General features: G+C 45.0%; 5 protein-coding genes and 1 long non-coding RNA gene across 16 annotated transcripts; 5 read left to right on the top strand and 1 right to left on the bottom strand.

The window, feature by feature from the left end:
* Positions 1-17686: 17686 nt before the first annotated feature.
* On the top strand, positions 17687-27004 carry LOC135184899 (uncharacterized). Of its 4 annotated transcripts, XR_010306257.1 has the most exons (5): positions 17687-17820; positions 21337-21463; positions 22379-22470; positions 25738-25834; positions 26018-27004. It is a non-coding gene; the product is annotated as an uncharacterized LOC135184899 (long non-coding RNA). The 4 variants fall into 4 exon arrangements; XR_010306256.1 differs by having other exon boundaries at positions 25738-27004; XR_010306258.1 differs by lacking the exons at positions 25738-25834; positions 26018-27004 and adding an exon at positions 25126-25392.
* A 2834-nt stretch (positions 27005-29838) lies between these two features.
* Positions 29839-32024, top strand: FOXQ1 (forkhead box Q1). Its single transcript, XM_064161104.1, has one exon. It carries the CDS (start codon positions 30529-30531, stop codon positions 31741-31743), a length of 1215 nt encoding a protein of 404 aa, XP_064017174.1. The 5' UTR covers positions 29839-30528; the 3' UTR covers positions 31744-32024.
* A 34063-nt stretch (positions 32025-66087) lies between these two features.
* Positions 66088-72062, top strand: FOXF2 (forkhead box F2). The gene is made up of 2 exons (XM_064160730.1): positions 66088-67251; positions 71148-72062. The coding sequence occupies exons 1-2, from the start codon at positions 66243-66245 to the stop codon at positions 71312-71314; spliced, it is 1176 nt and encodes a 391-aa protein (XP_064016800.1). The 5' UTR covers positions 66088-66242; the 3' UTR covers positions 71315-72062.
* A 77355-nt stretch (positions 72063-149417) lies between these two features.
* Positions 149418-151746, top strand: FOXC1 (forkhead box C1). Its single transcript, XM_064161102.1, has one exon. The coding sequence runs from the start codon at positions 149428-149430 to the stop codon at positions 151111-151113; it is 1686 nt and encodes a 561-aa protein (XP_064017172.1). The 5' UTR covers positions 149418-149427; the 3' UTR covers positions 151114-151746.
* A 6306-nt stretch (positions 151747-158052) lies between these two features.
* LOC135184896 (uncharacterized) lies at positions 158053-163550 on the top strand. 3 transcript variants are annotated; one of them, XM_064161100.1, is made up of 4 exons: positions 158053-158307; positions 158687-158838; positions 159699-159816; positions 160238-163550. In XM_064161100.1, the coding sequence occupies exons 1-4, from the start codon at positions 158220-158222 to the stop codon at positions 160507-160509; spliced, it is 630 nt and encodes a 209-aa protein (XP_064017170.1). In that variant the 5' UTR covers positions 158053-158219; the 3' UTR covers positions 160510-163550. The 3 variants fall into 3 exon arrangements, 2 of the variants coding, with proteins under 2 accessions (XP_064017170.1, XP_064017171.1); XM_064161101.1 differs by having other exon boundaries at positions 158053-158838; XR_010306254.1 differs by lacking the exon at positions 159699-159816 and having other exon boundaries at positions 158053-158838.
* On the bottom strand, positions 161145-558637 carry GMDS (GDP-mannose 4,6-dehydratase). Of its 6 annotated transcripts, XM_064161094.1 has the most exons (11): positions 558271-558626; positions 514893-514937; positions 510155-510242; positions 506505-506614; positions 437645-437837; positions 436701-436805; positions 407900-408027; positions 254205-254323; positions 245647-245743; positions 162583-162651; positions 161145-162260 (listed from the first exon to the last, which is right to left on the bottom strand). In XM_064161094.1, exons 1-11 carry the CDS (start codon positions 558379-558381, stop codon positions 162198-162200), a joined length of 1128 nt encoding a protein of 375 aa, XP_064017164.1. In that variant the 5' UTR covers positions 558382-558626; the 3' UTR covers positions 161145-162197. The 6 variants fall into 6 exon arrangements, 5 of the variants coding, with proteins under 5 accessions (XP_064017164.1, XP_064017166.1, XP_064017167.1 ...); XM_064161096.1 differs by lacking the exons at positions 161145-162260; positions 162583-162651 and adding an exon at positions 243085-243132 and having other exon boundaries at positions 558271-558630; XM_064161097.1 differs by lacking the exons at positions 161145-162260; positions 162583-162651; positions 245647-245743; positions 254205-254323 and adding exons at positions 395488-395677; positions 401482-401546 and having other exon boundaries at positions 558271-558637.
* Between the last annotated feature and the right edge of the window lie 18079 nt (positions 558638-576716).

The raw sequence follows: 576716 nt of genomic DNA, 5'->3' as shown, positions 1-576716 counted from the left end.
CAGGAAAGATTTTTTTCCCTCATTTGCAGACCAAACATCCTGGATTCCAGGTTGTCCCTACTGCCCCTTGTCCTGCTGGGACCACTGAAAAGAGCCTGGCACCATCCTTCTGCCCCCTGTTATAGATCAGACTTGAGAAGATCCCCTCTCAGTCTGCTCTTCTCCAGTCTGAACAGCCCCAGGCCTCTCAGCCTTTCCTGGTCAGAGACATGCTCCAGTCCCTTAATCATCTTTGTAGGCCTAACTGGGCTCTTTCCAGTAGATCTATGGATGTCTCATGAAGTTAAACAAGAACTTCCACTTCATCCCCTATATAAGAAATAGGACTTCTAGGTAGTTTTGTGGCTAAGGGGAAACAGCTTCTTTGGTGACCTAAACTGGATTAGTATCTTTCTACATTTATACATTCCTTCTTGCTTTTAACACCTGCTTACACTGACACACTCATCAGAAAATACATGAACCTTCAAGTCTGAAGTCACTTTCTCTCCTTGTCTGTTGATGTGGTAGCAGAATAACAGATGGCTGAAATTAAAGAGCTGCTTGGAGATGTAGCAGAGCATGTTAGAGAGAGAAAACAGACAACATTTCAGTTGGGAAAAAAAAAACTTTCCTTTGAACAAAGCAATGAACAAACCCAGATTACTGAGGAACATTTTAGAATCATAGAATCAAGCAGGTTGGAAGAGACCTCCAAGATCATCCAGTTCAACCTAGCACCCAGCCCTATACAATCAACTAGACCATGGCACTAAGTGCCTCATCCAGGCTTTTCTTGAACATCTCCAGGGATGGTGACTCCACTTCCTCCTCTAAGAAACTAAATTCAGGTTAATACCTGCTAAAACCAAATCAAGCACTCTACTTGAGTGGGTAGAGAATTGTCATTTTCTCCATCCCTCCACCAGGATCAGGCTGTTGCATTTCTGTAGCACTCAAAAAATAACAGCCTAAAAATGAACCAAACCACAAACAAACAAAAAGACCCAGTAAAATTTCCTTCCAGTTGCTATACTGAATCAAGCACACTCCTGTCATAAATCACTTAAATGTCAAGCAGACTTAGAGTTGGGGTGAATTAAATCCTGAATGTTTCATTCCCTGTGTTCTTACCAAACAAATCATAGGCAGAGATGCGTTGGCGTGAAGCACGTCAAGAGGAAAGATTCTTCTAACCCTGTTGACTGATCTCATATTCATTCTGTTGTTAGTGATGACATATCTGAGGGGAAAAAACAAAGACATGCTACATGTGTTACTAGAGAAAGTGTGAGATCATCACTGCAGATGGACAGATTCTCCTGCCTCTTCTCTCTGGCGTCTTCCCATGAGGTGCCTCCTGCCATCTTTACATTTGGCAGTGCTCCCAACTCTTGAATGCTTTCTACCTACGATTACTCCAGTCAACTCTTACTCAGAAGAGTATCTCAGTTACACTTATCATGACAATATGATGTATCAATTTGGATTGATTTGGTTTTTTTAACAACACTAAAGCTTGTATGTATAGAATTCTCTGTCAAAAGTTGACAAAAGAAGCCATGTTTTCCTGATTCCCATTCACTCACATTACACTTAAGTTAGAATTCTAATAAAAATCTGCCTAATTTTAATTACATCTCCCTCCTTTATCCTCTTCTTTCAGCCTCAACCTATTTGCTTCAGCTCCCCTTCTCTTACAGTCACTTTAAAAGCTCATCTCTGCAGTGCTCCAGAAGATCACCATAGAATCATAGAATCAACCAGGTTGGAAGAGACCTCCAAGATCATCCAGCCCAACCTAGCACCCAGCCCTAGCCAATCAACTAGACCATGGCACTAAGTGCCTCAGCCAGGCTTTGCTTGAACACCTCCAGGGACAGTGACTCCACCACCTCCCTGGGCAGCCCACTCCAATGGCAAATCACTCTCTCTGTCAAGAACTTCCTAACATCCAGCCTATACTTCCCCTAGCACAACTTGAGACTGTGTCCTCTTGTTCTGTTGCTGGTTGTCTGGGAGAAGAGACCAACTCCCACCTGTCTACAGCCTCCCTTCAGGTAGTCACAGACAAGTTAAGATTCAAAGGCTCAGATGCTCAGGATTCTGTGACAATGTCTATTTTCCTCCTCAAGACGTTCCTGAAAGCAAACCTCAACAATCTACTTTAACCAAATATCTGGCATGAAAATTCCAAGCCCAAGTGGCTTCCACCTCGACAATGTTATCAGCAAATGCAACCAAAGTCATATAATAAAAAGAGTTAGTCAGGTTTAATTGTCTGTGCCATTACCTAGTCTGCCTGTAATAATATGGTAGCTCAATCTCCCAGGCTCTTCCAGGTGACACCTGATGCACAATTGTGTGGGAACTTTTAATGTGTTACTATATGTTTATGTCTATCTGTCATCATTTCATTACGAGATTAAAATTAGATCCTCATTTATACTCCCATTGGATATAACAGCCTGAGAATAGCCATTGTTATTGCTGCAAATTGCAGCTCATGCAATGAAAAGAAATCTAATTATCAACCTGAAACTGCTCTAGAAGGATCCCATGTTGTCACGCAGGTGAGCTCGGTCTCCAAACCTTTCCACTGTTTAGACAGCTACCTGTCATGTGGCAGCTGCAGGGGCACAAGTGGGGTTTGGTAACCAGCATCCCAGAAGAGACGTGGTTTAACAGCAGTTTGGGAGTATTGGATTAATGGTTGAACTCCATGGTCATAGAGGTCTTCTCCAGCCTAAGTGACTCTCCAATTCTATGAAACATTATGAATGTGAGGCAACAAAAAGTTGTTATCCCACCTACAGATGGAGCACAGAGAATCATAGAATCATAGAATCAACCAGGCTGGAAGAGACCTCCAAGATCAGCCAGTCCAACCTAGCACCCAGCCCTAGCCACTCAACTAAACCATGGCACTAAGTGCCTCAGCCAGGCTTTTCTTCAACACCTCCAGGGATGGTGACTCCACCACCTCCCTGGGCAGCCCATTCCAATGCCAATCACTCTCTCTGCCAACAACTTCCTCCTAACATCCAGCCTATACTTCCCCCAGCACAGCTTGAGACTGTGTCCCCTTGTTCTATTGCTGGTTGTCTGGGAGAAGAGACCAACTCCCACCTGGCTACAACCTCCCTTCAGGTAGTTGTAGACAGCAGTGATGTCCCCCCTGAGCCTCCTCTTCTCCAGGCTAAACACCCCCAGCTCCCTCAGCCTCTCCTCATAGGGTAGAGGCACTGGAAAATTCAATTACCTGATAAAGCTTACAGGTGAAGCCTGTGGCAGAGCACAGAACCAAACCCAAGGCTCTCAGGTCCTGCACTGGGTCCTTCAGCATTAGCCAGCCTTTTCTTCCTTTCTGTGTCCCAACTTTAACTTAAATATACCCTTTCTGTATTTGATTTTCAAAAGCCCTAGTTAAAGATAAAATACTCCATGTAGCCTCATGGAAGTTAGAAGAATTGAAAGAAAGTAGCATTTGATCTGCTCTGATGTTTACCTAAACCTGCACAATATGATAGACTGGTTAGTCTCAGCCCTGCACTCAAGTTCAGAGAGGTCAAAACAGGAATGAAATGGCAAATCCTTACATTTAGCACCATAACCACTTAATTACTGAGGACATTATGCAGCAGATTCCACTCAACCCATGACACTGGTGTTTAAGGACAAGCACACCTCCCTTCTGCCATAGGAGTGGGGCCATGCACACATTACCTTTCCTGGAATGCTTTTGCATCCTTTGGTATAGTTCTCTTTCATCCTGCTCAGATCTCAAGCCACCTGAAAAAAGCAGCAGTTCTGCTAGAGAAATTGAGCTCAAACTTAAGCTCCTTCCTCCTTTTGTCTGATGGGAACAGCACGGTGAGCTGTTTCAGTGATTTAATTGCAATTTAAAAAAAAACATGAAATGACTTTTAAAAGAAGTTATGATAACCTCTGAAGAAATGAAGAGTGTTTCAATATCTGCTATTTCCCAATTGTTTATTTAAGGGGCGAATCCTACAGTAGGGGTTTTTTGTCTGTCATTTCGTCAGCTTCCTGCAAATGCATTTTGGGCACGCAACTCTCGGCGCAGGTTTTTAGCAGAGTCGAGGTTAAACCACACACATCTCATCTCCACCCACATCTCTAAAATGACAAAATAAAAAAGAGAGGTAAAAGAAGGCAGAATTATGATTTAGGACACGATTTAGTGATCTCCTAGTGGCTGGAACCCATCCGCTGTGAGGATAAGCTGAGAGAATTGGGGTTGTTCAGCATGGAGAAGAGGGTCTCCAGGAAGATCTTCTTGTAACCTTTTACTACTTAAAGGAGCCTGCTAGAAATCTGGGGACAGGCTTTAAGCAGTGATGATTTTGAACTAAAAAGATGGACATTTAGACTAGATAGAAGGAAGAAATTTTTCTTTTACACTGGAGGTGGTGAAACACTCGCCCAGGTTGCCCAAAGAAGTGGTAGAAGCCCTGGATGTGTTCTGGGAGAGGTTGTTTGGACCTCTTAGCTCTAGTTTCAAATGTCCATGCTGACTGCAGAGGACTAAACTACCTTTAAAGGTCCCTTCTAATCCAAACCAGTCAATGATTCTATGATTTGGCAGTTTTATCTTCTCTGTTTTTTCCCCTCATTTACCCCATGAAATAGAATAACACAACAGCATCCCTGATAATCTTGTTCATTTTGACACTCCAAGGCAAGATCATCTGATCCTGTGTCATTCTACAAAGGTACTTACCCATCTTTTGTTAAAGCTTTCCACTCAGAGAAACTCCACCACTTCTCCAATCACTTTCCTTATCAAAATAAACTATTCCTGAATACCTACCTGACTGTCTTGCATAGTAAAATTAGCTTAGATGGATGATACTGGATAACATTATCTTTGAGTTTGTCTCCTCTTTGATACAGCTTTTCATGTATTTGAGGACCCTTGTTAAACTCTCTCTCTCTCTCTCTCTCTCTCTCCCCTTTTTGATTCATTCTTTGGGCCAAAACTCCCAATTCACTCAATCTCTCCCTACCATTTGGTTTTCCAGTCTGTCAATCATTACCTTGTTAGCTTTGGAGGGTTTCCAATGAGCTCACATCCTATTAGAATGGTACAGCCCAAAAAAAGATCGAGTGCTCCAGCTGATGCCTTATCAGCACTGAGTGAAGCGAGATTACACCATGCATCCTGTCAGCCTGATTTCTATGTGCATGTCCCATGCTGGCAAGGGATTTTTGATTTATTTTTCTTTAGCAGCATTCCCAATTCATGTTGACACTTGTCATCCACTACAACCTTTAGTGCTTCTTTCTGAAGTAACATTTCTCAGCTATTTATATGCTCATGTGAACTGATGACTTGGTTGTTCTTGGTTGGATGTTCTCTCCTAACAGACACTGCTAAAGTGACAAGGGCAAACCACCCCTGGTAAAAGCCTTGATACAGAGACACTGGGGCAATCTAACATTTTACTTGTGTGCTTTGGAAGGCTTTTTCACTTGTTTTGGTTTGGTATGGTTTGGTTTTTGACTGTGCTTTGGCTTAGTTATTCAGTTGTCTTGTGTTTGGTTGTTGTTGTTTCAGACAAAGCTGAAGGACAGGGAGATGGTGATCAAGAGAGCCAATGGCATCCTGGCCTGCATCAGGAACAGTGTGGCCAGCAGAACAAGGCAGGTTATTCTTCCCCTGTAATCAACACTGCTCAGGCCACACCTTGAGTACTGTGTCCAGTTCTGGGACCCTCAATTCCAGAGAGATGTTGAGGTGCTGAAACTTGTCCAGAGAAGGACAATGAAGCTGGTGAAAGGCCTGGAACACAAACCCTGTGAGGAGAGGCTGAGGGAGCTGGGGGTGTGCAGCCTGGAGAAGAGGAGGCTCAGGGGGGACCTCATTGCTGTCTACAACTACCTGAAGGGAGGTTGTAGCCAGGTGGGGGTTGGTCTCATCTCCCAGGCAACCAGCAGCAGAACAAAGGGACACAGCCTCAAGTTGTGCCAAGGGAAGTCTAGGCTGGATGTTAGGAGGAAGTTGTTGGCAGAGAGAGTGATTGGCATTGGAATGGGCTGCCCAGGGAGGTGGTGGAGGCACTGTCCCTGGAGGTGTTCAAGAAAAGCCTTGCTGAGGCACTTAGTGCCATGGTCTGGTTGAGTGGCTAGGGCTGGGTGCTAGGTTGAACTGGCTGATCTTGGAGGTCTCTTCCAACCTGGTTGATTCTACAATTCTATCACACATACAGCAGAGAGATCATCCCATTCAGTAAGTGGTCTGGGTGACCACAACATACGTGCATAGCTGCTACATGATCAGCAACACTTCTACAAGGCCACGGGGACTGTCAGCTCTTACTTGGAGGATATCTTCTCAGCTGTGTTTTGCTGATCATCTGTGCACACAAATTGCTCTTCCTCTGTACATCCAATTTGATCACAGAGTGCAAGAACATACGAACCAATACAATTACCACACATGGTTTTCATGTGACAGTCCAGTGGTGCCAAGCTTCTTAGATCTGAAGAGACTCCTTTTAAAGGCTGATCAACATGATCTGAAAGGATAGGCTTCTCCACAATATACTGACCAATACAGACATGGTAGGTCTGTACTACCATTAAAGGAGTCTTGTTTAACAAATCCATAGGTTGATGCCCAGGAGATCAAAGATAAAATTCAGTTTTCATGGCCACTCCTGAACTTGAATGCACAGGGCCACAGTACATAAGACAGAAGTTCAGGATGAGCCCTCACGTTTGCAAGCAGCAAGTCAGAACTGCTTTGCAGGCCCAACTGCAACTTATGACCCCTTGGTCATGCTGGGCTGACTGAGGTTACCAGGAGGTCACACCACTAATTTCTGTAGGTTTTAGGCTGAGCCTGTGCTTACTAATGCACCTCCAGGGCTGCAGTTCCGCCTGTGGCTTTGATTCCTTTGTAAGCTTTGTACCTCTGTTAACTGGACACTTTAAACACCTGGTTCTTAAGTGGAGTCTTCACAGCATTTTTTAGTCAGAGTTTAAGGTCTCCAGGAATTATCAAGCTCACTTCTACAAGGCCTTTGACATCAGTAAAAAGGAAATGAATGGCTTCAAGAGATTTTCAGGAGGGGTCTGAGATGCAGAAGATGGCAGCATAGGTTACAAGCATGAAGATTGGGGCAGGGTGGGGGGGAAAGAACCCTTTTCATAACACGACGACCTGCCTAGTCTTAGGTGGCTTTCCTGTGTGAAAAGGGAAACCAAAAGTTCTTTCTCTTCAAGAGAACTGTGCCATGAAACCAAAAGAATCCTCTCTGTTTATCAAGAAGGAAAAAAAAAAATAACCAATGACTTCAAATACTTCTTTAATCTCTACAATCCCCTACAGAAGGCTTTTCTTTTTACATATTTCAGTTGGTTTATTGCATAAATATTATGCTCCCAGTCATTATTCAGTGTGTAGGTGGGATCGTCAGTGGGCAGAGACAGTGATAAATGAGGCTCCAGGTGTTTCTGCTCCTCTTAGAAAACCCTTTAACAAGCAGTTGTGAAGATTGAGGTCATTCTGCAAACTAAGTTACAGTAAGTTCTTTCACAGCCACTGTTTTTTCCCCCCTCCTTTCAAGAGGTGCTGTCAAACTTGGTAATCCCGAAGTGGGTTGTATCTTTCTACTTATCTCTGTTTACAAAACCTAGATCATTATTTATGTACTCTTAGTTGTGAGGATGCACTGAAGAGGTAAGGGCTGGAGATTATTCAAGCAATGTTTCCACTGATTTCTTTTCTGGCTGCAAGAAAGCAAATCTGCTAATCCTGAATTCTCCAACAACCATAGAATCATAGAATCAAACAGGTTGGAAGAGACCTCCAAGATCATCCAGTCCAACCCATCACACAGCCCTAGCCAATCAGCTAGACTGTGGCACTAAGTGCCTCATCCAGGCTTTGCTTGAACACCTCCAGGGATGGCGACTCCACCACCTCCCTGGGCAGCCCATTCCAATGGCAAATCATTCTCTCTGTCGAGAACTTCCTCCTAACATCCAGCCTAGACCTCCCCTGGCACAACTTCTATTGCTGGTTGCCTGGCAGAAGAGACTAACCCTCACCTGGCTACAACCTCCCTTCAGGTAGTTGTAGACAGCAATGAGGTCCCCCCTGAGCCTCCTCTTCTCCAGGCTAAACAACCCCAGCTCCCCCAGCCTCTTCTCAGAGGGTTTGTGTTCCAGGCCTTTCACCATCTTTCACACTTGCCAACAGCAAGCAGATGATGATCTGTTTCACCAAGGTAATTATCATAAACACCAAGAAGCCATGATAGAGGCTGCACTGCTCAAGAGATAAGAGTCAAAAGCCTTCAGACTGTAGACCCTACCAACAACCAGGCTGAACAGGTTCATTCAAGCATCCAACCTACACAAAAGTGTCCTCACACATCAGCATCCAAACTTGGTAACTGGCTTGGTGATTGACAAGGCTCCACAGGGAAGGGAAGGCTAGGCCAAATGGCCATACAGGGAGGAGCAGTGGGCTCTGTCAGTCCCAGGGAAGGGAGGACCACAACCACTGGCCACACAGAAAGGAGAAATGGGCTCTCTATCTCAAAGCAGGAACTGCTGCTCACTTCTCCTTGCAGTGGCTCTGCAGGCATAACCTTGCTGGCAGCCTTCCTGCCCATCAAATGGATGCAAGCTATTATGTGAAACACACCAAAGAAAAAGGAGGAAAAGCAGCCTTCCAAAGTTTCTTCAAAGCATTGTGCCACTGTCCTTATCAACACCATCCTTTGGCATGGGGAAAGACTCCAGGAGCAGGTAATTCCAGGCAAACACCACCCAAAATACCATGCCGAATGCTGAACACTCCCATGCCAGCACTTGGAATGGGACAGCAAAGAGGAAAGGTGTTTCAGACAGGCTCATCTCTGAAGGCCTCAGCTCTCAGGATGGAGTAAAGACCATGCAGGGAGCAGGGCCGTGGAAAACCGTTTGGCATTTCATAACCAAGTCCCCCACCTTCACACTTAAGTAATAGTTTATCGTCTAGCATCATGTCTTGGCGCAGAATTCCACAGGCTGAGACTCTTTTGTAACTCCAGTGCTCTAAGATGCTGTTTTTTCAACACACACACACACCCCCCCACCCCTAGAGACACCTCTGTCCAAAGGTGGAACACAAACAAGCACTACTCTGAGTCATAAGAAACATAACACATGCGTAAGTGCATGCAATAATCTGGGTATAATTTGCCCCTTAGTCATTGTCTGGTCCTATTATGTAAATCTGAAACATGCATTTTTGAAAATAAAGGGCTTCAGTAAAATAATTACTGTTGTAATCCTGGAACCCCACCCAATAAACAGTTTAGCAATCAAATGGCTCCACGTATTTGAAAGCTATAAACAGATTAGTACAGAATTAAAGCGGCAAGGGCCAAAAATCTCAGCTGCCGCTGTAAATTAGTGGAGTTCGACTAAATCAAATTAGCAGTTTGATTGACTGCAATTATGCCACACTAATTTACAGCAGGCTGTCATCTTTTCTTTCTCTCCACGTGTGCATCTCAGAGCATGTGTATGGGTGCTGGATTTTCTGTGTTCCAAGGATAATGCTCTTTAGCACAATAATCTCATTTCTGTCTGCTTATTTAGATTTGTGAAACCCAAGTGTTGCTTCAGGTGCTGTGGGGAGAGTAATATTGAAGGACTACCAGCAAAGAAAGAACCCATGACTCCATCCTAATCATTTCAATAAACCCCTATTAATTTTCTTCCAAAGAAATTTGCTTGACTGCAGAAGACAGCCTGAGACTGCCCTTAGCAAGCTTCATTTCAAGCAAACCTTGGAATTACTATCCATCTACAGCTCCTGCACCATTTGGAATTACAGCCACTTTAGTTTTTTCTAAACCAATTTTGCCAGCTTCAGACTTTTCCTGGACAGGAGCAACAAGCACCTGACACTTTACACATCTCCCTACAGTTCTTTGGTCTTAGAGCAGAAAAAGAATATTTTCAGAAACAGACAGTTGTTGTGTAAAGGACTGAATGATCCTGGTGGTCCTTTTCAGCCATAGCAATTCATAGTGATTAGATGTTGTGCTGAGGGATTTGGTTTAGTCAAGGACTTGTCAGTGTGAAATTAATGATTGGACTCAATGAGCTTGAAGGTCTCTTCCAATCTAAGAAATGTGATTCTGTAGGGCATGGTAAGCATTCAAGGAATGGCAACTCTGCATTAACACATGACAAGAGGTGCTTCAGTCTCTGCAAGGTTATTTCCATCTTTTGTGGGTCACAGCTGAGACACAAGACTGCATATGACTACTCAAACTTGGACTAGGTACATTTCATGTAGGTGACACTACAATGCTGCCTGCTATTCATAAAGGATTTTCAGGACCCTTCATCATTACACAAGGCTAAGATTTCTTTTCTTTCTCCAGAGAATTTCAGGTTTGAAACAACAAAACCAACCAACCAAAACAAAAAAAAATATATATATATTGTTGAGTCTCAGTTTTACACAAGTCTCTGTCAAGGTTTTCCTATCTGAGTTTTAACTTCCACATAGCACTGGAGTGTAGGGCCAGGTTTTAAGTCATGTTGATGCCTGAATTGAGTGCAAAATAAAATCATAGAATCAACCAGGTTGGAAGAGACCTCCAAGATCATCCAGGCCAACCTAGCACACATTCCTATCCACTCAACCAGATCATGGCACTAAGTGCCTCATCCAGGCTTTTCTTGAACACCTCCAGGGATGGTGACTCTACCACCTCCCTGGGCAGCCCATTCCAATGCCAATCACTCTCTCTGGCAACAACTTCCTCCTAACATCCAGCCTAGACCTCCCCCAACACAACTTGAGACTGTGTCCCCTCGTTCTATTGCTGGTTGCCTGGGAGAAGAGACCAACCCCCACCTGGCTACAACCTCCCTTCAGGTAGTTGTAGACAGCAATGAGGTCTCCCCTGAGCCTCCTCTTCTCCAGGCTGCACACCCCCAGCTCCCTCAGCCTCTCCTCATAGGGTTTGTGTTCCAGGCCCCTCACCAGCTTCATCGCCCTCCTCTGGACACATTCCAGCACCTGAACATCTCTCTTGAATTGAGGGCCCCAGAACTGGACACAGCACTCAAGCTGTGGCCTGACCAGTGCTGAGTACAGGGACAGAATAACCTCCCTTGTCCTACTAGGCACACTGTTCCTGATGCAGGCCAGGATGCCATTGGCTCTCTTGGCCACCTGGGCACAGATAGATATTGGGGCTGTCAAAATCCCTGGGTACTTCTAAAAATCAGCAGATAACACTTATCCAGGAACTCCTTAAAGTCTCATCATTGAGTTATCAATATTTTCAAGTTCTTAAATAACTTTTCTAGCAAAAAGATTGCTCAAGGATTCCAGAGTCTTACATCTGGGGCTCACCCACTGGGTGACTGAGCAAATGTTGCCATTTCTGACTGCTCCTGTTTGATGCTAAAGCAACTCTGAGAGTGCTGCTGCCAGAGCAGATGTTCTTTTCATTGCTCCAATTGCACCAGAAGAGCCAGGTCATTTCAGGAAGCTGGCTTCTGCAGGGACAATCCAATTAGGGAGAAAGAGGACCCATTGAAGCTGCTAGAATGGTTTTCAGTGGATGCTGAGTCAGGTCCAGCAAGTTGGTGGAGTTGTTAGACCTTGAAGGGACAGGTGCCTTTGAAATACCTATATATAAAGGTACACAGACATGCAGCTGGCCCACCTGTGTCTCAATTTCCTTATCTCTGCAATAAGGATAACAACAGCTATTTACCCATCTCTGTAGAAGGCCTGATATTTAAAGCAATTGCTGTGATGACTAATTAGCTAATATTTGAACAGATATTTGAACAATTAAAGCACTACATAACTGCTAAGTACTCGTACTAAATTAAGCCAACTGTCACTAATGGCAGACAGTCTGATCCTTGCTGCCTGTTGACACAAGACCAATTACAAATAATGAGTTCCATAAAGCCTAGAATATGTCATACATGGAGAAATTAATGAACATTAAGGGGAATAAAATGGTGCATCAGCCTCATTCAATATTAAATTTATTTATTAGATTGCAGGATTTTAATCATCAGTGCCTACAACAATTTCCCTTTCTATATGCACTGAAGAGCTAAATAAACCACACACACCCTTGTTCATTGGAAATAAGGTCCAGGCTAGCCTTGTTTCATTAACTGTTCCCTGATAGCACTAGCTCCTGAGTCAGGAGCTAATGTTCATCAGTTCACAAAGCTCCCATTAGGTTTGCTGCTCTGCCTGCTCCAGCTGAAGATATTTCCAGAATCTCATTTTTAGTAACCTCCTCATTACAAACCTAACCCCTTAATGACCAGTCTATTTCCACCTGCCCTTTCTCAGATGGCACCACAAGTCGCAGTACTCTGTAGTCAATTAACACACCCATATCTTCTCTACCAAGTTCTTTCCAGCTTCATGCTGTATTGGTTTCTAGGGACCAACAGCTTCAACTGATGGCAGAAAGCCTCAGCTACTAAACTTTCCTTCTGTTCCCACCATTTCTTCTCATACTCTCAGCATGGGAAGAACTGGACATTATGTCTACACTGACAATGCCTCCTCACTTTGTGTCAGCAGAGAATTTCATCAGCCACTTCCAGTTTTCTACACCCCAGACACTAATGAAAATGTTAAGTAACATTAGTCTCAAGCTGGCCCACAAGGATTTCTGCTAACAACCTTCCACTAAACTGGCAGAACCTGTGCTATCTCCCTGCTCCCTGCCCACCTTCCCACCAGCTTCCTCAGTTTAAGGTGTAGTCTGTTTGCCATCCTAGTGCCTCATTCCTGCCAAAGCAGTTTAGCAGATGAAACCCCAAATTTAAAGACAACCTCTTTCACACAGGCATTCTTTGGCATGTTGTGGTGGGAACTCTAGCTTTCCAGATTCCAGCCTCACATAGAAAATGGAGAACACTCCATGCTCAGAAACAGAGGTAAATATAGGTCTCCAAACATTAAGCCAAACCATTACCTACAGTGATTTCCAATACTGTGCCCAGGGATTATTCCTTTTCCATTCCTTTTCCATTTCCTAAATAACTCCTGGGATTTTTTAGCTCTGCTTTGACAGAACTGATTTAATAGTTCCTTTAAAATATCTATCATAGAATCATAGAAGCAATCAGGTTGGAAGAGACTTCCAAGATCATCCAGCCCAACCTAGCACCCAGCCCTAGCCACTCAACCAGACCATGGCACTAAGTGCCTCAGCCAGGCTTTTCTTGAATGCTTCCAGGGACAGGGACTCCATCACGTCCCTGGGCAGCCCATTCCAATGCCAATCACTCTCTCTGCCAACAACTTCCTCCTAACATCCAGCCTAGACCTCCCCCAGTACAACTTGAGACTTTATCCCCTTCTTCCGTTGCTGGCTGCCTGGGAGAAGAGACTAACCCCCACCTGGCTACAACCTCCCTTCAGGTAGTTGTAGACAGCAATGAGGTCCCCCCTGAGCCTCCTCTTCTCCAGGCTGCACACCCCCAGCTCCCTCAGCCTCTCCTCACAGGGCTGTGTTCCAGGCCCTTCACCAGCTTTGTGGCCCTTCTCTGGACACATTCCAGCACCTCAACATCTCTCTGGAATTGAGGGTCCCAGAACTGGACACAGCACTCAAGCTGTGGCCTGACCAGTGTTGAGTACAGGGAAAGAATAACCTCCCTTGCCCTGCTAGCCACACTGTTTCAGATCCAGGCCAGGATGCCATTGGCTCTCTTGGCCACCTGGGCACACTGCTGCCTCATCTTCAGCTACTATGTACCAGCACCCCCAGGTCCCTTTTTGGTGGTGCCCAGCAACAGGACAAGGGACAAGGAGCACAAGTTCAAACCCAGAAAGTTCCCTGAACATGAGTAAATACTTTGCTGTAAGGCTGTCAGAGGCCACCCAGAGAGATTGTGGAGTCTCCTTCTCTGAAAAGATTCCAAACCTGCTTGGACATTATGATCCTGGCAACCTGCCACAGGTGACCCTGCTTTTAGCAGGGCAGTCAGATTAGGTGATCTCCAGAGGTCCTTTCCAACTCCCACCATGCTGGGATTCTGTGGTCTTGAGCTACCACCACAACAGCACAACTCAGTTCTTCCCATCCCAGACAGGAGGGGGCATCTACACATCCATACATCCATATGGGAAGCAGCCACTGCTATAGGGGAACACTACATCACAAGTGCCATTTTCAGTTAGCATAAAACACTCTTTAGAGGCTTACACAAGAAACATGACCTGATCTTGTATCTATTGCATGTAGCAACTCTTAGAGCCCTGTGCATGCAGACAGACCCTAAAGCTGTAAGCCAAATATCTCTGCAGAAAGAAAAGGAATGAGAAAAAAACTCTCTGTTTCCTGCAAAGGGCAGATTCCCTTCGAGCAGATACTGCTCTTTCAGCAGATCTTGTGGGTGGAGATTTCATATCAGCATGTCTGCCAGCTCTCCTGCCAGAGTTTCACCCAAGCCACAACACACAGAGTCAACAACAATTAGTATTAATTATTATTTATAAGAAGCAGTATTATCTGTGTGGCTATCATTCCTGCTTCATTTTGTGTCTTACACAGGGCTCATGTGCACAGCACCTCACTGCCCAAACAGACAAAGCAAGGTCCTGTGGAATCTGCAGACTAATGCAGAACGTTGCCAGCCTTAAACCACTTTGAGAAGACAGTTGTAAAATGTAGAACATCCCTTTCTGTGCTCCCATGAATTTGCCTCCTACTTGCTATTTACACTCAGGATGAGATTTATCTGCCTTCTTCCATCCCCCATAGCCAGGAAGGAATAAAAAACTCTTGCATGCAGATCTTAAAACTGGTTTCTTCCTAACCAGCAAAACAAAGAACCAGCACAAGAGCAGCATCCTCCAAACCACCTGCAACTACCATAATACATTTTTCCAGCCCCAAACTCTCTTAGTGAGCTTTTTGCACCTGAACAGAATGCATTAGCTGGATATGAAGAGGGAAAACACACTGGATGAATTTCTATTACTTGCTTTATTTCTCCATCCATTTCGGTGGCAGAGGTAGAGCCTTTCTCAGCTACTTCCTGATTCTGCTTCAGCTATCATCTTCAGACCCAGAATCCTACTCTATGAAACAGATTTTTTACATCAATCAACCCCAATGGGGTTGGTTTTATTTAGCACCCCCCCCCTCCCAAAAAAAAGAGAAAACCTGCAAATACAACAAAAATCAAACCAGTTAATTAGCCCAGATCACCACTACTACTAATAATGAAGTTGTTAGTGTTGTTGATAATAACTGCCCATAAATAATTATTTGCATACATTAAATTTAGCTGGAAGAACTTGGGAGTATTAACAAATCCCATAATGAGCATGGTGCAGATTCACTTTCTAATGAATCCTGCCTCACTTCTACTTTAAATAATAATTTTTCACCACTTTGTTTCTTGCTTGTTTTGTTGCTTGATGCAACACACAACAACACAGGTACCAAGAAGAGCTCAGCAAATCCAATTTAGAAAGTCACTTCTGCCTGGGCAAAGGTTAATGAAACCACTGAAGAACATTGCAGTGAATTCTCTTAGTCAATCCCAGCTTGCTGGAGAAACTATTAATAATCAGTTGGAACTGCTGAGTCAAAATTGTGAATGGGATGGAAATGCTGAGCACATTTGTGGTGCTCCCACTGCCTGTATGCTAGCTGGGGCTGTTGCAATCAGGAGTTATGCATGGCTCTGAAATACCACACACTTTGACCAATGTGCATTTCAACATCATGCCAGAGAGTCACAATAAATTGTGTCATGCAACAGACACCTCTCAGTGAGGAGCAGGAATGGAACAGAAGAGGGAAATACTGGATTGGCATTTACTGTAAAAAGCCAAGCAGCCAGGAAGAAAGGGATCTGGGGGTGCTGGTAGATAGTAGGCTGAAGATGAGCCAGCAATGTGCCCAGGTGGCCAAGAGAGCCAATGGCATCCTGGCCTGCATCAAGAACAGTGTGGCCAGTAGTATGAGGGAGATTATTCTTCCCCTGTACTCAACACTGGTCAAGCCACACCTGGAGTACTGCATCCAGTTTTGGGCCACTCAATTCCAGAGAGATGTTGAGGTGCTGGAACGTGTCCAGAGAAGGGCAACAAAGCTGGTGAGGGGCCTGGAACATAACCCTGTGAGGAGAGGCTGAGGGAGCTGGGGTTGTTTAGCCTGGAGAAGAGGAGGCTCAGGGGTGACCTCATTGCTGTCTACAACTACCTGAAGGGAGGTTGTAGCCAGGTGGGGGTTGGTCTCTTTTCCCAGGCAGCCAGCAACAGAACAAGGGGACACAGTCTCAAGCTGTGCTGGGGGAGGTCTAGGCTGGATGTTAGGAGGAAGTTGTTGGCAGATAGAGTGATTGGCATTGGAATGGGGTGCCCAGGGAGGTGGTGGAGTCACCATCCCTGGAAGCATTCAAGAAAAGCCTGGATGAGGCACTTAGTGCCATGGTCTGGTTGATTGGCTAGGGCTGTGTGCTAGGTTGGACTGGATGATCTTGGAAGTCTCTTCCAATCTGATTGATTCTATGATTCCATGGACTTCCCTGTTGGACTTCCCTTGTCCACTGAAGTAGTTACATTGTTGTAGAAAGCCACTAGGTTGATTGGACAGGACTTGCCCTTGGTGAAGCCATGCTGACAAATCATCTTCCTTTCTTCTGTGTCTTCCAGTATAGCTTCCAGGAGGATCTGTTTCATGATCCTTCCCAGGCAGAGAGGTGAGGCTGACAGATTGGTAAACAGATTGGCTGGTAGATTGGTAAACAGATCACTGTTTACAGCTCATGGGCAGCTAACACTCACAAATTACCTGCAGAAATAAAGCACTCTGGGTTTTTTCACTATAAAATACCATCCTCTTGATGAGCATTCTTCACATGGAAAGGCAAGAGGTGTGCTTCCAGCATAACAAAAGCATTCTGCACAGAAAAAAGTTGGATCTTTATTGTATCTATAAGCAGTAATTACCATGTCATTATATTTAGACCATCAGTTGAGCACTGGCATAAACAGACACACCTCCTTTGGCAACAGAGCTGCAATCCCATCTGCTGGCAGTTATCTTCATCCAAAAAAAAGATCCAGAGGCAGTTAAATAGGAAGAATGCATAAATGATTCTCCAAATCATAGAGTCATAGAGTCACAGAATCACAGAATCACAGAATTAACCAGGTTGGAAAAGACCTCTAGGATCATCGAGTCCAATCTACCACCTAACCCTTCTAATTAACTAACACATGGCACTAAGGGCCTCATCCACTCTCCTCTTAAACACCTCCAGGGATGGTGACTCCACCACCTCCCTGGGCAGCCCATTCCAATGCCAGTCACTCTTTCTGTGAAGAATATATGCTTTGCTCTTTTCCCACCCCACATTTTCCCCTTTTATCCCCCAAACCCACAGCACCTGGGTGCTGTTGCAGTCTCCTCCCACCCCAGGTGTGACCACTTTACCCTCCCTGCTCACTCCCCTTTATAATCAGCCCCAGAAGAGGCAGTAGCCCTAAGCTTGCCCAACTGGGCAGAGGATCCTTCTCCAGTTGCCACTGGTGAGTCTCCTACCTTGGTGTGGGCACACTGGGTGACTGGTGGAGGAGATCAAAGGCCGGGGGGCCTGGTGGCCCCCCGGCTATGTAGGGATAGGCTTGATGATTGCTCTAACATCACCCACAGGTGCTGGCTGAGCTCCTCTGTGTTTAACTGCTGCCTTCTGCTCACTTGTGAAACTGTAAAAAGGGCAGGACTGAATCTGTGAAGCATTTTGTGAAGCATTGAATGAGCATGGAGGGAATGTCTGAGAGTCCCTGACAAGGTAAGTGGAACAAAACTCCAATTTCTTTGGCACTCCTTTGTGTCAGAGTAGCTAAAGTTCTGTTCTGTTTTGTAATGAAGCTAGAACCAGCTTTATTCAGTACCAGGTGAGATCCTGACTCTGGGAAGCCAGGCCAGGGCAGCAGATGACTGTGATGCAGCAAAGGATTTTACTTTCACAGTATCATCAGGGTTGGAAGAGACCTCATAGATCATCAAGTCCAACCCTTTACCACAGAGCTCAAGGCTAGACCATGGCACCAAGTGCCACGTCCAATCCTGCCTTGAACAGCTCCAGGGACGGCGACTCCACCACCTCCCCAGGCAGCCCATTCCAGTGTCCAATGACTCTCTCAGGGAAGAACTTTCTCCTCACCTCCAGCCTAAATTTCCCCTGGTGTAGCTTGAGGCTGTGTCCTCTCATTCTGGTGCTGGCCACCTGAGAGAAGAGAGCAACCTCCTCCTGGCCACAACCTCCCCTCAGGTAGCTGTAGACAGCAATAAGGTCTCCCCTGAGCCTCCTCTTCTCCAGGCTAACCAATCCCAGCTCCCTCAGCCTCTCCTCACAGGGCTGTGCTCAAGGCCTCTCCCCAGCCTCGTTGCCCTTCTCTGGACATGCTCAAGCATCTCAATGTCCCTCCTAAACTGGGGGGCCCAGAACTGAACACAGTACTCAAGGTGTCTCCCAACTTGGTTGATTCTATGATTCTAACAGCAGTGCTTGAGGTGGAACACAGTTCAGAGCAGATCAACTCTGTGAGGTAAAGCCCTCTCACTTTATACTGGTTTAGGCTACTATGTTAAATTGCATTCTTCACTTCAGGATGAAGTTTAAGGATAAAAATGTAATTTCTTTTCACAACTATCTGAAAGGAATAAACTCCAACAAGCAGAGCATTTCAAACAAAACAACAAACAAACCACAACAAACTGACAAAACCCCCAAGCCAATTAAAAAACTAAGACATCTCCAGTTTAGATGCTTCCTAAGAGAAAATAGCAGGCTGGATTTTTACCTTAAATACTCATCTCTAGATAATTACTTGGGAAGCTTTATGCTTCTTTTCAGCTACTAGAGATGCCCAAATCACTCCATCTATTACAAGCATCTGCTTCGGCATGAGATGCTGACAGCTCTCTAGTGTGATGGGCAGGGATTTACAGTCCTCAGGCAGCAGCTCTGAGAACTCACAGGCAAAGGTTTTACCTGCTAAAGGTAAAAGCTTTCAAGCCAAACTCACTACTGTGTCTTCAGATCATATGTTGTTGGGTTTTTTTTTCCCCCTTTCTTGCCTTTGAACTTCTCAGCCTGCTCTTCTATTCACAAGAAAGTCACTCTCGGGACTATCACTTCCCAAACCTCTCATATCCTTTCTTATGACAGACTGAAATGGTGTTTGTGACCCAAAAAATTGCTTAGGATGTCGTCACGTCTTACCTCTGGAAGGACAGACTCACAATCCACTGTGAAAGATGGTTTCCCTGCAGTGTTCTCAGGCAAACTCCAGCATCATTGGATCAGAAACCAGCCAACATACCCAAAAGGACCCTGCTGAAGATAACCACAGGGCTGCCGGCTGCTGTGAAGTGCAGACAAGAGCAGTAACACTTCATTGAAGCTTCAAGATGTGATATGACAATAAATATTCATAGAATTATAGAATCAACCAGGTTGGAAGAGACCTCCAAGATCATCCAGTCCAATCTATCACTCAGCCCTGTCCAATTAACTAGACCATGGTACTAAGTGCCTCATCCAGTCTTTTCTTGAACACCTCCAGGGATGGTGACTCCACCACCTCCCTGGGCAGCCCATTCCAATGGCAAATCATTTAAGTTGCATCTTGCAAGCTGAAAATGAGCCAGGACATAGACTCAAGAGCCACGTGTGACTACCCACATTGTTTAACTAGCCACAAACTTCCCAACATGGCTTTCTCCTCTAACCTCATACTTTCTCACACAATACATGGGTATGGTTCAAGAGATAACATGGAAAAAGGGCAGGTCACTCCAGGCACCACAGATGAGGCCACTTCTTGGGAAGAAAGATAATTTAACCATGTGGACACACACCTGCAGGGTCAAAAGCTGGGTGCTGGCCTGTTTTATTTACTCATGCTAAGACAACCATAAAGACCAGATGGGACATTGTGGCCAACTTTATGTATGAGATCGAGATTGTATCTGCAGGACTCACCATACTAAGACTGTGATGTTTCAAATACTAATTAACACGTTCCCAAATTAGGATTATCCCTGTCTATAAAAGTATGCCAGCATAGGTGTTTGCAGGAGAGGGCTTAAAATGTCAGTCATCATATGGCCATAAGTTAAAGCACACTCATAAATGCTTTCACTTGGAAGATTGTATTAACCTTAATATAAAATACATGTTTTCTGGGTCTGATGACTCAGGGAGAACTTGCAAGTCTATACCTCAACCCATTAATCTTATATAAATAAACTTTCCCCTTGTGAAAGGGAGTTCCACAGCATTAATAAATAGGGATCTTTCTCAACCATAATCAGATTCTGTACCAAGCATTTAGAAACATTTAGATTAATTATTTGTTGGGAATCGTTCCCTTAGCTCTGTCTCCTCAATCAAGATGCAGGGCTCTATTTCTTTCAGCAACATGAGCTGGTATAATAGGAGGCAGAGTTTCCACATTTAACTCTCATATCCAACACCACTTAATTAAAGTCTCAACTGTGAAGAGTCAGGAGTCTAGCCAAAATGTTGAAGCTTTGAATTCACATCCACTGGAGAAAAAGCTCCACCAATTCAGGTTTGCCTCTGCACTTGACTGCACCTAACTTCATCAAGGGACCAGCTGTTAATGATGGAGCATTTAAAGGGCAAGAGGGAGTAAGAGGGTACAAGGTGCACCACTTCACATCCTGCCTTCAAAATAAACACTGTCCAAGTCATCACCATCTACTCAGCGAGAGCTGACAGGTATTTAATTAGTACAGTGGGATTACATTTTTCCCTCAACACTTTGGTAACCCTTAGAAGTTTTAATGTATGTTGGGTTTTGCTACCTTTCTTGGCATTGACTCCATCTCAAGAGAAGAAAGTCAAAATGGACTCTCTTCCAAACCCTCACAGCACAAATAAATCAAGTTATGAGCAAGGACTCTGGTAAGCAATGAGTAAGTATCTCCATAGTCTGATCTATCAACATCAAGTGCCAGAGCTTGCACTGCTCTGAGTACTGAAGTCTGCAAATGTGTGAAATATTATTCCACCTTCTCAAAAATTCCTCTGTCCATGCTGCTGGACGTTTTCATTAAGGGGGGGGAGAGGGAAATGATACAGAAATTGCAATATGACCTATCAAAGTGATGCAGAGCAGCTCCTCTCAGGAATTACACACTGATGTTCAACCCTCACTTTGGATTTTTTTTACACTTTTTATTCAACAATAACTATTATTATTATTATTATTATTATTATTATTATTATTATTATTATTATTATTATTATTATTATTTTAAACCCCTCAACCAGCCTCAGCCATGAAAGTCAGGAAAAGTGTACAGCAAGCGAGAAACTTCGGATGAAAGACAGCTGCTTCCAAGCGCACCATGGGAAATGAAAACCCAGAGAACTCCCTAGCCTGAGGAAAGCTGGAGAGGTGAGCAGTCCAAAAAATTCAGCCAGCAGAAGCAGCCAAATCAAAGATCTTTGGGCATCCTGGAAATGTTCTGCAGTCTGAAGGGAAATCGCTCTGCAATGTGCTCTTAGCTGGAGCCCTCTACACAAGCTGGCTGCTCATCTCCATCTCTTCACCTCAGCTTTGCTCCAGTCCCTTTTCCTTTTACATTCTTGCTTTGCTCACTCCTCTTCACACCATCCCCACAGGCTTCCTTTCTTCCTTTCCTTTCTTTTTCTGTTTTATAGTAAAAATAAAAGCATTCTAAAACATCATTTCCCTCATGAAAAAAAAATATCCAAACCCTTCAATATTTTGAAAAGGGAAAATGATCCAAGTAAAAAGAAACCCAAACAAGCAGCTGTGTGTCACAGCAGCAGCTACAAGCACCAGAGAAGTCAAGATGCTGATTGCACCAGACCCCTTATGTGCATACATGCATAAGTCTACACATTCTCACTCCATCCTCACAGCACTGCCTGACCCACAGGTAAGTAGCCACTGCATGAAAGCATAATCAGAGATGTTTATTATCAGTTGGTCTTACCTAATGCATTGAGAGTCCTGAGAGCTTAACAAGGCAGAAGGCTTTGGGTGTGACACATCAGAAGATCACCAACAGCCATTAAACTGGTTCATGTCTATGGACTGTGTTTTACTTACCAGTCTTGAGCCAGCACCCAGGACTTTTCTTGTCTTGCAAAGGTATGATGTCAGGCACATGACAGTTCTGGAGGTGCTGTGTAAGCCAGCATCGCCAGAGGCTCCGTGCAGGTGTGGTTAACAGTTATTTAATGATTCCTCACAATTGCATGTATCTGTCTGAACATAAATACAGCTTGATCTTAATCTTTCTTTTCACACCATGAATTTGCCCTGCTGTTTCCACACTTGCAGGTTCTCAAATGCCTGATCACAGTTATTACTGAGCTGAGATTCTTTGGATCATCTCAAACCACTCAGGAGCACTTGGCTGTCCTGTTGGCATGGTAAGGTGAAGAGTCTGAAGCTAGGGTACTTAACACAAACACTGCAGGTCTTCATTCAAATTCTGCAAGTTTGGCTGACCTGATGACTGACAGGATTCCCCTCCCTATGTTTGCACACTGATGACAAGTACTGTTCAGCTTCTGAAAGCAAAATTCTCAAAGACCCAAAGCACTGGCAATCTCTGAGAAAAGCTCATGAGACTCAGATAATGGCTTTAGTTAGAAGGGACATTCCAAGGTCATCTAGTCCAAACACCTTGTAGGGACCAGGGACATCTTCAACTAAAGCAGATTGCTCAGAACCCTACACAACTTGATCTGGAATGTTTCCAGGTCTGGGGCACCTACCACTTCTCTGGACAACCTCGGCTAAGAAGTTGATTCTACTTCACCCATCTGATCTAGCACTGAAGCAGACTGGATAAGGCACTTAGTGCCATGGTCTAGTTGACTGGATAGGGCTGGGGGATAGGTTGGACTGGATGATCTTCAAGGTCTCTTCCAACCTGGTTGATTCTATGATTCTAAGGTCTCACCACACTCAGCAAAACAACATTTCTTCCTTAGATCTAGTCCAAATCTCCCTCTTTTAATTTAAAAACATCATCCCTTATCCTGTCACAACAGGCCCTGCTAAAAATCTGTTCCCATCTTTCTTATTGGCTCCTTTAAGTACTGAAAGGCTGAAACAAGGTCTTCCCAGAACCTTCTCTAGACTGAACCACCCCAGCTCTCTCAGCATTTCTTCACAGGCAAAGTGAGAAACAAAAAGCAACCACTTCTGCACAGCCCTTCTGCTTCTTCCAGAAGCTGCAGCAGCTTTTATCCAGCACAAATGCCAGTTCTGTTCAATTAGCTAAAATAATTTTGAGTGATAGTTCGACTGTTTCTCTTCCAAAAGGTAATAGTTTTCCTAATTAGTCACTTGCTTTGATAAGGCACCGACTTTTACTCTAATCTAAATTAACAAGGCTTTATCTACCTGCATCGTTTAAACACACCCTACTTGCAAAGCTGGTATGACTAAAAACCAAGACAAGTGTTTGGTTTCATTTTACATTTGCTTCAAAGTGCTCCACTTGGAGGTTAATTATTAATCTGCTCAAGTATATGTAAAAGTTCAGGGAAACAATGGGGTTAGTAGGTAGAGTGGCAGAGGAATTAGGAAATGTCCTGCTCTCAGCTTGTATCATCTCAGCTTGGCCAAGACGCTTAAGACTTGTGAACGTTTCCTTACAGAGCAGGAATAGCAACACCTCCCATACAAAGCACTTTGGCATCTCCAGGGAAGAAACTTCATGCACATGAGGAAACAGCATGTTTGTTTACACCACCAAGAGACTGAAACTCAGGTAATCCCTTCAGAACTCACCTAGGAACTGCTGATCAGATATTCAAGCCAAGCAGCTCAACAGAACTAACCATTTTGTCAGATCTGCAGCAGCAGCAAAAACATCCCCTGCAGCTTTTACTCCATTTCTCTGAAAAGTGGTCAAAACACCCCCAATTTGTGAAATTTGGAGGTTGCAAATCCCCACCCCACATCACCTTGAGGTACTCTAATAAATACACACTCAGTTTAACTAGGCTGCTTGTCCTGGGCAGCAGTAAGTAGGCATCAGCTTGGACCAGGTGTTCAAAGACACCAATGTCTGCTGAGTCCAGGGAGGCACTGGAGGATTAGGTTGAAACCACTTCATATCATAGAATTATAGAATCATAGAATCAACCAAGTTGGAAGAGACCTCCAAGATCATCCAGTCCAACCTAGCACCCAGCCCTGTCCAATCAACTAGACCATGGCACTAAGTGCCTTATCCAGTCTGCTTCAGTGCAAGATCAGATGGGTGAAGTAGAATCACAGAATCAACCAGGTTGGAAGAGACCTCCAAGAGCATCCAGTCCAAGCTAGCACCCAGCCCTGGCCAGTCAACTAGACTATGGCACTAAGTGCCTTGTCCAGGCTTTTTTTGAACACCTCCAGGGATGGCAACTCCAACACCTCCTAGTTTTAAGACATGGAGGATGGAGAAAGGACTGTCTAATGTAAACAACATTATCAGGATGACAATAGCAGGGAAAAGGAATTGAAAACAGCAAAGGGAGGACAGAACATGCACAGGAGAGACACAATTTAGGGACATTACTGCCAAATACTGCCCAACACAGGCTGTCAGCAGCCTACTCCTGTGAAGAGCTCCTTCATAATGCTGAAGAGCTCCTTTATAATGCAGCTGACTTAGAAAAAGGGGGGAAAAAATCAAGTTATTTGTTACACCATTATTTCTTCCCAGATTTGGCTAATGATTGTCTAAATCATGGGAGTCCACCCAGAAACATCTTTCTGAAAACAAAGAAATAACAACAAAAATAAACTCACTGAAATACCCAACCTGGAAATAAGAATGTTGACTGCTCGAATGTTGAACTGGGATATTATTGGCAAGGTGATTCATCTGTTAATCCACAGCGCTATAAATAGTGCCTTAACCTAGTTGAATGAGAATGCATCCTCCCTATCTCGAGTGGCTTGTTTACCACGTGAAATAAATGTGATTTTGAGCTGGCTGAGGTGTATTCCAGAAAGGGCTAGCAAAGTTCAGTGACTCCCCACCTCCAGTTCTCAGTTAACCTTGCTGTACATCTCTCGTGCAGTCGCTTGTTCGGTTCCACCAGCGCATGTACTGGAAGGCAGCAAGAAGCTGTTGCAGCAGCTCAGACGACGTTTCCTCATATCATGGGCCAGTGATAGCAAGCCTCTGGCATCAATACCACGTTTGGCGCCAAAGGATATTTGGTCTGGCACCAACAGTAACAAGCTATGATGGTTTCTTTTTAAGTTGTTTGGCACTAGTAGCAAGAAACATTCACTATTTCTGGCAGAGAGCCACAGGGTTTCACCAAATGGCTTCTGCATCATAACTTCATAACAAACATCACACAACACAGCTTCTAAATGTGGTGGAGCACGTGTCTTAGCAAGCAATTCTATCCTTATGATTACACCCAGACTTATCAATACCTTCCAGTTCCAGCTTCTCTTTTACCATAAGAACCATCTTCTCAACGAGATGGTGGAGTCCCACAAGCCCATCACCACTTGGATTTTCTCCCTCCTGGTGCAATTACATGAAACCAGATACTCAGCTACAAGAAAAGCCTATGGGGACAGTTACTGAATTAAGTCATAGCAAAATATGTTGTAAATACCATGTTGACTTAACCTCACTCCTCACCCTGCTCTCTTTTATGTCTTACACTTCTCAGACTGCAAACCTGCTACATATTCCAGAGAGGTTCATCTTAGTGCCGCCGTGGAGTCCCCATCAATCCTCTGAGGCTTAAACAGCACTAGTAAAATGAGGTAATTAGCTATAAATTATCTGAGCCTCAAGACAGAGCAATCTCCATTGTGACAGTTCCCTGCTAAATGCAAGGATCTCCCAAAGAGGTCTCATGGTGGACATTTTAGTGGACACAAGACAAGGACTTTGAGGAGCTCCGTTCTACAGACAGGGCTGCAACCAACTTGTCAAATGATTTTCAGCAGGTCTCCTCTTCACCCATTTTGCCTATAAAACGGGAGAGCTCCGAAATCCCTGGGTGAACAAGATGAGGAACCAGGAATTCATTCTTCAGGTCTAAGCATTAGTAACAACAGCAGTCATCCTCTTTACAGATGTCCCTGCCCATTCTGTCACAATCCAGTATGTAGAAGAAAAGAAATTTGCTTAGACATGGACTTTTTTATGGGACATGAAATAGGCATGAAGTTCTTGGCATGAGAAAAGTTCACTCCGAGCAACAGCTCCTAAGAAAACCAAGACAGTGTGAAACAAAGTTGAAATGGAAATCCCCACTGTAAATTCAGCTCTTGGTACCTGTCAAAGATATGACAAAACCTCTGCCCATGGCGAATGGCTGTCCTTGTGAAAAAGTAAAAATCTCTGGAGCTTCCAAGGTGGAAATTCATGCAGAGATTCCATTTCAGTGATCAAACTCTTCCACCGGAGCTCTGAATGAATTTCCACTAACCTCCTTTCATCCAACTCCATCTCCAGCAGGATTTCCTTCAACTATAAAAACACACACATTGCAATTAACCAGCCTGCACAGACTCCCCACTTCATTTACGTGTGCTGGACATGGCTTCTGCTGTGAGCAGCCCATCCAAAGAGTACTCTTTGAACTATTCTACAGTTCCTCACATTGCATATTGCATTGTCCAATTTCATCACTCCTGGCAAGGCAGAGTGCTCCTGCAGCTCGTTACAGGAGTAGCAGACGATATGATGAAGCACTTTGTGCAGCTGGGTATCTCAGATGGACACATGAGCTTGCCTACCACTAACTATAGGACTTGCCTAGTCACCACACAGACCTTCCTTGACCAGTTGTGCTTACATGACCTTACAGGAAGCCCTCTCTAATCTGCCCCCGGAGGGGCAGAAATCAGGGAGGATGGTTTTAAAAATAAATAAATAAAACAAAATTGGGGGGAAATAAAATACCTAAAATTAAAGATTTAAAGCAAGGATGCAGCATGACAAATCGTGTTTGCTAATGTGTAAAACCAAATACAACGGAGGCAACACAACTAGATCAACAAAAATATGCCTGTAGCCACCAAGCTGTGCAGCATTTTGCTACATATAGTTAGAAATAGTTCATAGAATTCCTAGCTTGTGCACAGTGGAAAGGGCTGCACTACCCTGCCTCCAAACACCACCCGAGACACTCTTACTGAATCAAATGAGTCCAACGTGACAGAAAACACGAGGCAAAGTTGACAGTATGATTTTCAAGCAGCCACTCATGTTTCTCTTCTTTGTCTTTGGGTAATGTTTTGGGTAGGAAAAGAGGGGGTCACACATCAAAAACCCAGCGCTGGTCTGCTGCTCTGAAGAGGAAGAGACGTTCCAGTTCAGAACAAAGAACTGGAATTTTTTTCACATTGCTTCACGAGAGGTTTTTGGAGACTTTTCTTGGGGTGATGGGGGTGGAGTGTTTGGCTTTGCTGTAGCACAGCACATCAAAGCCCTTTTGATGTGAAGTTTACTTAACAGAATCAGTTTTTCCGATGATTGTGTTAATCTTTATAAACCTGAAGGCGATACTGTGCCTCTTAAACAACTATAGCAGGAAAAGACTTGAGGTTACATATACTCACAGTGGTGAGAGATGGCAGTAGTTGGGCTGCTTCCACCATTTCTGACAGCTCTGCTCGTGGTTCCATGGGCAGCAAGAGCACTTGACCCTGCTCTTACTTGAGCACTGTTTAAAGCATGTACAGTCATTCACACAACTACCTTTGGATGCTCTCTCAGGGAAGAGCCACCAGAGATTTCAAGGGGCAGTTTACTACAGGCACACACTCAGAGGCAGTGAAGGACTCTTCAGTGAAGCAAGGATCAACAACTACCTCGAGTCACATCAAGAGGTAGTGTTGATCTTCAAAAGGCTCACTACTCCAAACCCTTTAAAGCCTCTACATGGTTGTATTATTCTGAGCACAAACTTCTGTCGTCTCCCCCCTTACATCTTGTCAAACCAGCTTGGCCATCCACTCCTAGAAACGAAGCATGGCTGTGAAAAAGCTTCTGTTGTGTCTGATGTGTTTACCTACAGCATTTGAATGACTTTTTAAATTCTTTGACTGAAGATAAGAGACAATGTGTACATTTTCCATACAAATAGTGGAACAGTAATAAAATAAACATCAAAGGTAAGCCAGCAAGTCATTGCTACTTCGCTGATATTCACAACAAAAGCAGGAAGAGGGAAAAAACCTGCCCTCGTCACTGACATTACCTTAGAAAAGACACATTTGGGGAGAAACGGTGGCTTTTTCCCATACCCTCAAATACAAACATTGGCACCTACAGGTAGTGCAAAGACTTCACTGAAAGGTTTCAGTTTACATTACATGCAAACAACAACAAGGAACCAAGAGAGGTCTCCCTCCTCTTAGTTTTTGTCTTGCTGAATTGCCAGCTTTTTCAATCTGGGGTGGCTTTAGGGAGAGCAGGAAGACATCAAACCCAGCATTGCTATGAAAGTTAGCAAGAGTACAAGCAGGAGGACAGAAGAAGCTCTCCTTGTCCTATTCACTATTCAGGACTCACGCTGGCAAAGCTTTGAAACAGAGCACAGGTGCGTGTGGGAACGCGTATTCCATTCCAGAGATACAGAAGCAGAAAGCAGTGCTGTTTGTTTCTTCTCTCAGTCTTTTAAAACCTTTTCATACTCCAACGTTCCTGAAGAGCCAGACCACAACAACTCAGTCCTAAACGGGGTTACTCTGTCTTAAGTAGTCACCCAGAAATATGGTCCTATTTGACAGCTTTCAATAAAGATGGAGCAACCCATCCCTTCCTTCAGGACAATAAATACAAAGTGTGAGGAATAAAAGAGAAGCACCACACCAGGTTTTTGCTGATGCTGTAGTCCTGTTACTATTTTGCAGATGCCAACCCTAGACAGGCAAATGGTGTTTTGCAGTTGGCTTTGAGCAGGGGTGGATCCAACAGAGACTTTTCAGAGGAGCTCATGCCATGCAATTCTCCTTGTCAAGCTGTCCTGTCTAGGGTACAAAACCTCTGAAGGAAGCAACTTAAACCTAAAAAAAAAAAAAAAAAGAAAAACATTACCTTTTTTTTTTTCTAGGAAGAGAAACATCCAGGTAAAACTGCAGAATGCTTTTTGCCCCAGGTTTTGTGAAAAAATTTATGGATCCACAATGTGCAATGAAAGGTCAAAGTCACCATTTAAAACAACATCAATAATAACCAAAAAAAAAAGAGACATGATTTATTTGAGAGTGACATTTATAACAGAGAGGTTAGGAACCATTGGCAGAGAGCAGGTGACACTTCTATATGTACATGAACACTCAAGAGTTTAAGATACTTATGACTAAGATGAAGGATTGACTGATTCTGCTAGCAAAAGGCCACAGCACTGCCTATCTGCTCCCACATCCCACCTGAACCCGCTGTGGATACGATGGGAAGAAAAAAGCGTCCAGGACTGAAACAGTTCTGTCAGGCTACATAAATCATTAGGAAATCACAACTTGAAGCCGTGCGTTATTTTCCAGCAGGTTGTTGAGCTGTCACATTACAACTTGTTGCTGTACAGGACGCTGTTAAAATAAATCACTGCGCTTAACAGGTTCTGCTCTGCCACCTATAAGTCATCCCGCATCTTACACCTGGGAGGAGGGCCCAGCTCCTCGGCTTCGTTCGAAATGCCTGGGGAGGGGCCTGGCAGGAGAAAATACAAACAAGTTTCGTAAAATAACTTTCCAACAAGACCTCTCTGTCATCTCGGCTAATTACGGCTCCAATACGGATTATTAAGCGCATCCCCACCTTTGCTACCTTTGCTTCTCCACCCACCACCCTTTCAGATCTCGGTCCTGGCTCCGCCTCTCGCCGGCGTTATAATGGGCTGGTCTGAAAGTGGTGGAGAGACACAGAACCAGAGAAGGGAGAGATAATGACAATAACACTAATCACCCAAACAACCCGGCCGCTGCCAGGAGCCAGCCCGGCGTCCCGGCACTGACGGGACCCGAAGGGGGCTAACTCCGACGTACCTCGACAGCTTCTCCGCGCACCTGGGGAGCTCCGGACGGTAACACCAGCAGCGCCCCCGAGCAGGACGGGGCTCGGGGGTAGGGAAGCGCGGAAGACGCGGAGAGGAGCCGGCTCCAGCAACCTCCTGCCCTCTTGCAGTCGGCTCGACGCCCCTCTCCCCATGGAGCAGACAGAGTAAAGCGCAAGAAAGACAGAAAGGGAGACGGAACGAGAGCGATCGTTGCGGGAGTAAGGAAGGTAGAAGCCGGAGGAAGAGCCCCGTCTCCCGCCTCGCTGCCTGGAAGGGGCCAACCCCTGCCAGCCACCTCCGAGCTACGGACCCCTTCTCCTGCACTGCCTTGCCCCCTCGGAGCTGTCCAAGCCGACTGTTAGGGCAAGACGTCCCACGGCTGGCCTGACCGAGGGGCGGGGGTCGCAGGGTACAGGGCACTGGGGTGGACGACACCCCTCCGCCGCCATGAAGCTTGAGGTGTTCTCGCAGCACTATGAGGACAAGCTGAGCGTCGGCAGCGACCAGGAAGGCAGCGGGTCTCTCTCCCCGGCGCCGGCTGACAGCGAGCTGGGCTCGGACGGCGACTGCACTGCCAACAGCCCTGGCGGCGCGGCCGGGAGGCCGGGGCACCCACCGCCGCCGCCGCCCCCCACCTCGCAGCCGCCGCCGGTAGCAGCAGCCGAGAGCAGCAAGGGGAAGCCTTACACGCGTCGGCCTAAGCCGCCCTACTCCTATATCGCCCTGATCGCCATGGCCATCCGCGACTCCGCCGGCGGCCGCCTGACCCTAGCCGAGATCAACGACTACCTGATGAGCCGCTTCCCCTTCTTCCGCGGAGCCTACACCGGCTGGCGCAACTCAGTCCGCCACAACCTCTCCCTCAACGACTGCTTCGTCAAGGTGCTCCGCGACCCGGCGCGACCCTGGGGCAAGGACAACTACTGGATGCTAAACCCTAGCAGCGAGTACACCTTCGCCGACGGTGTCTTCCGCCGCCGCCGCAAGCGCCTCAGCCGTGCCTCCGCCGCCGCTCCCCCGCCGCCGCAGCCCGCCTGCCCCGCCGCCGTTCCACCGGCTCAGGAAGCGGCCAGAGTGGGCTCTGCTCCCGGCGATTGCTCCCCGCGGTGCTGCTGCGCATCCTCGCCCTGCAACTGCGCGCCAGGCCCCGCCAAGGAGGAGACGGCGGCGGGGAGCGGCGGGGGAGCAGCCGCGGGGAACGGCGGAGCCAAGTTCTCCAGCTCCTTCGCCATCGAGAGCATTCTCCGGCGGCCCCCTCGAGCCGCCCCGCAACCGCCCCCGCCGCCCGCCCGCCTGTTCTGGCCGGCACCTCCTGCCGCCCCGCACCTGCTGCCCGGTTCGTACCCGTTGCTCCCCTACACCCCCGCCGCGCAGCCCCCGCCTGCCGCCGCTCTCTACGGGGGAGGCCTCCTGCAGCTCTGCGGCTACGGGCTGGGCGAGCCATCGCCGGTGCTGCTGGGAGGCGAGAGGCGAGCGCTGGCCCCCGGTGAGGCGGTGGTGGAGCGGCCGCGAGCTCCGCTCTTCCCCGCAGCCCTCGCTAAAGTCGGACGGGGGCCACCGCCCGGTTCTCCTCTCTACGGGCCCCTCCGCTTGACCGGACCGCTGCAGCCGGCGTCGGGAGGGTCGTTCCAGCCATACGCCGTGGAGAACCCCCGGGCTTAACGGAGCATCATCCCAGCACCACCACCTCGTTCCTCCTCATCCTCCTCCCCCGCAAAGGGGCCTGCCCGGGGAGGGGAAAGGAGGAGACTTTCGGTCCCGCACTTTAACTCCAGAGGCGACCAAAGCCTCCAAGGAAAAGCCTCGGTGACTGTGCCTTAGTGAAAAGACAGCGGGTTTAACTTAAACCAAAAAAAATTAAAAAGGGGAAGGAAGGAAGGAAGGAAGGAAGGAAGGAAGGAAGGAAGGAAGGAAGGAAGGAAGGAAGGAAGGAAGGAAGGAAGGAAGGAAGGAAGGAAGGAAGGAAGGAAGGAAGGAAGGAAGGAAGGAAGGAAGGAAGGAAGGAAGGAAGGAAGGAAGGAAGGAAGGAAAAGAAAGAGAGAAAAAAAGAAAAGAAAAGAAAAGAAAAGAAAAGAAAAGAAAAGAAAAGAAAAGAAAAGAAAAGAAAAGAAAAGAAAAGAAAAGAAAAGAAAAGAAAAGAAAAGAAAAGAAAAGAAAAGAAAAGAAAAGAAAAGAAAAGAAAGAGAGAAAAGAAAAAGAGAAAAGAAAAAGAGAAAAGAAAGAGAGAAAAGAAAGAGAGAAAAGAGAGAAAAAAGGGGAGGGAAAATCCAAAATAACTGTCGCGTGGACATAGCCATGAGCCTCAAGTGCTTCTTACTGTTCTCTGAGACCTCCTTACCGCCCTCCTTCATCCCCCCCACCTCGTGCCGCCCAAGCCCTGGGCAGCGGAGCAGCAGGTGGCGGTGGGGAAGGACTCTGCCGGGGATGCACTGGGCACCGGGAAGGGTGGGCTGGGGGCAGAAGGCTGCTCCGGAGCCCTGGGGTCTGTACCGCAAAGCGATGCATCACTGTGCCAAAAAAACCCTCTTTTCTCCTGACCGGCAACAGGCGTTTGGTGGGGAGGGAAGACATTAAATTATTTATAAAAGGAGTGTTTTTAACACAGCGAGAGTGAAGCTTTTTTAATTAATTATTGTTCTTGGGGGGGGGACGGGGAGAGAGGGGAAAGGGCTCAAGGAAACGTCAGACGGTGCTTCTGTACTGGTTGCGATGTGCGTTTAAGTCCAAGAGCGCTGGGAAGAGAAGAATTGTCTGGGGTTTTTTGGGTTGTTTTGTTGTTTGTTTGTTTGTTTCTTTTAGTGTGTGTATATAATATCTGTGCGTGTGCGTTTTACTGACTCTCAGCACTATGGTTTCCCTCTTCCCCCTCCCCCCTCCTTTTTTTTTTCCCCTCTCTCCACTCCCTCGAATAAAACTGCCTACTGAATAAAGTCGGTAATGAGGAGAAGACAGTGATGTCTGTGCTGACGTGTCCTGGGGGGGGACCTGCCTCAGGCAGTCTCGTCAGATCTGCGCTGCCCGCTCTGGCCCACCTATCTGTCCATCAGGAAGGGCGACCGAGCACGGAGCTGCCTGGGTTTGAGCAAGTTAAGTGAGAGAGGGACGAGAGAAACGGCTTCGTCCCGGGCTGCACCAGGTTTGGAAGTACTCTTCAGGTCCTCGAATTAAACCGAGTTTCCCTGGCAGTGCTCAGGCCTGTAAAAAGGCAGGCAGGAGTGTGGGCAGGCAGATGTGCAAGCATGCAGCTTTGCAGGCAGACTCGAAAGTGAATTTGCAGGCAGGCAGATGTGCAGGCATGCAGGTTTACAGGCAGACGTGCAGGAAGATAGACGTGCAGGTGAATGTGCAGATAGACAGGTTTGCAGATAGATGTGCACACCAGCAGCTTTGCAGGTGGATGTGCAGGCAGACAGATGTGCACACCAGCAGCTTTGCAGGTGGATGTGCAGGCAGATAGATGTGTGCACCAGCAGCTTTGCAGGTGGATGTGCAGGCTGGCTGCCCGACTTGGGGCAGCTTGCAGAAGTCCTGAGCATCTGCCTGCCTTTTTTTTTGTTGTTGTTGTTGGCTGTTTTTTCTTCTTTTTCTTTTTTGTCTTCCTCCAAAGGACAGCAGATGACAATTCGTTGTCATCTCTTGGTCCAGAGAGAATTCTCTTCAGAAAGGTTACTGGCATAACCAAGCTCCATCTGCTTCTGGTGAGGACAAACCCACTGGCACCTCTGCAGGGTGAATGGTACTGAGGGTTTGCTGGCATAACGAGTTTACACAGGCTGCTTTTTCCCGTTGAGGCTGCTTCCACTGGAAGAAATGCTCAGGAACATCTCAGAAAGACAGTCAAAAAGGCACATGATGCGGTTTTAACTACCTGTAGCACTGAAGAACAATTTAGTGGCATCCCCAAACTCGTAGAGCTTTAAGCAAACTCAAAAAATCAGGGCTTGCTTGTTTATTTGTTTTTATTTAAGAAAAAAAAGGAGGAAAATAGGTGAGCTTCTTTCCTCTCCAAGTCTTCTGTAAGCACAGATCATCCCAGCAAACAGCAGCAAGCAAAACTTGGGACAGTGCTCAGATTTCTCTCTAATTACTCTTATTTTAGACACTGGACTCCCTCAGCTTCCCACTGAATAGCTTCTGCCTCTCTCCCAAAAAAATGATGCCAGGTAGCAAAGGTGTGTTGGGAAAAGAAAGCTTCAACCAGAACCATCTGTGGGCAAAAACACCAACCTGCTTTGCTGCAGCTGAAGCAGATTTCATGGTGTGTTTAGCTCAGACCATAACATTCATCAGAACACTATGAGAGATTAGTGACTAATGTATGAAGTAATCCAGCCCTTGAAGGAATTGGTTTTTATGTACACACACACACAATTTCAACATCATTCTGCCTTCAAGGCTCCAAGCAAATATTCATCTGCTCTTCTAGAGTCTATCCTTTCCTCCAGCTTGTATTTTAGCATCTCTTCCTTTACAGAAGCTGTTGGTGTGCAACTGCTGATGTTGTTTGGGTCTGTCGGTCTGTAATAGTCAGATTTCAGGGTGTGTTATAGCTGCAAGAATGGATGTGATCAAATACACCCAAATGTGAGCAGGGATCTGTGCACTCAATAGGATATCATTCTTTTTTTTTTTTTTTTACCCTTAGAAAAAAATTTTTTCATCAAAATAAATCAGCACTAAAAAACAAACAAAGGAAGAAAACAAAATCACACACACAAAAAAAAAAAACCAAAACAACAACAATGAAAAAACAACCACAGAGTCCAAGACTTGCCTTGTTAGTAAGTATTTACTTTCTACAAATCTATTTTGGGCTACATAGAATCAACCAGGTTGGAAGAGACTCCCAAGATCATCCAGGCCAACCTAGCACCCAGCCCCATCCAGTCAACTAGACCATGGCTCTAAGTGCCTCATCCAGGCTTTGCTTGAACACCTCCATCAATCTGGTATCAAGGATACCTGTGTATACTACTGCTGTTTGTTTGAGTCTTCCCAGCAGGTCAGAGTCAGAATTTAGGGGGACCTTGTATCATCCAGGAGAGGCAGAGGGAGGATGAGCTGACACCACCTGCTGCCAGGAGCCCTTCTTACTGAAGGCTCAGGTCTTCTCCACCTCCTCCTGTCTGAGCATCATCTTCTGAGGAGGGGGAAAGCAAGGAACCCCCCCTTGGCGACTTCTCGGTGGAAACTGCCTCATTTGTGCTACTTCTCAGACCATCCCTTGCCTTTCTGAGTGAGGGAGCTGGACCAGTTTGTTCACACACAAGTGAATTTACAGGTGGGAAAGCAATTTCTCAGAGGCAGCTGGACCTGGAGCCGTGGCCAGAGTCAGAGTGGAACTGGCAGAGATGGGTGTGCTGAGGGTGCAAAGTCATAAATCCGAGCTGTCATCTATGACAGACAGCTGGTGAAACACAGCACCTGTCCAAACACTTCCCTCCAGCAGCAGGTAACCAGAGAAGCCACACAACACATTTTTGTGTGAAACAGGCACTTTAACCATTTCACACACCTTTCCAAAACAGGAGTAATTGTGTGTCTGGGCATTTTGCTTTGTTTAAAGTCTCATAAATCAGGGTGACAGAAGACAAAGCCTTTCTCCTTCTGATACCTGTCACAGCAACAGCAAGCCAACACTTCCATGTCCTGCTCTTTCAGCCCTACTTGTGTCTGCATCACTCAGAAAACCTGTTTGGTGGATGGGTGCACTTTGAGATGCTCGGGGGGAGGAAAATATGTCAATGGCACAGTAAATCTGCCTGTAACAGGGAGCAAATAGCCCATTTGTCAGTAGATGAGAAGACCTGCAAACATCCTACACTGGGTGCTCCAACCCCTGCACACTTCCTTTATGCTTAGTGGAAGCCCAAGAGCAGCATGTGAATTGTGGTCCTGGGCTCTGCATTTAACTGCAGCTTTAAAAGGGATTTTCAGGGAGCAAATAGTCCATTTGTCAGTAGATGAGAAGACCTGCAAACATCCTACACTGGGTGCTCCAACCCCTGCACACTTCCTTTATGCTTAGTGGAAGCCCAAGAGCAGCATGTGAATTGTGGTCCTGGGCTCTGCATTTAACTGCAGCTTTAAAAGGGATTTTCCTCTCCAAATCAAATTATTTTGTTTTTGAGACTTTCTGTTCCATAACTGTTTCAATTATTGCAGGTTTCAAATGTTTTACCATGTTTTAAAGGGGAGGGGAATCATACCTGGCACTCAAAGTATTCTCATCAAACTTTTGGGGGGGTCTTTCACCCCAACCATCTGCCCCTCCATACTAGATAGCTATAGTGACCTGAATAATGTTAAACTAGTGACCTGAATAATGCTAGCTCTAACCACTTTCCTAACTCTCTTCAGATCTTGACCTACTGAGCAGAACAATTGCATAAACTTTATGGATTGAGACCAAGCTAACAGAAAGGAGAGGTTTAAGCAGCAGTTTGTGCTCTTCAGGGATTAATAGTTGCCAAATGCGAATGCACAGAAGACACAACTTGCAGGAATGCTCTGTAGATAACAGCTTGTGATAACAGTAGGATGATCCAGCAATGCTGTGCCTGTTCTGCTTTAGAGCAAGGAGTTTTACTCTTTTACCTCAGTGGAGACACGTCAGCAGGGCTGCATTTTGATTGTGTTCTTCTCTCAGATTCATTAACCCCATCCTTCACCAGATCTGATGAAGCCTGAAGCTTGCTTTCAGCTTGTCCTAGTTTTGGCCAGGACTGAGTTAATTCTCTTCTCCATGAATGGTACAGTGCTGTGGTTTGGGCTTAGTGTGAGAATAAGGTTGATAACATGCTGATGTTTTCAGTTGTTGCTAAGCAGTGTTTACACTCAGCAGGGACTTTTCAGCTTCTCATGTTCTGCCAGCAAGAAAGCTGGAGTGGCACATGGAACTGGGAGAGTACACAGCCAGGACAGCTGACCCTAGCTGACCAAAGATTCTAGGCCATATGTTGTCATGCCCAGTATGTAAGCTGTGGGGAAAAGGCTGGGCACTGATCAGTGCGTAGTGAGCCATCACACTGTGCATCACTTGTATATTATTTTTGCTCTGGTGGTTGTTGTTGTTGTTATTAATTATTATTTTCCCTTCTGTTCTATTGAAGTCTATTTATCTCAACCCACCAGTTTTGCTTTTTCTTCTCCTATCACAATGTGCATCCAGTGAGAAGGCTGGGAGGGTACACAGCCAGGACAGCTGACCCTAGCTGACCAAAGGGATATTGCAGACCACATGATGTCATGCCCAGTATATAAGCTGTGGGAAAAAGGCTGGGCACTGATCAGTGTATAGTGAGCAATCACCCTTGTATATTAGTATTGTTCTTCTTGTTGTTATTATTCATTTTTATTTCCCCTTCTATTAAAGTGTATTTATCTCAACCCACCAGTTTTGCTTTTTCTTCTCCTATTCTCTCCACACTCCAGTGGTTGAAGGGAGTGAGTGAGCATCTGCATTGGGTTAAAACACCTGGTTGAGGTTAAAACATCGCACAACTCTCACTTCCAATGATCCATGAGAAGGTATCAATGTCCCTTTGCCATCCCTAAGCCTTACTGAGGAAGAAGTCCACTGAATTCAGTTGTTTTATTCAAGAGTCACAATAGCTACAAGAGTCAATCCAATACAGATCCTTAGTGGAAGCTCCTGAGCACAGCCCTTGGTGTTAGCTTAATTGCATACTAAATGCTGAGAGGATTGGAAGAGGGTGAATGTAATTTTGACTTGGGACCTTGTCCATCTTTTCTGCCCCAAACCCTTTTGAAAGGGTGGTTCTTAGAGGTAGAATGTTTCAGGAACAGAAGAGCCTTAACACAGAAATTTCAGCCCAGAACTACATACACAGAGAGAACTCTGATTCATGGGTCCTTCATCTTTCATACCCTGATTTAAAAGAGAGAACTCTGATTCATGGGTCCTTCATCTTTCATACCCTGATTTAAAAGAGAGAACTCTGATTCATGGGTCCTTCATCTTTCATACCCTGATTTAAAGAGCTCAAGGTGAAGCTTCCTTCACCAGAGCAAGGAAAACCACCACAGCCCCGCACAAAAGGGTAGCAAGGTTTTGCACAACTCTTGGAGCTGGGGGAGGCATTTAATTTAATAACAGACTTTATTTTCTAGGCTCTTTGCCTTTTAAGTCTGAAGCAAACATGCAAACAAAGCTGAAATCCCCCTCCAGCCAAGTCTAGGGTGCTAAGCTATGATTTTGGCTGGGCTGCTGGATCCTGTTGCAATGCTGCTGAGTGCTGCAGTAGCCCTTTAATGATGAGGTGAATGTGATTCCACCTTTCATTCACATTCTGGAGAGGAAACCATTTACCTTTGGAATAACCCCTCCTGTCTTCACTGATATTCTCACGAGTCCAAAACTTTTGTCTATGAAGCTCAAGCATCTTGTACATTTCAAAAGAGATCTGTGAAGCTCAAGCATTGCACCATAAAGTCAGAAAGGTAGTTAGAGAGACCTTAATCCTTCCTAAACATTCAAACCTGTATTTCCTAGAGAAAAGAAGGCTGAGTGGAGATCTTCTCAATCTCTACAATTGCCTGGAGAGGTTTGGAGCTAGGTGGGGCTCAGCCTCTTCTCCTTAGTAACAAGTGATAGGGCTCCCCAGGGAGGTGGTTGGATCCCTGTCCTTGGAGGTATTTAAAAGACACAGAGATGTGATGATGAGGGACATGGTAGAGACAGATAATGATTGGGCTCTTAAAGGTCTTTTCCAACCAAAATGATTCTATGATTCTATAGGAGCACGTTGTTTAGGTTATATATATTCCAAAAGTTGGTGATTTACATCTTCTCCAGCCCTGCATAGGACCTAAACATTGCTGTTGCCTTCAGGAAGCTTTACCTCTACGTGTCTAGATGGATCAGGCCTTTATCCTCATTTCCAGGACCAGAGAGAGGGAGTATGAGCAAGGACTGAGAGGACACATCATCATCCCATTCATGCTCTTGCACCACACTATTGTTTTCTTTGTTGTGACATGTTTCCATATTTCAGAGCTCTTTCATGCAGGGTGGCAAGCTAACAGCCTTCTTTACTATGAGGAAAAGCAATCCTTCAAGGTCTTCCTTCTCCTTAATCACAAAGAACATAGATAGAGCAACACAACTCTCCTCTACAGTACAACATATTGAGCAGAGTTTGTAGGACCAAGGGCCATCATGTAGAAAAACAAATAGCTGGGCACCTAACTTTCCAAGCACTGTAGTTGCTTCCTGATCATCACTAATCATCAAGTGTGTGTTTATGAGTGGTATGTAAAGGTTCATTAGTGGTTTACTAAGTGTAATTTAGCTGGTCTTGCACCAAGAAGTTGATTTGAGCTAGGTTTGAGCTGCTGTTATTTTAGGTAATAATTTTATACTGGGCTAATACCCCAGTAACATCTGACAGCCTGCTAGCAACTATTCATGTAAATCATAGAGTCATAGAGTCAACCAAGTTGGAAGAGACCTCCAAGATCATCCAGGCCAACCTAGCACCCAGCCCTAGCCACTCAACTAGACCATGGCACTAAGTGCCTCATCCAGGCTTTTCTTGAACACCTCCAGGGACGGTGACTCCACCACCTCCCTGGGCAGCCCATTCCAATGCCAATCACTCTCTCTGCCAACAACTTCCTCCTAACATCCAGCCTATAGCTTCCCCAGCAGAACTTGAGACTCTGTCCTCTTGTTCTGTTGCTAATTGCCTGGGAGAAGAGATGAACCCCACCTGGCTACAGTCAAGTAGTTCAAGCCCAAAACATCAGGGCTAAGCTGGTCTGAAGCACGAGGCAGAGCAGAACACGTTGTCCAAAAGCAGTGAGGCAGAGGTAGCAAGGCAGAAGCTAAATAATTAAATAATGTTAATTTTGCTTTTCAGTCCACTGTAGTTGAAGCAATGTTAATGAATATTTTAACTACTGGTGTTCCATGGCTCCACAAGGTATGCCAGGCCAGTTCAATGGGCAAACTCAAGACAACTTCTCTGGAAGTCATTTTATTTTAGCAGAAATATTAGTTCCCTGATTTAGAGATCTGTGTGTGATTTCCTGACCTTGTATTTTCATCACTACCTGTTGGGAATGGCCAGATGAACTTCAGCATTCCTAAGAGAAGATGTAGATCTTACCTCAAGGTTTTGAGAAGACAGCTTTCTGTAAGACCTCAGAGACTACCTGTGGCCTTTAAAACAGGCACCAAACTATTTCATAGAATTGTAGAGTGGCTGGAGTTGGAGAAGACTTTAGAGATGATCCAGCTCCAACCCCCTGCCATGGGCTGCCCGGGGAGGTGGTGGAGTCGCTGTCCCTGGAGCTGTTCAAGGCAGGATTGGACGTGGCACTTGGTGCCATGGTCTAGCCTTGAGTTCTGGGGTAAAGGGTTGGACTTGATCTGTGAGGTCTCTTCCAATCCTGATGATACTGTGATACTGTGAAAATAAACACCTGGCACTGTTAGTGCTTCCTCTCAATTAAATGTGAGCAGTCCCCAGGGTCTTCTACAGCTGGCAAAACGAAACATACAGATCTTCCCAGGTTTGGATTTTGCTGTTCCCAAGGAACTAGGCACTGTTCCCCACTCCTTCACTCTCTAAAGGAGACTGTGTTTTACTCTTGGCTGGGAAAAGGTTCCCACCCCTTACTGTTCCCAATGATTGTGAGGGAGGATTTCCTCTGCACATTATCATTTCTGTCACCACAGACGACAAGTTTAATTCTGACCAGTTGACTCGACTAACTCAGCACATGCCTATCATCTCGTTATCATAATGTCTTCCTCTCCAGCACAAACAATCAGAGCAACCATTGTCAGCCTACCCAAATTACCTTTAATTAGCATTTGCAGTAAAACTGATGTGAGGCACTTTTCTGTTCCTTGTGCAGCTGAAATCTCACAGTACCACAGTATCACAGTATCATCAGGGTTGGAAGAGACCTCACAGATCATCAAGTCCAACCCTTTACCACAGAGCTCAAGGCTAGACCATGGCACCAAGTGCCACGTCCAGTCCTGCCTTGAACAGCTCCAGGGACGGCGACTCCACCACCTCCCCGGGCAGCCCATTCCAGTGTCCAATGACTCTCTCAGTGAAGAACTTTCTCCTCACCTCCAGCCTAAATTTCCCCTGGCACAGCTTGAGGCTGTGTCCTCTTGTTCTGGTGTTGGCCACCTGAGAGAAGAGAGCAACCTCCTCCTGGCCACAACCACCCCTCAGGTAGTTGTAGACAGCAATAAGGTCACCCCTGAGCCTCCTCTTCTCCAGGCTAACCAATCCCAGCTCCCTCAGCCTCTCCTCGTAGGGCTGTGCTCAAGGCCTCTCCCCAGCCTCGTCGCCCTTCTCTGGACACACTCAAGCATCTCAATGTCCTTCCTAAACTGGGGGGTCCAGAACTGAACACAGTACTCAAGGTGTGGTCTAACCAATGCAGAGTACAGGGGCAGAATAACCTCCCTTGTCCTACTGGCCACACTGTTCCTGATGCAGGCCAGGATGCCATTGGCTCTCTTGGCCACCTGGGCACACTGCTGGCTCATCTTCAGCCTGCTAAACACTAAAAAACATTCAGGATCGTTGTGATCACACATCATTATCTTGCCCCCTCTTTTAATTCAGGGTGCAAACCATTGTAATGCACTATTTACAATTAGAGGGCAAATCTCTGCTTTCCTTCCCATAGGATTGCTGCCTCATCTTTTAAGTAGTTGTGGGAAGGAAACAGTCTTGTGCAATTAAAAGGAATATTGTTCTCAGGGCTCTGACTCAATGGAACTATGGAGAAAAAGGCTCTCTAGAAAAGAATGGATGTGTTAAATATTTACACCATGGGGCACTGGCTGTGCAAATATTTACACCAAGGGGTTCTAGATGTGCATGTGCATAGGAGAACTAAAGTCATTCAGTGTTTTCAGCTAGTTCAATATCAGGATATACTAAAATCTGTTGTAAACTCAGCCATATTGGTCACATTTGGAGTACTTTAGTACCTTCTGGTTTATTAGGAACACAGGAGGTTGTCACTTTACCAAGATCCACCCTTATAATGGGGACATGGCAGTCAGAAAGGCAGGCTCCCGGTGGGATCGTGCACACCCTGTCAGAGTATCCTCATAGAAGTGGGGATTTGCATCTTCCAAGCAGTCATATGCACCCAGACTCAAGTTTAACCCAGACAATAATCTAATCTGTGGGACTCTTCCCTTTGGCATAGTTCTGCTCATCCTTACCCCAACAAGAAACCCAGATTTGCACACTGGTGCCTATAGGTGTCCCAAATGTGGTGAGCTCTGCCAAAGCCATACCTTCACCCTCATGATCATTCTGAGTTAATTGCTTGCAAAACAGGATTGAGCATTCTTTAAGTTCAATTTGGTTTTGTTTGTTGTTGTCACAAGCACCATTCATCATCTCCTCTGATGCAAGGCCGGTCAGGAGCATCCTACAGTCAGAAACTGTGCCCCTAGCCTGGATTAGCCATCACTATGCAATGTGCAGCACAAGAGCATCACATGGATTTACAACACTTGTTCTAGAGAATAAGTCTTATGAAGAGTGGCTGAGGGAATAGGGATTTAGTCTGGAGAAGTGGAGGCTGAGGGGAGACCTTGTTGCTCTCTCCAGCTACCTGAAAGGAGTTAGTCTCTTTTCTCTAGCATCAGGCAACAGAATGAGAGGGAATGACCTGAAATTGTGCCTGGGGAGAGTTAGATTGGGTATTAGTTATTGAAAGAGTGGTCAGGTATTGGAACAGGTTGTCCAGAAGGTAATGGAGTCACCACCCTCAGATCACAGTTTCTGCTGATACCAGTTACATCTGAGCCCACAAGCTGCCAAACAGTAAAGAACAGCACAAACCCATCATTATACCTCACCACCTCATAACAGCCATCAGACACCTGAACTGTATGAGTAACATAAAGCTCCCCCCCCACCCCCAAAGAAACAGCAGGAATGGATGCATTGACAATTTTACCCTTCAATGGGGAGACCAGGATGAAAACCACTGAAACTATATTCCATGTATTGACTGGGAAGTATGTTCCACTTAGCCTCAGCCTCACAATTTCATTTCACCACAGAAAAAGTTGATAATGTCAGGAAAAAAAAAGAGCCCACTTGTTTTCAAGGTACACACTTTATCACCATGACAGATTGCCCCAGCTGATTGCAACAGGTGTTCTCGTGGACACCAAATATCTCAGCCAGTCAGCTCTTGCTGGGAGTGTCTCAAAAGCCAGCAGAGCCAGGAGCTAAGTGTGAGCACCTATACATTAATCTTAATTGCTGTGTTATAAATACTCTGGGAAAGGAAGTAATGGGAAACCCTGGTCCAGTTGAGCAACCAGAATCATGAAGGGGTATTTCTATGTCCCCTGCATTATTAAAAAGCCAAATAAGTGTTCAAATTAGAAGGTTCAAACATTGACATGAAGCTTTGTTTTGAGCAAGAGGCTCACTTTGGCCTAAAGCAAAAAAAAAAGAGGCAAAAAAACATTTTCATCTGACAGTTTGTTACATGTTTTCATCTTTGTCTGTCCTATTTCTCTACATTTCTTTCTCTCCTATGCAAGAGAAAATGTTCAATGATGCTGAAGATGCTGGACATGCTGATAATTTACATAGCAGCAGATGTTTTCCTGGTTGTAAACCTCATAGACTCATAAAATAATCTGGGTTGGAAGGGACAGTAGAGATAATCTAGTTCAACCCCCCTGAAATGGGTGTAGATGCCTCTTGCTAGACCAAGTTGCTCAAGGCCCTATCCAACCTGGCTTTCAACACTTCCCAGCTTGAAGCCTCCATAGCTTCTCCAGGCAACCTATTTCAGTGCCTCTCCATCCTCATGGGAAAGAATTTCTTCCCAATGTCTAATCTAAACTGAGCTTCTTCTGGTTTGAAACCATTACTCCTCATCCTGTCACTCCACACCTTTGTAAAATGTCCCTGTCCAACTCCTGGACCTTCAGATCCTGGGAGGCTGTTCTAAGGTCCACCCAGAGTAGTTTCGTCTCCAAGAACAGTGAGTGACCCACAGGATTTCAAGGTACTGAGCTTACCATTGGCCAGGCTGCATCCAGTTACTCTGAGGTTTTCCATGTGGAGCAAATCACCAAGCTCACCTGCCTCAGACAGGCAGGGAAAATCTCTGCCTCATACAGTGCCACCCAGGAGCCCATGCAGTGTCATCCTTACTCTGAACAGAAGGAGTCCTTTGACTCCACTGGGAGTTGAAATGAGTGAGTAACACTCGTAAGGTCTGCCAGATCAGGCCTCCCAACAGCAAATCCCCTTGGTGGACACAACACAAAACTCCTTAAGCCTTCAAAATACACATTCTTCAGGGAGAGCCATGACAGGCAGGACTTAGGTACTCCTGGAGAGTAACTCATTCTCAAGCAGCATAGAGCAAAATTGCTCCCTCGTGTGAGGACCAGGACTTTGGAAAGAATCCTGACACCCACTTTGGAAAGAATCCTGAGATCAAAGAGTCACAGATTCATGTTCTTCTAACCAAAGCTGCTCCACAGGCTCTCTGCAGAGATGTCAGCTTTGCCCAAGCCCTACCAACTGCTGCTGCCTCGTGGGAAGATCAACTGTCACTCACAGCAACAGCAAAGAGCCTGAGAAAGGAGAAGGGAACAACTCCTGAAGGTCTTGCTGCAGCTCTGACAGCACACCAAAAGCAAGTCAAGAGGGTTTTAAGATTCCAACTTGAACACTCTTATCACCCTGTGCAGCTCTGTGTGCAGCACCCTGAGGGTTCCCTTCTGCCCATCAATGCTCAGATATGTTATCATCTTTTCTATCATGTAAACTCAGCTACTGTGCAAGTTCTGCTGATATGTGATAACCATATAGTGTTGATCATTTATATCAGGCTGAAAGCATACCTGAGCTCCCAGATGTTTACAGGTACAGACCAGCAGAGAGGTCTGACTGGTAGCTCCACTTGCATCAGGCTCTTCTTACTGCTTTAGTCCTACAGAATGAACACAGAGAAATATTGATGTTTTAATAGAAATTACATCTTTCTGTTAAAATAGAGCAATAGTGAAAGCAAACTCAAAAGTTGGATTTCTATTAGTGGGAAAAATTCCAGTTTCATAGATGCACAGAACCATTTTGCTTGGAAAATAACCTTTAAGATCACTAAATCCAACCATGATCTAACTCTGCCAAGTCTGGGGCTAAACCATGCAACTTAGCACCACATCTCAGCATCTTTTAAACACCCTCAGAGATGGGGATTGAACCACCTCACTGGGAAGCCTTTTTCAGTGTTTGAGAACCCTTCCAGTAAAGATTTTTCATCTCATATCCAATCTAAACCTCTTCTGTTGCACCCTGAGGCCATTTCCTCTCATCATGTGACTTGTTACCCCAGTATCACTTGTTACTCATTACCCCACCTTTGCTCCAGCCTCCTTTCAGAGACTCATCTCAATTTTCAGTTAGTTTACTTTCCAGAGACCTGATCACCACTGACAAACATGCCAGTGCTCTTCATTTGCTTTACTTTCTCTGGTACCTGCTTCATTTGTCACTTTCCCACGAAACAAGGAGAATAAACATTAAAAGAAATATATCAATACTGTCTGATAAAAGTAATATCAAAGCAACTTATATTCATTTTATCAATACAGTCATTATTCTTGCGAGCCTCTGCTTTTATTGCACCTTGTTTTGAGAGGTAGAGACAGTGGCAAATGTAAGGGGGCACAAGGCCTGGAATTACTGTGCTCTTCGTGCCCAGGCAGTGCTAACTCTGCTCTGTGTCTAGGAAGGATATCATAGAATCATAGAATCAGCCAGGTTGGAAGAGACCTCCAAGATCATCCAGTCCAACCTAGCACCCAGCCCTATCTATTCAACTACACCATGGCATTAAGTGGAACAGAGAAAGACTTAGAATCATAGAATCATAGAATCAACCAGGTTGGAAGAGACCTCCAAGATCATCCAGTCCAACCTAGCACCTCAGTAGAATGAGACAAAAGCAGCAGGAGCAAAAGCTACCTTATCAACTTCATTCATAGCAAGTGGTAGCTGAATTCTTTGGGCCCTTTTGATGGGCCAGGAGAGTTTCTGTAGTCAGAAGACCTCCTCCTTTAAGAGGTTTTGCCTAGAGCTTTAGTCTAAGTAAGCAAACCTACCACCTTTAAGTGATCTGCATTCTACAAGAAAGTATTCCTCATGGCAGATTTGTGTGCCCACCACAGCCCAACCTGCTGAGAGCAGCAGTTCAGAGGAGCACACGAAAGAAGGCTTTGGAAGAGCTTTCCACTTCGTATTTGTATTTGCAAATCAGCCAAAAACTATTAAAGCAAAGAAAAGAGCTTTCAGAAGAACAAAACATCCATCCATCACAGCTTCCCTCCTTTTCCCCAACAACTCCTTTTGTTTAATATTAGCTTCAGTAACAAAAAAAAAAAAGTCATTACAAATTACCCAAGCTACAAGATAGCTTAAATATTAACAAGCTTGTAAAGCCACCGGGGATAAGAGCCTGGAGCTGTACAATAATAAGGCAAGACTCAGCGAGATGCCATAATTATTTGTTACACAACCCAAGAAACTATCTGGAGCATTTCTAAGATTACACACACCTCTAGTGTATGATGCTTAAGCATGCCAGAAATTACATAAGGCTTTTTAGAACGTCATGATTTGTCATTAAAAAGGCAAAACAAAGGATCACTATGACCAGGAGTGGCAATCCAAAGAATTGGTTTACTTAGAATCATAGAATCATAGAATCAACCAGGTTGGAAGAGACCTCCAAGATCATCCAGTCCAATCTAGCACCCAGCCCTAGCCACTCAACCAGACCATGGCACTAAGTGCCTCAGCCAGGCTTTAACTGAGCATCTCCAGGGATGGCTACTCCACCACCTCCCTGGGCAGCCCATTCCAATGCCAATCACTCTCTCTGCCAACAACTTCCTCCTAACATCCAGCCTAGACTTTCCCCCAGCACAACTTGAGACTGTGTCCCCTTGTTCTGTTGCTGGCTGCCTGGCAGAAGAGACCAACCCCACCTGGCTACAACCTCCCTTCAGGTAGTAGTAGACAGCAATGAGGTCCCCCCTGAGCCTCCTCTTCTCCAGGCTGCACACCCTCAGCTCCCTCAGTCTCTCCTCATATGGTTTGTGTTGCAGGCCCCTCACCAGCTTTGTCACCCTTCCCTGGACACATTCCAGCACCTCAACATCTCTCTTGAATTGAGGGGCCCAGAACTGGACACAGCACTCAAGGTGTGGCCTGACCAGTGTTGAGTACAGGGGCAGAATAACCTTCCTCGTCCTGCTGGCCACACTGTTCCTGATGCAGGCCAGGATGCCATTGGCTTTCTTGGCCACCTGAGCACACTGCTGGCTCATCTTCAAGGACCTGATCCAAAGCCCATCAGAGTGATTTGAGTGCACTTTGGTATGCCTTGGATCAGACTTTCTGTATCTGTGCTAGTTTGAAGCTAGCTAGAATGTTTTGGTGAGAAGAACTAGATTACAGGCTGTGAAAAGGAAACAGTGGTGATGTCTATTTCACTCATAGGCTTGCTGAGATGTATAAGAACAAGAACAAAAACATAGATTAGGGAGTCACTGTCTGGGCTTTGGGCTGCACTTCTCTCTTTAACCTAACCTGCTGTCTGTGTGACTAATCCATCTGCTTCCTAACTCCCCTGGCCAACCCTCCAGTCTATCTTAAACATAAGGCAAGATCTAGGGTAAGGTAGAGGGCTGGGAGGAAGGTGGAAGGGTGGTTGAGAGTCCCTCCTGAGGACTTTAGTTTCTAGGAGGGCTGCTGTGTTTCTGTATTACCTTTTACCTTGTCTATTTCTGTATATAACTGTATTGTAAATCTCTGCTTGTATATTGTGCTGAGCTGTAAACAGAAAGCTTCATTCATTTTCCAGAGCTGCTGAGTCTAGTCTGGGTGATTTTCCAAAGTGGGCAGGAAACACCCAAACCATCACAGTATCTCAGTTTCCCTCTGGATTCCTGTGGTACTAGAGGAGTGGAGCTGGGGGGGGGAGGAAAGCAGACATTTGCTCCTGTCAGAGATGAGAACTCAAAGCTGGCACTGAATTTGGTGGTTGCAGCATCTGCTTTATGTCCTCTCAAGGGAAGAAAATAAATACCCACTGGCCACCAATTCAGATTTCCAAATATGGGTTCAGATGCTTTCCAGGTATTGTAGCCCTGGAAATAGTGACCTATGCAGCCAGCCATAGCAGGAGCTGCTGGCAGTATCTCCAGCAGCTCAGATTCAGGTGGATATGTCTAGTCTGAAGCATTCTTGCGTCAAGAAAACTTCAAAGCCTGACCAACTATGCTGTACTAACAAGAAGATGACATCTGCAGCATGGAAACAGTTCTCAGCTGTGAGCCAAGCCCTGGCAACAGGGAGTGCCTTTGGAGAGGTGCAGATGAGATGGTTTATGTGTTAGCTTGCAGGTGAGGACTCTACTTTTTCCCTTCCTTCAGGCATTTTAAGGGCTGTGGAAAAGACACAGCTCAGCAGGGAAATACTATGGCCAGGAAGAAAAAGAAAATTGCCCTACAGATAGTCATCCACTTCGACCCAGAAAACAGGAGGCTCCTGGAAAAGAAGGAAAACAAAGGCTTCAAATTGGATTTGGCAGGGAGCAGTCTTCAGGATCTGGTTCAAAATCCTTTTGGCTTCCAGTAGAGCAAAAACAGGCAACACAGCAAGGTGTGGGTCTGCATACCCTGAGTTGTTCCTGTACTAGATATGGGAACTGTGTCTGTCCAGGAACTTACGTCCCTAGAGACACTGGAGATGCCTCATCTTATGATGCTGTGACTTCCAAATCCAACCTAGCAAGTGTGATACTCTGAGCTAGGAAAAGTCACTCTACCAGCAAGGCTTAGAAGAAGAAAAAGCCCCACACCTGCTCACAGACAAAGAGGGCATTCTCTTCTCCTTGCTCAAATGATTAGTGTGGCAGATTGCCTTCTCTCACATACTCAGTCTTCCATGTTCTTCAGCAGCAGACTCTGGACATGCTACCCTTTTTCTACACAGGCTGTGAAGCTCACATGCAACATTTTCTCTTTTCCATTGCCCATCCTTACAAAAGCAAGAGCTGTTCTCCCAGAAGATTCTGGCCCTTATTCTGCAGTAGGCACTACACACGTGCTTTCAAACATGAGGGTGTTTAAGAGAAGACTGGATGAGGCACTTAGTGCCATGGTCTGGTTGACTGGCTAGGGCTGGGTGCTAGGTTGGACTGGATGATCCTGGAGGTCTCTTCCAACCTGCTCGATTCTATGATTCTATGATAAAAGGATAAGAACCTGCTATGACTTATTGGACAGAAAGCTAAACATCTTTTGGATCAGATGGAAATTGTAGAGACCTGATGGTGAAGGCACTTCCTAAGACAAGATGGGTTTCCACTCCAGTAGGAACACCACTAAGGCTTCTACACCTTATGTCTTACATCTATGTGGTAGGATCAAACACACAGCTGTTAGAATTGACAAAACACCCACATTCTCCTTTCTTCCCCCATTAGCCTGAATATCTCTGATGGAAATGTCTTAACTGGACTCTTGGTCTGAAGCCACTTTGCTGCATCTCCTTTGACTCCAAGTTCTCCAGCTGGTGATGGGCACACCCAGGAAGAACAAAACCCAAGCAGAGTGGTTGTAAAGGTGTTGCAGATAACCAGGACAACACTGCAGCCTGCAGGTGCCTCTGGAGATAACACCAGGTCGCACCTGTGTGCTCCTCTGTTCTTCACTCCCAGAGGAGCACAGGTTGGCAGTGTTGCACCAGAGGAGCTTTTGAAGGCACTTCAGTGCTTTAGGTGAACCTGCTCTGGCAGGTTGGACTAGATGATCTCAAAAGCTGTGCTCCAAACTTGTGATTCTGTGAGTTCCTTAACTTTCTGTGCCCTGGTGATAGACACAGAAGTTTTGGAAATCCATGTGATTTTTCAGCATCTACAAAAATTAACTCCTGGCTTTTTTACCCCAAATTTTCCCTTTGCATCTGTGGTCTTTCTTACATATGATGCTTGAGGCACTATAGGTAAGACTGAATTTGTAAAGTCTGATCACTGATGACATCCTTATGGTGCAAGTGGGCAAGAAAACACGGGGAGTGTTAAGTGTTCATGCCATGCAGTGTTTTCACAATGAAACAGGAGCCCAAGTGAAGACCGAGTTTGAATGTTGAGTTTTAGGAGAACCCAAGGCTGTAGAGATGTCACTTTCTGCAGTGAGGGCTGCCTTTGTTTTTTTCTCCTTATTTTTTTTAACAGTTATTACTACTATAAACATTTAAAATTATTTTTGGAGTAGGTTCTCTCTTGTTTCTAAGGCTCAGCCATTGACATCAGTGGAAAGTTTCCAGCTTACCATATGAACTGGGCTAAGCTTTCGTGGTGTATTTTTATTCAGACAAGACAAAAGGAGGGGAAAAAAATCAACTGTGAAAACAGTGGACTCAGTTCAGTGAAAGCACAGTGGGATAAATAGAATCATAGAATCACAGAATCAACCAGGTTGGAAGAGACCTCCAAGATCATCCAGTCCAACCTAGCACCCAGCCCTATCCACTCAACTAGACCATGACACTAAAGAATTCCTTAACTGAGCTCTTGAAAGTGCTTTCAGTGATTCAAGTGAACTCTAGAATCAGAATCATAGAATCAACCAGGTTAGAAGAGACCTCCAAGATCATCCAGTCCAACCTATCCATCCAGTGCAACCTGTCCAACCGAGATCATCCACTTCAGCCCTACCCAATCAACTAGACCATGGCACTAAGTGGCTCATCCAACCTTTCCTTGAACACCTCCAGGGATGGTGACTCCACCACCTCCCTGGGCAGCCCATTCCAATGCCAATCACTCTCTCCAGCAACAACTTCCTCCTGGTCTAGGAAGAAGAGCAGGATGTTACCCATGCTCCTGAATTTGATAATAAACCATTTTTGAACCCATGTGCAGCAGAAGAGGACAGAGGCATTGCTTGGCTGCAGAAAAAGGAATGCTTGGCCCTTAAACCATTCAAATGTGTAGTTCCAAGTAGAGACAGGCTCTGCACTGGAGGACTTACAGCCCAGGTAGGTAAGACAAGACAATAAAAGAAAATAAATCTTTTTTTATCCCCACTTTATGGGTAGGAAACGGGCCTCTGAAGAAATTAAGTGTCTTGCTCAAAGCCATACAGGAAATCAGTGTCAGAGGAAACAAGTGCAGGCCTGACTGTCACAGTGGTTCCTTCCTCTCAATTGCATTTTGACCATCAGGGCTGCTTTCAATTAAGTCTTTTATTGAGGACATCTCTTTGGAGCTATGCTTTTTCTTTTTTTTTCCTAATTGCTTGTCCCACATGTTGGACCTGTAGAATTATGAGTGTCTCCAGCTAGCTTTTTTTATGGCCCTTAATGAGCCCCCCCAGCAAGCTAGGTGGAGGGGGGGCAGGGAGGAGGGAGGCAGAAATAGCAGCATTGTCTGCGGCGGTCCGCGTGCGGTCCAGGTTCACTGAGCGGTGGGTAAACAAAGCTGCTGTGCCACGTTTGAGGACAGGCACAATTTTAGGAAATCCAAACACCCTGTTTAGCCTACTGACCTCGAGATAACCTGCTCCAACAACAATGAGGCATACAGTACGCTGGAGGAGGAGGAGGAGGAGGGGCAGCACAGGGAAGATGCTTTGCTGCGGTAGGAAATGGGCCAAGCAAAAGTCTCTCGTCATTTTTGATGTCCGCTTGATGAGTCTGTAAAAGGAGAAGAGTATCAGCTTGCTGGAGAAACTGTTTCCTGACACATCCACAGCAGGTTTTGCTGCTTTGTATGAGCCCAGGCACCAGCACTGGGACGTGTTCCTGACTCAATCCTCTTGCCCAAGAGCTTGCCAAGGTGAAATAGAATCCAAAGCGGTCTTGCACTCTGAGATCACAGTGAATCATAGAATCATGGAATCATAGAATCAACCAGGTTGGAAGAGACCTCCAGGATCATCCAGTCCAACCTAGCACCCAGCCCTAGCCAGTCAACTAGACCGTGGCACCAAGTGCCTCATCCAGGCTTTTCCTGAAAACCTCCAGGGACGGCAACCGTCACAAGTCTGCTGAGTGGACCATGACAGGAGCCCAGAACTGGACCAAGTACTCTAGATGTGCCCTCATCAGGGCAGAGTAGAGGGAGAGGAGAACCTTCCTTAACCTGCTAGCCACAGGCTTCTTCATGCACTCAGAAAAGCCTCAGGAAATCCTTAAAGCAGATCATTAGAAATGAGCCTGTATTGGAGTGCTTGGCAGTGTCTCCAACACCTTAGCTCCTCTTCTGTCCAGAAAGCCACTTCAAAGTGACTTGCCCAGTGGCAATGCACAGAACAGAAGGGGTGTCTCTTCATTTTCTGTATCTGGGATCATATTTAGCTACTGGGAATGCCACTAGCACTCTAAAGGAAGTCACTAGAACAATATTTTACTTACCTCAGCATGTTTGTGTTCTTAAAGCCTGGCCTTGCTGTGCACACGATGAGGGAACGCATCCCACAGGGATGCAGTGGAGAAGAACCATTAAAGCTGCATCATCTTTGTGGTGTGGTGTAAGAACCTAGAAGGGCACTGCTGGGTGGGCTGGCCACAGAAGTGGGAGAGGGAGAAGATGTGATGGTTTGGGTGTTCCCCACCCCCACACACTTTGGAAATCACCCAGACTAGACTCAGCTGGCTCTGGAAATTGAATGAAGCTTATATTTACAGCTGGCACAATATACAAGCAGATATTTACAGTATATACAGTTACATACAGAAATATACAAGGTAAAAGGTAACACAGAAACACAACAGCCCTCCCAGAAACCTGAGTCCCCAGGAGGGGCTCCCAACTGCCCCTCCACCTTCTCCCACCCCTCTCAACCTTACCCCAGTCCCAAGGAAGAATGGAGGCTCCACAAGGGGGTTAAGGAAGCAAAGTGGATTAATCAGAGAGACAGCAGAGAGGCTAGAGAGAAAAAAAATGCATCTCAGAGCTCCCAGGCAGAAGAAGCACCTTGTCTGTGTTTGGATTCTTGTTCTTATACCTCTCAGCAAGCCTATGAGTGAAGTAGACATCAGCCTTGTTTTCTCTTTCACAGCCTGTAATCTAATTGTTATCACCAAAATACTCTAGCTAGCTTCAAATTAGCACAGAAGAGAAGCACAGCCAGGCTACAAGGAGCAGTTTCACTGCAAAGCTGTCTCTGCCTCCATCTTTCAAAAAAGCATTTGATTTTCTCCTCCCAGTCCATGGTTACAATGCACTGGAGCTTCAGCACCGTGCTAAATAAAATCAGCATACATGTACTGTGCAGAAATAGCAACAGCCATGAGTAGGGCATTGTAAGAGCAAGAAATCTCGTTCTTTATCACCTTGTTGTGCTGGTCCTGCAAGCCTGGCCATAAAACCTGCCTTGTAACAATAGCTAATATCCAACCTGTCTGCAGCAGAACACATTTTCCATCTAATCTGACTGTATCGAATCCATACTCGCTGCAAAAAGAATTACTTGGAACAGGAAGAAAGGAGGAACGTTGAGCTCTAGGAAAACTCAAAGGAACATTTTATTGTCACATTTATAATAGAAAGTTGGGGGGTTTAGTTTCGCCTCAAGGTGTAACTTGCTATTAAAAGTTCTGGCAAACCTGCTGTGTATAAGAATCCTGGCCTATGATGTCAGGATTCATTATGCACACAGGGGCCATTTACAGCCTTGTAAACTTGTAGACAAGGAAATTGTTGCTGAAATATCGTTCTGAAGGTTTAAAGGTAATCATTCTATTGATGTGTGCACCTCAGGTATCGAACAGGTCTCCTGTACACTGCAACGATCCTGCGGTGTGAGCTGTAAACATCCACCCCGTGGTCTGAGCTGCATGCATCTACCTGTGGCTCTTGATCACACAATCATCATAGAATTCTTTTGGGTTGAAAAGACCTCTAAGATCAAGTCTAACCATCAACCTAACACCACCATGACCATTACACCATGCCCCAAAGTGCCATCTCCACTCATTTCTTGAACTCTTCCAGGGATTGTGACTCCACCACCTCCATGGACAGCCTATTCCAATGTGTGACAGTTTGGGTCACACTTTGGAAATCAACCAGAGTAGACTCAACTGGCTCTGGAAATATGAATGAAGCTTATATTTACAGTTAGCACAATATACAAGCATATATTTACAGCATATACAGTTAGATACAGAAATATACAAGGTAAAAGGTAATACAGAAACACAACTTCTCTGGAGAAACTGCTCCAGTGCCTCATCACCCTCACAGTGATCTAAAAAGTCTAAAATTATCTTCTCAGAAATACTGAAACATTAATGCACTTTTTTTTATCAGAACAAGTTGTCAACACAAGAAGCTTCATTTGGGTTCAATCAAAACTTGAGGCCAAAGCACTGCTGAGTTTGATGTGTCATAGAATCATAGAATCATAGAATCAACCAGGTTGGAAGAGACCTCCAAGCTCATCCAGTCCAACCTAGCACCCAGCCCTAGCCAGTCAACCAGACCATGGCACTAAGTGCTTCATCCAGTCAGGAGAGTCTAGAGCAATGCCTGGAGACAGCAGCTGTTATGGGTCACACCACTGGGATTGACACTGAGGCATTTAAAGTTGGGGATGGAAGTGAACTGTCGGCTGTCGAGCGTGCTCTGGTTCTCTCGATTGCTGGATGCTGCCTTATTTGTTGGCTCTCACCATTTTAATTGCTGCTGCAGTGTTTTTTCCATCAATCTCAATGGGCTTTGTGACCAGCTGTTGTTTGTCACCGGTCCCACAGTAGCTGGCAATAATATAATTACAGAAATATAGAAAAATGTGCTTGGCTCTGGGGATTAGCAGCCAATCCAAGCATTTCCCTGCTGAATCCCTTCTGCGAATATTCCCTCTTGCAGCAGCCCAAATGATTTTCTAGGTCTGGCTGAGCTAACTTCCCAAGCATTCCAGTTGTATTTATTTTTTCTAATGCACTTGTCAGCTACTTCAAACTCCACCCCAGCTCCTGACAGCCAGGCCAACCAAAAACCCTCTCCTTGTGGTTTCGTGGGGAACCAACTCACGGCCACAGAAATGGACTGCGCCCAATGGCGCCCACCCAAAAATAACTGTACCACTTCCACTGCTCTCAATGCTCCTGCATTGTTCCACCAGCACCAAGAGATTGCTGCTGATTAATACTGTTGGATAAATAACATGCAAAATAGGGGAAAGCTGGAAGTTTCTGGGTTTTTTTTTTCCTGCTTTTACTTGTGTTTGCATTAAGATTTCCATTGGCTTCATTAAGCTCTGTATACCAGCCCAGCACTAATGCTAGCTCATCAATTTAGCTGAATTACTCCTCTTTTACAGCAGTGGAAGTGAGTGGAAAATCAAGGCCAATGGGATAAAAAAGAATTATAGAATTACAGACTGGTTTGGGTTGATTTTTAAAGGTCGACTACTCCACTCCTCCCTGAAATCAGCAGGGACATCTTCAACTAGATCAGGTTGCTCAGAGCCCCAGACAATCTGATGCAGAATGAGTCCAGGGATGGGGTATCTACCACCTCCCCAAGCAACCAGGTTTTCACCACCCTCAGTGTGAAGCATTTCTTTCTTCTAGCTAGTCTAAATCTCCCTCTTTTAGTCTAAAACCATCACCCCTTGTTCTGTCACAACATGCCCTGCTAAAAAGCATGTCCCCATCTTTCTTACAATCTTATTGCCTCTCCCAGCAGGATTGCTCTGGAATTAGAGCTGAGATTTAGTTTTAGAATTGCCATCTTTGCTCACATAAGCTTTTATCACTTCCATTATTCTCAACAGCACTTTCGGTGAGGTCACCCTTTTCTCAATCTTTCCTCTCTCTTCCTTCTTTCTGCTGTCCTTAATACCTTTCCAGAACTATCCAGGGCAGCACAAAACTTGTCGGGTGCTCAGTCACCCACTCAGATGTCAACTGATTATAAATGCCAGCAAAAGCCTTTCAAAAATGAGAACTTCTTTATGCCATCATGACACACTTTGGAAATACCAAAAGGCAACAGGATGCTTGGGGAAAGTGACCAGCTACACAGAGCAGGGGGGTTTCTCTCACATCCTGCTAGCCTGCAAACCAAAGGCAGCACCCATTCACCTGTATGGAGGACACTTACCCGGCCACATCCTACTGCAGAGACCATGAACATCACCAGATTGTAAATGCAAAGGCAGTCACATTAGACCATCTCATGCAGAAGTACCATTTTCAAATGCATGGTCTGAGATTTCACCTCTATCAGTCACTCTGACATCACTCTGTGTCTCACAGGATACTTCAACTACAGCTCAACTGACACCAGAAGAAGGACAGAGTTGATGAACTCCACTGGAACAAGCTTCAGGTGAGGAAAAGAGCAGGGCAAGATAAGGAATTGTATATGGCACTGGTTCCTTTAGCACATAACTATCCAGTCTGGTGAGTTTGCATAGAAGTATTATGTATGCAGACATGGCACTTCAGGACGTGGTTTGGTGGGCATGGTGGTGCTGGGTTGAAAGTTTGACTTAGAGATGTTTCCTAATCTTAATGATCCTGTCATTCTGTATGTATGAATCTATACATAGGTAAAGGTCTATTTATGTGTCTATAGACACATATATGGATGCCAATATATGGTTTTGTTTGTTTGTTTGGAGTTTGGGATTGAAGTTTTGGGGGTTTTGTTTGTTTGGTTTTGGGTTGTATTGTTTTTTGTTTGTTGGAGGTTTTTTTTAATGGTAATTGATAACAAACTGTAGCTTCTAACTCCCAGCTGGGAATCTACCACATTGCAGGGCTCCAATCTCCTAGAAGAAATTAAATCAGAATAAAACCAGAAGCAGGTTGGAAACACCTGAAACACAATCCAGGTGTGCACTGACTTTTACCCCCAGATGTCCCACTAAGATGGGTGAGCCAGGGTGCTACAGGTGCTCAAACTTCTAAAGACAGTGGCACACTCCACCCCCAGCAACAGATTCATGTTTCTGTGTGATGCTCAAAGATGGGAACGTGCTCCCTTCTCTGAGCCAAACTTCCCCTTGGATCCACACTGCAAATTGCAGGAGTTGGAAAGAAGTTATTGTTCAGATAATAAATTAGTTACTGGCAGGGCTGCTTTGGCAGCAGCTTCATCTTCCAATCAGCTGCTTCACTTGCATTCTTTCTAGCCTGGACAACAGGGTAGGTCCTCTTGGAACCAGTGCTTCTTAGAGTGAGTTGGTAGTAAGATTCAGTTTGGAGGGCAGATGTGATGTTTTCTGTTAAACATATTCCCTCTCCTTTAAGGCCCACAGGCTTTGAGTTTGTTTCCTTTTTTTTTTCTGAGAGCAGGAGGAGTAGAAGAAGAAGAAAAAAAAACTAATTGAAATCACAGCAGGGCTGGGACGTTCTATCTTTTGTGTATTGCTGCAGAGCAACAGAGCTGTGATGCCTTCCCTAAGGGCAGCCCCTCACCCACTCTGCGACTGCTGTTGCATTTCTTTCCCTGCTCTCTCTTGGATGTTTTCAGAGCCTCTAAGCCTCTATGTCTGACACGATGAGGCAATCAGATGCATGGTCAGTCATAAAGGTTGACTCTTTGGCTAATGTCTTACAGGATGCAAGAAACTAAGCCTCTGCAAGGTGAAGTTCACACTGGTTCTCTTGCAGAGCTTCCTGTAAAGGAGAGACAGGTCTGTTCTCGTGTGCATGCAATGTCCCCCACTGGTACGACTTGTTGGACTGCAAGAGCATCTGCAGATCAGATCCCTGCAGCACAACCATCTCACTACCCAGTGGCTGGATGTACACCGAGGACAGGAATCCTACATGGAGATCACAGAGTGTCCTTCAACACAGCTTGGGAAGATGTAAAGAGCTGTAAGTTCCCAGAGTGTTAGACTCAGGTCCAAGAAGACAGCTGGGGATGGAGTTAGGTTCTGTCTATGAGGTCAATCCCCCCAGCCCAAGGTCTGATGGACAGAGCTTTTTCCCACACCTCTGTCCACCTCCTCATGTCACTCATCCTTTACAAGTTATTTCAGACAGCATGCCTGTGGGTGCTCATCTTGCTGCCTTTGCCTGGCTCCACAGCAGCTACTTTCTGATGCAGACCCTGCTTTCCTTCTGGAATGGGTTGCCCAGAGAAGTGGTTGAGGCTCTGTCCCTGGAGGTGTGTAAGGCCAGGCTGGATGGGGCTCTGGGCAGCCTGATCTAGGGTAGGGTGTCCCTGGCCATAGCAGGGGAGTTGGAACTGGATGATGCTTGTGGTCCCTTCCAACCCTGACTGATTCTATGATTCTGTGGTTAAGACCAGTTCTGGATCTGTGGGAGAAAGTTGAAACTGGGGAGGGAGATGGGGGACGCAGAGGGTCTCCGAGCCCCGCGGGTGGGGGGGTGCAGAGCCCCATTTCCAGCGTCCCAGCGCCACCCAGTGCCGGACAGGGAAAGACCGGAACGGTGCTGCGGGACCGGGGTCACCCCCGGGGACGGGTACCTCAACAGCCCCCTATGTGGGGATGTATCCGTCCCCTTTGTCCCCCCAGCCCGGGGACACTGCGTCTCCGAGAGCCATCCCTGTGCCCATGGCAGGGAGGGAAGCTTGTGGGGGGGTGTCATTTTGAGACTTCATTTTTTAACTCTTTTTTTCTCTCCGTCCGTGTCCCGTCCCCGTCCCGTCCGTTCCCCACCCCCCCGCTAATTCCACGATGGTGGAAGAATTGGAGCTAGCGTGACTCAAAGCCCTGATATATTTGAGAAAGGAAGGAATTGCAGAGAAGGAATGGGAAAAGAAGGAATAATGGGAAAGGAAGCAGTAATGGTATGTATAGTGCGGCAGTGAAAGTGGGAAAAAAACGTAAAAGGAAAAGTAAATCATGTGGGAGGGGTGGTGTTTGGCCTGGCCTCCATGTTTCTGAAAGGTCACTGGTATCATTTTGATGTCGATGATGTAGCTGTTGTGGTCTCAAGCATGCTCCCCTCCCTCCTCCCCTCCCTCCATCCCTTCTTGATATGGTGTGCGAGGATTGTATTTGAAAGGGAGGAAGCAGATACCGAAAGTGATGGCTGATGAGTTGTCCAAACCCTACAGGGACTCTTCGTGCGGGGGCTTGGAGGCAGCTCATCAATAAAAACCTTCCGGATGGAGGAGGGAAAGAGAGAAAAGGTGATGGGAAGGGAGAGAGAGGATCCCGGAGGCACCATCGCCCCCTCCAAACCGCCCTCCTCTTTGATCTCATGGAGGATTGTTGCAGACCCAGGGTTTTGGAGGTACCAGTGTGGGAAGGTGATCTCGAAGGGGATGCAGCGCGGAGATGCCGCCAGTAAAAGCACACGGACGCACAGATATTAAAAATAAAGGAAAATCTGATTTAGGGCTCCCTTCCCCCCTATCCCCGGGAGTGTGGCGGAGGTGGGAGGTGGCGGATCCGCCGTGCCCGGCCCTGCCAGGCTCGCTCCCGAGGTGCGAGAGCGGATTATTACTTTTTTCCAAACTATGTTCGTAAATCAGGCAATAATCCGGGTCTCGGTGGCCGGCCCTACCTTTGAGTGGGTCGTTATGTTTTATGGGCTCGACTTAGAAATTAATGAAAACCTCTCACGAAAGGAGAGAGGGAGGGGGAGAAAGAAAGGAGAGAGCGGGGGAACCTGCTCCTGATTAGAGCCTTCCCCGGCAGCCAGCCCCTCTCCGTGAGCACCGCCTGCCCGGGCTGGAGGCTGCGCACATCAGGGAATCACAGAATCCTTTCAGCTGGAAAACGCCTCTAAGATCACCGAACTTAAGAATTATCTACCTCTGACAAGTCCGGCGCTAAACCGTGTCCCTCAGCACCACATCTCCGCGCCTCATAAACACCTTCAGAGATGGAAGTGCAACTGGCTCCCTTGGCAGCTGTTCGGCAGTGTTCTAGAACCTTTTCAGTGACGTTTTTTGTGACATCTAACCTAAACCTCAGCTGATGCAAACTGAGGCCACTTCATCTCCTATCACTTGTTCCTTGGGAGAAGAGACCGCCTCCCACCTTGCTCTAACTTCCTTTCAGGGAGGTTTCCCCTCAGCCTTCCTTTCTCCAGGCTGCACAACCCCAGCTTCCTCAGCCGCTCCTCACTAAACCTGTTCGCCAGACCCAGCTTTGTTGTCCTTCACTGGACCTGCTCCAGCACCTTAATGTCTTTCTTGTAGTGAGGCCCCCAAAACTTAACCCAGTACTCCAGGTGCGAGCTCAGCAGTGATGAGCTCAGGCCCCATCTTCCTCCCACATTAAACCCACTCCTCCTCCGATGCTACAGACACCACTCCCGCTCTGGCTCCCCAGCAGCTGTCTATCCGGCAGGACACGCTGGCCGGTCCCACGGAGATTTAATGCGTGTTCCTGCGAGAAGGGGATGGAGTTTGGGAACGGGGGGACTCTGCGTGGAGGTCCCGGGAGACAGTGGGGAGCAGGGTGAAATGTGCAACCCTCCTCAGGAGCCGGGGGCAGGTCTGGCTCCCTCGCCGCGCTTAAAATACTCGATGTGGAAAGTCATTAAAGGCCAGAGCATGGAGGGGAATTATTGACAAGGTGTAAAGTGCGAAATCTCATTTGATCGGAATGTGAACCTGGGCGGGGAGAATCCAGCCAAATGAAGGTGCCATGTGTTCAGATCTCGGGCCAAGCCGTGCTCGCCCTTCTTCGTGGCTGTCAGTGGGGCACGATTCCTTAATCCCACTTTTCTTACAGCGTCGGGTTCCCCTCTCACTCCCGACGAAGGCTGCCACTAATATTTTTGCTGGTTCTTGAGTACTTTTACCATTGAGACCCTGCCGCGGTGTGCTAGGGAGGTGGGTGTGAACGGATCCCGTCCCTATTTCTGTCACAGCTGCCCATGCCAGCAGCCTGCCCTTTATCGAGCAGAACTCCACGACTGCCCCCTCATCGGACAGAATCACCCCCAGATCCCCAGTGCTTCCCGCACTTCCCATGGTACTCACCTCTGTTCTGATCTCGAAACATACCACTTCTTATTTTACCCTGCGCCTATCTCGCTTTATTTACACCTACAGAGGATACTGGAAGACAAAGGAGTGTTTTAGTTATTTTATTTATTTATTTATTTTACGTCAAAGCTGTTTCATATTTTTGGAAGGGTTGTGTTTCCTCTTCGAGAGGTGACCTATATCCTGACCGCTGTAGGGGGTTTATTTTGATGCTCCGGGAAGTTCAGCTGGAGCTGTGGAGAGTTGGGAGGGGATAAAATCTTGAGCATTGTCGTCTGGCTTAGAAAAAGCGAAGCCTACCCACAAAAAAAGTCGGTGGAAGTACTCGGGGGCGGGGGACACTGTACGAGCGTGTGTGACGGGTGACTTCTACAAACCCTGTGCTATTTTTGTCTGCGGACTGTGTCTTTGTGCAGGTCTCATCGTTGCTATGTCTGCGCAGCTCCTACGGACTGTCGCGATATCGGCAGGACAGCCATGTGTCCTCCCTCAGTGGGAGCTTCTGCTCCCACACGCACACACATCTGGGGACCTTCTTCCTGTGTCCCACCCCCACCAGCCTGGGACAGGTGGGACGGGCAGCACGGTGGGTCCCAGCAGAATACCCCCCAGAAGAGTCTCGTGGATGGATGGATGGAATTGGGCTGTGCGAGCTCGGATGCAGGGTGGACACTTGAAGCTGGTTGGCAGTGTCTTTGTGTCTTGGCTTCCATGTAGTAACGAAGACAAGGTGGGGTGCAGAGGATGAAGGGGGTCGAGGGGTTGGAGAGTCAGCACAGCCGCAAAATCTTAGGCTTTAGGTACCATCCCAGAGACTCTAAACGCTGAGAAACTGGTTTTAGACCCTTGAAAAGACCAAACGCCCTGAGAAAGCAGAACCTCTGTGAGGAGAGGCTCAACGAGCTCTCGCACTTTGCCCGTCGCGGGGTCCCGACTCCCTGCAGGATGCTGCCAAAAGCCAGGGTCCTGCTTGAGCAGCGTGGGAGGGGAAGGTGGTACTTCTCCCAACTGCTGGAGCCTATTCCCCATTGGAAAGCACTTTACCAAAGGCGAATAGGTTCTGCTCCTCGGCTGACTTCTCTCCCGAGCTTTGTTTCTCTTCCGGTCCTTTTCTCCATTCTCGGTCACCGCTCAAAACCAGACAGGACAGTTGTGTAGCAGGGAGAAAAAGCAAGGTGCTGCCCTGCTGATGCCCCATTACCACCTTCATGGAGGCATCCTAACCCAGGCTGATCTCCTCCCACTACATCTAGTCATTGCTGAAGAATTTCCCGAGGTATTTTGAAGGGAAGCCAATTGAACGCAAGTGGTGATAAGCCAGGTAACCCCTGCGAAACGCTGCGAGGGGTCCCCGTGCTCTGCTGAGAGAGTGTCTGGGGAGGTTTTGGGGGTAGGGTTGGGCTTATTACCGCAAGCAGAGGTAGGCCCCTGCATTTAGGCTGAATGTCCTTGTCTGCCCTTGAGATAGGAGGTGTTTCGACCCCTGGGATACCGTGATCATCTCCCCCTTGCCTCTGGAGAGATCAAGCTTTCAACAGAAGCTGGGAAGAAAGTTCCCGATGGCAGCCTTCAGGGAGGCGTCTATAAAAATAGTCAAGAAGAATAAAAAAGGGAGAGGCGCGAAAAAGAAAAGCGGAAAACCCTCTCCAAACAAACATCGGGATCGCACGGCTACTGCCAGAGGTCCTGAGAAGTCAAGAGGTCCCGGGAGCAGCACAAAGAACGGGGCAAGACGGCTGCGAATGAAGTCTCTTCCCATCCCATCTCATCTCATCCCGTCTGTTCTGCTCCCTCCGCCGCTGCGGGGCTGCCACCCACCCCCGGGCCACCGGGGCCGGTGCCAGTCTCTCTGCTGCTGCCACTGCTTCTGCTCGGCTTCTCCATCTCGTTCCCCTCATGCGGAAAAGGGCTCGATGTCAGCCGCTGCAGATTGGGATCTAAACCCAGGCAGCCTGTATCTGACAGCAGGAGGAAAATCCTCCAGGGCTTAAGGAAAGGCACTTTTACAATACTGGAGGGATTTGTTTAAGTTTCAGTCTCGGGTTTAATTGAAAAAACGCTTCTCATCTGCAGGACCTCAGAAGGGAGGAAAGAGCCTGGAGCGTGTAGGGTTTTTTTGTGGTGTTGTTGTTGTTTTGGCTTTTATTTGGACTTTTTTTTTGTTTGGTTGGTTGGTTTGTTGATTTTTTTAAAGGGGAAAGTGCAGAAAAAGACAAAAAGACAGGGAGGAAAGGGGGGGGGGGGAATAAAATGTACTTCGAGATAACCGTAAACATTTATCTTTCATATCTGTCTTCCATTTTCTTAACTGGTTTAGTCTGAGTTGTTGCGTTTAACAGACAGAGCAGAGGGGACTGCGTTCTGAACACGAAACTGAAACCGCAATAATGAAGAGATTTCCTAGAATAAGAACGATGATTGCAGAGCAACATCTGAGTAACCAAATCTGCCAAAAAGTTTAATTTCCGTGTGCTCTGGTAAAACAAACCAGTTGTGTTCCAGAGCTGAGATCGGCTCAGAAGTGGATACACAGACTAAAATAAACATCGCCACCAAACAGCAAATGTGCATCATCGGTTGAATCAGGGTCTCCCCAAACCTGCTCAGGACCATGTCTTGGGGACTTCTTGACGCTCTGTTTCAAACCAGCCCCTGATGCGAACAAAACCACGTCTGTGACAGGTAGAAGGCGTCTGACTCGGTGTGTTACCCCCGATTGTCGTAGCAGGACTGTGTCAAATTGCGGATGAAGCAGCGTAAGGCTGCCCTGCCCGGCTTTGACCGGCAGAGAAACGATATCTCCGTATATAGTGAGATCCGCGTGGGGAGTAAATGCCTCCTTCCCCTCGACCGATGATCAAAACGAATTGTCTGAGATGGGGTCAGGTTAGGACGGTTTTGAGGCAGTTTATCCCTCCTGTCTTCGCCTCTTTTTAGAGCGTTTAGCCGGCAGAAATCACTTGGACCTGTCACCCAAAGGTGACACTTACAGAGAGATCCCGCCTTGGAAGGCGAAAAGGGAGACTTGTCAGCGATCTAGGACAAGGAAAGTTGTTAATTGATGAAAACACGGTTATTTTAATCAAGCTCTTTGGATCAGGTCGTTACAGGGAGATCGGGAATACCACATCGGCCTCCCAGCAGGAAAAAATAAAATTAAGAAAGGAGGAATGAATGAAAAAAGATAGATAGATAGATAGATAGATAGATAGATAGATAGATAGATAGATAGATTTTTATTATTATTGTTTAAGTTTTGCTTGCGGTAGGAACAAGTTAAACCGATGCCTGGGGAAAGGTAAACATGGTCCATCGAAGGGCAACTTTTTTTTCTTTTTCTTTTTCTTTTTCTTTTTCTTTTTCTTTTTCTTTTTCTTTTTCTTTTTCTTTTTCTTTTTCTTTTTCTTTTTCTTTTTCTTTTTCTTTTTCTTTTTCTTTTTCTTTTTCTTTTTCTTTTTCTTTTTATTTTTCTTTTTCTTTTTCATTTTCATTTTCTTTTTATTTTTATTTTTTTTCTTTCTGTCTTTTTTTTTTTTTTAAATTTATTTATTATTAAAACTGTGTAGAAAACACCGGGGGCTCGGCAGTGTTTTCCTTAGCTGATCCTCAGATACAATCGAGCCCTTTTCGGACACATTCCCATGTATGTAGCAGTGGTGATCTGGAGGAAGCTGTCGACGCCTGTTCAGTTAATTTAGGTTTTCTTTGTCTAATTACTGTGGAGCTTAGGGAAAAGGAGCCGGGCTCAGGGCAGTAAACTGACACTTGGGCTCTGTGTGTGGTATCCAGGCAGAGTTTGATGGAAAAAGCCTGCTTCCACTCAACTGCAGGTCACTGTCTGGGACCACCCCCCACCCCCTCCCTGCCCCTACCCACCAGCGAGCTCCCAGCACGAAGCTGCGCTGGAGACAGACGGACACACAGACACACACACACAGAGCACTGCAAGCACACTGACACGGCGTCCATCCCCACTCTCGCCCCCATCCTATCCCCTGTCTCCCATCCTACATCCCTGCCTCTCGTCCTGCCACTGCCCTCCTCCACCATCATCTGAGAGCAGGTCTTTGCCTCTGTCGGTCGCTTTTCTCTCTTGGCCAGCACGAGTGACCACTCCCCACCAACGCTGCCCGCGGGGCAGAGAGACGGAGGGAGGGCGCATCCCTGGTCCTGGGGCTCGACCCCTGTTGCCCTATGAAAATTAATTGCATTTCATAGTGGGGTGAGGCCACGGAAAGAGGTAGCAAGAAGGCGTGAGGAGCAGCAGACGCTGTAGCCCAGGGCTTCTCGGGATGAGTGACCACCGCACCCCGCAGTACCCGTGCCCATGCCTCGGAGAGCAGCAGAGCAGCTAAGGGCTGTAAACGGCTGCCGTTTATTCCCGGGGCCGCGCCTGGGAGTAGCGGCAAACCAGCGCTTTAGGGGTGGGGAGGAGCTCCGGGAAAGCAGTAACCAGCGTCGCTGAGGGGCCAGCGGCGGGAGCGAGCTGGGGACGGTGCCGCAGCGGCTCCTGCCCAAATGATGGGTGGGCAGAGGCCGCCTGGAAAGAGGGTGGTCTCTCTCTTCCTCCCCCCCCCTCCCTCTATCTTTGTTGATTTCTCGGCCGGATTCAGGGGGGTCTGAGAGGAAAGAAGCAGGGGGGAAGAAAGAAAGCAAGATTGGAGGAACTGATAGGCGGTCGCACTGTGCCTTTTACGTGAGAAAAAAGTATATATGAAAGAATAACAGTGCGGAAGAGATTGGAAGTCGGGGGGAAGGCTCTTGCGCTTCCTCTTCTTGCCGGATTAGGCAGCGGGATGGTCCCCAGGTGGGCGGCAGAGGAGGAAGCGGACCGGCGCTGAGCGGGGAGGGCGGGAGTGGGGGCCGGGGCCAGTCCATCCCTCCCCAGTGCCTCGCTGTAGCGGAAAGCAGAGGAGCCATTGCGCAAGGGACCGAGGGGAGGGATGCGCAGGGCGCTGCCGTCCGCCCCACAGCGCTGAGGAGGTGCCCAGAGGACAGCAGCAGCTTCCATAGCCTCCCCCATCACCATCTCACCAACACCACCAGCTTTAACCCTGCAGAGTACCCCCCGCTTCAATACCCATCACGCCCGGCTCCCCCCCTCCCCTTCCCCTTCCCTCACAGCCTCACCCCACCCTGCCCCGTTCCCCTCCCTTCTCCAGATGACCACCGAGAGCGGGCAGCAGCGGCTGGAGCCCCCCGTCCCTCTCCGCTCCTGCAGCCCGGCTCCCGGAGCTCTCCAGATGAGCCGGCCGCCTTCCTCCGCCCTGGAGACCTCCACCTCCTCTTCCTCCACTTCCACCTCCTCCTCCTCTTCCTCGGCGGCGGCATCCTCCAAGAGCAAGAAGGCCAGCTCGGGGCTGCGGCGGCCGGAGAAGCCCCCTTACTCCTACATCGCCCTCATCGTCATGGCCATCCAGAGCTCGCCTTCCAAGCGCCTGACTCTCAGCGAGATCTATCAGTTCCTGCAGGCCCGCTTTCCCTTCTTCCGTGGCTCCTACCAAGGATGGAAGAACTCGGTGCGCCATAACCTCTCCCTCAACGAATGCTTCATCAAGCTGCCCAAGGGCTTGGGCCGCCCTGGCAAGGGTCACTATTGGACCATCGACCCGGCCAGCGAGTTCATGTTCGAGGAAGGCTCCTTCCGACGGCGGCCCCGTGGCTTCAGGAGGAAATGCCAGGCGCTGAAGCCCATGTACCGCATGATGAACGGGCTGGGCTTCGGAGCTTCCATCCTCCCGCAGGGCTTCGACTTCCAGCCCCCACCCGCCTCCCTCGCCTGCCACTCCAATGGCTACAACCTCGACATGATGCCCAACGCCATGGCCAGTGGCTACGAGGGACTCAGCGGCGGCCATCACGTCCCCCACATGTCGCCTAACCCCGGCTCGACCTACATGGCCAGCTGCCCGGTGACTGCCAATGGGGACTACGGCCCCGACAGCAGCAGCAGCCCCGTGCCCTCCTCGCCGGCTATGGCGAGCGCCATCGAGTGCCACTCGCCCTATACGAGCCCTTCAGCTCACTGGACAGCCTCGGGGGCCTCTCCCTACATAAAGCAGCAAAGTCTGCCCGCCGCCAACGCTGCATCCTCAGGCATCCACTCCAGCGTGCCCTCCTACTCTCTGGAGCAGGGATATCTGCACCAGAGCCCCCGCGATGACCTCTCAGGTAGGAGCCCTGGGGCGGAGGGAACAGTGGAGCCTCGGAGTTCTTCATCCCGCGGTAAAAACTTGGTTCGGGGAAGCCTCGACCTTCAAAGCGTAGGAAAAAGAGAGGCATTGTCTGCGAGAGGGAGGAAAACACGCGTGGGCTGGAGATGTTTGGTTTAGGGAAGGGGAGGGAATGTATGGCTGCGAGCATCCCTCCTTCTTGCTCAGTCCCAAAGAGAGCCTATGGGATAACCTGTCTCTTTCCCAGATTTATCCCGTCTTCATTTCGGCTCTCTCCCGGCTCCATCCCATCTATCACGTCCCCCTGACCCTGGTGCCGGCGACATGTGCGGAGGGAACTCCGTCGCCCCAGACTGTGGTTTCGCTCATAGCAGCCGCCCCAGTAAACCACGATTCGCGAGAAGTAATAATAATTAAAAAAACAAAATTAAAACGTTAAATATTATCCTTTAAGCACTGCGAGGGGAGGAAAAAAAAAACCCACCCCGAAACATACCAACACCCCACCCGCTTATCTCAAAAAATACGGCGAGAGATTAAAGCGGACCCAGTGTAGCTCTGCAAGAAGGGGGTAAAGTTTTCTGGTCTCTGCCTGACACCCCTTCACCCCGCAGCCTCCACACACCCCCCCACCAGCACCTCCCCCCTGCCCTCTACCCTGGCCAGTGGTTACAGACAATGTCTGCTCAGAAAAATCCCAGCACAAAAATGGGTAAAAGATGTTGGGTTCTTACGGGGAAATTTTCCAAATAGCCCTTTTAAACGTGGGTCCCGGAGGTTAAGCAAACAAAGACAGTCTGGGCTGGACCACACCGAAGAGGATTTTAGCCTGACTTAACCCCTGTGAGAGCGGGGCCTTGTTCAATTTTATGGGCATTTCAACAAGTTACAAATACAGGCGACCCTCAGCCCTGAGTGTCCCCCCTCCCGTCTCCTCTTTGGGAGCCTGTCAATCATTTTCCCGTCCTCCTGCGAGCCTCTCAGCCTGCCCTGGCCTTCCCCAAGCTGGGCGAGTGGAGAGCCCATCAGGGAGGGCTTTGCCATCACCCCAAAAGGGATGTGGGGTACCAGGAGAGAGCAAGTGGCTACAAGTTTTCCCCTCTTAAAGTAAACATCACTCCCAGCTCTTGGTAATGCCTGGGGAGCAGATCGCGGTCTGAGTGGCGTTCCGGTGTAGGAGTATTCCCTGTATCCGCACTGATTTGGAGCAAGAAGATGGCCGGCTGGCAAGGGCATCCCCCGCCAAAATATGTACCTTTACCATTAGGAAGTTCTTCGACTTTACTTCTATTGTTAGTGGGTTTGTTTGTTTGTTTGTTTGTTTGTTTTTGCTGTTAGTTTTGCTCCTTGCGACCCCGCAGGGCCCACTCGTGGGGCTAGACTGGGGCTAACCAGACAGCGGAGCTGGGCTGCGGCTGCCCTTTCTCCCTGCCAGACCCCGAGCTGGGAAAGAGCATTCCTGGAAGATAGATATTCACTTCAGAGCAGCCTGAGAACAGCTCTTCAAAACCAAAAAGCTAAAGAACAGAAAGAGAGGAAAGGTCCTTATTTCCCTGAAGCCTTCAGTAAGATTCCCGAGGCTGAGGCAGTTTAAATGCAAATGGTTTCTGTTCAGAAATACGAATAGTTCCTGTTCAGATACGAACGGACACACACACACAGCCCGATGGATGCTTTCTTCACACTGAGGATGAGCTCCCTTTCCAGCAGCTCAGGTTTAACGCCTTCCCTTTGCAAAAAGGCGTTTCTCTGCTGATTTTATGCAGTTTCAGGATCTGGGCCTCGGATTTTAGTGGAATCCATTCTCTCTTTAACTAATAATAAACCTAAAACCTTTAACTTTTTTTTTGCTTGGATCCGACCCTCATTCGTGTGCTATGTAAAATCTCCGCGGTGCACACGTTTTAGCAGAGTGAAAGAAGGGTGAAACAGATCCGAGATCTTCCATTCGAAATTATCCCAGCAATAATCTCTCTCCTCCTGTCCCACGAAAGCATCAGCAAGTAAATTGCTCTTTTCTCATAGTTAAACGCAAATCAAATTCATTCCCAATCGCTATTGTTCAGTCAATAATACTCCACTCGTGACAGCTACAGGGCAGATTTAAACCCTTCGATTTGCATCAGACTCGGCAATAAGAGAGGGGAGGAAAAAAATTGGAAACAGGAGGCTGAGTTCTGCTAAAAGGATTTTGAAGCTTGGGGACGTGTGTGTGGGGAGGGTAGGGGGTAGTGTGGATTTTTTTCGCACGCTGTTAAATCCTGTTAAATGATTGAATCAGGATTGTAATAAAATGCCCCGGTTTATGGTGAGCATACCAGCGGGGTTATTAGAGAGCCGAGGAAATCCAGCGAAATAATCACTTTTATAAAGAGGGAGCTCTGCGGGGTGAAGGAGGGGACAGTACCGGGGGAGAGGGCTATGCCGTCGCGGGAAACTGGGGAAGAATCCTTTCTTCTCTTAATTATTATTTGTTTGTTTGTTTGTTTTCTTCCACTCTCCTGATCTTGCTTTTGCTGTTTTTCTTTCTCACTGCCACACATCTCTCCTGCCCGCCCCCCCCCCCCTTTTTTTTTTTCTTCATTTTATTCTCCCCCTTTTAATTTTTTTTTTTAAACTGCACTCCCACGGTGTTTATTTCTTCTTTTATTCGTTTTATTTAGACGTTTTCCCTTTAAATTTTCCGTCAGTTTTGACACAATCCCGCTAGCCCTGTTTGACATCCCCACGCCAACCCAAATCCCTCTGCGGCTTTACCCAGCTGGCCCCGCTCGGGCAATTCTTCTCTCCCAGACCGATCCAGTCGCAATCCTGACAATTTAAACATCCCATCACTAATCTCTTACGGAGAAGTTTGGGGCGGGAGAATCTCTCGGGTTGTAGAAAATGAAGGGAATTAGGCGATGGGGAATGAAAACGAGGATTCGTACGGTCATTTTCATGTCGGTGCCACGGTGTCCTTTGCGTGTGTGTTGGTCATGATGGAGCATAGGATGTGCTCCGGCTGTGTCTTAGAATGCGAACGGACTCAAAAGCACACGGAAATGCATATGTACAATACCCACACACAAACCTTTAGTGTGTAGAACTCAACCACACTAATGTAAATTAAAAGCAAAACCCACTCAGGAGCGATACAGGGAGAGGGAAGAAGGAGGAAAAATAGGAATGGGATTCAAAGTGAGGTGGCGCTTCCATAAAAACACACGAGTGCCATCGTCCCCTCTCAGACACAAACCCCTTCCCCTTGCCCACACAGAGGGCTCTCCGAGCCCTACACGATAATAAATTAACAGGAAGATGGGCAGCAAGAGAGACAAGAGGTCAGCCCTGCCTGTATGCCCACACGGGAAGGATGCTCAGAGATGTCCACTCGCCCAAGATGCAGCCACGCGTGTGTCCGTGGGTAACAACCGCCCCCTGCCTGCCTCTCCTCAGGGGTGCGTAGCTCATAACCCTCGTACAAAAACGACACGGGAATTCGTGAGAGCATTGGTAGTTCCCCGGAGCCCACACGCGGGCGGTGCCCAAGTCCGCTTCGGGGGACTTCGGCATCCTGACTCGATGCTAGGGGACACGGGATGATATGACCCGGCACGGGCTTTGCGACGGGACTCGAAATTATAGGACCCAGGGTAGGTTTTGCAACGGAACCCAGGCAGATTTTACCCCGAGGAAGCACTCGTATCGTTGTCGGAAAAGCCAGACAGCAGCTCCCCAACCTTTCAGAGGGAACTCGAATCGGGTGGGAGGGAACAGAGCAGCATGTCAACCCTGATGTGGGCAGCCTCCCCTTCCCACGGGTGAGGGAGAAAGAGCTGCTCCTCTACCCCGACCCGGACCCCGAATAGAGCTATCCAGTTTCTGAGCAGCTCTTTTCTGCTTCTCTTGCAGTGGGATTGCCTCGCTACCAGCATCACCCATCCCCGGTGTGTGACAGGAAAGATTTTGTCCTCAATTTTAACGGCATTTCCTCGTTTCACCCGTCTGCTGGTGGATCTTACTACCACCACCACCACCACCAAAGTGTCTGTCAGGACATCAAACCCTGCGTGATGTGAAGGCAAGCATTCCAGCAGAGACACTCAGGTGGCATCGAGCAGATCCGAGCTATAGACGGACCCACGCAGGTTAAATAGGATGTGCACTCTGGTAGCGTTGGTAGTACACCAGTCACTTAGCAAAGACACCCAAGGAAGCCGAGTTTGCGATCCTTTTCCACCCCCTAAAGGACACCGAACAGCTGATAGAATGCTCCAAAGCTCCTCCTGAGAGTAAAACGCCTGGTGTGATGTGTTGGGTTAGGTGGAATTTCAGTGTCCTCACGCCAAGTCTGACCACCTTAATCGCAAATCACCTTCCTTTCATCTAAAGAACCGAGTTTTAGGAAAGAGGACGATTCGAGGTATTTTTATACGAGAAAATATCTTTAAACAGGAGAAATCTCCCAGCTCAGCACCTGCGAGGACCCTCTTTTTGCTGCTGCCTCGACGGGAAACTCACTGCCTTAATTTTTTTCCCCCAAGAACGCTGCGTGTGGACCTCAGCACCATCCGATCGATCTTATTAAACCACTTTAGCCCTGTCTTGTAGAGTCTCCGTGGAAAAATCATTTTTTTTCCCCCCCAGTGTTGCCACAATCCAGCGTTTGGGGGGCGAGAGGGGGTGGGTGGGTGGGTTTGTTTTTACCAAAGTCGTTTTTCTACCACAGTATTTTTAAATGAGTTATTTTAAATAAACTTCGTGTATACTCACACACTATTGCTTTACAAGGAGAATATATTTGCACTTATGTATACTTTTAACGGTTTGCCAAAATATTTTGATGTAAAAATTATTTTTTTTTCAATAAAATGTACATAAACAATGATGCACTGGACAGGGAGCTTCTTTTCCTTCGGCTCCTTCTGAGAAAACCCTTCCACATCGGCATCCCAGATAGTTAGAGGTGCAACCTCAGACCCTTGAGCCGCTGGAGTAGCTGCTCCTGCTGTTTCCCATTGCTGCTAGACAGGCTTGAAGTAACGAGGGCAGCAGAGTCCGGACGGACCTTATTGTTAAAGGACATGTCCAGGTGTCCCCGTGTCCTCCTATCCCTGTGACTCCAAGTCCCCGTATCCTTGTACCTCCATCTCTCCTGCCCACCAAGCTCCGTCGCGTCTCTTCTGTGCTCATACAGGGCATTGCCGGGTGAGGGGGCGAGAACTCTTGTGCAAAGAGGGGTCCGTGTGTCCTGTCGTCCTGTTCTCCCCTACGCACCCCATGAAGGGCATATCGTGCGTAACCGGCCAGAAGGATCCCCAATAGAACCGCGGCTTGACAGGGGCTGGGGGAAGGCAGCGAGAACGGCACTAACGGTAGACAGGGAGGGAGAGGAGGAGAAAGAAAAGAAGATAAAATCAGAAATAAAAGGAAAGGAAAATTTAAAAGAGCCCCCGAAGTCCGGCAGGCAACACACCCTCGTCCGCACGATGCCGCCGTGCCCTGAGGAAGATGCGCTGTCGCGGATCGGAGTTGGGCCCTGAGGTCAGCTCTCCGCCTCAATACATCCCGTCCCAGAAAGGGGACAGAAGTGTCCCTGCGCCCCGGGAGCCCCCACGCCTACCGTTCCCAGCCCCGCGTTTCAGAGCTGAAAACTACAGCGATTCAGCAGAACTCGGTGCGTGTGCCTATGTGTAAATGCTTACGTGCACACAGACACATCGAGCTGTGCAAAGGCAGATATGCTTCCACGCACATCAGATTAAATGCATGCACTCGTACATGCACACTGACACTCCAGCATTTAAGGATAAATGCGCCTAGGCACACACACACACAAAATCACGTCTGTAAGCACGGGCATCCACAGCAAATGATATCTAAGGAATTATGGATCGAGATAAAATTATCCATCTTTTCCAGCACGTATTTCTGCCCAAACATGCCCTTTTCTTCCCTGAGCTTCTCAGGGCCTGTGATAAATTATACAGTCAGCCCCGGAGTTTGCTCCGACCACAGTGCTGTGTTTACATTCCTTCCGAGGCAAGCCTGCATGGTCGTAATTTATATCCTAAACACTCCAACGTAACTTGTTTACACAGGAATGACAGGATCTCAAGAAGGAAAAACCTGCCCGTGGCCTCCGCCTTCTCCGAGCGGGGCTTCGGTGCCCTCCAGCGGTCCTAGAGCCGATGCACCACATTTTTATCCCCCCTACCTTCTGAATTCTCTTACATCCCAGAAAACGAGAGCAATGCTCGCACTGAAAGCACTCCTAAGAAAGGGGAAGGATTTGATTCAGCGTGTTTCAGCTTGGGAATTCTGTGTTCCCTGTAGTGATTTCAGGATAACGTTGTTCAACAAACTGAGTTCTCTCTCTCTCTTCCCCCCACCTCCCCCTCTTATTTATTTATTTCTTTGTTAAAATGTCTCATTAAAAGTCCCCAAACAAAAGAGGTTTCAGAAGCAGACCTCTTCAGACATCCCTGCTTTTCTGGGTACTGTCAAGTGCAATGAACTCAACTTCATCAAAATTTAAGGGTAAGCAGCAAATAACAGAGAAGAAAAGGGAGGGGAGGGGGAGGGGGGGAGAAGAAGTGGCCAGGTTTTAACATTAATTCGACCTGATTTTGTTTTGATGTTTGATTTTCCTACAGTACCTTCCACCCCAGGAATCCAGCTCTTGTTTAGTCTAAAGGACTCCAAGGGCCACAGAGCCAGTGAGAGTCCAGACTAAGAGCTCTGCCACCATGAAGACAAGGTGTTTTAGCTGTTAAATCCCCTTTAATATTTCAGGAAAAGAAATATTTGTTAGAGATGAAGCACACTGAGACTTTTAGTAATGGCAGTGGGGATGCAAAATTCATCTCCAAGACTCCTGGAGACATACAACATCAGGGGAAGCTGAAATTCTTCGTGTCAACACCAGGAATCTGAATGTGTGTTTTTAGTCTGAGCATCATGAAAGAGCCCAGAAGGGCATATCTGAATTGCAGCATGTGTTTGCTGGTTACCTTGTGAGGAGAGCTAGAGTTGCTATGCTGCAATGAGTAACTCTACCAAGTCTGGTGCTAAACCATGTCCCTCAGCACCACATCTCGGCGTGTTTTTAAATGCTTCTAGAGATGGGGATTCAACAAATTCCCTGGGTGAACCTGTTCCAGCATTTGAAATTCCTCCAGTGAAGAACTTTCTTCTAAATATCCAATCTACACCTCCTCTGGTGTAACTTGAGGCCAAATCCTCCTGTCCTATCACTTATTAATGGAAAGGAAAGACTATGCCCACCCACCAGCAGCCTCCATTCAAAGCATTGTAGAGAGAGATAAAGTTTTCCTTCAGCCTCCTTTACTTCAGTTCCCTCAGCCAATCCTCATAAGACCTGTTCTCCAGACCCTTCACCAGCTGCATTGCTCTTCTCTGGATCCACTCATGCATTGTACATCTCTAGCTGCTCTGTCCTCTCTATGTGGATCATGCCATGCTCAAATGAAGCCCTTCTCTTTTTTTCTATAGCCTTTAGTAGTGCTATAGTACAAGGAGTACCCAAGACCAGCCACAATGAGCCTGAAAACATGGTCACCACCTACTTTCATCTTTGGATTCAGCCCATACCACTTCTCTGTCCTCAGAGGTGAGCACAGTGGAGGATGAGAGCAGTTAGCTTCCAGGTACAATCTATCCCATGAAGAATGTGTATCAAAAATCCATGCTAGTTTTCCCTAACCACATCAGTTGGCCTAACTTGCCTTGTTGATGGCCTCAGCTTGCCATAAATACAAGCAAGCTGCAACAAAATCACAACTAGTTGATCGTTTAGCCTGATGGTGCAGCTCACATTTGGTGAGGCAAAGTGGCTGAGCCAAGGCTAATCCAAACATTTCCATTATTAGAGCACCCGAGGCAGAGTTTCCAGAGGAAGGGAATGAAATCAGGCTGGAGCTCCTCAAACTCTTTGTCTGTGATCTACTGCAATTGCATATATATTTATATATTTTTCTCCATTCTCTGGTTTCATCACAGTCTCACTGCCTCAGCAGAGGGATTTTTCATGTGAGGGTGTTTATGTTACATGGAAGAAAAACCCACTCAACCACTGCAAAGCTGGGATCATTGGGACAATCAATTTAACATTGGTGAAATTAGCCAAATGAGGAGATATGCTGCATGGGATGTTGGATTTCTAGCTGGTAGCTGACCAAAGCATTCTTTAAACCAGGCAGTTTATTAATCCCATTAAATCCTCTTCTCCATTATTCCATTAACACCCACATCAGGTTAATATCTGTCTGTGTTCTGGCTCAGCTGGCAGAGTACTTGTAGCCTACACACTATCTGCACTTCAATGTGAGAGTTTTAGCCTGCTTCAGAGAAAAGTAACAAAAAAAATGTTCATATCATATGCATGAGGTAATACTTAAATAATCTGCTCAATGACATGCCAGGTATGGCAATCTCCTGGTTTGGCTGGGATGGAATCCCAGGCCAGCCATGGTCTTCAGGTCTTTAGCAATTTGGAGTCAGCCAAGACAATGCCCTAAGCTGGACGCAGCTGCATCCCAGTTCAGAAACTTCACTCTCAGTACAAAGTGGGAAGAGTGCTGAGGTTGGAGGGTCTCATACTTGGGCTCCTTTTCTTGCCTGGACTCCTGACCCTGTTTCCCTTCCTTCTCCTGCCAACAAGGATGCTTCCTCTTCTATTATGACTGCTGTATGTTCACTGGGGTGAGTGTAAATTGATATACTGTATATTGGCATTGGTATTAGTTTGGCTGTTTCATTAAATCCATTTCATCTCCCGCACCTGGGTTGTGGCAGTCCCAAGCACAAAACCAGGCTGGGTGGAGAATGGATAGAGAGCAGTTCTGGGATGAAGAACTTGGGGGTGCTGGATGATGAGGTGCTCGATCTGAGCCAGCAATGTGCACTCACAGCGCAGCAGCCAGATGTCTCTTGCATTCCTACTATCGTAGGCAGCAGGTGGAGAGAGGGGATTCTGTTCTCCTGCTCCACTCTGCTGAGACCCTGCAGTGGGTCCAACTTTGGAGCCCTCAACACAGAAAAAGTCTGAGCAGGTCCAGAGGAGGACCACAAAGATGATCCAAGGGCCAGAGGACCTCTCCTATGAAGACAGGCTGAGAGAGTTGGGGTTGCTCAGCATGAAGAAGAAAAGACTCCAAGGATACTTTAGAGCAGGCTTCCACTATTTAATAGTGCCCTACAGGACATCTAGATAGGGACTTTTAACAAGCACATGAGGTAGTGACAAGATGAAGGGCAATGGCTGCAAACTGGAAGAAGCTTCATTTAGATTAGACTTTAGGAAGAAATTCTTCCCCATGAAGGCAAGGAGGCACTGGGACAGGTTGCCTAGGGAAGCTGTGGAGGCTCCAAGCCTGGAAGTGTTCTAAACTAGGTTGGATGGGGCCTTAATCCACCTGTTCTAGTAGGAGGTGTCCTGACCCATGGCAGGAGATTGGAGCTAGATGGTCTTTAAGGTCTCTTCCAACCCAACCCATTCTATGATTTTACAATTTCACCTCACAGGTCTCCTCTTCTTTGGCTGGTCCTCTTTTCTGCTGGGGAGGGGTCACTGCATGACAGAACATCTGTTGTGGTTTAGCTTTGAATATGGGCTAAGCATGGATACTCATTTAAGTCCTGAGAAAGCAAGGTGAAGTTTCTATTATGATTTAAATATACTCAAGCATGTGAGCACTCACATTAAAGCCAGCAGGGTTCTGCAGAAACTGAGGGTTAAAAGCCCTTCACTGAAGAAGGGTAGTGTGACTAGAAATAACTATGGCAGGTTCTTCCTATGTGCTGCAACTGTGTAAGGACTGGAGTAGAATATACCTGACTCTCCTACAGGATGGAAATTAATCCCAAACATACTCCAGCTCTGCACAGAGATGGATTTTACAGAACCTGCTGGCATTAATCTGCATGAAATACTGCCTCAGCTAATAAGAACACCCGGGCTTTATTTATATATTGAGCCACTTGATAGATACAAATGAAGAAAGAGGTAAATAGAAGCCAACATATTTTTGACTAAAAGCCCAGAGGTTCTCTCAGAGTTCAGTGATCTTTGTGTCTAGATTATAAAGAATTCAGAGCAGCTTCATGTGACTTGCCAACTACTGAATAGAGCTCCAAAGCATCTGTAATATTAAACAACTTCAAGCCTCCTTTTTTATGCTTGTTTTCATCCAGCAGTGATTTATAGAAGCCTGTTGGCTTCTCCATTGGTCATTTTTATAAAGAAATGTGCTGGGAGGAGGTTTGAACATTTGTTGGGACTCCACTACCAAGCTGCAGCTGGAATTAGAGGCATTTTAACAGTGGCTTTGGATTTATTTCTAAGATTAAGGGGAAATGTTAACTACAGTGTCAGTTATCGTAACCATCGCAAAGAATCAGGCAGTTTGATGTTTTGGGGGTGATTCAAAGAGACTGGGCTTCTTTTGAGGAACTGATAAAGAACACAGAGTCCTTGGACTGGATCCCCCACTGCTAACATTTTCCTTGCAGTGGGGTTGCAGCCCATTAATTCTCACTGTCCAAATATAGGGAGCATTAGTTTAAATTAGAAGTTTTATAACTGGTTTAGCTGAGCTACTGAAATCCTTTGTGTACACAATCTTATCTCATTTTCAGGGATCCTCTTTGGGTTGGTTTATACCTGCCCTGATTAACATACACCAAATGCATTTTACTTGATGAAAAATCGTTGGGTTTTAATTTCAAACTGGTTTAAAGTTACTCTCTGTGGCTGGGTCTTGTGCACAGCAGTTTTCTGATACGATGAAAGGTGTGATTTAGTTCAAGCTGCATAACTGATGTTTGTGGACACTCCATCACTGTAATCCCTCGTTTATACATGTACAACTGTAAGCTATGCCAGTACAACCAGCTTTAAAGTGGAATCATCTCCCCAAAGCTGACTGAAACTAAACAGGGTAATGTCTGGGACCAGACAATCCTCACGTTAAAAGGCTGAAGCTTTTCCCTCTGAGATGGCTGAGTGTTATAACCTAGATCTAAAGCATGATCAGATTGCAAGGGCCTGGACAATTCTGCTTGTGGAATCAGGGTTTTTAAATCAGGCCCTTGACTTTCTTGCACAGATGTGTGCATTTTTTTCCACCTGAAGCCTTCCCTGACAGAGATTTGTTGACCGCCGTTGGCTTGCAGATCATTTACTTATAGTTGGAGACAGCTGGTATCAGGACAGGGCTTCTCATCTTTGGTGGTAGAGAGAATATCAACATTTGGAAGGGGGAAGATGCAGTGAAGAGTCAGCAGCATGAGTCACTCCTCTGAAAAAAAAGAACAGAATGCTTTCAGTATTGAAACTGCCAAACCCAGCAGTGTCTCTGCCCTTGGCAGTGGTGGAGTCACTGTACCTGGAGGTGTTTAAGCAGCATGTGGACCTGGCACTTACAGACATGGTTTAGTGTTGATCCCTCGGTGCTGAGTCAAGGGTTGGACTGGATGATCTTTGAGGTCTCTTCCAACCTGATGCTTTCTGTGATTCTGCAATTCTGTCTCCAGCCTCTACCATGTCTCTATGGCACACGGCCTGCTAGTGCTGATAGGGTTAGATGGCTGCTTGGCTGATAATGCAGGGAGAGCAGAACTGCTCACTAGATAGGATGAGGAGCACCTGAAAAGCATGAAGGAAGAGTGCCTTGTCCCAGGTGACTTAGAACTGTGATAAGGACAGTTCAGGTGAATATTCTCAAGTTGTGGCAACCACTGATAAAGGAGGTGCAAGAAAAGGTTAATTTCTGCAGCCATCATGGGAAGCTCTGCTGTGTAGCTATCAAAGGCAGAATAGGGTCCCTTAAAAACAGGCACCAAGTTCTGTTCCTCATATCACTCACATATCATGCTTTCAGACACGAGTAGTTCCCCTCACTGCAGCACATCCCTTTTCTCTCCTGAGGCAGAAACAAAGCTGTGATGCAGTGATTCAGATACTCCTGTGCTGAGTTGGGAACTGAGGCACTGGAATACATTCATATATTGGTTTTGCTCAGTGCAAGACAGAAAGGAGAAGAGGTGAGGAAAAAAGCAATAGCTCAAGGGAAGTGACCTCCAGCAAACAAACAGAGGCTTGTCCCAGGACCGCAGAGGAGCAGGGGGTAGAAGGAATCTGGCTTGGCTCCCTTTTGGAAGTGTCCAAAGTAGTTTGAACAAGCACAACCGGGACACAGGACTCTGCCAAGTTACTCAGCAGGCTCAGAGGCTCTGTCAAGAGAGCAGCAGGAACTGTTTAGGGAAACCTATCTGAGATGCAGGCATGTGTGAAGCATCCCTGCCTCACTCGGGCTCCCAGCAGCATGGAGACATGTGCAGAGCTGGGAACTTTGCAGAAGCATTATGTCTTCCATGAAAAGCAACCAGTAGACTGCATTGCAGAAAACTGATTTATCCCTGGACCTCACAGTTGCAGGCTTCCCTGAGGATGGCCAATGCCCAGCTTTGGGTATAGCAGTGGTCACTACAGCAAAGCTTGGTCTTCCACACAAGCAAGGAAAGGAGCTCAACTCGGTGCCTGCCCTTAGCAAGACCACAATGAGGGCAAAGGTGGAGCAACCCTGGAGCAGCTGATGCTTGCTGTCAGCATACAATGTAACAATGGTGAATAGGTAAGAAGGGGATGGCAACAGCAAGAACCCAATGTGGTCCTCCGGGTGGTGTTTCCCTACTGTGCTTCAGCCTTAGACCTCTGATACTTTCAACCTTCTTTCCCTGTCCCCTCTTCTTTCCTGTCACCTTTCCATGACTTGATGACTCCCAGGAGGTTTCTCCCTCTCCCAAATGATTTTTTTCCCTCAAGCCTGGAACACAAGCCTCACTCCCCTACTACTTCAGACAATGGCCTTTGTTACCAGAACCACGAGAGCAATGAATGGTTGTGGGTGATTCATACATTGCTGTTTCTGTTCTAACGTTTTAACAGCAGGTAGGCAGATCTCTGCAAGCCCTTCACATATCCTCTATGTTTTCCCACTGATTTCCTCCTTATTGTTAGAGATGAATTCCTTGCAGCCGCAACCCTGCTGTAGGACCAGGGTTTGAAGATAATCCCTGAGCAAAAGGAAGGATATTCACATGTGCTTATTTCCCAAATTCAAAGGGACTTGGATTTCTCAAACTTCTTTTTTTTTCTTCTTTCTTTTTTTTTTTTTTTCACTGCAGCCTGCTGATCCTCTTCTCCTAAGTTTCCACTCCCTAAAGGAAATACCAAGAACTCTCTAACTCAGTTTCTAAGGGAAAGGGTCAAAAGAGAAGGTGGCTGGGATAGATGAAGGCACACTCAGCAGATCAGACCCACAGAAGGCACAAGGAAGAGCAAAAGGACAAACCTGGTATTTAGCCCAGTGGAGAATGAAAAGTTTTTCTATCATCCAGTTGTTTAATTAGCTGCTTCTTGGCCTCTTCCTTCAGTCTTGGAGGGAAATGGGAGCAAAGGGGCATATTCTTATGAGGCAGAAAAGTATTTGCAGTGAGCAGATGACATCTGTCTCCTCCAAGAGTGCCTTATCTTCCCTGCCAGCCCATCACCTTGGGGCTGGCTGTCTCCTCAGAGATGATGGCTCTCAGAGTGGCAGAGAAAGACATCAGTCACCTGAGCAGCTTCTACTTGCCCATAGTTGGTTATGGATCTAAGTACCTCCAGTGTTCTCAGGTAGGAACAACACTCCAAGGGTGAAAAAGAGAAACCAGATGTTCATATGAAGCAGACTGTCCCATCCAGGGCATCTCAGGACATATTTGACAGGAGCAGGCACCACAGCAATTCATGGCTCTCCTTCTACATGGAAAAATCTTTGATGGTTGGCTAGTAATGGCTAAAACCAAGGCAAATCCCTAGTCCAGACAGGCCTTAAACATGCCAGAAAGATCCATGTGCTAGCAAAGACACTGTTCAGCTTGTTCATTTCCTGTACAGTGTCTGAAACAGCCAGAGCTCTTCCTCACTGTTTAGCCCTTTGAATGTAGAGTAAAACAAAAACAGAAGAAGAAACACGAAGCTAACAGAAACCCTAAGCTCAGCACTTCAGGCAGGACTTAAGCACAGAGAGACCTGAGAGAGACCCCCCAGAGCTGGGAAAGCCTCTACTTGCAGCAGATGTTCTTCACAGCCTGCTCTATAGAGATGGTGTTGAATTCCCCTCCTACCTGCACAGCTGTCATGCAAAAGGTCAGTTCCTTCCACCAGAGAAAGGACCTAACATATCTCACTCACACCCTTACAGATGCTGGCAGTGGTTAGAATCACAGAATCATAGAATCAACCAGGTTGGAAGAGACCTCCAAGATCATCCAGTCCAACCTAGCAACCAGCCCTAGCCACTCATCTAGACCATGGCACTAAGTGCCTCATCCAGTCTTGTCTTGAAGACCTCCAGGGACGGTGCCTCCACCACCTCCCTGGGGAGCCTAGACAAAAACCATCTGCCCCATGTTCACCCTTGACAGGTGGACTCATGTCATCAAGGAAATGTAGGAGGCTTGTCATCAGTCCAGCCTCAAAGCCCATGGTTCAGGATCCTGTCCTTGCAAGAGGAACAGAAAATGTTTAGACTTAACAAAAGCACTAAGCAGTCTAGCATCTCCTGCTTGCTTATGGTGGGATCTGTCTCTGTGCCTTCCCTTGATGTTAGTCTCTGCACAAGGCAAAACAAAGCAGCATGGGCAGGAGTAAACATGCAGGGAATTAAATAAGAATGGTGATAAGATGACCCCAAATAGGGGACAAGGAAGCAGATGACCCTGATAATGCCTCCTCATTTGTCAAGCAAACCAATGTGTCACCAGCACTGTGTGGATCTGAAGCTGACAAATGCTTCCATCTGACACCATTTCTGACAGAGTGAGCCCTGTACTCAGCACTGGTCAGAGTGGATGAGAGGAGCCAGGAAGAAAGGGACCTGGGGGTTCTGGGAGATAGTAGCTGAACATGAGCCAGCAGTGTTCATCCTGGCCTGTATCAGGAACAGTGTGGCCAGCAGGACGAGGGAGGTTATTCTGCCCCTGTACTCAGCACTGCTCAGGCCACACCTTGAGTACTGTGTCCAGTTCTGGGCCCCTCAATTCAAGAGAGATGCTGAGGTGCTGGAACATGTCCAGAGAAAGGCAACAAAGCTGGTGAGGGGCCTGGAACACAAACCCTATGAGAGAAGCTGAGGGAGCTGGGGGTGTTTAGCCTAGAGAAGAGGAGGCTCAGGGCAGACCTCATTGCTGTCTACAACTACCTGAAGGGAAGTTGTAGCCAGGTGGGGGTTGGTCTCTTCTCCCAGGCAACCACCAACGGAACAAGGGGACACAGTCTCAAGTTGTGCTGGGGTAGGTATAGGCTGGATGTTAGGAGGAAGTTGTTGCCAGAGAGAGTGATTGGCATTGGAGTGGGCTGCCCAGGGGGGTGGTGGAGTCACCGTCCCTGGAGGCCATCGCCTCAGCCACCTCAGCCAGCCCGCAGGGGACTTTCACTTTGCAGCCCACGTGGAGTTTGCTATGGGACTTGTGTTGGATATTTTCCTGCCTATGTTTTGGACCGCGGACTTTAGGACTAGTGAGTATTCTCCACTCTTTGTTCAAGTTGCTAGGGCTTGATAGGGCTGGGTGCTAGGTTGGACTGGATGATCTTGGAGGTCTCTTCCAACCTGGTTGATTCTATGGTTCTATGATTCTAAAGGTTTTTAATCAGCCTCAGAAGCGGCGAATGAAGCTGCCGGACTCTATCAAAGGCATTTTCTGAATCCAGTCAAAATTCCACTGTGCAGAGACATTCTGTGGAATGGTTCTGCTGACCACAGCCAAGAACTTGGGTGGAGACTTGTAAATAAGTTTGGGGGGAATTATTTTGGGTATATTAATGAATAGTTCATAATGTTTAAATCTGCCTCATTGTATTTTACCCCAAACTCAGATTTCAACGGGTCCCATTTACAACAGGCCCCTCACCAGCTTTGTTGCCCTTCTCTGGACACCTTCCAGCACCTCAGCATCTCTCTTGAACTGAGGGGCCCAGAACTGGACATGGCGCTCAAGGTGTGGCCTGACCAGTGCTGAGTACAGGGGCAGAATAACCTCCCTTGTCCTACTGGCCACACTGTTCCTGATACAGACCAGGATGCCATTGGCTCTCTTGGCCACCTGGGCACACTGCTGGCTCATCTTCAGCTACTATCTACCAGTACCCCCAGCTCCCTTTCCTCCTGGCTGCTCTCCAGCCACTCAGTCCCCAGCCTATAGTGCTGCTTGGGGTTGTTGTGGCCAAAGTGCAGAACCCTGCACTTGGCCTTGTTAAATCTTATTCCAATTGGCCTCTGCCCACCCATCCAGCCTGTCCAGGTCCCTCTGCAGGGCTCTCCTACCCTCCAACAGCTCCACACCTGCTCCTAGCTTGGTGTCATCTGTAAACCTACTGATGCTGGACTCAATCCCCTGGTCCAGGTCATTAATAAAGATATTGAATAGGATCAGGCCCAGCACTGATCCTTGGGGAACCAATCCTTGGCACATACCACACCAAAGTGTGCTTAGCTCACACATGGGTAACACAAGCAGATGCCTTTAAAGCTAGGCTTTAGCTGTCCTAACCACTTCACTATTCCTGTTTCCCTTACACCTGTAGCCTGCCCTCAGAGATAAAGACTTTGAGGAAGAAAACAGATTCGCTCCTTCATAAAAGCTTTGCTTTTGTCTTATGAGTGAAATAGTCACATCCTGTGCACAGACACTAAAAAAAGAAATTGAAACCTCAGAGTTCCCTGAGGGCTGACCTCTGGGCCAGAGTGCCAGAGCATTACAAAGTGCCTGAAGTAAACAAATAACACTGCGGTGTCTCAAAACTCTTTTCTTGGAAAGCTTTGTGCTTCAGCTCTTTATGCAGTGAAGGTAACATCAGTGTCTTCCCAGTCCTTTAAGATGCTCTCTATTACCCTGCTGTAAAATATGTGAGGAAAAGATACTCCAAAATGATGCCAAATAAGGAAAATCTGCAGCACAATTTATCACAGCAGTAAATTCTCATGTAAATGTCAGCAGCCCTTTGTAGGTTCTGGGCTTCAAGTGATGGCAGCTCCTCAAGCAGGAAAGAGAGTTTGAGGCTGTAAGACTGCATATCTGTAGCCTTTGGGGACAGAAAGTGTTTCCCAGCATAGAGAGAGGCTCAAATGTGCCATATTCCCAGGAGGATTTAGTGCAGAGCAAGAACTGCTGACAGCCTGAGCAGTGGCCCAGTGGGGTGGCCAGATGGGATGCTGCGTGTTGCTTGTCCAGGTGAAGCTCAGCTTCCCCTTAGGATCCCCAAGGCACAGTTGCCATGGGAAAAACCATACCACTTCAGCAAGATAAACCATTGCTTGAGTCAGAAGATTTATGCCTGAAGGTTGTTTGTCACCTATCACTCACAGTGCCTCTGGGATCCAGACTATCTCAAGACACTCCTTTTGGAGAAGAGGCCTGGCTTGAACCCACTGCAGCTGATTGGAGTCAAGGAGGAGCAACAGATCAAAGGCAAGCTGGGCTTTGAAGTGACAAGCCAGTTTATGTCCTTGGTGTGACTCCTTGTGTGCTTTATATGTGATCATTTTCCACTAGTGCTCCCTCTAGCCCATGGGACCAGAGTTGGTGTGACTCCTTGTGTGTGCTTTATGTGATCATTTTCCACTAGTGCTCCCTCTAGCCCCTGGGAGCAGAGTTGCTGTGACTCCTTGTGTGTTTTTGATGTGATCATTTCCCACTGGTGCTCCCTCTAGCCCATGGGACCAGAGTTGGTGTGACTCCTTGTGTGCTTTATGTGATCATTTTCCACTGGTGCTCCCTCTAGCCCTTGGGACCAGAGTTGGTGTGACTCCTTGTGTGCTTTATGTGATCATTTTCCACTGGTGCTCCCTCTAGCCCCTGGGAGCAGAGTTGCTGTGACTCCTTGTGTGCTTTATATGTGATCATTTCCCACTGGTGCTCCCTCTAGCCCCTGGGAGCAGAGTTCTTGTACCCACACCACTTTCATGCCTTCCTCCTTAGCTCTGCTCCGTGCTTATTTCAGTCTGTCCCTTGGCCTGCCTGAAGCAGCTGTCACCTCTGTAGCACTGTAGTTCAGATGAGAGGTGATTCCTGATGTAAAGCAGCACCAAAGCTGGTCCTCAGAGCTTGTGCTGGTTCCGTTTGTAACAGAGCCAAGCAGCCTGCCTTGAGTGACTCACACACACATAGGTCAAGGAGGGCCATGATTACAGCATTAAGAGCTGTTCCTGGTTCTGCTAAAGGAAACACCTACAGGCATGTCACAGGTAAGGCTGTTGCTTAGGTTTAAAACAAAAGTAGTTTATTTGCAGGATGAGCACATTCTGGAGGTAATAGAACTGAACACCTACCCAGAAGTAGGAGAGCTGCTGAGCATGGCTGGAGTGAGGAATTGAGATGCTATTCTTGTCCTAGTTTCCTTATTTCTGGTCTGCTTTGCTTCAGCTGGACCAGCTGGCTGTGGCTGATCTGTTTTACAGGTGGCACAACATCTCTGGAGATGTTTATGGGATGCTTTATACCATCAGGGCACTAGCTCTTGGTGGGGAAGACTACCCACCTTGTAGAATGCAATCTGACCACATAGTATCATGCCATTGGCTTTGGAGCTGGATTCTTTGCTGATTACTCTTTTTTTTTCCCCCCAAAACTGAGTGTTTACAGGCAGTAAGTCCATAGTGCTTGGTCACTATGGCAGCTCCTTCCTCCCACACTGAAAATGACTGGGAATTTGCCAGGGGGTGTGCTTTGATGCTATTAGACACACAAGACATCCAGGAAACATGGGGCAGGTTGTATTTCTGTGTCTTGTGAAGATGGCCAAAGCTGAAGCAAAGGTTGAGGGAGCATTAGGGACAAGAGGAGACACCTGGAAGGTCGGTGGTGTAGGGAACACCCTTTGGGAGGTTGTTTTTGGGTTTGGATGGGGCTTGGATAGCATTTGGTGCTCACTGAAAAATGTCTCATGAATCAGCTTATTACTCATGTCAACAGCTTGCTCATGGCTTCAGCCTCAGGCTCTTCCAGGTCCCTAGGGTCATAGAAGCAGAAGATCCCAGGTCTTCTTGTTGTGTCCCAGATTTTCTCGTTAGGAAGCAGAGGGAGAGATGCAGCTTTAGGGAGGAATCAGTCAGTAAACCCCAGAGTGCTCAGGTGCTGACAGACAGGTTCAGCCAGCGTCTGTCTAGGTTCTTTTACTGTGCATTTCAAAGCTATACTCTTAGGCTGATACCTTGGAGAGGAAAGATCCTAATTTCTGACCATCACATTTTAAAACCCATCTCCTCAAAAAGGTAGTACAGCCTCAAAAAGGTAGGACAGCCTCAAAAAGGTAGGACAGTTGTGATATCAACCTTTGTCTCCTTTCTTGTCCACTTCCCCTGTTGGCTTCTGCCTCGGGTGCCTCTGCCTGTTTCAGCCTTCCTTTTGATTTCTAAAACCACGGATGTAAGCAGATAGGGAGGCCACAGGAGGAGAATCCTTCAGGATGTCTTGTTTGGTTTGGAAATATTTAAGTGTCTGCTGCATTTCCTTTGAGCATAAGGCTGTGGACATGCCCTGCTCCCTCTGCTACCCCCAAGAGAGTTCAGGGTGGGAGAGTGCACATGCATGTAAGCATCTGTGTGCATGTGTGCATGGAATGGGTTCTGACATCTCAGCACAGCTCTTTCTCTTGGGATAATGGGAAATACTCCTCTAGGTCACACTTCATATTTCTCTGGAGGGAAAGATTTTAAGCCCAGTGAGTGATTTTTTGTGTCATAGAATCATGGAATCATAGAATCATGGAATCATAGAATCGTGGAATCATAGAATCAACACGGTTCATTGTGTCCACAGTTGAGATGCAGCTACCCTGCCATTAGTAGTGGTACTAATGCAGGCTTAAAGCAGGATACTACACAGTGGACTCCAAAATGACAAATACATTTCATGGCATTGTTTTTAGTCAGTATATACCCTGGACTTGTCCTGTCACAAGTCAAAGAGTGGGATAAATCCATCTGCTGAGCATGGACATGAGAAGTGAGCACACACATGCAGCACACACACACACACACATGCAAAAGTAAATATTTATTGAATAGATGTCTCAGTGTCAGCCCTGCTCTGTGTGTTGACATGATCCAAGTCTAGAAGCAACAGCTTAAAACAAAACAACCTATGAATACTTGACCTGGAAAGAGTGAGAAATTCTTCTGCAATTCACAGATCTTCCAATGTTTAACCCTTAGTTGATCAATTCCTGCCTTCTGGGTGAATGTCTGAGGCAGAGCCTGAGTGGCAGAATGTGAGAGATTATCACAGTATCACAGTATTATTAGGATTGGAAGAGACCTCACAGATCATCAAGTCCAGCCCTTTACCACAGAGCTCAAGGCTAGACCATGGCACCAAGTGCCACGTCCAATCCTGCCTTGAACAGCTCCAAGGACGGCGACTCCACCACCTCCCCGGGCAGCCCATTCCAGTGTCCAATGACTCTCTCAGGGAAGAACTTTCTCCTCACCTCCAGCCTAAATCTCCCCTGGCATAGCTTGAGGCTGTGTCCTCTTGTTCTGGTGCTGGTCACCTGAGAGAAGAGAGCAACCTCCCCCTGGCTACAACCTCCCCATATAACTATGCATCTCCAGCTGAGATCCTACAGATGAAGTAGGACACGTTCTGAACAAGAGGAGAAACAACTCACACAGCACATGCTGCTCCCAGAAGGAGGAGGAGGGGGGGAAAGAAAGAAAGAAAACCTTTGAAACAGCAAAGATCTGTGCAGTGAAATTGCTCCTTCCCAAGTCTGTAATTTCTCAGCTAGGTCAAAACAGAAAGTGAGTGATTACTGTTAAAACTGGCATAGGCTCCCCACTTTGGCTGCCTTTAAGATACACAACATTTTCCAGGCAATCACATCAGATCATTTGTCTCGTGTATTTTAAGCCTTTTTCACATGTCCTGAAAGACACAAGCAATAAAATGACTTCAGGAATGGGGTGGCTGAGGAGGAGAGGTAGCACGGACCCAGCGGCAGGGCACCTGGGTGCTCTGCTGGCCGTGCTGCCCATCCATCACAGAGCTCTGGATGGGTTGCTTACACCAGTGCTCCCCAACTTGGCTGCCTGAAGGTCAAAAATCTCTTTGGCAAGAGTAATTTCCAATGTCAAGAGCACTGTTTATCTTCATACACTGAAAAGAAAAAAAGCCAATTGCAGCTAGATACCTAGGTACAGACTAACAGGTAGAAATGAGCACTGTGATTTGCAGGACTGAGCTCCCATGGGGTCAGGGTAGAGAGCTGAACCTGTTTGTGTATTTGAGCTGCCTAATGTGTGTGGTTTGAGAGGGTTGCTGTGAGCAGGGAGGATCCTTAAAGGAGTTTCCGAGCAGCAGCCGCACTTAGGTTCTGAGAGGACTCCAGGTTCCCAGTGCTCCAGATGTCACAGAATCACCAAATCACCAGATGTAAGGGCCTGCAAGGGACCTCTAGAGATTATGGAGCCCACTCCTCCTGCCAGAGCAGCATCATCTAGAGAAGGCCACACAGGAATGCATCCTGGTGGGGTTTGAAAGTCTTCAGAGAAGGAGACTGTGCAACCTCTCTGGGCAGTCTATTCCAGTACTCCACCATCCTTCCCATAGAGAAGTGTCTCCTCGTGTTGAGGTAGAGCCTCCTGTGTTCTGGCATCCAAGCTGACTCTCTGCTATTGGGGGCTCCCATTCTTCTCTGCCCAAGCTTCTTTTTTCTGGAAAGAAAGGGGGCTGAGAAGGAAGGGGGAGCTTTCATCTCGTGTTGGGGCTGGCTGGTCACACACATATGCAGGAACCTGGGTTGCACTACTGGGTTCTCCAGAGCAGACCCAAATTTGGCTTCTCCAAGGTAGATCCTGTCTCCCCACACTGCCTCCATACACAGCTTAGGGACACTGGGCTTCCATTTTTGGCACCTACCCAAGTCAGTGCACATGTTTATTGCCTTCAGGTACCTCACCTACACTCTAACAGGGACACCAAATAGATCAGTATTTTCCTTACCCCAAACTCTGTGGTCTAGCCTACAAATCTCTTTGAGCTGCTTTTGCATGACATATACAGACCCCAAACCCTTAAAATCTTATAGATAACTCCTGATTAGATCTGGGTGATTACACTTCTAGAAGCAACAATGTGAAAACATGAGACCATTTGGCTTTCTTACAAGTCATCTTTATGCACTTGCTAAACTCTGGACACACTCTCTGGTCTTATTAAGTCCAACATCTTTCCACTCTGTCATAAATCAATTAATTCCCTCGAGAGAATTTCTCTTTAAATTCAAGGTGGCAGACACTTAGTTCCTTGGCTCAAAGTTAGTTACTGTTATTGACAGAGAAGTGGGAAGAAAAGTTCAATTCTGCTTTGTGAAACAGAATTGCTAAAGTGTACTTCTAGCCAGAAAAAAATTAGTATAAATGTCTTGGTTTCCCTGCCACTGTTCTCCTTATCTACCCTGATCCACTCACCACCAGCAGTCACCTTCTCACCTATTGCTAGTATGGCAAATTCAGACTGGTGCTGAAAATCAGAACCCTGAAACTCTGCAAATCAGAACCCTGAAACTCTGCTTTTCAGTGCTGAAAACCAGAATTTCAATGCTGGGAAAATAGAGTTTCAGAGTTCAGAAAGTTATGAAGGTCAGAAAGGACCTCCTGACACAGGTGATCAAGTCAATGAGAGGAGATGCTCTGCTGGACTTTTTACTCATAAGCAAGGAGGAATGGGTCAGAGATACAAAAAAGTGGAACAGCTTTGGCTGTAGTGACCATGAAATAAGGGGACACAGCCTCAAGTTGTGCTGGAGAAAGTATAGGCTGGATGTTAGGAGGAAGTTCTCCATAGAGTGATTGCCATTGGAATGGGCTGCCCAGGGAGGTGGTGGAGTCACCGTCCCTGGAGGTGTTCAAGAAGAGACTGGCTGAGGCACTTAGTGCCATGGTCTAGTTGACTGGATAGGGCTGGGGGATAGGTTGGACTGTCTGATCTTGGAGGTCTCTTCTAACCTGGTTGATTGATTCTATGATTCTATGGAGCTCAGGATCCTGGAAAGAAGAGAGTAAGACAAAAAGCATCATCACTATCTTGGACTTCAGGAGAGCAGACTTTGGCTTATCAGGAATCATAGAATCAGAGAATGGTTTAGGTTGGAAGGGACCTTAAAGATCATCTAGTTCCAACTCCTCCTGTCATAAGCAGGGACACCTCCTACTAGATCAGGTTACTCAAAGCCCCATCCAACCTGACTTTGAAGAAGCCCACAGGAGACAGTCAGAGAGAGGAGGCATCCAGAAGAGTTGATCCATACCAAAAGGTCAGGAGCAGCAGCAGAAGTCCTGCATGGATGAGCAAGGAGCTTCTGTCTAAACACAACCTTAAAAAGCAAGTGTTAAAGAGGTGGATGAGGGAGCAGGTAGCCCTGGAAAGAACACCAAGGATGGATGGCTGAAATCCCTCCCTCCCTCCCAGTTCCCCCTGAAAACACTTCCTCTCCTTCAACGCCACCAAAAATTTCCTCTACTCAGTTATTGCAGACCAGGAGCCTCTTACAGTGAGTGAAATGCCAGCCAAACCCTCTACTCTGTTGATGTATTTAAGGATTAGAAAATAACCACAAAGAATATGCAACCCACAGGCCATTTGGCCTGCCTGGAGAGCTGTATATAGCTTCCCACTCATCGGAAAGGAGGGAGCCTCTACTACTTGGAAGTGTGAAGTTTCAACGTATTTTTGTGACACAAACCATCACCAAAATCATGACAAGGGCAGCACTTCACATTTTCACTTTTAGTGGTGCACTTTAAAACCAGCACTTCATATTTCTAGCACTCTGCCATGCTGGTTTGGCTTCTCTCTAATCCCTACCACAACACAAATTTTAGCTAATCATCATCACTTCCTTTTAACTAGGCCCACACTAACGTAAGTGAGGAAGGAATGAAGTACAGGACTTCTTTTCTAGCCCAATATCTCCATCTTATGGTCATAGAGTGTGTCAAGCTTTGCAGCGTGCATTTCACCATGACTTTTCAGTGAAGGCTTCTGCACAGCAGCTAAGGCATGGTTCATTCTCTGATCTAAAGCAGGTAGGGTGGTTGTTTGTCCCCCAACTTGAACATTTTTTAAACAGGGTGATGCTGCTGAATCTTTTTTCCCAAGGTAAGGGGTAGAATAAATTATTGGTGACAAACAATCCCAGCTCTTTGACACCTGTGCTGCACCTCCTAAGAAGAGAGAAGCTCTATGGCCAGTATCTATCCATTTATTTGCCAGAAAAACACCACCATTCTTTTTCACCACTGTGCTCTATTTTCCCACAGTATTCCCTAGGGAAAATGAAGTCATGCACTGTTAAAGCAGCATTTTCATTAGCGCTCGCAGTCAAGGTCCTAGGGGACCATGGCAAGTCAGAAACAGATCCACTGCTAAACTCTGTCTAGTGCATGATCTGTAAGTGTTACAGTCTGGTTGCTCCTAATCCACACAGCTTAGAAGGACCCAACTGAGCAGACACCAGTGCAGCCCTGCAGACTAGGAAACAGCTGCTGGCAGAGAGAGGTGATGGACAGCAGCACTGATTGCTCTCCCAGAAATGTGCTCCAGATGGTGACGGGGCATGCTGTGGGTCACTGAGAGCAACTCTGTTCGTGTGAGGCTAGAATATCAGCTCCTTCCTTCTCCAAATGACAGGGTATGAACATGCTGAGGCCTCAGGATTGGGTGGAGTGATGAAATCAGACCGGAATATGAGCTAGTCTGTGTCCTGAAAGATACACACTGCATTTGCATGTAGGTCTGTTAGTGATGCAACTGATGGTACATGTGGCACACAACGTCTCTGTTCTAGCATAGAATGGCAGCACAGAGGAGGAAAAAGCAGGCTCTGACATTGCTTCAAAACATCATAGAATGACTGAATGGTAGGGGTTGGAAGAGAGTTCTGGAGATCATCTAGTCCAACCCCACTGCTAACACAGGTACTTGCAGATCAGGTTGCACAGGAACACTTATTTATACTTTATTTGCCCCTTTGTGCCAGCCTTGGTGTTAGAGGATGTGCAAGCAAATTATTCTTTCAGGAATGCCAAAGAAAGCCAATTCCTGACTCAAAGGAGTCCTCTACCTCTCCTCTTCTTACACTGTCCACTTTGGACTGTTGCCTCCTCGTGTTCTCAATACCAGAAAGACATTGTCATGGCAGATTCATCCTCCACAGTAAAACCTATCAACTATTTATGCATAGGATATCCCAGTGATGTTATCTCAGGGACAAAACTGGTCCAACCTAGCACCCAGCCCTGGCCAGTCAACTAGACCATGGCACTAAATGCCTCATCCAGGCTTTTCTTCAACACCTGCAGGGACGGTGCCTCCACCACCTCCCTGGGCAGCCCATTCCAATGCCAATCACTCTCTCTGCCAACAACTTCCTCCTAACATCCAGCCTAGACTTCCCCCAGCACAACTTGAGGCTGTGTCCCCTTGTTCTGTTTCTGGTAGCCTGGGAGAAGAGACGAACCCCCACCTGGCTACAACCTCCCTTCAAGTAGCTGTAGACAGCAATGAGGTCACCCCTGAGCCTCTTCTTCTCTAGGCTGCACACCCCCATCTCCCTCAGCCTCTCCTCATAGGGTTTGTGTTCCAGGCTGCCTTTCCATTTCAGCTTTCTGATTCTCCAATCCTGCGTGTGAGCAGTTTCCTTTTGTCCCTGTTTGAAGAGGTAAAAGAGCAATTTGTCCCGCTTAGAGCCGCTACAAACATAAGTAGCTCAGGAGGCATACAAAGGATTTTTCAAGGCCATCATGAGATGAGGATCATGAAGTTCTTAAGGAGACCCTAACACCTCTGGCATCCCATTTCCACACGTCTGGCATGTGCTTTAGGTTAAGCGTTACTCATCGCGCCCCTTGAACGTTTAGGCACAAATAAATACCGTGTTCTCTGACACACGTGGTGATGCTGGATTGATAGCTGAGATATTCTAAAGATTGAGTGCTCCCCTTAGTGTTAGCAATTTAGAAGGCACATAGCTATTTCCTCTCTTCTAAATACGTGATGATGCAACAGCCAAAGTAAACACTCCCCCCCCCAAACGCAGTCGGGTTGAAGTGCCCATAACATCAATGAGACAGTAAGTGAAATATTGCTTGTAAGGGTTTGGCTGGGTTAGCGAGGTGGGAGGGGGGGGAAAAAAATAGATCCAATACACACTCATAATCCACTGCATGAGAAAAAGTGTCATGGCAATTTAATTTGAGGAGTGTTGCAAAAAGATGGCTTTAAATTAGGATTATTAAATACAAGCGAGATAATTGCGCTCGTAAAAAGCATGTAGTTCAGAAATTACTGAGTTATTAGAGCTAAGCACAGTTATAAAGCACTGAAACGTTGCCTTCTGCCCTTAGAGAAACACAGTTCTGAGTGAAAATTCTAAAGGCATGCCTTGGCCCAAAGCTTGGACCATCTGCAGATTCCTCCACGTGAGGGAAACATCTCCTTGCTGCAGGGCCTCTGTGGTGGGGAGAATACACACCATGGAATGCAGCTAGCCTGCCTGGAAGGGAAGTAGGGAGGCAGGAAGAAGATGATGGTATCTGGGGTGTTGGTCCATGTGGTGCAAAACCCCAGTGACCCAGACAGAGCCATTCTGCCCCGTGCAAGCCCAGGAAAAAGAGACACATGGAAGCCATCAAGCCATTCTTTCCTCCCTTGCTTCTCAATGCTTTAAGGGATGTCTATGACACGGGAGAAAATCAGTACCACAGCCTTTGGTGCTGCAGCAAAAGGGGTAATGGTGGCTATATCAAGTGTGAAAGCCATGGTTGTGCTGGTTTGGTACTGGCTCTATGCCATCAAACAAGGTGGGGTTGCTCCTTGCCAGCCCCAAAGAGCAATGCTGAAATGGTTGCATTTTGTAGAATAGGTGAGCTTTCAAAAAGTGGTTTGGAGAAGGAAATGGAGAGCACTGGCACACATTAATCAGAAGGCGGCATGGGAAGGGGCCCTGAGGCAGGAATGGGGGGAGCAGACAAAAGGAACAGTCACAGCAGATCACCAAGGGCAGGAAAGAACACGGCAGAAATAAAAGCACTATTTTGGGTAAGGCATGAAATGCAAAGGGCTTAAGGAGTTCAACCACCTCTGGAGGGAAGAGACGAAGACAGGGAATGAATAGCATGAGGTGGTGAGCTTGCCAGAGGGATTTTGAGCAAATCAGGGACTGAGAGCAACGTGGGCTTAGCCCAAAGTCTCAGACGTGATAACAGGAGCAAGAAATGACAAGAGAAAGGCTTCAGGTGTTGGTAGAGGAGATAGTAGGAGACTATTCCTGTTTGAACATCGTAGTGGAAAAGCCAACACAATTTAGAGCAGTCCAGGAGGAGGTGGAAAGAGAAAGCTTGCACTGAATAAATTCACTTAGCTGTTTAAAACTTTCCTATTCCCTTTAAAGGGAGGGGAAAAAATAAAGAGTTGGGAATGTCAGGCTAAAAAGAGAGGCAAGGAAAGCATTCAAAATTAGAAGAGCCCCAATTAAGTGCAGAAAAGAGGCATAGATACACATATACATGGAAAAAGAGAAAAGACAAAGACCTTTTCAGCAGCAGGAATAAAGTTGCTTGAGAAGGCTTATGGGATATGGAGGATTCTTACCTTACCTTTGCTAGAGATGCAGCCTATGCTCTTAGTTGTGGTAGGAGGAAGTTCTTGGCAGAGTGAGTGATTTACCATTGGAATGGGCTGCCCAGGGAGGTGGTGGAGACACCATCCCTGGAGGTGATCAAGCAAAGCCTGGATGAGGCACTTAGTGCCATGGTGTAGTTGAGTGGCTAGGGCTGGGTGCTAGGTTGGCCTGGATGATCTTGGAGGTCTCTTCCAACCTGGTTGATTCTATGATTCTCTGGCATGAAAAGGTTGAATGGCTGTACACACTCATGCATTCCCTTCCCGCTTCCTCACGGTGGTTAGAAGCTGAGCCATGGCAGAGGCTGTGCACTCTAGATGCCCAAAGAAGTTACATTGCTAAGCACTGAAAAGAACACACCTAACAATAACAAACAAACAAAAAAACCCCAAACAAAACAAAACCAAACCAAAAAGCCACAAACAAAGTCAACCAAAATGGATCCCAACACAATCACTCTATTGACTGGAAACTCTAGACCATGTTTCTACTTACATAAGCTGGTGAGGTTCCCCAGACATGGCTGGAGGTGCTTTGAGAAGCTGAGTTGTCGTTGCTGTGCTTGGTCTCTGCAAAGTGGTGCAAAGAAATGGAGGGTGGGGAACTACAAAAATGCTGATTTTTGTCTGGCTGTGACTATCTTCAGGTAGTGACAGGACTTGAGGGAATGGAGCGAAGCTGGAGATGGATAGGTTCAGACTGGACATGAGAAGGAAGCTCTTCACAATGAGAGTGGTGAGAGCCTGGAATGGGTTGCCCAGGGAGGTGCTCGAGGTCCTATCCCTGGAGGTGTTTAAAGCCAGGCTGGATGGGGCTCTGGCCAGCCTGATCTAGGGTAGAGTGTCCTTGCCTATCACAGGGGGGTTGGAACTAGATGATCCTTGTGGTCTCTTCCAACCCCGACTGATTCCATGTCAAGCCTGTGTTTTCAGCAGGAAACTTGCCAGCATCCTCCTACAATTTGGTTTAGTGGCCTTGTTTACTTTTGCATTTAAAATGTATCTCTGCCCCAAATGAGCATGACAAATACCTCCAGAGTAGTGCAGGGGATTTAATGCTGTAGTGGTTGTTTGTCTCTTCACACCAGTGGAAATGCAGACACTCTCTTTATTCAGCAGTCTGAATCTAAATCACTGGTGTACATCTGTTTAAATTTCATAGGCACCTGAAGGTTCTAAAGCAAAAGAAAAATGGAGAGGGTTGGGGGGGAGGGGGATGTCAATGTTTTGGTGTTTGTTTTAAATCAGGTTGAAAAGCAGAATGCTATTTCTGCTTTCCTTGCATAACTATTAAATTCCCAAGGCTTTTGTGAAAGTCTTTCTGAAATCCATCTGAATAGTTCAGTTTCTTTTCACTTTCTCTGCATGGCTTGTTAGGGCTCTGTTACACCATGGAGTCTTTTCCCAGTACATATCACATTAATCCTCCTCATCCAGTGAGCATTTGTACCATGTAATGCCCTCTCCTCAGGAAAAGAATCTGCATTTTAAAGTCAAAATCAAGCCCAGTAAACAGGAAAGCTCATTTTCCATGTCAGTGACTTAAAAGGAACTCAGTGACATTACAACCAGTTCCTGCAGCCCCAGCTGTGACTGGGAGTACCACTGGTTTTGGGAGCACTGAGAAGACAAGATCATCTCTCAAGCCCTTGCAGAAGCTACCTCCATGACCAAAAGCAGCATAGCATGGGTGCAGGCTCTAGGGAGCCCTAGGAAAGCAGGAAGAAGCCTCAATTCCCATTCCTTCTCAACTCTGCTGAGGACATACCAAGCATGCAGCAAGGACTTTTCCTCCCCAGGAGCAAGCAGTTGATTGAAGAGCTTCACTGTTGTACCCACAGCAAATGTTTCCCTTGCTAAGCTGAGACAAATGAATGATCTGAGATGTGGCTAGGGACACTAATCAGCCACCAAAAACATCCCTTGATTCAATGCTAGGCTCAGAAGCTAAAGCAATCCCAGGCTTTTTCAAACATGCCACCTTCCAGCTGAGTTCTCAAAGTGCTGTTTGCCCAGGTTTGGGCTGATCAGCTTTATGGGAACAAGAATATCCAAGTCCCTGACAGCCTAAATACCCTCCTGAAGAAATGAATACCCTACAGGGACAGGCTGAACAAAGTTTTCATGACCCCTTTCTAACAAATCCAGCCTGTGGCTCAGTTTTTGGCACGAGCTGAAGAAAGGAGGGATCCTTCTGAGACATGCTCAGTGGGAGGGCTTCAGCAAGGGAACATCAGAAGGACTCACCAGATGGACACTTGGAATACATCTAAAGCTTTCTCACATTCCTTTTCCTTCCTTCCCCACCCTCCTTCCCCCCAACTCCATGCACTCAGTTTACCTCTTCCCTGCTCATCTACAAAGTGCCTGTTCAAAGGACTGGGGGGGTGGTGGATGCCCTCACGTGCACACAAGCACCATAGCTGACATTCTGCACGTGCTGCCTGCAGCAGGAAAGGTCCTTGGGGTGTATGACCAAGCTGCAAGGCACATCTTCCTTCTCCAGCCCAGGTCCACACTCTCTCTTAAGGACCAGGCTCCTTTAAGTACCCCTGCAGCCAAACCCACTCCAATGCCTCTTCAAGCGCATCTCAGGTGGAACTGCAGCCAGCACGAATGTGCTCCTACTAATACACAAGGTAGGGACAAGACACAGAGTATGCTGCTTCTGCAGACCTCCCAATGCTACAGCAAAGGTGAGAGAAGAGAAGGAGAAAGGAGGAGTGGAAGAAAGACTCTGTCCTGATTGCAGTGGGATTTGGGGCTGATTTAATGAGGAAAATGATTCCTGGTTCTTAAATTGCTGTGGTTTCCTCTTTGACTGGATGCTGGTATCCTTTCAAGCTTTCCAAGGAACAAATACAATCACTCTCTGGGTTTGAGAGGGAATATTTCTAGTTCTTTTGCATGTAATTTACCTCATTCATCTTTGCTCTCTCTCAAGTAAAGTAATCATTTGGCTTTTCCTCATACTGAGGGCACTACTCTGCTAACAGGGCAAAAAGAGCCTAGTGTAGTATTTTGAGCAGATCAGTTTTGCTGGTAAGGAAAAAACCCTCTTGCTTTAAAAGACAGCAAAGCATCCTGTCTTGTCTTGTTATTCCACTGGGAACAAATAATTCTTTTATGTGCTCTTTGATGTTGAAATAAAAGGGGGTTTGAATACTATTTCACTGTGCTGGTTATAAAAATGCTGTAATTTCCTTGTTATTTGACTTATTGGAAGTAAGTCAGCAACAAAAGCACCAATATAATATACACAGAGACTTCCTTAATACCCTTTTTTATCCACAGTGCACTGTCTCATTGGAGAGCTCCAAATCTGTTGTCTGGAAATGAAAGCCCAGTGTTAGAGCCTGGGTGGTGTTTTTCTCACTCCAAGTGCAGATACAGGCATCAACCTGGGCAGTGGATGATAAATCACATCCTCACTTGGCCTTGTGTTGAACAGGAGAGGCTGAGTCTCGTGTGGCCTATGTGTTTCCAGTTGTGCATTGCATCAGTGGCCTTGCCAACCAGCCTCAGGTAGCACCCCAGCTCAGAGATACCCATGTCCCATCCAGCATAGGCTGGTGGACTTGTGTGAACATCTACAACCTCTGCATTAAACCTTACCTGGGTTAAACCTGCTGCCAGCATAACTTCAGCCCACCATGTGTGTCCTGAGTTCATGCCAAGAGAACTGCAGGCAATTCAAAGCACCTTCCATGCAAAATTCAAAGCACTTGAGTCTATGACTTGCTTGCACTTGTGGAGCTGCTTTGACTCCAACAATCACCTCTCCGCTTAGCCTACCAGAAGTAAGAAGGATCAGGCCTCTGCTTTTAATTCTCACTGTAGAGATGTGTTCAGACCTGACTTTATAAATTCCAGTGTGACACCAAGTGTGCTCTTCAGTTACTTGTGACATCATTCCCTGGACATGTTGGCATCTCCACTTCTGAGCATCAATGTGGGAAACCAGAAAGTGCATCAGATTATACAAAGACAGGCAATCAGATTGATAATTCTGAACCAGATCTTAGTGAAAGGCAACAAAAAGGCAGTGTTATGAACAGGAAGAGCTACCAAAGATACACCTTCTATTGGCCTCTGCTTACCATCACAGAGAGTTCCTGTGCTGTAATCAGAGAACCATAGAATGTTTTTTGTTGGAAAGGACCTTAAAGGTCATCTAGCTTCAGCCTCTTGCCATGGCAGGGACACCTCCTACTAGAAGAGATTGCTTAGTGTCCTATCCAACCTGCCTTTCAGCACTTCCCACCTTGAAGCCTCCTCAGCTTCTCTGGGCAATCTGTTTCAGTGCCTTCTCATCTTCACAGGGAAGAATTTCTTCCCAATGTCCAATCTAAATGGAGTCTCTTCCAATTTGAAGCCAATACCCCTAGTCCTGTCACTGCATACCTTTGTTAAAAGTTCCTGTCCAGCTCTCCTGTAGCTCCTTTCAAATAATGGAAAGCTGCTTAAAGGTTTCCCTGAGGCCCTCTCCAGGCTGCACAACCCAAACTTTCTCAGCCTGTCTTCATAGCAAAGGTGCTCCATCCCTCTGATCATCTTCATTTCCTCCTCTGGACCTGCTCATACAGTTCCTTATCCTCCTTGTGCTGGTAATTTCAGGAGGAAGTTGTTCCCAGAAAGAGTGATTTGCCATTGGAATGGGCTGCCCAAGGAGGTGGTGGAGTCACCATCCCTGGAGGTGTTCAAGAAAAGCCTGGATGAGGCACTTAGTGCCATGGTCTAGTTGAGTGGCTAGGGCTGGGTGCTAGGTTGGACTGGATGATCTTGGAGGTCTCTTCCAACCTGGTTGATTCTATGATTTTATGAACTGGACACAGGATTGCAGGGGGGGTTCTCACCAGACCACAGTAGAGAGAGAAGAGAGTGGTGTAATCTGCTGCTAATTGCAGCAGCTGGGTTAACTCCTCAGACATTCATCAAACCCCACAATATGCTGGCATTATTGACAATCCAAGCCAGTGCTGGACAAGATGCATGGTGAAATCCCTTACAAATGAAGGTTAAGGGTGTTTATTGATCATAGGCATAAATCAGTGACTGGAAAACATCAACTGCCTTAAAACATGGAAAAAAGTCTTCACATGCTGCTGCAAAAGCAAATGGTGAGACACTGAAACAATTCTTCTGCTTTATTTTGTGGTGAGGTTTGTTTCAGAAACATCATGGAATGAGCCAAAATCCCCAATAAGGTTATCTCACATTCAGCTGCACAGAGAGGGATGGTTGTGAGAATCACAGAGAGGTCACAGAGGAGGTAGAATGATAGATTAGAAATGCCTCTGAGTGCTTTTGCTTTGGTTTGTTCATGGAAATGAGCCCCTAGGAAGAAAATCTATAGCTAGTTCTATAGGATGGGTTATAGGTGGCTGCTCAGAAACACACAGTACAGGTTAGAAATGCCTCTGAGTGCTTTTGCTTTGGTTTGTTCATGGAAATGAGCCCCTAGTGAGAAAACCTATAGCTTGTTCTGTAGGATGGGTTATAGGTGGCTGCTCAGAAACACACAGTACAGGTTAGAAATGCCTCTGAGTGCTTTTGCTTTGGTTTGTTCATGGAAATGAGCCCCTAGTGAGAAAACCTATAGCTTGTTCTGTAGGATGGGTTATAGGTGGCTGCTCAGAAACACACAGTACAGGTTAGAAATGCCTCTGAGTGCTTTTGCTTTGGTTTGCTCATGGAAATGAGCCCCTAGGAAGAAAACCTATAGCTAGTTCTGTAGGATGGGTTATAGGTGGCTGCTCAGAAGCACACAGTATAGGTTAGAAATGCCTCTGAGTGCTTTTGCTTTGGTTTGTTCATGGAAATGAGCCCCTAGTGAGAAAACCTATAGCTAGTTCTGTAGGATGGGTTATAGGTGGCTGCTCAGAAGCACACAGTATAGGTTAGAAATGCCTCTGAGTGCTTTTGCTTTGGTTTGTTCATGGAAATGAGCCCCTAGGAAGAAAATCTATAGCTAGTTCTGTAGGATGGGTTATAGGTGGCTGCTCAGAAGCACACAGTATAGGTTAGAAATGCCTCTGAGTGCTTTTGCTTTGGTTTGCTCATGGAAATGAGCCCCTAGGAAGAAAACCTATAGCTAGTTCTGGAAGATGGGTTATAGGTGGCTGCTCAGAAACACACAGTACTAGTCAGGGTGGAGAGTTCTGCTTTAACCCACCTTTGTGATCAGCAAATACAAGATTGGTGTATCCAAGAAGCAAAGGCATTTGATTATTGGCTTTGCAAGTCCCTCTGGGTGAAAGACCAACAAATGAAATCTTAGCTATACAAGAAGTAACACTGCATTTCACAGGTCTTAAAAAAACACATCATCATCTTTAAATAGGAACCAAAGCCTTGGTTATCTTCTGAGTGCATGGCAGAAAAGCCTTCCCACAGCTGACTTGAGACACAAGAACCTAAAATACAAAAGAACTCCATTTTCAAACGGAGAGCAGTGCTGTGTTGTCAGGGACTAGATTTAGTAGCTGTCTTTAGCATCCAGCATCTCTCTGTGCATCTCTCAGCTTTCTGAGAGATTGAGCTGTGTATGAAGCATGGAAAGACTTTCAAGTTCCTTGTGGAACAGGAAAATTACAGATTTTGAAGTGCTCCCTGAACACTACTGCCTCTTCTAGGTGGCACAGCTCTTTCCTCCCTTGGGAGGGATCCGAGAGCAAAAACAGTTTTCCTAGTCTCTGGGCTTCGGGTCCACTTTGCCTCAGCTTTGCTCTCTGCTTGTTTCATCTCCCATCTGCAAGGGAAAGCATCATACTCTTATAGACTCCTACCATCACACTGCTCAAAAGGGACAATTTTTTGCTTCTTAATGTGTGGTGTCTGCTGAGTAGTATTGTGGGATAGAGCTGGGGCAGCTTCTCCTCACTATGATTCTTTCTCTTGGACTGATTTTCATTTTCACTACCTTTTCTATGTCATAAATGCCTAAACTCACTTTACACCTAACATCTATATGGAAATAAATGTTCCCTTGGAGGGCTTGAGGTATCTGCTGCTGTTTCTGCAGGCACTTGATTGGCTAGGGCTGGGTGCTAGGTTGGACTGGATAATCTTGGAGGTCTCTTCCAACCTGGTTGATTCTATGAGTTCTATGAGCTGGTACAGGATCTAAGCTGGAAAAAGCAGGATAGGATCTGAATGAGGCTTAGGCCTAGGAAAGCAGTGTATTTCCTCTGGGAAGAAAAGGAAAGCCCCCTGTCTCTCACTATAAATACACCAGACTGGTGTGCTTTGTTTTGAGCCCAGTTTCCTAAGGAAACAAGGTCCACTGCTGTCACGCTGTGTCTGTCTGTCTCTGTTCCCCACTCTGAAATCCCATTAGTCACCCTGACCAGATCTGACAGTGGGGGTCATGGTCTCCAGGACATTGAGCTTTGTTTGCCCCTCAGTGACCAAGGGAAGAAAAACCTTTGTTGTTCTTTATATCTCCTCTCAGAGAAAAGCTTTTTCTCTGTGAGACAGGGAAGCCAGAGGGGAGGGGACCTTGGGAGGCAGGTTAACAGGAAACCAGGTTGGGTTAGTTCCTCTGCTTCAGGACTACTCGTCTACTTTAACCTCCCCTGGGAGCACCCAGCATGGCAGAGACCACACAGGCACTGCTCCAAGATGCCTTTGTGAAGCTGGACACTGCACTTTCTCAGATCTTTGTGGGCCATTTTTAGAGGTCTGAGAGGGTACTGGCTTAGTCTTTCAAAGCTGCAGTTCTGATGCTTCTTTGTCAACCATCTCCCTGTCTCACGATGGCTATACCTTGGAGCAAGAAGGCTTTGGGGTGCCCTGAGTTGCTCCTTTCCCCAGGTCCCTGTCCACCAGAACTAACCCTGCTTCACTCTCATGGCCTGTAGGCTCCATAGAGGACATGGAATGAGCCCTGGCAGCAACTTTTATTCATCTGCTCAAGTGCATTCAGCACGAAATAAAGCAAAATAAAATCTTTAGGATCCAATAAGATTTTATGGCCACTCTGCATGGCCATGAAGAATGCACATTAGCACAAGGCAGAAGGTCTCCTCTTCAGAGACTCTTGTGTCACAACCCTCTATTAATACTCATAACAAGAGTATTCTGTTGGGATGTACACACATAAAAACATCTTTTTGGGGGGTTTTGGGTTTGGTTTGATTTGATTTGTTGATTGGGGTTGTTTGGGGTGTTTTTCCCATAATGATCTTGCTGAGACATTTTCAACAAGGACAAGTGCAGAGTCCTGCATCTGGGGAGGAATAGCAAACTCCACCAGTACAGGCTGGGAGGTGATCTGCTGGAGGGCAGCCCTGTGGAGAGGGACCTGGGGGTCCTGGTGGATAACAAGTTACCCATGGCACAGCAATGTGCCCTTGTGGCCAAGAAGGCCAATAGGATCCTGGGGTGTACTAAGAAGAATGTGTCCAGCATCAAAGGAGGTTCCCCCCCCGCCTCTAGTCTGCCCTGGTGAGACCTCATCTGGAATACTGTGTTCAGTTTTGGGCTCCCCAGTTTAAAAGGGACAAGGATCTGCTGGAGAGGGTGCAGTGGAGGGCTATGAGGATGATTAGGGGACAGGAGGGCATGGCTGATGAGGAGAGGCTGAGGGACCTGGGACTGTTTAGTCTGGAGAAAAGATTTAGAGGGGATTTGATCAATGTTTATAAGTACCTGAAGGCTGCCAGGAGAGGCGGGGGGGGATGACACAGGCTCTGCTCACTTGCTCCCTGTGATAGGACAAGGAGCGGTGGGTGTAAGTTGCAGCAAAAGAGGTTCTGCCTAAACACAAGGGGGAAATTCTTTACTGTAAGGGTCACAGAGCACTGGAACAGGCTCCCCAGAGAGGTCATGGAGTCTCCTGGGGACTTTGATTGTTTCTGGGAGGAGTATTGTAATTCTGTGTTACTTTTTATTTGTATATAAATATATATATATATATATATATATACACATATATATGCTTGTATATTGTGCTAAGATGTAAATAGAGCTTCAATCCTTAATTTCCAGCTGCCTGAGTCTAGTCTGGGTGATTTTCTTAAGTGTGAGGGGGTGAGTAACTCTCAAAATATCATACTTAGCAACAGCTCCCTATCTCAGCAGTCCCTGGCCATAGCTCATGGCACAAACCTGACAGATGTGTGCTGATGTCCTTGGCTTACACCTTGAGCAGAAGTTGCCAGCGCTGTGTTTCGTTAAGGAGCAATTTTACAGGCATAGGTATGAGGCCATCAGATTTATGGCATATCAGGATCTAGCTGACAGCATTCACACAGTAAAAAATGCATTGTGAGTACACTGATGTCATGAGAGATCTCCCTCAGAAGAGCCAACCCAGCCCAGTGAGGTAGACCATTCAGTACTGGGTATTAAAACTCCACTAGCCAGCATGGCAAGATGAATCAGACAGGCAGTTGAGTATGAGCCAGCAGTGTGCCCAGGCAGCCAAGAAGGCCAATGGCATCCTGTCTTGTATTAAAAATGCTGTGTTCAGCAGGAGTAGGGAGAAGATTGTCACAGAATCATAGAATGGTTTAGGTTGGAAGAAACCTCAAAGATTATCCAGTTTTAGCCCCACACCATAGGCAGGGACACCTCCCACTAGAACAGGTTGCTCAAGGCCTCATCCAACCTGGCCTTGAACACCTCCAGGGAGGGAGCATCCACAACCCCTGGGCAACTTCTTCCAGCGTCTCACCATCCTCACGGGAAAGAACTTCTACCTAACATCTAGTTTAAATCTCCCCTCTGCCAGTTTAAACTCATTACTCCTCATCCTGTCATTACAACACCTTCTAAGTAGTCCCTTCCCAGACCTCCTGTAGACCCTGTTCAGATACATGGAACTTCCTATGCCTCACTTGTTTAGCCTGGAGAAGAGGAGGCTCAGGGGTGACCTTATTCCTGTCTACAACTACCTGAGGGGTGGTTGTGGCCAGGAGGAGGTTGCTCTCTTCTCTCAGGTGGCCAGCACCAGAACAAGAGGACACAGCCTCAGGCTGCACCAGGAGAAATTTAGGCTGGAGGTGAGGAGAAAGTTCTTCACTGAGAGAGTCATTGGACACTGGAATGGGCTGCCCGGGGAGGTGGTGGAGTCGCTGTCCCTGGAGCTGTTCAAGGCAGGATTGGACGTGGCACTAGGTGCCATGATCTAGCCTTGAGCTCTATGGTAAAGGGTTGGACTTGATGATCTGTGAGGTCTCTTCCAACCTTGGTGATACTGTGATACTGTGATACTGTGTGACTCTCATGCACTGCCCCTTGTCCTGCCGTTGTGCATCACCGAGATAAAGTTTAATAGGAATAAAAGAAGTCCTTGCTCCTTGCTCAGCCCAGCTGAACTGCTGTATGGACACCCACTTGCACACCTTGGGCTGTGAAGCCGTGGAGAGGAAAAACATCAGTACCCCAGGCAGGAATGGAAAGCGATTGGTTATCGGTACTGCGGGATTTCTGCCTCTCCATCACCTCTGCTCCCCGCAAGCCTGCGGCCAGAGCAGGCGGCGGCTGGGTGCAGGCAGGGAGCAGGGCACTAGAGGGCGCCAGCAGGATGCGTCCCGCTAAGCGGGGATGAAACTGCTCTCGTTCCTCCTCCTGCTCGCTCCCAGCGAGGAGCTCACCTCACTCCCGCACGGCCACAAGGGTCTGCCTGCTAAAGGGACGCGCTGGCTGCTGAGCCACTGATGGAGACCTTCTGCCACCCCTCTGCAGCGCGGGGTGAGATAGTCCTGCCACAAAGCGCAGAGGACTTCAGGCGATGCGGGCAGCACAGCTTCCCTCCCGGGAGGAAAACTGCTGGAAACTGCTGCTCACTTAGCAAAATGGGATTGGTAACCCAGCGTAAGAAGGACATGGAACTGTTGGAGCGAGTCCACAGGAAGGCCATGGAGATGATCAGAGGGCTGGAGCAGCTCTGCTATGAGGACAGGCTACAGGCAGTTGCTGTCTACAACTGCCTGAAGGGAGGCTGTAGCCAGATGGGGTTGGTCTCTTGTCCCAGGCAACCAGCAACAGAACAAGGGGACACAGTCTCAAGTTGTGCCAGGGGAGGTCTAGGATGGATGTTAGGAGGAAGTTGTTCCCAGAGAGAGTGATTGGCATTGGAATGGGCTGCCCAGGGAGGTGGTGGAGGCACCATCCCTGGAGGTGTTGAAGCAAAGCCTGGATGAGGCACTTAGTGCCATGGTCCGGTTGAGTGGCTAGGGCTGGGTGCTAGGTTGGACTGGGTGAGCTTGGAGTTCTCTTCCAATCTCGTTGATTCTATGATACAAGTATTGGGGCTCTTCAGCCTGGAGAAGAGAAGGCTTCAAGGAGACCTTCTGGTGGCCTTCAATTATCTGAAGGGGGCTACAGGAAGGCTGGGGAAGGACTATTTACAAGGTCTTGTAATGACAGGACAAGGGGCAATGGGTTTAAATTGGAAGAGGGAAGATTCAAACTAGACATTAGGAAAGAGCTCTTTGCAGTGAGGGTGGTGAGACACTGGCACAGGTTGCCTAGGGAGGCTGTGGATGCTCCCTCCCTGGAGGTGTTCAAGGCCAGGTTGAATGAGGCCTTGAGCAACCTGTTCTAGTGGGAGGTGTCCCTGCCTATGGTGTGGGGTTGGAACTGGATGATCTTTGAGGTCCCTTCTAACCTAAATCATTCTATGATTCTGTGATTCAGAACTCGGTATCAGGAAGGGTAGCCAAGGAAACAAAAGCAGATGGAAGATGGAGCTTTGTTATTTAATCTCTACTCTGCTCCTAGAGAATGCTTCTATATGTACTGCCATCACCCTCAGGTCCCAGGGCTGCACTTCTGGATGTTCCCCCGTGCCTGCATACAGGCAACAGGATTGGCCACCTCAGAAGTTCCTGGTTTGCCATTTCTCAGCTCTCTGCAGGGACTTCCCCGGCTGCTGTCAGCTATACAGAGCATCTGCTCATTTCTGTGAGTTCACCCTCAGGGTCATCTAGGGCCCCACCAAGAAACTTTTGTTGGTCTTTGCCAGCCAAATCACCTTCATCAGGCTGCTACCAATCTTCTTCAGGCATAGAATCATCAAATCATGGAATGGTTTGGAAGGGACCTTTAAAGGTCATTTAGCCCAATCCTCCTGGAGAAAGCAGGGACATCTTCAACTAGATTAGGGTGCTCACAACTTCAGCTACCTTGACCTGGAGTGTCTCCAGGGATGGGGCAATATCTTCCCTGTGCTGCCAATTCTCATCTTTTAAATGTTTGTGCTCCTGGGATGTATCAACACAGGGAACACCAAGCTCCCACATCCTCGGGGCAGGGCTGTGCTGGCAGCCAGAGCCATTTCCCACCTCTCCATCACCTCCAGCCTCCATCTTCAGGGACTGGGAGCAGGTTTATGTGCTCACTGCTACACCCAGGCTGAGCAAAGGCTGCCAGTTGTGCTGCACTGTACTTAATTATGTAGTAGTTTTATGAGGTGGACTGCAGCTCACAGGGGACTGGTGTGAGACCAGTAGATTTATTGCACTTCAGCTTTGAGCTGACAGTATAACAGGCTCTAAGAGGTAAGTACTCAGTGCATTATTCACTGAGCTTTTGCCCTCTCCCTACATTTTCATATGAGGCTTTGCAGCCTGCCTGGGCTGATGGGAAGGATCTGCAATAGAGAATAAAAGCATGGAAAAAAGAGAAAGGTAGGCAAACAGATGGAGAAAGAGCAGGAGAAGGATGAGAAAAGAGGAGGAGAGATGCAGCTTCCTGCACAAACCCACAACCAGGTGTGTCAGATCCCAGGGTTCTGTTTTTTCATGGTATTTTAGGTGTCATGAAATCACAAAGCTTTGTCAGCAGAAATCATTCCCATGGGGATGCTGATGGCTCCATCCCTGTAGTACCCTGAGCTCTTCACTCATTTCATTGACAGCAGCACTCATATTTTAACCTAAAATAACAAGGGTAGCATCCTGGGGGGTTGGGGGGGGGGGGGGGGGGTTGTTACATCATCCCCACGACAAGCAACCGAATGAGTTCCTTCAACAGAAGATCTTCACCCACATCATCTGACAACATGGACTGGTCCTAGCCACATGTGCTCAGGCTTTGGGGGAAAGAAATACTGCCTGGGTTTGGAACGTGGTTGGCTGTGTGCACCAGGAGGATGGAAAAACCATCACACACTTCTCTCTCTCTCTCTCTCTCTCTCTCTCTCTCTCTCTCTCTCTCTCTCTCTCTCTCTTTTTTTTTTTTTAATCTGCACTTGTGCAGTGTTTAAAATATTGCTTTGAATCTACACAGGTTCTCAGTTATTGGACCTCTTGGATTTTTAAACCTCTCTGACTCTCAGCCAGGCTGCCTCTGCCTGCATTGAAAGGAGCCATTCTTCTTCTTCTTCTTCTTTTATTTCTTTCAGTGAAACTGGAGACTTTCCTTTCCCGTAAGTTTCAGCTGGCTGAGCCATTTCTAGATCTTGGCATTTTTCACTCTGCAGCCTGACCCCCCCCAGGACTCTGGGAGACCCATGAGAGAAGTTATGTGACACACTGGCTGCAGGGAAAAGCTGTGTGGGTGAAAGGGAAATGCTGCAGATGTCAAAACAGAGTAAAATAAAATAGAAAAGATAAGGGAAAGTGGGGGGGGGGGGCAGGATGGAAGAGGGAGAAAGGGGGAAAGGAGAAGGAGGGGTAGAAGGAGAGAGAAAAGGGGAAAGTGGGGAGAGGAAAGATAAAAAAAAAAAAGAATCCTTTCCATTAGGTATAAATAAAAATGAAGATAAGCTTCATTCTTAGCAGGATTCTTCTTTCATATGAATCTGCACAGATGATAGTCACACACAAAGTTTCAATGGCAATAAAAAAGGCAAAGAGAAGACAGCTGTAACAACCAGGAGAATGGTTTAAGCAAAGACCATTAAGGGGATCTTCTTTAACTATCAGTACAGATGAGAAGGGAAAAAAATCTCCTGAATGGCAGTGAAAAATCTGAAAACTTCCATTCAGACACAAGAAAGGCTTTGTGCACCTTGCTGCTGGACCCTCCTGTCACTGACACACATTAATGTCATCCAAGCACAGAGAGCTCAGCTTGTGTCAGCTCCTCATACCAGCCTGTGCACAGGCAACCTCACACCATCACAGGTGGAAGGTTTCACCTATCCATCAGTGCCCGTGAAAGGGAAGATAAGTGGACAGAGGACAACACCAAAGCACCATTCAGTAATGTCATTTCTTTATGGAATCCCAGAATGCCAGCATGGTAGGGGCTGGAAGCCACCTCTGGAGATCTAATCTAACCCCCCTGATAGGGGAGGGTCACCCACAGCAGACCATCCACAATTCCAATGTTCAGGAGGGTTTGGAATTTTTCCAGAGGAGACTCCACAGTCTGCTTCAGGATTCCAGCACCTTCACAGCAAATAAGTTTTTCTTTATCTTCAGATGGAACCTTCTGCATTCCAGCTTGTGCTTATTGTCCCCTTTGTTGCTGGACACCACCGAAAAGAGCCTGGTCCCATCTTCTTGCCCCTTGCTGTTAGCTATTGATCAGCATTGAGAAGATCCCCTCTCAGTCTGCTCTTCTCCAAGCTAAACAGCCCCAGGTCCCTCAGGCTTCCGTCCTCAAAGATGCTCAGCCCCCTTCATCACTTTTGTAAAGGTGTGATCATCTCTGGAAGATGAATGGGACTCTAAAGAGCATGTTTTTTCTCCTGTCAGTACCAAAGCACCTCTTTTTCTGAGAGCCACCCCACCTGGCTACAACCTCCCTTCAGGTAGTTGTAGACAGTAATAAGATCACCCCTGAGTCTCCTCTTCTCCAGGCTAAACACCCCCAGCTCCCATAGGGTTTGTGGTTTGTGTGAGTAACCAGCTTCACAGCTCTCTGGCTAGGCAGAGCAGGTTAGTTGTGCCCAGCCATGGTGAGAAAGAGCTGATGGACTACACACTTCTGTACACATTGATCTTCCCCAAAACTGCACAGAGTTCATCCACCTCCATGTCAATGCTTCTTTGATTGCACAGAAGGGCAAGTACGTGGAACAACCCCAAATTTCTGTGGAGCACAGGTCTCCACGACTGTAAGTATCACTTTTGCCATGCCTCTATGTCATAGGAGACATATGTCATAGGAGATATATGTCATAGGAGACATATGTCATAGGATCTCTGGGTGTTCCCCTTCAAACCCACACATTTCCCATCGCTGACCTGAAGGGCAACCTCTGCTGAAGGTGCTGGCTGCAAGGATAAGCCGATGACCAGAGATCCAGCCAGGAGGAGGCCACACATTCCACCCAGCAGAAAGCAGTGGCAATCTACACACCCTTGTCAAGACATTTCATAGGGAACTGCAAGTCACTTTGGCAAAACATGCCTCCTTTGTTACCTTCCTCTCTAAGTTAATGCAGCTTTTAGCATCTGAAGAACCCTACTGGTCTAAAAAGGAGGAAACTCACTCAAAGACTCCAGCAGCCAGCCTGCAGCTGGCAAGCAGAGTTCAGGGGCCCAAAGTACAGCCTCTCACTGGGCTTGTGCTCGGAGACAATGGAGCTTTGACAATTAAGGCCTGTGTACACAGGCAAATTTATCAGCCTAATTATACTGGCATAATTGGGCCGATAAATTTCCCTGTGTAGACAAGCCCTGTGACTCTCAACCTCATAACTAGGCAGGTCTGTCAGAGAGTGAGAGGGAGAGAGGGAAAAAGAAGGTTAAACAGCAACTCCTGGAATGTCCAAGCAATAAATTCTTTTTTCTTGCTCTCTTTTTTCTTTATTTAAGGGGTTTTTTCCCCCCACTCTCCAAGTGAAAGGTGCATTTCATTTCTAAACAGAGAGCTGGATGAGCTGTCAATACAAACGTTTTTAGACAAATGGGAAACAACAACCACCAACAGTCCCTTGACAGAAAGGGGTTTGAACCTGGGGTCAGACAGGCCCATGGGCATTGCCAGAGCCCTGGCAGGCAGGTCATTTGCAGGATTCCAGTTTAAAGCGTAGTTTGAATTGGGTTGCTCACTTTGGAGAGCACTTTTGAGACCCTCAGACATCCCTGTCCGTCCACAAACATCACGAGCAGCCCACGCTTTAGAGAGCAGTGGTCCAGACATGCCAGGAAAAGCTCTATTGTTAACTGGCTTCCTTTCCATCCCTCCCTCACCAATCTTTCCACACCAGAGTATCACGTAACTCCTTTCAAAGCTGCCAACTCCACAACAACGTAGATCAAGCCTCACCTGGAAACACTGCCATGTGCCTGACCAGGACAAGTCCTCTCTGGTCTATCCATGAATGGGAAAACTCTCTCATTCTATGCTTCACTGTCCTGGTAAAAGCACTGCTGCCATGACAATAAACTTCACAGCAGGGGGAAGAGTCATGGCAGGACACCCATGTTGAAGTTACTCCCAAGACCCTTCCCAGTGGAGAACACTGCCTGCACTCACAGTATCACAGTCACAGTATCACAGTATCGCCAAGGTTGGAAGAGACCTCACAGATCATCAAGTCCAACCCTTTACATCCTTGTTACTTCTGATGTTAAGTGGCAAGGGCTGCGTGACGATTGTGCCAGCACAGCTATCACCAAGGTTGATCCGAAAGTGCTGGCTTCAGATTGCCATCATCACCCTCAGAACAAACCCTCTACAAGATTGGAAGATCAAGCCTTCAACTTCATTCACTTCCCCATCCCAACCTTTTATCTTTGAGTTTGACATTCAAGGTCTGAGCAACCTGATGTAGTTGGAGATAGCCCTGCTGACTGTGGGGGTGCTGGACAAGATGACCTTCAAGGGTCTCTTCCAACCCAATTGATTCTGTGATTCTCTCTGTCTTCATTTTCCATCCTTATTTTCAGGAACACAGCTCTGTGCCTTGCTGATGGTAAAGTCTCTCCTGACAGCTCAGCTTTCTTCATGGTATCTCTCCTTCATTTTTTTTCACACTGGTATCAACAGAGGATCTAGGAGATGGAAGGAGAGCTGGGTCTCCATCACGCTGGGCGCTGCACGTACAGTGGAAGAGAGGTTTGTCTTCTCCATCTTACAACCTAAAAACAGGGCCAAAAAGAAACATTATTCCCATTTTGTATGTGGGAAGCCAGGCCCAAATATATTAAATGTCTAGCCCTAGGAAGTCTGCAGCCAAGGCAGCAACTGACCCCTCTGTTTCCTGAGAGCCAGAGCTTGGTGTCTAATTGCACACGATCAGTCCTTCCTCTCCACCTCCCTGCAGGCATGAGGAATTTGTGCTCCACATCCCCACATTTCTTTTGCACAGAGCTGTGCAGAGCCATGCATACCTAGATGGGACTCCTTAATAAATAATGGTGCATGGATTCAGCACTTCTCCCTGTCACCCCATGCCTCCCTTATGGCACAGGAATTAGGCTTTCCTTCCTGTATTCCCAGTGTAATTATCAAACACACTCTCCTTCTGGTGCAGTCTTCCCACACCACGGACGCTTTAAATCTCACACATAAATCTCTCTCGTTTCAGCAGGTCTCTCTCCTGCAGAACAACATTTAGTGGTGATCTTTTTTTAATCAAGTTTGGTCCCATGTTTCCCACCCCCATCTGCTGGAAGTGACTTTCCATTGAGAGAGAAAAACCAGTCTTTGATTTCAGGAATGATTATGAGAAGATTTCACATCCTCAAGAGCACAGCTATTTTGATTAGAATTGTTCCAATTCCTTTTCCAGCTGTCCCATCTCTTGATACAAAGCCCAGGATACAGAATCCTTCAGCATTCACCTGTGGGGAGGAGGCAAGTTGCTCACCTTCTCATCTCTTGGGTCCTGTCTCCATTCAACAGGAAGGAACCATCAGTAGATTGACTCTCAGCTGATCCCTACCTCAAGTCCTGGCAGAAAGTTTGCTGAAGGTGGACACATGAGGGCCTGTTGGTTTGAGATCACTTCCCTACACTCTGCTCCTGCACTGTCACCATACACAGTCTCTTAACAGGTATTTTAAGAGGAGATGGACAGCTAAAGGCTTCCATAGGAACCTCCATTCACTGTCACAGCTTCAGGCAGGCTGGCATGGATGTCACTTCCCAAATGATGCCCATTTGTGCACCATTTCTGCCTTTTCACGTTGTGGTCAGCTGAAGGAAAGCAGCAGATGATATTTATACAGTGCCATAGCAAGCTGGAGGTTTGTGGCTTCAAAGCCACATTCAAGCTGTAGAGCACAATTTTTCTACACCTTCACTTTCAAAGACTTTGCATCATTTTACCTCTCCAATAATACCCCTCTGAGGATGTGTGTATATGCAAAATGAGATGGCAACATGAAGGCCACTGTCCCAAGCCATCCTCCAATGCTCTCACAGCATCACAGTATTGTCAGGGTTGGAAGAGACTTCACAGATCATCAAGTCCAACCCTTTACCACAGAGCTCAAGGCTAGACCATGGCACCAAGTGCCACGTCCAATCCTGCCTTGAACAGCTCCAGGGACGGCGACTCCACCACCTCCCCGGGCAGCCCATTCCAGTGTCCAATGACTCTCTCAGTGAAGAACTGGGTGAAGGCTAACCTTATGAAGTTATGAAGTTCAATAAGGACAAGTGCAGGGTCCTCCATCTGGGGAGGAATAACAACAGGCACCAGTGCAGGTTGGGAGTTGCCCTGCTGGAATGCAGCTCCGTGGAGAAAGACCTTGGAGTCCTGCTGGACAGTAAGTTCTGCATGGGCCAGCAATGTGCCCTTGTGGCCAAGAGAGCCAATGGCATCCTGGGGGGCATCAGCAAAAATGTGTCCAGCAGGTCTAGGGAGGTTCTTCTACCCCTCTACTCTGCCCTGGTGAGACCACACCTGGAATACTGTGTCCAGTTTTGGGCTCCCCAGTTCAAGAGAGACAGGGATCTGCTGGAAAGAGTGCAGCAGAGAGCCACGAGGATGACTGGGGGACTTGAGCATCTCCCCTACAAAAAGAAACTGAGAGTCACCTGGGGCTGTTTAGTCTGAAGAAGACTGAGAGGAGATCTGACCAATGTATACAAATATCTGAGAGGTGGATGGGGCCAATCTCTTTTCACTGGTCAGCAGCAATAAGACAAGGAGCAATGGCTACAAATTGGAACAGAGAAGGTTTCATCTCAACATGAGGAGAAACTTCTTTACAGTGAGGGTGAGAGAGCACTGGAACAGGCTGCCCAGAGAGGTAGTGGAGTCTCCTTCTCTGGAGACTTTCAAAACCCACCTGGATGCATTCCTGTCAGAGCTACCCTAGGACATCCTGCTTTGGCGGGGGGGGTTGGACTTGATGATCTCTGGAGGTCCCTTCCAACCTCTAAAGTACCATGAATCTGTGACTTCCCTCCTTTTTTACACTATTTTCCAGATTAAACCCATTCTTCAAGGACCAAAACATCTCTTCTGATCCCTGGCTTACCCAGCTCCAGTCTGGAGGTAGAGCACCCACCCAGGAATAAGATGATTATATGCACCCTGCCTACACTTCAACCCCACACTGAATATGGTCCTATCTCAGACCTGGTGAGCCTATTTGGATGTGAGCTGGTACACCTGCAGACTCACACTCACACCAGCCTTCAGTAGGCACCTCAGCACCTGTGGCTGTTGTGCTGGGATGCAGAAATAATCTTCCTCATCTAACACAAATGCTTGGAGGTTTGGGTCAGAGCAACTTGCTGAGGTCATTTTGCCTGACATCTGTAACAGAGTGGACTCTAAGCTTATGCTGAGGAATTCATATCAGAAGTTCAATAGCTGCAGTTGAACACCACAATAAACTTGTAATCATGGAAAATCTACCACAATGCTTAGTAAGTTGTTCCAATGGTTAATTACCCTCCCTGTTAAAAATGTGCACCTGGCTTTGAGTCTGGAGGTGCTTAGCTTCAGCTCTCTGCCAACACCATCTTCTTGCCACACCTACATCTCCCTCACTCTTGAGTCCTTCCTATTGCATCACTGACCTCACTGAGATCTTCAGCCTGCAGTAAGCAACCTGTTTGAAAGCTAAATAAGCAGAAGCTTCCTCTACATCTTTTGCTGTTCTTGAAGGTTTGGGTTCTTTCCTTCTCACTTTTTGGTTGCCTTTGTAACTTCCATCTGAACCTTCTCAAAGTTGTTGCTGTTCTCCATCAAGTCAGCTGTCAAGCTTGCTGAACCATAAACTGTTCTCTCATCAACCATGGAGCTAAACTACCTCCTTAGGCTTTGCTTTAGACATTTCTACACACATGCACAAGATGCCCTAAAAGTTACAACAGCATTTCCAAATCTTTAAGCCCAGAGTCATATTAAGTGACATTAAGATGAGGCAACAAGCCCTTGAAGAAAGCAGGAGCAGTAAGTGAGCAGAACAATCTACCAGCTACTTCCATTCCTTCATGTGGGCAAGGGCCCTCACAATCACTCTCTGCTCATCCAATCTGATGGCTTCCAGCTCACTGTAGCTTTGCTCTTTTCCAGGGTTTCACCCTATTTGCCTCTATCCATCACTTGAGGACCCTGAGGAGATACAATATGTTCTATGCCATCTTTCCTTTTTAACCACAAAAAAACAAGTCTGTGTACCCATAGCTTCTTCACACCCAAACCCTGACCCAGCCAGGCAGTCAGCAGAAGTAACAGCTGCATTTGCAGCTGCAGTAGCCCTGCAAAGGCACATGAGAGAAAGGCCAGCACCTTCTTGGCAGCAGGTATCTCAAACGGTGGAAGCAGACAATCCTATCTCAGCTTATTTTGTGGCAGAGCCTCACTGACTTAAAACCAGCAATGTAACCCATCCTTCTGCTTTCAGTGTCACGATTGTGGCCCAGAGTTGAAGAGCTTTTCTGTTTCCTCACACACACACACACACACCACACCAGATTAAATCCGTCTGTGTTACAGCAGCATTCTCACCTAACTCAGCCGATCGCCACAGCCTACAATGGTGCAATCAAAGCCCCTGACACGGTTGCAGAAGAACTCCTGTGGTCTGCCTCATGGGACATCTTTGCTTAAGGAAGGAAGAGGAGACCAGCCCCACCACACCCCAAACCCACTCTTTCCCCATGCACAGTGCCACTGCTCTCAGAGTATTAATAAAGCAAGTGTTGAAAGAGTAGCTCAGCCTGAGGCATGCTGAAAAGTACCCTTGTCCCTTGACCCACCTCCTCATCCCAGAGATTAATTAGGCCTGGCCCCTCCCTGCTAAATTGCCTCTCAGGCACATTGCTCAGCCTTCCTCCTCCTGCCTCTGGCAGATTCACTCACTACCTTTTTATTTCAGTATTCATGTTTTCCAGTTGCAAGGCCATCCCTTCCACCCATTTTCATCGGGCTGCCCCGCAGACTCTACTCCTGCAGCAGGGCTCTGGGGAGGAAAGATGCATGGAGTGATGGAGGATGTGTATGGTTGGGATGGCAAGTGGAAGCCTCCAGTCTCCAACTTGTTCACTCTCCAAGACTTTACCCGTGATGCTGTCCTGGGTGAAGTGCACTAGCTGGGCGGAGTGCTGAGGAACATCATCACTTCTCACAGCCTGAAAATGCCCTGTCAGTGCTGCTTGCTGATTTGAGTGATGTAAGTTCAGAGGTACTCAGGCAGAAGCTCCTGCATCCAGCTGTCCCTCAGACTGTGCTGGCATCTAGGGACACAGCTCCATATTTGGCTCCAGAAACCACCTCTGGACTCTGAATCCTGCCTAGGGTAAGAGAACAGTGAGGAACAAACCCTCTCCACATTCTAGCAGCTAGCTGCCTTGGTGCTTGGTATGTTAGCTGCTGCCATTCCTTGTCTGCAAGGTTTTGTTCTTCCTGATCATCATGTGGGGAGCTCAAGTGCCTAGCTCAGAGCCAAGGAACACACATTCAACTCAGCAAACCCCTGGCTAAGCCTCAAATTCTGCTCCTTTCTCCATCCCTTTTCACTGATGCCACCTGGCTAGACTGGAAGCTCTTTGAGGCAATGCCTGCCTTCTGTTAGACATGTAGAGCAATAAGCTCAGTGGGACCTTAATTAAGCTCTCTAGATGCTGTTGTAACATAGAAAATAAACATTAATTGGTAGGCTCAGCAGATCCACATACCAGACAGGTTGCAGACACTCCCCCGCTGTATCTGCAGACGCTGACATGCGAATGTGCCCACGATGGTTAACACCAAGGTGTGTTTGGCTTCTCTACATGCTGTATGTTTGCCATGTAATATCCTTTCCTTTCATAACCAGATGTCACTTCATATCCTAAGACAGAACATTCTGTAACAGGGGAGCCTGTGTTTGGATGGAATCATGAAATTATCTCTGCAGTATAACACAGATGGAAAGATGCAAGGATGAGCCTCTTCTCCATTCCTCCAACCTTCTGCTGTAGCTACCTGTGGTTTACCACTCCAAACCATCGACAGGCTCATTCTTCATTCCCGTGATGAACAAGGTCACACTCTCAGCTATCTGATTTTTGTATGTGGGCTTGCACATTCCAGAGAAAATCCTTAATGGAAAACTTAATTGCAGTAACAAGCACCCTACAGGGATGCAAAATTCCTCCACAGGATGGTCAGGGGTTAATAGGGCTCTTCACTGCGGTTCCACCAAGCCATTCCTGCTCATATCAACTAAGCACTAGAGGGGAAGCCATAAAATCCCCAGCAGAAGGCCAGCTCCCTGTCCACTCAGTGTGCCATGCTAGTTTCTGAAGACAGAGCTCCAATTGTGTGGCTGAGCCAAACAGGACGCCTGGTTTTAACACCCTTCCACCTTCTGGTAACCATTAACTACAACCTGACTTCCCATTACAACATACCATTGCGAACTCCTATTAGCAGCTAATCGAATCAGCTGAAAAGGCTCATAACTCAAGCCCCTGTTTGTATTTCTGTGATGTTTCTTACAGCTTTTGCTGCGAAACAGGAAAATATGCAAATAGAGGCTCTGTTTTAAAGCTTGTGGCGGGATGGAAGTTTAAGTGGAACTCTAATGGAGTGACAAAGGAGAACCATAGAGTTGCTTTGGTTGGAAAAGACCTATGAGAGCACTGAGTCTAACCATTATCTAACTCTGCCAAGGCTGGTGCTAAACCATGTTCCCTCAGCACTACCTCTCCACATCTTTTAAACAGCTCTAGGGGTGGGAATTCAACCACCTCCCCAGGGAGCCTGTTCCAGTGCTTGAGAACCCTTTCAGCGAATAAGTTTCTTCTGATATCCAACCTAAACCTCCCTTAGTACAGGGGAATAAAGTGAATAAAGCCATATTGTATATTCAACCTTCCCCATGAGACATGATAGGAGAAACTAATAACAGGCTAACAAGGTTTCCTATCTCAAAACATTTTCCAGCTGTGAGCTACCAGTGAGCCAAAAGAAAAAACCCTCTCTGACTCAACACCAAACACACAAATTCACACCACCATTTTCTGCACTTTCCATTCAGAATTTCAAGGCTCTGTGGCCTTTTTCTTTCTCTTTTTTTCAAAGAAAGAAATAAAACTATTTCCTCTCAGAGGCATCACAGGTTGTTTTCCAACCCACTGTATCCTGGAGCCTTCAATTCCGTTGTTTAAACACCAGTGTGGTTTTAATACGTTATGAAAGGCAACAAAGTGCTGTTTGCAGAGTGTTATTGCTAGGCTGGCACATATTCACTGACAGGGCTTTGAATTTAACTAACAGACTGGTTTGGGGAAGAGTTCTCATTAAATCCCTGACAAAGCTGTTATGTGTTATTTGGGGTAGAAATTTGCCATTGGAATGGGCTGCCCAGGGAGGTGGTGGAGGCACTGTCCCTGGAGGTCTTCAAGAAGAGACTGGATGAGGCACTTAGTGCCATGGTCTAGTTGAGTGGCTAGGGCTGGGTGCTAGGTTGGACTGGATGATCTTGGAGGTCTCTTCCAACCTGGCTGATTCTATGATTCTATGATTCTAGTTCCAGGCTTGGAGACTCTTCTGCTGTGAGCACCAGTCAGACCAGGAAGCAGTATCTCAGAGCAACTCTCTCCAACCCATTACCAATGAACTGGGCAACACAAGAGACTGCACAGCCCAGCAGTTCCTATCGCCTGTTACTCACCAGCTTGCAAACACTGTGTTAGCACCACCCACCATGGACTGCAAGAAGAATATTTCACTCACTGTGAAAGAAATGAAGAGCAGATAAAAAAAAAAAACCAACATTCCACACCTTATGTGGAGATTGCTCCCACTCCAGGATTCTCTCCTCTTGAGTTACAGCATCCTGGAGACTCCAAGTTAGTGCAACACAAAGTGAGGTTCAATCACTTAGAGCTTGCTTGAGGAGTCACAGAGGTTTGTTCACTTAAAATGAAAGGAAAAAAAGTTGAGGCAAAACTTTTGCAGCTCCCTCCTCCTCCCTCCCAGCTGCTACCAAGTCTGTCTAGTGTATCTACCTGCACAAGGTGGTGTGAATTTCATCAATAGAAGGAAGGACTAAACTGGTCCCACTGCACCCTTTCTCCTTGTTGTTGAATGATAGGTCCAGGAAAGGGCTCCTCAGATCTACACACCCGGATTTATGGTGGGACCCAGTGCTTGGCTGATAAGGCTGGTGGGAAGTGTGACCCACAGGCACTGCTGGCCTACACACCACATCCCTAGTACTGTCTTTGTGTTTATTAGAGGGTTCAGACACAGACTCGCTTGGAACAGTCACCAGTTTTCAGCTGACACTGAAAAAGTTTTTTGCCACCTGCCATCCATCAGAATTTCTGCTCAGCACAAAAGACTTTGGTGGAGAGCAAAGGGTGAATTTCCTCTCCAGCACAGGGATTGCAAGGCTCTTTTACACAGGAGATGGGAATTCCTCCCTGCACACACACATGTGCAGCTCTGCTGGCTGTCTTGGAAGCTGCACACATACTTCTGAGCAACCGACCAACCACCACATCGCTGCTCCCAGCCTCCCAGGTTGTGCTCCAGCAGGCACAGTGCTGTGCCAGAAATAAGCAGCTGAACCCTTATTTAGGTGATATAAACCAAGAGCATTTTAAACTTCTAGCCCCCCCATCTTTGATTCTAATCCTTACTTCAAACATTACATCTGCCTTTAAGATCATTAGAACTTCCTGGAGCAAGTGACAAGAGGAAGGCAGAGGCAATTCCTCCTTGGCTGCCAGATGGGCCAGTACGTGTCTGTGTGCGTCTGTCTGTCTGCCTCCCTGATTTTAGGAAGCCCCCACAGCCCTTGTTACTGCCAGAGGTTATTCCTCTGCTCCAGCTTTGTTTTAAAGTGGAAGCTCGACGCAGTTTTGCCTTTCTCACTCTAGCACAGTGAGGTTAATCACCAAGGCACCAGCGCTGCACAGCAAAGACATTGTAAAGTTGCCAGCACTGAGCTACTGATGGCAGAGCAGCAGCCTAGAGGCATGTCAAGGAGCAACCTGCTTGTCCTAAAAGTCTCTTGGCATCAGGAAAAAAACGTCCTCATCTCATTTCTTAAGCTCTAAGGAGCTACTAGTATTTGTGGTTTTCATTTCAGTGCAGATGACAAATAACTCTCCTGAAGATAGGACTCTTGAGGGCAGCCAGACTGTGTGCCTGTTGGAGTTGCATTTAGTCCCCATCCCATGGAAGAAAGGAAATGATTTTTTTTTTCTCTTCTTTAAATTCTCAGCTTTGACCTACTGAGCTCGTGGGTCATGACCCCCATTTGGGAAAAGCTGCACTTTCTCCTGTTCCTCCTCCCTGGCTCTCACTCACACACACACACACACACCATGGAAACATTACCCTAATGACCACCGACAAAACAATGCCCGAAGGAATGCGTCAATATGAGCATCCATAATAATAGTCAACAAAACTTGCCAGTCTCTTAACATCAGTTTCAAACAGGTTAATATTAAACCTCCCCCAAAGCTGGACATTTTCACCAGACACTCAGTTCAGCAGTAAATGGACTGAAAATGACTGAAAGTTACACAAAATGACAGCACCAGAGGCTGGCCATTAATTCTGGGTTCTTACCAGGTCTTCATTCATTTTCCTTCCCCTTGACTTCATCCTTGTACTTCTTCCTCTCTTGTTTAGATACTGCCTTTAGCTATTTCTTTACCTCTCCTTTCCACATTTGCTTGGCTTTGCTCTCATTTTTCTGTGGCATTGACTCTGGGTGGGCTTCCCATGGCTCTCATTCACAGTCAAACCTTTCTTACTTGGGGAAACCTTCAACATCACATTTGTCAGTGTGGTTCCTCCAGCTTTCATTATACCTTTGGGCTAAGGACTGTGTGACCTTCAGGTCTGGGCAAAGGAGGTTCAATCTTGCTGCCACCCATGACAGTTGCCTCCAAGCGTCCCAGATGGAACCCAGCGTGGAAAAACTCCAGTTTAGGTTCAGCTCATGGACAAATTTCTTTCATCTCTCAGATATGCCATGATCTTGAGAGGCTGAGGGAGCTGGGATTGTTTAGCCTGGAGAAGAGGAGGCTGAGGGAGCTGGGATTGTTTAGCCTGGAGAAGAGGAGGCTGAGGGAGCTGGGATTGTTTAGCCTGGAGAAGAGGAGGCTCAGGGGTGACCTTATTGCTGTCTACAACTACCTGAGGGGTGGCTGTGGCCAGGAGGAGGTTGCTCTCTTCTCTCAGGTGGCCAGCACCAGAACAAGAGGACACAGCCTCAAGCTACGCCAGGGGAGATTTAGGCTGGAGGTGAGGAGAAAGTTCTTCACTGAGAGAGTCATTGGACACTGGAATGGGCTGCCCGGGGAGGTGGTGGAGTCGCCGTCCCTGGAGCTGTTCAAGGCAGGATTGGACGAGGCACTTGGTGCCATGGTCTAGCCTTGAGCTCTGTGGTGAAGGGTTGGACTTGATGATCTGTGAGGTCTCTTCTAACCCTGATGATACTGTGATACTGTGATCTTAATTTATGTCCTGGATCCATTGTTGAGGCTCTGCTTAGTATTTGCAGAGAAGCTCTTTACTGGGAGGTCACAATAAACAGAGATGTATCCCTGACACACCTGAAGACACCAGAAGTGAGTCTGACATATTCTCCTTGCAGATGTGTTATGGGGATCTGACCTGCTGATGTGTATCACCTCTCCCTTTCTGCATATGCCTGTAACTGCACTTTCTGCTTTGTAAAGCAGCAAAAATGATAGGCAGCATCCCTGAGGATTCCTGAATTCCCATTTCTGAGCTGTACTTCAGGAAAAAAAAAATTCCTGCTTGTCACCTTACTGAAACCTTGTGGCTCCCTGCAAAGTCCCAGTTCACTAATAGTCACCCCATAATATTTAATGTCCAGCCACATTCAACTCCTGTTTCTCTCCATCACTACTGATGGAATGGAAGAAGTGATTCCCTAGCATGGCAGCTGTCTCTTATCTGCCTTTGGGATGTGTTTTTCATTTAATGTCACCTCAGGTAGTTTGTCCCCCCCAGCACTCAAGACAAATAGACTTTCCTGGCCTAGAAAACACCCACTGGTTCATGAAAAGCCACGGTCATGCAGCACCAGATGTGCTAAGGATCTCTTCATGCCAGTCCCAGTGGGGGCTGGAGTGCAGGTGCAAGTTAAAGGCTTGTTTGGGTCCTTTTCACCATAAAGTACTAAATCTCCAGGTCCCTTGCTGCTCTCCCCAGCCTCGCAGCAGGCATGTCTGAGGAGACAGGAGTGCAAGCACGGCACAGAGCTGCTGTGGAACTTCGTTAAGCATTCCCCTTTTGGGCCTCACTTTTGCTACTACACACAGTAACGCTCAAGGCTATGCAGCTGCACTCCAGCTCAGGCAGGATCAGGTTCCCTGCCCTCTTTCTCCTGGCTTAGCACTTTCTGCTGCCTTTTTTTTCCCTTTCCTTTTGCACCCTATGCTCATATATGAACACTTCAGAGCACAGAGCACCATTAAGCTCAAAGAGAGAGTGCACTAAGCCTTTACTAGCTCTCGGCATTGCCTTTTCACCAGCCTTCCCCTTCAAAGAGGCTTCTCCAAATGCTGCCTGGAGCCAGCAAAAGGCTCCCCATTGGCCTTGGATCAGTCCCAAAGCTAGGGACACAATTACTTGGGAATGGAGACACTAAAGAAAAGCAGCTTGCTGCCATCAGGCAAAACACAGGGAGACCTACAAGGAGAAGGCAGCATCTGAGCGCCAGGCTTGGAGTCCTTGGAGAGACAAGCCCCTGTGTGGTGGATGCCCTGCCAAGCAACCTGTGCTCTCCACATCTTCCACTCCAGCAACAAACTGAGGCTTTTGGCAGCAGCTTTGAGCCACAAGGTGCAAACAATGTGTGGGCACTCTCTGAATTCATCAAATTCATCTGATTAATAGACTTTTAAATAGCAGTGGAAAATGTGCCAGCTGAAGATCTGAAGATGTTTGGGTGAGTCAAAAGGAAATCCAAATACAAGCCTGTATCCAAATGTCATGAGAGGGCAAAATGTATTGGTTTTCTCATTGCCTTTGTTCTTAATCCTGGAATGGCTTGGGTTGGAAGGGGCCTTCCAAATAACCTTGTTTCAATCCCCTTACCATGAGCAGGGACACCTCCTGCTAGATCAGTTTGCTGAAGGTTCCATCCAACTCAGCTGCCCCTCAATTCAAGAGAGATGTTGAGGTGCTGGAATGTGTCCAGAGAAGGGCAACAAAGCTGGTGAGGGGCCTGGAACACAAACCCTATGAGGAGAGGGTGAGGGAGCTGGGGGTGTTTAGCCTGGAGAAGAGGAGGCTCAGGGGTGACCTCATTGCTGTCTACAACTACCTGAAGGGAGGCTGTAGCCAGGTGGAGTTGGTCTCTTCTGCCAGGCAACCAGCAACAGAACAAGGGGACACAGTCTCAAGTTGTGCTGGGGGAAGTATAGGCTGGATGTTAGGAGGAAGTTGTTGGCAGAGAGAGTGATTGGCATTGGAGTGGGCTGCCCAGGGAGGTGGTGGAGTCACCATCCCTGGAGGTGTTCAATACTGGCTGAGGCACTTAGTGCCATGGTCTAGATGACTGGCTAGGGCTGGGTGCTAGGTTGGACTGGATGATCTTGGAGGTCTCTTCCAACCTGGTTGATTCTATGATTCTATGATTCTAGTTCCAGGCTTGGAGACTCTTCTGCTGTGAGCACCAGTCAGACCAGGAAGCAGTATCTCAGAGCAACTCTCTCCAACCCTTTACCAATGAACTGGGCAACACAAGAGACTGCACAGCCCAGCAGTTCCTATCGCCTGTTACTCACCAGCTTGCAAACACTGTGTTAGCACCACCCACCACGAAATAAGTCCACACTCAATGCAAGTTTTCCATGGCTCTCCATTTCTCACACTGCTTTTTCCTGAAAATAGCCTCGTGGTAATAACTTATCCACCTACTTTCCATCGCAGAACTTTCTACTCACATTAGCATTTGTTGCAATGAATCCAAAGTGCTATCTCGTTCAAAGGAAATCCCACAGATCCTTTTATCAGAGTTGTAAGATGATGTGTTTAGATGAAGTGCCTGGAAGGGTCCTGCCAGCTCTCTGGCTTGTTTAACATTTTCAGCAATTATCTGGAAGCAGAAGTTGAAAAAAAAAAACCCCATCCATTATCTCCACAGTTGACACCAAGAGTGGGGGAGAACACAGAAAACAAGAGGTTCACAGAGAAAATGAAAATCAATTTGAAGGGATTTGAGAATTAGACAAGCATTATCCAGACAATGCATATTAATAATTACAATATGTCAGCAAGCAGACTGATTTCTTATCATGCCTGGATAACCTAATGCTACCTTGCAAGATACTTCACACTAGAAGGAGAACAATAATATCTTTCAGACAGAAAATGAATGTTTCATTCTTTAGACAGTACTCAAAAAGTTATAGAAGTTCATAGAGTTGTGAAAACCACAGCAGGGGCAAAGTGCCTATAAGTGAATGGATGATGGAGAGTCTGAAACCACTTACTGCATGTGCAGTTTCTTTCTTTAACCTAATGAGAAGAGTTAAGTTCAGCTGCTTAATGACCACAAATTTTCTGTAATTCTCTGTGCTGCTTTATTGTGACCATGATTATGGTTTACTGCAACCTGGGTTCATTGACATGTGCCAAAGGAGAGAAGTCTATACAAAGGTGTCTGTTATATGTGACAAGGCAGCACAGGAGCTATCTGCCATTCACCACTGTCACATCAGTTACAATGCAGGATATCTTCATCACCTACCTGGCTTACAAACTAAGGAAAGCAGTCACTGCAGTGGCAGGACCCTATTTGCTCGACTTTATCCTCCACTATTGCACATATAGCCAGCAAAAATGGATAAGGGGACACTCCACAATACTCCCAACCCCTGAGCAGCTCCATTCCTGGAGATAGACATATATCTTCAGGTGCTGGAAGGCAACTTGCGTCTGAAACAGAGTCCTATTTATCTGCATTTCAGACTAGCATGACATCAGGGAAGTCACAGCCCAGACTGAAATGTCTGTGTTTGTCTGCTGGCAAAAGATGAGTGAGTCGATGCCTCATCATGGACTAAACTCTGCATGGTTGACTTGAGCACAGAATGGGATTTTCAAAGTGGTCAAGGACCCACAGCCTTACCTGGAGCTTTCTTTGGCTTCAAGAGCAGAGAGGGACAGGTCTGAGTTCTCAGGCTCACATACCTGTGTTCTGGCCTACAGATACTTAAGGGAAGAAAAGGTCACACAGATCCTTAAGACACAACCCAAACCAGGCAAGATCTTGTAGCCACAGACTAACCACCTGGACTTTTGAGCAGCTCGCAGATGTGACTAGAATTGTGTCCTGACACCAGTCTCAAGATAAAGGGAGATACTACCAGAAGTTTGGTCACTGAAGTACAGGTGAATGCCTCATCTAAAGTGAAGTCACAGCTCTCTGGCAAAGCTGCATCTTCTGAAACCTTTGGCATTGGTCTCCTGACTCAAGCACCCCTTGGACTCCTTTGCCCCATGGAAACCACAGTGCTGTAACTGCATGCACTGAGCATGAGCAACCACAAAACAGCCTTGACAAGTCAAGTGTGCTCTCTCAGGCTGTCAGTTCCCAGTACACTTAGGGTCTTATGGGTAGAAAAGAGGAGGAAAAGAAAAATGGGAAGCCACTGGGTCAGAAGGCACAAAGAGAAGACTGAATGAGGCACTTGGTGCCATGGTCTAGTTGATTGGATAGGGCTGGGTGCTAGATTGGACTGGATGACTTTGGAGATCTCTTCCAACCTGGTTGGTTTTATGAAGTCTATGAAGAACAAAGCTCCCTTTACTTTTCACTAGGGACATTATCTCTAGACTTGACCCAGTTGGAAAATGACATATAGGTGGCTACAAAGTTAAACAAATTTTACATCAGCAGTTTTAAGGAACAAAGGTGAAAATAGTTTTCTCCTTTTCTTTAACTTCCTTTCTTTTTCACTTCAGATTTGATGTATGCTGTGAACTACCAGTTGAACAGTCCTGACAAGAGGCAGTGCAAAAGACAAAGAGGTTCCAACCATGAAAACAGGTCCCATGCAAACACTAAAAGGGAAAAGACTGGAAGGTCAGATGGCAAAAAATGCCTCAGATCCTTTGAAGCCATCAACTTCCACCTTCTGAGGCAGCTCTTGGTTGAGCCCTTCATCATCTGTTTGGGATGACCTGCCAGGACCACAAAGTCTTTGAGTTGAACTGGAGATCAAATACAGCACTGAGGAGGAAAAAAAAAAAAAAAAGGCTAAAAATCATTTAAAAATAGAGGAGGTTTTCCCCATCCTGTGAAATGCAGGGAGGTGAACAAAAGACAATCTCTTTTTTACTTGATCAACAAAGCAGGCTGAGAAGCTTCTGCAACAGCTCAAGTCTCTGTGAGATGCAAAATAGCTTGTGGCAACAGCTTTAAATTGTCTCTCAATCTGGGTGTCCTCACATTGCCTGGATGGCTGATGAAACCACATTGCATTAGCTCCATGGCTCACTGTGGGCATCATGCCTCAGCTTCACAGGCTGTTGTCACACAGGCTGTTGTCACACAGGCACTGTCTTCTGCCCGTGCTGCCCATGACTTCAGGGCAAGCTATTAGGGAGGGGAGAGGGACAATCTTTCAGCCAAGCCCCACCAGCTACGCTGGGACCCCACTGATTTACAGCAGCTGAAGCTCTGCCCCTTTCTATGGCTATAGCCTGAGCCAGGTGTTGAGTGGACACAGAAGAATGATCCTTGGGACACTGAAACCTGTGCTGTGTGTGAGCAAGGAGCTAAGTGGGTCCCAAGACTCAGTGAGCTATGTACAAACACATACTGTGTGCCAAGCAGAGCTCCACCAGACACAGAGAACACGCTCCTCAGGATGTGCCAGGGTGAAGAAGAGTTCTCTAAGCACTCCATTTTCACTGGGAACTCCACACCAGCCCTCCCACATCATGTACTGTGCACACCTCGTAGCCAGCATTGTCTGAGCTTGTGGCATGTTAACAAACATCCCTACTGAGGCAAAGATGCTCTAAGACATATCACCTGTGTCCAGAGGAGGATCCCAGCTGATGAAAAATATGGGGAGGGTGAATTCTGTTACACATAAATGCATTAAATGAGCTCCTGTTAAAACCAACCACTTTCCTGGTGCTGCCTGGACATGGGCATAGGGCATGGAGACTGCATGGAAGGGACAGATGACAACAAAAAGCCTTTTCACGCTATGCAGAGGCAATCCAAATGAATCCCTCTGCATTTATCTCCTAGGGACAGGTTGGCAAAAGCATATGATTGGGTTTGGGCTACATGGAAAACAATTTTCTCCTTTTTTTCCCCTTCCCTCTGGAATTTTGATTCATCTTCATTACTTGGTCACTCAAGCTTCCTTGGCAACAGAGTGCCACTGAGTTATGATGGCAGTCAGAGATTAATTCAGCAGGAAAAAAAAATACACCTATAGTAATGAAAAAGCAAAACTGCACTCCTTTTGCAGCCCTACAGAGAGACAGCCAGACAAAGGCATGAAAAAATGGACTGTCTGGCCAAAAATGAAATTGCTGGCAAGTCTGCTTTCAACCCTGCTATTAGCTTTCTTGCAGCTGCTTCAGCTGCCCAAGCAGGGTTGAGATAAGCATGGTCTCCAAGTTCTTTTTTGCCTCACTGTGGGCAATGTGTTTGTGTGTTACCCTGCTCCTGACTAGTGCCTCATCAGAAAGAAGCTGGTCACCTTAAACAATAACAAATGAAAGCAAATCCCAAAGGATAATCCCTCAGAAACACTCCCGAGATGTGTGTCCTGGTTCCACTGTGGCAGATCCCTCTCCAGCTGCATGACACATGGGGCAATCTTCTGTGCCAAGGCAGCTGCCCAAGGCTGGGGAAGGCAACCTGGGGTTCTAGTAAATACTGAAATCACAAACTCCCTACTGAGTGTTGCTAGCTTGTGCAAACACACAGGTGGGCAGAAAGGAGTGGATCTGCACCTGCAAGGCTCCCCACTTCATCGCTGCAGCCACCTCAGTGGCACACAGAATCATAGAATCATAGAATCAACCAGGTTGGAAGAGACCTCCAAGATCATCCAGTCCAATCTATCACCCAGCCCTAGCCAATCAACTAGACCATGGCACTAAGTGCCTCAGCCAGGCTTTTCTTGAAGACCCCCAGGGATGGTGACTCCACCACCTCCCTGGGCAGCCCATTCCAATGCCAATCACTCTCTCTGGCAAGAACTTCTTCCTAACATCCAGCCTATACCTACCCTGGCACAACTTGAGACTGTGTCCCCTTGTTCTATTGCTGGCTGTCTGGGAGAAGAGGCCACCCCCCACCTGGCTACAATGTCCCTTCAGGTAGTTGTAGACAGTAATAAGATCACCCCTGAGCCTCCTCTTCTCCAGGCTAAACAGGCCCAGCTCCCTCAACCTCTCCTCATAGGATTTGTGCTCCAGGGCTGCAGATGTTGTGGATTGCTGAGAGGAAAAGGGGTGAAGGCTCATGTCCTGTTCCTGTCACAGCAAGATGGTTACTGAGCACTGATGGAGCAGGCTGAGGCCTCCTTCCACATAAATTATTAGCTTTTCTCTTTCAGTAAAGACTTTTTTTCTTCCTTTTTCTTTAAATATAATTGCATTTATCCACACTCAGAGTCTGGACCTCAAGAAAGTACATCTGCCACTGGAATAGGCTGCCCAGGGAGGTGGTGGAGTTGCTGTCCCTGGAGGTGTTCAAGAGAAGACTGGATGAGGCATTTAGTGCCATGGCCTAGATGATTGGATAGGGCTGGGTGCTAGGTTGGGCTGGATGAGCTTGGAGATCTCTTCCAACCTGATGATTCTATGATTCTATGACATTAGGTTGGCCTTCAGACTCGCTCGCCTCACAAGCACGTGTGAAGGTTTCCTCTCCTCCCCCCCGAGGTCTAAAGCACTTCTGCTTCAAACCTGGTAAAAGAAGGCACTGTTTAAGGGTGGAACAGAAAAGGTTAGGGAAGACTTGCCAAGAAAGTGCCTGTGCTCTTCTCCTTCCAAACAGGACAAGATGAAAACCAACAGAACTGGAGAAGATTCAACAGGCACCCAAGGATTGTTTTTCAGGAAACAAAAGAAGCACTTACAGGTTCTCTTTTCCAGGCTGCTGCGTTGGTAGACACACCAAACAGACAGCTTGATCCAGATGAGTCACACTGCAGGAGGAGAACAATGACCTGTGTGTTCCTCCAGCGCAAATTGCTCGCTTTCCTCTCTCAATAAAGGCTTTTTTTCTCTCTATATAATTGCATTTAGGCAGCCAATCAGGAGAGTGTGGCTATCAGGAGATCACCCCCTCCCTCAGAGACTCAGGTCTCCTTGGCAGGGTGTCAGAATTTCAGGATACCCTAAGGCAGGTCACAGCATCTTAAAATAACTTAAACGCACCTCATGTCATGCCTGGGTGTTGAATCAGCCTCTAGATGTCAATCACACACCTCTCTTCACTGCAGAATCACCTCACTTGCTCCGATCCTCACTCTTGAACTTACAACTTCCCTTCACAGGAGTCAGGGTGGGGGGATGTGGGGACATGCATGTGTATAATTCCCCAGCCTCCACAATAACGATTCCACCCTTTGAGCCTCCCTGTTGGGAAACAGCCTCTGCACAGCACTAAGTTCCTCTTTCACAACAGGCAGCTGCTGAAAAGAGGCAGCACTGCTTGGCAGTGGCAGGAGCAGACAGCAAACTTGGACCTTCCCCTTTAGAGGTTTATGGGACTTTAGCTACCCACAGGTACCTCGAAGTGATTTAACTCACTGAGTTGCTCTCAGCTCAGCTCCTCTGACTTGTTCAGAAGTATCTGCTGATCTCGAAGGTGTCAGCTCTGTAAGAATTTGGCTTGAGAGTCTGTTTTTCAGAGGGCCTAAGGTTCCTCTGGTATTACATTATGGTTGTTTAGCTGCTCTGGAACAGGATCCCATAGCCCAGGATCTTTCTGTGCTGGATCTACATGCAATCCAAACCCTTACCAGCTTCACTTAACCTCTCAGCTGCTCTGGAAAACAGGATCTACACGAATATCCAAAGCTGTTTGTTAGACTATCTGCTGTATTCCTTCATATCTTCCTTTCTCCACCTGTAAACTAAGGATAAAGATACAACACAGTGTAAACTACTTCACACAGCACATACAAGTAGATAGCACTTTGTAAGCATAGCTCTGTGCTGCCTTGCGTCGCTTTGCAGTTAAGGAATGTGAGATCTTCACCTCGCTGTCACAGCATCTCCGAGCTTGTGCTCTAACAAACTGCATCAAAATTGCCACCAGGTTAAGTCCAAGAATTGATTTAAGAATGAAAAACAACCAACCAACCACAATCAAAGCCCACAACACCTGGAATGCGTTGTTTGGGTCCCATAATAGACATCTTCGGTGCATTACTGGATAGAAATAATCCATTGCTATTGGGTTTATGCGCCAAGATAAATTGTTTTGGAAACTGGCTTCAGGCTTTTGTTGTGCGATCTGAAAGCCCCCAGGGTTGGGGCATTTGCCTTGTGTTTGCAGACCACTAGGTGGAAGTGCTGCTCCACTCCAGCCTCGACGTCTCCGAACGCCTCTGGAAGGGTTGGAGCAGCAGCCTACAAACCTCCTGTCGTGGGGAGGCAAAGGCTGAGGAGCCAGAAGCCTTGGTCCTCTTTTCCCACAGCACAGCCTCAGTCCCAGCGCACACGGTATCGCAGGAAACATAGATCAGAATCTAGATAGAATGAAATCACAACAAGGAGGCTTGCAACAGCAAGGCATAAAACCTGGAATGTGCCTTCAGAAGGAGAGACAGATGGATTTGTCAGGCATGCCATAACGCCAGCCACTTATGAATTATTACTCATTTATATTAACTTTTAGAGGAGCAGGGTGATCCTAGAGAAAACAGGGAGCTTTCTTGGCTCTTCTCTAAAAAGACAAACGTCCATTTATTCTCTCCCAACTCCCAGCTCCCACATATGAGCCCACTTAGCATGAAGTAACTCTATACCTCCTTTTCCTGCTCTTCGTGAAGTGAGTTATCTCCTCTAGCAGCCTTCCAGAAGGCAAGCTCAGAGGGGATAAAGCCCTCTCCTAAGTTCTGTCCAAATCCATCTGCCCTGCAGCCTCACTCAGACCTGACCTGGGAAAACCAGACAAACAACTCACAGGCACCTACCTCTTCCCTTCCACCTTTTCCCTCTTTCCTATTTCTGCCTCTGTGAGCAATTTAAGCGTGCTCACTGTAATTCCTGAGGCTGCCAGGCACTTCAGATATCCCACATGGACCAGAAGCAGAGCACAGAGGGTAATCCTGAAGAGAGAGACAAGAAAAATGGCAGCACAGGAGGGTTAAGGGTGGCTGAGCCTTGCAAGCATCGTCTAGACTTTCGGTCTCATGATTCAGTGTGTTTGATGTAAAACTATTTAAATAAGAGTTATGTAAATAACATGGCAGACAGATAGATTGTTTAATAGAATCAAAGGGAGATAAGGCCTGGGCCCCAATACTTCCCTGAAGTAAAGCTGCTTTGTGCCATCCTCACAACGCAAACAACCCTGAGGCCTGAAGCCCCAGCCAAGGGAGGACCGCCCCAGTACGAGGAGATAGCCTCCTGGCTTGCCACCAGCACAGCAGCTCCTATACAGTTCCTCCATCCCTAAATCCAAGCAAAGAGGCACGCATGAGAAACCTCAATACCCAGCTGGTCTCTGCTGTTCTATTGGCACCTCAAGGGCACTCTCATTTGGGATCATCTAGAGCAGTCCTTCTCTGGGCTATGCTGGAGGACTTGCCTTCAACTGAGCCAGCTAGAGACTATGACCAGGGACAGGAGCTGCTGGACAATGAAATGACCAAGCTTTTTCTTCACTTCTTCATGTTCCAGCATAGTCTCAAAAACAGACCTTGAAAAGTCCCACCAGGTAGGGTAGAACTCCCCTCTCATTATCTTTTTACCACCTTTAGCATATTTCTCTGGGATTTACCTGCCTTTAAACTTCCCAGGACATGTCTGCACCACAGCAGTGGAATGCAGGAGAGGCCCAGCTGGGCTGACTCCAAGTCCTCTCACTTGGGGACTGATGACTGTGTAAACATGGTAGCACAGGGCTCAGCAGGGACTGCAAAACCCAGCTTAGAAGCTGGCCCTGCACAAGTGATCCGTGCCTGCAAGCCCACGGCCAAGCATGAAGCCAGCTTGGGTTTGCTGAGAGGAGCAGGAGCAAATGTGTCCTGGTGTAAGGAGATTTCTATCTGTTCCACTGGGCTTCCCAGCCCAGACTGGTTTTATTTCACCATGAGTTAGTGCCATTTTCTCACCCTTTTCCTTTAAGCACGTGTGCCCATGTCGACTGTCCCTATGCTAAAATCAACACGTGGACAACTTTAAATAAAGTTTAAGTAAGGACTGTGCTGCTGGCACTTTGTGCAGTACCACACCCTCTTGCCTCTGCTTCCCATTCAGGTCACTCAGAACTCTCCTGACTACACCTCTTCTTTTTTTTTTTTTTCAATTCCCTTTTTTTCCTGAAGTTTCTCTAGATCCTCTCAGCTTAACTGTCTCTCCAAAAATGGCCTGACCCACATATAATATTTGCAGCTGCTTGACCTTGTTGGTTAAGGACAGCCTGTCTCTTAAGCCAGCAGAGTTAAGTCTACCAGGAACAGGTTTATTCAGACACAAGTATGCTTTGTATGGGTACATCGATCTCCCTCCCACATGGCAATGGAGAGGAGCTAAAGCAATACAACTGGAGCCAGCACTAACCTTTTTTACATGCACCCATCAAGAAGATGTGGCTTCTGCACACACATAGAACCAAGGAGAGCACACATGGGGCCTCTCCTCTCCATCACAGCCACTCAATGCAACCACACGATGCATTTTCTTCCAGCTCGCAGGCAACGGTAACAAATCTGAAGGCAACTGGAATGAGGAACAAATTTACTCAGACTTCCTCCACTCCTGCCTTCTACTGAAATTAATGCTGGAGTAGATAAGGCTGGAGAGCAGTTCTTTTTCTTCAGTCTTCCCTTAGTTTAAGTGGTCTGACTCATCAGCCACACAAATATGACAAAATGTCTATTCTCCCCCCCCCCCAACTCATGAAATATTTTGGCATGATTTTGCTGTCAAATTAGGGTGCTCAACCCATGCCAGCTGGAAATAAAGGGGAAAAAAATACCATGGGCTCCTAGAACACTCATTGTATATGATTAGGATTTGGGGAGGGTGCGGAGCATAACATCATCCCAGGCAGAAAGTGAAAACAGCCAAAGGAAAACGCCTACACTCTTCCTTACAAAAGCTGCTTGTTGTGTCTGCCTGAACAATTGTTCAAAACCTGGAGGGGAACTAGGAGGAAAAAAGATAACAAACTTTATTAAGAGCAAAAGATTGATTGAGCAATTGATTGCACTTAATTGGAATGGGGCAAGCAAGGGAGAAGGTTTCAGTGGTTTTCGGGTGTTGGGGGTTTGGGGTTGGGTGTTTTTTTGGCTGGTTGGTTGGTTGATTTTTGGTTGGTTGTTTGATTTTTTATTGGTTGGGGTTTTTTTTTCTCCTGGTTTTGCAGACAGTCTCACCACAGCACTGAGTTACCCAGGTGAGAGCTTCAATTTGCTCCTTCTCCCAGGGCACTGCTTGCCTGGAAACAGCTGTCTGTAAGAGCTGACCCCTTCCACAGCCTTAAAAAGAGGAGGAGGAACTAAGAGTCACAAGGTTAAGCTTCAGAAGTTGGTTTGGGCATGTGTCTCTTTCCAGAGCTTTTTAAACTTCCCTCCTGAGGCACATTCACATCCACAGGATGCTTTTCTCTAACAAAAAAAAAAGGTCTGAAACGTTTTTAGGTTAAGAAAATACCAAGATTCTCATCAATTCATTCTGAGTGTGGAGACCTCAAAAGAAAAATGTTATTCAAATGTTAATAATGAAACCTGAAAGAATTACTTGACTAAATCTCACTAGCCAAAGGGACAGGGATAACACTCTTATGGATGTGTATTTCCATGAAGTAGAGACTTCCTTTTCTGGAGTTAGGCACATTGTAATGAAGATGCAACACAAGAGAGAACCAGCTCAAAGTTTCACAACCTTCCTCCTCAAAACAATCCTCAAGGGGAAAATGGTAATGTGCATGAGCAGTTAAAAGCAAAACCTGAGCTAACCCCGTTGAACATACCAATTCCTGTTCACTTATTGTTGTTACCTTACTACATGTATTGCCCTAATTTTCCCTTCAGCAGCAGGAAGGGCAGACATTCACACTGCCCAGAGAAGAGCATGGTTTCCAGTTCAAACAAAGCTTCCAGCAGTTGGGTTTGGATATGATTTCTTTTAAATCAATTTGAAAGGTAGATGGGCTTCAAACTTACCTAAACAGTACAGCCAGGACACAGACTCCAGAGTGGTTGAAGTTGAAAGGCACCAGACCAATATATTAATAAATAGAAGCTCTTTCTACATGTGAAGCCTAGGAGCTGAGGTGGATGGGCAGGGTGCCCTGTGGATGGCCATGCTCTACCTTCCCAGGCATAAGCTTGTAGAGCTGCACACTCTGGTGATGGATTCTCATCTGCTCATCTCATTTGCCTACTCCAAGCAAGATCAGTGGTTTTACCCCAGTACTTTCTGAGCAGCAAAGTCAGTAAGCAAGCAAAAGAAAATAGGAGTGATACTATAAGAGTAAATGGGCAGTTTTGAAGATTGAGGCAGTAGTGAATGGCCATAAAAAGATGCCAAAAAGAATGGCCATAAAGGATTGAAGAGTGGTCTGGTAACTTTGCTCCTCACAACAAGACTGAAAAGTTGTCTTTTGTCATTCCCCCCCCCCTACAAAAAAGAACATCTGATAGGAAAAATATTAAAAGCAGCACACATTCCTTTACTACCCTTTTTAGGTTTCCATCTTGAGCCAAAAGCCACATCAATGCAGCTTGAAGGCCATAGAAATAAATTATGCCCTTTACAGCAAGACTTCCATATCTAGCTCCTTAGGACTGAGAGACAAACCAAAGGAGGAGGAACCAGCATGGGCTCGTCTCTCTTTGTCAGACATGCCCCTCCAGTGCCAGCTCTCATTGCTGCCAGCCTCCCACAAACCTCTCCACAGTCACCTTCTTCTCTGCCCATCTGCCAGGAGTTCCCACTTTCCCAAGCTGCTTGTCCAAGCACTCCCTCATCCATTCCAGTCAAAACATGCCAGGTCAGCTAACGTGGCTTGCCATAGAGGTCTTTCCCAACTGAGTTCATTGGGACAGGGGTGAGTTGGGAAACCATAAGGTGAGCAGTTCCACCAACAAATCCAGGAATTCTGGCAGCAGTGCATCAACCAGCAACAGGAATAAACTACCCTGCCAGCAGAAAAGTCCATGCCATTGATCCTTTACAGCCCCATTTGCCTTGTGCCTACCTTGCCCAGGACACATGGAGCACACAATTCGATTTTGTACGAGGCTTCATCACTCCACAGCTACAATTACCTGTAGCTGGTGCTTGTTAAGTGCTTTGAAGATTAAAAGCTCAGATACAAACGTTAAATATTGTAATTATTCTTACTACAGAAGATCGAAGCACTGAAAGCAGGGAGGGGTTGTTTTGCTGTGTTTGTACGTGGGAATACCATGACAGCTGCTCCTTTCTGTAAGTGAATCGCTGCCAAAGACCTTGATAAGGGGTTGTGCTTGAAGGAAAAGGACTGAGTCTGGGAGTTTTCTTGGAGTGCTGCATACCACAGTGAAATTAAACCATGCTCTTACCAGGCTTTTACTGACAGAGCTCATTCCTACCCGCACTGATTACCCAAAGCTGCCTCTGGCTCCAAGAGGAGCAGCAGCAGCAACACTTAGCAGCTTCCCAGGGCTTGATGCTATAAGCAGCAGGGAGAAAAATCTCACTCAGAGAACTCAGAGAGCTCAGCTCAGAAAAACAATGCACGACCAGCCCCACAAGCATCACGTCCTGAAGTCCCTGTTATTGTTCTACTCAGCTCATACCTGGGGCTTTACGAGAGAGCTCTCCCAGAATAAAGGCAAGGCAGGCAGGGGCTTGGTACCTTCTCTCTATTAAGAGCACCTCTTGACCTTCCAGCACTGCAAGAAGGTGTGAGCCTGAACCCAGTTTCCATGGTACTATTCCTCTGCATTATCTGACACTGCCACCACTGATCTCACAGAGCCAGAGTACATGTCCCCGGATTTACTCCGTTCTCCTTTCTTCACAGAAACAGGTGGGAGGAGGAGGAGGTTGTGGGTGCACCATATAGCTCATTACTGTCTTGCAACTGCTCCAGATTATTCCAAGAGCTGGGCTGGCACCTAGCTGGCTTTCTGTAATCAAGCACAAACAAGGCTGTTGTGAATTTGGGTCACACCTGAGGACAAAGCTGTGAGTGACCACTTCACAGTTTGTGGCATTCTGTGCACCTCTGGGCTCTGTGACACAGCACATAGAGCCAAAGGCTATGGCTTCTAATCAGGAAGAGCTTCCCTGTGTGCACTGGGAGCTCATCTGAACTAAAGTGAAAAGAAAGCCTGTGACCTGTTGTTCTCACACCTCATACCCTCCCTCCTCCATCAGTCAACAGCCATGACCAGCCTTGAGCATCTCTGCATGGCAGCAAGTAAATCTCACATGCCAAGAAGAAATCATGCTGGATCCCATCTCTTTCACACTGCTGGGCAGCCTTTGTGAAACAGATGGGAACTAAGAAAGCCTGAGGAGCACAAATCCTGCAGAAGCAGGTGAGCATCCTTTAGAACGACTCACCTTGCCTCCCCTTACTGCACTCACAGGCAGTCCTGCAGAGACAAAGATGCAAAAGGAGTGAGCAGTTCTCCCCTGAACAGCAAATATTGAATTAAGCACAAGAAAATTTAATCTTCTCAGAGAACAATCATAAGTACAAGCAAGAGCTGCAGCTGATGGCATACACAGGAGCTGCCAGGACCCAGCTCAAGAGATGTTCAAGCACCTACAGGTTCTCTTGACTCCCATGAGCCTCGAAGGTGCCCAACACCTCTCTGGCAACCCATGGTGCAAACTCAGAGTCATTTTCCAGCCTCACACAAGCTCCTATCTTAATCTGAAACCTGATGGCAGCAACAGTACTGAATTTGGGATCAGAAAGGTCAAGAGCTTTGCTCTTGGACCTAGGCTGGGTTTGATGGTGTTTGTTTCTTTCATTTATGTTTTTTTTTTTCCACAGAAAAGTAGATTTATCTGTGGCCTTTCTGAATGAGTGAGGAGGATGGGAAAGGATTAATATAAGTATTTATTTTAGAACATTTTTTAACTGACTCAGTGACACAAGAGAATGTAGAAGGACAGCAGAGGATGAAGGTCTACCAAGAAAAGTGGCTTGGATGTGTCGAAGGGGAAAGTAAAGACTGCAGGAGGAAGTACAGGAGGTGATGCAGACAAGCTGGCTAAATTGCAAGGCAAAACATGGATTTTGTCCCCAAGCAAAACACCTCTGTGCTGCTGTCAGGTCATGCTAATAAAGACATCTCCCTAGAGACTCTGCCATCTGTCTGTGCTTCCTCTCTCACCAAGAGGAAGAATAATTAATAACCAGATTCTGTCTGGCAATCAGCAACCATCTACATCACCACATATGGTGACAGCAGCCTTTCTGATCGTGAAGCACAGCTTCTGTACAGCACTGGAACTTCTGCTCCTTCAGCCCAATACATAGCTGCCACCTCCAGTGCTGCTCACAGTTGAAGAAGCTGCTTTCAGAAGGGACTGAGGATAAACTGCACCAGCCATACACACAGGTGATAAACTGAAGTGTCCACAGTCTTGGGAGATTGGTCACAGCCAAGAAAGCCAAGGTCTGGTATTTGCAGAGTCTTTATAGCACAGGATTTATAGCAGAACCCAAGCCCTGCTGCCAAGATGCAAATTCACAGTGAATGCAGTAACTAATAGAAAGAACTTCCTGTGTTTACTACACAGAGGACACAAGACAATTAGGCTAATCTGGTGCTACTCCAAGTCACTGCCAAAAACCCTCCTGATAAAAGCTGACCTCCTCGCTCCTGAACAAATATTAGCAATTTGTTTGTGCATTATTCAGCCAATTTTGTAGACAGGCAAAGAAAAACGAGCAAGGAACTCATTGGTTCTTTCCCCCCACCAATTGCCAAATAAATTATTCACAAATACAAGCTTCCATCATTCATCTAGTACTAGACTAAACACTTTATACTAAACTTAGTTTGCAGCATCATATTTCAGTTTATAGTTCCATTTTTCCCTGAGCAAAGCAAGCCAGTCATTAGACAGCCCTCATAGGTTTCTGCTAAACACACTTGATTAAGTCTTTTAAGAGGGAGGAGGTGGAGGAAAATGTGTTTCAAAGCTAGTGGGACTATTTGCATTCACCTCAATGGGAAGAAGTAATGTTATTTTCAAGAGCTAACAAGCTTAAACCTACAAATAAACCCCATGGTATGCTGCACTTTGTGATGGACAGTTCTAACCTGAGCAAAGCTAGGAAATAATCTCAGTGTTGGAGCTGCCCAAAGCAGCTACTTCACCACCATCACCACATGGTGCTACCTGGCACATAATGTATGCACATGAAATCCAGCATCAGCATCCAAGCTCTGGATGTACACTCTCTTTTCAGTGACATGGCTCAAATGAGTTTACTCTCTGCTGGCCCAGGTACTCACCTTTAATCCCTCTGAGACAGAGCTGACACAGTTCAGCCTAATGCAGGGTCTAGTCTCCATCGAAAGGGAGAGCAGAACAGAGGAGAAAAAGAGTAGAAATTCAAATGTGAATCCAAACATTAAGTCAAACTTGAATTTCAGATATGAATTCCAATTGTTAATTCAAACATGAATTCCAAACACAGACTCAGAGGTGAATTTTAGACATTAATTTCAAATGTGAATTCACAGAATCACAGGACTTTATAGGGTGGAAGGGACCTCTGGAGATCGAGTCCAACCTCCCTGCCAAGGCAGGATCCCCTAGGGTAGTTCACACAAGAATACATCCAGGTGGGTTTTGAAAGTCTCCAGAGAAGAAGACTCCACAACATCTCTGGGCAGCCTGTTCCAGTGCTCTGCCACCCTCACTAAAGTTTCCCCTCATGTTGAGGTGAAACCTTCTCTGTTCCAATTTGCAGCCTTTGCTCCTTGTCTTATTGCTGCTGACCATTGAAAAAGAGATTGGCCCCATCCACTTGACACCCACCTCTCAGATATTTGTATACATTGGTCAGATCTCCTCTCAGTCTTCTCTTCTGCAGACTAAATGGCCCCAGGTGTCTCAGTCTCTCTTTGTAGGGGGGTACTCAGGTCCCCCAGTCATCCTCGTGGCTCTCTGCTGCACTCTTTCCAGAAGGTCCCTGTATCTCTTGAAACAGGGAACTCAAAACTGGAAGCAGTATTCCAAATATTCCAAAGATAATTCAAACATTCATTTCAAACATTCATTTCTGTTATTAATTCAAACATAGATTCCAAGCATAAACTCAAATATTAATTTCTAACATTGATTCCAAATATTAAATCACAGATTCAAGCATGAATTAAAACAAGGATTCCAAACAATAATTTCAACCATTAATTCAAAGATTAATTTCTAGACCAATTTACTGCCACACAGCCCTGCAAGGTCCTGATGACACACACTCAGGAGCTCTCTGAGGTGAAATGACTGCATGAAACTACATTTGGAATTTCTCTGGGTAGGCAAGTTGAAAAACCAGGCACACCTTGGCTTCAGGCCAGCAAGAAAACTGTGTCACCTTTTTCTTCAAAGAGGTTCAGCTGCCCACTGCTGTGCCCCTAAATTCAGAAGGACGAGGGATATGAAGTACTATTCAGTCTGTGCAAACCCAGGGTGAGCACCACTGAATGTGTTCACCTGTGCAGTGAGTGTTTTACTCCATCAGTCCTTACCTTCCAAAGGAAATAGTCTATTTGATGTCCAGTCCAATCAGTTCCAGGTGGATCCTCAAGAGGCATCCCCCAAGATAATTATGCTTATTCACGATTAGCACATCAGCTTCAGATCCCAGACACAGGAGCTGGACCGTGTGCAAATAGAGAACAGGAGGCAGTCCCTACCCTGCTGAGATTGCAATCTCCAAAGTCATAGGCAAAAAAAAAAAACCCACAGCCCAAACCAAAATAGACAAACAGACTCTGCAGATGTTGAAAGCTGGAGATGTGATGGAGGGCTCACATTCTCTCCCTTGTTCAGTCTAGAGATGCATGACAAGCCCAGCTTCTGGAAGGAAGTAAATGCATGCGGAGACACAAAGCTCTTCCCATGGCCTCTCTCCATACCAGAAAAGTGGTTTTGGCTGAAGCTCTGCCCATGGTGAGTATTAAGGCTAGCACAGCTAGGTGCAGGCCTCATCCCTTCTTTCCTTCACCCAGCACACTTGGCAGGTTCAGCCCAGAACTCTCAAAAGCACCCATGTTTGGCTATCTTGCTCTCTGCATTTTTTTCCCCCAGAAAAAAAAAATCAGACTTTCACACCAAAGACCTGAGCAATGAGGGGAGAGGTAACAGCATGAAAAGCTATGTGACTACTGCCAATATGTGTCACCTCAGGTCACTCCATTCAAAGACCACGAGGCTCTGCCCAAATCAGAGTCAGGTAAAGCACAGAGATAGACAGCGCAGAGCTGACAAGGTCCTTCCTTCCAAATGTATCCCAAAGCCCAAGACGTTATCTGTGGGATCAACCCCTGCAGGTACTCAGACGCCACTCTGCCTACTGAATCCAGTTGGGATTTAGGCTGAAAAGAAGTGCCAAGGTGCTCTGACTCAGGCAGTTGTGGGCATGCCCAGCAGCAGAGCTACTGGTGCCTGGGGAACACGCGGAAGCACCCACCAGGTCTGGATGCCTTCAAGGTTAGATGGCTCCTCGGCATGGGGCTCAGTGGCATTGCTGTGATCTAGGGGGTACATGCCCTGAACCCCACTCACACCCTGTTGCAAGTGAGACATTCCCCCTCCACGATGCTGGCCCTAATAAATGCCATCCTCATTTCCTCTACGCTGTTCTCTCCACTTAATTTAAGTGCACCTAATCAGGAGATCTACCTCATTGGAATATCTCTGCTAAAAATCAGGTGTGCTTACTAACAATGACTGCATCTTGATCAGGAGGGTAATACCACTTAATTGGGATGCCTTCAGGTGTCTTAGTGGTTTGGGTTTTTTTTATGTCTCAAGCTCAAGCTAGTCTTGTCTGTCTGCTCCTCATAAAACAGCTTTCAGTTCCTCCTCAGTAATGATACAGGCAAAAGATGATGTAAGTTACTTTAGCATTTTTTTGCTCCTGGCTGTCAGTTAGTGTGGGAGGGGCAAATTACTTGCTTCTGTGGGTGTTCTTGCCACAGGGACTGTTACAGTAGCTCTAGTCTCCATCCCATGCAAACCCTCCTTTTGCCTCTGTGGGCCTCCCCCTCATAACACAGTGAGCTTCAGGGAAGCCTGTTTAAACTGCGGAAGGTAAGACAGCAACCAAAGTGTGCTACCACAATTGTCCTGTTTGCAACTTGCTTCTTCAGTGTTTGCAGTATCCACAGCTCTGGGAGCAAAACTGTATATTAAAAGCAAGCTATGTACCTGCCTATCTGCCCAGCCAACTACCCTTGTGCCCTACCGGCACACACCTGTGGTGATTTTTCACTGTTGACCTCAGCTGAGGATCTCTGCCTCTACTTAGAGACCATCAAGTGAAATAGAACACTGAATCCTTAAAAGTAATCTCTCAAGTGTCTTTCCCTTCACGCCACACCACTTCAAAACATCCATGTCTGTGTTTATCAAGAGGAGAACCTCTAGATGGATCATCTAACACTGGGTGTAGGCTTGTGATTGCTTCTGCTATGCAAACTGGGGGAACTGGCCTTGTTTGGCTTGGCCAGTGCCATCCTAGCACACAAACATGAGCCGTGTTGCCATCATAGCTGGGAACTGATCTTGTTTGGTTTGGCTAGTACCATCCTGATACTCAAACATGACCCACGTTACCATCACATTTGGCACAGGTGCTGAGCCATGAATGATGCATTCTTTTCCTTTTGAAGGGTGCACTGCTGGGTTTGGAGGCCAAAGCCCCTGGGTCTCCTGTGCTGCCAGGTCCTGGTGTGCATACCTGTAAAACCCTATTTGATGCATTCCCTGTGTAATAGGAAATAACAGCTGCATCTCCAGAGCTCTGTTTTGTAATCTGTTCTTTCACCTCTTGTCATTACACCTTCTGCAGAATGAGATGTTGGGTTTGTATGTAAACAACTGTAACAGGTTAATTTCAGCAGCACGCACATAACTGTGCAAAGAGAGGGGCTGTGGCTTCATAAAAGCACCTATGCAGGTATCTCTGGTTTATTATGTGTTTTACTATAGCTGCTAGGACCCTTGAGGAGATTCATTCTTCAGTGCAATTGTACTTAATTCCTATAAACATCTTGTAAAACTCAGAAAACCAAGTGAGTGTGTGTGTGTGTGTATTTACGCATCTCTGTAGCCATACAATTGTCTAAAGGCACCTGCTCTGGATTCTCATCTGCCTCTGAAGTCCCACCTGCCTCTGGATTATCGTCTTGCCCTGGATTTTCATCAGCCTCTGCATTCTCATTTGCCTCTGGGTTCTCATCTGTCTTTAGGTTCCACTCAGCCTCTGAATTCTCATCTGCCTCTGGGTTCTTATCCATCTTTAAGTTCTACTCAGCCTCTGCATTCTCATCTGCCTCTGGGTTCTCATCCATCTTTAGATTCCACTCAGCCTCTGCATTCTCATCTGCCTCTGGGTTCTCATCCATCTTTAGATTCCACTCAGCCTCTGCATTCTCATCTGCCTCTGGGTTCTCATCCATCTTTAGATTCCACTCAGCCTCTGCATTCTCATCTGCCTCTGGGTTCTCATCCATCTTTAGATTCCACTCAGCCTCTGCATTCTCATCTGCCTCTGGGTTCTCACCCATCTTTAGATTCCACTCAGCCTCTGCATTCTCACCTGCCTCTGGGTTCTCATCCGTCTGTAGACTCCCGTCAGTCTCTGGATTTACACGATAGCTTTTCAAAGCTCTTCCTCGGCAGTTGAACATGTCTGTAACTAGCAAGGGGAAGGTTAAAAATCACAAGCACTTTTCCTGGAAACCAATCCTTTTTTCACTAGCAGCTTTATTGGCAGACCTGGCAGTCAGTAATGAGATTTCTTGGCAGAAAATAAGGCCCTGGATGGAGCTGTCACCCCTGGGCTTTCTCCCCCAGCACCGAGCTGTGTGCCTCGGGAAACCGGCACCGCGTGTCGCCCACCAGCAAAACGGCGGCGGGAAGCATCTGGCGCCGGGGGAGGGGGGATGGCACGGAGGAAGGCTGGGGGGGACCTGCGCGGGGAAGCTCGGAGGAGGCGACATTGGCACAGGAGGACCGGGAGAGGGAGCCCGCGGTCCGTGCAACGCCCTCCCGCCACGCAGCTGGCCAACGTCCTGGGTGCGGGACGGTGCGCGGAGAGAGGCAGAGCGGGGTGGTGTGTAGCAGAGCGTGAGGGCTGTGGCACGGAGGCATCGTCACCCCTTCGCCGAGGAGAGCTTGCAGCGTGCTGAGATACGGCATCGTCGCCCCTGGGTTTTGGGGGGCATGCGATGAGATGTGATGCGTGCTGTCAACATGGCCCCTTTCCGAGAGGTGGTAGAGGAAGGAGTGAGTTTGCGGGGTCCTTTCCTTTGTCCGCTGTGCCACTCCGGCCTCAGCACCGAGGGCCACAGGCTCTGGAGGGGCGGCCGCACCACCAGCTGCCCCGTTCTGTAGCACACCCTCCCGAAAAACCCTCCAAAACGAGTATGCAAAAGGCAGGGAATAATGTATCCAGGGGCTGATCCGTATCTGCTGTCTAATGACTTGCCAAGTACTTATCAGAACCCAGACTAAGAAGAACCGTCGCTTCATTCTTATGTAAATAAACCCTTCATACAAATCGGTCTCACTCTCCCCTCCCGTCTACTGAGTAAGAGGTGGAGACGGAGCAGGACAGTGCTCCAAAGGTTCATCTCCCAGCTGCGCAGATCTCTGTGTCTGTTTTCATTTATAGGAACCTACAGAATCCCAAGGATTCAGACCCCCCCCCCCCCTCCACCCTCGCTGCCCCTCCCAGAAAAAGGAAGGAAATAAGGGAGGAAAAGGGACACAAAAGGGACAAGGAACCTTGGAAAGTAAAAGAAAAAATATCCATGTCTGGCTGTCTTATGGTGGGTTTAGGGATGAAGCTTTAACTTCTCCAAATATTAGTATTTTAGCGTGAGATGCCAGAGGTACAGAATTTGCCGAATTAAGGGTTTCTTACGTGCTTGCAGAGTTTATTTCTGACTCTGTGCGTGTGATTAGTTCTTTACCTGAACAAAAGAAACAATTCAAGCAGTTTCCCGCAGCCTGGTTTCTGGTTTTATTCCTAGTGCTGCGACATCTCTGGGACACAACCTCTGCTGCAGAGACGAGTTATCTGCATGACCAGTGTATTTATTCTTGGAAGGCGAAGTGTGCGGGCACGGACCTCTCGCTTCTCCCCATAAATTAAACTCAAATTTCGATTTTGGACATGGATACTGAAGGAGAAATTAAGTTATTTATTTCTCTCAGGAACTGCACGAAGCCGATGGCTACTGCTGCCGTTACTGCGAAGGATAATTTCTTTTATCGCTCAGGAGCGAGTCTGAAGGATGTCAGATGGGACAGGGAGCTCTTTTTCCTATGAATTTGTATTATTTATGGCTCCATAAAGGTCGTCAGGGTTGTGAAAAATACGTTAATGAAATAACAACCCCGTCTGTTTGCTTAACCGAGTGCCGCGCAACCGAGCTTAACTGCGCAGACTGGCATGGCAAAGTTGTAGGATGCAGGGATGAATGAAAGGATGGGTTTGACTTATGCTCCAGCCGCCACAAACAGAGACGTGACTCCCGGCACAATAGATTTTTCTATTGGTGAAACACGTATTTGACAAGATCATTTTCCTCCCTGCCCTCCCCGAAAGGACGGCATCGGTTTTTCTCTGCGGTGTCCCACGTTGTTGAAGGGGCATGGAACGCTGCATCCTGAGATGCAAAGAGCCAGGCTGAGTGGCTGGTTTCGGCGTTGCAGGGACCCTGCTGTGGTACTGGAGCCAAGAGAAAGGGAGACAAGCGAATCTCTGACTACGTCTAAACATAAACAGCCTGGAGCTGGTTCGCTTCCAGGTCTCGGAGAGGGGAGGACAACCCACAGCGAAGTGTTTGGGTCCACCTGAGCCGAGGCAGCCCCTCCGCCCACCACTCCTCTTTCACATTTCTTCCTGACACCTCCCTGAGTCAGGTTGTCGGTGACCACACACGCCAAGCCTCGTAGTTGTCTCAGCGGGAAAGCGGCTGCCCCGAGCACAGAGCTCTCGGTTTCGGGGTTAGAGAGTGCGGCATCGACCGTGCTCGCTGCCCGGTGGTCTGCCAGGAGATCTCCCCGGGGGTCTGCTCTGGACGGACACGGTCGCTGCCTGTCCCGCAGCAGACCCAAGCGATGCCCCCAAAACGCGTCTCTCTCGTCCAGAGGCCAGGCGGGGTGGTTCGGATCTATGGTGCGGCTGGGTGGGCGACATCCACCACCGAGGACCGGTATTGGGTGGTACTGATTTTTCCACCTCCCCCAAACCGTTGCTTCGCCGCAACAGGCGCCTACATAACCCCTCAATTATTCTCCGAACCTTCACGGCGGTGACTTCTGTGCCTCGACTGGAGAAACCAGGGTCTTGCTACTTTGAGGTGACTTAACAGACGTGAGTTGCGTCAGGTCTCAATTAGAGCGTCAGAGCGACTCTTGCAACACAGATTAAGGTGTAAAATGCAGGGGATTAACGCGTCCCCCCCCCACACCCCCTCTCCACCCCATGCTGAAACTTCTCGGGGTTACTCCAGCTCCCGCCTGAGGAACGACTTCGCCACCCTAAACACTGTCAAGACAAGATGGGAAAGGCGGTGAAGGGTCTCGGGGTGAGCGGGAAGCCCGTGGAAATTGTTTGTAAGGGCAGGTAGTACTGTGGGAAAAGCGGATGACCTGGGCTGCGTGGAGGCATGCTAAAAATGCCCCTTTTCCTTTTTCTTTTCAGCAAAGCAAGAGAGTTTCTGAAAAATATAAGGTGTTGGAATTGACATCTCGCACATGTATTAATTCTGCTGTGGTGGGAGGAAAGGGGAAAATGTGTAATTAGGCAGGAGCAGGTGAAAGATTCCAGACGGTGAAATACAACAGGCTAAACGGGATCATGTATTCACCAGTAAAGGGCTGACGTTTATCACCAAAAGGAGAGCCGTTACGCTGGAATATGGAAAGGAGCAGATATTGAGGCTGCATAAATGTATTCCTTCGCATCACTTGCATCTCTCTTTAAATATCTGGGTTTTGTTTGTTTAATAAACATGGGTTGGCGTGTCAGAGGAAAAACCGTTCCTGCTGAAACACCTCCGAGCAGGCGATGTGCCTATAACAGTTGCCTGTAGAGACACGGTCCCCAAAGTAATCTATCACAGTAGAAAGTGTGGAGAGAGTGGTTAAAATCGGAGAACCCAAAAGGGACTTCTGTCGTGTTTGTAGTGTCACACTCTCAGGGTGGGTAATCATCTCGAAAACACACACACGTCTTCCCTGCACAAATTTCACCCCTTAAAATATTTAGAGTCCATCTCCCTTCTTTCGAGAGATCTATTATTAAGCCTAATGAAGTTTCAGGGGTACAGGCTACAGGGTGCGAGGTGGGGTGGAAATGGGGAGCACTGGGGTTGTGTTTTGAGTATCTGCTAAAACATAGCGTTGATCAAATATCTATATGCTCTCAGTGTTTAAAGCACTGAAAGAAAATCTTCTTTCTGAAAATACAAAAGCAAATCAAAATTAAAAATTAAACAGCCGAGCTCTCCCTCTCTGCCACCTTTCAGCTCCCTTTGAGGTGGTGTTCTGATCAGAGCACAGATATTCCTTTGGACATTTACGGCAACAAACACTCAAATCAAAATCAAGCCTTCATAACAGAACCCGAAGAAGACTTAAAGGAATATTCACTTTATTAAATTTTGCTTTGTTTTGTTTTCTTTTGACACACCTGACAGGGTAGACATGCTCTTTGCGTCTCAAATAAATAAACAAAGCCAGGACCCGCTTTACGGAACCACATATCACAAACATCTGCAAAGATTACCTGCACAAGCGAGCTAAGGACCTCGCGCAAGAAACGCGCCTGTAGTTACAAAGAGAGCAGGCAGTGAGTGCCGGGTTTACGGACGGAGAGGCGAGGGAAGCTCTCAGTGGCTGGTTAAGAAAAAGGAGCTTCGGGGGATTCGTCAAAACTGTGTCAACCAGAGGAATGCGATCGCCGCGGGAGCGTTCGGGCAGGCAGTAGGCTGCGGGCGAGGGAGTGCTGCTGGGGCAGGAGTATCCCGTCTCCCACATCGCCCTCCTCCACAACACCTCCCCCGACGAACACCCCCAACAATATCTTCCTAACTCCCCCACAACACCCCTCGACCCTTTCTCCCACGCAGATCACCCCACAACTCCCTCCACAAATTTTGCCCTCTATGGGGAGGTGGGACAGCGGGGGTGAGTGCAGAGAGCGAGCCGGGACAGCGGGCGGCAGCGCGGCGGGTAGGGGAGGAGAGAGCCTGGCGGAGGCAACGAACCAACCAGCCAAAAAATATTGGGAAAAAACTAAGAGAAGTGGAGGAGAAATACGCCGCGGGGGGGAGGGGGGCGCGCCTGGGTGGGAAGTGCTCCGCCGGACTATATACATATATAGGTATATATGTATACACATATATATGTGTACACGTATATGTGTGTGTGTATATATGTATACACATATGTGTGTGTGTGTGTGCATGTATATTTATATATATATATATTGGTGGAAGCTTGCACGTCGTGCGTGTGTCCGGGAATCGTAAGGACGAGAGTGAGTTCGTGGGGCTATCGCGGGTCGGGGCGCAAAATACGCGGATGAGCCTCAGCGGGTACGCAGCGGCCTGCGTAAGCCCGGGGCTCCGTGGAGCTCAAGACGTCTGCCTGTGTGGCCGGTCCCCCAGAGCTGTGTTGGACTGAGCAGAGCTGGGCTGTGGGATTCCTGGGTTTGGGATTTTTTTTTTCCTCCTTTCCTTTTGCCTCTCTCTCTCTCTCTCTCTTTTTTTTTTTTTTCTCCTGATCGCTCGCTCCTATTTCTACCCTCCTCATTGCGAGCTGCGGGTGTCTCCCTGTCCCATTGGCCGCCGCAGCTCGGCGGGGCGGAGCGGGGCCGCCTGCAAAAGGAGGAAAAAGGAAAAAAAAAAAAACCAACCAGAAGGCAAAAAAAAAAAAAAAGAGGGAGTCTGGGACAGGAGAGGGAGGAAAAAAAAAAAAAAAAAGGAGAGAGAAAACTCTAAGTGCGTAAAAAAGTTCTCGCCGTGGTGACGGATGCTCAAAAGTTCAGGAGTTTTTCCGATGCTTCCCAAAGCAGTTCGCGACTGAAAAAGAGACTGAAAAAAAAAAAAAAAAAAGCCAGAGGGAGAAAGCGAGGGAGGCTTTGCACCGGGAGACCGGGAAGGTGGATTTTTTTTCTTCTTCTGCTCGCTTAAAAAAAGAGCCAACACAACACATCCCTCTACTTTTGTCCCTCCTTTGCAGACAACTTGTTGCAGATCCCCGTGGAACAAGGAACTGGGAGCGTGGGAGCCTCTTTGCAAAGGTTTTTACTTTCTTAATACTCTTTCTGCGTTTGGAAGTTGCTTTCTCCGCTGCGATCGTTGGTTTTTGGATTTTTTTCCCCCCCCCCCCGTTTTTATTTTTTAACTTTTTCACGGTTTTCAGCCCTCCCCCCCCCTCCATTTTTATCTTTTGTAAATTTTTTTGTGCCACCCCTCCCTCCTCGGGAAACGCAGCAGCTCGCCGGTGGGCTTTCCTGGGAGAAAGAAGAGGAGAATTTTGGGGGCGCTGCCGTCGTTATACCTTTTTTTTTTTCCCCGAGCTCCGCCGGGGGGGGATTGGGGGGTGGGGGGGTTGCCCTGCCGCCTCGATCCAGCTCGGTCCGCGGAGCGGCGGAGGGGTGGAGGGGGAAGGGACGCGGCTGTTTGGTCCGGCGGGGAGGGTGGGGGAAAACGCTGACGAGAGGACATGCAGGCTCGCTACTCCGTGTCCAGTCCCAACTCCCTGGGAGTGGTGCCGTACCTCGGCGGTGAGCAGAGCTACTACCGAGCGGCGGCGGCGGCGGCCGGCGGGGGCTACACGACCATGCCGGCCCCCATGAGCATGTACTCCCACCCGGCCCACGAACAGTACCCGGCCGGCATGGCCCGAGCCTACGGGCCCTACACGCCGCCGCCGCAGCCCAAGGATATGGTGAAGCCGCCCTACAGTTACATCGCCCTCATCACCATGGCCATCCAAAACGCGCCCGATAAGAAGATCACTTTGAACGGGATCTACCAGTTCATCATGGAGCGGTTCCCTTTCTACAGGGACAACAAGCAGGGCTGGCAGAACAGCATCCGCCACAACCTCTCCCTTAATGAGTGCTTCGTCAAAGTGCCCCGAGACGACAAGAAGCCCGGAAAGGGCAGCTACTGGACCCTCGACCCCGACTCCTACAACATGTTCGAGAACGGCAGCTTCCTCCGGCGCCGCCGCCGCTTCAAGAAGAAGGACGCAGTCAAGGACAAGGAGGAGAAGGACCGCCTGCACCTCAAGGACCATGCCCCGCCGCGACCTCCGCCGCCCGCCACGGAGCCCGAGGGCGGCCCCGCCACCGCCGCCGGGGTCAGCGCCGCGCCGCCGCCGCCCGTCCGCATCCAGGACATCAAGACAGAGAACGGCACGGCCTCGCCGCCTCAGCCCCTGTCGCCCCCCGGCGCCGCCCCGCCGCTCGGCGCCGTTCCCAAGATCGAGAGCCCCGACAGCAGCAGCAGCAGCCTCTCCAGCAGCGGCAGCCCCCGTAGCACTCTCCCATCCAGCCGCTCACTCAGCATGGAGGCCCCCGAACCGCAGCAGCAGCAGCAGCAGCAGCCGCCGCCTCCTCCGCCACCTCCGCCCCACCACCACCACCACGGCCCGGGCTTCAGCGTGGACAACATCATGACCTCGTTGCGAGGCTCTCCGCAGGCCTCCGCCGAGTTGGGCGCCGGCCTCTTGGCCCCTGTCGCCGCCGCCCCGCGTACCGGCATCCCGCCTGCCCTCTCTCTCGGCGGCTACTCGCCGGGACACAGTTCGGTTTACGGCTCACCCTGCGGCCAAGCGGCCGCCGGTGCCGCCACCGGCACCTACCACTGCAACATGCAGGCCATGAGCCTTTACGCGGCGGCTGGCGGCGCAGACCGGCCTGGCCACCTGCCCCCTGCCGCCAGCCCCGCCGAGGACCCTCTGCCTGACTACGCCATGCCCACGGGTGGCGGTGGCGGCGGGGGGACCGGGGGCGGCGGCGGCACGGGTGGCGGCGGGACGCTGGGGCACGGCGGCCAGCAGGAGGGGCACCACCCGCACCAGGGCCGCCTGGCTTCCTGGTACCTCAACCAGGCGGCGGCGGCGGCGGCAGCGGCAGCAGCGGCGGCAGCAGGAGAGCTGGGCCCGCTGGCGGGCGCGGCGGGCTACGGGGGGCCGCAGCAGGGCTTCGCCGCTGCCCCGCGGGAGGTCTTCGAGGCACCGCGGCTGGGCCTCAGCGGCTCGCCGGGAGGAGCCGGTGGCGGCGGCGGCGGTGGAGGTGGCGGGGCGGGGGGTGGCGGCGGCAGCTGTCAGATGGCTTTTCCCGGCAGCCAGCCGCTTTACCGCACCTCCGGGGCCTTCGTCTATGACTGTGGCAAATTTTGAGGGCGGCCCGCCGCGGGGACATCGCGGGGACATGGTGCGGACATCCGCGCAGCACCGCGCCGCCGGCCCCACATCCGCGCCCGCCCGCGGGAAGCTATAGTAGAGACAGCCGCAGAGCGTGTTTCGGTTTGTTAAAGGACAGTGTTACTCCAATAACACGTAAGTTTTTGGTTGTTTTCTTTTGTTTTGGGTTTTGTTTTATTTTAATCTCTTTCAGAAACTTTTTTCCTCTCCCCTGAGCCCCCTCCCTTCCCCATCCCTTAAGGTATTGTCGGTATTGTCATGCCTCGGGTTTAAAAGGGGACGAAAAATCCAGCGTAGAGCATCAGCTTCACACAACCACCCTTTCCCCCCCCCCTCTTTTACAAGGACTTGTTTTTAAATGTAAATTGCAACATAGTAATTTATTTTTAATTTGTAGCTGCGGACCAAACACCAGAAAGTGTTTTTTTCCCCCCTGCTTCCCTGAAAAGTGACGTTTAAAATGACCGAAACGCTGATTATTTTTTTTTCACTCTATATAAAAAGGGAAACTGTATTAATCTTATTCTATCAATATTTTTTTTTTGTTGTTGAAAATATTCCGAAGGTATCGCATTGTTTGTTTATTAATAAATTACCATTCGGTTGGAATGACCCTTTACACGTCTGGGTATTTTAATACTTTGATTTAGAGATAGAAAGAAATGGATTTCAGAATTAACTTTGTAGCTGGAACAGCTCGTTCCCTTCCGCACGAATTCCAGCAACCACTTAGTATCTTAACCAGGTCAAAAAAAAAAAAAATATCCCTTTTCAGTCCCTTCCGTAATATGTTTCACTTCGTCAGCTCATCTTATCCGCCTGAGGGGGGAAAAAAGAAAAGAAAAGAAAAAAAAAGAAGGTAAAATACTTTCCCATGGCAGTTCTGAGCTGGCAAATAAACAAACACGTTTTCTTAGCAATTAATGTGCAAGACCTGGAAACATTTGGGCCATAGCGGTGTGACAGCGCTGCGGCTCCTTAAATACGTCGTGAGGCTGTACTAGGTGGAAATACATGTAGCTGTGTACATCGAGCTATCCATCTCTGTGTGTATTTCGCCTGTGGTGGCTTGTATAGGGTTTACACTTCTATCTAGATTTAAGGGATTGACTTTTTATTTAGTTTAGTATATATATTGTATTTATAGCTTCAGATACCCGTTGCATGTGCTGCTAACCCCCCGAGCATATAGTAGATGACAGATATCCTGTTGTACGTGTTAGTTTAAATAATGTGTGCTTATAAATCGCTGCTTCGTAGAACCAGGAGTGCTATCCGTGAAGCAGCTTCTCTAATTTATATACATTTAATTCCTATTTTATTTCAGAATAAAAAGATTAAGTAGTTGGACTGAAGCGCGGTTGTAGGGTCTAAACCTTTATAGCTCTACTTTACTCCTGTCCTTCAAGGGCGCTGCTGCTCTGTTGGAAGTGCACTGTTTGCTTATACTGAAATTACTTTGGAATGAATTTGTGCGGAAGAAACTTTCTTACATATTTATCTGGGAGTTATTTCACCACCTTCCCTCTCTCGCTTATCTTTACATCGAGAAAAATACAATAATATTGCATCAGAGACTGATGGCTTGTCAGATCAGGAATCTCACCTCCTACATAATTTGCAATTAAGACCCCAAGGGCGATGGGGATCACCCTCCTCTCCCCCTCCCCCTTCCTTTGTAAATAACTACCCAAATGCAATAAATTCATTAAGTTAGAATCTGCCTTGTCAGTCAGACTTGGAGAGAAGATTATTTGACTGCAGATATTTAAGGCCTAAGGTTTGCTTTTGAGATAATGCCGTTTCCTATCGGTGCCTCTTATCTAAGGGCAACACTTCGCACTAATTGCGGTGGTATTGTTAAGGCTTGCGCTGTAAATAAATACTCGGGTGTTTACAGTTGAACCTCGTTACCTTGCGTTGAAGCTGTTTCCCCTCCAAACACTCACCCCGAAGTCAGAAAATACCCTTCAGCAGAAGGGAGTTGGCTAAGACGGGTTGACTGGTTATTTTCGTGTGGAGTGGTCGGGACTTTCTTTTTCTGGTGTGCTGGCACCTCGGCAGCGATCACAGGTCTTAGGGATATTTGTTTGTTTTCTGAGTTGGGTGAAGCGCAGCTGCATCATCCTCCCGTTGTGGTGAGTCTGGGGCAAAGGACGAGTGAAAGCTAGACACCTTCGCTCCGAGAGCACGTTTGAACGACAGGTCCCCCATTTTTTCCACTGGTGAAAGGGAATAAAACATTCCCTACACCCAGGGTTCGCCTCCTGCTCCCCTATCCCTCTTCTGGTACTGGTGGTTCTCTCTTCCTTCTCCCTGAGGCTGAGACTGCCGGGATGCGGGCACGGCGCGGCTCTCACCGCTCCCCCCGCCTTCCCGGGAAATGGGAATCCGGCGGCGGCATCTTCGTCTGTCTCCGGCAGCTGTTTGCCCGGGAGAGAACGGTGGGATAACTCTAGTCTCCCTATTCCCGACACCGCTCCTCCACGCTGCCCACCCCCCCCCCCCCCCCCCCCCCCCCCCCCTCCCGCCCCCATCCCTGCACCCCGGCCTGAGACTGAAATAAAACTGAAGAAGAGGCAGGGCAGAGGCGAGTTCATTTGCTGTTTGCCTGTTGTTTCCGTGGCGAGCAGGCGACGGCTCTCCTGTATTTCGAGTTTTCTCAACCGTGGGCTGCTTGTGGCGAAAAGTTTTGTGAGCTCGTCTTTGTTTGCCCCCCGATGCTTTGACAGTAACGCTGCTCGATCTGGGGGCCGGAGGGGCTCCAAAAGCGCCGTAATTACTGCTAATGGCCCTGCTGCCCTCCGTGGCCCCCGCACCGCTGAGGGGGCGCGCAACTTGCTCTGCAAGAGGTTCTGGATAAGAAAGTAGTGAGAGGAGCTGGACGGGGAGGGGGCAAAAGGAAACCTCCAGGACCCGCTGCCCCGCGGAGGGAGTCTCCTTCTTGTAGGAACTTGTATGACAGTGGAGGTGCCACTCGGTTCTCAGGGTGGAGGAATGGCTCAACGCACACGCGTAAAAAAAAAACGAAAATCAAACAAAACACCCAAAGCACCGAAAAAAAAGCAACGAAACAAAACAATTATCAGTATTATTGCCTTCCCCTCCCCCCGGAATAGTTTTCGGTGCAGAAATCATTTGCAAAGAAAAAAAGAAACACGAATGGTGCAGAGAGTGCCAGTAGTAGGTGGTAAATCCGCGAGGGCCTGGCAGCGGGAGGTGGCCCAGTGTTTGGGAGCTGTGCAGAGACGGCACGGACACTCTGCTGGGCCACGGCCTCCACCGTGAGATGCTGCTGGTGAGGAAAGAAGGTCAGGCATGGCCCTTGGTCCCTCCTGAGTCCCTCTTCCCTGAGCACAGTCCTGTCTGACCTGTGGTTGTGTCCCCGCAGAGCCCAAGGGACGGCAGAGATACGGTCGGAGCCTTGTGCAGAGGCGGGAATGGGACGTGCGGCCGGGAAGCGACTGGAAGGTGCCTCCGTAGGCTCTCCGAATTCTCGGTGGGAGCCCAGAGAGCGAGCGGCGATGTTTGGCCTCGGCCTGGTTGCAGAGCAGTGCTTTAGTGTCAGGTTAGGGCGGCAGTCTCTGGCGTGATTTTAGCTCGAACTTAGGCGTTGTTTTTATGTATGTGTATTTGGGTTTTTGTTTTTTTGGTTGGATGTTTGGTTTGTTGTTGTTGTTGGTTTTTTCCCAACCTTAGTTTTTTTGGTCTGGTACAAAAATAACATATTTATGTCATTAATTTGAGGGATCGTTCCATTCAGCTACTTCTAGTGCTTTCTTATTTGTGTTTGCTTGCCTGTAGCTTAAACTGAGTAAAATGTGGAGAAAATGGATATCCTGCTTTTTAAGCTTCACCTTCAGAATTTCTTCTTAAATCAATTGCAGTTCACATTGTTCTGCAAAGGTCATAACCCAAAAAAGAGCAGAGAAGTGCATGCTGATAGCTTACAGGACATGTATAGAAAACTCTTCCCCACCTCCACAGGACAGATCAGATGGAGGAGACAAGACTCAGTTCAGAGAATGTCTTCAAATAGGCCTTTTACAATGGTTGCAGCCCTTTTTGAGAGTCATCTAGTTCGGGAAAGGTGCTTCAGAGTTTGCACTGGAATATTTACATAGTGGAGCTTAATTTCATAATGCTGTGGGTAGCCTGAGACTTGCAGAGGCTCGGGCTGCCTGCCTCACAAGGTGGGAGTGGGATCAGCTCAAAGGTTCGCCCTGGTCCTTGGAGACTTTACTTCTAAGTGTTCCCTGTGGGTTTTAGTGGGACAGCGCGGAACGGGCGCTCATGGGGGCTGAGGATAAGGTACCAATGCGCAGGCTTCATGACGTTGTCTTGATTGCGTAGTTAAAGGAGCCACATGGCAGGTACCTGGAGACCCCTTTCCCGAAATCACCCGCCCCAGCAGCACCGCTAATTGAACATTAGCTATTAATTATTTTCACTTGTAAATTAATTGAACCCCCTCGGCGTGGTCAGCCCGTTTTTTTCCTGCTCGTTGTGCTGTTAAATGCTTCCATCATCTAATCATTTTAAGATCTTTGGCTGTTGTGGGTTTTTTTTGTTGTTGTGGTTTTGGTTTTGCTTTTTTTTTTTTGAGGGAGGGGAGTTTTGTTAGCGCCGTCGGTGTTTCCGAGGCTCAGCTGCCTGTACGCGGTAAGCCGCGCAAGATGCGCTCTGCATCCACTCAGCCTCAAACAGTGGGGTAAGGGAGGTGCTAAGCTTCAATTCGCGGGAAGCCTGTACACAAGCTGCCAGGATAGGAGGGTGCTTGTCACCCTGCCCCTTGTCGGGCTCTTATTTTCCCCTCTTTTTATTTTTTTCTTTCCCTTCCCTTCGCCTGTGCGGTGATTACGCCCTGGCGGTGGTGTCGGAGCGGCGGCGAGCGCAGCCCTCCCGATTTAATTACGCCGGGGCTCTCATAAAGCCATTTGCCTCTTTCCAAAGTAATAAACAAACGTCGCGTTAGGTCAAGATTGATGGTGTCCATGCAATAAAAACGGGCCAGGTCAGGAAGGAATAAAATTCAATCAGAGCTTGGCGGAATCATTTTTCAGTGGACAGAGAGACAGAAAAAGGAGACGGGGGGTCAAGGGAGACGCTGTCGCCATTCACAACACACGGAGGGAGGGAGGAAGGCGGGGGTTAACGAGCGATTGTTTTTTATCAAGCGGGGACTAATTGAACGAAACAATGGCCTTATGGCGGGGGGAGAAGGAGATGGGGACGGCTTCTTGTGCGGGGGAGGTTCTGTGGGGTCGATGTGTGGGTCTGAGGCGAACCCGCTGCCCGTGCTCCGTCCTAGCCGGGGGCTGGTGGTGAGGAGAGAGGTAGCAAAGGCTGGGGTCTTAGTGGAGGTGGGGTGAGGCGGGGCTGGAGAGCAGGACCCCTTCATTTGGCCACCTGAAAGGCTAGAGAAGGCAGCCTGAGTTCTCCTGAGGGTCATCCCGGTGGCACTTGGGGTGCGGCGTGCCTGCTCCCAACGTTACCCTCCGGTGTTTGGTGCTGCCTGGGATGGGGAGACAGCCAGCAAACGCTCACCTCCATTGATCGGGCATGCTCTTTGGAGGGGGAAATCTCTTCTCCCAGCAAAGGCGTTTTTTTCACGCACCTCCGCGATTTTCTAGGCCACCTAATTCGTGAATTTGTGCTTTGCTCGGTGTGTGCGTGCCGCAAAATAATCACTATTAACCAGAAGTAGGACTGGGGAGTGGAGGGGGGAGGTAGACGGGAAGAGCTACCGGTGCGAGGTCCTTGGCTGAAGGGGAATTGGGTGGTCGCCGTCGTCGGTTTATTCTTTCTTCTTCTTTCTTTCTTTCTTTCTTTTTTTTTTTTTTTTTTTTTTTATTCTCCCCTAAATAAACACAGCTTGAAACGACTTGGGTGGGCAGAAGGGAACAATTTGTGAAACAGGGAGCAGGCGAGCTGGGCAGCGTAGTTTACCTGCTGGAGACTTTCACCTGGCCCTTGGGTGTCGGGGGTGGGAGTTCAGGTTTTGCTATGTGTTACACCACATTCGGGTCACCCGCTTTAGGCCATTTTCAGTCGACTGAAAACAGCAGCAACGTAACCACCATCACCCCACCCCCCCACCCCCCCCCCGCCAAATGGAATTCCCTGCTCCTTTCCAGTCGCCCATGTCCTCTGGGGAGAAGGCAGGAAAACCGACACATTTGGAACCATTAGCTCTTAAAATAGCTGGAAAAAAGGGGCAAATTATGACACTCGTGAGTTCGGGATATTTATATGAGTGTGTGGATAAACAGGTCCTATAGCCGCCGTCCCAGAGATGGGGAGCACACAAGTAATGCCATGACTGCATTCCCCTCCGGCCCTCCTTCCTTGCGATTTATTTACTCGCCAGAACGCCTAAGCGTCCGAGTTTGGTTTTTTGTTTGTTTTTTTTTGTGTGTGTGTGTGTTTTTTTTTTTTAAATAAATATTTGAAATAAGGAAAAAGAAGACACTTTTCCACTGAGCGATAATGTAAAAGAACTGATAATATCGTCCGAGGCAAACGCTATTTGTTTAAACAACGTCGGTGCTGGCAACATTGCCCAGTATAAATACACTCGAGGCTGCCTTTTTGGTGTGGGTTTCTAGTGAAAGTCTTTTTTTTCCCGTGAATGTGTGCGTAGGTCTGCATTTATCCGCTTCGGCGGTGTGAGCCCCAGACCGAAGGAGCTGTGGGGCTGGAGGTCTCGGTGGGTTGCAGGCAGGACCGGACATTCCCAGCCGTCTCATCCAACCAGCCTCTCGTCGCTTCTCCAAAGCGAGAATTTATAGAAACGCTCGCAGACAGCCCTTCCAGCCTCGCATCACAAGGATGAGATGGATTTAAACCCGGTAACGAATTGCAGAAAAATTACGGCTTTCTCCTGACACCGTTTCCCATCCGTCGTGTCCCCCCACCCCTTCCTCAAAAGCTCCGCCGGGAGCGAAGCGGGGGGACACACACGGAGTGTGGCATGAACCGGTGCGAACTCATTAGCAAAGCAAAGGTTACAATTAGCGTCTGCTGCTGCGAAGCGACCTCTTCCCCAGCCCTCATCACGAAAGAATTGCCAAAATCTGTTGATGTTTTTCTTCCACCCGTCAGAATCCTGGAGCTCTGTCTCTGGCCTCCGGTGTCTGCGGACACCACTCTGGCATCTCACGATTGCAGGTGAAGGGGGTGGGTCACAGCGGGAGGCAGGACTGAGGCCTTCCCTCACCCCCCATCCATGAGAACCTGCCACCCGATCCTCTCTCCCCGCGGTGCCCCGGAGCAGCCGGTACCTGCCCTCCCGTCCGGGGTGTCGATGGGAAAGAGGATGTGACCTCCATGCCCGTGCAGGGGGTGTAGCTGCTTCATGTGCGGGGGGCTGGGGAAAGGAAGGGAACTTCGCTTGCCCTAAATTTTGTTTTTCTAAAAACACTTCCATTGATCCATTTATCTCCGTGCGCAATCGCGGAGCCGTTTCCCACCACCCACCCCCGCATGTGCGTGCCCGAGGAGCGGGTCTGTCCGCCCCTTACCCACCCCTTTGTTGGTGCTGCAGCAGAAGATGCAATTTTAGCTGGCGATGGTAGTTTTGCTCCGCGACCCCGAGGAAACACCCCCTGGCTTTGTCTCGCCAGCCCCTCCGCACCGGGACGAGAAGAAGGGCGGTGGGTGGACCCCAAGACAGGACCGACAATCTCCCCCCACTCCGAGGTTTGTTTTCCTGCCCCACCGCGCTGCTTGCTCCCTGCGGAGCCACTGAATCCCCTGAAAGGCTTAGGGATGGAGAGGGGAGGGGAAGAGGAGGGGGAACTATTAAAACAACAACAACAAAGATTTCGGGGCAGTTTTACCTCGGGCAAGTCGGTCTTCGGACGGCGGAGGCGAGGGGCTGATGAGGGGGAGCGGGATTGGCCTCCGCGGTTTGTAGCTCTCGCTGCTGCGGAGCCAGAAAGCTGCGGGCAGGGTCGAGCCGGTCTTTTCGAGCTAGCCCCGGTCCTCAGCGACTCGCTGGCCCCGAGCTAAGCCCGCTCTCCTCTCTCTGCCCGTCCCAACCTCCTTTTCTCGACGGGGCCCGCCGCCAAGCGCTGCCGTTACTATTCCGCTGCTCCCCGTAGTAGCGGTGTAGGGTGGCACAGGCCGGTCTGGAGCAGGCAGCGAGGGTCTCTCGACAGGCCCCTGGTTCCACGCTCTCTGTAATCAACCGTCTTTTCTCCGCCGGTGTTGCCGGGCTGAGACCTCCCCGGGGAAGTCAAGCGAAGACCACTGTGCCCTCTTTTGTTGCCTATACTGGTGAAAGGCACAGGATAAGGCGGGCATGCTCGATTACTACCGGACGAAGCTCTAAAAACCCTAGATGGGAGGTGAAACGGGCAGAGGGAGGATGTACCTAATGTGCCTGCACCCACAGACCGCTTGGCATCGGCAGTACAGTAATGCACATTGGTCTGTGAGGTGTTAGCTACATAGAGACCATCGCCCTAAATCGCCGCGTGTTTGGGGATTTTTGATGACTTTATTTCGTTTACCCCGCGGTCATCGCAAAAAAAAAACAACCCAAATCGTTACTTCAGGAGAAATTCCAATTTAGGACCGTGCTGGTGAGGACACCGAAAGGCAGCTCAGACCCTCCAAACTGTCCGAAGCAGCGGGGCAGTGCTGAGATGCGTCGATTTGTCCTGTCTCGACCAAGTAACTCCTTTATTATTCATTATTATTACTGTTATTTTACAAAAGCAGCAAGAAGCCATCCAGAGTGGGGGGACCGCCGCGTCTAGAACCTATTTTCGCCTGCCCGGACCTTTTCCCTCTCACTTCCCAGTAGCGAAACAAAAACCAGGGACAGAAAACGTTTCTTTTAACTGCCCCACGGTTAGAGGTGCCGAAGGGAAAAAGACCTAGCCTTGAGGTCGAAGGAAAACTGGCAGCTTCGGGAAAGGTTCCCAGCTCTCTGCAGAGATGTGACCTATTATTCCGCGTACCAGCAAACTTCTCAGTGCACCCCCCCCCCCCCCCCCCCCCCCCCCCCCCCCCCCACGAGAGAAAAATAGCAACGCACAAATACTTCGTCAGAGAAGTGGTTTAATCCTTGTTTTTTATTTTTCAAACGAAGGTTTGTCACCCGCATCTTGCGACCGAGGGGCTGCGAAGGGACAGGCAGAGCTCGACCCTCCTCTCCCTCTCTGCACCATGCTCCGTGTCCCCAGGGCCGGCGATGAGAGAGGGACGCCTAGTCGTGGCCCCGCGCTGTGTAAACGCTGCGAGGCGAGGGGGCACACAAGGAACGCAAAGGACTCGCACCCACGGGAAGGGAGGGTGGGTTGTTATTTGACTCTAAACGCCCACCTCCCCATCCGCCCTCAACCCCCTTCCCCGCAGCTGTGAATTCGTGCCCCTTCGAGGGGAAGAATTTCAGGAAGGTGTGTGTAAACAGGCCCACTCGTGGGGGCGTACGCGCCGTGTGGGTGTCAGTGCCGAGGTGTGCAAGATGGCGCGGGTTGCTGCAGACATCCCCACGGATGGGATAGGGGGTTCGAGTCCCGCTCGGCTTCAGTTTGTGCTGTGTGGAGTCGGAGGAGCAGAGGTTCCCACGCATAGGGTCTGCTCGGAGCAGGGACATCGCTCTCTTACCGCTGCACTTTCACCCCAACCCTGCGCCTCTGGCAAATGCCTACTTTCCTCTTGCAGCAGAGTTCGTCTTAGGCTGCTCCCGAAACCCATCCTGTCCCCTCCACATCCCTTCCATCCCTAAATTGCTCCAGGGCACAGCTTCCAGCTTTGTGCTCGCCCTCCTCCCAGGAACATCGCCCTCCTCAATACAAAATACAAAAGCAAGAGGTGCCCTCGGAAGTGATCTCTCTCCTCTCTGTGTCTCTCCTACTACTGTGTCTTCCTCCCCCAGGGCATCTCCCCTTAGCTCACGTCGAGGCATAAAGCTGAAACGGTGGGAGAAATTGGTGGGTGGAAGATTCTAAATCCATGGGAAACACATGGGCTCAACGACCTCGGGATAACTCGGGTAACTTGGCACTAAACATGCAAAAATATTTACTCACCTTGAAAATTCATTTACTCGGTTGTGGGTTTGTTGTTGGTTTCTTTTTTCCCCCCAACATGTATTTATTTATTTATTTATTTATTTATTTATTTATTTATTTATTTATTTATTTATATTTCTTAAGTCATCTTTTGAGATAATTCAAGCTCCTGTCTGAGGGCTGACTGTAGTAAGCAGGAAGAGGATGAAAGGGGAATGAGTTGATTCTGGAGTGAGACAAAAATCAAACCACCCTAAACCTGCAGACTGGGGAAGTACTGGACAAAAAGGCTTTCTGTGGCTGACATTGAAATAAAGATCTGGAGAGTGCTTACAAGCCCCCTTAAAGCGGTTTGAAAGCGATTCCAGCAATTAGGAATTAATTCAGCGTGGTCAAAAGGCAATTTCACTGCGAGTTAGTCTGAGTTGTTCCAACTTTTACAGAGCTGAAGTGGTGAGGGTGGAGGTGAGGCTGCAGGAAAGGAAAACAAGGAGTGTGCAGGAAAGGCAGAGGAGGGGAAGCGGTGGACCTGGGGCTGGAGGGGATGGAGAGGCCATGTTTGCCCCAGGGGTTCGCTGCTGCTTTTGCTGGAGAAGGAGGTGGGGGCAGAGGAGGTGGGGGCCGGGCAATGTTTTTGGGTTTTGAGTAGGAGAAAGTACTAAGGATGTGCTGGAAGGCCTGGGTAACAGAATGAGGAATTTTCATTAAAAAAAGGGATTGAGCAGGCTTACTGGCTGATTGGTTCTTCAGGTACAGTGCTGAGATGGGGGTGACCCCTCCCCAGTTAATGGTAGGATCCTGAACTAGCCCAGGCAGGGCTGACCCTGGGATGATGTGTGGGACCAGAGGCACTGGGAGGGTGTAGAATGTGGAGGGGAGTATAAAACCGAGCTTTCACTCGGAGACAAGCTAGCAGTATAACCATCATGGGGAGGATTTGCCACCCTCCCCAGCCCAGCAGCTCATGGCAGTGCTGGCCAAGCAGCTGCACTCCCCAGCATAGGTCCCACAGCTCCTGCCGGGCCCAGCTGGGGTTCAGGCATTAGGGTTGTTCCTCATGAGCTCCACGTCGGCATCCACCATCTCCCTCACCAGCTCCTGCGAGGAGGTACAGAGGCAGATGAGGCCCCAGTGCAGGGAATGGACAAGCAGCACAACACAATGAGCCCCCCAGCCCCCTGGAGAAGGACAGAGAGGAGACAAGGCTTTTCTGAGTTCTTCCCACAGCAACCCTGGTCCCTTGCTGCTATGGTGGCTGCTGTCTTCAATGAAAGGACTCTGTCAGGTTCACTGAAAAAGGGCTTTCTGTGTGGCCAAGTCACCCCACACAGAAGTGCCACCTCCCTTCCCCTCCCTGTGGCTTGCTTTCAGAGGACATGAACATGCAGCAGGTACAAAGCACACCAGAAAGGCCACTCACATCAAACGTGACTCTTGGCTTCCAGTTCAGCTTCTGCCTGGCTTTGGTGCAATCTCCTTGCAGAAAGTCCTGCAGAGAAGAGAGGTGTGATAAGCATCCACCTTCCCCACCTAGACGGACCTCTCCGCTTCCCACACTAACCCATCAGCCGCTGTTGGGCTCTTTGGAGGACAAAATATTTCTCTTCAAGACGCAGTTTTAGTGGCAGCTCATGTGCCTGTAAATCACCAGGAGGCAGCATCCTTTCACCAGGCTATTTCAGACTGAAAGAGTTATTATTATTTATTTTTTCTGGGTGCACACAGAGGGTTTGAGCTCCAGCCTCACGGACGTGTGATGGTGAATGCTTCATAAGACGCTGTCATATATCTTAGTCATGCTCTTGAACAAGCTGTTTCAAATTCGTTTTTCCTCCCTCCTCCCCCCCTCCACTTGTTTAAATAATGTAAATCACCAAGCAAACATAACAATGAGTCTCTTTCAAATAAAAACATGATCACAGGCAGATGATGCTGACTGGTATGAATATGGATAATCACATAAGACAGTAGTACACAGACAGCTTTTGAACATCTACCTATATTTTTTTTCCTTAGCATATTTTGAGCATCCACATGCAAAGAAAGGTCTAAATATCTCATAAATGAAAAGAAGTTGTCTTGAAACCATTACAGAAGCCAAGACTTTGGTTATATTTGGTTTACTGTTCTTAAAAGTGCTGCCACAACCAATAATCCAAAGTAACACAACAAAATTAAAGACAGACAAAGCCTCCTTCCACTGCATTTCTGGCTGAATGAGAAGGAAAAAAAAAGACAAAACATTCCCTTAAAAATTCAAAACCAGTGTTTAAATATTCTTTTTTCTAATGGTATGAGTTGATTTAATAAAATATAGCATCTCTCTTCACAAACTTTGCTGATCTGTAGCAATAAATATCTGTTTAGGTTTAAAGGAAACAAAACTAACCCAAGGCTAAGTCTGACTCCCAGACAATGAAACTGCCCAGAAGGGCTCAAAGCTAACCTCTCTTTCTCCCTCTGCTTTCCTGGACAGGCAAACAAAAAGAACCAGCAAACCTTGTGTTGTTTTCTGTTAGCCAAGATTAATGGAGAGATATTAGAGTGGAGTAAAGTGGAAATTTAGGCTCGAGGTGAGGAGAAAGTTCTTCACTGAGAGAGTCATTGGACACTGGAATGGGCTGCCCCGGGGGGTGGTGGAGTCGTCGTCCCTGGAGCTGTTCAAGGCAAGGTTGGACGTGGCACTTGGTGCCATGGTCTAGCCTTGAGCTCTGTGGTAAAGGGTTGGACTTGATGATCTGTGAGGTCTCTTCCAACCCTGATGATACTGTGATACTGTGCTACTGGAAGCAAATAGATCCAGTGTCCCAGACCAGAGTGGAACAAGCTGTTTTGCTCTTTATCCCTCTCAGTAAGCCAATGAATGATATAGCCTTCATAATTATTTTCTTTTTACAACCAATGATCTAATTTCTCTCATTGAAATATTCCAGTTAGCTTCAAACCAGCACTGGAGGTTGTAGAGAGGTAGGTACTGGTCTCTTCTCAAAAGTAACTAATGATATAATAAAATGGAATGGCCTCAAGCTGTGCCAGGGAACCTTTAGGCTGGACATTAGGAAAAAAAAAATCATGGAAAGGGCTGTCAGGCACTGTAATGGGCTGCCCAGGGAGGTGCTTTAGTGGCCATCCCTGGGTGTTTTTAAAAGCCATATGGATCTGGTGTTTGGGGACATGGTGTAGTGACAGACTTGGTGAAACAGTGAAATGGCTGCACTCGATGATCTCGGAGGTCCCTCCCAGCCTGGATGATGCTGTGACTTTCTCTTGGTAAAACAGCAGGCTCTCCAGAAACACATAGGGACTGTTCATCTTCTCCTTCTCCCACTCTTAGACCAGAAGTGGAGCAAAGGAGCAGTTTCAGTCTGTAGGGTTTTATCTACACTACACGTCTCGGATGCTATTTTCTGTGTGGCTTGAGTCGTGCTAGCTTCCAGTATCCCCTCATCCTGTGCAGTAAAAGGTAGGAAATTCTTCTTTGCAACTGTGCCCCAGAAAGCGAGTCAGCTTGCTTCCAGCAGCAGAGGAAATCTACCAAAGGAAACACCGCAGCGAAGCAGGGGATGTGGAACAAACGCCTCTACCCAGGCCGTTCCCGGCAGCGCTTGTGCTACCTCAGGCTTTAGGCTGACAACATTTCAGCCTGCCTTCAGGAAAGAGTAAACAGGCAGGGCAGGACAAAACAATCTGAAAACACAAATTGCCCTGATTTCCTCAAAGGAGATGAAATGGTTTCCTACTGCAACCCCTAGATGGTTTTTTAGAAGCTGCAGCACACATCTGAGGTCTAATCCTGCAACACTGCATCAACCTGCACGGGAACCCCTCCAGGATGGTGTGAGCATGGATCAGAAAATCTGGTTTGAAAGGGGAAAGACTTCCACTAGCTTTGACAGAGTTTGGACCAGACTTTAACGTGCTCATAGAGTATTCCTTTTATCTGGAGTATATGTGCCTGGGAATGAGGAAATCCTTCTTAAAATGATAATGCTACAAAACCAATTGCCTTTTATTCAGTCCTAATTCACAGACCTTAACTGGAAGTGAAGTATTTTAATATCACCTAGTTGTAAGTCATAAAGTCCACACCCTAGAAGATGGAGTTTCATTTTCATAAATGCCAGGTAAGTGGTAATTTTACATCCACAACCTTTAGAGTGCAAACATCCTTTGAAACACAGCCTTATCTGAGGATAATGGCTTGCCACATCAAAAATGGACTGGGAAGAAGGGAATGATTTGCTTTTGCTGGCCATGGGTAGCTGCATTCTGCTGCTGAACAGCTTGGGAGCAGTCTTTTAACTTGGACAAATGCTTTTTGTTAAAACAGTTTATCTAAAAAATAAATAATACTTTACCTAATTCCAGCCCTTCATTCAGAACCATAAACACTCAGCTGCTGAAGAGGCCAAAAGCAGGCTGGGGGAAGGTTGTGAATCAGTAAGAGCAAAGTTATTTGCAGCACACAGAAATAACACAGCTCGTTAAGAGTATTAAAACCATGCAAGTATAAAGAATCATTTAGGCATTAAAAAATGTTTCCCCTTTAAAAGTTCCTGTCCCTTAACAGTGATGCATGAAAAGTATTATGGCAAATGAAAAAAAAAAAAAGCTAAAAAAGAGAGGATTTAATATATATGATAATAGAGATTCCCCATCTGAGTTAGGTTAAAAAGATTTTCAATGGCTCTTCTACAGAAGTTTGTGAGTTTGCAGTTAGACTGACTTGAAAGTAGCATTATGGAACAATGCATCTCCTAGGAGCTGATACAAGGTTCTCTCACAGAAGTTACCAGGTAGAGAGCACAGCTGACACCCTAATATTAACACTGTATTACACCTACACTCCAGGGCTGTGTTCATACAAGTCAAAAATTTCACCCTAAATGGAAATCACAGAATCATAGAATCAACCAGGTTAGAAGAGACCTCCAAGATCATCCAGGCCAACCTAGCACCCAGCCCTAGCCAATCAACCAGACCATGGCACTAAGTGCCTCAGCCAGGCTTTGCTTCAACACCTCCAGGGATGGTGACTCCACCACCTCCCTGGGCAGCCCATTCCAATGCCAATCACTCTCTCTGGCAACAACTTCCTCCTAACATCCAGCCTAGACCTACTCCGGCACAGCTTGAGACTGTGTCCCCTTGTTCTATTGCTGGTTGCCTGGGAGAAGAGACCAACCCTCACCTGGCTACAACCTCCCTTCAGGTAGTTGTAGACAGCAATGAGGTCACCCCTGAGCCTCCTCTTCTCCAGGCTGTACACCCCCAGCTCCCTCAGCCTCTCCTCATAGGATTTGTGTTCCAGACCCCTCACCAGCTTTGTTGCACTTCTCTGGACACCTTCCAGCACCTCAACATCTCTCTTGAACTGAGGAGTCCAGAACTGGACACAGTACTCAAGGTGTGGCCTGACCAGTGCTGAGTACAGGGGCAGAATAACCTCCCTTGTCCTGCTGGCCACACTGTTCCTGATGCAGGCCAGGATGCCATTGGCTCTCTTGGCAACCAGTCACTCACACACACACAGGTAAGCAGAGAGGAATTTGCTATTCAATGCAGTTGGGCATTTTTACAGTTGGTTTTAAAGCCACAAAGTAAAAACATAAAGTATTTTAATGTAAATATCCCATTTCCCAAGCTGTAGTTCTGAGTGTCACAACGACTACAATTTTGATGGGCACAGCAATTGATTTGGTTTCACTGTGCAACCTGCTGCTGCCTCATTCAATTAACTTCAGCTGAAAATCCACAGCCTTGAGACAACGTGAGAAAAAAAGCAGATAGCATGGCCTGAAAGAGGGCCAAGGTTTCCTTTGTTACTGTAGCTCAGCTGATTCCCTTTACAACGTGCCTTGGCTGGAGCCAGTGCTGAGCGCCAGCTTTTGCTCTCTTACAGCAGAATAAAGCCGAACTCAAGCCCTCAGCAAGACACCTGTGATGGAACTGTGCCCAGCTCCACTTGCTGCAGCACACACAAGGCTTTACCTCTAAAAATAAACAGGCTTGATCTGAGCACACAACAGTTTTTACTGCTGCTGAAAAGTGGCCAGGGTTACATCCACAGTCAGCACGACTGTGTGGAAGATGATTTGTTACATCAGAGCTTCTGCAAGCAGGGAGTACAGACCCAGCTCTGCCTCTCCTGGTTAGTCCTGCACTTCTTTGCTTCAGAAGTGTTGTCAGGAAGGGTTTCAAGAGTCCAGGGGACAAAGTTTCCCACACATCCCACTTGTGGTTTGTTTTCTTACTTTTTTTTTTCTTAAAAAGTTGCCTTTCATTCCATTAGAAGAAAAAAAAGTAATAACCACAACTACTTGGTGAGCCAATATTAATTTGTAGTTTTGTGCTCTCACCATTATCACAGAAACACAGAATGGGCTGGGCTGGAAGTGACCTTTGAAAGTAATATAGTCCAACTCTCCTATAGTGAGCAGGGACATCTTTGTCCAGAGCAGACTGCAGCCTGACCTGGAATGTTTCCAGGGATGGGGCTCTTACCACTGGGCCAGTGTCTCACCATCTTCACTGTAAAGCACTTTTCCCTTAGATCTAGTCTAAGTATTTCATCTTAAAACCATCACCCTTCATACTGTCCACAACAGGCCCTGCTGAGAAGTTCTACCTTGGTAATACATATATTAGAGTTCATCCTATGAAATTGTCTCTCCTTTTGTGCACCTTCTGGAGCATTTTTCACAGTAACCTTTAAGGAGGATCCATAAGGCACATCTCAGTCAGCCCCACAGTATATATGGGTATCTGCTGCAGCTCACTGCTCAGAGAACAGCCTTGCTAAAGCTGCAGATAGTCAGAAGACTGCCTGTGTGGCTCACAAAGCAGTTCTCCACCATCACTCTAACTCCTGAGCGTCCTCCTGCACTTGCCACCAAGTCTGGGGACATAATGACTTAAGCCAGGCGCAACGTGGAGAGCTGTGGAACAGCCAAACTCTTCCCTGTGCCTTCTGTTAAGATAAGTCACAAGATCTCACTAACCCAGAGCTGTTGAGCCTGGAAACGTCCACAATTCAATGAGCAGTTCAGCTAAGCTCAACTCCCAGAAGGAGCCACAGCAGTAAGCACTGCTCTGTAAGTACTTCTGGAGATCTTCAAAGCAGAGAGCACTGGCTCGGGTTCTTTGCAAAGGGCTGTGTTTGTTACAATATCCATAGTAACAGGGAAAGAAGGCAGGGTAATCACAAAGCAAAAGACTCCTATCTCCATAGCAAGTATCAGCAGACTGAAGATAAACCTTATCAATGAGTGAAGCCCAAGCCTAATGAGGAGCAGGGCAAACATCTCCAGGAATCTGAGAGCCATGATGTGCTGTCGCTCCGTTTTCATTTTGCCTTTCCACTCCTCCTAGAAAAGCAAAGTCGTGGAGCAGTCAGGGTGCCAAGGGAATAGAGGAATGCCAGTGAATTTGGTTCCTGATCTAAATTTGTTTTAATGCAGCATGAACAGGCTGCTTTCCACTCTGGGGCCAGCAGGCTTGTATAGAAAGACAGTATTGTTTGCACAAAAGCACAGGAAAAGGTAAAAGCAAGCAGGAGGCTGAAACTCATGGGTAACTAAAAGCCATTTGAAATAAGGGCCATAATGTTCTTTTTCCTTCATGGGGTTTTCCTATGCAAAGCTCCTCCCTGCTCAGAGACCTCCATTTTTACTACAGGCATGTTGAGTGGGAAAGGGAGAGGGGAGAGAGCCACATGGTACCGAGTCCCTACACTTCTGACAGACCTTGGCAGGATGCTAGTGATGGATATTTTCAGGGATTTATCTCAGGAATCAACTATCCTCTAGTGATAAGGCATCAACATGAGCCACACAGTCAATAAAACCTGAGCACAGCCTTGGCTTTTCCTTCAGGAATCAAGGCTGTTAGAACAGCAGCTTTATCTTATCACTTTGCTAATCTTCAAGCTGATCAGCTTCCAAAGGGTTAAGGTGAATGAACTCAGAGCAGTAATAAACACTAAGGCCATAATAGCAGGGAGGGAGCTGCTCCCCATCCTCTCCTCTTTCCTTCCCTGCTCTGTGCCTTCTCCACCTTGCTGCTGCCTATCAGTCCCAGCTGGGGCTGAAGCCAGCCCTCTCTCAGTGACATGGCTGCTAAGAGATGTGAAGAACACAGTGAGCTGTCTGGTCTGCACAGGAAGCCAGGGCAGGTGGCATTGTCCATCAGCAGGGCAGCTGGAGACCAGGAACAATGCTCTGCTCTGGGAGAATGGGCTCACTTCTGGCAGCCCCACTGCCACCACAGATGAAGTGGCTAAGCAGGAGGAGGCAGCTCCACGTGCTTCGGGAGCCTCATCAACAGAACTTCATGGCTCGAATGGTGGCAGTGTTCCAGCTCATGGACAAGGCCACAGGCTGCATGTCTCTGGATGGAGAACAAGCATGGACCCCAGGCGTGGTGCAAGCATCGTCAGAGCTGCCAGCACAAGAGCCCCACGCAGGGTTCAGTATTATTCAGGTCTGTCCATTTGCCATGTGAGGGCTGAGAAAATGTCCTGGCCAGTGCTGTCCCTTGGGCCAGATAAAATTCCTCCTGAATTACAGCCCCACATCCCTGAAGCCAGTGCTGAGTTTCGCTCACTTTGGATCCTGAGCAGAGCTTGCTTATCAGGAATCATCCTGCACGGGGATCAGCTGATCTCTGCATGGAATTCCAGCATGGTGGGGTTGGAAGTGACCTGTGGAGATCATCTAATCCAAGCCCCTTGATAAAGCAGGGTAACACAGATCAGGCTGCCCACCCCTAGTGCTTGTCCAGGTCCCTCTGGATGCCATCCTGTCCCTCTGGTGCATCAACAGCACCACTCCATTTGGTGCCATCTGCAAACTTGCTGATGGTGCACTCAGTCCCACTGTCTATATCATATGAAATAGCACAGGTCCCAGTATGGGCCCCTGAGGGACACCACTTGACACTGCTCTCTAAGCCACTGAGCACCACTCTCTGGATGTGATCATGCAGCCAACTCCTTACCCACTGAACAGTCCACCCATCAAATCCATGTCTCCCCAGCTTGGCCAGCAGGATGTTGTGGGAGACTGTGTCAAAGGCCTTGCAGCAGCCCAGACAGATCACATCCATAGATCTTCCCTTGTCTGCTGACACAGTCACTTTATCACAGGAAGCCACTAGGTTGGTCAGGCAGGATTTGCCCCTAGCAAAGCCATGCTGGCTGTCTTGAGTCACCTCCCTGTCCTCCATGTGCCTTAGCATGGCACCTAGGAGGATCTGTTCCATGATCATCCCAGGCACAGAGGTGAGGCTGACAGGTCAGGAGTTCTCAGGGTCCTCCTTTCTACCCTTCTTAAACATGGGTGTAAAGTTTCCTTTCTTCCAGTCCCCAGGGACTGCACCTGAACAGAAGCACTTTTCAGATGTCATGGAGAGTGGCTTGGCAACTACATCAGCCAATTCCCTCAGGACTTTGGGATGCATTTCATCAGGTCCCATGGATTTGTATATCTTCAGGTTCCTCAGATGATCATGCACCTTGTCTTCACTTACAGTGGGAGGGACTTTGTCTCTCTGGTCTCTGATCTGTGGGCCATCAACAGGGGAGCCATGAGGAGAGGGGCTGCCAGTGAAGACTGAGGCAAAGAAGTTGTTGAGAATCTCAGCCTTCTCCCTGTCTGTTGATACAAGGTCCCCACTGCTGCCTATCAGGGTGGGTATGTTTTCTTTAACCTTCCTTTTCATTTTTCCTCTAAAGAGCACATAATGGGAAAATTACACCCCACTTGGAGCAGCAGATGCTGCCTTTGCTCTGGGTTCAGAGCTCATTTGACCACTCTGAAGGCTTGGTTGTGGCTCAGGTCATACAGTCAGAGAATCCATTGGGTTAGAAGGGACCTTTAAAGGTCTAGTCCCCCTCCCCTGCAGCAAGCAGGGACATGCCCAACTAGGTCAGGTTGCTCAGAGTCCCATCAATCCTGACCTTGAGTGTTTCCAGGAATAGGGCTTCAACTTCCTACTGGGGCAACCTGTTCCAGTGTTCCACCACCCTCATAATAAAGAATTTCTTCTTAATATTCAAATGTTGATCTGAAGAGATGACACTCCCCTCCTTCCCCTTCCTATTGATGTATGAACCTCTGCCCCCTGATTCTTGTGGTAAGACTGGAGGGGGAAGGACAGAGAGAAGCAGATTCTCTCTTCCCATCTTCTCTGGATGACACAGTTACATCCTGCCTTTACTGCTGGTTGGCTTTTAGAAGCAGCCACCCTCCACACACTCCTAAACCTAAATCTATGGGAAGCATCACCTTCCTGCATTCCATTTCTTTCAGTAAAACCTTCAAACTGTTTTGAAAACCCTTTCCCAGCCACAATACATAGAGAAAAATTAAGCTGTGAAAATCTTAAAGGGAGCTCATGAGCTGAAGAGAAAAAAATATCCTTTCACAGACAGTGCATGAAGGGGACTCAGAATGGGCCCCAATGGGGCTTCTATCTGCTGAAGTGAAGCCATCTTTGCTTGCACACCTCCAGTTAGTAAACAGTGACCCACAGAAGGGTTAAAGTAAAACAAGGTGGGACAATTTCTGCTTCTGAGTAGTCCCAAATGTATTCTCCAGCACGCTTGGCAGAGAAGGAAGTCCAAGCAGTGGCCTTTCACATGACATCATAAAGGACTAATTTATCACCAGCCACCAAACATCTAGAAAATCATAACATCCTTTCAGGAAAAGCATGTGCAAAATAATCAGATTTACTTTGATGAAAGGTTTAGTGCTCGAATCCAAATAGGACACTACAAAGAATAACCCTTTGCAGGTACTGGCACACGACAAAGCAGGTCACATTTAATGTCCCAAACTCAGGCTTTCTCCATAGAAAGTCTTATTATGCATTTCCTGCCCATAGACAAGCCTGTTTCTACCCCACATCTGTGTTCAACCCAGACTGAGAAGATAAAACACTGGTGACTGGGGAGTCCAGGCAAGGTGGTCAGCTGAATATTTCCTTTGCAGGTGAAACTCATGCTACTGCTGCATATAAAGGCACTGTGATCTCCTCTCCCTTGTCTCACTGCCCCTTGCAAGAGTGTTAAAAGGTATGGGCTGAGCACTGTCACAGTATCTCACAGCTTTTGGAAGAACAGAGCCCTCTCACACACTCAGCAACGTGGCCACACTAAACCAAGGGATCATTTCACCTGCCAACCTTCAGAACACTTGTCCAAGGCTCTCACTGTTTCACCTCTTCTGCATCAGCGTTTCGTGGTTGTTAGTGAAACCTGACTGTTTTGATTGCAAAACATGGCTCACCAAGCAGAATATCTCCACAATACCAATTGGTTCTGTATTTTTAAAGGAAACAAAAGAACTCCCTTTTTCATATTCATCAGGTAGACAGGAGAGACCAGAAACCACCTATTAATGGCTACAGATACCAGCTACAAGCTGCTCAGGACTGTTTTCTTTTGCCTGTAGTGTAGGTTGGTTGGAATGTACTCAAAGACACACAGATTCCAATAGCTATTCAGGTCACTGATCCTGCTGCTCAATAATCTGACCCTTAGGCTCCTGCTGGCCAATGGTCACAGGTTCTTCTGGTTTGACTGGAAAAACAACCAGATTTTCCACACCATTTTTGGTGGCTGTGTTGTTTCATGTTCTCCAATCTTGGTTAATTAAAAAATAACTTCCTATTACATTTCCTGTTCAGCAAAGCCTGGGGGAAAAAAAAATCACATCTTTTCCTATTCTATCTTGCACTTTCTCTTGGAGCAGACACCCCCCACACTTCAAAATCTTCAAAGAAATCAGTACAAATAATAAATCCATTTAATTTTCTTTCAAAGACCATTTCTTTTCCATCCTTCCATCTTTTCCATCCCTCCATTTCCATGGTATTTCAATTCTCCCTCCTTCCTTGTTGCTTAACTCTTTCCCTGTTTTGGCTAATTCATTTTCCTGTAAAATCACATTTATCTCTTTTCATTGGAAGACATTTTTCCTCCCTAATTTGATTTCTCTTCCACTCTTTCTTTCACTCAAGCTCATCCCATTTCTCTTTTCAGCATCGTTCTTCTGCTCCTCTTAAACCTGACTTTACTTCCCCATCTCTCCTTCATCCTCAGAATGTCACCTCACCCTGAGATTTAGTTACCTCTTAATTCCACTTATAACCATCCTCTCATCTGACTATTCTCCCATTTCCCCCCAGGCATTCTCTATGTATCCCCACTGAGTTGCTCCTCTTTCTTTCCCAGTGGTACACCACACATCAGTGCCAGCTTACTCTTCACACAGGTTCTGAATTTCATGGAGGGTATTGCAGGAGTTGGGAGACAGTTTAACTACTACAGCAGATGCTTGCTGACAGGGATGAAACTATGCTGAAACAAGTTTTAAACCAGCAAAAAGCTCCCCTAGAGCTCACAGTGCCAGTTTCAGCAGGGGTACAAAGCAGATTCATTTAGTGCTATTATTGTTCATAGAAGCTGCCTACAAAATTCTCCTGATTTGGTAGTGCCTTTGGTATATATGGAGCAAAGCTGGAGGCAGGGAGATTCAGACTGGATGTAAGGAGGAAGTTGTTCACCATGAGAGTGGTGAGAGACTGGAATGGGTTGCCCAGGGAGGTGGTTGAGGCCCCATCCCTGGAGGTGTTTAAGGCCAGGCTGGATGGGGCTCTGGCCAACCTGATCTAGGGTAGGGTGTCCCTGGCCATGGCAGTGGGGTTGGAACTAGATGCTCCTTGTGGTCCCTTCCAACCCTGACTGATTCTATGGTTCTATATACCTGAAAATCATGCATAAGGTGCTCTTTCCTTCCAAAGCATCACCAAATGCACATACCGCTTGTTGAAATCTGTCCTTTCAATCACCTCCTTTCTCTGCAACTCTTTCAATTAAACAAGAAAGGATTTTTTTTATCTGTTACAAAAAAAAAAAAAAAATCTTAATTATTTCACCCTGCAGCAGTCAAATATGAAAAAGCACCACAGAAGGAAAACAGTATTTCTTAATGGTCCTGCCCTACCTACTACTCCTACAATGAAAAGCAGACTCCTCAGACATGTGCAGCAGTGGGCACAGGATCAGAACTCCAACATTTTCACCTGTAAGGCATTTAAAATATGAGCTCCTTCATTCATCACTTAGTTCTTTTACAGGCAAAGTGTCTCCTGAGACCATGTGCAGAGAAATCACCTATTGCCAAGTTTTGGTGTGAAAGACAGAGCTATTCCTCAGAGTAGCAACTCTATTCCTGATTCTGATTCTGGCAGGGAAGAGATGACAGCCAAGGGTCCCATCAGACACTGTACAAATGCCCCAATGGCAGCTCCATCTCTGCAAATCTAAGTCAAACATCATCTCCTGGAATGTTCTGGTAGAATTCACCTACAGCTTGCAGCTCCTTTTACAGTGCAGATCACCAATAACTCACCAGGCTTAGCTTATTAGATGTATTCCAGTGTAACATAAAGAACACAGAGCCATAACTGTCATGCATCCACTGAGAACCTAGGAACATCTTGGGAGCTTCATTCCACTTGTAACCTGAGCAAGACTTCAATGAGATGTAACACTACTGAGGGAAACCAGAACTGCTTCACAGCAGCACTGCAGTGACTATAAACACCAAAGGACACAGGCTTTATGTACTGAAGCAACAGTACTGATGTTATAGTGGCAAGAAACCATTGTCTCCCCCATTTTTCTGGGAGAACAAAATGTAGATGGGAGGCAGGATGACTTAAAGAGTTGACCAGCACTTGGGATAAGAGGAAGGAGCAAGAAGAAAAGCCAGGCTGTACCTCACCATGACCTTCTGATATATAGCTTACTGCTGATCAATTAGACACACATCACAGTGTGTCTGGCATCATTTGCCTAAAGTCCTTGCAGTTGATTTGTAGTGAGCAACTCCACAGCAGAAAACTTCTCCAAGGAGAGGAGGACATAACAGCACCTTAATTATTTAACCACACATTTCTTGTTGGTCTAAAGTTTCATTTCTATTTCTACTCCTGGATTTTCTTTCATAGCTTCTCTCACAAAAAAAGATACAAATATTTATCCCTCCAGGACCCTGTTATTGACTTGAGGGTAACAGAACTCAAGAGTTTAATGGTTTCTCTTCTGTGTTCAGAAAGCTTCATTTTCATATGTTCAAGGATTTTCTCTACATGTAAAAGGTCAGAGGAAAAAACTCACACATCAAAAAGTTGAGATTTGTGTAATCAGAGGATCCTACAACCTTCTGCTTTATGAAGACACATTCACAAACAAAAAAATTACATCAATCACAGGTTTGCAAATGTTGACAATAGAGAACAAATTCATCTCACATCATTGCCATTCATCCAGGCAGGGATTCAGGCTGTTACTTGCCAGGAAGGACCCTGTAGAGAACTGGTACTGCAGCCTACAGTGGAATGCTTTCCTTCTTCCCTGAGTTTTTTCCCGCTCTGAAAGGCATCAGACTTCATCAGAACCTTTTATAAGTGCATCATCCCTTCCATTTTTCAAGACAATAAACAGAAAAGTGTTCAGACTTGTCACAAAAGCTCCTCAGCATTATGAAGGATGCACAAATTAAGAATTAAACAGCCACTTACTATTAGGGAAGTACCAGAAAAGGTTTCATGTTCTGATGGTGTGCTACCATTCATTAAGCCACACTACTCACACCACCCCACTGCAGCAGCACACAACCAAGGCATCAAACAATGCAAAGCTTTAGCAAACTAAAGCTTTAGCTGTGGGGAAGAGTGGCTGGAAAACTACCCAGCAGAAAAGGACTTGGGGGTTGCTGATTGACAGCCAGCTGAACACGAGCCAGCAGTGTACCAAGGTGGCCAAGAAGGCCAAGAGCATCCTGGCCTGGATCAGAAATAATGTGGCCAGCAGGAGCAGAGAAGTGATGGTGTTCCTGTACACAGCATAGGTGAGGCTGCACTTTGAATACTGGGTCCAGTTTTGGTGCCCTTACTACAGGAGGGACATTGAGTTGCTGGAGCATGTCCAGAGAAGGGCAAGGAAGCTGGTGAAGGGTCTGGAGAATAAGTCTTGTAAGAAATGGCTAAGGGGCACGGGATTGTTTAGTCTGGAGAAGAGGAGTCTGAGGGGAGACCTCATTGCCCTCTGCTGTTACCTGAAAAGAGGTTACAGTGAGGTGGTGTTTGGTCCTCCCTCCCTAGTACAGAATGATGGAATGAGAGAAAATGGCTTCAAGTTCTGCTGGGAAAGTTTAGATTGGATAAAAGGAAAACATTGGGACAGGTGCCCCAGGGAGATGGTGGAATCACTGTCCCTGGAGGTGACCATAAAGCTTTGATTTAATGGCCATGGTAGTGTTAGATGGTTTGACTCTATGAGTGATTTATATATTTATTTCATAGAATAATAGAATCAACCAGGTTGGAAGAGACCTCCAAGATCATCCAGTCCAACCTAGCACCCAGCCCTAGCCACTCAACTAGACCATGGCACTAAGTGCCTCATCCAGGCTTTGCTTGAACACTTCCAGGGTGGCGACTCCACCACCTCCCTGGGCAGCCCATTCCAATGCCAATCACTCTCTCTGCCAACAACTTCCTCCTAACATCCAGCCTAGACTTCTCCTGGCACAACTTGAGACTGTGTCCCCTTGTTCTATTGCTGGTTGCCTGGCTGAAGAGATCAACCTTCATCTGGCTACAACCTCCCTTCAACACCTTAAAGGTCTTTTTGAACAGCAGCAAGCTGTGATTCTATGACCCAATCAAACCAATTGTACCTTTTAAAACCAAACCCTGTTCCATACAGGCAATGAACTGAGAGAACTCTGACTTTTCATAGCCTCTTTTGGCACTGTTTCTATTTAAACAGAGTCAGGATTATTTTCAAGCATCTCAGATCTAATCAAGAGGCAGTGCTGTCTCCTGACACTGCCTGCTTGAGCACGTAGGTAGCAGACAGCACTTCCATGGCTCCACCACTGCCAATGCTCCTCAAACCATGCCTGTCACACAGGTTAGGAAAACATGAGTAATTAAGTATAAGCAGCATCATAAAATTACAGTGAGAAAAAAATTAATAATCATCCAAAAGAGTGTTTGGGGCACCTCCCTAAAGCACCTTGGATTCCTGCCCCTTCTGCTCTGACAGTTCTCCTCCATGTACTTTTTAATTACTTCCTTCAGGAGTCCTTTAAGGCAAAGAAGTTTGTAGAGGCAGAGGAAAAAGTAAAACCAACACACATATTAGAAATGATGAGAGCAGTGATATACATGAAGAGAAATGGCAGTTAAGTTGTTATCTGAGCTACTGCAACCTGGGTTTGAATCTCTCAGGCAAAGACTCATGCCTTGCAATGGCACTGTGAGTTCCATGTGTGTATTTTAAATGCAGTGTTTCAGCAGCTGCTTGTTCCTGATGTGAACCATGTCCTACAGCTGGTTACTGGGTGCAGTATCCCACTTCTTAGGGGCTGGAGAACAGGTCTTTTGAGGAGTGGCTGGGGGGGACACACTGGGATTGTTAAGCCTGAAGAAAAGAAGGCTCACAGGAGAGCTTCTCCCCTTCTACAACTCCCTGAAAGAAGATTGGAGTGAGGTTGATATTGTCTCCCTAGTAGGAAGTGACAAGATGAGAAGAAGTGGCCTCGAGTGCACCAGGGAAGATATAGGTTGGATATGAGAAGGAACTTCTTCACTGAAAGGCTTCTCAAGCATTAGAACAGGCTCCCCAAGGAGGTGATTGAAGCCCCATCTTTGGAGGTGTTTTAAAGATGCTGATATGTGGTGCTAAGGCACATGGTTCAGCACCAGCCTTGTTAGAGTTTGGTAATGGTTGGAATCAATAATTTTAGAGGTCTTTTCCATGGTCTATGAGTCTATAATTCTGTCCCATTGGCTCATTATACAGAGTTCAGTATTTCAACCATATTCACAGCAGTGCTGAAAGTCTTCAGCCCCAGTAGCACATGGAGATTTTTGCCTCCTTTTATTTGAATAGTCAAACAACCAAACTCATCCCTAGCTGAGCTCTCAATATGGCAATAAAGACTGAGACTCTGGACCACAGTCTGAACAATCCTAAGCAGATTGTTGCAGCCTTTTGTAGTGCACCTGTGCTAGAACTGAGCATACAGTTCTGCTAGTGGCACACAAGTGACCAGCTGCATGGCTAACAGGACCTTTGCTGCCTGTTAATGATCACTGTGTATAGTAAGAGTGTGAAATGGATGATCTTCATCTCAGGAGGCATGCAAATATTACACAAAAAAGACCAACACTGTTTCCAGCTGCTTTGCATTCAGAATGGTTATTCAGGTACCACACCAAAAGGTGCAACCAACTCAGTTTACTCCTACCTGGTCCATGCTTTGCATGGGTGTGAATTAGACACAGTACAACACAGGAAAGACTCGTGCCTGTCTACAGAAGAAGTGCATCAACACATATAATGTTTAAGACATTCAAATCCACATATTAAAAGCACATTTAGAGGTAGTTCTTGTGCTCATCAGGTAATTTTTGCTGAGGTGTGTGCCTTAAGTGAAGTATTTTCATACAAAGTTCAGCACCTCTCTGAAATCAAGCTCTTCCCACAAATCTAAGTGCTTCACTTGATATCTTCAAGATGGAAATCATCCATCTTATAGTGTGAGAGGTGCTCAACAGCATGCTAGTTACACTGCCAGTCCAATTCCTCTGTGCAAGCTGTCTGACAGGACACTTGGGCAGGGAACTCCTATTTCTGGGGAGGAAAGAAGGATCTGAACTTACTGATGCAAACTCCCACGGGGATCAGCAGCAGCCTGGCCAAGCAGTGGCCAAGTGGGCTAAAGATAACCAAGCTTTGTAACGTTCACTAGCACTGCTGCTGGCCCAAACAGGTGGGCTAAACTCACATGTTTGATACTAGGGAGATATGAGCTGTCTGCACATCTCTTTGATTTAGCCTTCTTCCCACCAGCTGGACTTAAGGATCACTAAACTCAACAGCACAGTCTCAACCTCAGGTCTGGTTTAATCTCTTTTTTGTTGGCATCAACAGATAACACAGGATGTGTAATCAGCTTGGCTCTTCCTTGGGCCAAATGTCCTCAGACATTCTCAGTATCTCCAATTCATGATTCTTTGATTTTTTTTCTAATAAGGGTTTTTTCCCTTTTCCCCCACTCCTTTCCTCCCCATCTCATTGAAGGCTCCATTCCTTGTCTTCCTCTTCTCCAGCTCAGTGCAGTCCCTGTCTTCTGCATTCCCAAGGCTTTCCTGCCTTTCACATGTATGAATGTACTTCAATCTTTGGTTACATCTCTGGAGAGAGTGTTTGGCACAGTTGGCTCTCTCCACTAATCAACCTTCCAGCAGTTTGCTTGCCAGCACTGGGGCAAATTATACTTCAGATTAATTAAGACATAGGAAATTCCATATTCTATTTATCAATGTGTGGCAAAAAAAGAGAGGTTACACGAAAGCAGGAGACCTTCTGGCTTGTTTATGGACCCACAGTCCTCTGGGAAGGTCATCAGTCTCCAGGATACCTCTGCACACTGAATTTTGCACTTGGATTTCTAATTCAGTTGAAAGATGTGCAAAACCACATGCAGTCAGACAGTTCCTTGGCTGTAGATCTAAGGAAGCTCCAAGTATAAGTTATTACTTTCAAAGTTGATTGTAACTTAGGCTCACTAAATTGGCTCCAGACCCACCCTTTCCAGACAGCAGTACAGGAATCATTGATTCTTTGGTGAAAAGCACCCACTTTAGCTAAGCCACACACCCAGCTGGGAGTCTCACCAGCAGAAGTGTCAAGGCAGAGGGGCTCAGATGAGCATGGGACTATTGGAGGCCAGCAGAACAGGGGTGAATAGAGCACAGTGTGTAACAGTGTCTGTCAGCAGGATGAAATGTAGAATTCCCTAAGATGGGGGGAGTCTACAATACAGACCTGAGAGGAAAAATTGTCCAGTAGTTCAATCACCACATTGCATGAAGAAGTTTCCTTGCTTTTAACATCCATGCAATTTATTCCAGAAATCTCACAGAGAGTGGTGGAACCATTGTAGCTTTCTGGAGAGATGAGGTTTTGATCCATGCCCTCAATGTCTGTCTTGTTTTCTCCCACTGAGAAAACTTTGGACACAGAACCATAGAACTGCTTTCGTTGGAAAAGATCTTTTAGATCATCAAGCCCAACCATTACCTAACTCTAACAAGTCTGGGGCTAAACCATGTCCCTTGGCACCACAGATCAGCATCTTTTAAATGCCTCCAAGGATGGTGATGCAACCACCTCCCTGGGGAGCCTGTACCAGTGTTTTGAGAAGCCTTTCAGTGAACAGGTTTCTTCCAATATCCAACCTAACCTCCCTCAGTGCAACTTGAGGACATTTCTTCTCATTCTGTTACTTGTTGCTCAGGAGAACAGTGACCTCCACCTCACTCCAGCCTCCTTTCAGGGAGTTGTAGAAGGGGAGAAGCTCTCCCCTGAGCCTCCTTTCCTCCAGACTAAACAACCCCATTTCCTTCAGCTGCTAAATATAGCACAAAGAGTTTGAACATCTAACATTTAACCCAGATGTCAAGTTAAGAGCCTAACCAATGCAGAGTGCAAAATCTACATAAATTAGGAGCTTTTCTCTCACTAATTACATTGGAAACCTGAGTCAAACTCAGCTCCTTCCAATGGCAGCAACTCTAAGTAATATGCCTCACCAAAGAGTTAACCTCCTCTTGAGAGGTTGCTTCACCAGCTATCTACAGAATTGACCTACAGAGCTGGCAAAGGCTTTTTTTTCCCCAGGTGAACTCCTGCATGACCAGCTCTGCCACAGGAACCTCCCTACAGGAGGCCTGCAGGAGCAGCAGCTGCTGAAAGGGAGCTGCAGAAGCACACTTGTTGCCAAACTCTGCATTTAGATGGAAGGAGGAGGAACAGATGGGGAAATCACTCCAGAGACAGCACTTACTGGCACAGTCAGCACCTGAGGCAGCACTTCTTCAGGTGCTGAAATTACAGAGGTAAGTTTTATGATGTGAAATCTATTCCTCATATGACAGCTATATTTCTCATCATGGACCATAAAAAGCAGATGATCCACCAGATAACTACTTGATTGTAACGTGCATCACAATAAACCCGTCAGCTTTCTGCTCTGTTTTACGACCCTGGAATGCTTTCAAGGAGGATGCTGATCTTCACTTTGGGTACAGACTGACTTGGGGCACTTTTGGGTTGCTACTAATGTGGTAGTAGATAATAATGAGAAATGGTAGCAGAACTACCTCAAGTTTTGTTACCAGGTAGATCACTCTATTACCACCAATATAACTTCAGTGAATATTTTTCTTGGACTGGACCATAAAGAGGATTTGTAATTGTCTAATGCCTTTCTCTTTCTTTTAAGTGAAATAAACTACTCCTTTTCATGTACTAAAGCTGGTGAAAGGCCTGGAACACAAACCCTATGAGGAGAGGCTGAGGGAGCTGGGGGTGTGCAGCCTGGAGAAGAGGAGGCTCAGGGGGGACCTCATTGATGTCTACGACTACCTGAAGGGAGGATGTAGCCAGGTGGGGGTTGGTCTCTTCTCCCAGGCAACCAGCAACAGAACAAGGGGACACAGCCTCAAGTTGTGCTGGGGTAGGTCTAGGCTGGATGTTAGGAGGAAGTTCTTCACAGAGAGAGTGATTGGCATTGGAATGGGCTGCCCAGGGAGTTCGTGGAGGCACTGTTCCTTGAGGTCTTCAGGAAGAGACTGACTGAGGCACTTAATGCCATGGTCTAGTTGAGTGGCTAGGGCTGGGTGCTAGGTTGGACTGGATGACCTTGGAGGTCTCTTCCAACCTGTTTGATTCTATGATTCTACTTCCTTTCCACCCCTCTACCTTATCCCAGACTTTGCCTTCCGTTTAAGGAGAGTTTGGAGAATCAGCATGGGAGGTTAGGAAGCAGACAGATCAGTTATGCAGACAGCAGGTTAGAGAAGGGAGGCAGCCAAAGCCCAGACAGCAACTCTGTTATCTATGTTTGTGTTCTTGTTTTTATACATCTCAGCAAGCCTATGAGTGAAGTAGCCATAACCATTGTTTCCTTTTCACAGCCTGTAATCTAATTCTTCTCACCAAAATATTCTAGCTAGCTTCAAACTAGCACACCAGAGAATGAAATTGGGGTTTGACAGTTGTTCTACAATGGTGTTCAGCAGATAGTCTCCATTTCTCTGCTTGTGTCTGTGATTGTTGATACAACAGAAGTTGGGGCAATTTCTAATGAACCACAAGCAAGTGGAAAGAAATTTTTACCATTTAAAAATCAAGATATTGTTTGACAATGCATACAGCTGGGGAAGATCTTAGTTCAACACTCAAAGTCCCTCTCTTGGGATAGTTAATTCCAATGTCATGGCATTTCACTGTCATGAGACTCTGCACTGTGATTACTGCACTTTCTCCAGGGCACTCTCTCACCCCTACACAGACAGCTCTCTGCTAATGTTCTCCTCTTATTTTAATTGAATCTAATGGGATCCATCTGCCACATGACTCAGAGCACTCTGAACCTAAGGGAAAAGACCATTCCTGTGCCATATCTCAGAGACTTTAGCACTGCTTTGAGAGAATGCTGCTTTCTGTCAATATTTTATATAGTGGAAATTGGAGTTTGAGCACAGAAGCTTGCACTGCAATGAACAGCTGAAGGAGACACATCACATACCTCTGTCAAGCAGCATGAAGTCAAAGGGAACGAACACAACAAACATAAACTTCTTTGCTGTGATGGTGTCAGTGCTGGACCCCTGCACCAGGCTGCCCAGAGAACTTGTGGAGTCTCCTTCTCTGTAGAGATTCCAAACCTGCCTCGACATTGCAATCCTGAACAACCTCAGCAGGAGGGTTGGACTATCACAGTATCACAGTATCATCAGGGTTGGAAGAGACCTCACAGATCATCAAGTCCAACCCTTTACCACAGAGCTCAAGGCTAGACCATGGCACCAAGTGCCACGTCCAATCCTGCCTTGAACAGCTCCAGGGACGGCAACTCCACCACCTCCCCGGGCAGCCCATTCCAGTGTCCAATGACTCTCTCAGTGAAGAACTTTCTCCTCACCTCCAGCCTAAATCTCCCCTGGCACAGCCTGAGGCTGTGTCCTCTCGTTCTGGTGCTGGCCACCTGAGAGAAGAGAGCAACCTCCTCCTGGCCACAACCACCCCTCAGGTAGTTGTAGACAGCAATAAGGTCTCCCCTGAGCCTCCTCTTCTCCAGGCTAACCAATCCCAGCTCCCTCAGCCTCTCCTCGTAGGGCTGTGCTCAAGGCCTCTCCCCAGCCTCGTCGCCCTTCTCTGGACATGCTCAAGCATCTCAATGTCCCTCCTAAACTGGGGGGCCCAGAACTGAACACAGTACTCAAGGTGTGGTCTAACCAGTGCAGAGTACTAAATGATCTCCAGGGATCCCTTCCAACCCCCACCATGCTGGGTGCTGTGATATGGCTACGACTCTGCCTTACAGCTTGCTTGCTTTCACTCATGACACTGAAAGGTCAGTCCACTTCTTTTACCACTTACTACAGACATTTAGGGCCTGGAACTCACATCACTCTTTGGTGGTTACAGAGGCTGCTGCTGTCCTCATGCATTGCAAGACACCATTCTACAAATGGAGATGGGAAATAATTTATGGCAAGTAGCATTTAAAACCAATGTGAGGAGGTATTTCTACTTGCAATTGCTGGCAGCCCAGAACAACACAGCGTTTAATAAGTAGGACCCATGAGTGTGTGTGTGTATGTGTGTGTGTAACAGCACTCAGACAAACTGAAGGGTGTCAATACTTTCTCCTTGGCAACTGAGGAGTCACAGTGTCATTTTGACATAATTTGGCTACTGACATATTTTTAACTGAGGCATAAATACCTAACATCACATTTCTTCCAATACTATTATAACAGTGCATACAAACAACTCCTGCTGTGTCTCCATGGAACAGAATTCCCTGAGATCCTGGCAATTAGTTGAATGGAACAACAGAAGCAACAAAAATACTGAAAGTGTGAAATAGCTAATGGGAACCAAACTCCAGCAGCTTCCCCTGTGCCAAGAACCATAGATTTGATCTCAATTTTTGGCAGTTCTCCCTTTAACAGGGCTCCTCCTGATTTATATTGGTCTAAAAATCAGGATCTGTTTCTGTGAGTTTGCTCTTGTCAGTCTTCTTAAGATGCAGTTTGAAGCAGTGATGAATACAAAAAAAAGGTGAATTATGGCAGGCACCACTGAGTAATTTACTTCAGGTGTGAGAGGCATTTCCTTAAGTTCTGCATGGGCCAGCAATGTGCCCTTGTGGCCAAGAGAGCCAATGGCTTCCTGGAGTGCATCAGGAAAAGTGTGTTCAGCAGGTCTAGGGAGGTGTTTCTCCCCCTCTACTCTGCCCTGGTGAGAACACACCTGGAACACTGTGCCCAGTTTTGGGCTCCTCTGTTCAAGAGAGACAGGAACCTGCTGGAAAGAGTACAGCAGAGAGCCACGAGGATGATTTGGGGACTTGAGCATCTCCCCTACAAAGAGAGACTGAGACACCTGAGGCTGTTTAGTCTGGAGAAGACTGAGAGGAGATCTGACCAATGTATACAAATATCTGAGGGGTGGGTGTCAAGCGGATGGGGCCAATCTCTTTTTGCTGGTCAGCAGCAGTAAGACAAGGAGCAATGGCTGCAAATTGGAACAGAAGGTTTTACCTCAACATGAGGGGAAACTTTACAGTGAGGGTGACACAGCACTGGAACAGGCTGCCCAGAGAGATTGTGGAGTCTCCTTCTCTGGAGGCTTTCAAAAGCCTGCCTGGATGCATTCTTGTGCAAACTACCCTAGGGGATACTGCTTTGGCAGGGGAGTTGGACTCACGATCTCTGGAGGTCCCTTCCAACCTCTAAAGTTCTGTGATTCTCTGATTTGACATGTCCTGCTAAATACTTGGTCTGGACAAGTCATGGTTGAAGCACTTTGAAGCCTCTCTTAAGTGCTGAACTATTCCACTCAGCACAAGAGACCTGTCTTCCATGCTCTCCAAAAGGTCTGAAGTTCAATGACAAAGCACAGCTGAGCTCTCCAAACACTTAAGCAACAGTGAACAATGGTATGAGACAATACTGCAAGATACTGTTGCATCCAGGGAGTGTTTCTGGCCTTGAAGTCACCTCCTGAAATGTGGTAACACCCTAGGGTGTCTCCTACCATTACATCATTCACATATAAACTGGGAAAAAAAGCAATCACAGACCTTTAAAGAAACCTGTTTTCAGTAAGGAATTGTTAGTAGGTGGAAGCTGGTGAAGAAAGGATTTTGTTTTCTCCAGCTTTAGTTCCTACTTGAGTCCCATGTGTGCTCGAAAAGGTGTGATATGTTAGGCCATTGGTCATCTGAGAGCCACTTCATCTTCTCCATGAACACAGCCCACTTTGGAAGTCATATGCAGACTTCCTGAAGCAAGGTGGACGCGGGTCACTTTTCCCCTCTGTTGCTTCACGGTCCTGTGGGTCTCCGTGGCTCAGATCCACCATGAAGTTTATGCTAGAATGAACCCTGATGTGAATCTTGCCAAGTGTTTCAAATGCCTTAATTCCACTGAGCAAATATTTTCAGATATCTTCCTAACTGAAAAGTTTTCCATGTTCGATTCCAAATGAACCTTCTCTAGAACAGTGTTTACGTTTGGCTACCTGCCGAATCCAACCAAGGGGTTTCTGTGGAGCTACACTGGGAAGGAATTTGGCCTATTCTCCTTAAAACATACTGTGCTGGAAAAGATATGATGTGTGATGCCAACTGGCCCTGTTTTATCTCAAGTTATTTCAGAAAAATAGAGCCTGTTTTCTAGTAGGCTGAAGGATGTCCCTGCAACTACTGCTTCAAAGGAAGTGGGAGAGAAACGCTTCCCTTCCAACTGCAGCAACCTTACCCATGTGTTGAGACCCAAATGTTCTGAACGCACTGTCATGACAACCAGCAGACACACAGGTTTAAATGGCATGTCAGAGCTGAAAGAGATGGGCAGAGCATCACTTTGACTGAGAGAGATGGGCAGAGCATCACTTTGAGAGAGACGGGCAGTGCATCACTTTGTCTGAGAGAGACAAGCAGTGCATCACTTTGAGAGAGACAAGCAGTGCATCACTTTGTCTAAGAGAGATGGGCAGAGCATCATTTTGTCTGAGAGAGATGAGCAGTGCATCACTTTGAGAGAGATGGGCAGTGCATCACTTTGTCTGAGAGAGACAAGCAGTGCATCACTTTGTCTAAGAGAGATGGGCAGAGCATCATTTTGTCTGAGAGAGATGGGCAGAGCATCACTTTGAGAGAGATGGGCAGTGCATCACTTTGAGAGAGATGGGCAGTGCATCACTTTGTCTGAGAGAGACAAGCAGTGCATCACTTTGTCTGAGAGAGACAAGCAGTGCATCACTTTGTCTAAGAGAGATGGGCAGAGCATCACTTTGTCTGAGAGAGATGAGCAGTGCATCACTTTGTCTGAGAGAGATGGGCAGAGCATCACTTTGACTGAGAGAGATGGGCAGTGCATCACTTTGTCTGAGAGAGCCATAGGTGACCTACTGGCAACCGAGGATGCCATTCCCCATCCATCTGCAAAGACAGCTCTGACCATGCCTTGTGTTTGCCAGAATCACTACCAAGAACACCTACTCTGCTAGTAGAATACTGTGCCCAAACTGGGAGGTAAACTGCTGCTTCATTGTGGGTGGCCACAGCTAAACACTTGGAAAGGCACACAGCGTGTGCTCTGTCTGATACAGCAAGGTGTGACACCGCCGGTTAGGAGCAGGGGACTAAGTGTTTCAACAAGCACTGTGAGCACGCCCAATAAAAGTGAACTCTGGGATGTCTGTTTCAGCGTGTTTTGTTAAATCAGGCTTGTCATAATGTGCTGAGCCAGCTTTGTTCTGATGGCATGATCTGCTTCCAGGAGATGCAGGCTGATGCATTTGCCCCAAGTCAAACGCCTGAAGGACTGCTGGGCTTGGCTTTGTTACTTTTATGTGATCAGGTCCCTCTGACACTGAATACTATGCAACAAGGGCTGAACACCATGACTGGGATGGGTAAGGATGCTGCTCTGATCCCAGTGGCCTTCCAGCATCTGAAGGGGCCCTACAAAAAAGCTGGGGAGGGATTTTTTAGGCTATCAGGGACTGACAGGACCAGGAGGAATGGAGAAAAGCTGGAGGTGAGTAGGTTCAGACTGGATGTGAGGAGGAAGTTGTTCAGCATGAGAGTGGTGAGAGCATGGAATAGGTTGCTCAGGGAGGGGGTTGAGGCCCCATCCCTGGAGGTGTTTAAGGCCAGGCTGGCTGAGGCTGTGGGCAGCCTGCTCTAGAGTAGGGTGTCCCTGGGCATGGAAGGGGGGTTGGAACTAGATGCTCCTTGTGGTCCCTTCCAAACCTGACTGATTCTCTGATTCTATGATTGTACATGGCAATAAAGGTTTCTGTGTGCCAAAACATTACACTATTTTTCCAGATTAATGAGGTCAAAGGTATATTCTGCACACACCTGAAGTTATTTTGACATTGTTTAGTTCATTTCCCATCTATTTAAGTTGTAAAGTCTCTTATTTGCCTTTACTTGTGGATTTGCCATTGGAATGGGCTGCCCAGGGAGGTGGTGGAGTCATCGTCCCTGGAGGTGTTCAAGAAAAGACTGGATGAGACACTTAGTGCCATAGTCTAGTTGACTGGCTAGGGCTGGGGGATAGGTTGGACTGGATGATCTTGGAGGTCTCTTCCAACCTGGTTGATTCTATGATTCTATGATTCAGTGCAAAGCTTGTTGGACTGTCATGTATTTCAGATCTATTGCAAACTGATAGCACAGGGTGGGTAATTTCATGAGCTCCAGCACCTGAATGATGCACCAGCTTCCTGACTTCCTTTCCTAAAACTGATCCAGAACTGTACAGAAAGGTACTTCCCAAAACAGATTGGCTTTTTTGAAGTCCCTAAAGTGGTTATAATGGATATAACTTCTTGCTAGGTTAAAAAAAATCCATTAACTCATAAATGAATAACAGACTACAGACCACTGAGCAGGTACATGCTAATGTACACATACAATAGCATGAGTGAAAGAAGAAATACTCCCTGTGTCAGTCACACAAGGATACAGTCAAGCACAGAGATATAATCACAGCAGTAAGATGATACTTTAGCATATTTCTGTTTCATTTTTTTTGGCTTTACTGAACATCAGCTGCATGTATAAGGAAAACACATTGCCTGGCTTCACTCTTCATTAGCTAATGAAGTGTGAGCTATAGGGAACCAAACCTGGTGGTGTCTGTGAAACACACACACTTCAGAAAGTGAGAAGTCAAAATGCCACAGCATCATGGCAGAAGAAGGTAACAGGGAAAATACTTGCACAGAAAATGGCACCAAGAAAGGAGGTTATTCATGTGAAGCTGTCATAGTTCAATGATGATCATTAAAAGGGACTCTAGAGTTAAAATGCTACCTGCTACTCAGAGATGTAAGTAGAGTTGATAGAAAATAACACCCTTAATAACTATTTTTACAGTTCTCCAATTCTAATGTGTAAATATCTCACAAATATCTCCCTCTACTCTGGCTGGGGAGACCATACCTGGAATACTGTGTCCAGTTTTGGGCTCCCCAATTCAAGAGAGATAGGGATTTGCTGGAGAGAGTCCAATGGAGACCTACAAGGATGATTGTGGGACTTGAAGATCTCTCCCGTGAAAAAAGACTGAGAGAACTTGATCTGTTTGGTCTTGAGAAGGCTGAGAGGGGATCTTATCAACACCTGCAAATATCTGAGGGGTGGGTGTCAAGGTAAGGTGCCAGTCTCTTTTTGGTGGTGCCCAGTGAGAGGACAAGGAACAACAACAGGTACAAGCTGGAACACAGGAGGTTCCATCTCACCTTAACAAGAGGAGACACTTCTTTATGGTGACAGTGATGGAGCACTGGAACAGACTGCCCAGAGGGTCTGTGGAATCTCCTTCTCTGGAGACTTTCAAAACCTGTCTGGATGTGTTCCTGTGTTGCCTGCCCTAGGTGATCATGCTTTGGCAGAGGGGTGGACTTGATGATCTTTAGAGGCTCCTTCCAACCCTTACCATTCTGTGATTCTGTAATAAAACCCTGCAACATACTGCTGTCTGTGGACTCTTGCCTGTTAGCAGTTAACAGAGAGAGACATCTGTGCTCACAGAGAAAGTGCATGAAGAAAATGGACTTGAATTATTTTATCATCTTTGGCATGAAAAAAAAACACAGATTGCCATAAATTCTAACATGCATTTTGGTCATCAGTGTGGTCAGGCAGCCTGACCTGTATCAGCAATAGTGTGGCCAGCAAGACCAGAGATTGTTCCCCTGCACTCAGCACTGGTGAGGCCACACCTCAAACACTGGGCTCAGCTTTGGACCACTCACTACAAGAAAGACATTGAGGTGCTGGAGCATATCCAGAGAAGGGCAACATATCTGTTTTAATGGCCATGGTGGTGTTAGGTTGGCGGTTGGACTCTGTGACCTTAGAGGTCTTTTCTAACCAAACGATTCTATGATGCAGATATGGAGGCAGTCCTGTTGTGACTATTATGTGCATGATGCCAGCAGGCTTTTAAAATGTACAAGAAGGATTTAGCATATAACCAACCCCCCAGATCTCATTAGGAAGCTGTGACAGTCGTTTCTTCACTAATTGCCCACCTAAACCACTGTCAGCCACCATGGCTGCGGAGCAGACAGCCCTGCAGGCAGCATGGCAGTGGAAGAGTCCTTCTTTTGTGCTTGGGCAAGAGGAAAGATCATTACTCTGGCTGTACTTCTGGGTTTGCTCACTGCCTGCTTAGTATACACACATTGTGGCTTGCTGTCTCCCTGAGCGGACGGGTACACTGGCTGTGGAAAACACACCATTCCTGGCCTCTCTGCTTGGATTAAGGTGGCTCACTGCATGCTGGGACCTGTCTGGTGTTTAGGACATGCCTCTTTGCTAATGCCAAAGGTGGCAATATGCTTCACTGCATTTAAATATAATACAGCTCTTGGGCTCCTGGCAAGCTGCTCCTGGCAAGCCCACAGCTCTCTCGTGAGGATCCTCCTACTGCGGTGCTCTACAGAATTCAATCAATATGCTGCAGCCCCTTCAGTGTCACCTGCAGCATGTGGGATTCCATGCTCCAGAATTCTTAAGCATATTAACATTGATATATTGTAGCCATATGTAAATACAGACTTCATATAATCATAGAATGGCTTGGTTGGTTTGTCTTTGATGTGATGATGCTAAAGGTCTCTTCCAAACAAAATGATTCTATATGCAGAGAGGATGTTGAGAAGCATCAGCTTCTAACTGAAAGCCAATACAATGAATCATAGAATGCCTTTGGTTGGAAGGGACCTTAGAGATCATCCACTCCAACCTCCCCACCATGGGCAGGGATGTGTCTCAACCAGACTCAGCTGCTCAAGGCCTCATCCAACCTGGCTTTAAATGCCCTCAGGGAAGAGTTATCCACGACCTCCCTGGGCAGCCCGTTCCAGAGCCCCACCACACTCGTCCTGAAGAATTTCATCCTAAGATCCAGTCTGAAAAGATGAATGGATTTGGATTTTAAATCCTTTGTGCAACAGGTTGGTGGGATCACTCCCACTATTTCCATGGACAGCACAGCTCACATTCTGTAGACTCTGTCTTGCTCACTCCAGTTTTCTAATAGTCCCTGTGTGATGCTGGCGGGTTAAGAATTGCTTTTTGCTTCTTCTCCAGGCCAAGCCATAAGTTTCTCTACTCACTTAGTGGGCTGTCAGGGAAATCAGTGTACTACAAAACTGGGATGGCAAATAACTGCATTTCCAGATGCTATGCTCAGCAGAAAGATGTATTAGCAGATTTGTCAGCACTTGCCACCTCCTTTGCACATGAATAACTCCACTCGAATGATCTAAACAAATGAGACTAGGATAAATGAGACCAAATTTGCCAATAGCAAATTGTATTCTATTTAAAAACACGAATGAGTCTGTACCAAATTGAAACACTCTTGCACTTTTCCTCTGTGACTGTCATGCAGGGGAAGACTACAGCAGAATCTCCAAGGGTGCATGCTGCAGTACACTCAGGCAGCTGAAATTGAGAGGAGTGTCCAGGAGCAGGGATAGCTTTCCAAGGGCCTGGAGGTCACAGATGAGCACAACACAGGGACCTGGCCCAAGGATCAAAAGCAGCCGTGAAGCTCTTGCACAGTTCATGCCTCTTGTGAGAGGAAAGAACTGTGTTAGGGCAGCCTCAGTCAACACACCCAGCTCAGACCAAGGGTTAAAGCAAGCTGGATTAACCTGCCCCTGTAGATCTGGTTATGCATCTAGACATAGCCAGGGACACTGGTTACTGTGTCCAGTGGAAGGCTTAGCCTTTTGCAAACACAACATGAAACCTAAACAGGTTATTTCTCACTCTCTCCTTTGTATGTCACACAGTCAAATTCCTTTTCCAAACTCAATTTGGTCCTCAGTTTGCTCTGTAAAGTCAGTGTCACTGTGGCACTCCAGCTCTCACTCATGGTCAGTGAAATGCTCTTGATTAACTTTTCACTTTAGCGTCATCTGTATTGTTTAATATGTCCTCATTTCCCTCCCCAAGATCTTCACATACCTCCCCTTTTAACAAGTCATGATCTCTCCTCATCTTCCCTTGGCTATTTTTCTTTCCTTCATTACACACTGCCACTTGCCATATCCCCCTGTAAATCCCTTCCATTTACCTACCCCTTTCCCTCACAAGTATTTACTTTACCATCTATTTCATTTGTCCTACTGGGACTTCCAGACTTGTGCTGTTTCTTCCCATTCTCATTTCTCTGAAGGTTTTTCACTCTCCCCAGTATCCATTAAGATAAGTATCCTCTCACCTTGGTTTTTGTTCTATCACACCTATACTTGGTGATACTGTGATACTGTGATACTGTGATATATAGCAAGACCCTGTGCTAGTTACTCCCTTTCCTAAGTGCAAAGCCCTAAAGATGCTAAAGCCAGTGGAGGCAGAGAGAGCATAAAGGCTGCTTTCTCTCCTTGGTCCCTTATCTGGGAAGAAGCTCTTGGAACACCAAAAAAGAAAAGGGTCAGCAGGGTCTCCTTACTTGGAGCTGGCAGCATAGGTTAGACCATCCTTCCTGCAGACAGTTGCATGGGGATCATTCACCATGAGACCAGTTGGAAGACCCTCCATCACAAGCTCTGACTACACAGAAAGGTAACCTAGAACACAACAACTCCCTCTAGTGATGGATCCTTCCAGACCTTCTGACTTCCGTTGATAAAGTCAAGCAACTCGGAGGCAGGACGGAAGCATCCTTCTCTTTAGAGAAAAATAGGCCTGTTTTAAAGGTTATCACTTATCACCAGGCAAAGTCCATGCTGGCTATTTAAAGACTTCTTCTTGAAAAGCAATAAAAAACAAATAGCAGAAAAGTGATGTCATTCCTGACATTGTCGATGTGGAAGCCCCCAATAGGAAGCATTGTAAACCATTTCCCAGTCTGCTTTTATGCAGGCTGAGGAGTTAAAAAGAAAACCTTAGTGTTTAACACTTAACCCAAATGTTTAACTTTGAACATCCCCATAGAGTCAGGCTGCAGCATGGAGGTTGCAGTTAAAAGCCCAGATTCCTTCATCTTCCTGACATCAAACCTACACTATAACAAAAACATTTGGAAACTAATGTAGGAACAGTTCTAACATGAGCATTAACATCATTTACTGCAGTCACGTTCATCAGGATCATTTATGTCTTACACATTTGATGTGTAAATATTCACCCTCCCTATATATATACGGTTGGATTTTATGTATTAGATACCAAAACACTCCCTTAAAGTATGATTCATTGGTTTAGCAGTTGGTATTTTAGCTTTTCCAGGGTGTTCAAAAGCAGTTTATACATTTAGGAGTATGATGTATATAATCATTACTGCTCTGTATGAGAAGACACATTACACATGCTAAGCCAAGCACTGAGAACTACTGAGAGGATTCAAAACTGTGGAAGAACCGAGCCAAGCTTTGGCTGTTTCCTGAGAAGTTAGAAAGTGGTTCACTGCCTGACTGATAATTATGGAGTGGGGCATGCTTGATGATCCCCAGAAACAACACATCTCACATAGCACCACCAGAAGCCTGAATATGTTGAGCATGAAACATATATTCTGATATTTGGCTTGGGAGAAGTGAAAGAAGTTTTGGTAAGTGTGTGTAAATTGCTTTAATTTTAATTCTTACAATGTGCATTGATTTTCACAGGGAAAAAACCCATCTATCAATGATATATAAGTCACAGCATTGCCACATCAGAGCAGGGTGTTACAGATGTCGACCAACAACAATCTGTTTGGTTTTTGGAGGTTTCAGAGGTCCCTTAGAGTTTGTCAAGGAAAAGGCTTTTAAAATTCATGATAGTCCAGATGGGCAGATTTCTTTTGAACACTTCTGTAAAGGGTAGAAGTCATTTATGAATCAGCAGTTGTAGCTGAGCTACACATTGCTCTCCCAGGGAATAGAAAAGAGCCCAAAGAGAAACTGGCCATCCTCTGGAGAGGAATGTGCAGCAGTTTCAGCATCCAGTTACACTTGTATTTCACCTCTTCTCACAGTCATGATGGAAAGAGCTATCTCAGCATTGCCTTCCAGCTGCCTGTAGGGCTTTAAAAGACACCAGGTTCTAAAATGTTCCAGGAGGCTGGATGAGGAACTTAGTGCCATGGTTTAGTTAAACAGAAGGGTGGGTGATAGGTTGGACTCAAAGATCCTAAAGGCATTTTCCAACCTGGTTAATTCTGTGATTCTATTCTGTGATTCTATTCATGTAATGATTATTGCAGATTATTTTGGCTGAAATTTCCCAAATTATTCCTCTCAGGCCAGGCAGTTAACAGGGAAAATTTCACCCAGTGTAGATCAACATCTAGAAACCTGCTCAGAAAAGAAATAAGATGGAGCTAAGGAAAGCAGTACCTTTTTGCTGACAGCCTTATTTGGCTGGCAAACCCAGACAGATTCTGTATGCAAAATCCCTTCTTCAGGTCTGCATTCAGATCAGCAGAGCAGACTTGCCTATGTTTAAAATCCCTCAGGATGTCTTGGCATCTCCTTTCTCTTATAAGGGTATGTTTTGGGGCCTGCCTGGCAGTACTCTTGAATATTTAGGTAGCCACACACCAACTGGGATAGCAGAGACAGGAAACCCATAATTGAACACGATGCGTTCTCACATTGGAAGAGCAGCCTTACTTGTTATCCTGTCTAGCCCATTTCCTCAGTGCTGTCCTGAGCCCCTCAGGACTCACTGGAAGCAACGTCTGACCAGCAACCAGCCACACACATCTGCAGCGGGAAACCATGGAGCTCTGCCCTGGACCTGCCAGCCTCCACCCTGCCCCTACAATGGGCTGCTCTCCTTCCTGAAAGGAAGGCATCTATCACAGTATCACAGTATCACAGTATCATCAGGGTTGGAAGAGACCTCATAGATCATCAAGTCCAACTCTTTCATAGTATCACAGTCTCACAGTATCATCAGGGTTGGAAGAGACCTCACAGATCATCAAGTCCAACCCTTTACCACAGAGCCCAAAGCTAGACCATGGCACCAAGTGCCACGTCCAATCCTGCCTTGAACAGCTCCAGGGACGGTGACTCCACCACCTCCCCAGGCAGCCCATTCCAGTGTCCAATGACTCTCTCAGGGAAGAACTTTCTCCTCACCTCCAGCCTAAATCTCCCCTGGCGTAGCTTGAGGCTGTGTCCTCTTGTTCTGGTGCTGGCCACCTGAGAGAAGAGCGCAACCTCCTCCTGGCCACAACCTCCCCTCAGGTAGTTGTAGACAGCAATAAGGTCACCCCTGAGCCTCCTCTTCTCCAGGATAACCAATCCTAGCTCCCTCAGCCTCTCCTCGTAGGGCTGTGCTCAAGGTCTCTCCCCAGCCTCGTTGCCCTTCTCTGGACACGCTCAAGCATCTCAGTGTCCCTCCTAAACTGGGGGGCCCAGAACTGAACACAGGACTCAACAGGGCTGCGCTGGAGAAAGGCTCTTCATCGCAGGAACTGATAGCAAGGGCTGATCAAAGCCCAGCAGTCGTAGCTTATCTGCTGGGGATGCTCATAACTCAGGGCTGGAGCTGCCCTTCAGCTTGCTCCTCCCCCCCATTAAATCAGGCTCAATCAGCAGGCTGAGAGCGCGGCCGGTGCGCTCGCAGCCAGATGTTATCGTGCCGGGCCCTTTCGTATAAACTGATGCTGAAACCCGAGTGCTTGATGAGACGAGCTAAGCAGTTGTACCTTTGACCCCACTGCATTAAACTTGCCCTATCAATTTAAGCTTAGTATAAACACCATTTCCCAGAGTCCCTCATGACTTCAGTAGTGAGAAGAAGCTGACTAAGCCTAAACATTTTTTAACAGCAATCTTGTCTTACAACACCAAGGGGATTTGCCATGTATCTGGGGCTTTATAAAACCATATGAACATGCTGAAAGAATTAAAGTCCTTTAAAAAAGCAAAATTGATGGTGACAGTCCTTTTAGAAAATCGGTTTGTAGAACGTCAGCACAGGAGGAGCTGGGAACAAGACTAAAATAGTTCAAAAAAATACACTGGATTTGTGTTTGTTTCACACAGTTGTTTCTGAGCACTGAGATTTAGAATGCAAAGACAGAAAGAAAGGGAAAAAAGTCTCCCAAACTGAGCTCACCAGCACTCCACAGCTCTACAACTACCTGAAGGGGCTTTGTAGCCAGGTGGGGGGTGGCCTCTTCTCCCAGGCAACCAGCAATAGAACAAGGGGACACAGTCTCAAGTTGTGCCAAGGTAGGTATAGGCTGTATGTTAGGAAGAAGTTCTTCCCAGAGAGAGTGATTGGCATTGGAATGGGCTGCCCAGGGAGGTGGTGGAGGCACCATCCCTGGGGGTCTTCAAGAAAAGACTGGATGAGGCAATTAGTGCCACGGTCTAGTTGATTGGCTAGGGCTGGGTGCTAGGTTGGACTGGATGATCTTGGAGGTCTCTTCTAACCTGGTTGATTCTATGATTCTATAAAACAGACAACAACTTCAGCCTGCCATTGCAAAGCTACTTGTAATAGAGCTTTGTCCATTTCATACTGAGGTTAATTCAGTGTATCCTATCAAAAGGTTCTACTGAGCAGCACAGGAGCTACAGTATATGGTACAGCACATGGCCAGCAGAGCCTGCCTGGGCTGAATAATAGGGGACTCAGTTCTAATTGGAAGCATAAGAATGGAAATAGCATCATGCTTAAGTCAAGTGCATTGCTTCCTATGGACTGCTAAAGCAGTGATGTGGTACTAGAATTGCTGATGAAACAATGAGAGATAAGCCAGATCTTCATCTGGCCAGGCTGCAAGTGCTCTGGTCCTGGTGCAGAAAACCACCCTTGAAGCTGAGCAGATGAGTATTCCTGCTTGTTTCAGAAGTGCAGAAGTAGTCAATGGTCTGCAAGACTGAGATTCTGACCCGCAGTTAGAGAAGAAGAGAGAATGAAACGACGGATCCAAGACTGGCGCCTATTTTAAACCAGCAGCTTTGTCCCATTTGTGGGCTGCAGCATCACAGAATTGCTTTAGCTGGAAAAGACCATCAAGTCTCAACCATTACCTAACTCTGACAAGGTTGGTGCTCAATCATGTCTCTCAGCATCACATCCCCAAGTCTTTTAAACATCTTCAGGGATACGGATTCAACCAGCTCCTTGGGGAGCCTGTTCCAGTATTTGAGAATCCTTTCAGTGAAGAAGGTTCTTCTAATAGCCAACCTACACTTCCCATTTCCACTCATTCTGTCACTTGCTACCTGGGAGAAGAGACCGACTCCCACTTCACTCCAACCTCCCCTTCAGGGAGTTGCAGAGAGCAATAAGGTTTCTTTTCAGCCTCCTTTACTCCAGGCTGAACAATCCCAGTTCCCTCAGTCACATCTCACAGGATTTGTACTCCAGACCCTCCACCAGCTTCATTGCCCTCTGAACCCAGTTTGTACTAACACGAGAAACTCACCAGTGGAACTGCTGCTAGATGTGCAAAGAGGAAGCACAATATGCAGAAGGCAATGATGCCATGCAGAAGGCAACGATGTCATGCAGAAGGCAATGATGCCATGCAGAAGGCAACGATGTCATGCAGAAGGCAACGAAGTCATGCAGAAGGCAACGATGCCATGCAGAAGGCAACGAAGTCATGCAGAAGGCAATGATGTCATGCAGAAGGCAACGATGTCATGCAGAACATTATGTAAAATGCTAACAAAAAACCTACTAACTTCTTTGGCTGCTCTGAAATCTCACAAAGCCAGTCTATACAAACAAGCAAGCAAAAATAAAACTCCAATCCAGCCAACAACTACTGCTACCAAAATAATTATGGAGAGCTTCTCTCAAGAACTAGTTCACCTAGTTGCCACCTCAATTACTCTCAGCAACAGCACCTGAGCTTTGTTAAATTAAACTAACTGCAGTATTCCACCGAGGGAAGGACATGGAGATAAGGGAAAGCAGTATCATCTGGTGCATAGTTTTACAATAATAGAGAGGAAACAAGTTATCTAGAACCTGATGCAGAGGTCTTAAGTGATTCTAATTAATAAGGGTCCCTTTATGCAGGTTAAGTAAAGGACACATTTAAATGACAAAAACTAAACCCAGCTTTAAAAGAAGACTCACACAAATCGTTTGCCTTGCAGAAATCACCTCTGCTTCTCTCTTTTTTTTTGGGATTGGATGAGACAGAACAAGTCCAGTGACCTTAACGCAAGTGAGAGAGGAGAAAAAGTTGAAGTAAGAGCTGTTTCCTGCAAACTGTCTGAAGTAAAGCTGATTTACCTGTCTCTGCAACAGACACACTTGTCTCACAGCTCTTAGCATGATGTGGAAGCATCTGAGCAGCTTCTACCCTACATTTGCTGTTCAGAGAGATCTGGCTGTGACACAACAGGGCACAGCAAAGGCTAGTTTATCCTTCCAGTACCTGGAAGAACAGCTGAGCTGGAGAAGATGAAACATAGCAGAGAAACAACACATGTAGAAAGGAGAAAGTTCTTCACTGAGAGAGTCATTGGACACTGGAATGGGCTGCCCGGGGAGGTGGTGGAGTCGCCGTCCCTGGAGCTGTTCAAGGCAGGATTGGACGTGGCACTTGGTGCCATGGTCTAGCCTTGAGCTCTGTGATAAAGGGTTGGACTTGATGATCTGTGAGGTCTCTTCCAACCCTGATGATACTGTGACGATGGCAACAAGTCACAGAATGGGAGGTCTTAGGCTGGCATGAAGTTACTGGTGGAGTTTGTCATTGTGAATTGTATGAATCTTTCCAGGCACCTTCTGTAATGACAAAAATATTACTAACAAGCCAAAGAAAGCTGGCAGTGGCTTAAAGTTGAGAAACTTTAGTACAGAGGAGGCTCAGTTTAGAAAGAAACAACTGTCTCAGCATGAAGGCTGCTATCATACAGAGGAGTTGAGAATCAAGAGGAAAACATTTGAGATAATTAATTTGGAGACTAGAAACAAAAGGTTTACTATTTGGAAACAGCTGGTTTAAAGAAGAATCTGGAGGTAACAAGTTCATCACAAGCTGACTGTGAACCATAAGTGTGGCGCAGCTGTGAAGGGAAACACAACCTCTTGTATGTGAACACACTTTGTCTGATAATCAGCCACCCTAAAACCTGGGAGGTGACAGAAGTGTGTGCTATACAGTCAGCTGGCTGGAGATGTTACAGCACCACCAATGGGAAGAACTGTTTCTCTGGAGGCCAGCAGTATAAAGGCAGATGGAGGTATGCTTTCCAACAATGCCACTCATGCTGTGGACTGCTGCACCATGGGATCAACATCATGGTGACTTTTAACATACAAGTACTTCCCCTGTACTCAGCACTGGTCAGGCCACACCTTGAGTACTGTGTCCAGTTCTGGGCCCCTCAATTCAAGAGAGATGTTGAGGTGCTGGAATGTGTCCAGAGAAGGGCAACAAAGCTGGTGAAAAGCCTGGAACACAAACCCTATGAGGAGAGGCTGAGGGAGCTGGGGGTGTTGAGCCTGGAGAAGAGGAGGCTCGGGGGTGACCTCATTGATGTCTACAACTAACTGAAGGGAGGTTGTACCCAGGTGGGGGGTGGCCTCTTCTCCCAGGCAACCAGCAACAAAACAAGGGGACACAGTCTCAAGTTGTGCTGGGGAAAGTATAGGCTGGATGTAAGGAGGAAGTTGTTGCCAGAGAGAGTGATTGGCATTGGAATGGGCTGCCCAGGGAGGTGGTGGAGTCACCATCCCTGGAGGTGTTCAAGAAAAGCCTGGATGAGGCACTTAGTGCCCTGGTCTAGTTGAGTGGCTAGGGCTGGGTGCTGGGTTGGACTGGCTGATCTTGGAGGTCTCTTCCAACCTGGTTGATTCTATGATTCTATGATGATTCTAAGTAATAAAGAGTTTTGTGAAGTGATACCGACAGTGGAGACGAGGTGTAGCTATCTCCCAACTTGCTGTAAACGCAGTGGCTATAACATGAGCATCAGCATCCAGCAATGCTCTTCAGCATCCAGCAATGCTCTCATTCTTGTGGATGATTTAATAGCTTAAATCTATGTCATGCATTTCAACCCAAAGGATTTCAAAGTGCTTAAAAATGGCAGTTGATGTGCAGCCCGTGAGGAGAGGGCTTCATACCTTGCAGAAAGGGAGCTGCAGCACACGTGAGAGGCAGCAGCTGTTGGAAGTGTGGTCATACTCAAACTACAAACAAGTGTTTACACTTAATAACAGGGAAGACTGAGGTGTTCTTTTAGGGAGAAAGTATTTCCACTGGAAAAAACTAAGTACTCTGTATTTCCTGTTTTCCTCACCAGGCAGGAGTTCTGCTGCTGATGTCACGGAGAGACCAAAGTGCTGCAGCTCTAGCAGAATGAAGGCAAAAAATATTTCCTCTGTTCATGCTTTTACTACCCATGAAAACAACTTTTGTATGCGGAATGTTGCATATACATCACTGCTTTCTTATTTCAGGGACTTTCCTACCTTCTTCAGGGGATATTATCTCAGGAGATTCATTAGATGTGATCACATTAACCCCTGGAAATTAAAGAGGATGCTGAGGCATGTTTGTGCAGGATTCTCTAGTGGGTGAGAGAGCTGCAGGCTACCTTCCTTGGAGCGCATGAACCCCTTCAAACTCAGAATGGACCTTTGCAGGCCACAGACAAAAGCTCAGTTAGCTGTCAGCCCTAAAGCTTCATGAAGCTAGCTCGTGAGCACTGATGCTGTGTTCCCTCCATTTTGCCTCTGGGATTGCTCTCATTTGTCTGTGTTAATAAAAAGGGAGAAATCTTTCTTTTTCAACGCAGGTACAACAGCTAATCACCCTGAGTGAAACACAGACATAGCTCCTGAAGACTGTCACCTGGCTATCCTTCACCAAAGGTGTCTGCAAAGAAATATGGCAGCTTAAGAACAATGGTTTAAAAGTTAAAGCTTGGCATTATCAGATTTATATTTTTCCTTTGGAGAATATTCAGGACAAGGTATTGGTCACCTCCTTACCAGGTATAAGTGCAAAAAAGATATACTGAAGTCAGTGGTTTGAAAAAATAAGCCCCAGTGCAATTGTGATTCTTTACAGCTATAAACCAGAAGTAATATACAGAAACTAAGGAGGATTCGTAGAACCATAGAATGGTTTAAGTTAGCAGGGACCTCACAGGCCATCCAGTTCCAACCCCACACCACAGGCAGGGACACCTCCCACTAGAACAGGTTGCTCAAGGCTTCATCCAACCTGGCCTTGAACACCTCCAGGGAGGGAGCAGCCACAACCTCCCTGGGCAACCTGTGCCAGTGTCTCACCACCCTCACTGGAAAGAACTTCTTCCTAGCATCTAGTTTGAATCTTCCCTCTTCCAATTTAAACAAGACCTTGCAAATAGTCCCTCCCCAGCCTTCCTGTAGCCCTCTTCAGGTACTCAAAGGCCACCATAAGGTCTCCTTGAAGACATCTCCAGGCTACTCTTGTAGCCTATTGTCAGAGCAGAGGTGCTTTGCTCCAGCTCTCTGATCATCTTCATGGCCTTCCTCTGGATTCTTTCACTGTACCCCAGAAAGCACAGGCAAATCACCAGTGATCATGGGCCCAAGGTCTAGTGTTCTGGAAGCTGCAAAACAAGCAGCAAAGGCACCAAAAAAAGAGAAGAGCTCTCCTTGAAGACTTTACAGCCAAAGGTCAGAACACAGATTGCTCAGGACAATTGGAAATGGAGACAAGGAGAAATCAATGTGATGCCAAACCTGGGAATAACACTCTAAAATGAAGCCAGATAAGGAAATTCCCCTTTTACTGGTAAGGAGTGAAAGTTTCTCCATAGAACAGCTGAAGCAGTCATAGATATGTCTGTTCCACAGCTTTTTTTCTTCTCCCCCCCCCCTCTTTACTCTGCATTCCGAAGTTCCAAAAGGAGAAGTCATCTGCAGGTCACACCACTGCCTGTGGTGCTGTTTAAACAACCCTCAGAAATGTATCTTCATCACTGCAGACACACACAACCCGTGCAGCTTGGATTTCCAGGAGCTGACACCTTGATCCCCCCTCCCCTGTCCTGACCACCCCCTCTCTCCATCCTCTTCTTCCTCCCTGCTCCTGGGCAGGCTTGGCTCAACACGCGTGGGGCAGGGGATATTTTAGATGAGCTTGCTCCTTTCCAGGAGGCTCTCCTCCCGCTGAACACACACCCCTGAGATGCCTCCAGGGCATCAGCTCACCTGAAGTATCTGACACCCGCTTCCTTGTAAGCAGCAGGAGCTGACAGGAGGCCCTTAAGGGTGGTACTAACCACCCTGTCACTTAGCAGATCATCAACAAAGCTTCTCACATGAAAAATGCTTCCTGATTTTGGGCTGCTGCTGGACTCAGCTTTCTCCAGTCACAGAGCTGCTGCAGCCTCACTCAGACTTTAGCTGGATCCCAGCACCCCTGGACCATGGTACCCAGCCCATGCCTCTTTCTCTTCCTCTCAGGAGACCGTGTGAAGACCTCCATCCCTCAATCTTACGTACTCGAAAAGTCCCCCTTGCTCCCTGGCCCATCTGTGCAGCAGCCTGGGTGGAACAGGGGAAGAATGGGACCCAGTGGCTCTGTCCCAGCTCCTGGGTGCTTCCCTGGTTTCTCATTTCTTCGTGATGCCTCAGCTGCTGCCAGAGGAAAACCCTGGGCTGTTTAGAGAGCTTGAATCCTCCTGTATTTGACAGCCAGGAGTCCAGAATAAACACGGTTTGGGCATCTTTGCCAGGTATGTATGTTCTGCTATCCTGGTGGAAGTTCACCTCAGTCTGGTCAGCTCAGGCACCCTTGATAAAACTGAGATGTGGTGGTTTGCACATGCCCAGCAGAGACCTGGCAGGAGTGGAGAGCTTGAATTTCTGCACAGCCTAACCCCATGAAATGTTTCCTTTGCTCTGAGTAGAGGCAAGTAGCCTCTCTCTGAAAACATGTAGGAGAGGACCAGTCTCAGATCCTGCAAAGCCTGCCTTACCCAGCTTCAAAGCATCTGACTTTTTATCTCAATAGAATCACAGAATGCTTTGGGTTGGAAGGGACCTTTATAAAGTTCCTTTTAGTCAAGTGTGATTTCTCCTTATTCAGGTTTCCCTAGTGTATAACACACTGTGCATACAGACAGACAGACAAGCACTGTGTGTTTCATAAGGCAGAGATTCCTGCATGCTCTGCTGGCCTCAGTAAGAATCCATATGCAGTAATGCCCTGGCAGATGATTGGGTTTGTGGGTTCATACAGTAACTGGACTGCAAGAGGAAGCTAGGAAGTCAGTGATTCTGCTTCAAGGAGCAACCTTAGGTATAAAGAGAAAAGAGGGGAAGAAACAGACTAAAATACTCTTATGAGAAGCTGAGACACCTAGGGCCTTCTAGCCTGGAAAAGAGGCTAAAGATCCCCCTGGAAAGGGAATCTTCTCAATGCATATAAGTATCTCAAGGGTGGAGGTCCAGAGGAGGGGGCTGGGCCTTTTCAGTGGTGCCCAGCTATAAGACAAGGGGCAGTGGGTAAAACAATAGAATGCAGGAGGTTTCACTCCAACTTAAGGAGAAACTTCTTTATTGTGAGCGTGCCAGAGCATTGGAACAGGCTGTGCAGAGAGGTTGTGGAGTCTCCTTCTTTGGACACTTTCAAGACCCACCAGGATACATTCCTGTGCAACCTGATCTGGGCATACCTATGTTAGCAGGAGGGTTGGACTAGATGATCTCCAGAGGTCCCTTCCAACCACTGCCATTCTGTGATTCTGTGATAACTCCTTCATTTCTGAACTGGAAATTCAATCCCAGACTATCAATTTCTGCAGCATGTGGATATTGTGGAGAACACATTTTAAAGTTTAACAAATGAAATACCTTGGCTCAAGTTTTAAACAGGTTTGGCATGTTGTAACCCCATTGATGTCAGCAAGAATGATTTCCAAGTTGTAAATTTGTTAATGTGAGGTTAGGGCAAGGGTGCAGCACAGGGGATGAGGATTGCTTTGGAAGTGCAGGACGAGGTAGAAGGCTGCATGCTAATGCTGGGTAATCTGCTGGGAGATTATTTGCTTTCTGCCTACACAGCCAAGCTACATATTAATTAATGCTACCACAGAGACTGTAATTTCCTTAGGCATAAAGCACACTAGTAATATTCTAACATTAATGATCATTCTTGTTCTCTCTTATGAATATTGTTCAAATAAAAGGATGTTGTATTTTAATACATGCTGGCCAAGACCACGTAAAATACAAAGCTCCTGTTCCACTTGTTGTCCTTCTGCCAAACACAGGCAATTATGAGTAAACACCTCTGGGCTGATGAACAAAGATGGGGGAGTTACCTCTTTAGAAAGCAATAGCAACCTCCTCAGAGACTTAATTTGGCGGTGGTTCAAAAGCCAGTGTAAACAGCCTGGACAACCATCTTAAACGGGGCTTGTTCACACCTTTAGCCAATGAGAACTGATGAACCAGCCTCTAACATGTTGTCTGTTTTTCCTTTGCAGATGGACACACATGCAGTGCCAGTAATTACATGCACACAACGAGGCCAGGCCAGATGCACCTCTGCGCTACAGTCATCAGCTGGGCAGGCGTTCTACAGCAGCTGGCCTGGCTGCATGACTCTTTCAAGGCTTTGGGTGGCTGCAAGGACACAGCTGGCTCTTGCAGACTCCCACACTGAACTAGTGAAACCAACATCCAACATAAAACCTCAGCAGCAACACTGAACACTGGGAAAACTCCCAAGAGCCGAGCTGTACCATGACTCAGCTCCAGAGCCGTGAGGTGATGGCTGAGCACAGCACAAATACTAGGTCACAGAAACCAAATTAAGAATGGAAAGTGGAACAGAGACTTAAAGCTCAGTTGTTACCTATGCAAACTAGAGCTGCATTTATTACTTGGGAATGAGGAAGAAGGTGAAGGGACTACGTCTCCACCAGTGCAGCAACACGCAGGACTGGGAACAGCATGTAGATCTTGCAGTGTAGAATGTGCACAGGAGCATGAAGCAGAGGGCATTTCAGGGCTCCAGAAATAATGCAGGAATGAAAAATATATAGCAAAGAAATCATTAGCAAAGTGAGAGGGCAAAGCAAAAGAACAAATACCTGATGCCATGGGAGTCAACAGTAAACCCTGAAGGAGCACAAAGGCAAAATGAACTGAGCCAAGCTCCTATGACATGGCACTTGGTGCCATGGTCTAGCCTTGAGCTCTGTGGTGAAGGGTTGGACTTGATGATCTATGAGGTCTCTTCCAACCTTGATGATACTGTGATATTTTTTGCATGGTGACAGTGACATTTAAGACACAGGTGTAGTCACAACAGTGCATTTAAATGTACTACTATAAGAAAATCAGAGGACTGCATTGAGAGCAGTGTGGCCAGCAGGGCCCCTTTGCCCTGGGGAGATTCCACCTTGAATTGAGGTTGGACTGGGTGATCTTGGAGGTCTCTTCCAACCTGGTTGATTCTATGAATGCTGCATCCAGTTCTGGTGTCTCCAGCATAAGAAAGACACAGAGCTGTTGGAACAAGTCCAGAAGGATGATCTAAAGGCTGCAGCACCTCTGCTAGGACAGGCTGAGGGAGCTGGGGTTGTTGCATGAGGTCTTAGGGCAACCAAGTCTAGTTGAGAGGGTTAGTCAAGGACTTGTCAGTGTGAAACTGATGATTGGACTCGATCTTGAAGGTCTTTTCCAATCTAAGCCATTCTGTGTTTCTGTTACTTCTAAACAAAGAACATCTTGAGAACAATCAAAACTGCCAAATCTGACATACCAATAATGCTAGGGAGGATGCCAGGATGCTGGGGTACAAGGAAAACGAAAAGACAGCGTTTGCAAAAAAAGATTCAGAGAAGTATAAAGGAGCCCAAAGTGTAGGAAAAAGAATTAGCTGATAAAAGAATCAGCTAATAGAAGAAAGAGCAAGAAGAGAAACACTGATCTCACAGAAGATCTGAAAATGCCAGTAGAGTTGTTAGACGTGAAGCATTCGATGCCCAGGGTGACATGCAAGATCCTTAGGAATGAAAAACAAAGGGAGCTCCAAGAGGTAGTGGGTGAGTATGAAGAAGAATGGCATGCAAGGCAAAAGTTCAGGGAGGCCCAAAGATCTGATAGAAAGCAGAAAGCAATGTCAAGATTTCATTTCCACCCATTGCTACCACAAACAGTAATTGGCATAAACAAACAAACAAAACCTTGCTCAATTACTCAGCCCAGCTAATTGAGAGCTGTTTGTTTGTGGCAGAAGACTGAGATTGCTTGATGATATAAGTGAAATCATGGCAGTTAAAGGTTAAATCCTGCCTGCTGGACATGACTTCAGGTATAGAGAATCGTGTTACATGTCTCAGAGAAAACTCAGACCTCTGAACAACCTCACCATCACTGGTGAGGGCCACTCATCTCTCTGCTACACTCCTCCTGAATTCATGCTGCAGCCCCTGATTTCAGAACACCATGAGCCCAGAGCTTTCTGAAGCCTCAAGATCTCATCTGCCTTGCACTACAGGGAATGGAGTTCCTCCTAGCACTTTGATGGTCAAAATCCATTTATTTTTGCATTTCCTTAGCTGTATTTTAGTGTAGCCCTACTGACTTATTTCCTCTCTTCTATAGCTAACTGTACACTGCATGTGCTACACATTGACCAAAAATAAGGTCAGAACTATATTAAATACTGTCTTTGACTGAAGTGCCAACAACACCAAGGTCGTACTCTGCAATTTGCCATTGCTAGTTACAGACCTCCTTTTTGCACTGAGGTGTGATTTGGTCAATCCACCTCAGCCTTCCTGCTCTAAATAGCAAAGAATACTTGACCCTGTGTAGTGGAGCTGCCCTGTTGTGGTAGGCACAAAGTCCACCTGAGACATATCCTGAAGACATCTCCCATATTTTGGTGATGGATTTTGCTAGGAGCTGTGATTTCATCATTTCCCCATTCCATCTTTACCCAGTGTAATTAACTCAATGGGTGTGTGTGTGTGTGTGTGTGTGTACATCAAGATAAAACTGAAGAAGTGAAGATCAGCCAGATCTCACACACCACAACATGGAAAAGGATGAGGAGAATTTGGAACTTGCTTATCAGAAAAGTGGCACTTTGAATTGATTCCTAATAGTTTTGGAATTGCTGTTACAACATCAGCACAGGTTCTGTTGTTACTCAGATCACAACTGAGCAGGAAACCTGCCACAGCAGACCTGAAAGACGCTTCATATTTACTCCTGAACAATGAACTGGTCTTCCAGAGGGGGAAAAAAAGGGACAAGATTGACAATGGACTACATTGTTCTTTGATGTTGCAGCAGGGACAACTCACAGGTGTATTACGTAAATACCTGTCAAACTGACAATTAATATCAATTAGGCTTTAATCTGACATATTACACTGGGTGCAGCAAATGCAAAGTCTGTTCAAAGCAGATTGTAGATATGTACCCTTCAATTAGATACGAGGGAGGAGGAAACTCTACTCTCTGGGAAAGTACAGCATTTAACTCCTGAACTGCTAGAGATCTCCTTGGGCGAAGCTCATCCTTTGAAGGTGGCCAGTCCAAAATACTTTGGAGTCAAAGCAATTTCAGAAGTGTGGGTAGCATTTAAGTAGTCAGAAGGAGCTGTTCCTCCTCTCTCTTCACAGAGACACACTCAAGCATATAGTGTTTATTGGCTCCTTTCTTTGACACAGAAAAAGGTCAGAGTAGAGGAAATAAAAGAGATCCATTTGGATCAGACCTCTTGAAACAATCACTGGGGTCAGAAAGGAAGAGATCACTCGAAAAGATACAAAGAAGATAAAAAAAGGTACTTTCATAGTGTGTGTCAGAGCTGGAAAACGACCTAGAAGAACATATCTCTCTTTCTGTACCTAGAGGAGACCTACACACAGAGCTTCCTCAGACTAGGCGTGTACGTGTGCAGAGCTCCCTTCAAGAAAAGACTGTCTGAGGCACTTAGTGCCATGGTCTAGTTGATTAGCTAGGGCTGGGGGATAGGTTGGACTGGATGATCTTCAAGGTCTCTTCCAACCTGGTTGGTACTATGATTCTATGATCGCTGTGTTTGTAGCCCTCTGTGCTCTTTTCCCCCCAGCATTACAACATTGACCAGATCCCTAAAACACTACAGTCAAAATGGCAACACATAAATCTCGTCTCAAACTCAGATGCTGCAAGACACATCAGCAAACCTGACCCGAAAGATTATGCTACAATTGCTCATCCCGGGGGTTAAGCAGACACAGAAGTAAAACACACAGCAGAGAGATGCCCAGCAAGGTTCTCAAGGAAGCCACAGTTGCTGTCATAGAATCAACCAGGTTGGAAGAGATCTCTGAGATCATCCAGTCCAACCTAGCACCCAGCCCTAGCCACTCAAAGAGACCATGGCACTAAGTGCCTCATCCAGGCTTTTCTTGAACACCTCCAGGGATGGTGACTCCACCACCTCCCTGGGCAGCCCATTCCAATGCCAATCACTCTCTCTGGCAACAACTTCCTCCTAACATCCAGCCTATACTTCCCCCAGCACAACTTGAGACTGTGTCCCCTTGTTCTGTTGCTGGTTGCCTGGGAGAAGAGACCAGCCCCCACCTGGCTACAATGTCCCTTCAGGTAGTTGTAGACAGCAATGAGGTCTGTCATCACTTAATACCTCAAAACCTCTAAAGAAAGCAGACATGACTATAGCATTTTGTCACATGATGAACACATCAATGAAGCAAAAAGCACCTGTCCTTCTGGAGAAGACATCCAACCTGAGCAACATTCTTTCTACTCTACCACCTTCCTTCACATGCACAGTACTTGCGGTCCCATTTTCAATTAACCTCTTCATTCCATTTATTATGTCATGTATTGTCCTCATAACAGGATGGAGATCTGATGATCATTCATGCAAAACAAGCCCATGATTCTAGGATGTCATCTAATTTTTTAAACAGCAACATATATTTTTTATGTGGTGCAAAGATTTTCTCATGGATGTCCTTTTCGGAGAGGTGGCTGGAAGAATATGCTCACATAACTGCTTGTTATGCCCTGAAGCATGCAGATAGAATCCTGTCCCTTGCTTCCTGCCAACAGAAGCTAAAAGCCATCCCAGTAGCCATGCCTCAAATTCATCTGACGTATACAAACCAGGATACCTTTAAGTCAGAGATGCTCTGTAACAGAGATCTGCAAAAGAATGAGACTTGAAAATAACTCAGCTCTCATTTAGCAAACATTAAGCATAATCTCAATAACTTTAATCAAGGCTGAGCTAATGAATATGATTTAGAATCTCCCCTTTAATTTGAGAGTATAAACACCTACTCTTTCATCTCATACCCTGAGATGATGCACACATTACTTTCTGAGTCCAAGGATAAGAATGATTTTGTACCTCTCAGCTCAGAAGGAGCAAAAGAGGAAATGTCAGGAAAATACATAACAGCTTTATTTTCAATTTAAAAGAAGGACAAAAGGAGTGTGACCCCTGGCAACTGAAACAAGAACTTCACACCTGCATACAAGACATCCACTGCTGCTCAAGGATAAGGGAGTCCTATTTTCACAGAATCACTATGGTTGGATAAAACCTTTACGATCATCAAGCCCAAACACTAGGTAACTCCACCTATTCTACTCCACTACTACACCATATCCTTCAGCTCCATATCTAGATGGCCTTTAAATCACCATCCAGAGATGGTGATAAAACCACTTCCCTGGGCAGCCTGTTCCAGTCTTTGATAATCTTTTCAGTACAGAGATATTTCCTAATGCTAGCCTCAACCTCCTTAGGTGTAACTTGACGCCTTTTCCCCTTGTCCTATCAGTTGTTACTTGTGAGAAGAGACCAACATTCACCTCTCTACAAACTCCCAGAAGGCAGATGTGGAAAGCAGTAAGGTCTCTCTCCTCAACCTGTTACTTCAGACTAAACAGCCACAGCTCCCTCAGCTGCTACTCATCAGTCTTATTCTCCAGATCCTTCATCAGCTCTGTTGCCCTTCTCTGGACCTGCTCCAGCACCTCTCCCAAAACTGAACACACCACTTAAGGTGCAGCCTCACCAGTGCTGGCTACAGTGGGACAACCAACTCTCTAATCCTGCTGGCCACCCTATTCTTGATGCAAGTCAGGATGTTGTTGCTTTCTTGGCTGCCTGGGCACACAGTGGTACATGTTCAAACAACTGTTGGTCAACACCTCCTAGGTCTCTGTCAAGCAGCTTTCTATCCACTCAGCCCCAAGACTTTAAGTTTGCATGGGGTTGTTGTGGCCCAAGTGTGAGACTCAGCACTTAGCCTCGTTGAATCCCATGTGAGTGGCCTCACCTTACTGACACAGACTCTCCGGGTCCCTTTGAAGAGCCTTCCTACTCTGCAGCAAATCAACACTCTCATCTAACTTGGTGTTGTCTGCAACCTCAGTGAGGGTACTCTTAATCTCCTTGTCAAGACATTAAAAATACTGATAAAAATGTTAGAAAGGCTTGTCATGATGGGACAAGAGGCAATGCTTTGAAACTGGAGCAGAGTAGGTTTAGGTTAAACATAAGGAGGAAGTTCTTTACAAGCAAAGTGGTACAAGCTTGTTGGTACAAAGTTGGAACAAGTTGCCCAGGGATGTGATTGAAGCCTCATCCCTGGAGACATTAAAAATCAGACTTGATGTGGCCCTGGGCAGCCTGATCTAGCTGGAGGTGTCACTGCTGACTGCAGCAGGTTTGGACGAGATGACCTTTGAGGGACCCTTTCAACCCAGTGCAATCTGTGAATCTATAAACAAGAGTGTCCCCTGCACTTAGCCTTGGGGAACACCACTAGTGACTGGCCAGCAGCTGCATTTAACTCCATTCATTGCCACTCTCTGGGCCCAGGCACCCTGCCAGTGTCTGACCCAGCAGAGTACACTCTTGCCCAGGTCTAGGGCAGCCATTCTTTTCATGTGGATGCTGTGGAGAACAGTCACAAAGACTTCACTGAAGTCCAAGTAAACAACATCCACAGCTCTTCCCTCATCCACTAAGCAGGTTACCTTGTCATAGAGGAAGATGAGGTCCATTGAGCAGGAACTGCCCTTCATGAACCCATGCTGACTGGGTCTTATTGCCTGATTGTCCTGTAAATGGTGTGTTACAGCACTCAAGACAATTTTTCCCATGACCTTCCCTGGTACTGAGATCAGACTGACAGGTATGTAGTTCCCTGGATGCTTCTTCCAGCCCTACTTGTAGATGGCTGTCACATCTGCTAATCTCCAGTCTGTTGAGCCCTTCTCAGTTAGCCAAGAGGTAGGTTAGTTTCCACAACAGAGACTAAATTCTTCTCTCTTTGATTGTGCAATGAGTATTGTTGACTTTGGTGACCTGATGTGAAGGAAGTGAAGGAGAATTCAATTCTCATGGCTGTCTCTGGAGAGGTTCAACTCATGTCATAAGTACATGTCATCAGACAATCACTGTTCTGACAGAGCTTATGTTAACAGTGGTATCTCACCAATTCTTGTTTCACTTCTTTAGGCATTCATTCACCTTTACAATAAGCCTTCTACTGCTGCTGTACAGCACGGATCTAGGAGCAAGAAGATCCCTCTCTCTTCTACTTGTCCTTCCTAGATTTGCTGTTGACTTTCAGTAAGGCAGAACACCTACTGAGATGCTACTTTGCCTGCCTTTTAGGCTGTGCAGCTCTGGTGTATCCACCCAGCTGCCAAGGGAGCACGCCTTTGCCCCTGGCATTGTGGAAGATGAACAGCATTGGGGTCATTCCTGGTACCACATTCTGGAGACATCCCTATTGCAGCATCTGAAAGGAGTGGGAGAAGCTTTTCATAGAATCATAGAATTTAATTTCACTTTGTATTTTCACAAAGCATTTCAAGCTGCTGTCCTGACATGTCTGAGTAGAGCAGGAGGAGGCCTCCTGCCAGAGAGCTGCCCCGTGGTGGTATGTGGCTGGGGCTGCTTCTGCAGTCAGGTGGCTGCTACCAGCAGTGTGCATGGGGATCAAAGTGAGGACAAGGGAGGAGAGACAGTGCACCACTGGAAAATGAAAATGTAAAAACAAAAAGAAAGAGGAAAAAGAGAGAGAAAGAGGAAAAAGTGAAGAAGAAAAAGAAGGAGAAAGAGAGGAGGAAAAAGAAAGAGGAAAAAACAAGAGGAAAGGAAAAAATAAGATGAAAAAGTAAAAAGAGCTTTAATAGCAACAGGCACATCTTAGAATCTCCTTTAAACAACAACTCCACTCAAATAAGAAGTGAGCCAAATAGCAAAAGTACCTAAATTAGAAGAGTTTTAGTTAGTCTCAGTGTCCCAGTCCTGCTCACGCTGAAACTAATGACCATGTTTTCAGTAAGAGTAGTAGCAGCTGTGTCTGCAGTATTCCCCAAACCCTCACTTTTCCAAAGCTATCATTATTTCTCTTGCTGTCCTCAGTCTCCTGGTATTTTTCTTGGCATTTTCCAGTGTGATGACTGTGCTGTTACTTATCAAATTTATGTAAGAGAAGAAGATAAGCCACACGTACTTTGTAAGCTGCAGATGTTAAAGGGAGAGAAGTGACATGATACCACCCAGTGAAAGCAGTCTGATGGAAACAAAACTCCAGCTTCTGCTACATTTGTTGGAGCCATGTGTGGCATTATGCAAACCTGTGATTACTGCAGACTTGCACGGCCATAAAGTAACCTGAGGAGGGTTCAGAACCTCCTCAAACTTCACAGGAAATATAAGTGTAAATCTAGGTAATCTTCACCCTTCCACTTCAGGAAGAGTAGAAATTCTGGGATTGCCAAAGGCTCTCGAGCTTGGTGAGTGAGCCAAGAGGCCAAAGCAAACACCAAGCCCAGGAGATACCCACCACAAAGGAGAGGCAGACTAGCCTGATGCCATTCTCTCCCAGTTACAGATCCAGGGCTGAGGTATGCCACACAGTAGCCACGACAGTAGCACGGTGAAGGAGCAACAGGTAGGTCTGTCACAAGAGGGAAAGATGGGATTTGACAAATCTAGGGAAGGAGATTGACCTGGCCAAAACAGAGCAAGGTCTGCCTATCATCAAGCCACTGAAAATACAGCCTTTGACTTAACATTGTGACGCTGAGTGCCCACTGCCCATTGTTACAACATTATGGGTTCGTGATGACACAATGCAAGGGCACAAACTGCACAGCACACCTGGGAATTACTGCATTTACAAAACTTTTTGGGGGGGCTGTAGAGCTCATATTCTGAGTGCATCAGCTGCTCTGTGTGTCAGTGATGAACTACATCCTAAAACAGTTCATTGCAAACATCTGCAGTCTGCCATGGATGTTAGGTATCTTTCCACAGACTATCACACATATGTCAACTGGGTTATTTTACAGACCTCTCTTACATGGTTTATTTTATTCCCTGCTCCACAAGCTACTCCTAATTTCATCATTGACTTAGAATCATAGAATCAACCAGGTTGGAAGAGACCTCCAAGATCATCCAGTCCAACCTAGCACCCAGCCCTATCCAATCAACTAGACCATGGCACTAAGTGCCTCATCCAGTCTTCCACAGTTTAAAGAGAGAACTGCAAGAGATGCCCTGTCAGGTTTTGATAGAGGAGATGGTCCTGTTTGACTTGGGCCCCCCAGGAGCAGCCTCAACTTCTGCAGAGACCTGCCACTCCTAAAGGCAAGGTGGTCATCTCGTGGGAAACAAAGCTGCATTGCTCTTTGAAGGGTTGTTGTCTTCAAAGAATTTAATCAGAGGGTGAATTGTAATGTTCTTATCACCCAGTACTAAGACAGTTGATTTTCTTTCATCTGAAAGAAACTAACCAAGCTATTGTATAATGCTTGACTCTACTGATGTAAGGATCTGATCCACAATGATGTATATAAACTATTTTGTGGCTTGCCATCCACTAGAATGAGTAGCGGCTCCCAGTAGTGAATCCTAATCTGCATCAGCAGCTGAGATACATTCACCTAAACCACTTTCACATTCTGAACTGTAATTTGAGAGGAAACACAGTTAAAAGTGTTATAGCTGAGTCCCCTTTTCACCTATTTAAAGTATACTAGTAGGTAATACTGAGCTACTTAACTGGTACCACCAGTTCAAACTATCACCTTTTTGTGGTTTTGCATGTAAATCCCACATCCCTCCCAAGCTTTTAACCTCTTACTGGCTATTATTTTAGAGGAATGTGATACATAAATTCTAACATGTCAGACAGAGTGTTCAGCACTTCTAACGATCTATTACTCCCACATGATTGAAGTCCCTGAGTCACTCAATCATCAGGCTATCATTACTATGGTTTTAGCTGTAATTTGAAGTGCCTGAGAGCTTTGTGCTTCTTAATTCATATTCTAGCACTCTCAGGGAAGAGAAAAGAGTAGAGTGGAAAGGATGGAAATGGTTCACCTTAATTAGTTTACAGCTTCTCATATTTGTGAACTGATTTTGGGTTTCCAGACTAGGTTACTTGGTCTTGTTTTAGCCCTAAATGCCTTTCCTCTAAAGCTCCAATGATATCTTTTTAATTTACTCAATATACATCTGGATATTGTTAAGAGAAAAATAACATCCTCTGATATGTTCAAAACCCAAAAGCTGTTGATCTAAATATTCCCAATAGATGAAGAGGAGTGCAAGGTGAACAGCTTGTGGACAAATACATCATTAATTACAACTCTGTCTTGCAGTCCTGCTGTGTTATTAGCATCTCAGTCTCTGATTACATTTCTCAGGCAGTTCAGAAGCCTAACACTGTTATTAAGGAACAGTACAGCTTTATGATCACTTAGCAATATGGGAACCTTGCCTCTACTGAAGACAAGATTGGGGTTGGACTAAATGACCTTTAAAGCTTCCTTCCAAGCTAAAGCATTCTATGAAGATTCAGAAGCCTTGCTGCTGGTAATACAACTCAATCAATCAATCATTCAGGATGTTTATTTTCCAGTCTCATAAATGCAGCCAGGACAACATATGGGTGTGCACAAGCCCAGTTGCACTTCCGTGGGCTGGAGCACGTCCAGTTTGCAATGAAACTCCATCTTAAGATGGGTTAGTGCCTAAACACAAAGACCTTCATGCTTATGGCTTATAAACATCATGTACATGTGCTGACCAATCTGAAATCATGTTGCTGTGGCCATGGGAGACCATATTTAGGTTTTGTGAAGCAGCTGAGCAGTTACAAGAAGTATCAAAAGATACAGGAGATCCATCTTTAGGTCCCAATTGGATATCTGCTTTTCCACAGTATTGTAACAGCACTGACAAGTTTTGGATGGCTGTCCCCTCTGAGCTCCCTAAACTCTTCTCTGGAAAATGGCTTTTTACCTGCTTTTTTCACCCTATACCAGCAGAACTGATATCTCTTCCTACATTCCTGTTGAATCACACCCTGCCCCTGTCAGACCATTCCTCCAACAGTCAAGATCACTTTAAACTCTGAATCTTTCCTCCAGAGCTGGTATCAGGTGGCTTTGTGGCCTTGAATGTTAAAACTAATCCCACGTAATGCTCTTCAGATTAAACAACTATTCCACCTATCCCACAGCTCTGAAGATACTGAAGAGACTTTTGTAAAACCCCCTTTGAGATTTGTTTGTAGCTTGAAACTCTAGACAAAGGTAGAGCATTGCTTAAGTAGTTCTTTGAATAGATCTACTTTAAGATAATGCAACCTCTTCATAAGGTCTCTCCCAACCTATACTCTCCCCTAATCACTGATGATTCAGGATGACACTTAGTCAACCCAAAACCACATTCTGGCAGAAAGAGACAGGATTTATTTTTTCTGGATAGAGAACATTCCAACGCAGGGTAGAAAGCTAAGTCAACAAAAGGGCACAAAAGCCCAGCTCCTGCCCACAACTGTCCTTTATATGCAGACAATTGACAGCAGGGTGTGATTCTGGGGAGCAGCCCACTGGATTTGGATCCCAACCCAGCCCAAAGAGGTACAAACACCATTCACGCACCCCATCTTCCAGAGCAGGGAATAAAAGGGCAACGTTTCACAGGTCCTCTCTTGTCACTACTATTTCCTCTCAAAGAATTGTCTCACTTAGCTCTCATAATAGGTACACCATGCAGGCTTGAGATACCCAGGGGGCTTTGAGATGCCCAGGTGACCAAGAGAGCCAGTGGCATCCTGGCCTGCATCAGCAATGGTGTGGTCAGCAGGAGCAGGGAGGTCATTCTGCCCCTGTACTCTGCACTGGTTAGACCACACCTTGAGTACTGTGTTCAGTTCTGGGCCCCCCAGTTTAGGAGGGACATTGAGATGCTTGAGCGTGTCCAGAGAAGGGCGACGAGGCTGGGGAGAGGCCTTGAGCACAGCCCTACGAGGAGAGGCTGAGGGAGCTGGGATTGGTTAGCCTGGAGAAGAGGAGGCTCAGGGGAGACCTCATTGCTGTCTACAACTACCTGAGGGGAGGTTGTGGCCAGGAGGAGGTTGCTCTCTTCTCTCAGGTGGCCAGCACCAGAACAAGAGGACACAGCCTCAAGCTACACCAGAGGAAATTTAGGCTGGAGGTGAGGAGAAAGTTCTTCACTGAGAGAGTCATTGGACACTGGAATGGGCTGCCCGGGGAGGTGGTGGAGTCGCCGTCCCTGGAGCTGTTCAAGGCAGGATTGGACGTGGCACTTGGTGCCATGGTCTAGCCTTGAGCTCTGTGGTAAAGGGTTGGACTTGATGATCTGTGAGGTCTCTTCCAACCTTGGTGATACTGTGTGATACTGTGATACATCCACTTCTAAGCCAAAAAGGAAGTGATGTGTTGAGTGCTGTAGAACTCTTCCCATGCCTGGGGTTCCACTCACCCAACAGAGACGTTCCCAGACCCTGAAAAGCTGGCTTTCATTTTTAAACTACAATCCAAAGGGAAGCAACAAGACTGGTTGTGTGTGAGCAGCTCAGACTCCGCCTGCAGCAATGAGGAAGGGCATGTTGCAAGAGAGCGTGAGGTAAATGCAAGCACAAGCTGCTTTATAGCAGCAAATTAAGTCATGAGGATCCTTATGGTTTCTGGTACTCTTTATAATGATTTAATTAATTAGAAAATAAAGATAATGGAGATCTGTTATTTGAATGGCTGAAAATGACAGGAAATAAGTTCAAAGAATGGGCTGGATGGGCTTTTTCTTTATGCTTATGAGGAGAGGCTGAGGGAGCTGGGGGTGTGCAGCCTGCAGAAGAGGAGGCTCAGGGGTGACCTCATTGCTGTCTACAACTACCTGAAGGGAGGTTGTAGCCAGGTGGGGTTGGTCTCTTCTGCCAGGCAACCAGCAACAGAACAATGGGACACAGTCTCAAGTTGTGCCAGGGGAGGTCTAGGATGGATGTTAGGAGGAAGTTGTTGTCAGAGAGAGTGATTGGCATTGGAATGGGCTGCCCAGGGAGGTGGTGGAGGCACCGTCCCTGGAGGTATTCAAGAAAAGCCTGGCTGAGGCACTTAGTGCCATGGTCTGGTTGACTGGCTAGGGCTGGGTGCTAGGTTGGACTGGATGATCTTGGAGGTCTCTTCCAACCTGGCTGATTCTATGATTCTATGAATCAGAAGCAGAGTTTTTAAAGGTTGCTTCCAACATCCAGGCCCTTTCATTGTTTTGGGGGGGGTTTGTTGTTGTTGCTGCTTTGTTTTAGGGGGCTTAAAAGATTACATTTATATTTTCAAATCAATTAGGATGTGTTGCAGACACAATCAAATCAATTAGGATGTGCTGTAGAGCTGAATTCAATATGGAGCTGCAGAGAATTTATTCACATGGAGTGTCATTTCACCATAAAAGAGAACAATTTACACTTGACTCCAGCATTCCATGCACATCACTTTGGTACATCACACGGTGTGTTGCCTGCTTTCATACCACAAGCTCTTTGGAATGAAGACATGCTTCCTTTCTGCCTTGTGTAGTGCCAAATATATTGCTGGTACTTAAAATAAATAGCAGTAATACAGGCTCATTATCATGCAATTTAAGCCCTGGCAGTTGATGCTGGGCCCAGGAAAGTCAGTTTTTCACTGACACTGTCTGTGCTATCTGGGGAGGGGCTGTGCTAATTCCTTCCATGTGTGTTAGAACAACCCTTGCTATAAACGTTTTTCGTGATGGCTCCAAACCTGGTCTCACAGACCCCATTTCACACTGATACCACTCTTTGCTTCAGCAGAGTTGCACTTAACACAGGCCCTCCATGAGCTGGAGGGAAAACCTGAACTAGTGCCATGGTCTAGATGACTGGACAGGGCTGGGTGCTAGGTTGGACTGGATGATCTTGGAGGTTTCTTCCAACCTGCTTGATTCTATGATTCTATTGCTTTTAGGGTAAACATGAACAAACCATATGTGGCCTCATTTTGAAGTGGTGTGAAGTGGGGTTTGTGGGTTGGTTCTTTTTTGTGGTTTTGTTTTGGTTTGTTTGTTTGTTTTAGTAATTGATTCTGCAGTTCTGTGATTGCTTTCCAAATACTGGCTTCATATTTCCCCTGGGACTCAAAGAAATGTGGCATTTTTATATCATTCCCCTTCCCACCCAGGGCATTGGTAACTTGGGGGTATTTCATTTAAACAAGTGGAAATGGGGCTGTGCAAGGATAGATAAAGTGCTCTGTGTGCGTTCTGCAGCCACCAGCCCCCAGGAGAGGACATCACATCACAGCTCTCTGAGAGGACATCGCATTGCATGCCCCTGAGAGAGGACCATCACATGGCAGACCCCTGGGGGAAGACAACACTTCACAGACCCCCAAGAGAAGACATCACACCACAGTCCCCTGAGAGAGGATATCACACTAGAGGCCCTGAGACAGGACACCACAGTGTTAACCTGATGGTCAAGCAAAAGCACACTGTAGCTACATACCACAAGACTCCTGGTGCTCTAAGTGAAAGGCAAAGGCAAGGAACACAGATTAAAATACACAAACCTGCAAGCTGGAAGAAATACACCTCCTCTCTAGGGGCACATATACAGACTTATGCAGACAAACATATCCTTTTCTATAGTGAAACGAACAGGAATTACACAAACAGGCTTCCACCTTCTCGTGGCAAAAGAACCCTGCCTTCTAAAGCATCTCCTATTACCTTGTGGCATGACAATGCATCAATTACCAGCGGTATAAAGAGATACATGCTCTAAAGAAAAGCTCTTTCTGGAGCCTGCTTGCATGCATTACATCACATGGCCACATATGAATGTTGTGCATGGACTCTGAAACAAAATAAGGGAGGATAGACAAAGAGATATTCCTCCCACACCCTGCATGCCAGAATCTCGTTTCCTATCCTCAGCTGGTGCTCAAGAGCCTGACTCCAGCAATAACAGTCTCCCACTGAGATTAAAGCACTGGCAAACACAGCTTATCTTGGTTAATGTATACTTCAGTTCTGTGTGTATTATACATATGTATATTTACGTATGTAGGCGAGCACACACATATGTATATATTTATGTCTCTCTCTCCCTCTGCTGACACACATATTGTGTTTATATGCAATTATAAATATGATATGTAAGAGATCTTTTGCAGAGAGGAAATAGTCCCCAGGTGGGAGAAGCCTAGTGAATTTGAGCCCAGGCAGACACAGAATGTGATTTCAGCGCTGCCCCTCATTCCTCTGCGAGGCGATGGACACAATGGCTCTGGGAGATCTCCAGGTCCCTGCCACAAGGAGCACCATGTCCAGAGAAGGGCAACGAGGCTGGTGAGAGGTCTTGAGCACAAGCCCTACGAGGAGAGGCTGAGGGAGCTGGGATTGGTTAGCCTGGAGAAGAGGAGGCTCAGGGCAGACCTTATTGCTGTCTACAACTACCTCAAGGGTGGTTGTGGCCAGGAGGAGGTTGCTCTCTTCTCTCAGGTGGCCAGCACCAGAACAAGAGGACACAGCCTCAAGCTATGCCAGGGGAAATTTAGGCTTGAGGTGAGGAGCAAGTTCTTCACTGAGGGAGTCATTGGACACTGGAATGGGCTGCCCAGGGAAGTGGTGGAGTCGCCATCCCTGGAGCTGTTCAAGGCAGGACTGGACGTGGCACTTGGTGCCATGGTCTAGCCTTGAGCTCTGTGGTAAAGGGTTGGACTCGATGATCTGTGAGGTCTCTTCCAACCTTGGTGATACTGTGATACTTTCACCTGCCCCATCTTGGCTGATCTCACCAACACTATTTGTTTCACCACCTCGTATTCTGCCCAGACTGATATAAAGCCCTAAAGACTCTTAGACCTGCTGCAACCAAAGCAAAAGATCTGATTTTTGTGAGATTAAAATAATTATGCCTGAAGGACACAGGATAGACCCAGTAGATACTGCTTGGTGATGTTTGTTCAGTGTTTCTGGAGGCATTTCCCAGGATTCCCCAAGGAGAAAACCAGCAGTACATGTGACTCACCTGATGACCCTCTCTAAGTTTAGATTAACCTGGGCAGACAAGAGAAATTGATCCAAACTTTGTGGATGTAAAAGAGTTTTGTGGACTGTGACCAGTAGAATATTTTATGTGGCACAATCAGCTCTTACTTCAAGGCAAGGTGATAGTAATGCTTGTGAAAAAAACAAGCAAAGAAACAAACCAAGCAAACCCAAACCCCACCTCACTTAGTAAATGGTAATTCATGAGGAGTATAAAAGCACAGGCAGATATATCCATGCATGTTCAGCTGCCAGCCATGAAGAGTTTGCACTTCAGCTCTGTGTGACTGTCATGGGTTTAGCCAGCTGAATCTGCTGATTCAGTATTCAACACCATGCCAATATCATGCTCACTTCAAATGGAACAGGCTGTTTGGGGGCCAAAAGGCTTTATGGGATCTGGAGTCCATCCTATGGCTTCTAAAGTTTCCTGTTCTGGGTTTTTCTTGCCTTTTTCTCACTTCTGTGTGTGGGTGCTGCCCTTTTGGCTCAGGTTTGCTTCTGCATGCGGTTTGCATTTTGTCTGTCCTCCTGCTGCTACATACACTTGTATTTATCTTTGCATTATCTGGTACCAGCAAATCTCCCTTATCTCAACTCTGTCTCCTTTTTCTTCTTACCCACCCGGAGGGAAGGGGGTGGGGAGTTGGGGGTTGCATTGGTAGTTCAGTGGTAGAATTCTCGCTTGCTGCTCAGGAGGCCCAGGTTCAATTCCTGATTTGGAAAGCTGTGAGCAGGCTGTTAGAGCTCCACTGCTGGCTGAGTTAAAACCAGGACGGTGACAACTCTCGGTTACTGGAGGAAATTAATCTCCTCTGAAAACCAAAAGGACCTGTACAATGTTTAGAAGATACAAACCAATAAGGCACCTTCAAGTAAGTGAAACACTAAAACTGTCAGCTCTTACGGTTGCATCATTTTGGCACAGAAAAAGGGAAGGATGAGATGTCCATAAATAAAAGCTGCTATTTTAGCTCTGTTGAACAACTCAGGCATAAATATGTACCAGTGAGTCAGGAAAACAAGACATCAGTAGGTGGAGTTTGATCATACCCTCTTTTAGGTGGATATAAATGAGATGGAAGCAGGGAAGTCAAAGCCTTTTTAAGTGACTGAAATCCCAAGACCAAGCTGCAGAGCTGTAAGGTCTGAGAGATGGTACCAGCACACCTATGTGATACTGAACTGCCACACAGCAAGAGTATGTCTATGGGAGAATCAGAATAGAGAGAGAAGTTGTGAAGAGTATTTCTGTGACTCGATTTCTCAGGATCTGTAAAACTTTAAATGCCATTCTAATTCCCACATATATACACATATACATTTTGGTGCCAGATTCACCAGAAAGGAAAATACTGATTTGCTGGGATTTTCCAAAGAATTTCCATCTAGGTATGCTGATGTTCCTCCAGAATCAAATAATAACTATAGTGCTCTCCTCCTTGCCCTCAGACATGCTTTTAATCTCTGCAAGTCTGCAGTGCCTCCACCACTCAGTCTCCAATGGCTTGGAAGAACAGCAGAAGAGGTAAAACTATTCCAGCTGTTTTCATTAACTCATATATGTATGAATCCTACTTGTCTCTGTTCTTGCCTCTCTTGAGACCAACAACAGCCTTCTCTTCTTGGTGCTCAGTCCAGCATTGAGAAAACTTTGTCTCTAAAGAACAGGAGTGCTACAATCTTATTGAGACTCTGTTATCACTCCTGCTCCTGGGACTCTGTGTCACTCCCCTGAACTCTCCTGGCCCTGGGACAGAATTAGACCATGCAATATAAGGGTGCAGCTCAGCATGGCAGCAGCTCTGCAGGTCAGGAGCTCAAGTCAATTACTTGCAGGACATGAAGGACAAGGTGGAGGTGATACAGCACATTGAATAACCAAGGGGCAGACTGAGCTCCTATTTCCACACTTAGAATCCACTTCAGAAAGCATGACAAGTCAACGACTCTTTGTGGCTGTGACATCCTATGGCTACTTTGGATCCCAAATACACTAGTTTGATTCACCTGCATCACACAAAATGAAGAAAAAAACCCAATAATTATAACAAATAGTGAAGAAAGTAAAGTTTAAACTTGTGCAAGGAGAGAACATCCAATACAGCCACGTGCCAGTAGCATTGGTGCAACTGGGAGGAGTGTGCAACAACCACGTTCATCCTCAGCCTGTGGATGTTTTACAGGAAGAGATGCTCTGAGTGGGCCATGTCAACAAAACTATCCTAAATCCTTACGCCTCCCTTTAAAACTGCATTGCAAAACAAGCCAGAGAAGGTACAGTAATTAGTACCAACTAAAGAGCCTCAGAGCCTTGGGGTTTTTTTAATATATACAAGGATGATACTTGAAAAGTGTTGTCCATACAATATTGAGAGTCAGTACAGGGTGGTAGAGAATCAATACAGACTGAATTTTGAGTCAGACATGCCCATGTGAAAATAACACAAAAAAAAATAGCATAAGGTTGCTATTCCCCTAGAGAGCTAAGAGGATGACTGCGAGACTTGAGCATCTCTCCTGTGAAGGAGGACTGAGAGACCTGGAGCTGTTTAGTCTTGAGAAGAGAAGGCTGAGAGAGGATCTTATCAATGGCTATAAATATCTGAGGGGTGGGTGTCGTGATGAAGGTGATGGTCTCTGTTTGGTGGTGCCCAATGATAGGACAAAGAACAAAGGGTACAAGCTAGAACACAGGAAATTCCACCTCAACAAGAGGAGACACTTCTTTATGGTGAGGGTGAAGGAGCACTGGAACAGGATGCCCAGAGATGTTATGGAGTCTACTTCAAACCCCTTTAGGTGTTTCTGCCTTGACAGGGGAGTTGGGCTCAAACTCCTAATGTTCTGTGCTTCTGTTTCTGTTAATCCTGATAACAAGAGGATGAGTGAGATGATTCTGCCCCTCTACCTTTGCTCTTCTGAGACCCTACCTGGAGTTTTGTGTCCAGTTTGGTGTCCCCAACATAAGAAGACTGAACTGTTGGAGTGAGTCCAGAGGAAGGCCACAAAGATGATCAGGTGGCTGGAATACTTCCCTTATGGGGACAGACTGTGAGAGTTGAGGATGTTCAGCCTGGAGAAGACAAGACCTTATAGCAGCCTTCCAGTAACTGAAATGGGCCTACAAGAAAGCAGGGGAGGGACTTTTTATAAGGGCTTGTTGTGATAGAATCACAGAATCAACCAGGTTGGAAGAGACCTCCAAGATCATCCAGTCCAACCTATCCCCCAGCCCTATCCAATTGACTAGACCATGGCACTCAATGCCTCATCCAGTCTTTTCTTGAACGCCTCCAGGAATGAGAGGGAATGGATATAAGGTGGAAGAGGGTAGACTCAGACTGGGTAGTAGGAAGAGATTCTTTATGGTGAGAATGGTGAGCCAGTGGAATAGGTTACCCAAGGAAGTTGTGGATACCTCCTCCCAGGAGGTGTTCAAGGCCAAGTTGGATGGAGACTTGAACAACCTGCTCCAGTGGAAGGAGTTCCTGCCCATGGCAGTGAGGTTGGACCTAGACGATCTTTAAAGTCCCTTCCATTCTATGACTCTGATTTTGCCTCCTGGAGGCAGACATTATGTTAGAAATGTAAAATCTGCAAGTTTTGTGGGGCGTGGGGGATTCCTCAAAAATGACACATCCTTTCCCTGGGGCACTGTCAAACCTCAGGCTGAACTGGGAAGCCAACACAACTCTTCCTATTCTAGGCAGACTCGAAAGAGAGATGAGCCTGGTGGAAACATCTATGCTAAGCTCTGCCAAGAAAAGTGTGTTTCCTCAACAAGAAATGACACTCTTTATTTGCTTCGTTTCAGACAAGTAAACAAATTATTAACCTGAGTATTTCACATTTTGTCCATGGCACCAGGCACAGTTTGGGTAATGAAACTCCTTGCACTTGGGAGCTTTCATCTTAAAGAGCCCCATGAAATGCATAATAAAAATACTCGAGAGCCCACAGAGGGAATTCAGGACAACAAATACCTGGAGCAAAGATTCTAATCTATTTCCTCTCCACAGAGTCAGCAGGACTAAAGCCTGCCCACTGATTGTATTCCTTTTCCTCAGGGCGAGTCAGAGATGCAAGGCAAAGTTACTTGCTTGACAGAAAACACAGGAAGAAAGAGGGGGGTGGGGGGGTGGAAAAGGAGCCTGAATGTGCAGTCTGGATAGGCCAGGGCTGGAGGCAGATGTGGTGGACTAGTGGTATATGGCATTTCTGAATGTCTGACTTTGCTGAGAGCCCCAAGTCTGGTGCTCTTTTCTGAGCAAGTCCAATTACACTTAACCACACAGCCACAGTGTCTCATCTGTGACCCATTCTAGATCTGGCAGGACCCACCCTCACAGGGAAAGACAGTTAATTGCATCTCCATGATCATGGAGCCCAAAACTGCTGGTAAGTGGAGGCTATCAACTGTGCTGAAGTACGACTGCTGCTTTTTGTGTTCCACATTACTATCCACCAAGGATTTCCTAACTCTGCTGGACCACAGCCCATATAAGCAAAGACAATCTTAAGTGTTAAATGAGATGCTTGAACTGAATCACAGCTCTTGCTATGGCCAACGTAGATTATTTCCACCGAGGAAACCACCTTCTTTCTTAATTGCAGGGAGGTGTTTCACTTTCTCATTTTACAGCCAAAGTTTGCATCACACACAGAGATAGCTGTGAGCTCACAAATGTAAAGAAAGCACTAAGAAGCTCTCCAAGGCTGCAAAGAGCACCTTAACTTAATTAAAACTAGTCTAAGAAGCCAAGTGCAGTGCATGTAGTGTTTTACCAAGATCAAGTGTTTAAGACTGAATATACAGAGAAATATAAAATCACAAAAGTCTCCTTAAGCTGAAAATCACAGTATCACCAAGCTTAGAAGAGACCTCACAGATCATTGAGTCCAACCCTTCACCACAGAGCTCAAGGCTAGACCATGGCACCAAGTGCCACATCCAATCCTGCCTTGAACAGCTCCAGGGACGGCGACTCCACCACCTCCCCGGGCAGCCCATTCCAGTGTCCAATGACTCTCTCAGGGAAGAACTTTCTCCTCACCTCAAGCCTAAATCTCCCCTGGCGTAGCTTGAGGCTGTGTCCTCTTGTTCTGGTGCTGGCCACCTGAGAGAAGAAAGCAACCTCCTCCTGGCCACAACCTCCCTTCAGGTAGTTGTAGACAGCAATAAGGTCTCCCCTGAGCCTCCTCTTCTCCAGGCTAACCAATCCCAGCTCCCTCAGCCTCTCCTCGTAGGGCTGTGCTCAAGGCCTCTCCCCAGCCTCGTTGCCCTTCTCTGGACACGCTCAAGCATCTCAATGTCCCTCCTAAACTGGGGGGCCCAGAACTGAACACAGCACTCAAGGTGTGGTCTAACCAGTGCAGAGTACAGGGGCAGAATGACCTCCCTGCTCCTGCTGACCACACCATTCCTGATGCAGGCCAGGATGCCACTGGCTCTCTTGGCCACCTGGGCACACTGCTGGCTCATGTTCAGGTGGGCATTGCTGAAGCAGGAATTGTCTTTTGGCTTTCCCAAAGAACATTTTTTGTTTTGGAGGAAATATCATTCCTTTCACTTCAAACTCACTTGGACACTGAGAAAGCACAAGCACTTCAACTCTGAAGGCATGCAACGACTCTTCTGCTTGTCACCAGAGCTGTCCTGGTTCTGCAGCCTGAGGTCAGGATTGTTACTGACCGCACTCATGGTTTTGTGCTTGTGCTAATCTCTCTCGCTTGAGCTGAATTTGCTATTCCCGGCTCATAAAACAAACCACCAGCGTTTTATCCAAGGAAACAATCAACAGAAAACACCAGTGAGCTGCCACCTTCGTCACTGCTGAGGACAGTCATGTCTGGGCAAGGTTACTTGCAGTAAATACTGAGCTTTCCCTTATCATGCCAACTGTGCCTGTCAGCCAGGGTTGGCAGACTTGGAAAACTGAAGTTACTTAAGTTACTTCTGACAAACTCATACTATGAAGCTCTGACTGCTGAAGTAAAATACTTGTTTTCAAAAGGATAAAGATTTACAGCTGAAGAAAGCCTGCATTCAGTGTCTCAGTCTCTCCACTGATCCTGGCTTGGGGGTTGTCTTTATACCCCAGACCTATAGACCTTTCTAGAGGTCTCCAGATTTGCTGGCAAGCTTTTCAGCCCTAAGGGCCAGTGACCAGCCAGCCCTTCCTTCCTCTGTGAGTAACCTTAGGGGAATGCCTCACTCACAAATTCCACCCTGAAGCAGGGCTCAACATCCCAGAATGTCTATGGCTCAGAAGTCCAGCATCCCTCTAAGACTCTACTCCAATATTAAGAAGGTTAGTGTCAGTTATTAACACGGGACAGAGTTTGGAGTGAATTTAGCATGGCATCACTTATTTTTTTACTTAAAATCTGACTTTTGGTTGGTCACAGCAGGTGAGTGAAAGCATTTGAGTAGCAACTGGAGCTGTAGGACCCTTGCAGTTACACAGAGAGTGAAAGATGATGCATTTCTTTAACTGAATGTTTCAAAGTACCTCTACAGAGATACTCACAAGCCTTCTAACTGCAGTATTTAAACAAACAAACAAACCAAAAAACCCAAACAAACAACAACCCCCCCCCAAAAAAAAGACCAAAAAAAAAAAAAAGAGAGAAAGAGGCAAAGGTTTACAAACTGACAGGACAGGACAATGTGTGTGAGTGGTTGTTCAAACCCCCTTCACAAAAGCCACTGCAATTGCAGATCCCCTTCTCACTCTACCAGGACACGAATGGCATTCCCACTCGCTCTCCTTGTAGCCACTCTCTGAGGGGCACAAAGTGTTTTGCTGTGAGCTTTCACTGTCCAGGCAGAGAGATCCCTTTGGTGAAAACATGCTGTCATGATGAAATCTGGGCTCCACGGAAGGCTGTGGCCAGGATTTCAGCCTTCACCTGCCTCTGAGCACCTCCATACTCAACCTCTTTTGCCTCTGTGTTCTACAAGGCGATCCAGGACACGCTCCAGCACAAGTCTACACTAAAATCAACTTCACCTCAAGAACCAACATTTGTATTCATAGTGTATGTCAAGTGTTAGAAGATTCGTTTCACAGTCCACAGCTCACAACCACATCCACCTAACATATTTTTCTAAGAGGACATACATTGCAAGAGGACATAAACCTGCTTTCTCATTCTCTACTACTGAGAGTTCCCAAGGTTCTCACTTCACTAACCTTTTACACACTGCCTTCCAAAGATTAAAAATGGAAAGGGTGTATTTAATGTGGTGTATTTAATTCAAAGATGCCAAGTCCAACTGTTCTCATGGGCAGGTTGTAAGCCATTCACCATTCCCTAGATCTGCTCTGCTACAACATGGACACCACTTACTTTATTTACTTTATTATGAGAGCAGAAATCCAAGAAAACCAGTCAGGAAAAATCAGGTACAATGTCTATCAGATATATATTCACTCCTCAGATATCTGTTGTGGCTAATCTGGAATACTGTGCCCAGTTCAGGGCCTCTCAGCCCAAGTCAGATGGGGAACTGCTTGAACGAGTCCAGCGCAGAGTCACAAAGATGACCAAGGCAGTGGAACATCTCCCTTAAGAGGAAAGGCTAAGGGAGTTTGGGCTCTTTACCTTGGAGGAGACTGAGTGGTGACCTCATTAATGTTTATGTTGAAGGATGAGTGCTGGCAGGTCTGAGCCAGGCTCTTCTCAGTGATGTCCAGTGATAGGACAAGGGGCAGTGGGTGCAAGCTGGAGCATAGGAGGCTCCACGTAAACATAAAGAAAACCTTTTTTCTCTGTGAGGCTGACAGAGCACTGGAATAGGCAGCTCAGACAGCTTGTAGAGTCTCCCTCTCTGAAGACATTCGAAACCCACCTGGATGCATTCCTGCACAGCTTCCTCTAGGTAATCCTGCTCTGGCAGAAGAGTTTGATTAGATGATCTCTAGAGGTCCCTTCCACCCCCTAACACTCCGTGATTCTCTGATCTTTTCTGTTGCTGAGGCTGTTGCAGCTTAGCATCTTTTTTTTTTAGCATTCCACTCATTAGTCAGTACCCATAAAGAGAGGAATTTTATTTTTAACAGTGCTCCCCATTAAAATTACCTTCTAAAATACCTCAGTTTTCTTCACTCACAGTTCCCAGCACTTCATTTTACAGAGATGTTGGGAATAATGCTTTGGGCAGTTATTCAATACTATGGGAGTACAGGAGTTGTTAACCTATGGCTCTGAATCAGCACAGCTATAAATACACCCTAACACGTTATTTAATTAAAGGAACAGTAAAAGCCCAAACATCTGTGCTTCTTCAGATCACCTTTGACAAATGCAACCAGGCTGCAGAGGTGGAAGATGGAAACTATCAGGAGCAGAAGGGGGAAAAAAAGTTCTCTTCAGTAAAAAGCAAAAGATTTTATTTTCCTATGGAGTAAACAGCAGATTCCTATAGGTGCTTTCAGCCTGTGAGAAATACACTTTCAAACAAACTGGAATGTCTCAGTTTGGCTGCAAAGTTCTGTCATTGTCTGTTTTGCAATCTTGTCCCTGGCTAAGCTCAAGAAACTGCACAAGATACAGGCCTTGATGCTATTGAGAGTGTAAGAAACACTTGCCAAAAGGCATTGGCTGAGCTCTTGCAAATCCCTTGTTCCCACTTCTCTCGACCCCTGAGCAGCTCTGCTGGCTGCAAACTGCCCTGCAGAGCCGTCCTCCAGCTGGGGTTTGCCTCACAACAGAGCTGCCCATGGGTTACAGCTCCCAGCAGCTACCCAGTGCTGCTTGAGCAGAGTTTAAACGGAGGAGAGAGAGAGAAAACGAGCACATGCAGCACATCTTCCCGCTCTAGCTGCGCTGCAAACCAGGACCAGGACAAGATTTCCTGCACAGAACATTCATAACCTGAGGCCACGCTGCACATCACTGATACAGCTCACAACACGAAGCCACTGAGCTATCATTACAATCACGGGGTTTACATCAGCTCATTTACCCTGCCTGTGCTGTACTGAAGCATTTCACACTCTGGCTTCCTTTACTCAACCTCTCTCATCAGGTCAAGATGCATCTGCATGCCCTCTGCATATGGAACGGACTACAAACAGACACACCGGGCAGCACAAGGAGACAATCACGGCTAACAGCAGTGGTCAGCAGCACATCATTAGTAGAGTGATTTTTGAAAGCAGCCCAAGTTTTCAAGAGGGAGCTGAGGGTACAAAAGGAGGAATCAGTTACTGCAGCAGCAGTAATGGGATGCTTTGTAGAGGGGGCAAAACAGAGGCAGCAAACCAGAAAGCTTGCAGCTCCCCTCCCCTTATGCCCCTTATTAGGCAAAATAAAAAGGCAACAAACAGAGGCAGCAAACCAGAAAGCTTTTAGCACCCCTCATACCCCTTATTAGGCAAAATAAAAAGGCAACAAACAGAGGCAGCAAACCAGAAAGCTTTTAGCTCCCCTCATACCCCTTATTAGGCAAAATAAAAAGGCAACAAGCCAGAAAGCTTGTAGCTCCCCTCCCCAAAGCATCCCCTTATTAGGCAAAATTAAAAAAAAAAATGAATTTAGGGGATGAAAACAAAGCAAAGCAAAATAATATCCGAGATATGAGCAAATGGTTTTGTCAGCATGCCTGAAACTTAGCTTTTGAGCAAGCCACCTCAATACCTATGCCTAAGGCCATGTGAACATGTATGGCCACTTATCAATGTGATACTCAGTGTGCTCACTTCATGTCCCCACCAGGTCTGTCAGGCTCAAGGCCCTGTGTATTTCTTTTTTTCCCCCCAGAGCACTGAACTTGCAGCTGAAATGTATTTTCTTTGACACAAAAGAACACAGAAGAGTCTATCAAATATGGGTATTAGTCCTTTTCACAGCACTAGGCTTAACTGTCCAAGTGTTTCTGGAAATGTTTAATAGAACACAACCATGTGAAAAAAGGAAAAAACCTGCAGGCACAGCTGATGTCAATGGATTTGGGTTGGTGTTCTTTTAATAATCATTTTTATGTTGCCTCAATCCCTGAAGTCAGTGTCTGGACTCTGTCTGGAGGCTTCCCAAGAATCACTGCTTGTCAACACCCCTTCCAGAGAAATGAGCCTGCTCACCTCCACCAGTGCATTGTCAAGTCATCTCTTTCCATTTGCATTGTATCCTTGCAGAAAAGCCTAACTCTCCCTTTCCTTATGCAGGAATCTCTCTAATATCTAAAGCCCATGCTAAAATGAGTTATTTTAAGAGAATGCCTTTCTTTAAAGTGCATCTCTACAGTGATCACTGTAAATAGCTACGCTCTACTTGCTAGCAGAAAGTAAACCAATCTGTTCAGTGGATAGCAATGAATGAAAGGAAAACTCAAAATTAACTGGATATCCATCCACTTCCAAGGTTGATTCACAGAATCACATAATCACAAAATATCAGGGGCTGGAAGGGACCTTGAATGATCCAACCCCCCTGCCAGAGCAGGATCACCTATACCAGATCACACAAGAACACATTCAGGCAAGTCTCGAATATCTCCAGAGAGGAAGACTCCACAGTGCCCCTGGGCAGCCTACTCCAGTGTTGTCACCCTCACAGTGAAAAAACTCCTCCTCATGTTTAAAGGAAACTTCCTATGCCTCAGCTTCCACTCATTGCTCCTTCTCCTGTCATCAGGCATCACCGAAAGGAGCCTGGCTCCATCCTGCTGGCACCCTTTACATATTTATGAACACTGATGAGGTCACCTCTCAGTCTCCTCTTCACCAAGATAAAGAGCTCCAGCTCCCTCAGTCTCTCCTTATAAGAGAGATGTTCCATTCCCTTAATCATCTTTGTGACTCTGCTCTGGACTCTCTCAAGCAGTTCACCATCCCTGGAGGTGTTCAAGACTGGCTGAGGCACTTAGTGCCATGGTCTAGTTGATTGGCTAGGGCTGGGGGATAGGTTGGACTGGCTGATCTTGGATGTCTCTTCCAACCTGCTTGATTCTATGATTCCATGATTCTTGAACTGGGGGGCCCAGAACTGGAGACAAAATGAACCCTTTCATATAAAGTTCCTTCCTCAGCAATCTACTCACAGCTTTGAGAAAAGAGACACAAGTATGACACATCTGCTGGAGGATGCCAGCCTCCTGAACTGTCCTTGGCAGGTTACCCAGGATCCCCAGAAAGCCTTCTCTGAGGGCATTCCCAACGTACTGTGTCTTGTGAATTTTTGCTCATTGGCAACTACAAACAGCACTGAGCTGGGATCTCAGCTGTCAAGACAGACACTGGAGGACTTGAGGGACAACCCAACTTCTTCAGGCTTTCAGAACAAAAAAAAGTAGCCAGTCACCAAGGAGAAAGTCGACACACACACCTAGGATGTGTCCACATCTAGTCAGTTCCTTCTGGATCTAGCAGTCGCTGGCGTTCACTGGTGTGTGGAAACTGAGCTGCCGACGACGTTCCTCTGCCCACTGCACATATCCCTTTGGCAGACCTCTTTCTCTTACCACCAAAGGGACAACCCTTGTCAGTCCCAGCCAAAAGCAATGCTGATGCCAACCAGTTTGTCATGTTTCTAAATGGCCCTTTCCAGATCAAAGTCCTGGCATGTCTGTGTGGTCCCAGTGCTTCAACTAAACCTTCCAGCCACTCATCCGAATGCCATCGTACAAAATGCCCATGTGATGAACTCTGGTATATCACAGTCACAGTATCACAGTATCAACAAGGTTGGAAGAGACCTCACAGATCATCAAGTCCAACTCTTTACCACAGGGCTCAAGGCTAGACCATGGCACCAAGTGCCACGTCCAATCCTGCCTTGAACAGCTCCAGGGACGGCGACTCCACCACCTCCCCGGGCAGCCCATTCCAGTGTCCAATGACTCTCTCAGGGAAGAACTTTCTCCTCACCTCCAGCCTAAATTTCCCCTGGCGCAGCCTGAGGCTGTGTCCTCTTGTTCTGGTGCTGGCCACCTGAGAGAAGAGAGCAACCTCCTCCTGGCCACAACCTCCCCTCAGGTAGTTGCAGACAGCAATAAGGTCACCCCTGAGCCTCCTCTTCTCCAGGCTAACCAATCCCAGCTCCCTCAGCCTCTCCTCGTAGGGCTGTGCTCAAGGCCTCTCCCCAGCCTCATCGCCCTTCCCTGGACACGCTCAAGCATCTCAATGTCCCTCCTAAACTGGGGGGCCCAGAACTGAACACAGCACTCAAGGTGAGGTCTAACCAGTGCAGAGTACAGGGGCAGAATGACCTCCCTGCTCCTGCTGACCACACCATTCCTGATGCAGGCCAGGATGCCACTGGCTCTCTTGGCCACCTGGGCACACTGCTGGCTCATGTTCAGGCAGGTATCATCAGCACCCCCAGATCCCTCTCTGTCTGGCTGCTCTCCAGCCAACATAATAATATTGATCCTCACAAAACCCACAGCAAGGACATCAACTGCCACACACCTGCACACAGGGATTGTCTCTCCCAGAAGTCCACATCAGCAATCATGTCCCTGGTACCTGCTTCCTCTGGAAGCCAATCTCCAGCCAAAGTAGGTTCTGGATGCAGATGTCTGCATCTGGGGTGTTCTCAGTCAGAGCTAGCTCTTCTATGAAAGGTAGCAAAGATGATCGTTCCATGCATTAGTGTGGAGCAGGGAATCCTTCACAAAGTCATAATTAAGAACTTATTTCAGTCAATTACTTTTTTTTTTTAAACTCCACCCAGCAGTAAAGCCAAAGTAGAGCTAATTGTGGTCACTAATACTAGAAGGGGAAAAAAATCAGAATACTCCTTGTGAGCTTTCCAGCACACAAACTGCCTGTCATCCATCACTGTCTCCCTTTGGCTGCTCTTCAAGCACACATAAGTCTTCACCACTGTGCCTATCTAATGCACCTTCCTGTGTTTCTGTTTTGACTCCTGTGCCCACCTTGCCCTGGCAGTCATTATGCCACACAGCTCTTGAATTATGACAGAGGTGGGTGGCTTACCTTCAGGGCTTGTCAGATTCTCACTATGCCAACATTTTCTTTAGTCCCCAAGCTGTCTGACTCTTTTGGGATTCACTTCATCAGTCAAGATTAATATTGGTCTTTATTTTAAGCCTAGAAGCTGTCCAGAAGGCATCTAACGAAAATGCAAAATGCAGAGATAACACAAATAAGCACCTCGGGGAGGAGACAGTGAAAGAGAGGTCAGGAAAACACCTGAATGCTGCTTTGGAGGCTCATCTGCAAGCCCTTTCAGCCAGCTCCACCAAGAATAAAAGGCTGTGGTAACCTTATAGGATTAGCACTACAGAGGAATTGTCAGGGTGAGGAGCGATGTCACAACATGCCATCGGTGGTGACACTGCGGTACAAGGAGAAGCTCCAGCTGTCTTTGTCTCATAGCTATAGAAACAAGGCACAGGACAAACTCAGCCCTACCACTTACCTGAGCTCTTTCTAAAACCTCACATTTCCTCTGTTTCAAATTTCACCTCCAAACCCTACTTTTTAATCTCCCCCAGCACATGGAAACAAGAGTTAGGATCAAGAGGGAAAAGCAGCCAAAGATGAGAGGTTTGGAAATGTGCAACTGTTATCTGAGGGAAAGCTAGAATGGGAGCCAAGTGCTTTAGTCAGAAGCCTTTGTTATGATAAAGAGGCTTTAATGTCTGTTTTTGCTTTCTAAATCAGAATGTGGAAGTGTAGTATTTTAGGGGTCAAAGAGAGGAGAAAACAAAAGCAAAAGAAATTAATCTCCTAGTGACCTAATGATCTGGAAATTGGTAAAGCTCAGATCTGCAAAGCACCAATTTGACAATAGACCTGGTGAATTCTAAGCGTGGACTTGTCACAGACTAGTGTGTAAAAAACAGGCAGGTGTCCTGGCTTTAAACCACTTTTTGTTTGATTTTGTTACTATTAATTCACCTTTCCCCTCACAGCCACTCAATACTAAGAATGACTGCAGTAGGACCAGCTCAGCAACGTGGAGGAAGGGGAAAAAACCCACAAAGTGTTCTCAAAAATTACAGAGCACTGTTCCAAAAAGACATTGAAATCTCATTCCTGTTCAGAAGTCCAGTGGTCTGGTTTGAATTCCAGTGGCTATCTGCAGCTGGGAGGTTGCTGTGACAGTGCCTACAGAAGAAGCTGGAGAGGAACAGTGCTGTCTTACCCCATCCCTAACCACAACCCCTGATAAGGTCTGAAGTCACAAGTCAGCTGAGAGCTCTACCAAGACTATTAAAATGTACTGGCAAAGCTGGAAGGAAGACATTCAAATGAGGCCAGGTTAGATGTTTCAAAGGGCTGAGTGACTGATCCTGTTTCATGTTATGCCAGACAATGCTAATAGGTTAAACACTAGCTCTGTCAAGTGAGAAATAGATGTATTATCGTCTGTGAATTATTAAAATTGGCCTCACCTACTCACCTTCAGACTTTTCTGGCTGAAAGGGGAAAAAAAATACCCAAGAGGGAAAATAAAAAGACTTGCAAGGGAGACATGCACTCTTAATCTATCACTAATGTCTCCTTGAATCCTGTTAATATTTTTCATATTGCCTGTTTTGGTGAGCTCAGACATTATATGTGAGGAATGAGCAAAAATTCCAGCTGATCCTGGGCATAAAGTCCTTTAATGTTTAAGTCTCCCCTGCCCCTGCAGATAATTACTGTCTCCCTTTTCACCCATCCAGCTGGGACACCAGACAGCTTGGGGAGCATCCAAGACGGGCATGAAGATCCATTTCCTGCTTTGTGACAAGTATTGTAGATGTTTATGCCACAGAGATAATTTTCTAGGCTATTACTCAACAACAACAACAAAAAAGCACTTTTAAAAGCTGTTTAGCTCTAGGGAGGTTCAGTTTCCCCTGGAGCTCAACCATACAAGCTCTCCTTGAACATTGGCAAAGTATTATGGATATGAAAGCATAATTAACAATGTTAAACTGTTTTTAAGCTCTGATAAGGTCAGAATGCTTGGTGCAGATTTTCAGTGGAATAGAAAGATGTGACACGAAGATATGGAAGGTGGTTAAGCACTCATCAGCATCATCATCACAGAGTAGCAACAATGAAGGTCCTACCCCCTCATGCCTCCATCATGAAGCTGTTAATTTACAAATGATGATTCCAAAGGTGATAGAGGGGAAAGGTGAAGGGCTCTTTGTCTTTCAAACAGCCCTTTCCAAACCTTCATTTCCTTCCAACCATTGCTCCTTTGAGAGGAATTGTAAATGGTGAAGGACAGAGATATGATTCTGAACAAAACCTTCTTATGGATTTTTGGGGTGAGACAAAAGAGCTCTAGATTCAGTCTAAAGGAAGGCCTGAATAGCCCAGAGAAGAAGACTACCCCCCAAATAAGGCTTTCCTTAGAAAAACTGAAACCCCACTATTGTTATTTATTTTTCTGAACAGAAGACTTTACCTACAAAAAAAATAGTTCAGAAGTAAAAATATTCTCCACATTCTAAGGGGAAAAAAAAAAAACAAACCCAAACTTGAAATAGCTAAAGAAATAGAAGAAGAAAGTGAAAGAAACCCACTGCCATTTTTGAACTGTGAAACAGCTGAAAGAAAATTAAAAGACAGCTTCTGGAGGCAAACTTCCAACATAATTCCCTGCTTCCTCAAAACTTGGTACCTCTTTATGAACTGCTCCTAACCCTGTTTGTGCAGCCCTCGCACACTGCCCTGGGGTGTCCCTCAGAGGAACAACTGCACTCTGTTAAGGACTTCAGCTGCACCCAAGTGACACCAATATGCATTTTGCAGGAGGTGGAACAGATTTTTGAAAAGCAATGGCTCGAAGGAGCATCCTTCAAGCAGGAAAGATAGTAGGTGGCATGGCATACCCACACTCCAGACATCTATGCTCCCAGCAAACCACTGACTGGAAGACTTCATGCTGTAAAAAGATGTTGTCAAGGCATTCACTGACCCAAACGCAGCAGAAGTTGCTTTTATCCACACTAAAACCATCTCATGGCTTCTCAGATGAATCACAGAAATCACAGAATTAACCAGGCTGGAAAAGACCTTCAATATCATCCAGGCCAACCCATCACTTAACACCTTCTAATTAACTAAACCATGTCACTAAGTGCCTCATCCAGCCTCTTTTTAAACACCTCCAGGGACGGTGACTCCACCACCTCCCTGGGCAGCCCATTCCAATGCCAATCACTCTCTCTGGCAAGAGCTTCTTCCTAACATCCAGCCTAAACCTGCCCTGGTGCAGCTTGAGGCTGTGTCCTCTTGTTCTAGTGCTGGTTGCCTGGCAGAAGAGACCAACCCTACCTGGCTACAGCCTCCTTTCAGGTAGTTGTAGACAGCAACAAGGTGTCCCCTGAGTCTCCTCTTTTCCAGGCTGCACACCCCCAGCTCCCTCAGCTGCTCCTTGTAAGGCTGTGCTCCAGCCCTTCAGCAGCCTTAGTGCCCTTCTCTGGACATGTTCAAGCACCTCAACATCTTCCTCAAACTGAGGGGCCCAGAACTGGACACAGCACTCAACTGAAACACATGAACACCCATTCACCCATGAAATAAAATGCCAGCAGCTGAAGGCAGCAAGCTCTTGTGAAGGCCAGAGAAATCAGACAGGAGCCTAGCCTTAAGCTCCAGATTTGCTGAAGGAAACCTCACCTCTGCCTCATATCCTCTGCATTCAAAAGCCGGTTTTATTTTGATGTAAATCATATCTTTAATGGCTCTGTGCTGCCATTCCACAACTATTGCAAGAGTTGAGTTGGCACAGCACTCTTAATTAAAAGGTTACAACGTGGTGGGAAGCACAGTCAAAATGTGAGCAGTATTGTTAACGTAGTGCCTGACTTTTAAAATCCCATTGTGAAATAAAATAAACAGCTTCTGAAAGGAGACAGGTCTTCAGACTTGCTCCCATTTGTGAATGTGAATGAGCAATCAGCTCTGCCAGTGACCTCAACCACCTCTGACACAGAGGTCTTTAGAAAGCCCTGGTGAGGATGGTTTAGTGCTGAGCTGCTCTACTGGTACTCCAGTCTCACTGGGCTCTCCAACATGTGGTCTGAACCACTCTTCAACCCTTCTAATCTCATGAAGGACAAAGGGAACAGGCTGTAGGTGGTGGAGACTGCTGGCAGGAGGGAATACTTGGTAGTTGTGACAAATGTGTCTTTGGTGCTGCCTGAGCCTGGACTTCTGCTGTGGCTTTTGCTTGCTCCAGGCTTTTCTCCCACCCCCATGACTTCCCTTTTGAGGCTCTGCAATTCCCACCACATCTGTTGGAGCACGGGGAGTATTTGTATGGGACAGGCATAGGACAGGCAGTGATAAGAAAACAAGGGATGGTCCAAATGAGGGTGAGACAACAGAGAGAGATAACAAGGGGGAGGAAGAGGCCAAATGGCAGGCCGGGAGAAGGGGGAGGCAAGGGGATCCGAGGTGAGATAAAGAGAGACTTTCTGAGCATGGATAAACACGAATAAGTGAAGAAGTGGTGGTAAGACCCCCCACTGTCAGGAAGGCAGAGAAGAATTGCAGGCAGGAAATGTCACTGCAGGAGCAGTTGATTAAAACTACAAACCGCATGAACTTGGTCTGATCCTCCTTGCTTGCAAAGCCACCCTAAGAGAACCTGGCAAAGGAAAACTGCCCAGAAACACTTCAGCATCTCATGTACCATGGGGCAGGCAACCTCCCGAGTTCCCACACACCTTTGGGCTGGCCATCTCAGTTCCCATCAGAGGGACTACTTTGCTTCACATTAAGATGCAGCAAGTAAGCACACTCTTAGCTCTGAGTATGGAAATTGTCCCTATTAACTATTCATACCCTTGAAGTGAAGCACTTGCTTGGATGCTTGGCTGAATCAGGGCCTAATTAAGGAGGTAAACAGCCTTCTGTCCTCAGTCGCCTTTCCCTCAGTCTTAATCCTGTCGCCCAAGTTTAATTGGAAACTCTGTTTTCAGGAGTTGAGGCTGGATCTGTCACACATGAGATTGCCACTAATTGCCATGTGTCAACAGCAGTTAGAGAAGCGAGCAATGGAAACCACCAACCTTCTGCCTGGATGACAGCTTTATCTCTACAGCTTAGCTTTTCAGTGGGGGTTGCAAATCTCTTCACCCACCTAGAGTGGAAAATTGCGTTGCTCTAAGTCAGACAGTCAGCTAGCCCAAACATTTCTGAGGAGAAAGCTACTCATCTTGTAAATGAGCATATGGTGCAACACCCAGGGTGCAAAAGCACTCCAGCCAAGACCCCAGGAGGCAAGGACACCCTCTTGCCCTGGCTACACTTGTCAGATAGTTGTGGGATCAGAAAGCAGGCTCAGAGACAGGCTGATGTTCTCAGGAAGATGAATGAAGATGTGAAGGTCACAGATGACACATGGCTGGTTTCGAAACCTCAGGAACCACAGCAGGGAAAGAGGTGGTGAAGGAGGAAAGGGAACACAGCCAGCTGCAGAAGCTGATAGATAAATATCTTGTGGAGGCACAGTAGAGGAGGAGTGAGATGATGCAAAGAGCAGCAACTGAGCAATGCATGGCATATGAGCAGTGGAAAGAATGGTGTCCAGAGGGATTCCTTCACTGGATGCTCCTGACTAATACTGATGCAACAAGCTAGTTGGGAAGCAAAAAGGAGAAATATGTGTGGGTGTGCTGGAGGGGCATGCAGTTGGTATTTGCTCCCAGAAGAAAGGAAGCAAGCTGGGGCTCCTGCTAGGTCTGTTAAACAAGACAGTGAGCGAGACTGGACACAGGCCTGCTGAAGCTTCTCTTGTTTGGTGATACATTGAGAGGGAAAACTGATAGCAGAGAGGTCGTGGAGCCCCTTTCTCTGGGAGATTTTCAAAAGCCCCTTGGACCTGCCTTAGCAGAGTGGTTGGAGCAGATGACCTTCATTCTGTGATTCTGAGAAGTTACTATTGCTCATCAGCACACTTGTCTGAAATCAGTGTGTGTGTTTGCAGAGACATCTCTGAGGTGATTGATAAGTAAGGCCTGAACCAAAACAAACAGGCAAGTGAAAAATCTACTGCAGCTTTATTTTAGCAGGAGGCACAATAAAAAGCAAGAGGGTGACAAACCCTATGAGAAGAGGCTGAGGGAGCTGGGGGTGTGCAGCCTGGAGAAGAGGAGGCTCAGGGGTGATCTTATTACTGTCTACAACTACCTGAAGGGACATTGTAGCCAAGTGGGGGGTGGCCTCTTCTCCAGGCAACCAGCAATAGAACAAGGGGACACAGTCTCAAGTCGTGCTGGGGTAGGTATAGGCTGGATGTTAGGAGGAAGTTGTTGGCAGAGAGAGTGATTGGCATTGGAATGGGCTGCCCAGGGAGGTGGTGGAGTCACTGTCCCTGGAGGTGTTCAAGAAAAGCCTGAATGAGGCACTTAGTGCCATGGTCTAGTTGACTGGATAGGACTGGGTGCTAGGTTGGACTGGCTGATCTTGGAGGTCTCTTCCAACCTGGTTGATTCTATGATTCTATGAAAGCAATGCAGAGATTGAAGTAAGGCAAGATACAAACATTTTGGCTGACACAGCAGCAAAGCTTGGAGAGGAATTTTGGACAACAGGGGTAACCACAGAATTACAGAATGGTTTGAACTGGACAGGACCTTAAAGATAGTCTAGTTCCACTCACCTTGCCATGGGCAGGGACACCTCCTACTAGACCAGGTTGCTCAAGGCTCCAGGCTTCCAGGGCTGGAGCCTCCACAACTTCTCTGGGCAACCTGTTCCAAGGCCTTGCCATCTTTACTGTGGAAGAATTTTTTCTTCACATCTCACCTAAATCAAAGTTCTTACAGTTTCAAGCCACTACCCCTTGTCCTGTCACTAGATGCCTTTATAAATCATCAAACAGGGCAGCAGCTTTCAGATGTTGATGTACATTTGTGGAACGAGGAGCAAAAAAAATCCAACCCACAAAAACCAGGTAAGAGAAGACTGTGGGAATTACAACAACTTTTTTACCTGGCTGTTAGTGGGGATGATAGGCAGGAAAAGCATCTCAAGATTATTTTTCCTTGAACACTCCCACTTTATTTTCATGAGTATTAAATACAGGCCAAACACTGACACAGATGAGCAAGAAGATCCTTGAGGAAGGGAAGCATGTGTTTCCTCACAGAGATGCCTGGGCAGTTCACAGTCACTGGCAGCTCTGAACTTAGGAGTAGGAAATGAAGCTCATGTGAAAAGGCAGGTGGAAGCGTGGGGCATGGAGGGGTTTGTGACCAGGCTTTCATCAGGCTCTGAATGCTCTTTAGGACAGGAACATTTAGAGGAGTGCAGAAATGGTTTTGACTTCAAGAAAGCTGACTTTAGGAGAATGTGATATGCCCCAAGGAATTTTTACTGGAATCCCATGAAACATGGGAAATGTAGAGCTGAGTTTTTTAAAACACAGAGACTGAAATTCAAAGCCATCCTGCTTAATTCCGAGAAGGAAAAAGGGCAGCTGAGGCCAAGTGCGGTGGAGTAAAGATGTAAAGTTAAGTGTAAGCAACGCACAGAAGACTTGGGAAAGCTCTTTCCCCCCCCCATATTTTTAGATATATAGAGTTGACCTATAGAATTTATATTTATATAAATATGTAGCTATTTAGATACACCAACCAATCCTTCAAAAAGGATGGGTGGGCAGAGGCCAATGGGATGAGATTGAACAAGGCCAAGTGCAGGGTTCTGCACTTTGGCCACACCAATCCCAAGCAATGCTATAGGCTGGGGACTGAGTGGCTGAGAGAAGCCAGGAAGAAAGGGACCTGGGAGTAATGGTAGACAGTAGCTAAAGATGAGCCAGCAGTGTGCCCAGGTGGCCAAGAGAGCCAATGGCATCCTGGCCTGGATCAGGAACAGTGTGGCCAGTAGGACAAGGGAGGTTATTCTTCTCCTGTACTCAGCACTGGTCAGGCCACACCTTGAGTGCTGTGTCCAGTTCTGGGCCCCTCAATTCAAGAGAGATGTTGAGGTGCTGGAACATGTCCAGAGAAGGGCAACAAAGCTGGTGAGGGGCCTGGAACACAAACCCTATGAGGAGAGGCTGAGGGAGCTGGGGGTGTGCAGCCTGAAGAAGAGGAGGCTCAGGGGGGACCTCATTGCTGTCTACAACTACCTGAAGGGAGGCTGTAGCCAGGTGGGGGTTGGTCTCTTCTCCCAGACAACCAGCAACAGAACAAGGGGACACAGTCTCAAGTTGTGCTGGGGAAGTATAGTCTGGATGTCAAGAGGAAGTTGTTGCCAGAGAGAGTGATTGGCATTGGAATGGGCTGCCCAGGGAGGTGGTGGAGTCACCATCCCTGGAGGTGTTCAAGCAAAGACTGGATGAGGCACTTAGTGCCATGGTCTAGTTGAGTGGCTAGGGCTGGGTGCTAGGTTGGACTGGATGGTCTTGGAGGTCTCTTCCAACCTGCTTGATTCTATGATTCTAAACAACCTAGAAAGGAGGGATACAGACTTTCTTAGGAGTTAGGAAATAACATTTCAAAGTAAAAAACTCCATGAAGATGAAGTATCTTTTGCCATCGCCCTGAGTTTTTTTTCTCCTAACCACTACAGGTAGTTTCATTTATATCAGTGCTAGAAAGGCCTGGGAGAAAATCACTTCATTGCTTAAGGCACACAGCAAAAGGAAGAAGCTAGCAAGTTAGCAAGTCCTTTTCTCTTTGAAGAATAATAAGAGGCCAGAAGACTCCTGAAATATTAGCATCACGTTGTGACAGAGTTTCCAGGGTTTGCTTAAAGGAAGGAGATTTGCATTGATGTCTGTACGTCCCTAGAGCTACAGCTGTGCCAGCCCATGCCAAATGCAATGCAGAAACACAACCTGCAGAACCTATTCCAGGCAAGCTGGAGGAGAGCTGCCTGAACAGGTGGAGGGGAGTCATTCTCTGTGACACATTTGCCACTGGAATGGGCTGCCCAGGGAGGTGGTGGAGTCACATCCCTGGAGGTGTTCAAGAAAAGCCTGGATGAGGCACTTAGTGCCATGGTCTAGCTGACTGTATAGGGCTGGATGCTAGGTCGGACTGGATGATCTTGGAGGTCTTTTCCAGCCTGGTTGATTCTATGATTCTATCAGAGTCAGATTGAAAAACTCAACATTTATATATGGCTGAAAGATTTCTCTTTTTATTTATTATTTGTTTGTTGTTTTCCCTCCTGTATAAAGAAACTTAAACTCCCATCTGCTCAATGAAGATGGGACAGACTAGAAGACCTGGAGTTAATCTTTACCCTTGTGGGAAAGGGCAATGGAATGAAGCAAGCTCCTACAGAAGTGTTAGCTTATTACCCACTATGCAAAAATAATAGAGGCAATTTTAAGCAGACACCTTAATGAGCATAATTTGATTGGAAGCAATTGTGCAATTCTTGGGGGGACATTTCTGCCTACAAATTAATAGCAATTACCTTGCTGAAAGATAAGAAAATTAAAGACAGGTCCTAATTCTCTTAAGAATTACCCAACTGCAGGCTTGGAGAGACCTGCTTCTGACTGGTGTGCTGCAGGTCTGCATGCTTCCAGCTGGCTAAGGCAGGTCACAGAACTTCAGTTTGAACTTTAAGAAGAAATTAAAACTCGATTTTATTTTTGTGACTATCAAATAGATTATTTAAAGCCAAGCTGGCTACCTACAGCATGAACCCTCTGACAAGAGTAGAACAGAGTAGTGAGATAATTTTTGTAGTATCCACACGTTAAAGGTGAATGAAGAGAAGTGGAAACTTCTCTTTAACTGTCTAGGGTAGCAAATGAGTATAAACCATGACCTTAGTAGCCATGTCCTAAAAAACCCTGCACAATATCTGAAAGCATCTTCCACAGTATATGAGGGCAAGTATAAAAAGCAGAACTTTCATGAAACCCTCTGTGAAAACTGCTAATTTTCAGAAAGGAAGTAGCAATATTTTTTCTCCCCAATCCTTGCAGCAGGTTAGAGCTTCCAAGCAGAATTAAACAAGGATCAGAAAGGATGCGCAGAGGACCTCAACACAAGCTGAAAGAAAAGACATCAGTAAGTTTATAGCTGGCAAGATGCAAAGAGGGATGGAGAGAGACAAGCATTAAAAGCATTAGCAGGAACAATCCCAAGGCCAGTAACTCCCAGGGGGCCCCAAAGCCAGTCAAAAGCAGAGTGAAAAGATTTAGAGTCAAGGCACTCAAAAGGTCTGTGTGGTTTGACCAGAAGGCAGTCTCACATTTCAAGGTTTCTTCTTCAGTACAGCTAAGCTTTGCAATGGGAGCCCTTGACCCCAGGGATCACTAACTGAAGAAAACAAATGTGTTTTCAAAACTCATATAATGGCACTGGCAGAACTGTCTGTACACAAGATTAAATGATATTTGTTTTCACTTTCCAGAATACTGTGTTAAACTTTAGAGACAGACAGAAACATTTCCAAATAAGACATGAGATTCTGAGCATCAGATAGTCTGTGTCAGACAGGATCCAGCAGCACAATTCCTGTTAACTGATCTTGCTCATCCTCCTCCCAAAATCCCAACTTCCTTGCCTTCAGGGGTCTTGGTGAGGGTGGTGGGAGGAGACACATGCCATTGTTCCATCTCAGCTCTCTCACTGCTTTTCCTCCAGTGGACTGGATTTTGGTCTGGCATTTTGTAATCACACAGGATTAAATAAAATGAAAGATTCTGGGTACCCACCCTGAGATGCTCTTAAAATGGAACTTTGACTGCAGGAGGTGGATACCACATCTCTTTATAGAAGAGTCTGATCGCAGTTCATTTGCATGATCCTTAAGACAAAGGCACCTCAACCCCCATTTTGTGCTTCTGTCTTGATCACACAGGAGCAGCTTCACAGCCTTCTTGGTTTCCTCAGGAACCAAGCAGGGGCCACATTAAACACAAGGCAAGATGGGGGCAGGGGAAGACAGAGGTGAAGCCTGAGGGCAGGTGGCCTGTGGCAGACCAAATAATCTCAGATAAACACCAGGTTCCTACTTGTACACAGTGTGATTCCAAGGCCACACTCCATTCTGAATCTGAATACATCCCTGTAGCCATGTATGAACCCACAAGCAACTCCATGAGCATTCTTGAAGGACCTGTGCTTGGGCAAGCATATGGTGAGCTGAAGTTAAAACAAAGTAAAGGAGGCAAAAGAAGACCAATAAGGACAGAGGAGGAACCTTGAAAACCATTACTTCAGCAGAACACGTGTGAGCATATGAACAATGTGGAGCTGCAGTGAGGGCTTTGGAACAGCTCCATACTGCCAATGTGTTTTAAGGAGTGAATATGTACTTGCTAGCACGAGGTGTGATGAAGAAGGAAAGTGGGTCTGGAAAAGCACAGACTAGTTGGGTCAAGTGTCCTTTCCCTGTCTGGCAAGTCTTTTGGTCTCTGTCTCCTTCTTAGCACCCTGACACCTTACCAAAGCACAGAATGATGGCCAGCTCTCAGTAACTTCCCAGCATTTGATTCTGATCCAGTGGCCCAGCCCTTTCTTGCACAGCAATAGAGTGTCTATTCCTCCCTCAATTTCTACTTCAGGTCTCGTGCCTACTTCCACATGTGCAGTTCCTCACTGCCACACAGCAATTTGAGCCAAGATAGATGCGCTCCAGTCACACCTTGCTTGAATCAAGCCAATACTTCTGAACAGACAGACAGATTGACAGTTTATGTGGCATGAGAAGCTGTCAGGGCTGGTGTCACCCTCTCAAAGGTCAGAACATCTTTTACTAGGCACATCCTTGCCTATATGGTGCAGTCAAGGCTACTGTTCCTCAAGTCTAGAAAGCAGGCTCTGTCCTGTGCCACCTGTGCATGGCCAACTTCCTGCCTGACTTAGAAATACAGCTTTTCCTCTCCTAACATGTTCATCAGGAGATCTGAGTACAGAGGTTAGTGGCTTGGTCCTGTCAGCCACATGGAACGGTCAAGCATTCCTGGTAGGCTGTAGCAAGACATTCCTGGGAGTAAAGCTGAGTTCAGCAAACAAGCATTTACTGAGCAGCATTCTGGAAGCATCCAAGAAAACAGAGCACACAGGCACACCTGAAAACAGGCTCTTTGTGGTAGCCACAATGCTCTCAGCTGAGCAGAGGATACTCACTGGATGAGACTGAAACAGTGGAGATGCAGAAGAACGTACTTGAAAAATGAATCCTTCCAGTGCCCACCTTCCCCTGCTTTCCATTCTGGCAGCTGGAGGAGATGACCACATATGCATTCAAGACCAGAAGGAACAACAGGTCATTGTTGCTTCCCATAAGCTGATGTTTCACCCCTAAACATCCCCTCACCTGTTCTAAGGCTAAAAGAGGCAGACAGTGGCATTCCTGACTCCTGCCTGTTCCCAGGGACCTGGTGGGACCAGCAGCAAGCAGGCTAGCCAACACCAAGCAGGTTCATTTCAAGCTCCTGGAGCTGGCAGCAGGAGTGCAATTAAGCCATTTTCACAGCATGCTGGCTGAACACAGCGATTTATTGGCTGAGTGATCAGATCATTCCTTTGCAGAATTAGGAGGGGATACTGTCTTACCACTTCAGTTGGCCTGTAGTACTTGTGATTGACTCTCACATGAATCTTGCCCGTCTCTTTGCATCGTCCCACTTCATTTTCATTCTTCCCTTCCCACCTGTAAAGAAGATAAACATTTAATCAACCCATAATTACTTTACTGCTCTGATCTTACCAGCATTTGGCCAGCTTTCATTTACTCGAGGGCTGGTGTCAATCCTCCCTGCAGGACAGCATAAACTCATTAGCTATAGGAACAAAGGCAGAGTTTAGAGTCGAGTGGAGCAACAATGGCTTTTGAAGTCTCTTTGGTTTGTTTTTTTGATTCAGTGGAAGGTCTGAAATACAGGACTTCCAAATTAAACACACAAGGCTAGGGGAAAATAAAACCTCCTGATTTCAGAATGTCTCATGTATCTGCAAATAAATATGACAGGGAGGTTGTTCATTTGTGGATGGGTTCAAAGCTGGTTCCTTCAAATACTTTTGATTCTTGTATTTTGGCCAGTACTTTCAGGAACTCTTTAATCTGTTAATTTTATGGACATGGAGCTCTGTTTGAACAGCATTAAGCTGCATAATTTAATTTGTGCTTAACTAGGGAAAACAAACCAGAAAGAGTTCTGGAGTTCTCAGTCTTAGCTTGACATAGTATGTCACAGACATGTCTTGTGAATAGCGCTTGCTGTGCTACCTGTGAACCAAAAGCCATCTATGCTGGCCCAACCTGTTTCTGTTGACCAGCCTGCAGTGTACTGGAGTTTATGTCATCTGGCTGTCCCATGAACTATTTTGTGAGCAACTGTCCTGGAACAAAACCTTGAGGGCAGCAGAGGAGAAATGGTGTGGTGGGTAACCAGCTCCACCTCCAGAGAGGCTAGGAGCCTCAGGACAGCTCTCCCTCCCAAACAAATGCTTCAGGAAGGTACATTGGAGAATCAAACCTCATCCACTGAATGTACAAAATACAGAGTCAGGGCTCAAACTCTATCTTCTCTTTGCATTTTGCCTCTGTATTTATACCATGGGCCTCTGGACCAGCTTGGCACAAACGTGCAGTGATGAAATCCTTTACTTTTAGTATTTAAATGCAACCAATCTTGAGGGCAGCAGAGGAGGAATGGTGTGGTGGGTAACCAGCTCTACCTCCAGAGAGGCTAGAAGTCTTAGGACAATGCTCCCTCCCAAACAAGTGCTTCAGGAAGGTACACTGGAGCATCAAACCTCATCCACTGAATGTACAAAATACACAGTCAGGGCTCAAACTCTTGTCTTCTCTTTGCATTTTGCCTCTACATTTATACCATGGGACTCTGGACCAGCTTGGCACAAACGAGCAGTGATGAAACCCTTTACTTTTAGCATTTAAATACAACCTTTGTGATTTAAATCAGCACTGCGATTTAGATTATTCAGCCTCAGTCGCCAGCGATGGAATCAAAGTCCCTCTTGCCTCCCACTCACTAATTGTACTGCCAGCTCTTGGGGTTTTGTCACAGACTTGGTTTCTCCTTGCTCCCTTGCCTTCCTACCCAAAACCCTTAGAAGAATTTAATTATTTGACAATCTCAGCCTTCATTTTTGAGTTTCTAGCCCTGAGGGCTAAGGAGGGAAGTCTGAAAATGTGACCTCTGCGTACCCACTGAAAGGCAGAAGGAAATACCAAATATGCATCATTACTAGCTTTTCCATCCCACGATTTTTTAAGCACAGCTCATGACTTTTGGGTAAGGAGAAAAGCCTGTAGGATGCTTGAGACTGGGAATATTTCGTGTTGAAATGATGTCCACCAGATAATAGCCACAGTGAAGTCAGCTGGCAATTGCCATGATGCTAAAGATGATATATAATTTAAATAACCTTCTTTTCTTTTTTTTGCAGTTGCTCTGTTTGGAGCCTGAACTGCAAAGTTTTCATTCAGAAGCCAAAACTAACATTAGTCCCTCCCTTTAAAGGGCAGAGGGTAAAAATGTGCAGGACTCAAATGAGCTTAATAGAAAACTAACCATCACCAGTAAAACAACAGGAAGGGCTTAGATCAGGAGACGTCAGTTGTTGGTGGAGGTCACTGAGCAGAGAACCTCATTTAACACCCAAAAGGCTTCAGAAGACTCAGTTGAGCCAGTAAAGACTCACTTAGTGTCACTATCAAAGTTATATAACAATAGAAAGAGCTCAAGAAGAAGTCTCCACCCGTTTTATCCAGTCCAGTAATGTGAAAAGTTCACTTCTTGTTGTGACCAGAGTACTGTTTGATAGCCACACTGCCAACTCCTCCAGGCACTTCAGAACCCACAGCTGGGACATCATCCTGGCAGGACTGCAGAGGGTCAGCCTGACACCAGGAGCAAGCAGTTACTCCATTAAGCAACTCACCCTCCCCTCATCTTCTAACTACAAAGAAAGGGAAAAAAACCAACACCAAAACTCTCATTAACTTCTAGTCATACTGCAGTCAAATAGTCACCTGGAAACTGTAATGTCAGACTACCCTGGTGTGGTGAACCCTTATGCTAGATAGCTCCAGCCATCTAGGAACAGAAGCCACTGAGGTTTCTGCTCCTTGGTGTGGATACCCAAGTAGGCAAGAACACAGACTTGTGGATGTGCAGTGGATCTCTGGTTAAATAAAGTTTGGCTAATCAGAGCTGGGCCAAATATACAGAGAATGAGAAGTGGATCCTCCAACCCCTTGCTGGTGTCCGAGCCCAGGGTTCCCATGAAGGTTCCTGGAGTGGATCCTCCACTCTCTGTAGGTTTCTGACAGAAGGCTAGGTCCAAAGCCTGCAGGCTACAAGCCTTTACAATCAGAGCATCATCTACCCACGCTGGGGAACTTGAACCAGTGGATGGGCTTGCTCTTATGGCTGACAGCATCAGCCACATGCCAGAATGCTCTGCAGCTGGAAAAGAACACACAGGACCACATGTCTGCTACTGACCAGGTGGGTTTGATATGGCCTCTGCATCTACACTTTGGGATTGCTTGTCATCCTTGCCAATCACTGCCAGTTCCAGTGCATACCACTATCATCACTGACCACAGAAACTTCCATTAAACTACACCAAGCACATTTCAAATGCATGTGCTAGTTTACTTGTTTGGAAAGTTCTTCACCTCAAGAGCTTTCACACTCTGGATTTACAGAGGAATGGACTGCATTTAATTTAGTGCTAACTCTCTATCTTCAGATCACTGCTGTTATGGTACTTAATGCTAGAGATAATGCATGCTCCTTCTACTTCTCATTATTTTTGATTTCCCATAATTATACAGTAAGACAACAAGCTTAAGGTATGACACCATCTGCAAGCATGGAAGATTTTCTGAAGAGGAAAGGCTGGAGTACCCCTCATGGGTTGTGAGGTGGACAGGGAACAAATGAGGAAGGTGGGAACAGCCCTGTGATGGACCAAATGGTCCCTGTGGCCGTGAATGAGCAATGACCAAAGCAAAGCACATCTGTTGTTGAAGTAGTGAAGAATTCAGCTAAAAGTGAAACCTTTCACAAAAGCACAGCTGAACTGATGCATTTCACCCCCTTGCTTGAGCTTTACACAGAAACAGAAGTGACAGACTTAAACATTTCAAGCCATCAGTAGTTGCTAAGTCTCTTTGAGGAAAATAAAACTATAACACGTGCCTTTCAAATCAAATGCATGCCAGTAGGAAGTATTTTCACATCTAAAGATGAAAAAAATGTATTAAAAAAGAAAATGTTAGGAAAATCTTGTTGCTCTTCCACAAAGAAATACCATTTGTGTAGTCCTAAAGTTTGTGTCCTGACTGCTGCTACACACGTTGAAGCCAAAGCACTTTATTCTGTCCCAGCACATTGCAAACAGCAGAACTGAGACCACATTACAGACCAGCAATAGAACAAGGGGACACAGTCTCAGGTTGTGCTGGCGGAAGTATAGGCTGGATATTAGGAGGAAGTTCTTCCCAGACAGTGATTTGCCACTGGAATGGGCTGCCCCAGGGAGGTGGTGGAGTCACCACCCCTGGAAGTGTTCAAGAGAAGACTGGCTGAGGCACTTAGTGCCATGGTCTAGTTGACTGGATAGGACTGGGTGCTAGGTTGGACTGGATGATCTTGGAGGTCTCTTCCAACCTGTTTATTCTATGATTCTGTGATTTTCATGGCTTCTCTTCCAAGCCTCCACAGCCCTATGACTAACACATTGCCACCTTTCTATGCTTACATCAATCCTTCACATCTCATGGTTTCTGTAATCCAACCTTTCATTTTTAAGGTTAAAAAATCCACCAAACCAAAGCAAAAAAGCAAACCAGAAAGCCTCTCCTCCCTCATTTCAACTTCCACAGTCACTGAAGAGGCCACTACTCCACTTCTGGTAGTGGTTCACTTTGTTAGACCTTACAGCTTATCCAAAAACTTCCCTTTTTCAGGGTGATCTTTTGCAAGACCAACTGGCAATACTAGTGAAGATAAGACTTGTATGCAGAGCCAAATGACTTGAGTCAAATGTTCTTTTTCACTGAGATAACTGTGATCCTGGAAGCAATGACTACCTCTGTAACAAATGTGCATGTATTTTGATATTAATCATAGAATCAACCAGGTTGGAAGAGACCTCCAAGATCATCCAGTCCAACCTAGCACCCAGCCCTAGCCACTCAACCAGACCATGGCACTAAGTGCCTCATCCAGGCTTTTCTTGAACATCTCCAGGGATGGTGACTCCACCACCTCCCTGGGCAGCCCATTCCAATGCCAATCACTCTCTCTGCCAACAACTTCCTCCTAACATCCAGCCTATACCGCCCCCAGCACAACTTGAGACTGTGTCCCCTTGTTCTATTGCTGGTTGTCTGGAAGAAGAGACCAACCCCCACCTATTCCCACATATTCCACAACTATACCTTTGTATAGGCAAGACACCTGCCTTACTTATCTCAGTGAGAAACCTGTGTTTGAGGAGAAGGTTGTGGGGATGTGCTGGTCTGAGGCCAATTGGAATATTTTAATGAAAGGAATTAGATCATTAGTTGTGAAAAGAAAATAATGATGATGTCTATATCGCTCATTGGTTTGCTGAGAGGGATAAAAAGCTATAATGTAAACTTTTTTTCCTTGGGACATTGCCCTGTTCATTTCTCCTTTGATCTGCTCTAATATCTCTGCTCTAATCTCTCCACTAACAACTAACATGTAAGCTTTGTTGACTTGCTTGTTTTGGTTTCTGGCTGGGAAGGGAGACAGAGTGGGAAAAAGAGTGGGGTAGCTTTGAGCCTTTCTGGGCAGTTTCTTTGTCTGGGAGGGAGTTTGGATATCTGTATTATTTCTAATTTGTATCTGACTGTAAATACTTGCAAATATGTTGTGTATAGATGCTTGTAAACTTTGCCATGCTGTAAATATAGCTTCATCTTTCAAGCTGTCTGAGCTGATCTGGTCATTTTCAAATAGTGGAAGGGGGAGAATTCCTAACCCATGTCAAGGGAGGTGAGTGTTTGTCTCTTCTCCCTAGCATCAGATTATAGGACAAGAGCAAATGTCCACAAGTTGTGTCAGGGGAGGTTTAGATTTGGTATCAAGAAACATTTCTTTATGGAAAGAGTTGTCAGCACTGGAACAGGCTGCCCTGGGAGGTGGTGCAGTCACCATCCCTGGAGATGTTTTAAAAAAAAAGGTATAGAAATGGCACTTCAGGACACATGGTTTAGTGGTCATGGTGGCACTGGGTTGACCACTGGACTTGATGAAACAATTCTAGGATTGTATGATTCCATCTGAACACTGACCACGGTAATTCCCAACATGAACAATGTCCACCTTACGGAGCCATACGAGCAAAAAGCCAAACAGGCCACACAGCTGTGTGCTGGGACCAACCAGATCTAATCTAAGCCTTTCACATCCTCTCTAAATGGGCCACACATGTGTGCATTAGGACCAACTAGATCTAAAGTAAGCCTTTAATATCATCTTTATAAGAGAAGCTGTTCCTAAAAGTGCTTTCACTTTTATTTGTGCAGTAGTTGTTTAATCTGGGTTTTTCTCAAGGGTTTTCATTTGCTTCCTGAAAGATACAGGTCAATTTGTCACTCTTGAGGCTGCTGAGACTTCTTAGGGCAATACCAAAGCACTGAGTTTCAAATTCAATGAATGGATAAATGCATTGATATCCAAAGAAATTGATGGTGAGAATGTCTGTGAACAAAAGCATTCAGCAGGTACTGACTTGGATGTTTCAGTTTCTAGTTTTAGATAATCAAAACACAGACTAATTTATCTGCTTACTAAAAATTCATTCTTGCTTTCCCATACAACCCTGGACAGGGACAAAGGACTTGTGATATTCAGGAGAATTCTTGCTTAGATGGAGTAACTAAATCCACAGCACATTCCTATCAATGCTTAAGAGGGAGAATTAGCTTAAGCTTGTAAACACAAGAAGTATGGAAAAAAGGGGAAACTAAGAAAGCTAAATCAATGCCTAGAACTCCTCTTGATTCCCCTTTACCCTCACACCTCACTACTATGAGGGCACAGGGGACAGTGTGCAATCGATCATAAAGTGACATCTCCCTGTCAAGAAATGCTAGGGGCATGGAGAGAAAATTATTTCCCAAACTAAGCTTTTTGGGCTAGAAAGTCTATTTACACAGCTTCTCCCTTTCTCTCTTCCCCCATCAGAACATTTTTTGGGAAGCTGATGCCAAAAATTGAAACCAGACTAAAAGCTCATTGAGGAGAAAATGTTATTACCTCCCCAGCCACCCACTGGCTGTTCAAATGATATTGTATATATCTGTGCACTCCTGCATATTTATTGAATTTGTCAAGTTTTTGTTCCCAAGTAAAACTTATTGGGCCCTGTCAAAAGTTCACCAGCTGCAGAAGTGACTTTGATGGCCCGAGGAGCAGCCCTGGCGCTAGCGTCATGGAAGAGCCTGTGGCTTTCCTCTCTCTCCTCCAGCTGAGATTGGTATGCTGATGGATGGGGCCCAGAGAAGATACAGAAGGAGGGAAATTGAAAAAATAACAAACAATAAAAATATAAATTACAGAAAGCAGTCCCTGAGCCATCTTGGGTTTATTACATGGCCTGGAGAAGGAATTTGGTATTTTGAATGGAACTATGCGGAACATGCACTGTAAACATTCTGCGCCCGCTGCTCCACCTTCTGATGGCTTGGAAGAGGAAGGGCTGAGTGCATGGGGTGGGTCTCTGCGCAAGCCCTGCAGTGTGGTTGATGGGCTGTGACACAGCAAGGACAGACCTGGGAGCTGTCACCTCTGGAGACCGCAGAGAATGGGCTCAGGGCTGTGGAGATCTGAGAATCTCAAAGTACAGAACCAGGCAGAGTCTCCTTTTGCAGCAGAGTGACGAACAGCAACACCTCTGAGGGGCATACTGTCCCTCATAGAATCAACCAGGTTGGAAGAGACCTCCAACATCATCCAGTCCAACCTAGCACCCAGCCCTAGCCACTCAACCAGACCATGGCATTAAGTGCCTCATCCAGTCTTGAAGACCTCCAGGGATGGTGACTCCACCACCTCCCGGGGCAGCCCATTCCAATGCCAATCACTCTCTCTGCCAACAACTTCCTCCTAACATCCAGCCTAGACGTCCCCCAGCACAACTTGAGACTGTGTCTCCTTGTTCTGTTGCTGGTTGCCTGGGAGAAGATATCAACCCCTCACCCTTCAGGTAGTTGTAGACAGCAATAAGATCACCCCTGAGCCTCCTTTTCTCTAGGCTAAGCACCCCCAGCTCCCTCAGTCTCTCCTCATAGGGTTTGTGTTCCAGGCCCCTCACCAGCTTTGTTGCCCTTCTCTGGACACATTCCAGCACCTCAACATCTCTCTTAAATTGAGGAGCCCAGAACTGGACACAGCACTCAAGGTGTGGTCTGACCAGTGCTGAGTACAGGGGAAGAATAACCTCCCTTGTCCTACTGGCCACACTGTTCCTGATCCAGGCCAGGATGCCATTGGCTCTCTTGGCCACCTGGGCACACTGCTGCCTCATCTTCAGCCTACTATCTACCAGCACTCCCAGGTCCCTTTCTGCCTGTCTGCTCTCAGCCACTCAGTCCCCAGCCTGTAGCACTGCCTGGGGTTATTGTGGCCAAAGTGCAGAACCCTGCATTTGGCCTTGTTAAATCTCATCCCATTGGCCTCTGCCCACCCATCCAGCCTGTCCAGGTTCCTCTGCAAGGCTCTCCTACCTTCCAACAGATCAACACCTGCTCCTAGCTTGGTGTCATCTGCAAACTTACTGATGCTGGACTCAATCATCTCATCCAGATCATCAATAAAGATGTTGAACAGGACTGGGCCCAGCATGCGGAGTGAATGGAAGAAGAGAGAACGAAGACTTGGAATCAAGATGTACTCATTTTTTTTTTGTTTTCTTGTGATGGAGAGAACACAACACACACCTGCTGTGGGACCAGTCATTCCTGGGAGGTCTCACATGGTACAGACTTAGAATGTGATGGGAAAAAAGGAAGCAAGTAGAGAAACACAGCTCAGTACCACAGCAAGTGCAACAGACTAGAAACGCTCAGCCCCTGGCTGCTATCTCATCCTCATACTCACACGATGGTTTTCCCAATGTGCTTGAATGACTTCTCCACAAATTCACGGACACTGTGGACCTCTCCAGTGGCTATAACAAAGTCCTCAGGCTCCTCTGTCTGCAACATTAGCCACATGGCCTGCAGAAAGACAAACAGAGCTGGGGTCAGTGCATGTGTAAGTGATACATTACCTTCTATTACTGCATCTTTGACTTGGAAGTAATGACACGTACCCCTAGGTGGGGAAAGGAGCATTTGCCTAACGTGGTGGCTGTCCACCAGCTTGGTGATACCCTGTGAAAAGTTCAGTGATTTCCCATTAGAGAAAAGAATGCTGCATTTGATTTCCAATTTGGTTCACAGCAGGGGAGACTTCAGTATGTTTGCTTTCAAGTGCTGACACTTGGTTTAGCGCTCTGGAGCACAGACTCTGAGGTTCAAACTATGGCATGAATTGACAGAGATATGAGCAAAAGAACATTTTGCAATGTTTCACTCCAGAGTGCCAATGTCTGTCTGTTATAGAATGATGTCATGCACACTGCCACATTAAAAGAGGGGCCCTTCTGTGAAACATTAAAATATGGCTCTTCCTTCTGTTATGTTTCCTTTGGTTGAGATGGTGATTAAGGGTAACTAAGAACAGTCAACAGTCCATTTGAACAAATTAATCTGTGTTTCCTGATGAATATGTGGAGTGGCTGAGAGAACTGAGGTTGTTTAGTCTGGAGAAGAGGCTCAGGGGTGACCTTATTGCTGTCTACAACTACCTGAAGGGTGGTTGTGGCCAGGACGAGGTTGCTCTCTTCTCTCAGGTGGCCAGCACCAGAACAAGAGGACACAGCCTCAGGCTGTGCCAGGGGAAATTTAGGCTGGAGGTGAGGAGAAAGTTCTTCACTGAGAGAGTCATTGGACACTGGAATGGGCTGCCCGGGGAGGTAGTGGAGTCGCCGTCCCTGGGGCACTTCAAGGCAAGGTTGGACGTGGCACTTGGTGCCATGGTCTGGCCTTGAGCTCTGTGGTAAAGGGTTGGACTTGACGATCTGTGAGGTCTCTTCCAACCCTGATGATACTGTGATACTGTAATGAGAGGAAATAGCCTCAGGTTGTGCCAGGAGAGGGTTAGATTGGATATAAGGAAATAATTCTATACTGAAAGAGTGGTCAGGCACTGGAATGGGCTGCCCTGGGAGGTGGTGGAGCCACCATCCCTGGAGGTGTTAAAAACAACGTGTAGACAGGCATTATCAGGACATGGTTTAATGGCCACGGTGGTGTTTTGTTGGTGGTTGGACTTGATGATTGCAGAGGTCCTTCCCAATCTTAATGATTCTATGATATTAAAGCACCACACTAGAACCTTCCTCACTTTGACTCATGGACACAGAAAACACGGTTGGGAAAGCAAGATGACCACTAGCATCTTCCAGAGAACTGCTTGTGAGGCAGCAAAAAATCACAATAGGTTTTGAAGCAAAACTCGAGGAGATTGTCAACATATTTGCATTTCAGGGGAGCTGGTTTGCTTCCCACAGCAGTGCTCTTCCCAGATTCCCCCCTCACAAACAAGGGATGATGGATGAGCACAGTCTCAGAGGGCTGGCCAGATAGCTCAGCAGGAGAGCAGACAGAAAAAAACATGATTTGTCTGAGGGATCAGGGCAGGTACACCTTGGTTTTCTGCTTGCAAGCCACTGCTCCAGCAGCTAGACTAAGTGACTGGCTAGGAGCTGCAGGCAGACAGAATAATTATTACTTTAGATCAATCAAAATGATGTAAATGCTTAATTTCCTTTGGAGAGGAAAAGGGAATACCTGTATGGCATGATCTTTGCTTAATAAATAACCAGAAAAGGAGACCCAAAATATTTCAGCTTTCTCTCCATATGGTAAAAAGGACTGTCATCTTCTCACAGAGTCATCCACAAGGCTATTTGCATTGACCTCTCCACATCAACTTGAAAGAAAACAATTTTAGGAGGTCCCCTGATGGTAGTGGATACTCTGCAAATCAGATTAATAAAAGCTTTGGGACAGCTCAGTTTCTCTCGGTAAATACCACCTGAAACATTCAATTCTTCCCCCTTCCCTTCTTAATAAATCAGTGTCCAGCACAGTGAGGTGACACATTCCACTTAAATGGCTCTATTTGCAAGTAATTTTTCTTCCCAGTTATTATTTTATGCATCTCCCAAAGTTTTGACAAGATTTTATTAACATGTTCCCCCTGAACCTTTCTGCTTCTTGAACGTGCGTGGAAGGCTGGGGTTTGGGCAACTGCTGTGTGAGTCCTTGACATGAATTGTGCTTTAGGGATATGACCTGCTGGGCAGGACAATGGTAGCAGCTTTATTTTTCCTTTCCAGGGTTGAACATTCAGCCAATGACGCACAAATAGTCGGCTGGATGATGGAACTCCTCTTCTGGGGAGGAGATGTCTTAACTCGTATCATTCACAGGAGCCTTCTTGGGTTTCTTGATGATTTGAGAGGCTGCCATAAATCACCAGCTACTCTTTCTTCATGACTGGGCAAACTTGCAGCAGTCACAGCTGTGGCAGCCTTGCAGAAAGGTAAAAGGAATGGCTAAAGTAACTAACTGATAGTTCTGAGTCTCCTAATCTAGCTCTTGTTTTTAGGGATCTCTAGCTTTTATTAACCAGCCTAAAAACAGCAACCTTCCTCATAGAAGGCACTCTTGGAGTGAACAAGGCTTTCCATGGTTAGATATTCAGAATAGAGTCAGGTTCTCCTCCCAGCTTCACTGGATTTTTGCTCTACAGAATGAACTCAAGGTCTTGCCTTTTTGTTGGGCATTGTTTGTTTGTTTATTTTTGGGTTATTTTAGAATCATAGAATCAGCCAGGTTGGAAGAGACCTCCAAGATCATCCAGTCCAACCTAGCACCCAGCCCTAGCCACTCAACTAGACCAGGGCACTAAGTGCCTCATCCAGGCTTTGCTTGAACACCTCCAGGGATGGTGACTCCACCACCTCCCTGGGCAGCCCATTCCAATGCCAATCACTCTCTCTGCCAACAACTTCCTCCTAACATCCAGCCTAGACGTCCCCTGGCACAACTTGAGACTGTGCCCCCTTGTTCTGTTGCTGCTTGCCTGGGAGAAGAGACCAACCCCCACCTGGCTACAATGTCCCTTCAGGTAGTTGTAGACAGCAATGAGGTCACCCCTCAGCCTCCTCTTCTCCAGGCTGCACACCCCCAGCTCCCTCAGCCTCTCCTCATAGGATTTGTGTTCCAGGCCCCTCACCAGCTTTGTTGCCCTTCTCTGGACACCTTCCAGCACCTCAACATCTCTCTTGAATTGAGGGCCCAGAACAGGACACAGCACTCAAGGTGTGCCCTGACCAGTGTTGAGCACAGGGGAAGAATAACCTCCCTTGTCCTACTGTCCACACTGTTGCTGATACAGGCCAGGATGGTGTCATTTTGTTTTGTCTGTTTGAAACATACCCAGCACTATAATGTCAGTTATCCCTGACAGAGATGTAATAACCAAACCTGGTGGGGGTAAAATTCCCCACTCAATCCCAAATGTTGTGTGGGTTGACCCAATATGCTACATCAACATAAAGACTTGCTACTTACTACACACTTTTGTTCAGAACTATTAAAATGTGTTATGAGGAGCAGACTCAGATTTAGGTTAACTTTTTTGCCATCCCTCAGCCTCTAAATGTCTCAGCATTGTGACTCATTTGACGCAGTTTTGGTGCGGCTACTCACGCTGAGACATTCAACAGCCCAGTGGACATTTAGAATATATACACCTCAATTTTATGTGTCAACATAAAACACTGTTGGAAGTTTTCTCTCAGAGGCATCACAGTGAAGGTGATAGCTACAAAATGCTAACAAAAACCCATCTTTTAACAACTGGTCTTAGCAAGCGTTGTGCATTTCTATGTACCAGTTCCTGTCTGTCCTCCCAAAGAGCAAGAAAATGATGCCTTAGAAATACAACTTCAACAGGATCAACTTACAAACAATCAGACAATGCAGAGTTGTATAAAGCAATTTTTGCCCCTATTCCTACCAGGAAAGAATCTTTAGATTAATGATTACTTGTGAATGTCTCACTACTGACTCTTATTTTTTCTTCTGGCTTTCACAATTATTGACATTTATCATTACCTCAGCAGAATCAAGCATGAAAAAAAGGAACACGCTAAAAATGACAAACAGAGTAAGTGATAGCTCTGGCTTGCTTTGAGGAAGGTGGCCAAATGCTGTTGGCTTTGAATGGATCTGAGTGAACAGCCTGTTAAAAAAATAAACAAGCCACAAAGAAAAGCCAGAAGATAGAAAAGTCTTTGAACAAGCTCCTCATTGAACTATTTCCACAGGTATATGTCTACACAACCAAGGAGATCTGTGTACCAGCACTAGCTACATGCCTTCCTTCCAACCAAGTGCCAGGAATGTTCTTCCCCCTTCATCAGACTAACAAAGGCCCCTGACCTATCAATTTCTAGGCATTTCCTTCAAAAGTTCATGCTGTCCCAGACTGAGAATGAGAGGGGAGGAGGGGGGGGCACAGCTCTAGGTTTATTTGTCATTACTGAATGGCTTACTGGTTTTAACAGAGGGGAAAAGCTTTGTTTAAATTTCCACTGAAAGTAATTAATGGTTATTGACTGGCAAATGAAGAACAGGTGACACTCTGAATTAGAAGATAAATGATCTCATGTTCTAGCGTGATAATGGGTTAGTAATTGCTACAAAGCCTCAGCCTAGTGCGTCCCATCATGATGCTAGACCATGTCCAGCACACAAAGGCCCCTGTGTGAGAGGTATTCAGCCGTTCACCTCCTGATACAGCTGCAGAGTGATCTGCTCCATTTATTTGCTGATGGACTGCACAACTGAGGCAAAAGTTCACCCATTCTCACCTTCCTGTTCACATGCTGAACCACATGACCCATGACATGGCTGAACTGGGATGAAAACAGCACCCAGCCTTGGCTCTCGGCTATCTTTTAACCATCACAAGGTCATGTATTTTTGGCATTTTTCTGGTGCAGGAATGGAGAACTGTGAATTTCCCTGTATTTCTTTGATGGGCTGACAGCAAGTGAAGAATTTGCTCCCATTCAGTTCTGCCATCCTCTCCCTAATACTTTGCTCTCTATAGTTAAAAAGAGGGGAAATGCTGAAAAGAAAACTACTGCGTAAAGAACCCAGGCTTCATCTCTCCTAGAATGAGACTGTTCCTTTAATGGCAAACATAACAAAGCATATTTTTCATATTTGAACTCTTTTTGGCTCTGGTTTAGTGACTCATGAAGTCTAAAGGCAACAATACGGTATTAACATTTAAGGACAGAAACCTAACCTTAGAGAGATATGTAGTGCAAGGATATCAAGTAGACACACTTCCATGATTACATGGACTGGGATATCTATTCTGCATGCCTGAGCTACACAGCCTCTGCCAAAACTTGCCCACTTCCATCTTTCCTCTTCCCTTTTCAAGAGTAAGCTCCATTTTGAAGCAGCATACCCAAACCATGAACAAGTCTTCTCCCTGCAAAACATCCTTACACAACTGGGCTAGCAGAGGAGACAACCCAAGACAGGCTAACACCACCTGTATACAGGAACAGTCTGTATATACCCACTGCTGTTGTGTCTGCTTGTCTGGAGCATCTGGAGTATGCTGTAGAGGTGTTTCACCATTAACTTCCACCTCAGCATCCCAGTGAGAAAACATTTATTAACTGGGTTGTCACCCATGGATAACAAAGACTCAGTAGTCGAGGTTATGTTTAACTCTCCATTTGATACTTCTCTTTCACTGTTTGCTCTAGCACTGTAAACTCTTCAAATGGGCTTGTAATCAGGTACCTCCTACTTAATAGGAAAACCCTAACATGTCCAACTTTCTGGGACTTTAAAGTACAACCAATGATTTCTGCTCTAGAAATAACAGATGATTTCTCAAGAGAATGAGTAAAGTCTTTTCTTACATCTGATGGAGACTCAAACCAGACACAAGCCGCGATAAATGGAACACGTCACTAATTACTACTTGTCCTGCACTGCCACACAGCACTTTTTCCCAAGCCTTATGCTGTCCAAAAAACTCTTTCATACATATTTCTAGGTATTATGCAGAGAACAAATTGACACACACATGAAAAAAATAAAAGGCAACTCAATTCAATGCTGTTTACTTTAAATGATGGAACAGATAGTCATAGTCTGATGCAGAGTTCATTGTCCATGCACTTAAGAGACAAAACAGCAGACTGGTGTATGTCCAGCTCTACAGACTTATCACTTGTGGGGGGCATGGGTTACTTCAAGGCTGTCAACAATTAGGGAGCCATTTCTGACTAAGCTGGGAAACATTACCACCCAGAGAGACCCAGGAGCACATTACCACTATTTATAGATGTTTTGCCTTTGCATTACTCCATACGCAATTATCTGGGAGTGGGCAGAAGAATTCTGTGGGATGGGCATAGACTCTCCAGTGATCCCAAACTTAGCCATCCTGCTGGGGTCACCACTGAGAGGAAGAACTGAGTATGCGAGACCAAAGCACGGTGAGCCTTTACAGGGACATGGCAGCAAAAGAGAACCTTCTCCCCATGTGTTGTGCAGAAAGGCCTGGCATGTCTGCTGTTCCTGCACTCATTATGTCTGACATAAAAGCCAGTACTACTGTATTGCCTCCTTCCTTCTATTGTCCTGTCTCAATTGCACTGCCAAGGAAAGAAGCTTCCTGGTATCTTCTGTACCACGCAACTTGGGGAGATGTCATGCCCACGCACTTCCTGCCTGCCTGGATGAGAAGCAGTTCCAGATGCCATCGCTCAGCTCTTCCTTACACAGCTTGGCTGATTGACTCTTGTTTCTCAAGCTGCTACAGAAATGACCACAACTGATGATCCTGCCTTGGAAAAGTGAGGCTGGGGACGTCAACTCAGAGCTCCAAACCTGAACTGAGTTCCAGTTTATCAATTTATTTACTTTTGGAGAGGCAGGGAGGGCAGAAGAGGTGCTTCACTGGCTGAGTCACCCACATCTGATTGACTCCTGCAACTGTTGAAAGTGTAGGTGTGTACTGGGTGTACCCAGTAGGCATGAGCGTGTGTTATATAAGGAGATTATATAAATGGACAGCGATACATACATGCATACAATACACAACACAGGGGAAAAAACTCTGCTTGCATGCGTTCTGCACATTATGGGGGCACAGCACACATGGCTGGAGAGCACTATCCACGCTCAAGTGTAGCAGAAGAGTCTTGTGACCAGGGTAAAACATGAACTGCCCCAGCCCCAGAACCTCAGCAAAAGCCCTGAGCATGATCCCTTGCTCCCTGCCATAACGGGAATGGAGTGGAAAGTACAATTGTTGCCTTTGCACTTGTTTCTGATGCTGTTGTGAGGTCAGAGGAGTACAGCTGAGATGCTCCTGCCAAAGGAAACCACAGGGATGTGCTGCCAGGCACTCCAGTGCTGCCGAGAAGCCAGTGGCAGCAGGAACAGTGTGCATCATCAATGTACTCCTACGCTTTTTTCCCTAAAAACACACACACAACCCTTCCTGCTCAGTTACAGAGGGTGCACACCCGATAAGCAAGAACCTTACTGTGCTGCTACAGTTTGCGTTTGAAAGGTGAACCGAAGTTCATGACTGAGGTCACTGTCTATCACTGCAACCGGAGTGACACTTTCATAAGCTCAACCCTCTGTCAAAGCCCATAGCCAAAGAGGTGCTGCCCAGGATGTTCAGGGCACATGTCTCTGCTTCTTCCCTGGAGAATCATCATCCTGTTTGTTCAGAGCACCAAAAATCACAGCGCTGGTAGCAAGATCTGTGGCTCAAGGACTCCTCCATTCACAGAAAAAACCCTCTTGAATACCATTTAAGTATCCATCAGATCTCATCAGTTTAAATACATTTTGATATGCTTCTTCCTTAGCAGTGTAATGCTGAGCAGAAGGACTCCGCTGTCTGTGTGCAAAGCTTTTCCATCAGCGTTGTCCCTTCTACTCATGCAGAGGAGACACTGAGCACTTGTGACACGGCAGCTGCTTCCATTCAAGAGAGTGACATTTGCAGACCACAGACAGTTACATCACCCGCAGAAAAGGTATAAAAGGAGAGCAGATTCGAGAGGAAAACATTTTCCTTTGAGAGGAAAACCACATAATTTGATAGAAAAGAACTACCTTAGGAAAAGATACCTACTTTAAGATAGAAAAGATATCTACTTTAAGATAGAAAAGATATCTACATTAAGATAGAAAAGATACCTACTTTAAGATAGAAAAGATATCTACATTAAGATAGAAAAGTTATCTACTTTAAGATAGAAAAGATATCTACATTAAGATAGAAAAGATATCTACTTTAGATAGAAAAGATATCTACATTAAGATAGAAAAGATATCTACATTAAGATAGAAAAGATATCTACATTAAGATAGAAAAGATATCTACTTTAGATAGAAAAGATATCTACATTAAGATAGAAAAGATATCTACATTAAGATAGAAAAGATATCTACATTAAGATAGAAAAGATATCTACTTTAGATAGAAAAGATATCTACATTAAGATAGAAAAGATATCTACTTTAAGATAGAAAAGATATCTACTTTAAGATAGAAAAGATATCTACATTAAGATAGAAAAGGTATCTACTTTAAGATAGAAAAAGATATCTACTTTAAGATAGAAAAGATATCTACTTTAGATAGAAAAGATACCTACATTAAGATAGAAAAGATATCTACATTAAGATAGAAAAGATATCTACTTTAGATAGAAAAGATATCTACATTAAGATAGAAAAGATATCTACTTTAAGATAGAAAAGATATCTACTTTAAGAATCCTGAGAAAGTAAATGAACAACACAAATTACTTCTACTGATACAGATATTAGAGGTCTCCTAGGGTATGGCTATAGGGATACTGTGTCGTGACTCATTTTATGAACTTTCTCATGGATTTTTGAAGTTACAAGATGATTAGTGGCCACAGCAGCAGTTTGAAGTACAAACTGCTTGAGTCAGATCCCACAGCTTGGCTGTAGATGTGAACTTGTTCAAAGCTGGACTATATTCAGCTAATTTTTTTTTTTTGGTTGTTAATTTTTTTGTTGCTTTAAAGAGCATAGTCGATATATTTAAAGATAACAACCCAACAATTATAAAGTTACTAAGATAATAAAATACTTGATAATCTTTGTGGAGCATCTTGAACGAAAACAGTATCAGTGTCCCCTGGAACAAAAGCTCTCACATCTGTAGGAAACGCTGTCTAGCTTCTCTCTTGCAAGCGGATAGCCCGATTGTTTTACAGATCTCAGGCAGGACCCATGAAACTTTAGGAGGCAGTTTTATTAATAAAAACCACAAGAATTATAATCCAGAGAACCCTTACAGGTCAACCTCTGCTGTTAATGCAACACGATGTTTCTCACGTGCCCCGGTTGAAAACAGAGTTCTCATTGTGCTATCAAAAGCGCGGTTACCGCTGCCTTTCCCCTCCCCACCCCTCCTTGTGTCACTGAGTGTCAAAATATTGTTCTTTCAATACGTGAAAGTATTTGTGTATGGTTTTATAACTGATCTTTAGCTGCTAGCTGCAGGCAAAAAAAAAGGAACAGCAATGCTGCTTGTTGGGAAACCTCATCGGCAAGAAGAGTTAATATAGTTCCCTTTTCCCTGCCAAAAAAGAATGAGAGCAGATTTTTGGGCCTACAATGGTTTGTTTATTTCTTCAAATGGTTAAATTGGAAGTGACTTGCGTGCCACGAAGTAATTTCAATGAGAAGATACAGAAAGGATGGTTACAAGCCCTCTTGCTTTCATTTTAATGCTGGAGAAGATTGTCGCAGTTGCTAACGAAGGGGTGCCTTAAATTCTGCTTGAGAAATAAAGGGAGAGAAGGGAAATGCAAAACTGAACAGGGAAAAGGGAGGAAAAGTTGGGATACAACAAGGCTGCAGGAGTTTTAACTGCTCTGATTGGTATTACCTAGACAAGCTGTACAACAAATACACGTTTCCCAGGCTCCACCTTGCAGACAGCCCTGAAAGATATCTGACCCACTTCCCCCTCCCTTTTTTTCCCCTTCCAGAATTAATTTTCCCTTGCTATTTTTATATGAATGAAAGACAAAATACCTCTTCACAAAGCAGCAGACTCCCACTTGAAGGGATTACTCACTGCTGAAGCAAAGGGGTGTGCCCAGGTTGTGGTAAGGGCAGAGGAGTCTTGGGGACTTGTGCCAGGAACGACTGGTTGGGGCCGCAATCCAACCGCAAGCAAACAGACCAGGCTTCCAAGTCAAGCACTGGCATGTTTACTGGAGCAAAGTGATCAGCCTCAAAACAACGATCACAATGTAGATATTGATCACAAAATGTTTACAGGGCAACATTTGGCTATAAAAAGATCCTGGTTTGTGCTTCTGACACCTGTTTGCCTCTGATTTCCTTCCTGGATTGCTCAGAGCTGAGCACAAGTTGACGTGCTCCTTTCTGATGGGTGTCAGAGGAGCAGCATGAACTGTCGACTGAAGTACTTCTGGTCTCCACACCAAGAAGCTGTTACAGGTACTCTGATACAATCAACCACTTTCTCTCTCCAAAGCCTTTCCTCCCTTTCAAGAGATTTGCCTTCTCAGCCTGCTGGCTTCTCCACTCCACGCTTTTAGGTTTGAAGGGACCTGCCTGGTGCTTAGCCAGAGAAGAGCTCTAACTCAGGTTAACCCATGAATAGTGCTGTAACAAAAGTGCTGAGAGAGGCAGAGAACTGCCAGAGCACAGGCAGTCAGGGTCAAGGATAATAAATCAGTGCTTCAGAATGTTTATACATGTTTAAGGGTGTAATTGGGAAGGAAGAAGAGCAAGCTTTTAAGAGAGTAAGAGTAAAAAAGCAAGAGCAGGGCAATAAAACTTATGAACAGTGGTGGTTTTTTTTGTTTAGTTGGTTGGTTTGGTTTTTATTGTTGTTTATTTTAATGAAATTTAGGGAGCTAGAGTGAGTTATCACATCAATTTTACCTGATTTCTATTTTATAATCTATATTTGCACCCCAAATCCCCAGTGTCATGCTTTTGAACACCAAGACGTTCTCTCCTCACACAGCTACCTGCTACCAGACTGTTACACTTCTAAACAACCACCTAAAACCACTGAAGCATTAATCTACTCATCTTGAAGAAAACATTTAATATCTGCTGGGTTCTTATGAGATTTGAGTTGCCCTTGCCTGAATAATCTGCACCAATGAAGATCGTTCTGTCTTTAATGCATCACTGAAACTTCACCTGATTTCAATCCAGCTTTCAGCCCACTGCAGTAGGAATTAAAAAGTCACCATTAAGTCATTGTTCCTTATGAGGCAGAGTAAAAATGCACAACGAGCACAGTTTTACTAACTATAAAAAGCAAGAGATCACTTGAAAAGGTATTAAGGTGCTGAAGTCATCTCAGTCCTGGTTCTGTGGAACTTCTCCTTTACCAGAACTTTTTAGGTGACAACACTCTGGAATTGGATGCTAAACTCTCTTGGTTGGGTACAGAGAGAGACAAGAGCACAGCACTGTTGCCTCAGGGACATGGTAATGCAATACAGAGGCATTTATTTTCTTTTTTATTTTTACCTCATGTCACAAGTTCACTTTTAGGCCAACATTACCCAAAGCCGCCACCATGTGATACAGCAGCTTCTGCAGAGAGCCTGGTGGTTTTAACCCGGGCCCCTGGAGAGGGAATCACAGATCTGCTGCCACTGCTGCTGCCCTGACCAGCTCCCCTCATGCTCAAGGTCAGGCTCCAGCTCATGGCTGATGCCATCTCCTATCAGGACGCAGGAAAAGTCAACAGTGAAACAGTCCCAGAAAGCAAAGGATGCATTTTAGAAGCACAGTTGTGCAGCAAAGATGCGAGGAGGCAACAGGACTTCTTCTGAGTATTCTCAGAAATATATTTTAGAGGGCACTTCACTTTGGCCTTCCCTTGGCTTGCTCTGCTCATTCCAATTCCATTATCAGCATCAGTTAGTGCTTCTGCAGTGGTGGTTAGTCACACTAAACCCTAAGTCAGGGAAAGGGAAGGCTCTGCATTAACCCTCTAGATATGGTTGTTCTCCATGGGCTCATGTCTAAATAGAATAGAAAGTTTTACTCAGTTTGTTCCCAGCAATAAATGCAGTCCTGGCATCCTGGACAAATCCTTCACATAACAGCATGTGTTCTTTCATGCACCCTGGGAGTGATTCTATTTAAAGCCATGGAATTGTGGGTGTGAGACTGTAAGCACATCCACTTACCCAAAACAAAATTAAAACCTGTCTTATATTAGAGTCAGGAGAGCTGTTAGGAAAAATGCAAACCATATGAAGCTTTAAGTATACTTATGTTTTTTATCTGTCTCTGCACAGCACATACAATGGACTTTCCCTGCCCAAGATGAAGTGCTGACAAGTGTTTTACCATATTATTACAGAATACCCCAGTAGCATTATCACAGTTCAGCTTTTGCTTGCCATAAATCTCTGCTACATGCACGTCAGAAGCCGTCACTCCTATCACATCCAGACAAAATCTGAGCCCCTTCTCCCCAACAGCCACGGATGGGGCTACCCTGCCACTGAGGATGGAACAATCCTGTGGGTCAGACACCAGGAACCACATTCCCACAAGCTTTACTTGGGTCTGTTCTCAGGCAAAACCGAAGTGGCACAGCCATGAGTCACTGCTGAACGCAGTGGATTTATCACCACCGCTACGCTGGCATCTCTTATATGCTCCTTTCCAGATGCGAGTCTCTTCATTTTGTTTTGTCTCTCAGAGACTTACTGCTGAAGCATTTCACATGCACACAATCCCCTGGTCTGTACATAGATAGTGATTTTTATTAGCTATACCATAAACCATATTCTAACTGCAGTGGTCCAGTTTCAGGTCCAGTGTGTTTGCTGGTTTCAGTCTGGCCAAAGCAAATGATCATAGAATGACAGAATGGTTTGGGTTTGGTCGCTATCTTAAAGATCATCTAGTTCTAACCTCCCTGCTGTGGGCAGGGACACCTCCTACTAGACCAGGCTGAGCAAGTCTCCGTCTAACCTGGCTCTAAATACTTCCAGGGTTGGAGCTTCCACAGCTTATTTGAGCAACCTGCTTGTCCCAGTGCACCACAACCCTCTTGGGAAAGAAATTCTTCCTAATGTCTAATCCGAATCGAGCTTCTTCCAGTCTGAAGCCATTACCCTTCATCCTGTCACTACATGCCTGTGTAAAAAGTCCCTCTCCAGCTGTCCTGTCGTCCCCTTCAAATACTGGAAGGCTGCTCTAAGGTCTCCTCAGAGCCTTCTCTTCTCCAGACTGAACAACCTCAACATTGTCAGCAGTGACAATGACTCTCTTTGTGGCCTTGACTATAGCATTTAATCTTTCTTCCTAAATATTGCTGTCTGTGAAGCTGGAATGATAATATTTATGCAACTAGAGGGCTGCAGAAGAGGCACAGATAGAAGAGACATTTCAGTACAAAGTGCATTATCAGTTAGAAAATTAGATATCTTCTCTAGCCAAAAACAAAATCTTATTTTCCCCTCTAACAGATGGGAAATCAAACATTCTTCTTTCATATGGATTAGCTCTGAACTAATTAAAAAGCAAATGACAGAAGCAAGGAAAACTATGGATCAGAGTGCAGAGAAAGGATTGTTAGATTCCATGTTCAGAAACTCCATGAAACAGACATTCCTTGAGCTCCTGCACATGTCTGCTGTGATACATAAGTAAGGTGATCATGATCTAGGTATCTTTTTCTCTCTTGCCCAACCTTCAGCAAGTTAGATTTTCATCCCCCTTCTGCACAACAATTGAGGGAATAAACCCTTTGAATATTTTCCCACAGAAATGAGCTTCATCCTGCCAACCATGCCTGAGTATGACATCACATGAGATTCATTTAATGGATTTTTACAGCCTGATTGCCACCATAAGAAAGGAAAGTGGGGCCTGGAGCTCTTCGATACTGCTTAATTCAGCAGACCCAAGAGATGCTTATAAATTCACAAATGAAACAAACTGCTGCATCAAATAGTGAAGCAATAACTAAAGTTACTACTAAACCTCCTCATTTCACATTCTTCTGCTTTCCAGCACAAACACCGAAGCATGAGACCGTAAGGGATGGAAAGGGAACAAAACCATCTTGCTGCACATCCCAGAGAAACATCCAAAGCCTGGCGCAGGCAGACCTCCCTCTATGGAGCTGCCACCCTCTCCTTGGTCCCCACACTGACCCCCTTGAATCAAGCCAGATGGGACTGGTGGAGACATGTCAGGGAAGTGCTGAAAAGGTGACTTGGGTCTCTGGCAGCCAGTCTGGAGCTCGTTTCTATGTGAAATCTCTGGGGGCTGCTGCTTTGCAATTTCTCAGGAATGTTTAATTCTCCTCATCCCTTTGCTGAGTCTCTCTGGAGAGGTCACAGAGGCCTGTGACATCCCTGGAGGGCACTGCCTAACTAAATTAGCATGAGATAACTTTGGACTCTCTTCCAAACAAAAAAATACAAGGGAGAGAATTTCATTAAAAGCAGAAGACTAGGTGATCCAAGTTAATCCCAGCCCAGAGCTGCTGCAGAAACGTTCCCTGTTTATATTTTGACTTCACTCTCTGTTACAGAGTTCACCAGCTATAATGGAAGCAGTGTTAAGTGCACAACTTGACCTCAGTTGACCAAATCTTACTTTCATAATCAAGACAAAAAGTAGGTTTGGCGTCTCTAAACAGTTTGCTTAGTTGCTGCTCTGCCTGTTTGTGTGACCACATAGGGCACTGAGTGAATGTGAAAGTAAGTGCTGCTGTATTTCACTCTTTATACCAGTCCTTTGATGAGGAAGCACGGACTCTTTAATGTGCAACACATCATGTGCTTAACATTCACTAGTAGAGCAAATATGACCAAATGCCAAAAGTATCTGACTTTCAAAAAGACTTCTCTATGCAAAGTTTTGTTTAGGTTCCATACATTGATGAAGGAAGAAAAGAATCTAGCTCAGGAGGTAAAAAACAATCCACTGTGGGGAGAGGGAATATCAGCATCTGCTGACACCTCTGCAGTAGCCTATTCCCTGCGTTACTCGAAGGCAGGGTAAAACACAAAGGTAACTGAGCACACCTAGCCATGCCCCACATCATCTTCCAGCAGCAACAGAATGGCAGCACAGTATCACAGTATCACCAAGGTTGGAAGAGACCTCACAGATCATCAAGTCCAACCCTTTACCACAGAGCTCAAGGCTAGACCATGGCACCAAGTGCCACGTCCAATCCTGCCTTGAACAGCCCCAGGGACGGCGACTCCACCACCTCCCCGGGCAGCCCATTCCAGTGTCCACACCAAACACATCCAAACATGGACTCCATTCTTTGCTCTCTACACGAACAACACAGGGAGCAAATTAGGAATTTTTGACTTGGGTTGAAGTTGTAAGAGCTGGCTTCAGGGAAACAGGACTTGAAATTAAAATCTGTCAAAAAACCTTATGGACTAAGATTGATTCATTGGGGAAAAATGGGTTGGTGGGAGCCAAGAATTCATACTTCAAAGCATTACTGAACCTATTGTTGTTAATAAACTGAGACCACCTTAGTGCAAAAATGAAGGAAAACCACATTGTTCTTACAAACCTGAGGTTAGAAAGCAAAGGCTGGCTTTGTTAGCTGCTGCTTATAAGCCAATCCCACATAACATGTTTTGGATATTCTGGGACAAATGCTCCTTCTGAGAAGACAAGAAGAAAAGGAAAAGGTACAAAAGTTCATGCAGTTCACATTAAGGACGGCCCAATGTGCTCTCTCCCTTCAGGAAGGAAATATTAGCATGGCCTCTTAGCTCCACTCCAAGGGCAGGGATCTGCTGGGAAACACGTCTGGGGCACCAACAGACTAAACCTGGCTTCTTGCAGCTGTCAGAACTGTCTCCTTTCCACAGGGCTGCTGCTTTGCTGGGCATGCCACTGAGTTTGTGCATGCGTGGTCAAAAATTGAAGCAATTCTTCCCAGTAAGCTCCTCCAGGACTATCTGTTTCAGAGATGCTTTTTCTAGGTCTCAGAAGGACACAGAGACACACCAAAGGAGACAGTTGTTCCAGCATGGGAGAGAGATGAGAGAAAATGGATCAGAATCAACTCTTCCTTCCTCCTCTACCCTAAAATTCATTCTACCACCAAAAGCATACCCTGAAATCAGCCATGTGGGCCCAAATCTTGACCCTTGGAGCCAGTCAGACATTTGCTATTGACTCCTGTGAGGATGGAATTTCATTCTGAGCATAGGAGCTTGTTATAGCCAAAGGCAAAGAGAAAAAGAGTGTTTTCCACTCGGGCTCTGCTCTTCTGTGCCCTGTGGGGAACTGCTGCAATTATATCCCTATTATCATGCACTGGAAGGGCACATTTGGCACCCCATGTGAGTTTGTGTACATTGAAAAGTTTATGTAGTTAAAAAACAGAGGGGAAACTTCAAACAGGTTACTTACTTTCAAGCACCAGACTTTATACATAAACAGTGCAGAGCTCTGCTCTGCTCTGGTTAAGTGAATAATTTGGGGGGGGGGAGGGAAATGTATGTGAAATATCCATTAAGCTGGCAGAGAAAGATTGCTAAATAAGATTCTTCCTCCTTTTTAAATGCCCAAGCAAGAGATAACAATTTGAATTTGCATCCAAAATATAAGCAAACCAACTACAAGTATTTGAATGAGAACCACAAGGAAGGAGACCTGAATTTATAGCTACAGGCTTTTGAAAGGAGCAAATGGGAACATTAACCCAGACAACTAGAGGTGCAATCTCCACAAATTTCTTTGTAACTCTGTTAAATACATCCTTTTTTATTGCCTTAACTTGGGACACTTCAGTCCTGAGTACCAGTCCACACTGGATTTAATGCAGTTTCACCACTTCACCTAAGCTGATTTTCCTGGACCAGAGCCATCAGTGTCCTGCACTTGCAAGGAGCAACATGCACGGTGAGTGACTAACTCATGGGCTTCTTTCAATAAACACTGAACCTTCTTGCTTTTCTTTTGAGCTCAAGACAGCTTGGCTTGTGTTTTGCTTCTGCAAAAGCCTTTCTCCTCCACCAGTTTTCACTGGACACAGGACACAGTCTGCATTGACCAGCAATGGTATTTTGAAGTATTTACCAAATAATCTGTTTGGGGTTTTTTTTCCTCTCTTGAGAAAGCAGCAAGGCAAAGGTGAAGAAAACTCCTGTACTCTCCAATGCAGCATGTGCAGAAGGACACACACTCACACTATGTATTCATTCTCATACATCAGATGCATATCCTGGTCTGTCAATCAGTCTGTAATACACTTAAAGGTACCACAGAAACCTAAATAGTTTTCATCATATCCAAGCTTTTACATGCTTTACCAGAAGAGAACTGGATAGTGAGGAAGGATTTTGTCTTCATATGGCAGGGCAAGAAAGGAAGATGTCTTTTTTTCCAACTCCCTCAGCAATTCAATGCCTGAGGAGCAACAGGAAGAGACCGTCGTGACCTCTCTGAACTCAGGGAAGCAGCTGCCAGCTCAGCAGGAGCAGTGCTGCTGATGGACTGTCCTACCTACCGCAGGAAGAGCTTTTAAGCCAGTTTCTCTGTCTCATTTTTTACATCCTCTACCCCCAAAACTGCGCAGAATAGAAGAGCAAAAGAGAATTCCAGGAACTTCCAAAGTCAAATTAGGCTGGATCAAGAAGTCACCAAGTTGAAAGTTTCTAGTTATTCATACAAAACCCGAACAATGTAATTGCTGTATTGAGCCAGCAAGGCATAACTCTAAGATGCAATTTAATATAAGCATTATTTCAACCTTCTCAAACATTTTGCCTTTGGGCATATTAATAGAATCATAGAATCAACCAGGTTGGAAGAGACCTCCAAGATCATCCAGTCCAACCTATCCCCTAGCCGTATCCAATCAATCATTGCTCTCTGAATTTAAACTCCTAAAGAAATAGTTAAACTTACAAAGGAAAAAAAAAAAAAAGAAGTGAAACAGATCTGGCTCATGTGTGGAGGAAAGCATCACCAAAAGGAAAAAGTTCACTCTTACAATTCTGGCTTTAAAGGTACCTTTGAAACTCTTCTGGCCAGTTATCACAGTGGAGTTCAGCAGCAACGTATCTCTGAGAAAATGAACTTATTAAGAGAACAGGAATGCATGAGTTGGTGTGAGGATGCCAGAGAAACCAGAACAGAGCTGGCATCCTGATACTGAATGCTTTAGTGCACACATTTAACCTTAGGCATCAATAAGGTCGCACTCACATGTATGTGGAGGAAATGCACACATGTTCTTCTTGTGCCAACACCACACAGAAATGCTACATGGCACTGAATCATGACAGAGGTCGTTCAAGGCTTCTTTTTGTTTCTCTTGTGAGGAAGCCAGAGTAAATCATTTTGTTAGAGAGCTTTAAGTGAAAGCACTTGTACTTGTGGTGGGTTAAGAGCACACAGAGGATCTGTGAGCTGTCATGGCTCAGCTACACCGTGCAGTTCACTACAACAAAATAACTTGCACATGGAACTCACACTTAAGTATCTATCTTTCTGTTTTGGTATGGTTTCATTTTGATTGGTTTTGCCTTTTTTCCTAGCCTAAATACTTACAAATATATTGCAAATGCTTCAAACCCCAGGATGTGCACCTAATTCTGTCCTGCAGCTTGATCAAACTCAGACCTCAAGAAATTTAGGCTGTGTGATTGAGCAGAAGAGCTGACCAAGGGCTCAAAGTGAAAGGCAGGAGAAGGGGGAGGAGGAGGAGGAGAAGAGGAGGATATTTTCTGGCATCTGCCCCAGGTTTAAAACTGTGTTTCGTTTTCTCAGACTAAATGAAAACAGTCCTCCAACTTTGGGAAATCCCTAGAACAACAATAGAAAAACATTGTCTCAGAAGGCAATTACAGTTGCTAAAATGACACATCGTTTATGAATGGAAGTACTTGGGAGAGAGTGAACTAATTCTTTAGGAGAACAGCAAACAGGCATTGCACCTAAATTTGCTCATTCCTTGGCACTTCTGCTTCGGCAACTCAATCGCTCAATTTGTGCTGCTGTAACAAAAAGTGGACTCAAGCCCACTATTTCCATCAGTGACAACAAAATAATGATGGAAATCTTCTAACAAAACCACAAAATTAATGATTTATTCAGTTAGTGAACATGTAGACTTGTCACAAAAATAGGGGCGCAGTAGAATCATAGAATGGTTTGGATTGGAAGTGATCTGGAAGTGACCTTAAAGATAATCTATTTATAACTCCCTTGCCATGGGCAGAGACATAGAGTCATCATAGAATCATCATCATCGAATCATCATCATAGAATCAACCAGGTTGGAAGAGGTCTCCAAGATCATCCAGTCCAACCAAGCACCCAGCCCTATCCAGTCAACTAGACCATGGCACTAAATGCCTCATCTAGTCTTTTCTTGAACACCTTCAGGGACAGTGACTCCACCACCCCCCTGGGCAGCCCATTCCAATGGCAAATCACTCTCTCTGTGAAGATCTACTAGACCAGGCTGCTCAGAGCTTCATCTAACCTGGCTTGGAACACTTCCTTCACCCTTTCTCTGGGCAATCTGTTCCAGTGCCTCATCACCCTCATGGGGAAGAATTTCCTCTTAACATTTAATCTAAATAGTCTCTTCTTGCCATTACCCCTCATCCTGCCACTACATACCTTTGTAAAAGTCCAAGTAGTAGTAATGATGATAATAATACATCGTCCATCTTCAAAAGTTATAGCTTTATAGTAGCCTGAAAACCTTCACATTTATATAAATATACATTTTACCATTCATCAGTAATGTGAACAGAAACCATTTAGGCTGCTTGGATCAGTGAGCTAAGTTAGTCCTACAAAAAGCATCACTTCAACATCTTCCCATAATCACTTAACAAGCAGGACCAGCGATATTTTCCCCCAGACATTGCCTGTGCTCACTTTGCAGCTCTGTGCCATTAGAAGCACACAGAGGTTCTCCCCACTTGGTAAATACTATGTAAATTTGTTCCTATGATTACAGCATTTGCTAAAATGAGCAAGATAATTAGGAGGCAATCCTCACTTTATGAATTTTCCACAGTAGGTTTGATGCTCCAAGATAAATCCCCTGTTCATCAAAATAGCTGTGCATGTGCTTAATCTTAAACATACTCTTACTCCACCACAATTAAGCAGAAGACTTAAGTATATGCTTGTTGCTGGAAGAGGTTGAAATCTTTAATTAGATTTATGTCCAGACTGAAGTTCTTCCCTGATCTGAGACCTGTGAAGTGCTTTGAAAGAGGAAGCATTGAATGAAAAGCTAAGGGAGACTGTTCCAGTTATTACTGTAATGTGAAATAATACTTTACATTTTTACATGCTCAGTATGCATCAGAGATCTTAGGAGCCTACAACATCACCCGTAAAGAAGACAGTAAATACTTTTACTTTATTTTATCTGACTCCATTGTACAAAATCTCACACTTAGATCAAGCCTCAAGAACAGCAATTCAAACTAAGAAAGCAAACTCTTTGCCTTGTGAATTAGTCCCAGGAGGAAAGACAGAAAGGCTGTTAGAGATAAAATAATCACACACAATAACTTGTGGCACTTAAGGACAGCATTTTTATGCACGTATTTTAAACAGTTTGGTGGTAACTTCTCCAGTTACATATTGCATTATGTCTTCTTAACAACTTTTGTTTAAAAACACCTTATCAATACCGACCAGGGAAGCAAATTCCACGAGAGAATCTCAAACAAATCTCAATTTGAAATCAGACAGACAGGAAACTGCCACACCCCACAGCAGTGAAAGCATCCAGTTCCCCTGGTAGTCTTCAGAGTGAGTTTAGGTTGTGTATGGGAAATGAAATCATGTGCCAAAGGCCAAGTAAACCCCAAATTAAAATCCACAGTAATGTCTCCCCATTGCATTCATAATCCTGCTTATTACCTCTTACATCATCATAAAGCATTCTCCAGAATCAACCAGCCCACTGCTGTGCTCTGTGTATCATGGATACACCACAGGCTGTCCAAAGGCCAAGTATTACCCACGCAGCTTTAAAAACTGTGCTCAGGGTCATCACTCATGTCTATGTGGTGGTCATACTCTGGGATGCTGTGTGCCTTGGAGTGATCTGCTGCTAATTCCCTGGCTTGCTTTATCACCAGCCTTCCAAGTTCAGTTTTAGATGTTGGATTCTAGACGATGACGACAGCAGCTACAATCTATGTGCTGTTATGGAAATAAAGAGTGGCCTTTCAATTCCCAGGAAGTTATCACTGCAATTACTTGCTTGTAATGTTTCTGGACAATGTCTTCATGGACAAATACATATATTTTAAAAGGACTGCTGCTAACTTTTCACTTATGGGGATCTGTAAAAGCTACCACCTCTCCTAAGTTCATATTCAGCGGTGTCCATTCCCTCTACTGTTACTTGCAAGAACAGGAATCAGAAACCTTGATGACCTGGTTAAATCACTCACTCAAGAAATTAAAGCAAACAATCAAACTAAGTAGCCTAAATATTGTTTAGGAGAAATGTGGCACCTGCAATCCATTACTGAAAGAAGAATCCAGGACCGTGAAACACAGCGATTGAGTTTTCAGATAGCGCAAAAGATGTTAGTGGAGAATCAAAATAGAGCAAGTTTATTTTCTTCTGGTTTCTAACTTCATCTAGGTTTTGTAGTTGGCAGCGTGTCAGGACCAACAGGCTTCCGGCAGGAGATCATTATTTTAGAACATTAACTCCCATGTTAATGTTTGATTTTGCTAATGTTTAAATTGGGATATATTTCCGAACAGGGGGATGGAAGGGGAAAAAGGATCACACACAATGATTTTTCTCCAGTGAAAGCAGTTAGAGGGGGGGGTTATTGCAGAAAATAAAACAGATAAAAATATCACCCAAATCTGATTTCTTCTTTCCTTTGCATGGGAAGGGAAAATGGGAAAAAAAAAAAAGGAATAAAAATTGGTATGATGACATTCAACCCAACTTTAAAAACACACTTAAAAGATCCCTATTAAAGCTAACATAATGTTCTTCACAGAGAGAGTGATTTGCCATTGGAATGGACTGCCCAGGGAGATGGTGGAGTCACCGTCCCTGGAGGTGTTCAAGAAAAGCCTGGATGAGGCACTTAGTGCCATGGTCTAGTTGACTGGACAGGGCTGGGTGCTAGGTTGGACTGGATGATCTTGGAGGTCTCTTCCAACCTGGTTGATTCTATGATTCTATGGTCTAGTTGAGTGGCTAGGGCTGGGTGCTAGGTTGGACTGGCTGATCTTGGAGGTCTCTTCCAACCTAATTGATTCTATGATCAGAGGCACAGTGTTCTGAAGGAGACCTAAATGGCAGCCCATGATTACAGGAAATTCTGATAGATACCACCATACTTTTTATGAGAAAGAGTTCTCAGCTCCTGGTCAAGTGGTACCTGGGGTAAAAATGGCAGAAGGAGTGTGAGAGCACAATGACAGATGGATCATAGATAAAAGCAGATAGCACAAACCAAATGTTGGCCTCTTGAGTTACCCTCAAACTTAGCTCCATGAAATAGATAACGAAGTTCACTGATGCACACTTCCAAATAATAGATTGAATTTGTTAAGAACCTCTGCTCTGCTGACTTTAAGCAACAACGAGGCACCAAGGTGAAGTATCTGAACTAGCTCTGAGTTGGATACCTCAGGATCCAGCATGTGCAGTTCCCTCTGGCAGTCACCCTCATCTCCATCCTCCTCGCTGCTCTGACCGCATGGTGTGTATTTCCCTCTCTGTTGAAAGTCTTGTGTAATGCTACTGTCATGCCTTAAAATTCAGCTCACACCTCATCTAGTTTCCACATTTTTAATAACAGGAAATGTGATTCATACATGTCTTTAACTACATGTATCGATGTACAACACTGAGCTGTTGCAATAGCAAAAGCTGGGTAGCAAAACTGCTCCAAAAATTCAGGAGAAGAATGAAGAAAGGAAAGAAGAAAGAACTTCAAGCCACAAGTTTTCTCCAGGGAGACCATGTCCCAAATACTGACATCCAACGACCAACAACCATGAACTTCTGTCCTTTGCAAGGATATCTTTGGTCAGAAGGTTGTACTTTTCTTCACATTAGAAGGCAGCCTGCAGTCAGATGCTACATTTAGGTACAAATGAGTTTTCCTCCAAGTTTTGGAGGGCTGATGTTGCTGAAGCAACGTCCCTTCCAGGCAATCTAACCAACAGAAGCCTGCACAGAACAGCAAATTAGAACCACTGCTTCTGGGATGACAGGGGTGATTCCCATTATTTAGTCAGCATGATGCAAAACAAAAAAGCCCCCTATGTTACACTGAGAGGAAGAAGAATTCATACTCTAACTTTCTTTCTAGAAGTAACCATGCGGGTTTAGAATCACAGAATAGAACCATAGAATCAGTCAGGGTTGGAAGGGACCACAAAGATCAACTAGTTCCAATCCTCCTGCCATACATTAGGCTGGCCAGAGCCTCATCCAGCCTGGCCTTAAACACCTCCAGGGATGGGGCCTCGACCACCTCCCTGAGCAACCCATTCCAGGCTCACACCACTCTCATGCTGAAGAACTTCCTCCTCATGTCCAGTCTGAACCTACCCATCTCCAGCTTTGCTCCATTCTCCCTAGTCCTGTCACTCCCTGACATCCTGAAAAGTCCTTCCTCAGCTATTTTGTAGGCCTCCTTCAGATACTGGAAGGCTACAAGAAGGTCACCTTGGCGTTTCCTCTTCTCCAGACTGAACAGCCCCAACTCTTTCAGTCTGTCCTCATAGTAAAGGTGCTCCATCCCTCTTACCATCCTTATGGCACGTCTCTGGACATGCTCCAGCACATCCACATCCTTCTTGTAATGGGGGCTCCAGCACTGGATGCAGTACTCCAGCTGGGATCTTACCAGAGCGGAGTAGAGGGGGAGAATCACCTCCCTCACCCTGCTGGCCACACTACTCCTGATGTAGCCCAGGGTCTGGTTGGCCCTCTGGGCTGCAAGTGCACACTGCTGGCTCATGTTGAGCTTCTCGTGCACCAGGACCCCTAAGTCCCCCTCCTCAGGGCTGCTCTCCAGCCACTCACTGCCAAGTCTGGATTTGTACTTGGGATTGCCCCGACCCAGACGCAGTACACTGCACTTGGTCTTGTTGAACCTAATTTTCACTCCAGTCGTCCACTGCAAAATGAAGTCATGGATTGTTCAATAGGAAGCTACAAGAAATACAACAAAGTAAGAGAAATAAGACAAATACAGAATGCTGCCATTTTTGAGGACTTCAGTTGCCAGAGGTATAACATTAACAAGCTACATCTACTGCAAAAGACCTGATTTGTGTTTTGTTAACCAGTCAGTAGCTCAACTATTACTTTGTTGTCTTGTGTCTAAATAATGGAAGAAGAAGTGTAACCTAAAACAAGAAATATCTGTCAAGCAGGAAAGCTCAGGATGCTTTTTAATAACACACTGCAGACTGCTGCTCTACTGTGCTGATGCTGTGTTTGAACTCCTAGATAGCATCAGCTGAGGAACGCTGTACTGTTCTCTCTGTACACTTCCCTCATCACCACAGTATCTGAAAAGCTTCCAGTAGATCATTAAGCAATGTGAATAACTTCCCTCATTTGTGGTTTCTCCATTCTCTCTCTCATCCTCTCCCCAAGGGAAAAGCTCTCTGTGTGTGCAGTGTTTTGGTTTATCGTGCTGGATTGGGTTTGTTTTAATGTTGTGTCTTATCATGTGCATGAGGTCTGCATTTCTAACAAAGAGACACACACTCTTATCTCACTTAACTCCTGACTGTGCTGCTGGCATACGGTGGGGCATAACCTGCATTCCCTGCCCTGCCTCTCTGTTCCAGCAGACACCATCCTGCTGCTCTTGTATGTGCCTGAAGGACACACAACAAGTTAGTGCAAAGAACAAAAAGATCAACCAAGTCACAGGAAAGGAGGAGAAGGGTGGGAGAAAGGTCTCATAAATTATTCATGGATCCTGAAAGCTCTTGTGCTTTGCAAGTTAGATGATCTGGGTTCAAGATGGGAAACTACTGGAGAGAATCCATGAGGGTGCTTAGGAGACTGGATCACCTCTCATGAGGACAGACTGAGAGAGCTGGGGCTCTTAAGTCTGCATAAGAGAAGACAGAGAGGAGATCTTCTCAATGCATATAAATAGCTAAAGGATAGAAATCATGATAATGGGACTGGGCTTCAGTGATGCCCAGGTATAGGACAAAGGGTACAAACTGGAATGCAGCAAGTTTCACTTGAACTTAAGGAGAAACTTCTTCACTTTGAGGGTGATGGAGCCCTAGAACAGGTTGCCCCTCGAGATTGTGGAGATTCTCTTTCTCTGCAGACTTTAAAAACCTGCCTGGGCATTGGGATCCATTGTATCCTAAGCATACCTGCTCTAGTAGGGCAGTTGAAATAGAAGGTCTCCAGAGGCCCTTTCTAACCCCTACCATTCTGTGATTCTATGATTACAGGAATCACTTTCTGTGATACTGAAGTGGACAGTAAGCACAGCTGTATCTGTATAGGCAGATACAGAGCATCAGTACTTGTCTGCTGTGCATGAAGTGCATATATAGGGTTCTTTCCTTGCCACTATAAAACTATGTGAATGGAGATGTTTTTTCATCTCAAATGCAGATTAAAAAAGAACAAACCCAAAAAACTTCCAAAAAGCTAAATTTGCCCCTTTTCCTCCACCCCAATAGCATGTGTGGAGCATAATGCCTGTAGCTCTGCACATCCCCCTGCAAAGGCAGATGACATCTTGGGAGCATATGTGTCATTTTATTAAAGTCCAGGCTGAAAGGCATCATGCTAGGTAAAGCATTTAAGTTAATGTGGAAAGCTATTTCAGTGTTTATGCATTCACCAATTTAGTATCAAAACACTGGGGACTGTGTCAGTTCCCCCAGTTGACATTTCTGGTGTCTTCACCTCTCTCAGTGCAAGTCTGGATGTAATAAATGATACAAAAACACTCCCTGTTTCTGCAGCACTTCTCAGCACATCTTGAAATGGCTCAAGAAAAAAACAGTATCTGTTATAATGTTATTGATGGGGAAAAGAGAAAGAAAAATGAGAGGACTTGAAATTAGCCAATAGACAAGGGCTGAGGCCAGAGCAAAATTTCAGGGCTTGTACACCTCAAAATATCTGTCTGCTCTCAAAGCAGGATTCTGTACTAATCCTCAGAATCTGCTGTACAATGAAAGGAAAAAGTTATGCTCATGCTTTTGAGTGTATGTACAAAATCAATTAAATCCTTTTTACCCTACAGATAAACTTCTGTGCAAGTTACCAGAGCTCCAGCCCAGCACCATCTGCTGTTTGAGTTCTGGCATTCAGAAGTGTCACACAGGCAAGCTGAGATCCCATCCTCTCAGACAGATGCAGACAGCTAAAACCAGGCCTGAATCTGTCATCATGTGTTGAGCATCAGTGGTTGGACCTGATGCTCTTCAAAGTTTCTTCCAAACAAAATTATGCCACGTTTATGTGACATGTTCTATGACACATCTGGAAGACTTCACTATCCCAAAACTTAAACAGGGAAGCCAGACTAAAAGCTAATATGGAATCACAGAATGGTAGGGGTTGGAAAGGACCTCTGGAGATCATCTTGTTCAAGTGCCCTGCTAGGACAGGTATACCTAGCTCAGGTTGCCCAGGAACACATCCAGGCAGGTTTTGAAAGTCTGGAAATGACATGGTTTTGTTTCTGTTTTGTTTTGCTTGGTTTTTTGGTTTGGTTTTTAAAGAAATAGGAAGTCAAACACTGTCCAGACATTTCCTGGCTTAAGCTTAAGGCCCCGTGCACAGAGTATTCACCTCGGGACTCCACTCTCCTCTCTCCACAACATTATTTCAGCTATTGAATAGTGCTGCCACTGGGAAAATAGGAACATTTCAACAAAGAAAAATAAATTGCATTTGCTTTCTCACTTCAGCTCCCAGTTTCTGGCTGGAGTGGTGCCAGGACAGTGTTTCAAGGTGCTGACTATCTCCTTCCACGAAAACCCAACAGTGGGACAGGGAGCTAGGCTAGGGCTCAGCAGCCAGATCCAAACACATTTAGTCCCACATCGGAGGAAGGCTTTTTTCTCCCCTCACCCTCCCTATTTTAAGTATCTTCGAGTTCAGAACATGTACACCTGAACACAGCAGCCAGGAGGGAACCAGAACGCATCTGGCACTGCTGCAGTGTGGACACAGCTAAGAGACATAAGGTTCCTTTGCCACCTGCAATTGCAGGAAAGTCCTTCCACCATGCTCAGATGTAGTTTCTCTCCAATGCAATGGGAATAATCCCCTATTCCTGGAATACAGCTGTATGCCAAAGGCTGTGTGATGCCTGTCACCAACACTTGAAGAGCACAAAAACGAACTGAGCTTCAGAGTTTGAGCATGCCAGGTCAGAGGACCCTGCCTCTGTCTACCAGCTTGTAAAGATGGGCACAAGACAGGTATTTTTACAAATAACCCTAATGTGTGTCTGTTCACAGAAGGTAATTAAAGAAAACATAGCATTTGGTGGCAGTGAGCAGTGGAGGGAGGGCATGAAACATGAGATGCATCAGAAATGGGGAGCTGGGGTGAAGGGGGTTCCAGCTGACATTTGCAGAACACTTTTTGACTACTCTGAGCTTTCCTCCTTATAAAACAAAAACTTTGTTCAGTTCAGTTCACTCACCATGAATAACGAACCAGGGTATTAAAAGCTTTAAACCTGTTAAAGAAGTAATATTAACTTGGGTATAAATATAGCTGAAATAATCCAGACAGTTTTATGACCTTACACCCCCAAAACGAAGGTGAAATGCAGAATTCTTTCCCCAGGAATAGTGGTAAACACAGCTAACAGATGGAAGAGCCGAATGGAAATTGCAATAAAATTGGCCACAAAGAAGCATTTGTAAGTGCAGGGGTGCTCACTTGAAGGAAAAAAAAAAAAAAAAAAGGAGAAGGGGGAGGGAAAAAAGGCTAAAAAATGGAACTTTGTTTTATTTTGATAGAGTGCCAAAACAGTACTGCATTCCTTAAAGAGCAGAATAAAGGATCGAGTTAGACTGGCCTTCTCAACACCTCAGCAAAAGCCCCCATGGGTCTCATTTTGCTGGGATGACTATTTATATGACAGGTAAGGGAATAATTTTGTGGGATTCAGTTACACTAGGCCTCCCTGACCTCTGGGTCAAAAGAGCAAATGCAAAAGTGACAATGTGGATAATTGCCTGTTTAGGATAATGGAATACTGATTGAGGGTCAATTATTGTAACACCTGAAAGATAAATGAGCTGATGTGAAAGGTTCAGCAGAGATAGCAAACAAGGGGAACTGTCTGCATGCACCACGCAGAGCACAGGCTGCTGCATTTGATAGCAGGGAAGCCTATTTCCTGAGCTGAACTACTAAAGCTGAGCAGTTTCCAAGCCCTAAAATATTTCAGTTTGTAAAACATGTCATAAAACAGAAATTCAGCTCAACTGCCCAAAGCTGCAGGATTAAAGTAATATTATTTAACATGCTACCCAATTAATTTCCATTATAGCTCTTGTCTGTGCCTCACGTCCCAGACTCATTCTTTCTTCTGTCTCCCGAGTGAGCTTTTTTCCATCGTTACACAAATAAAGAAAACTGGCGTTGACATTTGTGTTTCTAAGTCCAAGCAAGAGGGAAAACACCATCCAGGCTGCTGCTGCTGCTGCAAAGGGGCACTGTGGTTCACAGCACTGGCTTTTGCCCATAGAGTCTTTGCAAACTCCTGCACGTGGAACTAGTCTGGTTTCTGCACTGCCCTTGGGTGGTGTGACTCCTGAAATCTCCTTCCTCAACTTGGCTTCCTTTCTATTTTTCTGTGCCACACAAAAGATGAAGATCATAGACTCACAGAATGGTTAGAGTTGGAAAAGATCTTAAAGATCATTTAGTTCCAACACCTCTGTCATGGACAGGGACACTACTTGAGGAAGATCCTTTTTGCCTCCTTTCCGCCTTATACCAATATATGGTTTGGGTCGGGCAAAGGCATTTCCAAGGGGAAATCTCAGCTGACTCCTCTTTAGGTTTACAGTCCAACAAGAGATCAGTCACTATTCTCTCTCCTGGATGACAGCACATCACCAAAAGCTGTGCTGTGAGGGAGCAGTATGCTGAGTCTTCCACAGAAGTGACTGAAGCCCACCTAGAGAGCCCATCTCTGGTGTGCAAAAAATACTTCCCTATCACTTGAGATGTCCATATTGAGCATAACATGAATGAGCAATAGGAAACATCTACACAGCAACTTTGATGCCAGCTACAGCTTTCAAATCCGTAAGGAAACTCCCATATCTGCAGGGTAAAGGATTAAAATTAAGCAAATTAAGAACCCAGGTGTCCCACTAGAAACTGCTCTGGTAGGAAGGACAAGGGAGAGAAATTCACATGACTTTGTATAAGGTAACAAAGCAAGAAAGTCCCAGCCCTGGGCCAGCGATTGAACGCTGTCTCACAGTGACTAATTTCCGACCAGAACCCCACTGCTTTGGTTTTCCTTTCCCTCAGACAAGATGAATCACTGCATGCAGGCTGACAGACAGAGACATCCTTTTCCTTCAGCTGCCAGACCCCTCATGATCTTCCTGTATGACAAAAGCCCATCCAGCAGTGATGAGAGACTTCTGAAACTCGCTAAAGTCCTTAAGGCTTGGAAGATCACTGAGATATTTTTCAGCATGGAGATAAGTTAGCTCTCATTTCAAACAGGATGCATTTTCATTTCCACTGCATTTAGCTTCTGCAGGGAGCATAACCCTCAAATGTTACACATTTCAGTCTCAAAGCTATTTATCATCCTTGCCATTTGCTACCTTGGTGCTTTTGTTATTTAAAACTCCTGCAGCAGTAATAAACAAAGCAAAAACCACCTTCAGCAAGCCAAGCTTACAGAAAGACATACACACTTCAAGGGATAAATCCTACCATGCTTTCAGTTCCCATGCAAACATGTTTGTCTGTCCTCATCCCACATTTGGGTGCTGGGACCCTGAGAGGCATAAACAAAGGTTTCTAATGCAGGGATTGAGTGCAAGTTCTATGTAGACACAAAAGTGGAAGTCAGGGCTCCTCATGTTCCTTCCCACTTATGTCCAAGGGAAGCACATCGCTACTGGGGCTATCTCAACAAAGCATCCCCAAGCAAAGCCTGCTCCTCAAACCAGCTGTGATGAGCTGTGTTGTGTACTTAAAAATCTACAGAAGCTGTGGTAACTGTTAAACTGGGGCTGAATCAAGTCCAGGAACTAATTACCACCATAACCAGTGCAGAGCCCCCTGTAAAGCACCACATCTCAGTCTGCACTAGTTCCGCAGGGCATTCTTGTTCTGAGGCTGCTTGTGCAACAGAACCGAGCCTTCAAGAGCAGCTCTGTGCTTGAGTGCTGTGTAAAACCCACCAGGTAAGACATGTAAAAGTGACACTTACAACTAGATCTGTGCCTTGAGAGAAATACTGCTGCTGAATGAATAGACAAGTAGGTGTGAGGGCAACTGATTCATTAACACACCTCCAAAATCTGCCAACCAAGCTTTTCTGCAACAGTGAGACAAACAGCCTCTGAAGAGATCAGCAGTGACTTTACAAGATGGATGAGGGCAACACGAGGTTCCTCTCCCTATTCTGGGGAAATGTTAAGATTGTGAATCTTACACCTTACTTCCTATTGGTTTAACTTAAGAGGGATGTCCTTTATTCTGCGATAGGGACCTGGGGCCACAGGAGCTGCCTCTGAGCATTAGTGTTTTGACTGGTGCTGATTCCTGGCTCCGTAGGTCTTCTGTATGGCATGGTAAAGGAGCCTCTGGCTAATGTCAGCTTGCTGGCACAGCACATGCCTCATCAGTCTGAGTAAGCTCTGATCTACAGGGTATTTGCTGCTCTTCAGATGGTCACAAGGTTTCTTCCACAAGAGGAAGTCTCTCAAAGTCCAACGGCTAAAACTTTTATCATTCTATTTGAAGGTGTCTTCAAAAACATTGAATAGAGACTGTGTGGAAAAAAAAGAGTAAGGGAAAGAAAACCTGGGAGGGCAGTGTCCTAGGAATGTAGTATGTGGATGTGTAAGGAAGTTAATGACCCTTTGAGTTCTAAATAGAGAAGAATATCACAGTATCACAGTATCACCAAGGTTGGAAGAGACCTCATAGATCAAGTCCAACCCTTTACCACAGAGCTCAAGGCTAGACCATGGCACCAAGTGCCACGTCCAATCCTGCCTTGAACAGCTCCAGGGACGGCGACTCCACCACCTCCCCGGGCAGCCCATTCCAGTGTCCAATGACTCTCTCAGTGAAGAACTTTCTCCTCACCTCCAGCCTAAATTTCCCCTGGCATAGATTGAGGCTGTGTCCTCTTGTTCTGGTGCTGGCCACCTGAGAGAAGAGAGCAACCTCCCCCTGGCCACAACCACCCCTCAGGTAGTTGCAGACAGCAATAAGGTCACCCCTGAGCCTCCTCCAGGCTAAACAATCCCAGATGCCTCAGCCTCTCAATATCCACCATTTAGCTAAAAATGAAAGAAGAACGTGATCTGTTGTACACAAAATCCATCTCAAATGAGTAACTTCAGAAGATGATAGCAAATCCATCTGCAGAAGAAAGAGGAGACTTTCTGTATAAGAGAAAACAATTCCTAGTGTTAATGCCATCTTGAGATAACTTACATAGTGTGAAAGATGGGAATAAATCACAATCAAACAGGTTGAATCAGCAGAGAAGTTGCTAAGCTTACTCTGTTAGCTACCAAAGTTCTGATTTGTTACTTAATTCACTACACATCAACTTAAAACAGTCTTACATTTGAGGGCTTGGTGAAGACACTGCAAAAGACAGTTGCTTAATGTAGTTTTGGAGGAGACTTTGAAGAATGATGGACAGGTTAAAGGGGCTTTTCCCTTGGGTACTAGGCTGGGCAAATGCCTTACCAATATTATTTTAATGCTGCTGGGCTTGATGTGATACTAATTATCATGGTGTCAGGAGCATGGGTTGTCTTTTGGTTTCCATTTTGTGGGGGTTGGTTTGATTTTGGTTTTGTCTGTTTGGGGCTTTTGTCAGGTTTTTTTTCTTATTATTCATGTTAATTTCATTTTCTCCTCTGCATTTCAGTAAAGACAAACATTCTGAGCTGTTAAAAAGGACATTACAGTAACTTGGTGTAACAGTCTGAGCTCAAAAGTAAACTTACTGGAAGGAACCTTGAACGTAGTGCTGGGAGCTGATCAGACGTGAGCACAAGAAAATGAGAAATCACCTTTGAAGAACATGTTTTTTTTTCCTGTTGCTTTTGTCACAGATGTGGGTTGTTTTGTTTTGTTTGTTTGTTTTTTCCTCCTGGAAAGAATAATTTTGCAAGCACCAGCAGCACAGCTTCCCAATCTGTGATTGTGAGCAAAGTTAAAAGCAGATTCCTAAGCCAAAACCATGCCGCATTCAGTAGAAGTTAAAAAGGGCTGAAGTCGACACAGCACTTAGATTGTTTTCAGACAGGCTGCCAAGGCTCTGCACTTTCCCCCTGTTCCTCTGTGAACAGTTCATATGCTGCTGTTGTGCTGAACCACTAACACAACACAGAATGATGACAGAGAAAAGACGCAGGCCTGACTCAAATGATTCTTAAAGACACTCTCACATCCTTTACACGAAACCGAGAAGTCAATTGCAAGCTGCAGGCAGCCATGAGAATTCTCAGCCAGCACCACCATAAACAGCACATGAACCCTGACAGCTCTCTGATGTTTCATCATACGAAAACCAGACATGAATAAGCAGAGACATCCAGAACGGTATCCCAATTCAGCTTCAGCACTGCAGCTTAATGTCTGGCATCACTGCTGGCCCTGGGACTATGTGACACCACACATTTCCCTTCTCATTCTGATCCCTAAACCTCACACCCCCATACCTCACCAGCTTCACACAAATGAAGAACCCAAGAGCTAGGATGGACGTGACTGGCTAAGGAGGATTTGCCTTGCTGTGGTATGGAGAAATCAGGAGAACCAACTAAAATGTGATGTGCTGCAGAGGGGAAAACCTGAAAAGAAGCTTTCTACTTTGTGACACTGTATGGGCTTTGGGGGGCTATGGAGACTGGGAGAGGAAGAAACATGTAACATCACATTTCAGAGGAAGAATTAAGATGAACACAAATGGCTGAACTTTCTGATTAAAGAGAAGCTTGAAAAGAGAAACATTAATTAGCAGTTTAAGCAAGCTCTTGAGACTGTCAAGTTTTTAACATAGAGATGAAAATGAAGTAATTTTTCCTGCTGCTCTCCAAGAAGTTAATATTCACAAACCTACTCGTGCTTGGACACACCACAAAACTGCTGAGAACACAAAGGACAGAGAAAAAGCTAATTACCAGTGGAGGAGATAGTGATGGCAAGAGAAAAATCTTCTTAAGTACAGGCTTAAAGTTTCCACGGAGTAAAGCTTAGGGCAGTTTGCATCTTTTTATTTAAATCCTTATCTCTAAATGATTTATGAAATAAAGAGAAGATTGTAACACATAAGAGGTGCATGGTACATGGTCTCTACTGAAAAAGCCAGACAGGAATCCTGAGAACAGCAGGAACAGGCTGCCCAGCTATGCCATGTGCCATTCTAACAGCCAATAAGCACTGATGTATGAACTACTTCACACGGGGTTTAATCTGCCATACCAGAAAATGGATGTCCAGCATTCTCCCTAAGGAGAAAAACATTTATTTTAACAATAGTCATTTACTTCAGCAGGTCTGTATCAGTCTCTTTCCTTATTTACAGTGAAATAAACCCTTTGCTGTTCAGATAACATTCTCCTTGGGGCAGGCACAGCTTATCGGAGCTGCCGTCTGTGAGCGGGTCCAGATCACAAACAATATGCTTGTACCAACTCTGCTGCCTTGGAATCTGACAACAGAAAGCAAAGTACAAATTGCTTCCCGACCCTTTCTTCAGCTTTCCTCAGCATGGCTGGGAGAGGCTTGGCCCATTTATACCAACAGTGAGAGAGAATGAGAATGAGAGTTTGACCATCAATGGGCTCCTTGGAGAAAAACCCATGTCATGGGCTTGGTATCCTGGCTGGGAATTCAACCAGCCTCTTAACTCATATTCTTCTGATGGACCCTTAATCTACTCACTCAACAGCACACACAGACAGAAACCCAGCTGAGGCTGGGAGCAAGACACTAGTATTTTGTGCCACCACGCTCTTGCATCACTTCTCATTCAGCTGCCAGTAGCTCATCCTCTCCCATAGACTTAACCCATTTACTTAGAGGAAGTTCAAGACATGCTTCAGGCAGGTGAGAAGCTTTTCCCCGCTCGCTCTGTATCTGTATCCACATGAAAACGTGGTGATGTGGTCACTGGGTTGCTGTAGAGGAGCTCCCTTCCTGTCTGCCCCTGTTCTCCTGCCACCAGCCACTGTCAATTGTCATGGACAAACCCCATGCTAGCAAACAATGTGCCTGTCCCTTCGTTACACCATGATCCAAGCTGGCTTGGCAGCTTTAGTTATACTTCTCCCTTCAAGCCGACTATTGCTCTGGAGTGGTCTCCAGGTTTTGAGAAGCCTATCCTTATTCACAGCTGACACTTCTGTAAGGTGTCTCAGAAAATAAGCCAAACTTCAGTTCCAGCAAGGCAATGGAAGAAGGGTTGGCCAGAAATTTCTAGGTCCACCAGCATTAAACCAAAACCACATCATGCTTTCTGTGAGAGAAGTCCAGCTCTAAACTCCCTGGAGGTCCTGAAACAGCAAGAGGCACTGCTTCAAGCCAAGGTGGAGAAAGTGAGGACAGCCTCCTGGCTGGTTTGACAAACAGCCCCATCTTTGCACCTCCAGTATGAGCCTAAACCTCTCTGTAATATTGAATAGCCATTACCAGGGGACACATTAATAACCAGGGATTTCTCTGTGGGCTGTGCAGTGGCTCGGTGTGCTGTGACCCACTGCCTTCAAAATTATAATCCCTTCACTGAACGAGACACAATTAAAAATAATATAGTATTTCAAAGGACTAAGTGCTCCCATATGGAGGTCACTTTTTTAAGTGTTGTAATTTGCCAACTATAAATATACTGGAATTGTTTTAATGAAATATCCTGTGCTATTATGTAAGTACAGTATTGTTTCCATTCACACTTCTGTTTGACACAGCTACTCCAGATGTTCTACATCCTTGAGACATTCTTCAGGCAAAAAAAAGATGTGTGCAATCACACAGGCATGTTTAAATATGTATGTGTATAAACATGTATGTGTATAAAAACCCCACTTAATAAAACCTAATGTTAAATGCTTTTACGTTTATTAGAGGTTCTCTGGGTATGTCTTAATCTTCTTTTAACAGACCTGCAATCATGTAACTCACACCCTTAAATTACCATGATCCTAAGTTGTAATAAAAAAACAAGAATAAAACTTTACTAGAAGGTCAAAAACTGTCAAGTACCAGCAAGAGAAAATGCAGAGAGATGCAGAGGCAGCAGAGAGGTCAAGTGCTTCTGCAAAAATCCAGGTACTGCACCTCCAAGTGTACTGCAACAGTAGGTGACTGGTTACTGCTGGTTTATTTAACAAGGCTTCACATAAATTCCAGCTGCTAACCATGTGAAAAGCCCATCTTGGAACAGAAGGGCTTCTATTCTCCTGCCATGCCACAATCCTGCCTTCCACCCAGCTCGCTGGGAGCTGCAGCCGTGCTGGGGGCTGAGCACATCCCATGGACCATTCTCCCGTGTTCACGTTTGATTACAGTGCCTCAGCTGTCTGAATGAACACTCTCTGGACTGAAGGGGAAACCACCTCATTTTGTGCAGCCCTATGTGTGGTACAGTAATAATCCTGGCACTGAGCTGCACGGCAGTTCTGTCAGAGCTTACCTGGTTGTGTTAAAGAAAAAGTTTTCAAAAGGGAATATCTACTATTGCTGGATGTCTATTTCAGAATAAAGGCATAAATACGAAACTTCTCTCCTAAATGCAATAAATAAACACAACATTTTTCTCCTTCACTGCCAGTACTGTGGATTAAGGCTGTGGTTTTTCACTTTAACATTTTTAATCTCTTTGCAATGTTCTTAAAGGAAAAGTTAATTATTTCTCATGCAGTCCAAAAGCTTCCCTCTGGAGACCTACATCAAGTGTCTGTAACACAAGCTGAAACTACATTTAATAACATCCACCGTGCCAAGTTCACTCCTTAAAGAGCAAAAGCTTTCAAATTGCTGGAGTCTAAGTGTTTAAAAACACATGTGTACAAACGGCAGACCTTTTAACGCTGGCGGCTCCTGCACGTGTGACTCGTCCAGGAGTGGGCAGCCTGGGAGGATGGTGAGGACACCCTGGACCAGCAACATGATCACAAAGAAATCCAGGCCTGGAGCCATATGGATGAAGCACATCTAACATGCTGGTGTCAACTAAACTGCTAAAAACACCAGAAGGACCAGGGAAGTACTCCCTGTACTCATCACTAGTGAGGCCACACCTTGAGTACTGGCTTTAGTTTTGGGCCTCTCACTACAAGAATTACACTGAGGTCCTGATGGTAGGAAACGTGATTTAGCATCACCAGCCTTGGTAGAGTTAGATAATGGACTCAAAGGTCTTCTCCAACAGAAAAAATTAAATGACTAACACTACTCACAGCTATTTGTGGACACTGGAATGGGCTGCCCGGGGAGGTGGTGGAGTTGCCGTCCCTGGGGCAGTTCAAGGCAAGGTTGGATGTGCACTTGGTGCCATGGTCTAGCCTTGAGCTCTGCAGTAAAGGGTTGGACTTGATGATCTGTGAGATCTCTTCCAACCCTGATGATACTGTGATACTGTAAAATAATACAGGTGCTGTCTCCAGTTCATGTTTCTCTGCAAATGGAGTTAAGCTCCAACGCTTTTTCATCCCAGCAGCCCACTTTTGACTGAAGTGCAGCCCCCACTCTCAGCATTTCCAAGGATGAGCACAGACCTTTTTGCCAGGCATGATGATCTTTTTGCCTTCTTTTTTTTTCCAGGGTCTGCACAGCCTGTACAGTGGCCTGGTGCAGAGACATGCAGGGAAGGGCTGGGCAAACCCAAGGAGGTTTGCTGAAAGGGTGACCACTGGAGCTTGGGATGAGGGTACAAACAGCTCCGCATCTTTTGTTCTCCTCTTCTCTAACAACACTGTGGTCATATGCACACACCACTTTCTGAGAAGTGCTGCTTCGTTTCTCCCCCATAAAAATGGCCTGCTTCCTCTCAGAAAACTAATGAAAGGAAGAGTCATGCAATCACAGAATCATAGAATCAACCAGGTTGGAAGAGACCTTCAAGATCATCCAGTCCAACCTATCACCCAGACCTATCCAGTCAACTAGACCATGGCACTAAGTGCCTCATCCAGACCTCCAGGGACGGTGCCTCCACCACCTCCCTGGGCAATAATTTACACTGTATGAGACAGTTATTACTGTGCAATGATATAAAATGGTGATTATACCAACTGAGAACTTTGGTAAAACTCATTCACTGAGTAAATTCAGGTTTGGCACCCATGTGTCTGAAATAAAACGATCCAGTGCAACATACACATTCCAAATCCCAATCACCTTACTCATTCCTGCAGTTTCATCATGACTATTTATTCACTGTGTATTCATGCCACAATCAGTACAGAAGATGAGAAGTCACAAGGCTGGCTTGTGTGAATAGGACAGGGAACACTTCTCCTCCCACGCCAGCGCATCATAGCAAGACTGTGGGTCCTGTCTGTGGCTTTTGCACATTTCCTAGCACAGCATAGAATGGGAAAATGAGGACAGATAACTTGTTAGTTCCTGCTCACCACCCAAGCCACTAGCAGATGAGCTCTGTTAAGTTGGACCTACTTCACAGAGCTGATAAAATCCAAGAGTTCAGCAGTGTCACAGCCTGGTGTTCACATTAAACTCGAGTTTAATTAGCTAATGTGTGTGTTAGGTTTTAATGGATGCTAACATAAATAGATGTGCTTATTAAGGACCTGAGTGCACTCACAACAGCTTAATAAAGCATTTTTATTGTCATCCTTTATTGCCACATTCTTTTCACACTTGGAGCTGTGCAAGTCCAAAATACCTCCCCCCCCCCAGAAGTCATGAATTTGCTTAGGTGTAAATCTGTGGTTACTTTAGATGTTTATCAGCCTGGAAGAAGACTGGGTCATAGAACTTAAATATCGCTTTGATTTAAGCACTGCTGAGTTCAAGCAGCCTGTAACCAGATCCTGAAGAATCACTCCAACTCAGGAAGGGAGGAGCAAACCTCATAAGTCAGAGAGAACTCTATTCCTTTATATAAAAAGATGTCTTTAAATAAAATGTCCTGCTTTATGAAATAGCTACTCAAGAAAAAATAGCTTTTAGAAGGTTCTCAAACCATCCAGCATCAGCTTGCAGCTCCTCAGCACCTTTTACTTTCTTTACCCATGAGAAAGCACAGACTCCTTCCTCCTTTTTCAGATCAACTATCAACATCATTAATAGGGCAACACATTGAAACAGAGCTTTCACCTCAGGAAGGGTTTGTGCATAAGAATCTATAATGAGGAATGCAATGGACCACACCACTGTTGAAATGCAACTGTGCCTAAAGCAAGCACAGCCAGGTCTAAGAGTGCTCACAAAATGCTAATTACACATGACAGGGGTAAAAAAAAAGGCAGTTCTAGGAACAACAATCTGGTTGGTCAAGAACAACTCTCTACCAGATGACACCTAACTGAAAGCACGACTCAACCGTCGCAGTAAATGCTTCTTGAAGGATACAGCTGACCAGGGGTGAGCATGAGGAATCCAAGAGGAGGTGAGCAGATTGGTGAAGCCCTTAGCACAATACAGCGAGGTAGATACTGGAAGAAATGACACCAGCACAAACAAGGGCATGGCTCCATGGCATACCATCATTAAGGTGGCAGCAGCAAAAGCACATGCAAAAGCACACAGGAAACACGAAGCTGCATTTACTATGGCACAAACCCCTACGTGGAGGCATCTACCAGAGAGCAGCTGAAATGCTGTGGCTATCTTCCAGTAACATGTGATATATCCCCAGACAGCTTTCCATTCTGTCAGCAAGCTCAGACAGGAGGGATCTTGCTCTAACCACTCAGGGGTGCTCTTGCATTTTTCCACCCAAACTTGCTCAGCTTAATAGCTCTGCCTTACAAGACTTCGCCACAGCTCAAAATTTACGAGGGAAGGGAAGCTTCCTAAGGTAAAAAGGGAGGCAGGTGCCTGGTTTCCCCTGACAACCAGCACCATGCTCCTGCATGTGCTGCTGAACATCTCCCTAGACTGGCTCCTTAGGTGTCTGAAGAGGAGGCTGAAGAGCAAGAGATTCATTCAGCTGGCACCTGTGGCAGCCAACATTTCCACAGAGACACGAGGGACTTTTTCAGCAAACTCCTTTGGATTTCAACTTTCTCACACACAAAAATGTCAACCCAGGTTTGCCAAAGGGTTTTCAAAGACACACACATCTTTCTGCAGACCTAGTCGAAATGATGATTTCAGGAAAACCCACGGAGGCTGTTCCTTCCCAAAGCCAGGCAGCTGCTGGCAGTTTGGCACCAAACAAGTGGAACACAAAATGCAAGTCAGGAGCAGTTTATGAACAAATTAACCATGCAGGCCAGAGCTCTGTAAGGTTTCATGCCCAGAAACACCAGTTTGGAAGGTGAGGAGAATAATGAAATACAAAGGAAAGGCAGGAAGCTGGGGTGAGAATCTCCTGATGTGCTAATTAATTCTTGATTCATTCTTCCGCTGCAGGCGAGTAAGAAACTATTAGGGAATTGCACTAATGTCTGTGCAAGCTGGCCCCAAACTCTGGTTTCTGTTCATCTGGCAGAAATCCTTTATGCTGACTATGGCAGAAAGAAACTATTCAAAGTGAGGCAAACATGTGAGGCATAAACATGCCTTACCCTTGACAGAAAAGAACTGACACATTTTTGCCTATTTAAGCTCAAAATTCCAAGTATAATGGAATAGGAACCAAAATAAAGCATGGTCTTAACACCACCCCCACTCTGCTGAGCTCAAGTTAATTTTTTTAAGGAAACCAACACTCAAACTGGACTGAATCTAACTTTCCTTCCCAGCTGTTTTCAAAGGTAAAGCAGGAATGAAATGGAGGACGTAGCAAACCCTTAAAGACCTTGAGCTCTGCAGCTCATGGAGTTGTACTCAAGCCCTTCCTTTCTTGCTGGACTAGGGCTCCACACCTCAAAGCACTAGTGTTGATTACCAGGTCTTATCATCCCTCTGCAGTCAGCTGTCTGTCAGCAACGCAGAAGCCTGCACCTCTCCACCTGTCAGTAAGTGATGAGTCTGAGGATTTCTCCAAATGAAAGATCTCCAGTCCTAAGAGGCAGAAGGCAGATGCATTGCTTTGAACAGGCTGTTTTTTGTTGCCTTCCCCATGCTGCCCCACCAGCTCCTCACCACTGAGTGCCACAGCACCCCAGTTTGGGTGAAGCTCTGAACTCACACCTTTGACCTCCTATTGACAGCATGACTTGGAGTCTGCTCTAGCCTTAATGGATGTGGCATCTACTCATGCAAATCGTGTCTTTGGCAGAACATCTAAATGCCACAGCACAATTAAATCAAAGGTGAAAAGTGTGTATTGATTCCCTGCTGTCACACCTACACAAGCTGCTCGTGGCTGTAGCTCCTGAAGGTCTGCCTCTTCAAGGGCATACTCTGTGCCCCAAGTCAGAGGCACATCCCACTTCCTCAATGACCAAGCAAAAAGACAGTTGAGTTACGTACACACAAAGCTACAATTCCTCCCCAAGTCTTTGGGAATCTTAATTTTGCCTTGGTCTGTACAAAAGTCCTTGGATGGCTCAGCAGAGTGTCTGCTTTTCAGAGATCCAGGACTGGCTAGGGCTGGGTGCTAGGTTGGACTGGGTGATCTCGGAGGTCTCTTCCAGCCTGGCTGATTCTATGATTCTATGATCGCCTGGAGGAAAAAAATCTATTTCATTGGACCAGGCTACACAAAGAGGTTGTGGAGCCTCCTCCTCTGCAGAGATTCCAAACCCACTTAGACATTGCAGTCCTGGCCTGCCTGCTGTAAGTGATCCTGCTAGATGATCTCCAGAGGTTCCTTCCAATTCACACTGTGTTAAGAGTTCCGTTCCTAGGCAGAGCCCTGAACTCAACCACAAAGTTTCACCGGGCAGAAGCACATCTCTCACTCCACACTATTAATTTGCTCACAATATCAAGAGAAAATACATACTTTTTTTTTTCCCCAGAGATTTTGCAGTAACAATTGCTCAGAAGCTACTTGATGATAGGACAAAACACTTTGCCTACAGAGAGCCAGTCAGGAGTTGAATCATTGGCAATGTTTCCCCAAACACCTGCTTTAAAAAACACCTATTCTGGGTCACCACCTCTTCCAACAACCTAAACAGAGATTATAAAAGGCATCTTCAGAACATGGAGTATACTTTAACACAGGCACATGTTTTCAAGGCATATTTTAGGGATGCTTTCTGAGAGTAATTTTGACAGCAAAACTAAGTAGTGTAATGTCTTGCATTTTTAAAGGATGGGCAGGCAGGGAGCTGTGTAACACAGTTTGTATCTCTACAAACGCCTATGTGTACTGACTCACAGCTAGGTAAAAGTAAGGTGCAGAAAAATTCTTTTTCTCCTCTCATCTACCTCACAAATAGGCAAAAAAACCCCAAACTCACAACCAAATCCACTGAAGCCACCCCCTCAAACCATGGATATCATCAATTGGACCCTGCCTTTAAGTACTTTTTATTCCTATGCTTCAGCAGTAGGAATTCAACCAAACATTCTGGTTTTCTCCCATGCCTGGGCAACTTTCCAGAACTTCTACTCTCAACAGGCAACTGTAGTCCAATCTAGGTTGCATTCCTTCGTGCTACTTGCCTGTTTCCTCCCTGTTGACATTTGTACAAACTAAAAAAACAGTTGCAGTGGGAGATTCCAGGCAGCTGCAGGGCTGCCCTCTGCTCTGCTCTTGTGAGACCCCACCTGCAGTACTGCATCCACTTCTGGTGACCCTAGCACAAGAAGGATGTGAACTGTTGGATAGGGTCCAGAAGAGGCCACGAAGATGATCAGAGGGCTGGACCACCTCCCCTATGGAGACATGCTGCAAGAGGTGGGGCTTTTCAGCCTGGAAAAATGAAGGCTCTGGGGAGTCCTTATAGGAGCCTTCCAGTACCTGAAAGATGCCTAGAAGAAAGCCAGGAAAGGATTTTTTACAGGGGCTTGTAGTGATAGGACAAGAAGGAATAGCTTTAAGCTTGAGGTGCTTAGATTTAGACTAGATATTAGGAAGAAGTTCTTTACAGTGAAGGTGGTGAGACACTGGAACAGGTTGCCCAGGAAAGCTGTGGATGTCACCTCCCTAGAGGTGATCAAGGCCAGGTTGGATGAGGCTTTGAGCAATCTGGTCTGGTGGAAGGTGTCCCTGTGCTTAACCAACTCATCTCTCACTTCAAAGAACTTTGTCTAGTCAAACCGTTCAAACATCTCCTCACTTGGTCAAATGGAACGATGCAAAATCAAGTTTTACCTCCTTGTGATCCAGGATCTAATTAATCCTTGTGTGGATATAAATAGGGTAGTGTACAGACAAACTGACAAAAAACAGAAAAAGGAAAGATTTTACCTTTAAAAGAGGGGATGAACTACTCAGCTCCAATGGAAATAAGACCAAAAATCAGTTCTTTACTTTTGAACACCTCCAGAATTTTGGAGAGAACCAAAATCTACACAGAATTGTAACACAGCTAAGGAATTTGCTTCATCTCAAGATGCATCTAGTTTTCCCTCTTTTCCTCCTCCAGCTGTCTTATCAGGTTTCCACGTGCCTGCTTCACTTCTTAAAAACTCTTCTTGTTCAAAAAATTCAGCCTTTTGTTCACACACTGTAAGCCTAAAAACTAGGGAGGTTTATCATGTGAAAAATACACCAATGAAGAAAAAAAAGCTTCTCTATATCCATTTGCTTCTAACATACTTGTTAATTTTGGAGTGCTTCTCTTCTAATCCAAAACCCTTGAGGCATTTTAGAAGGCAAATGAGTGATGAGAGGCATTCCTGCTATAATTTATACATTTTGTAAGCCCTAATTGTTCCAAGTCAAAGACTTTATTTTTCCTGAAGTGCCAAGTTTGGGAGGCTTTGAGGGGCACAGCAACAGGTGCCCAGTGGGTCAGACTTCAACAGATTCTTTCCCATCTTGGTATTTAGCTTCATATTTTAAAATACAGAGATTTCACTTTGCTCAGGAATAATAATATTGATTACCAATTGAAAAGTGCTTTTCATGAACATCACAGAAGTTTAGTCTTCATAAAGGTTCTCAGAACTTTAGAGGTTGGAAGGGACCTCCAGAGATCATCAAGTCCAACTCCCCTGCCAAGGCAGGATCTCCTAGGGTAGTTTGCACAAGAATGCATCCAGGTGGGTTTTACAAGTCTCCAGAGAAGGAGACTCCACTACCTCTCTGGGCAGCCTGTTCCAGTCTCTGTCACCCTCACTGTAAAGAAGTTTCTCCTCACGTTGAGGTGAAACCTTCTATGTTCCAACTTGTAGCCATTGCTCCTTGTCTTATTGCTGCTGACCAGTGAAAAGAGATTGGCCCCATCCACTTGACACCCACTCCTCGGATATATATACATTGATCAGATCTCCTCTCAGTCTTCTCTTTTCCAGACTAAACAGCCCCAGATGCCTCAGTTTCTTTTTGTAGAGGAGATGCTCAAGTCCCTCAGATGTCCTCATGGCTCTCTGTTGCACTCTTTCCAGCAGGTTCCTGTCTTTTAACCTGGGGAGCCCACAACTGGACACAGTGTTCCAGGTGTGTTCTCACCAGGGCAGAGCAGAGGGGTAGAAGAACCTCCCTAGACCTGCTGAACACACTTTTCCTGATGCACTCCAGAATGCCATTGGCTCTCTTGGCCACAAGGGCACATTGCTGGGCCATGCAGAACTTGCTGTCCAGCAGGACTCTAAGGTCTTTCTCCACAGAGCTGCTTTCCAGACGGGCAGCCCCCAACCTGTACTGGTGTCTGTTGTTATCTCCTAATGGAACTGAGGTTCTTAATGAAAAGAAATCCTGACCAGCTCTGATGTTGTGCAATGGTTTTAGATGCTTCTAAAACTTGACATCATACAGCAAAGATGAAAAATGCAAATACTATCTGCAGCAATTCACTATTAAACTGGTAAGCAAACAAACCAAAACCAGTTGCATGCACAAAACATACATCAGCCTTTCCGATGGTGCAGCAGTGGAGATTCCAGTGGTGTCTGCTTGGAAGGATCTGTAAGAGTCACAGAATGCTAAGGGTTGGAAGGGACCTCTAGAGATGTGCTAGTCTGAAGCTAGCCAGAATGTTTTGGTGAGAGCAACTAGATAACAGGCTGTAAAAAGGAAAACAGAATGATGTCTACTTCACTCATAGGCTTGCCGAGAGATCCAAAACCAAGAATCCAAACACAGATAAGGCACATATTCTGGGGGAATTGCCTCAGCTGCATTTTTTCTCTCTCTCTAACCTCTCTGCCACCTCTCTGATTAATCCACTTTTCTTCCTAACCCCCTGGCTAAACCTCCATTTTTCTTTGGGACTGAGGTAAGGTTGAGAGGGGAGGGGGGAAGAAGGTGGAAGGGCAGTTGGGAGTCCTTCCTGGGGACTCAGGTTTCTGGGAGAGATGCTGTGTTTCTGTATTACCTTTTACCTTGTATATTTCTGTATATAGAATCAACCAGGTTGGAAGAGACCTCCAAGATCATCCAGTCCAACCTAGCACCCAGCCCTATCCAGTCAACTAGACCATGGCACTAAGTGCCTCATCCAGGCTTTTCTTGAACACCTCCAGGGATGGTGACTCCACCACCTCCCTGGGCAGCCCATTCCAATGCCAATCACTCCCTCTGCCAACAACTTCCTCCTAACATCCAGCCTAGACCCACCCCGGCACAACTTGAGACTGTGTCCCCTTGTTCTATTGCTGGTTGCCTGGGAGAAGAGCTCCCTCCCCCCACCTGGCTACAATGTCCCTTCAGGTAGTTGTAGACAGCAATAAGATCACCCCTGAGCCTCCTCTTCTGCAGGCTGCACACCCCCAGCTCCCTCAGCCTCTCCTCATAGGGTTTGTGTTCCAGGCCCTCTCCATCTAAGGTGCAGGGGACACACATGATTTCAGTTCCGATATTAGGCACCATATACTTGTATTTAATTACCCAGCCCAAACACTTGTTTCCTCAGCCCTATGTAATTTCATGCTTAATTTAAAGACAGAACACCCGAGGACTATCCAAAGGGCCACAAAATATGGCTAAGATAACATCAGTACAGAGGGACCTGCTGCTCGGCTGTTTGGCAAGTGAAGGGACCTGGGTAGTTTCTACCCTTCAGTGCTCTGGAGTGAGATTCCAGCAGGAACACATGGTGGAGGGAAGAAGGGAGGGCTGGGTGTTCAGCTGAATGAACTTACTGTTACCTTTTTTTTTTTCCCCTAACATAAGTCTTCTTTTTTTCCTGATACTGTCTGAATTTGAAACATCTAATTTAATCCATCGAAGGGCCCCGTCTTCCTTTTATTTCCTGTCTGTACTGGAGCAGTCGCCTGTTTCAATTAGGACTTTCTCCAGCTCCTACATTTTCCGTGCTCCAGCTGGCTCTGAGTGCACTTCCTTGGAAGGTAAAAATGCACTCACTGTGCTGATCGGAGACTGATAGCTGCAAAGCCACAGCGTTTAAGAGCTGAGCTGATAAGAGAAGGGGTTAACACACACACACACACACACATGCACGAAAGAAATCCAACAACAAAAACACATCAACCCTCAAAACAAACCAACCAACAAATCCAACCCCCTCCAACGTGATTCCAAGCCTAAACAAAAGGATATTATATAGCTGCGAGTTCAATTAAGGCTCCATTTAATGTATATATACAGAGAACAGCAGACTGTTTACATAAATTCATACTTTTATGGTAAATTTCACCCACTTCTATGCATGTTAAATGTTCCTTTCCTGCTTTTCAGGCAGTTAGTGCTGACTGGGGACTAACTCAGTGCAATTACTTCAAAGAGGAGGGCTGTGGGATTGATATGGTATTACTGAAAAACCCTTTCCAGGTAAAAAATCAGACTGTTTTGTAGCCAGAATGGCAAAGAAAGGAAAAAAAAAAGACAAAAAAGAAAGAAATCTCTGGGCTGTAAACACCACTGAATGTATTTTTTCTGCTTTATGAAAGCTACAAATCTTGCCCCCCCTCCCCTGCTCCTTTCTCCTTACTCGTAGGGCAGTTTAATTACAGTTTAATCTCTTTCAGTAAGCACCCCTTGAGACCTTATTGTCCAAGTCCTGTATTATCAAGGCTGCAGCTACAATTTACTGCAGTAGGTGGGGGCTGTCCTTTAGGAAGGCCAGAAGGTACCAAGAATTCAAAGAAAAATAGAAAAGGACTAAAGAAAAAAAGTAGTTCAGTGACTTTATTACTAACTAACAGTGCAAAGCTTTACTGGGCCCTGGAGGACCTAGTTCAATAATTAGGGAAACACTGTGGAGGCAATAGCCAACACTCCCCCCTCTTCAACATGCCTGTGTCAGTAAATCCAAATGAAAACTTGGGAGTTAATGCTGTTCAGTGGCAGCTCAGGCACAAGGGTGTGTGGGAGGCAAGGGAAGAAGTTAACAAAGAAAAGCAGGATGCTAGGTGTGAAATGCAAACGTAGGTATTCTGGTTTATAGGGTCACGTTGAAAATAAGTAGGAGCTAGGAATTAAACAAAACCAAACCAAAAAAGATCCATAGGTGTCTGCCACCTTCATTTTCAAATTTATTTGAAAGTGTTTTCCTGAGATATAAGAGTGGCTTTGGGTGTAGAAAAATAAACTTAGTTCAAGGCAGCAACATGGAGAATCATAGAATCAACCAGGTTGGAAGAGACCTCCAAGATCATCCGGTAGCAGCTGTTGTTTGTGCTGGTACAAGCACTGTGAAACAATTACAGCTGAGAACTGATCTAGTATGAAGTTACTGGTCATAGAATCAACCAGGTTGGAAGAGACCTCCAAGATCATCCAGTCCAACCTAGCACCCAGCCCTAACCAATCAACTAGACCATGGCACTAAGTGCCTCAGCCAGGCTTTTCTTGAAGAGCCCCAAGGACGGTGCCTCCACCACCTCCCTGGGCAGCCCATTCCAATGGGAAATCACTCTCTCTGTGAAGAACTTCTTCCTAACATCCAGCCTATACCTACCCTGGCACAACTTGAGACTGTGTCCCCTTGTTCTATTGCTGGTTGCCTGGGAGAAGAGGCCACCCCCCACCTGGCTACAATGCCCCTTCAGGTAGTTGTAGACAGAAATAAGATCACCCCTGAGCCTCCTCTTCTCCAGGCTAAACAGTCCCCAGCCTATAGCGCTGCTTGGGGTTGTTGTGGCCAAAGTGCACAACCCTGCACTTGGCCTTGTTAAATCTCATCCCATTGGCCTCTGCCCACCCATCCAGCCTGTCCAGGTCCCTCTTCAGGGCTTTCCAGAAGAAAGCACAGCTACCTGATCTTTGGGGTAGGCTTTAAAGGGATGTTTGCACTGAAGGGATGTTTGCACCAAATTTTATCTTAGGCACACAGCACCGAATTTTATCTTAAGCACACAGCACACAAACATGACGTAGTGAAATCTGAGGCATTACTAATATCCAGGAATGATATCTTTCCAATTATTTTTTTGTTATCTCTTGTCCCCCCTCTGCTTTCTGACAACTGTTTACTGTGTGTGGCAGGAACTTGTTGCTAAGCGTGCAGATAGGACATGGTATGTAGACAGTTGACCTAAAGGGAACGTTTATTTCTCTGCAGCGTAGTGGGTTATGGTTACAGCTATCAAACTGTTCCAGTTGCTGATTTATTCACCCAGAAGGACAGATACAATATTTTTCTAAATCTGTTTCCTATTAACTTTTCCTCCCCCCCTGCCATGGCCACCCCCTTTCAAGATTCCTAAAATGGATGAAGTCTCTTCTTTTCTCAGCCACAAACCAAGGTATACTGTATATAAAAAGTCCCTCATCCTTGAGGCGATGATCAAGGAACAGGATATCCTGGTTAATACTAATGCAGGAAGGAGCCTCAGTCGTTCTCATAGACTTTTCTACCCACTGGTGCCTTCTGAACCATGTTTGGTTCTAAGGCATGTTTGTCATTGCTTCTCTGGGAAAAAAAAACGTAGTAAAAAGAGGCAGAGATAATTTAAAGCTAGGTCTGCCATGGGACAAGGCAGTGCGGCACTACATGTGGGAAGGGCAGAACTGTTCTGAAGCAAACATCACCAAATAAGCAGCAACACCAGCAACCTTGAGATCAGAAGGCATTTCAAAACTGGTCTGCAGGATGTGGAGAAGCTTCTAAACCACTTCAAGCTTCAAGTGACAAAATGGCCCCACGCCCCCAACCTTTTGGACTTGATGATCTGTGAGGTCTCTTCCAACCCTGATGATACTGTGAACCTACAGAACATTGTAAGCGACCTTCTAGCTCTTCTGCTGCTTCTTGCACAAATCCCTGGCCTCTCAAGAATGGAGAGGCAATCTGTGCAATCAAGAAAACAGTGGTAACATACCGGTGCAAACTCCTTTTTAACACATTCATTCACCATTTCAATGGATGCTATCTCCTGACTGCTCTTAAATTGCCATCAGTTAAGAAAGACATTGAGAAGATAAGGCTTTTAATAATTGCTTTTAATTCCCAGAGCAATTGTTCAGCAAGCAGTGCAACACCACCTTCTATTAACTCATTTTAGGGCATTATGCAAATAGCAAGATCTAATCAAATAACAGATGCACCAGCCACATAAAAAACCCGGCAGCCTCTGGTCTTATTCCTCTTTAAGATCTATGATTCAGGTGGGCTTTAGTTATGGTTGGTTTATATTGCTATAATCTCAGTAATTGAAGGGGGAAATAATCCTGGTGTATATCCATATGAATCAGGAGGGCAACAAGAACCACAATCATTTAAGCACTTAATAAAAAACAACACAACCCCACAACCCAAACAATAGAAAAGCCTTTTCTGCTAGATACAAACCGCTGTGAAAGAAATAAAGCCAAACTTATTTACCTGCAGACACAATTATGAAGTCAGGCAATGAGATTATATTAACTCCCTGCAGTGCTACAAGGCTTCCTTCTAGTGAATCCAACTGCTTTATTAGGAGGATTTAGCCAGGGAAAGAAAGGAATTAGGTTTTCCCCAATCAGCTCAGTAACGGTACTGAATTCACTCCTGCTTATTGCAGGGTGGGTTTTCGGTTTCTTTCATTTCTTTCCCCCCATTTGTGCTACTTTGCAAGATGACTTTGCTGGTCTAAGGCACAAATATTTCCTAGAATGATAGAACTATTTTGGTTGGAAAAGACTTTTCAGATCATCGAATCCAACTGTTAACCCAGTGCTGCCTGATCACTACAAGACTATGTCACTCACTACTACACCTGTGCAGCTTTTAAACCTAAAATCATAGAATCATTTCAGTCAGAAGAGACTCTCAAGACCATTTGACTCCACTAAGTCTGGTACCCCAGCATCACATCTCTGCGTTGACTGGTGCCTGACTAGGGTGGTGCCCAGGAATCACAGAATCAACCAAGTTGGAGTGGATGATCTTGGAGGTCTCTTCCAACACAGCACCCAGCCCGATCTAGTCAATGGCACCAAATGCCTCATGCAGTTTTTTCCTGAACACCTCCAGGGACGGCGACTCCACCACCTCCCTGGGCAGCCCATTCCAATGCCAATCACTCTGTGAAGAACTTCCTCTGAACATCCAGCCTATACCTCCCCCCGCACAACTCGAGACTGTGTCCCCCTGTTGTGTTGCTGGAATGCCAGAATAACATCTGGATGAGTCCCCAGGACAGTTTCATGAGCCTGGGAAGTCTCAGACAAGCATAGCAGTCCATGGACATCTTGCTGGAGATGTTTGAGGTGGTCTTCTCTGAGGTAAGGCTACACTGAAAATCTAGAGGGACTGAGGATAGATATTATGAAGAGGACTAGGGAATTTTTCCTTTGTTGATGTGAAGAACAAAACCTTCATCATCACCTGACATATTAGGAATTTTCAATTCAGCCATTTTTATCCACCACTGACTGGACTTACTAAATCCCATTCCTCATAAGCCAGGGATTTAAATCTTCTCAGAACAAATGCATTTTATGTCTCACACTGCCCCCTCCTTTCCTATCTGAGGTTCCTACTATAAATGGCTGGTTATAGTACAATCAAGAGCATAAAAGCAACTGAATAAATTAAACCATGAAGTAAGTGTAAAATATTGGTGTCCAGACACAGAAGATGTATGCAGATACCATGAACCTCCACATCTGTACAGGTCTGGAGCTCAAGCCGTGCCATGGGTTTAACAGGACCCACTACCAATAAGAGTTTTATTTGCTTAATAAATTACATTCAAAAGCACAATAGTCTGGGGCTCTTGGCTGTAAAATTGCCAAATATTGTCAATGACTGCTCTCAGGTTATAAATAGTAAAACAATGCACAGCTCATTAGATTTTTGATTCCCTGTGCAATTCTTTCTGACCATTACTCAGGAACATAAAAAGTGACTCTACGTGACATTTTATAGGGGCCATAAATTGCTATGAGGAGATGACATGGGATAAATTTGTAGGCAGGGTGAAAGGGACCCAGCCAAGCCAAATGTGTAAATTAAGAGTCTGGGCAAAGTGTGGGACTACATGAAACAACCCTGAAATCATAGCGATAGACAGATAAGGATTAACTACAGCAAAAAGAGGTTGACACTGATGGAAAACACACCAATAGTCCTCTCCACTGAGGGGAGATAAGTTAGCTGTGTTTGCTAGCACGTAAAAATCTTCACATCAAACCCATTTCAACTAACTAATGTCCAAAGTAAGATTAATTAAGCCTGGGGCAGCACTGTACAACAGCCATCTCATTTAGATGAGCCAAAGTTACAGGATTTTCTATGTGCTTTTCAAGATGGATTTTGGCAGCTCTACAATAATTTTACTGGACCATAGGGAAGAGAAATGTTTCACTGGACACTGTTCCCAGAAAATTTGAGTCCCTTGTTTCTTTTTATATATAGGAACTGACTAAATCTTTTTCAAAGACAAGCATAACGATGCTTTTGCATGACATATTTACATACTTCATCAGCATGTGACAAAACATTTCAAAGTGCCCCACACAAGCTTGCAGGACTCGCAGTATTTCCTCTTAGCATTAGAAAATTAGGTGGAGAAGCTTCTCCTTCCTCACATACCTCGGAATCCTCAAGTGACACCAACACTGAGGACACGGCACAGCAGTTCTTTCAACCTTGTGAAAGTCCAGGTGCTTTTCACAGGCTAGAACTGCCTCAGCTCACAGGATGAAATCCTAAGCCTATGACAATTCTCTCACACCTTAATGGAGATAAAAGTCAGCAGAGGCACGTCCATGAGATTCAACAAGAATGGAATTTCTCAACCACTGCAGCACTGTCCTGGGTCAACACCGTCGACTCTCACAAGCAAGCTCCCCACCCCACAGAGAGATGGGAAGGCAAGGAACACAAAAAAGCCCTGGGTTGAGATAGAGTTTACTGAGATGATACACTATACAATTACCTCAGCAAAAGCAAACTCAGCAGCAGAAGTCAGAGATAAAACTGTTCCCCCTATCCAAGCGCGCAGCATCCAGCATAGTGGAAAGACAAACATCCCCAAAACCCAGAAATCAGAAGCCACAACTGGAACAGGAAACCTCTCAAATTACAATCTGAACTTCAAGCCCCAGGATACCTTGCTCCAGGCAGCACTTTCATTTCGAAGCTGCTATGATGGCAGCATAGTATTGAATATTCACATCAGCAGATTCAACTCAATCCATGCCAGGCACTGAAGCCACTTGTGGTGTCAGGCACTAAGCCTGGTGTATTAGTTCTCACTGGGCATTAAACTGACTACACAAAATGTAAAGCTTCCAAGAGGGGCAGCTTCCTTGAACCCCATGCTTCTCACAGAAACTTTCAAAAAGAGGTTTTGCCTGCTCCAGCTGTCAAGCATTAAACCCCTTCTTGCTGAGCTGAAGCTGGCATCTCCTGTCCAAATGACTCTACATCTTCAGTGCAGAAACAAACATGCATCCAAACACCTCAATATACATTTCATTGCTGAGACAGCATCTAATAAACATTTCTCTTGTAAGAAATGGGCCAGCTCTGGGCAAAAACCATGATAGAAACCTAGAAAATACTTTCACAACCTTGTTCACAACAGAAGCCTTCATCCATCAACTAGCATCACTCCAGCTGAAGAATAAAGAATAGAGCAAGACAGAGCTTTTAAGGGAAATCTATAGATTTTACGGAGCCAAATAATGCAATCTGGAAAAGAAACCCAAACTAATATTTTCACACATACAATATTCAGGTTTTCATCTACTTCTTACAAACTGCCTCATCTACAGGCTCTCAAACAGACTTTTCTCACACGCTCTTCTCCTTTCTGAAACAGGGGGAAAACATCTTGATGGTGAACATTTCTCTCTGGTGAATAGCAATGCACAGGAAACTGCAATTGCCACAGTGGGGCAGAGTATCAGGTGAATCTCGGGAGACTGTCCCATGTGAAGCCTTGCCATGATTTGACCTTTGGTATCTTTCTAACCATTCCCTCTTTCATCCTTTATCTGGCCTGTCTATAGCAGATTGACAGTCCTTAGAAGCTGAGCCTGCTCTCTTCCTACATATTTGTGTCGTGCCTGACACAGAGGAATCCAAAGCAGCTTTTGGCACTGTGCAAACACTACCAGGAGCAGAGCTTCTTCCTCTGGGACCTCGCAATTGCAAGCAACAGGCAACAAAGGGACAAAAAGCACAACTTAAAGCAGAGCTCCAAGTGGTCTGTCCAAACAGCAGAAGCTGGTTTGCTTTGCAAAAATATGGCTCTTACCTAATTCTGGAGGCCCCTGTTAAACCTCCCTGAACTCTCCACAACTGGTTGGTTTTTTTCAATGCTCCTAAAGTGGCAATGAATGAGATTTTTGGTAGAACAAATGGGACACCTTCTCAGACTTTAGTTGCTTATACATTTGCATAGTGGAACTCCCAAACTGAAAGAGAGATACAGCCAGTCACTAAACTGTGAACAGTTTGGCCCCAGCTTTGCTTTGTTCTTTGCTGGTAGTTGTTTTCATCTGCCATCTCTTAGATCTAAGAGCAGACTATCCTACAGTTGTGCATATATTGTGCCTGTGAAGCAAAGTTCCTGGACTAAAAGATAGGGTCCAAAGTACTACCTTAGCTACCAGTCACCATTCCTGTCCATAGGTATGTGACAGGGGATCTAGGTGGTCTTTGTGTCATCTGAGAGCAGATAGGAGCACTTGAATTCCCTGTGAGCTGCAGTGGTTATCTAAAGAAGTTTAGGAAGACCAAGATAGCTGACAGAGGAGCTCAGGAGGGACAGATGATAGATTTATTCTAAACCTGGAAAAATATCTGGTGTGAGCTGGGACATTTCCTATGCTTACACACATGCCACGAATCCCAGCTGAGCCGAGGGCAGCAGAAAGGGCACTTCTGAGGGAAGGATTTTTGCAACCTCCCAGCCAGCTAATGTTTTTTTTTTCACATCTGAATGAATTGGGCCCTGTCACTAAGACCTTGGAAAATCAGGACCTTGTAGAGCTCACTAACTGATGTCTCTCTCATTCATGAAAAGTGTAATCTGCTGGGCCAGTGAAGAGCTATAAATATAATTTCTACCCTGCTTCTTTTTCCTATTCCTGGCTCCTGGCCACCTGGATTTGAATAAATCCATCACCGGAAGATTCCACATGTTTGCTATTTGAGCAAACATCTGTTGGTTAAGCTGCTGCTCCCTTGAGAGCATGGCCTGGCTGCTCCACCAGTCACTTTGGTGGCTTGCTTTCACGCAGTTTTCATTAGCTCATTTCTTCTCTCCAGTGATGGCAGAATCCACACTGAGCTCTGACACAATATCAGGTGCTAGGTGCCTTTTATGGGTCTACTCAGCCTGGTTGTACCATTCTCTTGGAAGATTGCTAGCTTGCTGATTGTCCTACTAGGGACTTTGCTGACAATTATTTCAGGTATTTTCAGAGGGATTTCTCTTTTTTTAACATCAAGGAATGGCCTGGACCAAAAGTCTTTCTGTCAACATAGTCACTTCTTATTGCAGATTGTGGGGACATGAGTATGTATCACCCCCAGCTTTCTTTTGTGACTGCTCCTAAGATCATCTCCCCTCTTCTGTTTCTCCACCTTCCCATTTCATTTAAGGCTTTTCCACCTTATTACCCTTCTTTTACTTTCCTTGCAACCTGGCCTCTCATTAACCATATCCCACCACCTAAAATAATTGGTAACAAGTAAGGGTTGACAACAAAATCAATAATTGTCTTCCCAACTGAAATCCCCCTTCACATATCTATCTGTCTTTTTGACCTGTAGCTTCAGGCAGTTTGCAGACCCAGGAAGACAGCGTGGAACTGGTTACAGACTGTGCATTCATGAGTCATATCAGCAGTCTAGACACCACTGCCTTAAAATTTTCCTCTGAGGATTCAGATGTCTACAGATGAAGGTAGTCTCTGTGCACAGGGCAATGTCTGGCAGACACAGCAGATATTTGCACTGGTTTTCAGAAGAAGCAGATAGGGTCAATCCAGGGAGAAGGAAATGTTAATTTTACTCTTCAGATTAACTCTGTCCCACTTCTCACATCATCTAAACATACATTTTCCTCTCCTACCCATTCTACCTGTTCCACATTCTGCACTTTCCAAATTGTGACTGAGTAGGTTTAGACTGGACATGAGGATTTTTTTTCCACTGAAAGAGTGGTCAAGCATTGGAACAGGCTGCCCAAGGAGGTGGTGGAGTCACCAACACTGGATGTGTTTAAAAGTCGTTTGGATGTTGGGCTTAGGGTGAAGCTTGTTGTACTTGGTGACCCCAAGGGTCTTTTCCAGCTGTAGTGTTTCTGTGTTTTCCCAGTTGAGAAAGTTCTTGTGCAGAGGATTATGACCACGATCAAGGATGAAATACCTAAAACACCCTGATTCAAGCAACAGATCTTCTCTCTCCAGTTAACCAGCATGATTTTCAGAAGGTTTAGAAACATGCTGGGCTACCTGCACATTGGAACGGGGCTGGAAGTGGTGAAAGGGTCTTGAGTGAAGGGCGTTTTTTAAAGTAAGTTCTAACTTTTTCTCTTAATGAGACAATGCACATTGTTAGTTCAAGGCAAAACAAAATGATTGGTTCCTCTCAGATCTCTTTCTGACATATTTTAAAAAAGCATTGATGGACTCTTTCTGATGACATCTGGGAGGGAGGAGTCATCCCAACAGGAGCTCCCCAGGGTCCTTGGCTCAGCCTGCATGGGAGCAGTTACAAGATAAAGGCCAGAAGCACTGAATGCAGAATTTCCTCCATCAATCAGCTTATCAAAACAAACTTTTACTGAGCTTGAGGAAGCCAAAGAGCAGGATTTTATCTGTCAAAGAACTATTTTTCTGTTTGCAAATATTTTGTAGTAAAGGAAAATCTGAAGGAAAGTAAAAATTAACCTCAGTTTCCCTTTTGCTTTTCCCTTTTGACTTTCAAAAGTTTAGCTTCTGGACTTCTCAGGAGCGAGACACAAACCAGGGTAAATAATTCCCCCAAGTACTGACTTGGAGTTCACATTTCCTCCATCTGGTGGTAGCTTGGAAAAGAGCTCATGCATCTGTGTGAAGAATGAAGCAAGCATCTCCGAGACACATGAGAAGGACACTTCCCCACATGATTCCTTAGATTCACAGCCTCAGTTGCTGTTCCACGAGGAGGGAGATGCATCCAGCTTCAGTTGATGTCTGCTTGTCATTGTTTCACATAAGGAGCCAAGAGCTTTGGCTTTCTAGAGACATCTTCATGTTAAGTCATGTTTTGGCAAAAGACCTTAGAGCAGAGACAGTGCAGTAACCAGACAATGAGCTGAATTACAGAACTGACAGAGCAAGCAAAAATGGTCCTCACCACCAGCAATGTATTTTGTCATCTGAGTTGTCCATACAGCACTGTGGCCACCTGGGCTAAAACTGGAGTGTTTGCTGCCAGCTGGCCTTGTCATCACCTTCTCTCAGCAGGCCACAGGCCCTGCAGTCCAAGGAGCAAGCAGATGATGAATTGCAGACAGAATTAGAGGACCTGTTGTCCCAGCAATTGAGTTTTTTCAGACCAAATAAATGGGCTTTTCTCCTCTTTGCGCGAAGCATGGAAGCACAACTGCTTCAACTTAAGAGCTGGAAAAACTGGGGAGAGTTCCTTCCCTCACTCCATGTCTGTGTTGTGAATGGAAAGGGGTGCACCCATGACAAATGCAGCTCTCCCTGCCCATCAAGGGCAGGATGCTCCAAGGGCTACCTCAGGGAGTCTTTGCTCCACTTGTACAAGGTCTCACACTATTTCACACAGGACCACCTCGCAAGTAGAGCAGCTTTAAACCTGTCTGGTAACATCCTCCCATCTCTATCCATTTAGGGCCAGACCCAACAAAGCATTTCTGCTTGCTCTTCTCTTTAAAGGTCTCATAGAGGTACTTTGAGCTCAACGGACTACTCTTGTGCTGAAATGCTTTGCTGAACACCATCTGGAGCAGCACCAGCACAATCCTTTCCAAGGGCTGCACAGGGTGTAAGCACACACGGCATGCTAGCATTACATCAGATGGACTCCTGGTCATCCCAAGCAACATGAGAAGTCATGACGAAGTCAGAAGACAAGCAGCTCATTTTAAAGGCTCCAGTTATGCTTCTTGACTGGTCACTACTTGCACTCCACTTTACACTGCTGCCAGACTGCATTTTTTTTTTTTTGCCCAGACTTCTTTCTCCAAAACCTCTCTGGCAGAAAAGCTCACAGGATGGAAAGAGAGAAGCAGTGGAGCCAGACTCCTAGAATCCAAATTCCTGAAAGGTGTGTTATGGAATGAAATCTTAGACTAAAAAAAAAAATGAGCATGACTGCTTTGGAGATACTTCCCCACAGCTTGAAACGGAGATGTGGGAATGTCTACGCTTGTACTCAAGCTGTTTGCATGTACATTTAGTAGAACTCTAATATTCATCACTCAGCAGAAATTGGGCTGATATTAAAGCAAATATTTCAAGAGAAGATTTATGCCCAAATCTGCTTCTACTTAAATTGTTTCTAAAATGAGTTCATTCACCACGTGCCTAAAGCAAGCACCAAAATGAAACAGCTGGTGTGTGGACCAGAGGAGAGAAGCATATGCTGATGAGATGTGCTGCATCAGCACTCTGTAACATATGACTCTGCACTGGTGAGTGTTTGCTGCAGATCTGACACCAGTGCAGCAAATTCAGGTTGCTTCTGCTCCTTTGGTTTCACCAGAAGGTGAGAGGGAAGGACACAGCACAGAGGAAAGATGCCACCAACAGCCCCTCCTGCCACTGGGGAACAACAGAGGATTCTGACCATACCCATTGCAAAACATTGGCCTCGCTCATGCTTACAGCTGAAATGGATGCAGATGGTTTAACCCCCAACAAGTCCTGGGCAGTCAAAATGAGCAGAAATCACCTCATAACTCCCTCGTGGTGGCAAGAGTTACAGAAGAGATGTAAAATGAGCACATGGTGCAAGGTTCTTATTCATTTAAGCAGGACTTAAACCAAGCAAACGGTTCCAGTAAGTTCACGGAGCTGCTCACAGAGCAAAAACACACCGTGGGACAAGAAGCATGGCTCACTTCTTGCCATAAATCATCTTGCCCTACCTGATTACACACAACAACCCTCTCTCCCTCCCCATGCACACCACTGCCCGTTCCTCAGATGTTCATGCCTTCCTACTATCTCTTGTAATTATTCTCCTCCTCATCCACCACCAAAGTTTTTCCAGGTTACAAGTTAACCACCTGCTGAGTGACCAAAATGCTGGCCCAAAACTTCAAACACATTCCACCACTTTCATATGTGAGTAATTTTATGTTCAGGAATAATGTCATATGAGTCATAATATCCTTTGAATTCACTGTCTGAAGAATCAGAGCCCGCAAGGATCCTCGGGTTCAACAGATGCTATGTCTTCCTCTCAAAGTAAAAAACAGTCTGCTCTGCCTGTTTGCCTTCTTTGTGAGGTAAGACATGCAGCAATACTGAGGCTTTGTATTTGACACAAAAGTCATAATGAGAATGAGTTGTCTTGTACTTGGAAAAGCTCCCCTTTGCTCATACAAAACCTTCACATAAAGCAAATTTCATCACTTTTTTTCTTTAGCAACATAAAAAAAAACCCCACCACCCTCAGTTCCACCTATTAACACCTAAGTAATTCTCCAGATTAATTCAAGCAAGGTGTAACTTTTAAATTCTAAAAGTTATTTTGGCATTCTAACAGGAAAACTTTAATACAATCACGATATAAAAATACTGGAAAATCAGCACCATATTTGCTTGTAATGGCATTTATTGACTTTTGATTTCCTGCAATTTATTTGACAAGCTGAAATAGCTCTTACTCTGTTTGAACTCACAGCAGATGTAGCTGTGACATACTTCCTCCTAAAGTATGCCAGCAGGTATCGTCTCTAAACAGATAAATATTCAGTGTTATTTCCAGACCCCAATAGATCCTGTACTGCAAATTTCAGAGCAGTAGTGAGAAACCACAATTAATGGGGGAAAATATGGCTCTGATTCAAGCCAGTCTTCAAACAGGCAGTTAAGTGCAAGCCCAGATGTTGTTGTAAATAGGAATGGTGTAGTCTGCTCCATGAGGAATGAGTAAACTCTCTATTGCCCAGAATTAGAAGCATGTGGACTCACTTCACCTGCGTTTGCCCTGATCTACACCATTGCAAATACAGAAGCTGGCTACCTGAGCCTCTGTTCCAGCCAAGTCTCCATAAATCAGATGGCCAAGTCGGCCAGCAGACCACAGTAAGAAAGCCTCAAGGTTTAGTGACGCAGGGACAGCCTGTGCTACAGAAACCACCACTGACTTCGTAGCAGCTGTTTCTTGCAGAAGTTACTCTATTCCTGGCACAAGAATGCTGTCACCTGGAACAGAGATGTGACCCAAGTTCATTAGCCACACATTCTTTTTAATTTCTCCTCGACAAGTAGCAATGACAATAGTAGTTACAATTAACATCGTTACAGAATCCAAAGCAGCCTCTTAAATCAATCACCTGGAATTCACTTCACTGCTTAGCTCAAATAGGTCTGGAGTTCTTCAAAGAGAAAGGGGTCAGAACAAAAGAAAAAAATCTGCTTCTTTGCAATGTGAAATAACTTGGATAAAAAAAAAAAAAGCTTCCCTTAAAGGTTTATTTTCTTCTTTCACCACAAAATGCAGAACATCATGTGACAACAGGAAGACTCCCCTGCCTAGGATAGTGATTTATTATTCACATCTCAATAAAGCTGCAAAAATAAATTGCTAATTTTAATGCCTTGAAATAATACAATAAAAACCACTTGAAATATTTAAGTTTGGAGATGAAATGAGAAGAGAGACACATCTAAGTTCAAGATGAAATCAACAGGCAAGTCACATTCCCTGTATACTGGCTGAAGATTCGGCAAGAGGCAACACATGTCAAGGAGAAGCTGTGGTTTGCTCCGACATTGGTGAGTGAAACAATATCCAAACCCCATGCTAATGACAAATGAAGGTTCATTGTGGGCATTTTATTTGTAGAATAACATGTATATCATCTTCTGCCCATTTTTGGATGAAGTTCTTCCAAGCTAACATTTCCCAGTAGCCCTGGCAGGTCCACCTAACCAGGCCCAACAGAAAGCTGTGCCATCAGCTTCACCTCTTAAGGAGATGGTGCTGCTCTCCACTGGATGTGTCCAAACTTCTACAGCAGGCCAGGACTTCAAGCCTGACATTGGCAACTAGACAGTTGTAGAAGCAAAGACAATAGAAGCTCTTCACAGTGATGTCCTCTTTGCAATGCCTGTCCTATGAGGACAGGGTGAGAGTCAGGGCTGTTCAGCCTGGAGAAGGCACCAGGGAGACCTTATGTCTATATTTCAGCATCTGAAGGGGACTTCCATGAAGGCTGAGGAAGGCTTGTAGTGACAGCAAAAGAGGTAATGTTTTTGAACTGGAGCAGGAGAGATTTAGGTTAGACATCAGGAAGAAGTTCTTCACAATGAGAGAGGCAAAATACTGGAACAGGCTGCCCAGGGATGTGGTTGAAGCTCCGTCCCTGGAGACATTCAAGATCAGACTTGAGGTGAGCCCAGGCAGCCTGATCTAGTTGGAGGTGTCCCTGTCCACTGAAGGGAGGTTGGACCTTTGAGGGTCTATTCCAACCCAATGCAGTCTGTGAACATTCACAAACAACGGCCCAAACACACCCTGGTTCTAGAGAAGGGACAAGCAAGAACAGCTTGAAGAAAGGCATCGTACTAAAGATTTCCCTTTCTCAGGGCTTTTGTCTGAAGAAGAATCCACCTTCATGTTAACCAATATACCCTTAGTAGGCTGAATAAATATGTTGGTGTGGCACATTCCAGATGTGAGACACAACTAACATGCCAGTCATCCGATGCAAGCCCAGCTGATCTTTCAGAGAGCACTGGGAGGACAGGGGATGACTAAATGCCTCTCTGGCATTCTTTCCTTTCAGGAAAACAAAAAGCAAACCAAACCCCCCAAAAACACAACTTCCAATAGCAATGAACATCTCACATTTAAAAAAAATCAGCTGCAGTCACTCTACCCAAGACAGAAACTGAGCTGCTTTAGAAGTAACGTCGTTTGTTTGTCTAGATGTAGTGTTTGAATGCTACCAATTCCCAAGGTTTTTCTAAATTGAAGTGATTGTTCTGCACAGCTTTTCTGAACACAAGGTCCTCTGATGGTTGTGTACATTCCTGGTTTTAAATCAGTGCAGGCCTACCCCCAAATACAGACAAGAACCTAACTCCACTGGCAGGCTAAATTAACAGATGAGATGCAAAACACACTCTCAACTGATTGTAAAATTAATTCAAGTTGTCTTGCTTTTCCCAAAACTCAGGCTTTGAACAGCTTAGAATTAGTCCTAATAAGCACACACATCAAAAAGTATCTTTAAAGGAAGTGCTGCAGTACCCTAGCACCCCTCCCAACTAACTCCAATGCAGATATTGTACCCCATGCAAGCCTGGGTTATAAGCTGAACTATAAATACTCAAGTTAGAGCTTTATCAGTTGCTTCTAGCACATATTTTCTCTTCATAACATCTACAGTCAGTACTAATGCCTTCAAAACCATTTGCAAATTGGCACCATAATAGATATATGTTTTTGTTTGTTAATATTCACAAACCTTAGTGTAAGAGCACCCTTTGTGCTCCACAGCCCAGGCTTAATACGCTTCTATCACAAGATACTAATGGCAGATATCGATGACTTAACCCAAGTAATTCAGGCACATATAAACTTGCACACACCCTTCTACACAAAAATACAATAGAGCCAGGGAAAAGTATCAGGGGGTTTAAAAATCTGAATTATCTGCGTGAGCTGGGGCAGAGATTGCACAAATGAAACCACAAACCTCTTGATATCCAACTTGGCAACAAGCAATGGAAGAAGCAGGTATGTTCAGATCAAACTGCACAATTTCCACTTAGTTCTCAGTAGTCAAAGGGAGCTTTTTGTGATCATCCAGAGAACTCCCTCACTACTGCTCTTTGTAGACATGTTACAAAATTGAACATGGTATTTGGGGGGCAGGTTTGGAAATGAATAATGAACTATGCTGACTGGAACAATGATCTGAATGAAGTCATCTCTCTGTCCAGGATGTGGCCCACCAGATGCAATGCAAAAAGAGGGAGGATGTCTTAGTTTTCTGTAAAGAATAGTAAATATTTCTATGCCCTCCCCCTCAAAAAAAATGGCTTTTAATGCCATGAGTCAAGCTTTAGGGAATGCCCAGGTCATACAGGAAAAATCCAGATGAAATACTTAGAAAGTTAAGGTTTTGCCATTTATAGCAAAATAGTGAAAGTGAGTTCGAGAGGCCTTTTGAAGTATGACCTTGGTTTTCAAGAGTACATGTCCTGGAATGAGATCACCAATGTCACCCTGTCCCTGAAAAAGCCAAACTTTACATTTAGTCAGGATGCAGTGGACCAGAGATGGTGATTAGGTTGGTAACATCCAAGTGGGAACTTGCTGATCAGGCTGGGAAAACAGATAGGAGAGCAGGAAAGGGAGAGGAGAGACACACAGAAGATGCAGCAGGAAAAGAACTCTGTATTTTGGACAAAACCAAGAACAACAAAATCAGAACTCATAAAAGACTTTGTGAGAAAGTAAGAGGCAATTGTTCACATACCAAACATTTGGGTATATAAACTGTGTAGTCATTGTCCATGAACAGCCCAGCTGTTAACAATCTTTTTTCCTTCTCCCCCCCCCCCCCCTCCTTTCTTTTTTCCCCTTCCCTGCAAGATAATAATCAAGCCTCATGCCAAGGAACTTTTCTCTGAGTGAATGATATTTTGAAAGTCTGGTCAAAACATAGCTGTGACATAACAAGTTTTTAGAGAGTGCAAGTGCCTCTGAAAAGATTTCAGTCTAGGTTTGAAAGAAGCCCCAGGTTATAACCCAATTAGGAAGAAAACACTTTGAGGCTTTCACTCCAGTGGAATTCTCAGAGAGCCTCTCAAAAAAGCCAGGCCTGCACGCACATATGTTTCTAGTGTGATGCTGGTATGCAAACTATTGTCTATTGGAATTGTGTTGTGGTAACGTTTGCCAGGGTTAAAGACTGGGTCAATTTGATCAAGAAGCTAAAATTAGCTTCTGTGTGTTTTCCTGAAAGAAAAACAAAAAAGTACTGTAAAGCTCTTTGTTTTCCTTCAAGTCCTGTTCTCAGATTCCTGGTCAGCAGTGTGAACTACCATAAAGCAGACTGCTCCGAAACCTGCTTCTGCTTTACTTGCCTTTTTAATTGATGCAACAACAGCAAGCAGTCATTAGCTCCTGGAAGAACTCAGGCTGATGCTGTATTTCACTCACTGCATGAGTTTAAAACTCACTTCATAGAATCAACCAGGTTGGAAGAGACATCCAAGATCAGCCAGGCCAACCTAGCACCCAGCCCTAGCCACTCAACTAGACCATGGCACTAAGTGCCTCAGCCAGGCTTTTCTTCAACACCTCCAGGGATGGTGACTCCACCACCTCCCTGGGCAGCCCATTCCAATGCCAATCACTCTCTCCGGCAACAACTTCCTCCTAACATCCAGCCTAGACCTACCCCAGCACAACTTGAGACTGTGTCCCCTTGTTCTGTTGCTGGTTGCCTGGGAGAAGAGACCAACCCCCTCCTGGCTACAGCCTCCCTTCAGGTAGTTGTAGACAGCAATGAGGTCTCCCCTGAGCCTCCTCTTCTGCAGGCTGCACACCCCCAGCTCCTTCAGCCTCTCCTCATAGGATTTGTGTTCCAGGCCCCTCACCAGCTTCGTTGCCCTTCTCTGGACATGTTCCAGCACCTCAACATCTCTCTTGAATTGAGGAGCCCAGCACTCAAAACCCCCACAGTAAGTTTTAGCTTCACTAGACAGAGTAATTTGAGTAGCTAAAAACTATTCTGTTAGTAGCCAAGAGAATTCAGAAAACCATTTTTTTACATTTCTAACAGCAATAAAAGTGCACACTCCTGGAAATGGTTTAGTGCTTCGCCTTTTAGCCACAGGCACCTTTAACTACCCAGCACTCATATCTGCTGCAGTACAGTCACAAAGAGGGATATTTTAAAGTCTATTTCCATAAGAAACACAACAACTAATTTATTCTGAAAGTGCTTATGAGGAAACCTCTTTATATGGAAATATTTCCTAAATTAAATGGTGGCAGCATTGTGCTTGTTTAAGAAAGCTTTTAATTAAGGCTATTTAAATTACTTAAAGGTGGAAAAAAAATATCCTGTATAAAACTCACAGGAACCTTACCTCTTGGAGATGGAGTTCAGTCTTTAATGACCTCAGAAAAGTATGGACAGTTTGGGAAGGGGATCTCCCTTGCCCAGGAAGTAAAAGAAAGTATGAAGGAAAAGTGTTTGCATTTTGCTTCCACTCAAACACCTCCAGGGAGGAAGCAGCCACAACCTCCCTGGGAAACCTGTGCCAGTGTCTCACCACCCTCATTGTGAAGAGCTTCCTCCCAATATCTAGTCTATCTCCTCTCTTCCAGTTTAAACCCATTCCCCCTTGTCCTGTCATTACAAGACCTTGTAAATAGTCCCTCCCCAGCCTTCCTGTAGGTCCCCTTCAGACACTGGAAGGCCACTATAAGGTCTCCTGGAAGCCTTCTCTTCTCCAGGCTGAAGAGCCCCAACTCTCATAGCCTGTCCTCATAGCAGAGCTGCTCCAGCCCTCTGAGCATCTTTGTGGCTCTCCTCTGGACTCACTCCAACAGTTCCATGTCCCTCTTGTGTTGGGGGCTCCAGAACGGCACAGAGGACTCCAGGTGAGGTCTGAGGAGAGCAGAGCAAAGGGGCAGAATCCCCTGCCTCATCCTGCTGGCCACACTGCCCTTGCTGCAGCCCAGCACATGGCTGCTGTCTGGGCTGCATGTGCACACTTTCAGCTCATGCTAAGCCTCTCATCAACTCAGAATTAACACAGAAAGAACAAATTCTGGATTGAGATAAAAGAGCTTTCCTGGAAATGAGATAATACAATGGACAATTACCTCAGCCTATTAGCAGCAAAATGCAGGAGCTGCAGCAGAAGCCAGAGACCTCCCCCAGACCTACAGCCAGCCCAGTATCAACACCCCATATCCAGAAATCAAAACCAGCAACCAGAGCAGAAAATCTCTCATGTTACAATCTGAACTTCAAGCCCCATCATACTTTGCTCCAGCCAGCACTTTCATTTGGAATCTGGCATGATAGTATTGAATATCAGCAGCAGATTCAACTCAACCCATGACAGTGAGGCTTCTACAGTGGAGGCAAAGAGAAATAATTTTAAAGCATTATAAAAGACAAAGATGTAAGGATGAGAATGTACAATAGAATTAAAAGAGCCCAGAGGGGGGAAAAAAACCAACCCAAAGAACTCCAGTAGGAGCTACTTTGCATGTCTGTTTGTACATTTGGTGCATCAATGCAGAGTCTAAGAGTAAAAAGTTAATGTCAATATTTATTGGTGAGAGTTTCTGTATATGAAAGACTATATTCTCTAGGATATGCCATCTTAAACTTCTTTAAAAGTGCCCTGAATTTTGTTAACATAAATGGCCACAAAGGTCCAGCATCTCAGATTTGCATCACTGAGTTATTGCCTGGTCTCTGAAATAAAGAGCTGATTGGAAATGCCTTTCCTTTCAGCCACGCTACACAAAGCAGCCCCAGACCAACACTATTTCTGTGGTATGGATTCTCTTCTCTCCACAGAAATCTTCCTTCTTTTACTAGAGACTAATATTAAACACATAGAAATCAGTAGGTTCTCATAAGGCAGCACAGAATGACCTGTTTATTTGTGAATAAGCAGTGATTTTATGCCACTTGCTAACGTAGCACTAAAATGGCAAACCCAAGCAACTCTGGCTTGATGTAATAGTGTTAACAGGTGACCTTGGACTTGGTGAATGTTTCCTGTTTCATCACAGAAGCAGGACCAAACTGAGGTGAGCTGAGCAAAACTTTCTAGAAGTTATCCCTCAGAATCTGCAGGAAGTCTGTTTTTCAAAGACAAAGTCAATAGACAAAAAGTTAACATCTGCATTTTCCAGCTGCTCACAGAACCACAGAATATTAGAGGTCAGAAGGGACCTTCAGAGATTAACCAACTCCCCAGCCACAGCAGGATCACCTAGGGTAGTTCACACAGGAATGCATCCAGTGTGGGTTTTGAATGCCTCTAGAGAAGGAGACATTCAATCTGTATATGCTATGTTTTGCTAATTTTTAGTCTTTTAGTTTATGGATCTTTAAATCTAGGGTATGGGTATGCTACAGTATATACCACCTTTGAAAGGGAACTTAGCAAACACAGAGACACAAGGAAGCTTCAGGTCTATGCTTAATCAGACTAAGTTAACTGGTATCACTATAAAGATTCTACATCCAATATTGCATTTCTGCCATCTCTTCCCAAAGTGAATTAATTTCTGCATAAGTGTGTATACATATAAATGTGGTTGTGTTTCTTTTTTGGGGGGGAGCACATTTCCCTCTGCTTCTCAGATATGAGGTACACTCTGGAGGTGATCATGTACAGTCACAATATTCCTAGTAAAATCAAAGGCCAGTCACTTAAGAGCACAAAGCATCTGGCTCTGCATGAAACACTTCCACAGTTTTCCCATGGGCTTTCTGGGCCACAGACTAGAGCTGAGGGAAGCTTCTCCTTGGGAAACAAATACAGGCAGCTTTTTGCTTTCCTGGGAATGTTCATCATGTCCCTGGTTTTACTGAAGATATGCCTATGAAAGTTCAGGGAGACCAAGGAATTTTGGACTGCAGTGAGCTCAACCACATACAAATGTCTGTCTGGAAACACAGTTACATATTCCAATGCACCACTCAAGGCACATTTCAAGCAAGTGCTGAACTTTATTTGTCCTTTTTATCCCAGGATCTGTCCCAGAGAAAGATCCTGAAAAAATATGTGTAACATCAGTGAGCTTTGGAACCACTTTTAGGAAGAGTCCATCTCTAGTGAGATGATAAGAACATAGTATAGCACTGATGGAAACTGGATGCTCTCTCTCACATTTAGCAGTGAGTTCGTGCACCTGGGAGACAAATAAACTGTCTCAGATTATCTACCTACCTCAAACCAGGATAAGGAATCAAAGGAGCCACCTGTTTCTCCCATTGATCTCATCACTTCAGGTCATTTCATGACCTTTACTAATTTCCTCCAGGGACTCTGGGACAGGGACCAGAGACAGTCATGAGAGCACCCAGAGCAGTCCCTGGTTGCTCAGAGGGCACACCACAATCAAAACACCACAGTGGGTTTCATCACCTTAAAATCATGGAGCTGGCTCCCAGGTGCTTTATATTTCTTGAAAAGTATGCTACAATCATGAGTCTCCAAGATTAACAATCATCTGTAGGATGACTCTCACACTCTGCTTTTCTTCTGTGTACAACAAATCAGACAGTTGGAGATTCAAGGCTTAATGACAGAAATGGTAGTCACACATGGTATCCACAAGACAGGGAAGTGGGGAACCACCTTAAAACAAGACCAAAACTGCTTCCAGCTATACTAGCCTGCCTCAAAGTTTACCTACACATAAAGACCTTGCCTAAGCTTAGTATTTAAAAGTAGCAAGATATTTCCTCACGCTTTATCCTGCGTTTCATTATACATTTGCCTCTTTTCCAGCCGTGGAGGAGTCTGCAGCCATTGTTTGCTTTGGATAAGACACCTTCTTGCGGTGCACTTCTCTTTGTGTGCAGTGCCCTGTTATTAAGGTAAGCTAAAACAGCCACGTGCAAATTAACAGAGGAAATCTCTGCCTCATCCTATGGGCATGACTGTGTCATGCTATTCAAGTTGACTGATGTTATTACCGAAGTGGTCTTGTTCAAGTGAAATTGAGTGCTTTGGCTTTAAACAAGCAGGTTACTAAAAGGCAACGTTTTAACCACAGTACTGACTCTGGTATAGAAACGTTAAAATAAGGAGGACAAGAAAAAGAAGAGTTTGATAAATTAGACTGTTCTACTTTGGCTAAATACAAGAACAGATTGAAGCAGCAACAGGAAAGCTAAGGCAGAACCTGCTGAATACTTTCTGTAGAGAGCAGCCAGACAGAGAGGGATCTGGGGGTGCTGATTGATACCTGCCTGAACATGAGCCAGCAGTGTGCCCAGGTGGCCAAGAGAGCCAGTGGCATCCTGGCCTGCATCAGGAATGGTGTGGTCAGCAGGAGCAGGGAGGTCATTCTGCCCCTGTACTCTGCACTGGTTAGACCACACCTTGAGTACTGTGTTCAGTTCTGGGCCCCCCAGTTTAGGAAGGACATTGAGATGCTTGAGTGTGTCCAGAGAAGGGCAACGAGGCTGGGGAGAGGCCTCGAGCACAGCCCTATGAGGAGAGGCTGAGGGAGCTGGGATTGTTTAGCCTGGAGAAGAGGAGGCTCAGGGGAGACCTTATTGCTGTCTACAACTACCTGAGGGGTGGTTGTGGCCAGGGGGAGGTTGCTGTCTTCTCTCAGGTGGCCAGCACCAGAACAAGAGGACACAGCCTCAGGCTGCACCAGGGGAGATTTAGGCTTGAGGTGAGGAGAAAGTTCTTCACTGAGAGAGTCATTGGACACTGGAATGGGCTGCCCGGGGAGGTGGTGGAGTCGCCGTCCCTGGAGCTGTTCAAGGCAGGATTGGACGTGGCACTTGGTGCCATGGTCTAGCCTTGAGCTCTGTGGTAAAGGGTTGGACTTGATGATCTGTGAGGTCTCTTCCAACCTTGGTGATACTGTGCTACTGTGATCATTTGATGAAGTCACTGAGGTTAAAAGGAAATGCTGGCATTACATGTACCTCGCCCCCATTCCAAAAACACACCCGCCCTGAAACGACACCTAACTGAACCCCAACAAAGGCCAAGAAGCAACCCCCCTAACCGCAAACCACACAGAAGTTCTCACTTTCTAAGGAAGAAGAGTTAATGCTTTCTGTCTCCACGGCCACAACCCAGATCTCCGTTTACGCAGTGAAGTGTGAGGGCCACACAAGGAAGGAAGTCTCCAGCTTCTGAAGATCATTAGCAGCAGTGAGGGAGGTCGCTGTCAGCCGCTCTGGACTAGTTCCTCTGGATGCTCACACAAAGGACAGAAAATTATCGGCGCCACTGGGCCTCTGCCCAGGTCATCCTACAGCTGAACACATGAAACGTTATGCCATGAGAATGAATGCCCTGGAAGAAGCTGAGGGGCGGTTGAGGCCCTCCATACATTAATCACCCTGGATGTGGTCTCCTGCTGGGATTCACAGCCCAGGCAGCCAGCAAGGTTGACTCCTCCGAGAAGGGGAGGCGTCAGAATAATATTAGAAGCATCAAATGTCCTCCCATTCCCTGGTATGGAAAGCTCATCTAGGAGGTGTCAGGATAAAACAGGAGAGCTGCAGTTGTAGTCAACGACACGGAGGAGTGATTCACTGTTTCACGGCGCAAGCGGAGGAGAAGGCTGCAATAAAACCTTTTACAAGGCGAGATCTAAACTCCGAATGCAGCCCAGGATTACAAAACCTTTTCTGCTTTTTCCTCACTTCTCCCCACCCCCTCCTTGAGAAAGCTGTGCTGTAATTAAACTGTAAAGCTCTTGAAACGAAAGCACAAATGATTAAGATCCTGACACACCTGCTTTATGAAGGTTACCCCACTCACGAGCATGAAGTTGACCTGTAGTCTTCAAGGAATTCAAGACTTCAATAGGAAAAGCACACTGCAAGCTGCTCCCCACAAACAGCCACCTGGCAAACACAGTAGCAGCTCATTTACATCTTCTGGTTAAAAGCAACCCCCAACCAAACCCTTGGTAAATGGATGCTCCAGGAATAAAAAGAAAAAGAATCCAGATTTTACAAGATATTAAAGCATAGCTGTCATGAGATATTAGATCTTTACAAATATAATACACAAACACACAAAAATAATATCTCCAAGTGCTGGGTGCTGCACTTTGGCCACAACAACCCCATGCAGAGATACAGGCTGGGGTCGAAGTGGCTGGAGAGCAGCCAGACAGAGAGGGATCTGGGGGTGCTGATTGATACCTGCCTGAACATGAGCCAGCAGTGTGCCCAGGTGGCCAAGAGAGCCAGTGGCATCCTGGCCTGCATCAGCAATGGTGTGGTCAGCAGGAGCAGGGAGGTCATTCTGCCCCTGTACTCTGCACTGCTTAGACCACACCTTGAGTACTGTGTTCAGTTCTGGGCCCCCCAGTTTAGGAGGGACATTGAGATGCTTGAGCGTGTCCAGAGAAGGGCAACGAGGCTGGGGAGAGGCCTTGAGCACAGCCCTACGAGGAGAGGCTGAGGGAGCTGGGATTGGTTAGCCTGGAGAAGAGGAGGCTCAGGGGAGACCTTATTGCTGTCTGCAACTACCTGAGGGGAGGTTGTGGCCAGGAGGAGGTTGCTCTCTTCTCTCAGGTGGCCAGCACCAGAACAAGAGGACACAGCCTCAGGCTGCACCAGGGGAAATTTAGGCTGGAGGTGAGGAGAAAGTTCTTCACTGAGAGAGTCATTGGACACTGGAATGGGCTGCCCGGGGAGGTGGTGGAGTCTCCGTCCCTGGAGCTGTTCAAGGCAGGATTGGACGTGGCACTTGGTGCCATGGTCTAGCCTTGAGCTCTGTGGTAAAGGGTTGGCCTTGATGATACTGTGATACATGTTAATTAGCATTTCTTGCCCAAATAACTTTTGGGAAGGTGCTAATAAATGTGAGAATTCAGATAGAACTGCTCAGAAAAAAAATACATCGAGTCAAGGCAGAAATACATCTGCCTAACAGGACCTGATGAGCCAGTAATAACATTAATATTTCACATACACATTCTATTCATTCAAGAATTAAGTCATTTAATGACAACCAAAAATCAGATGAAATCATCACAAAATGACAAATTACAGCACTAAATTTTCACAGGAAAACAGAAGAACCAGAGAAGGAAAAAAGTTTTTCCTGCGACTTGAACACACACTCAGCACTCCAGTGACAATTTATGTTTTCTTCTTATTTCTGCTGTCCAAGCAATGGCAAACTTCAGACAATTCCATCTTACCCCAATCTAATAGGAATTTAACCTAACTCCCTGACACCCACTTAAAAATCCAATGCTAAAATGTGCTTTGGACTCTCCAGTGTAAGCAGGAATGCATCCTTGAGGAGAGAACACCTCTTAATACCTCATAGGACTGGCAAGAGGCAGAATTGAATCCTACCACTCTGTACTTCACTGAGATATAGAATTGCTTTGGGTGCCCTGCAGTGTTCATTACAGGTGAAAACCCCACTGAGGCACAGACATTCTTATTCAGTATTTGCTGTATGTGTTGGACTGGATGATCTTGGAGGTCTCTTCCAACCTGGTTGATTCTATGCTCTCCAAGATATATACTGTATCTACTTTTGATTTTACTGACATTCTATTCTTAAATGGAGTATCTTCTATGTGAGATGCTCCTGCATCTTTTCCTCTCTCCATCTTCCAAGACCTTGGCTGCAGGCAGTAGAATATTTTTTTTCAGGTAATCTCACAGAGATGCAGAAATATAGCTCCATACTTAGGTGATGAAATAAAGTCAGCCCCTGAAAAACTTACAGGCATTGAACACCTTCCCTCCATGGTAGAAGTTGGGAAGGATCACTTAATAAGCTTGCCTAGTTCCTGTGCTTCTCTCCAAGGCTTTCCTAATTGGCCACTGACAGTGTGTTTAGAAAGACAGACCTCTGGTTCGAGCCAACACATCCCTTCCTATAAATACTTAATACACTGTTGAATGTTCAATATTCTCACAGTCATTACTCTCAAGATTCCTCCATGATGGCACATGTCTCTAATCCTTCTCACTCCATCTGTAGACCAGCTGTACTCTTCACTTGATATATCCCTTGTCTGATGGTTATATACACACATACATATATATCTATATATAAAACTGACTTGCACACAAAACTGCTGAGTCTTTTAGTTCACCTCTGTTTTTCCTCTGGGTAGGAAAGCATTGGCACTTCATGTTCCAGAAAAACACTCTGAAAGCCAAATGACTTTAACTGCAGCAAGTCTTGGTCCTACCTCCCAAAAGGAAAAAAAAATTATACACCTCTCCTCTCTGACTGTGCTTCCTTCCTGTTTCCACTCAATGTTTTCAGTAAGAACACTCCAACCTTTCCAAGCTGTCACTTGCAGGGTGCCAGGACCAAGAAAAGATAATTGGGCAAAGCACAGAAACCTGGCTGATGAGCACAGATTTGAGTGTCTTGGCTGAAGTCCCCCAGAAAGAGAACGCTGCTTTGGGTGATCTAGGATGTCAGCTAACCAAAGTCCAAAACCTGATCCCAGCAACTGTAAGGACTCAGACTCTGTTGACGGTTTTCATGCCACTTCTAATTAGGTATTAGACACCCTTCAAAAGCAAGGAGGAATGGAACACCAAAAGCCTGAGATAAACAGGAATTTTAACAAAACAGAGGAAATTCAAACAGAAAGATTGAAGTGGTAGGGATTGCAGGACTGACACCTAACAGAAAGGAACAAGGAATCCTAAAGTTACTTCATTACTTTTTAAACAAGGACCCAGACAGAGAAGCACCAAAACATTTTCAATGTCTCCTTGGGTGTGGTCACTCTTTCCTCACTTTCTGGACTGTCCCTGAAGACCTTTCAAGGATGGGGAACTGTCCTCAAATATATGTCTGAGCTCGTAATGACAAAGAGTTTCAGAAGAGGGTCTTGGCCTCGAGAAGTTTACAGCTGGAGTTTGGCAGTCAGCAGACCATAACATATGCTACATCTGTTGAAGGAAATTTTCAAATGACTAGTAAAAATGGTATAGTGTGGAAAAAAAGGCAATGCTGGTGCAGTGCTGATCATCTGGCCTCTACATGATGACAGCATTATGTATTCTAAGTTTACGAGCCATACAAATACTATTACATCTTTTACAACATGATAAAAAGTGAAAGCAATTACACTGTGATGGTGACAGGTCATAGCTTGCAGGTGCACAGTGCTGGAGGGTTGGGGTCCCTGGATTAACAAGTGACAACACTGGCAGATGGAGAGCTGTCAGTCATCCTGCCTAGAGAAGTATCCCAAAGATGATGCAATAACCAGAAGCAAAAAGCACAGGTGTAGACTGCAGAGTAGATGCATAAAAATCCAAAGTTGTAGGAAACATCTCTAAAAATACCTTAATTTCTCCCCTCCCACCACCCCACCCCAATCAAAAGGATTTAGTCACAGGAAATGCCACTTCTCTACCCAGCATGGTCAAGGTTCTTATGTCAGCAATCAGGTTACAGTCAGAAATCATATGGTGAGTGACGTGTGCAGGCTGTGCTGTCACAACCTGGAAAGGTGTGATCACCTCACATCTGACAGGAGAACTTCTACAAGGTTTCAAGACCAGCAGTTTTCCATGTGAAGTCCAGCAATAGAACAAGGGGACATAGTCTCAAGTTGTGTCAGGGGAGGTATAGGCTGAATGTTAGGAGGAAGTGCTTGCCAGAGAGAGTGATTGGCATTGGAATGGGCTGCCCAGGGAGGTGGTGGAGGCACCGTCCCTGGAAGTGTTCAAGAAAAGACTGGATGAGGCACTTAGTGCCATGGTCTAGTTGAGTGGCTAGGGCTGGGTGATAGGTTGGACTGGATGATCTCAGAGGTCTCTTCCAACCTGGTTGATTCTATGTTACACTTCTATGCTCTTGCAGCAATCTGTCCTGTGAGCAACAGAATTACTGATGTCTGTCTTCCCAGAGATTGGTAATGTTTAGTCTCCTGCTCCATCTCAGCTGCTCCCTCACTCTCCAACAGTTCTGCTGCTCTTATTTTCTTCATAGCAGCTTGTCAGGTGTGTTGTCTAACCAGGAGACTCCTAACAGAATGGACAACAGCAAAATTGTACTTTCTGTTCCCTCTGCAGGGCATGAATTGCAGTTCCTCTCCTTTCCCAGTCACTGGTTTTCAGACTTAAAGAAAATTAATTACCTGTGAGACTCTCATTTGCAATTGTCTAGCAAGTTCAAAAGCTCTCAGGGTGGAGGAAGGCACAAGAGAATAGTGTGGTTGCCTAAGCCTTGTTTCCTTAGGAAACCAGCCTAAACACACACTCAGAATGAGAAATACCAACTGTTGGCTTCCTCCGTGCTGGTCGCTTCATCAGCAATACTAATACTTGTGTGGAAACAGAAGGGAGTAGGATGATTCATTTCCAGGGAAGGTTTTCCTCTTAAGATATCACTACTGTTCTTGACCTCCTTGATCAGCACACCTACATGCTGCAAAAAACCCCCTCTCTAAGCTTAGAGCACACTTACAAGGTGACAGTGTACCCTCAAAACAGCTTGAGTGGGTATCTAGAAGATCTGGAAGAGAAATGACCATTCTTTTTCCTACTAATTGTTCTACAATGCTGAAGTTTCCCCACTTTACACTGGCATGAACCTGCCTTTTGAAGCTGAGAGAGGGAAAGCAAAACAAAACAGTGGCTTCACTGTTTGCCCAGAAGCATCCACTGTTGCACAAGTAGAGAGTCCTCACTCATCCCCTATATTCCTAGGCTACTGAAAACACATAAGAGACTTGGAACTTAGCCCTTCAGATGTGTCCTTTACACATCTTAGTGGTTGTTCCCAGGTTGTCCCCACACATCTGATTTAGAGTTGTGATACCTCTGCATAAATCTTCTCCTGGTTTTGGACCAAAGAGAATGCATCTCTACAAGCCACTGACCAGAAGGTCCAGGTGGCACGTAGGAGATTAAGGTCAAATAATTGCTTGCAGGATGATGCCCATGGAAGAGATCAGTAAATAATTATGTTAGAATACCCAGAAATAGGGTAGAGCATCCTGCTCTGATTTGGATTGAGCTTGCAGGTCCTTAGTCTGAAGCTGGCAGTGCTGGTAGAGATAATGATCTGAACCTGGGTTTTTTTTTTGACCACCACTGAAGCTGGCATGGCTCCTGCAACCATTAAACAAAACACTTTGTGTGATAAAATATCTAATCAGAAAAGCCCTGAATCAGTTTAGTAACTGGAATCTGACACAAACATTGCCCCAGGGGACAACAGCAACACCTCTTGAATTCTTCTTCTGGCAGTGCTAGAAGAAGCAGCCCAAGGTGGCAATGGATTCTTTGGGGGCTGAGAGCTGTACTAGCATCAAACCATTCTGCTGGCTCCAAATTTAAGTTGTCATTTAAATAAATTAGAGAAATTTAAACTCAAACATCAGAAGTCAGAGATTAACCACATCTGTTTCAGGTAAGAAACTAGAGTGTGAGCAATTTTTTGTCCCCCTATGAACACACTCGTCAGACAATTTAGTTTTAATGCAAGCCAAACCCAGATATGCTATAAAATGCCCTCTATGAAGCAAAAAAAAACACCCCCACAAAATAAAGAACACTGCTCTTTGACATCAAGCATTGGGAGAATGGATGGTTTGAGGTGGGGCCAGGGGAAGGGGAGCAATTAAAGGCCTTGTATGAAGTCATGTTTTTTTCACTAATTTTGTGTGTTTTGTCTTTTTTCTCCCATAAATTCCTACTGACTCCACTTGTAAACCCCTATTTCCACCACAGCCAAGCTCCAATTCAGAATGGAAGACACCTGAGCTACATAAATCTCCAACACAATGGAACGTTTTCTGCGCAAAGCAAGAGCTGTCATGAAGAAGGTAATGAAGAGGAATAGCTGGTGCAGAGGGCTGTAATGCTGTCCAGCTGCTGCTATATGGCACTCACTGATAAGACTTTGTTTTAACTTCACAATAGAGAAAGTTTGGGAAAGGTTAAAAATCAAAATACAGGAAGTGGAACTCTTTTATACTTCATCGGTTACATTTCCTCTTAGGTAGCATTTATTTTCTTAGATAATTCAGTTTTCCACAAGAACATGGCTGTGCACCTTTTGTTCCTCAATAAAAAGAGAAGCAGCATTGTAAGCTGTGCTTTTTAGGCACGTGGCTTTACACACCATTCCTGTTTTTCTTGGGAGGCTGAAAGGAAAGGCTCATAGAAGAATGGAGTGACAAAACCTCCCCGAGTTACAGAAAGCAGAGTACAATTCACAGGATCACAGTATTAGGATTTCAATTTTAAGATGAGGCCATCCTACAGCATTAATTATGGTAGCATTATAGCTACCCATAACATTATCACAGTATTATCAGGGTTGGAAGAGACCTCACAGATCATCAAGTCCAACCCTTTACCACAGAGCTCAAGGCTAGACCATGGCACCAAGTGCCACCTCCAATCCTGCCTTGAACAGCTCCAGGGAGGGCGACTCCACCACCTCCCCGGGCAGCCCATTCCAGTGTCCAATGACTCTCTCAGTGAAGAACTTTCTCCTCACCTCCAGCCTAAATTTCCCCTGGCACAGCCTGAGGCTGTGTCCTCTTGTTCTGGTGCTGGCCACCTGAGAGAAGAGAGCAACCTCCTCCTGGCCACAACCACCCCTCAGGTAGTTGTAGACAGCAATAAGGTCTCCCCTGAGCCTCCTCTTCTCCAGGCTAACCAATCCCAGCTCCCTCAGCCTCTCCTCATAGGGCTGTGCTCAAGGCCTCTCCCCAGCCTCGTCGCCCTTCTCTGGACATGCTCAAGCATCTCAATGTCCCTCCTAAACGGGGGGCCCAGAACTGAACACAGTACTCAAGGTGTGGTCTAAGCAGTGCAGAGTACAGGGGCAGAATGACCTCCCTGCTCCTGCTGACCACACCATTCCTGATGCAGGCCAGGATGCCACTGGCTCTCTTGGCCACCTGGGCACACTGCTGGCTCATGTTCAGGCGGGTATCAATCAGCACCCCCAGATCCCTCTCTGTCTGGCTGCTCTCCAGCCACTCCGACCCCAGCCTGTATCTCTGCATGGGGTTGTTGTGGCCAAAGTGCAGCACCATGCAGAGTGATGTTTTGGGGATACTCTAATCAAAACAAACCTGCAACACTGCCACCATCCTTATCATAGTATCATCAGGGTTGGAAGAGACCTCTTATCTTCCATTACATTTAAAATGGGGATAGTCTAACCTAAAACACACCAGAAATGCCTAGTGCTTTTCACTGTTTATGCAGCAAACACTGGGAATATCTTATTGGAAGACATTGTATCAATAACTGTATTGACAATTAGTCACAAGCCAATTTTCCCATGGAACTACAGAATAAGTCTTAAAAATGGCTAAACAAACAAAAAAACCCCACCAACCCCAACCCAAACACTAACCAAACTGTTAAATGTGCTAGTTTGAGGAATATTTTCTAGCTGGAATATTTTAGTGAGTGAAATTCAAGGCTGTGAAAAGGAAGCAATGGTGATGTCTACTTCACTCATAGGCTTGCTGAGATGTATAGAAACAAGAATGCAAAACATAGATAATGCAGTGGGTCTGTGTTGCAGCTGGTGCCTGTACTTTTTCTCCCTGGTCTGATTTCTATGTAACTAATCCCTCTGCTTCTAATCCCCCTGGCCGATCCCCCAAACTCACCTTGAGCATAAGGCAAAGTCTGAGATAAGGTAGAGGGCTGGAAAGGAGGTGGAAGGGTGGTTGGGAGCCCTTCCTGGGGGCTCTGGTTTCTGGGAGGGCTGCTGTGTTTCAGTATTACTTTTTAATTTGTATATTTCTGTATATAGACATACATACTTTAAAATATCTGCTTGTATATTGTGCTAAGCTGCACATATAAAGCTTCATTCCTTAATTTCCAGTCTAATCTAGGTGACTTCATAAGACTAGGGGGGCAGGTAACACTCAAACCATCCCTTCTCAGGACTGGTCAGACCACACCTTGAGTACTGCGCTCAGTTCTGAGGCCCTCAATTCAAGAGAGATGTTGAGGTGCTGGAGCATGTCCAGAGAAGGGCAACAAAGCTGGTGAGGGACCTGGAACACAAACCCTATGAGGAGAGGCTGAGGGAGCTGGGGGTGTTTAGCCTGGAGAAGAGGAGGCTCAGGGGTGACCTTATTACTGTCTACAACTACCTGAAGGGAGGTTGTAGCCAGGTGGGGGTTGGTCTCTTCTCCCAGGCAACCAGCAATAGAACAAGGGGACACAGTCTCAAGCTGTGCCGGGGGAAGTCTAGGCTGGATGTTAGGAGGAAGTTCTTCACAGAGAGAGTGATTTCCCATTGGAATGGGCTGCCCAGGGAGGTGGTGGAGGCACCGTCCCTGGGGGTCTTCAAGAAAAGCCTGGATGAGGCACTTAGTGCCATGGTCTGGTTGAGTGGCTAGGGCTGGGTGCTAGGTTGGACTGGATGATCTTGGAGGTCTCTTCCAACCTGACTGATTCTATGATTAACAGAAGGGATAAGAAGGATCAGTCTGGCCTCCCAGATCTCTTTTCATGCTAAGATGGAAAAGTGGTTATATGGTGCCCAGTCATAAAAACTAAGATGACCTTGATTAGAATCAGACTAGAAACAAAAGTGAAACCAGCTAAATTTGTTTGGAAATGGGAAAGCCAGGAAAAACTGTAAAGAGTGCTCCCAGAGAGCATTTGTAGTGTTGGTATTTCAGTGACTATATCAGGAATAGTTAGCTCTTTTAAACCTGTGAGAAAGTAACCACCTCTTCACATGGCTTACTCTATGTCACAGTGATAAATACATATCCCTTCTCCCCCCTCTTTTTTTTCCCCCATATGTATAGGTCCTCCAAGACAAGCTAGAAGTTGATCCTACACATCAAAACTGATCCAGGTTAATGAATAATTACCACAGAGCAACGGGAAGCTATGGTCTTCCCATGCAGTGCATGTATGGTATCCCAGAGTTAAATGCATCAGGTAAGGGGGAGCAGACTCCAGAGGAGCAGAGCAAACCACGCTCCAGAACAGAGTTAACACACAAACCTCTCCACACACTGTGACCAGTTATGGGTAAGCCAAACTAACCTGTTCATGCTCCTTCAAAGTGTTTTATTGACCTCGATGACAGTCAAGACCTATTTCCAAGTACTGGAGTCAACATCAATAACCTCAGACTCAAGCGCTGCTAATATCTCCCTGGGGAGGAGGGGGAGCTGCTGCTGTACAGCCTCTTAATGGGAAACCTCTGCTAGCAATTATTTCAAGAGACAATGACCATTTGGCAAAGGAAAAAAAAAAGCAGAAGGCAGCTCTGCAGAGGCAGCCTAATGATGTAGGAGCCAAAGAGTTAAAGTGGAGCTGCGAAGCTGTGCAGACGCTGAAACCTTCCTGTTGGGAGTTCCTTCCAGAAGGAGTGGGAAAGGAATGGTATTAATAGCTATTGCTGGGCTGCACTTTCCCACAGGTCTGGACAGGATCTCCACATCAGCGTTTGCCTTTCTGAAAGGAAGACCTACAACAACTGCAGACGGTGGAAAGCTCTGGGCCTCCCAAGGAGGAAACAGGAGGACCCGAAAGACAAATCAAGGGCCGTGCCATGCATCATGGTTGCCCAAAGCACAATGGTCAGAGGAGAAAAAGGGAGGGGTGAGGGTGCGAAAGCAAGAGAAACAGTGGGGAAGAGGAAGAGTAGGTGGCAGCAAGCGAGCAACAGCAGTGCTAATGTCAGCGAGAGGTCGCTGCCACTGCCCACTTGCACAAACCCACTTGTCCCCTGAGGAACCTGGAGAAGCTCTGCCCCAGCAGGAAGCTTGCTGGTACAGGAAAGCTTATATAAAACTCCCAACCTGCCAAGAACCCTCAAAACAAACAAAACCTGCCTCTAATCAAAATTGCTGATTTGTTACAAATCACCTCATTTCACACACTTGAGTCAAGGTTGTCCTCAAAATGTTTTACCTCTGGGAGGCAAGGAAATAGTCTCCTCTTTATTGCCATAAGTAGGAGGATTCTGCCAAAAACTAGAGACCTGCAAATGTACAGAGATTTACTGAAACACACTCATGGCTCACCTTCACTGCCCCTTAACGTGAGTAACACTGCAGTTAACTCGCTCCAGGTTAGAGCTGCTGACTTGCCACACAGCACAAGCTGCCAGAAGGGACTGTATCATCAGAGACCCACACCCAACACATCCTGCTCCACTACAAGCAGCAGCCAGGCTCTGAAGTCACTCCCTTATTTCTGGCATTGCTGGTCAACCTGGGTGTAAAGAGCTATACTTACAACTTCTTGAGAAGGGTAGACATATATACCTTCAGTGGGCTTTATTCATGACAGCTTCTCAAGATTACCTAAGTGTGGCTTAGTTTGCATCCTTCCTATCAAATCCAAAGATTATTAAAGCCTCCTTGGCACACACATGAAAAATCATATGTGAAAAGGCAAATGCCTTTGGCTTTCCACCCAAATAGACTATCACCTGTACACTGAACATGATTACAATGAATCTTTGGGGATGCAAAACACCAAATGGAGTGGTAGACAGGGCAGAAACAGAAGTTTCTCCTTCAAGTTTCTCAGATAAGGAGGTCCTTGCTACAGAAATCCCTTGCTTTGAAGATGGACTGCGAGACAATTCTGGGGCTACCACACCACTTGACTAACCATTTTGAGAGCTCTACTCTTGTTCCTGTATTAACTTTCCCATCTCTGCCCTGAAATCTTGCAAATGGCCTTTTATTCCAGTCAGACTTTGTGCTAAGCACCTTCTTCTGCACACGAATATGAAATCCAGTGAGTGAGTCCTGCTGAGGAGATGCTGGTGCCTAGTTTGGCTAATCACCTGAAATGCAACACTTTGAAATGAAAACACCTCCTTCAGATGTACTGTGCACATTGGTTTCCAGCACACAAAACAACATTAGTTATCAACCGTGGTTTAAACTGCACCTTGAAAATTTTGGCTAAAACATTACGTAAGTGCAAGGTTTTAGCAGATCACCAAGGAGATGTTAATCAAGACAGGATCATCCACTGGGAGCAGGGGAAGGGAAATAAAGGATATCACAATCATTAAATGCAGAGGTACCAGAAAAAGGTATTCAAGAGCCACTTTTCCATTGCAACTTTAATTTCTCCTTGTATTTAACTTCAAGGGAAGGCTGAGGAGAGCGTCTCAGGATTACATTAGCCTAAGGACATTTATATTAAACAGTAAAATTACAAAGTCAAGTCATTGTAATGATTAGTGGGTTCCCTTTTCTCTTTAACACACAGAAGATTGAGCTTTGCTCAGCATTGTGATATCTATGAGTAAGCAATCATTCTACCTATTACTATTATGTTAACAACTGTAAACCACCTACAATTACTAGCCTGATCCCTAACCTCTGAGAGGCGGTAATCCAGTATTGGTTGTTAGCTGTCAAATTTATTTCCCTTTGGTGAAATATACCCTGGATTTAATTAACAGTCATTCTTGATACTTTATGGAGTTGAGCTCAAGTACTGTGGCTTTGACATTTAACCTCTGACCCTTAAATATTTACCAGCTTTACTGGTTGTGTACAATTATCCCTTCAAGTATATCTCAGATCCATCATTCTGCCCGTGACTTACTACTCCAGTCATTCCAAATCAGATATATCTTCTCCCTCCCAATGAAACTGGAATGTTTAATTTCCACTCTAAGAATAAAATAAAATGTATATATATATATGCACACTGTTGTACTGAACTGTGTGATGCAGTCAGCCTCTGCCAACCGCATTTTTACTGTGTTAGAGGATCACTTGCATCAGAGCGGCAATAAACTCAGTTGTGAGCAACATTTATTAACAGGAGCATCAAAAAAGGACTTCTGTTACCCATTACAGGCCCAGGGTTCCTCTCTGGCAACTGGAGTGGAGTGCAGGGTGAAGAACAACAACTTTCTGACATGCTTAAATGACGACACCAAGCCCACACAAGCTTTTCCGTGAGGTCAAATTCCCATGGATGAGAAAATGACAGTACCAAGGATTAGCCATACTTCAAACAACACAAATAACTTCTCAGAGTTAATGCTTCTCTGAGTTGCAAAAACTCCTCCAGATGCTCCTCTGGAGCAGAGAGGGATGAGGAGCTGATTGCCACCCATGCAGGGGGAAAAGGGCAACATGCAAACCCCCAGAGGTGAAGTGCCCCACAAAGACACCAGGTGTGGGAGAGATGTTTGAAGCAAACAGGCCTTTCTGTGGCCACCAAAGCTTCCTGGCTCTGCAAAGAGCTGGAGAAGGAAATTCAGAGAAGTAAAACTCTGTGTAATGCCCTGGTCATAGCATGCTTCCCCCAAAAGGCTTTTGGGGATTAGTACAACACAATATTTACTTTGGCTGGTAGAGACTGGTTGTGAGAGAATAGGATCACAGAATGGTTTAGGTTGTAAGTGACCTTTAAAGTCATCTAGTCCAAACCCCCTGCAATAAGCTGTGACATCCCCAACAAGATCAGGTGGCTGAGAGCCCCATGAAGCCTGACCTTAGATGTCTCCAGAGATGGGGTCCCTAGTACCTCCCTGGGCAACCTGTTCCAGTGTGCCATCACCCTCATTTTAAAGAGCTTCTTCCTAACACACACTTTAAATCTCCCCTTCTGCAGTTTAAAACCATTGCTTCTTGTCCTTTTACAATGCAATTTGTTTCCTTCACAGAAGCATGCATCCTGGTTTAACCCTCTTCTCTGTGCTGCTATAACTCAATGCAGAAGCAAAGAACCTGCTGAACAGCACAGCAAAACGCTGTTCAGCTGTAAGCAGGGGTTTCTAAAGTGCAGTGCATGGAAGGTTACAGTGGTTGTGTATTTACATGCCCATACGTAGGCTCACAAGCAGGATCTGGGCCTGGACACATTTACCATTACCTCCAATTTTATTCAGCACAAGTCATCACCTTGAGGGGAATGCTCACATGGCACAACATTAAACATGCCCTACCCAGTCTTGGTGGGAGCAAAGGTGATCACAGGGTGATTTACATGTAGTATTTTAGGAGGCATATAAGCTTCAAAATATTCCTTCAAAGCAGTAAAGGAGCAATATGGCTCCAGACTCTGCATGATAACTTCATTGTTGCACCTCCAAATCTAAGCCACTGCACAAAACACCTATTAAGAAGTTTGCAAGTTAAATATATATTTGCATGTCACCATCTTACTTCTAAAAGTGTTTAATTTGCAGGCAATTTCCTCTCTGTAAAACACATTTTAAAACAGCATGATAGTTTAAATACTGCCTTTGCAATTGCTTACTACTAGTATGCATAACCTCTAAACCAACAGCATTTTAATGTAATCTCCCTTTTCTCCCACAAATGAATGTATAAAATGAACTTTTAATAGGTAAATTAAATGCCTCATGGCTCCCAAACTTACTTACACATATCCAAAACACAAAGGAAGACAAAGTTATAATTTAATATCACTGGAAAGTACCAGAGGACTCAATCAAAGGCTCTATTGAGAGTGACTATTATAATCTTTTTCTTTCAGCTATTTCTAAAACCACAGTGAAATTTAGGAAGGCTGTACAAGATAGCTCTTACCATACCAAATTGGTATAATTTCCCTTCTTGATGCATGGCTTCAAGGAGTTCTGCTGTATTTGACAGCAGTTGTAACAGGCAGAACAGAAATAGCAGGACTCTCTAAAATGTATGCTGTCTGTGTACCTCCTCAGAGGTATTTTAAGGAATGGTTCTGGGATTTGATCCTGCATTCAACAGAGTGGAAGTAAGGAAGGACATAAACTCACGTACACAGTTAAGAAACTGCCAGTATGTATAGGATTAAGGTCTTCAGTTGAATCAGACCTCTTGAAAATGCTGACAAGAAGCCTCACTGAGCAAGTGGCTAAAGGACAGAGGTCCAGACAAATCCATGAAAACACTGGAAAAAAAATACTCTATTTCATTTCCCCAAGCAATTCCTTTCATTTATATCAATGAATGTTTGGATAACAAGACCAGCAGAAAAAAACCACAGCAAACACAGCATCCAGCTAAAGCTGGCTCAAGCAAATCAGTTCACTCTCTGCTATCTGCAGAGTGACTTCACTATAGGAGAAGGTCTGTTGCAACTACAGCTGCTCTGGACACCCTAGAGAGTCAAAACACTCCCCCCCAAAAAAAAAATCTTTGATTGCATTTAATGCTATCATCATTAAAGCAGGAGTTGCTGCATGAATGACACTTTCCATATCGCTGGGAAAAACTGAAGTCAAAATAATGACCTTATTTGTTTTAGACTTCTCTAATTTTAACCAGAAACACAGCCTTCACTCAAGAACCAACTCCCAGTTCAGTTTTGAGGCCCTCACTACAAGACAGACATTAATGTTCTAGAATAGGTCCAGAGAAGGGCAACAAAGCCAATGAAAGGTCTGAAGAACAAGACTAAGGAGGAGCGACTGAGGGAACAAGGATTGTTTAGTCTGGAGAAGAGGAAGCTGAAGGGAGACATTCTTGCACTCTACAACTACCTGAAATGAAGTTGGAGCCAGGTGAGGGTCAGTCTCCTCTCCCTAGTATCAAGTGACAGAAAAAGAGGAAGTGGCCTTAAGTTGCACCAGGGGAGGCTTAGGTTGGACATTAAAAAAACTTCTTCCCTGAAAGAGCAGTCAGACATTGGAATAGGCTGCCCAGGGCTGTGGTTGAGTCACCACCCCTGGAAGTGCTCAAAAATGTGTAGATATGGCACCAGGGACATGGTTTAGTGGGCATGGTGGTGTTAGATTGATTGTTGAGCTTGATGATCTTAAAATCATTAAGCTGTGTGCTCAAGCAACACAAACCACACCATGATTTGTTCTTTATAGCTAGAAGGAATTCTTGACCAAGAGCAAAGTGTAAACAGAGCAAGGCTTGAGCCCAGACAGTCCACAGAGCAACAGCTCTGCAACCCAGTAGCATCCATGGTCATTTCAGTGATACATTAATTAAACTTTATGATATCTAAGTGAATGACATTATAGGGACCACAGACATGAAAGGAAACCATGGGGACTTCAACAGCAATACATTCTGAATAGCATTTCACTTCAACATCAAGAATATTGACAACTGGGAGCCTCTTAACTCTTTGCACTTCTCTCAAAAATAAGACCAGCTCTGAGGCAATTTGTCCTACACAACATCTTCAGTGTCCCAGGGATGTAAAGAAAACCATGCTGATCTACTGAAACTTCATTATGAGTATTAAAAGCCAGCCCTCTGCAGTTCTGCATCACCTCTGCAGACCTGATGCAAACATACCACTGTGTTGCACAGAACTAATGAACTTGGAAACCAAAGCAGCACTGTTAAGATCCAAACAAAAAAACCCCAAACCCAGCACAGACAAGAAAGCACTTACCTCTCCCCCATCTCCAGCCTGGCCTCTCATGCAAGGAAACTTACTACTGAAGCTTTTATAGGTACCTCAAGTCCCTCAGCTGCTCCTTGTAAATCTAAACTAGTTGATGAGATCAAAACAACTTTCTGCTCTTCACTGATCACCTGAGCTACCAAATCAGAGCAGATGCAGTCCTCCTGTGTCTGGCTTTTCTCTTCTCTTACTCTTCTTTTAATAGTAATATTGGATGCTCAGATATTCTCTGGAGCAATTCAAACAGGAAGCAATGGCAGTTTTAAGGGTGAAAAACTTGCAAGCAATGAAGCAACAGAAACTTGTCAGTGTAGATAGAAAGAGTGGAGAAACCATGAATGGGAAAGTGTCCTCCTTGTCTTCAACCAGCCTGACACAATTTGCTTTCTCACAATTTCCAGTGCAGTCTGTGCTGCCACAGAGAAACACTGATATCAACATCATCCTGCATCTTCACTGATCAATGTTGAGAGAGAAAAGAGGAGAGAATGTCCTCAGCTGCTCCACGGTGCAGTTTATGTCATGACCATCACTACTACTTACACTGCATATCAGCCAACAAAATTGAAACGTATCTCTCTGTTCTCTGCAAATTCTCTTAGAATCAACCAAGTTGGAAGAGACCTCCAAGATCATCCCCCAGACCTATCCAATCAACTAGACCATGGCACTAAGTGCCTCATCCAGTCTTTTCTTGACCACCTTGATGTATTGAAACTACAAAAAAGTCAGGGGACATCATCTACGACCACATCATCTTAATGATTACCTTCACAAACCTGCTGTGGAAGATCTAACCTCATTCTGGTAGAGGTTGTAAGGGCTGCCCACAGGTGTGGAGAATAAAGCTCCATGCCAAAATCAGCACATTCCACCACCCTTCAGCTTTCACAACAAAGGTATTACTTTGATCTTAATGTTTCAGTCTTACTCTCCACATTGCACGTTACTCCAGAGGTTTAGATATGAGAGGATAGCCCAACACATTGCCCCTCAAATAACAAGCAAGTCAAGTGGAACACAGAGTAACAGTTTTTGGATTTGATGGCACTGCTACTGCTGACTATTTTAAAATCCACTGCAAAATCTGTTGTCTCCAAGACTTCATAAGGAAACACCCAAAGAATTGTTGCATCTTCCAGCATATCCTTATCTGCCAAACAGAGCAGTAATTATTTTCCGGTCTTATTCAATTTAGTTGTCTAAATGGCCACTAAAGGCCTCTGATGCCACAGAACCTGACTGAAATGACAGATTATTACAAGGTCATGAAACAGCTCATCATGAACTTCCTGATACTTTATAAACTAGACTGCCTTCACTTATTGTGACACATGAGCAATTGCAAAAGTCCTTCTGACAAAGAACTTCTCAAGGTCTTTTGTCTTTAAGAGTAGGAGTGCTTGGAGGGAGACAGTGCTCTCCAAACATTCTGAAGTTTAAGTTTTCACAGTGAGGAAACTGAATCTTAAAGAGCGTTTGTCTCTCCTGATAAACCTATGAATATTAATTGGAAGTTTGTCTCTCCTGATAAACCTATGAATATTAATTGGAACTGGTCAGGATCTCCTGTAAGTGATCCCTGGATGAAGACATAACACACATCATAATGCATTTATCCTCAACCTTTCCACTTTCCATGCTTGTTAGATTCTTCCAGATCAAATCAGTGGCAGCAAATGCACTTTCAGACAGTTTTTGACTGCACTGAAAATGAAGAATGTTGGGCAAAAACCAGCATGTACATCAACAAGGACAGTTCTGTGCTAAGTGTTGTCTCCATTTTCAATGAAGAAGGAACCACTCTAAAGCTGACAAGTGCTCTCTGAGTGTCATGCTGTCATGGCTCAGAATGCCATGACTCACTAAAAACATATGCTTTGGGGTTTTTTTGTACTACCTCCTCCCTCTTCAAATCTAGACCATGAGTGTTTTCTGCCTCCACCACAGATAACATCAAAATAAGGTAAAATGCCCTCTTTAAAATGCTTCTCTAACACAATAATCATCTTGGAGGTATTTTCCAACCTTAAGGATTCTATGACTCCATAAAGATTCTCCTTCTCTGAAGACTTTCAAAAGCTGCCTGGACGTGTTCCTGTGCAACTTGATCTAGGCATACCTGCATCAGCAGAGGGGTTGGGCCAGGTGATCTTCAGAGATTCCTTGAACCCCCTAGCATTCTATGCTTCTAGAAATGTATCCCCCCCCCTCCCAATTTCCAGACTGTACCTGTGTGTTTAACTGTCACTTGGTCAATGTTTAATTAATTCACAACCCTGTTCTGTGCATCAGGGTGGGAGCATCTGTGCATCAGGGAAGGTTTGCCCTCCGTGAACAGGACAAACCTCACAATAACCCCTGATGCACCTGTTAATTCTGCCTCTGGCAAAACAGTTAAAAACTCCTCAGCTATTTCCTCGAGTTGGGTGGAAACAAAGAAACATGAGATTAAAAAAAAAAAAAAAAGAAAGAAAAAGACAAAAAGAAAAAGGAGCCAGATTAGGGAATTGGAGATGGATTAATTTAAGAGAGGAACAGGGTCAACCAAGGGGCTAGGAGGCTAATAAGCACAGAGCACACAGCAAGAAAGCTCACAGCAGGGTAAGAGTTCACTTAATTCATTCAAGCGATCTATTCCAGACGCAGTAAATGATACATTATTGGATCCAGACCTGCAACTGCTCACTAAGACCAACCTCACTTAAGTGTCATTACCCTCCCCTTTAGAAATATTGCTATTACCCAAACCTGTTCACAAGGAGGGCTTTACTCAGCTGGCAATCCACTAACTTTTGTTCTTTATGATGCTCCCCCCTAACTCCCCCTCTCTGCTGTGGGAATTAGGCATAACAACCACCATGCTAACCGCAGAACACCCAAGTTGATCCAGCTCTATGAGATTTTTAGTGCTTTATTACACCGAAAACCAATCCCATGGATAGCAGACTATAAACAACAGCAAATGCTGCACCAAGCAAGCAGTAAGTGGTTAAGGACTTGGAGATTTACTAGGGGGTTTCAATCAATCAAAGTCTCCTTTCCACAAATTAGAGAAACCTGGGAAAGAAAGCAGAGAAACACTGATCATGGAAAAGTCTTAAAGGAACTTCAACTTTATGTCTGTTTCTTTGAACAAAAGAAATAAAGGGCAGATGGTTTTACTGCAAGAGATTGACTTTTTTTTCCCCCCTACTGTATTCTGATTAATGCATTAAGCAAGGACAAAAAGGAGTGCTTTTATGATAGCAAACTGTTTCAGGAGCTGGCTGATGATGTCCTTACAGATATCACTTTATCCAACGATCGAGTTACACAAGATTTCAGATCACACTGTGCACTGCAGACAGCAAGTGATGCACACAGAATACATAACCCTTTGTTCACTGGGACTTTCTTTAGTCCCTGGAAACTTGGTAAGGTCACACATTAAACAATGCTTCTCACTGCCTGTCTTCCTACCCCAAAGGGACAACCAGCCCTCCTGGTTACGCTGGGAGGGGCTTAAAGGTGAAATGGACCATGAGCCACAGCAGCTCTTGCTTTGCACTTGAGTAGTCTCTTAGGATGGACAATATTGAGCAAAGATCACGAGCCAGCACTGCACCATGGAGGGGGACCACAGTGCACACAGAATAATTAACTTTGGAAAAGACTTTCAAGATCATCAAGTCCAATCATAACCCAATCACCATAACCACTAAACTATATTCTGAAGCACCAGATCTACATGCTTTAGAACACCTCCAGGGATGGTGACTCTACCACCTTCTTGGGCAGCCTGTTCCATCCCCTCACAACTCCTTCAATAAAGAATTTCCCCCTAATATCCAATTTAAACCGCCCCTGCAGAACTTAAGCCCATGTCCTCTTGTCCTATTGCTAGATACTTGAGAGAAGAGACCAACACAGTCCTCACTACAACCTCACTTCATGTATTTGTAGAGAGCAGTAAGCTCTCCCCTTAGCCTTCACTAAACAACCCCAGTTCTCTCAGTTGCTCCATGTATGACATGCCTTCCAAACCCCTTGCCAGCATCTTTGCTCTTCCTTGGGCATCCTCCAGGACCCCAATGTCTGTCTTATGCTGCAGCACCCATAACTGAACACAAGTACTCAAGCTGTGGCCCCATTAGGGGCATAATCACTTCCCTGCTCCTGATGGACACTGGTTTTGGTAAAGGCCAAGATACCATTTGCCTTCTTGGCCACCTAGGCACACTGCTGGACTATGTTTAGCATGCTGTCCACCAGCACCCCCAGATCCATTTCCTTTGGGCTGCTTTCCAGCCACTCTTCCCCAAGCCTGTAGTGTTGCTCTGGGTTGTTATGCTTACAGATTCCACCTCACCTTTGCTTATGTTAACTAACTCCTGCACTGTGTGTATTAGGTGGCATCACCAATGAGGCTTCACAGCATAGAGAACCTGACTTAGTTCATACTTTCCACACACTGGGCTGGTGCAATAACATTCATATGCTGGTAGAAAAGGAAAGGCAAATCACCCACAAAAAGTTACTGCTGCAAAACATACCAAGTTCCCCCTGTCCTCTCTGGGCCAAAAGTAACACTTAGCATGACACCAAAAACAGAGCAGCTGGCACAGTGGGGAACTACTGAAGGTTCTGTTTGTTAAGAAGTTAATTGACTGAAACTCATATATTCAGCCATTTGCTTCCCATGTTTGTTAATTTCCCACACTTAATAGCTTTTGCAAGGTCCTTTGCATTTCTCGGTGGGAGAAGTCAGTTCTTTATCTCTGGAAATTAGCACCTCTGGAAAGAAAACAACAGCAACAGGATTTTCAACAGAAGCCTTTAGCTGAGTGTTAGGTATCCCAGGGATTGGGTGTCCACATGCAGAACTGACTGCAAACAAATGATGGTGGTAGTTGCTATGGTTCCTTGTCTGCAGCAGAAGATCAAGGTTTCTTTGTAACACTCAAAAATAATGTATTAGAAAAAAACAACTTCTTGATCACCTTTCTGTGCTATAAAATGTTGTAGATCATCATCTAATTCCTTTGGAACAAGTTAACAACCCAACGCTTAGCCAGCAGTGGCTGGTCCAGACCATGGGTTTTGGGCTGGGACCATGTAGAAAAGGTAACTTCCAAAGCAGGATTCAACTCTGTCTCTGAATGTAAAGAATACACACAAATAGCCCTAGAACTTTGCTTTGCACACCTCCAAGTGATGGCATGAATAACTGGAGCGTTGGTGGCAATTGGCATTCCAAGCAGGCCTAATTGATTACATTCAGACTGCTGCCATCAGGAGCATTTGCAAAGCATCTATGAAAGCCATTAAAACATTCAGATTTGTGTTTTCTACATGTTTCTTGCTGTTGGATTGCCACTTTTGATCTTTTAGCAGCCAGATTTTCAGACTTGGAAATCTCAAGAGCTGCAAAGCAAAAAAAAAACCCCAAAGCTGAGATCTTGAGGTAATTATCCAGCTCCAGGAGCTGGGGCTTTAAGAAAACACCAGATATTGCAAGACCCAGACTGGGATCTTGAGAGCTGTAAACGCTGTGTGAGGCTTTGGTTTCTCTTTACATGAAGCACCGAGGCAAAACAGCACACACAAAAAGTGATTAGATCCACCAATCAGATTTATAAATGTAAGGGGGCTTAAAATACTCAAAATACATTTGATTGAGGTTATTTACTACATCTGATACGCCTGCAACGTACAAAAAACCACCCCCCCACACACACACAGAGACCCAATCTAAAGCCACTCATTCAAAAATCCCCTGAGTTTGTATGACTCACCTAAGGTGAATTTTTAATTTCAAATTATTTTTCCCTTCTGATATCAGTGCCAGCTCCCCCTGACCCTGTAATGTCAGCAGCAGCAGCAGACAATGCCACCACTGTTTCCAGAGCAAGGACAATACACTAGGAACCAGTAACAGAACAAAGCTGTTCATGGCGTTGCAGTTAAAGGTTATGTCAGCATTTTCCTGACAGAAACCCTGTTTCAGGGGTCAGAAACTCTCCTGGTAAAGCTCACTCCATTTAGAAACTTGGGTTTCCTACCATAAGACATAGAGTTTCAGGAAACCTTATGCACACACACACATAGGACTGTGTGTATATGTATCCATAGATATAATATATATATATTCTGTGCTGGGTTAGGAACTGGCTGGAGGGCTGGACCCAGAGAGTGGTGGTGAATGGTGCCACATCCAGCTGGCGGCTGTCACTAGTGGTGGCCCTCAGGGATCAGTGCTGGGCCCCATCCTCTTTAACATCTTCATAGATGATCTGGATGAGAGCATGGAGTCAGTCATCAGCCAGTTTGCAGATGACACTAAGCTGGGGGCAGATGTGATTGAGTTGGAAGGCAGAAGGGCTCTGCAGCGGGACCTTGACCACCTGGACAGATGGGCAGAGTCCAATGGGATGGGGTTCAATAGCTCCAAGTGCAGGGTGCTGCACTTTGGCCACAACAACCCCATGCAGAGATACAGGCTGGGGTCGGAGTGGCTGGAGAGCAGCCAGACAGAGAGGGATCTGGGGGTGCTGATTGATACCCACCTGAACATGAGCCAGCAGTGTGCCCAGGTGGCCAAGAGAGCCAGTGGCATCCTGGCCTGCATCAGGAATGGTGTGGTCAGCAGGAGCAGGGAGGTCATTCTGCCCCTGTACTCTGCACTGGTTAGACCTCACCTTGAGTACTGTGTTCAGTTCTGGGCCCCCCAGTTTAGGAAGGACATTGAGATGCTTGAGCGTGTCCAGAGAAGGGCGACGAGGCTGGGGAGAGGCCTTGAGCACAGCCCTACGAGGAGAGGCTGAGGGAGCTGGGATTGGTTAGCCTGGAGAAGAGGAGGCTCAGGGGAGACCTCATTGCTGTCTACAACTACCTGAGGGGAGGTTGTGGCCAGGAGGAGGTTGCTCTCTTCTCTCAGGTGGCCAGCACCAGAACGAGAGGACACAGCCTCAGGCTGCACCAGGGGAAATTTAGGCTGGAGGTGAGGAGAAAGTTCTTCACTGAGAGAGTCATTGGACACTGGAATGGGCTGCCCGGGGAGGTGGTGGAGTCGCCGTCCCTGGAGCTGTTCAAGGCAGGATTGGACGTGGCACTTGGTGCCATGGTCTGGCCTTGAGCTCTGTGGTAAAGGGTTGGACTTGATGCTCTGTGAGGTCTCTTCCAATCCTGATGATACTGTGATAATGTTATGGGTAGCTATAATGCTACCATAATTACTGCTGTAGGTTGGCCTCATCTTAAAAGTGAAATCCTAATTCCTCTCTAACATACAGACACAGAGTGTGACTTGAAAACTGTTAGGTCAGGCTCAGGACTGGGACAGCCCATGGCAATGTGACCTTATGCGGTCAGCGCGTTCCTACCACACACCTTCACTTTCTGCTTTCTGAGATTCTGGCTCTTTTGAAATGAAACATTTATGGAGCTGCTTAAGGGCTGTGGAAATGAGCCAGTTCTGCACAAAACTTTTGACACTGAAGTCCTGGGCTGCTGTCTTTACTGGTGACTTGGAGGAGGTCATAGCAAACTCCTGGCAAAGCTGGCAGCTTGTGGCTTGGACAGGGGCACTCTGTGCTGGGTTAAGAACTGGCTGGGTGGTCAGGCCCAGAGAGTGGTGGTGAATGGAGCCACATCCAGCTGGCAGACACTCACTAGTGGTGTGCCCCAGGGATCAGTGCTGGGCCCAGTCCTGTTCAATATCTTCACTGATGATCTGGATGAGTCCACCACCAGTAAGTCTGCAGATCACACCAAGCTGGGAGCATGTATCGATCTGTTAAAGGGTAGGAGGGCTCTGCAGAGGGACCTGGAAAGGCTGGATAAATGGGCACAGTCCAATGCCAAGAAGCCCAAGTGCCAGGTTCTGCACTTTGGCCACAACAACCCCATGCAGTGCTGCAGGCTGGGGACAGTGCGGCTGGAGAGCAGCCAGGCAGAGAGGGACCTGGGGGTACTGGTAGATAGTAGCTGAACATGAGCCAGCAGTGTGCCCAGGTGGCCAAGAAAGCCAGTGGCATTCTGACCTGTATCAAGAATAGTGCTGCCTCATGAAATTTGCAGATGACACCAACCTAGGAGAAATATGTTCTGCCAAACTGGAGGAAGGAGTTGGTATTTTTTGCCATTCTGAGGGGTTCTGACAGGCTGGAGGAATAAGCCAACAGGAGCTTTGTGAAAATCTGATCAAGAGGTTAGGTGCAAGTGGGACAGACTATGCTGGAATACAGCATGGATAGGTAGCAGCTCTGCTGAAAGACCCCAGGTCCTGATGTCATGGGGTGAGTTCAGTAGGCTACACAAAGCCAGGACTGGCACTTGGGGCAAGCATAGGAAGTTTCAAGTAAACACAAAGGAGAATGTTTTGACTGTGAGGGCGACAGAACACTGGAAGAGGCTTGGAGATACTCAAGACTTGCTTGGATGTGTTCCTCCACGATCTGGTATAGGTTCAGCCGAGTACTCCAGGTCATCCTCAGTGAGCTGAAAGAAGCAACTCACCACAGAGAAACTCAGTCTAAGGAAGCCTACCCAGCACCCGTGAGCAATGTCAGAGCAATCATCAGGCCTAGCCCTACCTAGCCGGGGGGCCCACCAGGCCCCCCGGCCTTTGAATCCCCTCCACCATTCACCCAGTGATGCACCACGGAGGACTCACCGGTGATGATCCGAGGAGGATCCTTCTGCCCAACTGGGCAAGCTTGAGGCTTGCCTTTCCTGGGGCCACTTATAAAGGGGAGTGGGTGGGGGGGGATAAGTGGTGACACCTGGGGGGGGAGGAGACTGCAATAGACTCCAGATTGAAAAGGGGAGTGGGTAGGGAGAGCAAAGTGGTGACACCTGGGGTGGGAGGAGACTCCAATAGACTCCAGATTGAAAAGGGGAGTGGGTAGGGAGGGCAAAGTGGTGACACCTGGGGTGGGAGGAGACTCCAATAGACTCCAGATTGAAAAGGGGAGTGGGTAGGGAGGGCAAAGTGGTGACACCTGGGGTGGGAGGAGACTCCAATAGACTCCAGATTGAAAAGGGGAGTGGGTAGGGAGAGCTAATTGGTGACACCTGGGGTGGGAGGAGACTCCAACAGAACCCAGGTGTTATGAGTTTGGGGAAAAAAGGGGAAAATGCATTGTGCAGGAGAGAAGGAGATGGATATGGGGGAGAAGGGAGGGAAATGGAGAGGAAAAGGATGGAGATGAGAACAGGAAGATGGAATGGTTGATTTGCAGTCATCTTGAATGTTAAATTGCACAGCAAGTGATCTGTGAGTCTGGGCTGTCCTGTTTTCCTTGTATTTCTTTTCCTTTGCCTTTCTCACATTTGTCAGCTTAGCTTATTTTTTTTACAGACTGGATAAAGAGAAATATTTTTGCTTGGTGTTTTTGGAGATCAATTTGAAGTATGTAACAAAATTATATACAAATCATTACTGAATAGAAGTCAGCAGTAAGATTTTGTAACGTTTCATCATGAACAACAGTTTGCAAGTTATGCAGAGATGTCTACCAAGAAGCCAGAAACATGCTCTGATTTCAGCTTGGAGATGAGAAGACTCCACAGAGACCTAATAGTAACCTTCCAGTACCTAAAGGTGGCCAACAAGAAGGCTGAAGAGGGACTGCTTACAAAGGCCTGAAGTGGCAGGATGAAGGGCAGTGGTTTTAAACTAGAGAAAAGATTTAGGTTGGATGTTAGGAGAAAGATCTTTACCATGGAGGTAGTGAAGCACTGGAACAGGTTGCCCAAGGAGATAGTTGAGGCCCCATGGTTGGAGATAGCCAAGGTCAGGCTCATCAGGGCTCTGGGCAAACTGAATCAGTGCAGGATGTCCTTGCTGACTGCAGGGGAGTTGGACTAGATGACCTTTGGCGGTCCCTTCCAACTCAAATTGTTCTATGATTGTTCTATGACTGTGCCCTGGAAGTACTGAAAGCTAACAGCATTTAAGGCCATATTGAAAGTCCTACAGCCAGTAGATTAAAGGAAGTGGAAGTTACACTGCATCTGAAATTCTGTGTGCAGTTTTGGGTTCAGCAGCATGAGAAAGGTGTTGAAAAACTGGAGTGAGGTCCAAAGGAGGGCTGCAAAGATGGTCAGCTGGAGCTGGGAATAATTTGTGTGATGAGACAAGATAAGCAGTAGAACAGGTTGCACAGGGAGGTTTTGCAATTTCTGTTCTTGGAGGTTTTCAAGACTCAGGTAGACATCGTTGCTGTCCAACCACTGTGAAGATTGCCACTGGCATCACAGGCTGAGATTTGAAGTACAGCAGTCATGACATCGCTTTGAGAGTTTACTCCTCCTGAGCTTAAGCAGTAGCATGGGAAAAAGAGAGGTGCTTGTCTGAAAGTCTAAGAAGTGGGTGCTGAACATAGGTGTCTGAAGCTGGCTGCAGGCAGGAGCTGATAGCGAAGTAGAGAGGACAGATAGGGTGAACACAGGACATGAAAGGCCCATGAAGTGAAGACAAGTAACAGTGGTTTGATGTGATAGGGCACCATTTCTATACAGAAGTACACACTGTGACACAAGGGGTGGGATGGCTCCTGCACCTTCACAGTACCACCAATTTCTAGGAGCCATTGCAGTGTCTGGGGTGTTTACATTTCCATTCAAAACCCAATTCTGTGAGTGACTGCACAAGAATCTCCAATATGAGTTTCTGTGAGTATGAGTTTTCATATTCACAGAAGGATGTCTGACATTAAAAACCCTAAAGGCTTACAGTCATTCAAAAGCAAGAAGACCCTAAGCAATATTGTTTTAATGCCTCCTCATCCTTAAGCCAATATATTCAAGGGTTTTTCTTTTCACAGTATCGCCAAGGTTGGAAGAGACCTCACAGATCATCAAGTCCAACCCTTTACCACAGAGCTCAAGGCCAGACCATGGCACCAAGTGCCACGTCCAATCCTGCCTTGAACAGCTCCAGGGACGGCGACTCCACCACCTCCCCGGGCAGCCCATTCCAGTGTCCAATGACTCTCTCAGGGAAGAACTTTCTCCTCACCTCCAGCCTAAATTTCCCCTGGTGCAGCCTGAGGCTGTGTCCTCTTGTTCTGGTGCTGGCCACCTGAGAGAAGAGAGCAACCTCCTCCTGGCCACAACCACCCCTCAGGTAGTTGTAGACAGCAATAAGGTCTCCCCTGAGCCTCCTCTTCTCCAGGCTAACCAATCCCAGCTCCCTCAGCCTCTCCTCGTAGGGCTGTGCTCAAGGCCTCTCCCCAGCCTCGTTGCCCTTCTCTGGACACGCTCAAGCATCTCAATGTCCCTCCTAAACTGGGGGGCCCAGAACTGAACACAGCACTCAAGGTGTGGTCTAAGCAGTGCAGAGTACAGGGGCAGAATGACCTCCCTGCTCCTGCTGACCACACCATTGCTGATGCAGGCCAGGATGCCACTGGCTCTCTTGGCCACCTGGGCACACTGCTGGCTCATGTTCAGGCAGGTATCAATCAGCACCCCCAGATCCCTTTCTGTCTGGCTGCTCTCCAGCCACTCCGACCCCAGCCTGTATCTCTGCATGGGGTTGTTGTGGCCAAAGTGCAGCACCCTGCACTTGGAGCTATTGAATGCCATCCCATTGGACTCTGCCCATCTGTGCAGGCGGTCAAGGTCCCACTGCAGAGCCCTTCTGCCCTCCAACCCAGCCACACCTGCCCCCAGCTTGGTGTCATCTGCATTTTGTATGGCTTTGGAAACCTGTGTGTTTCCATTTGCACACTTACCTGAAAGCAGAATTTTGCCTTAAAAGACACTCCAATATACATACAGAAATAAGCTGTTCCAAAAGGAACTTAATGTTAATATCCCGTAATCCACTTCACCCCATAAAGCAATGGTAGCTCAGCACAACTTCTCGTGTGCCTTTCAATATTTGCTGGTGGTTTTTTTGGCTGCCAGCCCGAGACATTAATGTTTGCAAAGAAGCTTTTGCTGCTTGTGACAATCTGTAGTCACTAGAGGGATAACACACATGTAATGGGTTTACTATCTGCAGCTCCCATTTTATCACATACCTCTTATTTTTTAGTATCTGTGCATAACTGTAAAAGAATATACTTCTAATCTGGGGCTGGGATTGCCATCCTTACTGAGACCATGGATTTAAATATCCTTGCAGAGAATGCAAAAACAGACAAAATGCAGCTATACAGCAATGTGAGCCCTTAAGCAACAATAAAACACAAAGGAAAGTACTTGAGACGTTACCCCTCATTTCTTGCAAAGTAAGCTCATATTTAAGTTTGGATGGACCAGGTTAACAATCACTATTTTTAATGTTAAAATGCCCCGGGGAAGTTATAAACTCACCAAATATGCTGTTAAACTCACTTTATATTGCATGCAGCTGTATGGCTTCATACCAGTGACCGAACTTCCTAAGCGGGCCAGGGAAGTCAAAGACGTACTCTCCCTTCCCCCCTTCACACCCTCTCCCCCTAACAATGACTTACTTGTCATAGGAATTTAATTTATTTTGGTAGTATCTCAGGCTACTCTTCAGTTTTGACCTTCTCCACTTCACTTACCTACGTTTTTGCATCTGGGAAGATCAGGATGAAGGAAGAGATAAGACAGGAGGCGCATTAAACACGAATGACACTTTCCCCTTTTTGCAGTTGTTGCTACGAAACACAGAGGTCAAGTTTCAACTAACTTTGACTTGTGTCATATGTGCTGCTTAATATGGATTTATTTCACATTCATATGAGAAGCCTTTCCCTAGGACTGCCCAGCACAATCAATCCCACTGAAATAATTATCAAGCTAAACCCCACATTCTTCCTTCTTATTCCTTTCTCTATAGATCAGGTGTAAAATCCTGCAGCATTTATTTCTTGCCATAAATGTATTTTCCTGAAAACGTTTCTGCAGCCTGTACTGGAGGTCTTAAAGGAGAGGGTCTGGCTTGTGGATTTGGGGTTGGTGCACTTAACAAGGAGGCTGTTATGAACCAGAGCTTTGGCTTGCCATGGCTCATTGGCAGTGATTAATTGCCCGACATAGTTTCACATGATCCATTCTGACATCTAGACGTGGACCTCACCTAGGAAATGGCAAGTAGATATCGATGCTGCATCACCAAACTTAGCACTGCGAGCTCCTGTTTTAGGCTTTGCTGGCAGAAACTGCTTCCCCTGGAGCCTCAGCTAGGATAAATGGCATCAATGAAAAAATGACTTTAAGATGGATTTCAAAGTGGATCATTAACAATAAATACGTGGCATCAGAGCAGTAAGGAGAAGCTGTGTCAAGCTAGCAGGTCTTTAAGGAAATCAAGTGCTGCAGTAAAACAGCAGACTAAATACCAACTAGCAAGATAACCGCTATCAGCAGCGCAGCACAGGGAAAATGCTCTCCCTGGCATGGTCTGAAAAGCTCTATTACTTTTATGAACAAAATATAATTATATCTGCTATCTCACTTTGCACAAAACTCACACAACACCTTCCCAAAGCTCTCGTGACACATCTAAAACACAAACATAGATGACTGGTTTCTAGCTAGACCCACAAGAGATGCTTTTGAAATCACACTGCTGTACTTCAGCTAGAGCACAAACACTTTATTCTGTTGTGTTATAGCACAGCCGTTTTCCCTGGTGAAGAGATAGCTGTCTTATTCAAGAAGAGCCCTGATTCAAACCAGATGTCTTTTACACAAGTCAAGAAGTTTAACTATGCTGTTAGTGCCTTAACTTGATTGGATTAGAAGCCTATAAAAAGCTGCCTGTAATATAGACATGCTTGTTTTAAAAGCAACTCTCTGGATTTTGCATATGAGTTGACTCAGCCACCCTGTCCCGTTGGTGATGAAATCTGCTCCCCCACATGCTGTTGGCAGAGATGTGAAGGAGCTGGGCACCACTAACTCCCAACACAGCACACTGTCACTAGGTAAACAGCACTGCATGATGACTTCAGAGGAAATGAAGAGATGATAAAATTAAGGCAAAAAAGCTCAACTATTCTGAGTTTGCTTGTGCAAAAGCAAGCAGTATGAACAGCGACTGCAATCTTCAGTGTCTGAGCTTGAAGCAGGACCAGAGTTTCACAGAATCACTATTGCTGTGCTTGGAAAAGACCTTTAAGATCATCAAGTTCAGACATTATCTATAATGTCTGAACTATACCATGTTCTTGAGCACCCTAAGATTTGTATTAGATTAGCCAAGGATATTGTTCAGATCCACACTGACTTATTAGCACTGCACAGCTAAACAAGGAGGGTGGCATTTGCATTAATAATAAAGTGTTCAGAGTGCTGATTCTGTGACAGGCCCTATCAAAAGGATAGTGTTTACTTACTGTTAAGCTTAGCAAAGCTTCATTAACAGCAAATGCAGCACAGACCCCAAGTATTACTGATAAACACTTCAGGAGTACTAATCCTCTTCCTTTGCTCTGGGTTTCAACTGGATCGGCATTGCTGGAAATGGGCTCCCTGGTTTCTGCTCTCACACTTCTCTGCACTGCAGTTGTACAAAAAATGTATTTCTGTGGTCCAGAAACCCTGTTCAGCCTAAATTATTTGCTTAATAAAAGCCTGTAGACCTGGTCTGTAGAGCAAACGTATTTGCTTTAGAATACCTTTCTCTTTTCAAGAGCCGTATTTCATGGAAATGACTCTGTTTCAGTGAAAATATTCAGGATGGAATTTCCAGTGGGTGTGAGAAAGAGTTCAGCATCAAAATGAACATATGTCCCAGAGCTCCTCTCCCCTCCCTTGAAATGAAATTGTTGCTCTCTTACTAACCTTGACTCTGGTGGAATTCTGATGGGATAATTGCACGTTTGGAAAGCTACAAACACAGCAACCAGCCCATTAAAGTAGATTTAAAGCATCTCTCAGAAGAAAAGATATGGCTATCCGAAACTCTAGTCACAACTTCCATGAGCTAAACCCCAACCCTCCCATATATAACCCACAAAAATAATGCAAATCCTCATTGTCTCAAACTAGCACTCAGTAATAACAAGATGAGTGTGTGCTCACACTCAGCTGTGCCTGAACAACAAATGAATGAACTATGCCTACCAGAGAAAGTCTGGTTTACTGGTGACCTGGCAGTGATGGCTTATCCATGATCTTAAAGGTATCTTTCATCCAAAAAAGATTCCATGATTCTATATGTGGAGGAAAGAGATTGATCTGGAGTGTCACCATGTATGTCAGAAGGGCCAACCAATCTCGACTATAAAGTGTGTAAAGCACAAAATAATTACATTTATGATGTAAATTCTTCCCCAAATACAAAACATCACATCTTTTGCAGCTGTTGGAACTTTATAATAACTAGAAATCAGTTTGGGATTAGACCATATAGGGCAAAATTTAAGTGTGAAGTCCCTGCTGAGGGCTACTATGCAGGCACAAACTGTAATAATATGAGAGAGAGAGCTCAAGCAGTAGCTAATAAAAGAAAACATTTATGGAAATTTCTTACATGTTGTAAATAGCTCTTGCATGCTGCAGCTCGTTATGATTTGGGGATTTCAGTGGCTATCCCTCAGCTCATTCAGGCAAAGTGTGAAAAGCATTGTGCAGGAGAATGTCACAAGGTCCTTTAGAGAGTAACGGGCACGTTTTCCATTTTCAAATGTGCAACAAGCAAACAGTCTCATTTTGTTAGTACTGGATGCAATGAACAGCCCAAGATGGCTTTGGTTTGAATACTGTTGCTGGTCCTGGTGTTAGTCCAGCCCTGTACGTCTCTGCTAAGACCCAGTGATGAAGACCTTAGTGAGGACTTTGCAGCTGTGGTAAGGATAGACCCCACCATCTCTACAGTGAAAGTAACTCTCAAAGCCAACCTAAGCAAACTAAACACATGGCAGTAGAGGTTAGGAATACACCAACTAATTCTCTAGCACACGAGGATGAAGATGCATAGCCTGCACTTAGACAGGCATGGGCCAGGTTCTTTTTGCCACACATGAGCAGGTCCACACAAACACAAGGCATTTTTACAACTATTGTTCTCTGCCTACCTGTTCTTAAAGGCAGGATTTCTCTGAAGAGGTTAAAAATGTAGTTGCATTTGGAAACATCAAACCAATTTGCCCTTAGACAAAGTGCAGCACAAATTTTTCCATGTACAGCAGATGATTTCCAAATTATTCAACATCTTTGTCAGCAGTATGGACAGAGGAATTGAGTGCACACTCAGTGAGTTTGCAGGTGACCCCAAGCTGTGTGGCATAGTTGACTTGCTAGAGGGCAAGGATGCCATCCAGAGGGACCTGGACAAGCTGGAGAGATGGGCCCAGGCCAACCTCATGAAATTTAACCAGGCCAAACGTAAGGTCCTGCATCTGGGTCAGCACAATTCCAAGCACAAATCCAGGCTGGGTGGTGAATGGCTGAGAGCAGCCCTGAGGAAAAGGACCTGGGGGCCTGGGGTGATGAAAAGCTCAACATGAGCCAGCAGTGTGCACATGCAGCCCAGACAGCGACCATATGCTGGGCTGCAGCAAGAGCAGTGTGGCCAGCAGGGCAAGGGAGGGGATTCTCCCCTTTTACTCTGCTTTCCTGAGACCCCACCTGGAGCACTGTTGGAGTCCAGAGGAGGGCCACAAAGATGTGCAGAGGGCTGAAGCATCTCCGCTGTGAGGACAGGCTACGAGAGTTGGGGCTCTTAAACCTGGAGGAAGCTTCAAGGAGACCCTGTAGTAGCCTTTTAGTATCTGAAGGGAGCCAGCTGTGGAGGGACTATTTACAAGCTCTTGTAATCCAGGACAAGGGGATAATGGGTTTAAACTGGAAGAGGGGAGATTTAAACTAGATGTTAGCAAAAAGTTATTTACAATGAGGATGGCGAGACACTGGAACAGGTTGCCCAGGGAGACTGTGGATGCTCTCTCCCTGGAGGTGTTCAAGGCTAGGCTGGATGAGGCCTTGAGTGACCTGTTCTAGTGGGAGGTATCCCTGCCTATGGTGTGGGGTTGGAACTAGATGATCTTTGAAGTCTCTTCCAACCTAAACCATTCTATGATTCCAGGATTTCAGCAGGAGCTGGATTAGGACTGCACAAAATCACTGTTGAGAAAGAAGACAGTGATGATGAGGTGAAAAAATAACAATCCTACAGAATACTCATTCTCTGAGAGTCAAACCAGTGAAAAGTGGTGGCAAGTATGTCTAAAACTAACCCCATAGTCTACACAACAATATTGCTGTGACTAGAATGTATTAGAGAGAGGAAAAAGATATTCTTAATGCATTGGTTCCTTTACTATGCACAATAACCATGAGCAAAACACCATGGGAAGAAAGATACCAAACCACTTCAGGATAGACTTGAGACTTATATGTGTTTTAAAGCTTTGTCCATTTTACCAGTGACATCAGTCTGACAAACACTGCAGCTGATTCATTCATTTTGAACCTGGATACAAGAGAAACACCAACCAAAATGTCCTGGCACAGCTCCTTTCTAGTATTCGCACAGAAGTGTTGTCTGTGCAGTTGAATGTGTTTAGGAATTACCTATTCCAAAAACTTGATCCAAGAATACTTCCCTACAAATAGTTAGCTATAAACACTTTGATTTTAAAATACCTGCTCCAGTTTCTCCTGGAACTCAGTAAAAGTAACTTAGTGTATGATTAGAAGAGATCAGTTCCCACTTCTGCTGGCATAACACATGGAGTGTTCATATGAACATTTCAAATGGGTAATGTGAATGTTTCAAGCCAAAAAGTGGCAAATTGGATAGACTCTGATAGAGCAGCATTTGCTGACAGCAGAAACACAGCAACTGTGGGCTGCCCAGGGAGGTGGTGGTGTCACCATCCCTGGAGGTGTTCAAGAGAAGACTGTATGAGGCACTTAGTGCCATGGTCTAGTTGAGTGGCTAGGGCTGGGTGCTAGGTTGGACTGGATGATGTTGGAGGTCTCTTCCAACCTGGTTGATTCTATGACAATAATATGAGCTGATAGACCACTACCTGTAATTTGAATGCCTCTGAACAGGAAAGGCTTTACTACAGAGACTAGTACAAACCAGCTAAATCAATAACAACATTTACAATTAAAAGGCCTGCCCTAAGGTTTAAAAATTCATCAGGTTGACAGAGAAGATGCTGAGTGTTCTGCAAAATAATGCAAGCAATGCACAGCATCTAGACAGGCAACAACACAAAACACTCCTAGATGAGCCAAGTCAATTAAAGTATCTGTTCCTTGAACAAGATAAATCACAATACAGCATTAACTTGACAGTCTGAATTGTGTAAAGCCAAGGAATTACTACTTCATGTAGTGGAAAGAAAAATGAGGAAACTCCAAATTTAGACACTAAACTTAACAACTTCTAATTCTTATCTCTCTGTCTTGATAACCTCTGTTACCTTTATAGCTTTCAACTCTGTGTACCTAGGACCTGGAAAATGAATCAGAGCTGCCCATTAGTCATTTTCTGCTCTCTGAATGTTAAATCATACTTTTGTTTACTCTAACCTGCACAGAAGAAGTCTTTGGTGGAAATGTGCAGGCCCATGTTTTACTCTTAGCAGGGAAAAAGGGGGGGGGGGGAAGTGACAGGTAAAATTAAATGTTTCAGATGTTTTCTTTGGAAAGTTACATCTCAACTATTTTGTGGGGGAGGATAAATGAGGCGAGATCATTTTAACATACTACCTCAGTAATATATGCAGAGTGCCTCAGGAAATGTAGGAACTGTTGGCCCTATAAATGAAAAATTAAGAGGAAGACAACTATTTATTTCATTAGTCATCTATATTTCTACTTAGAATCATCAAATAACCTGAAGGCTCCAGCTGGCTAGAGATTCCTTGTGATCTCAGAAATCAGGAATACTTAACCCATCTTTTAAGATAACATTCACTGTATTTTTTTTTTTTTAACTCACATCACAGCTGTGTAAGTTTTCTGGAATTTCAGAGTATGTTAAGATACATTTGAATTGCCATTACTTTGATTTACAAAATCATATAGGCTGAAAAAATTGAATTCTTACCCCTGTTTTTAGCAGCCAGCTGTGTCTCTGCAAGATTAATTCAGGCAGAAAATGTAATTTTCCCCCCTCCAATCCCAATAATTACTAATCTCTCTCTCCCATTTTGGGTGTATTTATTAGTATAAAACACAGTCTGATATGCATCTTTGCAGTAAGGGCTGACTACAACTGACAGAGTGTATTTACTAGGGAACACAGTCTAAAGTTGTGCTGGGGTAGGTCTAGGCTGGATGTTAGGAGGAAGTTCTTGCCAGAGAGAGTGATTGGCATTGGAATGGGCTGCCCAGGGAGGTGGTGGAGGCACCATCCCTGGAGGTGTTCAAGAAAAGACTGGGTGAGGCACTTAGTGCCATGGTCTAGTTGAGTGGATAGGGCTGGGTGCTAGGTTGGACTGGATGATCTTGGAGGTCTCTTCCAACCTGGTTGATTCTATGATTAGTACAAAACACAGTCTGATAGGCACCTTTGCAGTAAGGGCTATGATTGCAACTGCCAGTCACAAAAATGGTTGGCAACATCACACAGTATCACAGTATCATCAGGGTTGGAAGAGACCTCACAGATCATCAAGTCCAACCCTTTACCATAGAGCTCAAGGCTAGACCATGGCACCAAGTGCCACGTCCAACCCTGCCTTGAACAGCTCCAGGGATGGCGACTCCACCACCTCCCCGGGCAGCCCATTCCAGTGTCCAATGACTCTCTCAGTGAAGAACTTTCTCCTCACCTCCAGCCTAAATTTCCCCTGGCATAGCTTGAGGCTGTGTCCTCTCGTTCTGGCGCTGGCCACCTGAGAGAAGAGAGCAACCTCCTCCTGGCCACAACCACCCCTCAGGTAGTTGCAGACAGCAATAAGGTCACCCCTGAGCCTCCTCTTCTCCAGGCTAACCAATCCCAGCTCCCTCAGCCTCTCCTCGTAGGGCTGTGCTCAAGGCCTCTCCCCAGCCTCATTGCCCTTCTCTGGACACGCTCAAGCATCTCAGTGTCCTTCCTAAACTGGGGGGCCCAGAACTGAACACAGCACTCAAGGTGTGGTCTAACCAGTGCAGAGTACAGGGGCAGAATGACCTCCCTGCTCCTGCTGACCACACCATTGCTGATGCAGGCCAGGATGCCACTGGCTCTCTTGGCCACCTGGGCACACTGCTGGCTCATGTTCAGGCGGGTATCAATCACCACCCCCAGATCCCTCTCTGTCTGGCTGCTCTCCAGCCACTCTGTCCCCAGCCTGTATCTCTGCATGGGGTTGTTGTGGCCAAAGTGCAGCATCCTGCACTTGGAGCTATTGAACCCCATCCCATTGGACTCTGCCCATCTGTCCATTTTCACAGCAGTCAGCTTTGAGAAAACTGACTGAAAGAATGAAAATGTTTTGAATCATACCTAAAAACACCTGGCAAAGGTTCATTTTATGGTCTCAAATAAAAATGCTGAAGAATACCTGTCAAACTTTTAATGTTGTTGGGTTTTTTTTTTTTAAACAGAAGTTTGACATACAGTGAAGGAAAAAGAAGAGGTGTAAATTTAGAAGAAGCTGGGCAATAGTGGTAAAGAGCAATTTTGCACAAGTTAAAACCAAAAGAAAAAAAAAAAAGAGATTAAATGACATTTAAAAATATCCAACTCTTCATTTGATTAACTTTAATCTAATTATAAAAGGAGGCTGCTTAGTTCCCTGCAAAACAAGCAGACCTTAGATAGTTTAAGCAGAAAAAACAGAGGCCAGCACAGCAAAAACAGTGCTAAATTAAAGCACTTTGGAGGCCAAGGGCTTTGAACCTGGGTTTAAGCAGTCATTCCAGGCTGGTGAGGCAGAGGTAGAGGAGTTTGGGCTCCTGCTAACAGAGCCCCCATTGTTCCAGCAGGCAGCTAGAAAAATGCTGCTTTCTATCTCCTCACACCAGCAGCCCGGCGCAGAGAGCCGGGAGGAGAAGGGCTCTGAGCGTGTGCTCGCCGCTGAAAAGCCGTTTTTCCGCTATAAACTACACCCACGCTCCAGCCCCGGCTCGCCAACGGGATGTTATGATGGTGCATAATTTAGAACTGGAAATTTCTGATTTAGGTGGGATTCACATAAATCAGGGTTTATCACCATAAAGGGTGGTTGTGTGCCCGCCCTCTCAACCCTCCCTTCCTTCACCCAGCCCTGGGCATAGCCAGGTAGAACCATCTGAGCTGCGGGGCCAAGGCACCCACAGCACGGGTAGAGAAACACTGCACAGTTGAAGGCTCAGTTATTCCACACCTGTTTAATATGTTTATCCAGTAATTAAAGATTAATGCTTATTCCAGAGCAGATAAATATATACTGTACCCATGCATGTGTTCTGTAAGGAACAAAGATTTTACTGTACGGGGCTGCTTAAGAGTCCTGAAATGGACAACGTTAAACAGCCTGAGCCACGGCATTCATAGAATCATAGAATCAACCAGGTTGGAAGAGACCTCCAAGATCATCCAGTCCAACCTAGCACCCAGCCCTAGCCACTCAACTAGACCATGGCACTAAGTGCCTCATCTAGTCTTTTCTTGAAGACCCCCAGGGACGGTGCCTCCACCACCTCCCTGGGCAGCCCATTCCAATGGGAAATCACTCTCTGTGAAGAACTTCTTCCTAACATCCAGCCTATACCTACCCTGGCACAACTTGAGACTGTGTCCACTTGTTCTATTGCTGGTTGCCTGGGAGAAGAGGCCACCCCCCACCTGGCTACAACCTCCCTTCAGGTAGTTGTAGACAGTAATAAGATCACCCCTGAGCCTCCTCTTCTCCAGGCTAAACATTGAGGCTGTGCTGTGAATTACACCACAAGCTAATGTGCTAAAGATGCTAATAGGAGGTCAGCTGAAAGAATTACTGAAGACAATTTAGAGACAGGTCACCAGGGAGGCTCAGATTGCATATTAAAAGAATCTTCTTCACTGAAAGGGTGCTCAAAGGCTAGAACAGGTTGCCCAGGAAGATGGTTAAATTGCCATCCCTGGAGGTGTTTAAAAGAGGTAGAGATGTTGTACTGAGGGACACAGCTTAGGACCAGCATTGGTACACTTAGGTAATGGTTAGGTGCCATGGTCTAGTTGACTGGATAGGGCTGGGGGATAGGTTGGACTGGATGATCTTGGAGGTTTCTTCCAACCCGATTGATTCTGTGATGATTCCATGACGAATGATCAGACTCAATGGTCTTAAAGGTCTTTTTCAACCAAAATGATGCTATGATTCATTTATGTGGTTCTCTTTGGACAGACAGCTCTGGTTCTTCACTGTTAACACAGCAAGCTCAACAACAGGCTGTGTGATGATGTCTGCATGACCCAAACCAGCTTATCCTGTAATGAAATGGCTGAAGTGCTCCAAAATACTTTATTGATATATATGTACACGTGTACAGATAAATTTGGGGTGACCTCATTGCTGTCTACAACTACCTGAAGGGAGGTTGTAGCCAGGTGGGGTTGGTCTCTTCTCCCAGGCAACCAACAACAGAACAAGGGGATACAGTCTCAAGTTGTCCTGGAGGAAGCATACGCTGGATGTCAGGAGGAGGTTCTTCCCAGAGAGAGTGATTTGCCATTGGAATGGGCTGCCCAGGGAGGTGGTGGAGTCATTGTTCCTGGGGGTGTTCAAGCAAAGATTGGATGAGGCACTTAGTGCCATGGTCTGGTTGAGTGGCTAGGGCTGGGTGCTAGGTTGGACTGAATGATCTTGGAGGTCTCTTCCAACCTGGTTGATTCTAAGTTCTAAGTATATACACAGCTACACAAAAATAGCCTCTCTCTAAAAATACTTAAATTAGACAAATGTATACAAGTTCTTGGCAAATATTCTGCATGCAAAAATATACACGAAAAAATATACACAGATCCATGGTGAGCACTACAGGAGACCTTAGTAGGAGGTGTGGTCAAAGGAATAGTTTCAATGTCTGCTCCTTAACAAATGTCCAGTTTAAAAATATCATGTAAGAGCAGCTTAATAAATAGATAGAACACAACAAATCACATTTAATGTCTTTGCTTGCTTTAAATGCAGAAGGTAGTGGAGATACTCTGCTTGCACCCCGATTCATTTCAAAGGAAGATCAACATGTACCTCTCTTAAGGCTCTTTTCAAAAGGATGTGTTCACCTGTCTGCAGGCTCCCTGTGAAGTGTCCACAGAGGCTGGAAACAATATCTTCAGAGCCACGGGACTGGCTGAGTCATAGCTGGCTGCTGAATCCACACCAGTTACGCTAATTCTGTCCTTTTAATTATTCGAAGTAATCAAGTACAGTTTAATTGAGGCAATCAAATACAATTCAATTAACTGTGCTCCTCATAAACCTCATAGGCTTATAATCAGAAGCATCTGAACTGTAAAAGATTTTTAACTATATCATTTTGCATGTTATTGTGCTCAATTAAACCTACAAAGCCGCTAAACTAGTATGTTTGCTGTGCTGGAGCTAAACTGCCACTAAGGAACACATACTTAAAACATATTTCATTATATATATATATATTTATATAAAATACAACATATGATTTAAAAATATAGAATCACAGAGTCAGTTTGGTTGGAAAAGACCTTCAAGATAATCAAGTCTGTCAACCCAACACCACCATGGTCATCAAATCATATTGCGAAGTGCACGTGGAACACCTTCAGGGAAGATGAGCTCATAAGCCAGGAGTTCATAAGCCTTGTGCAAGTGCAAACAAAAAAAATCAGTTGTATTTCTGAATGTTTATTTCAGAAACAGACCCTATTCTTAATTTAACACCATCAAAATGTCTTGACATATCGAACTACTGAAACTTAATGACAAAGGGAAAGCAAAGAAACAGAGCAGAAAAAAGGACACTGAAATCAGCCCTCTACTGCATTGCCCATGAATGCACTTAGTTCTGTTTTCCAGGTCAAAGAGGGCAGGGAGGGACTTATATATGACAGAATACATCAAAGCACACAGAGATCTCTGGATTAACAGGTAGGCTCCTTTTCTCCACCCTGGGCAATGGCCTCCTGTCCTGCCTCATCTGCACTAAGTGATACAGAGTCAGCAGGATTCTGAGGTTTAGACAGAGAAATTGCTCTTCACACACAAAGGGTAATTCCAACAGACATTTAATTACTGCAGCTCTAGAATCATAGAGTCATTAAGGATGGAAAAGACCTCTAAGATCATCAAGTGTCCTGAAGTGGACATTCAAACTGAATGAGGTAAAAGCACAGCCCTAAGGTGGTGGACAAAAACCCAACCAATCCCAGAACTCCAAACAATGACCCAGTTAAGCCTTTAGCAGCTGGGAGCTGTTTGTGACTTTTCTGCTTTGCTCCTTTAGACTTTCTGGCATTTTTATTGCCTGTTATCCCAGTGATAATATGTAAGAGCATGCAGAGCATATTAAATGGAGAGGGGTGGGAAACAGCAGCCACATAGAAAGCAGCAGGCTTGTGGTAACTGACAAACATCAACTTCTAAGGAGCAAGAAGTCTGCAGAAGTTTAGAATGTTAGCAAATAAACCAAAAAGGCAACATTGTGATGGAAAGCCTAAAAGCAAATTCAGTATCAGCAAAAGCAAGCAGCCAAAACCCAGCACTTTTAAGTCTCCTTACCCCACCTTGCTCACTTCAACAAACAAATATACATTATGGTGAGTATATTTTGCTGGTGGTTCTTGGTTTTTTGCTGTCAGGTTTCATTCTATAACTGAGTGACATAATCTTCCTCTCTCTTTTGTTCCTCCAAACAGCAACTGCAGTTTTCATAGAATCATGGAATCAACCAGGTTGGAAGAGACCTCCAAGATCATCCAGTCCAACCTAGCACCCAGTCCTGGCCAATCAACCAGACCATGGCACTAAGTGCCTCATCCAGGCTTTTCTTGAACACCTCCAGGGACGGTGCCTCCACCACCTCCTTGGGCAGCCCATTCCAATGGCCAATCACTCTCTCTGTGAAGAACTTCCATACCATTCACCATAACATATATTTGTTAACTTGCTTAGCTAGTGAAACTGTGGCAAATTGTTTCAGATACACAAACAAGATTGGAATGTCTGACAGACTTGAATAAGAGAAAATAAAAGCAGAGCCTTAAATAAATCACATGGGAAATTCTGATATCACTGACTTTTCACAGATTCATACAATGGGTTGGGTTGAAAGAGACCTTAAAGATCATCTAGTTTCACCATGGGCAGGAAACACCTTCCACTAGACCAGGTTGCTCAAGGCCTTATCCAGCCTGGCCTTGAACACTTCCCTGGGCAACCTGTTCCAGTATCTCACCACCCTTGCTGTAAAGAATTTTTTTCCAAATATCCAGTCTAAATCTACCTTCCTCAAGCTTCAATCCATTCCCTCTCATCCTATCACTATGAGCCCTCATAAAAAGTCCATTTCTGAGTTTCTTCTAAGCCTTCTTCAAGTACTGGAAGACCACTACAAGGTCCCCTTGAAGACTTCTAATCTCCAAGCTGAACAGCCTCAACTCTTGCAGCTTGCCTCCACAGGGGAGGTCCTCCAGCTCTCTGATCATTTTCACGGCCCTCCTCTGAGGTGAAGCTGCAGTGGGCTCTGCTAACTTTACACGACTGAAAAGTAAGTGATTGCCAAGTTGGGAACCAGTTTAACAGCATCAGCACCTCAAAGTTCAAATGGGAGGAATGCAACAGCAAGGGTCACTGCAGGAACGGACTTGTAAGGGACTGGGAAGGTTTATTAAACACCACTCATCACTCTTCATTTAGCACAGCTGTGGGAACAGAAGATTTTATAGCCCAGTGATCCAGTCTACGACAGGAGGCAAATGTGCAAGACAAGTCCTGTCTCTTGGGAAGAAATCACCCTTTAGCTGTGGAGAAACCACATTTGCTGCTTTGGCAAAACGCTGGGCACTCTCCTCCCATGTGGACAAGGCTCCTATTTAACTGAGAATGCCAAGAACATATTTACTTTTATATATATATCCACACACACACACACACACTGTTTGAGCTAGATCTTTCTAAAGGCATCTCTAATGCTGCACAAGCACAACTGCTTAGAACAGGACCATATCTGCGCTCACCAATTCACCAGCTCAGCTTCCGAGAGGAACACGTATGGAAACACACCACCTGAATCACACAACCAGAAACAAGACTGAGACTCACAAAAAAATATATGCCCTACTCACCTACATATGCTGTAGAGAAAGTGATGAGATTGATTAAAAAAAACATTCACACCATATTTCAGAAGCTATTCACTGTTTACCAAGGGGATACTCACTTCAGACTCCTTCAGAGGACACAGAATATTTTCAGTAACTAGGAAGCAGTTATCTCTTCTTTTCCTTTCATAGCTATTCCCACATAAAGCTAAACAAAGCTTCTACTATAAAATAGTATTCACTTTTAATTAGCTACTAAAAAATAAAGCTATAAATGCAAAAAAGAGATTAATGCAATTTTCATTATAAGCCAGAAGTGAGTTACTGTTATTTTTTTATTAACCCATTGCCTTGTCAGGCCTTATTGTTTTCACAGAGATCTGACAATCACAGGATCATATTTGTTAGCTGCTCATGACAGCATTCAAAAGGGGCACTATATATCACTGAAACAGCTCACAAACTGGCCAGTCACATTATTTATTATGAGCCACACATGTGACAAATTATTTAACTCAGTAACTCCTAATAAGTCAAAGAGCAAGCAATTAGCTAACACAGTATGAGGGCTGTTTGTGGCAATTTATAGATGCTCTCAAGCTGTCACAGCACTTCAAAGCACAAATGGGGGGGACCCCCTTAATGACTCACTTGAGATGACAAGCATTACACAGCACACATGGCAGCGATGTGTTTAGCAGCGGATCTTCTTGCTTGAAGCTTCCCCCCCCCTCCCTCAGCAGCTGTTTACATGTTTGCAGTTTGCATTTCTCTCTTGCAAGCTGCTCCTGACTGGAAATGCAGAGAGGGAGACATGGAATTACTTTGCAACCCAGTCCAAAACTGCTCTGTGAATAACTTGCAAGAAACTGCAAGAGCTGTGTGACTGGCAACTAGGAGAGATGCTGCAGGAAAAATCTGCTCCAAGTGCAGTGGGCTGAGCCTCATGGAGATTAGGATCCTTTTCTAGTCAGCTAGGGTTACTCTTTGTAATAATTATTCTTTATAGCAAACCAAAGATGGACATTTTTAGGACTTTTGAACATGATGACCTCCAGAACTCCTAACCTCAACCAGTCTGTGAAACCAGAGATGATTGCTTTTGAATTCACCCAGGATCTGGGTAAGATCCAAGCTCCAGAGCTCAGGGCAGCTTTTAAAGCACAGTCCCTGGCTTTCCATAATGAAGTACAGCAGCTGGTGACTACCTGGTATTTTCTTCTCTGCACCCTGTTGAAAAATCAAGAGTAACTCCTTCTCCTGAGTCCTCTCTTCTATTTCTAGTGACAGTTGTTTAAATACCTTCCCAGCTGTAGAAGCTGAATGCCAAAGCAAAGATCCCAGGGGACAGATCTAGTCGGGGTGTTCCCATTTGTATGGATGAGGTGACACTGTAGCACAAGTGCAGGAATTAAAGATGACCCAGCAGCACTGGTTAAAAAACCTGGTGACGACTAGCAAATTATCTGTGATGGAGATGAGGAGCTGGAAGACAGAACTCAGGGAGAGGGCAATTAAATGATTGCTTTGAAGAGAACTCCATTTGATAGAATAAAAGTTAAAGAAAGACAGAGTCTGAAGCCACCACCACCCTAAAGGCTGTACCTACAGCTACAAGAGCACAATCAAGCCACGGCTGGTGAAAGGCAGAAATTAATCAATGGGAATAAGCGTATGACACTGAGAAAACACAATCTGCTGCCACAGTTGGATGTGGCTCCACTGTTTCAAGAAGGGAAGAGAGGGCAGAAAAAAGCAGCTGTCAGAGCTGCATTCAAGAGCAGTCACTCCAAGCTATCCAAGCAAAGGCTACCCCTTGCATTACCAAACATGTAGCAGGAGCCATTAAACCTCTCTTTGTGTCGCACACATTCCTTCTGAAAATGCAAGGAGCCACTGACTGTGCTACAGCATTATTCAGCAGCCACAGCTGCATTACAGCAACGCTGCTATTTCAAAGAGCTTGAGGGGAAAGAACCTGCACTCTGCCTTTAATTGCACACTGACATCACCCACGACATGCAGCTTGTGCTTTTGACACAGCAGACTTCCAATGCAAAAGCTTAAATTAGCACACCACAGAGAAATGCTGAAATCCTCTTCTGCGTGGAAATCGAGGAAGTCTTTTTTCTTGGTGATACTCTAAGTCTAAAAATGCAACTAAATGGTTTGTCTGTCAGAAAAGGCTTCTACTTTCAAGCCTGGATTTGCATATTGAGATTGGTTTAAATTTGAGATCACTTTAAAATACAAGAAGTAGAAGTTAGAAATCATTTCAAGTGTGGAGCTTGAATGACAGGAACAACTTCTTGAAGTGCTGTGGAAGGAGAAGGCATTTTCCAAGAGTACTTTCTAGACACTTCCCAGTTACTTGAAAAAGGATGAGCAACATCTTCAAATCTTCAGTAATACAACAATCTTCAAAAAACATGTAGTCCTTAACTATCTGACATGCCATCAATCTGCTGCCACTTTGCCCTTTATAGTTTTTATTTTGTTTCCTTTATTTTTTGTATCACTTCATCTTGGCCAAGATGGAGAAGAGGAGGCTCTGAGGTGACCTTATTGTGGCCTTTCAGAATCTGAAGGGAGCCTATAAAAAAGTTGAGGAGGGACTTTTTAGGATATCAGGGAGTGACAGGAATAGGGGGAATGGAGCAAAGCTGGAGGTGGGAAGATTCAGACTGGATGAGAGGAGGATGTTGTTCAGCATGAGAGTGGTGAGAGCCTGGAATGGGCTGCTCAGTGAGGTGCTTGAGGCCCCATCCCTGGAGGTGTTTAAGGCCAGGCTGGATGAGGCTGTGGGCAGCCTGACCTAGGGCAGGGTGTCCCTGGCCATGGCAGGGGAGTTGGAACTAGATGCTCCTTATGGTCCCTTCCAACCCTGACTGATTCTGTGATCTGCTTTTTTTCCCAAGCATTTGTGTCCCACTGCTAAGACTTCAGAAGTTACTAAGCAGAGCTATCTGAACACTGTGCTAAAACTCATTTCACTGCATTAATGTAATAACTCATCCATCTACATTGGATATCCAGGCATTACTCTGCTGCTGTACTTGCAGGCAAGCTGGTTTGGGAGGCAGGGGAAAGCTCCAGCTTGCATTACACAGGAGCATGGCCAAGCAGAAAAGAGAAGAGGCTGTTTCTGGAAGTGGCACTTTTAAAACCTATGGGTGATCAGTTCAGATGTCTGACCAAAAGCCACAACTGGATTTCATATGCAGAACACAAACCGAGTTGTTATTTTTGTCTCGGGCTCTCTGGTTCTTTCCTTAGAGTTCTTTCTCCCAGTGTCAGGAGATTACAGAGACCTCTCAGCTTTCTTTTTAAAATAAATAAAAATAAAACAACAAAAAAAAATATGAAAGCCTCTCTAATTCTAAGGGAAAATTTAAAAGTCAAACCTGAGCATTCCCTGAAAGCTCAGAAAACCAGAGAGGCAAATAAATCACACTTTGCTCTTTTCAGGTTAAATAAATCATGAAGGTTTTTTAAAGTCTCTTCATTATGAAGGTCCACTTTCCACTTATTTATTTTTTCAAAGACAGAGGAAGCATCTACAGTGAACATAACAAATCATAGTGCCGTGGGTAACCTCATACTCCTCATAGTGCTTTTCATCAGGATAACAACTTCCACTGAAGCTCACAAAACGTCATCATATTTTTAATGACCTTTTCTTGATTCATCATGACTGCTTTCTTCCAACAGCTGACCTCCTAGTAATCATGGAAAACAAACAGCCTTCTTTTGCCATCCTTTTCTAACCCACCAGGAAAAGGACCAATTGCAAAATGGTGCCTATTCAGTGACAGGCAAAATATTATTTTAGCACTAAGGACCGGGGTAGAAATCCTTCAGGCTCTCCTGTTTTCTGACAAAGAGCTGCAGCTTTGGCACACGTACGCAAAGTGCCTCCCTGAGGTGAGCAAAGCTGAGCCCTGACCTTTGGTTTTGAGATGCTCGTACACTAAAAGCAGGACACAGCAAGCACATACAGAAAAATGAGTGTGCTAGTTTGAAGCAGGCTAGAGTGTTTTGGAGAGAAGAACTAGATTACAGGCTGTGGAAAGAAAACAATGGTGATGTCTGCTTCGCTCACAGCCTTGCTGAGATGTATAGGAACAAGAAATAAAAGCATTAGATAACCACACTCATTCAGCATCACTCTTGCTTGGGCTGCTGGCTGAGCTGCATCTCTCTAACCTCACCCTCCATTTGGACTAACCCACTTTGCTTCCTAACCCTTTGGCTGAACCTCTGTTCCTCCTTGGGACTGAGGTAAGGTTGAGAGGGGTAGGGGGAAGGTGAAGGGGTAGTTGAGAGCCCCTCCTGGGGACTCAGGTTTCTGGGAGGGCTGCTGTGTTTCTGTATTACCTTGTCTATTTCTGTCTATAACTGTATATACTGTAAATATCTGCTTGTATATTGTGTTAGCTGTAAATATAAGCTTCATTCATATTTCCAGAGCTGGCTTAGTCTAGTCTGGGTCTTCATTTGCACTTTGTATTTTGCCACTTCTGTTCTCTGAGTATGTGATTATATCCACGGCAGTCCATCAGCAACTGTAGGAGTCAGTAACCAAGGCTTATCCTCTGAGCTGAGATTTAGTGCATGGATTAAAAGCTGCCAGAAAATCAGCCTGTGGCTGAAGCCTGTCAGCCAAGTTGCAGAGGGCAGGTTTTCAGAGAGCCCTGCCTCTGAAGTTCAAGCACCAGAAGGACAAACCCAAAATAACCAAATTCATGGGTGAGGGAGAGTAACGTGGAAGGAGGAGTACTGTTTGACCCCTCTAACTTGTTTCCTGGTGGTGGTCTCCCCCTGAGGTGACATGGAAATACAGTTGCCCTGCATGTATCATCAGGACAGAGGTGGAATGGAAGCTTGGTCCCGCAGGAGTGGAGGAGGCCAGGAGTGGTGATGCCATTTCTCTGAGGTAGTGGAACCAGCACTTCCACATAGCTGAAGGGGAAGAAGCCTGTCTGGCTGGTGATGATGTCACCTTCCTTGAAGCCCAACTCACCATCATTCTCCAGTTCGAAGTCATAGGGAGCCTTGCAGCAGGGCTGGTCCAGGGTGGGGCTAACTCCTGAAGGAGGGCTGGGACAGATGGGCAGATCACAAAGAGGAGGGAGACGAGACTTCAGGAGTGGGATTGCAAGAGAAGCCTCCATTAGATTGGTCAGTGTCTCAAAAGAGCAGCCAAACAGAGAGGGATCTGTGGGTGCTGATTGATACCTGCCTGAACATGAGCCAGCAGTGTGCCCAGGTGGCCAAGAGAGCCAGTGGCATCCTGGCCTGCATCAGGAATGGTGTGGTCAGCAGGAGCAGGGAGGTCATTCTGCCCCTGTACTCTGCACTGCTTAGACCACACCTTGAGTGCTGTGTTCAGTTCTGGGCCCCCCAGTTTAGGAGGGACATTGAGATGCTTGAGCGTGTCCAGAGAAGGGCAACGAGGCTGGGGAGAGGCCTTGAGCACAGCCCTACGAGGAGAGGCTGAGGGAGCTGGGATTGGTTAGCCTGGAGAAGAGGAGGCTCAGGGGTGACCTTATTGCTGTCTACAACTACCTGAGGGGAGGTTGTGGCCAGGAGGAGGTTGCTCTCTTCTCTCAGGTGGCCAGCACCAGAACAAGAGGACACAGCCTCAAGCTATGCCAGGGGAAATTTAGGCTGGAGGTGAGGAGAAAGTTCTTCACTGAGAGAGTCATTGGACACTGGAATGGGCTGCCCGGGGAGGTGGTGGAGTCGCCGTCCCTGGAGCTGTTCAAGGCAGGATTGGACGTGGCACTTGGTGCCATGGTCTAGCCTTGAGCTCTATGGTAAAGGGTTGGACTTTATGATCTGTGAGGTCTCTTCCAACCCTGATGATACTGTGAGACTGTGATAAAAGTTGTAGGTTTCCCTGGGTTTGGGCTTGTATTCCAGTTTGGGTTCATTCCCCAATTGGGGTTTTCTGGAAGCTCATCCAGAATCTGCATGGCATCAGCCACAGAGAACGAGTGGGAACAGACAAAACTGTGCCCTAAGTTTGGGTAGGACATAGTAAGGTCACAGTTCCACACTTGGACAAGAATAAAGTTTCCTGAACAAGAATAGATTAAGGTTTCCTCTTTGTAATTACGGTGTCCTATCTTGCCCATACTCCTCTAAGGAGAATCTCTTGCTGAAATCAGTGAGCTCATGACTCTAGTGCCTGTATCTCCTGCCCTTGAAGTGGAACAAAGAACAAGCTCTTCACAAATCAGACCTGTCCTTAGCCTTTCTCCATTGCACCAAAACTAACCATCCTCATTGGAATGCAATTAGATTTTCATTACTTAGACTATTTATTTTTCTCTAACCAGGGCTCTTTTAAAGTAAATCTCTTCCTTCTCCTACTCTGCTTTATTACATTTCCTCCTGAGCACGTTTTAAAAGACAGCCAGTTCTGACTGCCCACAGCACCTTACATCTGCATCTGTTCTTTCCCAGCTCCGCTGTTCTGATCAAATTGAGCCCTCATCTTTCAGTAGTTCCCTGGACATTTTTCACTCCACATGTTTCTGAAGTGCAATGTCTTTATCCAGTGCCTGCTGATCTCCCTCCCACACTGCTGTTTCTCTTAGCCTGCCTGTCTCAAATTACCGCCCTGCTATGTCCATGGGATATTTGTCATAGCAAGATGTTATGTGCATACCTTGAAGATCAAGGCAAGAAGACATAAAAGGTACATGGAAAGCAACAGAACACGGGGACACAGTATCAAGTTATGCTGAGGGAGGTCTAGGCTGGATGTTAGGAGGAAGTTCTTCACAGAGAGAGTGATTGGCATTGGAATGGGCTGCCCAGGGAGGTGGTGGAGTCACCGTCCCTGGAGGTGTTCAAGAAAAGACTGGGTGAGGCACTTGGTGCCATGGTTTGTTGATTGGATAGGGCTGGGTGATAAGTTGGACTGGCTGATCTTGGAGGTCTCTTTCAACCTGTTTAATTCTATGATGCTAAAGACAACATCTGGTCCAATTCTTATTACTGTGAAAGAATCCTGAAAACCCTTAGTGCTGCCTGAGAAGTGATTCTTCTGCATTGGTGTGACAGACAGCTGTGCTAGTGTGAGGCAAATTGGAATATATTAATGAGAGAAATTAGGTTATAGGCTGTGAAAAGAAAACACTGGTGATGTCTACTTCACTCACAGGCTTGCTGAGATGTATGAAAAGAACACAAACATAGATAAGACAGAGTTTGTGTCTCTGTCTGTCCAAGTGTATGTTTCTATTTGGGTCTGTGTAACTAATCCTTCTGCTTCTAACCTTGCTTGCCAATCCTGCAAACTCACTTTGCACATAAGGCATACTCTGGGATAAGGTAGAGGGCTGGAAAGAAGGTGGAAGGGTGGTTGGGAGCCCTTCCTGGGGCTCCAATTTCTGGGAGGGCTGTTGTGTTTCTGTATTACTTTTAACTTGTATATTTCTGTATATAGCTGTAAATATTGTAAATATCTGCTGGTATATTGTGCTAAGCTGTAAACATAAAGCTTCAGTCCCTAACTTCCATCTGGCTGAGTCTAGTCTGTGTGATTTTCATAAGAGTGGCAGAGCAGGTAACTCCCAAACCATCACAACAGCAAACCACAGCACATCGAAAGAGCAAAATATTAGTCACTCTGCTCAACACAGGTGGCATTTAGACCACGCCAGGTCTCTGCTTAGCCAGTTGACCCACGCTTGAAAAGGTCAGCTAGCTTTTAGCTAGATGCATAGACCCATCTTTCCTTCTCTTTCCCATTCGATATAGAATCATAGAACTGTTTCAGTTGGTAAAAACCTTTAAGATCATCAAGTCCAACCTCTGAAATAACTAAGTCCAACCATCATTATGGCTGCTCTGTTGCCTTCTTTCAAATGCTTCAGACAGTCCCAGAAAACATGGGCTTTGCTACCTTAATGCTGTGCAGAATCCAGTCAGGCTACTACACTGCAGTAATAAAACATGGAGGGCTGCACAGGGATTTATTCCCTGCCTTTATTGTCCCAGCCCAGACAAAGTCTTCATCTGAGGAGAAGCCTTGCTGAATGCAGCTGTCAGTCGTTAGAAGAACATCCCACTTACAAGAAGTCACTGCCAGAACAGAATGCTACATGCAGTAATTTGGTGTTTGAATGAGCACTACATAAGAGTTTGCAGAGAGCACTGCAAAGCTTATTGACGAAACTTCCAGATGGTTCTGAGCACAGCTCAGTGCTTCAGCAGTCAGCTGGTGTTTACGGCGTTACTGAAGGGAAGCATCCTGTCTGGAAGAGTGACTGTCTGAAGTCAAAACACACAGAAATCACCACCAAACCTAAAAAACTAACAGAACCCCCCAAGACATTGCTAGGTTTTCTCTTCTTCAGAAGCTCAGGGTAGAAAAGTGACTACCTTCACAGGAAATCCTATCAGGTCAAACTGAAATGTGAGGATTCGGATTACACCATACAACCAAGAGCATCTGCTTTCATCTCAGGCACAGCAGGGACAAGCAAGAGTCATCACTCAAGAGCTGAAAGATGAATCAACAGTGAGTGTGGCACAGCAAGTGCTCTGGTGGGAACAGGGACAGAACAGAATCAACCAATTGTGGTTTGCTTGTTTGCTTTCCTGCTTGCTTTATTAACCGAAGGACCTGCAGCCTTCGAGTGCACGTGTGTGAGTGTGCACACAGAATTACACAAAGCACGTTCTAGCTCCAGAAAGCATGAGTAACAAAGCCAAATGAGTGCCAATGTACAGCCATTGTAAAAAGCTCACATCACAGAAGATGCACATCCTCGAGCACTGCAGGACTCTTTGGAAGAAGTGTTTTAGGAAGAAAATTACTTAAGAGAGGGACCAAACGGTTTGAGAGCTCACTGTGCATAAGCACATCTACTTTCTCAGCTACACAACTACCCAGTAAATTCCAGAGTTAACTGATTTTCTTTCAAAGAGATTTTCCTACTTCTACTTATTTTTCAAAGAAGGAAGTCTACTGCTAGGAAGAAAATATAAATGTAGGAAACTCCCTCTACTGCCCCCAGCAAATACCCAGAAAGCCAATTTTAGCTGTTGACCTGTGTGACTTGAAAAAGGGAATCTGAACAGTTTCCATTTGCCAGAGATTCATTTTGCAGTGTTTATGCTGATATTGTACTGGCCCTTTGAAGGTGAATTTGAGAGTTTTTGGTCTCTTGATGAACATCAAGGTAGTCTCTGCACAGTGTGTCAACAAACAGCTACAACAAGGGCATGCACCTCTTGGCTGATGAGAGCTGCGACACTTGTGCATGGTCTTTGCCATAGCAACAAAGACTCTGAGACATCATTCGTGAGAGGACTCAGTTCTGCCTGAAATGCAGTGACAGCAGACTACACAGAACAAGAGGAAGTGGCCTCAAGTTGCACCAAGGTAGGTTGAGACTGGATATTGGAAGAAATTTCTCTACTGAAAGAGTGATTTGCCATTGGAATGGGCTGCTGGCCAGGGAAGTGGTGGAGTTGCTGTCACTGGAGGTGCTCAAAAATGTTTAGATATGGCACTTTGTGATATGGTTTAGTATAGAATCATAGAATCAAGCAGGTTGGAAGAGACCTCCAAGATCAGCCAGGCCAACCTAGCACCCAGCCCTAGCCACTCAACTAGACCATGGCACTAAGTGCCTCAGCCAGGCTTTTCTTGAACACCTCCAGGGACAGTGACTCCACCACCTCCCTGGGCAGCCCATTCCAATGGCAAATCACTCTCTCTGGGAACAGCTTCCTCCTAACATCCAGCCTATACCTCCCCCAGGATAACTCGAGACTGCGTCCCCTTGTTCTGTTGCTGGTTGCCTGGGAGGAGAGACCAACCCCACCTGGCTACAGCCTCTTGAATTGAGTGGCCCAGAACTGGACATAGGACGTAGCCACAATAGAGTCGGATTGATGGTTGGACTTGATGATCTTAGAGGTTCCAACCTTGATGATTCCATGATTCTATGAGTACATTATCAAATCTTCTTAAACACTGGCTTGTCAATTCTGTTTGTGCATGTAAAATCCAATTCCTTACACTTTCTAAAGAAAGTGATGTTACTTAGAGGCTATTTAGCTTTACCAGATCAACAGTAATCAAAACCGCACTTCCTACAGTACATTTTTCATGCATGGTAAATTGTCAACCCAGAACAGCCAATGTCCCTCATAATGCCTGATCAGCATGAGCTGTATTTAACACACACAGCACTGAAAACCACTCAACTCTCCATAAAAGCTTAACTTTGTCTCGTGCGCTTCAGGGCATAAATGAAACTCTAAAAGAGGGAAAGAGGAAGAAATTTCCCCTGTGACACATTTATTCTACAACTGCTCACTTCAAGTTCTTCATCCTTTCCTGGTAGGCACAGCAAGCTGAGGGACTGAATGATGGCTGGACAAGGCTGCTGCAGCAAATCCAGCATTTAAATGTGTGTGAATTTGTCCCTTCAGCAGCCTAGGTAAGAGCTGCTGCACTCAGCAACAAAAAGAACCTTTTAATTGTGTTCTCTTTTCAAAGAACATAAGCACATACACATGCAGGCCAGAAGGATTTGTACAACAATTTACAGCAGTTTGCAAAGCAGATTAACCAGATTCTTCCCTGCTGAAAGGATTAGAGAAAGATTAAACATCCAAAATAGAGAAAAGCATGTAATACCTGAGAGTAATTGATGCTAAACCCATTATTAAGGAAATGAACACATTTAATTAAAAAAAGAGAGAAGACAAGACCTGAGTCATGCAGCAGTGAGGTGATACCCCTTTAAGTAAGGACAACCTTCAAATAAGGCTGTGGTAGAAGCAATTTCTTCACCAAAGTGGCATTTTTGCCAACAAGACTCTTGGCAGCCTTCAAGGGCCAACGCTAGCAAAACTGACCAAATATGGTGGGGAATTTGGAAACATTGAAGATATTAGCATTTGTTCCTCAGTCTAACATAACACAGTCCAGCCTTGCCACCAGAGCCTAGAACTATTAAGTGATAACTTCAGCACTGGAATGCAAATAATCTATTGGTTCACATCAGTGTCACTTCCATTTGTTGATGTTCTTGGTCCCCTCTGAATCCTGGCAGTACCTCACTTGACTCCTGAGGGGAGCAAGCTACAGGAAATGTGCTAAAAAAAGCTAAATGCCAAGAGCAGAAGTCAGTGGTGGATTACTGGCAGAGAAAGGAAAAGAGACGATACATTAAACTACACTGTCCAGAGTTACTTGACCTCAGACTGATTGCTGTTAAATAGCTTGAATTGAAGTTAGTAATTTACCTACTGGCAGCTAATCAAGATTTATCTTTGCAGGCTACAAGGTTTTATCATTTGTCTGCAAACTCCCCAGCCAAATGTTAACTTTCAAAATACTGGTTTAACTGTGAAGTGTGGGGAGTCAATGAAAAATTAATGTAAGTGCATGATAAACCATTAAATACAGAAATATTTTGGCAACTTCTCCTCTGAGAAGTGAAGAGGATGCTCTGAATGCTTCCTGGGGAAAACAGAACAGCCCAGTCATTTTTGAGGAGCAGCCTGTGCTCTGAAGTCATCTGACCTAGGAATGCCACAATGGGCATCTGTGCTGGAAAAAGAATGAGTCTATAATTTATTGGAATATACTAGGCAAAAAGTTATGGCAGAGATAAGCTTTATGCTTCAGAGATAAGTGCAATTACTTCTCATTTAAAAGGGAAATAAGAAAAGTTGCCCTGGGAAAAATGAAGTCCTCCCACACTTTTAACTACACTACAGATATCAGTTTAATGTGGCCACACATCCCAGCGAGGGACAGCCACGTTTAGTTTAAACATGTATTCAAGCAGATACAAGAAAGAAGAAGATAAACAGTTAAAAACTCCCACAAACAAAACCCAAACCCTGGATTTCAACAGACTGTGTGGTTGTCATCAGGGTATTTTTTAATTTGAAAAAGAAAATAACCCAACAGGAAAAAAAAAAGAAGGGACAAAAAGAACTCCCACACTGAACGAATGGAGAGAATGGCAATGACCTCAGAGAAAACCTGTGGTGCTGTCTGAAATGCTGTGTTTTTATGGAGAGTGAGCAGCTGCAGCAAGACTCCAGCACTTTGCTGGATGGGATCCTGAAGCTATGCTCCAGAGACCATCAAATTATTCCCCTAATGCTCCTCATGGCCTGACTTTGTTCCTTTCTTATCAAGGCCAAGCAGTGATGTAGGCAAGGGTAAAAGAGCAAGCAAAACAGAAGACACTGAACTTTGAAGATACAAACTCCATCCCAGCTCAAGCTCTCCCTTAGTGATGTGGTCCAGTGGAGCATTCACCAGAGAGAGGGCATCAGAGCCCAGCTCATGGCAGAGTGCTTCAGCTGAATGACATTCGAAGAACCCAAAGACACAAATATCTTACAGAATTACCTTGGCTGGAAAAGACCTCAAAGATCATCCAGTCCAACCACTGACCTAACACCACCATGCCCATTAGGGCATGTCATAGAATCACAGAATCAGAGAATCAGTCAGGGTTGGAAGGGAACACAGAGAGCATCTAGTTCCAACCCCCCTGCCATGGCCAGGGACACCCTACCCTAGATCGGGCTGGCCAGAGCCTCATACAGCCTGGACTTAAACACCTCCAGGGATGGGGCCTCAACCACCTCCCTGGGCAACCCATTCCAGGCTCTCACCACTCTCATGCTGAACAACTTCCTCCTCACATCCAGTATGAACCTACCCACTTACAGCTTTGCTCCATTCCCCCTAGTCCTGTCACTACCTGATAGCCTAAAAAGTTCCTCCACAGCCTTTTTTTAGGCTCCCTTTAGGATACTGGAAGGCTACAATAAGATCACCTCAGAGCCTCCTCTTCTCCAGACTGAACAGCCTCAGGTCTCTCGGTCTGTCTCCACAGGAGAGATGCTCCAGCCCTCTGATCATCCTCGTGGCCCTTCTCTGGACATGGAACACAAACCCTATGAGGATAGGCTGAGGGAGCTGGGGTTGTTTAGTCTGGAGAAGAGGAGGCTCAGGGGTGATCTTATTGCTGTCTACAACTACCTGAAGGGACATTGTAGCCAGGTGGGGGGGGGGGCTCTTCTCCCAGGCAACCAGCAATAGAACAAGGGGACATAGTCTCAAGTTGTGCTGGGGTGGGTCTAGGCTGGATGTTAGGAGGAAGTTGTTGCCAGAGAGAGTGATTGGCATTGGAATGGGCTGCCCAGGGAGGTGGTGGAGTCATCATCCCTGGAGGTGTTCAAGAAAAGCCTGGATGAGGCACTTAGTGCCATGGTCTAGTTGAGTGGCTAGGGCTGGGTGCTAGGTTGGACTGGATGACCTTGGAGGTCTCTTCCAACCTGCTTGATTCTATGATTCTATGACATGTTCCAACACATCCATATGCTTCTTGTAGTAGGGGCTCCAGAACTGGACACAGTACTCCAGGCGGGGTCTCACCGGAGCAGAGTAGAATCACCTCCCTCAACCTGCTGGCCACACATGTCCTGAAGTGCCACGATGGTTTCTGGACCCCTCCAGGAATGAGCCAGTTCTGCCCCCAGAGCATGACAGGACTCGGAAACAGGCAAAGCTAATTCTTTTTCCAGCTCATGCTCCTAGGCCAAATTAATCACTGTACCACTCCCCCAAGCATCAGAACCAAAGGAAAGTGAAAATCCCCAAGCCAACAATGAAGTCATCAGATGCATCAGCCTCTTCTAAGGTGTTCCAGTGCCTATTAGAGAACTAGCATCTGCTTGAAAAAGGCCTGGGTTGTTTGGGGTTTTTTATTTTTCCTTTTTTTTTTAATTTTAAGGTAAGGTAAGGTAAAGAAAGAATCATTTCTGCATTTGCAAACATCTCTACGTTTTGAAAAGCAGCCCATTATCTCAGGCACCTCAGCTCCTGAATGCTCAGCTTCAGGTAGCAAAAAGTGACTCGATTTCCTCAGCTGAATCACAGAATTGTAAGGGTTGGAAGTGACCTCTGGGTAGGTCTAATCCACCTGCCAGAGCAGGTTCACCTAGAGCAGGTTGCACACAATGATATCCAGGTGGGGTTTGGGTGACTCCAGAGAAGGAGGCTCCATCACCTCTTTCAAAGATGATGGAGAATGTCCCTGCAATGACTTTTGCCACCTACCTCAGCACTTGCTGGTGCACCCCATCAGGACCTATGGACTTGTGAATATCTAATTGGTTTAACTGATCTCTTAACTTGGTCCTCCTCAACTGGGGCAAACTTTTCTTTCCTCCAGGCTCTCTCTGTTATTTGCAAAGTCAGGAACTGCTGAGGGCTGACCTGAGCAGAAAAGACTGAAGCAAATAAAGCATACAGTAACTGCCTTTCTGCATCCTTCACCATGGTAGAGCCTGCCTTGTTCAACAGTAAATGGTCCTCACTTTTTCAACAGACAGGCTGAGTCTGCACACCATTCCAGATACAGAGCACTAACTGCTTTCAAAAATCAAAATAAAACGTAGAAGATTGTTAGGTTTATGCTCTGAGTAAAGGCAAGTAATCATATTCCATCTGCACCTCTGTAAGACCACAGAAGGACAGTATCTGCATTTCCAATGTGCATTCTCTTGCAAGCTGAGGAAAGGGATTTCCACAACTTCCACGTGTCCAATGGCATTTTATGTTTGTAGCTCTCTGGATGCCTTCAAAGACAACAGAATTCTTCATGGCTCAACTGTTTTTCCTCTATAAATCAGAATGAGATGCACTTTCCTGCTCTCTCTGCATGCATATCACTGACTTGGGACTTTGGGAAAAGCCTTCAGTGAATGAGATGCTCAATGAAAACATTCAGACTGAAAAATGCCTGGAAGTTACACCTGCAAATAACATTGCAACTGATTTCAACAGAGCTTCCAAATAAGCTGGGAATGCCAGCAAAGCTCTGGCTGATCCCTACTAAATAGTTCTGTCAGATGGCACTAGGAAGATCAAAGAAGAACATTTAGTACACAAATAGTTCTGCAATATGAAGTCCAGATATTTCAAGAAGCATTAAAAATAATCATTAAAGAAATGAACTGGGTACATATTTACACTTAATAAATAATTTACACTTAATAAAAATAAAACCAGAGATTGTGAAACCAGACTTTTAGGGAAAAAAAATCAAATCATCCTCAAATCAGATCATAGAATCATAGAATCAACCAGGTTGGAAGAGATCTCCGAGATGATCCACTCCAACATATCCCCCAGCCCTATCCAGTCAACTAGACCATGGCACTAAGTGCCTCATCCAGGCTTTATTTGATCTGAGGGGAGAAAAATGCTTCCATTTTGTGACGTCCTTGCAGCTTTACTCAATTTACTCAAGCAGTACTTAAGACTTACTACTTCCTTTTCCTTCTTCCTCACCCCAGATCCCTAGGAATTGCATTTGGTATCAACACATTCACTAAAATGGAGAAAACAAAACTCCCATGGAAAAGGCAATTCTGCCTGATAGCTCAACTGAGAGAATAAATTTGAATGCCACAATAGTCTTATACAAACGTAGCAGTGACAGTCTAAATCAGGCTCAGGATCACAGGATGCTAGGGGTTGGAAGTCCAATGATATCTAACACAGATCACAGAGGAACACATCCAGACAGGCCTTGAAAGTCTCCAGAAAAGGAGACCTCACAGATTATCTGGGAAGTCTATTCCAATGCTCTGTGACTCTTACAGTGAAGAAGTTCCCCCTTGTGTTGAGGTGGAACCTCTTTTGCTGCAACTTACACCCATTGCTCCTTGTCCTATCCCAGGGAGCAAGTGAGCAGAGCCTGTCTGTCCACCCCCCTACCCCAGCCAGCCTTCAGGTAGTTATAACTTATCAAAACCCCTCTAAATCTTCTCTTTTCCAGACTAAAAAGCCCCAGGTCCCTCAGCCTCTCCTCATAAGCCATGCCCTCCTGTCCCCCAGTCATCCTTGTAGCCCTCTGCTGGACCTGCTCCAGCAGATCCCTGTCCCTCTTAAACAGGGGAGCCCAAAACTGAACACAGTATTCAAGATGGGGTCTCACCGGGGTTTTTTGCATGACATCCTGTTCTCTTTGGTGTAAAAACAAGCCTGTGAATTGTTTTCCCATCAGATATGCCAACTGCTTTTGTGATAGTTACCTTCCTCATCTACCTTAGCAATTATTTTTAAGGAACTTTGCTAATGTGTAAGAAATGTTCAACGATCACACACGTCTTGTACACAGACTTGCAAATTGCTTTTCTCATTTCTCTGTGGCTCCAGGACACTGTTAAAAACATTTCTAGAGTAACATAACCATGTTTCACAGATAAGAAAAAAGAGGCATGTGTGCCTCAGCAGAGAGAGAAAGAGAACCAAGTAAAAGCAGCGTTTTAATGCCAATGTTTTGACATTGTCTGAGGAGGACAGGAAAAGGTATGTGGCCACAGAATTCAGCAGTTCTCCTGTTTCTAATTCCCCATTTTCCTTTCACATATTACAGCTAGAACAAAAATTGAACTTCCAAGAAGGTGAATGGGAAAACAGACAGGAACACCCCAAGAAATCCAAACTCTCCTCCATTTTGCTGTGCTTATAGGAATGAAGTCTGAATTTTTACGCAGTTTTAAGATGGGTAAAGAAAAAGAGAAGGAAAAGGACAAAGAGAACAAAACAGAACATCTAAGGAATATTCTTATATAGAAATTCCAAACTATGCTCTGAAGTACATTTCAGGAACCTGTAAGAGAAATGGCAAAGTATTCCACAGCAAAACCATGATGAATAATGACAAAACTAAAGAAGCATTCGAAGGCAACCAAGGCTGCGGCAAAGTACATAAAGCCACAAACTCACAATTCTTAAATAAGAATACAAAGCTGCACCTTTGCTCTAAGCTTTCAGAAAACCAGGTAAGAATGTTCTTTATTTTTCATTGATTTTACCCTTTTCTCACACTGTCTCTGTCAGAATAATCATGGAATCGAACAACTGTCAGGGCTGAAAAGGACTTCAAAGATCATCCAGTTCCGACCTCCCTGACATGGGCAGGGACGCCTCACACTGGATCATAGAATCATAGAATCAAGCAGGTTGGAAAAGACCTCCAAGATCATCCAGTCCAACCTATCCCCCAGCCCTAGCCAGTCAATTAGACCATGGCACTAAGTGCCTCATCCAGTCTCTTCTTGAAGACCTCCAGGGACGGTGCCTCCACCACCTCCCTGGGCAACCTGTTCCAGTGTCTCACCACAGTCACGGTGAAGAACTTCTTCCTAACATCCAATCTGAGTCTATCCACTTCTACTTTTGCTCCATTCCCCCTAGTCCTATCACTACCCAACATCCTAAAAAGCCCTGCACCAGCTTTCTTGTAGGCCCCTATCAGATACTGGAAGGCCACAATAAGGTCTTCTCGGAGCCTTCCCTTCTCCAGACTGAATAACCCTAACTCTCTCAGTCCATTTTGCAGTGTGTGATTACTTGTCTTTAATTAAAAAGCAATCAATACCCTACTACTTTTCATTGTTGCTTCTGGATTAAAATGTCACTAGTGTTCAACCAAGCACTACACAATATACCTTCTACTGAGAAAAGTTCATTGCACATCCCATCTCAGAAGCCCTAGAGGTGCACTGGTGTCCCTGCCCATGGCAGGGGGGGTGGAACTGGATGATCCTTGTGGTCCTTTCCAACCTTGACTGATTCTATGATTCTACGACCCTACTTCCTTTGGCCACGTGCACATGAGGAAGAAAAGCTGCTGAGAGAACGAAGCCAAAAACTGAGCAGGCAAGACCCACAACAAGCAGCTGAAAGAGGAACCTTGGGACAATAATGTCATCATCAGTGTCCAACTTTTCTTTTTTCTCTTTAACCAGCTCTCACATTTTTTCCCCATGACAAATAGTTGTTTCCAGAGGTCCCCTCCCACTCCTCCCTCAGTCTCTACACAGCATGTGTCTGCAATATTCTAATTCTACATCTTGTATTTTCTTACTCTGTTCTGTCTGCCCTTCCTCCCATTTCCCATGCCTATTTAAATGACTCCTGATGTTCGTGCTGCTCAGTCTGTTTGGCTGTGTAGAAGCGTAAAGTTCCTCAAAACAGTGTTTGCCATGATCTGCTTGAGGAGTTCCTGCAGAACAGGGGCTCTGATGTCGGTCTGGCTCCTGGGAGCATGGGCAACGAGTACAATGACCAAGCTACTGAGGTGGTAACCAGTAACTGCTTCCCAGATCGAGCCATACTTCAGCAAGAACTCTGCAGTAGGTAGCTTGCTGAATGATGAGGAGATCTTTGAAATGCCTGGGGACATAATGGGATGATGAGCGCTTTCGAAGACCTGTCCTCAGTGCCTTCCCACCCCTGAAAAAGCACAGACTAGCTGCAAATAACTGAAGAGGTTGATTCCCACAGCATAGCTGCGTGGGTCAGCCTGTCAGAGAGGACACTGGAGTTAACAACTTGCGTGAGTCAGCTGTTCCCAAGTGTCAACTGCCCAGAACTTTGCAGCAACAGGATGGATGCCCATAAAATCGCAATTACACGGAAAGAACTCAGAGATCATCCCAGTGTGCATTTTTGTGAAATTACATTTCTGCACTCATGGAGTCACCAAAATCCTTTAAAGTCCAGTAAAAATAAGCACGTGCATAGCACAGCAACCAGAGCATCTTCACCCCAAGTGCCGTAACTGCAGTAAACGCTGCTTGCCTACATAATAAAATGTGAGATTCCAAAGAAATAAACCAACAGAACTATTTAAGGTTCTCTTGCTTTAGTATACCACACATTTGGCTCATTTATTTAGAACCAAACAAGGAATGTTATTTTCATTCCTGTTTTTTTTTTTTCTTTTAAGGTATAGTGATGGAAGTTCTCATTGGGCTCCCTCTTGAGAGGGATGTTGAAGTACCGGAACATGTCCAGAGAAGGGCAACAAAGCTGGTGAGAGGCCTGGAACACAAACCCTATGAGGAGAGGCTGAGGGAGCTGGGGGTGTTTAGTCTGGAGAAGAGGAGGCTCAGGGCAAACCTCATTGCTGACTACAACTACCTGAGGGAAGGTTGTAGCCAGGTGGGGGTTGGTCTCTTCTCCCAGGCAACCAGCAACAGAATAAGGGGACGCAGTCTCAAGTTATCCTGGGGGAGGTATAGGGTTGACATTAGGAGGAAGTTGTTGCCAGAGAGTGTGATTTGCCATTGGAATGGGCTGCCCAGAGAGGTGGTGGAGTCACCGTCCCTGGAGGTGTTCAAGAGAAGCCTGGATGAGGCACTTAGTGCCATGGACTAGTTGAGTGGCTAGGGCTGGGAGAAAGGTTGGACTGGCTGATCTTGGAGGTCTCTTCCAACCTGGTTGATTGTATGATTGCTACCTTTTATTGTGCAGTTGTACACTTGTGGCAAAGTGGGGGTTTTTTTGTTTTTGTTTAAAAAAAATAAGCAACAACAACAACAAACTTAAGCAAGTGCTTACTATTAGGCAAAGGCATAAATTCACTTCATGAGATGTGCTCATCCCCTTAACAGTACCAGATGGACAAAGTGCTTTAATGCTATTTTTTTTTCTTTCTTTAAACCCACACACATACACTGGCAAGTAATTGGCATAACCATGCACTTTGGTTTTTCACAGCTGAGATCTTCTAAAATGATGGTGACCAGGATTTTTCATGGAAGACAGGTTTTAGAAGGAGGAGGACAAATATGTGCATGTGGTGAAGGTAATGATGCATACAGGCATGCATGTGAAGCTATTAGTTAAACTGTCAGTAGCAGGCATTCAGATTGCTCTTTCCCTTCCATTGCAAGTCCAGTAACACATCTTAACTAAAAATAGTCAACGGACCACGTTTTTCCTGCACTATTTCCAAAGTGCTGGGGGGAAAAAAGTTAAAAAGTTCCAGGCATGACCACACTAAAGCCCCCTTTATTCCCCTCCCCCTTGAAAAAAAAAAAAAAGAATGCAGCTGAGGATGCTCATAGGAAAAACTGCTTTTCTCCCCCTCCCTCCTGATGGCATCTTTCTGACTTCCATTAGCCCCAGACGTTGCATGCCTCTGCTGACCTTCATTCAGTTGTAAATTACTTATTAACAACTAATAAATTTGGAAAGATTGATATTTTTAAGGATTCTACTACAAACAGCAGAGAATAATCATTTTGTTTTCTGAAACTCAAATGGGGTCTATTGGACAAAGTGTTATGTGGGCAAGGAAGTCTTGTGCCCTGCTCCTTAAACACTGCGATACATATAGAGGGGCAGAAAAAATTCATGTCATCACAGTGTATAGGAATACTTCTTATCTCCAAGACCAGACTCTGAATGCTGTCTGTTTTGAAATCCACAGTTTGCCAAAGGGCTTTTGCTAGCATTTCTGTCTCCAGACTGCAGGACATGCTAAAGTTTGCCATAAATGCATGTCAATAAATCCACGCTTAATCAACGCTTCGCTGAGCTGCACACATCGACGCTGTAAAACACAAATGGGATCTAATGGCAGGACCTCTGCTCATAGCTTTGAGTTCAATGGTATTTAAAACATGGAAATGTAGCTATTTTTTACCCCTAGCCACACAGATATGAATGCTGGATGCCTTTGATTAGACACGCATTCTCACCACACAGCTGCAAACCTGAGGTTTTTTCCCTTCCTATTATTGCTCCCAGATAAAACCAAATTATTTTGCCTCAATACTGAACTCCGTCCTGGACTCTGCTGCCAGTTCACCTCCAGCTGCCTGTGCAGAGTTTCACACTAAGCCCCTTGTTTATATCAGTGCTGCAATTAAAGCCAGGCCAAGACGAGAAGTCCCTTAGAGGGTAGCAGAAGTGCAAGGCTAAGAATTGATTTTCAACCTCTGTGACGTGACCCACACAACATCCCTTCACCCTAGGAAAAAAACCATCCCCAAACCAGACCTCCTCATGCCCCACCTTGGGGTGAGTGTTTTTGGGGTTATTTGGCTTTCGGTGGCCCTTTCTGGGACATTTTTCACAAGTCAAAGCCTGTGTCCAAACCAGTTGGTGCAAAGTTTTTGCCATGCTGAAATCATTTCCAGGGTTAAACTGGGAAACCTGAGGCAGACAGGCAGCCTTACAGCTGGCTGGGCTGTGGCTGGCAATAAAAGGCAGCGTGAATAAGGTATATTGAAGCTAAATTGGATTTGTGTGAAGGGCCATTTATTCTGGAGGGGGGTGGGGGGTAGGAATTAATGAACAGAAATTAAATTAGCTCCACCAAGCTTTTAAAAATACACTGAAAAATACCTGATCTGCTATGAACCTTTGAACAGAGCAGAACTTTGGGCTCGCAGGACCAGCTCAGTTTCACTTCCCTGCCAAAGGCACAGATTCCAGTGGATGGACACTACATCCCAGTGAGATAAGGGACCAGGTTTGCAATGGATGGGATGGGAGATATGTCTGTAACCTGAAGGCACTGCTATGGGAAACCCACTGTAAACCAATCTGGGGCCCAAATGCAGAGGTCACTGTGGCTGGTGAAAGTATTTAATTAACTAATCAGCAGATACCTGGAGAAAAAAATAAACATGCCCTGCCATACTTGTTGCTAAAATTCTCTTCAGTGAAATAAAGAAAAAGATATCACAGATAGCCCTGTTTTGGAAAGATTATTGATTAACTTCACACATATTAATATCACCATCAACTGGAATAATATTTTACTCACACTCTCTAATCTAATCTAGGACCTCCTGCAAGGAAAGAAATGCTGTAGGACTGTATGAAGTGGCTGGTTTCAAAACTAAAAGGCAAAATTTCTTTGGGAGGATTTGTTTTGGGATTTTTTTGGGGTGTTTTTTTTTGTTTGTTTGTTGTGATTGTGTTTTGTGGGTTTTGTTGTTGTTTGGTTGGGTTTTTTGTGGTTTGGGTTTTGTTGGGTTTTTTTTTTTTGAGGGGTGCTGGCTTATTTTTTCATTTTGAGTGGGTTTTGTTGGGTTTTTTTATTCTTCCCTGTAGCACAATGAAATAGTCAGACTGCTTATTCCTGAAAAGCTGGAGCCACCTCAGTTATAATAGTTAAATCCACTACCAAAGCCTCTTGGCTGTCAAAGTTTCCCTTTGAATTGTGACCTGTCTTACAGCCAAATTTTCTATCTATTACAAGGGTTAGTGCTTTTGCTGAAATCCTGCAGATTTGGACATGTGCCTGCAGAATAACCTCCAGCATTTGTAATTAGCTATAATAATACCTCCTGATGTGACAGTTTACAGATGAACTGCTGTCTTTAGTAAGTTTGGCTTTCCAACCGGTGAGGCAAACAGACTGAGACCATTTCACAGATGTAAAAACCCCAAAGACTGAAGGAAACCTTTCTCAGCCATTTCTGACACCTTATCTGCAGCACTCCCTTTGATGGCCGAATAAGCTTAAAGATATTAAAAAAAACCCAACCCAACACTCTCCTGAAAAATGTGCTCAGGGATCAGCTATTCTCAGTCACATTTGTTGAGGAAAACCTCCAGAGACACTGGTGTTTTATGCAATTTTTTTCCTAAGTCTGAGAGGTTTTTAGGGTGGAGTGATGGTTTGCCTGTTTCTCTTCGGTTCTTGCCAAGAGGTGCCACCTCCCCCCCATATGCCCCACCTCCCCCTTCCTACTGTGAGTCACAATATTATGAACTCAGTGATGGCAGAAATCAGATTTTCCATCACTGTAATCTTGACGTTGGTATTATTCATAGGATCAGAGGACGTTAGGGGTTGGAAGGGACCCAAAGAGATCGTCGAGTCCAACCTACCTGAGAGAGCAGGACAATACTATCTGACACAGGTCACAGAGGAACACATCCAGACAGGCCTTGAAAGTCTCCAGAGAAGGAGACTCCATGATCTCCCTGGGGAGCCTGTTCCAGTGCTCTGTGACCCTTAGAGTAAAGAAGTTCCTCCTTGTGTTGTGGCGGAAGCTCTTTTGCTGCAACTTACACCCATTGCTCCTTGTCCTCTCAGGGAGCAAGTGAGCAGAGCCTGTCTCCCCACTCCTGGCCAGCCTTCAGATACTTAATAAACATTTATCAAATCCCCTCTAAGTCTTCTTTTCTCCAGGCTAAAAAGCCCCATCATCCCAGCCTCAATTCTAGCCACAGGAGAGACACAATTCTAGTCACAGCAGAGGTACTACAGTTATCTGGAAGTAAAAACACAATGTATGTATCTGTGTAATGACATCTTTCCTGCTGTACCAGTTGAAGACCTTCTGGGGACACTGGGACTGAGTGAGTCACAGGAATCACCAGTGGTATCAGCAGCCAAACAGGCTCCCTGCACATCAGACTTCAAAATGCTTGAAGGAATGGATGCTTCATAGATATTGCTGCAGTCAAATCAAATTAGCACAGGCAGCACTGTGCTAATTTTCTGAAACATTTAAAAGGGCAAGCTACCATATCTAAACAAAGTTAACAGATCTACTTGTGTGTCTCTCTAATTCTACATGTTTTATTATTTCACCCATGCTATTTCCATCATTTATTCTCTGCTCTGTAAAGGACTTTTTTGGATACTCATTACAAAGAGCACACAGACACTTTCCTCCTCTTTCCATCCCAGCTACCTTTACTGTTATGAAACATCTGTTTGTAAAAACATTATTAGAAGGAAGGGAATCCTCACCACCCACTCAGCTCCCAGAAGCCAACAGAACCAACTCAAAAGATATTGCTTTTCTAATTTCACACTGATACTCTTTGGCCCTCCTCCCCACAATGTTCCAGGCATTTTAAAGGGATATATAAAGAATTAGCTCAAGCGACGTCAAGAAGCTACATTAAACACGGCATACAGGACAAATAACTCACTAAGTACTTTTTCCTCCCTTCCCAGATTTCATGTTTGAAATTCTCTGTCTCTTCTTTAGGACTGAAAAATTGCAAGGCTGTGGGGTAACCTCATTTCTGCAGCTTTTAACACATAAAATCATAATCATAGAATCAAGCAGGTTGGAAGAGACCTCCAAGATCATCCAGTCCAACCTAGCACCCAGCCCTAGCCACTCAACTAGACCATGGCACTAAGTGCCTCAGCCAGGCTTTTCTTGAACACCTCCACCACCTCCCTGGGCAGCCCATTCCAATGGCCAATCACTCCCTCTGTGAAGAACTTCCTCCTAACATCCAGCCTATACTTCCCCCAGCACAACTTGAGACTGTGTCCCCTTCATCCATACTATGGAATTCTGACCTTAGAAACAAGAACAATCAACCAAAAAACCTCAGTCAACTTGATTTGAAGCAGGAACACGGCGATTTTTTTCCCCTTTCTTTTCTTCCCTCTAGCTAATGATGAAATATTATATTAAAAATACATATTCCAACTTCAAAGGAAAGCCAGGTTGTTATAGAATACAGGCATTCAGAATCAAGTTTGAAAAGATCTGACCTTTTGCACGCAAAAACTAACACCTACATGAATGAGGTACTGTAGTAAGTGATGATATATGATGGGTCATTTAAAATGTGTGTATGGAACCATGTACATTTTTTAAGGCAGGGGCAGATGGTGGTTACAGCACATCCAACATTTTCCAATTACTTTGTTTTTTCAGAATATATCCAGCCCATAAAAACATTACCAGAATCCCTCTACTTTCACAGAAGTGACACTTTTCATACAGGAAAACCTTAAAATAGATTTAAGCTCAAATCTAACAAAAAGAGGGGGAAAAAAAAATCTTCAGATGATATCCTTCTCCCTCTCTTCCACACTTTAACAGGCTACAAAGGAGAAGGTAATTATGAGGTGTTAGTTTCAGAGTTTTACCCTAACGTGTTAACTAGACATTTATCACATCTTCTTAAGCATGAGATAGGAATTAAAGACTAAAGAACTGACCCAGCCTCATCTTCTCTGGAGTCAGGGCTGGTGAGATGCAGGGATTTGGTTTTGTCCAAACTTCCAAGACAAGTAATGTGAGACTGAAGATAACATGATATCTTCTACCTGCACCAAGTGATTAAAAGCAAAGTGGGGAAAACAAACACGACACTATTAACACTTCTATATAACGAAATGGGGTATTTCTCCTAATCTTTATCCACTCAGATAAAAATCAAGGACAGGATTTCAATAAAACATGCACTGAGCTGACAATGGAGTGCAAACATCTTCAGAACAAAAATGAAATAGGAACTGCTTTGGAACTGGACCACGGTGTGAAGGGAAACAAAAGTTCACAGGCACAGCTCCCTTCCAAACAAGGCTGTAAAGCAGGAACACATGGAGAGAAGAAAAGGCTGCTTGTTTTGTTCCAGGAAACTGCATCAAGGATTATTCCATAATTGCATTAAGCAAAAACAGTGTAAAACCTTACACAGCAAAAAGTTCAGAAGCATCATAGGCTGACGGACTGCTCACTGAATTCCTGTAAGCCATTAATTCCTTAATTACCACAATTACAAACATTTAACTCCAGTATTGTTGTGTTCTATAGCAAGGAAATGGGGAAATGGTATTCTGAGACATGTTCACATTAAGTACAATTGCTTTAATACGTTCATTTTCAGTTTAAGGTCCCATTGTGCCTGTGCTGAGGATGCTTGCGAGTTGATGAGTTACACGCAATGAAGTTCTGAATCAAAGATAAAAATAGTCTTTTAAAGCTGTCCCTGAACAGACAGAGCTGACCAAGCTATTTCCATACTGTAGACATTATCTTTGCCTTCCAAAAATCACATTATTACTGACAAGAAACCTCAGGCAATGCCTTTCCATGGGTTTCCAACAGGAACTGCAGAGCACAATGTCATCAAGATGCTGAAAGGAGACTGAGAAGAATTTGTTTCTGCACCCACCACTGCAAAATACATCCTTGGTAACTAGGAGGAAACCCAAGTCAATAATGGGAATTCTTGGGAATAACTTCCCAAGAAGTTTGGCCTGTGTATATACAGGACATGATCTGCTGCCATACTTTCACACAGCCCTTGCTGCCTCCAGGCTGCGGTGGAGAGGGAAGGAACTCTACTGCTATAATTATGCTCATTTAAGTGAGGCAGATCTGTAGCGTAGATAGAGCTTTCAGAGACCCACCATGAAGACAACAGCACACAGAGCTTCCTGTTTTGCCTGTCTCAGAGACACACTGTCCAGGGTAACAAGCTTTCTACCATTCAAAATGGACACCAGAAAAAAAATCCATCTATAGGTTAATGGTTTGGTGTCCACCTTACCCTACAAAACCATCACAAAACAGCACAATGCTTTTGCCCTTAACGGGATCCACTGATTTGCATCAGCCGAATAGCCAGGTCTCAAAGGAAGGAAGAAAAGACTTGTTTCCAAAAGTGCCAGGATCAAATCTCCCAGCATCCTGGAGAGCCAGGGCATGCTCCCTGTGTATTCATCTGGGCTCAGCGTTGGGATACTCAAGACCAAGCATGATTTCCCACAGAAGAAAGCTGTATTCTTATCTTCTGTACCACCTGTCTCTCTTTTGGTCTGCAGGCAGGAAATAAGGACCATCACCGGCTGGCTCCTAGCAGGAAGGATGGGGACTGGGGTTAGAAGCCCTTTTTACCAGGAGGGTGAGGAAAATGGAGAGAGATGGTAGGGACCACCCAGAACATAAACAAAACATGGGCTGAGGGTAAAGCTGAGGAGAGTCTTGAGCATGTATAGTAGCTAATTGTCAAATTTCAATCACTTAGCATTTTTAAACATTCTCATTTTCTTCTGTCCCTTTGCACACATACAGAGCAAGGGCATGGTTCATGTTCAGAAGTAACAGTCTGCAAGGACACTTCAACTAAAGCAGGACTTTAGCACAACCTTCTTAGTGTTTGCTGATCCTGGCTCACAGGCTAAACTCTGCTAAAATTTGTACCAAACAAAAAACATTAAGAAGTTCCCAGACTTTGATGGGCTGTGCTAAATTTAAACCCATGGTGATTTTTTTATAGGAAATTACAGACTGTGAACAATTTAGCCATAAGGAAAGACCTCTCGTGTTTGTCTCTGGCAAAGCTTTGCAGTGTTGGTATCACAACACTCAGATCCCCATGCTAGTAGTGAGGTCCTCTCTTCAGTGCTTTCTGATCCAGTCATTCCCAAAGGTGACTCCACAGCAGCCTCTAGGAGGAGAGGAGAGCCATTTTTGTTTGGTTGGGTCTTTTGTTGTTGTTGTTAATTTGGTTTTGTTTTGGGGTTTTGGTTCATTTCTTTGTTTTGTTTAGTTTCTTTGCCTCAGAGACAGATAAAACCTGTTACTCTCTAGCTATCTAGCATGTTATAGCCAAAGCTTGTCATGGCTGTGCCTTATCGAGGTGGCACAAATATCCATCCAGGACATGTAACATGGACAAGCCACAGAAGCAGCAGGAATGTGAAGCCTGACACTGCCCTCAAACTCTGGCTTCCATCAGATCTTCTTGTGAACCCTAAAGAACTGAGAAGAAATAAGATCTTTATCTACTCCTTGTGTCCAGCACCACATCTTCTCCCCTTTTCTGCCTGCTTTGCAAAGTGGCACTGATTTATTCGAGGAGAGACTGGAAAGGACGTCACATCTCTGAAACGATGTAAGGAAATAAATACACAATTCTGTACATAAATATGCATAGGACCATCCAGACCATCACAACTGACTGCTCCACCAGTAGTGACTCTGTGCACTTAGAATCATAGAATCAACCAGGTTGGAAGAGACCTCCAAGATCAAACTGTCCAACATCTGTTACTACACCAGACTGAGGAGCTGAGGGCAGCCCTGCATGGCTTCATACATCTCCTGTCATCCCAGAACCACCCACAATCCAGGTCTACATCCCAGAATCCAGGTCTGTAACATTTTAACAGAGCATCTCATTGCTGTCTACAGCTACCCGAAGGGAGGCTGCAGCCAGGTGGGGGTTGGCCTCTTCTCCCAGGCAACCAGCAACAGAACAAGGGGACACAGTCTCAGGTTGTGCCAGGGCAGGTCTAGGCTGGATGTTAGGAGGAAGTTCTTCATAGGAAGAGTGATTTGCCATTGGAATGGGCTGCCCAGGGAGGTGGTGGAGTCACTGTCCCTGGAGTTGTTCAAGAAAAGCCTGGATGAGGCACCTAATGCCATGGGTCTAGCTGACTGGCTAGGGCTGGGTGCTAGGTTGGACTGGCTGATCCTGGAGGTCTCTTCCAACCTGGTTGATTCTATGATCTCACTAGAGCACGTATGTGTTCTCACTTACAACCAGTTCAAAACAACTGAAAACAGTTATGATAATAGATGTTGGATTAATCTTACTCAAGCAGATAATTTCAACATAAACACATGCAATTATTTAAACTTTTGTTCCAACAGGAATATGTATTTCTACATCTGTAAAAGAGAGTAAGGGCAGCCATATACTGTGGCCTGCAACCAAGCTGCAACACTCTCAGCGCCCATCACTTTCTCTGAACGGGGTCATCCCATGCACTCTTCAGTGAAGTCACTGTGTCCACAGGACTCAAGCTGAAGTTTTACAAAGGCCATAACACAAGCAGCATGCAACTCAAGAATATTTTACATATTTGTATTCAAAAACATTGAATTTGGATACATGCATGAAATTCCCCCATCTGTCCCTATCCCAGTTTGAGGAATCTTCAGCTAAACCTCTTTTAGCCAAAATGACTGTCAGGAATTTAATGTAAAACAGGCACTGAGCAAACTCACTCACTGAGTATGCCACACATATTTATACATATATATATATGCCATAAAAAGTGCAAAAGTTCACTCACTGTGTTAGTTTTATCCCCCTCCCGATTAGCATTTTAACAGTTCTGTTCTCTTCTGCTGTTAGAAATACACACACACACATACACACGTGCCTTGTACTTTTCAGAGGTGCTCTAGCATAGAGCTTGTCTTGTTTTCTCCCAGCATAGATGCTATAAAACCATGCTTGATTCAGTTTACTTCTCCCCTCCCTTCTTCCCTTTCCCTCAGCCTTATCCTCCTTCATGTTCTTGGGTGGGCGGATTCATGGGGAGACTTGGTTTTTAGTACAGCCACCACCAAGCAGTTTTGCTACTCTCCTGAAGCACATCTGGGCTTTATATCAGGCCTTTAATTAATCCTCAGTGAAAGCCAAGCTATGACATTTTGACTGGGCAGGCTCCAGTTTTGGACAGGTCTTGATTTATTGCGACTGAGTCTCAACCTACTTTGATTTATTTCAGCTTTGGGGAGGAGGGCAAGCACTGAACAGAAAGAGCACTGTTGGACGCAGAATGTGTGATGCACGTCAAGGACCTCCAGAGGACTGTGGCCCGAATGACAAACAGCTCAGACAATTTGCAATAAAAATAGAATTAAGAAAAAAAGAAAGGGAGAAAAAAAGAAAGGGAGAAAAAAAGAAAGGGAGAAAAAAAGAAAGGGAGAAAAAAAGAAAGGGAGAAAAAAAGAAAGGGAGAAAAAAAGAAAGGGAGAAAAAAAGAAAGGGAGAAAAAAAGAAAGGGAGAAAAAAAGAAAGGGAGAAAAAAAGAAAGGGAGAAAAAAAGAAAGGGAGAAAAAAAGAAAGGGAGAAAAAAACAAACAGAGAACAAAAGAAAGGTAGAAAAAAAGAACGGCAGAAACAAAGAAAGGGAGAAAAAAAGAAAGGGAGAAAAAAAGAAAGCGAGAAAAAAAAAAGCCAGGGATGAAAAGGCTTTTGGTGAAAGAAATCACCTAAAGTAACAACAACCACCGCTACAATACAAAACAAACCGACAAAAAACAACCCCAAACCGAAACAACAACAAGAAAAAAAAACCCACAACAACAGAAAAAAACCCACAACAAAAAAAAAACAACAACAACAAAAAACAAAAAAAAAAAACCACAAAAACAAAAAAAAACAAAAAAAAAAAAAAAAAAAAAAAAAAAAAACCCCACAACAACCAAAAAACTCCCAAACAAAACCGAGCAACAACAACTAATAAAAGACTTCGTGAACCAGGAGCAAGCTGTTTGGCTGCAAGTGCCAGCGAAGGAAGCCCATTCCTTATCTCTAAGCAAACAATAAATCCCTGGCCGCTCATTAGTGTTAATCACGGCTCTCATCTGCATTCAGCTCAACACAGAGCAGCAGCATCAGCGCTTTCCTGATGAGCCACTTTCAAAGACAAGGATGTTCTGCCATTGTCTGCCAGCAAGCCATGGGTGGATGCGCGTCCGTGAGTCTCCTCTGACCACACCACACACAGGGTGACATATGCCAAGTCCTCTGGACAGCAAGAACAAAAGCAAGCAGAGCCAAAATGGCCATCTAAATAAAGCAACAAACATCACATTAACAGGAGCCACTGAGTAACAAACACGACCTGAATCAGGTGTGGAGCTTCATGACTCCCATGGGCAGGCTCAGTCTTACTTGGGCCCTTTCTTTAGTCTCTTTTAATTAATAATCTTTTGGACATATGACTCATAAGCTTTTTCTGAACACAACTGTAGCTACCTCAAATTAATTCCTGTTGTGTTTACACACAAAGAAACTCAATACCTTGAAAGTTATTTGTTTCTATTATAATTCTATTTTCCTCTAAGTGTTTTTGTTTAAAACCACTCATTTCTCCCTTCCTTTTCACTAAATGAAATTCAGGGTGTACGTTTGGGTTTTCCCTTTCTAATTATGGGATTTATGACTCTGTCAGAAGAAAGAGAGAAGTTCCAGCAACTGAAAAGCAAAAATAGTCTGTCTAAGCAAAGTGACACTTTTTATTTGTTGGCACCCATGAGCTCCCGTGCCCAGGGAACCTCTGGCAGAAAGGATGTTCCTGTGAACTACTCAGCACTTGCTGCTATTAAAACTTCAGTAACAACTCAGATGCCACCTCAACAGTTCCCACACAAAGCCTTGGTCAGACAAGTTGCTGTTGCTCCTTGTAAGCCAAGACAGAAGGACTAGCAGCCCAAATACACACACGGAGTACCTTGCTTCCAAAGCAAGCGTTGCAAAGCAGAAGAGGACACAAACTGCCTGTGAGAATATTACACAAGTTATCTTCAAAACTATTAAAGCTGAATTATTGAAGTCTTGAGTAAAAAGTGATCTAGGTGTAAGCATTTAAGTTTCAGGATGAAGTCTGGAAGCAAGGTATACCACATTTGGTGGACCAGATGTCTGTAGATGTCAAGGCTACAGTTCAGCTGTGCACTTTGTCTGCAAGTAGGGAAGAAGCATTAAGATACAAAAAAGCTGGGGAGGGACTTTTCAGGATATCAGGGAGTGATGGGACAAGGGGGAATGGAGAGAAGCTGAAGATGGGTAGGTTCAGGCTGGACATGAGGAGGAAGTTCTTCACCATGAGAGTGGTGAGAGGCTGGAATGGGTTGCCCAGGGAGGTGGTTGAGGCCCCATGGCTGGAGGTGTTTAAGGCCAGGCTGGATGGGGCTCTGGCCAGCCTGATCTAGGGTAGGGTGTCCCTGGGCATGGCAGGGGGGTTGGAACTGGCTGCTCCTTGTGGTCCCTTCCAACTCTGACTGATTCTGTGACTCTATGATTCATCACTACCCAAGGTAAACATTTACTACTTTCTGTGTGTTTGTGGTTTGTTCTCCTCTCAGGTTGGACTTGATGATCTATGAGGTCTCTTCCAACCCTGGTGATACTGTGATACTGTGAATTTCAGGCTCTGTTCACAAGCAGAACGAAGCACGCTGTGCACTGGCAGCTCACTTATCAAGCAAAGTCTTGTCACTCTGTACTGCCTCATGTACTGTCTCTGTACTATCCCCCATACGAAGATGCAGCATGTCACCAGCAGCTGTGCTCCTCCCAAGGCTAAATTTGCCTTTCTCTGCTTTAATTCAGTGCTCCTTCTAGCTGCAGCAGAGCTGGTGCTGAAGAGGATTCCAGATGCTAGCTCTCATCGCGAGCCCCAGAGACCACCAGTTTAGTCTTGTTTACAGGCAGCTCTAGGTTCTAGTTTTTTAATCTGACATCTCAAAATACAAAAGTTCGTGTGATTTTTTTGATTCCAAGAAAGTGTAGTAAAACTGAGCTCCAGCAGTCTTCTCCTACACCAACACAGCTGGACTTTGCAGTGACAGGTTGGTAGTTGGTGATCCAGTGACAGGCTTTACATGAACCAGCATCCCAGTGAAACCCTGTATCTAGGCAAAAAAGGATCACTTTAAGATACTGCTAATAAAACTATCAGCTCAGCTAGGAGTCAGCTGTTTTACAAGCAGCTTCAGAACATAAAGAACTATTCAAGACATTAAGATAAGTGTTTCCAGAATTTGGACTGTTCTTTTTCCCCTCTAACTTGAAATATTTATGGTACATTGTATTGAAGTGATCAGACTGCTACAAATCAGTGCAGCTAGATGCCCATCCTCTTCGTGCCACTTAGAATCACAGAATCAACCAGGTTGGAAGAGACCTCCAAGGTCATCCAGTCCAACCTAGCACCCAGCCCTAGCCACTCAACTAGATCATGGCACTGAGTGCCTCATCCAGTCTTTTCCTGAAGACCTCAAGGGATGGTGCCTCCACCACCTCCCTGGGCAGCCCATTCCAATGGGAAATCACTCCCTCTGTGAATTGACCACACAATTTGCTCACACACCTTGAATGAATAAATTAAACCAAAGGCACTGAGACTTGCTTTCCTTCACCACAGTATATTTTAAAGGTAAATGTCAAACATGTAGGATTCTGCTATTATTTAACACTGTTTTCTGTAATCACTCCAAGATGAATGTGGTAACAATGATGATTAATTCACTTCTCATTTGGATGGACATTTTACTCAAACTTGTTCTCTTGCTGGCTACACTTTTTACACACATGCCCCTCTTTAGATGTGACCTTACAAAAATCAGCAGCAAAAAAGCCTTCTTTGAGGAAAGACTAATTCAGTTAACTACAGAGAGCAGGCAGTCATGCATCAGTTCCATCACTGTCCATTTGAAGCTGAAAGTTGGCACAGCGTGGGCCAGGTGAAAACTCTTTATTATGCTTCCTGTTTATGTTGGTAACATTAAATGGAACTTTAATGACTCCTGGAGTCACTTTTAGAGCCAAACTGTGACTCTTCCTACACTCTTACAGGTGTACCAAGTAATGCTGTGTGGGCACAGAGCCTCTTTCTCTCCTGCCAGCCTCCCCAAGCACAAATGTAGAAGATAATGGATGGGGCCAAATCCCACCAAAGTCAATAACTGTATTATTAGAATAAGATTTCACTCCAAAGCATCCTTTGAAGGTGAGCTCCTTTAGGCTCCACCTCCATGTTCCTGGAAAGCAGAGCACAACTGGGCCCTGCTCCACAGCAGGTTCCTCTTTGCAAGCCAGTATCACTTCTGCCACCAGTACCACTCATTCAGAAAGCCATGATGATGCACCAGCCATGGAACCACCAAACAGTTTTGCTTGAATGAGACCTTTAAGATCATCACACCCAACCATTAACCCAGCACTGCCAAAGAGTCACCAGAAAAGGCTTAGGAGGTATTGTGGTCTGAAATAAAACATCCAATAAATATATTGATGGAAAATGCACAAACAGGCAGGGTAATAACTCCCCAGCCACAGCCTGAACACAGCACTTAAACACAATCTCCTCTCAGCACAAAGGTTCAAGAGCAAGGCCGCCAGTTAGCAGGAAATTGTCGTGGTACAAGGCACAGTATCCAGCAGCAGCCAAACACCTCCTGGACTTTCCTTGTTGGGACACAGACCTATGGTATTTTGTCTCTCACAGCCTCCAGACCATTTTATCCTGTATATTGTGACACTGTGTCAATAAGCCCAACTCCACTTGTGCCTACACTTAGCCTACACTTAGTATCTGGGGCTAAATTGTTGTATCATGACCCCACCCACACAGCGAAGATGAGGAAAGAACAAACAACCCATGGGCTGAAGTTAAAACTAATTTAGTGGAATACCCAAAATGGAAATCCCAATGCAAATATAAAGTAATATTCAGCTCAGCAAATGTGCAGTGGCCACAATAAATAGGAAGGCAGTCCTTGGGACCAGGATGGTGTGTGAGCACCTCTAAGGATGGTGACCCTTGAGAGGAGAGGAAAAAGCGGCTCTGTTCTCAGCAAACATCTCCCTCTACAATGAGCTTAACTATCTGGGATTCAACAGAATCCAAGTCAGGGTAACTGCCCTGGCTGACTCCAAACTGCTAATAGTCTGCAGTCAAGGCTGGCCTGGGATTTCATCCCAGCAAAAGCAAGACATCTTGTAATCTGGGAGATGAACAGTTTTAAACTGGCTTTATCTGTAATATATATCTACCTTGAAAATCAGCAATAACACTGGCAAGAAAATGAAAAGGGTAGACTTAAAATATTTTTCCCCTGTCAATTATTTCCCCTTCAAAATGAATATGATGTATTAAAACCCTGATGCTTGCTGAACTTAAAACATCTCAGAGGAAGAGAGAAATTCCCACCAGATAAAGAAAAGCAGGGTTTGTCTGGAAATGAATGCAGCATAAGAAATTGATGCTGAGGGGGGAAATGTGCCTGTAAAGCATAAGGAAAAAATACTGCATTAGCCACACAAAGCATTGGTTTTTCTTGTAAAATAAGGCATAGTGCACAGGGCCAATGTCTCATTATGCCAAAGGCAACACATGTGCCTGGTATTACAGCATCAGGGCTGCCTCGATGAGCTGTTACTGTGTACAGCGACACCTCACTTGATAGAGGTTAATGCAGAAGGAGCTAATGCTCAACTAATGTAGTTTACTGCTCCTTACAGAAACATGCAAAGTGCACTTGGAGGAAAGAAAACATCTTTGATACTAAAGAAAAAAAATGTCAAAAAATCAAACCTCTCTCTAGATCAAGAAATAACAACACACAACTTGCACTAGAAAGAATACATAGCTTGTTAACAAGAGCAAAGCCAGAGAGTGGGCATATTTTCACAGTGGTGCCTGTTCTTCCAGTAGAAGAACAATACAAAAGTAACTCGTTCAAGAAGCTTGCTCAACACCAACACTTATGGACCCAGCAGTTCAGGCCACGGCTCACAGCATGGGCTTCTGACTAGAGGTCAAAATTCTTTGGGTTTTCTGATGCCTGAGTTTCTCCTGATTCTCTTATACTCTGAACAAGAGCTTTTTGGCCAGGCAAAATGTGTCACAGCCACATTCATCTCCACGAAAAAACAACAACAACAAAACCAAACCAAACCAGCCAACTAATATTTTGTCTTTGCAGGCAGACCACATTTCAAATGAATCATTAGGGATCCTCTAATTTTGCTTCTGCAAATCCAGTAACAGAGGTCTTTTAATCCCATTGCATAGCAGAAAATGCAGAAAGTAGATATACAGCCCTACCCATTCAGAAACACCATCACAATCATAGAATCATAGAATCAACCAGGTTGGAAGAGACCTCCAACATCATCCAGTCCAACCTAGCACCCAGCCCTAACCAATCAACTAGACCATGGCACTAAGTGCCTCATCCAGTTTTTTCTTGAAGACCCCCATTCCAATGGGAAATCACTCTCTCTGTGAAGAACTTCTTCCTAACATCCAGCCTATACCTACCCTGGCACAACTTGAGACTGTGTCCCCTTGTTCTATTGCTGGTTACGTGGGAGAAGAGGCCACCCCCACCTGGCTACAATGCCCCTTCACGTAGTTGTAGACAGTAATAAGATCACCTCTGAGCCTCCTCTTCTCCAGGCTAAACAGGCCCAGTTCCCTCAACCTCTCCTCATAGGATTTGTGCTCCAGGCCCCTCACCAGCTTTGTTGCCCTTCTCTGGACATGCTCCTTATGTCACTGGAAGCAATGAAATATCCACCAAGGCTGCTGGCACCAGGAGTTGCCCTGTGCATCAGCAGGGCGTGAGGGGAAAAATGGCTGCTGGGCTCCCCTGCTCCAGCCTTGACCTCTACAGAGTACAGAGCACTGGAAGGGTTTGAGAGAACAACCATCTGTTTTACACAGCCCTCAGGTAAACTGCAGGCATAGAGGATGAAGTCAGGGATCTGCGGATTACTTCATCCTCCTCTTCCAGGGCTGCAGGCAAATCCCTCCCAGCCACACTGGGGACAGGGGATAAGTAGACGCCACACTGCTCACCTACCTGGCAAACGTACTGCTCCTCATAGCCCTGAGCAAACAAACAATTGCTCTTGTTGCAGAAATTGCCTGGATTTTGAGAGGAACAGAGAGAGGAGTCAAGCGCCTGACAGCAGTAAGCTTTCTTCACATACTTAACCTGGTAATCGAGTCAACCCTCCCTAGGGGAAGCTTAATGTCGGCCAAAGACAGCCAACTGGAAAGTTCAGCTGCTCTATCTCTGGACCATTAACGTTGGCTGCTAGGTCAAGGCTTCGTGCAAAAAAACACCTACAGCTAAAATTCAAGTCTTTCTGCTAAAACTAAAAGTGGCATGTTAAGTGCACCCTGTGGGGTTGGGGAATGTTTCCCACTCAAACAAACAAAAGTTTTTGAAATATCACTTCCCCTGCCCCCATACCCAGATCAGGAAAGAGCAATCACTCTGCTGATAACCAGCCTCCTTAATGAGGCACTGAATATTAACAGCTAGAGGACAGTAAAAGTGAGCCCTGACGTTTTAATTTCTCCTCTGAAATACTTCTCCTTTCACTGGAGCAACCTGAAATTGCTGGGAGGGCTGAAAACTCTGGTTCTGAGAATGCACTGCCTGTGATGTCTCACTGGCTTCATTTCAAATGAAAACAATTGCTGTACAGTGAGGATGTTACCACACAGACAAAACACCACCACCAACTCCTTCTGACTTCCAGTGTAAATTGAACCACTCTGGGGTCTTTAAAATGTCCTCATTAAACTTTAATGATCTGGTTTAAGGGATTTCCCCCCCCCACCTTGCTAAAATTAAACCCAGCTATGCAGTATAGCTCTTGCAGAACTGTGGTGTGTTGCTCTAAGATTCAAATAAATCTGTAAATCATAGAGTAGTCAATAAACTATCCAAGTGGCTACAAGTGGGGCTGGGAGCAGCACCTGTTACTACTGCTGCTTAATACTTACCAGTTAAAGATGCTGCTTCCTATTTTCTATGATCTTGCCAAACACTATCTGACTGGATAAAGGTTTTCTGAGTCCAAAGGCAGGCACACCTGATTGAGTTTTGGGGGTTGTTTGCCTGTGTTCTTTCCTACCCCCTAACTTAGGAAAGGAAAAAGTGTAAATAACAGAAAGAAAGAAAAATGCCAATTGAAGTGATCCAGCCCATTAGAGAATTTGTTTCATTTGTATAAACTCTCCCATATATCACAAGAATTTGTTTCCATAAACTCAGGGTTTCCTTCTTGTACAATATTTGGAGTTTTGCATGCAGAAGGTTAGAGAACGTTCAGGAGAACACTGCCATCAAATCTGCACCAGACTTGCCAAATTCATCAAGTTTGTGTGGACTAAAGTGGAAAAAATAGTTTAAAAATAATGGTTTACATTCACTACAGAGAGACTTGTTCAAGGTTTGCTATTAAACTGTGTGAAGATTCTCTTTCCAGTGAAGATGCTCCATTGAATGATGGGCCAGTGGTCTTCCTCTGGGTGCAGCAGTAGCCCTGGGCAGGCTGGGTGGTGTCTCCACATCCAGGCAATTCCACCAACCCCAGGAGGTTTACCTCCTTCCCACAGTCTCATCATCAGTTGCCTCACGTTAAAGCTGCCACAGGACTGACTGGAAGGTGGAACAGACCCTATTCAAAAGACTGTTTTGGTTTCACCCTGCTGTTATATTGCTAACAAGTACACACCATGCAGAGGTGGAATATACACTGCACTGTATGGTCTCTATGCTGGCATCTATGTTTGCTTTCAATTCATCCTAGGTGTATCTCCTAAACATGGAAATCTGTCACAATTTGATTTGTTTTTCCACACATTCCAGACAGCTGAAAGCTAAAACCACAGAAACACAGGATGCATTTTAAGTTACTTTTGACCAGTGCCTTCATCTGGTGTTCTACAAGAAGACCACGCTGCAACAGCAGAACTTGTCAGGGAGAACTCTTGTAGTGGTGCTGTTTGAAAAGATCCTGCAATTAAGCTGCAATGGCTTAACAGGTCAGCCTCAGAAGCATGACAATGATAAGTAATCTATTAATCTGGAAACTTTCCACTTGAAAGAAGCCCTGGTCTAACCTTTCCATCACTTGAAAACCACCACTGTAACAAGGCTACTTAGAGAAGCACTGGGGTGGCCTTGATAATAACACACATACTGCTGTTGAGGCACAGGAAACCAAAGCAGATGGATTTACTGAGGGAAGCACTTTTTTTGGCTTTGTAAAGCCTCAAGACAGTGATAGGTCAAACACAAAAGTGGTAAACAGTAATTAAACCTCTTCTCTGTCCTAATTTTCATGCTTTAAGTATGGAGAGCATTCAGGTTTATTTTAACAAATTACTTTCTTGTTTAATCTTTTCTTAGCACATATCTCAAACACTTAAAGAGAAATCAGGACATGCATACACCCCCTGAATAGGTGAAATTGAATATAACTGCCAGAACCATCCCTGCACAGAAACACATGGACAGCCACACCCCCACATACAGGTGGTGTACAGGTGCAGGCACCAGACACAACACTGCAGATGGGTGATGGAGCTGCAGCAGGAGAGGAAACCAAAGGAAAGAAGGAGAAAGTCTCAGCTGCTGAAATCCAAACCACACTTGCTTTTTTCCAAAGCCCCTTTCCAACATGGCCATGTTCTGTCTGTTGGCTTTCCCTTTATGACTTCACAAATAAATGTGTCTATGACATGCCCAGGAACAACATGTGAAGGTTTCAGATGCAAGAATACCTTCATGGCTCAATTTCCATCATTTAGCACATAAGAAATAAAAACCCCAATCAACTAGTGTTGGATTGATTGTCTTTTTTTCTCTCTAGTCCAAGTTAAATGTTTGTGAGAATCTATATTTGTTTGAAATAAAACTCCTATATGAGTTTCTGAGGGAATTTGTATGATTGTGTTTTATAAATGGCACAGAAACAAGTCAGGCTATTAGTACCAACTGTACTGATATTTGGAAACATCTACCAGATGGTTTACAAGAACTTTCTTAAGTAAGTAGAAGGTATGTTACCCTCACAACACAAAACAGGACACAGAAGATTTATAAATCAATAGTGCTGATATGTTGTTTTTCCTCTTCCAGCTTCGTAGCATCATAATGCCATACCGAGAAACTGGTGCTGGATCACAGCAGAGCAGAAATTGAGGAAGGAGAGTAAGAGGCAGCATCAACCTCTGCAGAAACATTAAGAGGTATTAACAGAATTTTAAGCATTTCATTAAGCCTGTAATTAATTGAACTGGAGCAAGTTATGACCCAGTTATGAGCCCAAGTAATTACTGCTTGAAATTCTGCTGGATTTCTATTGAAGACCTCCAAATTTTCAATGTCTACTTATTTCTAGTTAGTTCTTTTCATACACTGAATGGAAACCTCTCTTTCTGGTGAGGTAGTTCAATGGCACTATACTTCATCTTCAGTCCCTGCAGGTGGCAGTTCAAATCTCAGCTCACGGACCTGATCAAAGCCACATCCCAGCTACTCTCCTCTGATGTGAACCTGTATAGAGTCCTAGAATCAGTAAGGTTGGAAAAGATCTCTTAACATCATCAAGCCCAGCCATATCTAAACACTAAAGCTCTGAATTGTCTGCTACTAAAGCTGACCTCAAGCTGACCAGAAGCATTTGCCCAGGAGCACAGCCACAATTAGATGAAAGTGTGTGATCAAAGCTCAGGAGCTCTGCCTTCTGCCATGCATTGCAACCATCAGATGTTCTTCAGTACATAACAGGATACAACCTCATCACAAAGTCAATGGGAGCTTGGTTGTCAGCTTTCATGAGATCAGGAACTGGCCCATAATGTTTTATAAAACAACAAAAAAGAATGTATTTATGGTTTTATGATTATCCCTAATAAGGATATAAGGAGAAAGAAAACACAGCACGTGCTCTAGTCTATACACATGTTACTTGTATTACTATTGATAGGATTCACATGTACATATGGAGAGGATAAGACAGATCCCTGTGTGTTCAGCCATATGCTTGAGGAAGCTCCCCAAATGCTTGTAAATATGATTGTGCTTTTTGACATTCTATGTATTTATTTGAGCAATGTTAAATCTCTAAGCCCTACTTTCCAGTCCATTAAAGCCTCAAATAATTGTTTATTTCCAGTTTAAAGTTACTCTCTCTTTTCAGCCGTTAGAAGGCTGCCTCTAGCCACATTTTCACAGTATTCAGGGAATTAGAGAATTGATAATAACTCTCGCCTTACCCAAAGGGATACCTCTCCAGGAAGAAAAATACTCAAGATGAACTATATTTTAGCGAGGAATTCTTTCCAGAAGACTTTGGGACAGGCCCAAAACGTGTAGCTGAATGGTCTGGAATGCTACTTACACAATAAACATGTGTTCGTGCTGTAGACCTCGGACAACTACATTCCTTCTGGAGGCCAAAGCTAGTCATTCTTCTGGATAGACTTGTCTCATTTCCTCTTTGTTTGCTAAAGGTTTGAACACAGGACAAGGGTCTGACCCACTAGGCACCAGAGGGTTATTCTGGATTTCCTTTATGGAAGAAGACATCAGCGTTCATCCCATGATTTATGACCTGGTGCAAGCTGTCTTGGAACGAAGCAGCCAAAGTATTCACAGAATAGCCAGTGCCTGTTAGCAAATTATGCTCATTATGTTCCTGTACCAAATCATTTCACTTGACTTATCTTTTACTTGCTTTCAGTTGAGACTTCCTAGTGGACTTTAAGAACACCACTGACTATAGTTCTAGCCATTACAAAGATGATTGGAATGGTTTGGTGGATTAATTCCTTCAACTAATGTTGTAGCCACAAATCTAAACGACGAGTTGTGGAAGAGTCACGACATTCATGGTGCTCTTACCACCTCACATGGAAATGCAGAGTCAAAACCCAACTTCATTTACAGCCAGCTGCCAGAAATCACCTCCTTTGCTTACTCGCTGCAACCCTTTTGATGCCAAGGCAATATGGTTGTTTACTGAGTCATTTACTATCACTCAGAACAAAGTTTCTATTTGACAATATGGCTGTTTACTGAGTCATCTACTATCACTCAGAACAAAGTTTCTATTTGACAATATGGCTGTTTACTGAGTCATCTACTATCACTCAGAACAAAGTTTCTATCTGTATTCTTGCCATGGGGTTTTTTTTTTGGTTGGTTGGGGTTTTTTTTTTCATTTTTTACCATAAACAAAGTCTTAGACTTTTATTTTCTCTTGTAAATCTCAACTTCCAATAAAAAAACCACAAATCAAACTTTTCTCTAACGAAGTACTTCTTTGTAATGCAGGAAAAAAACCAAAACAAACAGTCATCATCTTTTTAAACTACATCAATGAATGGTGAAGCCAAATCCGGTTTCCCAGTGAGGAATTATTAAAAGACAGAAATAGTCCAATGACCACAGGAAATCTTTAAGCACCAAAATGGGGACAAAAGTCTCCTGGGGAAAAGACAATATTTCCTACACGGTCATTCATGTCTCCCTGTAATACAATACGGGGGCATTGTTTGTTTGTCTGCTTAAGTAGGTGCATGGCATAAAATTAGAAACAAATCCTGACTGCAAGAACATTTCAAACTGTAGATGCAGGCACATCGTTGCAATGCCTGCCACGACAGCTATGTTGTGATTCTTTCTACTGCACAACCAGCCAGAGCTGTGATCATGAATATACACAGCATTCAGAAAGGTCACAAACCTCCAGCAGGGTCTTTGACTTTGGGTCACATTGCATCTCACTGCAATTTTAATATTGGTCATAAGGGCATGTGGTTTTAAACTAGAGAGGGGTGGATTTAGATTGGACATTAGGAAAAGTTCTTCACAGTGAGGGTGGTGGAGCACTGGAACAGGTTGCCCAGGGAGGTGCTGGAGGCCCTGTCCCTGGAGATACTGAAGGTCAGGCTTGGTGGGGGTCTGAGCATAGAATCATAGAATCAAGCAGGTTGGAAGAGACCTCCAAGATCATCCAGTCCAACCTATCCCCCAGCCCTAGCCAGTCAACTAGACCATGGCACTAAGTGCCTCAGCCTGATCTAGTTGTGGATGTCCCTGCTTGCTGCAGCACGTTTGGATGAGATGACTTCTAGAGGCCCCTTCCAGCTCAGTGCATTGTATGATTCTATTCTATGGTTCTATAAAATTTGCCCAAGCAATAGAAGGCAGACTCTAAACCAGATCCACTTTACAGTCAGGCCCCTCCCTCAGGGAACTGAGTCAAGGAATGTAAACCCAAAGATTCATCTTTCTGTTCGGGTCATGCCTGGGGTAGACTGCTGCCTGAATTCCCCTGCCTGAAATCAAGAGTGAGGTGAAGTGAAGAGGCCTCAGTAGGCCAAAACATCTTGAGGCAGCCCTCCACGGACCACAAGCTGAAGCGACCCCAATAAAAGACAAGGCAGGAACCGGCACACGGTCCGCAGCTTACCTCAACGTAGTCCCTGGCATGGCCCCAGTCTCGTTTGGCGTCGAGATTGCCCAGGCTGAAGCAATCCAGCTGCCCCAGGTGGATCTTTGCTACCGAGCGACTGATCTTGCGAGTGACAAAGTTAGCCCCTGGAACAGAAGCAGGGAGTGGGCATCAGCAGAGTCACAGCGGCGAGCAGCTGCCCTCCGGAAGCCGTGGTATAGCTCAGCACATGGCCCCAACAGCCTTCGTTCCTCACACCATCCAGACCCAGGCCATTTTTTGTTGCTTGATAAAGATAAGAAGCTCCCAGTGCAAGTGTCACATTAGCTACACTTTCACAGCAAAGATCTTTCTTTGTGGGACTTGGGAAGCATTTCTAATTTGCTGCCTCAGTATTGGGTCCAGGCAGAAAGCCAAAGAAAATCATTTGGAATGTCAGTTCTTAGACACAAAATGCAAAAGGTTACATAAAGAAGACAGACATCTGAGACCACCCTCAAGGTTTTTTGTTGCGGTTTCTTTTTTGCTCTTTAAACTTTTTTTTCTGTATGGAATTCATGCATCTAAGTAAATTAGTTTATTAATTCAAAGAAAACTAACTGGAGATTATCCAAATACTGCATATTCTCCACAGGACTGTAATGGTTACTTGGGGATTCTTTGTGCCCCAGGTTCAGTGGGATCATAAAATTCTGATTTCAACTTTTATCAGTTGAAGGTTGTACGTTATTTTACCTCATATTGAGCTCCTATTGATGAGCTGGATGAGGGGATTGGGTCCAGCATCAGTAAGTTTGCAGATGACACCAAGCTGGGAGCAGGTGTTGATCTGTTGGAAGGTAGGAGAGCCCTGCAGAGGGACCTGGACAGGCTGGATGGGTGGGCAGAGGCCAATGGGATGAGATTTAACAAGGCCAAGTGCAGGGTTCTGCACTTTGGCCACAACAACCCCAAGCAGTGCTATAGGCTGGGGACAGAGTGGCTGAGAGCAGCCAGGAGGAAAGGGACCTGGGGGTACTGGTAGATAGTAGCTGAAGGTGAGCCAGCAGTGTGCCCAGGTGGCCAGGAGAGCCAATGGCATCCTGGCCTGCATCAGGAACAGTGTGGCCAGCAGGACAAGGGAGGTTATTCTTCTGCTGTACTCAACACTGGTCAGGCCACACCTTGAGTACTGTGTCCAGTTCTGGGCCCCTCAATTCAAGAGAGATGTTGAGGTGCTGGGACATGTCCAGAGAAGGGCAATGAAGCTGGTGAGAGGCCTGGAACACAAACCCTATGAGGAGAGGCTGAGGGTGTTGGGATTGTGCAGCCTGGAGAAGAGGAGGCTCAGGGCAGACCTCATTGCTGTCTACAATGACTTGAAGGGAGGTTGTAGCCAGGTGGGGGGTGGCCTCTTCTCCCAGGCAACCAGCAATAGAACAAGGGGACACAGTCTCAAGTTGTGCTGGGGTAGGTCTAGGCTGGATGTTAGGAGGAAGTTCTTCCCAGAGAGAGAGATTGGCATTGGAATGGGCTGCCCAGGGAGGTGGTGGAGTTGCTGTCCCTGGAGGTGTTTCAAGAAAAGCCTGGATGAGGCACTTAGTGCCATGGTCTAGTTGAGTGGCTAGGGCTGGGTGCTAGGTTGGACTGGATGATCTTGGAGGTCTCTTCCAACCTGGTTGATTCTATGATTCTATATTTCCTCATATTGCTCACTCTATTGCTTTGGAAAATCAGCATGCCTGTTTCTGTACCCTGTAGAGTGGCTGTAAATAATATTTGTGTGTAATTATTTTCCTATCTTGATTTTTCAGCCTGTGGCAGCTCCGTTTCTAAAATGTAGTCAGCCTCCTCAAAAGCAGAGGAACTTGACTTTAGACCATAAGTTTAGGCTAAACAAGCCCAGTGGCATTTTCAGACTAATGGGCCACAAAAATTAAAATTACATGCCTTTTTAATAGCTGAAAAAGGCAAGACTGAGTGGTGACAGATGATACCTCATCCAAACAGAAAGCAGCAAAGTCAGTGAAAATCACTCTGCATGTAAAAAGCTCTTAGCAAATGACAAAGTCCTCAGTAGTGCAGATTGTCTCTTCATAGGATCATAGAATCAACCAGGTTGGAAGAGACCTCCAAGATCATCCAGTCCAACCTGGCACCCAGCCCTATATGTATAAAAACAAGAATACATGGATAAGACAGAGAGTGTGTGTGTGTGTCTGTCAGTGCCTGTGCTTTCTCCCCAGGCCCTTGCTGTGTAACCCAACTCATCCTGCTTCTAATTCCCCTTGCTGATCCTCGCAGCTCACCTTGCACATAAGAAATACTCTGGGATAAGGTAGAGGGGTGGAAAGCAGGTGGAAGGGTGGTTGGGAGCCCCTCCTGGGGACTCTGATTTCTGGGAGGGCTGCTGTGTTTCTGTATTACTTTTTAACTGGTATATTTCTGTCTATAGCTGTAAATACTGTAAATATCTGCCTGTATATTGTGCTAAGCTGTAAGCATACAGCTTCATTCCTTAACTTCCAGCTCGGTGGAGGGTCAGTGCAGAGAGGCACAGTTTCTAAATCACCCCTCACTAAATACATCAGTTTGAAAATCAAACTGGCCAATAGACACTAGCATCATTGTTCTGGCCAATGCATTCGAAGTTTCGTGCCTCATATGACCACGCAGGCACATTGAGGGGCAGCACAAGACACCTGACACAGTGCTAAGCCCTTAGCCCTCCAGGCTTTGCTGGAGCCCAACCCTCCATTGGTTCATCTACTCAACTCCAGACCAGCAACAGGAGGAGAGCAAGGGTTAAACCATCCTGGCAGGATTTATGCCCTACCAGGACACCTGGCTGCCTGGGCTCCCAGCAGGAGCAAAATAACCAACAAAGAAACTAGGAACAGGGTCTCTTTGGCTCAGCCAGACAGCCACTGCTCTGGAGACTGTTCCCATTTCTCCCATTATCAAAGGACTTTGACAATGCAAAATATAATAGATTATTACTGATTAATTAATAATGGTTTCAAACTATTACACACATTCATACTATTACCCAAACTTATTAGAGTTAGCTCTAAAACTCTAAGATCATCAAGTTAAATGATCAACCCAACACTGCCATGCCCACTAAAACATGTCTTGAAGTGCCATAACTACATGTCCTAACCTTCTGCATGGAAATAATTTCAGTTAGCACTGTTCAGTAAATCACAGTTGAAGGAGAGGTTTCTTTTTCAGCAATAAAGTAGATGATTCTACATTCCAGACTGCAACTAAGGACTAAGTAAAACTGGCTGATTTCAATGCAACATTCCAATGTACAGTCAGGTACAGAGAGTATTAGAGATCATCTGCATTAAAACAAATTTTACTGTCAACTGGTCAGGCCACACCTTGAGTACTGTGTCCAGTTCTGGGCCCCTCAATTCAAGAGAGATGTTGAAGTGCTGGAACATGTCCAGAGAAGGGCGACAAAGCTGGTGAGGGGTCTGGAACACAAACCCTATGAGGAGAGGCTGAGGGAGCTGGGGCTGTGCAGCCTGGAGAAGAGAAGGCTCAGGAGGGACCCCATTGCTGTCTGCAACTACCTGAAGGGACATTGTAGCCAGGTGGGGGGTGGCCTCTTCTCCCAGGCAACCAGCAATAGAACAAGGGGACACTGTCTCAAGTTGTGCTGGGGAAAGTATAGGCTGGATGTTAGGAGGAAGTTCTTCCCAGAGAGAGTGATTGGCACTGGAATGGGCTGCCCAGGGAGGTGGTGGAGGCACCGTCCCTGGAGGTGTTCAAGAAAAGCCTGGATGAGGCACTTAGTGCCATGGTCTGGTTGAGTGGCTAGGGCTGGGTGCTAGGTTGGACTGGATGATCTTGGAGGTCTCTTCCAACCTGGCTGATTCTATGATTCTATGATTCTAATAAACACCAGCTTCCATTCTGGAGAAACCACTTCCTCAGAATGAAAAACAACAAAAACGTGTATCAAAATCAGCACATTAAGTTGTGTGAGAGAGACACATTTTTGGATATCAGTCTCACTTGAAATATAAGACAAATATAGCACAAGAAAAAGCAGCTTTGTTCAGCACAATACTAGTGACTCCTGTCTCCTTTCAGAGTCCCTGACAACTAAAGAGAAGTGATCTTCAAAGACCTTCTCCAAGTGCTATCAGAATATACCTCAAAAGACTGAAATGAAGAACTAAAGAACACCACAGTAAAGAAAAAGAAACCCTGTATTTTCCAGAGATATTCCAGTAAGGGTTCAACAAGGTAAGACCAACCCTCTTCTTGGAAGTGCCTCAGCATTAAAGCCGTGGAAGAAAATTATGTGACTCCTCATTCTGAGAAATGTGCTTCCATTTTTTTTTTCAAGCAACCAAGGACTGAATGGCACATTTCAGAAGCATTTAAATGACATGGTTCATAAATAACATTTAAACACCGATTCTCTTCAAACACAGTATCTTAAAATATCCCATTACACTGTATGTTTGATCCTCTGCCATTAAATGCACATCAGAACTAGAATTTAAGCTGATGCCCACTGGAGTTAAACAAACTGGTTAAGGCTGTGTCAGCATTTCCATTATAAAGCCCTGTCCTAGGGGGTTGAAATCAGGCTGTAAAATCTTGCTTTGGCCTGAAACTTAGCAGACAGAATGTCTCTTTCCTCAGGAATGATTCTATCTAAAAGGTCTATGTGGAGTGCTACAGATCTCTTTCTCTAACTGATTACAAAGTACCTTTTGACACGCGAAGGTTAGCTTCCTTCCTCCTTGGTACGTGTTGAGGACTTGCTGAATTGAACCTTCAAGGGCATTTTCCTCCATAGAATGGCCAGTTAGTGCCAGCAACAGTGTTAGCAGAGCTGCTAGAGTGTTTACCACTTCATGATGATTTTTACCATATGAAGACAGCACAGCAGCTAAAATGCCATCAGCTGTTGCACCTGAATGAAGCCTACTTTATTATGCTACAGACATTACTAACTGAGAGTGATTTCCCATTGGAATGGGCTGCCCAGGGAGGTGGTGGAGGCACCGTCCCTGGAGGTCTTCAAGAAAAGCCTGGATGAGGCACTCAGTGCCATGGTCTGGTTGAGTGGATAGGGCTGGGTGCTAGGTTGGACTGGATGATCTTGGAGGTCTCTTCCAACCTGGTTGATTCTATGATTCTATGATGTGGAAACGTGTTGGTGGTAGCAACAGAAAACAGCTTAGAGCAATGGGGAAGAGAGATACCCAAGTCCCACATTTGTTTAGTGGCTTTGTTCTGCTTCTTCAGTTCTGAGTGGTTTAATAAAGACACCTTGCTGCTCACATCTATCATGAATGGATGTGGAGTCTTCAAAACTCTATTCAATCTGTGATGTATTTTGACTTACTTGAGCACTTTTCCAAGATGTGTGACAGTGGCACTGTTCTGGGAGTTCACCATCCTATGGCAAGCAAGAGAAGAGTCACTCTTGCTCACTGGGTCAGCTGCCTTGCATCTGTGCAGTAGATACATCCAAACCATGATAAGCTGCATGATGCTCTGGTTTGCGTCACTACTGACAGCACTGGAACTGCTGAAGTGTACAGCAGAGATCTGGCCAGATGTGGCAAAGGTCCACACACTTCAGCAGTTCCAAACAGCCTTGGCTGAGCACTGCCTGACAAGCTTTTACATTTTAAAAGGGGCCTTAAACATGAGTTCTCATGATATTAACAGCTCTGTCAGGAACCCCAGGCATTAGCTTAGATTTGTTTTCAAAACCCCAGCCCTCCCTCTGAGATCATTAGCATTCCAACAGGAACCATAAGGTCTGACTTCCAAACCCCATTTATCCTAGACACAACTTTGAGCAAGGATTCCTCATCAAGCAGTCCTGATCTGTAAAACACACAGCTTGTCAGAAAACCACCACAGTAAAAAGAAACAGCAGATGCACGATGCAATAGCTCTCTAAGCCCCAGCACTGCCTGGCTCAGGCTGGTAAACAGCCTGGGCAGCTCATATTTTAAGGAGGACACTGCCTGTGTCTGGCAAAGACACAGCTCAAAAAACCAAGTGCATCTCTCATTACCATGTTGCTTTAGGAATACACTCTCCATGCACCTACAGCTCCAAAGCTGGGTGTCCCAAGGAAAAGAAACCTGAATCTCTGCCTCACTACCCTATTCCTGTCCTTAGCACTGGGGCTTCACCAACTGCATGCCATCAGGAAACTGTCCATTTCAAGTAAGTGCTCTCTCTAGAATCTGTGGGTTGTAAGAGGCAGTCAAATGGATGAAGTAGCTTTAAGGGCTGCTGTTACAGTAACTATGTCTTCTGAAGAACTTTCATTTTTCAAGCTCTAAAGGCTATCTACAAAACTTCCCAGATGACAAACCCGGGGTTTTAGGAAGACTGCTATCCCTGCTACTAGAAAATCCCTCCTTAATCCCAGTAATATCATAGAATATCAGTCAATCTGACAGCATTTAGCAGCAACACTTATCTGTCACTTAACTATCATTTCACTACCACTTTATCTATCTGTCTGCCTGTCTATCTATTTATCCATCTATAGTTCCCTGCGCACTGCAGGGGGGTTGGAACTAGATGACCCTTCAAGGTCCCCTCCAATCCAAACCATTCCATCATTCTATGATCAGCTAAGATGCAAGTCTAGTACAGTCTTATTGAGTTGCCCTAACAGCTTTTCACTAATTTTGCAGAGAATATGATGCTGAAAAGGTTTTAATCTCCAAAGATGCTGGCACAGGAGAAAGGGTGTTGGTCCTTTTTTGCTCCAAGTTTCTCCAATTCTGGCAGAGATTGCAGCGAAAGCCTGACATGTTCAAACACATTGTGTACCCAGAGCTTCTACTAACCCAAAGAAACATATTTCTTTTAACATCTCTGTGTTGTAAATGATACAGCTAATGAGATCATTAAAATGTTTTGATTGCCTGAAAATCCATGCTGCTCATAATTTCCATTCTGTGAGAAGCTTTTTTCATTTCTCTAACAAACTGAAATTAAAGAACAAAGCAATACCCATGGGTTTTTTTTCTGCAAAAAGAAGTCCAGGGTCTCCTGTGGCTTACACTGGTGAAAATCAGTGAAAACTGCACTGAGGCCAAAGGAGTTATGGCAGTGTAAAATTGATTTAAAAAGAAAAAGCTATAGATCTTAAAATTAACCTTAAAAGCAACAAGGTCCCCGCAGAGGGACCTGGACATGCTGGATGGGTGGGCAGAGGCCAATGGGACGAGATTGAACAAGGCCAACTGCAGGGTTCTGCACTTTGGCCACAACAACCCCAAGGAGCACTACAGGCTGGGGACAGAGTGGATGGAAAGCAGCCAGGAGGAAAGGGACCTGGGGGTACTGGTAGATAGTAGCTGAAGGAGAGCCAGCAGTGTGCCCAGGTGGCCAAGAGAGCCAATGGCATCCTGGCCTGCATCAGGAACAGTGTGGCCAGCAGGACAAGGGAGGTTATTCTGCCCCTGTACTCAGCACTGGTCAGGCCACACCTTGAGTACTGTGTTCAGTTCTAGGCCCCTCAATTCAAGAGAGATGTTGAGGTGCTGGAACATGTCCAGAGAAGGGCAACAAAGCTGGTGAGGGGCCTGGAACACAAACCCTATGAGGAGAGGCTGAGGGAGCTGGGGGTGTGCAGCGTGGAGAAGAGGAGGCTCAAGGGGGGGACCTCATTGCTGTCTACAACTACCTGAAGGGAGGTTGTAGCCAGGTGGGGTTGATCTCTTCTCCCAGGCAACCAGCAATAGAACAAGGGGACACAGTCTCAAGTTGTGCCAGGGGAAGTCTAGGCTGGATGTTAGGAGGAAGTTGTTGGCAGAGAGAGTGATTGCCATTGGAATGGGCTGCCCAGGGAGGTAGTGGAGTCACCATCCCTGGAGGTGTTGAAGCAAAGCCTGGCTGAGGCACTTAGTGCCATGGTCTAGTTGAGTGGCTAGGGCTGGGTGCTAGGTTGGACTGGATGATCTTGGAGGCCTCTTCCAACCTGTTTGATTCTATGATTCCATAACTTTTGGACAATGAGGAGAAGAGGCCAGATGAAGTAGGCATGGAGGGAACCAAAATTAGGGATTGTTATAATCTGAGGTGAAAGCAAGCATGAGAGACAATTTTGTGAAGTGAGAGGACACAGAAATGGGGCAGAACACAAAAAGCAGTTTGTTGTTTTGTTTTCCCAGTGGATGTGAAGAGAGCATAAATCTCACCTGAAGGGACAGCCAATAAAGCCCTGTGAAAAAGGCACACTGAAGTAGGGCGAGACTTGCAGCCCCCAAGGATGAGAACTCAAAGTGACATTTGTCCCAGCACAGCAAGCCACACTGCTCTGCAACGCAGTGGAGCTAACCCTTCACCGGGGATCTGTCATCAGGGCTTTAAACTCCTCACCACTGCTTCGCATACAAACAGATGGAGGCTTCCATCTCACAGAGAACAATGACATGCCAAAGCAGATGATTTCTGTGACTACACAGGAGCAGCCCTCTGAAGCAGCTGTGAAAAAGAGATGTTTAATCACCAGATAGTCTGCACATGTAATGTGTAACACAATGGTACAAAATTTCATCTATAAAATACTCTTATTCAGAACTAATTATTATGCATCTCAGATCTATCATATGAGCTTGCTAAAGGGACAGGGTGACACACCAGCAAGAACTGCTGGGCAAAAAGGTGCTATTTTGGTATGTTTCCTCCAAAGAATTTGTCTTAAATTAACATATTTTCCCCTCAGGAACTGTATGCTGAACAGGAAAAGGTGAGGCATCAAAGATTCTTATAAAGGGAAAAACCAAACATTAATACCTAAAACAATATGTAAAAATGCTGTTCCTGTTCCCAAATGACATTTACACAAACAGAGCAGCCTTCGCTTACAGAAAACTTAACCTTTTGCTCCACGCTTCGATTTCATCAGTGCAGTTCAGATACACTACGCTGTAAACCAAAGTTGAATGTCTTTATCCACTCTGATTTGTTAGAGCTCATTTAAGGTAAGGGTTTTTTTTTTTCAATTGTGCAACCAATGTCACTCAGCTAAACCTCTCATTTAAGCTGTCACAGAATTAGACAAGCCCTCACATGTCCGAGCTGTGGGTAAACAGGAGTGTGCATAACTCTTTATGTTGTTTAAGCTTGTGTAAAACGGCTGGAGTTGAGTACACACTTGCTGAGTTAGTGCTACAAGAGCTAGAAACGTGTGCAGCCAGAAGGAAAAACTAGCACTTGGACAGTATGGATAAAACATGCAGTCTAATGCAACTTGCACCAAAAACCCCTAGAATCATAGAATCAACCAGGTTGAAAGAGACTGCCAAGGTCACCCAGTCCAACCTAGCACCCAGCCCTAGCCACTCAACTAGATCATGGCACTAAGTGCCTCATCCAGGATTTTCTTGAACACTTCCAGGGACAGTGATGCCACCACAGTATCACAGTATCATCAGGGTTGGAAGGGACCTCACAGATCATCAAGTCCAACCCTTCACCACAGAGCTCAAGGCTAGACCATGGCACCAAGTGCCACGTCCAATCCTGCCTTGAACAGCCCCAGGGACGGCGACTCCACCACCTCCCCGGGCAGCCCATTCCAGTGTCCAATGACTCTCTCAGTGAAGAACTTTCTCCTCACCTCAAGCCTAAATTTCCCCTGGTGCAGCCTGAGGCTGTGTCCTCTTGTTCTGGTGCTGGCCACCTGAGAGAAGAGAGCAACCTCCTCCTGGCTACAACCACCATTCCAATGCCAATCACTCTCTCTGGCAAGAACTCCCTCCTAACATCCAGCCTAGACTTCCCCTGGCACAACTTGAGACTATGTCCCCTTGTTCTATTGCTGGTGGTTTTAACTAATCTTGTTAAATAGATATTGAAGTTCACAGGATCACAGGATGTTAGGGGTTGGAAGGGACCTCTATAGATCATTGAGCCCAACCCCCTCTGCCAGAGCAGGATCATAGAATCTAGTACAGGTTGCACATGAACACTTCCAGACCAGCCTTCAAAGTCTCCAGAGAAGGAGACTTCACAATCTCTCTGGGGAGCCTGTTCCAATGCTCCATAACCCTTACGGTAAAGAAGTTCTTCCCCATGTTGAGGTGGAACTTTCTGTGCTGTAGTTCATAACCACTGCCCCTTATCCTACCACAGGGTGCAACTGAGAAGAGTTTGTCCCCTTCCTTTTGACATCCAGCCCTCATATATTTGTAAACATTGATTAGATCCCCTCTCAGTCTTCTCTTCACCAGACTAAAAAGCCTCAGGTCCCTCAGCCTCTCCCCAAAAGGCAGTGCTCCAGACCCTTAATCATCTTTCTAGCCCTCCGTTGGACTCTTTCAAGTAGATCCCTGTCCCTCCAGATCTGGGGAGTCCAAAACTGAATGCAATATTCCAGGTGAGGTCTCACCAGGGCAGACTAAAGGAGGTCTGACATCTGTGCCTTTAAACTTAACAGCCCTTTCATTTTCTCCCTGTCTTTCTGCTCCTCCATCCTTTCAGCAACCAGTAGCACATCAAAAGAATGTGCTATTTGACAGATCTAGCTGAGACATTCAGCCTTTACCCTAGCACTTCCCTTGGGAAGCAGGCAAGGCTTTTAGTCTTATCTGGTGACACAACTAACTAATACAGTTTCTTAGACCTCCTGGCCTCTGCAGGGCCAAGTCTGGTTGGGCTCTCAAGTTCTCCAGGTGGCTGGGACCATCAGCTTAAGATGGTCATGGTGGGTCAAATCTTGCACAGGTCTTCCATGTCTTTCTGTGCACCCATATTAGCACAAATGAGGCAAATTTCTGAGCACAGAATGTGTCATTTCCCTTCCAGACAGGGGTAAAAAGAACTTTCATTTACTTCTGTATGGCAAAGAGTGCAATAAGAGCTAACCTTAAACCCAGTCACAGCGGCATACAACTCTGGTGAGTCAGGGCTGATGTATTTTCTTGGAGAGAAAAATGGTCCAACTACAGCCAAATTACTTAGGTGAAACTTCACCTCCCATACAAACTAATAGTCAGCCCTAGATGGGTCTGACACTTCTGCAGTATAACTCAAGATGTTCCTAAATCCATCTACCTCCCTTTTGAGTTTTGTGACTCAACTCTTTTTCTCTCAGGATTTTTCTCTGTTACAGAAGTCCTGAAGACACCAAGAGAGGGTCCTAAAACGCAGCTAAGGTATGTGCTCACATTGCTGGAGAGAACTGTGGCAAACCAGCTCACTGAGAAGTCACAAAGTGGGGACTAGTGACAACTGGAGAGAAGGAGAAAAAGAAATCTCACCTTCTGCAGGGACAGGAGACATATTTTTCTAGTACTTGAACAAGGCAGATAAAAGGCATAGAACCACATTTTCTTCCCTCTTTTGTGTTATGAATAATTAGATTCTCAGCTGTAAGGAGAAGTACACCTTCAACACCAAAGATGATCCCAACAATCATCATTTGTGATAGACTGTGGCTACCAGTGCAAGGACACATGTTCCAGCTACAGATTCCACTCCAGACTCTGACTAAAGCAATCACACAGCTCCTCCAGTAGGTGCTGTGGCATGTGGTCAAACTGGTCAGTGACCTGTGCTATGAGATGGCCTCATAGCTCACTCTGCCTGCCTTGGCCATCTCTATTTCCCTGTGTTTCTGTACAGCAATGTGCAGGGCTGCTAAGGACAGAACAGGACAGCACTGGAAGTCATGCTCTTGGGTAAAACCAAAGCAACATCCCTCAAATGTAGCATTTTAACAACAAATCCCCTTGAAACGATCTTCAAAGTAGCTATGGAGGAAGGGAATCCAACCATCAAGTAGACTTCCACCCCTACCAGTTTAAGAACAAAATAGGAGGGAAAGGCAAAGAGAAACTAATAATACTCAAGGAAGACTGTGAGCCAACAAGGACAACATGTCCCTTCTGCTCCTGGAAAGACCTGGGACATGTTTGTCCAATACATGTGTTGACCTCTTGTATTCAGAGAGCCAAACCAAACATTATTTCACCTAGCTCTATTAAACTTCCCATAAAAAGTAAGGTTCATATTTCAGAGTGGCCCATGATGGCTCCCAGGGGCCCCTGAAGTTGAGCAAGGGTGCTCCAGCCTCTGCATTCAAACCATTCATGTGGACATGTCACTAGGCAGGGCAGCAGCTTGCTCATAGGCAGAGAAGATACCTCAAGAGGGTGTGTAAAATCCACTGCTGAGAGCAAATGCCCCTCAAGGTCAGACCTTGGGCAAGCTGCTGATTTTCCCAGTGAAATGAAAAAGGCAATTGGCAAAGAAACTGACCTTAAGAAACTGACACTTACTGTGAAAATCACTTGAACAGAGGAAAACACTAAAATCAGAATAGCTTTTTGAAACCCATGTGTATTCCAATGAATATTCCCTCTTCCTAATGTTGCCCCTGAAGTTGAATCCCACTCCTGCATTCTTTCTGTGTGGGAATAGTGTAATTAATAGATTAAACAAAAATATTGTAATTAACAGCTTAAGCAAAAATAAATACACAGCCCTAACCCCAGAGCACTCAGTTTTCTGGCAAGACAAATCAGTGCAGTTTCACTGAAGTCAGATTGCTTAAGTGGACAGAGAGGAATCCAAACTGAAATGTTCCACCATTAACACATCCAATCGCCACAAAAATGCTGCATAAGAAAAGTGAAACAAAGCTGGTGAAGGGCCTGGAACACAAATCCTACGAGGAGAGGCTGAGGGAGCTGGGGGTGTGCAGCCTGGAGAAGAGGAGGCTCACGGGGGACCTCATTGCTGTCTACAACTATCCGAAGGGAGGTTGTAGCCAGGTGGGGGGTGGCCTCTTCTCCCAGGCAACCAGCAATAGAACAAGGGGACACAGTCTCAAGTTGTGCCGGGGTAGGTATAGGCTGGATGTTAGGAAGAAGTTCTTCACAGAGAGAGTGATTGGCATTGGAATGGGCTGCCCAGGGAGGTGGTGGAGGCACCATCCCTGGAGGTGTTCAAGAAAAGCCTGGATGAGGCACTTAGTGCCATGGTCTGGTTGAGTGGCATGGGCTGGGTGCTAGGTTGGACTGGATGATCTTGGAGGTCTCTTCCAACCTGTTTGATTCTATGATTCTATGATTCCATGATTTGGGAAGCGATTAAATGGCAAAACTCAGAGCATCTGGATACAAACATGCATTTAGCACTGTTTCAACTCGCCAAGCTCGCTGCTGTTTTAACATCAGTATGTTTAAGAAGGCTCCTTCCTTTGTGGACTCCCTAAACTCATTGCCATCCTGTTTTTGTGATATTTCCCATTTAAGCCAGTTTACACTTCCTCTCGGAACACAGGCGGCCCTCAGATCACCTGCTGTTCTGAGATGTCTACAATCCTGCAGCACAATGGGGTGAAATCAGGACAGAAAGTTAGCCCAATTCTGCATTTCCTGGCTTTGTATTTTCAGTGGGACATTTCACATCATTTTAACATCCACAAGAAATGCCCAGGCAGATACACACACTATTAACACACACATACACACACTATTACGCTATCACAGTATCACCAAGGTTGGAAGAGACCTCACAGACCATCAAGTCCAACCCTTTACCACAGAGCCCAAGGCTAGACCATGGCACCAAGTGCCACGTCCAATCCTGCCTTGAACAGCTCCAGGGACGGCGACTCCACCACCTCCCCGGGCAGCCCATTCCAGTGTCCAATGACTCTCTCAGGGAAGAACTTTCTCCTCACCTCCAGCCTAAATTTCCCCTGGTGCAGCCTGAGGCTGTGTCCTCTTGTTCTGGTGCTCAAGAAGAAAGCAGTAACAACCAGCACTAGAAGCTGGGATTATGTGTGCCAGTGTTGTTTCTGAATGCAGAGTGATACACAAAACACCATCAAATTAACTACATATTGCAATTTTTGTTTCCCTAATAGAATTGCTCTCCTTGCTCTGAGTCCTGTGAGGAATGAAGCAGGAGAGGAAGTGCGGAATTTGAAGCTAAGTAAAGATAATGAACTGCAATAAAAATGATGGATTGACAGTTTGGTCTGACCAGTGCTGCTATGGAAAAGTGAATAAAAGCCTGTTTGCATCAGAAAATTCTGAGAAGATGCTTAGAAAGTCACTTGTGCAGGAGTTTTGTTCTGTACATCAATCAATTCAGCAACGTAGGTGATTTTTTTTTTCATGCTTTAGTTTCTCACCCCCCAAAATGAGGATAAACTGTCAACATTCCCCAGGAATTTCAGAAAGTTAAGGATCTTGGTATTTGTGGAATAATGAGAGGAGTACCTTGGAAGAGTGAAAAAGGGATTAACTCAGTGGAAGGCTTGAAGAGTGGCCATGAAAGTGGCATAGGAAAAAATATGCTGTCGAAGAATCCCATTCCTACTCCCTGCTGTCCAAGGCTGACCCTCCAGTAATGGTGAGAACTCCCCATCCTATGCAAGGAATAAGGCAGAAGGGGGGAAACAAAACTGCAAACATGGGATTTATCAGAGCACAAGTCTGAGTTCAGTTTGCAGAGGTTCCCCTCATTCAGCCTTTACACAGTTACTGAGTTTGCAGTGTTCCTTCCCCCACTCTTTTCACAGCGTTCAGGATGTTTTCTTATTTAGCTCATTTCTTATGCCCACACTAGTGTCTTTGGGAGGTGAGGAAGGCTGCAACTGCTATGGCCACAGAATTCTTCATTTTCCTGATGCAGCCTAGCACTCACTTTCAAAGCTGGACAAAAGAGCATTTTAAATCCTTTCCCAATGCACGCTGAAGACTTCATCTCTCAAAGGACAGTTCATGGAGGAGCTTGAGGAGCAGGGAGGGAAACCACTGAAATTTAACCCTGAACCCCACATGAACTCAGGGGTTGAGGCTGCATATTTTCCACTGTCCTGCCATCTGCCGCTTCACTGCACATGGTGATCTTTGGCAACCCCACTGAGAGCTGCCTGGGCTACAGACAGGGTGTAGAAAGAAAAGACACTGAGAATGTCATGGCTGGCTGACCAGACTACTGAGATCAGAGAGATTATGCCTCATTTGCTCACCAAGCCCTGCCAAAAGCAACACCATTTAACTGCAGGTACTCAAAACCCAACAGACAAGTTTAAAGGAATTCTGGGCTTAAAAAGAGGGCCATTCATACACAGCCTTCGTTTGTTGGTGATGCTGTAGCCACCGCCTTTTGGCAATCATTCATGAGAGGTTTAAAAGAACATTTAGAGTGCCCAGCATTTCAGGTACAAGGGCTAGCTGGCAGAGAGTATCCTACCTGAATTACAGGACACATGGACCTGGAAGGATCAAGGCAGGAATAAACAAAAGGGACCCAACAGTCCAGTAGTGAGATATAAACAAAGGGGAAATGTAGCTTTTGTTTTTAAGCAGCTACAGGCTGTTATCTCCTGGCTGTGAAATGCCATACAGTATGGAAGTGTGAGGGTTCTGTACCCATATGCACAACCCTAACATGTCATTTGTGACAAGAGACCTCCCCTGAGCTGAAGCCAAAACTCCCAGAGCATCCCCATAGGCTCCAGATGCAGCAAGGAAAGGACCATCTCCCAAATTCTGATTTCCTCTGACCACGCTCTTCTGAACAAGGGCCCCATCTCTTCCAGTGGTAATCCACCCAAGTTTCACCTCCAGAAATTGCTGATTAGTTCAAAATTCAGACTGTGAAAGATAGAGATCCTTTCAGAAGTGTCTTAGGGATATTTTCTAAGGGTGCTAGACCTGCAGGAAAATTACTGCAGGGTTCAGATTTACTGCAGGACTTTGAATCACATCATGCTGACACCTGCTGCCTATTATGAACATGTCCCTCAGCCCACTGCTTCTGCTAGAAGTATCAGAAACGAAGAAGCAGTTGTCTATGTGTCTACCACAGCATCCTGCCCTACTCCTTTACTCAGTGATCTTGGAAATGGCAATGCCTCCTCTTGTATCTGCTTGGGAAAACAAAGGCACTGCAGTAAGAGAAGCTTCTCCAGGGACTGCAGTACTGTGGTTGGCAGATGACAGGGTTGACAAATGGTCTTCTAGTTACAAAGGGACACTAAAGAATTGTCCTCCGGCATGGAATAGACAGTCACTGTCACTCTTTCCTCTTCCCTGCTGCTCTACTGCCTCCACTCTGTCTGCCTCACAGGGAGATTGGAAAAGAGACAGAAAATCTACCTAAGAGGAGGAAGAAGCATCTTTTTTTCTCAGCTACAGCTGTGTTGTATCCAATAGGTTCCATTGTTTTGATGATTCTGAGCAGGACCCCTGCTTATTACATACTAACAGAGGTGGGAAAGCCTTGCAGACTTACAGAGGGAGCTTCTGAAATCCTTCAGCCGTTCCCTCCTAGAAAAGTCTCTTCTCTGCCAGAACTGGAGTCAAACAGCCCCAAACCCAATGTCTCTTCAGTAGGTTCTGTGGCTCAGAAGGCAGTTTCCTAGTGTTGAGCTTTGTGAATAAACATTAAGGCAGGAGCAATATGTTAATATCAGTAAGGCAGAGATGCTTTCCACCGTGTGTTTATTTTGATACAAAAAGAGCACTCCTAATGTAAAACACTGCCCATTAACATTCCCACTTTAAACAGCTTCACTGAAGCTAAGCCTCACTGAATCAGAACTACATCTCCCCAGTCTTCTTGACTCGTAACTTCACTGACAGCCATGAAGCTGGGCAGAACCACTTCATAAAACCTACTAAACGAAGCAACTCTCAATAATAACAAGGACTGGCAGGTAGGAAAGACCTAGTAGGAATGTCCCACAGAACAGAAGTCTCTGTGGTTCTCATTACTGCAAAGGAAGAAAATCTCTCCAAATGCTTTTGACTCAAATGATCATCTGACAGAAAGGATGGACAAGACAAATGGATGTAAAACAAGGCAATTGGATTTCCTACCATTACAGCATCCTACTTGGCTTCCATGGTTGTTATTCTGCCTTGTAAATGTAAACTCACAGGCTACCCAGAAAACAGATGAGTGGAATCAGTTCTTTATAAATTATATCCCTTCACTCAAGAAAAGCAAATAACTTTGCCTACTCTATAATAACTGTTTCTAATACTTCATTTATTCTTCAAATTGTTTATCAAACACTTCAAGAGAGGTCAAGCTGAAAGGGCAACAATAATTGGAGATTAAGGAGACTCTCTAAGTATTTTGCGCCCGTGAGTAAACACTTTGGCAATTGTTATGATACAAGATGGATCTACTAAAAAAAAACCACAGCTTATTTATGATTTTCTCAAGCATACTTGTTATTTCATCTGAGAGAGAGCCCTCCTCTTTTCCACCACTAGTTCAATCCAAAGTCAAGCAGCTGCAGAGTTGTCCGGTGTTACATGACGGACAATAACAATAGATCTAACCTGGTCTCCTATGGAAAAAACCTAAAGGAGCAACAAGTTGAGGACAACTGATGATACTTATCAAGTTTGTTCCAAGTCTGCTGAGGAAGCAGTCTTCCTTCTCACAGACAGGTGGTGTTAAAGCCCACAGAGCCAAGCTTGGGCAGAACTGACCCCAAAGGATAGAGATATGAATTTACAGGCAGGACTGGTTTCAAAGAATCATAGAATCAACCAGGTTGGAAGAGACGTCCAAGATCAGCCAGTCCAACCTAGCACCCAGCCCTAGCCACTCAACTAGACCATGGCACTAAGTGCCTCCTAGACCATGGCACTAAGTGCCTCATCCAGGCTTTTCTTCAACACCTCCAGGGAAGGTGCCTCCACCACCTCCCTGGGCAGCCCATTCCAATGCCAATCACTCTCTCTGCCAACAACTTCCTCCTAACATCCAGCCTAGACCTACCCCAGCACAACTTGAGACTGTGTCCCCTTGTTCTGCTGCTGGTTGCCTGGGAGAAGAGACCACCCCCCACCTGGCTACAGTGTCCCTTCAGGTAGTTGTAGACAGTAATAAGGTCACCCCTGAGCCTCCTCTTCTCCAGGCTAAACAACCCCAGCTCCCTCAGCCTCTCCTCATAGGCCACCATGTCCTTCTGCTGTCCCTGTGGAGTGGTTCTGCCCATTCTGGATAATAATCTTAAAGTACCTGATTATTGCCTTGGAATAATTGTTTAACAGAGAATTCCTCAGAGGAACTTCTCTTATCACATAACTTTACACTTCAAAACTTTGCATTTTTCATCTTGAACCAATTCAGAAACACCAAGGCAGAGAAATAATCACTGATGTGACCAAGCTGAGCTGAACTAAGCCAAAGGCAAAGCAGATTTGAACAAAAAACATTTTCTGGTTTTCTTTCATGCTATTTTACATGGATCTTTTAAATTATTGGTATTTTCCAAGCATCCCAAATTGTCTCGTACTACAGGAAACACAACTTTTTTCTTTCATTTTAAAGTGGATTTTATTAAACTTAGCAGCTTTCCCCACAAACATTACTTTAGGGAATTGAGGATAAGGAAATATTTCCAGGTAGCTGCTGCCTACATCACTGCATAATTAACTGCTGCTTTTAGAAATAAGGAATTATTACAATGTGTCCTAGGGTGCATTAAGAAGAGTGCATCCAACAGATTGAGAGAGGTTCTGCTTTGCCTCTACTCTGCTCTGGTGAGACCCCAGTTTTGGGCTCCCCGGTTTAAGAGGGACAGGGATCTGCTGGAGAAGGTCCAGCAGAGGGCTATGAGGATGATTAGGGGATTGAAGCACTGCCTTATGAGGAGAGGCTGAGGGACCTGAAGCTTTTTAGTCTGCAGAAGAGAAGACTGAGAGGAGATGTATTAAATGTCTATAAATATCTGAGGGCTGAGTGTCAGGATGGGGTGGACAGGCTCTTCTCACTTGCTCCCTGTGACAGCACAAGGAGTAATGGATATAATCTGCATCACAGGAGGTTCCACCTCAACACAAGGGAGAACTTCTTTACTGTAAGGGTGACAGAACACTGGAACAGGCTCCCCAGAGAGGTTGTGGAGTCTCCTTCTCAGGAGACTTTCAAGGCCCATCTGGATGCATTCCTCTGTGACCTAAGATAGACTGTATGGTCCTACTCTGGCAGGGGGATTGGATTCAATGATCTCTTTGGGTCCCTTCCAACCCATAACATCCTGTGATTACACTCTCTTGAAGCTATTAATACTGTGCTTCTGTCTCGAGATTCTTCTGTGGAACCCTCACCTTTTCACTACAGAAGTCTCCCAGTGCTTTGAAACACGTGAATGCTCTTGTCATTAAACAGCAGGTTTGAAAAGCTGATAAAGGCAACTGAGCTATTATTAATTTATCTGGTAGTAACTTTCCTTTTAAAAGCTGTCTGAACGTGTTCCTCTGTGACCTGTGTTAGATAGTATTGTCCTGCTCTGGCAGGGGGGTTGGACACGATGATCTCTTTGGGTCCCTTACAACCCCTAACATCCTGTGATCAATAGAAACATACTTGGGAGTCAGAGCCCATGAGCATCGAGATGCCTCTGTAAGTAACTGTGGGATCACAGCTATGATACTCTGCATAATTAGAAGACAGAAACATTCAAAAAGAACTTACTACCTCATCTGGCTGCCTGTTTCTCTCCAAATAGGCTACAGAATACTAAGAGGCATTTTCACTGATCCAATGAGGATTAATGCTCTGATTTCCCACTCAGTTCTCATTTTCCCTTAGTTAACTTTTCTCTTAGTACTCTAGAGAAAACCAAAATGTTTTAAAGACTGTTAAATCTCCCAGAATTATTTTATTCAGCAGCAAGCCTTTTGTATTAACTGTTAAACTGATTTTCATCAGTAGAAACAACACCAAGTCCAGATTGATTTATTCTGCACTTAGAAGAAACATTACTGAATACACTTCCATCAGATTTCCACGCACAGAAGCCCTTTCCAAGCGTCATCCACATAGTCACACACATGCATAATTTGGGAAAAAATGAGACTACATTCCCTGATGACTCTGTGGGTTCCTTCATGGGTGTTGATGCCTTGTTATCACTGTCTGTAAATGTGATGGCAAACCAGATGACATCACCACACCACCAAACCCAGAAGGAACCTGTAGAACCAAAGTGACAGGAGACACTTCACTCAGTTGCCAGCAGACCAGAGTTGTGCAATGGCTGCAGCATACTAATGAACTCAAACCCAGAATTGCTTCACTCTGTGATTTCAAAACAAAGAGCTTATTTTTCCTTTAAGTGCAGTCAAAGATTATAATGCTTCTCTTAAGCACCATTATGAGCCACAAGTAAAAATTGAGGCATGACCTGTTATTTCTAAGGTTACTTTTCTGACACAGTTTTGGCAGTAGATCTTGAATTCACCAGCACAACAAAAGCTGATACCAGCTCCTTGGTACCATCGACACTTTAAGGAGCAGGCATTAAAGACAGGGTTTGCCTGCTGGTGTTACATGAAATCCAGCTTTCATGTTCCCAGTTACTGAGTTATTCTTAAACCAGTCTTGCTCTGCTTTTCTTAACTATTGCATGGTCTATGGGGACCATTAAATATGCTAAAAATAAAACAAGTGTACATGTGCTACACTTCCTTTTTGGTGCAAAACTCCAACAGGTTTAAAGAAAAATGCTGACTATTTTTACTACAACTTACCAGTTAATAGACACTTTGACAAGCCATCAAAACATTACATACTCTGACCACTCCGTTTCCCACTGCTCATTTCCAGACCTTCTACAACATTTTATTTCAAAGTTTTGGGCTGATATTTCATTAGAGAGGAAAAAAAAATCTGCAAATTCTGTTTAAGAAATCAATACTGAGACACTGTAACCTGAGAAGCATTAAGAATCCCACAGTAAGGTTTTCCAAATGGAGTAGTTTTGACATTCTGTAAGCTGTGAGAATTCCCTGCTTTTTTTTTTAATGATTTAAAAAAGAGAAAGGAAAAGTTGAAATCAATCAGGGAAAAGAGTGTAATCCACCTGTTTCTCTACACAGTAGAAGCCACAAAGGAGCACATGATTTAATGACAAAAAGATGTATCTGATAAGAGAATAATTTGCTCAAGGAGAGATCTGGGTTACAAATGCAGCTGCTTCAAAAATCTAAACCCACAGGCAAGAAATTGCTTAGTTTTTGTAGGAGATATATCAATAACTACTCAGATGAAATCATTAGAGACCTTAGAAATGTGCATCAGATGATAATACAGAATCAGGGCTACTTTGTCATAGAAAAGAAAAAATAATCAAGAGATGGAAAGGATCACAGGATCACAGGATATTAGGGGTTGGAAGGAACACAAGGAGATCAAGTCTAAACCCCTGCCAGAGCAGGATAATACTATCTAACACAGACCACAGAGGAACACATCCAGACAGGCCTTGAAAGTCTCCAGAGAAGGAGACACCATGACCTCTCTGGGAAGCCTGTTCCAGTGCTCTGTGACCCTTACAGCAAAGACGTGTTGAGGCGGAAGCTCTTTTGCTGCAACTTACACCCATTGCTCCTTGTCCTATCCCAGGGAGCAGTGAGCAGAGCCTGTCCCCCCACCTCCTGGCAGCCTTCAGGTACTTATAACATTTGTCAAATCCCCTCTAAGTCTTCTTTTCTCCAGGCTAAAAAGCCTCAGGTCCCTCAGTCCCTCCTCATACGCCATGCCCTCCTGTCCTCTAATCATCCTCCTAGCCCTTCGCTGGACCCTCTCCAGCAGATCTCTGTCCCTCTCCAACTGGGGAGCGATTCCCACAAGCTATCATTGGGAAGACTGAATCAAAATAGCTTCAGGAGTGAGACTGCTCAACAGAACACCTTCCTTCATCCATGACTCATAAGATAAAAAGATTTTTTTATATCCTGATTCATTTCATGTATCTGATTATTTTGTTCCATTACATGACAAATTGCATGGCACTGACCAGGACTGCCTGGATGCCCAAAGATAAGAGCATGCAGAAACGTTCCCAGCTTGCAGTTCTCATTTCACAAGTCCAGCACTGCTTTTAAAGCAGAAGGTTGCAGAAGCAGCTGTCTTGTATTTTGGTGTGATGGCACCAGTATTGGCTAGTATAGTGATACTGGCAGCTCAAGATTAAGATGACTTCCTAGCAACTTCACAATTAGACCAATCTCTGTAAACATGATGTGCTCTGATAAGTCAGGTTCAGTGTCAGGAGAACTAAGTGAATTGTCCAGTGACAGAACAAGAGGTAACAGACACAAACTTGAACACAGGAAGGTTCCATCTAAACACAAGGAGGAACTTCTTTACTTTGAGGATAACAGAGCACTGGAACAGGCTGCCCAGAGAGGTGGTGGAGTCTCCTCCTCTGGAGTAATTTAAAACCCACCTGGATGCCATCCTATGCAACCTGTAGATGATCCTGCTCTGGCAGGGGCATTGGACATCTCCAGAGATCCCTTCCAACCTGAGCATTCTGTGATTCTGTGTAACTCACTTATTTTGTAATGCCAGATCTTTTTCAAGGGGAATACACATGTACTTAGGTAAAATAGCAGAGAATTATTACCTGGCAGTTCTCTATTTTTACAGCCCATAGTACTGCAAATCCATCTGTAGGAGCAGACCCCAATGCCCACATTTAACCCCACTGATGTCTGCTAGATAAGAAAACACCTGCGTGGATCGCTTTGCAGCATCAGTCTCCCAGCAGGGAGTACAGCCTGTAAGAATGCATGTCTCCAGGACACTGCATGCTTTCTCTGTTGAAACATGCAGACAAGAAAGCATGAAGAGATCTTGGCTGTTCTGCAGCATACAACTGAGTAACTCCTTCAACATTAGCCATGTTACCTAGCCATTGTGTCTACAGCATGCCAGGCAGACAAGCCCTGATAATCTCGCCAGCATTCTTTTCATCCAGCGAGGAGTCAGCCAGACTCTGCTGACTTATTCTAGTCAGATAGGCTTGTGGGTTGGGAAATTTTGTGCTAAGTGGAAGAGACAGAGCTCTGAACTGTTTATTTTACACACTTACACACAAGTCTAAACCTACATAAAGGGCACCAGCAAGAGAAGGTACCAAGTTGACCAAAGACCAAACTCCTCTGGCACAGACAGTGTGTAAGGAGATAAGCAATTTGTCTCCTGTGATGGTTTGGGGGTTACCCCGCCCCTCCCACACTTTGTATTTGCCCCAGCTAACTCAGACGGCCTCTGGGAATATAGATGAAGCAATTTATTTACAGCTAGCAGAATTTACAAGCAGCTATTTACAATATATACAGTTATATACAATTATATACAGAAATATACAAAGGATAAACAATATGAAAGCACAACTCCCCTCCCAGAAACCTGAGTCCCCAGGAGGGGCTCTCAAACCACCCCAACACCTCCCCCCGGCCCTCTCAACCTTACCCCAGTTCTCAGGAAGAAAAGAGGTGCAGCCAAGAGGTTAGGGAGCAAGGTTAGTAGGAGCAGGGTTAATGAGATGTGACCAGGTCTAAGGCAAAAGCAAGAGAGAGAAACAAAATGGAGAAAAAGTCTTTCTTCTTCCCAGAGTTCTCAGCATGACTGTGAGAGAAGTAGACACAATTGTTTTTCATTTCACTGCCCGTTATCTAGTTCTGTTACCAAAACATTCCAGCTTGCTTCAAACTAGCACATCTCCTCGAAAAAGGAATGAGAGAGGGAAATCTGGCAGATACTGGCTACATCTCTATAGGGAAGCAGCTGTTACAGCGGGGATTGTAGGGATTGCTTGTGAAAGTCAGTAGCAGATGTCACCATCTGCTTTCTGCCTTCTCTATGAAACAGAGGCAAAAGGAAGGCTGCAAGGTTGCTACAAAAAAAAAGGTAACAACAAGCAACATCAATTCAAAAGGCATACTTACATTAAGAGAACCTGCTACCCTCTTCCCCCTGACAAACCTGTGATCCAGATGCACAACAGAAGCAATTAACTCTCTTTAAATGACTTATTTTCAGTTGAATCTTCTTACATCCACTCTGACAGCATCCACTCTAACACCTAGCCATTTCCTCCCCAGCTGAAAGGATCACAGAAATGAGCAGTTGTATCCTTTCCCTCTGGCAACAGAGCGATGGCCTGATGACAAGTGCTTTACCATGGCTCTAACAGACAAACAAAAAGTCCCTCCTGAATGATCTATGCAACAGTGTCATGTGTGGAGGCAAAGAATTTATTACTTAGGAAAAAAACAAACAAACAAACAAATAAAAAACAACTAAACAAAAAAAATCCAAACCAAACCAAACAAACCTGCTGCTGCATTGTGTCAGGAAACATGCTGTACATGTTTGTACATCTTGGCAGATAAAGATCAGATGAAGCAAGCAGTGAAGTGGTTAACCAAATCAGAAAGTTATCTTGAACATCCAAAGGCACATCTTGTAAAACTGAGAAACTGTCTCGCAGAGAACTGAGTGGGGGGAAAAAAATGAAGGGCTTGTCTGGGAAGAAATAAATGACGCTGTCAACAAGTATCTTGCTTTCTTGCTCAGAAAAGGAGGTATTAGTGAGATGCAGAGCCAAACAGGAATCTTTCCAGTGGTGTGAAAAAAGGCTTGGATCGAGCTCCAGCTTTCCTGAAAATGAGACTTGCTAATTGCCTCACTCTTCTACTGTCAAAACTGTCATCTCACTGAACAGAAATACCTTTCCAGTATTGCTACAGGGCAGATATTTACACACTGGTAATACTGGAAGCCATGTTTAACTGCCACCAGCCATGTGGTGGCTACCACCTACCCTATGTGGTACCCCATAATGTGGTCTCTAAGAAAACAGAAGTTACACATTGAGTTGAATCTGTAAATGAGTATTCATAGAATCATAGAATCAAGCAGGTTGGAAGAGACCTCCAAGATCATCCAGTCCAACCTAGCACCCAGCCCTAGCCACTCAACTAGACCATGGCACTAAGTGCCTCATCCAGGCTTTGCTTGAACACCTCCAGGGACGGTGCCTCCACCACCTCCCTGGGCAGCCCATTCCAATGGCAAATCACTCTCTCAATACAATGCTGACGTCACACAAGCTTCAAAATGAAAGGACAAAAAAGGATGCAGCATTCTCTACAAGTTGTGTAGGTTTTCTTTTGCTTATTTGTTTTTGGTTTGTTGGTTGGTAGCTCATAGCTTCCTACCACTGCAGAGAGCATTTCGCTACTCAGATAGTGTCATAATTGAGCAGCAAACAAGTTTCAGACAGGGCAGATCCCATTCTCTTGTGGCACTGCCATAGATCAATAAACACTTTCTCTATACCTGCATAAAAATAACTGAAGAAATCAGCTTTAGTAAGGTGTGCTGCTAACACAGGCCTTGTCCCTAAAGCAAGCAAATGATGCTTATCTTACACTATCTTTCATGGAATGCTGTGTCATAAATGCATGAAACTCTACTCACTTTGCTGCAGCTGTGTTGATTCATGCAACCTGAAAAGCATGTGCTGGTCAGAAAGTGACTATTGCATCTCATAAAACTATGAAAGCAACTAAGGAGTGAAAGGCAGTAGGCATAAAATAAAGCAAAAATTAGAAAGGAAAATACTACAGAAAGGCTCCAAGCAGCTTAACCATTCATTTAGCTCCCTTTTAGATTATATACTCTGATGATACATACACATTTATCTCCTGAGCATGAACCCAAGTACTTCTGCCATTTAATAATGCTGTACTATTCCCAAATTAAGATACAAAGCTCAGACAGTGGGGTTGAACAACCTGGAATTCATCACTGGTGGGTTTTATATAGTCACTGTGGCTATCAGAACAGAAAACACCAGACTCAAAGATGAGCTTGTGTAGTCAACTTAAGCGTTCAGATTTGCAGCTCCTGTTTAGAGCCTTTCTCTTCCAGAGCAAGATGAAAATAGAATATCAAACTTCTCAAAGTGAGCCTTGGTAATTTTGGGAAATGGGAGACTTCTCATATTAGACCCTCCCAGTTCTTTGCACTTATGAACTCTGTGTAGACTTCCCTACTATTGTACAGTCTACATGGCATTAACTGCTGGTGCTCTTTGCCAGTTAAAGCCAGGAAGGCTAGGAAAAGACTGGTATTCTGAAGTTAGAAGTGTATACTCCTAAATGCCCCTGAAGGAGTCAACTCCTGAGATAAGACAGCTCTCATTTTCACCAGCCCCAGCAGCACAATATCTGAATGTTGTCTGAAGAGAGATCATGAAGGAAATGCTTTAAAGTTGTCTCTTCAACACAGCCTTAGTGTCCAGCCACTCAGCAGACAACTGAAGGTCACCACGCTTCACCCCTAGTACTGATTCTCCCCATACAAACATTGTGTTCAATCACAGCCCACAGTGCATGTACCACATACATGTCCTGTTCATTCCTACAGTATAACACACCTTTGTGGATCTCTGAAATTAGTAACATTAAAATGAAACACAAAAAAAATAGGTAAGACACCTGAAAAAAAATGTAACCACCTCTGCACAGGAATTAGAAATCCCAGTTAAATAAATCCTCTTTTCCTCCCAAATCACCTTTTCAGTCTTCAAAATCACTAGGAAAGTGATGAATTGCTATTAAGAAACAACATCAAAGCTTCTTTTCTTTTGTCTTCTCCTCTGTATAGATTTTCATACTTTCCCCCTTAGAAACACTAGGAAAGAGGTCTTGAGCTGTGGTTACAGTTGCTTTCATGGCATGTAATCCTGCTAAAGTTAATAAAGCCACCATAACCATTTCTAAGAGGTTTCTCTTTGTGGCATAAAGGGTTAAAACTGCCTCCACCACATACAGACAGGCAAAAGCACACATTGGGACTTCAAAGGACAGACTTGGGCTGTCCATAGGGACGTTAAAGGTGCTGAAAAGAGACTTCGGATTGGAAGCTTGTTTTCAGGGTGTCAAAGCCGGGACAAATGTCAGAGGGATCAAAAAGGCAGTGAGCACTGGACCTTTCCTCTTTCAGAATGGCACAAGCCTACAGAGAGACAGCACATACTGTAAATGTGTTCCTAGAATTTCCATCTCCTTAGTGTTGCTGGAAATCATGTCAAGCCATTGCATATTGTCTCATCCTTTATCAGGATCAGAATGTTTTAAATGCGTAAGGGTAGCTCAGAGCATTTGCACATCAGTTTGCAGTGCACCAAGAATACATCTCAGTGAATCATTTGATAGAAAGCAAAGCATCAGGGCTCCTAAATGAAACAATCTAGAGAATTTGGTTGTCTGGCAATTCTGAACTCGAGTCACCTGCTCCTGTGAAGCACTGAACCAACTACCACCACAGAATCACAGGACGATAGGGACTGGAAGTGACCTCTGAGGATCAAGTCCAACCCCTCCTTGCCAGAGCAGGTTTACCTAGAGCAGGTTGCACAGGATGGTATCCGTGTGGAGAGAGATGGAGACTCCACAGCCTCTCCAGGAACCCTGTTCCAGCACTACACTGCCCTCGAAGCAAAGGAAGTTCCTCCTTATGCTTCGGTGGAATTTCCTGTGCTCAAGTTTGTGCCTTTTACCACCAAATATCTGATGCACATTTACTTTAAATGCTGCCTATCCCATGAGGTTTGACAAAGACTGAGTGCAATAGTTAAATCCCATTGACATTGAGCCCTTTTTGGCCTTTTTTGGGTTTCAATAGCAATGCCACCATTATGGCATTGTATTGCATATAATAATATGTATAAATATCACTTAATATCTGTAAGTCTGATTTAAAGAACAACTATATTTTGCACCAGACTATTACTTACATAAACACACTCCTGTAAAACTTGAATTTGTTTTTCCTTCAGAAACAGGCCACAATAAAAGGCTTCTGCACTTTCCATGCAGCTTTCTTTAATTCTAGTGTTTTCTGCAGTCTCAGTACTTCAAGGGCAGAGGAAAACTGTCTCTTTATCAAAGACTTTTAATCAATCATGGACTCTCACTCAAACTAAATAGCACTTTTAATTGTTCATGAAGTACTGCAAGAGGAAAGGGGATGGCTAAGTGGAGTTCAAGCCGCATTGCTACCGAGGATTAAACAGAATGGCATTTTAAAGCCCTGTGTTAAAAGCCACCTTGTCAGAAGGTATGGGCCATAATCCACACATTTTTCAATATACACCAGGCTGTGCTCATTAGCCTTATGAATTTGTGGGGGGGAGTGGAGGGTGTCTTATTTCTGCCTCTTAATTTGGCATTTATATGCAAGTAAAAATCCTGAGTACAAGTCCCGCCTGAAACTGCATCTGTTATGCAGCTGCACAACTAAATGTTTGGAAAACTGGCCTTTTATGTGTCATTTTAACTGGAACTTATTATCAGGAGAGAAAGAAAACTCAGGGACATAATGATGTTAATTGTCTCTTGACACACCAGCCTTTCTTCAGGATCAGAGGCAAACAAAGTGCCATGCAACACTCGAGAGAGCAAGCTGCTGTTCTGTAGAATCATAGAATCAACCAGGTTGGAAGAGACCTCCAAGATCATACAGTCCAACCTAGCACCCAGCCCTAGCCAGTCAACTAGACCATGGCACTAAGTGCCTCATCCAGGCTTTTCTTGAACACCTCCAGGGATGGTGCCTCCACCACCTCCCTGGGCAGCCCATTCCAATGCCAATCACTCTCTCTGGGAAGAACTTCTTCCTAACATCCAGCCTATACCTACCCTGGCACAACTTGAGACTGTGTCCCCTTGTTCTATTGCTGGTTGCCTGGGAGAAGAGGCCACCCCCCACCTGGCTACAATGTCCCTTCAGGTAGTTGTAGACAGTAATAAGATCACCCCTGAGCCTCCTCTTCTCCAGGCTAAACAACCCCAGCTCCCTCAGCCTCTCCTCATAAGCTCTGGGACTGCCAGGATGCTCCCTAGAATGCCAGGCCACAAGTCCTGACACTCTCCCTGCAGAATTTTGGCAAGTTTAAGTGAAACCTGTGAATGCATTGTTTCATTTTTCCAGTCAGATGTACACAGGACTGGGAACGAGTTCACACGGGTTTGCTAACCTCTCCTGGGGCTTTCGTGGTTGAAGAGGATGCCATTGACAGCGAAGAGGTTGTAGGCCTCCCTGAAGTTCACCACAATCCAGTAGGCATAGAGTTTTGCTGCTCCTGCAAAGAGAACCATGGGGCGTTAGGATACCCGCTCTGCTTACACACAGCCCCCCCAGCACTTTCACACAGGATGAGTCCACACTTCCACAGCCCAGAGCATCAGAATTTGACTCATTCCTTCTGTGTGTCACATTTCACATGGAAAAAAACACCCAACTCAATAACCAGCAGCTGAACAGGAAAATGCTCTTTTACTGTGCAGCCTCTGAGCTGGCCAGGAAGCATTTGGGCACTTTCTTGCTTGTTTTCTTAGACACACACTCAAGCACAGCGCTTTTTCTTTTACAACATAATTAACACAGCCAGAGCGTGTGAAATAGGCCACTATGGTGACCTCTGCTAATAAAAGCCCCAAAAAAGGACTTTGGAGGGAGGAAAGCGAAAATCTGCTGCCTTAACACTCCAAATTGATTTGAAACTTTATCACCAAAGTCCTCCACGCACATCGCTTTCATACGTGCTTCAAATTTCATGCAAGTTCACGAAGGAGGAAGTGAGCTCTTGGGATTTCTTCATTCAGGCAACAAAAAAAATATGAAACCTTATCACTCCAGCGGTATCTCACAGCCCTTTTTTTGAGGGAAGAGCCACCCCCCTCCCTGCTCTACCTCCAGGCTAAATGAAGGCGGTCTTATGAAGTGAGATGCTAATTTCCAACCCTCAGGCAATGGCAGCAAATACTTTTTCTCCACTAATTCATACAGTTCTGGCTCTCAACATGTCTAGTCACTTGAGCTCTCTCGTCATCCTCATCTCACACGCCAGTGATTTCAGCCCCGAGACAGGAGCGGGAGGAGAGGCAGACAGACACTACACACACCAGCAGAGATGCTCACCATAAGGCGACCTTGGGTAAAAAGGGGTGGTCTCCTTCTGCGGAATCTCTTGCACTTTTCCATAAAGCTCACTGGTGGAGGCTTGGTAGAACTTCACAGAACTAATAAGGCCACAGGTCTTAATAGCATCAAGGAGCCTCAAAGTGCCAACCCCATCAACGTCAGCAGTATATTCCGCTAGGTCAAAAGAAATCTTGGGAAAGACAAGAAAGAAAGAAAGAAAGAATAAACCCAAGAGTTTTATGAGGGGAGCCAGAACATGCTGCGATCGTGGACAACCAAACAAAGTAATACATCACTTGTCACAGACCATCTAGGCACTTTTGCACAGAGTAGATGCTCAGTTTACAAAAGTACCCTCAAAGGATTTCTAAGAATAAACAAGTAGTTCCAGAAATAGCAGAACCCAAAGACTGGTGTTCCCTGATCCCTCTCACAGAATCATTTTCCCATGTGAAGTCAGGGGTAAGCCTCCCCAGAGCAGGAGCATTGTCAGACACTCTCTCAGCTTCACAGCTGCTCATTTGCACAATATTCACTTGGGCTTAGTACCTTTGACACACTCAAATTTGGTTTAAATGGTCCAAAAAGCATGATGAGGTCAGATGGTACAACAACATTTTAAACCCCCGAACTTTAAACGTGGGCCAAAGCTTTGCCATTAAAATACATCCCAAATGGAGAGAAGATTAGAAACCTCTGCTGCCAAATGAGACTCCTCACCTCACCAAGGTGTACCAGAGCCATGGCTTTTACACAGAGGTTTGGGGGATGAAGAGGTAGAAGAGCAAAGGGTGGAGGTACCCAAAACAAACATGACATCTCCCCCAGCTGACAAATCCTTTAAGGTATAATAATAAAGTTGTGCACACTGCTGGGTCAAGGCTCCTTTTTCTCCCACTGCTCCAGCAGCTCTCTATTATCTTCATGCTGAGCTTGCTTGTGGCACAGGCCACAAGACAAAGTTTCAGTCTCAGCTTTCTAAGTGTTTCAAAATTATACCAGTTCTATTCCTTGTAGTTATGGAAGAAAACTCAAAACTGGGAAACGTAAGCTGAAGGTAAGAGATGCATTGTAGCCACCCCAGTCTGCAGGCAGGAGCAGAAGCCTTCAGAAGGCAGCTCACTATTCTCTTTTGGTGGGTACAAGCTGGTTGTTAGCACATGCTGATAGAGCTCCTGGACTCTGAAGAACTTCCTCCCAGCAGTGTCCATCTCAGAGGTGCACTCCTCCTTCCCTCTACATCTACGTAGAGAAGGGTGACAAAGCTGGTGAGGGGCCTGGAACACAAACCCTATGAGGAGAGGCTGAGGGAGCTGGGGGTGTGCAGCCTGGAGAAGAGGAGGCTCACGGGGGACCTCATTGCTGTCTACAACTACCTGAAGGGAGGTTGTAGCCAGGTGGGGGGTGGCCTCTTCTCCCATGCAACCAGCAATAGAACAAGGGGACACAGTCTCAAGTGGTGCCAGGGGAGGTCTAGGCTGGATGTTAGGAGGACGTTGTTGCCAGAGAGAGGGATTGGCATTGGAATGGGCTGCCCAGGGAGGTAGTGGGGTCACCATCCCTGGAGGTGTTCAAGAAAAGCCTGGATGAGGCACTTAGTGCCATGGTCTAGATGACTGGATAGGGCTGGGTGCTAGGTTGGACTGGATGATCTTGGAGGTCTCTTCCAACCTGGTTGATTCTATGATTCTATGATCATCTCTTCAACTCAGGGAATTTGCTCCTGAATGTCTGTTTTGGAAAACACATTCCCTGTTTGTACCAGCCATGTTATGAAAAGAAAAGGAAAAATTGACCTGTGGAGCAACCTCTTTGACCTGTTTTATGACCAACTTCCAGGAATGAATAATAATAATTATATAATACGGTTATATGGTCTAGGCTAGAGGTTAGTGAGATGCTATCCAAGTCAGATAGTATAAATCTATGATCTACCTTTTTTAGTCTTCACTGACAAGATAACCACTAATGGAGCAGAGGTTAATGATCCTAGCTGAACAAGCTATCAGTGAAATCTGCAGGAAGCTTGTAACTGACCAAGTATTTTCCAGGCTCTGTGCAGATTCAGACAGATAACTCTGTATTCACTTCTCCATTAAGTCACCTTCCCTGCTCAGTAATCATTAGAGCTTTAAGGCTTATTTACACAGCAGATGAAATAAAACCACTTAGATTAATTTGAATTTGCACTCATAGTTAATTCAGCACAGGTATGAAATAATCTAAACTGTGTTATTGTGCTTTAAAAAAAGAAAAGTGATACTTTGACTCGTTAACCTGGTATGAACCAGCTGCAACCAAGCACTGATCTGCTGAGAAGTGCTGAGCATTGTTTGCTTTAATTCATTTGGCACAAAAGTGACAGCCACTTAAGGTCTTCCAGCTTTGCTGTCAGACTAACTCTGGGAAAATCATCTTAATGAATAGGTGATACAGTCAACAAAGCATTAATGAACATAGAGAGTGTATTTACCTATTGGTTAGCACCTCCATGCAATCACAGCCACATCCCAGCTCTAACTAAAGGCAAAACGGTTAATCATAGCTGAACTAGGAATTCACCTGCATTAAGGTATTGTTTCCAATAAATAATCTCCTAAAAACACTCTAAGATAAAGGCAGGTGTAACCAAGGTGGGCTGAAACTAGAGAGTCCAGATCACAAAAGCTCTTAACCAGAGTGAGCAATGAGCCTGCAGCAGCAGCAGCAACAGCACAGCTCTGCCTGGCTGATGGTGACCAGTTTCACAAGAGATGCTTTGCCCTATTGCCTCATGGATGACCTCAATCTTCACCTAGAAAAATCACTCCCAGGGGTGTGAGGTAACTGTGCCTCATGCTGACTGGGTCTGAGTGTCCCTGAGCAGAAAGAATCAGATTCATGCTTTCTTGGTGGTTTTGTAATGGGGACTATTGTTCACTGGGGACAGGGCTCAGACATGAAGATCATTTAGTTTTGGAGCACAGGTTAGACTAGGAAACAAGAAGTGGTTTTATCCACTAAAACTTCCAACACCAAGATGCCAAACTGTTGAGATACTAGGAAATACTGACATATGACTGTTTTCAAACAGCATAATTGATGACAACTATCTTAAGTGTCTGAATTAGGAAGCTCCTCTCCCTGTATACCAGTAAAGACAGTGGTGAGCCAAAGCAAAAAGCCTAAAGGCGAAGCAGTTGATCATCCCTTGGAGAAATTATATACACACACTAGGTTTTTAATTTAGCTACCTAGGATAGATGCTCCACTCTAACCTCAGAAATACAGAACTATCAGTTACTGACAACTGCATAAAGCAAACCATGCAGCTAACAGCTTTTTCTTGAAGACCTCACCAGGAGTTTTTGTGACAAGTGGAGTAGGGAAAAGATGCTTTTTTCCCTGGCAGAAACTTGAGACCTGAAAGTTTCCTCGAAGAGTACTGAAGATATGGACACCATACTTCTTTGAATAGACTTTGAGATAAAGGGAATGACATAACAATAAAACAGAAACTGTCACCTTGGAGCATGTTAGCCCTTCCCAGGTATAATGGGCACATCTGCCTTTGCAGATGTCATTAATGAACTCTGGAGGTACTGCAAATGTATGTGGTTAAGATGTGTCTACGTATTCCGTTCCACAGGCAGTGATAACAGCATGTCCTTAGAAGTGCAATAGGGAGACAGTCAAGTCCTCGGTCAGGAGTGTTTCAGCTCCAGATTTTCAGGTTCTAAACACCTTGCAGAGTGCCTTAAAGGATCCTAAAAAGAAATCCTACCCTTACATCCACGGGACTTCATCCCTAATATAGCACATTTTGAATATATTCTTGGGAAAGGAAAAACTTCTATAGCAAGGTTAACCCATAGGAAGATTTTCTTGAGGAAATCATCATTTCCTTTGTGACAACATTCACAGAGTTACAGCACACCATACAAATACCTTGAACCCCATTATCAACCACACTGAACCATGTTCTGCCTCTTCTTTCCTGTGTCTCCAAGAATGACAGAGTTTTGTCAACTGGTTTCTAACTTTTGAATCTGGGCTTCTGCTTCCACTCCAACCCCAGTTCTTTCTTTCCAATCACCTGGTTCAGTCTCTACAAGAGATCTGAATTTAATGGAGCAGTGTTTTAAGTATGATGTTTCCCAACTGATCATTCAAAACCAGGCTTAGCAAGGTATTTAACAAGGTTTAAAAGCTTACTGAAAACTATCTAAATGAAAACACATGGGTCTTAGCCTCCACCAGAACAACCCTATTGTGTCTATGAGTACTATATACAAGCCCATACACTTAATAATGCTTGCTGCTGGACCCAGGCAGTGTCAGCAGTGGTGATATTCTGAATATAATTATCACACAGAGAGGTTTGGTTTGTGAGACAATTTGCCTCTGCTTTGCATTTGGAACAACCCAACAGATGGGCTGCAAACACATTAACTCTTACCTTTCCACCAAAACCAGCATGTAAGAGCAGAACATGTCTCCATGATCTATCTAAAGAATATAATGATTTGAAATTTCATCTCCTCCTTACAGACTTCTCAGCTTCAGAAGGCTGGTGTTAAAAGAGAGAAGCTTCTGCGCAGCCCAGGATGAAAGAGGATAATATAAAAGTAAATTGTTATTCTTTTGCTGTAACAGCAAAGGTGGCTGCCCTAGCTGTAACATTAAAATAAGCATCTTTGCTCTCTTGAAAAAAAAAGTACATGAGATTCTTCAGGTTTATAAGAGCAACAGATATATACCAGGTCTCTTCAAGCACTGAGAAAATTTTACATCTGAGAAGCAAATCACAAAGCAGAAAAACTCCTGAAAAATGCTTCAGGTCTCACAAGTTTCACAGTGGTTATTTTTCTGTATTATTTAATATCAGTTCTGTTTGCTTGAACTATTCAGTGTGCCTTCCACTGCCAACAAAAACCACTGGGATCGCTTCTGTCATCTCAGCAAACTGCTCAAGCTCTAGAAACAGGCATGTGAAGCATCACATTCCAGCCTCTAAATCTAATTCAGACTATGGGCCAAGCATTCCCATAAAGTCCTAACATACTGAAAAAAATCCCCAAACCTCAAAATCCAGGGATTTTAGGAAAGCCAAAGAATTTGGGGAGAGGTGTCCAGAGTATGTGGAACAATCTATGTACTTGCCAAAATGTCAGGTAGCCCTTTAGGAGAATATTCCTCTTCCTCCCAACCCCTTAACTCATAACGAATACATAACTCATTGTGCCCTCACCCAACAAAAAGCTTAGTTGAAAGACACCAAAATCTTCCAAACTACTATATATTATTTTGTTATTCAGAAAAGCAATCAAGTCAATAGCTCTGAAGTGATTATTATTAAGCAACACTCTTGATAATCTTAAAGCCTTGTTCACCTACTTAGTTAAACAGAAACTGACTGAAAAAATAGTGACTGAAAAAGCACTGACTAAAATTCTGGATAGAAGGAACATGCCTTTTGTAGATTTATCTTCTTTCCTATTTTTTTCCCTGATCTCTGATTAATAAAACAGATACACACACACACACATATATATATAAAAAAAAGGAAAAGATAATTACAAGCTGAGAAATAGCAGGGGAAAAGTTTTGTAGGTGGAAGGAAAATTCAGCACTTTTCCCTGAAAGTCCCATCAACCCAAGCCATTTCCAATACTGCTGCAGCAACAGAGCCTGGATAACTTGGATTTTCAAGTTATTTGTGATAAAATGGAAAAACTAAATGCTGCTGATAAAATACATGCTTCTCTGTGAGTAATTATGCTGAGAATACTATGGCCGAGTCCAGCTCTATCACACTATAGACTGCAGGCTGAATGACCAGAGAGACTTCACAAACACATCAGAAGTGTGGTTCTGACATTGACAGGTCACTATTTCACTTTAATCTCTAAGTGTGAAGACCCAAACCAAAGTGTAACAATCATTTATTTGCCATTCAGGGACCTTAAGTGATCCTTCACAACTTTCACGTTCTATAACCTGCTCTGCACTACAACAGACTTTGATTCATTGAGCAGCTCAGTCTTATGTGAGCACCCCCAAACCAGTTTTCAGAATGTACAAGAAAGAAGAGTTTGAATGTAAATCTGTTCATTGCTTCAAACACACCTTTGGAGTCTCAAAAGGAGCTCATTCTCCATTTTGATAAGAGGAGTTTGAATGTAAATCTGTTCATTGCTCCAAACACACCTTTGGAGACTCAAAAGGAGCTCATTCTCTATTTTGATAAGAGGAGTTTGAATGTAAATCTGTTCGTTGTTCCAAACACACTTTTGGAGTCCCAAAAGGAGCTCATTCTCTATTTTGATAAGAGAAGTTTGAATGTAAATCTGCTCTTTGCTCCAAACACACCTTTGGAGTCCCAAAAGGAGCTCATTCTCCATTTTAATAAGACATTTTCCATTCTCCATTGTGATAAGAGGAGTTTGAATGTAAATCTGTTCGTTGTTCCAAACACACTTTTGGAGTCCCAAAAGGAGCTCATTCTCTATTTTGATAAGAGGAGTTTGAATGTAAATCTGTTCATTGCTCCAAACACACCTTTGGAGTCCCAAAAGGAGCTCATTCTCCATTTTAATAAGACATTTTCCATTCTCCATTGTGATAAGAGGAGTTTGAATGTAAATCTGTTCATTGCTCCAAACACACCTTTGGAGTCTCAGAAGGAGCTTATTCTCCACTTTGATAAGGACATTTTCCATTCTCCATTTTGATAAAACATCCTGTACAGTTGTGCTGACTGCTGACTGCAAGGCATATTTTGGAACAGATCTGCAAGCAGAGGTAATCTGTAAGAAGTTTATTATTGTTGTTAATACCTATTCACAAGCTAATTTAGTAGATTAAGAGAAGGTGGCAGGCTGGATTAAAATACAGGTCAAAGGGAATGGACACAAGTTGAAATATGAAAAATTACAATTAGATACCAGGGAAAAAAAGTTCACAACATGGGTAGTCCAGATTGTCCAGACAGGCTGTGGCATCTCCACCTTTGGAGACACTCAAGGCTCAACCAATCGTGTCCCAGAGCCTCCTGTTGAAAGCTGCTTTATGGAAAGAGCTGGCCCAGGGGATACTCTGAGACTGCTCCCAAACTAAATTACCATACAATTTTAAGATGACAGGGAGCTGGGATTCCAGCAGCATTGTTCAATGTTCCAACATACAGCACCAGCAGATGTACTGAAAGTGGATGTACAGGGTGCAAGAGTAAGGTCCGGGCTTGTAGAGTTCTGCTGGCGGTTGGAGAGCTGCTCACAGCAGCTCTTTGGAGGCACATAGCTGTGTTTGCCATTCATCATATCTCCACAGAAAAGCTTCAGATAGAGGAATGCTCAGATCTGATAACACAAACTCAGCAAAGAGGAGGAGGAGAAGGAGGAGGGGTATCACTGAACATGAGATTCAGTATGGCCATAAACCTTTGTCACAAAAATGTAACCTCCCCATTACTTTTGCTTATCTTCTCATCCATTTGTTATTAATTTCATGGAACTGGGGAGTTGTCAGGGTTATGTGATGCAAGGGATTTATCTCGCAGAACAATCTCCAGCCCACTGTTCGAAGTCTTTAGTTTCAAATTACAGAGATTAGGAGAGAAGCTTTATAAAAAGAAGCATCAGTTCTTCATTCCCATTCAGCACAATTTTGTTCAGAGACAGTTTGAACAATACACACATTTCTAAGCAGAAGGCACATACAGCATAGTGGAGATAGGTTTTGATGCTTCAGGGGGTCTGCAGCTTCAGACACTGTAATGCCCTGAAAGCTTTCTTACACACTGAAGTCCCACTGTGCTACAGCCTTTAAATGCTATTTAGCAGAAAGACAGAAAGAGGCAACTTGCAGAGCCACTAGAGAACAGTCAAAGCAAGATGTAAAAAGATATCCAATTCATTTTGCTTTATATGTACCAAGGGAATAGAGGGCTATGAATGAAATGCATGCAGGGAATGCAGTCGCTTCAGAAGGAATAGCAGAGTTTTTAGTCACTTTCACATAGAAGGACATGAATTTAGAACACACAGGTTATGCATATGTAAAATGCTAGTGTCACACCGAGGTATTAGAGTACTCATTGTATTATTTTTACTTCTGATGTTCTTATGAAAAGTATTGATTCTTGCTTCCTTGATGTTTTCACAACATGTAGAAAGATTCTCTTCACAGAAGTGATAAAAACGTCATCAGAAGGAGAAGGAAAAGAGAAAGAAACAAACCTCACTGGAAAGCCAAGGGTGGAAACACAGCCAGGTCACTCACTGCAAGACAAGGCATGGTCTCTCTCTGGAGCCAAGCTAACGCTAGCAGGCAGCACTCAAAGCACAGCATATGTGAGATAAAGGAACTTATCTTGGCTCTCTTTTACTGCCACCTGCTCTAAAATCAAATCCCTTCACTCATCACAGCCTCAGAGTGGACAAGTATCTCAGCTTGGACCACCCAGTGCCGCTGGTCACACTGGGGCGCTTTGGTCCTGGCTGAGACTTCAAAAACAGGCAGGACTTGAGGGAGACAGACAAGAACACAAAGTTTTGAGGAAATAAGCATATGCATATACACATGCACAGAAAAAAAATCATGATTTCTTGACTCAGACACAACTACCTAGGAAACACTCTCTGCCCTGAAGTCCCCAGGAGTTTCAGAGCTCAGAGTCCAATGCCTCTATCAATGTGGCAAAGGAGATAACAAGTACACCACCCCAGCAGGCAAACAACATCTGATCTCACTTAGGCACTCAGCCCACCTCTAAAATATTAAAGCAACATTCCTTACAAAGATAGCACCCTTGGAGAAGACCACTATGAAAATAGATCTTCTGAACCAGTGCCATCACTTCAGCTCAGCTCCTCATCCACTCACTCTCCTCAGTAAATCCAAACTCTGCCCTCTTTCACCATAGGTACTAATCACTCAACATTCTTTGCAATGCTGCACCTCCATGGACATAGCTCTACTTCTGGTTTGCCATAAACCCACCAAACCCCACAACAGCTTTGGCTAGATGTTTTCAGCATAACTTAGACTTCCACACTTGTTTCACTGCATGTGCATTATGAATGAAATTGGGATGGATAACTGCATGGGGCAAATTTAGATGGGTAGGTATGTCCTAGCAAGAGACTTGCTCACCACCTTCCCAGTTCCTGCTCCAGTATTCCAGTAGGAATGACTGGGAAAATTAATAAGCATGCAACAACACATCCAGAAATAAATCATCAGGTGTTTTTTCTTTTCTGAATAGGGCAAATAATTGCCTTTGCTCGCCATGCATAAGGTCCTCTTCTGTGAAATTTCACTCTCAAATCTTTCTTCCCCCCCCAAAGAGAACTCCAACACCAAACTATTTTCTCTCGACAAAATCAGCAGCATTCTCTTCCTGTTCCTTGTTCTTGAGAGCAGCTGACATTAAAAACTATTCTTTAAATGAATACAATAGTCTGAGGTTTGCACTTGGCATAAAAGAAAACCACAGAATCCTTTAAATTCATTACAATTGCAACCAACAAACCAAAAATCCCACCCTACCTTCAAATGCTAAAGTGGGTGAATGGTAGGAGAGCAGCACTCTCACCTGTAGAGCATGTACAGGCATTACATGTGATTAATTATAAATTAGGGTATTAATAGCTTCTACAACTGCAGTAGTTTGTGTGGGAATGATGTAACAGACCTGTAGAAACAGCTTTCAGTACATTCACTGTAGTAACACTTAATTTTAACATTCCATTTCAGGCACGATGGGGATAGCAATAATTACATACCTCAGAGTGGGCTGAGATAATTCTTCATCCTGTGCAGGAAGTCACAGGAGTGGAATACACTGTTATCCCCACTGCTGTCACCCAGGTTTTAGTGTGGCTTTAATATTAAAGCTCCACATCTTCTCCAGTTGCATCCTCTCACGAGCACACCGCTGGTTTCTGTGTCAGTGCGCACTCTGAGCTCAAGGCAACCCCCCACATCAAACGTTCTGCTTAACTCATCTGCTTCAGAAGGCTAGCTAGAAAGAAAACTGTGGGATGGACATGAAAAATGCCATGTATCTGACAGGCATGTGGGAGTAAAGGGGAAAAGGCCAAGGGACAGAGAGCTTAAAAGGATGAGCCTCCTCGACTAAACTTTTGGATTATTTTTCCCTTTTCTGAACAAGCAGGATGATTCTTTCATAGAATAAATCAGTCTGCAGGTCTTCTGAAGGCATGCCCTTTGCTTTTGCTTTATCTCTGTATTTATTATTGACTACCAAAACCTCTCCACTACATCTCTAAGAAAATAACATCCAAGCTTTGGCACTTGTGAGTCACGGCGATCACAAATCAAAGCAGAACATCACAATGGATTTGTGTCCTGTTACACACAACACCAGCCTCAACCCTGGTTTTCGCTCATGTCTTGGGCTCTGACACAGGAAATTCTGACCATGAATAACAGCTGCTTTTCTCTTGGATGTTATGGTAAACTACTCAGAAAATCAGGATCTGGTATTCAAGCAATTACATAAAACCAACTAGTTTGGGAGATTTCCCTCTAGCCCTCACCAAGAAATCTATATCACTTTAGTCCATCTGACCGTGTCCTAAGACAGTTGTTGTCCCTTGTAGTGCTAGGAGTATCAAGAGACAATGTTGATACCTTCAGGACAGGGCTCCTCCTCATCCATACTGGAGTGTGTGGTATTAGGCATGCCAGTAACCACCACCCTGCTTCATTGCAGCTTTGAGTAAGGCTGGACTGGCAAATAAGAAAACTCCATCAGCCTTTTCAGTGAACATTGCAGCCTGAGGATCAGGCTTGCTGGAATAGCAACATGGAAGATAAAACCAGGTCACCAGTACACAGTGAGCAAATCTTTGGACACAGTTGGTGGGAGCGTTCATAAAGTGAAAGCTGTGAAACTGCATGGCTGCTTTTTTGGTGTAGAGGTGTTTAGCTCAGCCAGATGCCATGTCTCTATTGTATGCAAATATTTTATTTCAATTAGCACTTTTCAATCATTCTTTCTCTTTTCTGAATGACTCATGGCTCTCAGTCAAGAAATGGCAGGATTGCAAATGCATGTCAACAGGCTGCATTCATCTCCCAGAGAGATAAACGTGGAAGGAAGCATGTAAATCCATCTCAGCCTGCCTTCCCTTCCAACTACGTCTTCTCTACATGCCTTCAGAAACCTCTAACGCAGCACACTTGGCTCCCATGCTCTTCCAAGCAAGCAGTGTTCACAAGAATATAATGGAAACTGAAGAAATTGTGTTTCCAGAACTTGTCATAGTCAGATAAGAAAACAGTCAGGGGCACCCTATAAGATTTATTACACTGTATTAAACAAAGAATGAAAAACAACCCACAAAAAAAGAGGTTATTATACTAACTTGTCAGCAAATGCATAGAGGAAAAAGAGGCACCTTTAGAAACAACACCACCGAGAATCCTGCTGCACAGGTCATTAGGGGTAGTGAGGGAGAATAGCTGTGAAGTATGGCTGGATGGAAAAATAAAGCTGTGACTGTACACATCACTGCCATAAGCTAAGGAAGCTTCATCTTGTGGCTGCAGCAGGGGGGTTAGCTAATTTCCAGAGTGCTGACCTCAAGTTGCTTTGGGGCTCTGAGCATTCTCACCTGGGATACTAGAAGTTCTGTCAAGGAACCACAAGAATTTGGGGAGGAACAGAGCAGTGCTGCCTGTTAGCCAGAGAAGAAGAGAAAGCTGCTCAAGTGCCATAGGGGAGTTTGGAAACATCAGTTAATTTTCAATCCTGCTCCACTAGTACTAACCAAAGAAGCTGTGCTGGTAGAGCTGAAAGATGTAAGTAGCCTATGCTGATGAAGAATTTTATAATTGGTAGAATCAGAATCATAGAATCAACCAGGTTGGAAGAGACCTCCAAGATCATCCAGGCCAACCTAGCACCCAGTCTTAGCCACTCAACTAGACCATGGCACTAAGTGCCTCATCCAGGCTTTGCTTCAACACCTCCAGGGACAGTGACTCCACCACTTCCCTGGGCAGCCCATTCCAATGCCAATCACTCTTCCTATGAAGAACTTCCTCCTAACATCCAGCCTAGACCTACCCCGGCACAACTTGAGACTGTGTCCCCTTGTTCTGTTGCTGGTTGCCTGGGAGAAGAGACCAAAAACTAACTTATAAGTTATAGATTTTAACACCTCTCACATTGCAGGAAGTTCTCTCCACGCTCAAGTTTAAGCTGATGTTAACTGCAGTTGCATCTGAAAAGCCAGGTTTTTAATAAGGGTTAGGTTCTGGGCAGTAATCCCCTTCTCAGAAACTGACAGATTTAAATGAAGTCATGGCTGCTAAGTGCACCACTCAGCCATATATCATGTTCTCAGAAGTACAAAGAGCACTTGAGGCTGAAGGGGTTTGGGGATAATGTATGACTTCTGCATTAAACACAGAACTGCCATGATATAATTTTAGTATCTTGCCAACCTTTTTTTTTATTATTATTATTATATTGAGCGGAGAAGGAGGGAGCAATAAGGAGGCTGAATGGAACTAGAACAGTACTGTTTGTACCCTGGTGAATATTAGGGAAATGATAAATGATCCCTGAGCACACAGACTGATTTATGCAATAAAAAAAAAAAAGTAAAGCACGGTGGGGTGGAGCCTTCGTGTGAAAATCTCATCCTTGGACAGCTACAAGGTATGAAATGCACCCAAGTGTCTCAAACCCCTCAGGGCTGTGATTATCTCATGATCGCCACACCCTGGAGAGCTGCCTCTTGTGCTCCTCTGATGGGGAGGGGGGAGAAAGGAAAAAGGAGTATTTCTGATTGTGAAAAAGAGAAAAATGCTCTTTTCTTTTACATTAGTGAAACCTTCAAGCTGGAAGTGTTAAGAGCTATTATTTCTTTCTGAATTAACAGCATGAGTAAAAAGATGTCATGTCTCATGACAGTATGATAAAGGAAAAAAAAGAGAGATACAGAAAAGCCATCAAGACAAATACAAGTCAAAACCAGCCACATCTACACATAACTCAAACTTGACAGTTAATGTAACAGTGGGATTAATATTCACAACACAAAATGTGATTAAACCTGATTCTGCAAAGGCTCTTGGCTCAGAAAATTTGGAGAAACCAAGCTATCCTTAAACCTGCAGCACCATTTGACAATCCTACCTGCATACAGCACATCTTTTTTTGCCCCCCTGATTATAGTGCTAAAAGAGATCATTATAGAGCACTGAATATTCTGTAATTCACTTGTAGAAGTCTGACCTCTTCCTAAAGAATTTAGCAGAAAACATTAGGAAGTGTTAAAATAAAAAGTGAGAAACAGACCATTTTAACTTTCTGAGCTACACTGGCTCTGCAGGCAATCCTCAGTTTCAGGTAAATAGACTTATCTAATACACATCTATCTCAAACTGCTATCTACTTACATCTTCAGTGTATAGATGCAGATGCAGACACATTTTGTCATGTTATAAGCTTGCCAGATTTATGGAGAAAACAGCTACTAGACTGGTAAAGTACAGGAGTGTGCCAGCCTAATAACATATTTACAAGAGATTTTTATCCTGTAGAATGAGGAAATCAATGATGCATTTTCTTCCTTGGGTGAGGAAACGTAGAGATACTCGATTCACTGCACTGAACTGGAAATAGCCACTGCCTGCCAGTAGAAAGCAATACTATGCCAGACCTCATCACAAGAGCTTACCATATGAAGGTATGGGAGCTAATTAGCCACCACATCAAAATCACAGAGCTATAACCCCCTACACCACTCCATGACTTTGGTTCTCATCAGCATTTAACAACCATTGACACTATTGAAATTAGAGCTTCCCACAAAATTCTGCATGCAAACTCCATTCCATTAACATATTTGTATAAACATCCATTATTTAAAAACTAGGGGTGTCCATAAAATTGCCTGTGAAGACAAAATTTAATAGGGGAGGGTTATAAGAAAGATGGGGACAGTATCTTTAGCAGGGCCAGGTGCGACAGGGCAAAGAGTGATGGCTTTAAGTCACAGTATCACAGTATCATCAGGGTTGGAAGAGACCTCACAGATCATCAAGTCCAACCCTTCACCACAGAGCTCAAGGCCAGACCATGGCACCAAGTGCCACGTCCAATCCTGCCTTGAACAGCTCCAGGGACGGTGACTCCACCACCTCCCCGGGCAGCCCATTCCAGTGTCCAATGACTCTCTCAGTGAAGAACTTTCTCCTCACCTCCAGCCTAAATTTCCCCTGGCATAGCTTGAGGCTGTGTCCTCTTGTTCTGGTGCTGGCCACCTGAGAGAAGAGAGCAACCTCCTCCTGGCCACAACCTCCCCTCAGGTAGTTGTAGACAGCAATGAGGTCACCTCTGAGCCTCCTCTTCTCCAGGCTAACCAATCCCAGCTCCCTCAGCCTCTCCTCGTAGGGCTGTGCTCAAGGCCTCTCCCCAGCCTCGTTGCCCTTCTCTGGACACGCTCAAGCATCTCAATGTCCCTCCTAAACTGGGGGGCCCAGAACTGAACACAGCACTCAAGGTGTGGTCTAACCAGTGCAGAGTACAGGGGCAGAATGACCTCCCTGCTCCTGCTGACCACACCATTCCTGATGCAGGCCAGGATGCCACTGGCTCTCTTGGCCACCTGGGCACACTGCTGGCTCTTAGACTAGATACAAGGAAGAATTTTTTTGACACTGAAGGTGGTGAGACACTGGCTCAGATTGCCCAGAGAGACATCAGAAGCCCCATCTTTGGAAACATTCCAGGTCAGGCTGGATGGGGCTCTGGGTGACTTATTTAGTTGATGATGTCCCTGCTGACTGTGGGGAGTGGGAGGGGTGGGTGTTGCATTAGATAACCTTTAAAGGACCCTTCCCCTCCAAACCACTCAATGATTCTATGACTCCAGCACACAGTACAGCAAATATATACTGTGCTGCAGAGTTCTTTAACAAACATTAATTGTTTTCTTCCAGAAATGGCAAAATTGACTCTGTTGTAAGAACAGAAGAGATATGACAACTACTCCAAAATTAGTATATTAGACAATGCAAGCTTTAGTTCAAATGAATTCTTTGTCTCATTCAAATCCACAAGCCAGATTGCAGGCTTCAAGATCTCTCTCAGCTGAAAACGATGTGTTGGGAATTCTCACCTAACTTTAAACATATAGCAAATGTCCATTTCAGGACAGGGAAATCAGGGATAACAGCAAGTTTTTTAGCTGTCACACCGTTTTTCTCACATTTCTCCTTGCTATTCACCAAGCCTTGAATGAAGCCTTTCACTGTAGCTGAACTACTATTCCACCATGACTCTCTTATTGTTACAGAAGGGCTGAGTGCTGTGTTAGGGAGGAGTTGAGCTTTCAAAAGTAAATTGGTATTTCTAACACAATGAGTCTACAGTTCATCCATCATCTGCTCACAGCTCGGGCTGACAGAGGACAAAACCGCAGTGTACTCCGTGGCAAAGATGAACTGAACATCCCACAGCTTGTAGGTCTGAGGTCCTGTTTGCTCAGTAAGGAGAAAGGCCACATGCAGAGAAACTGATGAGCTGCTCACCGGTATTCTTTTCTCTCTCACCTTACTGCTTTGGTTTTCAATGTCATAGAAACCTGTTAAATACAGGAATCTGGGGGTTATAGTTTCATTTCATAAAATCATGGTCTAGTTGAGTGGCTAGGGCTGGGTGCTAGGTTGGACTGGATGATCTTGGAGGTCTCTTCCAACCTGGTTGATTCTATGATTCTATTTCTATTTCCACAACTACCCACAGCCAGCTAATACTACTGAAAACTCTCCTCTTCCTAGCATAAAAAGTCCTGCATAATACAGGCCATATGACTCAGGGAGTCTGTACCAAGCTATATAAATAGCTGGTAGTCATCTATATCTCTTAGGCAGGCATCCAATCTTGATTTAAAGACTGCAAGCCATGGAGAATCTTCCACATCCTTTGCTAAGTTGCTCAAAGGCTAATTGTCCTAATTTTAAAAAAATTTGCACCTCCTCTCCAGGTTGAATTTGTTTAACTTCAGCTTTCAGCACATTAACCACATAACAGCCTGCAAGGTTAAAAGCTCTATAATACCAGGCATCTTATTCCACGTGTGAGTAGAATCAAACAGCTCCTTCACATTCACTTTAAGGAGGTAACTCCCGTGGTCCCCTAATGTCATTGACTAGGGGAGGCTGTTCTCCATCCCAGAAAAATCACTTTTATCTTTCCTCTGAGTTGTTTTCTCTTCCCAACATATTGGAAGTGTGATAATATGATCATAGAGATAAAACCAGAGTATGTGAGAAGGAAGCAATAGGAATACCAAACAAATAGGAATGTCAAACAAATAGGAATATCAAATAAATAGGAATGTCAAATAATAGGAAAAAGAAATGTCTCATTATTATAATTCTGCCTTATTTCTAGTAGGTAGTAGCTCTGATGAGATCAGGAAGCCTTCAGACAGATGATTCCTCAGCATTCACCTTTAAAAAAATAAACATTAAAAAAAATAAGGCTTTCTGGGTGTGAGTATGGGGAGTGGAAGGTCTGGGTACAGAAACCACCAGTGTTGTTTCTCTGGGGTTTTCATAAGGGAAACTAGCTAGCTAGCAGTGGTGTTTCCTTGTGGGTTTCAAATGAAATGGTTTGTTGGGAAATGTATTTGTCTTTTAGATCTGTGGACAAATCAAATCTGTTTAAAAGGCAGCTACTGTGGGTTAAAGATATGGAAAATCTCAGTAAACATTGTCAGCTCAGAAGCCCAGGTACATGCACAGCAGCAGTGACTCAGGCAGCTGTGGGTGAGAAGCTCAAGGTCCAGGTGGGTATGACTGTCTGGTGGCAGGGGCTTTGAGCACATCACTGTCAGTACCAGAGCTCTTCTGGCTGCTGTGCCACACAAGTTGTGCGAGAGCTGAGCCCTTGCTGTGCCTCCCAAAAAGACAAAGAAGACAGGAATGAGACCCCAGCACAGCCAGCTGCATCAGGCTAACCTCTCTCCCTGGCTGTGCTGGCTTCAGCTAATCACTCACAAACAGATGCACTTTCAAACCTCTGGAGCTGATTTGCCAGATGAAGCTGCAATTTTGCCTTTACCTTCATACCCATCTTTATTGAATTAAGGACCTCACTCAGACTGATCCAAAATGAAAGCAGAGTGAAAAAAGCCACCCTTTTCCTAGATGAAGTAGACAAGATGAGCCTTCCTCCTAGGCTTGTGTCTCAAAGTTATGCTCTTGCACTTACCTTCTGTGTCACACCACAAAATCCCTCTTTCCAGAGGCAGGAAAAAAACCCACATGGGTAGATAGGACTGGAATTCATCAGATGTCACAATGCCTTACAAGGCCACAACTTTCACTAAATCTACCCTAAATTCTGGTTAAGCAACTGAAGTTTTACTATGGTTTGGGGCAATTCTGCTGTCTGTTCCAGCTCAGTCTGCGGAGGGGACCACGCTGGAAACAGTTTTACACTGCAGGAGTGCTTCATTAGAGAACCAACAGTAACCTGAAAGCAAATGCAAGGTTTTCTAAAGCAAAAGACACCTTTCACACGCTCTGATGAATTCCTCCTACTGTTTGTATTAGTCTGATGAATTCCTCCTACTGTTTCTATTGGTTCTACTGCAATCATAACTCTGCCAGCATTACAAGATAGACTTTTGGTAACTTCATTGTATCAGTTCAGTGATTTACCAGCCCTCTGTCCAAAACAACAACAACAGTGTTTGAAAGTATTGCTAGATGCCCTTATTTTCTTAGTTAATGGGAGGAAGAGCCTGGAGAAGAGAAGGCTCAGGGGAGACCTCACTGCTCTCTACAACTACCTGAAAGGAGGTTGCAGCCAGCTGGGGGTTGGTCTCTTCTCCCAGGCAACCAGCAACAGAACAAGAGGACACATCCCCAAGCTCTGCCAGGGCGGGTTTAGGCTGGATGTTAGGAAAAACTTCTTTACAGAAAGAGTGATTGGTATTGGAATGGGCTGGCCAGGGAGGTGGTGGAGTCACCATCCCTAGAGGTGTTTAAAAGGAGACTTGGATGAGGCACTTAGTGCTATGGTTTAGTTAATTAGAAGGTGTTAGGTGATAGCTTGGACTCGATGGTCTCGAAGGGCTTTTTCAACCTGGTTAATTCTGTGATTCTGTGAAAAAAGCCCCTCCAAAGCAGAGCTAGCTATATGGGTTTGTTGGGAAAATGGAAAATCAGGTATTTGGCTTATCATGGGACCAAGCATAGTAAGAGAGAAATCATTAAATGTTTGTTTCCTCCTTGTCAGCATTATGTCTCCAGCATAAAGAAATCTGGAGAACACAAATGAAGTAAACATTGGAACACCTGAAAGCTGGCCAGAAAGCATTAAAGTTTCTTGGTTTTACATATGACTATGCACAGAAGGGCTTGATTCTGACTTACTGAAAGCAACAGCACAGCACCTTTGGGCTACTAAACCCTATGAATAATCATAGAATCACAGAATCAACCAGGTTGGAAGAGACCTCCAAGATCATCCAGTCCAACCTAGCACCCAGCCCTAGCCACTCAACTAGACCATGGCACTAAGTGCCTCAGCCAGGCTTTTCTTGAACACCTCCAGGGACAGTGTTGCACGGATACATACACACACCTATATGTATATATACACATGTGCACACTAGAGCCCCTAAAACACATCCATTTGTCACATCCTGTCATAAGTCAAAGATTTTCTCTTTGTGAACCTGCTAATGTTATTTTGGTTTTGGTTTTTTTTTAGTGGTATCATACATCATTTTTTCCAAACCTTTTCTCAAGTGAAACAGAACAGATCTGTTGACAACAGCAATGTTTGCAAGCCATGATATGCACAGACTGTCTATGGAAACACTTAAACTACATATTCTTTAATAAACATGTTCATAGATTCTGCAGCTCCTTCTTCAAAAATACCACTTCCAAAAAGGGCAACTAACCTCTATCACAGCATTTTCTTCTGAGAACAAACTTCTCTCCTTCCACAAATGAAATTGGGAAGGCAATAAAAAAAAAAATCAAAATTAAACTTGACATACAAATTTCCACATCTAAGTTGTGCCCAAATCCAACATCTGCTCTGGGCTTTAAATATAGATATACCTAAGAATATAGGATGATTGTGTGCTCCAAAATAGCAGCAGGCAAGCTTCACTAGCTCAGAGAAAAGTGCATCTCTTGATACTCTTGAGCACCTTTTTTTAGCACTGCTAGACAGGGAAAACACATTATGTGATGAGTAGGAGTCTAATTGCTCCAGCGTTTTAACTTAGCCTACATAGATATAACTTGTTGCATTGTATTGTTTTCTGTGGACAATGAGATAAAGAGGTTCCTAAGCTATATTAGGAAAGCTCATTACAAATTAATAGGCAAGCCAGGCTATACCCCATCAAAGGGAAAAGGGAATAATTTGCTGCTTTCTAACAGGTACTAAAAGTCATAAAGCCCAGAACAATACCTGCTAACCACTGAAACATGTCCTCGAGCAAGCCCTCTTTGTTCAGTACCTGTTTCACCTCTCTTTGTGGGGCACAGCCCTCTGTATGTGCAGCATCATAGTCCAGGATGGACCCCTGAATGCTGCTCCATCCTTGCAACACCACACAAAGCTCATCACAGTCCCAGCCACATTCCAAGCCTCTACCAAAATTCTGCATCCTCCTAGAAAACTTGAAAGTGGAACACAAAGTACCTACAGGTCCTATTTTATAGTCCAAATTTATGACAGTGTCCTTTTGTCCTCTCAATATCTGCAGAGCCTCTTGGGTTTCCAGTTCTTTATACATGTATCACTTTTCTTTACTCAATGTACAGACACATTGCCTTGGTTGACATATACTCAGATCTTAAGTAGACACTCCTAGAGGTTAGAAATTTTGGCTGCAGCCATTCTCACAATGCCATGGTAAGCTGGCAACCACCACAGTACTTGTGTCTGGCACACTGGTAACACCAACTCTCACATACATTAACCTGGGAATCTGAAGAACAAATGGACATGTAGGACTGGAAAGTCTGAAAGCTTCAGTAAGGACAAGAGTGATGAAAAGTGGATGCAGGCTATGATGTCGGGCAAGTTTTGCTTTATTTCAAGATGCTGGAAAAGTATTTCAGGTGCAACTTGAAAATCAAAATGTTATTTTTTTCCCCCTGCATTCTCTGCTTTCCTGAAGCACTAAAGTAATGGCCACTGATGCTGAGGCAGAAAAGAGCCAGGCAGTGGTGCCACGGCACACAGTGCTCATAGGATGAGCCTGGGAAAGCCAAAAGGAGTTTTACCCCCTGCCTCATCACTTGTTGGACCAGCCCCAAGGACTGCCCAAGCAAACTGCCCATGCTACTGACAGGAGGCACAGTAAGGAAGCAGCACATGCATAAGGCAGCTTTGTGATATTAGTGCAAAAAGCCCAGGAGAAATCACATAAGAAGTTACTTCAAGAAATATTAAAGAAGGAGCTTTGTCATAAAGTTCTTGGAAGATTTCTGACACTGAAGTAATTCCTGTATTTTAAGCAGTAAACCACTTTATAACTGTGGCTGTATCCACAGCACATGGTACAGGACACTTATTTTGTGTGCTTGGCTGTAATCTGCAACACATTCTACAACTGCTTGGGGAAAAATAACTGCTTAACACTTATTTGAAGGCAGGTCTGTACTCTGAAGTATTAGAAAGTTGTGGGGGTTTATGGTTTCTAGAACACACGAAGAAAACACTGTCAGAAGTTTCACCTTTTTTTCTGTTCCCACAAAAAGAGAAAAGAAGGAAAAGCAAAGCACATTCCCAGAGGGGCTGCATGTGAGCGGCAGCGGTGAAAGCCACCGCGGTGATCCAGATGGAAAACGCATATGGGTCTCCATACTGCTCCTACAAGCTTTGGACTTGTTGAAGATGGGTAGGCAGAACTTAAGGAATTTGGCACCTGTGTGACCAGAGTCTGTAAAGTAAGTAATTTGGCTACACTACGGCGATGAGGAATGCCAAATGCGCTGGGTGCGCACACATATGGCTTCTTCTTACGCTCTGTATGTTGTACGTGGTGTCTAAGGGGTCCAAATACTAGAGGAAATAAGTGCTTATCTGTCAAAGAGTCAGGAAAGCAGAACAACAAAGGTGGAAGGGATTAAAAAATTCTTTTGCTGTCCTACCCCCAGCTGAGAAGATCTTGGCGTTTCCTCTGGTTCCCAGCTGCTCCTGGTGTATTTGGCTTTAATCAGGTGCAGGGCAGGAACTCAACATCCTGTTGCCTTGTTCTGATTAGGAGGAGTCAAATTCGACAAATTGGCAGATTTCTTCATTTAGTGTTCCTTATTTGATGAATCATTTGTTTTAAAGTCTTTGGAAAGGGCCATGACAGAGGCAGTGGACCGAGCTTGTGGCTCTTTCACAGTCTATTTATAACCTCTGTTCTGAAGAGTTTCAGCAGAATGCAGCTTCTCCTCCTTTAGTACACAGAAAGAACTACCCTGCTATGGGAGTAGCAGAAAGGAGCATCTGTAATCACCAACATGCTAATCAAAACAGACAGAAATGTGGTTTAGAGGACATATCTTTGAGGTCAATGATCTCTTTAATGTCTGTTCTAAACAACTCCAATTCAAACTTGTAAGCAATTTAAGATATTCCTACTACCAGCCTTGTAAACCTCACTTCACATCATAAAGTTGTGTTCCCTATCCTTGCATTTCACTCCTTTCTTACAAAGACTTTGCAGCCATAATTTAGCTGCTCAAGCACAGCTTGGTTTTCCGTGCTGTTAGCAGCAGCAAACCTGCAACACCAAACATCTAACTTTTGGGGATAGTCACTAAATCAGTTGATATGGTTAAAGACACCACAAAAGCCGTTAAAAGGAGGAGTATCCTTTTGCCCAAGGCAAGACAGTTGCATCTCTAACTGAAATACACTCAGAAATATACTTAGGGAAGTGGTACAGAATATAAACAATATGATCACCTAAAAATATTTTACTTCCATCAGCAGTGCAAATAACAAAGATGACAAAGGAATACATGTTTTACTACCACTCATTTTTACTTCTCCACTCCTCCTGCTTGAACCTGAGAGAAGCCAGCCAAAGAAAGGATCCAAGCACAGGATCCTCTCCTGCCTCTTTCTGCTTTTCATTCTTTCACTTCAAAAACATAAAAAAGTAAGATGCTGACTAGACCAGAAGTGTCTTAGATTTAGGAATAAACATTCAAAATCAGCTTTATCACTTACAGAAGAACCTCCCTAGGGAGAACTGACATTCATTAAGGGAAGTCTGGAAATCACGTATATCCAGGTTTGACTCAGATACTAATCAGTTTGAGTTCACTACAAAGGAAAAAGTTGCTGGAAAGATCTACTATATGTGTTAACCCAAATTCATTTGAGCATTGGAAGTCAGCTACATCGTCCTTTGTTTTCAGTTAGTATCTCCTCCCAGTTACAAGCTGCTGTCTAATCTTATCATAAATCATGTTCCATGATTTGTGGCTCAGACCATCTGCCACATGGAAGTCTAGCTCTTAGGTTTGCTAACAAGACCTCAAGCATGAAATGCAATACCGTACAATAAAAAGCAGAGAGAAAGACATTCCTGAAGGGTGAAGAAAAGACAAAAGGGCACATGTGTTTCCTTTGGTGGTATCTTGATGGACTCCAAAACAAAACCAGCCCTGCTTCTGCACAAAAGTCTGCACTACCTGCAGCCAAGTAACGACCTCACCAGTAACTTATCCACACCAACCACCTGGCTGTACATACATGTCCTTTCCAAATCACACATACAGAAGCCGAATCATTGTCACTCGAGAAAGCTGACACAGATTTCACCATATACAGGCTGGTCACAAGACAACTCCAGTGAAAACAAAAGCATTTACCAATTGCCTGTTGAGACATTCCATAGGATAAACTGGGGCTGAAAACCTAAAGAAACCCACAACAAATCCACAAACCAAAACAGGAAAACTACTCAATAGAGTTAAAAAGTTTTCATTTCATCTCTGGTTAGTGAAATACTGCATCTGTCATTCAAGAAAAAATACTTGCAACATAACTTCTATCCAATTAAGTCAATAACGCTACAAATGGGTATCTGTGAAACTGGCACCACTTCCACAAGTGATCTGCGACACTTCTAGGAAAGCCAAGCAGGAACAGCTCACAGAGAGCAATTTTCTGTTAAACTTAAATCAAATAAAAAAGCAATATGTAAGCAAAAAGTAAACCCATGGACATACACATGTGTACAGGAAGATGCATTTGAAGTGTCAAGGGAAATGTTGTAGAAATACCTGACTATATGCTCGTGATTATATACCGAAGAGGCATATACCTATAATTTTGTGCCATGCTTAATATACACAGACAACTTGAGGTCACAAAGGGTTTGTATGAAGGAATTAGAAATCTATAGGGCAAAGCTCTGCCCAAAAGAAAGAACTGTCCTTTGAGAGCTGCGTGAACACATCCCACTCGGTTGCTCCCTAGAGCTCAATTCCATAACAGGCTACCAAAAGGCACATCACGCTCAACCAAGCTTTCATTTGTACTTCATAATCAGAAAATGTGACACGTTTCCAAATTTAATCAGCAAAGAAAAAATTTATTCTTCATTTCCAAAGATATCTCATGTTGCTGCACTGCACAGGGAGTCGACTAAACAATGCACTGCACCAGCGTGGGACAAAAGGTCATTTGGAAGGGATGTGCCTTTAAGGGCTTACAAAGGCTTCATCCTTGCTCCTGGATTGAAAGGAAGCATATCTCAGTAAAGGAAGGATGCCCACTTTAAATAAGGAAATGAGTTTGCAGGATGTACACATGCTGCTTTCTATTAATGATAAGCAGTCTTCAGAAAGACCAATAGACTCTTTCAGCCTTGGCAGAGGTTGTCTGCTTGTGGATTACCTGTGAAGAACTATAAAATAAACAGACTGCAAATAAATGTCCTCTACCCTCCTTTTAAATTGATTTATGTATATATAATGTGGGTCAACAAACACTGATTATTGTGCTCTGCAGTGAGAGATATAATTACTGAGTGATGAATATCCATCCAGGACAGAGACAAGAGCAGCACTTTGAGGCAACAAGAACAACTGGCTGCAGTACTTGACAATTTCTTCTGCAAGCTACTCCTCACAGCTAGAGAGACCAGCCAGATTTCAGATCTTCCAAGGATTTACAGATTTTTCTCTCTCTGCTTAATAAACCATCCCAAGGTGATTATTGTTTTCCATTTAAATCTGCATTTCCTTTAAACATGTAACAAAAACCAGATTCTGCATTGCTCTGATCACAAATAAAAATAGAAGATATAGACTGTTTTCTGTAGTCTCATTTCACTCCTCTGTGAGTACGTGTTATCTGACTGCTGAAGCTCAAGAGAATGCATTATTATGCATATAGACAAATCACTTGAAGACTGGAAAAGGCAGATAAGTAAGTTCAGAACTCATTCATAAGGATGGAATTAGTTTAAAATATACACATTCATGTGTTTTTTAAACTAATGTGTAACTCCATTTGTACAGATATACAGATGCAGGTACAAGGGTTAAGCTCAAAAGGAGCTCATCACCTAAAAAAACTCCCAGTTAATGCACACAATCAAGTTTCTCATTGCCCTTCAATCCTTCCAGGATTCAGAGTTCCCAAACACTGTTGCTATTAGTATACCTTCATAGAGCATTCTGGGGTTCAAAGGATTGCTTTTTCCCCTTCTTCCTTAGAGTCCTTGTGAAGACCACAAATTTCTGCCTGGTTCAAAGGACTAAGTGGACACTACACAGTCTTGGCTCAAAACTGATGGAGAGAGGTTCTTCTACCCCAGTTTGGACCATCACATCCAACTGGGCCTTAGTCTCAGTGGTGCTTACTTTCTTGTCAGAACGGTACTCAGCATACCCAAGCTCAGAGCCAAGAAAACAGGACACCACATCCAAGAGGAACATCAACGAACCTCATTAAAACCTCTGGTGGTGGCCAGGCCTGTTTTGGATCACAAAATACACCCCTATGCTATCTGAAATGAGTTTGGTTTCAAAGTAATGATTTTGACTAGGTGATCCCCAGCTAACCATTCTAAAGCCTACTATTTGTTTTTGTTTTGCCAGTTGAACATGAGCCAGCAGTGTGCTCAGGTGGTTAAGAGAGCCAACAGCATCCTGGCCTCCAGCAGGAATGGTGTGGATAGTAGGAGAAGACAAGCCATCAATCCCCTATACTCAGCACTGGTAAGGCTGCACCTTGAATACTGGGTTCAGTTTTGCAACCCTCACTACAAGAAAGGGAGTTCTACACAGCAAGACTGATTGCCCATTGGAACCAGCTGCTTGGGGAGGTCATAGAGTCACTGTCCCTGGAGATGTTTAAGAGGAGGCTGGATGATGCACTTAGTGACATGGTTTAGTTAATTAAAAGGGTTAGGTGATAGGTTGGACTTGATGATTCTTATAGGTCTTTTCCAACCTGGTTAATTCTGTGTGACTTTGCACGTGAAGAAGGACAGTGAGTTACTGGAGTGTGTCCAGAGAAGGGCAACGAAGCTAGTGAAGGGTCTGCAGGATAAACCTTGCAAGGAGTGCCTAGGGAAACTGGGATTGTTTAGTCTGGAGAAAAGGAGGCTGAGGGGAGACTTTTTTGCTCCCTACAATTACCTGAACGGAGGCTGTACTAAGGTGGGTTTTGGTCTTTTCTACCTAGCATTGAGGTACAGGATGGGATGAAATGGCCTCAAGTTGCACAAGGGGAGGTTTAAATTGGACAAAATTTACTTACTGAAAGAGTGATCAGGCATTGCAACAGGCTGCCAGGGGAGTGGTGGCATCACCATCCTTGGAGGTGTTCAAAGAATGTGTAGACATGGCACTTCAGGGACTGGTTCAATGGCCGTGGTGACGTCAGGTTGACAGTTGGACTCAACAATCTTAGAGGTCTTTTCCAACTGAAACAATTCTATGAATCTATGACTCTGTTGCAACATCTCAAAGCATCTGTCTCTAAAGAGTGAAAGCCTCATTACATGAAAATGATTTGCTCAGCTAGCCTTGGAGGTATCAGCTTTGCCATTATATTCAGGTGTTGGATGTTTATTATTCAGCTGTAAGAATTCACTGTTAGCCTGGAACTTGGCATAATCCCCATTTCTAAGGAATGTGCCGAAAGCCAGGGCTGTATATTGCATTACATCAGTTTTGTTTTGGGTTTTTTTCAAAGAAATAATTACTAGGATAAAGCTCTTCTGGGTGCTTGTGTAATTCCAACATAAACAATTTTCTTTACAAGTGTCTCTAGGTATTTATGGGAGAGAGGGAAAGAGGGAAATTAAAACTGACCAAGCAATTCCATTTATAAATATAACTTTCTGTATGTATTTTTTTTTTTCAATCAGGCATTTGTAAGGACTTTCAGCAGCAGACTTTACACACACGCACGGCAACCAAATGAATATGGATAGACCACAGAGGTCCCAAGAGCTGTTACTGTCTATTGGGTCAATAACATGCAAACTGAGAAGGATTTACCAGCTGGACCATAATGGTTCCTCAGGAGCCATTACTTCCCAATGGGTAAATAATACATGTTTTCTAAACTATCACCATGCCAAAATATGTGTTTGCCCTTCAGGCTGTAAAGGTTCCAAATAAACCAGTAGGATTTATCAGATAAATAATACGTTTACAGAAGCAAAATACTTGTTTAACTAAACAAATAACACACTTAAAAAGTGGATGGAAAGATGAATAGTGATGCCCCTAAGTATGTACGTATTTAGAAGCAATGAGCAAGAAGGAAAGGGACTTAGAGTAGCTAAAACAAAAATAAGTTAGCTGCACTTTGGCCACAACAACCCCATGCAGAGATACAGGCTGGGGTCGGAGTGGCTGGAGAGCAGCCAGACAGAAAGGGATCTGGGGGTGCTGACTGATACCCACCTGAACATGAGCCAGCAGTGTGCCCAGGTGGCCAAGAGAGCCAGTGGCATCCTGGCCTGCATCAGGAATGGTGTGGCCAGCAGGAGCAGGGAGGGCATTCTGCCCCTGTACTCTGCACTGGTTAGACCACACCTTGAGTCCTGTGTTCAGTTCTGGGCCCCCCAGTTTAGGAGGGACATTGAGATGCTTGAGCGTGTCCAGAGAAGGGCGACAAGGCTGGGGAGAGGCCTTGAGCACAGCCCTACGAGGAGAGGCTGAGGGAAAACACAGGAGTCCAGGCCACTGGATGCAGGGAGTGCTACAGCCTCTCGCTTGCTGCTGAAGGGGAGGGGGAGAACGATTGCACCAGGTGTGAGCAGGTGAACTTCCTTCTCACCTTGGTGGCGGAACTGAAAGATGAAGTGGCCGAGCTGAAGGACGAAGTGTCCAGGCTCAGGTCAATAAGGGAGAATGAAAGGGAGCTGGATCTGTGGGTGCAGGCTCTGCAGATCCCCCCTGCTAAGGAATCTGCCCCTGGAAACAGTGAGGGATGGGTGCAGATCCCTGTCAGGGGAAGTAAGGGAAATCATCCCCGGCCCTCTCCTTCTCCTCCTCTGCCCTTGCGCAACAAGTATGAGGCGCTGCATGCAGAGGGTACAGAGGGTGAGAGCGATGAGGATCACCCCACTGAGACATTGCCTAGGGTGGAGCAGTCACCACCAACTGTGGTGACTAGCTCCACAAAAAACAAGAAAAAGAGAAGAGTTGTAGTTGTCGGGGACTCCATCTTGAGGGGGACAGAGGGACCCATTTGTCGTCCCGACCCGTCTCACAGGGAGGTCTGCTCCCTTCCTGGTGCCCGGGTTAGGGACATCACCAGGAGACTCCCAAACCTAATCCAGCCCTCTGATTATTACCCCTTGTTGGTAATACAGGCTGGCAGCGATGAAATTGAAAAGAAGGGGACCAGGGCAATTAAAAAGGAATTTAAAGCCCTGGGGAAATTGATAGATGGGGCGGGAGCGCAGGTGGTGTTCTGCTCAGTTCCCTCTGTGGCAAGGGAGTTCACAGAGAGGAATAGCAGAACCTACGATATCAACAAATGGCTGAAGGGATGGTGTGAGCGGCGGCGTTTTGGGTTTTTTGATCATGGGGGAACTTTTACTGCGCCGGACCTGCTGGCTTGTGATGGGGTGCAGTTATCTAGGAAGGGCAGGAGAGTCCTGGCACTGGAGTTGGCAGGGCTCATTAGGCGGGCTTTAAACTAGGTCTGAAGGGGGTGGGTGAGGAAATTACTCTCTCTGAGAAGGAGAGAGATGGAAGGAAACTAAGGACAATTGAATCGAGAGCCCAGCTGAAGTGTATCTACACCAATGCACGCAGCTTGGGTAACAAACAGGAGGAATTGGAAGTCCTGGTCCACCAGGGGGACTACGATGTAGTTGCCATTTCAGAAACTTGGTGGGACGACAGACATGACTGGGCTGTTATACTGGAGGGATATAACCTTTTCAGGAGAGATAGGCAAGGGAGAAGAGGAGGAGGGGTGGCCCTGTATATTAGAGAGTCACTCCATGCCATTGAGCTAGAAGTGAGGGATGAAGGGGTAGAGACCCTGTGGATTAAAATCAGAGGTAGGACTAATAAATCTGACATCCTGGTTGGAGTCTGTTACAGACCACCCAACCAGGATGAGGGAACAGATGAGATATTTTACAAACAGTTGGAGGCTGTCTCAAGATCTTCAGATCTTGTCCTTGTGGGTGACTTTAACCTGCCAGATATCTGCTGGGAACTTAATTCAGCAGAGAGGAGGCAGTCCAGGAGATTTCTGGAGTGCATGGAGGACAGCTTCATGACCCAACTGTTAAACGAGCCTACTAGGGGTCAAGCTCAGCTTGACCTGCTGCTCTCCAACAGAGAAGGGCTGGTAGGAGATGTGATAGTGGGAGGCTGCCTAGGGTGTAGCGACCACGAGTTAGTGGAGTTTTCAATATACAGGGAGGTAGGGAGGCACCTCAACAAAACCTACACCTTGGACTTTAGGAGGGCAAACTTCAATTTGCTCAAGGAACTTATTTCCAATGTCCCCTGGGCAGCAGTTCTTGAGAACAAAGGGGTCCAGGATGGTTGGACTTACTTTAAACAGGAGCTCTTGAAGGCACAGGAACTGGCAGTTCCCACATGCCGAAAGATGAGCCGCAGGGGGAGGCGACCAGCCTGGATGAGCAAAGAGCTCCTGAAGGAAGTGGGGGAGAAAAAGAGGGTGTATCGCCTCTGGAAGGAGGGGAAGGCTTCTCCTGATGTGTTTAAGGAGGTAGCCAGACTATGTAGGAGAAAAATTAGAGAGGCTAAGGCTCAGCTAGAACTTAGGCTGGCCACTTCCGTGAAATTTAACAAAAAACACTTTTATAAATTTATCAATGCTAAAAGGAAGGGCAAGAAGACCCTCCACTCCTTACTGGACCAGGAGGGGAACACTATAACTGATGATGAAGCAAAGGCAGAGGTCCTGAATGCCTTCTTTGCCTCAGTTTTCAACAGTAAGGAGAGAGGAGGAGGAGGCAAATGGCCTCTTAAACTGGGGGATGGGGTCGGGGAGCAGTGTGTTCCCCTGGAAATTCATGAGGAATTAGTTCAGGACCTGCTGAGCCATCTGGACACCCACAAGTCCATGGGACCAGATGGGATCCATCCCAGGGTGCTGAGAGAGCTGGCAGCTGAGCTGGCCAAGCCACTCTCCATCATTTTCCAGCAGTCCTGGCTCACCGGAGAGGTTCCAGGAGACTGGAAAATGGCCAACGTGGTCCCCATCCACAAGAAGGGTCGGATGGAGGAACCTGGGAACTACAGACCCGTCAGCCTGACCTCAGTGCCAGGGAAACTGATGGAGCAGGTTCTCTTGGGGCCAATAACTGCGCACCTGAGGGATGGCAAAGATCTCAGGTCCAGCCAGCATGGGTTTAGGAAGGGCAGATCCTGCCTTTCTAACCTGATCTCCTTCTATGATCAGGTGACCCGCTTGGTGGATGTGGGGAGGCCTGTGGATGTGGTCTATCTGGACTTCAGCAAGGCCTTTGACACTGTCCCCCACAGCAAACTGCTGGCTAAGCTGTCAACCCGCGGCTTGGATGGTAACACTCTGTGCTGGGTTAGGAACTGGCTGGAGGGCCGGACCCAGAGAGTGGTGGTGAATGGTGCCACATCCAGCTGGCGGCCAGTCACTAGTGGTGTCCCTCAGGGATCAGTGCTGGGCCCCATCCTCTTTAACATCTTCATAGATGATCTGGATGAGGGCATCGAGTCAGTCATCAGCAAGTTTGCAGATGACACTAAGCTGGGGGCAGATGTGACTGAGTTGGAGGGCAGAAGGGCTCTGCAGCGGGACCTTGACCGCCTGCACAGATGGGCAGAGGCCAATGGGATGGGGTTCAATAGCTCAAAGTGCAGGGTGCTGCACTTTGGCCACAACAACCCCATGCAGAGATACAGGCTGGGGTCGGAGTGGCTGGAGAGCAGCCAGACAGAGAGGGATCTGGGGGTACTGATTGATACCCGCCTGAACATGAGCCAGCAGTGTGCCCAGGTGGCCAAGAGAGCCAGTGGCATCCTGGCTTGTATCAGGAGTGGTGTGGTCAGCAGGAGCAGGGAGGTCATTCTGCCCCTGTACTCTGCACTGGTCAGACCACACCTCGAGTACTGTGTTCAGTTCTGGGCCCCCCAGTTTAGGAAGGACACTGAGATGCTTGAGCGTGTCCAGAGAAGGGCGACGAGGCTGGTGAGAGGCCTTGAGCACAAGCCCTACGAGGAGAGGCTTAGGGAGCTGGGGTTGTTTAGCCTGGAGAAGAGGAGGCTCAGGGGTGACCTTATTGCTGTCTACAACTACCTGAGGGGTGGTTGTGGCCAGGAGGAGGTTGCTCTCTTCTCTCAGGTGGCCAGCTCCAGAACAAGAGGACACAGCCTCAGGCTGCGCCAGGGGAAATTTCGGCTCGAGGTGAGGAGAAAGTTCTTCACTGAGAGAGTCATTGGACACTGGAATGGGCTGCCCGGGGAGGTGGTGGAGTCGCCGTCCCTGGGGCAGTTCAAGGCAAGGTTGGATGTGGCACTTGGTGCCATGGTCTAGCCTTGGGCACTGTGGTAAAGGGTTGGACTTGATGATCTGTGAGGTCTCTTCCAACCTTGGTGATACTGTGATACTGTGATACTGTGATACTGTGAGCTGGGATTGGTTAGCCTGGAGAAGAGGAGGCTCAGGGGAGACCTTATTGCTGTCTACAACTACCTGAGGGGAGGCTGTGGCCAGGAGGAGGTTGCTCTCTTCTCTCAGGTGGCCAGCACCAGAACGAGAGGACACAGCCTCAGGCTGCACCAGGGGAAATTTAGGCTGGAGGTGAGGAGAAAGTTCTTCATTGAGAGAGTCACTGGACACTGGAATGGGCTGCCCGGGGAGGTGGTGGAGTCACCATCCCTGGAGCTGTTCAAGGCAGGACTGGACGTGGCACTTGGTGCCATGGTCTAGCCTTGAGCTCTGTGGTAAAGGGTTGGACTTGATGATCTGTGAGGTCTCTTCCAACCTTGGTGATACTGTGAGATACAGGGGTTTTTCCCACCTTTCTGTATATGTTTGCAGACAGCTGCCTGAAATACCCATGAAAAAAAGAAACAAACCCACATTCAGACAATCAAAGTAACAGCTACTCAAAGTGAGTTCCGACCAAAAGTGGCTACAAATGTAATTTTTCAGTCTCTGTGTGCTCCTTACACCTCAAGATCATACTTATTCAAAAGTCTCTATCAAGAAAGTCACTCACAGCAAGGAGCCTCCTCTGTAAAGTTCCCTTCAGAGAATACAGTTAGAAATACTCCATGATCTGCATTCTCATGTAAACTTGTATTTTTTCCCCTTTCCAGCATGGAAAGTAGAGGCTTTTCTGGATAGACTCCTCTTTGAAGTCTCTGGAGCTGTCCAGACAGTTACAACATCCCTTTTCAAGAGGTCTGCATTCCATGGGAAATCCTGTTATTAAGCCATTCTCCTAACCATGTTCTAGGACACTGTTCTCACATTATGGCTATTTTCTATGCACTATGATGTCCTCACACTTTCCTCCCACCTTTGGAGGGATTGGAGGGAAGCACTGATCCAAAGCCTAAGAATTAACCCAGTGATGCTGAGAAATACTGAATAGCAATCTCAAGTATGCTTCAAGAAAAGACTGGATGAGGCACTTAGTGCCATGGTCTGGTTGAGTGGCTAGGGCTGGGTGCTAGGTTGGACTGGATGATCTTGGAGGTCTCTTCCAACCTGGTTGATTCTATGATTCTAAGGGGAGATAATGCAGAGAGCACCAAAGAAGAAGGAACTACAACAAAACACAAAAGGGAAGAAGCTGATGACAAAGACAAAGGCAAAGGAGGAAAGATGAAAGGATTAAAGAGGGTAAAAAAAACCCAAACAAAAGCCAAAAAAAAAAAACCCCACCCCAACGACCACCACCAAACTGTCCTGAATTTCAGACCCAGAGATTCTGCAGAGAAACAGAAGCCTCAGGAACTGTGAGAAGTGTTAAACAACAAGCAAAACCATCGAGTTCAAGAAGCACCACGCTCAAGAAGTACTGCAACAGCTCACCTCTGCTTTGAATGTGCATTTTCTGGGGGCATTTAAATGCAGAGGTAGTTCTGTTTATTTTACACTGTGCATTTGTTAGTACCTGGTGGTAGGAACTAAAGAATGCTCCTTTATCTCATGTAGGGACACTCTGATCTAGTAATGGCATTACTGGCAAATCTTAATTAGAATTAACCAGAGGACAAACAAGTGGCTTTGAGGCCAATGGAAAAAAAAAAATCACCCAACATTTAAATTTAATAAAAACTGAAATAGTAGCAATGACCAAAACCCACAATGTGGCCTGGGAGAGGTGCTGTGCTGGAAGACTCTGTAAGGAGCACAGGTGCTCCAGCCTCAGGAGCCTCCCCTACCCCTAGGAGAGCTCTAGCTTGAACCAGAAGCAGTGGTTGGCATACATTCAGTGTTATTTTTGTCCTGCAGCCCAGGTAAACCTTCACAGTTGGGTGAGGAGGGGACAGACGCTGAAGCAAGCCAAATACTTGAACAAGACCTACATTTAGTCACAGCCACAAAATCATTCTTCTGTTCCCTTCAGCTGTTTGGAAAGCACTTCAAGGGGAAGGCAGTGAAGCTGTATCACTGATTTTCTCAGAAAGGATCCTACTGAATCAAGAATTCCTTCTGCATCTGCAGGAATGACAAAACAAAGGAGGCTCTCCAAAGGGCACTTCACAACCCTTTGTTTCTTGAATTATTCTTAATACAAAAGACTTGGGCAAATGATCACTAGGTCATTTTCCTAGATGCAAAGGAAGTTCAATATCCAGTCTCAGCATCCTTCAGCAACATCCAAATCTCAGCACAGCCACTCAACAGAATGGGAAAGAGGATGCAGTCACTATGTTGGTTTTTGTAACTTTAATGGCTTCTTTACACTGGAGGCCAAAGTTTTAGCAGCTAAAATTATTCATGGTTTATAATAAACTACACCTCTGTAATGCATTGGGGGGACTATACCACTTGCTTAATCTGTCCTGCAAAAAGAAAGATGAGACTGGTGTGTTCTGAAAGCTTTCTAACAAGAATTGGAATGGGTGCACTGTTGGGTGTAAAAAAATTCAGCTTCATCTCCACCTCCTACAAGCAGTCAATAACTAAAATCAGTAAGGCAAGATTAAAAGAGAAAAATAACATTTTCTGTCTGGGGGGAAAAAAAAAAAAAAAAAAAGAAGCATTAAGCTTTTCTGGACAGCTCTTAAGTTAAGGTGTTAACCTAGGTGGACTGATGATCTAAGCATTTCTCTCCAGACGAATCTACCAATCCTCAGCAGGCAGAACTGAGTACAGTCAATGGAAATGGGGCTGCCCTGCTGGAAGGCAGCTCTTTGGAGAAAGACTTTGGGACCTGGTGGACAGCAATGTGCCCTTGTGGCCAACAGAGCCAATGGCATCCTGGAGTGCATCAGGAAAAGTGTGGCCGGCAGGTCTAGGGAGGTGTTTCCCCCCTCGACTCTGCCCTGGTGAGAACACACCTGGAACACTGTGCCCAGTTTTGGGCTCCCCAGTTCAAGAGAGACAGGAACCTGCTGGAAAGAGTGCAGCAGAGAGCCACGAGGATGACTGAGGGACTTGAGCATCTCCCCTACAAAAAGAAACTGAGGCACCTGGGCCTGTTTAGTCTGGAAAAGAGAAGACTGAGAGGAGATCTGATCAATGTATACAAATATTTGACGGGTGAGTGTCAAGTGGATGGAGCCAATTTCTTTTCACTGGTCAGCAGCAATAAGACAAGGAGCAATAGCTACAAATTGGAACAGAGAAGGGTTTACCTCAACATGAGGAGAAACTTCTTTACAGTGAGGGTGACACAGCACTGGAACAGGCTGCCCAGAGAGGTTGTGGAGTCTCCTTCTCTGGAGGCTTTCAAAACCTGCCTGGATGCATTCTTGTGCAAACTACTCTAGGGGATCCTGCCTTGGCAGGGAGGTTAGACTCATGATCTCTGGAGGTCCCTTCCAACCTCTAAGGTTCTGTGAACCTTAATGAAGACTAAAACTGTACTAGGAAATCTTTGAAGAACAGCCTCCTGCTTGTGTTCCAAGGTGCAGGAATTCAGCATTAGTTTCAAAATCAGAATGAATCCACTAGGGAAAAAGTGCTAAGATTTACTCTCAGATTTAATTCTTCCCAGTTATTATCTAACGTATCGCAAAGGATGAGATGATAACATCAGGCTCTAACTTTAAAGTATGTCACAATTATCAGGCAGAAAGGAGTCACAGCTATGTTCCACAATTGGCAAACAATCCTGTATTTGCAGTCTATAGAGCAGGGAGACAGAAAAGATGGACCTAGATTATTTGACTCGATGATCTTAAATCTCTTTTCCAATGAGTCTGTTATTTCCTGGATCCAAAGGTCACTTATTCAAAGCTCAGGGCTCACCAAGGTGTGCCACTATAATTTCTTTTTCTAGTGTCATGATTCAAGGCATACCAACCTGCTATCAGGTTGATGTTGATAACCCTGTGAAGTCTTTCAAATCAACCAGACACAGCAAAGACTTCTATAGAACTGCTGATTTCTAGAGCAGCTCCAGAGGTTGTCTGATCACATCGACTGCTGGAGTTATGCCATGCCAGCAGCCAGACAGGGGATGTTGGGAGGATAAAATCCACCAACACTTTGAGAAGCTAAACTGGGCCAAATAACCTATACTGTAGCAATGTTTTGGGAGGTTTCCAGCAGCAATTTGCCTTCAGAAGTAACAGCTTTCAAGTAAGAGGTATTACAACAGTCGGAGATGCCTGTGCTCTTTTTTAGGGCACAGGTTGTATGGCACTGCATCCAGCAAAGTATTTCCATTGTAGAGCTAGAAATTCATCCTGCCTGTCCAGCCTTAGTCACCATTAGCCTCAGTCACTGCTTCAAGCTGTTGTAAGCACATTCTTCACATCTTATAGAATACAAAGTCTATAAAGAATCAGATCAAATTGTTCTGGTAAGATCCTTTGATTCATATAAAATGAGTATTTTAGAAGGCTTTTTGGAGAAACTTCTGGATCTAAGATGTTAAAAGAATGTTATTTATTACACTTGCAAGGAAATGGATCAAATAATCAGTACTACAATTACAGTTTTCCACTCTTCCATATTTCTTATTAATTTCTCTGCTTAAGGAAAGGAATGAAAACAGAGTCTGGGAACAGAACTCATTTGCACAAGTTCAAAGGCTGATATATAACTCATTAACAGGACTTGTCATACTTCTGTCAAAGTAACCACAGTAAATTCTTTCTGGACTTCACTTGTGTCCCATGCAAATGCTGGAATTCTGAACAAGTTAAATGTTTAACACTCCCTCCTCCTGCTCTGTCCCCAGAAAAAGCCTTCTGGTGACTGAATTTCCTCACGTAGAAAGGTGGTTTTGGAAAGTCATCATAAACCTGTTCCAGAAGGAGCCATGAATCACAGCCTGAGACCTAGCTTTGCCATCAGACAAGCAAACAGAAAGCATTCAAGAGACTGCAACACCATGAGATTCAAAAGCTTCTCAGTGGTGCAGGGTTAATCTTCTCCTGGAATGCCTGTGGTCTGCAAGGAGAAGTGTGATACTGTAGTGTGCCAAAACCCATCAGTTTGCCAGAGGACTTCACCCAACTGAGAGACATGAAAGCCTGAGGAGCTTCAGAGGAATACTAGAGCCAAACATGGCCTCATTCCTGCCCTGGTGATTGGTCTTGGCAGAAGGGCTTTTTGCTCCAACCACTTTTCTCCTTCAATGATTAATCTCCAGAGGACTGGTGAAGTTTGTAAGTGCCACATCACATTTCTGAGCTCCAGGCCAGTCTGAAGCTGCCCCTCAAAAATATGAATCTATTTTAATTTTCTATATACACAGAGAATACAATTAATCAGAAATAGAAGTACAGAAGTAGACTAAGCATCCTTTAAAGGTCCCTTTCCAACCCAAACCAATCTATGATTCCACAACACTTTTACCTCAAAGCTCATGGGAAACTATCTCCAGACTTCAACTAGCCCCATTACACAAAGTCAGTCTTGTCACAAGCTCTACCTCAGTTCTGCAGCACAGAGTGCATGTACTGGGAACCAGCTGCTGGGTGACCGGCCACGAGCCGGGCAGCTCCAGCTGAGTGAAGTGGTTACCCACATCCCTTGCTACTGACAGTGCTGTGATAAGCTGGCCAGGCTGGTGAAAGCCAGCAAAAGAACCAGGGCTGAGACTTTCAGGAATGAATGTGGGAGTTGTTTGGTGGAAGCAACCTGAAGGTCTCTCTCAACCTCCTCCCACTGTTTCCAACTCACTCATCCCCGGTTAGTGCTGGCATACACTTGCTCTTCCTGCAGCAGAACTGATGCCTTGATAAGTCAAAGCAATATCCTGTATGTATGGGAAATAAGCCCACAAAATCTTGCTAAACCATCTCCCATACTGCAGCATTTTGTATTCTACAAGTCAAAACACAGCTGTTTGGGGTTTTTTTTCTGCCTATTTTTGTTAACAAAAAGATTTCTTTGGATTAATTTCCCCTAAGCACTTTTGGAAGTCAACTTGTTAATTACACCCAGGTATCACATAGACATGTAAAATAAAACCCCACTATTCCTCCTTTCACAAATCCTATGTTTCAGGAATATCTCCATAAGGTGTACTTTGTAAAAATAAATTACCAATAAAAAAGATGCCACTTAAGTGGTTTACACAGTTTTATAAACAGATTACATAAGGCACTCTATCATCTCAATGCAACAAGGTAAAATTCCAGTTCATTTAGAGAAAGCACATTCCAACCTCTCTCTGTCACAGAAATGATTACCTGCACAACAAAGCTGGAAGTTTGCTGTGCTGAAGATATACACTGGCTCTGAGTATTTTTCTTCCTCAATGCTCTGGTTTTGGTGTCTCTGCAGTTCTAACACTCAACCTTGTTGAGTTGGTCAGGGCTAGAGGACTACAGCTAAATCTCTGGCTGCTGTGCCAGCAGAGGAGATTGGAAAACCTGGTTGATCCTATGATCCTATGAATGTGAAATGTGCCCTCTACGCAGTATCTGGCAAAATAAGCCTTCCTACTGCCAATGCCACCCTTCTCTGACAGCCTAGGCCAAGCCAATTCCCTGTCCATTCTGACAAGATCAGGGTTTAGTGCTGCAATAATTGCAGAAGAAATGTGTAGTGAACACAGTCCAAGCATGGCAGAACAAGGATTTCAGTCTGTTTTCCCAGGGCACCTTTATGACATGAAACTGTTACAGCTCTAAACGTATTCACAGAATCACAGAAACATTCCAGTTGGAAAAGATCCCCAGGATCACCAGATCCAATCGTTATCCTGACTCTACAAAGTTCACTCTTAAATCATGTCCTCAAGTACCACATCCAAACGACTTTTAAACACACCCAGTGCTGGTGAATCAACCATTTCCCTGGGCAGTCCATTCCAATGCCTGACCACTCTTGCTGGGAAAAAATGTTTCCTAATGTCCAGTCTAAACCTCCCCAGTGGCAGCTTAAGGGCATCCCCCCTTGTTCTGTCTCCAACTACCTGTGAGAAGAGACCAGCATCAACCTCTCCACAATGTCCTTTCAGGTAGCTGTAGACAGCAATAAGGTCTCCCCTCAGCCTTCTCTTTTTCAAACTGAACAGCCTCAGCTCCTTCAGTCACTCCTCATAAGATTTATTCTCCAGGCTCTTCACCAGTTTCATTGCTCTCCTCTGCACTCACTCCAGCACCTCCACATCCTTCTTGCAATGAGGTGCCCAAACCTGAACACAATACTCAAAGTGTGGCCTCACCAGGTGCAATTTCTTTCATGAAGAGCGTGCAGAGACTGCACAAAAGCAATGAAGATCTACCCAGACAGGGATACTTCTAACAAGCTATGTGCCAGAATCAGGACATAACTCTTGGGATGTCCACAGGGATTGGAATTAAGATTTGGAGAAATTAGATATCTAGGCTTGCTCTTAATGAACAGATCCAATCAGCCAGGTTACCTGCAAACTGCAATTTCAAAGCTACGACATCAGTAAACTAAAACATCTGAAAAACTCCCTTTGAAAATTATCTCCCTGAGTTGTCTCTTCTATATCTTCAGTAAAAAGGGGCACACAATGGAAAAGGAGCAAAAGAAAGATCATTCAGTCCACATACCAAACACAACATAAAGTGAACACAATTATTCTGTCACCTGGTGAACTGCATCCTCTCTCCAGGTATCATTTTTGTACATAATTTCCTAACTTCACACTTTATTTCTGATTTTGATCTATTTTTTAATTTCATTTTTATGCAATGAGTTTCTTATAAATGTGACCCTTTGGGCCAAATGAGGAAAAATGAGGATATCAGCAACACTGAGATCTCACTGCAGGTATGTTCGATTCACTCCAGATAGAGTAAACTCACAGTCCACGCTCTTGCTGTTTCTTAAGCCCAACAATTAATGATTAAACTCTTTTGTTACACTCTTACTCCTTCATGTAGAACTAAGGGCATGTGCATGGTGATGTATAAAATCTCCACTGCATCAGTATTTTACAGGTTGGAAAGGAATTGTAAGACTGTGAAAGCAGGACCTACTTCTATCACATCAACCACAGCTTGTCCAGGTGTGTTTTGAGTATCTCCAAGGACGCAGTATCTGTGTAAGACTGATAAATCTTGTTTTGTGTCTCTTCTAGAGCTAAAGATGCAAAGTTAGCTCCAAAGGAAAGGTGAAATGCCTACCTACAAAATGCAACACTACCAGCAGTGATGCCAGGGTCGGTGACAAAAGAACAGCAACTGACTTTGCAGTCTAATGAACATCAAAGCTTTTGGTCCTCTGACAACATAGAATCATAGAATCATAGAATCAACCAGGTTGGAAGAGACCTCCAAGATCATCCAGTCCAACCTAGCACCCAGCCCTAACCAATCAACTAGACCATGGCACTAAGTGCCTCATCCAGTCTTTTCTTGAAGACCCCCAGGGACTGTGCCTCCACCACCTCCCTGGGCAGCCCATTCCAATGGGAAATCACTCTCTCTGTGAAGAACTTCTTCCTAATATCCAGCCTATACCTACCCTGGCACAACTTGAGACTGTGTCTGTCAGATGTCTAATAAATATTATTTCCCAAATCCAATCTCAGCTGAAAAGGCTACAAAGGCAATTGTTTCAAGCCATTGTCCACAGCAATAAAGTGATGCCAAGAAGGAGAGAGGGAAAAAAAAACCCCAAACCACACTTAATTTTTTTTTTCATTACTCATCAGAAAACAGGCTGAAGGTTAATAATGCTGTTACAGCCTATCATAATTACCTACTTCATTATTTACATCTAGCTCCCAGATTCTCCAGGCTATTCACATGCCTAACTTCCATGGAAATAGAGTTATTTTTACAAACCTGGTCCCAAACTTCCTCCCAAAACTGAGTCTTAGCTGCTTGGAAACCACACCTTCTCTCACTGTACCATCAGCGTGCTCTTGTTCATACCAAAGCCCACGCTTGCCCTGTCTCAAGCTGCTCCATGTGCTCCACTGGAAGCTTTTGTTTTCAGCTGTCCTTTGGCAGACACCAATCATTTATGACAGCAGTGTTTCCATATTTGCATTCTGCTCAAGGCTGTGGGGGAGCCTGTGTGTGTTTGCTTCTCTCAACTTCACCCTAATACATAGTTGAGGATTTTAGCAACACTGAAGACAGAAAAGCCAGGAGGGTTGCCAATGTTCTTAAAATCTTAAACCACAGCCACTTTAGAAAGGCTACACTGCCTGCAGAATTTTAAGTAGCAGCAACAAGATATGACCAGGTGGGTTCCAGATCAGAACTGTAGATTTGCTGACCCTATGGAAGTCTGTTTTCGCTGAGCTTTAAAACTTCCCGATACTGCCACTTGCACAGAATTCACAAGTTGAAGTATTTAATCAAATCATAAAAATAGTTTCCAAAAACCTTATCAAATCAAGCCCAACCTCAAGCATCAAAACTAATTGCCAGGTGACAATATACCCCAACCAGCATGGCTGCTGAAATCAGAATGACTGTATTGAAGGAGGAAGATCTGGTGACAATCCAGATTTATCAGAAGCAAATTAGCTTCTGTATACCTCTCCTCACCTGGAAGACAACTGCTATTCCACTCTTGCTATTCCTAACTCAGGCTGTTTGAACCACTGTCCTGAAACATTCAAACCTTAAAGAGGTCCTGAAACATTCAAACCCTTCCTTAGGACTAACGGAAAAGCAGAAGCAATATCTCTTAGTAGGACCTTACCATCACATCATGTCAGCATCCCTTGATATGATTATGAGGGATCATTTGATGATCTGGAGATAAAACCAGAGCAACGTGCACACCACCACATCTATTTTTTCATGGCCACACACAATTTCTGTTGTCCTTGAGTCATGAAGCAAGCACTTTCTTTCTGTACTCTCTTAATAATAATGCAGATTCAGCCTCCACTTTCCCAGAAGCTGATTGCCACTGTTCTGCAGGAATTTCAGCATCACCACCATCTAACACCCTCCTCAGATCACTGGTGGGCAACACAGGACACAGAGAGAGGTGAGAGATGTGGAGATCATTATTGTCCTGATGTGGCAGTCAGAGCCCTTTGATAATAGAATCATAGAATCAACCAGGTTGGAAGAGACCTCCAACATCATCCAGTCCAACCTAGCACCCAGCCCTAGCCACTCAGCTAGACCATGGCACTAAGTGCCTCATCCAGGCTTTTCTTGAACACCTCCAGGGATGGTGCCTCCACCACCTCCCTGGGCAGCCCATTCCAATGGGCAATCACTCTCTCTGTGAAGAATTTCCTCCTGACACCCAATCTTGAAGGTCTTTTCCTAACTGGTTGATTCTGTGAAAACGCAGACGCTGACTGCATTAAAGCTGCCAAGGAAGGAGCAAGAGTCTGCTCTTCCCAAATTCTTCTCAGGTGCTGTCCCAATGCAAAGGCTCTTTTGCATTTTCTTTTTATTATCTGCAGAGTTGTTGATGTAAACCTCCCCAAACAATTACTGTTGCCGAGAAAGCAGCAGCGTGACATGAGTGAAAAGGATTTCCCTGCTTACACTCCACTATCTGTAATCTCCTTCAGTAATTAAAACCCTGCAGTTTACAGTTAATGCCAGTAATCTCAAAATAAGGATGAGTGACTATCTCATTTAAGATAAAAGAATTTCCTGCTGGAAAAATACATGCAAATAAATGAGTCACAGCCCTGAAATTATCAGGTTTAGTGCTGAAAAGAAAACATTTGCTGGATACAACAGTATCAGGCTGTCACTTCACAGTGACCCCTAATTCCTGTGCAGTTCAACTTCGTCTCGCTGCAGGGAGATGCTTTTCCAGCAAACTCCAACATGGATTGTCAGTGTTGCACCCAAAGCATGAGAAACATTTCCCCTCCCTTTGCAAGGGAAATCCCAGATGGAATGCTCTGTGAGGGGATGAAAACAAAAGTAAAATTAAAATCAGCCTTGTATCAACCTTTTGGTTCTGATCCACGCATCAGTTACTGGCGAGGCGTGCTGCAGAGTAGGAATGGCTTGGGCTTGTTATGATTGGAAAGACTCCAAGGATGTTAAAAAAAATAATAATTTAAAAATGAAAGAGATTCCAAAGTGCTCTGAATGTGTAACGAAAGCGATATCGAAGTCACACCCCAGATCACTGCCTGTATGCAGCTGAAGTTGGCCAGGATCCATATAAAAATATACATCTCCTATCTCCCTGCTCTCAAATTTGCTCTGCTCAGCTCAAAACTGGTGCTTTTATTCTTATAACCTGAGCAATGTTATCATAGCACAGCGAGAACACTTTGTAGGAACTCCACATAGGCGTATTTGCAAAAGCATCCTCCCTTTTCCACACCCACAGAGACATTATTGAATTATACTTCTACTCTAGCACCACTTGATATGGTTAGAAAATGCAAATTCAAGAGATAGAGAGCAGAATACAAAGCCTTTTTTTTTTTTTAATGGAACATTTGCAGACAGCAGAACCTGCAGCTCTCAATATCACAGAATCACAGAACTTAAAAGAGTGATTTGCCATTGGAATGGGCTGCCCAGGGAGGTGGTGGAGGCACCATCCCTGAAGGTCTTCAAGAAAAGACTGGATGAGGCACTTAGTGCCATGGTCTGGTTGACTGGATAGGGCTGGGTGCTAGGTTGGACTGGATGATCTTGGAGGTCTCTTCCTACCTGGTTGATTCTATGATTTTAGAGGTTGGAAGAGATTCCTGGTTGAGATTTCCAGTCACATTACCTTTTGGAAACTCACCTAGTAAAGAAAGAAGTGAAGACAAAACAGCAGCTCCAAATAAAGTAAATCCAAACAAATAAGCCATGTATAAGCTCGTGTTGCATCAGAGCCTTTCATGGGTTTCTGTGTGCTGATAGCTTATTTCCAGCTAATTTGAGCACACTCAAATCATACAAAGGTGGTATGCAGCAATTAAGAAATGCACCTGAAGTTCAAGGAGGTCTTTTATAAGGAAGACTTACAAAAGAAAGTACATTAAAGGGTAGGTAATAGAGAGGACCACCAGATGGTCTAAAAAGTATTTAGAGTTATCTCCTGCCTTGTGGCTTTCAGCTACAGTAAATGCTCACAGCAGAGTGTTAAAAGCACACGAGAGTTCAGCAGAGGAAAACTGAAACAAATCCTTGTTTTACACATCAAACTAGATCTCAAATTTAGGTGAAGCACTTTCCAGGCATTATAACATCATTAGCATCATTACATCTAAAAGCTGGAGAGAACAGACTGTAGACATTACACTGAACAAGTCCCATAGCTCCACAGTTCTGAGATCTTTATAGTCAGCTTCTGAATGTCATGTCTTTGACAAGATGTTTTAAGTTTATCTCAAAGGGGGAGATCACATACAACCTGTTAAGGTCCATATATTTGAAGATATACAGGAACCTAGCAAAAAAAAAAAATCCCACAGAAGTAACAAATGTGTACTCTGCCAGTTCCAAAATCAACCACCTGACCCCAGCAAAAAGAGAGCAGAAACCTTCAAATACTTAGCAAACAGACATTGAAGTTATACAATCTGAACTCCCTTCCCCACTGTCAAACTGCAGCTTTAGAAGCATTGTCGTAAATATTTTATTTACGAGTGTATATACCAAACCAAGGGTGAAAGAGGAAAAAAAACCAAGCTCATCAAAACATAATGAGATGTAACTTACCATGGAAAAAAAAAACACAGAGAAGGAAAACTTTTTAACTCTTGTTATACAATTTGTTTCAGAACAATGTTAACGACGTAGGAAAACCCCTGGATGCTGTTTGTAAGGGTAACTCTCGCAGGCATGTTCCAAGTCCAATAAAGAAGGTTAATGCTACAATGGCAGTCAGAAACATGCAAGTCAAAACACAATCCAGGAGGAACAAAGCACCCCATACAGCCCGAATTTCAGCAGCACTAAATAATATCCCACCTGTCAGCGTGTCAAACAGCTTGGCCTGTTTCCATCACAAGACAAAAGTCACTTTTGTTTGTGTGTCAAATGTGCTCTGAGTAAAAGGGAAATAGGAAAAAAAAGAGGGAGAAAGAGAGAGAGAGAAAAGCTTTTGGAGAGTAGAGGCAGTTCTGAGAGGTTAAAAACTCAACTGATAAACAACCACCTTTGTGTTCACATTCAAAAACAGCACTTTGGCCTCCCAGGCATTACAAAGATGGCTACGAACACACATCGCCAACCCATTCAGACACCACTGACACGCAGCAAATAGCAGCAAAGGGTAAAGCATACCCCACAACTTAAAAAATGATCTGCCACTTACAAATGGGATCTGAAGAGAAATGTTGGTGTGTTAGTGCCTTGCTTTCCATTGCTCCAGGATGTTTTTGTGGTCTGGTTTGATATTTGGCATACAATCAGGGAAGAGCAGAAGGGCAATGTTGTGGATTGGGGAAATTAATTGATGCGAGATGATCTTTTCCAAAATCAATACTGCTTATTAATTTTGCTATTCAGAACTCTCACCACCCCCAACCACTCATTTTACCAATATTTCAGTTCTTCCACTGTCATGGAAACATTCTGTGGATAATATCTGGAAATAACCAGCAAAATATATAAACATTAATTGAACTGGAAGAGAAGATTCCCATGGTCAAACGCCACTTGCAGTCTATACGCTGCTTGCCCAGCAGCTGGGCTCAAGCTCTTTCTGCTCTATGGCAGAAGGCAGCAGAGAATTGCAAATTTACTCACAGATCATTGTTACCCACTCACAGGGGCTGGCCACAGCCCAGACAGTGCCCAAATGCTCTCAGGGGACTCTGTCTTGTTGGGCGTTGAGGCTTGAATCATCCTGGCTTCTGGGGAAAGGACACAGACAAGCTCTGACCTTGTCTGCTGGCTTCTTCTGGATGATCTGTATATGTGTCCAGGGATTCTAAGCAGGACCATCAGGTGCAGAGGCAGATGTGGTGCAGTCTCAGCATGATGTCACGCTGGCCACACAGGCCGATCGCATGCAGACATCCAGGGTCTGCTGCTGGTAACTCACAGCAGTGGAGTTTAGCAGGCAAGCAATAAGGCAGTGTGCAAGAGCAGCAGGGCTGGGCACAGCAGAGAGCAGGCAAAGAGCAGGGAAGTAAAAGCAGGTTGTTCACCTGCCTATCTCCTTTTATCAGTGTGGGCCAAGATTAATTGCCCTTTGGACACAGAACAGCCAATCAGGATGGCAGTTAGCCAAACCAGACCACATTAGGCAAAGCCATAGGCTCACTTTCCCCTCATTTGGGCAAAGCACAGGCCTTGCATTAGGCAGGCACAAGCCAAGTGTGTGCACCTTACACCACAGGACCCTGGGCAGCCAGACTCAGTGGCTCCAGGTTTTGCGTCCGTTTCCCACACTTGCCTCTCTGGTGGAGCAGAAAACCATGCCTAGGCAAGGCAGCACATGGCTAAGCCTATTTTGGGGCTTATCAGGCCTACCACAACAGTCAGAAAGAGGATGGACAAGAAGATCTAGTGTTGCCTTTGACTGCCTGACATAATTTCACAGAACAAAATTACTATTTTTTTTTATTTTATTTTAAAATGGAACAAATTACTGAAATGTAAACATTCCATTTGGCCAGTGACACAACAGATCACTATTCTCTCCATACTAGATGAGATGCCTTACTAAGGAAGCTGGCAATCTGTCCCTGTTTGTCTGGAATTCACACTTCAAAGGAGAGGAGACTTCTATGGTAAGATAATTAAATTGCATTTAAAATATACTTGCTTTTAAATAAATTGTGATGTGTTTATTAAGGGGCAAGCTCATGCCCCTTAATTAGAAAGATCCAACAGGATCCAATAGGAACAACATTCTGATACTCTAGCTGAATGAGAAGGCAGGTTAGTCAGTAATACAGTGCAAAGCTACTTTGGGAGTGCTGGTTTGAAACATGTGAGTCTCTCTATGTCTATCTGGAGCCATACATTTACCATGTGTAAAAAAAAATACAAAGTGAGCAAGTAAAATCCCTGGCCCTAGAAAGGTCATTGCAAGGGAGCATGGCAAGAGAGAGGGGAGGGAAACCAGAGGGGAAAGAGGAGAACTCATAAAATGCATGATTTAAAGAATGTCACTGGAGCACATCCAAGATCAATCTTCATTCGATTTCACAATTTTGGGGGCAAGCAGCAGGTCCTTCACACTGCATGGAGTAAGATCATGAAAGGCCAAGAACAACAGGCGTAATTCTTTCAAGATCACTCCATCAGGATTTTGCAAATGAAAACAGATTGAAATATCTGGAGGAAAAAAGAAGTTGCTGAAGAGAATAAAATTTTCACTTTATTCCTCTTATCACCTAGCTGAATCTTGGTCCAGCTGACAAAGACCTTCTAAAAGCCAAGGAGAGAAGGTGGTGAGTGACTATCTCAGCTAGGTGAAAAACCAAACAGCCTTTTTAATATTTTACGTGAGCCTTCCCAAGATTTTACTGGTTCCCTTTAGGTGCTTTTATTATCAGAGGCTCCCTGATCTTGCAGTATTAACTAGCAGTTCCAGTTATGCTGGACAATGTTTATATGAGGCTGTCAGAGCAGAGATGAACATTGTTCCCTGGGAGGCCTCCATCCAACCATCTCCAGATACATTTGGTCTCTGTGGTAGCCCAGTGGGGCAGAGCCAGATCTAGCTTCAGGCACAGACACTAGTACTGTGGAGCTGCAGATTGCTGAGGAGCATCAAAAAAAACACCCCAAGTGAGGTTATTCACTGTGTTATGTCAGATGGCTGGAGAGACAACTGGCTGCTACAGGCTCAGTGGGAGAGGTCTGGATGAGCCTTTCCTTACTCCATCAGGAGCTAGTCACCTCCCACTCCTGTACGTGGGGACAGAACTCCTCCTTAAAACACAAAGAATTTTGGCACCATCTCTAGTAGAACAATGCACCTGTACATCTCCAAATGAGCAATGCTAGTGCTAGTTTGAGGCTAGTTGGAATATTTTAATGAGAGAAATTATAGGTTGTGAAAAGAAAAACAATGGTGATGTCTACTTCACACATAGGCTTGCTGAGATGTATAAAGCCAAGGACACAAACATAGGTAAGGCAGTGTGAGAGTCTCTATTTGTTGGAGTTAGTGTCTGTGCTTTTCTCCCTGGGCTTTTGCTGCACAACCCAACTAATCCTACTTCTATCCCCCCTAGCCTATCCTCCAGACTGACCTTGCACATAAGGCACACTCTGGGATAAGGTAGAGGGGTGATAAGTAGGTGGGAGGGTGGTTGGGAACCCCTCCTGGGGACTCGGATTTCTGGAAGGGGTACTGTTTTTCTTTTACCACGTCTGTTTCTGTATACAGCTGCATATATTTGTAATATATTGTAAATAGCTGCTTGTATATTGTGCTAAGCTGTGAATATAAAGCTTCATTCCTTAACTTCCACCTGGCAGAGTCTAGTCTGAGTGATTTTCATGAGAGTGGGGGGAGGGTAGCTCCCAAACCATCACACAATGATGACAAGATCCAAAACCATGAAGGAATACATAAACCAGATACAGATAAGACTCCTCTCACCTGGTTTCAGAACACCATTCTATTTCAAGAGTTGCACACTGCTGGATCCTCTGGGGTTTATGCCTTGCCGTAAACATTTAAGCTCATGGGTGAATTTTTTCCAAAGCTTACTAGAAAAACGTTACTCATGATCTTCAAAGTTTTAGTCAGTTATAGCCATTAACTCCCTGCTATCCAAGGTTGCCCCCTTGTCATTTTCCAAGTTAGCCTCTTTAAAATGAGATTTATGATGTTCACTTGCCAGAGTTTGTCCACACTATTACAATTGTTAAAGGCTAATATATATTACAATTACCTCCTGCAAACATGCTGCTGCCTCCTCACTGCTGTGCTGTTCATACCACCTCAGGAGAGGTGGGAGTTTGCTCCTGGCTGCAGCTGTTCTCAAATATGGCACTGCCACCATCTATCCATCCTTGAGGCATCAGCCTATGGACAGCACAGTGTGAAATACACCTTCCCCATTTTACCACCAGCTAAATCTGTGCTCCTACACACCCATTTTATCTCAGTCAGGTGTGAATTTCAGTAAGGGGTTAGGGCTAGAAAAAAAACCCAACTACCAAAACATAATTTGTTTTTTTTTAACTTGTCATGCCCTGTTCCCACACCTCCATCCTCTGAAAACAAAAGGAAGTTACTGTTTAAGGGAAAAGCAAAAGCAGACAGGGGAATGAAGGGCTCACCCATTCATACAGTGAACAGATAGTATGAGTAAAACACTGCATTAGCCTAATCAGATGAGCATTAACTGTGCTTGTGACTCAGTGACAGCTCCTTCCAAGCAGCATCAAAATCCACACTTTGTCATATGGCAATGGACTCCTGCAGACGTTACAATGGAAACCTCTTTGCAGTATCTTTGAACATCTCCAACTCTCACTTTGCACAATAAAGGCAGTTTTGATGCAGCATTCCATCTGGTGTGTTAATAGTAAAATCATACTTGTCTAAACAACAGAATTTGGCTGATGGCTCAGAATCATTTTGTCCTAGTAAGCAGCTTAAATGTTCTTGCTTGTCTGCCATGATCCAAAATACCTGCCAGACATTCCTCTGCTGCTCTTGGCCATATTTTTCCATGAATGAACTCACTAGCACATTTCAAGGTGATGTTTTGTTTTCAAATCACAGCATAAAATTGTTTTAAATTTCCCACATCTCCCTTTACATACACAGAGGTTCTCTCTACTCCCACTTCCCACATATACAAAGTGGCAGGAGAGGGAGGGGTGCATGTGCTTTGGTGGGGTGGAAGGTTTGGTTGGCTAGTTGATTTTTACTTTCCCCATGCATCTGTTGTGGTTTTACTCCAAGTGCCAAGTGTTTCAGTAAGCTGTGCAGCAGATCATTAGTGGCATTACAAGCTCACTGCTTGTAGAGAGAAAAAAAATGTAACCTGACATAAACCAAGTAATAACAGAAAAGCTAAAAATGCATGTTCCTAATGAAATGGAGGTGTAAGCACTTATCTGCCCCCCATGAAACACTTTCCTTACATCAGCTGGTCACTATGAGCTCAGAGTTTCATTTTGATTTTTGAGCTGATGGCTTCTGCCGACACAGAAGACTTGAGAAAGGAACTGCAGCCTTAATTAACATCATCACAATTAACTGGTACTCTAATTTCCATCTCAGAGAATAACAGGCCATTATTAAAGGCAAAGGAAAACATCTCTGATTTTTTTTAAACGAAGCTTTCACATTTTCTAGTGAAGATTGTAAGTTCTAGCTTTGCAGGTTAGGATAGCCATGTAACATCCACATGTCAAGACTAAAAGTGTAATCAGCAGTGAGGTGGAAAACCCTCTTAATTACATCTTCAAGAAAGGAAATTGAGAGACAAAGCAGTTGGTGGTGCTTATTAAATATGGCTGCCTAGCTACATTAAATCAATTCCTTAGCACATTGCTTTCCACACCCTGGTATATAGGTCTCAGGTGATCCACAAGCTCATAGCTAGCAGTATACAGCAGCAGATCTCATTTAAATGCTTTTAATTAAAACCTGAGCAGAAATACACAAAGTTCCCCATGAAAAAGGCAAAGGGTGAACATTGTCCTGGTGTTACAGAAACCATGGGAGCTACTGCTCCAGCATGCTGTCAAAGGGGACCATGAAAAGTAAATATCAGTACAAATTTCACATGACAAATTGACATGAGGATCTCTGTCACTTCACATTTAAGAAAGGATTGGGCTTTGTATCAGATATCCAGGACTGATTTTTCCAAGCCACCTCAGCAACGGCAATACAGGATTGTTTCTTGCACATCAGACTAGTGTTTGGATACTGTGCCCAGGTGGCCAAGGGAGCCAATGGCATCCTGGCCTGCATCAGGAACAGTGTGGCCAGTAGGAGAAGGGAGGTTATTCTGCCCCTATACTCAGCACTGGTCAGACCACACCTTGAGTACTGTGTGCAGTTCTGGGCCCCTCAATTCAAGAGAGATGTTGAGGTGCTGAAAGGTGTCCAGAGAAAGGCGACAAAGCTGGTGAGGGGCCTGGAGCACAAACCCTATGAGGAGAGGCTGAGGGAGCTGGGGGTGTGCAGCCTGGAGAAGAGGAGGCTCAGGGGTGGCCTCATTGCTGTCTACAACTACCTGAAGGGAGGTTGTAGCCAGGTGGGGGGTGGCCTCTTCTCCCAGGCAACCAGCAACAGAACAAGGGGACACAGTCTCAAGTTGTGCTGGGGTAGGTCTAGGCTGGATGTTAGGAGGAAGTTCTTCACAGAGAGAGTGATTGGCATTGGAATGGGCTGCCCAGGGAGGTGGTGGAGTCACCATCCCTGGAGGTGCCATGGTCTAGATGACTGGCTAGGGCTGGGTGCTAGGTTGGACTGGATGATCTTGGAGGTCTCTTCCAACCTGGTTGATTCTATGATTCTACTGTTCAAATCTTCTCAGCTCCAGTGGAAGATGTGATTGGTATTAAGATAGGTATGTGTAATAAGTCATACTGCTCATTTCTGGCCACCACAAAAACACCTCCCAAGAGTAATGATGCCCAGTCATACAAATGCTCCTCTCCTTCAGCTGGTTTTGCAGCAAGCACTCCAGCTTTCAGCCAGAGAACCACAGCCACGAGTCCATCACAACATTACTACCGCTGCAAGAAAAGGAACACTCAAAGAATCTCCAAGACAATATAAGAGAAAAAAGGAAAAGAGCAGAAGGTTTCTTCTTCAAAGTCTAAGCAAGCTTTTACAGATGAGTGGCAATTGCTCACACTCAGCAAGGACTAGAACCAATGAAAATCATCTTCAGTCTATTTGTATACAGCATAAATCTGCAGAATAAATCATAACAAGGGAGGACTTTACATCATAAATTGCAAAGACTTTCTCACATCTCAGCAGTCAATGGCAAGGGAAGGGTTAAAACCCAGGGCTGCTACACTTTTAGCCTGGTGTTTTAGCCACTAGAGTACGTTCACTACTAATCTCCTTTTTGTTCCTAAATATTTTTTTCAAGAGTGTTGACTGCTCCAAGGCTCCTATCTGCAGACCTCTAATGAAACTCCAAGTATTTAAGCTTGAAGTTGAATTATCAAGTATTTTCAGGATATAGAAGGCAGGAAACAGCAACACATTATGTAACTCAGCCATTGCATACTGCCATAATAAATATTTAGAAATTCCAGGACTCTCTAAAGAGGCCTTTCGTGCACAGTATCAGCATTCATCCCTTCAGGGTGTAACACACAGACTACTTCTCCACAGGGAGTTTTATCTTATTTCATTTGCGGACTGCATTCCACCTCTGTGTCGCCAACCAAATTGTTTCCTGTTTTATTGTACAGAAGACGAAGAAAATGTTTAGTAGTCACTATCTGCTTTTAAGGCATACTGATGAAATAACCTAGGACATCCAATCTATCTACTGCTGGTTAAGGGCAGGAAGTCAACAAGGTCACAAAAGGTCCAAACCGCCATATTTTTACACCTAATTCTTACACCTAATATTTAAGAATACTTTGACATGTATTAAAATTGCTTCGTTTCCATAGTAAAAAACTTTCCATTTATGTTTTTATGGGTATCAAAGGCTTTGCTCACATAATTCAGGAGGTACTTTTTAATTTAATCTTTCAAGAACACCACCACAGCCTCAGCTACATTACACCAGTGTGTAATTACTGAGAAACCTGGTACAATATTCCCCTTCAGAAAGAGACAGTTTCTCTAACTAGATATTAAAAAGCACAAGCTTATTTTAATTTTAATACTAGCAGTATATCAAAACAAGAATTTTGTCTTAAAACATTCTGTTTTCTCACTTATGGGACATTGAATCTGTGATAAAGTGACTTAGAGACTTCCCACATGCTAACACAGGTCACTAGAACAACCAGCAATAGAACAAGGGATACAGTCTGAAGTTGTGCAGGAGGAAGTATAGGCTGGAGGTTAGGAGGAAGTTCTTCACAGAGAGAGTGACTGGCATTGGAATGGGCTGCCCAGGGAGGTGGTGGAGGCACCGTCCCTGGAGGCGTTCAAGAAAGGTCTGGATGAGGCACTTAGTGCCATGGTCTGGTTGAGTGGCTAGGGCTGGGTGCTAGGTTGGAGTGGATGATCTTGGAGGTCTCTTCCAACCTGTTTGATTTTATGATTCTTTTTTTTTATAATATAACTGAAACCACCATACATTGTCTGCACTGTGCTTCATGTCTGCCTCAGAATGCAGCATGTCAGCCTCTGAAACCTGAGAGACTGATGCTCTGTGAATGTAATAACCAACAAAAGCATACCAGCAGGAACTTGTGATTTTGATAACGTACGATTCACAAACAGCCAGTAATTGAAATAGGAACCAGTGACTGTTCTGAAACAGCACATTAGTGAGCACATCACTCTGGAAATAACAGCCCTTAGTGCAATGAGGCATTAGATCAGTCTGTGCCTCCTCAGCACTGGAGATGTCCACAGCTGAAGCGGGTTTTGATATCGATGCTTTTGAGAACAGTCACTGTCATCTTGACTGCTTGGGTTAGCAATTGCTATTGACACATGAAACAAAACAATGTCATTGCCTAACAACACAACTAATGTTTTGGTTTCTGTTCAAGACATATACCAGTTCTCTTCCTGCAGTGAGGGGAGAAAGAGAAGAAACCACCCTTCTCTCCTTCTGCCCAAAGACCAGGCTCTGCCTTTTACTAGAGACATGCCAAGTGTAGCTCTGATCTGATGAGATCCACCAAGTGCTGTACACACCTGTAACTCAGAAATGTGCATCACTGTCTTGGCAGGGGGGAAAATTAAAAACAAAACACAGAAGCTTTTTTTTTCCTTCCCCCCTCCTTTTTTTTTTTCAAAACAGAAATGCAAAGACCCATCAAGCAATCCCCACGAGCTTGGGGTGCAGCCACGTCACGACTGAAGCCTGCTAATAGTAGTGCCCAAGACAGCCATTGGAAAATCTGAATTATTGACACAGAACACAACACCTGAAAAACACCAAGAGATTTGTTTTTCCAGAGCAGACTGATAAACATAACCTAGTCATGTAAGCACACTTGATAAAGTTCTCCACGTGACACATACTATGCCTACCCAGCTGTAACGTGTATGTTCTGGAGAAACAGCCCATGCTTGAACCGCCACACTGCAGCTCACGCTTTGAAGCAGGAAAACATAAGCTGAAGTTTTTGCTTTCTTCACATACAGGATGAAAGGTCTATACATAATACTTGTAGGATGCCCCAGTGACAGGTCATAGAATCACAGAGCTGTTTTGGTTGGAAAAGGCCTCTAACATCATCAAGCCCAACTGTTGAGACCTTACAAAGGCAGTGGCACAGAGAAGCTGCAGTCCTTGCTACATGGAACTTCACACCTACATTAGCAGCACAGTCCAAAGGGACAACCAAAATAGCATCCTGCTTTGTTATCACAGTATCATTAGGATTGGAAGAGACCTCACAGATCATCAAGTCCAACCCCTTACCACAGAGCTCAAGGCTAGACCATGGCACCAAGTGCCATGTCCAATCTTGCCTTGAACAGCCCCAGGGCAGCCCAACTGCTGCTTTTCACTATGAAACAAAGCCATTTCTTAGACAGAGATGGATATTCTTCTTACAGAGTTTTGTTCTAAATGAGCTAGCTCAAAGAATAGCACCACCTTACCTACAAGCCAAAAAAGTGTGGGTCTCTAGAGTAAGGACTTGAAAAAAAGTTAGAGATTAGTAGAGAGGAGATTCTGGTTTTAAAGACTATTATACAGGAAGGCATTCCTCATTTGGGGGTAAAAGGGTCCATGGAGGTACCTCAATACATATATATATAGCATTTAAAATAAAGCTTTGGATTCAAAATGACTGACACAAGGCACTAGCCCCAAGGAGTCTCCATTCACCTTTAAAATCACCTTGCTGGCAAGAGACTTTTGTGATCAGCCATATCAAGGAGAAGGTGCAGCAGGATGTTTGTGCATCAAACTGTCACTCAAACAGCATCATCCCTACACTAAGCTTTGCAGGGCATTTATTTATTGTTTAAATGAAGACTGTGCTCAGATACCTACTTTCAGACCAAAATGTGACTTAACAGAGCATCTTCCTAACCTGGTCCGAGGAGGAAGTTTGTGGAGTATAAGCCTCACTGTCAAAGTGGGAATGTGTGCATGTGGCACATGATGATGTTCCTCTGCAAATGTCATCATACTCATGTCACACTGTTCAACACACAGAGCTGTGACTTCCCTCCCATATGCATCTGATGCTCTCCTCTCCACTAAGGCAGTCAGACCCGCAATACTATCCAGAAGCAAAAGCAGGCTGCTACAGATCCCCCAGCTCCCAGAATCTGTATGGTTTGTATTTTTACATTTTATTATTGTTGCAGATAGCTGTATCCACTATCCCCCTTGAGATAAGCCCTGGCCTATTTTTCAAGAGCAACTTGAAGATAGGAGGTGGGAACAGATGGTTCTGGTCAAAGCCTTTTAAATCACTTCCAACGTGCAATATTTTCACATACTCCCCATGTTAATTACTGGGGGGGAAAAAAAGGGTGAGGGAAGAAGAATAAAATAAAATAAACAAAAAATAAAAGGAAAAGGAGGGAAAAAGGAGAGGGGAAGAAAAATTAAGATGAGACAGTTGGGGAAAAAAAAACAACAACAACAAACAAACAAAAGCACAACAAAAAAAACCACAAATCACCATGAAACAGATTAATTTATCTGGTCCAGCTTTTGTACTTCAACTTGGTGAGTTTTAATAAGTAATGAAACACCCAATCCACTACACTTTTTCATTACTATTGTTATTACTATTGCTAACATTATTATTGTTGTTATTATTGTTATTGCTTTTATTTATTATTACACTTAGCACATGACCTGACAAATACATGAAACCTTTAGCATTATTAACATGGAAAACAGTTTTAATGACACTCTTGTCCTGGTTTTGGACGGACTGATTTCATTAAACTCTCCTTATCTCAACTCACAGAGCTTTTTGTGTGTTCCAGTCACTCTTTACTGTGGGAGTGAGCCTTGTTAGCACAGGCTGTCTTAAAACACACCCCAAGTAATTCATCTGTGCAACAATGCAGCCAAGTGGTATAACAATACAGCTCAAGATGCATAACATGTGGTATCTAACAATTTAATAAACATTTAACACTACTTTTTACTATCTTACCTCTTAATTTCATGTTCCTTTTATAGAAGAGATTCCTGCATAATGTTATAAAGAAAACAAACAAACCAGAGACATGAATAAACATAAAAGCTGGGAGATAAAATACATCTGATTAATAGTCAAAGCCAGCAGCGTAGATAGCATAGCTTCTTGATTTTCCTGCCTGCCAGGAATGCAATTTCTCACTTTAAACAGTGTATTTTAAAAATAATTACAGTATGCTTCCATGTTAAGAGAAACAGCACAATTAGAACCCTGCAGGAGAATTACCATTTTATAAAGATGCTTCAAATCACAACTGTTAACAAAAATAACTATCCTCAAATTGCCCTCTCATTTTCAACCATGACTTCTAAAGCAAAGATGTTTAAAGCTAGTTCTAAATGTTATGTACCAGAGTGGGCAGATACACTAATACAGGTACTAGTAAACATTTCAGTGTAGGAAACAAATGGACAAGCCACTGTAGACTACAGACAGGAAAAAAGATCTAGACACTGCTTCCCCTTATGTACAGGTTATGCTTACAAATGATTATTTCTGTGCTTATGTTCTTAAAATGCATCAACCTGCAGTTAGAGCAAACATTTTTTATGACATACTGACAAAAATACCTTAAGTGAGCAATTTCATTCAGCAAATACATAGTTCCTGATTTTATGTAAACCTCAAGAGTTTGTACAGACTGCTTCATGTGGGCTGAAAGCTAAAGAAAGTAAAAAATTAGGACTAAGAACGTACAGCAATCAGCACCAACGCTGTGAAAAGACTAGTCAAGTGAAAGCCAAGGAAAAGAAAGAAGTGTTTAAAAGCACAGTCTGAAGTAAGGCACCTAACAGTGTGTCAGTGGAAGCGATTCATCAAAGATCTTAACTGCTTCACTGAAGTTATGTTCTAACATTACACACAGCAGCGCTGCCCAGAAAAAGCTGGTTTACCCACATCAGAGCCCACTTTGGGCTCAGGAGATGCCTGAACTAGCAAGCTCTGTGCTGGAGATCTCCCACCTGGTAATAGCAGGTAGAGATTAGCACACCAAGGATCCAACACCACCTCAGCCAAGGTCTGGTGACAGTCTTCCACACCCTATATGCATCTCAGCATGTTCTTCCCAAGCTCCTAGTCATAGTGAATGAAATCCACTTCAAAAAGCTCCACAATTGTTCAAGAAGTTTTTATTCATAACATATAATTACATTGTGGAAAAAGTTCCTCTACTAATATTAAAGACAAAACATTCACTCTTTCATACCCCACATACAACCAGAAGTGCTGCCTACTTAAAAAAAAATAAACCCAGCCATAAATTACAACTTAAGCTACGTTTAATTAAGGTTCAATTGCTTCCTTGCCTTAAAACACAATTATGTTTTCAATATATTGTTCTTGCAACCTTTAAATCTTCAGATTATTTACACTGCATGGCATTAGAATGCCACATTTCACTGTTAACAGAGCACTTTAACATCTAACAGTAAATATGCACACAGAGTGTGTCACTGAGAGATACCCCTCCTATAAAAACGTTAACATTTGCTTACAGGAGCAAAGTCAGCTTTTATCTACACTTGCTGACAGTGAGGATAATAGATTTCAAACAGTTCTTTTCTATCCACAGGTCTTGCTATATTAAACTTGCTTTTGCTTGCCCCCCTACTCTTTCATGGCATGGATTGTTTTGTTTTGGGGGTTTTGATTTGGTTGGTTTTATTTTGTTTTTTAAATCAAATTATTCTTGGATTAAAACTATTTCAGCTTCATCAAGGAAATCACAGAATTCATGGAAAAACTGCCCAGTGAATGAGGTTTTTGTGATAGTGTTACATGTGTTTTTCCATCATTAAGTTACAAGAATATTGCTGTTCTAGGGTTACTAAATGTACATTTGCGCTTTCATAAATTACTGCTGTTGATCAGTTGAGTATCATTTGTTTTGAAGTTCTGACTTCAATACGGCTGAGTGTTAATCTGTACATTTCCAGTTATTTAAGTCAAAGCACTGGAAGAAAGTTCAAGTCATTTGCTTCGATTTATTTAGTATAAATAAAGAATACCCTGCACTAATATTTATAGAGAAATTCTACTTCAGTACTTTAACCACAAATGTTAGGCAGTGGATTACAAGCAATAAACTAGTTACACAGTTCAAGCACAATGCTCCAAAAAAGTACCCTAGGTTTTGGTCTTCAACTAACCTGCATGGCATTAAACTTTGATTAGCACCAGTGTTTACAGTCCAATTTCTTAGCACAGGTTTCTCATCACTGTAAGATTTTTAATATTAAAGTAACACAGTAACAAATAAAGTAACACTAAAAAAATGCAATTACTGGCTGGAAATTGCAGCATTCAGTAATGATGCCCTGCTAGTGCTAAATGTGAGAAGGCAGAAAATACACAGCATCGAGAAATACCAATATCTGAAGAGAGTCAAGGTGCCAGACACGGCAGAAACAAAATCCTGCAGGCAGCAAGTCCTCCCAGACACTGTGAGAACTCCATCCAGGGTCCAGAGTGCCCTTCAGTTCAGACCTCAGGACAGTCAATCAGTCATATTTTCTTTGATAAAAATTACTGCAACCAGCTTCAGGAAAACCCAGTACATGAAAATAAACCTGAAAGGTTTTCTCATGCAGTACATTGGACAAGAATTCTTCCTTATCAGCTGCCTTCACATCATATTGTTTCAATTAAGCTGTACCTTCTGAAAACTGCAAGAAGAATTACATACCATTTTATTTCAGATAAAACTTGCAAGGACTGCTCCTGTAATTAAAGCTTAGACATGGAGGAGATTACAATATAGAATAGATCAGTATCAGAAATAATTAGCATTGCACATTAGCTTCCACTCAGTGCAATTTTCAGCCTGTTTTGGGTTTGGTTTGTTGGTTTTTTGGGTTTTTTTCCAGTGGCATTTGCATTTTAGACAGCAAATTTTCAGTAAACTAACTGAAACTTTCCCTGTCTCTACAGACTCAGGTGTGCTGAATGCGTGCAATTCAGGAGCAGTTTTCAGAGCTTTGCAATTAAATTTTACTGCCCAGCTAACTAAATACACAGGTTGCATTTGCCTTGTAATTAAAATACGTCATTTCTGGAGGATGTTCTTTGCCACGGGAGAGTTTTAGAGACAAGTCAAAGGAAAAACATGACACCAATATAAAATCAGAACAGCTTCACAGAACTCATGGCTTGTTACACAAACACAGACAAAGCTTTAAAAAAAAATTAATGAAGAATATTAAGCATATTAAAATCCTTAAAGCAATGCTTCCAACATCCAGCATCCTTTAATTTGTTTTCACATCCCTGTTTGATGCTGTATCCTTTGTTCTGATGGTATGCCAGTGAAATTGCATCACCACGAAGCAACATTATGCAAGAACGTCTGGATAAAATTAAAATGTTATTTCTCAGCATCACACAGTCACAGGAAAAAAGCAGTTTGAGCACTCAATGTAATTATGCAAGCCAACACAGTCAGTAAATGCTTAATGAAAACAAGAGGAAAAAAAAAAAGGTAAGGGAAAGCTCATATGGACAGCTATATGGGAAGATAAACCACCAGACTGCTCCTCCTATTGCTTCAACCACATTTTCTGAATCCAAGACTACTGCCAAAGATACCCAATACAGCTCCACTGCTAAGAAGTTACAGCTAGCAGAACTTTGGAAGTTCTTCATGCAAGAGCAAAAAGAACTAAATTTATATATTAAATATATATAAAAATTGTTGCAAATAATCTGCTCTTCTGTAAAGCATGCCCAACTTCTCCAAAAACCATGTTGCACATTATGGCACAAGTGAGGATACAGATTTCTCTCCCTCCAGAACAAAGTGTTTTGCACAAGCAAGGAACACTCAGTTGTTCCTAAGGTACAGCTCTTCACATCTTGGAACACAACTGAGAAATCTACTGGGTAACTGTTTCCTGCCTGCTAAAACACTGCACGCAACACAATAAGACTGAAGTTCAGCAGCGGTATTGAAATGGATTATCAATAAATTCCAGATTCACACTGTTTACAAAGTAAACAATCATCCCATTTGCAGGAGACATTTGACAGAGGCACAATATTCTATATGGATTCCCTTAAGAGCATTGCTAAGAGCAGAGAAACGAACACACCACCAAGTGACCCTATACATCCCAAAATGACAATCGTACATTTTCTTACGCGACAGAAATTTCCACGTGGTTGAGTTGAGTTAGGCAGCTACAAGTTTCCAACACTGACAGAATTTATTGACTAACAAAGCAATATCTGAAGTGTTCAAGAAAAACAGAAACTTGTGTCCAGGGAAGAGTGGAATTAATTCCTGTCTGTACGAGTGTGCTTTGTCACTCCTGACCACGGAGCCGTTTGAAATCACAGGTTCTGCAAGCTTAAACCTGCATGTCTCATGACCAGAAATGTTTTGTGTGTGTTATCTCTCTGCTGTTTTGCAGTATAAGAAAAATAACCAAACCCACTTGTAATGCAGAAAAGGCTCTATTTCTCTTGCCTGCATGCCTGTAAAAGGCAGGGAGTAGCTCTAAGATGCAAAGCATTTCTTCTACAGATGAAGGAAACCAAGAGGACACATATTTTTAAACCTGCAGAAACCACCAAGCCAAACTTTACAGACCAAAGAATAAATCCAGCATTACTCAGCAAGAAGGCTACAAACATGCACGTACACACACACCCCAGCAGTCCTAATAATCCTAAAGGAAAAAAAAAAAGGGGGGGGGAAGGAAAGAAAAAATGCTGCTTTGTTATGCAAATTCACCATTTCAAAACTGAGAAAATTAAGTGATGTCATTCACACTAATATCCTCACTTCCAGAGAAGATGCAGCAGACAACAACCACCCTCGCTCCCCACCAATGCGCTCAGAAACGCTTCTCTCAGTGAGGGTTAGCAGAAGCAGGAGCTGGCAGCACTTAGCTCGGTAAGAATGACGGAGCTTCAGAACAGCTTATTTTTAAGAGTTGGCATTTGTTCTGCCAACCTAATTTATTTGATCAGTCCAATACAGCTACGGCTGTGCATTCACAGGCACAGATTCCATTTCTAGAACAGCAACTTAGTAAATGCCTTCTTAAAATATAAACACGCAGCCAGGTTATTTCTTCCAAGAATTGAATATGCCTCTGTGGAAGTGTGTGCAGGGACACAGTGAACATTTTAAACCATGATATATCAGATTCATTTAACACTAGGAAGAAAAAAAAAAAAGATTAAGATAGCCTCACATTATTACTCATCCAACAAATCACATGAACCTCCTTAATTTACTAGCTGTGCTTTACCACTGCTCCAAAGCAGACATTGCACAGAACTCCTGTATCGATACTTATTCAAATTGACCCTTTAATTTAAAGACATTAAATAAACACTAAAACAAACCAAAAACACATCTGGATGTCAGAGTTATTACAGTGGCTTTCTACAGTAAGTGGGAAGAAGGATGCTGAAAATCACCCCCCCCCCCTTTCTAAAAACCTGCACTACACTCAGAGCTCAGTAAATTCTAGCAGCTATTGTGAGCTGCAATACTTGAAAGGAATCAAATGCACTTTTCTTTAAACCTTTAAGAAATATATTACACAGTGGCTTGGTTTTGTCACTAGCCTGCTGAAGGGAGTGGAGAGATCATCAAAACAACAAATCTGAGTAAAAGAAACGTTGTAAGAGAAAGAAGTTATCAATGGAGAAAGAAGAGAGGTATCACCAAGATATTGTCACAGATTTTTCACATGGTTGGGTTAAAAAATATTTGTTTACAGGCACTAAAACTCTAACACGGTCTGGAGAAGCATAAATGGTGAAAAGCAAGTGCAAACACCCTGGCTGAGCATTCAGAGCTCTAACAGAATTAAAATGTCCTGTAACTTTAAGATAACACCCAAAAGCAACTCCTGCAGCCTTGACAGAATTTCTAGACTACTCCAGTTACACTACAATAATAATTTCTCAGCTTTTTTTCCCTCCTTTCTTCCTCCTACAGTATCTTAAAATCCCAGGTCTTGAGCAATCACTGACATCAAAGCCTTCAATTCTACCTTTTATTTCAGGATCATCCTACTACAGAATTTTAGATGCAGATGAGCACACAGCAGAATGCCTTAATGCCGAGATGACTGCAGCTGTTTCGTAGCCATTAATTTTGCACTTAATAAATACTACCACACTGCACTTATTAATCAAACACTTCTAGGGACAGATCTGCAGCTTGACTCGTTCAGGGCAGAACGAGCTGGAGCTCTTTTTGTAAGAACACTGCCACTAGAGCAAACCTTAGCAAAGAATGCTTGCCTGACTGAGGAATGACTTTTCCTTTCTCTAGCTCGCTGAACTACAGAGTAGGCATTCTGGCCAGCTCCTGCAGTACCCCAAGGCAGCTGTAGATCACTTTCAGTTGCAACTTGTGAATACTTTCTTTTTCTTTCTGTCTCTTTATTTTGACATGCAATATTATGTTAGCTGATTTCAATCATGTTGCATGAGTGGATGACATACCTTAAAAGATTAAGTTTGGCCACCTGGGACTACTCCAGAAACTCAGCACTTTACAGCATCTCTTACCCTTCTTCATCCTCTCTGCGCCCGCATTATCAATAGTAGCTTTCTTCCCTATTTTATGTCTAACAACAAGTTGTTCAAGGCTACAGCTGATAGAAGGCAGCTTGAAGCGTTGTTCCCAGTGTGTACAAGGCTCTGCTGCCATCTATTTGACACAAGAAACAACGCTGCAAATGCTGCAGTTGGATTGCCCTTCCCCTTCCCAAGCTTTGCCTTTGCTCCAGCTTTCTCTTCCCCTGCAGCAGCTGTGAGAAGAAAACTATCACAGAAGTCTTTAACGGCTCCTCCCCACTCACATCTAGAAGCAGAAATCACTTCAGCAATTATTTCTCCAATGAAAAATCGCTACTATGATGGTAGAGATTAAGTTATTAAAAATTCAGATAGAATAATATCATAAAATTCTCTTCTCTGAAAACAGAATCCAATCTAACAACCTCCTTCCATTTACAAACTATAGTGGGAGGCCAACTGTAAAGTTTGCTTTAAAGCAATTATTTTAGAATTTGGAATTTAATTACTTAGGAGCAGAGCTCTTCAAGGGCTTGCTGTCAGCAGCTATCTGACCTAATCAGGGCTGAGACACTGAAACAACATGCAGATGCTGGCCATCCCCCTTTATTACACCAGACTCAAAATTCAGAATTCAGTAAGGAAGCCAAATTACAGAGCCTTAAAGCAGAAACCAAGCAAAAAGCACGAGCTGAAGGAGGTGGTACTTTATCTGTCATCACAGTCGCAAAGATAAACACCACTTCATTCATCACAGCAGCCAGCCTGCTATGTTCACGGCTGCACAGCATAGGAACAGTGGCTATAAGAATCCCTAACTAAGCTTCCTGCAAGAGACACTCTCTGCAGCTGCATAAACCCCAGAGGACTCCATAATCATCAGCTACAGACCCATGGCAGTGTATATTTTGCTCTTTAATTATCACAGAATCATAGAGTCATTAAAATCAGAAAAGACCTCTGTGAACATCAAGTCCAACCATCAGCTCAACACTACTATGAACACTAAACCATATCCCAAAGTGCATTACCAAGCCAGATGGGAAAGTCTCATTTCAGAACTCAGCCCTTTTCACATCCCTGATTAAGCTCTCAGATACTTTGGCTTTATTATTTTTGATGGTCAATCTCCCAATACACTTAAACAAGGTATTGGTAGAAAAGTGTTTCAGCATTTACCTGGAAATGATTCATAAGACAAAACAAAAGAATAAAAGCACAGCTAAATGAAAGATTACAAAAAGCAGGAATGCAGCCTTTGGGGAACAGTGAGGTGCCCCTCTAAGAAGGTGACATGGCCAGCAGCCCACCTGAAGTGCCTGTACAACAATATACACAGCACGGGCAACAAACAGGAGAAGTTGGAGGTTATCTCACCACAGGAAAACTACAATGTAGTGGCAACTACAGAAACTCAATGGGATGAATCCTATGACTGGAGTGTCACTACTGATGGCTACAAGCTATTGTCCTGGCTATGGGACAGGGCAGGAAGAAGGGTTGGAGGTGTTGCCCTGTATGTAAAGAATTGGATAGAATGTGAAGAGTTGTTGCTAAAATATATCCACAAGCAGGTTGAAAGCTTAAAGGTAGGTATTAGTGACTGGGAAAACAAAGGGAGCCTTGTGGTAGGAGTCTATTACAAGCTGCTCAATCAAGCAGAGCCTACTGATGAAGCCCTCTTACTCCAGCTGGAGGAGATGGTCACAGGCTCTCATCCTTCTGGAGGATTTTAACCACCCCAACATCTGTTGGAAAAGTAGCATGGCTGACTGTAGGCAATCCAGGAGGCTCCTGGAGTGGCTAGATGACAACTTAAGACAAAAAATTAACAGCCCCACACCAGGGGATGCCTTATTGGACCTGTAGGTCCCAAATGCAAGTGAAGTCATCAGGGGGGTCAAAGTGAAAGGCAGTCTGGGCTGCAGCAATCATATGCTAGTGCAATTCACTATCCTAAGAGATATGAAGCCCATGAGAGGCATAATTAGGACTCTAAATTTTAGGAAAGCAAAATTCCATCTCTTCAAGGAGTTAGTGAAAAGGACCCTGTGAGAAATATCCCTCAGGGACAAGGGAGTGGGACAGAGTTGGCAGATCTTTAAGGATGCTTTCTGTAGAGCAAAGAGATCTCAGTCCCCACATGTAGGAAGGCAAGAGACCACCATGGCTGAGTTGTGACCTGCTGGCCAAACTAAAGGGCAAGTTGGGACTACACAGGAAATGGAAGAAGGGGCAGGCATCCTGGGAAGAGGATAGGGACATTGTCTGGTTGTGCAGGGACAAGGTCAGGAAGGCGAAGGCGCAGCTGGAACTGAACTTGGCAAGGGATGTAAAGAACAAGAAAGGCTTCTACAGGTACTTAAACCAGAAAAGGAAGGGTAAAGAAAGTGTAGCCTCACAGATGAGCAATAGTGGAGAACGTGGATCGACAGACAGGGAGAAGGCTGAGATTCCCAACACCTTCTTTGCCTCAGTCTTCACTGGCAGCCCCTCTCCTCATGGCTCTCATGTTGGATAGCCCACAGGATGGAGACCAGAGAGACAAAGTCCCACCCACCGTAAGTGAAGACAAGATGCATCTGAGGAACCTGAAGCGATATAAGTCCAGAGGACCTGATGAAATGCATTCCAGAGTTCTGAGGGAATTAGCTGATTTAGTTGCCAAGCCACTCTCCATGACATCTGAAAAGTGCTCTGTTCAGGTGCAGTCCCTGGGGACTGGAAGAAAGGAAACTTTACACCCATTTTTTAAGAAGGGTAGAAAGGAGGACCCTGGGAACTCCTGACCTGTCAGCTAAATCTCTGTGCCTGGGAAGATCATGGAACAGATCCTCCTAGATGCCATGCTCCTTAGCAACACTTGGGTTTAAATCTCCTTCCAACACAAGCTGCAGTTAGAGAGATTGTGTAAAATTGCCATAAATATTGGGAGGACCAAGTGAGGAGACACACCAAATTTCATTACTGGCTATTATCGCAATTACCTTCCTTCCCAGGCCACACACAAGTTCTGTTTGAACAGGTACTGCAAACATTATAGTTTTTAAATTACCCAAAATAATCCACATGTAAAACTATCTAAAACCTGATGGCTGAAAGTGAAGTAAGATCACTGGAGCTCAGGCTACACATGAGCAGAACATCACAAACAGACACTGAGGGGAACACTCAGAAAGGTTTATCATGTGAGAGGCATCCCACAGGATACAGCATCCAGTAAGCCCAGCACCCTGAGGTTAAAGCAGCTAAAGGTGTGCTGAGATACACTAACACTGCTCAGTACCTCACAGGATTATACATGGCTGACAGCAGTACAACAAAAGGCAGCAGAGCCTTCTGCAGGACAGCAAGCAGCCCAGATAGTTTGCATTCCTTTAGGGAAGAGAACCCAATTGCCTCAGCTAAGGACCGCATCACCTAAACCACTGTGAAGACAGCATCTGCAGCTCGGTATGGCAATTGTCTCCTAAGGCTGGTGTTCTGAGCTGTTCTTATACATGCATATAAACATATTACTGTAATCATCAAGATTAAAACACACATAGCCTCATTAACTGGCATGGGGTTTTAACTGGTAAGCAGCTCCTAACATTTTTTTGGTTGTACTTCATGCAGACAAAATAATCAAAAATTATCAAGTTCTTTAATTTTGTCAGCATGGGGGCAGAGGAGACAAAAGGCCTCCTGAGATTAAGAGTGTTCACTTTGGAGAACACAAAGCATAAAAGGGAAAATGGAGGAGCTACAGATAAAGCTGAATTCAACAGACAAGGATAAAGAGATCCTGACTCGGGTGAGGGGTTATATGCTAAAACCCACTTGGCTTTTACAGCTTACCTTGCATCTAACAGTAGTGGGGTTTGCTTCTTAAAATCAGCTCCTGATGGATTCCAAGCACCCATTGTCTGCAAAGACTGAAAACTCAATAAAACTTTAATGTCTCCTAGACTAGAGGGAAAAAATCTCTACACTTAGCAAGGAGAAAACAACAATAACAAAAATGAAGCATTTACCAGCTTTTGAAAATATGTTGCAGACTAGTCAGGTTTTATTCTTCAATCCATGCCTTAGAAGGAACAGCTATCACAGAAAAGTTACACCATTTTCTTTGTATCTCAGAACACATCCACTAGGAAGCTTCTGGCAACAAATGACAGGCAAAACAACCTCCTACTAACCAATACAGTGTAAACTGAGCAGATGTGACTATCTGCACCCCAGCCAGACTCGGCTAGGCTACTTAATAAGCAATTACTGGGATAGCAATAGCCATAAACCCTGACATATTTCCTCAATCCTGCATTTAACTGCTCTGTGAGCATGTTTCAGGTGCTGAAAGCATGAGGTCTTTTGCTAAGTTTACACTGCCCTTTTGCAGTGTAATTTTAAATTAACTTTCTAGCTGTGCCAGTTGAATACGAATCAAAAACATCTCACTGCTCTGATGTACTGATGAGATCACCTGATCTTCAGCAACAAAAAGCAGATACAAGTTCATCACTGTGTACGTGCATCTACTGAAACACTGTGCTTTACTGAAACACTGCCCAGGGGAGCGTTTGAGTCATCATCCCTGGAGGTGTTAAAGGAACGTGTAGATATGGCACTTCGGGACACATTTCAGTGGTCATAGTGATGTTAGATGGATGGTTGGACTCAATGATCTCAGACATCTTTTCCCACTGAAACAATTCTAAGATTCCAAGAACCACTGATATCATTTTAGCCAACCTAGTACTTGGATAATTGACTTTCAAGACATTCAGCAGAGAGGTAAGAGTATAGCATTATGGATAACAGACTTCAGATAGAACCATCTGCATGCTAGCCAGACTGAGAAGGTACTACTTAGAATCAATACACTAAGTAATCACTCCTATGAAGCCTGATTAGATGAAGATCAGTCAAGGCCAGCTCACTGGGCTCCCAAAGCACCAAACACCAGAGCAGCAGTGCCTACAACAAGCGGGCAAAGGAAAATGAGGCGAGACCGTTTAGCTCACAACCACCGAGTGAATGTGCTACTGTTTTCTGAGCACTCAGTGGAGAAGCTGTGGTGTGGAGAGCTAATCCTCATTTCTCACCAAAACAGGCAGGAATGCACACTGGATAATTTGTTCCTACTGATGATATCATCTTGTTAGGTCTACTGCTTTTATTAAGAACAAGTCTCAGTCTTCCTTCACTTTCTTCCATCTACAAGACCAGATCAGCCTTTCAGTGACCTACTTTATGAGTCACGCTCTTTACTGTTTATGATTCAGAAAAAGTCTTCTCTGACAGTATTTCCCAGACTACTGTGGGTTCATTCCAAGAACCAATTTCATCTCCATTGGTTTCCTACAGGAAACCAGACCAACTTCCTATTATTTTATTTTCCTTCATTTCAGCATGGCTCACATAAGCTAACTGGAAGCGAGAGTGATAGACAACTTTATTCTGCATAAACAGAAGCCAACATAAACATCACCAAAAAAATACTGAAGACGTCACTGGTTCAAAGTCACTGGAATGTGAAACAAGCTAAGATTAGAAGTTCTCTTCCCTCTCTCCCCAAACATGGTGCACACAGGCTAAAACATGAGCTTACATAACCAAACTTTATATGCTCAGGTCTCTGGAGAAGATATTGATCTCTAATAGGTGGTGAAGTTTCACTCCCTCTCCCAATCAAGACTCAGTACAGGCCTGCATTGGCTCAAAGTATTCATGCAGTGAGATATTTGAGGAATAAACTTTTCCATGGCCCATAACAGTGTCATGAAAGAACCTACAGCAGCGTTATTGTATGTTGCAGACCTGGGGATGTGTGGTTGGAAAGCTGCGACTCAGAGAGGGACCTGGTGATATTGGTTGACAGCTGACTAAATATGAGTCATCAGTGTGTCTAGGTGGCCAAGAAAGCCAGGGGCATCCTGACTTGCATTAGAAACACAGTGGCCAGCAGGAACAGGGATGTGACCACCCCTCTGTGTTCAGCAGTGGTGAGGCCACTGTATTCAGTTTAGCACAAAATGATTAGATGAACCATGCAAGTGATTTAAAGACAAAATTATCCTCTTTTCATCTCTAAATTCTGCTGTTTGTGTGATTAAAAACTGCAGTCTCAACGTGATTTCCTTACACTGGGATTCAAGGCTCCCAGAGTGAAAACAAACACACACTGAATTTTTTAGTAAAGCTGACTTACAAAACCAAAGCCAAACTGAGGCTTAAATAATCCTTCAGTTCTTACCTCAATACAGGGCAGAGAACATTCCCACTGCAGAACACTTTCACATTGCACACACAATGACAGGACATTTGTCTAACACAACTTACTGTAATGACAATTTGCTAGGTGGCCTTCATTTTCAGTTTGTAATCATGAAGTATGAAACAAGTGTTTGCAAGCAGAGGTCACCTGTTAGTGATGTGAGGTTTGGCACAACCTGTGAACCAATATTATCTTCTCTGCTACACATTTTCTCCCCTTATGATGCAGCAGCACTTGCAGGATCAAGTCACTCACCCTCAACAAGTCCATTTCGTTACAGTTTCTAAAACTTGATTTTTCCAACCAAAATCCCAGAGATGTTACAACACATCAAATAGCAGCAAAGCTGTTTTCTCTATTAGTAGGTCACAGAACACCAGCTGCCTGAACACTAGCACAGGTGAAGCCGTTCTAGAAGTGACACACTCAGGTACACACAGTTATTTTAATGCACATGGATGATGAGGCTCAGAACTTTTCCACGAGGAGCAAACTCAAAAGCAAACTTTGTTTCACAGAGTTAAAAATCAGATGTTTGAAAACTGTGGTGTTTGTTGATAGCAACAATTGAACCTCTTTCATATTGAAATCTGAACACATATTCAGGAGCCAGACCCATGCAGTAATTCAGCACTACAGCAAACACAAGTGTCTTGATTTAAGACAGTGCTTACCCAAAGTTAGCAGCTATTAAAACAGCTATACATGTTGTAGTCCAATACATCAATGCAGTGTACCACCAACCACAGCACACATTCACAATGCTCAGCACTAGAAGCTACTCACCTTGACGTGACTTTGAGCTCCCAGGTTGTATATCTCAGTGGGTTTGACTTCATTGATAATCTTCACCAAGCAGGTGCTGTCAGTGAGATCACCGTAGTGCAGCTTCATGTCTTCAGAGTTTAAGAACACAGAGTTAATACTTCAGTCACAGGATAACATAGCATTCTCAATCCAAACCCCATTCCAGGTTTAATATCCAAGCAAACACTTATTGGAAAACTTTAAGAAATCACCAGCTGAACTAAGTTTTGTTTGGGTTTTTTTTTTCCCTGTTTTAAACACAGAACATATTTCCCTGCAAGAATGATGAATTCTATTTCAAGTTCTCTTCACGATGATCTGATTTACCTAGCAACATTCATTAACCCAGGCTGTATAAGTTTGAAGAATGTCATATACAGAATTTCAGCTGCCAAAAGATTGTTTTTAAAAATCATTGGAAGCCTAAACTAAATCATCTTTCACTCAAAAAGGTTTTTGATAACTTTCTTAAGTTTACATTGATTTCTTTCTCTTTCCAAAACATTGCATGGATTCCTCACTGAATAATTTCACAAGACAACAAAAGTGCCTAAGGTACCAACATTTAGGTAACATTAGAACACAACACACTGCATTTATCACTCTTGGTTTTCTATTTAAAGAAAGAGGGATGCACAGTGGAGAGGAATTTCAGAGAGTGTTGTGATATCATACACCAAAATCCCAGACATTATCAGCCATACAGCAGTTATTAATCCTTTCCCTGCCAAGTTACTTTAATCTGTGTGCAAAAAGCTAGGTAAAAGCATGAAACTGACTCATGGAATATTCAAAGGTTGCAATGTCTTAGCAACTTGTTCTTAGTTTCAGACCCTGACCTATCAAGAAGTTGTTCCAGAAGTGAAATGTATTCTGGTAGGACAGGTCTCATTTTCCTCTTGTTTAAAAAAAAACACACCAACCCAAATATATATATATATATATTGACACCACCAAGCTGTTATTCACACAGGCTGGGTGCTAGGTTAGACTGGATGATCTTGGAGGTCTCTTCAAACCTGGTTGATTCTATGATCTATTCAAAGAAAAGGCTTTGTGAATGAGCTGTTTACATTTACTTGCCATATTTATATGGAATTTCCTTTCATGTTCTTGAATTTAATAGATTTGTTTATATTGTCTGTCTCCAGGTAAAAGAATGAAAAAGAAGAGGAAATTCCCATTTCAGTACAGTTTAGCACTCTTCCCATTTGACCATGTGATATGGTCTAGTTGCCATGGCGGTGTTAGGTCATAGGCTGGACTTGACAATCTCAAAGGTCTATTCCAGCCTCAACAATTCTGTGATGTCAGCACTTTTTGGGGGCTGTATCAACTGGATTTCCCCCTCCTTTTCTTTTTAAAACTTTATTCTGAAACTAAGCAGTACAAGGTTCATTACATAAGCCCTACCAACTGAATCCCCAGCACACTGATTTTAAATCAGTGATGTAAAATATGTCCCTGATATTTACTGACTTAATATTTACATCAGTGATATCATATTTACTGATGGAAAAATATGTGAACCTCATTTTTATTTAAAATAGTTTGCTTGGGGATTTTTTTTAACAGTTCAAGGCAGTAACATCACACAGTTCTCAGGTGTGCAGCTTTGCACTCTCTTATTTAACAAGTACCTGAGGCTGCTGATGAAGTGATATGGCCCAGCAGATCACACCAGTCTTGCAGTCTGCTTTTACATCCAGAGTGCTTGTAAAGGACTGTTCTGAAAAGACTTCAAGACCCATGTGAAACTGTGGCTCACAGGTTAGGGAATGGTAATGGAACTTTTTTACAAGAAAGAGATAACTGGTGAAATGAGGGCCAGCAAGTAGGTTATGACCATTTTGGTTAGCTACAGTGTGAGCTGCCTTCAGTCCTACCACACTGTGCTGGAACAAGTCCGTGTGCAGACATCACCTTTGTGTTTTAATAACATTATCCAGCCTCAGAACCTCATTAGGAAGCAACAGTTTGAGGACTTACTTCAGGAAACACCTTATTTTCCTTCTTGTTCTTTTATCTAAAGAGGTTCTCTGTCTAAAGTTCATCATCTCGCAATGTGGAATCAATTAATGGGAAGAACACAAAGGGCAAAGACAAAATCAGGGTTTGCTTACATCTACCACTATTGCTTCTTTGCTTTCTCCAGCACTGCCTGGAAACTCATTGTTTCCAAACAGTCTCCATGGAGTAGCCTTTCCTGAGACTCCAAGTCCAATTCCTCTTCCTCCTCCCATTCACATGGCTGTATTCTTTAGTTAAAGAAAAGGAGATAAGAAGTGGGGCAAGTGATATAGTCTGCTTTCTTATATCTTTCTCTAAAAGCTCATGCACATATTTATCATGATCTACATTGCTTCCCAGTCACATTTCATATTCACAAGATGGTCCTCACGATACACAGGTTCCTGTTTGATTTCTTTTTGGTTCATTTTACCTCGTGAAATATAAATTCAAGTCATGGGAAACAGTTCCTACATTGTCCCTGATGGAAGCACATGATTCAGTCTTCTTCAAGAAGGTATTTTATTCCTTTTCACTTCTCTCAATTAGATGTTTTAAGGAGCAATGCACAATAAGCAATAACTACTGAAAGTAAATACCAACGCTTGAGCTTCTTCTCATTAAGTGACCAGTTAAACTTCTTTAAGGTAAGACACTCACACAACTTTTGCACAGTATACACCAAAGGTAATAATTTCAGTATTATCTATAAACTGTTAGCACATTTCCAAGGGCAATGACTTTCCTTTGGGAAAAACAAGTAACTATTTCCTTAGGTGCAGAAGTTCAGAAAGACCCCAGACTCATTCTTCCTGTCATCAGTTAGAACTGATAACATCTTACTCGTGCTGTCACACAGGCTGCTCACAAACCTTCATCTCCATCAGGCACTAAGAATCACAGAATAGTAGGGGTTGGAAGAGACCAAGAAGCTCACAAGGAAAAAGAAGTGGAGTGTTTAAAATAACTGCCTCAAAAAAACCCACCTCGTTTTATTTTGACATCTGAGTGTTTTGAACCTCCCAAATTTCACATGGCTTTTTGTGTCCATTTTCCAGTTGCTGCTGCCAAGCTGTGTGTGAACTGAGTCAGCACTTCCACACCACAGAAAGTGGCTTCTTGGATCCAATCATATCTTCCTCTTTTAATAACTCACACACAGAGGAGTCTCTGTATTTTGTGTCATATTTTCATTAGAGAAAAATCATCACTTTTTTTTTTTCCTGAGACAGAGCAACTAACACCAGCAAAATAAGGCAGGCTTAGCTATCAAGCAGTTTTGTTTGTTTGTGGTTTCTTGGTTTTGTTGTGGTTTTTCAGTTGTTGTTTTGTTAGTTGGTGGTTTTTTTGTTTGCTTTGTTTGGGGTTTTTTTTCTGTTTTTTTGTTTTGTTTTGGCATTTGCTTGGTTTCTGGGGTTTGTTTGTTTGGGTTTTTGTGGTTGTTGTTTGGTTGGTTTTTAACAGTCAATCCTAAGTCAAGCATGGCTTAAAAATAACTACTTGTTAATAGCACTTAGGTGGAGGAAATTGGAATTCCCTTCCTGCTCCTGGGGAAGTTTCTCCACCAAACACAAACATCAACCTAAAACAATCCCTTAAATACAAAAGCAAAGTCTTACTTCCTTCAATGTGAGCCTGTGGGTTCTTATAGAGGTGTTCGATCCGGCCTGTATTAAAAGAACTAGAGCGACGAACGATGCCATGCACCTGGGAAAGGGAAAACACAGAAGGAAAGTGGTAAACATTAAGGAGAGTGTTCATCATCGTCTTTCACCATCACCCCTTTCATATATGTGGACCTAACCCTTCCTATCAGGTAATCAGAGCTTGTCTGTTCCTAAAGGCAAACAGTTATCTAAATCATAACAAAATACCTGGGGGAAAGCTCTGACGTCAGATTTATCTATTTTGGTACCCTTGAGTACTTTTCACTTTCTGCTTTGGTGATACCACTAACAGCCAAAGCATCACACACAATACTGGAAGAAAGGGGAATTGCCCTACATTAATATCTCCCAGAAGAGCTGCCAGTGTTACTGGAGTTGAAGAAGCTGTATGGGAATTCTGAGATAACCTCTGCCTGTCTTTCTGGAGCCAGAGATGACAGGCACAGGAAAAGCAGCAGGAGATGAGGCTAAAGAGAAGAAGGGAAGAAAAAGGCAAGGCCAGCAGCTGCAAGGCCAAATGTATTTCAGAAGAGAGCTTTTATTCATTTTCTGGTGTGTTGGAAGAACAGTCAGTGCTGTTTTGTAGACTCATGAGTCAGGCCTCTAGTGGGTTATGAGACAGGCGAGCCTAAGGCCGTAACACAGGTTGGAAATTTCCTTTAACCACCCACGATGAATAAGTTGGTGAAGATAATCCACTGGCTCTAACACTGAAAAAAGCCCTTGTCCAATACATTAGAGAAATTGTTAAGACACTGATCCCAATTCTTCATGCAAGATAGCCAGATGCCTGCTGCCAAAATTCACATTGGCTTAGGTTACCAGTTGCAGAAGCTGTGCTGGCACAAGTGAAATCAGGCATCAGCATCTGCCTGTCCTCCGCTTCTTCTGTTTTTAATTCCTAAAAATGACCCTGTACACATTGACACATCCTGCACTCAGCTGGGTTGAGCCATTCTCTCACTTCGTCTTAGCTTGGACCCATGAGAATCATAGAAGAACTCCAGAGATTGAGTTCAACCCTCCTGCACAGCAGGACTATTTAGGGCAGGTCACACAGGAACACATCTAGACAGGTTTGAAGATCTCTAGAGAACTACTCTGGGCAGCTTCACATTAAAGTTTTTTTCTCATGTTGAGAGTGAATTTCACATGCTTGAGTTTGTCTCCATTGCCCCTTGTCCTATCGCTGGGTACCAATGACAAGAGACTGGTTCCATCCTCCTGACAGCCATCCTTCAGGTATTTGTAAACATTGATGACATGCCCTCTCAGCCTTCTCTTCTTCAGAATAAACAGCCCCAGGTCTCAGCCCTTCCTCATAAGGCATGTGCTCCAGTCCCTTAATCATCCTTGTATCCCTCTGTTGGACTCTATCAAGTAGATCCCTGTCCCTCTTGAACTGGGGACTCCCAGAACTGGACACAATATTGTAGGTTAGCTCTCAGTAGGGCAGAGTAGAAGGGGAGGACCACCTCCTTCAACCTGCTGGGTGCACTTTCTTAATGCACTCAAGTATACTATTTGCTTTATTGGCCACCAGGGCACATCACTGTGCCATTGATAGATTATTATCAACCAGAACTCCAAGGTTCTTCCCTGCCAAGCTACACCTCAGCAGGTCAACCCCTAACATGTACTGGTGCATGGTGCATTCACCAGCAGGAACGAGCAGTGTTCAGGGTTTGGGTTGAGTTTGTCTGGAGATTTTTGTTTTGAACACCAGACAAGTGATGGTTATTGACACAGAAAAGACTTTTCATTCCATCTTAAATCTGAAATGTAACTGAGTGAAAAGCTTTGCACAACTGCAGAGTGAGATAGCTTGCTGCTTTAAGAGTAACATTTTGGTGGCAAGTTCTCTGACAGCTGAACAGTTTCATCTGTAAAACTCACAAGTCAATTTATGATGCCAATTTCCTTGCATAAAATCTCATGTGTGGCCAGCCACAAGACAGGCTCACAATCTACTTTATTCTACAGTTCAAACACTAAACTTTCCACAACGAAGCAAAACATTTCCATTATGAGGATCAATGAGAAACTGAGAAACGTGGCTCCCCAAAAGTAATTTCCATCAAGCAATGAATTCATGAAGATAAATTTGCAAAGTGATATAGTTAAAAGCTCTATCAGAATATTTACTTACAGAACACATGGATAATTTATAAGGACAATAAGGTCTACAGAGACACCCTTTAAAAAAATCATTTGTATGATAACTTGCAGTACTGGAAGGGGACTACAGGAGAGCTAGAGATTCTACAAAGACATGTAATGACAGGAGAAGAGGTAATGGCCTCAAACTGGAAGAAGTGAGATTTAGATTAGACATTAGAAGAAATTCTTCCCCACAAGGGTGGTGAGGCATTGAAACAGGTTGTCCAGAATGGAAGCTCCCACTCTGGAAGTGTTAAAAACCAGGCTGGATGGGGTCGTGAACAAGCTGCTCAAGTAGGTGTCCCTGCCCACAGCAGAGTATTTGAAACTAAATGGTCTTTAAGGTTCCTTCCAATCTAAACCAGTCTGTGATTCTATCACAGAATTGCAGGACTTCAGAGGTTGGAAGGGACCTCCAGAGGTCATCAAGCCCAACCTCCTTGCCAAAGCAGGATCCCCTAGGGTAGTTCACACAGGAATGCATCCAGGTGGGTTTTGAAAGTCTCCAGAGAAGGAGACTTCACAACCTCTCTGGGCAGCCTGTTCCAGTGCTCACTGTAAAAAACTTTCTCCTCATGTTGAGGTGAAACCTTCTATGTTCCAATTTGTAGCCATTGAGAATCTGTCATTCTCTCTTGCAAAAGATGCAGGAAATATTTTGAGTATTCAAACACACATCTCTTTTGATGGGTAAAAATCAGACTTTGCAGTTTTAAAGCATTGTTATTCTAAAGGAAGCTAACTGAAGTGCTCCACAATTCTTCCAGCAAAATTAAATAGTTCAGCTTAAAGTCCTGATGAGAGACATTTTGAGCTCTCAATTATCCACCTTTGAATGAAATCGTGCTGAAATTCAAGTTCATGCTAACCATGCACCAATAACTCAAACCTTGCCAGCTCAAAGCTTGATGAAAGACTGTACTTGCAAGAGCTTTGTCAGTTGAATGACTGCAATATCAGCACTTCACCAAGGAGCTGTGCTAAATGCAGCCACCACAGGACTTCAAAAAGCTTCAGCAAACAGATCTAGAAAGCCTGCTGCATTGACAACATGAAAACATGCAAATCCAGGGTTTTTTTTTTTTTTTTCTTTACTTCTTTTTCTCCCACTCCTTTTTTTGGTATGCACATACAAGAGAAAGAAAACCTGCCAAATGCTTAATCCATGACAGCAATATTACCGTAAAAAAACTGATGAAAGATGCCTTTGTCTGTACAGGACAAGTGAAATGCAAACTCTGTGACAGGCCAAAATGTGTGCAAACTGGTTAATCTAGTTAAGAATATGGAGCAGTGAATTCTTCTCAATAGGATTTAATCTTTAAATACCCTAAAATAATAGTTTAAAAAGAAAAAAGTCAAATGAACCATTTTAAGGACGTTATGTTACCACATGTGTTCAGTTATTCAGAACAGAGGTCTCTCACTGGGAACACAGCAAAGAACTCCAACAAGTAGATCATAGAATCAACCAGGTTGGAAGAGACCTCCAAGATCAGCCAGGCCAACCTAGCACCCAGCCCTAGCCACTCAACTAGACCATGGCACTAAGTGCCTCAGCCAGGCTTTTCTTGAACACCTCCAGGGATGGTGCCTCCACCACCTCCCTGGGCAGCCCATTCCAGTGGAGAATTGAGGACCAAAACAAAATCCCTCTATCCAACTACTGCAATCTTTCTACTGTGGAAAGGGTTGTATTTCACTGTAGTGGCAGTTCCATTGTGGACTAGGAGAGCACATGTGTTTTTAAAGTAGCAGAAGCAACCTCAAAGTTAACTCAATCACTCCTTTCCTTCCATTATCATACATTCTGGAAGCATCTTTCATGATCGAGGTAGACAAATACTCTCACTATCTGTGCACAGCAGTTCAAAATCATCAAATCATACCACAATAACATGATGGTTGCTTTGCTGGGCCACTAGGAAAGTAATAAGGAATCAAGCTCCCTCTATTTTCAGGAAAAGGGTAAATGAAAATCATGTGCTAAGCAAGAATGTAATTAATCCAAGAGAAGAGGTAGACAGTAGCACTATCAAAGTATATCTTTTGGATTGGAGATGGGTTTATTTTGTTTGGTTTCTTTTTTCTTTTAAACAGAGAAAGTAAAAGGCAAGGATTTCGTTGCTGAAGTGTAACTGCCAAAATAAAACAGCCTTTAGTGTGGAGGGGGAGAAAGAGAAAAAAGAAAGATTCTCATTCTTTTATGGGGTACACTGCATCATAAATTATTCCCCAATTCCTTACACTTTTGGCTCGCAGAGATTGCTGCTTATCAGAGCTGGCGGGAAACATGCAAAGCAGCTATACCCCGAGGAGAGGAGGGAATCCATCAGTGGACATCCAGTGATAAATAGCACAATAAGCTGGCATGATTACAGGCCATGTTGCACATTCCTCCCTAGAGTTGTGATTTGTTATCTAGGGCTGCAGTGGAAAACATACAGAGGGAAGGACAGAGGCAGAGGAAGTCGGAGCTGCAGCATCCAACCGAATACGTCGGCCCGCAGCTGGTCACCAAGTCACTCACCTCGTAGCCTTTTTCCAGCAGGAACTCAGCCAAGTACGATCCATCCTGGAAGAGTAAGATAGAGGAACATATCAGAAATAGTGAATAGGCCTGGGAGATCTGGGCTGTTTAAGGTCTCAAAAAGGGAAAAAAAGCGAGTTGACTGGGTAACAAGCACATACTTTGATTTCTCCAGATTTATTCCCTGACCTAAAAATACTAGAGTTGTTTTCTGGTTAAGTTAAGAAACATTATATTTTAAGATAACTTGCTTACAAGAGCTGGTTGAGAACTCCCATCTCTTGAATCCCTTCCCAAGTTCCACTAAGACGTGCCTGGGGATGTCTTTCCAAAATATCCTAACCACAGTTACTGAAGTATTTTGGAGATAGAGAAAGAAAAACTCCAGGGAAAATAGCGCACACTTGGCACTCTCTGCAGAGCAATGTGCCTCTGTCCCTGTGTCACACTTGTGTCTCTTTCCCCATGTGTTCCTTCCACCAGCTTCCCAAAGGCAGCAGTAATTTTGCCTTTCCTACCCACTCTCATTTCAGAAACATGCCCAGCACACCCTAGATTTACCCTACGGAACGAGCCGCTTTCACATTCTACCTATCACTGAGGGTTCAGAGTTTGGATTGGTTTGGGTTTTTTGGTTTGGGCATTTTTCCTCCTTCCTTGTCAAACTCAAATTATTAGATTCCTAAAAATCAAATACTCGAAAAGACATGCCAGTGCACATCTTCCTGAACTAAGATGGTTTTCCTGCATCACTGTTGCCAGGATTACCAAATACAACAAGTTACATTACATGCATATTGCACCATCAGAACCACCCCCCGAGAAGTCCTCACTAACCAATTCAGTACATACTACCCAAAGAGTAATTTCAGTGATTTTTTGAACTGGTTGTTCCTTTAACATACAAGAGTAGTCCAGGTTCAATTGACTTGCCACAGAAAGACCACAAAAACACAAGATGTCACCCACACTTGCATGTTAAAACTTTCTTATGTAGACCTGCTCTGCCATGATCATGGCCAGACAGCGAAGTGCTAGACACCTCCTGGGTCCTCTTCTTTCTGGAGAAACCCTCTCTTGGGTCTCTCCAGAGATAAACCTTTCTCACCTCATTAAATGAGCTTCTCTGTCTCACAGACTAATGAGAACAATACATTAAGTGGTTTGAGATGCACTTGGAGGCCCTGATGCAGCAGAACTAGAACTCACAGTAGAGACTGCTTACTACAGCAGTGACAAAACCCTGTGTAGGTCTGTGCAGAACAGCATGGGGTGGGTACAGGGACATGCTGCTGTAAGTTCAAAAGTGCAGCACTAGAAAAAAAGTGATTGACTGCATAGCTTATAAGTTCATAAAGTCTTACATAGGCTATAAGAATATGCAACCAAGAAAATCTCAGCTTACATACTTCTCCCACTACATGTGTGTGTTCACATAACTCTACAGTACCATAACTCAACAGCCTCTAGTGTCACACTAATTGATCTGGCACTGTTTGCACATCTGTGCATCGAATGACAAGAACAAGACCTATTGAACAGAGAATTTCAAAGAATATGCCATGGAAACTCTGGAGAAACACGAGGGCACAGATACTTCTAATGCAATTGCCATCATTTTCTTTTCCATGACTTAGCAGAAAGAAGGAAACTTCACCATTCTCCTTGGTTGCTGAGTCCACTACAATAAATAAATAAATATATAAAATAAAACAGATATTAACTGGCAGACTTGGCGGGTGCAAAGGGGAGGAAAAAAAGAAAGGCTGCAATTACTTCAGAAGCTGATGGGAAACAGACTTGACTGGGATTGAACCCTGTCAATAAGGTCTTGTTCTTCTCACTCAGGTCATTGCTCAAACTTTCCAGCCACCCTGGAACATTGTGAACCAGCAGTGGCACTTGCTTCCTCCATGCTTCCTCTCCAGGCCCATCAAGCGATAGGGCAGGGCTTTACAATGAGTGGGAAACCGGCGGCAAGTGTGACAGCAGGCTGGCTGCTGGCTCTGGCACAGCCCTGCTGATTTACTGTCCCCTAATCACGCAGCACACAGACCTGTGCTGTCCTGCGCTGTGATATCGTAATCACACACAGCCCCAGGTCCCACATTTCCCTTCCTTGCAGCTGTCAGTGCAAACAGCAATCAGAATGGCCATCAAAGCATTGCAGAGCTTGCAGTTCATGAGGACAGTTCAGTTTCCATCTTTCCCTATTAAGGTCAAAGAGTAAATAATATTAAGTAAGCTGTTAAGTGATTTAAACCTTTATCCATAGGAAACTGCACTGTGCATATACATTCTGTTATCAAAGCCACTGATTTGCATTTACACTACAAACCGAGCTCTCAAGGCACTGCAATCACTAAAGCAGAAAAGGAATATTAGACAAACTCAGTGTTCAGCCAGTGAGCAGATTTTGCTGTATTTAAGCCGTGCACTACCAAACATATCCATTCATGGTTTGTGTCTGAGTAGGAACAGACCAGAATGAAGGGTCTGGCACACCTGTCTTAGGAGGAAAAGCTGAGAGAAGTGACATTGTTTAGCCTAGAGAAGGCTGAGAAGGAATCTTAGTAACATTAAAAAAATATCTGAAGGGTGGGTGTCAAGAAGAGAGGGCAGTCCTTTTCAGTGCTGCTCTGTGATAGGACACAAACTGGAACATGTGGACCATGCTGAAAAGGTTCTTCTCTTTTCTGAGAGGGTGCTGAAGCACTGGAACAGGCTGCCCAAAGAGGTTGTGGAGCCTCTTTCTCTAGAGGCTTTCAAAACCCACCTGGATGCATTTTTGTGTGGCCTATCCTAGGTTATCCTGCTTTGGCAGGGGAATTATCTCCAGAGGACTCTTCCAACTCCTACCATTCTATGATTCTGTGAAAAACATGTCTTGGTCCAATCCATTACTAATGTAGACCCAGCTGTTGTTATTTGGTTTAAAACAAACCCACAAACCCTCAGAAAACAGAAGGAGTCCCTTTGTCTGCAGCCAAAAGTCTCAAAACAAAATTGCCTACAAAACTACAAGCCTGCAGCAAGACCTGGCTCTGCAGTAATACATCAGTCCAGCCTGAGTGGTCAAACAGCTTAACAAGTCAGATTAAACAAACCACTTCAGTTGAAGGAGTTCCTCATCAGCACACTCTGAAATAGACTTGAGGAATCATTACTCTGTCTTCAGCCAAAGAGCAGTTTGAAAGCACATACAGAGAATGATACTTCAGCTGCCTTCCAAGACACAGCAGCAGGCTTCCAACTACAGCTGACTTACAACATGCCCATAAAACTTCCAGACAAAAGAAAACAGTCACATAAACTAGAATGAGACAACTTGAGGATGCAATATTTTATATTTAATGCAGTAGTTAATGTCAAGAACTTCAATAAGCTTTGACACGCTATCAAAGAAAACCTTTTCCAACAGACAGAAAGCATTGAGACATTGATAAGAGTTACACAGAGCTTTGCCACAAACATCTGGGATTAAAAAAAGAAGAAGAAAGTATCAAGTTTGACTCGATCCCTGAGCAAAGAATAGGATTGTTTACACAGAAAACTAGAAACAAGCAGAACTAAATAGCCTGATCAACAGTCCAAACCTCCTTTATTTTGCTCCAACACAAGAAAACTCCATTTGACATAGGCTTGGTTTAGACTCACGAACTCAGTAAAGACTGTAAAAGCACTCCTCAAAATCAAGATAGCTCCATCATCTTCTTTTGATATGGCCAGTTCCAATATTTTTCCTTCTAGAGTGAAGGACTAGATTACATCCTACCTAAGCATTTGTGACCCAGAGAAGAGAAATACTTCCTGCTCACAGCTCCTCTCTTCCAAAAAAAGAGGAGTAGAAGTACTAGATGGATGGAGCAACAAGTTAAAAAGAGACCAGGAGGAAGATGAATGGGGAAATGGGAAATTAGGATTTCTAGAACTCTGGAAATATATGGAGGGCTTTTTGAGGAGAGAAAAGGATTTTTACAATCTAATGCAGCGAAGCCAGGGTATTAGGAGAGTAAAGCAGTGAAGAAAGGGCTGCCACTGCAAGAGGACAGTGCATACATTTGAAAAGAAACATTCCCACAGTACATGGTAAAATGATGTTGCCTACAAACACTCAGCATTTGTATATGGATTAGAAATAAGCCCTGAGAGGGACAAAATGCAACACACCCAGCATCAGATAGACGGTTAGGGATTTTGACATTTCTACGATGGCTATGATGAAATATTGGTCCACTTGAACATGCTTGCAGTTCTGCATTCAGACTTCAGGATTCCTTAAGAGAGAAGTACCATAATATTCCACATATCACATGAGAGATCAAAGCTAGTTATACTTATAATGTTCAGAATTGAGTAAGGCTTGTGCCATGCCCTTAGGAATAACACCACAAGGGCGAGTTCATGGAAGTTCAAACCATAGATGGTGTCAATTATCAAGGCCATTCAGAGCAGCTGTAAATGCCTTTTGAGCTACAAACAATAGCTGAAGCTCTCTGCTGAAGTTTCATTTTCATACATTCAATTCATGTGTGGCGAGATGAGGCACAAGCTCAGTGACAAGAGATGGGATCTCCCTGCAGCAACATCACCCACATACGTTGTCACCATTTCCATTCAGCCTTTAAATCAATAACCTCTACTCCCCCATAAAATACACAGAACCAGTGCCACCAGTAGTCCTGCACAAGGAATTCTCACAACATCAAATGTTAAGCTTTTGCATGGCTCTAGAGCTAATGGTGACATGTGTCCAGAGAAGGGCAATGAAGCTGGTGAAGGGACTGGAACACAAACCCTATGAGGAGAGGCTGAGGGAGCTGGGGGTGTGCAGCCTGGAGAAGAGGAGGCTCAGGGGGGACCTCATTGCTGTCTACAACTACCTGAAGGGAGGATGTAGCCAGGTGGGGTTGGTCTCTTCTCCCAGGCAACCACCAATAGAACAAGGGGACACAGTCTCAAGTTGTGCTGGGGGAGGTCTAGGCTGGATGTTAGGAGGAAGTTTTTCACAGAGAGAGTGATTGGCATTGGAATGGGCTGCCCAGGGAGGTGGTGGAGGCACCATCCCTGGAGGTGTGGAAGAAAAAACTGGATGAGGCACTTAGTGCCATGGTCTAGTTGACTGGCTAGGGCTGGGGGATAGGTTGACCTGGCTGATCTTGGAGGTCTCTTCTAGCCTGGCTGATTCTATGATTCTATGACCCTTTGGGGCAAGGAACACACACTCTAGAGCAACATCTAAATTATTTTAGTAACAATCCACAATAACAATTCATTTGTTTGTAGCACTCCAAAAGCAGCCCTCCTTCAAAAATAATAAAACCCAAGAGAGTAATCCAGTGAAATGCTACTTTTTGCTTAAAAATATGCATAGTTCTGATCATTTCCAGTGATTTATGGAGGAAAGCAGTCATTTTTTGCAGCTACTATAAACAGAACAGTGCTGCACTTTGTCTCAAATCTTTAAGGCAATACTCAAGGTGACGCATTAAAGTGTTCATAAAAAAAAATGTCTGCCCTGAAAAAAAAAAAAAGGAAGAATTATGAACTCTGAAGTATTTAACTGATTTATTAAAGCTGCCACCCTCCAAACACAGTCGTTATTTTGCTATTTTGATTTGTATCCTGGCCAAGTAAGAATAGGAAAACAAGTGTCCTTTTGTTCTTGCAGGCAAAAGAAAAAGTCAAAAGCCAGAAAATGTTAAAAAATAAAAAATCTTTCTTTGTTTTAAAACATTCCTCGGTTAATTGAAGGGATTTTTGCAAAGCCTTAACTGAAGTACATGCAAAAAATTAAGGAGGAGGAGAAGTTATCATTAGTAACAACAACCAAAACAGTTTACTCTGTTCTCTTTTCAGTTAAGAGTTGTTTAGAAGGAAAAGAAAAGCAACATTGTTTTGGCTAAGTCAATCGCTGTTATTTCCTAGTTTGAGCTCCACCTGACCTCACACACTCAATATAACTTTCAAGTTTACTAGTAAGAGCAGCAAGTGCAGTTATGAACAGCAGCAATAAGCTTTTGTTTCTTCCTTCCCCCACTTCCAGCAGCTCTAGCCTCAGCAGCTGTGGAAGGATGCTGTAGCAAGACAAACAATGTGTAACTTTGGAAGTGAGGTGGTTCATTATCTCTGGTGGAATATCATAGAATCAACCAGGTTGGAAGAGACCTCCAAGATCATCCAGTCCAACCTAGCACCCAGCCCTATCCAGTCAACTAGACCATGGCACCAATGTTATTTGAACAATCAATACTTACAGCTATTCTATTATGAACCTCAGCATAGACACTTGGCCTGAAGAACCAATCCCTGCATCACTCAAAGCTAACATGACCACAATAACCATGTGGAATCCAAATTTGCTCCTTGCCCTTAGAAGAGGAAACCAGTTACAGATTTTGGCTTAACTTAAGCTAACAACATCGAGGTACATTGGTGCAACGCTGCTCACTTCTCTTAAAGTGTAGATACTTAAAAATATACAATCTTCAGTCTACAACACATGAGGTGGTGGAGGCACCGTCCCTGGAGGTCTTCAAGAAAAGCCTAGATGAGGCACTCGGTGCCATGGTCTAGTTGACTGGATAGGGCTGGGTGATAGGTTGGACTGGATGATCTTGGAGGTCTCTTCCAACCTGGTTGATTCTATGATTCTATGATCTAGCAGCTAGTGTGTAGCACACCAAAACCTCCAACATCTCAGTTTAGGAGAACCAAGGTACACCACCAAATTGAGCATAGTAAGGTTTATTTGTCCCCCCTGATGCATGAACCTGTGACAATTCATGTGTTATTTCCAAATACCTCAAATTTCCCAGTTGTGATGGTTTGGGGGTTACCCCGCCCCTCCCACACTTTGTATTTGCCCCAGCTAACTCAGACGGACCCTGGGAATATAGATGAAGCAATTTATTTACAGCTAACAGAATTTACAAGCAGCTATTTACAATATATACAGTTATATACAATTATATACAGAAATATACAAAGGATAAACAATACAAAAGCACAACTCCCCTCCCAGAAACCTGAGTCCCCAGGAGGGGCTCTCAAACCACCCCAACACCTCCCCCCGGCCCTCTCAACCTTACCCCAGTTCTCAGGAAGAAGAGAGGTGCAGCCAAGAGGTTAGGGAGCAAGGTTAGTAGGAGCAGGGTTAATGAGATGTGACCAGGTCAAAGGCAAAAGCAAGAGTGAGAAACAAAATGGAGAAAAAGTCTTTCTTCTTCCCAGAGCTCTCAGCGAGACTGTGAGAGAAGTTGACATCAATTGTTTTCATTTCACTGCCTGTTATCTAGTTCTTTTACCAAAACATTCCAGCTTGCTTCAAACTAGCACACCAGTGACATCACTCAGGTGCCTGATAGCTTGTTAGGAACAATTGAAAACTGATGCCCCTGAACTCTCAGGCTGAGCGCTCAACCATTCAGATAACCAGAAGAATCATCAGCTTTCAGATGTGTCTGAAGAACTATTGTTATCAAGAGGAAATGTATCTGTGCAGAGCTTTTGGAAGGTATCACAGTATCACCAAGGTTGGAAGAGACCTCACAGATCATCAAGTCCAACCCTTTACCACAGAGCTCAAGGCTAGACCACGGCACCAAGTGCCACGTCCAATCCTGCCTTGAACAGCTCCAGGGACGGCGACTCCACCACCTCCCCGGGCAGCCCATTCCAGTGTCCAATGACTCTCTCAGGGAAGAACTTTCTCCTCACCTCCAGCCTAAATTTCCTCTGGTGCAGCCTGAGGCTGTGTCCTCTTGTTCTGGTGCTGACCACCTGAGAGAAGAGAGCAACCTCCTCCTGGCCACAACCACCCCTCAGGAAGTTGCAGGCAGCAATAAGGTCTCCCCTGAGCCTCCTCTTCTCCAGGCTAACCAATCCCAGCTCCCTCAGCCTCTCCTCGTAGGGCTGTGCTCAAGGCCTCTCCCCAGCCTCATCGCCCTTCTCTGGACATGCTCAAGCATCTCAATGTCCCTCCTAAACTGGGGGGCCCAGAACTGAACACAGTACTCAAGGTGTGGTCTAAGCAGTGCAGAGTACAGGGGCAGAATGACCTCCCTGCTCCTGCTGGCCACACCATTGCTGATGCAGGCCAGGATGCCACTGGCTCTCTTGGCCACCTGGGCACACTGCTGGCTCATGTTCAGGTGGGTATCAATCAGCACCCCCAGATCCCTCTCTGTCTGGCTGCTCTCCAGCCACTCCGACCCCAGCTGCTTTGTTTATTTGGGGCTTTTTATTTTTTGGTGAGGACAGTGTTTTGGAAGGCATAGGAAGAACTTACATTCTTGAGAGTCCTGTTATTTTTGTTGGTTTGATTTTTTTTTGGCTATGAAGTGTAGCTTTATGAGTTTAGGACTGAAAATGTAAAAGATGCCCCTGCTGTGGGGAAGAGGATTATGTGTGTGGAGTGAACATGTGGAAACAACCCTTCAGAGCTCTCCCATTACGTTTCCTTGCTGTTTCTTCAGTTTCTCATTTAAAATATAACGTTTCTGTCTAAATATTTATGTTCTGTCACAAGAGTTTATGTTGGGGATTGCTGTGGGGGTTTTCTTGTTTGTTTTGAGCTGTCGATTGGATACTTCCTTTTCTGTTCCATTGCCTAAGTACCAGGAAGATTATTGCTGTAGTAGGGTTGGGGTTTTTTTAATTCTTATTGTATCCCTTTCTTGTGTAGAGACATCTGAGCTGCCCAAAGCTCCAGGATGATACTGATCATGGTTAGGCTTGCTGGTGGCAAGCCTAACCAGTGGCATCCTGGCCTGCATCAGGAATGGTGTGGTCAGCAGGAGCAGGGAGGTCATTCTGCCCCTGTACTCTGCACTGGTTAGACCACACCTTGAGTACTGTGTTCAGTTCTGGGGCCCCCAGTTTAGGAGGGACATTGAGATGCTTGAGCGTGTCCAGAGAAGGGCGACGAGGCTGGGGAGAGGCCTTGAGCACAGCCCTACGAGGAGAGGCTGAGGGAGCTGGGATTGGTTAGCCTGGAGAAGAGGAGGCTCAGGGGTGACCTTAGTGCTGTCGACAACTACCTGAAGGGTGGTTGTAGCCAGGAGGAGGTTGCTCTCTTCTCTCAGGTGGCCAGCACCAGAACAAGAGGACACAGCCTCAGGCTGCACCAGGGGAAATTTAGGCTTGAGGTGAGGAGAAAGTTCTTCACTGAGAGAGTCATTGGACACTGGAATGGGCTGCCCAGGGAGGTGGTGGAGTCGCCGTCCCTGGAGCTGTTCAAGGCAGGGTTGGACGTGGCACTTGGTGCCATGGTCTAGCCTTGAGCTCTGTGGTGAAGGGTTGGACTTGATGATCTGTGAGGTCTCTTCCAATCCTGATGATACTGTGATATTGTGTGAAATAAAGTCAAAGACACACAGCCTACAAAGACTAGAAGAAGATGCTTTGAACCACTTCTACCAGAGGTAGCACATATCAGAACAGTATGTGTTGTGACATGGTTTTATTAAGCCCAGAAGCAAGCTTCACATTTTGTTGGATATTTTCATGCAAAGTGAGTAGGCTTCAGAACTGGGCAGAGGTGAACTGCATGAAGTTCTACAGTCTTGCACCAGTACGAGTTAGAAGCTGACTTGCTGGAAAGCAGCCTGCGGAAAAGGACCCAGGAGTGCTGGTGGACAGTAAATTCACCATGAGCCAGCAATGTGTCCTTGTGGCCAAGAAGGCAAAGGGTTTTATGAGATGCACTAACAAGAGCATGGACAGCAGTTCTATCCTGATGGGGCTGCACCTGGAATACTGTGTGCATTTTTGGGCTTCTCAGTTCAAGAGGGACATGGAATTACTCAGAAGAGCCCATCAGAGGGCTAAAAAGGTAATTAGAGAACTGGAACATCTCTCTATGAAGATAGGCTAAGTGATCCAGTGCTCTTCAGCCTGGAAAAGGGAAGACTGAGAGGGTATCTTGTCCATGCATATAAATATCCAAAGGGCATGAAGATAGGCCTGGGCTCTTTTCATAGGTGGCCAGTGACAGGACAAGAAACAATGAGTACAAACTAGAACACAGAACGTTTCATCTGAGCTTAAGAAAGAAAACTTCTTTTCTCTGAGGGTGATGAAGCACTGGCACAGGCTGTTCAGAGAAGTTGCACAGTCTCCTTGTCTGGGGACCTTCAAAACCCACCTAGATGTCTTCTTGTGCAACGTGCTATGGTCTATTTTATTTAGGGGGAGAGCAGTGTTTTTTTTTGTGGTTGTTGGTTGGGGTTTTGGGGCGGGAGCAGGAGGCTTTGTTTTTTGTTTTGCTAATTTTTTTTACACAGTCTATGATTTATTTTACTGTGAAGTATATAATGTATGTCCTATGCTACAGCTGTAAACAAACTAAGTACATGGAGTTTGTGGTAAACCTCAAATGAACAACAACACTAATTTGGTGCCTATCTGCAAGCACAAAATCCAACTGATGGTGAATATGCTTAATGGCATAATAAACATGCTCTTGCTGAAGTACAGATTGAATGAAATTGGACAGTAGTCCGGATACCTCTGTCCATGTGGCCACTTCTAATCAAGTGCTCTGATGCCACATGGACTGAGCTTCCTGGCGGCAAGAAGCCAAGCAGGGTAAGGATTATCTAGGTGATAGCTAAAAGATATAATGCTTTTTCAGCAAAGGTTGCAGAAGGTCATCCTTATATTTACAGATACCATACAATGCCTTGTGTATCCAGCTTCACAGCTTTCCCTTGTCAGCTTCAAAAGGAAAAAAAAAAACCAAAACACACACAACACCCAGCTCCCTTCAGTGCCAAGGCTCTTGTCTACAGGGAACTAGCAAGGGAAAGCGAGCTATCACATTTGCTTATCCTGTTAGGAACAGGATTTGGAATAGACAATAAGTACAGAACCACCAGCAAAATACCTTGTGCCAGGGGAGGTCTAGGCTGGATGTTAGGAGGAAGTTCTTGCCAGAGAGAGTGATTGCCATTGGAATGGGCTGCCCAGGGAGGTGGTGGAGGCACCGTCCCTGGAGGTGTTCAAGAAAAGCCTGGATGAGGCACTTAGTGCCATGGTCTAGTTGACTGGATAGGGCTGGGGGATAGGTTGGACTGGATGATCTTGGAGGTCTCTTCCAATATGGTTGATTCTATGATACCCATTTCTTCAGTTCATACAGCATCAAAAAATCATCTGTGGTCTGAGTTAGCAGCAACCCCTTTCAGCGCAGCTAGCAGAATGATTCCTTCATCTGACCGGCTTAAGCCGTATCAGTTTTGTTCCTATGATCTATGCAGTTCTGCATAGGTCTCTGGAAACAAAAGAAGTGCTTAAAACCTTCACAAAGAAGTCTAAGAAGCAAATCTCTGACATTTTTCATTTGCTGTTCTGCTAACACTGAGACCAGTCAGATTTAACTGACTGCAAGCTGTGGAGACGTTGAGTACATTGGTCACGTTTTAGCCATCTTTATTTGTACTCACAAAGATTTTCTTGCACCTCAAGGTTTCTTTGCAGCTCATTTGAAGCACTCTGCACCCTAGGAACTACAGGAAATGCTGCAGAACCCTCCTTGTCCTCACTCTGCAAAAGGCTCTCTTATATTTATTCCTGGTTACATTAACAGTAGCTCACCAGGGCCAAACAATACAGAACCACAATGTGACATGCTTAAAACTCAAACTCTTAGACTGAATTACCAAGGGATGCTAAGGGTCCACCTCAACTGAACACAGACAGCATAGCTTTTGCAAAAAGGAAAAAACATGAAGAAAACATGAAGCAGTTTTTATTACAAACAGCATCAGCACTTACTAATCCCAACAACCTACCTTTTTTAAGCAGCACTTAAAACTTCTACAGGAGGCACAGGAAGAGAATTCCTGTTTCTGTTAAACATCAGAAGTAAATGTAACAGCAAAGCAAGGTGCAAGACGGTCATATTCTCAGAAACATGTGGGTCTCAAGACAGACCTTTTCTTTGGGCAACACATTAAACCCTCAAGGAGAAGACCATCAGATGAGTGTTCCTCCTTTTCAAGCAGTTCACACTATCACAGGATGTCAGGGGTTGGAAGGAATCCAAATAGATCAGCAAGTCCAACCCCCCCTGCCAGAAAAGGACCATAGCTCAGGTCACAGAGGAATGCATCCAGACAGGTCTTGAAGGTCTCCAGAAAAGGAGACTTCACAACCTCACTGAGGAGACTGTTCCAGTGCTCTGTGACCCTTACAGTAAAGAAGCTCCCTCTTGTGTTGAGGTGGAACCTCCTGTGCTGCTGCTTAAATCCTTGTCCTATTCCAGGGAACAAGTGAGAGGAGCCTGTGTGTGTCCCCCTATCCTGACACCCAGCCTTCAGATATGTATAAACATTTATTAAATCTCCTCTCAGTCTTCTCTGGACTAAAAAGCCTGGAACCATTAAGAATTAACAGATTACCACCACCACACACCTGACTACCTGGAACACTCCATGCTCTGCATTTGCAGGCTCACTTGCCATTCAAGCTTTGCCAACACCTCCAGTAAAGGAAACAAAGAGAAGTCAAGAAATTGCACCTTGTACCTTCTGAATCCTTTGAGATGCTTATGCACTGAATCACTGCAAGTAGATACAAAAATGTAGAAATCCATCCTGAACTCCTTCACACACTGAAAACCAATTTGGAGTAGCTGTAAGTTCTTCATCACCACATCAAGTGAGTTTCTTGGCATCAGAGTGCCTGTCTTCTCTCTCTGCCTCACCCTGAGAGAAGTGGCATCATCCATTCTTCTCCCACCCTTCCCTGTAACAGTTATCCATTCCCTAGAAAGCTTGGTGAGGCAGCATAAGAGGATTGTTACTTAGGCACCTGATGAAACAACCTGTGCCTTGATCAAACTACACTACGTGGCACCCTGTAGTTGCGCAGCCTTGCTCTGACTGCATTCATTTAGGGCACCTGGAATTACACTGAACAATGTCTCAAGAGTAGTAGTGAATGCTTTTTTGACTAGTGTCATCACTAGTCGACCAGCAGGCATATACAACTAGACAGCTTAACTACTGCTTCCTCAGAGAAAACTGCTTAAACCACATCACAGCAGCAGGCACTTAGGAGGAAGTTAGCTGATTTATTGCAACCCAGAAAGAAGGCTACAACAAACTGCTTTGGGATGAGGTCAAAACTTTACCTTTAGAATCTACACTACCACAGCTACATCCTGTACTTCCCTCTCAGAGACCATCGTATTGTCTGACTCTCAGCACCACATCTCCATTCAGAGCTGCGGTCAGCACTGCAGTCACCCCTGCTGTGCACAGACCATCCACAAGCACAGGCAGCCCTCCAACCACACAGACCCAGCTCCTACGGCAGAATTCCAAAAGGAAACTGACTGGCTTGTGTTTGCATACCTCGTTTGTCAATATTGCTTTGTTCCTCCATAAAAGACTTGGCAAACAGACAGGCTTGAAGGGCACTAGGCTAGTGCAGAGCTTCTCTTTTGAGCTGGATACCCTCACAACAATTGCTCACACTTGCCATTCGAACACTGGAATGGGAGCTTTACTAGATCTCTTTTAAAGTTTGCTGCTTTCTAAAGATGACATCAATTTTACACCCATAGGGAGAATATCCTAAGTTTTTTTTCCCCCAGCTATTTCTATTTCACTTGAGTCAGGGGTTCACATGAAGGGATGTTCAATTTTGAAAGAAAAATGTTTACAGGTATTCTCATGTACTTCTGCAGAGAAATATCAGCTTGGCAAACTCATTTAGCCATCAAGTGACTGAAGTGTGCACTAGAAGGCAAACAGCAAGGGTCCCAGGAGTGGACAGGCAGGTGCTCACCCTGCTCAGTTGCAGCATTAGTAATTCCCCCAAATTACCAAAATGGAACCTGCAAAGATTGAGCTTGTTAGTCTCCTGCGTTGACATACAGGAAAGGAAAAATTGTCAGGTGTAGTGGAAATTGTTGGGCAGGTCTATCCAGACAGTCAGACTACTTTTTCCTGCACCATTGTCACTTCTTAATTTTGTCCTGCTTCTTTCCCTAGAATGAAAGTATTTCCCCAAAGATGTTGGTGCCAGATACCTACATGCCCATCCTTAACACATCTCATATGCTATGAGGATGCCAAGATATCTTTTCCTCCCTGTACTCATGCAAGAGACTTGTACCTAGTCAGCAGGAAGCATTTCATGTTATATTGCATAAGAACAGTTTCTGAGCAACTTGTTTCCATCAAAGCAGTACCTAGGCAGAGCATCAGCTCTTGAACAGGAAAAGTCCATGCACAAACATTTGAGGTACTGGGTCAGACACATTTCTGATCTATGATAAGTCAGTTTTCAACCAAGGATACATAGAAATAAGAGAAGACATTCCTTACTGGATCACCCCATATGCTCAGCAGCTCAGTTGTTTTATGCTTCATTGAATCACAGAATCATAGAATAAACCAGGTTGGAAAAGACCTCCAAGATCAGCCAGTCCAACCTAGCACTCAGCCCTATCCAGTCAACCAGACCATGGCACTAAGTGCCTCAGCCAGTCTTTTCTTGAACACCTCCAGGGACGGTGCCTCCACCACCTCCCTGGTCGGCCCATTCCAATGGGAAATCACTCTCTGTGAAGAACTTCCTCCTAACATCCAGCCTTCATTAATGCAGAATCCAAATGATTGCATAGCATCATGCTGCTCCCTTCCCCTTCTGTAATGTGTAAATATAAATCAAGTGAGTGTTTAACTTTCCACATCAAACAGGGGAGAAATTCACCATGAAGCACAATGGTCCTAACAATGTTTTGTGGAAGTGGTCAGTAGCAGCCCAGGGACTGGCAGCCCCAGAAGTCCACAGAAAAGAAAAAAATCAAAACAACAAAACAAATCAAAAACTAAGCAACCAACACAAAAAACTCCCACACTAAACAAACAAGAAAAAACATACCACCAGTATCTTATGCGCTCTGCTTCATAGCCTTCTCCATCTCCAACTATTTATGCTTTCCTGAAGCCTTAGAAGTCAATAGCAATGTTATTAACATCTTTCCAACATAGTTCTTTGCCTGTTTCCTCAAGCTGTTTCTTTACAGCTTGAGGAAAATCCTAATAAAAATGCATCCTACAATGCAACTGGATGGACCAGTAGTGCAAGGTACTAAAAAGAAGTCCCCTCTCTGCCCTATGTAAAGCCATGTAATGATAAGTAAAACAAATTGCTTTTGCTGAGGCCATGCAGTTAAAGTGCAAACTGCAAAGCCATTTCCACAGTTTTTGTGTCATTCTCCTGACAAGAACTAAAGCTCTGCAGATGTAAAGATTTACAAGGTAAAGATTTAGTTGTGCTGTCCCTCCTCATTTAAAGCATGCAAAGAACAGTCCTGTGGAGCCTCAAGTTTTGCCCCTGGCATGATTTGTATTTGATCTCACTCAAGCAACTTGGTTTTTAAGCCTCTTTTTTTGCCATAGGCACAAGATGAATGCTTATGCAGAACACTGCTTATAAAATATGCTTGAATACTATAGCAACATATGCAAACTGTCCTAAAAACAGGTAGCAGGAATGAAACCCAATTAAAGTGTGTACCCCAGCACATGTCCCAGCAAAAATTCTTGGGCAGCATACCCTGTCAGAAGGTGGAAAGGAGGGAAGGGATTTTTAACTGCAGAACTATCTAAAAGTAGCACATCCAAATGTGTGCTTTACAGAGCAGGGATGAGTATGCTGATGTTGCGATTGCTGGGAATGGTATTGTGGCTATTCCAACACACTTTGAGTTGAACAGATCTGCTGAAATTCAGAGGAAAAGTTAGAGTGGAAAGTTAAGAGGCTATTGAGGTAATATAAACCTTAAGAGTCTCTACTGCATCCACAATCCCCGGCTCGTTCAGCTAACTGACACTTGACAGCATTTTGTGGGACTGTTTTTAATTAATTTGCAGTGTTAATGGATTATTTACTGACACTAATGATGTTTTATAGATAAAGCATGGAAACAATGGCAAACCTGTGGGGTAAACTAGTCAGGGAGCAGTACTAAATCAACAGAAGGCTCGGAAAGAAACCTTCAGCTTCCCTGTCGGCAATCACCAAGTACATCATATCGTACAGCTGGCAAGACCTCCTACTGCATCTCATCACTTCTTTTCCTGTCTCCCCTTTATAAAATTATTTCCTCTTGATATCATCAGACACACAATAATGGGGCTAAAAATGAAGCTTGCTGTCTAAAGCTTCCTCCTACCTCTTTCTCTTCCTCTGCAGTTCAAGCCTATACAGGAATATTGCAACATTTCTGGAGGGTTTTCATCATTAAAAGAGAAGAAGCTTCTTTTAACCCTCTTAAGAGCAAACTCTTAACTCCCATGAATTGAAGATGCTTTATTAATACAAACCAGCTAGAATTTGCAGAGATCTACTGCTGTACATGCCATTACACACTACATTTCCTCGCCAAGTTTGTTTTTACTGGCATAAGACCTAGTTTATCACAGACAAAGCTACTACAAATTATTACTAGAAGGTGAGGCAAAAGAGAGAGAAGTTGGAAGTACACAAGGTGCCAGCAGGAATGCTTCACTCAGAATTGTTCTAGTTCTTCAGGTTTCAGGGTGCCATATCACGTTGTGTAACTCTTTAGAGTGAATTATGGGGGGAAAGTGTTACAACCTGAACTATTTGTTTTATTTTCCATACACTCCATAATGTGCAAGAAAAAAAAAAAAACATAGAGAAATAAAGAGAAAGTTTGGAATGCATGTAAATTTTTAGGGTTTTTTACATAACTATCCTGATCTGCTAACATGTCAGACCCATGGAAATTCTTTGCAGGGCTTTAACATCAGAAATGCTGTATAAACCCAGCCACACATTTCCTGGTTGGGAAAGAAAATGGTCTACAGTGTTTGAATTCAGTTATGCCTCTCGAAGATAGGTAGAAAACAGTTCAAGAACCCTTCAGAATTACCAGATTCTAGAACCACGACCAAGTTCTTACTGATCTTTGATCTGCAGTTGCACAAAAACAATCACTACTACAGAACATTCTTTGAGATAACATTAAAAACATTTTCAATATTTACTGCAACTCTCAATCAAAAACACTTTCAGCTGCTTGAAGCATGGGGGTCTCATATGTCACTCTTAAGCCTTTGATCATTTCAACAAGCTGAATATAAGCACAACAAAAGGTTTTTTCACTTTTCTCAGATGCTGTTAAACTAATGAGGAAAAAATTTAAGCACTACAGCATTCCAAAATAGTACAGACTGGTGGGGTCTTTGAGGAGTGTGAGCCTTCATATTCATGAAAAGCACAGCCTGAAAAGATACTAATGGTAGGGGACCTTTGCTTTGGTTTTTAACAGCATACATAAAGGCTTCCATCCCCAAACCCCATGAACCAGTTGGGAACCACACAGTGTGGCACAAATGCAACCCTTCAGACTGAAGTCCAGTAACTTTTCCCTTCTCACCAGCAATGTCACCTAATAGGAGCATATAACTTCATACATAACCAGAAACATTTCAGTCCAGAACAAATGAAATGTATCTATCCACTTCCAGCTCTGAAAGAATGCATCCCCTCAAACAAGGCAGTCTTAAGCAGAGGGAGCAAAGATTAAGATCACAACTAGTCACAGCAGGTTAATACTCCAAACAGAGCAAATTAATTTCAGACAATACAGTCAAATCTTTCATTTGTATTTCAATGTATAACACAATGCTAGCATAATACTGAGCCCATCAGTATCATGGCAGGTTAAATCATTCATACAGACTTCTGGTCCCACCTCTGAAATAATCTAGAATTAAAACATCAGCACTATTTCTTGCAGCTGTAGGACACAGCACACAGCTTTCCTTGGGTATCACGACATCACTGAGATATAGGGATGGAAACAGCACAGCACAATTTAACAGGTCCGTAGCAGAGGCTGCAAGTACCTTCCTGCAAGGCTTTCATCAAGGCATCTGAAGTCATTAGTCTATTTTAAAACTTGAATAGACTTGACAAAAGATTATCTCACATACCACAGACAGCAAGACAGGCTTCAGAACCAATGTCAGACCACAGGATCCCTGAAACACTTCCCAGATAATCCACTGCATTAAAAAAAATGGGTGTTCTCATTTAAAAGGTGCATATGGAGGTCACATCAATCCACTTCAAAAGCAAATAAAACTGCCTTCAAGATCCCAGTTGAATCAGTCACCTTCATCCTGTTCTACAGTTCATTGCTACTTTTATACCCAGGATTAATGGAATAATGCACCAACATGACAATTCATCTGCAAGTAATCAACCAGCTGTATCTTCCTTCATCTCATCTCAATAGGGTTTGCTTTGTTGTTTGGAGGGGTTTGGGGTTATTTGTTTGTTGCTTTGGGTTTTTTTTTTCCTTTTTATTTTAAGCTCCTTCCTTTCACCAGCATTTGAATGCAGGGTGGGAAAGGTAACACTAGACCATGAGAAAGAGCAATTCTCCACTGATATGTCCCCAGAGCAGAAAATGTTTGGCTACAACTTAATGTGACACCTTTGCTTTTGGCACAGTGTAACAATCTTTCAATCACTGGTAGAAATTACAGGAGAACAATGTGCAAGTCAAAGTTCAGCCGTAAATTAACACCATCTTTAATAAAAAATAGCATTCAAATAATGACATCAGCTAAGCTACTCTTCTGTAGACATCTTCTCACACCTGCAAATATAAGACACAACAGATGTTAACAGATGCTGGAGAAAGAACTAACCCTCTCCTACCCCACCCCAACTGAAACAGTTTCTCCTTTAGAGCTCACACACTGTCACTATGCTGCAAGCTGACTACACTAATCTCTTCTCTAAATGCTTGGTTCTGTTCAATGTCTACAAATCTAAAGAAATCAAACTTGCACCACAAAACTGGGCTGAAAGCCTTGATCCGGTTCTGCTCCAATTACAGCGTGAGACAGGAAAACTGGAAGAGTAAAGGAACTCTAACCTGCTGCAAAACCTTCTCCCCAATTTGGCAACTGATCAAGGAAATCAAAACTCTGGAGTGGTTCCAAAGATCTGAACTTCTATGGTTTGTAGCTGACAGTAATTAAAGGCTGGGGGATGGATTGTGTTATCAACCAGCAAGAAGGAACCCACAGCTCCTTCTGGGCTTTCCTCACATAAACCTCAGCAGCAGCATTCAAAGGAAAGCCTCTTGTTTCCTCAATTCCTACAAAACCCTGACATTTCAGAATCACTTCAAAACTTTGAGAGCTAAACTCCCAGCACTGTGAAGTTAATGGAGACACATTAAATATTAAACCAATGGCTGGCTGAAACACTCTGGGCTACCCTGTTTCAAAGGTGAAACGAGAACAGTTTTCTTCCAATGAGTTCACTATTGAACCACGTGAGAACATAGACTTGCAAATTACTTCCATGTTGCTAATCCTAAAACAGTATTCCAATTACTCTATGAATGGTACAAAGCCTATCTCCCCACTGGAATTGGAATAAAGAGAGGAGGGAAAGCCCACAGCACACATAGTAGCCACTGTTTGAATATCAGAAGGGGAAGCCGGACCTGGCATAACTCTTCCTCTGCTAAGCTGCCAGTTTATCTTAATGGAGTTTAGTTAAACTATCAGACTTTGAAGGTGTATGCTAAGAATGTTAAAAACAATAATCAGCAGCTTCCAGAAAATAGCTTCCAGAAGACTAAATGTAGACTGTAGGCACAGCTTTAGATGGAAATTTAAAGGCACCTATGCCTTGCAAGGCCAAAAGAACACATTCAATGAGGAAATTCCAGTCTTACTAAAGAAACATATGTACCAAATTATTCTTTTTCAATCTCTACAGAAAAGAACATGTTTTACAAAGAGAGGGATTGTTTCTGAAACCACTGATCCCACATGTTGATAAAAGACTAATATAAATATTATTAGTTAAATTTTCATCAAGGTGGTGATGCTGGAGAAGGAAGCACACTCATCAAGCAAAGCAAGATTCATATTCAATGACCTAAGCTTTTACTGAGCAGTATCTGAACCACTATTCTCAAACATCAGCAGATGAAACACTATTTTTAAAAGCATTTATTTGTAGAAGTCTATTATACTCAGTATGAAAGATGAAACACTTAAACTTAAGTGACCAGACTTTAAGTGCTATTGCAATACCAAGAACCTACACATCTGCCCCAAAATGGTAACAACCAACTCAGTGGTTGTTTCAGTGACTCTCAGTCATTAGTATCAGATTCTGGAGTTCACTACAGCCCATCTATCCAGGACCTTCTGAAAAGTCTTCCTGTCCTCTAACAGATTGACACACCCACCCAATTTGGTGTTGTCTGCAAACTTACTGAAAGTACACTTGATCTCCTCATCCAAATCACTGATGAAGTTGTTAAATAGAACAGGCCCCACTACTGAGCCCAGGGAATGCTACTTGTAAATGGCTACCAACTGGATTTGTCTCCATTCACCGCAACTCTTTGGGACAAGCTATTCAGTTTTTCACTCATCAATTTCTTAAGGAGGATGCTGTGGGAAACTGTGTTGAAGGCCTTACTTAATCCAGGTAGATAACACTGAGGGCAGGTCACCTTGCCATAAAAGAAGAGCAATTTGCTTAAGCAAAACTTTCCCTTCATAAACCCATGTTGACTTGGCTCAATCATCTTGTTGTCCCAAGCGTGACGCATGATGACATTGAAAATGATCTGCTCCAAGGTCAGGATCACATGTCTGTAGTTTCCTGGATCCTCCTTCTAGCCTTGCTTGTAGATAGACATCCCATCTAACCTCCAGTCCAGTGGGACCTCACCAGTTGGCCAGGACTGACAAAAAATGATAGAGAGTGGCTTTACAAGCACTTCCACCAGCTCCTTCATCACCTTTGGGTGGATGCCATCTGGTCTCCTAGACTTGCATGTGTCCCAGTGGTGTAGCAGGTAACTAATCATTTCTCCATGGAACATGAGGGCTTCTGTATTTTGCTTTAAAACACACTGGTAGAGGAGCACTGTTTCAGAGGAATATCCCTCCAGCCAGAAAAAGATACAAGACAACAGAAGTCTCCACTGTATCACATCATACATCATAAAAACTTATCCAAAGATAAACACTTCTCAGGGAACATGGCAACAAGCTGTTTTATAAGGAGACCTCATACTCCAGGTGATATGCCTGAGGTTTCTTCTCTTTTCCCCACCTCTCTCAGGAAAGTGCAGCGACCACAGACCTCTGCTATTTGCCTACAGATACGTCATAGTGGTGATACAGGTGAATTAGTACAAGACAAACAACATATGTGAACTCAGCCAGGTTCTCCTAGCAGGACACTACTGTTAACCTGCTTATCTGCAATGAGAAACGCCTTCAAAAGTTTCCTTGTAGGAGGGGAAGGGGAATCCCCAGTTCCTCCCTTCCTCACTCCAGCTTTTCCTGCAGCATCCTTTCAAGTCTCATGATTTTAATACTGACTCTTCTCAATGCCAGTTTTTTTCCTTTCTCTTCCTGCCAAAAGACTTATTCTCCTTTAGCAGACAGAGCAGAGGCTGGAAAAATATTCCTTTCTATGCACTTGCATCAGAATATACTTACCACACTCAGACTAACTTTGAACCTATCAGAACTATTTATGAACTACAAAATCCGGACAAATCTAACACACAGTAAACTAAAACTGAATTCTTCAGTTTTAGAAGAAAGTAGATTCCAACCATATCTGCCACCTTTCTCAGTCTTCAGTCTAAGAAAAATGTGGTTTCCCCACAGGTGAAAGACCTCAGGTTTCTGTAGGAAGGCAGGAAGACATGATTAAGCAGCCACCTGTGCTTGGGATGCATTCATTATTTTCTTTTAAGAAGCAGAGAAAGCAAAAGGCAATTGTTCCATTATAATGCAGAATAGAAACAAGAGGCTCTGTGGTTAAGCAAAAAGCTGAGGTAATCTTAAAATACCTTTGCCAGAAGACTTCAAGCATTTCCTTTCTCATTCCAGGAGCCAGTGCACAAACCGGGCACACCTCATAAACCTCACCACCATCCTGGACCTAAAACATTCCAGTTTTTACTTTACAAAAAGGGCTAAGTAGTGCAGGCATATATGTGCCCAAACATCTACACACATACATGTCTTAATGCAAGCCATCCTGATAATACTACTAAAAATAGATGTACATCTTGCTTAAATGCGAGGATAAAACCATGCTCCGAGTTGCAATCAAAGCACAACCGATGAAGACATCAAAGGAGGCACTCTGTACCCACTGATCCAATGCCTTTCCCCAAAAATAGCACCAAAATTTTCAGTCATAATTTGCTAATTGGAGTATTATGTTCTGTGTACCCCAGTTACAAGTTACAAAGAGGTTGTATGCGGCTTATGTTCTGGGTCATTCTATCTGCAGCACTGGAGGAGACGTTTGCATGTTACCCAGGAAGGGAAGGAGTACAGGGACAGTATATAAAATGCACCTCAACAGTACTGCCTATTGCCTGCAGATACTTGTGGCCTCCAGCACAATAATCTAAAACTATTTGTTGTTCAGAGTTTTAGGCTATTTTAGATGCTCAAAACCCAAGCCTTTAGCCATGTCACCAGTCCCTTCATTAAAGGCTTGAGTTGGGTAGAATTTGCCACGTCAGAGAAGGAAGAGCTGTGGTTAAGTCTAGACACAGCATTTCCTGTTTCCTTTACCATGGTCCTGCTTCCAGCAAAGATCCTTCAGTTGGTATGCTACACAGAAGAGATTCAGGAGCACAGAACTGTGAAAGAAAAAAGCCTGCTAGGTCAAAAATGAAGATGTCAGAGCATAGCTATGAGCAAGACAGCTGTGGCACAGTGTGGTATTCACCAAATTTCCCTTTTGAGGTTTTGTCTATTGCAGTTTTGTCTGCCCTTAAAAAGGTGGTAATAAGCATCCTGGATTATCCCCTTACAAAGATCTGCTGTTTGAGATCACTTAACTAGTCCCTTACAAAGAGCTGACAAGCATATATCTTCAACCAAACAAGTTCCATCTCACAGGCTCCACTTCCACAAAATGGGAGCAAGTCCAATTCCTTTAAAATCCACCCCTGTTTCTTGGCCATTCAAATATCATAAGTGCCAGCCTCATCTGTATAGGCTGCATTTGGCTGAGGCACCATAGATAATTCCTCAAACACAGGCACCATCCTGGGCATCTCAATGACAGGAGAGAAAACTACAGTCGCTGTCCTGAGACACTTCAAGATGCCAGGCTGCCAGCAAGCTGACACACAGCTATGTGAGCTCTGCTTCCTTAGTCCTTCCAGTGTCATTTGATCCTTCAGTAGTTCATAAAACTTTATTGTTCCTTTCCAGATGCAAAATTAAACTAGAAGAATTGAATGAGCTTCAGTTACTGAAGTTCTGACTGCAGTACACAGAGTTCTATTTAAGAGTACTTCTCACAACTGCTGGGTGAGCTCCAGATACACACAATGTGTACTCAGTACCAGGTGCTACAACAGATTAGTATGCACTTGTTCCTGACTCTAAGGCATGTCCTATTAGTGCGATTACTGAAACACATCCACCACCATCTGATGTTACAACAGCAGCACAGCACTATTCAGAATGCTTTTTACCTGATCCTTTTCTCTTCTTGAATTTAATCACACAATTTAGCCCTGAGCACAGCAGACAATACAACAAAAACCAAACCCACTTCACTACACTGGTTGCTTTCCACAGCCATAGAAAAAAATATTGGTTTCATTTTCTGCCAAGTGTGAAGCCTAAACAACAACTACAGATCAGAATAATTCAGAATTTAGGGGGTAACTGTATGATACCCATCTCCTACAGCCACATCTATTCTGACCTGCATACCTAGGCTCAGAAAAATCAGCAGTTGGTGACAGCTGCATCATCATATACTTAGTACTCATAAGATGTGATCAAAACATGGAGAAGGAGGAGAGGTAACAGAATCCAGCACAAGGATCCATAAGATCTGCATCTTAATGATGGAAATGTTCAGCTTATCCTGAGTCTGTAGCATTTTGTCCTCCCTTTCCTAGCTACGGGTCAGTCCTTCATACCCTGCAAATGCTTGCAGCCATTGGGGCTGGCAGCCCTACATTCATCCCAGATGAAGCACCACTGCCATTCCTGGTTTAGCATTCCTGCTGGTATCCAAGCCAGAACTGAAGAGAAGTTTTACTACATAAAACTGGAAACTGTGTGGGTTGGAAGATCATCTTGTTCTCTGAGTACTTCCCATTTTTAGTTCAGAACAAGGTGACACTTTAATAGTTACTTTTTGGTCCCAGGCTTATTAAGAAGATTAGAATCCCAAGTATCATGTTTCTTTCTGCAGCTGTATGGTCTTTTTTTTTTTGAAGGAGTTCACATTTCACTATCATAAAAACACTATTTCCATTTTCTCTCCCTACAAACAGGGAGCCAACTCCCAACTTCGATGGGCTTAAGAACAACGTTTCAATTAAAGAGTCACAAGTAAACGACAAATTGCCTTCAGATGAACCAATTCCAAAAAGTCTGAAGCACAAATCTGCTGCCACAGCAGACTGCAAGAGAATGCAGAGGACACTTTGCTGTCTCTATGACTGAAGCACAAATCTGCTGCCATAGCAGACTGCAAGAGAATGCAGAGGACACCTCGCTGTCTCTATGACTGAAGCACAAATCTGCTGCCATAGCAGGCTGCAAGAGAATGCAGAGGACACCTCGCTGTCTCTATGACTGAAGCACAAATCTGCTGCCATAGCAGACTGCAAGAGAAGGCAGAGGACACCTCGCTGTCTCTATGACTGAAGCACAAATCTGCTGCCATAGCAGACTGCAAGAGAATGCAGAGGACACTTTGCTGTCTCTATGACTGAAGCACAAATCTGCTGCCACAGCAGACTGCAAGAGAATGCAGAGGACACCTCGCTGTCTCTATGACTGAAGCACAAATCTGCTGCCATAGCAGACTGCAAGAGAAGGCAGAGGACACCTCGCTGTCTCTATGACTGAAGCACAAATCTGCTGCCACAGCAGACTGCAAGAGAATGCAGAGGACACTTTGCTGTCTCTATGACTGAAGCACAAATCTGCTGCCATAGCAGACTGCAAGAGAATGCAGAGGACACTTTGCTGTCTCTATGACTGAAGCACAAATCTGCTGCCATAGCAGACTGCAAGAGAAGGCAGAGGACACCTCGCTGTCTCTATGACTGAAGCACAAATCTGCTGCCATAGCAGACTGCAAGAGAATGCAGAGGACACTTTGCTGTCTCTATGACTGAAGCACAAATCTGCTGCCATAGCAGACTGCAAGAGAAGGCAGAGGACACTTTGCTGTCTCTATGACTGAAGCACAAATCTGCTGCCATAGCAGACTGCAAGAGAAGGCAGAGGACACCTCGCTGTCTCTATGACTGAAGCACAAATCTGCTGCCACAGCAGACTGCAAGAGAAGGCAGAGGACACCTCGCTGTCTCTATGACTGAAGCACAAATCTGCTGCCACAGCAGACTGCAAGAGAAGGCAGAGGACACCTCGCTGTCTCTATGCCTGTGACAAACAGATCACCTACACTGTGATGTACTGCTGCGACTTGTGCTCCTCAAGGTTTGACAGCAGGTTGCAGCACTACACAGAACCTGCATTAGTGCTGCACTTGTGAAACCTTGCGGTGTTGATGGGACTCGGAAGCCTTTCCAAATGCTGGAGGTGCTGTGTTGTTGAGCCATCTCGTGGCACACCTCTCGCATTACAACAGGGCTGTGACTCGCTTGGTCTGCTCAAACTCAGAAGAAACCAGAAAGCACTACAGCATGCTCATAGAATCATTAAGGTTGAAAAAGGCCTCTGAGCTCATCAAGTACAACCGTCAACCCAACATCACCATGACTAGTAAATGAAGCAACACTCCCTTAGCAAGGGAAACACGAATATGGAAGTTAAGCTACATCAGATCATCTGAATGCTAGTGTCAACCACATTTGGTTACACAGTTGCTTCAACCAACAGTTCTTCACAATGCAACCTCCTACTCAAGTTCCTAAGATCCCTTGAGGCTGAGGGAGCTGGGATTGGTTAGCCTGGAGAAGAGGAGGCTCAGGGTTGACCTCATTGATGTCTACAGCTACCTGAAGGGTGGTTGTGGCCAGGAGGAGGTTGCTCTCTTCTCTCAGGTGGCCAGCACCAGAACAAGAGGACACAGCCTCAAGCTACACCAGGGGAAATTTAGGCTGGAGGTGAGGAGAAAGTTCTTCACTGAGAGAGTCATTGGACACTGGAATGGGCTGCCCGGGGAGGTGGTGGAGTCGCCGTCCCTGGAGCTGTTCAAGGCAGGATTGGATGTGGCACTTGGTGCCATGGTCTAGCCTTGAGCTCTGTGGTAAAGGGTTGGACTTGATGATCTGTGAGGTCTCTTCCAACCTTGGTGATACTGTGATACTGTGATGTCAGGCTGCGCATACAGAACTCCTTACAGATGACACAACTGTAGTTTGTGGTACCAGCTGGGAAGGTCAAGAAGAGGCATTCTCACATTTTCTGAAGACTGACTAAAGGATCTTCACATGCAATAGTTTTCATAGACTTTCATACACATTCTTCAAAACAAAGTCTACCAGCCATGGTTTGCTGTGAAATTGTTCCACTGTTGGGTTAATGCAACTGAACAAAAAGTTAAAGCAAGGTCAGAAAATTAAAAAATAAGGTCTTCTGGGGCTTCAGATATAAAGGAAAGCATTGCTGCTGCAGAACACATACATACAGGCTCTTCAAACCCTCCGCACACAGGGGATAGCTAGCTGGATTACTGCCAGGGCAGGCACAACCATGGTCACTGCAGGCCAGCCCTCACTTAACTACCTATTGCAATTCACAGTGATTTATTTCCACTTTCAAACCCAAAGACAGCACCAAAATGCAAAGCTGCTTTCAATGCAAAGTGTGCACTGTGTAACCAGCAGCAATGCCACCTGCTTGCCACTCCATTTTAGCAATTACTCCTTTTTAGAATAATTCTATTTTTCTGTTCTTGCCTCTTCTCACACCACAGCAAGTCAGCAGCTACTAACAGATAAGCCCACAATAGAGACCCATGATTTAGACAATGTGTTAGGCAAAGTAATGAAGCAAAAGAATTTAAGTGTTTATCATAGAATCATTAATCTTGGAAAAGACCTCTAAGATCAAGTCCAACCATCAACCCAACACATCCATGCTTACTAACCCATGTCACAAAGTGCTATGTCTACATGTTTTCTGAACACCTCCAGGGATGGTGACTCCACCACTTCACTGGGCAGCCTGATCACTGTTTCTGTAAAGAAATATTTTTGATGAGACACTGTACAAGTTAAAGGTGCAAAAAAGAAGAATTACTCACAGCTGTCTGTAGCAATTCATGAAAAAAACTCTACCTGCTTGTAAGGATTCAGAGTAAAGACTGCAGCTAATACTAACACAGTAATTTCATATTTAATAGAAGTTCCACAGACTCGGTGCCAACAATTTCAGAGTTGTACAAACAGGATCACACATTTTACACAGTGAACAAGTTGTGATGTTGTGGCCTTTCAAGTATCTGAAGGGGGCCTCCAAAAGAGCTGGGGAAGGACTTTTCAGGCTCTCAGGGAGTGACAGGACTAGGGGGAATGAAGCACATCAGGATGGATGTGACGAAGAAGTTTTTCCAGCATGAGAGTGGTGAGACCCTGGAATGGCTTGTCCAGGGTTGAGGCCCCATCCCTGGAGGTGTTTAAAGCCAGGCTGGATGAGGCTCTGGCCAGCCTGACCTAGGGTAGGGTGTCCCTGCCCATGGCAGGGGGGTTGGAACTGGGTGATCCTTGTGGTCCCTTCCAACCCTGACTGATTCTATGATTGCAAAGCTGCAAATAGCCCCACAACAAATTAGTCAACTTTGGATTTTAATGTTTAAGTTAAATCTGAAAACTTTTCTCATGTGAGCAGGAAGCTTGAAGAAGTTTATGCTAATATTTAAGTCTAAATCACCCAAGAACATTTCAAAAATGTCAGTGCAAGTTAGTTTAAGTAAACACTGCATAGGATAACTGCATAAGATTCTGCACTGGGCTTGCTTCTAATATAGCAAAAATCAATTAATAACTAATAGATGGCATGTTTAGAAGCAGATAGTATTTGGATGTTAGAACATTAGTGTGCCACTATTTCCAAAACATCTGTCTGTCCTGCAGTTAACTATGACAGCAATGGTATGAAGTGCACCAAATGAGGTCTGTGTTGAAAGGAATATTCAGTAACAACACAGAAAAAGAAAATCCTGTAGTGCTGGTTGATTGCATCTAAGTAAAAATCCTTCAGCAGGCAGATTTTGAATCCCAGAGCAGGACTCCAGCACATAAAATATAGTCTCCTATCTACATAATCACCACCAAAAAAGCAGGATTAGCTTTAACCAGTTCCTTGTAAAGCACATCCAACACTTCCCATCAGCAAGCCACAGGCAGGCGTTGTGGAGGCAGCCAGGTGGGGGGTGGCCTCTTCTCCCAGGCAACCAGCAATAGAACAAGGGGACACAGTCTCAAGTTGTGCCAGAGTAGGTATAGGCTGGATGTTAGGAGGAAGTTCTTCACAGAGAGAGTGATTTCCCATTGGAATGGGCTGCCCAGGGAGGTGGAGGCACCGTCCCTGGGGGTCTTCAAGAAAAGCCTGGATGAGGCACTTAGTGCCATGGTCTGGTTGATTGGCTAGGGCTGGGTGCTAGGTTGGACTGGATGATCTTGGAGGTCTCTTCCAACCTGGTTGATTCTATGATTCTATGTTTGCACGTCTAACTGGGAGAGCACTGCTGCTGGGGAGGGAAGGGGCTCATTAGACACACAGCCTCTGCACACGAGGAATCATGCAATATAAACACCTCTGTAACTGTTGTAAAGCAGCCAATTGACATTTCATGTCCTGGGATTTAACCACTATCCTACTCTTCAGTAAAAGAAAATTCACCTCCCCATCTAAGCATCTAAGGAGAGCAGTGCTTCTTGCTTCCAAGCAAAGAACATATACATCAGAAACTCCTTTATCTAACATTTTTTAAACCCACACAGTAGTTTTATTCATTAAACCACATTTGTAAATACAAACTATTTATTTCTCACTCAACTGCAACAGCATGCTAAGTTTAATGACCCATTTCATACAAAAATAATCCTATATTGTAGACTTCTGCCCTTTATGGTTACAGAGGAATTTATTCTGATTACAGTGTTGCTAATTTCTGTATGCATTTAAAATTACTACTTTTGTTCCAGAACTGTGATTTTCTTAGAACCCATTTGATGGGAAAACATCATTTTACAAAGAGCACTTCAGATTGGTCTTGGGAGAAATCCAATATTTCCCAGACATTTAGGTTCAGAATTGGGAAGGTCACTACAGAGAACCCAAACACATAAGATTATGGCCATTGTGCTGCAGCACAAAGACATAATACACCAGGAGGCAGGTTATCACTGCAGCACTTACAGAGTCCTGCCACTTGAATTGTGACAAACAGCATCTGTTTTGGTTTTAACTAGTTCAGAAACAGCAGCAAGCTACTGGGTTTTAGCAAGAAAAGAATCCCTTCTTGAAAAAGAAAGGAAAGAGAGGAATGAAACTGAATTTTCTCCTTGTTGAAACATAGGTAGACTCTTTATAACACGTATTTTCCACAATAATCAAAGCAAAAATACTTTTTAATCAAAAAACCAAACAACCACACACAAAAAAAAGCCCCAAACCCAGAAACACACAGTGTCCTTCATCAGAGCCCAACATTTCTCAAGAAGGCTGTATGTACCTTCTAAAACTTATTTTATATCCAGACATCTAAGACTTACATAAAACTTCTCAATAGTTCACTTTCATTCAACTTCTGGCTTCAAATATACTTTCAAGAAGAACAGCCTTCTGCTTAGACACCTTAACTCCACCTGACACTGCTCCTGGATGCAACAGTTCCCCAGCCCCTTGCATGTGGAAACAGAGTGCAAATCACTGCACATCTGGACAACACAAACTCAGTAACAGAAAGGAACGATATGTTCTTGAGCATCTTTGTGGCTCTTGTTGAGCAGCTGAGAAACTCAAGTCTGGGAATAAACTGGCAACTTACAAAGTCCCAGTGTAGGGCAGACAGAAGTATCATGAAGTGCTTTGCTCATTACCTAGTGCTATGTCATGATGCAGTGTGCCAGCTGTGACACAGTGGAACCTTGCTTAAAAAGACACATACTTTGTAAGTCCCTATCTGTAAAGAGGACTGCTCAGGGGGGAGTTTTTCCTCCCTTCCCATTCAAACTGTGAATCTTACATCAGCTTTAAGGTTAGCCATCAGTTCCTCTGATGACTCAAAACAGAAGAGGGAAGATGGCAGCTGTGGAATAGGCAGAGCACTGCTGCTGCACCGTCAACCCATCAGAACTCTTCAAACTTCACCACCATGATGCCTAGGCACCCAATGAGGTCCTCTCACAAGTGTCCAGACCCACAGCACTCCTTGGAGTTTCTCAGTTGTTTACCCAAGGTCAAGATAACAATGTCCTGGTGCATTACTACATTAGCTAGCACCCCCTGGCAGAGGCAACACAGTAATCCTCAGCTAGTTTAAATGAGGCTTAACAACAACCATACACAAGAACAGGCGTTACAGTTCAATCCAGGCAGGAATGGCAGCTTCTCCAAGCTGTCCAACAAGTGGCTACAGCCACCTCAGCTCTTCCAGATTCACATTCAGTAGTCACCCGTTTGTCTTCCTAACTCCAACACATACACCAGTCCCAAAAAAGAGCAGTAGAAAGCCCTGAAAGAGGAGTCTGCCATCACCCACTCTGCTCAAAGCATGGGATGGCCATACCTATACCCAGCAGCAGATGCAGGAAGCCTCACTCTACTGCACTCAGGTTTCCAGTGGATCTGAAACAGAAGCATGCAGGCTCTTCTTCACAATTTGACTACACCTGCTATTATCCTCAGCAAGGGTAATGCTGCAGCACACCAGTAAAACCCAGAGATTCATGTTCTTTCTGAGGAGACTGAACAAAACATCAGACGAGTGAAGCTGCCCACAATTACTAATGAGTCAGTTTCTCTTTCTGCCTTTCCCCTCCATTGCACAAAGTTGCACTGAAATAACTAAAAATAATGAACATTTTCAACATATGGATTTTTATGACCAAAACCCTCAAAAGAGTCAAAAGATCTCCCTGCAAAAATTAATCCTGGAATTAACACAATTAAATTTACTAATTGTTGTCTTCCAAGAGTTACACAGCAACACCTGCAAGGAGCCACCTATTCATAGCACAAATGAAACTGTACCACAAAAACAAAACCAGGCTACTTGTGGCACTATAGTTGAGGCTGTGTGAGCAGTTTGATTTTCCTGATTTTAACATACAGCTGTAAAAAAGGCTTTCAGCAGGAGCAGACGGATTGCTCCTGTACCCTACAGTTTGTTTTCATTGGGTAAAAGGCAAGAGCCAACTCTTATTTTAGTACAGAACCTCCAGATAGTAAGATACAGAATTTGCAAGTCTTTTTTTGGATATAACCCCTGCCAAATAGGACTACACTTTAAAAGACTGTTTGATAAAAGCTGCAAGACAGAAACTTGGTAGAGCACAAGGAACTGAGAAAGAAGAGTGTGTGATTTCGTTTTGGCACATGTTGCCCAAGAATTTGAGGTGCCAGTGAAACCTTGTGCTAATACAAAGTCACACCACCTGCTTAAACACAGACAGCATTAAGAGATTTATCAGAGAATTAGAGAATGGTAGGGTTTGGAAGGGACCTCTGGAGATTCTCTAGTCCAAGCCCCCTGCTAATATAGGTACACCTGTATCAGGTTGCAGAGAATTGCAACATCCAGGCAGGTTTTGGAAGTCTCAAGAGAAGGAGACTCCACAACCTTTCTGGGAAGCCTGGTCCAGTGATCCACAAAATAAGTTTCTCCTTATGCTGAACTGAAATCTCCTGTGTTCTAGTTTGTGCCCATTGCCTCTTGCCCTATCACTGAGCACCACTGAAAAGAGTGCAGCCCCATCCTCAGGACGTTCACTTTTCAGATATTTATATGCATTGATAAGATGCTCTCCTAGTTTTCTCTTTTCCCAGCTAGAGAGCCCCAGTTCTCTTAGTCTCTCCTTCTAAGAGAGATCCTCCATCCTCATTGCCTTCCACTGGACCCTCCCCAGTAGTTCCCTGTCCCTCTTGAACTGGGGAGCCCAATTCACACTCTAAGTGTGACCTCACTAAGACAGAAAGGCACGAGGGGGAAGTGGGACAAGAAAGGAACTTCCCTCAACCTGTATTTGAAGAGGCACCATTTGAGATTCTTCAAGCAAGGAAATCTGTAAATACCAAGTAGCAACTGAGTAGGCCTGTCCATGTGCAAAGTGAAAAGCCCCATTTATGCTGGCCTGGGACCCACACCTGTCCCAGATCAGCATAAAAAAAATGTGTTGGGGTATATTACTGAAGAGGTCCTTCACTAGAAGAGCATCTTTTAACTGAAAGGTAGAGTCAAACCACAAGCAGAACCAGAACACAACAGAACCTCCTCCCTGTATATTCTGATGATCTGGATGTTATTCTGTTTAGCTGCAGAGTTTTGCTATGATAAACATTACAGACTGAGTACCCTTGACTGCTTCAGTGTGGAAAAGCTGTCCTGTCTTAGCTCTTATATTGATTAAGATCATTTAACTAAACACTGAATTTTAATAATCTGATTCCCACACAAACATGCAAACACATCTGTGTTTCTTTCAAATATATAATGCCCAAGGCAGCACAGATCTAGTGTAAAGACAGAAACAAGAGCAGTTTTCTCTGCTGGCCTTTTCTACCTCTCTTCCCCCTATCCCATATTAAAATGCAACCTTCTCATCAAGATAATCAAAGGAACATGTCAAACTAGAAAGATCTAGATGCAAATGCACCTGAAAAACATTGCAGATCTGAGCCCTTCCCTCAGTCCTAACATGCCAGAGGGAAAACTGGCAACACAAAATATTAAACCAATGGTAACTACCTGGACTATTAAGAGCAATCTTGTAAGCCTTACTGAAAGGTGGTGGTTGTTGAGGTTTGGGGGTTTTTTATACAAATTTTATTGATAACTAGGCAATGTCATTCTCATCAGTTCAAGTTATTTCTCAATGAAGGCAATTTTAAGGAAAAAAAAAATCATTTAAAAAAAATCATCAAAACTACCTCCAGTGAAAGCCCAGAACTGGCCAGAGTCAAACTGGTAGCATTATTTCACTCAGCATACTGAATCATTCTCAAGATTTCTGACCTTCATAGGCAATGTGGGCTCATACTTCCTTCAAAAGACTCCCTCTTTAATGGGATTTTTGGCTATCCTTTTCCTACCATGCAGGGCTATAAATTAGCCTCATCCTGTTCCCCAGAACAGAGGTCATACAGTAGGTGCCAGTACTTCTAAGTCGTTATAGGGAGGTTTTACCAGGGGAACACAGACAGTCATCAACTTATACTGAAATGCCACAGGCACAGTGAACCAGTAGACAAAAATACTTCCACTCTCCACAATTTCAGAAGCAAAAGCATTACATTTTTGGCTGGAAGTGTGGTTTAACAAAGTCACAGTGCACACATTATGAAAAGCAGTATAAGGCACGTGACTAAGGCCACACAAAATGAAAAACAGCCACACCAGACAGTCCCTCAAGCAAAAAGCCTAGAGGGTTAGGGATGGAGAAGTCAGCAGTGATGACATAGCTGCAGTGGGGGTGCAGATGGTGCTCAGGAGGCAGGCAGTGATTTGTGTGGTGGTACAGATCCTCTGGGCCACACTGAGATATCAGGACCAGCCAACACTGTGGTTTTGTCTTGGTTACAAATGCAGCAAGTTAGGACAACTGGGCACTTTTTCTTGAGGGAAAACACCCCAAACAACTTCTAAATCAAGAGGCTGTTAAGTTCTGCTGGTACAGATCATGTTGAGGCTTCCACAGAGCAACACTTGATCAGTAATGGCCAAACAAGCACCAGCAAAGAAGCTTCTGGACTGTGTCTTCTTAAGTATTCCCACAGAACACAGACATCTCAGAAAGCCACTTCAAACGTGGACAAACATAGTATTTTGCATGCAGGACTGAAGAGCTCAGCATCCCTTTCACACTGTGCACCTTGTAGGATTTCTGCAGCATTTTAATCCAAGGCAAACAACATGCTAAATTTTGGCAGGAAAACACTGACAGACTACTGAGTAATTGTGGGAGAAGTTACACTAACATCAAAACCACAATTATTCAGTTGCACAAAATCCAGAAAGCATAGCCAGGAATTTCTGCATTTCAAAAGCAAACCTATTCCATAACAGCATTTGTTTTTTTCAGGGAGCAGTATCAGCACTAAAAAAGCTAAGGACACCAACTAGCAGCCAATGATAAGAGGGGCTGTTCCTTACAGTTCTAAAAGGGAAACCACAGTCAGGAGGAAGCTATGGGTCAGCGTCACAGACAGCTGCTGCTAATGCACCTGAAAAATTCCTGCACACATGAAACACATGCTAGGAAAAAAAACAGTCAAAATAAGCACACCTCATGATAGGGTGCCAGCAATTTATTATGGAGCAGCTGCAACAGCTCTAATGTTGCTTCCCAGCTCCAGAACAGCATCAACAGAAATAGACAGGTTGAGAGGACGTCGACACTCAAAGGGCTGTAGCATATCAAACTAGAAGCATCAAAACCAGAAACTGGTATGCATAGGTGCAGAAAGTAGCGTTCTCTGCCTCTCTGGGTTTCATACACATACACACACACACAACATTCTACATGCTTTGGGAAAGGCTTATTCCCATTCATAAATGGTAAACATGTTCAAGCTTCCTCTGCAGAGATTCAGGCACTACCAGATACAGGTAAAAGGACTGTTCACCCTTTTAAGTTGTTACATGTTCTGTTTTGGAAAGGCTTGGGTGACTTAAGGCTTTTACTGCAGTACAGTGAGAGAGTACTTCAAGGTGCCCATAAGTACACAAGACCTGACAGTATCTCTTATTACATTGTTTCAGCACTGTCCTGGAAGGTGGAGCTTTAGATATTGGTATGTGATACACCTAACAGTCAAAGGTCATCATCTCCACAGGAACTTGGAAGAGTCAAAAAGGCCAGGAGGTATTTACTTAATAACAGTGCAGGTGTCAGATATGCAGCAGAGATATTATCATAGCAAAAACACTCAACTAAACATTTAACATGGCAGATTTATTTTCCTTCTGCATTAGATTTCACCACAGGCTGTAAGAATTCTCCTTTGAGAAGGATGTACAAGCAGCAACAGGTCAGATGACAGCTAAAGCAAAGTCCTGTAGAAAGCTGCCAGGAAATTTGACTACCTTACTATAGAACAATCAGGTTTTCCTCCTGATATTTCATAGGTGTTCAAGCATGGCAAATGCAGCAGAAGCTAGTTCATCTGCTTGAAAACTCTGCACAAAAAGACAAGATCTGTGGCATTTCACAGTCAATGCAAGTATGTTTTTGTGGCTAACATACCTGTTTGGATGCACTTACCTGAGCATGATTACAAAGGTGTTGCAACTTCTGACCAATTTGACTGTACAATGCAGACTGTACTGTCAACACAGCAGAAGTGTCTTGGGATACAGTATCAAAAGCTCTTCAATGGTACTTACTACTACTGAACTAACTGCAAATAGGTCATAAACTCCTTAGGCTTAACTTGCTTACTGTCAGATGACACTGAGTTACAAAGAAAAGTAGCGTTTCTCATTAAAAAAAAAGACAAGAAATACTCCTGGAGAAGGAAGCCTGCCTTAGGTAAACTATTTTGTATTTGTGAATAAAGATTGTTACAACATCTACATTGCATATAAGGAAGCTCATTTCCTCAATGACACATGTAAAAACCCCATGTGACAAATGCTAAGCTAGTTGACATCAACTTCTTTGGCAGACGTTATTACAGTTACTGTTAAGTTTGTGCATGCCCTGGGAACAGAACAAGCTATAGGGACTCGACAGCAACAGTCAGAGGAGACTGGAGAGAACATCTTGTTGATTGGACAGGGCTGGGTGATGGATTGGATTAGATGATCTTGGAGGTTTCTTCCAACCTGGCTGATTCTAAGATAAGCTATAGGAGGTGAGATCATAGAAGTTTGGATATGACTGCACCCCCAGTTCACATACATATCACCCAAAGTAATTCCTTAGCTGAGATCCTGAAAAAGCAATCAAGGAATAAGAAAGAAACAGGTGACAAAAATAGTAAGAAAAATATCCTTTATTTTGCTCATTTGGCTAAAAACCAACCAGAATAGCAAGAGATTCAGAGCAAGTGAGTGCACACAACTTTGAGAAGGAATTCAACATCTACCATGCTGCTGGCCTGCTCTCATGACCTTTTTCATCTGGTGCTTCACAGAAACCTTGCTTTCCAAATTAAGTCAGCTGTGCTGCACTAGTGCAGGAGGAGCAGAGTGGGAAAGTTTGTAAGTACAGATGCTCACCAGATCCAAAAGTCTAAAGAACCTGAGATGAACTTGATAGAAGTTGTCAAGAGAGAAAAAGCATCTCCTGCATCCCAGACTAACGGAAAGCACAAATAAATACAGAAATTCAGTCTCAGCACTCCCCAGATAAAGAAGGTGTGGGCAGCAGAAGCACTGCTAGGATGAGTACCAGTATCACTACTGCACTGGAAAACTTTCTATTCCGCTTCCTTGATTACAGGGATCAGTGGTAACTTTCGATGTGTTCTTCACACAGGCCATCAGCAGGTTTAAGCACTCCATTTTCCTTGTCCTTCTGCATAGCTACCTATCTGATAAGAAACTGACTCCCTTGTGCAGAAAGCTCAACAGCCAAAAGGATCTGAAAGACAGAGGAGAAAAAAAGACCAAAACTTAGTGGGAGAAGATGAAGTCATAGGAAAATTCTTTAACAAGGAATTTTCTTTTCAGTTTGAACTGGCTGTAGGTACATAGAGAAGAGGATGCTTCAACTCTGAAAATTTAGAAAATACAGGTTCTGTCTACACTGACAGTCACAAATTTTTCTGAAGTAAAGAAACCCATAAAATACCACAACCCATGCAAATAGAAAAAAAATGCAAGATTAAGCAAGTAGCATGCTGCTGGCAATGGCAGCATTTGTGCTCTGCTTTGTCAGCCTGGACAGTAGTAGCAATAGCCTCCCATGACTACCCACAGCAGGAAGGGTCTGTGTTATCTCTTCTCAGAAATGTCCTTGAGAAGTGTTGCCTGGAGAAGGTCAGCTTCTGAAACCCACACTGCATTACCATGCCTTTAGCTGGCTTGTATCTTGGCACCATTACTGTGATCTTTATAGTTTTATTTTTCCTGGATTCTTAGTATTTTATCTACTTTCACAGCAGGTACACACCACACCATACAGAACCTTATCATTCATTGCTGCTTCCTACGTATTTGAATCCACATCTTGTACATATCCTGCTTATACATTGGAAACTGATTGCCTGCACTGGTCCTGGAGTTCACATCTGCCAGTTAAGCCAGCCTACCAAACCTTCTCCCCTCCAGCAGGCAACTGGAGAACAGACTTTGCTGGCAATTTGCAACAAACCGCTTACACCATCTAGTCACAAACTGCAGGTGTTCAACCTCTGATACCATGGAGGACTTCACAGTATCACCAAGGTTGGAAGAGACCTCACAGATCATCAAGTCCAGCATCATAAGAGTTTATGTTGCAAGGGACCTCAGTGAATCAGCTAGTCCAAGATCTTTGGCTCCAGTAGGTTGTCCAGGTTCATGTCCAGTTTGGTTCTGAATACCTGCAGGATCAGATGCTTCACAGCATCTCCAGGCTGCCTGTTCAGATGCTTGACTGCACTCATTTAAAACAAAACAATTAAAAGAAAAAAAGAAATCACCAAAACAAACACCACACTCTCTCAAACTTAAATATGGTTTCTTGCATTTCCTTTTGTGCCTAAATTATCTGCACCCTCCAACTAAGAAAAGGATGTTCAACATGCCTGAAATCCTCCCTCTGGACAACTCCAAGCTACTGACGAGAAAGCAATTGAAAGAGTAGCTAGTTTCTGCCAAGACAATGTTTGCTTAAATTAAAAGGCAGCAATACTAATATTTAACTTCAGCCAGAAGCCACAACAATATTTGTTTTCATGAAAAGGCAGCAATGCTAATATTTAGCTATAACCAGTTTCAGCAAACATTAGCCTACTACTTCCGTGCAGAAAAGCAGTCCTTTGGATTGCATCCTTCACCTAGCACACCTGTGTTTTCTCTCTGGCACAACAGGCTATAACATTTTCTTACATCTGCTTTCCAGTTATACACATGCTCCCCAATGACAAAGATTTCCAGCTCATTTCTTGGTCACAGATACTTTAAAAAGAAAACTTTCATAAGGAGCTGTTTAACAGCTTCCTTCACAGGTCTTTGTTTCTCTAAGAAAGATCTGTTAGCTATAGAGCAAAGAGGTTTACAGTCACACTCCACACTAGCTCTTCGCATCTAAAATACCAAAAAGACCAAAGCAGTAAGTCACTTTCTTTAATTAATGGTAGTTTTTCCCACTTGATGTCATTCTCATCAGCCAAAAACCAACTTAAACTCAATTCACAACAGCAAGTCCTCCTTTGTCAGTATTGTTTTCCCCTTCTTGATGGTCACAGCCTTTCTCAAACCATGAACTCTTAACCCCCACACAAAATTTGCAGTCCACATGTGCATGGGAAGGTTGGTGTGTGACCAAGCTATGAGAACCCACTGAACTGACACCAGAAAGGTAGAGGCAAACACCATATTCTACCTGCAACCAGCTACAGAGAATGTTCTCGCGTGTCTGCGTGCACACTCATCAGTTGTCACTATGCTAACTTGGGGTTTGGTTGACACTTCTGACACTGCTACATTTTGCCAAAGAGCATCTGAATTTGAGGACAAATTCAAGAGAAATTGTTCCCTCATTCCCAAAGCCAGGCAGAAGCTGTTGCAAAAGTTCAAGGTATGAACCCAACTGCTTTCTTCATCTACAACAGTCTCTAGCCATGTACTGACAATTCAACTCTTCATTCAGGACTGAACTTTGAATGATCTCAGTCTGCCAACTCTCACCTTACTGTCTCTCCAAGTAAATTGGGACAGCAACAGACACAGGATAGACATTATTCATTGCTCATAATCCAGTCACTGAAGGGGAAAAGTCAACATAGAACCTCAGTTAGACACAGACAGAGTATTCCTTGATATTTCACCAGCTTTACAAGCACCTGAACAGAAATACAAACTGATTGCAGTTCAATCAAGTTTTCCAGAAAGCTACTAAAATGTACCTTTAACAGACACTTAATCACAGTACCTAAAGAACAGTGGGGCCAAAAAGTACTGCTTTAGTAGCTTCCACAGAAAAGAGACCAGACATGAAGATCTTGAATTATATATGCCAGTTATACTAGCATTGGTCCAAAAAATGCCATTTTTACAGAAGCAAAGTCTAAGAAGTCCAGCATATCTATTTTGCACTGTGGAAACTCTTCTATTAAGAATCACATTCTAGTTTTGTTAAAAAAAACCACCAACCAAACCCACAAACTAATGTACACCGCAGGCTTGCTTCTTTAAAATGCTTTTCCTTGGATAAAGTACCATGCATTACTCAAACAGCAGACCAATACCTATGCAACACTCCAGAAATATTTTACCCATCCCACCACAGAGACTGCCTCACTGAAAATCACTTCATCAAAACAGTGAAGCACTGTCTGTCCCGCTGCTGTGGTGTGAGACCAGAGATAAGGGAAACCTCAACGCTGCCAAGGAGCATACAACAGCCTACACAGTCTCTTAACAATACAAGTAGCAGAAAGAGACTGATTTTGCTGCAATGTCACGGGTAAATGCAGGATTTCTAGCAGTTCATCTGCTTTGATTTCATGGAGACCAAGGTACAGCCCTGGCAGCTAGAATGCTGTTTGAGTTCCCACCCTGCAATTATGAAATCTGCTTTCCTTTGTGCCTTCACCATGCACATGGCAAACTCCTCCTGTTCTTCCTTTGTGGCCAAAGGTCACAAACCCACCTTTTTATCAGCAACATATTCAACCTCACCAAGACTTATCCTTGCAACAACTTGCGTCTAAACAAAAAGCAAAACATATAAGCTGGTTTTAACTGGTACAGTAAAGTGGCACATGGCACAAGCATCCAGTCACTCACTGTACAGAACTTGTGCAAACAGACCATCCTCTTCTGGCAAACTGTAAAGTCTTACAAGTCCCACCAGATGTCCATAAATCTAAAGTTAAACTTGTGCTCTATCTCCATGACATGTCTCGGTTAAAAGCTGCAGCATCCATCAACTGCCCCATCCTCAAAATACGGCCCTACTTCAGATCAGCTATCCCCACCACAGCAGAACCTAAATCTCACCTTTTGTCTGTGGAAAAGATGGAAAATCCAGATGATCATTGCCATACAGAAAGATAAAGCAAGCTGTCTGACTTCAAAACTACGATCAAGCACACTTGCCATGGCATCATCTCAAGTCATGAAGGGTTGCTGCAGTTCAAGCAGCACCTTGCTTGACCCAAGAGCTCTCCACAGAGAAAAACACAACTTCAATTTTGCCTAAAATTGCCACAGCCTGATCAGGTCAACACTTACCTCCCACCTGCCCTCATTCCAGTAACCAGGCACTAGAGGGCCTTAGGTCAGCAAACACTCTCTGAGAACACCAACCACAAGCAAGTAAATGGGGGTTCTCCACAGTAGACAATTGTGCCAGCTGCCTTTTAGGAGAAATGTTCTGCAGCAAGAGCACAGTTTAAGCAGGTAAAGTTTACCACCTAGCTCTGTTGTGTGCCTTCCTCAATCTGCAGGGATCCATTCATTTATCTTTCACCTTGAAGAAGTACTAGCTTGAAGGAGGAATGGGAAACAGAATGACTCCTTGGCTCAATAATTAACTATCCAGGAAAGACAAAGCCTGAACTTGAACTTCCACTTCAACACATGTACATTTTGCAGATGGTAATTAAGTTTAAAAGCAGATGGGACATGCAAGTTCATCTATTCTTGTATAAGAAGTAGAATACAGAGCTCCCTACCATTTCTGGGGGAGGCCTCTCCAAATAAATCAAAAGCTATTATGTAAAAACAAAGAAAAGCAGTGAAAGAGGGGTGAGGAACAAGTACACAGCGAGTTGCTTTGATTCCTGGCGGCACATCTCAAAGTGATAGAGGACTACAGCACCCCAAAACCACAACATAAAAATTCCATCCTAAGCCAAGAGTTGGTCCAGTTTTCACTAAGATCCCCTAACCTCACTGGCTTCAGCTATCCTAGGCTTTTACTAGCTGTCTCTCCACTCATGTTTCAGTGCTGGACAATGTGCTGACAAATGATAAATTAAGATGGAAAGCTTACTTTGAAAACAGAGAAAAATATGAGGTAGTACTGAAGGAGCTACAGGTTTCTAACAGTCTTTGATGAAGAGAAATATAATTCTGTCAACAAACTGGAACTCTGTTCACACAACCTAAAGTAGTCCTGGGAAAGCTTTGACTGTGCTCTCAATACAAATAACCACCAAACAAGTACGTTGGTATACAGAGATGATTAGTATTTCCTCTTCTCAAACAGTTATACATCCTTGTCAGAGAGCCCCTTGGAAGTGTTTTCTCAGCTTGCTGTTGGCAGACAGCTGCTACTGAGGGAAAGAGGAGGGGCACCCCCAAAATGTGTTGCAAGGACATGTGACAGCAGACATAATGGGCTAAAACACGAATAGCAGGTGAACATTCAAAGCATAGTGTAGGCTCTCTTGGAAAACAGATGAAAGCCACTACCACACCATATTGTCTGTGGACTGACTCCTTCACAAGAAGCCAGATAGCTCTTCTACTATAAGAACACTGAGCAACACTGTCTCAGAGAGAAAGAGTCTGGTTTTACATGTACTTTTTCCACAGCACTCCTACCTTTCCAAACAACCCATACCACCACCTCAAGTGGATCTGCAAGCACACCAGGCCAAGTAGTAGTTGGAGAGGAAGAAGTTCTGCCATGTATGAAGCGGTCATTTATTAAATACAAGCCACACATGAAACCATCTTTTCCACTGGGATTCTAAGAGTAATATCAATGGTTACTACATAACATTACCTACTGAACAGGATATACCAACCAACTTCTGGGAGCAGAAGTCACTCAGCATGTTTCAAGAGATAAGCAATGCACAAAGAGTAGTTTCTTTCAAGCAGAGGGCAACACCTGCAACACAAATAAGGTGTTCTTCAAAAGCAACTAAACATGCTCAGGTTCATTCAGCACCTACTTGCTAACAAAGACATAACAATGCAGACCTCTGTGCTGACAGACACTTCAACCAACTACCTGACCTGCCTGTTGGGAGTGCAGCAGCAAAAGCTTTGTGCTGCATGCACCAACACTCCTACAGGGCTCACCAGGTTAACTCACCACCAGCACTTCCTCTTTCACATGGCACAAGCTGAACCAACGGAAACTGATTCTTTTTTCCACGCCACCTTGATCCTGCACCTCCTGCACAAAGCATCAGGACTTTGGAAGCACCATTATCCCTATGAGTAATACAGCCAAAAGAATCAGACTGCAATGAACACACATAAATGCAAAACTAGCAGCCTGGGGAAATGCCTTTTATCGCCATACAGGTCTGGGTATAAAGCAGGTAATGACTGCAAATGTGAGACTGCCCGACATGGCAAAGAAACAGCTGATAACAACTCTCTGAGGGACAAGTCAGGTCAGACCAAGCCCAGCTGCGGGCTGCCTCACACCTGTACTGGTGCTTTCACCACTTCTGCCCGTCAGAAACAAGGGTCTCAAACTGTCCTTGACCGGTTTCACACAGGTGTAGCTCTTCTCTGACACTTCACACCTCACCGCTGTACAGGCTCAGCAGATTCCTCACCAGTTCCCGGTACAGGTTACCACAAGGCAGCCCAAATCTGAGCTATAGAGCTATTTTACCCTTCACACACACTCAGTGGAACCACTCCAGCGCCCGGAAGGCCAGCCCGAGCGAGTTCAGAGCAGCCCGTTAGCGGGGCTGCCTGCTGTCCCTGACCCAGCCGGGAGCTCCTGCACGCTACGGAGCCGGTGGCGGCAGCTGCCAAGCAAGCGGGAACAGGGCACGGAGTTCCGTTACAAGGTGCGACAGGGGCTGCGAGCGCACCCTTCGGGACGCGCCCAACAAGCACAGCGGCGGCTGCCTGCACACGAACGCGCCCGGCAGCCCCCCGCCGCCACTTCACGCACGGCCTCAGTCGCGGCTGCCCGCAGGCGGCTCACAGCCGGGCTCTCCCCGATAGCTCGGCAGGACCCGGGGCCCCGGGAGCAGAAAGCCCAGACCAAAGCGGAGCCTCCCCGCGTTACCTGTCCGGTGATGCCGGTGATGAGAGCCACCTTCCTGCAGTTCATCTCTTCGCAGTCGTCTCCCACTGCCGAGGCACAGGCACACGCCTCCAGGGCCGGCTGCACTGCCATCCTCTTGGCAACGGCGGGCGCGGCCCAGGTGCGGGCACAGCCCGGGGCGGAGACGCGGCCGCCGCGGGTAGGCGCAGGGCGCTGGGGGCGGGCACAGAAGGGAGAGCGGCTCCCACCCCGAGCAAGGTTCGCACATGGATTGCCGCTGCCCACGGGCTACCTCCGCTGCTCCACCCACGGCATCCCCACGCTCCCGCCCCACCCGCAGGTGCGCTCCCACCAGGCAGCCCGCGCTGCCGCGCCGCTTTTGCCCGCCCTCCCCTCTCCTCGCTCCTCCCCGCGGGGCCCGCAGCCAGTGAGGAGCGCCTGCGCTCCCGGCAGCGGGCGGGGGATGCGCGGGGGCTGCGCCGTGCCGCGGCCGCAGGCGAGCGCTTTGGTTGGCTGAGAGCGGGGGGGGTGGCCAAGGCCTGCGGGAAGCAGAGCGAGGCAGCGCTGCCGGCTTCCGGAGCGCGTGTCAGTGGCGCGTCACGTGAGCAGAGCGGCGTGCGGCGCACAGCGCCCCCTGCGGCCGGGAGGAGCTCGGGTCCCGCCGCTCCCCGCGATGCGCCTCCCGGCCCCGGAGGGCACCGGCAGGACCGCGCATAGGAGCTCTCCTGAGCGCAGCCGTCCTCCTGTGAGGACACGCAGGATCCTTCAGCCCTCAGAAAGCTGAGTTGGCTGATCCGCCCGTGCATACTCGCCTGTGGAAATACTTGTTCATAAGTGACCTAACGACTTCTGGGAAAGGGGGAAATAAATACTTCTGCTGCTGCTGAGAGTTGGCTTTGTGCAGCCCAGAGAAGAGAAGGCTCTTGGGCTCTTCCTGTCTTTGGAGCACTAACTTTCCTTCCTGCTCAGGACATGTGCTCCCCGTGATTCAGAGCAAAATCCTCCTCAGTCTATGTTACTTTTCCAAGGGGAGCATCTCAGCCAGGCTGGGAACACACCATCAGGGTTTGTGCTTCTATTTTTGGTCAATACTAGAACTGGACATGGGCAGATGAAACCAAACAGGATGCAGCCTAGTTTAGGTTCCAGCTAACTGGAAAAAAAAACCAACAAACAACCAAAATACAAACAAACCCCCCAAAAACCCCTAAAACCCTTTAACTCATTTACTTTTCTGTTTCATTTTTAAGTTCAGCAGTGTTCATAGCAGACACTGTTAGCCAGCTACCTTAATCCTGCTAGGTCTGCCCCTGGCATGCTCTGGGGCACCATCCAGGAATAATGCACAAAGAGGGTTCTGTCACCAAAGCCTACCAAGGTGCATTCACAGAAGAGACCGAAGGCTCAGTTGTAGCACAGGTACTAGATTTTACCTGAATTGCTTTGGTGTTGACAGCAATTTATCACAGTCTGGAGCTGAAAACTGGACCAGCCACCCCCAGGGACCCCAGGATTAATATGCATTCTGAGTGCCAGCCTGCACTGATGTCGTTTTGCTGCTTCCAGCACCTGTACTGCTGCGTGTGCTACCTAACTTAGAGCTATGTCTGACCACGTTGTAACTGCTTTTTCATGCCTCTATGTGGACCTGGCTCTGACCTCAAAGAGCCTCTCTTCCTTGTGTGAAGAGGAGACAATAGACTGACATTTCTGCACCTCCAGCCACCTTGACGCTCTATAAGAGCAGATGCTTATATGTGCACAGGTGTCCAGTAAAAGTTTTCTGCCCAGCAGGTAACCAGACTAGCAAGTTCTGAGGAGACAAAAAGCATAGCACGTGTAAGCGTAGCACCTGTGACCTTAACTTTAAAACTGCCACCCCAAGAACTAGTGAAAAAGAAATATGGCATAGAATGACATTTGCTTGGTATTGGTGGTGAATAAAACCATGTACCACAGGGAAAGAAGAGAAGGAGAGGAGAACTGATGAAGTCAAACTAGTTTGAACGAAGTCAACCAGAAAATAATGGAAAACTAGCAAGGAGGAAGTAGAGGGAAAATTAAAGAGCAAATAAATATGGCTGAGAGTAACAAAGAAATGAGTAGTAGGAGGAGTTGTATTGGATTACAACTCGCATTTGAATGGAGAAGTGGCTGCCCTGCTGATTTGGATTGGGAAAGGTAGCTGGGTGAGGTTGCATAATCTCTTGTGAATCTGTTGTAAGTGCTTGCAGGAAAGAAGTAAGCAAGGGAGATGTTGTAGGCCCAGAGGAAAGTACTACAGAAAGGATTTCTTTTTCTACTCTCCTGTTATAAAGTAGTGGCAGAAAATTATAGTATTTCCTGTCTGCACAGAACTACAAGGTGTGAAAGGGTATGTGGAGGATGAGAGAGGGAGAGTCCAAGGGAGTTACAGCATGATGTGAAAGAAGATGCAAATGCTGGAGTAAGAGTAAGCAGGCACAGAAGGAAGGGCACCAGATCTCATGAGGAAATGAAGAGTGGGCAAATACAAAAGGATGAATTGATGGAAAGTCCTGCCATTGTTTTTTATCACTGGTGGCTTGAATATTTGAGAGCATGTGGAGTGACCCACAACCTCAGAATACTCTGACATAGCAACTGGCAGATGTAGAAGAAGCAGGATTCAGAGGGTGGTTCTGCACAGTGAGAGTCCAGGGCTTGGAGATAAGCAAGCACTTTGGCATCCCTTGCCTCTCCTGTAAGTTCTTGTGCTTCTGACAAATCTTGCACTTCAAACCTCCCCCCACAGGCTGTCCTATTTCTTTCCAATAGGACCTTCTTAGTGGCAAGTGCACTTGTGAGAAGTTCAGACATCAGTGACGCAAATGCATCAGTGAGGCAGGGTGTGTGTGTGTGTAAATTCTTGGCAGTACTGGCTCCCAGCTGGAGCTGTTTGTGTTCAACATTCATGGCCTGTGCCCAGCCCACAAAGTACTTGCAGGCTCTTTTTCCTCCTCCAGAATGCTCACCTGCTTACTTTCCAAGGGGTTAGTAAGATTGACCAGATTTGCTAGCTTCTTGGCAAAAAGGCACCCTTTGAAAGGCAGAAATCCACTTCCCATTGGTGCCTGCAGCACTCTGCACGGCATGGTGTTTCAAAGGCAAAGGCAGTGCCAGTGCCACTTTGCTCTTTCACACTACAGCAAGATGATGGCACTCTGCAGTACAACTGGTGGAAGAGCAGGGTCTAGGCTGAGCTTCGTGCCACTGTTTGTTTCTATCCTAAAGGTTTATGTCTGGAAGTTTTACTCAAGACTCAAGCAGCACCACAACTGAGTGCATGAACCTTAATCCCTCCTCTGCTTGATCATGTGAGAGTGAGGAAGTGGGGATGCTGGCAGAGGTTTGTGTAGACTGTGTACTTCTGGACCACTGAAAAGGCCACTTTTGCAGCCTGGCAGAAGGAAAAGAGCGTTCACAAGGGAAGGCTGGGACAGGCCTCCTCTCAGCCTTGATCACATTTTGTGGTCATGTGTGTGGTCAAAAGGAGCCTTGCAGCAGTGGTGAGCTGTGTGGTGGCTTCAGGTAGTGGGCAGGGCTGTTGGGATTTGGAGCATGGCTGATGGCCCCAGGGCCATAGGGTGCTATGCCGCAAGCAGAATCAGAGGAGCCCAGCAGCAGGCAGGGACAGTGATGTCTGTGCATGTCCCTGGGCAGAGTGGCCATGGAGCCCAGCCAAGCCCTGACTCAAGAAGAAATATGGTTTTGTTAAAAAAGACCATGGTAGTGTCAGTCTAGTGCCTCACTGCTTGTGGTCTGCAGGCAAGCCAGCCCACAGTGCAGTATGTTCCTCAAGCACATGGAAATAATTAACAATTGCTCCTATGTATCTCGGCCAGCACTGGAGCTACCTAATTATGGGCATTGTTTCTGTAAGAAACACCAAATAAATGTCTCTCTTCATTCCCAGAAGGGGGTAAAGAGCTGTGAGTACAGCAAGCATCAGGCCCAGCAATGTGTTCATGTAGGCAGTTGTGCCCTAAGCTCTGAAAGTCAGTGCTGACTGGACCGGAGCCAATGGAGTTAAAACACCTGAGAGAAAAAACAGGTTCCTCCCTGGAATGAGATGGAGAATTCTCTGCATGATCAGAGACATTTTTAGCCAGCATGATTGTTTTAGTGTGCTCAAGGAATCGTGAGACTTCTAGGGGAGCTCTTTGAGAAGAAGTCTAGCACTCGATACTTAGAAACCTATAGAAGTGTGATCTTGGAGGAACTGACAAACATCTTGGTATGTTCTAGAGAATGTCCCAAAGAGGGAAGCTGAATGTGTGGCCAGCAGGTCAAGAGAAGTGGGTCTTACCCTTTACTCTGTCCTATGGGGCCTCACCTCTAACACTGCTTCCAGTTCTGGTGTCCCCATCAGAAGAAGGGCACACTGCTGTTAGAACAAGTCCAGAGGAGGGCCACAATGATGATCCAAGGGCTGGAACATCTGTGCTATAAAGATAGGCTGAGGGAGTTGGGGTTGTTCAGCCTAGAGAAGATCTCAGGGGGTACCTTATAGCTGCCTTCCAATACATGAAAGGATCTTGCAGGAAGGCTGAAGTGGGACTTTTTGTAAGGGCGTCGAGTAACAGGATAAGAGGGAGGCTTTAAGTGGAGGGAGAGTGGGTTTAGACTGGATCCTAGAATATATTCAGCATAAAGGTGGTGAGACTCTGGAATGGGTTGCCCAGGGAGATTGTGGATGCCTCTTCAAGGCTAGGTTGGATGAGGCCTTGAGCAGCCAAGTCTAGCTGAGAGGTGCCCGTGCTCAAGACAGACAGGTTGGAATAGATGATCTCAAAGGTCCCCTCCAACCTAAGCCATTCTATGAGGACTCTATGATCTTCATGTCCTGTGCTTCCATCTGGATAGCAGCTATACAAAGACACACCTTGCAGAACAAAGTATGTCAGAAGTTAACTAATGCATTTGAAAAACAACAGCAGTCACTTGGCCTGACTGGAATGAGAAACTTCAGTGTAAAATGTGTCTGGCTAAGAATCATATTTGTTGGACATAGTTTCTTTTTCCTTGAAGACAGTATCAGAGAACTAAAACTTATGTGAAGCCTGGAAGGTCTACCAAGAGCAAAAGAGTTAACTACTGCAGGGCCAGGTTTGTCACAAATGCCACTTACTGGCATTACCCATGCAGTCACTTGTGTATCTCCATCTATGACTCGTGCCAAGATTCACCTTTTTAATAGTGACATTTTCTTTATGGGGACTACGTTGGAACAAAGCAGAGTTTGCATCCTTGTTGAAGCCATCTAGTCCACTCTCACACAATTGAAAACATCAAAGACTGCTTCTTTGGAAAGCCATCAGAATATAGAACAGGCCCTCTCCTCTCGTCCCTTCCTTTTCCTTCCCTTCTCTCCCCTCCCCTTCCCTCCCCTCCCCTCCCCTCCCCTCCTCTCCTCTCCTGTCATTTTCTGTCCTTACACTCATACAGTCTAATGCACACTCGAATCCTTACCTATATCTCATCCAAAAGACTTCTAATCAGAGAAGAAAACAACAACCCTGTGTTTCTCACACTATAAAAGAGACCACCTTGGGAGAAGAACAGTGAGTCACAGAGTGGTATGGGCTCTGTTAAGAGAGTTCACATTAAGCAAGCGTTAGCTATTCAAAGAACTAACTGAAATGGGGTGGTGAGGGAGCTCCTGTTCCTGAACTTAGGATATGGCAGAGAGTAGAAAAAGAACAAAGTTATTCAGTATTTTAGCAGGGAAATTAAAAAAAAATTGCAAAGTAAAGATGTAAAAGGTAAAAATCCCAGTCCCCATGACTTCTCTTAGAAGGTAGGTTCAAATAGCAGTGCTTCTTTTTCCAAGTTGTCTCTCCAGTTACAGATTGAATCAGTAGCAGAATGGAAGAGACTCAAAGTGTGGTCTTAGCATTGCTGGAGCTATATTTTTTGTAGCGACACCTACATTTGGCTAGATACATGCTATTCATACTCTCTGTATATTCATTTGCATTTTATTTGTGGCTAAGTGGTCATGCAAGAATTAATGCTGTTATTTTTGATGTGCATATTTCCAGTGGGTAAAAGCTACCCATGGTCTTGTGTGCCTGGAATAAATCATTCTATGATCTGTTGTGACCAAACTCAGAAGACTTGATACATTAAATTACTTCTTTATTACCCCTTTTACAATGCATTAACTGTTTGCTAGGTGCTGACAGAGTCAGACCCCCACAGCCCTCCTTTTGGTCTGTCACAAAGAGTGCTGGCTTCAACCCAACAAACAGAGGAATGTAGTAGAGCTGCTCAAAGAGGAACCTGGGTGCCAGTGATGGCAGAATGACAGAATTCACATTTCCTTGGGGCTGGAAAGAGGCAACATTACAGTAAAAGCAAACAGGATTTCAGAAGGACAGATTTCACTTATCCAGAGGGTTGTGAGGTAACATTTCCTGGGAAATCCAAGGGGAAATAAGAGAATTTCAAAAAGAAAATGCCAAAAGTGGTTGAAAAATAAGATCCATAACAAAGGAATGGATCTGTACAAGATGGTGTTTCCTTTAGCAGTCTAGAAGGTGGAATAAAGAGAGTTCCATGAAGCTGAGGGGGAATGCAAATGAGTTAGATTAGAAATCAAAATTACCTCTTGATAAATTAAAAAAAGAACCTGTAGGGAAAATCAGATTAATTCAACAATGACAGATGCAAAACACTGCATTTGTGGGGGATTTGTCAACGTGTTTCAAAAACACAGGATAAAGGATACTGATGTAGAGGGAAGTACAAAGCTTGCAATGGAGTCGACAATAGTGTATTGTACCTGAAATGGGCAAACACAGTATAGATCCATGTGTGTGGTCTGTAAATACCCAAAGTAATGCAGATGTATTATTAAGTGTAAAGGTCACAACTGGTGCTGTGTGTTTGATGCTGGATATTGAGAAGCTGGAGGAGAGCTGTGACAATTGTCAGAATTCTAGAAGACATGACATGGAAACAAAGTCAGGAAAAGAGATGGAATGAAGGACCAGAACAGTCTTCAAATACATAAAAGGCTGCTATGAAGAGTTAGGGAGAACTCTATTCTTCGTGCTTCTAATAGAACAAGATACAGTAGATATAAACACAGGGAAAAAATCTTTTGATGTTAAGAATTTATAGCATTGAAACAGATTTATGTAGGCAGAATGTGGCAGCTCCATAATTTAGTCTCTGATAAGAGAGTAGATGAATATTCATCAGGAATGGCCTGCTACACTTGACCCTGCCTTGGATGAGTGGCATTCTGCTTGATGCTTCAAGGTTGCCTCTAACCTGCTAGTGTTTTGTTAGGAGTAGGATTGTAACCTCCTCAGAGTCAGTAACAAAGTGTCCCAGTGACCGCCCACAATGCTTTAAGTGGCAGGCAAAGTCTCAGATGGCACTGGCTCATCATACTGCAGCCAAAGGTTTATTCTGCTCTTAGGGGACTCTCTTCTGAGAGGATGTGGGTTACCTGTAGGTAGCAGAACTGTGATCGAAAAGTAGGAGACAAAGTCCCTGCTCTCTGGTAGATGATGGTTGCCTCACCCATTTCACCACTTCCCTGTTGCTTGACCCCACACTGTTTGCTCTGCAGTAAAGTTAATGGCTGAACAAACTTTCGTGACAACTCCAGTTTCAGGAAGCACCAGAGGTGAGGCTGGGAGTTCACAGTATCACAGTATCACCAAGGTTGGAAGAGACCTCATAGATCATCAAGTCCAACCCTTTACCACAGAGCTCAAGGCCAGACCATGGCACCAAGTGCCACGTCCAATCCTGCCTTGAACAGCTCCAGGGATGGCGACTCCACCACCTCCCCGGGCAGCCCATGCCAGTGTCCAATGACTCTCTCAATGAAGAACTTTCTCCTCACCTCAAGCCTAAATTTCCCCTGGTGTAGCCTGAGGCTGAGTCCTCTTGTTCTGGTGCTGGCCATCTGAGAGAAGAGAGCAACCTCCTCCTGGCTACAACCTCCCCTCAGGTAGTTGTAGACCTGGGGACAACAGCCTTACTACAAGGGATGCAGTACTACAGCATCCTAAAACACTGAGCAGGCAGGTCCTGTGGCAGTAACCCGTGCTGTAGTGGTGAGGTAAAGATGAGGTCACCAGGATATCAAATCTGCAGCCAAATCCAGTATCTGTATCAGTGAAGCACATGGCCAGACACAAGGAGAGAGGGCAAGTGCCTTAGCTTGAAGAGAGCTCCTCAGCAAAGGGAACCAGGACCCATTTCCCCCAGCTCTTTCTCACCTATTTTTTTCCACACCAGTGATCCAGACTCCTGCACCAGCATCATATCTGAGCTGCCCCAAGCACCAACTGCCAAGCCACGGGGGAGGGCAGTGCTATTACAATCCAGATAAAAGCATCTGTTGCACATTTAGCACAGCACCAAAAGAGCAAATTCTCCACTACTCCCCCAGAATGACAGACCCATATTGCATTTTAAAGGACAGCCAAAGTAAGAAAGGTCACAGATAAGTCACAAGGTCAGGAAAAAAAAATCAAGTACATATTTTCAACCAAGTTTTCAAACAAGTTCAACCAGCTTGTACTCTCAAGGCTACTGCTGCAAGAATAAGAGCATGTTGGGCTGGAGTTTTGTTTGTTTTAAAGGGCAGATTAGCAGTGGCATATCTGGTACTCTCATTTCTGGCTTCTGTAGGCTCCAGAGACCAGATCTACTAACCACAACTCTTCCCAACAGCTTCTGTGTTGTAGGTTCCAGTGCTACATCCATAACCTCCCTAAGCATAACTGAAATTGTTCCCTTTTTTTTTTTTTTCATTGCTGCAGCAATGCTGCTGCCCACATTAGACTCTCTAGCAGCAAAGAACCACCAGAGAATTTGGCCCAAAACATTCAGTGTTTTCATTTGTGCTTCACAGTCTCTGTGTGACTACTAAAGCAAAAAAAATTCTATGGTAACTGTCAGAAAAAAAATGCCATCATGCTGAAGTAGTCTTGGCACACATGTGCAAGGAAGTGACAGCATCAGGTAAGTCTGTCTCACAATCATAGAATCAAGCAGGCTGGAAGAGACCTCCAAGATCAGCCAGTCCAACCTAGCACCCAGCCCTAGCCACTCAACCAGACCATGGCACTAAGTGCCTCATCTAGGCTTTTCTTGAACACCTCCAGGGACAGTGACTCCACCACCTCCCTGGGCAGCCCATACCACTGACCCTACCAAAAGGGGGTATTTTGGAGGCTATAATTATTTGCTCATCTTTGTCAGAGGCTTTCACTCACTCGTGGGTTATAGACTGTATGGTTGCATCTCTGGTTTCTGGATCATATCAGCCACTAAAGTGGCTAAGCTGGTTGGTCAGCAGAGGTATCTGTTTAATTTGGGTGATTAATTTCTTTGAATCCCTCTTTCCTCATAGTCCATCCTGTATTCCCTTCCTGCAAGGATGTTTCTGAAGAGCTGTTCCTAGCAGCCAGGCCAACAGCAGTTTAATGTAAATCCCTATGGCTGTGCCCGAGCAGTGTGCTTTTGTAACATGCTGCACCTTTTGCACCAGGATATACAGCTCAGGCAAACACAGAAAGATATTTCATCAGGCTTACCTACAGAAAGTTCCTGTGCCACTTCCAAATAAATACTGGTTTGGCCACTGGGAGAACAAGGACTGAGGGTCAGGAAAAAAATAAAGGGAAAGGAGGCAGATATACAGGAGAAAATAGATTAACCTGGGTGAATTTTCAGTGCCACACATGTAGAGACTATTCTGCCTGAGGGAAACTGAACCAACACTCACTGAAATGCAAACCTCTACCAGGTCAGATACTGGGTTTCTGCAGAACTGGGCAAAAGCTCCCAGAACAGAATCTTTGAGTGGCCTCAAGCTGCTTGGGATAAAGTTTGCTTTTTTTCCCATTCCTGACATCACCTCTGCTTTGAATACCTGGGGATGTTGTCGGTTGCCTGCTGGCAAAATGGCAGTGGAAAGAAATCTGTTAAATTAGCACTTCTTGCCGCCAGAAAACTTTTCTGACTGCAAGGTGGAAATGTGAGAAACCTCCCATCCTGCACACAGAGCTAGCCCGTTCAGCTGCTGGGAAAAAGCTGCTGTAATTCTAAACAGAAACCACAGAGCTCTGACAAAGGCTGAAGGAGACTCCTGGAACTTTTAGAAATACAGTAACAATTTGGTTAAGCTGTTGGACTGTCACTGTTAGCCTTCATTATCCTCCTACTAAAGGCTTTTTCCTGGTATCCAGCTGAACTTCCCATTGACTAGGATGAGGTGGCCAGCAATGCACATTGTAAAGAACAGGATCTCTACAGAAAAGAGTAGATTTGTTCATTTCAATTCTTGGCAGGGGGGGATTTCAAGCAGAATTTTACACACACATTTTTACTGTGCTTTTCTTTTGGCAAGTAAAGGATGGAGTTTGGTGCAAACTCCACCCAGGGAACTAGAGACCTCATTTTAAAAACAGGAATTAAATTCAAGGCTGTATACAGTGAGATGATGTGCACCATCTTTTTCATTTTAAGAGAGCAAGATATATTCCTTCAGATTCATTCTCAGAAGTGTTTCAGTCCTCCCCATAGCCAGCACAGTGAGACTTGCTCTTTTGGTGCTGATGGCTGTACATGCACAAGGAAGAATTGCAGACTTGGACTCCAGATCACACCTGATGTAGCAAACAGCACTGTGGATTTATCAGTTCCTGAGCTCCATGAGCTTTGAATCAGACTCTCTCAAGTTCATCAGGAACATGATCAATGAAAACTACAGTGACCAAAGCATTGCTTGGCAGGCTGAATAAAAAAAAGGAGTAAATAACATAGTCACCTCATTTCACCACCCCAAACTTCAGTGCAGTCATTTAAACAGCGAGTCTGTGAACCATAAAGTTAGAAGCAAGCTACAGTTAATGGAAAGATATTCATTAAGCTAAATGGCTTCATATCAAGGTTTTACTGGGTGGACCTCTAAAATGTTTCATCCAAAAGTTCTACAGGCTGTTTTGTTCTATCCAAGATGTAGAACAGGAAACTGGAAAACAACAGCTTCCTAGTCCAGAAGAAGATACATAAATGAAGGTAACTGAAATACAACACAGGTTAAAAGCTCCTTTTTATACAGCTCAAGTATGATTTGTATGCTTATCTGGAGCTGGACTGCTCTTGAGTGGCTGTGCATGGTTCCTAATGTTCTCTAAGACTAATGTAGAACAAATGCTGGGTGGGGTATTGGTAACACAGCAAATTACATCTGTGGTTATAGTATGAAGCACAAGGCATCCCACTTCTGTTGAAAAGAAAATCTTCCTTTTCTTATCTTCTTGAGAAGCAGTCAGCTGGCCTGCCAGAAAGATGTCTTTTGCACTTTTGAGTCTGGATTATCAGGACATGTAACTTAATTTTTGTTATTAAATAACAATTTGTGTCCATAAAACAGAGCCTTCAAATCAACTTGCACAACGTGGGAGTGATTCACTCTTCCAGTCTGTTTCTTAATCTCATTTTAGCACCAGCCATGTTTTGTTTTCTTTTTTCCCAGCTAGAATAGCAGTGGTTTCTATTGTTGTGTTAATTATGAGTCTTTAAGCTGTGGTTTGGAAAGCATTTGGAAAGAGGTATTTGTGCAAATTAGAGGATTAATAACAAAAGATGTTTTCCTTTTTTATTGTTTTCCTGTATTTTTTTAATGGAACTCTTGAAGGGAGTGTGTATGTATGAGGCAGAGCTGAACCAGAGCTGATGTGTACTCAAGTGCCTTCCTCTCCCACCTCTCTCCTCTACTCTTGCCAGCACCACACGGATCATGCAGTGACTCTTGTCATCTGGGTGACAGGTTACATTCTGGCTTGTAGGATCTTATCCTCCAAGCTAAAAATCTCATTTTCAGGTCCTAAAAAAGAACAAGTAGGTACCAACATCTCTTCCAACCTGGTTGATTCTATGATTAATAGCTTTCTGCCTCTATCATTCAGATCCAGATTGCTGCCTTCCTTGAAGCCAAACATAAATGGTTTTAGTCAAATAAAAGTTGTTGAGCTCAACAGGGCAACTGAGTAAAATTTAACAGCCTGTGACTTACAGGTTTCACCATTATGATCTAGTCTCTTTTTGTCTGCAGTTCTCCCAACCTAAATGGAATTTAAGCCCTGATTGTATATACTTTTTAATGAGAACATTGATGAGACTGGAGGGGCCTATAGAGCTTCAGCTGCACATAGGTGTGGCTGGACTGGCTGCATTTTCACTGGGTGAAAAACTGCCTTTTTGCATTGTATTTGGCTTCCTTTCTGAGGTGGCTGGACATCCAGTCCAAATACAAATTGGCCCAGGACTAGTTTCTGCTTCCCATCCTTCCTTTTGCTAGCACGAAGTACTGGGGATCAGTTTGCAGAACTTTGTGTGCAGGATCTGCAAGACCATTCACTAACTGAACAGCACAGAACATCAGGAGCATGCACTATGCATCCAGGAATTCTTTGTGGTTTAACCTGACTCAATACCCCCAAGTCAAGAAAGTTAATAACAAGCTTTTACCAAACACCTCCACAACTGTTTAATCACTTGTGTGCTGACTGAGGAGTGAGACTCGACAGGCATTTCAGAGGTCCTTACAGAGAAGAAGATGGCAGTCAATCAAAGCAGATAAAGCTTCACACAATGTGTTAGTTCCAAATGTAGCTTCCAGGTTGAAATGACACAGCAGAAACCCTGGCCGCAGCAAACTCGTCTTTTTAAGTAGCCACTAGGATTCAGACTCTTACCTGGGTCTTGTCAGCTCTTGAGATCTTATTTCCAATTGCTTTGCTCAAAGACTGAGAAGGAATCACTGTGTGACAATAATTAAGGATCTAACTTGGCCATAAGGCAGGATTTTTCTGATGCAAACTTGCTGAGAAGTTAATGGAATTCTTGATTCATGGAGCAACCACTAAAAACTTCTCTCCAAATGTAGTTTTCTCTTAGCAAACCTTCTGTGCTAGGCTACTGATCTTTACAGGTCTTTTCAACAGACATTCAACACAAATGTATTTTTTGCTTTTACTCCAAGCAGGACTTGTCTTTAATTTCAAGCAACTGTCAAGAATACCAGGCTTCAAAGCTAACTGATCACACAGTATCACAGTATCACCAAGGTTGGAAGAGACCTCATAGATCATCAAGTCCAACCCTTTACCACAGAGCTCAAGGCCAGACCATGGCACCAAGTGCCACGTCCAATCCTGCCTTGAACAGCTCCAGGGACGGCGACTCCACCACCTCCCCGGGCAGCCCATTCCAGTGTCCAATGACTCTCTCAGTGAAGAACTTTCTCCTCACCTCCAGCCTAAATTTCCCCTGGCGTAGCTTGAGGCTGTGTCCTCTGGTGCTGGCCACTTGAGAGAAGAGAGCAACCTCCCCCTGGCCACAACCTCCCCTCAGGTAGTTGTAGACAGCAATGAGGTCACCCCTGAGCCACCTCCTCTCCAGGCTAACCAATCCCAGCTCCCTCAGCCTCTCCTCGTAGGGCTGTGCTCAAGGCCTCTCCCCAGCCTCATCGCCCTTCTCTGGACACGCTCAAGCATCTCAATGTCCCTCCTAAACTGGGGGGCCCAGAACTGATAATACATTGAATATTGAAATGAATACCAGTTTAACTTCAGTAGCCCTCTTCAGGTGTTCCCAGTTAAGAGCCATTCCTAGCAAAAGCAGCCCTTACAACAATTTGAACAACATTAAAGTGCATGGTGCAGCAGAGTGAAATGATTTTGCAGATGCAAGCACAAAAAAAAAAACCCAGGCTGAATAATTTTTCTCTTTTTTAGGAGTCAAAGTAGCCTGCACTGGAAATAAAGTTTGGAACAAACAGGTAGGTGAGCTGGATTGCATAGGTGATGGTCAACTGAAGACTCCAGCAGCCCTTTTTGTGTGATGTAGGCTAACCCAGAAGCAGCAAGACTCTGCAGCGACCCATGCAGCATAAAGCTATGCCCTAGACACATTTTGTATATGCATCTTCTGAACGGTGTAAATTAATTAGGAGCAGATGTTCAGTGTTCTTCAGTAAAATAGCCCCTTGTGAGGCCAGCAGCTGTAAGGTCAGTGGTCTTGGAGTCCTAAATGACTTTTGGAAATCACTTAAACACTTTGAAGAAGTACTACATGCTTATGTAAAACAAACAGACTTTAGGCCTAAAGAAATTCTTAAGTATAGACAAGAAGTACCAGCTCCATTCCATCTTCAAAAGAGCAACAGTCTTTCCTGCAAACTGAAGTGTTTTCACTTTATGCTTTACCTAAATTGCTGGCTGTGGAATATGTAATGCTTTCTCTCGAGGGATTTGTAGGAAAGGTCTGAGCTGTTTTATATGGAGGATATGGGTTGATTTATTTCTCGAGGCTTTAAGGAATAAGGCTTAGCCCTTCAATGGTGTGCAGGGGTGTTAGCAGCCCCAGGCTTCCTTGGAACTGCAGCAAGCAGTGGGCATGCAACACATGGGCTCTTCAGGAATCCTGGCACCGGTGAATGCTGGTGGAAATGCTGAAGTCTGCTTCTTTGAAGGGGTAGAGGGGTTAGATTTCATTGAAAAGCAGGATTGCCCCTACTAATGGGAGGCTTCTAGATGAAAAAAGTGGAGCTTTGAAGAGTCCTGATGTTCATTGTACAAAACTGCCACCACGGCTCATTGCTCACAGAACCTCTCACTTCAGCTCTCCTCTTCCTGCCCTGCAGATCTTGGTATTCATTTCTTTTCCTGCCTTTAATGCAAATGGAAGTGTTGCACTCTAAATCCTGTTTCAAGATTTCTGGTAAATCAGCATTAAAGATGAGACTGCAGTTGCACAGCCACCAGTGCCAATTACCATTTTGTGCTTTGTTCTTTGGTGGTGGTGGCATTAATACTGTGAGTAGGTCTCCTCTGAAGAGTGACCTCAACATTCAAACAAAAAACCCTCTCAAAACACCAGAGCCCTTCAAGCCTCTACTAACATGGTTATTTTAAGTGATATTTCAAGTTTTATTATGTTTTCTATGCTGCTGTAATGATTTGCTTCCATTATTTACAGCCTTTCATCCTGTGCTAGCCCATGCAAGTCTGAGCACATACACATTCCCATGTCCCTTTCTTGCAGTCCTTAATGGAGAGCTAGATGATAATGTTTGTGGCCCTCACTTCCCCAGAAAACATGGTTCACCATAATCCCACCACAACACACAGCTACCTAAACATGGGTACCTCAGATACAGATATGTACCAAACAAATGGCCACAGTATCAGGTTTGGGTGCCTGATGTCTTCTCAGCCACATGGAAAGGAAACTGGAGGCAAAGATGTTACAAATTGTGCAGTTCTGGCATAGAACTCTCCTTCCCATGTTCCTCATTTTCCTTCTGTTGCCCCATTTGAAATGGACCTGAGTTTCCAAAACTGTACCTCTGTCTCAAAAACCAATACAAACATCTATTCCTAATAAATGCAGATACAGGTGGGTTTGTGGTTTCCCCTTTCTGCTGTCATTCTGGTTTCTAGCAAAGAAAGGGCATTTGCCTGGGTGAGCAGTAGTTTCTCCATCACCTGTGAGACTGGTATTCTAGTCAGTTTAACTAATCCTGACAAATCAGAGAATGTGTGTCCAGTTCTGGGCCACTCAATTCAAGAGAGACGTTGAGGTGCTGGAATGTGTCCAGAAAAGGGCAACGAGGCTGGTGAAGGGCCTGGAACACAAACCCTATGAGGAGAGGCTGAGGGAGCTGGGGGTGTGCAGCCTGGAGAAGAGGAGGCTCAGGGCAGACCTCATTGCTGTCTACAACTACCTGGAGGGAGGTTGTAGCCAGGTGGGGTTGGTCTCTTCTCCCAGGCAACCAGCAACAGAACAAGGGGACACAGTCTCAAGTTGTGCCAGGGGAAGTCTAGGCTGGATGTTAGGAGGAAGTTGTTGGCAGAGAGAGTGATTGGCATTGGAATGGGCTGCCCAGGGAGGTGGTGGAGGCACTGTCCCTGGAGGTGTTCAGGAAAAGCCTGGATGAGGCACTTAGTGCCATGGTCTAGTTGATTGGCTAGAGCTGGGTGTTAGGTTGGACTGGATGATCTTGGAGGTCTCTTCCAAACTGGTTGATTCTATGATTCTATGTTCTTTGTCTCCAAGCAGGACAATGCCAAAGGCAATATAAGGACAGTGCAGTACTTCTGAAAGAGGGCTCATTCGGGTATGTGACAAAGGACAGTATTGAAAAGTAGCAAAACACAGATGAGATTAATTTGTTCATTTCCTAGGAATTACCTTTGTGCAGAAAAGTTCATGTTAAGGTTTGTGAGTGCTCTGGGATAAAGTCAACACTCCCACCTACTGGTCTCATCTAAGTTTTATCTTTTTTCCTCTCTAACCTCTTTTAATTTTTTTTCTGGTGTGTTTCTTTTCCCATTTCTTTTGCCTTTTGGTGTCTGTTTTTATCATTCTTTGCTTTTCTTTTTTTTTTTTTCATTTCTCTTTTCAGATGGAAGTTCCTGCTTTCCATTGAAGGTTTTACAATTCACACAAGTAGAAATAACTGTCCCAGAAAAGGCATAGTGTTAGAAAAGGCACATCCTCAGAATGACATAATTGTTCTTTTCTAACACATGTGAAAAATCTTACAGGTGTCTTGGAGTGGAGCAGCTTTCATCCAGTCCTTGCCTTCTGACAGAACAAGTAACAACGGATGACTTCAAAATAAGACAGAAAAACTCTTTGGCTCACTTTTTCCAAATGACTCCACTGTGCTGAAAAATCCTGCTTGCCACTCGCCCTAAATCCTGCTTGTCACTCACTCTGAATAAACCACACAGGGAATTTAATTGTCATTATCCAGTGACATTCAGGTTCCTCACGTTTTCCTTGTTCACTACCAATTGTGGACTATAAAGACTGTAAGACCCCACAGAGGTATCTGCTCCAGTTCCTTCTGAATCATCCTCAATTCAAGAGAGAAGTTGAGGTGCTGGAACGTGTCCAGAGAAGGGTGACAAAGCTGGTGAGGGGCCTGGAACACAAACCCTATGAGGAGAGGCTGAGGGAGCTGGGGGTGTGCAGCCTGGAGAAGAGGAGGCTCAGGAGGGATCTCATTGCTGTCTACAACTACCTGAAGGGAGGCTGTAGCCAGGTGGGGGTTGGTCTCTTCTCCCAGGCAACCAGCAACAGAACAAAGGGACACAGTCTCAAGTTGTGCCAGGGGATGTCTAGGCTGGATGTTAGGAGGAGGTTGTTGGCAGAGAGAGTGATTGGCATTGGAATGGGCTGCCCAGGGAGGTGGTGGAGTCACCATCCCTGGAGGTGTTCAAGAAAAGCCTGAATGAAACACTTGGTGCCATGGTCTAGTTGAGTGGCTAGGGCTGGGTGCTAGGTTGGACTGGATGATCTTGAAGGTCTCTTCCAACCTGGTTGATTCTATGATTCTATGATTCTACACATACTTGCATGTTCATAGCAGTGCCAGTTGCTCCAGCTGCAAAACTCCATTGTAACAAGTAATCCTTACATACACAGGCTATCTCCCATACACGTTCCTATGTACTGCTCTTATTTTTCTGCTCTGCTGTGTTTTGATTGTCTTCATTCTTGGTCCAAAAGCCAGCAAAAATACTGAGGTACTCTGTACACGAGGGAAACACAGAATTTTGCCTCAAAGCAGTTCAACTCTTTTCACTCTTATGTCCTCGTTTTTGTAACTCTTATTTTTAGAAATGCAAGATGAGAAACAGAAACACTGTTTAAAAACCTCCCAATCATTTGTTTATAATTTAATAGTAACTACTATAAATGGCCCTCCATTATTATTTGTGTTAGATTAATACCTATGGGTTCCAACCAGGAAGCACACAGGGATGAAATTACTTGCCCAGATTTGCACTGCAGCCAGGGCTAAACCAGGGAATAAACCCACAGCTCATCCCCAGGCTCGTGGTCAAACCTTTGGACTCTGCTGCTGTCCTCCCAGCCAAAAAGCACATTTCCATAGGCCTCAACAGTTGGTTGTGTGGAACCAGCCACACTCTGGTTAATGAGCATGAACTCAGAGCAGAGCACTGATGCCTAATAAATGGTTTCATTTAGAATACTTAACTGCCTGTAGAAGGTGGCTTAATCACTCAAGAGTCAGACTTCCAAAGTTATTTAAGCATCTAAATACACAAAAGACCATTGACTGAGGTTTTCAGAAGTACATCCTGGTTTCACTCCTCTGAGACATTCATTCAGCAGGTTTAGGCAGCTCAGGGCTTTTGGTAGCCTGACTGGAGTTTTCCCTGAGAAGAGAGCCAGAAGGAGCTCTCCATATCACAAGTGTGGTTTACACCTCATGCCAAGGGATAGAGGTGCTTCTGCATTCCTTTACCTCACACTTATCCTAAATGCTAGCTTAGGCTCTGCTGAAGTTGTGAGGATGCATATTTTGACCAGGTTATGTTGTCTGCAATTCACTATGTGGGTTTTTTTTTCAATGTGTGCTTTGAAATTCACAA

The sequence above is a fragment of the Pogoniulus pusillus genome, chromosome 21, assembly GCF_015220805.1.
Source record: "Pogoniulus pusillus isolate bPogPus1 chromosome 21, bPogPus1.pri, whole genome shotgun sequence".
Lineage (NCBI taxonomy): Eukaryota > Metazoa > Chordata > Aves > Piciformes > Lybiidae > Pogoniulus > Pogoniulus pusillus.
This window is presented reverse-complemented; position numbering and strand designations above follow the sequence as displayed.

What these genes read in the sequence shown, in the direction of transcription:
- FOXF2 (XM_064160730.1), top strand. Translation starts at nt 66,243, where the DNA reads ATGACCACCGAGAGCGGGCAGCAGCGGCTGGAGCCCCCCGTCCCTCTC. An exon ending in CCCCCGCGATGACCTCTCAG is followed by an intron (nt 67,252 to 71,147) that starts GTAGGAGCCCTG and finishes CTTCTCTTGCAG; the next exon opens with TGGGATTGCCTCGCTACCAG.
- LOC135184896 (XM_064161100.1), top strand. Translation starts at nt 158,220, where the DNA reads ATGTTTTTCTTCCACCCGTCAGAATCCTGGAGCTCTGTCTCTGGCCTC. An exon ending in CTGGCATCTCACGATTGCAG is followed by an intron (nt 158,308 to 158,686) that starts GTGAAGGGGGTG and finishes GTGCTGCAGCAG; the next exon opens with AAGATGCAATTTTAGCTGGC. An exon ending in ATTTGTCCTGTCTCGACCAA is followed by an intron (nt 159,817 to 160,237) that starts GTAACTCCTTTA and finishes TTTCAAACGAAG; the next exon opens with GTTTGTCACCCGCATCTTGC.
- FOXQ1 (XM_064161104.1), top strand. Translation starts at nt 30,529, where the DNA reads ATGAAGCTTGAGGTGTTCTCGCAGCACTATGAGGACAAGCTGAGCGTC.
- GMDS (XM_064161094.1), bottom strand. Translation starts at nt 558,381, where the DNA reads ATGGCAGTGCAGCCGGCCCTGGAGGCGTGTGCCTGTGCCTCGGCAGTG. An exon ending in TCACCGGCATCACCGGACAG is followed by an intron (nt 514,938 to 558,270) that starts GTAACGCGGGGA and finishes TTACTCTTCCAG; the next exon opens with GATGGATCGTACTTGGCTGA. An exon ending in AGCCAAGAGTCACGTTTGAT is followed by an intron (nt 162,261 to 162,582) that starts GTGAGTGGCCTT and finishes ACCTCCTCGCAG; the next exon opens with GAGCTGGTGAGGGAGATGGT.
- FOXC1 (XM_064161102.1), top strand. Translation starts at nt 149,428, where the DNA reads ATGCAGGCTCGCTACTCCGTGTCCAGTCCCAACTCCCTGGGAGTGGTG.